This window comes from Choloepus didactylus, chromosome 12, assembly GCF_015220235.1.
Source record: "Choloepus didactylus isolate mChoDid1 chromosome 12, mChoDid1.pri, whole genome shotgun sequence".
Taxonomy (NCBI): Eukaryota; Metazoa; Chordata; class Mammalia; order Pilosa; family Megalonychidae; genus Choloepus; species Choloepus didactylus.
Window position 1 is genome coordinate 36,310,418 of NC_051318.1, and position 576,716 is coordinate 36,887,133.

Consider the following 576,716-nt stretch of genomic DNA (forward strand, 5'->3'; position numbering starts at 1 on the left):
TCAGACATCATCCTTTTTTTTTTCTTTTTTTTTTTTTGCCTGGAAGAGTTCAAAGCACACCAAAGAATTCTAATCCATTTTGGTGAAAGGTTGTCATTTATGATCCATGGTTTATTTAAAAAAAGAAAGAAAATGGGAAAAAAATATTTTTAAGCTTACTTGAATGAACAATGTAATGTGAAAACCAAGACTCTTCCTGCATGTCTTTTTTGCATTGTGTTGATGAGATTATATATAGTTTATAGATATATTATATTACTAGTACAGTGCATGGTGCTGTCACTTTGAACGCCTTTAAATGTTGTCTTCAGATTGTTATGGTGACTATGAAACATGCAGACCCTCCTTTATAAAGAAAAATACCATAAAACTTGAATATAAAATAATTTTACATTTTAAAAGTTTATTTGATTTTGCATATTATTCACTTTCAAAGCCCTTTCAAATAGACAAAATAAGGTATGAACTTTCGGGGCATAATTTATGTGTCATAAACTTATTAGAAGAAAATATTCCTGATTTATAATAAGTTGTTTTATTTATACAACTTTTTCAATGGTAGTTTGCACTATACTTTATTATGCTACAGGTTTATTTATTATGAAACAAAAGATATGTATTTTATGTATTTTGCCATGCATAGGTTGACTCTTTGCCACAGATTTATTGGTTTCTGATAAACCTAAAGTAAAATCTTAAAATGTGTACCTCCAATAGAAAGAAAACAAAAGTGATTATGAAGCAAAAATTTAATAAAGGTATTCTTCCTATGTATTGCTTATGTTTTACATAATGGCATATCCCTGCCATTTTCTTACAAACAGATTAAGTTACTGATGTAGTAAATATTTAGGGTTCTCTTTCTTTGATCTCTTGATTTCTTAGCCTCTCCCCAAGCAAGAGTGTATTTTTACAGCTTGGTTTAATTTACATTTTAATCTAGCAAATACAATAATATTCTATGAAGACTAATCTCTGCAGGTTACTTGTACACTGACATAAATCTTAGGGGTTACTACATTCATTTGTTTTGTTAAATAGCAAAGTTAAAATTAATATCTTAGTGATTCTAATCAGTGAAAAGCCTAAGTGAATTTTAGCTGGTTTTTTTTTTTTTTGTTACTTAGCCTCTAAGTAAAAGGAAAAAATAATGAGGAAGTGAGAGGGAGAAACAACAAAGAACATGACAGAAAAATTCAGGAGATTCACTCAGGAGCTTCCTGAGTGAAGCTGAGTAGTGGGCATCAAATTCCTCTTATATCAAGTAATGGATCAAAATATTTATTGTGGTTTATTTGGGGAGTTGAGTAGCCGTAAGTAACTTAGCATTTGTGGGCAGATATTAAGGAGAAATGAGATTCTTAAATAGCAACAGAATTTCAAATGGCTTTAAAGTATTTGACTATCCTCTTTAACAAGGCTGAACATTTGCTTGTTTTTATGACAGCAGATAAAAAACTGATAAAAGGCAAATAGTTAAAACAGTCAGTAGTAATGTCAATAAGAGCTTCTCCAAAAGGTTATAGTGGTTTTTAAAAGTCAGGTTTGTTAAATGCAGTAAAGGTGAAACAGGTTGCAAAGAGTTGTTTTAAGCAAGATGACAATAACCAGCACACGAAGTAGAAAAACACTCATAAATGAGGGCCCCAATCAATGGGAAAACTTATAGCTCTCTAATGAAGTTTCTTGTGAAAGGAAGGGTGACACAAAGCCACCAGGACATGAATCATTCATGGGAAATATAAAAGATAAAAGATAGCTGACAATGAGCAGAACCTTGTATAGAGTATAAAACAAGTTTCCCCTTCTTATTTTCTGCTTTAAAACGCACAATCTCCCACTCCCAGTGTTCTCTGTCCAGTCTATAGAGTTAAAATTGACCACTGCTCGTCCTGCGCCACTTCAAAGTAATTTAGTCCAGAACGGAAGGCTTGGCGCTTGGACAATCTTCATGGTGTGTTAAGATTTCTATGGCAATTGGCAAGCAAGACATTCCCATCTGAATATGTCTCAAAGAAAGCCACTTATTGACACTAAGTTGGCTATCATCAAAGACTTCATCCTTCCTAGGAAAAAATGTAGCCCTCATGAAACTTTAAATCATCTACCTTTGTTTCCAGGCTAGGAGGGTCTTCAAACACATGATCATTTGTAGTATATATACATATATATTTTCCCCCCCATTCAGGATGGTCTTTGGTACAGCTAATGCCCCTAAAATCGAAACAACTCAGAAAGAGCTTGAGGGTAGGAATTATATTCTCTTAAGGAGTTGGAGATGGCCACACAAGCACAATAGCATTGGGAACAGGAAAAGAGAGGAGCCCAACCCCCTCGAAAGCCAGGCCCAACTATCTGCAGATGTTCTATTTGTATCACAGTCTCATCATTTATATCTTTCATTTTGTGGAAGCCCTTGGAAACCATTATGGTTTTATCTATTCATGAAATGGGACAAGAGATGTTGGCCAGAAGTATTTTCTCTTCCATTTTGGTTAGGAAATACAACTTTTGGAGGGCATGAGGCATGATCTGGTTTCTCAAGTGATTACCCTATGTCAGAGGAAAGGAAGGCTGATCACAAGGGAAACAAAACAATCCAGACACTTAACGCTTATATCTTATCACATCATTACTTGCTTGCCCATCTGCCTGTAATCTACCCAAACAAGACATATGGGCAAGGAAACCCACCCATCTGGAGGATGGCGAAGGAGCCCCACAGTGACACCATCCTAGGGTTCCCAGAACACTTTCCTCTCTGTGAGCAAAACTCACATTAACTTGTATACACTTCCACACCTACCAACACTCCAGAGCACACACCCACACACAACAGCACAACGCATATGCCTAAGCAGGCAGGGAGAAGTTCAAAGGCATGTTCTTTGAAATTCAAACTACTGCTTTTACATACATCCACGCGGAGCATCAGTATTGCTATGGCAATGGGCAGGGCCAGGCGAGTCGGAAAAACGTCCACCGCGATTGGAGACAGTATATTAAGATACAGTTGCAGTGACCTTTACTTTCATGCCATGTTAGTTCAGTCAATTTTCAACTCATCAGAAATATATATATAGATTTCTGAAATATATCAGAAATCTCTCTCTATATATAATTTCCACCCACTTGTATATTAAGATTTCCCCATAGAACCTCTTAGCTTGAGAGAAAGGAGAGAGGAAGAAAGAAGAGAGAGGAGAGAAAGCCGAGTGGGGGGTGGGGGAAGATAGAAGGAGGGGAGAGGGGCAGCGGCGCCCGAGTCCCAGTTCCTCTTCCTTCTCTCCCCACCTAAGTACTTTTATTTGCAGAGCAATTGTTCTTTGTTTATTTAATACAAGTACTGTGTGAATGGTGAAAAATAAACACGATGAAAAATAACCAAACAGATGATTCCTCCGAGTGAAAAAGCCCGGACTTAATAAAAGTGCGAAGCACTCACTGCTGAATGAGAAACCCTTTGAAGTGGAACTTATTATACGAGGAATACTTTGGGGTTGCCTTAACGACGCCGCTGAATCGAAAGCGCTCGCCTTTGTCAGCGATTTGTTCTCCTTTGCTGGGGTGCCCGGAGAAATTACTTACATGGGCTGCCTTAACATGCAGCCTGCAAATCAGTAACTTTGCAGCTCAGACTTGCAGACGCCACTCTGCAACGGACAAAAAGAAGTCAGGGGGGAAACGTACCAACCTTTCACTCCGAGTCTCTGGGGAAGGGGGCGCACCGGCGTGTTGGGGGCAGCAGATAAGAGGTTGTGTTACAACTGGTCCCCCTCACCCGGCTTCCCCACTCCCGCCAAGCTCCGTCCACTCCCAAGCCGGGTCTGGGGCCTCCACCTCCCAGCAGTACGGACCATATTTAATAAGGGTCGTTTATCACCAAGGCGCTTTGAAGGGTCGCCTCCAGCCCTGTGCCCATTAGAAAGGCGGAGGTGACATTTAAACTCCGTTTTCAAGGATCGCGGGGGGATTTCAATGAAAAGGCAACTCGTTTGTCTTATGAGCCTGGAAACAACCCCCTTCTCCCTCCTTTTGACCACATGGCATAACTCAAAAACAATAGTTCAAAAGTGAAATGGCATCGTGGTGTTCACTCGGAGACAGGCCCCCATCTAGCACCAGAGAAAAGAGGTAGCCCGCAAGACAATGTGCTTTTTGTGTCCGACTCTGTCACAAGGATTGTGTTGTTTGCTTTGGAGGCTGCGCCTGTTATACTTTCCTGAAAGTGCTTGTGTTAAACAAGAGTTATAAGTCATCCAAAACAACAAACATTTTGATTTTCTTTGCCTAAAGGGCTTTCCCTGGCTATGGGCACCGTGAAAAAATAATGTCCTTGCTGAGAAAGGAACACCAGTAGTAGCATTACAAGCGGGCGCATTAAATATTGAATGACACGGGGGAAAAAGAGCTTGTCGAGGGGCACCCAGCCTTAAAGTCTTTCTTCAATTTTGTCTTCGGTGGCTGCAGGACTATTTAAGATGGTATTAATTAAGGCAGTTTCGGGTGCCGCCGAGCCGGCCCCTCGGCCGCGCTTGGTCAATGGGCCTATGTCCCCGTGCTCTGCTCACGCGTTGGCTGAGCTGAGTGCAAATGTCACTTCTCATTTAGAGGCTGAAGAGAAGTGCCCATCCTATACTAAGGACAGCAAGGACGCAGTCGGGGGCGGGCGTTAAAGGAATACGAGGGCTGAGCGTGAGGGTGAGGGGAGGGGAAAAGAAGGAAGAGAAGGGGAAGGGAAAGGAAAGCAGGGGGAGGGGAGGGGCGACGGGAACAAAATGGGAACAGCTGCTCCGGGGCCAGGGAGGAAAGCGCGCCGGCGTGCACCACTGTTGGCACTTTTTGGAGTGCGCGTTTAGCAAACAAGGGCCACGCGGGACTCGCTGGACTGGAACACTTTCTCTCTCCCGTCAGCTCCTACGTGGCGAAAATTAAAACCCCAGCCCTGCAAAAATCCATTAGGCAGTCTGGCTGGGCGTTATTTAACAAAAGGACTCGCTTCTACAAAGGAAGACAAAAGCTTGGTACAAACAGGCATCTTTACTGGGTTCCCCTCCCCCCCTTCCCAGATCACAGACAAAGCTCAAGGACCTCAGCCAAGGATCTCCTGCTTCAGTTTTACAGATTGTGAAACTGAGACCTCAAACAGGACTCAGGAAAGAGTTTTTGTCAGTTGTCCTCTAAGAAGTCAGAGGTTGAGCAGGAGTGGAGTTCTGTTTAAGGTCGCCAACAACCAAGCCCCACACACACCCTCCAAGGATTTGATTTAAAATCAAATGGAAATTGGTTTCAGGAGCTGGTAATTCCTAATATTAAGGAGGAAAAAAAGGCAGGAAGCTTACTGTCAACTAACTGTGGCATAAATGAAACGCATGCTTAAGAAACTCTCCATTAACTATCAATTCTTGATAAGGAAAAACAAGACCTGGCTGGGCAGGGAGGTGCAGAGCACTCTGGCAGCCAGAGGCCCCACTATCCTCGTGTTGAGTTCCAGCTGGACATGGGCTTTCTCATTTATCACAAGGCCGTTTGGAGGTGGGGGAAGAGGCAACCAAATGCTATTTTCTGGGGGTGCTGGGGCCTTCCTGGTCTTGGAGTGACCCTTGCCTAGTTGCTGCCAGGTATAGGGCTTTAGTACCTTTAACTCTAGATCCATTTGTAATGTCTGATTCTCCATCTTGGGATGTGACACCTCAGGGCTCCCTCGGGCTTCTTGGATATGGAGTGGCCACAGTTCCCATGGAGAGTAATGCTGCAGGAGAAGCAGTCCCTACCTTGCCTGCAGGAGCTGGGCTCTCCGCGCGAGGGCTCGTATCTGTCAGCCCTGAAATGCCGACTTGCAGCCGATACCCTCTGCACGTCCCTCAAGGGCCCGGGTCAGGTCGCGGACAGAGGTGGGCAGTGGGGAGGGCGAAAGAAGGCCGCGCCCAAATAACCCCACTTGGCTTTCTCCCCCAGCACGTCTCCCGCAAAACCATGGATATGGGGCTCGTTGGCCTAACCGCCGACCTGGGAGGTGGGGGAAGAGGCAACCAAATGCTCTTTTCTGCATCTTTTTCCTCATCCCTCCACCCCACCCCACCCCCGCCTACTCTGTTCTCCCTGCCCTTTCTTCCTCTACTTTTTGCACTAGCAGGGCCCAGGACACAGAAGGGCTGAAGAAAAGATGGCCTTTTGGCCAGGAACACGCGCGTGCACACACACACACACACACACACACACGCAAAACTCACCCCCCACCCCCCACACAAGCCAGTGCACTGGGCACACACTCGCTCGGGCACCAGGCACCTTGCCAAGAGCGCGCAAGCACCCTGCGTGGCACACTGGCTTAAGTTCGTGCACGAAATGGCGGGGGTGGGGTGAGGAGGGAGGGGTGGCGGCGGTGAAGCCGCCGACTGCTGGTGGTGCGCACAAGTTCAGTGCTCAACTTCCCGCGTTTAACGAGAACCGGGATCCCTTTGGAGAGGCCCTCGGGAGCTGGCGGCGGGGCTGGGAGTGGCGTGGGTAAGCTGGCCGGCGCGGGGCACGGGCGGTGGGGCGCGAGGGCGCGAGAAGGAGAAGGAGGGCTTGAGGGTGCCCGCGGCCGGCCGGGCGCTCTGAGAAGTCATCGCGAGCAGTTGCGACTTCACCTATTAGCCCCGAGTCTTTCCGAGGAGCCTGGGGGAGTTAAACAGCCCACAATGGGCGCTCTGGGGCGCCTCAGCCTGACCTCCATCGGGTTTAATAGTTTCATAGGAACTTCATTAAATCAATTACTTAGTGAGCACATCATCATTTATTTGTAATTAGCGGTGAGGAGCGCGTTCTCTCCCCAAGCCCGGGTCCCGGGTCCCAGCAGGGTTGGCGGAATTTTACAAGCACTTTTGTTTGCTCCAGTGTTGACTCCGGGCATTATTCGGCCGGCGTAATCTTTACGTCTTAATCTAGCATTCAGGGGGCGAAGGGAAAACACAGGGCGCAGGCCGGAGGCCAGCCCTGCGGCCCCAGCCTCCCCCAGAACTCGGCCCTCTGTTCTAGCGCGCAGGGCGCATCTCAGTGGCCCGCTCGCTTCCGGGACTCAGGAGGCCGAGGGGGCTCTCTGAAGGAAGAGAGGCCGGAAGCAAATGAAAAATGGGAAATGAAAAAGGCCAGGGGACCAGCAGGATAGGGGCGAAGGAAGGGTAGATAAAGGAACGAAAAGAGTAGGAAACAAGAAGGAAAAAGGAGTAGGAAAGCAAGTTCGGAAAAGTGAGCACAAAGCGAACACGTTCAGGACCTTGCGTGTGTACGGGCGGTGTTGGAGGGGGAATGCGTGTGTCCGTGTGTGTGTGCGCGCGCGCGTAAGATGTGCATGAAATAACATGTAGTTCAGCTGTCGAGCAGCTGGGCGGGGAGAGCGGAGCAGGAGGTGCCGGCTTGGCGGGCGCGGAGGTAGCTCGCTAGGTGTTTCGACTGCAGAAATGCTTTAATTTCGGGGCTGCAGTCCCGGGCGCAGCTACGCGGCGGCCCACAAATTGCAATCAAGTGGTTAGTGAGGAAGTGAGGGGAGTTGCTGAAAACTCGGCCAGAAGCTCCGCGTGTGGAACGACGCGAGTAAAAGCTCCGTGAGGAATCGTGATTCCTTTAGAGTGTAATGATCTTTCCACATACGCTACAGCGCCAGCCAAATACGGCGCGGATCCAGTGAGTCTCAGCTCGCGGTACGAAAAACGTGCTCGACGCGCCCCTGCGTCCTTCCCCCGCACCCGATTTCCGCTCCAAGCTGGAGAAATCTGTCCAGCACAGGAAACACTCTACTTTTAAGGGCGATCTAAGCTCAGGAAATGGAGGGGCTAAGGGGAGGGCCAGGGGGGAGTGTTCGGGGAGGTGAGGGGTCATCGATGATCTGGCTCAGGGCGGGCCTGTAAGGGCTGTGTGCGCAAGTGTGGACAAGTGTGAGGTTAGGAAAAGGCTGATGGGACATCCATCCCACAAATGGGCTTCCGGAAGAAAGAGTGTTCGCGGGGGATCCTTGAGGTCAGTCTATCAGATAGGCCCTGTGTATATGTGAGTTTTTGAGAATAGGGTCTTGAATTCCTCAACCGAGGCCAGGCATGGTTGATTTGGGGTAATATTTGGGGGAAGTGATTGCGTGAAGGTGGTTTTTGCCTTGGAGATTCTGTGACCTGCGGTTTTGATCAAGACTGAATCAGTGTAGAGTTTGTACTCAAATGGGTCAAAAGATGACTCCTGAGATCTTGGGACATCAGTGGTGAGTGCATGGAGAGTGTCTGTCCTGGGGTGGGAGTGGGGAGGGAAAGGGTTGAGGTGTGCTCCCAAGGCCTCCTGATTCTGTGGACTGGGGGTGCACACGTGGGTGAGGGTGGTTGTGCCCCTGGGAGTGGTAGCCTAGCAGGGCAGAGACCCTGCTGTGAGCTTTCTGAGGCTCCCGGCCAGTGAACCCCAGACCCACGACAGGGCTTTGGGCTCCCAGGAGGGTATGGTACACCTCCAGCTTCTTCAGTCCCCCATTTCTCTCCCAGTTTCTCCCTTTCCTCAGATCTCACCATCCTCCACTCATTTTGTACTTATTTCCATTCCCTTTTTCACAAAGTTGACACACAGGTCATTTGACCCTCTGCCCCAGGGTCTTTTGCATCCCTGTGCCGGTTGGATGCAAGGATGACAAAGTGGCAGGGGCAGCATGGATCCTGTTTCAATATAGGCCTTCCTCCAACACTGAATTGCAGAGATCTAACTGCTGCTGACCCAACCATCCTGGAAAGCAGGAAATGGAACCAGAAAGGACCACCAACCAGTCTGTCATCCTGGGAGAAGCACCTTTAAAATACAAAACCACTTTGCATGCATGGTTCTCCCCCTAACCCCAACTCCAGAACGAGACTGCACTGAACTAGTTAAAATGATCAGGTTTACACAGAAAAAGCATGTGTGTGCATAAAGCAAAACACTACTTTCTTGAAAATATCTGGGACCCAAACACCGTAAACAACAGATACTCTTTAGTCTGTTGTACATGTTTTTGCTCAGGTGTACGGGATACCAATGCATGTTAAATGTGTATTTGATCAGATAAGACTATATATATATATATATTCATACACACAATTTCTAGTACATCTAAATATAGCAAATTATATTTTCTGGGACCTACACATCCTGGACCTAAGCAAATTTAAGACAGCCTTGAAAGAAGCAAGACTAAAGAAAGACTTCATTTAAAATAAAATAAAAATGTAATCCACCCTAGACTTCTCTCTCCACTCCTCCTCCTCCCTCCCCCTCTCTTCATCGTTTAATAAAATAGCATCAATTCCAGAAAGGAGGGAAAGTCAGGAGAGCATTTTATGAGTTGGCATTTTATGAGGGATTTTGGTGAATTGGTTTATTTAGAAAATCTGGGTGCTGGATGCAAAGTTTTCTTATTGATAATTCGGATTGTACTTTTTTCTCCCTCCTCCAAACCCTAACTGCTGTAAACCCATTGACTGGTTCACAGCTCAGACTCGGTTCTGACTCGGCCTTTTCTCAGGCTGCATGTCCCTGGCATCCCCACCTAAGGCTTCCGCCATAGTGGTGCTTGCCTCTCTACCTCCTTCCAGCGAGATTCCCCTGGCAGTATGTGCTGGGCCCTTTTAGCTGTTCCCCATATTTGACTGGGGTCCCTGCCGTTAGGCCCCTCAGTTTGAACACTGATAGCCTCCAGGCTCACAGACCATCCTCATCTGTATGGGAAGGAAGGCTCTGGACAGACTTCTCTTGACACCCAGCTGCAGGGTCATCCTCTTGAGCTGGCAGGGAAAAGAAGAGGGTCTGGCACTGACATATTCTAGATTCGAAGCTGGGCAAAAGTCTGTGTGATGGGACCCAGGAGTTCTTGGCAGCCTGGTTTTGGGAAATGATGCCTAAGGGAAATTTAAGGGAGGGCCCTGGGAAACTTGGAATGGGTGAGGCTATGCCTGTGTTTATCTCCTCTTAGGGGAGAGGACAAAGGTTTGACTCCTCTGGCCATTTCTTTAAACTGACCCAAATAGAGCAAGCAATAGAAAAACCTATGGCCTAGGTCATAGGTGTTGTGTTACTGGGAGAAACTTCTGGGTGGGCACTAACTCCAGGCTGGGCCACCTTCCTTTGCCCTCAGACCTAGTCACACAGGGGGCTCATAGGAGGTCTGCTCATTCCTTTGAGGCGCAAAAACATGAGTGATTCTAGGCAAGTTCTCAGGGAGGAAGAAGACCCGAAGAAAGAGGCAAGTCCATGGAAAACCATGGCAGTCAAGCCAGTGACACCCCCTCTCTCCACCCTTTCTCCCCATGGCCACCCCATTATTTCTAGCCTTTGACCCTCTAGACCATATATCCACCTCATAAATCAAAGGGCTGGGGTGGTCCAGAGACAGAAATGTGCCTTGAAAGAACTTTAGTGCCTTTGGCCACTGGCAAGGAGATTGGACTGTTTATTTTCTGAGACCCCTCTAGTCTGAATGATGCCTGTTGGGAAGAAAGCAGGGAAATTATATCATGAAAAATGTCATTCTTAGTTCCTCAAATTCCTTTTTGAGATTGGAACTGGGTTTGAATGGGAAGGTTTCCCTGGCGTGTGGGTGTCTCAGAAATTGTACATATAAACTTCTCATTTCCTTAAGGGCAAAGGAAGCCCTGCTGGCTTGGAGCTGGGAGCTCTGAGACCCTCTGGGCAGAGCTGGGAGCAAGCGTTTTCCAGTACAGGTCCTGTGCAGAGAGAGCACAAGTAGAAGAGGGTATGGAAAGCTGCAGGGAAGCCCAAAATCCATTGCTTACATGCTTTAATGTGTCTGTATGTACCTATATAATATACTTTTTATGAACCAGTGTAAACCACTTTAAACTAAAGGGGAGGTCCAGCCAAGAATTTGGAATATCAGATTTCTTGCTTGGATCTGGCTTTTGGAGGTCAGCAAAGTGCAGTTGGAATTCAAAGGAGAGCCAAGACCATTGTCTTCCAGTTCCATTGCATTCCCATCTTTGTCTGTTCATCTGTGAATATTCATGTGTGTGCATGTGTGTGTGTGTGTGGGTGTATGTGTGTCCAGCCCTACCCGGTATTCCTGCTTCGGAGGAACTATTAACACACTAACATTATCAATAGCAGGCAGTGCCTGAGCCATTAGGGATTTATTAAAACATCTGAAGCAAGTCGTTTCAAAGCGCTGATTTGTTTTATAGTCAGTATTACATTTTATGACAGGCCCTTTTGCCAGCAAAATGAGTACATAAGCATCATATACAGCTCAGTGGACGGAAACTGGTGCCCTGGGCTGCCCTGCAAATTTGTGTTCCAGATCCCTTGGGAACCCTCTGTGATTTGCAGACAACTACTGACCCTTTGCTGACCAACCCCAAGTTAGACAGGTAGTGTGCCAACCCCCCCATCCCCCAATTTTATCAATAGAAGAATCATAGCCCCTTTCCCTTTTCTGTGATTTTCCCCAAACTTGGTACCCAATAAGAAAGCCAGTGTGCAGTAGACCAAGCCCAAACAAGTTCCTGGCTGCTTTGCTTTTTTGTTGCAATTTTCCTGATTTCCTGAGGCCTCTACAGGAACAAATTCTCTAGTTCTGGGTAAAGCGGTCTCAACCCTCCTGGGAACAGTTTCTCGGAGGAGGTGGATGCATGTTAGCTGGAACTCTCCCTCTCCAGTCCATCCTAACCTCCAGCTTCACCCTCACCCTTCTAGCCCCAACATCAGTTGAAAGAGGTGTGTAGGTTGATGGGTGGGAGTGGGAGGACAGTGCATGTCCGTACTCCCCCAAACCTTGGCTTGCTAAGAATGTGATATGTGGGCCCCCTCCCAGGCACTCTTCTCTGGGATGGGAGATAGCATTGGAAAGTTCCTTCTCAACATTCCCAGGGAGCAGGATTTGTAATATTTTACAGCAGCTGTTTAACATTTCCCTACCTAGTTATTAAACACGAAAGGGAGTAAATTAAAATGGCAAAGTAAAATGAAATAAAAGGCGTCTTTTCTTTCTGTAAAGAGACAACACCTAATTAAGGAATATTTGAATCCCACAAAAATGCAGACTCTCACGGGTGACATAAAACTTCTCCTTTTAAACTAGGAACAAAACCCAGAAAATTAGGGACAGGCCCAAGAGGTAGTTCTTTACAACAAAAAGCTCCTTCCTCTTGAGACTTTTGACTTTTTTCCCCTTCCTTTTTTCCTCTTCCACTGTCCTGGGGGAGTATTAAACTCAAACAACTCCTTTGAGTTAGTTTTTGGGCTGCAGCCAACCAAGCAGGCAGCCAGCCTTCTCCCCCTCCTGCCAACAGTGCCTCAGTGCTCCAGCCCCAGTGTTTGTTTTCTTCTCTTGCAACCTCTTCCCCTCCCCCCACCTTCCTTTCAGTCCTTCCTCACCAGTTCCATCCCAATTTCTCTCTTTTGTCCCTCCTGACTCTGTCATGGGGTTTTCTGTTTTGTTTTGTTTCGTTTTTTTTCCAGCTCAACACTTTCTCTACCTCCCCCATCTCTTCTGAGAGCTTTCTGAAACAAGGAGCCCCCCCCCCCATCCTCTTGATCTTCTGTTTTCCTTCACCCCACAGAGCTTGGAGAATGGGGACCTTCTCTCTTTTTCTCTTTGACTCTTATCTTGTTCAGGACTAGATATCAGAAGCTTTGGTCTCTTTCAGCTTGATTCCACCCTGGCTCCCCAAATCCAGTGTTTCCCAGCTGTAGCTTCCCCTTCCCCCGTAAGCTCCATAAGCGTGCATGGTGCTTACTGCACCCGGAACCTGGGTTTGGTCTTTGCTCTCAGCTATGCTGAGGCCGCCCCTGAGGGACTCTACTTGGGGCACCTGCCAGGCACAAATAAAGATAAAAATGTAAAGGGGGCTAAATCCCACAGAAGTGAGAGAAGCAGCCTTATCGCAGGCAGAAAACCTGCCCTTGCCTCAGTTCTGCTATGGCCCGGCAGGGAACACTGTATGCTTGGGATAGAGTTGCTCGACTACTTTGGAACCTCTTTAGTTATTCTTTCAGGTAACTGCCATTCTTGGCCAGGGAGAAAGAAAAGGCAGCAGTGAGGGTGAGGCTAGGAAAATAAGGCTGACCTATCTTTCAGTGTCCACAGGTTCAAGTAATTCTTAGTAATGCCTTTCCCCAAGCTTGCCTCTCTGCAATCATTTTAGGCCTTTGATGGCTTGAACATCCTGCAAAATTTTGCCCTACATCACAATGCATAGGATGGAGCCAGAGGTTAGACTAAACAGTAAAAGGAAATCATTTTTTCCCCCTCAGAAGTAAGCAGAGGTTATTTTGTTGGCATTTCCTTTTTGGGATGGATCCTGTGTCTGGCTCTGCCTTTTAAAAGGGTGGACCCAGATGCCACCAGTGTGGGGTATGACACAAACAAGTTCTACTGCTCCCTGATCTGCTGCGGGAACATTTGTGTGGCTGCCTCTGCCCAGGTCCTGGGAGCCCAGCCCTCTTAGCCTCAGTCCCACCTTCCCTTTTACTGAAACATCCAGGTAGATAAAAAGTTTCTAAAAGTTCTTTTCTCTCTTTCATTTACATTAAAATGCATGTAATATTTCTGAGTAAAACCTTGGCTGGGATTTTTAGAAATATGTCATAGTAATAAAAATATCATCATCCATCTATTTTATTTGTAACTCTATGCCTTTCACCTGTGTTATCTGATTGGCTTCACATAATATTCCTCTAAAGTAGAGGAGTTTGGCTTCCTTATCAGAGGGAACTGATACAGAATGCTGAAGGTAACACAGCAGTAAGTGTAGAAACAATTGAGTTCAAGTCCTGGTGTCTTTTTACCAAAGCATAAAACAGAGAGAAATAAAGAGATAGAAACAAAGAAAGTGAGGCTGTGATTTGGTGACCAGCTCTCTCGTGTTTTCAGTTACAATAGGATCAGCAGATGAACATGGTTCCATGAGTTGCTTTCCTTCAAAAGAGTGACCTCCTTTACACTGATGGGTGGACAGAAAAAAAATGTGTTTGCCCAATACTATTCCTAAGCAACACTACATACAGGTCGTGGTGCATCTTCTTTGATGAACAACATTGGGTTATCCTGTTCCACTGAGGAGGCCTCCATCATCATCTTTTCCAGTGAAATTTAACTTACCCCCAAAGTCATTACTCTGTCATTTCTGTCTCTGTCCTTCCCTTGAGTAATAGTGGTCAGCCTTGCCATGTTTTTCATAGCTCCGTGCTTTATAGACTATAACTTATGTAATCTCCACGACAAGCCTACCAAGATACTTTTATCATCTCATCATCTCCATGTAACAGATGAGGAAACCAAAGCACAGAGTGGTTGAGGTTAAGGGGCTTGCTCAAGGACACAGCTCCAAGTGGCTGAGCTGGGATTCAACGTATCTAGTCTGGACTCCAGAGTCCATGTTCCTGACCTCTATACTATGCTGCCTTTTGACCCTTATGACAGCCTTAAGACTGTAAGCACCTTGCCTGCATTCTCTCTCAGCTCAGTGAGCATCCTTAACTACACTATGCTATACTGTCTCCCTATGACATGTATCCTATTCTGCCTAAGGTGTTAATCCTTCTTATGACATCATAATCTGCTTGAGGGTGGGGACTGTCTTAATCAGTTTTAAATATCCTGTAGTACCTACTGTTTACATATTGTACATAACTGATACTCACATATCTCTGGAATCAAGCTAAATGAATTGGAATATTGTTCATTCATTCACCAAATATTTATTGAGCATCAACTATGCAGCAAGCACTATTGAGCCTTGGTGATCGAGTTAGGTAAGTTTCCTGTGATTATGAAACTTATATTGTAGTGCAGGAGAGAGATCATAAACCAACAAATTAAAAAAAAAATTAGGTAGTACATTTTGAACATTAAAATAGAATATAATAAGAGAGTGAGAGGGATGAGGATGCTACTTCAGAATGGGTGATCAGAGAGGGCTTTTCTGGGAAAATAAGATCTAAGGTGGGATGTGAATGACTAGGAGTGAGCCACGCAGAGAGCAGAGGAAAGAGCATTCCAAGCTCACGCAAAGGCCCTGAGGTGTGAAGGAGATTGGTGCCTGTTCTGGTTTGCCAAAGCTGCTGGAATGCAAAATACCAGAAATGGATTGGCTTTTACAATGGGGGTTTATTAGTTCACAAATTTATAGTTCTAAGGCATGAAAATGTCCCAATTAAGGCATCAGTAGGATGATTCCTTCTCTGAAGAAAGGTCGATGGCATCTGGGGTTCCTCTGTCACATGGCAAGGCACGTGGCCTTCCATGTGGGCCTTCCTGGGGTTGCTTCTGGTTTCTGTTGCTTTCTCCAAAATGTCTCTGGGTTTGTCTTAACTTCTCTCTCTCAGCTCCTGTGCATCCTTGCTTGTTTCTCCCAGGGCGTTTCTTTCTAAGCATCTTGGGGTCCTCTCTTAGTTTCTCTGGTACAAACTCTGGATTTCATCTCTTAGTGTCTCTCCTGGCTCTGGTTTCTACAGCTGTTTCTAAAATGTTTCTATGTGTTTTCTCTCTAATTGTCTCAGTCTGTATTGCCTCTGAGCTCTCCCTCCCTGAGCTCTCTTAAAGATTCCAGTAAACTAATTAAGACCGACCTTGAATGGGTAGGGTCACATCTCTATGGAAACAACCTAATCAAAAGATCCCACCCACAATATGTCTGTCCCCACAAGAGTGGAATAAAAGAATGTAGTCTTTTATGGGGCACATTAAAGACTCAAACCAGCACAGTGCCCCCATATCTTTAGCATTTTGCAGGTTTCTCAACCTCGGTACTGTTGACATTTTGGGCCAAATAATATTTTGTTCTGGGGGCTGTCCTATCCTTGTGGAATGTTTAGTAGTATCCCTGGCCTCTACCCACTAGATGCCAGTAATATTCCCCTTAGGTTGTGACAATCAAAATGTCTCCAGACATTGCTACATGTCCCGTGAGGGGTAAAATCACGGTTGAAAACCGTTGAATTAGAGGAAAAGAAGATAGCTAGGGTGGCTGGAGTACAGTGAGTGAGATGGAGTTTCAAGGTGAAATTGGAGAGATGTAGATGACTCAGATCAAGTAAGGAGTTTAGATTTTATTATGGGTGCAATGGAAAGCCACTGGAAGGATTTAAGGTAGGGTGTGGGGTGATGTAATTTACTTTTTTAAAAGCTCTGGCTTTTGTGGGGGTGTTAGTAGGCAAGAGTGGGAGCAGGAAGCCTTGACAGTAAGTGGTAGAGTCGAGGGTTGTGAGTTGAGTGGAGATGGAAAAAAATGCACAAATTTTGGGTGTGTTTTAGATGCATACTTGACATTACTTGCTGAATTAACAGGAAGAGGTCTTGGAAATGACTGCTTTGACTCAATTAACTGGGTGTGTAGTGACACCATTAGTAAGGGCAGTGGCAGGTTTGGGACAGAAAGGTATTTCTGTGGAAGTGCCAGGTAGACAGTAGTATATAAAATTCCAGAGACCCAGGGATAGGTGAGGCTTGAGGCAGACATTTGGAAATTTGTAGCATATTGGTATTTATTGGTATTTTACGCCACATGATTATATGATCCCACCTAGGGATATCGTGTGAATCAACAAGACAAAGGAGCCCAGAAGAAAGCACCAGAGACATTTTCACAGGTAGAGGAGAAACCAGAAAAAGACCAAGATGGAGTTCTCTGTGAGGTAAGAGGTAAACAAGGGAAAGATGGTGTCATGGAAGCCAAAAAGTAGCGTATCAAGAAGTCTGCAGTGTTCACTTGATTTGGTGACATAAAGGTCATTGATGACTTTTTAAAAAGTGTTTTTTGTTTGTTTTTTTTACTGAGGTGAAATTCACGTAATATAAAATCAATCACTGGTTAATTTTATGCAGTCTCAGTGGAGAGGTGAGGGGGAAAGCCTGATTGGGTGGGCTCTGGGGAGGAAGGAAAGAAAGTGACTAGACCCCTTTCAAGAGGATCAGCATGAAGGCAGCAGAGGAAAGGGGGCAGTAACAGGTAGGGGGTGCAGGTTCTTAGGAATATTTTCAGGATTGGAGGTGGTGGAGTACATTTGTGTGCTGGTAGGAGTTGTCTAGTGGGGGCAGAGGGGAGACAGAGAGATTGAGAGAAAGGTGTGGGCTGGTGATTTTGTGGTGGGAAGATAAAGGGACTTCTTTCTAATTGCTCATACTTTCTCACTGAAGCTTGAGGGTGAGAGAAGGGATAAGGGTATAGGAGGAGAGAGGAGAAAGTGAAATAACCATTTTGGAGAGTGGGAAAATGAAATATAAACTTGGGAAGTATATCAGTATTGACGGCCAATGTCAAATGTCCATTTGCTATTTGGGCACTTGAATTTAAAATGAGACCAGCCAACAAAGTTGAGTGCTTTCCCCCACTAATGTTCTGGTACAGACATGGAGTGGTGGACAGCTGAGCTACAGAGGAGTGGCGAGGGAGAATGGGGCGAGGGAGTTAAGGACACTTGCAAGGCAGTGATTACAATGGGAGACCATGCAACTACGGCTGGGTAAGCGGGTGGGTGGAGGCTCCAGGAGGTGCCCGATGGTGTCTTTGAAGTTCAAATGGTGACAACGTTCTTTCCTTTCCCTTCTCTTAATGCTATGGATGGCAGGAGTCAAACCTCATTTCAAATTTATTTACTAGTATTGTTCCCTATTGCTCCTGACATCCCTGAAGAATGCTCAACAGAAGGGCCAGGAATGTCCATTTGAGTCCCCCAGCATTACCTCCTTCCCCTTCATGCCACAGACCTTCTTCATGCCACAGAGAAAACGTTTTAGGTCCCAAGGATACACACATACCCTGCACCTAATTAGGTAAGAGAAGAGGCATATGGTGTTTTATATGGGGAAAGAGGTACATTTTCTATGAATAGCCTAGCTATGTGAACAGACAGGCTGACAGATGATTTCACTTTATCTGATCACACAATATGGGCATCCACACTGTGTGAAAACCCCCAAAGCTTCAGAAACTTGCAAACATCCTCCTTGTTTTTTGCATCTCAGCTCTTGCTTTTCCCTTCAAAACTGAAGTGGAGGTGGGAAGGCCCTTTCTCGAGTGCTGGGGGCTCTCCACCCTGAACTTCCCTCTGAGTCCACTTCTGTGGTTTCCACGTGGCTGGGCTGTCTTCTGCTATGTTGATGAATTCATCCTTTCTTCACAAATGCACTGCTTAGACTTTCTGGTGATTGTGTTTTCTGATTTTCTCTATAAATTCCTGCTCTTTTCCTAAAAGATGAACTTGTTCTGTGAGTAGGGTTACAGTTTTGAAGCCCCAAGGGTTGGGTTTTTCTGTGATGAAAGAAGCTGAGGCAGGTCACATTTTGTATAGTAGTGTTGGATTAACTGATTGATAGATAAGCCATCTCACACTGAGTTATATTTCCAATAATATTTTAGAAAACATGGGAGGTCATCAGAATGGCAGCTTCTTAACTAGTTACAGAGTGACTCCTCAGGGCTGCCTTAAATTATACATCAGCATTACAGAACTTTCTGGATGATGGGACTGTTCTATATCTGCATTGTCCAATAAGGAAACCACCAGAGTCAGCTGTTGAATACTTGAAATGAGGCTAGTGTCACGAGAAACTGAATATTTAATTTAATTTAAATTTAAATAGCCACATGTGGCTAGTGGCTACTGTATAGGACAGTGCAGCTTGCAGGAGGTGCCAATTCACTAATGAACCACAAGCTTTTCAATTACTTAACATAATTGCAATTAAATTTACTCAGTATCTAAATTATTATGCTTGACTTTGGTTATAAGTAACAGAAACCTGAATAACTAGGGCTTAAATAGGTAAGGGGTTTATATTTCTCCCATAATAAGAAGTCCAGCTCACTCTCTGCGGCTCTTTGCTTTAGAGAAGATGGCAGCCCAGCCGCCCAAGTCGGTGCTGTTTGTATGTTCGGGTAACATTTGTCGATCACCCATTGCAGAAGCAGTTTTCAGAAAACTTGTAACTGATCAAAATATTTCAGATAATTGGAGGATAGACAGTGCTGCAACATCCACTTATGAGATAGGAAACCCTCCTGATTATCGAGGGCAAAAATGCATGAAGAAGCATGATATTCCTATGAATCACGTGGCCCGGCAGGTTACCAAAGAAGACTTTGCCACATTTGATTATATACTGTGTATGGATGAAAGCAATCTGAGAGATCTGAATAGAAAAGGTAGTGCAGTTAAAAACCGCAAAGCGAAAATTGAACTACTTGGGAGCTATGATCCACAAAAACAACTTATTATTGAGGATCCCTATTATGGGAATGACTCCGACTTTGAGACTGTTTATCAGCAGTGTGTTAGGTGCTGCAAAGCATTTTTGGAGAAGTCACAGTAAAGCTGTATCCATTCATTGCTGAAGGCCAACAATGATTCACATCTTAAACAGTGATGTTCTAGGTTTTTCAGTCAATCAGTGTGTTAAAAGTGTAGTGCTTCATAGTTCATGGCCACAACTTTTTTTTTCAGTTGACTTACTGTTTTTTATCTTAAAAAATAATTGTAGATGGAAATCAATGTTGTGTTTGGCAGAAGAATTAATAAAAATCTTTGATTCAGACAGTTTATGGGGTACATTAGATGTTCTTAAACAAGTTGGACCACTTATCTTGCCCCAATTACAAAAACAGTGGAACAAGCAAAACAGTAGAACCACAAAATACTATGTTGTGTGTGTGTTTTATAACAATCATTTCTTTCCAGTGTTTAACCTTAAGGTACTAATCCAGTGATGGCTATCATTCTAATATGCTTAATAAGTAATCAAAACATCATTTTCAGGCCCAAGTCAATATCTGAGCCCTATGAGACTTTTAAATAATCTACCTCTTTATTAAGTAGATATGTATAACTTGATGGACAGATGTCCTCTATTCACCTATACTACCTCTCTTTTTTACCCCAGGGCGTCTTACTGAATTAGAAATCCCTAATCATAGGTCTTCATAATCTTGATTGGAAGTATTTTGACTCACACATGCCCAGAGTGCACACTTGAATGTTAGAAGGATAGGAAAGAAAAATGATTTATGGTATGGAATAAATCTTTAGCATTATTCTTAATTTTTGTTTATCTAGTTTATTTCATGAGGAAGTCTTTTTCACTCCCATTTGGGCCACCTTGCCTCTGAAAATTTATATCCAGAAAGGACACTGTATGCTGTTTCATCTTATGCTCACTTGACAAATGTGTCTGTTTTATATGCACATATAACCCAAATGTCAAATATTACATATTGGGTTAGATGGGAAAAATAGTTTAAAAAGCTGGAAAAAGGGATTTCTGTTATGTTGAAGCCCTTAAATAATGTGTTAAGTGTTCTTTTATCACTGTTTCATTTATAGGAGAATATAGGTAATTTCTATGTACTTTGAGATAACTGTAATTTCAAATTCATTTGGATATATATATCAGAAGGTAATTTTCAAAATAAACTGGGGAGTATAAAAATATAGTTATAAAAAAAAAAAAAAAAAAAAAAAAAAAAAAAAAGAAGTCCAGTGGTAGGTAGTGGAGGACCGGAATGGTGGTTGGAGAGGCTTTGGGGTGCCTGGGCTTTCTTGGCTGCCAGCTCTGCCATCCTGAGTATGGCTTTTGTCCTCATGGTTGTGAGACTACAGCTGTACTTTCTAGAATCAACCTCTGTGTCCTAGGCAGGAAGAAAGGAGACAGGAAAGGAGCAAAGGGCAAACAAAAAGCTTTCCAAAGGCAAAATGGTGCAGCTCCGATGGCAGAGAACTCATCAAGATACCACAAAAGTATTTGTATTATTTCCTTTCAACCCAACAATCCCACTTCTGGGGATCTAACCCAAATGGTATATGGCATAAATTCAAAATGACTCACGTACAAGTTTATTCATTATGGCATTTTTTATGATAAAAAGCTGGAAATAATTCAAATGTTCATCAGTGAAGGACTGTGTGTATAATCTATAATACAGCCACACAAATACTATGGAGTAAAAAAAGAATGAGGAGTGATCGCTAAGGTTCAACTATATAAAGTAAAAAAGAGCAAGGAGGAGAAATATATTTTATATATATCCTTTTCTGTAAGAAAGGAAGGAGGGAAACACACACACACATATGTATATACATACATTTGGATATATTTGGAAAGAAAGCCAAACCAAAAAAGCAGTTATCTCTAGGAGGAGGAGAGAACAAGGTGTAGGAAAAAAGGATGGAAGTGAGAAATCTGTGAATGTGCCTTACTTTATAGTTTTGACTTTGGAACCTTGTAAATGTTTTCATATCCAAATAAAATAAAAAGTTAAAAGTTAAAAAAAAAAGACATCATCTAGACATTTTTACTTTCAGTCCCTTGACCAGAATTGGGTGAAATGGCCTCACGTAGCTACAGCCTCCATGTGGAGAAGTGAGTATTTTAGCTGGGTATGTTACCACTCCAAACACAATCAGGGTTCTGTAAACAAGGAAGAGGGAAGGGGACTAGACATTAGGTGGATAACAAGCAGGGGCTGCCAAAGCTACTACATTACCTGTGCCAGGGAGAATGTTGCCTGGCCTGGGAATGTTTTATGACTACTTCAGGACTAATGAGAGCTCACAGATATTGAACAGTCACTCTGTGCAGAAGCTGTACTCGTAGCTCCACACGTACTACCTCATTTTACATGTATGACATGCCAGGTGGAGAGGTGCTATTTTCATCATCTTCTTTTTGCACAGTAGGAAACTAAATTGTAGGGAGATTAAGAAACTTGCCCAAGGCAGTGAGTGGCAGAGGCTGGATGTGAACCCTGGTATGTGCTGCACCCCAAAGTCGAACTACCACAGGCACTGCCTTCTGGCTACCACTAGCTGAATAATTCACTGGGATAGCAAACCCTCTCTTGTAAAAAGTGACCTGAAAATATTCACATTTAAAAGTATTATGAGCAGAATAATGTCTACAACAGGATAAAGAGTAATCTGCCCCCCACCCATGGACATTGGCAATGTCTGAAGATATTTTTGCTACTGGCATCTAGGGCTAGAGGCAGGGAAGCTGCTAAACATCCTACAATGCACAGGAGAGCCCCCCACAACAAAGAATTATCTGGGCCAAAATGTTAATAGGGCTCAACCTGATGCAGGAGCTAACAAGGAATTTCTTTAATTAATGACTCTGTAGGGCATACGTAGTAGATCCTCAATAAATATTAATTAAATAAATGAATGTTTACAAGAAAGCATTCAAATAACCCAGACAGAAGTATTTCTGAGTTGTATCTAACAGAACACAAAGAAGAGCAAAGGGAAACATTATCTATTAAATTCAGGTCCTGTAACTACCCAAATTGGTCTGGTGGGCAGGTAAGGAGAGAGCATTTTGACAAACAGAATGTTATTTTCTTTAATTACTGTGCATGAAAATTACATGTAGTGTATACGATGGAGTTTTTGCAAATATGTTCAGCAGTATACTCAGATTAGGTATGAATTATGCAACTACTGTGAGAAGTCTGGGTCTGTATTGTTTTCTCTGTAAGAGAAACCCTGTCTAATATTTAGCACAGAAGCCAACACTTTTTGAAACTTTTCTCCTTTGTTTTATGAAGCATCCAAGAGGTTCAGAAATGAAGAAGGGCAAAGGGGGGCAAGCTCCTAAACATCACTTGAAAGTGCATTCTTTGTCCTTGGGGAGTTTTTAATACAGCATATTGAAGAACTGTCAGGGAGATAATAGAGTGAGAGACTTTTGATAGTTTGAAACAAAGCATAGAGACATGAGATTCAAATATAATGATGGGAGGACTTTCAAAAGACAAAAACTGGGCCACATTTCCTGGTTTCTACTCTCACATATCAAACGAAGCCCAACTTAGATAATTGCTCACAGTCTGCTGCCTCATCTGTACTAGGGGACACACGTAAATGCCACGCATCCTTCAGAGGCCCTGCTATCCTGCCTGTTACCTTTTAGTGTGTTTAGCGCCATACTCGGGGAATTTAGCTGCACTCACATGTGGTCAAGGGCATTCTCTGAATCATGAGGTTGGTCTGGCTGCCTGGAATTCCAAACCTTCTTTGACCATACTGAGTACTCCTCAGACTTCCCTTCTACGCATGCGATTCTGACTGGCCGAAGAGCAGAGTGAACAGCTCAAGTTCATGGAAAGAGGAATGAGATTCCATCGATCACAAGGTACTTATAGCTCAGTGAAGGAGACCTGCACACAGATAAATTATGCTAACCACAGTAAAACATGATTTCATTCATAGCATGTTTACAAAGTGCTCTGGGAGCACTGAAGGGGGGACAGCTGCGTGGGACAGTCAGAGAAAGCTTCACATAGGAGGTGGCTTTTAGGCTGGGTCTTAATGGATGAATAAGCATAGAAACAAGCAAAAGTAGGGAAAACATTCCAGGCAGAAAGGAGCACGAAAGGGTGGTAAATGGGACTGTTGTGTTTGAGTGCAAGATAAATTCAGTTTGGCTAGAGAAGCAGAGATTGGGATTGAAGAGCTAGTGGCAGGTAATGAGACTGGAGAAATAAATTGGAGCTTAACCGTGAAAGATACTCATAGATTGAACAACAAACCTCAATTCCAGCTATGCGCAACTCCAGGAGGTGCTGTTTATGGCACAGTCTAAGTGAATGGTGCCTTGGAGTTGTGGCAGATGCAGCCTGTGTAGCTACAGTCATTGGCCCAACTAATGGTTGTTGAGTGATTACAACTAGAAGATATATTGAGAGCTCTGTGTATTTTATTTCCACAACTACCCCTTGAGATACGTTATATTTTCATTTCCATTTCACAGATGAGGAAACCCGAGGCACACAGAGGTAAGCTTGTACAGCCACTAAGTGGTAGAATTAGTATCTTAATCCAGGCAGTTTGCCTTTGGAGCCCAAGCTCCATAATGACTGCACAATTTTATCCTCCCAAAAAAGCACATGTAGAGGAGGGGCCTGGACTTGCTTCCCAACCTTTCTCATGTTATGGCATACACAGGAAGTGATGTTTTATGGCACAACAGTATAAATGACAAAGCTGCCACCATCTGAAGAGCCCTGGCCCAGGGGCTCCTGTGTGCCGCCCTGCACTGTGGCCACCCCCAAGGCTGAGGGGCTGCTCAGGGTCTTGGTACACCCGTGATCCATTTCTGCAGCAGGCAGAATGGTGGGTTGAAACAAACTTTGAGTTGCTTTTCCAACATTGTTTCCATTATGATAAAGTTCTAAAATGGGGTGTAGGAAAAAATCGCAGTTTTTTTTTAGGGGTCTGGGTAGGTGGCTTTTGGTTTTGTAGTTTTATAGGTCAAGGGACAAGAGGGGTTGTAGAAAAAGTGTGGCTCTCGAGACAGACAAATCAGGTCTTTGAGCCCAAACTCCATTTACTCACGGGATCTTGGATAAGGAATTTTCTCAGCTTCTTCATCGATAAAAAAAGGTATAACAAATTTCCACCTCATAGATTTGTTGGACTAAATGTGATAGCTTATATAAAGCAGCTGGCACTGCCCATAAGTCCTCATTAAATGCTAATCTTTCCCTTTTTCTTCTCTTCCCTCCAGCTCTGAATATTTCTGACCAGGTACCACAGCAATAGTGTGGTACTGGTTTCTGTGAGCCAGGTGACAGCCATTTGTCAGCACAACCACTTATCCTTATTGATAAGGACATTGCTGCTGACCATATCCTTTCTTTAGAACTCCCTTCTTATAAAATGATGCCTGAGTTTTTTTAAAATTCAGCTTTATTGAGATATTCACATACCATACAATCATCCGTGGTGTACATCAATTGCTCACAGTACCATCATATAGTTGTTCATTCATCACCCCAATCTATTTTTTGAACATTTTCCTTATACCAGAAAAAGTAAAAATAAGAATAGAAAATAAAAGTAAAAAAGAAAACCCAAACAATCCCCCCACCCTATTTTTCATTTAGTTTTTGTCTTCATTTTTCTACTTACCCATCCATACACTGGATAAAGGGAGTGTGATCCACAAGGTTTTCACAAACACACTGTCACCCCTTGTAAGCTGCATTGTTGTACAAACATCTTCAAGAGTCAAGGCTACTGGGTTGCAGTTTGATAGTTTCAGGTATTTACTTCTAGCTATTCCAATGCATTAAAACCTAAAAAGGGCTATCTATATAGCCCATCATTAAAATGTCCACCAGAGTGACTTCTCGACTCCATTTGGAATCTCTCAGCCAGTGAAACTTTATTTTCTTTCATTTTGCACCCCCTTTTGGTCAAGAAGACATTCTCAGTCCCATGATGTCTGGTCCAGGTTCATCCCCGGGAGTCATATCCTACGTTGCCAGGGAGATTTACAGCCCTGGGAATCAAGTCCCACGTAGAGGGGAGGGCAGTGAGTTCACCTGCCAAGTTGGTTTAGCTAGAGAGAGAGGGCCACATCTGAGCAAAGAGGTACTCAGGGGGAGACTCTTAATGCCTGAGTTTTGATGGCAAAAGTTTATATCTTTCCAAATTGTCCGTGAAAGCAAACAAGCAAAACTGTCCACCAACAGTTTCCACTTCTTTCCACATGTTTTCTCATAAGCTCACCTTCATCTTTAATTTTTCAGAAGACAATACAGTTTCCTAATAAGGTGAACATTCTGTACTGCTACTCCAGCAAGTGGCTTTGAAACTGTGACTAGGTTAAATACTTTCTGTGATAACGGCTAATCAAAAATGCTCTGTATGTATCTATTTATTTATTTCAATATTCAGATGAGATGACAATTAGTACTTGAGGACAATTACACCTCACATCAGACCCAAATCTTTTTTATTCCCTATTAATTGATTTATACCATCAGTAAATTCAAAGGTCTGAAATTACCCAAGGTTTTACAAGTTCCCTAAAACGTGTGTATATTAGTTAGGGTTCTCCAGAGAAACAGAACCAACAAGCATATATGTATATACAGGTAAGTAGGTGTGTGTATATATATGTAAATATTATGATATTTATTATCAGAATTGGCTCACTCAACCGTGGGGATTGGCAAGCCCAAATTCCGTAGGACAGGTGGCAAGCTGGGAATGCCAATGAGGTTTTGATGAATCCCCAGGAGAAGGTGGCTGCTGGAGTAGAGCTAGAAATTCTTTCTGACTGATGAAATCCTCAGTTCTCCATTTAAGGCTTCCAACTGACTGGATGAAACTTCTCTCACAGCTGAAGGCCATCTCCTTAGTTGACTGTAGATGTAATCAGCCATAGGCTCCATCAACTGACCTAAGATTTAAATCTGGGAAGTATCCTTACCATAACATTCAGGCCAGTGCTTGCTTGACCAAATAACGACACCATAACCTAGCCAAGATGACCCATGAAATTAACCACCCCAGTATTTTATTTACTTTGATGTATAGATCAGGCAAAGTATGTTTAAATGTCAACACAGGCATCTGGACTGTCTTCTGTCACTGAGAAATTCAGTAACTCCCCTCCTGCAAGCATACCATGGAGGGAACAACACCTCCCAAACATACCTGTGAAATCCTTGGGAAATGAAAACAACACAGTTTCTCTTATCAAATTTAATCCCTTGCCCTAAGAATGGACTAATACATGCTAGTCAATAAGAGATATAAGGACTCTGATATAGCAGAAAGGAAAAGACTAAAGAGTTATAGCACAGGGATATTTTTCATATTCTGCAAAATCAGGTTTGTATTGTTCATTATTATCCACATAGTTCCGGCCAATTCATAATATATCAACAACAAAAGGCTCCTTTCCCAAATAAGTTGCACCAGGAAGTGGGAATCAGTCTACAACAAAGGAACTGAAAGAAGCCTAGCATGCTTTGTAGCAGTGGGTGTTGTCTCTGCCTTACTTGGGGGTTGTCAGGCATCAAACTGTCATTTTTATTTTCTTCCATCAATCAGAACCCATCAGTGCCCCTTTCTCAAGTCAGTAGGACAGGGGGCATGGCTTGTTTACACCTGTTATCTAACACAGTGAGTCAACTATGGAGGTCACAGATGTGGCACCTTACAAACAACACTGGTCAAATGAAAACATGAATTTCCAATAACTAATAACCAATAAAAAAGCTAAAGAAAATAGGACAGGGACGGAAACATGAATCTAATTACGCACAGAGGTGAGAGGTGGAAGAGTTCGACTTGCTGCACAGATGACCATCTCCTCTGGCTTCCTCCTGCTGGCCAGATCAAGGCCAGCCTGTGCCCAGTGGTTAATTCCCCACCCCTACAGCTTAGCTGGCTCCTCATCCTTTCCTGGCCTTTGCCTTAGGCCTGTGGTCAGTGCCTAAGTGTTCCTTTTGTTCTGCCTATGAAGTTCACCACTGAATAGGTCTCTGCTTTCCTGTGCCATGTTTTAGTTGAAGCCCTTATTTTTTTCCCTTAATGACAAAAAAAAAAAAAAAGAAAGAAAGAAAGAAAGAAAGAAATACAGAAATCTGACTTCCTTTAAGATCCTCTCTACCCTTGAATTGTCCCAGCAAACATTCAATGTTTGCTTTCTTTACTAGGCCCCTTATTTCCACCTTCTCATTCTCTGTCACCACCAAGGATGGGGAACACTGAGATTCCTTACTAGCTCCAGCAGCTGTACAACCAGGGAGTATCTGAGTCCTGCCCTGACACTGGGTAACTAAGAATATATTGAATCTAGTCTCCAGATTTCCTTTAAGCTGTCCCCTTTCCATTATTTCTAATCTCACTGACCATTGATAGACACCAGTCAATGGCAAGCTGTTTGAAGAGGCAGGATAGAAGGAATTCTGAGGGCCACTTCTTCCTATGAGCTGCCTCTGAGAATTTAAAGCATGAGAATTATTGAAACACATTTCACTGATTTCTTACTGTCTTTTGCAAGGACACAGAAAGTACCAAGCAGAGGAATGGATAAATCACTGTGGTCACTGAAAAACTTTCAAGTGACTGCCCAGGTCCCAAATTTATGCCACAAACAATGTAAGCAAAATGAGGAAACAAAAATTAATACATTAAACATGTGGTGAAGACAAAAAATAGGGAAGGAAAGATATGGGGGATGAGAGATTGATGAAGAAATAGGAGCAGAAACTGAGAAGCTTGTTGGAGGAGGAGAGGGTGGAAGGAGCTGTCAGGGAAAGGAGGAGGAGGCTTTCTTGGGAAATAAGCCAAACTCTACTGTCAGGGCATGGGATCCAGAAAAATCTCATCAGTCAACATGGGTAAGAGCCCACTGGTGCCAAAAGAGAGGCATGGATGACCAAGGGAAGCAGATTCTTCTCTTTTGGATGGGACCATTGACACACCAGCACAAAGATGCGCTAGATATTTCTCTCATTCACCCTGTGGTAGAGGTGTCTCTGGCCTTGTGCAGGTGGAGTGGGAGGAAGGGAGGGTCTGGGTGAGAGGGTACATTTTGACGTAATAAGTGTCAAACTTTGTTTTGGTTCCATATTGTTTTAGGAGCTAGGTAAGTTAGTGCAATCTGAATTCTGGGTAACCTGTACGCACTTATGGACAAAGTTCATTTTCTTCTATTTAAAATGCATTATGATTAATACCTGTCATTAATTAGGTGCTTACTGTATGCCAGACTTTATACATATGCTAAATCCTTTACACAATAATTTTATTCATTCCTGAAACAGCCCCATTAAGTAGGAATCATATTATCTCCATTTTACAGGTGAGGACACAGAGGCCTAGAGGTTATGTAACATGGTCATAAGAATAAGTGGCAAAGCCAGAATTTGGACCCAGTCCTGTCTGATTCCAAAGCCCATGCTCTTAACTACAAACTAGGCTTCAAATCTTTGGGTTTGAATGATTTATTTTATTCCTGTCCAGTATGGTCTCAAAACACCATCTCTTTATACCTCTTACTCCTGCTCCCCAAACTCCTGCCTTGCTCCTCTTCTGTTCAGAATTAATGATGGTGGATGACAGGGATGACAGCTGGGTGACCTCCCATGGTGAGTTCCCCAGGGGTCCCCAGTCCAAACCAAATGGTGAGATCAAGCCCTTTGGGGGTGTCATTTCCTCACCCTTCCAAAAGTAATTCAGTTGTTTCTGTTTGTCAAATGCTTCTGGGTTTCCTTGCGAAGCCCGCATTGGTCACTGGGATATGTCAGTATGTGGACAGGTTTGCTGTGCTCCACCAGCTGCTCAGACTCCAAGCCCAGGCCCCACATGCGGCTGCAGCAGGAGCATGGCAGGAGGCCCAGCAGACAACCACAATCCCCCAAGTTATTTCCAGGCTACCAGGCTGGAGAGAGGATGCTGGGGAAGAAACTCTTTCTGATACTCGGAAAACGTGTGCCCCAATTCAACACCCACCCTCGCAGAGCTCTAGAGGACTTTTGTGTGTGGTGAGAAGCAGCCCTATAAAAAAACAAAACTGTCTCTCTGAGGTGTGGATCTTCTGTACTCGGAACAGAGCCCATATGTCCAGCAGTGTCTGAAATAACACCAGACAACCAGCAAAGGAGTGCCCATTGTCACATCCACATTTGTACCGCATGGAGTCCTCGTGTGCCCCTGTAATTCAAGTCACAACAGCCTCTTCTGTGACAGGGAGGCACGGAACGAAAGTAGTGGTTGTAATTCCAACAACCAGGAGGACTGTTTTTCTAAGAATTTCTGCCAGTGGCCATTGAGGACTCTTTGTGTGTGGCACCTGTGGGAGATCGTGAAATTTAGGCAGCTATCAAATTCTAAATTAAACACCTAGGTGCTGCCAGTGTGCTGGAAAGGCAGCTTGGTCATACTGATTTGTATACGGGAAAGCCCAGAATTTGATTGTACTCACTGCTTTCATATTGAAACCTTCCTAACAAGCTTTCCCAAGTTCACAAATTAGATGGTGGGGTTTAAAGCTAACAGGCCAACGGAGCTGTTGTTAAAAACTCAGAAATAATCTGCTTTGTACCTCTGGCCTCAGCATCTCCTAGAGTGGGCTATTATGATCTAGTCATGTGGGGACTTTCTTACTATTTTTACACACATTGGGACCTCTCGCTTAAATTTGGCCTTTTGTGACTGATTTTTCAGAGGTGAGCACCAGCTTGTAGAAAACATTTCTTCTTTCCCCTAAATATTAACTTAAGCATCAGTGGCAGAAAGAATCAAGATGGCTATGGTGGCCTGAAGCTACGTACTTCAGAGAAACATGTTCTTAAACTTATTCCATGGGTTCCTTCAGTTAAGGTGTGGCCCAGGTGAATCAGGATGGGTCTTAATCCTATTACTGGAGGTCGTATATGGAAAGTCACAGAGAGAGAAGCCAGGGGGAGTAGCAGAAGTTCGAGGTCAATGGAACCTGGAAGAGAAAGGAGAAGCCAGGAAAGGCTGCCATGTGCATTGCCATGTGACAGAGGAGCCCAGGACCAAGGATCAACAGCAGCCAGCCCTAGAATGCCGCCATCTTCTGGGAGAAAGCATCGCCTTGATTTTGGACTTCTTCTAGCTCTGTGGGATGCATGGATGGGCCAGTGTGGGTTTTCGGGGTTGAGGGAAGGGCCTTGTTGAAGAGTCAATCAGTACAATTGAGACTAAACAAAAAGCACCAGTACTGGTGGTCTGGTGCAAGCTGAATGTCTAATAAATGTCCCTCCTTTTAAAAAACTAGCAATTGAGTGGATAGCACAAAGTGGTTTCAGCTCACTAGATTCTTAGCCCTCTTTTAGGGTATAAGCCCTACAGGTGGCAACCTTGGCAATGAAATTTTATGGAAACCAAAATGTCCACCTGGCCCCAAAGGTGGTCTTTACCAGGTTGGCATGGTGCCTGACAGCCCCAGCATGAAGGTTACCTGTTAACATGGAAACAAGTTACCTGGGAGGAGTAACCCAGCACACTAGTGAGAGCAGTGGCTGGCTATGGCCTGGCACAGAGCCCTGGGAAGCTGGGAAAGGCAGAGAGAAGATATGAAGCTGGAGATCTTATTTAGGCAACATGGGCAAGGGAGCCTGGGGATAGAAGGAAGGCCTGGACAGCTCAGGGGTAGCAGACTGTTTAGGGTCAGCACTTCTGTTTCTGCACTGGTGGCTGCCACAGTGGGAAATGTCCTTATTCCCTGTCAGAATTCTTCTGGGGTCTCTTCATATCTTTGCAAGATTCCCATTCCTTCCGGCAACCTCTTCTGAGTCTTTCTCCCATGAGTCTGCCTTCCATCCTCTCCTGAATGCATCTCCATGCACTTATCTCTACTTCCCAATGTCCCCCCACTTCTTTGGGTATCGATGACTGCAATTCTTACCACCTAGGTCTTCATTAGAAAATCCAAAGTCTTGATTAATTCTTGCTCTTATTGGCAAGTAGCTTTGGGCTAAATGGAATTTAGAGAACAAAACAAGGGTTTTGGACAACCCATGCATTTGTTCATTCAATATTTACTAAGCACATACTCTGTAAGAGTGACTATGGCAGTTGTTGGGGATACACAGATGATTAAGATATTCACTCCGACTCTCGAGGAGTTTGTTGTTTGTTTAGGCAGGGAGGCAAATGCAGAAACCAGTAAATGTGGACAGTTTATGGAGGACAGTCGAAATGTGATTGGTGCTATAATGGAAACTTGCACAGGTTTTAATGGGGGCACAGAGGAATGGGGAGCTAGCTTCAAAGAGGAGGTGATACGCAACTCATGCAACTCAGGGAAAGCATGGCGTAATTGGGGTTTGGACCTTTCCAGAATCCAGGAACCCACCATGCTATTCTATACACTGAATTATTTCTCTACTTAATTTTCCTATTGTGGGTTTTAGTTTTAAGAGAGAAAATATATTAGAAAGCAAAAGGCCATCAGCAGGGGTTCCAGGCAGACTTTCATTCTGCTGAATCTCATGCTATAACAGTTGTATTACACGTTTTGCTATTGCTTCTTACTCGGGATTGTTGAGAGATTTGCCAATTGATGCTCATCAAGCTCTGAAACCCCCATGTCAAAAAATGTAGTAGGTTAGTATCAATTAGAAAGCACTTCTTATTTACTTAGAGATGGTCAAACAAAGGAAGTGTAACTGAAAGCAGCTTTAGCTATCAAATAGACCAAAAAGAAAATTAAAAGATGTTAAAACATTGTGCTTTTAAACTCATAAGTAAACAAAAAATACAAAAGAAGGAAACTTTCACTATATACAAACTTCAGCCATTAATATAAATAGTAAATGGAAACAAACGTCAGCATATGATCTAAATTCAAGGAGCTTTCTGACAAAATAAAGAATACTGTATTACACAATTTTTAGGCCCTTGAGAATTGGGACCTGGATATCCAAATCAAGTTAAAATAGCATGATCTATATTGCATACGATTTGAGTTAAAGACTGATTTGGGGGTATGCTTTTAAAATGTTTCATTTATTTATGGCCATCCTGCAAATCTCTACTGTATGTAGCTTTCTCTCTTTTTCCTATTGTATTCTTCTCTCCCTTTGACAGTGGGTACACACTCAAGGTTAGCAGATAATCTGCTGTTATCTTATAATGGCTGCAGGTGGGAGCTCTGCATTTCATTTTCTTTCAACTCTGCAAATATTTTTAAAACAAGATGTAAATTTTTTTGCAACATGTAATTCAACATATTAATTATTTTTCATTCTACAAAGAAAACAGTGTTTTTCTGTTAATTCCGATTCTTTCAAATTGAAATTTGAAATTCAGATATTGGCTAAAAAATAGATTTTCAAATGACTGTTGTGATTTTCAGGCAGTTTTTCAAACATTTCCTCCCTATTTCTCAAACTACATTTCAAAAATCAATATGACTGCTTTCTTAAAGGATTTACTGGGGATTATGTCCTTCAAGTAAAGTAATCCTCAATTCGGTCTGGTTGTCAGTTTCCTTAGGAAGGAAGTAGGGCGTCTTGGTGTCAGCGTTCTCCAACAATGGCCTGTAGTGCAGAAGGTAATACTTGTGAGGAGCACCTAGATGGAGACTTTTTCTACGTATAGTTGGAAATATTCTAAGAAAAATGAATTTGTTATTTTAGAAGGTTTTAAGACAAGGCTTCTTTATGTGGCTGTGATATTTTCATTGGTAGCAAGATGAAATCTGCAGTCCTGGAGGCTCAAAGACACTGACAGGTTTAATAAGACTCTTCCCTCACTCCCCCAAAAGGAGGGCCACCCATCCTCATGGCCTCACATTCCCTGTTTTACTTAACATAATCTCCTGATTACTAACACTGTACTTACATATTTAAGAAATGTGTATCTGTTTTGTAGTTATGGTCCTTTATGCTTCAGCAGTGATTTCTTTTTTCTCAGAAGTAAGATATTTTTGAAATGATGTATTGACTAAAGGTTGGGTATATGTCTAGGATCAGGTGGTTCCCATAAGAATAAAGGGAGAGACAGACAGGCAGACAGATAGATGGATAGATATAATGATATGGTAAATGTGGTAAAATGTTAAAATCGGTGACTCTGGATATCTGGGATGGGCAGTGGGCTATGTTGGAGTTCTCTGCATGGAGTCTGTATTGTTTTTGTAGCTGTCAGTTTGAAAGTATTTCAAAATAAAAAGTTAAAAAAAAGAATAAAGGAAGAAAGATTTGAAGATGTTAGAAACCATGTCTGATATTTTTGGGCTGTCATCTTGGCTAACTGGCAAAATGAAGAAAGATAGTTTCATTTTCCAGTAGAAACATGATGTGGGTTAGGAATATTTAAAAATTAAGTGTTTAAGCCTTTGAAATAGACAGTTGAAGTACAGTAGACAGTTGTGACCATTTTGTTGAAGTCATTTGTATAAAAATCTAAATCATGAATTAATTCTAAAAGAATGTCATGCTTCTTAATTTGCTAAAATTATGAAATTCTGAATAGTAAAAATGACATGACCTGAGCATGAAGTAATCAGACGAATATGGGATGGTTTGTCTGATCATGGAACTTGAAGACTTGTATGTGTTTGGATGTTGGGCAGGGGAGTTCTCGGATGTTAACACCATTTTTTGAGGGTACTCTCAATTAGCCAGTAGTCATGGGAATTTGCCTGCCCCTTATGTTATGTTGGTGTTTGAATTTGGCTCTACATGGATTCCGTATAAGATTTAAATGTCTTGGTTGGAAAGAATCTCTGCATGAAGGCACTTTAAAAAAAAAAAAAATTTAATTGTGAAATATAACATATGCAGAAAAGTGATAAATTTCAAAGTGCAGCTTAACAAGTAGTTATGGAGCAAATTTCAAAGTATATTATGGGTTACAGTTCTACAATTTCAGGTATTTCCTTCTGACTGTTCTAATACACTAGAAACTAAAAAAGAAATGTCTATATAATGATTCAGTAGTCATAATCATTTGTTGAATCCTATCTTCCCTATTACAATTTCTCCCTTTCATTTGATCCTTCTCTCAATCAATCTTCAGGGATATGTGGACAATGAGCATTCTAATGTCTTCATGTTGAAAAGGGCAATGACCATTCTAACTTCTTCATGTCGACATTATGGGGTAGGGGTTGATGTTCTGGGAGGGACTGGTACCTCTAAGTTTCAGGGCATATCTGGCATAGGGACAATCTGAAGGTTTTAAGTTTCTGAGAAATAAACTTGATCAGTAAAACTCTTATAAAGTCTTAGATAGAGCCCTGGGTTTTCAGGGATACTGTTGGTTGGGGCTTGGCATACCATGGCAATTTGCAATATCTGACTGAAGCTTGCATGAGAGTAAGCTCCAGTGTGACCTCTCGACTATTTGAAGTCTCTTAGCCATTGAAACCTTACTTTGTTACATTTTCCCCCTTTTGGTCAAAACTGCATTGTCAATCCCATGATGTCAGGGTCAGACTCATCCCTGGGAGTCATGTGTCACAATGCCAGGGCAACTTACATCCCTGAAAGTAATGTCCCACTTAGGGGGGAGGGTAATGAGTTTATTTGCAGAGTTTGGCTTAGAGAGAGGGGGGCCACATCTGAGCAACAAAAGAGGTTCTCTGGGGGTGACTCTGAGGTGTGTTTGTAAATAGACTTATCTTCACCCTTACAGAAATAAGTATGAAGGCATTTTTGAAGAATATTTTTAATGAAGTTGGCAGCTAGTTTAGGGAACTGGCATAGAGATTCTTCTAGGCACACGGACAAGGGATATCTGCTACAGGGAAGGGGCAAATGTGTAGGATTCGTGTGAAGGAATAGTCCAGGATATGGGGAAAGGAGCTGGTTTCACTTCCTACCATGAGGCAGACAAGGCAAATTCCCAAGATTGCGGTGTACCAGACAGCATTCTTAGATAAAGGAGACTAGCACACCACTGCTCTTTCTAGGCAAAGTTTACAAAGTGCCGATTATCTCATAGGGAGCCAGACCAATGTCAGACTTCCCTCTGGATTAACTAAAGCCATGGAGATGAGGGAAGAGATGCAGAGAGCAAAGATGGTAGATAGGATAAAAGTGAAGCATTTACTGCAGTGATTCCCAATCTTTTGCCCAGTGGCACACATAAAAAATAATATTTTTATGGCAACGAGGCAGTTTTGGGCAGCCATTTCTGGCCCTGCCAGCCACACACACAGGCTGAGAAAGTCAGAAACTTGGGCACACACGTGGAACCCATTCCTGTATACTGTCTGGGAAACTCTGGTCCAGTGAACATCATGAATGTACAGTGAAAAGATGGAGGTCATGGGGTTCCGTGAGAATCTGATGAAAGTTATGGGCCCTCTCTCCTGAAAAACCACAAATGTACACACACATAGAGTTTGGCCCACAATTTTAAGGGATTTATGGACATACTTAAGTCTACATTTATGGGCTTCAAGAGAAGAACCACTGTTTTAGACCATTAGTCAGAAAAAAGATGTTGAAGAAATGAAGGCAAAGTCATATGGTTAAATTTAACAATGAGGTTAAAAGAATTCAACCAAAGAAGGATAGAATCAGACTTCTAGGGTTTTCTAAGACTCTTTCTACACAGCTCTGGCTTTGGAAAGGGTTCAAATTCTGAGGATACCAAGTAGAAAATATCCAGGCCAGATAACTAGATCCAAACATTCAAACAAACTGCAAGGGCTGAGCAAATCGTCTGCCCCCATGGTGTCTACCTTTTTATGTATTAATGTTAACTTGGTCAGGATGGTTATTTGGTAAATAGGTAGTTGAGTGGCACAAGTTTAATTTCTGTACCTTCTTCCCCAAACATTTTTCAAAGAGAACCTTTTCTAATTTCCTCAACATTCATGGCATAATGGGGACAGGGTGGTAAAGTATGCTTTTTACGGGTCTTCCAAGTTTAACGGGGGTTGCTTGGGCACATACTGTTCCTAGAATTCCGCTGCTTAGCCCATACGCAGTAGTTCTGATTGACTTAATTTAACTTGCCCTAAAGAAGTCTATATGCATCCTCAAAGTACTTATATTGGTGAAGTGACATGAACAAAAAAGAAGACATTCAGGGCTAAAGTTAGCCTTACCAATTATTCTGAAACAAACCCAAAAAACCCCCACAAGATCTCAACAGACCTGAAATAATGAGTAAGGGATGGAGCATCAGTATTACCTTTAAAAAAATGTATGACTTCTGTTGGTTTAATCTCAGGTCTCACATTATGTGAAAGTTCTGCTCTGCAAAATACAGCCTGAAGGGAAATTTTGCCAGTGTCATGCTCTAGCGAGTTAATATGCATTTAAACAGTTTTATAACAGATTATTTACCAACTGGAACAGAATGCCTTGGCACGGGGATGCCTTTGAGAGAGCTGTTCTATTGCACTGGCTAATTCCATATTTCAAAATAATTTCCACATATCTCCCAGTTTATGTAGGTTCCCTCAAACTCTTCCCTCTACTGGGGAAATGGGAGAACAGACAAGTAGTTGAGACTATGTTGCCCTCTGGTGTCTGCCAACCCGAAAGAAAGAGCTAGAATTTAGGAAGGGGGGTGAGAAGTAAAATGAAGGTAGAAAGAAGACACCCCGTACTAAGAGAAAGACAGAGAAACAGAGTGGTAAGGGAAATGAGCATGGCACATTATCCCATTGGATTCTCTTCTTTTCTGTGGTGAATGACAGGACTCCAACTACCCCATCCTGGCTAAGGAGGAGAGGGATACTGCCAAGGTTATTTGCCAGAAAAATGAGGAGCATCAGTGATCTGTGATGGGGAGGAGTAGGTTCACGGAGGGATTGGACTTGGCCTTGCTTTTTAGGAAATCAAAGGGGAAAAGAGCTGAGCTATGGCCACCTGCATTCCCATCCTTCAGGAATTTCCATGGAGCTGGGGGTAGGGAGGAACTCCCTAATCCTTAGGAGAATCTCCTGGTAATTATTACAAGTTCAGGGATAACAAAGGGGAATTAACATGAATCTGGTTTGTAAGACACAGCTCACTCCTGTGGTTTGTTGTCTGCCACAGGAAGGTCTTCACATCCTGTTGCTAGAGGCCATTTTAAACTCAAGAAACTCCAGGCTACCAGAAGGGCAGACCCAGAAAAAGAAAGAGAGGGCCTCTTCAGCTCCAGCCAATTTAACCCATCCCTGCAGTCCTCAGACTTGTAGGAGCCACCTTTTCCTTGAGATGGATACTGGGATCTCCATCCCTATCACAGATAGGGGCAGGGCTTTGCTGCTGTCTAGCCCTACAGTATATACCTGGGGCATGAGATTCTTGATAGGATTTGGGGGAGGGTGACAATACCACTGGTCCCTGAACCTTCTCCTTACCCTAGCTCTTCTCCTCTTGTCCCATTACCAGGCTCTACACACTCTCAGGCTGAGCTTGCCTGGGCATTTGGAGCAGGGTGTGGTTGGCTCATCCAGCCAATTCAGTCATTTTTGGATGAGTTTATCCTTTCATTGACTTTTGGTGCCCTATATAGGAGCAGAAGTTATAAGAAGTTTCTTATAAAAACAAACAACTGATGACTAGTCAACAATTGATGACTATTCAAAGAAACCAGTGGCAGCCTGGAACAAAAATGTGGACAAAGGTTGGGCAGAGGCATGGGGAGGTAGAGCATTCCATCTTTGGTCAAGGCTAGAGCAGAAAAATAATGGAGCCATGAAAAGGAATCCTTTGGGCAGCAGAGCCCTGTGGGGAACAGGGAAAAGGCCAGGGATGCTTGGTTACCTGGAATGAGGCAGGAAGTGAGGCAGAAGAAGGAAGTGAAGTTGGGAGAAGGAGGCTTGATCAGGGGCAAGTTCCTTTTGTAGATTCTTCTGAGCTCCGCAAATCCTGATTCAAAAGCCAGTAAAGCTGGGACTTCTGATGTACTCCCAGGCTAGCAGCACTCTTGAGTGAAAGAGGGACAACAGTAGAGCTCTTAGAACCCAGTACATTCAAGAAATAGTTACTGAATGAATTAATTAAATATTTTATTGTTGGTTTTCAAAGGGAAGGCATGTACATGGATGGTAAGACAAAAATAAAGGGACAGATTTTCTTTTTTCCACTCTATAACCATGTGGGAAACACAGGTTAGGGTTAGAATTGAAAGGCTAGACTATTTAAGAGAATTTTAGAGGGAGAAAAGAATGCCAGTAGAATAATTTTCAAAGGTAGCCAAATTCATGGATTTGTAAATTATTTTAACTTAATCCCTGTGCAATTGAAACAGAAGTAGGCATGATAATGGTAGTTTTCCAAAACTCTATTCTTTAGGCAAGGCAATACGTAGGGGATTGGGTTGGGAACCCCACTGGGCACTTCCTGTTTCTACACCCAGATACCCAGCTTAGTATAATGAATATGAATACCTAGGGTTGGCTTTTAGGGAAAAGCACCTGCAAAAGGGTGCTTTCTGGGCTCTGTGTGGTGTGTGTGTGTGTGTGTGTGTGTGATCCCACCCATTTTGCCCAGGTGCCATCCAGGTGGTCTGTGCTTTTGAACTAATGGTCTTTGAGTTCCCATTAACCTTAACCTACTTCCCTGCGTTTGCTTCCCCAGAGCAAACAGCCTAGTTTGCTCTGCTGTACGAGCAGCTTTGCCTGTATGCTTAGTCCTTTATGCTAGAAAAAGACTTGGTGAGATTCGCTATATTCAGACTAGGTTATTCCTTAAGAAATCGGTTTGTTTTGACTTCATTTTAGTTGCCAAAATATGAGATAATACTGCTATGGATCAATCATTTTGCCAAACCCTTCCCCTTTATTTTCCCTTCTCTCTGTCCTTCTTTGTATGTCAAAGCTATTTTGTATTACCCAAGCAACAAAATGATTTATAAAGTGAAAAAGAGGGACAATCTATTCTAATGGGTAGAAAGCAATAAAAAATATTTATGTGCACCTGACTGATGGGGAATTTTGGAGAGAGCTCACTTGTAAACTGAAAGCTGGGGAAAATGAAAGATGAAAAGCCAGCTCTCTTTGGATTCTAATTCTGAGTGTATATGCTAGAGAAAAATAAATAAATAAATAAAAATTATATGTATGTGTGTGTGTGTGTATAATTTGTTTCAGTTCCTGCATTTGTAAAACGAAGTTATTAGCTTGGATCTCTCTGTCAACAATGTTGTGTGGACCTGTTAGTTGATTTTCATAAGCCTGATTCTCAGAACTGGTGCTGGGAGGTTGCAGATCAGTGGGAGAGGGGTTGGAGGTGGCAGGCAAATCCACATAAGGAAAGGCTAAAGGTTTCCTGAGGCAGAGGTGGAGTTAGGGGTGTGCTGTTAAATTTGGACTCCTCCTAGGCCTCATCTTTTCCTATATCTTCCTTCATCTCCCAAATAATAATGCTCTTGTGAAGAAAAATATTTTTTTAATTGAACAAACAGCAGACGATTCTACATTCTCGTCTCATTCTCCGGTTGGTATCTTCCACCTTGCAGACTCCTAACTGCAGCCCAGCACTAGATGTGTAGAAGATTTGAGGGCTGCTGGGTCAGATTGTAAACTTGCTTGCACCCTGGTTGATGAATCAGTAGTAGAGCTCTGCTCTGTAATATTTGTACGGAAAATGCAATGTTTGCACAATAAAGCTTTCCAGATTTTTAAGCAGTAGGAGTGAAGCCAGTTTACAATCAGTGATAACAGGTTTCCCTCGCTGCCATTACCACAAATAGTATCTTATTTCAGCAAAATGGTGGCAGCCAGCAGGAGGACCAGCAATGCAGATTTTAATCAGAAAATTTAATTTTATATACAATTCACAGTTTGTACACAGGGAGAAAAATGTTTCTCACTGCATGAACTTTTAGGACTCAGCTCTGAGCAAAAGGAGTTTCAATTTATCTAACGCCTTTCACAGCATCAATGCCCCAAAGCACTTCCTGATAATATATGGCTTGCGTTTCTCAGGAAGCTAAGGCAGAAATCTTTCTTAAAATTACCCAGGATATTTATTTGGAGCAGTTAAAAGAAGCGACTACATTTCACCCAAATCTGTTTTTAATGTAGACATTAAATCGGCCAAGATTTTAATGCAGAGTCTGTCTTTAAGAACACAGCTGCATGGTGCTCTCTTCGCTTGGATTTGCTCCATTGTAAGGCAACTTTCTGCCTGGACTGATTTTGTTTTCCCAGTTCATTTTTTTTTTTTAATTCATTTTATTGAGATATATTCACATACCACGCAGTCATCCAAAACAAATTGTACATTCGATTGTTCACAGCACCATTACATAGTTGTACATTCATCACCAAAATCAATCCCTGATACCTTCATTACCACACACACACGAATAACAAGAATAATAATTAAAGTGAAAAAGAGCAATTAAAGTAAAAAAGAACACTGGGTGCCTTTGTCTGTTTGTTTGTTTGTTTGCTTCCTTCCCCTATTTTTCTACTCATCCATCCATAAACTAGACAAAGGGGAGTGTGGTCCTTACGGCTTTCCCAATCCCATTGTCACTCCTCATAAGCTACATTTTTATACAATTGTCTTCAAGATTCATGGGTTTCCCAGTTGACTTTTAACCTCCGGAAGAGAAGCCTGTAATGGACATGTTGACATGGAGGGTCCTGGGTTTGGAGTTGTCACATCACAGGGCTGGCTCAGGAAGGGTGGCCTGGTGTGCTGTGTGTCTTGATGACTCTTGACCAGCTGATAAAGGTCAATAAGAGGAGGGTCCCAAGGCTGTCCCGTGGGTGACTGAGAAATAGCAGCCCTTGACTAACTTGCCTCTCCGAGCATTGGCTGGGTCTGAAGGGCACAGGGCCGCTTTCTCTGCAGGTGGTTGGGGTCCTCACACATATACCTGGTTGACTAGGCTGCGGTCCAGCCAGAGGGAGGAGGCCAAAGCTAAGGTTCTCAGGGAACAACCATCTTGGCTGAAAAGGTTGAATGAGTGGTTCATACCCTGAGGTCCAGTTGGGAGGAGGTAATGAGAGGGACTCCAGAGCTGAAGATGGCACATAGGAGAGACACTGTTCACTGGGTCTCAACCCTGGTCCATACCAGGAAAAGGCACCCTCTCCCCTTACTGGAGCAAAATGCTCCCTCCAATACCATCCTTCCCCACTCCCCTTGTTTCCTAATAGGGTCAGTGGTGGAGTCCCTGCATGCATGGCCTCCTGCCCCCACCCCACTCCAAGGGCCTTCACCCCTTTCCAGGAGTGGCTGAGCCCACCCGACATCATGCTTATCTGCAGTTACTGCTGTATGTTTGAGGAGCATCGTGGCCCCCTCAACCATGTTTTGTGTTATGTTGGGACTCTGGGGATGAAGTCATGAAGGCCCTGCTGTGCCTGCTGATGGGAAGATGGGCAGAGCCGCCGCCAGCAGTGATGGCATTGATCGTTTATTGGGTGCCTACATTACATACATGAATTCTCTCAACAGTCCTGAAAGGGGAATCCTATTTACCAGGGAGGAATCTGAGGTTCAGAGACGCTAAGTAACTTGTTTAACTTAGGTCAAAGTTTGCTAGTGGCTATGGACCGTCTCCAAAGCCTGTGCTATTTCTTCTGCACTCTGGGCTTCTACTTTGGAACTGAGGAACCCACGGGGCAGGGAGCAAAGTAGAACCCACTCTATAGGGATTCTCTCAGGAGTGGGGGCTGGGGGACATTTTGGGAGATGGGCATCAGTAATGGGAGAAGGTAGTTGCAAAGTGGCTCCTGGCAGCAGGGGATCAGAAAGCAGCCCCCTGTATCCAATGAGTACAACTTGAGACTAACCATAAAAGTAATGTTTAGGTTGGAAATGGCCGATATATTACCTCTGATCAATTTGTAGTCACTGCCTGGGAAAAGGATTCTGAGCCTGAATCTAGACTCAGTTGGAAAGGATACTGAGGTTGACTAGCACAGAAGCCCTAGGCTGGGGAAAAGGGAGTAGATTATATTTACAATCCTCTTTTAATTTTTCTCTACTTTGGGATTTTTTTCATTCTGTCAGTCTCATTCTTTTCTACAAACAGATAGTAATCTAATTGTCCCTTTCCTTATCAACCTGTCCACAGCTTGGAGCTGTATTTGATCATGAATCTTATGAGAGGAAAGTAATCTGGCATGTACCAAGGAGGACCAGAGTGATTGCCAAAGGGAAAGCCAAACAGAGGGATCTTAATGAGAGTTTAAAATTCAGAGAACACAGGATGATTTATTTCACATATGTTTAGATTTAGAATTTAGTATATTCTGAGCACTGTCTGGAGTGTTTTGCCAATATTAATTCATTTATTCCTAACTACCCATGAGGTAGGTACTAGTATTATCTCCATTTTATAAATGGAACTGAAGCCCAGAGAGTTTAAGTAACTTGCCCAAAGTCACACAGCTTTGTGATCTCAAGCAGTCTGACACGAGATTCTACATGCTTAAATTACACTGTGCTGCCTTTCAACTATTTCTATTTTGCTTTTCCATGTGGTATTGTACTTTCTTTGCTTTATGTTTGTTTTCCAGAGTAGACTGTAAGCTTTTGAAGGGAGGGTTAGTGTTTTACTATGTAAACATGCCTAGCATATAGGAATTCAAAGATGAATACTGACTATTAATGGTGCAATTTTAGAAATTAATCACCTTGTACTTGAGTCATATCCTATTTGGGTGTTTGGATCTGTCACTAGAGTGAGCTTCAAGGAATGGGACTCTGAGTTATATATTTCTACATCTCTAGCATCTAACACTCTATCCTGGAGAGAACACTGCTCATTCATTAATTCATTAACTCATTCATTCAGTAAGAAAAAATAAATAAAGGGCAGGCACCTTGCTAGATGCTAGGAATGAACAGGATAGATAAACTTTATGTCTCTGTGATTTAATGTCAACGTCACAAGAGTACGATATAGAAAAATGATGTTGATATTCTTTAAATTTGACACATTTATCTATTCTACCAAAATAATGCTGGATAACTTGTCATTACAACTTTTAAATTTCCACCCTAGCATAATGTGTGGTGAAATCAATTTGCCAATGGCTATTTTATTCTTATTTTACATTAGTTGCCCATGTTAGATCTAATATATAGAATTATGTGAAAGCCCTTTTGGGCTTAGGTGGAGCTGACGGAAGAATTATTGGGCTCCCACTATGTGAGGCAGGGCTTTTTCATTCCCTTTAGTTATTGAAAAGCATCAAGCATCATTAAATGATGACAGACACTACACTTGGTTTCTGGTACTTCTTTGAAGGCTTGCCTGTAGTGTGCTGCTTAGAAGCAGGAATGATTGATTCCAAAAATGGTCAGGGAACCACCCTCCTCAAAACCTCCCTTCACACTAGGTCCTGGTTTGTAATCAGAGTAGATGGGCCTTCCACTCTGGAAGAAAGAATTCCTAGAATGGAGAGCTGGAGCGGAGTATTAATTGTCCGGGGTTCTTTTCCTACCACCACCTCTTTTCTTTCACCAAGGCTGAGTCTCAAAAATTCCGTTGACCACTTTTCCAATTCCCTGTAACTAATGAAGATGCTAACTGCATGCTCTAGCTTTAAGGACTCTCAGAGATCCCCTCTTGGAGTGGGTGGCTGAGTAACTCTGGGTACTTTCCACCACCCAACACAGCTGAATCCATCCCTTCTTGTGATGAGGATGAGTCAGAATGAGCCCCTCGGAAGCCCGTGCCTAGAGTCCTCCGTTAATAGGATCTGCTGGAGCTCTCTATTCAGGGTCTTTTAGGCAGAGCCATACAGCGATCAAAAGCAGTGTTTCAATAGATTTTTTTAAATTAAACTTTTTATTTTGAAATAATTTCAAACATACATGACAGTTGCACAAATAATATAAAACCCACACAGAGAACTCTGACATACCCCCAACTCCAGTACCCAAATCCACCAATTTTTAACATTTTGCCACATTCACCACATCATTTTGTCTATCTAATCTATATCATCATCTATCTATATACCTGTATCTATCATCTTTATCTATTTTCTGAACATTTAAGAGTAGGTTATGTATATCACGCTCCTTGAACACTTAATACTTGCATGTACATTTCTGAAGAACAAGGATATTCACTTACGTAACCACCTTAAGTATGGTTATCAAGTTTAAGAAATTCAACATTGGTATAAAGCTTATAGTCTATATTCCAGTTTTTTTCAAATGTCCCAATAATGTCCTTTTGGGCATTTTCTCCTTTATTGTTAGGAAGTCCAAGATCACATATTGCATTAATTGTCATTGTCTTCTTAGTCTTTCTCTTTTTTAAATTGTGGGAACATATATACAATATAAACTTTCCCATCTCAGCCTCTTCTAGGCATACAGTTCAGTGAGATTAATCACAGTCACAATGTTGTGCTACCCTCAACCACATCCACTACCAGAACTCAATAGATTTTTATTTGTAATTAGCTCCAACTTAATTTTTGTAAAAATGATATATAATTTATCAAAAATGTTGGACATACAAACATGTAAAAAAGAAAAAAATCATCTATAGCCTCTTCATCCAAACACAGCAACTGCTAACATTTTAGTATATTTCCTTCCAATGTTGTGATTTTTTTTTAACCTGGTTGTAATCATATCATAATAATAACAGCAGCTAACATTTGTCAAGGGTCGGCTATGTGCCAGTCACTGTTCTTTAACAGGTATTAACTCATTTAAGTCTCATAACAGCCCTATGAGGTACCCTATTTCACAGATAATAAAACTGAGGCACAGGGAGGTTAATAACTTGGCCAAAGTTACTCGGCCAATAATCTGTAGAGCCAGGCAGTGCAGCTCTGGACTCTGCATATGCAGCTGGGTGTCTATGTCTTAAAATTTAACTTTATATTAAAAGCATTTTTTTATTTTCTTCAGAAACACTAGCTTTGGTGACTGCCTAATATCCCATCAAGTAGATTTCCCATCGTTTATTTAACCATACCCTATAATTTAAAGATACAACTGTGAATAAAGTAGTCTTTGTGAACGAAGGTTTTAATATATTTGTGATTACAATATTTCCTTAGGATAAATTGCCTGATATAGATTTAAAGGATTAAAGAACATGACAATAAGTCTGTTGATACATGTTGCCAAATATTTTCCAGGAGGATGGCACCCCATTACAACTGTCAGCACCTACATGAGCGCCCATCCTTGGAGGTTATCATGTTAAAAATGAGTAATTAATCTGATGAGCATAAATATATTATTGTTAAAACATTTTTTTCTAGTTCACCTTCTTACTACAATAATTATAATGTACTAAAACGCTCTGGAGGTCCTTTTGTTTTCATTCAAATTCTGATTTTTACCAAGGCTTATTTTCCTGACATCTAGTTCTATTCTTACTTAAAACAACAACAAAGTAAATGTTAATACACATTTTCTGATTATAAAAAAATTATAAATGCCCACTTTAGAAAATCCAAAATCCCATCTAGTAACATTTACTTCTTTTATTGTGTGTCTTATTTCTTGGTTATCACAATGATATGTGTTCATTGTGGTTAATTTGGAATGTACAGAAAAGCATAAAGAAATAGAAAGTGATATAACTGAATCCATGCCTCTGAAGCAAACTTTTTGGCATTTCCTCTTGCCATTAAAAATCTTTCCATAAACATTCTTTTTATGGCCACATGAAAATCTACCTCTAAGACACGTTTTTCTTCCTTTTCATTTCTTTTTGTCTCAGACTTGGCACTGGGTTATTGGCTAATTTGCATGTTTGTTTTAAAAAGTAATTAGAACAGGATGATGAGGATACAAAATGGAATAAAAGAGACCTCCACTAACCACCCTGCTTCTACTTTTGACAGAACCATCAGGCTTAGGGGGCTCCAGGATCACCCATCCCTGTCCAGACCTCTTCCCCAGCCACTAACACAGTGAGGTGACATCTCAGGCACATAATAGATGCTCAGTAAGGACCTGTTAAAGGAGTGAATCAATGGACATATTCTCTATAATTCTGACATATATTTATGTACCGTCTCTTAGTAACTCTATAGCTTTAATCATTGCATCTCAGGGTTTCTCCCCCTTTAAAAAGAAAAGAAAGCTCTCTTCTGTGATACTAGGTCCTGGCCTTATTAGGATCCTAGAGGAGTGGCAAACCAGAGGTCCTTTAGCCCAAGGCGAATAACTGAGATCAAAGCTTCAGCAAGCTCTCCGGGGAGGTCTCGGGCCTGGAGGGCAGGGACCAGATTTAAATGCTTGACAGAAGCGCCCCCTTTCCCACCGTGACCAAGCACCTCATCCCTGATGGAGAAAGTGGGGGATGGTGGGGATAAGTGAGGTGTGCTGACCTGTCCTCGGGAGGAGGCAGGATGAGGGCAAGCTGTATTTGCAAAGGTGGCTCAGTCCCTCTGAGCTCCCGCTGAGCTCCTGAGATGAGGAAGGAACGCTTGTTCTTACCATGGCCTCGCTTGATCCCTGGAGAACCCAGGGAAGCTAGCTGAGGTAGCGAAGGTCTCACCTGCCTTTGAGGGACCATGGGACTTGGATGAGTTGTTATTTGACCTTTCTTTGCCTCAGTTTTTATAAAAACTGTACAGTGTAAAGCTCTATGGTTGAAGTGGTTTGAGATCTTCAGATGACACTAGGACAACTACTGCCTTTATCCTTACATTTTAAGTGTATGTAAGAAAAATAAATTCACAGAATATTAGTTATGAAAAATGACATTGCTACATCAGAAGATGCCAAAAGTTTCTTTTAAGTGAAATTTACAGGTGGAAAACCATTCACACAAGTGTGCCTTATTTTAAAAATCAAACGAGTCATTTCAAGACTTTGACTGTTCCAACCTCATCTGTCACCAATCAGGGATGTGAATGTGTACAGATTAGAAATTATGTCACATGGGCGTAATCAGTCAACTGTTTTACTTGCAAAAATCAATTCATGTGACCCAAAACATAATTATGGGAACTTACTTACATTAAGCGTCTGCTTTTAAAAATTTAGCATGGTAAGGAGTTCTCTAATCATGTTATAATATTGCACCTAACACTTCTAATTTAAAAGCCACACTTAACCTTTCAAGGCCATGCAGTTTGTTTGTTTCTCTTTTTTAATCTGCAAAATGATGGGTTGGACTAGGGTCTGATTTAATGAATCTGGGGTAGGGCCCAGGCGTTGGTTTTCACGAAAAACACACCAGGTAATTCTAAGATGCAGCCAGGGACCACAACCACATGACCAAATGATCTCTAAATCCTTTTTTTGCCATCAAAATGAGATGATACCTATAATTCTAAATTTTAGATCAGAATAAGTGAGAAAATAAGATTCACTTCACAGATAATTTTGCTTAAAAACATCTTCTTCCTAAGGCCAGAGGTCACAGAATTGCTAAAATGGGAACTACTTTCTAAGTGATCCAACCCCCATGAAGTATTTTGGGCAGATCTTATGGATTTGGAAAAGCTATATTTGTTCCACATTTCAATATCCCTAAATAGGTTTTAAGTTGATTACCATATATATATATATTATTTTATTATTTTTTTTTCACCTTTGGGATTCAAGATGTAGTCAAAGCTTTTGATTTCTAGATATATATATATATATATATATATTTTAAATTCAGTTTTATTGAAATATATTCACAAACCATACAGTCATCCATGGTATACAATCAACTGTTCACGGTATGATCATATAGTCATGCATTCATCACCACAATCTATTTCTGAACATTTTCCTTACATCAGAAAGAATCAGAATAAGAATAAAAAATAAAAGTGAAAAGAGAATACCCAAACCATCCCCCCATCCCACCCTATTTGTCATTTAGTTTTTACTCCCATTTTTCTACTGATTTTTTTTCAATTTTTTAAGTTTGTTTATCATAAAATTAAAAACAAACAGGCAAACAACAACCAAAAAAACCCCACAACATTTCAAACAAAGCAATGGATTAAGGAAAACAAATAACCTAAAATAACTATTTTGCTTCCACTATGTTCCTACCATACCCCAAGAAAATTAATAAACCATGTCCAAACAGAGGAGTAAGAAAAACAAATAATCTAAAATAACTACATTGCTTCCAACATGTTCCTACCATACCCCAAGAAAATTAACAACCCCTAAGAAAACAAAGGAATAAGAGAAAAAAAAAAACCTAAAATAACTCTATTGCTTCCAACATGATCTTACTATATCCAAGAAAGTTTACAAACCATAATCATTCCTGAGCATTCCCATAACATTGAGATTACCCTCCATAGTTTATCTGTTCTTATTAGATTATCATTCCCCCTCCACTAATTGGTATCTCTAGGTCCCCTACATTCTACAGTATAAAACATTGTACATTTTTCACAGAATTCACATTAGTGGTAACATACAATATCTCTCTTTTTGTGCCTGGCTTATTTTGCTCAGCATTATGTCTTTTTTTTTTTTTTTTTTTTTAATCTTCATTTTATTGAGATATATTCATATACGACGCAGTCATACAAAACAAATCGTACTTTCGATTGTTCACAGTACCATTACATAGTTGTACATTCATCACCCAAATCAATCCCTGACACCTTCATTAGCACACACACAAGAATAACAAGAACAATAATTAGAGTGAAAAAGAGCAATTGAAGTAAAAAAGAACACTGGGTACCTTTGTCTGTTTGTTTCCTTCCCCTATTTTTCTACTCATCCATCCATAAACTAGACAAAGTGGAGTGTGGTCCTTATGGCTTTCCCAATCCCATTGTCACCCCTCATAAGCTACATTTTTATACAACTGTCTTCGAGATTCATGGGTTCTGGGTTGTAGTTTGATAGTTTCAGGTATCCACCACCAGCTACCCCAATTCTTTAGAACCTAAAAAGGGTGGTCTGAAGTGTGCGCAAGAGTGCCCATCAGAGTGACCTCTCGGCTCCTTTTGGATTCTCTCTGCCACTGAAGCTTATTTCATTTCCTTTCACATCCCCCTTTTGGTCAAGAAGATGTTCTCCGTCCCACGATGCCAGGTCTACATTCCTCCCCGGGAGTCATATTCCTCGTTGCCAGGGAGATTCACTCCCCTGGGTGTCTGATCCCACGTCGGGGGGAGGGCAGTGATTTCACCTTTCAAGTTGGCTTAGCTAGAGAGACAGGGCCACATCTGAGCAACAAAGAGGCATTCGGGAGGAGGCTCTTAGGCACAACCATAGGGAGGCCTAGCCTCTCCTTTGCAGCAACCGTCTTCCCAAGGGTAAAACCTGTGGTAGAGGGCTCAACCCATCAAACCACCAGTCCCCTATGTCTGTGGTCATGTTAGCAACCATGGAGGAGGGGTAGGCGAATACCCCTGCATTCTCCACAGGCTCTTCAAGGGGGCACTGCATCTTTTTTTTTTCCTTGTTTTTTTTTTGTTTGTTTGTTTGTTTTTTTTAACTTTCCCTTCTTTTTTAAATCAACTGTATGAAAAAAAAGTTAAAAAGAAAACAAACATACAATAAAAGAACATTTCAAAGAAACCATAACAAGGGAGTAAGAAAAAGACAACTAACCTAAGATAACTGCTTAACTTCCAACATGTTCCTACTTTACCCCAAGAAAGTTACCTAATATAGCAACATTTCTGTGTACTTGCTCCTACTATATCCATCAGAAATTAAAAGACCATAGTCATTCCTGGGCATCCCCAGAACGTTAAATAGCTTATCTGTTCTTCTTGGATTATTGTTCCCCCTTCCTTAATTGCTCTCTATTGCTAGTTCCCCTACATTCTACATTATAAGCCATTTGTTTTACATTTTTCAAAGTTCACATTAGTGGTAGCATATAATATTTCTCTTTTTGTGCCTGGCTTATTTCGCTTAGCATTATGTCCTCAAGGTTCATCCATGTTGTCATATGTTTCACGAGATCGTTCCTTCTTACTGCCGCGTAGTATTCCATCGTGTGTAGATACCACATTTTATTTATCCACTCATCTGTTGGAGGACATTTGGGTTGTTTCCATCTTTTGGCAATTGTGAATAATGCTGCTATGAACATTGGCGTACAGATATCTGTTCGTGTCACTGCTTTCCGATCTTCCGGGTATATACCGAGAAGTGCAATCGCTGGATCGTATGGTAACTCTATATCTAGTTTTCTAAGGAACTGCCAGACTGACTTCCAGAGTGGCTGAACCATTATACAGTCCCACCAACAGTGAATAAGAGTTCCAATTTCTCCACATCCCCTCCAGCATTTGTAGTTTCCTGTTTGTTTAATGGCAGCCATTCTAACCGGTGTTAGATGGTATCTCATTGTGGTCTTAATTTGCATCTCTCTAATAGCTAGTGAAGCTGAACATTTTTTCATGTGTTTCTTGGCCATTTGTATTTCCTCTTCAGAGAACTGTCTTTTCATATCTTTTGCCCATTTTATAATTGGGCCGACTGTACTATTGTCATTGAGTTGTAAGATTTCTTTATATATGCAAGATATCAGTCTTTTGTCAGATACATGGTTTCCAAAAATTTTTTCCCATTGAGTTGGCTGCCTCTTTACCTTTTTGAGAAATTCCTTTGAGGTGCAGAAACTTCTAAGCTTGAGGAGTTCCCATTTATCTATTTTCTCTTTTGTTGCTTGTGCTTTGGGTGTAAAGTCTAGGAAGTGGCCGCCTAATACAAGGTCTTGAAGATGTTTTCCTACATTATCTTCTAGGAGTTTTATGGTACTTTCTTTTATATTGAGATCTTTGGTCCATTTTGAGTTAATTTTTGTGTAGGGTGTGAGGTAGGGGTCCTCTTTCATTCTTTTGGATATGGATATCCAACTCTCCCAGCCCCATTTGTTGAAAAGACCATTATGACTCAGTTCAGTGACTTTGGGGGCCTTATCAAAGATCAGTCGGCCATAGATCTGAGGGTCTGTCTCCGAATTCTCAATTCGATTCCATTGATCTATATGTCTATCTTTGTGCCAGTACCATGCTGTTTTGGCAACTGTGGCTTTATAATAAGCTTCAAAGTCAGGGAGTGTAAGTCCTCCCACTTCGTTTTTCTTTTTTAGAGTGTCTTTAGCAATTCGAGGCATCTTCCCTTTCCAAATAAATTTGATAACTAGCTTTTCCAAGTCTGCAAAGTAGGTTGTTGGAATTTTGATTGGGATTGCATTGAATCTGTAGATGAGTTTGGGTAGAATGGACATCTTAATGACATTTAGCCTTCCTATCCATGAACATGGAATATTTTTCCATCTTTTAAGGTCCCCTTCTATTTCTTTTAGTAGAGTTATGTAGTTTTCTTTGTATAGGTCTTTTACATCTTTGGTTAAGTTTATTCCTAGGTACTTGATTTTTTTAGTTGCTATTGAAAATGGTATCTTTTTCTTGAGTGTCTCTTCAGTTTGTTCATTTCTAGCATATAGAAACATTACTGACTTATGTGCATTAACCTTGTATCCCGCTACTTTGCTAAATTTGTTTATTAGCTCTTGTAGCTGTATCGTCGATTCCTCAGGGTTTTCTAGATATAAGATCATATCATCTGCAAACAATGACAGTTTTACTTCTTCTTTTCCAATTTGGATGCCTTTTATTTCTTTGTCTTGCCGGATTGCCCTGGCTAGCACTTCCAGCACAATGTTGAATAACAGTGGTGACAGCGGGCATCCTTGTCTTGTTCCTGATCTTAGAGGGAAGGCTTTCAGTCTCTCACCATTGAGTACTATGCTGGCTGTGGGTTTTTCATATATGCTCTTTATCATGTTGAGGAAGTTTCCTTCAAGTCCTACCTTTTGAAGTGTTTTTATCAAAAAGGGATGTTGGATTTTGTCAAATGCTTTTTGAGCAGATTTCTAGATATATTTAATGATCAGATGAAAACTCTTCTGGATGAAGATAGATGAGAAATGAAAATATTGAATATTTGCTTGGGAGTTGGGAAGGCAGCTCCCTGAGGGGGTTGGGGGAGTGTGTGTGTGTGTGAGCGAGATGTTTGCACAGGAGCCTCCGCTGGGATAGGGGGGCACAGTCAACATTGTGGGGAGTCCCTTATGGAAACTATATGGACAGATGGTGGCAGCCTGCAGCATGTGACTAGCCTGCTACTGATTTCATGGCAGTGTCCACCAAGGAACCCTTCTTATTGAAGACTGTCCCCCAGAACCAACCCATTTTAAAATGTAGTACAACTTTGGAGATGGATTTAATTTTCTAGTTACAAGGCCTATGCACACACACTAAGAACTCAGATGACTACACATCCATGTATGTTCACCAAGAGTATCTGACAAAGCAGTGCTAAGTTGAAACCTATCCATGAATAAATCAGGAGGTTTGGTATTTGGATCAGAAAAACAAGGGAAAGAAGTGACATTACAATCAGAAACATGCATTTCTAAAGATATTTATTTAAAGTTTTGAAAAAAGTAAAGCTCATGCCCCAGGGCTTCTGGGAGTATGTACAAAATACAATAATTAAATTAAGTCCAGCAGTTAAAATTCCTCATAAAAAGAAAAGGCTGGAGTGCTTCCCAATGGGGAATGCTTGACTTAAAAGAGAGGTTTTACTCTGTGGCCTGAAGGTCAACAAACTGGGACATTGTGGGAATGTATAAAATTTCTTAAAGGAGTTCCTTGGTCTTTGTTTTGTTGAAAGAAAATAAGAGTAAAAAGGGACAAGTTTTAAAAATTCAAAAAATGAAGGTGCAGTCCTGAAATCATCACAAATTTTACAAATGCTGCTCCGGAGGCTATGGAAGCATGCTCTCTCTTTTCTGAGCACTAATCTAACACATATGCACTTTGAGAAGGAAGGGAAAAAGGCCAATGGTGGCGCCGTTTGAATAAACCATTTAAAATGTGCTCATTTTCAGAGGCAGTACCTGCAAATTTGTGGCCCATTCACTCCTACTTATTTTGGAAATATTTATCTTACATATTCTCAGAAATATATTTCACAATTTAAAATTCCTCAGCTGGTACAACGACTGATAGTCTTTTTTTAAAGGCTTTTTACAAGGCAAAGTTTTAAAAGTGATTTTTGGGGGGGCCATATTCTCAGTAATCTAAAATATCTGTTTTTATAATAATTATATATTGTGACCTTTCTGGTATGTCTCTTAAAAAGGAGTAGGGTAGGTTGAATTTAAATATGTGGAAATGGATAGAGGTGATGGTAGCACTTTACTGTGAGTATAATTAATTAACAGTGCTGAATTGTGTGTGAATGTGATTATGGGGGAGTATAGAGTCATATATGTCACCAAAAGGAAAGCCAGAGGTTAAATTAAAACATGGGACTGTGTAACACAGTAAATCTTGTGGTGGATGATGATGGTGATTAACAGTACAAATACAAAAAATTTCATCCAAGAACTAGAACAAATGTATGAAGCTATTACAAGGAGTTAATAATGGAGTGTGATATATGGGGAAAAATATACCTATTGCAAACTATGAACTATAGTTAACAGTAATATCTTAATAGTCTTTCATCACCAGTAACAAATGTACCACACCAATCCTAGGGGTCAACAAGAGGGGGGATAAGGAGCATGGAATGTTTTGAATTTCTTTCTTTTTTTTGGAGTAATGAAAATATTCTAAATTGATTGTGGTGATGAATTCACAACTATGTGATGATACTGTGAGCCACTACTTTGGATGGATTGTATGGTGTGTGAATATATCTCAATAAAATTGCATTTAAAAAAAAGGAGTATTATTAAGAGTAAGACAAATCAAATGTATATCCTTAAACTTTATTATTAACAAGCATAATTCCATGTGAGTTTAGGCTGTATACTCAAATAAGTTTTCCTAAAACACAAAGAACCAAAAAACAATTTGCCATATCTTTATCTTTTTTTTTTTTCACTTAAATGGAAGAATGCTGGCTTTATATTACGACAACATGATCAAATGTAAGGACATTAGGAAAAGCAGCTTTGGCAGTAATATTTAAATTACTGAATAATCACCAGCCTTGTTGACATTTCTACTTTGATCCCCAAAGTATGATCTTTGCTGTCTTATGCACTCAGGCTTTCTATAGTAAAACATGCATAATAAAATTCCTGTGCTGAGTCCACAGTAAATGAAATGACTGGCAAGTAGCTCACGACTTAAGACACTAAATCTAGCTCCAAAATATGGACACACAGAAAAGAAATTTTTTTTCCAATTTTGTTGTTTCCTTTCTTACATTTATTTTTGCTCTTGCAATTGTGAGAGGAGAATGGAAGAGAAAGTAAAATTATAAGGAAAAGGGAAGAGGAGGCATAGAGGGCCTAGATGGAATGAGCCATGTTGCAAAGAATGAGGAGGCAGTGGAGGAGGGGTGCAGAAACGAGCCACAGGGCAAGAGGAGACGTAGAGAGCCCATGTGGCTTAGTGAGCGCATCCTCCTGTCACTGATGACTGAGCTCTGTGCCTTCAGCCCTCCACTGGGACTTCTTTTCTTTGACAACCCAAGACATTCTCTAGACATTCCAACTAGTTTCCAAGGGACAGTACTGCAAAATGTATGGGTGACTGTTCAGTCTGAGAGGCGCTCAGGGGCCAAAGGGCCAGGTGGGGCGTGAGTGCCTACTGCTGGGGAGCATTTGCCTGGTGAAGGAGCTCCCTCACTGCATTTGAGGGCTCGCTGCTCTAATGAGTTCAACTGTCTTTGCCAGAGTCAGGCACCGTCTCTGAAGGAGGCAGTTGTTGGAAACGTAGACATCAGCGATTTTCTTCTTGTTCCAAGAGTCTCATTTGGAGCTTCCTTACTCTAAGAACTGATGAAGCAGAGAACGTAATGTGAAACCCTGAATCCTTGGAGCCATGTCGTGGCTTTGTGGAGGAACTACTATGCTGGAAATTTTGAGACTTTAGTTGTAGTCTTGGTTTTGCCAGTTGCGTTACCTTGACCAAGCCACCTAATGGTGCAGGGGGCACCATCCAGACTGTAATTTTTTTATGTTTTTTTCTTTTTTTTCTATGTGAATGGAGTTCTCTTCAATCAGAAATTGGTACTGCATAATCCTCTAGGGCCTCTGTCTTCATTTACAAAATGAGGGGGCATGGACAAAATGATAAGATATGAGTTTATAGTCAGAACAGCTCCAACACTAAGAGAAATTCCCATAGTCAAAGAATGGGGCTGGAAGATTCCTAACTCAACAACAACACAAGAGCAACAAAACTTTCCTGGAATGCATATGGCAGTCAGAGTGTGCACACCACACCCAGCATGTCCAAGGACTGGCCCCACCATTGGTTGGTTTTCCTGTGAGAACATACCCTTCATTTACCAGTGAGAAAATAGGATTCACTTAATAGAAGTTCACTTTACAACCACTTGCTACAACAGGATTTCCATCCTCTACTGCAGTACAGGTTTGGCCCCAAATGGGAATAATTTGGCTTTTACTGAATGCCAACTATTCACCAAGCACGAGGCTAGGTGCTTTTAAATACAATAGTAATTTAATCCCTTTGTTACAGGGTAGGTTCTCTGGAAGCAGATGCTGAGAAAGACATTAGGGCAAAAGACATTAGGGATCAATAGCCATTAAAGGAAAGAGAAGGAATCAGAATTGGGTACAAGGAGAAGTCAAACTGCCAAGCAGACTCAACAACATCTTGTCCAATCTCACTGGAGCACTGGAACGTATATGGCCTGTCACAGTGTCCCACATGGGGCCCAAATACCTGGGTCCTTAAATCACTGCCTCGCTCATTCACCGGATGCAGGCTGCCCTGGGAAGGGTGTGACCTTGGGCAAGGCAGCGGAGGCGACCCTGAAGGAACTGACAGGTGGAGGCTGTCCGCTGACTGCTCTCTCCCTAGCCGGGCAAGTGGGGACCCCCGAAAGGGATTTGGGTGGCATATCTCTGTGACTACCACATCCTCATAGCGACTTAAAAAAATTATTTTTATTAGAGAAGTTGTAGGGTTACAGGCCAATCACGCATAAACACAGGATTCCCATATACCATCCCACCACCACCTTGCACTGGTGTGGATCATTTGTTACAATGGATGATAGCACTGTTTGTAACTGTACTAATTTTTTTTTAACAGTAGTTACCTTTGTTAACAATTGAAAAATTATTAAAATAGTACTATTAACTATCATCCATAGTTTACATTAGGTGTATTTCCCCCCAAATACCACCCTATTATTAACACCCTCTATTAGTGTTGTACAATTGTTATAATTCATGCAAGAACATTCTTATACTTGTACTATAAGCTATAGTCCATCCTCTACAAATAGGGTTCACTGTGTTATACAGTCCTATGCTTTATCTTTTAATTTTTATGCTAGTAACATATATGGCCTAGAGTTTCCCCTTTTAACCACATTCACCTCTCATAAAAACTTTCTGAGTTAGGTATTATTATTCTTATAGTTGAAGAAACAGATGCTCAGAGAGAATAAATGACTTGTCTGAATGTAACATAATCCATTAATGGTAGAGCCAGAATCAGATTCTGTCTGATGGGGGAAAGACATGGTTACTAATTTTAATGAACACACTTTTAGTAAGCTCTTGTGGGCTGTGAGAGACGACAGCAGAGGTATCTGAAAATGTGTGGCAATGTCTGATACTCGGGGCATCCATGCTAATCTTGGGGACACACACCCATGAACAAGGACTACAAGAGAAATGCAATGGGAAGGCCTAAGGGAGGACCAGCAGGTTGTCTCTGGGAGAGGTGGGGAGACCTCACGGCAGTGGCCTTCTAGCTGTGACTTGAAGAATGATTAGGAGTTGGTATGGTCTGATAGAATAGGAAAGAGCATTCAAGCCAGGAGTTACAGCCTATGCAAAGGCTTTGTATGGTCGAGAATATGAAAAGATCAGTGCGGCTGGCACATGGGGCACTGCAGCCCCAGCACACTCCAGCTGCACGGTGCCCAGAGAACCTCTGGCAACCCCTCAAGAGAGGCGATGCTGTCACTGGCGTGGAGACTCTGGTGGCACTGCCGACTGGAGCTCTGTTACTGCAGCCTGGGAGAAGCATCACAGGGTTTCCCCCTGGAAACCCTGTGGGGGAAATGGATATGCTTCTCTCCCTCATTAGGGGAGTATGGGTTACCAGCACAGTTCTTCCAGAGAATCAAAGCCAGCAGTTCGTGTTGTTTTTTATATTCTTCCTTCCATGAAACTCAAAAAATCCCCCCCAATTTTTTTTTTACATTATGTCAGATGCCTCGAATATATATAGTCATCAGAAGAAACTCAACCAAAAAACTTTCTGAAATGGAATATTCATTTTTCTTTTGATTCTATTACCATGCCTGATTAACTATGAAAATTTGATTCAATGTTTAAAAACAAAACAAAACCCAGCCAAATTACTAAGTTATTTGCTATTCTGTAGCCACCCAAATCGTTTCTTTTCATCAAATTTCTCCCCTCTAACCAGATATTTTAACATCATGATGGTCAGTGTTCAGTCCTCCTTGTTTTTCTTAAGATGGATTTTCACTACATTGACTACTCTTATTTAAGTAAAGGAGAGAATCCATAAAGTTTTTTCCAGGGCTAAGACTCTAATTTCTGGGAAATGTGTCCAGTGTTACTATATGTACATATATTGCTCATAATAATGAGAGAGAGAGAAATCTATTTTGAGCAATGGAGAAGTCTAATACAGTTAGGGGATTTCTCTTCTGTCAGCACGTGTAGGCACAGATGATTTTCTACTCTTCTGATAACAGACAGCTTTATCTTTTGATTTAGGGTGCAGCAGTTATATTCTGGAAGTCTGGCTCCCCTCCTGCCCTTCCTGAATGCACTGGTTCTTGAACAAGAGGTCATATGGGAGAAGAGCACCTCGAGTTGGCCAAATTTTGCCCTCAGTCTGAGCACAGCTTTCCTTGTAAACAGCCAAGGAGAAAAACGGGTCCAGGACTGAGCGTCTTCCCTTAGCAAGTCTGAGAAGCTGTTTACAAACAAGCCTGCAGGGCTGACCTCACTCCTCAGACCTCAGGCAAGACTCTGACTGGCTTCAGAGGACCTTGGCCTGGCAGAGCTCCTAGACACCAAAAGAAGAGGGGAGAAGATGATATAGGTTGAAGAAAAGTGGCTGATTTTGATGACATGTGGTGTAAAATTTTCTGAAGGTTTTAAATTCTTAATTTGCACCTCTTTTAATTATTATCACAACTGTAGCCAATGACACTTCTTTTTATTTTAACATTTGTCATTATTTTACGCCTTTGCTCCTCTTTTGACCTCACACAAAGGCATTTTAATTGTGAAAGAAAAGTGCATCCGGAGCCGGTCCTCTGACTTTCAAACTAGTTGCCTGGCACCCAATCGGTCTCAGCTGATGTTTGTCGAATGAATAAACGAATGAATGAAGTGATACCCTCGAAAAATTCAGAGAAATCTTTACTTTCAACAGTTTTTCTTTCTTTCTTTCCTAAAGCTCAGGGTATCACAGTATCTCCTATGGATTTGGAAGGGAAATAGGCAAACTGGATTTTACAGTTTTTAGAAGAAACTCTCAACAAAAAGCTACCTGAAATGAAACGTTCGTTTTTCTCTTGATTCTAATAATGTGTTTGAATAGCACAGGCAATTCGATTCAGTGATTGAAAAGCAAGGCCGGAGGAAAACGGGTGGGGGTCCTCCCCACATCTATCGCGCCATGATGCCGAATCTAAGTACTCAGGGCGCCCGGCTGGGGCCAAAGAGACCAGGGCCCGGGAGCTGTGCTTGGCACCTATACGGTCCCTCCGGCTTCCGTAGTTCGTGTGGCCCAGGCACCGACTTCGGGGTTCGGGAGAAAGGGGCCCGACCAGTCTCCAGGCCGGGCGCGAGGGCCCCGCGCAGGTATCTTGCGTATGCGCGGGGTGCGCCGGCGGTGATCCGTGTCTGGGAGACCCGAGAGAGACGTTATTGTTACACTGTAACGAGTCTGATTAACATGCTCCTGACACTTTCTATTAGTTTCACGGGATCCTAGCAACAACGCACAAAGGCGCGGGATTGTCCCGGACTCCGCGGGGACACGGGGCAGCCTTTGATCTGCCACCATTACAGCCGGGCTGCGCGACAGGTTCGCAGGCTCTGGGCGGCCCGCGGCGGGCGGGCGGACGAGCGGGATCCGTGGTCCTGGTCCAGTGGGCCGCGTACGGCTTCCCCGGCCCCTTGCCCGCTCGCCTCGGACCGCAACCGCGGCCTCGACGGCTGCTGCGCCCCGAGCGCCGGCTGCGCGGGGTCCGGCTTTCACCGCCCGACTGAGGCCGCGCGGGCTCCACGCCCGCAAGTCGGGCCCAAAGGCCGCGACCCGCGTACTCTCGGGCCTGGACCTCAATCTGCCCCTCCGTGAAGTGGGTCTACAGGCTCCCGGAAGACCCGCGGGAGGCGCCTCTCGGGCCGGCTTGGCCACGCGTTCCCCGAGGTCCTGGCAGGCGGGTTTCCTCGGCCCCCCACGCTCGCGCGCTCGACACCTCCAGCGCGCGCGCCGCCCGACCCCGAGAGGCCGGCACTCTCCTCCCTAACCTGAAGCCTCCCGGAGGTGCGCGTCGACTCCAAGGCGCTGGCGCCGCGGGCGCGTAAGAAGCCGGCCGCCGGTGGCCCGTGGCCCGCGCAAGGCGCGCGCAGACTCGGCGTCTCGGGGCTGCGCGGCGAACGTTCACTCGAAGGGGTTTGCAGCCCCGAGGCTCGCCTGCCCTTCTGGTCGCAGAAAGCAAACGGTACAACCGAGTGGGTTATTTATAATTTTTTAAAAAGGAAAGGTGTGAGCGACAGAAAGATCCCAAAACATTGTGTAAAAAGTATGTACTGCAGACTTCAGGCCGCTTATCTGAAACTCGTTTCTACCAGCAGCAAACCACGGCCAAAAGGCGATGATTTCGGTTCCTCCCTATAGATCTCTTTCTTTAGGTCGTTGGCAATTTTTATTGATTTGGAAGGAAATATACTAACAAATAATTACTGGAATTTCAACAAAATACCAACAACAAAAAATCGCCCGTTACAGAACAGCACAAAGCAGCCGGGTCTTCCCGCGCAAGCTTTCAAGTGCTAACTTAGGTATTTGAAAGTAATTTTTATTTTGTTGGCTTTCTTGACCCGTCATGCCCCCCCACCCCCAATTTAACATAAAGCGCGGAAAGAAAGAATAAGAATAAGGTTTTAACATTTCAGTGTGGGGGGGTCTGATAATTACTTTCCCCTTTTCCTCTAAGTTCCAATGTGAAAACCTCACTGAGGTCTCTGCGGTGGAGGGACTGTCCTCCCGAACCCGGGGCACATGCTCTGCGGTTACAGATCCATTCAGTGACCCTCTCTGGCAATAATATGCACAAAATCTTATAAACTCGAAAACCAGTTGCTCTCCTAGTACTGGATGGGGGTTAACAACCACAACAAAACAAACAAAAACAAAAACAAAAACAAAAAAAGGAAGACATTTAGCTTCCCAAAGTAAAATGAAACCATAAAAGCAGACAGTTCTTCAATGAAAAGAGTGTATATTCCTTTTTCTCTTCCTATGGCATCGTTAGAAAATTCAACATCTCCAACAACAAAGGTCGGTTTCCTAAACTCTAGCAGGACTATTGGGTGTGAAGTGTTGATGATGATGACGATAATAATATGTATATTTTAGGGAGAGGGTAGGAACTACATGATCTGCTCTATTTGCCCGGCAAAATATGCCAGGCGATGGAGTTACTTTCAAATTCAAATCGGACGCGGTGAAGTCTTCATTCCAGAGGACACTATTTTCCCAGCCCAGGGTGGAGGAGAGACCATGAGAGCAGCCAGCGGTTTAACACTTGGAAATCTGAAGGGAATGCTCCCAGATGCCCAGGAATTTAGTAACTTGTGCTCACAGACAGTGCCTCACTTGTGCTGGAGTTCCCCACACCATTTCAATAAAACATGGTTGTATTGATATAATCTTCTATACATTAAAATGAGGTTGTCACAGATTGTCATTAAGACCTCAGTAAAACAATGAAGACATTATGGGGCACCCCCCTCAGGCAAGGTATTAGGGGAATAAAACAATCTGCACCACACGGGTCCTATTGAGATTAATGAAAAAATTATGCAAAAAAAATCTCAATTTCATTTTCCCGTGACAGGGCTTTGCATACATACAGTCAGCCTTGCCCTGCACCTGATGATTTATTAAACTAATCTACAATGATCACCACTGATGTTCTCAACTCAATCTTGTCCCAGCTCATTTTCTAAGTAATTGTTTCTCATTAGTTCTGATAATGTTTTAATAGTGTTACCCATAATTTAGCCCCCAAGAATTAATAACAGGGGGGTGATATGGGAGGGTGGCTTGTGATGAGCTACACAAAATATAAACAGGTATGGTTTTTAATTAAGCAGATTAGCTGCAAGGTCCTCTGCCTACAGTACATTACTAGCTCAGAGGAGTTGGGGGAGAACTCATTTCCTTATGTCAGGTATTTCCATCATGCCAAGCGGAGATTGAGCTTCACACCTTCCCACCTTCCTTCTGGTACCTTCGCCCACAAAGGGGACCAAATCATGGGAATATCTTTTGTTTCCCAGCATCTCTCTGCATCGGAGTTTTGTTCTTCAAGGAATGGGCAGAATGGGAGTCTCAGACACTGACAAAACTCTCTTATGGGGCCAACATGAGGGTCTCTGTTCAGAGTGGAAGCCTGGTCCAGATTTCTGACTCCGGGGTGTGTGTGTCCTAGTCTCATCATCCTACCCACATTGGGACCACTGGGTTATAAGATGATAAGTCTGACATTTGGAGAGATTTCAACAAGGTGGTTTTGTATGAACATAGTGCGATGTTCACAATAGGATGAAGGGTATGGTGACCATTCAACATGGTCAGAGATACAGGAACTCAGGGGCCTGTTGGTGATAGGAGATGGGAGACCTAGCCAGGTCCAAGCTCTTGGCACCACCCAGAGTACTTTCTTGGGGGTTGCTTTTCCCAAGGCTCCAGTGCCCTTAGCCCGGCATCTACGACTCTCTCAGTCAGAGGTCTTGGCTGTCAATGAGCCCCTGGCTTGAGGTGGTTCACCTGTGCTAGGTTTGGGGGTTAATTGTATAATGAGAATAGAGGTTAGAAAGTCTGTCTTTTCATTCTCTCAGTGCCTGGTGTGGGTGGCAGTATCTGGATCAACACACGAGGATGGGAAGGGTAGTTAGTTGAAATGGGGCTTGCCTGTAGGGAGGTGTGAAGAAGTTTTTCTTTTCTCCTTTTGCTTAGGACAGGACCTGCTTGAACTTCTGAACCATGAAGGGTGTGTGTGTGTGTGTGTGTGTATGCACACGCATGTGTATGACAGTGTCAAAACGAGGCGAGGTCCTTCCCTTTGCCTTCTGACTTCTGAGCAGCCTTACAAAGCAAAGACTTCTATCTCTGTGTTCTGAGCAGACAGGTCAGACTGTGCATGGATTACCCTTGTGTACACTTCACTGCACGATTTCCAGCTTAGCCTGGCACAGCGGAGACAATGGGGGTGGGAAGGGGAATAGGGGCTGCCTCTTCAGTCACTGCTGCCCACTGTCACTGTCCGCAGTCCTGAAGCCTGGTTTTGCTGGAGGCCAGCAGTCCCTGAAGTTGGCTGAGATATCCTCTTCCTGCTTAAGGCCACTCTGGGTGAGGACGGGGCTAGCTCCCACTTTCCTTTCCAGCTAGCTCTGGTGCAGCACAGGGCAACTAAGGAGACGGGTGACAGAGATCTAATGAGGGGTTGGAGGGGGTGAGTGAGGAGGAGAGAGGCAGGTCAGGACCCAGCCAAGCCCATCTTATCTCAGTTTAAAAGCGGTCTCCCTGGATCCCATACTTGGGAATATCAGTTGATGTGTCAGGAATGTGTTTCTACTTGGATCAGGTTCCTTCAGCATGCCTGTCACAATGGCATCTGCCCTGTTGGTGGATTAGGGTGGGTGGCTGTTGCATAATGGTGTGTGTGACTCTGATTTTGCTTTGGTTTGATGGTGCCTTTCATTCTGTGTAAACTTCAACTGTACTCACCTCTCAGGTTTCCTGTAGGAATTGGAGAGTGGGGAAAAGAAGACCACTGGTTGGGGCACATGGTAGAGGCCACATAGGAAATAAACAAAAAGGGCGTAGGAGGAGGTGAAAAATGAAAATAAAAAACAACTGTTTTCTATTTACAAATTTAAATAAACAGAACAGCCTTCCCCGCGGTGTTTGTCTAAGAGTAGCAGTGTTGCTGCTGTGTAGGTCATGAAAAGGTTGGTGCAGAGTTTAAAACTTCCTATTCTGTTAATTTCTTAAAGAACAGTCGTTCAGAGTCTCAACACAAAAGCTCATGATTTAATGAGGAACAGAAACAAAATCTCTGATTGTTGGTGTTTCAAACTTCATTGGCGTCCTCTGGCAAGCACAAGTTGATCCTCTGTGGCTTCAATACCCTTTAGCCTTCAATATAAGAGTACATGCTGAATAGGGAACAATGGCTGGTTGTTATATTTATTTACCCTTCCTACAAGCTGGGTTAACCTCTTCAAAACCGCTTTACTAAGCCCGTTAACCACACCACCCATATGACCTGTAGCAGCATCTCTAATGTCATGCAAATCTTGCAGGGGACCATATGCACCAGCTCTGCTGCATTGTCTCCTTAGACGCTACAAGTTTATTGCTGAGGGAGTCTTGTCCCGGCCATACATTTGCAGGGGGAAGTGGCCTCAAAGGCAAACAGTTAAACGGGGAAACAGAGGGGGAGAATGGAGGGTCTTGTGTTTCCGCACATTAATTTTTTAATTGCTGGTAATTGTTAACCCAAAGCATTCACCCAGGACGAGAGCTTTCGTATTCATCATTTAATACTTCAAGGATATGAATTTTTCATTTTGGGGGTGGGAGTTAATCAGTTTTGAACATTTTTTTTAGAAGAGATCTTTGTAAGCCAACATAATATGTAATCTACTTTTTCTGTGTCATCTCTGTTGTTTTATCAGATTACTGGTGAAAAAGACATGACCCCTTCATTATTTATTATTTTTAAAGGCCTGTCCTTTCTTAAAATTGTTTATGGTGTCATCTGAACAAATGACCAATGTGGGAAATATTTACTAACGAGAGAAGGGCAAAGGTAATATATGTATTGGGGAAAGACTTGTTTCGGTCAAGACCTAACTTCCCCTCACAGCCCATCTTTCCCCATTATTTTTTCTCCCTGTGAAATCATAAATCCATATTTGTAATACATTAATATACAAAAATAAAATTACATGTTTGGAGCAACAAGAAAGAAAGTTCATTCTTAAAGGAATAACTGGCCAGTAGAAGAAAAATTGTGATTAACATGAACTGTAAGGAGAATAAGATTCCAATCTGGCATACTAACAAGTTGCCTTGAGTCTTGTGGTTTGTCTTTAAGAAACCCACTGTATACGTTCAGCCCACCTGATGAGAGCTTCATTTAACAGATCATTTTTCCTTGATGGCTGTGGCAAGCGTAACAATGTTCTGGGCCTGCTTCAGTAATGGCATGTCGATCATACTCCCTTGGAAAGTAAAGGCTCCCTGGAAAACAGAGAATACAAACTTCCTGAAAGAATGCTCGGAAATTATAGGCTTCCTTTCTGCACACACTTGTACAACAAGAACATTTTAGATTCCACGTGAATTAGATTGACTTTCCTACCCAACTTTTGAGAAAGCCAAAGTAAATTGCAGAGGAAAGATTTCTTTTTTTCCTCCTCAAGAGGAAAAAACCTCCAGCATTTTAATTGAGCGGAAAAACACATCAGACACAAGATGTGGGAAACTGTTCATTTAACTCTTGAAATCAATCTGAAAACAACTGTAGAAGAAAAATGTAAATACTTACTTATATAGTTTTTGAAATATTGAATAGAATCTTTAAAAGCAGTAATATGCCCTGGCAACGGATTATTGTTAAATAATTGTATGATCAGGTTATGCTTCCTCTAGTTGTAACATAATAGAAGTGCAACACTATAAGGACATGAGATTGTGTAAGGGAGGATTGTACTGAATAAAAAGAGATTAATCTGGTGGTACATACTTGTAGAAGAGGATTAGAATGACAAGGGACATGAGTTTGTACTTAAGAAATCATAGGACTGTTTAATGTTGAGCCTAGAAGGAAAATCTGAGATCTTCTGGTTTCTCTTCTTTTTACAGATTCAGTTTTTCAACCTTCTACAGATACTTATTAAATGTGCATGTGATCTGGGCCCTGGTCTAGGTGAGGTTAAGTAATAATCCAAGGTCACATGACTAGGAAAAGTTGGAGCTGGGGCTCATACCTGGGTCTCAGAACTTCAAGCTTTCATCACAGATCCCACTTGAAGATAAGGTAGGTTTTTAGTACATCAGAAAAAAAAATGTAAATGGATAAGAGGCAGCATGCCCAGAACCTGCAGTAAATTCCTGTTTTTTTTTGTCTCCTTTTAATAGCTTCTTTTTGATGCTTATAGTCATAGCCCTTCATCTCAGTTTCTCCTTCCTTCTACCTGTTGGCAAGGATGCTGGTGCGAGTGGGGAACAGGTGGTCTTTTGAGACCTGGAGGTGGACTGGGACCATCAGGAACCTTGCTGATGGTCCATCTGCATATATCTCAGTCCACTTCTGGGTTTCATACATACTGTCTTCTCAACAGTCAATGCTCACATTACTCATGGGTTTTGGAATATATCTCTGAGTTCTCTGGAAACCCTTATCTCCTACAATGAGGGCTGAGAGATTACATATATATATAACTTAGGGTTATACGTAGGATGGAGGTAAAAGAAATCTTGGTGGGGAATCCTTAGCAATGTCTTTAGTATTTATGTTTTGGAATTTATCTTCAATCAAAAGAGATTTAAAAACCTATCAGGATTAGAATTTTCACCTAAACTTCTCAGCCTTTGATGATAAATCTGATTCACATGAACACCCAAGTAACCTAAAATCCTGTACTGTAAATCACTTTCCAACCCTCTTTTTACTGCTCATCCTCCCAGATTGGCCTTGGCTTAATTTCATTTAGTTTAGAGCTAATTTTATTATCTCTGTGACCATGATGAATTCTCACTGTTGATTTTAATTATGATTTAAATACTTGTTTTCTTCCCAGATGCATATGTGTTGCTTTTTATTTTATGAATTTGGCTAGAAGTTCAGAGGATGTTCTATAGGTAGGCATCCTATGTGAAATCAGGGCATGGGACACATGCTGTTTTACAAGGCCATAGCCTCGTTTTCTTATTGGAGTAAATGATGAAGACCAAAGGCCTCCTGGTTATCTGCCCACCAAGTAGATTATTGCCCTGTAAAACAGCACATCTGTCCCACTAAGGCTTAAATAATAGGCTGGAGAGATGAAATTAGCATAGATGAAATCAAAATGACGTACGGAGATGGCTTTGGATCTATGCCTATGTTCCCTGAATCTGAATTTTTGTTCTTTGTTTCCTTCACCTCTGCAAATTTATGATTTCATTTTTAAGAATTAGATTGTCTAATATGGATCTCCTCATGCTTTGACATATCAGCCTAGAATATGGTTGTTGTTTTTTTTAAACACAATTTTATTGAGATATATTCACACACCATATAATCCATCCAAAGTACACAATCAGTGGCTCACAGTATCATCATATAGTTGTGCATTAATCACCACAATAAATTTTAGAACATTTTCATTACTCCAAAAAAATAAAAAATAAAAAAATAAAAATAAAAAAGAACACCCAAAACATCCCATACCCCTTATTGGATTTTAATATATAGATCTACATGTGAAATGTAAACTGTCTGCTGGCTGGGATTTGGAATAATGCGATTTGTCAAAAAGCTTCTTGGATTAGTGGAGAGGGTTTCAAATATTCCTTAATGAATGATTATAGGAAGCTTACGTTTCACAGCCCAATGCTTTACTGAGAAATTGGCATACCATTAGAAACAGTTAATTTTAAAGTACACAGGGACTTCCATCAGCTTGAAGATTCAGACTGTAATTTTGTTTAGAATGCCTTTACTAAGTAGTAACTTATTCATGGTTAAGTACCTTAACAACCATGACTACTATAATAATAATAGCTATAAATTATTGAGTAGTTAGTAGTCCCAGGGACTGTGCTTGGCACTTTACCTGCTTTATTTTATGCAATCCTCATAACAACACTATGAAGTAGATATTATTATCCATCCTCATTTTATGACTGAAAGAACCAAGGCATATAGAGCTTAAGAAACTCGTCTGAGTCTGCCCTGGAGCTAGTAAGTACAGAGTTGGGATAATACTTGGCTCTATCTGATCCAAAGCCTGTGCCCTTAAACAATTATTGATTGAAAGTGTTCTCTAAGTGTGTTCCATGACCACCTGAATCAGAATCATTGGGGGGAGGTAGGAGGGCAGGAAGGCCTGGAGGTTGGGAATCCCCTGATGATTCTAATCTACATTCAAGTTTGAGAACTTCTGTATTTTAGCTCCCCTGGATAGAAATGATTAGGCTGCCTTTGATATGCAGGTATATAAAGGGAAGAGTCTTCCTCTAGTCTTTCATAAATGATAACCTTCTCTTATAAGGCATCCCAAGATGCTTAATGATCTAATTTTCTCAAGTTATTCGTCATTCATTCATTCATTCATGCATGCATGTATCCTCAAGTATTTCCTGAGTAGTTCATTTTGTCAGGCCCTGGGTAAGACAGTTGGGGTACTAAAATGGATAAGGCTTGAGCCCTGCCCTCAAGGAGGTTACAGTTTCTGGAGGAGAAGAAAAGCAGCAAGTGCCATGAAATGCAACAAGGGTTACAGAAAAAGCTAGTGTGATGAGCAGGGCACAGAAAATCTGAGGGTCTGAAATGACTGCCCCTCTCATCCAATCAGGATCATCTCTGCTAGTTTGCCTTGTTCACAAAGGTATATTCATGTCCACAAAGAAATACTGTATACCTCTAACAATGTCATGCATTTCCCCACTATAATTGCTTGGTACGCAGTATAAAATGGACTTCTATTTAACAAATACCTATTGAATTGTTATAATAAAGTACTGGTCAATCACTGTGGCACATCTTAGTGAACTGTGATTTCAGACTCCTGGAGAAGGGCAATTTCACTATAGTGTATTTATATTTATAGTATATTTATCTGCATAGGAAGGGAAGCAGTAACTATTGGGCTGTAGCTTTTCTATTTCCTTGGTCACTGCTGGGTGGTAAGATAGGCATTGAAATAACATTATCAGACCGTGAGTTCTTTATGGGGAGCATCTGACTTCCTATTTGATAGCAGAAGTGGTGATGATGATGATGATGGTAATGACGACAACAGTAATCACTTCTATGGGGAATATACATATTATGTTGCATGTTTGGCACTTGGTACTTGAGAATTTTTTTCCCAGAGTACTAAAAGAGTAATTTCCTGCAAACTCCAAATTGATCTAATTCCTTCCTCCCTCAGTTTTACTTTGAAATCACTTATTTGGGCATCCAGGGAGTTCTCTCTGGCATAATATGATGGTATTATCCCTAATGTAAGGAATTTCTCTTCCGGCATTAATGATAATATTTGTGTACACCTGTCATAGTCTTTCTTTTTCAGGGTGATACCCTTTTCCTAAAGTCTTGCCCAATAAATTAATTATTTACCTCACAAGAGTTCCCAGTGGATCCGTAAAACTTTTAGTTAGTGTTGGCCATTAGCCATAGAAATTTCTCTTCAAGATTGTAACATTATACCCTCTATTTGCTAAAAGCTCTCAGCGTCTAGCCTGTGACAATGTGGCTCTTCCTTACTAAGAAAATCAGTTGCTCCTTGATATCTCAAAAATAAAGGGGGTGGGGAGTGATGCTCACACAGAGACACTCTAACGGCATCATTTTATTCTTTCTTCCTGTTTTCAACCAATTGCACTTGGAGAATCCTTAGAGAGGCCCTCGTGTGGCTTTGGTTCCCTCAGAATTCGGTTATGACATTCCTTTTAAGGTTGTAAATTTGGTTCGCAGGTGCCAAAAGCTCAGTGGGGAGGCTGCCTGGCTGCCAGAGATCTCCTTGACAGAGTGCTCAGACATTTATTGGGGAGTTGCACCTTCCTAATTGGGATCATGCTGTTATCTTTCTGAAACAGATATGATCGTATCATTCATTGATCCGATGCTTTGGTTTGCGTTAGCTCCCTTTGGACCTAAAAATACAGTTCAATATCCTTAGCTGAGCCTTGAGGGTGTCGGAAATAAAGCGGTACCTGTAAGGGAATAAACGCTCTCTCGGTTCTGGAGGAGAAAAGAATTTATTTACGATCCTGCAAGATGGGGCGTCCAGCCAAACACGCGGAAGACTGGCGCCCCAGAGGAAGAGAATGGCGATGTTTAAATCTCCTACTCCTAATTCGCAAGTCCCTCCCCTGTTTCCCCATTGACTGGGTACTACAGAGGTTACAGCCTATCCGAGAACACTAACTAATTCATCTTTTGAGATTTTAATTTGTACAGCCAATCCCAGAGAGCCAACTAGCTCATTATTGAGATTTTGAACTGATTAGCCAATGCCCCCCCCCAACTTTTTATTTTTTTGCTGTGAGTTCCCGCCTCTGATACTACCTCATGTCTCTTTACATCAGGCAGATTCTCTCTTCTCTTTGTCTGGGGCTTGTTTAAACTGGTTTTGCCTCCATTTCCCTTATTCCATGCTGTCTCTATGTGAAAACGAAACTTATTCCTTTCTTACAAGGGTACCCATGATGAGGCCTGGCCCTGCCTCCTCTCTGCCTCATTCTCCTGCCAGTACCCGGAGCCTACTCGGCTCTCGCCCCACCATTACCAGGCTGCTTTTCACCTCTGCACCTCTAACACGTGCTCTGAATGCCCTTTTCCCTGTCTCTCTGGCAAACTCCTCCATATGCTTCAAGACATCAGAAGATGTGACCTCTGCAAAACATTTCTAGATATCCCCAGTGGAGCTAATGACTCCTTCCTTTCCTTATATAGCCTCTCATTATAGCACTTGTCACACTATTGTAATTGTTTGTTTACACTGCTGTCTTTCTCACTATGCTGCGAGGCCCTTGAGGGCAGGGGCCATGTCTCACGTATCTTTGAGTCCCCAGAACCCAGCACCCAGTACATGTCAGGTACATAGAAGATGCTCAGTGAATGCTGACCTGATGATGACAGAAAATAATTTGAAAAAAAAAAGGAAACAAAAGTAAAGCAGACAAAGAGGAGGGACACAGACTTGACTAAACAGGGAGGCACAGGTTCTTCGATAGTTTTCAAATTTAATTTTAGACATCAGGAAGGGACTGTGGTTATTTGGGCAAAGCTTTGTTATTGTACATGACTTGGACATGTGCAGTGAGGTTCTCAAAATGTTCAAGGGACTTGGGATCCTATCCCATCAGGTTGTGTAGGACCACCTGACTCACTGTGATCATCTGCTCACTCACCATCCAGCACATATTCAGCGCCCACTGCATGCCTGGCATATGTTAGCCACTGGGACTGGGAACAAGACAGACATGGTCTCTACCCTCATGGAGCTTTCAGTGTAGTAGGAGGAAAAGATATTAAACAAGCAAATATACAAATGATTAGTTACTTACAAGTGAGTACCTATGCTCAAAAAGCAAAGCACTTGGTAATGGAAGAACATTTAAGAGACCTAACCTGGGCAGAGCGCTAACTTCCATCTTTCCCGGCCCACCGCCACCATGGAACTATAACTTCTTAATGAGTATGTTCAAGTGTTGATTGTGGTGATGAATGCATAACTATATGATAATACTGTGAACAACTGATTGTACACCATGGATGATTGTATGGTATGTGAATATATATAAGAATTCAGGGGAAAAAAATAAACAGAGGGATACAAGTGCTGAAGAAAATGTGGAGAGAGGGATATACCTATTCACTGTTGGTGGGAAGTAGAATGATGCCGACTACATGAAGGACAGTGTGGTGGTTCCACAAGAAGCTACATATGTAGGTGCCATAAGGTCCTGCAACATCATTATTGGGTATATATTTGGAAGAACTAAGAGCAGGGACATGAAAGGACATTTGCACACTGGTGTTTATGGCAGCAGTATTCACAATTTGCAATGGATGGAGGTGGCCTAAGGGTACATGGACTGATGAAGAGAATAGTGAACTGTGGTGTATGCATACAATAGAATATTGAGTGGCTGCAAGAAGGAATGAAGTTGTAAAACATGCAACTAGGTGAATGGATCTTGAGGACTGCATTTTGAATGAAATATGCTGGAAATGAAAAGACAAACATTTTTGTAACACCTAATATGGACTAACTATAATGTGCACACTCTGAGAATTTAATCTTGGTGCACAGGTTGTCAGGGGAAGGCTTACTGTAAAGGTCCCTAGGTTGTAAGCTCTTAACAGTAGTCACATCTATTCCTGAGTTGTAATGGTTATCTCTAAATTCTGAGACGCTGAGCACTTTGTGTATAACCTGGTTGGTCTCTGGAACTTTGGGTATCTGTTTGACACCTGAGACTCAGAGCTAGAGTTCAGCAGCTATGAATGTCAATATTACTTCATACAGCTGAAAAAGAGTTTAGACTTCAATAAGAGCTACGAATGAAGCAGATCTTTAGGACTAAAGACAAATCAGGCCAAGGGGTAAAGGAAAAAATTGACTGTGTTTTAAAACTTCAACTTCTGTGTGAGACCAAGGGAAGAGATGTTTATTTGGTGCAGGATCTATATTTTTTTATAGCAAACTAAATAATTTAACTTTTACGGTCAGTTTATTCAAACACCATAATTACATGGAACATTGAACAGGCGGTGAGATGTGGTAGGTTTGTACAAGTTAGTGTGAAATCCCAATGCATTCCAAAGTAATTTGGGCAGAGAATAAAAATATATTTGCAGGGCCCTCCTGAGGAACTGGGGGAAAATGAGGAAATATTAAACTTCCCCACTTGGGGAATTACTGATATTCCTACAAGCACTGGGAACTACCAATTTAGTAGGTGAAGTCCTTGATCTTGGGGCTTGCCCTTATGCAGCTTGTTACTGCAAAGGAGAGGCTAAGCCTACTTATAATTGTGTCTAAGAGTCTCTCCCAGAGAACCTCTTTTGTTGCTCAGATGTGGCCTCTCTTTCTCTCTAAGCCCATGAGGCAGGTGAACTCATTGCCCTACCCCTATGTGGGACATGACTCCCAGGAGTGTAAATCTCCCTGGCAACATGGGACATGACTCCCGAGGATGAGCCTGGACCTGGTATCATGGGATTGAGAAAGCCTTCTTGACCAAAAGGGGAAAGAGAAATGAAACAAAAGTTTCAGTGGCTGAGAGATTTCATATGGAGTTAAAAGGGTATTCTTATGTGCTATATAGATATCCCTTTTTAGTTTTTAGTGTATTGGAATAGCTAGGAGGAAATACCTGAAACTGTTGAACTGCAATCCAGTAGCCTTGATTCTTGAAGACGATTGTATAACTATGTAGCTTACATGATGTGACTGTGTGATTGTGTAAACCAGTGTAGGGACAGATGAGTAGAAAAATGGGGACAAAAATTAAATGAAAAATAGGGTGGGATGGGGAATGGGATGTTTTAGGTGTCCTTTTTTACTTTTATTTTTATTCTTTTTTTTTGAGTAATGAAAATTCGAAAACTGTGGTGATGAATGCCCAAGTATATAATGGTACTATAAAAAAATGATTGTACACTGTGGCTGATTGTATGGTATGTGAATATATCTCAGTAAAACCAAATTTTAAAAAAAATTTCAAGCCAAAAAACAAAGAGAGAGCCCTAACGTGGTCAGCTGTGGCTTCCTTTGTGAAGTCATGTTCAAACTGAGATGTAAAGGGTGAGCAGCAGCTAACCAGGGGAAAGGGACAGGAGGAGGGAAGGAAAAGCATCCAGCATTTGGAGAGGGAGACCAGGGTATATGATGGTTCAGAGTGGAGCTTGGCTCTTTGATGGGGCTTGAGCTGGGTGAGTGGAGGAGAGTAATGTGAGAATATGGATTACCTCTGGTCCCACAACCCTTTCCAGCTTCTGTCTTACCTTTGTCCTCTCCTTTACCTGCAAGTGCCTTTCTGGGCCACCTGATCTTTCCATGTTCTGGTGATGGTCATTGGTCAACCTTGGTATATTCATTGCCAACAGCTGCTGAGCTTCCAGTTAGGACACAGTGTCTGACCTCCAAAAATTTAATGTAGGGTCGGGGTCAAGTTAACTCATACAAATGACTTAACAGTTAAAGTGCAAGTGAGTATGTCACATTCATGGTATTGAAGTAACCAAGATGTCTCTGGTCACCAGTGACTCAACATATAAGAAAAGAACGGCTAAAGTATGAGATACTGGATCTATCTATGAATCTATCTATGGAAGGGGTTTCTTCAGGGCCTGTGGAAAGGGAGCCTAATCTAGCCTAAATTAAAGCATTCTGGAAGAGAGACATTTTAAAATATTGGTTCTGCTACTCATTAGCTGTTTGACTTTCCTTATGACAAAGTATATAATGACTTAGTCTCTGCTTGAGTAGGTCAGATTGAAACCCAGTGGACATCTCTGTTCTCGCCACATGCACACACAGAGCCAAGACTTGCTCCCTCCTGTACCCTGAAGGGAGAAAGTTGAACCACCTGCTTCCTTTTCTTTTATTCCAGATATTTTCCCTCTGTCCAGGGTGGTCTGGGGTCCAGCCGTGGGAAAGCTAAGACCAGGCTCAGCCCAGCGCAGCCTTGCTTCTGAGTGGGACCATCACCGACAGGTCTACCCCGCCCCTCCTTTCCCAGCTCTTCTGCCCAGCAAGGCTCTCTGGGCAGCAGGGGCAGCGCGGTGGGGGTGGGGAGGATGTTCATTTTTTCCTGAAGAGGAAATATGAAGATTCCCCCAGCAACCATAGTCTATATTCTAGTTGACTGTAGTCCTCAGTAAGCCTTCGAATAATAGTTCCTAAACTTAAAATTGGAGGGTGCAATAGTACTTTATACTTTTACAAACTATTTTCAAAGGCATTTTCTCATTTGTAGTAGGGAAGACATTCTTATTTCTGTTTTACAGATGAAGAAACTGGCATGCAGCATTAGTTAGCGAACTGATGAGAAGAATAGGACCAGAATCTAAAGCTTTTCACCCTAACTTCAACTCTTTCCATTAATCAGTATATCCCAAAGTATGGCTGGCAATAGTGGTACATGAAATGATTACAGAAGAAATTTTAAATACTAATAAATTTAAATATATATTTATTTTGTAAATAATATGTTTAGAAAAATTTTTATTTTAATGTGATTTATATAATATATAAACTTATTTCAGGTATATTCTTAGCATGAGGCTGAAAAAATGAAAGTTGATATAAAGATATTAAATAATATACAGACTGTGCAGATAAGCAAAAATGTTTTAATAATTGGATTTGGAAAAAACTTAAATATGATATGCTGCCATTCTAACATTCTACTTGAAGGTCTTGTATCACAAATACCAGGGGATACTTTAAATGAGAAAAAATTCAATAATATAAAATATGAATGACATTTGTAAGCTCTAAAAAAATCTCAAAGCATTTGTTAGAAGGATTTAAGGTAATGACAGTTGTCCTCGTATATGCTTCTGAAAATCAGTAACCCTGTTTTATGGATAAACATCTTCAAAAATTATCAAGAAGATACTATAAGAATATTACTGAAAGCTTGGGAAACAGAGAAAATGTTTTTTAATGCTTTAAATCGTAGTGATAATTTGATAGGGATTTTAATGATTTTTAACATTAAAAGTCAGTAGCCATTTTTTCTTATTGCCAGATAATTTGCAAATGCTAATATAGCTCTATGAATTTTCTAAGTTCAACTTTTTTTCCATTCAACATGGAAAAACATTCACATTATGCTTGTCTTTACCAATAACTCTAAATTTAAAAAGATGACACCACACCCTTTGGGGAAGCCCTTTAAATGATCGATAGGGATTGTGTAACAGTTGGAATATTGGAAGGAAGTTAGTCTCAAACATGATTGGACAGCACAGTGACAATGCTGGCTCAGGAACAACATGTTGAACTGCTTGGCAAACCCTGCAGCTTTGACCCCAGAGCGTGAGCCTCAGCGTAGGTGTGGGCTTGGGGGATCCTGCACCTTGGGTAGCACTATTGGATTTATTTTCCAAGTTCTGAGAGGTGGAAAAGCCTTGGAGAAGCTCCTTCCTTATTCCTCCTCTCCTTTCCCCTGGAGCTGTTTTGGCTTTAAAAACTCAAGAGTCTGGAATGTCATTGGAGACTGGGAAGGGAGGGCACTCACCTGCTCCCTGGTGCAGCTCCTGCCTGTCATGCCAGTGCTGCCTGAGAGGACGCCAGGGGCCATCTGCTCCTAGCAGTTCCCCTGTGACTTTCCAACAAATGGGAGTAGGGAAATGTACAGGATGGGCACAAGATGAAGTGGCAATCAGTGGCTGGCGGCTAAAACCGTGAGGCAGCTTGCAGCCTAGGTTAGGAATGTGGGCTTTGGGGTTAATCAGTTACCCCCAAGTTTGAATCCAGGCGCTGCCTTTTCACAACTGTGACCCACAGAAAATAAATTTATCTTTCCGAACCTCAGTTTCTTTTTCTGTAAAATGGGGATAATCTTACCTCCCTTGTAGGACTGTTGTGGGATTAAGAAAATAATGTAAGCAATGGCTTGTCACATTAAATGGACGTAAATGGAAGCTGCAGCAGCTGCCATCACCATCACCATCACCATCAATACTGATACCTCAACGCGATTACTGCTGCCGCCATGATTGCTACTATTCTCGCTATTATTTTTAAAATTATTTCATTCCATTTTTCACAAAAAGGCCCAGCAAGAAGCAGAACATTTGAACTATAACAGGATTTTATGATTTCACAGTTGCTTGAAGGGTAGTGAGAGAGATTGTTCTTGAAGATGCAATGAGAGTACAGGCAGACTTGAAAGATCCCAGTCCCCTTGGAACGTTTATAAATCATAGATGAAACTGTCCCTTTAAGAAACTGAACTCTGGGGTGTTCTATATTTGGCACAGCATCAGTAGGAAAGCAAATCAATATGAAGAACTTAAAAACTTAAACTACCAGGTGGAGGAGATGCTAAGCAAATGGAAGTGATGTGAAATTGGGCACATGGCTTCCCCTGAAGGACGGTGCTGAAATGGAGGACAGACTCTCCTGCAGACGATGAATGCGGACAGGAAGGGATCTTCCAAAGACACGTGGCCACATGCATTTGTACAAAGGGGGAAGTTCCTTGGACTTTGGAAACTGAGTGGATATAAAATTCATAGACCACATTAACATTGTGCTTTTTGGAAAGGAAACATGAAATAACAGCTTTAGCCATACACAGAAAATAGAAGAATTAATGGTTTGTACATGAGTCACGTTCTAACTGCAAGGAGATTAATTTGGGACTTTTCCAACAGTTTTAGGAATTCAAAGGAGTGAAGCAGCAGCATTAGATGTTTTGGAAGATGTTTTTAGAAGAGGGAGGGCAGGGAAGGGCAAGTGGGCTGAACAGCAGGGAGGAAAGTTGAAGTGAATGTTGGAGTCAGTTATCTTAATATGTAGTGAATACCAAGCATCTTGATGGAAGGTTTCAGTGGGACTTCACACACCGACAGGGAGACCAAAGGTGCCTTCTGTTTTTAAGATTCTTTTTAGAGGCTGTGAAATTTGGGGAGCAAGATTTGTCTTTTGAAAAATTTCAAGCATAATGATCAGACAGGAATAGACAAATCTTTATTTCACATATCTTTTGATAAGAAAATCTGGAAAATCAAATCAAGTATGCTATGTGGAAAGCTATCTAGCAAGGTGAAAACAATTGGATTTCTAAGCATACCGAAAAGGAGTTTCCGCATTTGCTAGGAAATTAGATTTTGTGCTTCATTTTTCTTTCTTTTCTCTAGCTTTATTGAGGTATAATTTGCATACCATAAAATTAACCCATTGTAAGTGTACAATTCATTGTTTTTTTAGTGACTACATAGAATCCTGCAATATATCACCTCAATTTTGATTTAAGGTAGAAATCTTTCAAAATATTTTTATTTTTAAAGCTGATATAAATATGTAACAGGCCAAATGTTTAAATATTTTTATTTAAAATATTTTATGTTAAGTTTAAACTGGTATTGCTTATTTTGAAAAGCAGACAATGCCATTTTATAGCAGTTTGGTCTCTGCAGCTGAGACCAAACTTCCTCTACAGGAATAAACACAGTCGGTTTATGATTTCCTTGGAAAATATATCTTAATGAACTAACATTAACTAGAGGGTACTTTGAACTTGAAAAGATTTACTAAAATACCGATAGGTTTTTCTAAGTAAAACTGATGAACAGTAACTGATGAAAATTTTTTCTTTCAATTTTTCTAGAAGGGAGCTAAAGCTCAGTACCATATATACTATTAAAAGTACATTCAATAATTCTTTTTATTGCTGTCAGGAATTTGGAAATCAGTTAGCTAAACAGTATTTATTAATTGTCTGTTGTGTATCTATTTCTGTCCAAGATGCTGTAAAGAGGTATGTGATACTATAGAGATAACTCTTTCCTCTTTAGCGTAGTGGTGAGAAACTGCGCTTGTTTTTCCATTGAAGACCACTAACCCAAAGGGAGAAAAAATATTAAAAACTATAGAAATGCTTAATTTATATTCTTTTAAGTGAAGTAAAAATCCAATTTACCTGCTTTTAATATAAAAATTAATTATAAAACTCTAACAAATACAACAAAAAATTAAAGTATGCACTGAACTTGTATATTATAATCAGTTTAAGGATAAAGGACAGGATGGTAGTAGAGGGGGGATGATGTAGTGAGAAATAGAGAAAACGATATAAAGAAAAAGAGGAAACAAAAAAGAATTAATGGAAAGGAAAACAAAAGAGAAATAAGAAAGACACACATAGAAACATACCTACTGACCCAAACATATTAAAAGGGAGAAATACTGTAAGAGGGAGAGAGATTAAAAAAAGATGTCCCAGTAGTAAAATGATCATTCCATGGCCCTTATTTGGATATTGCTATTAAAGATATATTGCCAGCCATGGTGTGTTTATGCAAACATAGGCATAACTGAGAACATGACTTTGGGCATCTATCCTTTGAACAAGATGAAATCAAGCTCTGGGCTAGATAAGATCTCTTTGCCAAAGACTCCCCAGTCCTGCTCTGGGAGTTTCCAATTGACCTTGGTAGACTGAATGTATGATCACTAATTGCATGGTGATGCCATGATCAGCCAAGGAGTCTTTTGGGGGCAGAGAGGATGAACAAGAGCAGGACAGAATTGAGAAGGAGGGAGCAATATGGGGAGCGATAGCTGGGAAGGTTGGGAAGACGCAGGGACACTCAGTGTTCTTTCCTTCCTCATCAGCTTCTGTCCACGGGGAGAAAAAGTGTGTGCCTAAGAAAAAGATATTAATCCGAACTATCCAAATTCACATTTGGTTTGCCACTGAGTATTTTTAAGGTGTTCTCTAGTCTCTAGCCATTAACAAGGTATTCTTTGTGACCAAATTGAAACTACATTTATGCTACATATGATAACATCTTTTTCACAAACTGAGCCCTGAATTCTGATCTTGGCTCTACTAACATCTTGGCCATTAGAGACACTGGGTAACCCCTAAACCCTTGCAGGGTCTCAGTTTATTAAGTTGTAAACTGAACAGATTTGGCTAGCAGATTTCTGAGATTTAATTCAGCCAAAAGAATCATATTTTCTATTGAAGTTGGGAAAAAACTCTGAAAAATATAAACCAAAATTAAAAATATATTTTTGATTAAAATGTCTTTAAGACTGTGTATAAATTAAGGGCAAAGCAAACAATTTTGAAGGTTATGAGATTTAACCTATATACAAGATGTCTTATTATCCTCTGATACCGATCCAGACATTTGCCACCAAAATATATATAAAGTAGAATATGAACAGAATTAAAATGTTATTGCCTTCCTCCAAATATTTAAAAATTTGCTATTAAATCAGTCTTAAAGTCATCATCGGCAAACTTCCATCTTTGAAGTCAAAAGTAAAACATATAGTTCTGAAAATGTTGAATGAACAGGGAAATAAAGGGATAGATGCAATTATTAAAATTCGCTCAAATAGTTATCACTAGAAATCACTTGTTCTGATTTTAGTTTTCCTGCTCACAAATAAAGGGGGAAAGGCTGTGGGTGGTGGGAAGATAGTCATCTATAAGTGGAATCAACCCTTTTCAGCTGACAAAGACAACAACCAAATCTTTAGATGGTTTATTTGATCTGTGTGAAAGAGTGGCAGTGGGATTTCTGGCACTTGAACAAGCAGAAACAATATTTTTGGCTAGAGACTTCTCCTGAGTTCTCTCAGGGAGCCTTCTAGAAGGCCATCTGGACCAAACAGTATTTCTTTTTTAAAGCCCTGCATTTGGAAACACAAATGAAAGGTGTGTGAGCCACAATCAGAAACCTATGAAATCATCTGCTTTCAATATTGGGGTGATGTGGTGATATTTATTACTGTTTGTAGCTTTCTAGTCGAAAAGACTTACATGAGAAAAAAAAGCCATCTTACTTTCTTTGTTGTTTATTAGGATAGATGTTACTAATTTATATTTCAGTACAGGATTTACTTATTAAAATAAATTTATTAATTTGCATCATAGTACTCTCATGAGTCAAATTAGAATGTTGCAGTTTGTGTTATGTTTACGGTGTCATGTCAGGTAGTGATCTTATTTTTGACCTTTAAAATCGTCCAATGAACCTAGATTTTAAAGGTGAACACTTCCCTTTCCTGATTCTTAGCCAGCCTGCAAAGCTACAGAGAATGAAAAATATTGAAAAAGTTAAACAAAATCCCTCTAAAACCAAATAAAGCACTTATAGCAATGACATGAATAAAAAAGAGTGCTTGGGAAAATTAAAATGAAGCAACTGAAAATGTCTGTAGCCCGATCCTACAGAAATATGAATATTTAAACAAAGTACCTTAAAAAAATCTATCATATGTAATACATTTTTCTGTTCTTTCACATTTTTCTGTTAGAGTCTCCATTTGGAAAGAAATGGTAAATACCTATATGAAGATTTCCTATGATTAGTGATCATTTGACAAGCAACTGACTATTTCCTGTATCTGTCATATTTGCTTAAGAAGTGATGAATATGGAAAGAGAAAAAATTAGCACTAAGTTTATAATACACACATGAAAAATATGCAGTATCATGTATGTATGAATGAATGTATATATTGTATAAATATATATATTATATGCATTTATTTATATACAAATTATAGTTTCTGTGGATATAAATTAATATTAACTGTGTGAGATAGTTTCATTTCAGTTATCCAATTTTCATATGAAACAAAAAAATCTTAGTTGATAAAAAAGAACTGTTAAAGTCATATTTCTTTAATAAGCAATACTAAATTCAGTTCAGAATTCCAAATTTTCAGATATTTTTCAAATTACCATTATTATGAAAAATGGAGTAAAAATGGAATTAACTTTCAAGTCACTGCTTTATAAATTTAAAGAAATCACATGGAAGTGATTTATCCTGGCTAAAGTAGTTTTACCAAATAATTTGAAGTTAAAATAATAAATGACATGCAGGCTGTATCTACAACTACATTTTTTTTGAAGGATGGAAGAAAGAATCAAGTTGATTAATATTGTGGATAGATACTTCACAAATGATGTCAGCTAAATTAGAATTATTTTTTATGAGAATTAAAATAGGAGCAGAAATTATGTAGAATGTTTAAACATTTCCTGACAGATTTTAATGAAAGAAAATGACCCAGAGCTCCTAATGGCAGTATAGCTCTAATTCTTATTGGTGGGGCTGTTGTGCCAGGCAAAATTCTTTAGCCTGAAAATATCTTTCAGTTTCCTGAATCAAAGCAGCCACAAATATCACTATACTGCCAGTCAGTGATAGATTATATAAGCTGAATTTTTTAAATGTTAAGTGTGTTTCACCTGACATTAAACTAAGGTATCAAATTTTATTTCCTTGGAGTATCTAAATTGAAATAAACAAAAATCCTATGATATCACCACTGAGTACCTATAATTTATCTGCTCATAACCTAAGTATTCCCATGATTTTTGTTATTTGGAGGGGACAGGAAGAAAAGGTAGCACTACCACAGAAACCAAAAATGACCCGGCATCAATTGTGTGAGCTTCATTCGGCTATACTTTTGGTCTTCAGACAGAATACAATTTAAGATGGGAGCAGGAAAAAGTAGAGAAAAGCAGATACACAATTTTGCCTTCTTGGGTCATTTCTACATAAAAGCATTACCTGAAGGAAATTTTCATTGGAGGGGGGAAAGGTCTTTTAGAAATCTATGAGTGTCTCCCTAGGACACAAACCATCAGTTTCCCATCTTTAAGTGTCACCTGTGCTTGGACAAAGTATCAGAGTGTTCATGTTTTCATCAGTGATTCACATTTGAAATAAAACAGATTAGATGTTTGTTGGAAGCAATACATTATACAACTGAGCAAACTATTTGTGCTAAATCTTTACAAACAGAACCCACATTATTTAAACCCCAAGATTCCGTCAAGATCCAGAGTCACCTACCTGCAGACCCAATTTTTGTGACCAGCCAATTTATAGGCAAAGTGAAAGAAACATGCTAACTGGATAAAATAACCGTATGTCACCACTGGAAGCCCCATTACTTGGAATCATTTAAACCTTACTGGACAAAGCACCAAGAGAATTTGCTGTAGGAAACAAACCTACACTAATGGGGCAGGGAAGAAATGACCTAATAGTTAGTCTCCCCTTTGCTCTAATTTCTATGGTTCTGTGTTAAGAAAAGTTGTCCTGCCACATTGTTGTGAAAGCTTATGTGCCAACAAGAGGGCGTTTCTTATTTAAAAAAAAAAAACAACAGTCCATAATTTAACATTTAACTTGCCATCATCAAAAGGCATAGACACTTTGGGACAATTTTCCCAGGGAACAACACTTTCAAAATATAATGGAAAAGTGTTGTTTTCATCATTCAAGAACTTAAATGCCAGTAAAAATAGGGTGTTTCTAGTTTGAATTTTGTTTGTTGGTGACTGAAATTTAGAGTAACCTCTCCCACACCCTTAGCTGCTTCTAATGACAGGTGGCTTTTTGAAGTCGTCCAATGAGAAACCCATTTTAGATTACTAATGGAGGCAGTGCTGGCCTCGACTGGGCCTCTGCTAGGTCTATGGTTTCAGTGTTCTGTATCTTGCCTCAGTTTATGATGTCTGTAGGAAGTCTTTCTCATATGCCTATCCTCAGCTGGCTCGGGGACACCAGAGGTACAGAAGCATTTCGTGAGTGTGTGCATAGGCAAGCATGCAGGAGAGAGGGGAGCGGATGGAGTTATTTACATATACTCACGGAAGAGTACAGAATTCTACTCTTTAGGTAAACATCTGGTTTTATTCATGTGAGATCTGGATTTTGGGGTTAAGATATAAAAATGGGCATAAGACATAATGTCAACATAGAAAATATTTTTCTATGAAACCCAGTTTTCTGCTGGCCACTGTTGGTTTGAAATGAAGAGATGTTAAGTGTTATGAAATCAGTATAAGTCCAAATTGGATTTATTTAACGTATTTACATATGCTATCTTTTGATATTAGGGGTAAGTTTGTGCAAAGATGAGCGTGGGTGTACACGTGTGTGCAGGAGTGAGCATGTGTGCATGTTCCGAGTTGAAGGCAGGTATCCATAGGAAGAAGGAGGGAGTGACCTAATTAAAATTGTCACCCACTTTAGCAAGTCCCAGGATTTTCGGGTGTTTTTACAGCCAGTGAAAAGTGCAAGTGACATTTCTCACATTGATGTCACAAGTTCACTGCTGAAAAACAATTTTTTATTTTGTTTTGTTTTGTTTTTGCAGGGGTGGTGAACCTCAACAATTTTTCAATATTGAGAGCCTCAACTATTTTTCAATATTTTATCCCTCCTGAGTAATCCTGCATTGTAGATATCAAAACTTTAACCTTTATATAAGTAACAAAGATGAGTTTAGGTATTATCTCTGGGATAGATTTATAAACACAACTTTTCCCCCTTTCCTCTTAAAAAGAGGAAAACGGTGTTATTGCAAATAACCTTTAAGATAATTAACTGACAATGCTGCAACTAGCATAAAATCTTCCTTCAGGCGACACCTAATTTAAGTGTTACTGGCACAAAGTGGAGACAGATTGTGCATCACCACTGCAATATTTACATAGCAGAAACCCACAGAGCAGGAAACGCGAGACTCAATGATGCACTAAATTAGGAACAACCGTACTCCAGTGTTAATTTGCTTTCCATTCTATCCAAATCTCAGGTCCAGAAATTGGTACAAACACATATACAACCTCCCACTCTTAAATGACTAAACCTGAGGAGATTTTTGGACATTTTTCCCCCCAAATTAAAATAACTTGAAATTTATTTCTTCTCTCCACAAGAAACATTTGATCAAACTGTTTATTTCATCACAACTTGCTCTCACTTTGATCTAAAATTATTTTCCTGTGAATGCTGCATCGAAGTCTATAGAGCAAAATTAAATGGACTTTTTCTGTTTTCTCAAAGCCTGCCAATATGTTTTATGGAAAGAATAAAATGAAAGACTTGAGAGCCAGTTAGTGAAATATTTAGGAAAGTGAGAAAAACCAATCTACTTTAAACAATTTTTTCACTGATGAATGCTGTCTCTACCCCAACACATGCACGCACATGCACACACACACACACACACACACACACACGAGCTTTTTAAAACCAAACAGTATTTCTTTTTTCAGATTCTCCCCTACAGCTGAATAGTAGTTTACACACCAGTTACACCCAAGGCTTTAACAAAACATTTACCTTTCCTAATTGTTGATGTTCTTTAAAGGCAGCAATCAGTTCTTCGGCCCACTTAATTTTTTCAGGAGAAGGAGAAAACTGCTCCTGGACCACTGCAATTTGGTTAGGGTGGATCACCTGCTTACCTACAAGAAGATTAATAACACTGGAAACACGAAACAACAAACAGATGTTCAAACAAAATGTTTCAACCACGCAAGGCGCCTGAATGCCTCACAGACTGTATGTTAAATAAGTAATTATTTTAGAACTTTTTTTTTTTCCAAGAACCGCAATCAGGCTGGCTTTTCTAGAATACCACATAAGAACAAATACAACAATGGAAGTAATTGTGTTTCTGATCCCATAGAAATGCCACCTAAGTGTAGATAATCTCTCATTTTTACTTACAGGTGGATTGACTAGGCAGCTCTTTGAATAACTGCTTTGGCTAGAATTTTAAAGGATAATGTCTGCAAATTAGAGCAATTATTTTGAGTTAATGTAGAAAAAAATTAAATGATAATTTTCTCAAATTTTAGAAGATATTGTTTGCTTCTTTTGTTAGGATTATCCTACCTTCTGCGATTTCTTTTAGAAGTGGTCTGTTGTTTGTCATAAAGTTTACTGTAGTGACTTTTCAACTCCATTACTATCAAACAGTGTCTTTCAATAATGTATTTGTCTTTCTTTTAGATGAATATAGTATATCATTTCTAACCAATAATAGAAAATTGGACTCCTATGAAAATATTGTATTCAGTACAGTAAAATCGGAGGCAGATTTGAACACCATGGTCTCTAGGTTACACCATTTAAAAACTTTTAAATAAAAAATTACAGAAAGTTTCTCTATCCAAAAATGTATCCAGATTTTCCCTTTTTGCTTATTGAGTGAAGAGTACATATTTTCCTATTATATAGCTACTTACACACTACAGAAAAAATCTTAGCTCTGTAGCAATAGTTTCAAAGGAGCTTTATGATTCTTTTTGAAGCCTTACGGATTTAAATAAAAACATTATATAAAGATAAAGTCACAGGATTCTGTGAAATCATGTAGTCATTAAAAACACAATTTCACATTCAGAGAAATGTGGAATCTAATTAGGGCATTAAAAATGCAGCATAATTTAATGCTATACTAATTATGAGAGTATGTTTTATTACACAATAAAATTATGGACATATTTGGCCCTTTCAAAATGAATGGACACTTAATGATAATTTATCTGCTAAGTATATTTGTTGGTATATCAACTTGCTTGCTTTTGAGACAGTTAAACTGTTTTAATATTTAGTAAGCATAAATTATATCCTTGATGTTTTATGAAATGTCAAATCCAGTTACTGTCATTATTCTATCAAACAGAAAAAGGAACAATATTTTTGTAAAAATATTTTTTAGTATTTCATGAAAGAGAGTTTAAGTGGATAAATATAACAATATATTTTCCTTACAATGGCATAAAAAACATCCCTCACATTCTATTTCATTCTTATCTGTCAGCATACTAATAAACCGTAAAACCTAGATAATAAATAAATATGTTTAAATTATTCGACGAATAATTTCTGGGATCAAATAATATCAGCGATGATAAATGAGAGCCTTTTTCAACAGTAGGTATTGAGATCATTTCTAAATAATCAAACAGTTGTTACAATATTATTAATAAAGGATATCAGTTCTGGTGCTCATTTCCTACTAATTGTTAGTGCTGAATTTTATAATTTATGTACATAATTTACACTGATGTATAAAAAGCCAGATTTCATGGGAACTCTTTGGTATAGGTGCAATAATTTGAGGAGCAAACATAAACTACTTCAAATACTGTGAAACAACTGATGGATCTCAAGTACCTGCATTTTGCTTAATGAGGTTAATTTTAAGATATGTATTAGTCTTTAGAAATTGATGAATGTTTATGTGAAGTTCTCTTTTATTGCACCTTATCTGTTCCAACAACTGTATGGCATACTTTAAAGCCATGCAGGAATGAAGCAAATATTTTATACAGAAGAGTTGTATTGACAAGTTAGAGAGGGTGCAAAATTAGAAGACATTAAAATTTATGACCATGAAATCCTTTTTACAGTACCACTTGATATACCGTGCTTTAAATCAATACCTGTCAAGTCTTTTAGGTAACTATATGATGGTGTCATTTTTGTCTTCTACAAAAGACTGCAAAAAAAGAATAAAACCTATAGTGCTTCATATTTATAATCTTTCTTCTCAGCATGTAGTACCAGAGTAACTGTAATGACTAAGTCAGCTATTTAAGCTTTATTCCAAGATTTATTTTTGGTTTCTTTTTATTAAAAAATTCCTAAAGTTAATGGCCATTTATTCAGCCAATGCATTGATTTCAAATCAATCTTATGTGAATTGTTGCCCTGTGAAACAATGACTGCAGAAAAAACAAACTATAACACAGTTTGGTGCATGGCTAACTTTTAAGAATCTATAATACATGAAAAAATACAAACCTTTTAAAAGTAAAGAAAATCCTTACAGCACAGACTCAGTGTTCTTATAATAGTGTTAGGAATAACAGAACACTTTCACTGAATTTTAAAACTTTCAACCACCTGCTCAGATAGGGTGGGTATTTTCCCTCCTTTCATTCCTTCCTTCCTTCCTTTTTCCTTCTTCCCTTACTTCCTTCTCCTGCAAAGCCCAAGGTGTGGCAATTAAATGCTACTTAGGACAAACAGATCAGGAGCAGCCTAAAACACTCATTATAAAGCCTTTATTTTTTAAAAAACACTACAAATTAATAAGCCTTATAATCAGACTAATTATCTTTTATTGGTGTGTAGAAATATAATTGGCACAAAAGAATACCTTCTCTCTAAAAATTCAAAATGGTTATGAAGTGTAACTCCCTAGTTTATTGACTTGTTCACTTTAATATCTAATGGGCACTGTAACCTCTGTGCTTCCCCATTCTTCCTGCTTTCATTTTTTTGTGATTTAACACTCCCTGTTGTTGAGAAACAATTGTGCCAGGCCCATAAGCCCCTCGTGCTGAGTTGGGCGCAGTCTAGAAACTTAAACCTCATCTGAAATACCTTGTCTTCTGTGACTGAATTAAGGACAAATTTAATTCAGTCCTGTATCCTGGAGAATTCTCAAGCTCCCTTGTTAAGTTCTGGGCAAATACTTACCCCTGAGGAAGCCGAGAAAACCCAGGTCATACTGAGTGATGGTGGAAAAGGCCAGTATCAATTCAGTGTTTTTCTATTTTTTATGAATTAGTTTTCCATTCAGAACATCTGGCTGCTTGGCAGCCCGTGCTACAACTTCAGCTAACAACATCAGTGTCTATTCAATAGATTTCATGGAGTTTTCCTCCAAGTTTTCCATTTTGGCCAAATACCTAACAAGCTGTTGGAAAGAGTCGGTGTAAAAGGCGGCAGGGACAAACAACCCCGTGGAAGTAGTTAGGTGACTACTTTCTTTCTCCATCATTATGAAATGGAGGAGCACTCATTTATTAATAATTTGGATAACTGAAAAATATCACTCTATAAGGGATCACATTTATTTTAACTCTTTATGTTAACAACACAAAAACAAATGTCAGTGTTTCATTCAATTCTAATATAACACTAAGATTGCTCCTTAAGTCTTTCAATTTTATTTTGAGTTAAACCGTCATCCATTAAGTTATCTTTTAAATTTAAGGACACTTGATGAAATGTTTCTTTCAGTAACCCCTAACATGATAGATTAAAAAGATATATTTATAAAAGGAATATCATGGATGCATTTCTCTTTTCCTTCTCATTTGAGTACATTTCTGAAGTTGATATCCTTAGAACTTTAAGCACGAGTACAAGTAAGAATAAATGAGTCATGGTGTTTTTCCCCCATGATTGTGTGTATGGGTGTGTGTGTGTGTGTGTGTGTGTGTGTATGTATGTAGAATTCTATTGTGGTTTTGCAAAAAATAGATTTCTGTTGCAAAACCACAATCCTCAGTTGCTGCCTTGGCTCACGGGGGCCTGCTCTCCAGGGCAGGGCTGTGGCCACCCGCTGGTCTCAGTGCCAGCGAACCCAGTGCCTGTAGGTGTTGCCAGGTGCACAGACTCCTGGGAGACAGGTGGTGGGGATGAGAGGTGGGGCTTGAAGGGACAGAAGAATCACAAACTAGTTATGAGTAAAACACAAGATGAGGTCACCAAATTATTGTTTCAGAAATGAATTAATATTCTGCAGTCTTAAGCAAAATTTCCTTGCATCCCTCAACTTGCCCCTCACCCTACCCAAATCCTAATGACGAGTCACTCAAAAGCACTTTCGTCCCTGCCCCTCAGGTCACTGAAAACAACAGCAAAATACTGAAAAAGACAGAAAAAATTCTGTAAAGAGAAAAAAAACAAATGATTTGTTTTTTGACTTGCAGAGCCAAAGGAAAACATTATAATTTGTTTGCAGGTTCTTGCCCCGAGTGGCTTTTTCAAATGTTTTGAAGACTGGAATAAATATATACGATATCTGATTATATGAGAGACCCTAATTTCCATTTCTGTTTTTTTGGAAGTGCTTGCTAATCTAGACGTGGCTTTGTAAGTGATCAAGGAATCATACCCGTGAAGCCCATGGCAGCGCCTTCTCTTGACTGCCTGAGAAGCCCCTCTCCATCTCGGAAGTCAATGTACACGAGATCTATGGCTTGTAGACCAAAGGCCTTTGCTACGACAATAATCTTTTGTCGCGCATAGAGAATATCCTGGGTTTCTTTGCTACTTGTTGCACCTGAAAATGGGATGTTGACAGAAAAAGGAGAATTTAATTCTGGAAACTGAACCCTGACATTTATTATAAAACCCAGTTGTAAAGACATTTGTTTTCCTGGGAATTGCTCCCCAGCAAAATAATTATTCAAATATAAATGATGAGAGGGATAGGCGGAGGTGAAGTGAAATCTCATGTGTTTACTTATCTTGCAAGGCCTCTTTTAGTTTATACTTGTGCATGCATTAGGAAAGTCTCCCTCCCTCATTTCAGGAGATCGATTCGGGGTCACAAATGACTCTTGAGATATTTTTCTTGGAAAATGTCTGCCCAAAGACAGCACCCCAAAATGCAGCCCAGCAGCTGGGAAAGGAAATGGTTAACTGCTCTCCCTGAGCAGGGAGTTGCGAGTGCTGTGGCTGCCCTGTCATAACGGAGCTAGGTGCTCCAGCTTCAGGGTTTGGATGGAACGCTTGGGGAAACGGAAGGGCACCAATTTTGGGACAGGCAGAGTGTCACCATGCCTTCCGTAGTCCACTGAACTGTCGGATACAGAAAAGTCTTCTGGAGATCCTGGTATTAAAAAGTTTCTCTTTTCCACCCTTGGGTGTCACTGTTTATATGTGGACACAGAGACTGCTCAGAGACTGCTCAGGGAAATCTCGTGTCTTCAGGTCACCGGAACTGTGGTTCTGAAAATGCTTTCTGTGATCTTGGCCTCTTTCTAGACACACTCACACCCAGACTGGAAGCATAGTGTTCAAGGGATGGTAAAGATGAATGGAAACCATAGTGTCTTAGTAAATATTTAATAAAATCTGTTTTAAGAGTAATTTAAGATCTATTTAAAAAAAATTTATATTCTACATTTGATGTAGAAAACAATTAACTAAAGCAAATGTGAACTTGCCTTAAATTTGTGTTAGAAGCCTAAACAGCCCTCAGACTGAGGGGAAAACAAAATATTTAAGCAAAGGAGAGATTGTTCACATAATATATTTATTATGAGCAAAGAATATGCCATATATTCCTGAACCCATCTGAGGCTGCAACGGGCTTTTTATTAGTTATTTTAAAAACGAACAGAAGTGATAACACAGTGTTCTGGAAGCAGGAGAGTTATGAGGAGCCCTGAATTATAAGGAAATGTCCACCCAGCTTAAAACCCTGTCGTGGCTGGCATATATGTCATGCAAATGTCCCACTCATGAGGGGCAAAGAAAAAGATCTATACTCAGGAACAGAGAGAGAGAGAGAGGGAGGGGGACTAAATGTGTCTTTCACACCTATGCTGGCTCGAAAATCCTCTCCTCCAAAAACAACTGCATCTAGAGAAAGGCCCACTTGTGGCCCGATCTTCAGGGTTTCTTCACAGACTGCCTGTAAAAGAGCAGAGCAGAAGCAAGTCTCACAGAAACGCACATAGGAGAGAAAAGCATGAGTTTTTCAGGAACAAAATGATCCAACTCTTAATACAGTTTGGCTAAGCTTTCCTAAAAATGCAGCCCAAATTTACCCCTTTCAAATGGTATTTAATATTGTCCAAGATAAGTATGTGGTATGTATTTGCTTTGGTTGATGGATTATATTAATATAATTGTTAATATATATGAATATAGTTATAATGTTCAAATTATAGTTGATCCAATTCCTAGAGACACTTTGAGGTAGCTCATTTTATACCATAATTTCTATTTTTCCAAAATTCGTTTTTGATTTAAGAGTATCAGACTATAAACCTATGGTTTATAGGAGATAAGGAAGGAATTTTTAAATCAAATAAACTAATTGGCTTATTTGTATTACCATTAAGAATTCTTAGTAAATGTTCTCAGGATTGAAAACATACAATGTAAAAATCTACCACTCCAGAAGGGAAAATAAAAATGCAACAAGTCTCCCAAGATGTATTAAGAAGCACTTCAACTTTTATATACAAAGACGAAACAACATTCATCTTAATACATAACTGAATCTACAAAGATGGAGATACAGCATGCTAATGTATTTGGGGGATGGGGAAAAAATGAGAAACGTGCAGGCACTGTTGATTAATTTCAGGAGTTGCTGTAAATGCTTCTGAGTACATTATGGAATAAAATGGTGAAACAGTTCTTAAAATGAAATCCTTGTACGAATCTGTTTGCATCTGAGGGACGTGCTTTTGATTATATTCCGAGAATTCTAGGGCAGGCTGGAAGAATTTGTGGTTAGTTGTATAAACACGCTGACCACGAGGCTCACGGTAGCTCTCCAAACACTTGCCCCTCCTGCCTGTTCCAATAGGTCTCGAAGTTTCCTATTGTATCTTTTGCTCACAAATAATCTCTCTAGTACGGCTCAACTATATTTTTCCTTTGGTTTTAGTGACTTCTTTGTCCTGCATTCTGAAAAAAAAAAAAAGGTAGGCTAGAAACTCTGAGAAGGAGGTGCTCTATTAATAGTCACAGGTCAGGTGGGATGTGAGACATATTTTGGAAAAAATATGCATGACCACTTATAAGGGGGGGAAAAGGAATGAGCTGTGAATTTATTAAGGCAGGTAGTTTAATGCAACCATACAGAGGTTGAAAACACTTGGTTCAGCTAATCTTCCTGAATATATATTAGAAACTATTTTATGTTTCTAATATGGCAAACGGAAATAATGTACTACAAATTATGTGTGTATATTAACTTACAATTATTAAGCTAATCTACTCAATATTATGGATGACATTGCTACCAAAAGGCCGGGAAATTTCCCAATGAAAAGACAGTTGATACAAAAGAATAATTCAAAGTTAATTCATAAGGATGACAAAATGAATTTTCATGTACATTTAATCTGTAACTGTAATAATTCAAGGCATATATTTATAAAGTGATTATGTAATTAAAATTGTTACTAGAATATACAAATATTTCATTTAAATATTTAGGACTGTGAAGCTTTTCCTTTCTGTTTAACCAATTTCTTTGTTTTCTAAGATGCTCAGACCCTCGTTTTTGGACTATTACAGATAACAAATGCTGCTCAGAAGTACCTTGCTTTTAAATTTTTTCCAGAAAAATATTTTAAATAGGTGTTAAAATTGAAAATGGAGGCTCTCTTTAGGTGATAAATAAAATACTAATTTATTAACCACATTATGATTTTCTTACCTTAAAATTGAGCAAACCCATTGCAGATTCCACAAAAGGGATTAAATTCATTGGTTGGTCAAGTTTTCGGCCTTTTAAGTGGAATGAAAAATTTGTCTGAAAACTAAACCAAAAGTGTCATAGTTGATTCAGTGGGGAAAGACGTACAGTCACTGAAATGTAAACACAGAAGTACTATTTAAGTCTTTGACCTGAGGAAGTAATATCCCAGCCTCTTTCGTGTACACAAAAGAACTAAAAAAAAAGAAAGAAAAAAAAAAGAGGAAAGACCAAAGGAAAAGGTAACAAAGTTCCCACCAAACTAAAGAGTAAAACCCCAAGCATTATAATTTTTTTTTTCCAAGGAGCAATTTGTGGCCTAGGAGAACTGGAAGGAGAAATTCTCGAGTTTGAATGCTTTCCTTGAAAACATATTTACTTAAGACCTCTGGCCCTCACTTCGTTAAATGCAAATGTAGGCCCTTAAAACAATGACAGGGAGCTCTACCTGCCACTTCATTTTTGTTTTGGGCCCAGCGCTGACATCAGTCTAACTGTTCCGCAGCCTTCTACGCAGAATCTATATTATTCATTATAGCATAGAATAGTTCAGAAGGTTTTTCTTCATAATTTTTTAGCTTACCTACGAAGACCTTAAAAAGGAAGTTTAATTCTTTGAAGACCAAAGCTCTCCAATTTTTTCCATGAGACCAGTTCACAGCTAGCTCTGTGCTGCCAGTGGGGTAGCCCAAATTCCAAAAATCTATCATCTGGAAACATACAAAAGCTCTTGCATGGATCCCCCCCACCCCTTTCAAATGAAAAAAAAAAAAAAAGTACTCTAAATTGTAAATCTATTATGTCTATCTAGATCTAATAAGATGTGGGGAGATAAAAAAAAAAAAACACAGGTATGATAAAGACATTTTTGTAAATAAAGATGAAAACATATATATCCATTTTAAATTTAAGGAATATTCAGCCATTAATGGATATCAAAGGAAAAGGGAATTTTAATCATCTCTCCATTCAGTCTCAGTTGGGTAAATCATATCTAAGAGATTTGCATAAATATAAACCATCAAAGACTTTTCATCTTCAAAGGGGGTTTCAAGACCCTATAAGCTTTGTACTGTAATCATCACAGGTCACAACCCTGCAGGAATAAGGCTGCTATGGCAACATAAAAAAAACTAATGCTAAGGCTTAGCATAATATTCTGACTAATAGAAAGGAAACTCATTTTAAAAGCTGGCAGCCTATTTACCAGAAGCAGGATTAGAGGTGTTATTTCCCCTTTTAGCTGCCCCCTCCTTGCCTGTGCACCCCCCTCCCTAAAAAATCTAATCACTAGGATCTTTAAAAAGCTTTTGAGCAATTTGCAGTAACTTTACAATTAGGCTAAAATAAATCACAGCTTTCAGTAATGAAGAATTATTCCTGGTTGCTCCCACTACCCCCTCCCTTCTTCAGACATCATCACCTCCCTGGTAACTTTTTCAAGGGAAAGAATAACTCAACCAAAATAGCAAGAATGAAGAGAAGGCTACAATTTAAGGACGAAATGTATAGTATTTGATGTAAATGAAAATAAAACATAATTTATGTCACCTTGAAGCCAGAAAGTGGGTAGCAAAATATTAGTGGTTGTGGCATTAAATATACAGATTTTTTTTTCCTCATTTTAAAAAACTTGAAACATTACTTGCCCCATTCTTGGGATAACAGTTATAACTACAAAAATCATAAAGTTTAAATCCAGGCAAACACTTTATAATATAATCCCTGTTCTTAGGGAGAAACATCTCATGCCTTTTGTTTTTAAGCCAATAGTGGCAATTAAAAACTAAATATTCTAGCCCATCCTCTTTCTCCTCCTCCCCCTCGTTCTTAAAAAATTGCATTAAGTACTAACACAAAAGGTAACTAGTGGAGAAGTTTCATTAATTTTTTCAAAAGGAGACGATTAAATGTTTTCCGGCCTGGTAAAGTGTTTCATTTCAGCAAGGTGGAGGGACTGGAGGGGAGGAAACGAAGGGGGAAAAAAAAATCACAAAGAGACCAGGGAGGAGATGAAGTAGCAGGGCTCAGCAATTCTTTCAATTCCAGTGCACACCCAATAGTGTGTTGGAAGAATGCACACTGTTCGGGATTTTGTGGGGAGAATTGTCCCACGACAAAGGAGGCAGAGTTACGCTTGTTATAGTCCCAATAAGCTGTGGCCAGTCAAACAAGAACCCACACTAGCGACAAAAGGCGAGCAAGAGATTCTCACACAAAAGAAAACAAGTAAGCCCATCTTTCAGTTGTGCATCAGGCTCTGGGTTTTATGCTTCACATAAATACAAACGAAGAGGAAAAAATAAAACAGCTGAAAGACTTCTATTAACTATAAATCCTATTTAAATATTTAATCTTAGTTGTCTACATTTCAGTATGTTCCTCACAACCAGGATTTTAAAGCAGGGAACCGAAGCTGTAGCTAAAGGCTGGTGTGGGCCTCACCTCTCTACGCGTAATCATGGTGATAAACAGGCATTAACTATGAAACCAAAAGGGAACTAACGTACTATAACCAGTATCTCCAAGCTTCTGAGGAAAACCTTGGGGAGAGGAAAACCCCAGTTTAGCAAGTAAATGCTAGTCCTTGAATACAGATCTTCAAGAAGAATCCAACACAGAGCTGTCCAATAGAAATATAATGGCAGCTGAGTATACAACTTAAAAATTTTTAGTAGCTACATTGGAAAAGTAAAATGAAACAGGTAAACTTAATTTCAATAATCTTTATTTAACCCAAGACATCTCAAATATTGTAATTTCAACATGTGATCAATATAATAGTTACTGAGATATTTTACTTTTTTTTGGTATTAAGTCTTCAAAATCTGGTGTGTATTTTATACTTATAGCACATTTCAATTTGGACTCACTACATTTCAAGGGCTCAATACCCACATGTGGCTAGCGGCTACTACATTGGATAAAACAAATTCAACATATCCAGATGCATTAAAAAGGTGACCAGTTTCCTCGATGACTAAACATATTGTTCTAATTACATCAACACTCTTACAGCTAATACTAGATGTGCCATCAGAAAATGCCACTGCTCACACGCTTGATGACACTTCCAGCACCTATATTTCATAGGCACTCTACCCTGGAGTAGCACAATGAAATATTATTTTATTCAACAGAGATCGCAGAATAATAGTAACCCCTAAATAAAATCTAGCTTCCCCCTGCCCTTAGTAATTAAAACAATTATAGTATAATTAGGCCCATTTCAAAGTTTTCTTAAGTAATTTGACATGCCAACCACTTTACATTTCAAGTTTTTATTGGCTGAAAAGTCTGTCATGAAACACAAACACACCTGTCAGCAATTAAAAAGGGAAGCACTAGAGAACTGTTCAGGAAATAATATCTGTGCTAATTAAAACCACTAGTTAAAAGCTTCCTGTTTATTTCTCTCGTTGCCCTAAGGAGTGACCTTTTCCTCCCCTTCTTTATGTTCATTTTTTCATATGCAGGTAATGTGCTTTCTCCATCAACGAGTATTTAAAATGAATCTCAGTAAAAGCCGTTTACATCACCGCTGTTCCAGGTGGGAGACTTGGGTTAGGGTTTGGCCAGGTGTAAGAAAGGATCAGATTCTCTGGCAAGCCAGTTTCCAGGGATTGCTTAGTGAGGACTATGGAGGGGGCTGTTTTGTCTCCAACACATATCTGATGGGAAAGTAGACGCATCATTCAAAGAGTGGAGCTGCTCCATATAGCACTTTGGGAAAAGCCCACTTCTTATGTGAAAGGAAATGGGCTCTTGATCTCACTCCTTTTTCTTGACTCCCTTCCTCTCTGCTGTGTTTGCATTTTCAAAACCAGTGGCACCCAAATCCTTCCTTTCTAACTACTTCTTAACAGGTCTGAGTCTTTAATCAAAGCAAAGCATCAGCTACTCACCCACCGGATTTCTTCAGAACTTTCCACCTTTGGTAGCATCAGGCTGGAAGGAAGGACTGGGGATTGCAATAGTGTCTCCAGGTCTTCTTGGGCAAGACCACTTGACACCGAGTTGATTCTCACACACTTTTCAGTTGGGCCGAGATCAAAGTCTTCAAGAGTTTCTACTATTCTCAATCGAGCTTCAGTCTATAAAAGTGTTGATAAAATGTATCTAAGTTTATTTTATCATCGAAAGGGAACACATTCAAACAGTCTATGAAAGTGTTAGGTGGATTCATTGTCTACAAATTTCCTCCCCATCAAATAAATGATATTTGAAATGTTATCCAATCTCAGGGGCAAGTAAGAGATTTCCAGACATCACTCAAGATTAACACTGATAATGTTCACCATCACACATACTGGTGTACTTCTAAACAGTAGTGGCATCTTGCTCATTAGTATTACTTTCCAATTGGAGAGGCATAATAATTAATAAGTAACATTTATTGAGCATTTACTAAGTGCTAGGTATGATTCTAAGCCCTTTACATGCATTTTCTCATTTAACAAATATAAGAAACTAGATTAACACCTGGATAATGGTACTTTCATCTGTCAGCATATTCACCTTAGGGGGAAAATAAGGATTTGTTTTTCTTTTTTCCACATCCATCATGCTTTTTTACTCATTTTTTTTTTTTTTTTTTTTTTTTTTTGGCAACTGAGTTGAACCTTGATATTTAATTAAGAAGGGACTCTTAAGAAAATGACACATCATACACAAAAAAAGTTCCAACTTAATGCAACTGGAAGGCAATACTATCATCAAGAAATCCCAGGAAGTGAGAGACAAATACATTTTTTCTTTGATTTGACAATCTTTGCTCCACAGTTAAAAAAAAGTTGAAAGGTACAAAGTCTGCTTCAGTATTATAACTGTCCCCAGAAAAATTGTATGAAATCAAATGTTTTTGTTGGCTTTGGGCTGGGGGTGGTAGAGGTGGGGAAGGGGGTGGGGAAAGAGAAAGGAGTGCACTGAGGGGTGGGGCTGGAGTCAGGAGAAAGAAAACACTTGGGGTCATTACTTCCTGCCAATTTCAGTTTCAAAAACAAATTCCTCCAACTTGCCAACAGCCCTCAACAAATTCTTTGTCAGAATGAACACTTATCAAAAGCAGTTTCATTTGGGAAGGGTTTTTATGATACTAATAAAACTTTAAAGCTTCTCACTGCTGATGAATGTAGCTTAAAAAAAAGTCTTAACAATATATAGCCATTTGAACAGCAATACTTATCTAGGAAAACAGCAAACCAAAGCGGTGACAAAAAAGAATTATTTAAGCCAATATTGAATCTAATTTCAATCAACAAGACAACATGGGACAGTCGATTTAAACCAGACGGATGTAGGGTCTATGAGCAAGTTGAAGCAGAGAAGATTTCCAAATGTGGTCTGAGTTAAATAGTGTGAGGAAACAGTAGCTTAGCAGTTGTCAGGTCAGAAGGAAACAGAGTACCTAGGACCAGTTTAAGACAGCTCTGTGGAGTCCTGATTTGCAGAGCTTCAACTGCCAGTAATGAGGCTAAGCTTAGACAAAAGTGAGAAAGAGCTCATGCTAGCTAAAGTGAGGAACGATGTAGCCAAGAGCGGCTTTTGGGCCCCCAACATGTCTTTGGCCAATTCACAGTGTAGCACCCAACCAGGCACTCTGCCGTGCCTTCTTTCTTCATCCACAAAATACAATAATCCTGAAGGCGAAGAGCCAAAGTTAGCTCAGTCTCATGGTTCTGAAGCTGTCTAGAGCAGCTGAGAGAAATGTTTCCAGCCCTCTGGCAGGGTGTGTATTTAGATCCATGGCTTCACAGAAACTAAAACATGGTATGCTCAGCGTAGCTCGAACAGCTACAAACTCGGGACTGCTCCAGCTTGTAAACATTTCCACTGTGAGATTTTCTTTCAGTACTGCAAGTCAGGTTGGTAAAGGGTCTTTCGGGACAGAGTGAATGGAAAATTGAAGGGAACAAATTAGATTGTTTGGGCTAATATGCAGTTTTAAACTTGAATTATTTGAATAATCATCTGTGTTCACCACTTTAATCTGCGGTCTCTATTTAGGGACACGGGATCCCTGGCAACATCAACTTCCTAAATTGTTAATGTTGGTGTCAAACAAAAATCTGACCCCTAAAGCTGTTTTGTTGTTGCATTTGGATTTGAAGGGGACTGCTTATTCAAAGCCCATGTTCTAAACTTGTTTGTGATTTTATCTGAAGTCAGATTGCCATGGTTTCAGCACATTCTGGTTCACTTAGTAAAATTCAGACATTGTGAAATTGGCTGCAAATGAAGTACCGAATTCCAATTTTAGGCATAATCTGATTAGTACTTTTCATGTTATAATAATGAGCAGTGAATACTCAGCATTTTATTTGACTTTTTTTTTTTTTTTTTTTTAGTTTGGCTCAGAATTAAAACCAAGTTCTCTCTACTTCATCTTCATCATTCTATACCTTTCCAAAAAAAGATGATGGCTTTTGAGGTATATTTCCACACAACACCCTTAATAACAGGCTGTTGCTTGCTGCAATTTACATAAACTAAGTGTGCATCCCTCTGGTATGTATCCCAAAATATCCAACAACTTCACTGAATTTACACCAACCAATGAGCATGTTGATTTTTTTTTCCTTTTGGTATTTTAATGGTAAAATATGTTACTGTGCTAGCAAACACACCCATGCCATCTGTCGGGTTAAGAGGAAGGCAATTTCGAAGAACAATTAAGCTTAGTTCTGGGTGCTCAGTTAGAGAGAGTCACAATCTACCCAGTAGTGGAAAGAAAGAAATTCGGTTATCTCTTGCCTTCTCTCTTTCTCTCTCTCTTTCTAACACCTTACTTCTTCCTGCCATCTCCTTACATCTCTCTCATCTCTATCACTTCGCTCCCTTTCACACTTTCCTTCTTTTTTTCTTTAGCTCCTGTTTGGCTTTGGCCATCCTCTGATTTCTACCTTATTAGGTGGATTAGTAAGAAGCAGCCTGGCAGACACCATCTTCTCAGAATGGCTCTCTGGAGATCTGCTGAGATTATTGGGAGGTAAGTGCTTCCTGAGGAAAGAGGAAAAGGAAACTAAAGAAAAAAGAGGCTACTGAATAAAGAATTTTTGGAGGTCTTACATTCTGGCAGCAAAACAGGTTGTTCAAAATGAGGTTTAAAAGGAACTGCATACTAAATGCTTTAACATTACATGACAACCTTCGTAAACAGTTCTCAATGTGGAATGAACTTGTTCCCCTAAGATCTGACAAGCTGGGAAAGCCTGAATAATGGAATTAAAGCCTTTATCAACAGTTATATTAGATCTTGGAAGAGATGATTTACCATAGTGTGTTCTGCATCATGTTTGATTCCAGAGGTAAATTCTGCAGTGCACAGGTCACAAAGGAAGTTGGCATAGATTAAATTCTTCACTGGCCCTTGTTCTAAAAAGCAGTGTTACCAAAGTTCCTATTTTCAATCGATATTTTGTGCTATGGGCTGCTTGGTGCAGTGGACCAGTGGCTAATAAACTCGTCCTTATACATAAGCAACTGTATTATGTGGCTCTGTCTGGACCAGGAACCAAGGCGTGCTATGATTTCAGAGACTGGATTCTTATCACCTGGGTGAGAGACATGCTCAGGTGACGTAAGAAAGAGGATAAATCAACCGTCACCGAGACCCGCAGACTCTGAAATTAAAGAAGAAAATATGTGTGCAGTTGGTTCAATTGGCACCCATTAAAGCTAATAACTAATCATCCTTGCAAGTTTCTAGCTCAGAATTATCAAATCTGCAAAGAAAACAACATCCGTCCACTTTTACACTCCAGTGGAAGAGGTGGTCCCTCGCGGCAGGGCAGCACAGTCTCGCCATCTGGAGAATAAATCGAGTGTGAAGTACAGTATAGTTTGGGACCAAACTCCGTGGCGGCAGCTCAGCAGTCAGTTCATTAGTTCCAAACTTCCAGGGATTAGAGCGGCATCAATTCTACTGTCGAATAGGATGAGACAGACAGGATACGAGATTCAAGGAGGATCGTGACAACCAAGAGGAGCCCCTTGGGCTTATTTATAAAACTACAAAGTATAAACATACTCAAATAAGTGCCTTAAATAATAGCATTATCACAGTTTCATAACATCTGAATTAACACCTTTCCCTTCTCTCTCCACTCCCCACTCAGATGCTGGATGTTAATAACAGGTATAGTAGTTGTCAGGGGAAATCGCAAGGAGGTCTTGTGGTACACCCTAGATGCAACAGGAGCAAGAGAGGAATACAAAGGAACTTATACAGACTGAGTTTTTAATTAAGAAATGCAAAGAGACTTTTTAAACCCCAGGGAGGTGCATAACATTGGTGATTAAAAAAAAAAGAAAAAAAAAAAAAGAACAATTAGTACCTTCATCCTACAATAGGCAGATTGCCTTGCCACACATTAAAAAACACTTATAAATTTTGCCCTTTCTGAATTTGTCCATCTCATCTCGTTCCCACTTTATCTAATTCATAAGACAGCATTGAGTAGTCCAAAAATTTGAGAAGACCCCAATATCAGCAATTACATGAAAACCTTTCTGAAAAGTTTGAGATCAAGTTTGGTTTTAAAAAAAATCTCTGAATGAACTGTTCCATTTCAGGATCTCCTATTTCATATAACTTCTTTTTAAACATTTATATTAAAAACAGAAGTGCTTTTAACATAAAACAAGTCATCACTTGTAAAATATAGTATTGTATTTTTCTTAAAAAATGTATAAAATTTATTATAATTATTAGCATAGAGACTGTTTTAGTGACAGCACTGAAAAACTGGCAAATAAGAAATTCTAACCGATTATTACAATGTTTTTTTATGCAAGGTGACACTGTTGAGTTTTCTATCGTATTGTTTTTTCCACATGAAAAATAAATCTTAATTTATCTGTTTTTGAAAAAGAAGATCCACAACAACATTGAACGTACTGTGTTTACTGGTTTAAAAATTCAGTCATTGATTCATTCCACAAACTATTATGTGCCAGGCACTCTTCTCTTTATTCTGAAAACAGATTTTGGCAGAGCAAAGTTTTTGATGTGTTAATCATGAAAGACACATTAAAGCACAGATTTGTGGTAAAACTCTAAATCAGCTTTCTTTCAAAGGGCAAAGAAGGTTCAGGAGAAGGTTCAGGATGCATATGGATGGGTAGCTCATAATACGTAATTGGTTATTTCTGCCCTTCAGAGATTTAATTGAAAAAGAGAAAACTCCACAAAGACCAACATTAAAATACAATAAATCTGTGAAAAGTCTGTTTATATCTCCAAGCAATTAAAACTATTTTTTAAAAGACATTAAAACATAATAAAATTGGGGGGGGGATGCCTTTAAAATGTTGATAATTTTTGGAACTGACTGATGGGTACACACAGGCTCTCTCTACCTTTGTATATATCTGAATATTTCCAAACAAAAAGTTAAAAACTAATTAAGTTTTAAACATCATTTTATTTCTTATTAGTGGGAAATAAATTTTGAGAAAATGATTTTTAGGCTTGTGATTTTTTTTGGTAATGGCTTTATTGAAATATAATTTACATATCATACAATTCAACCATTTAAAGTATACAGTTCAATGGTTTTTAGTCTATTTAAAATCATTTATAGAACATTTTTCATCACCCAAGAAAGAAATTGGAACCAAGGGCCAGGGTGGGGGTAGGGAATGGGGAGTTAATTTTAATTGGTGCTGGGTTTCTGTTTGGGTTAAAAAAAAGTTTTGGTAATGGATGGTGGTGATAGTAATACAACATCATGAATGTAATTAACCACACTGAATTAAATATCTGAATGTGGTTAAAAGGGGAAATTTTAGGTGGTATATATGTTGCTAGAATAAAAAATTAAAAACCAACAGCCATGGGACTGTACAACACAGTAAACCCTAATGTAAATTATGGACTATGGTTAATAGTGCATTTATAATAATATTTTCTCATCAGTTGTAACAAAGGTACCACACTAATGAAAAATGTTAAAAATGGGAATGAGTATATGGGAATTCCATATTTTCTACATGATCTTTCTGTAAACCTACAACTTCTCTAACAAAAAAAATATAAAAAAAGAAAACAATTCAAGCAGATATGGCAAAAATACATAGAAAAGCAGGAAAATGATAAACACAAAATTCAGGATAATGATTTGTTCCAGGATGAGGGAGTAACTGTAAGAATTGGGGTGGGCACACAGGGGACTTTGAAAGTAAAGTTTATATTCTATTTCTTAACCTGGGTGGTGGGTATGTGGATGCTTATTGTATCATTATATTTCATACCTTTTGTATCTATTCAGCCTTAAATAAAGTCAATTTAAAAGTAATTATAATTTCACCACCTGGAAATATCTACTGCTACTTTGTCATGCAGAACCTTCTCTATTTTTGTGTGAGTTAAAAAAAAAATTTAACAATTCAGCAATACTATTTGGCAGCCTGTTTTTCTATAATACCTTGAACCTTTCCTTGTCAATAAACATTTTACTCCAGTAAAAAAGAAAGAAAAGAAAAGAAAGAACAAAAGAAAACTTGCATACCCTTTAGCATCACTCCCCATTTCCCTCAACCCCCCAAACCCTAGGGCAATTACTGATATACTTTCTGTTTCTATAGATTTCCCTATTCTGGACATTTCATATAAATGGAATCATACAATATGTGGCCCTTTGTAACTGGCTTCTTTCACTTAGCATAATGTTTTCAAGGTTCATCCATGTTATAGCATGTATCAGAACGTCATAACTTTTTATTACCAAATAATGTTCCACTATGTGGATATACCACATATTATTTATCCATTTGTCAGTTGATGGACATTGGTTTGTTTCCACTTTTGGGCTATTAAGAATAATGCTACTATGAACATTTGTGTACAAGTTTTTGTTTGAACACCCGTTTTCATATCTCATGAGTATATACCCAAGAGTGGAACTGTTGGTTATACTATATGTAACTTTTTGAAGAACCACCAAAGTTTTCCACAGCAGTTGCACCATTTTTAATTCCCACCAGCAATGTATGAGGGTTCCAATTTCTCCACATCCTCACCAGCACTTGTTATTATCTATCTTTTTTTATTACAGCTATCCTAGTGCCTGTGAAGTAATACTTACTATGGTTCTAATTTGCATTTCTTTAATAACTAATGATGTTGCACATCTATTCATGTGCTTATTCACCATTTGTGTATCTTCTTTAGAGAAATATCTATAACAGATCCTCAGCCCATTTTTTAATTGGGTTATTTGTCTTTTTATTATTGAGTCATAAGAGTTCTTTATTCTAGATACAAGACCCTTATCAGATAGATGAGTTACACATATTTCTCCATTCTGTGGGTTCTCTTTTTACTTTCTTGATATTATCCTTGGAAATACAAAAGTTTTTCATTATGATGAAATCCCATTCATTCTTTTGTTGCTTGTGCTTTTGGTGTTATATCTAAGCAACTTCTGCCTAATCCAAGGTCACAAAGATTTACCTATCTTCTGTGTTTTCTCCTAGAATTTTACGGTTTGACCTCTTTCATTTAGGTCTTTGCTCCATTTTGAGTTGCTTTGTTTGTGGTGTGAGGTAGGGGATTTCTGGTATTTTTATTGTGTGTTTTCAGTCTTTATTTTTCAACAGAACACAAAACCCCTGGGAAGAGAAAACTCAAGTGGAAAGGAGGGTCTTACTTTCATCAGCCTCTGCACTCAGCTGTGCCCCTGCAAGTGCACCTCTGCCTGGCCACTGGCTGGCATTTGGCTTTCCTGCTGCCACGGCCCAGTCACTCACCTTCCCCGACTCTCCTGTTTTACCTGCCCTTTCCCCACCTCCTTCTGATGGAGTTTCCTCAACTATATGTGCAGCCTTGCCTTTCTTTGAGGATCCTACCACCCATCCTCATGGGCCTCTGAGGAGAATGATACCCAAAACCAGAGAGAAATACAGAGGCAGCGCTCAGAAGATGCCCTCGTGGACTTCTAACAACTATGTTTCTTACATTTCTTGTTAACTTCATGATCTAGAAGTATGGCTTTGAGGTACACTTTGAACACAATTTTTCAAAAAGACAAAGTATTTACCTACTAGAAGCCTGCCTTGCCTTCCTCAATACCAGCAACCACCACCACATGGAGATTTGTCTGTAGAGCTCTGGAATCTGCAAGCTCATGGCTCTTCCCACTCTTATTATTTTATTTATTCTCACGTGTGGCTGTTCTCACAGCCTCAGTGGGCAAGCGTCATCATGTCTGTTTGTAGCAGGGTGGCAGAGGCATGGGGGTCAAGAGATTTGTTCCCAGCAGGGCACTAGGTGTGTGGAGGAATGAGGTGCTTCGACATGCTCTCTCCTGAGGGGCCACTAGCCTGGAGTAAATAACTGGAAGGATCCGGAGGAAAAAGTGAAAATGCAATCACTCATTTATATATTTCAGGCCAAACAAACTTGATAACACTCAGCTAAAGGATTTGTCCTTTCCTCTTAGCATGTCTGTGATTCTGAGGAGAAAATTTCCTGAGTACAGTACCCCCAATTTTGCCTGATATTACTGTTCTGGTTTATTGTAAACTTTAACCAATAGGAGAGGGATGAATCAAATGCCAGGAGCTGGGGACAGGAAAAATGTACAAATCCTATCCTGTTGACTCTAGGAATTTATAATCTAGTGTGGCTATGAAAGGCATAGAGAATGAGTAGTGAAATAATGTTCATATCAGCGAACCAGTGGTGACAGGGGCCATGCAGGTTAGAGATGGCACTTCAGGTGGAGAGGGGACTGGGCTGGCCTCTGAAGGTGGAGCTGGGTTTCAGTAGGTGGAGAGGAGGGCACTAGCACCCAGCAGAGAGCCAGGGCTGGACAAAGGATAGAGGCAGGAAGAGTGAGTAATAAAAAGGCGGATGGTAAGGAAGGTGCCTCAGCCAGGAGATGGACAGAAAGACAAAGAAGATTCCAAAATGGTGGGTGTGGGCCCATAAGGCCTGAGACTTCTTTTATATTGGAAAAGAAAAGGGGTGAAAGTGGTGGTGGGGCTCCAATCCCATTTCAGTTCAAAAAGTATCTCCAGAGAAGCTGTCCTGCGTTCCTCACTGTGGATCTGGGGACATCCTCAGTGCCTGGGGGAGAAGGCCTCAGCTGGATCCTGCCCTCTTCCTTTTCCATCCCTGGGGAGGTGAGGACACGCTTTTGTCTCGAGAGGGACTCTAGTCCAAAAATGATTCAACTGTGTCTTTGGGATGGGTGCTTGTGCATGGGTTTCAGATTTGGGGGATTCACAGTACACCACATGAAAAAAAACTGGAAACTACCCAGTGAAATGGAAATGCGGCCCCACTTCCCTTCCCAGCTCCTTCTAATTGGTCTCCCTCGCCCCTCCGCCTCTGCGGATGGAGAAGGCAGCTTGCTTCTCCTACCCACACAAAGTACAGCCTGAAGCAAAGCTGCTCTCTCTCCCTCTCAACTGGCTATATTTGTGCTTCATGACTTCTCTGGGTTAGAGGAGGAAATTAACTGTTTTGGTTTAAAAGCCCTCCTGCTGGGTTGCAGTCTGCGTGGGAGAATAAAAGTAAACAAGAGAAGGGGAACAGTGTCATCAAAGGACTTTGCATCTACCTTTCTTCACTATGAAGATGAAAATGCAGGGTTTGCCACAGGTGCCACCGACTTTCCGTGCAGGGCAGGCTACATGGCCCTTCATCCTTTTTAACAGTGAATCAAGGGTGATTGGTTCATAATTTAATGAGGCAGCCTTGCCACGGTTCCAGATACGCATCAGATAACAGACTTCTCAACCTGAGCAATTTTCCACGGTGAAGCTCACAAGGTTTGTCAGCAGGTGACTTCCTCAAGTACTCTCACTTGAGATACATTGATCAAAATTGATCCAAATTCTCCCCTTCATGTAAATGTCAAGAACCAACTAAAAAAACAAATGTATTTTCCTCCACTACCATGGAGGAAAACATTTGCTTCCCTACCCACCACCAAATGTGGGAGACAAGTGGACGCTGCTTCTCTCCAAGGCTGCACGGAAGTAGGTATACACAGGGAGGTAGGTATACACAGGGAGGCAGGTATACACAGGGAGGTAGGTATACACAGGGAGGTAGGTATACACGAACTCGCCTGTGCTGCTGCTGCTGCTGGGAGATGCCTGTCTGAATGCAAACTGCTTCAACAACACTTCTCTAAGGTGGTGACACAAAGAATCTTGTCTCCATAAGCATGAGGTTATAAAAGTTTACAGATAGAAGTATAAATGTCTAACGACGAGGCACAAACAGCCTTGCGATTAAAACTAACCAAACAAACGCTAATTTTGGCTAGCTGCATGATGAAGTCCTTGACTTCTTGTCTTCCCGAGGAAGCTTTGCCCTGCATGGCAGAGCAGCACCACACACAGGATTCTTTAGATTCGTTAGTGTTAATTAGTCTTCCTGGAAGCCATGAAAGAAGAAATCAGGTAACTACATAAGCAATGTGCTGGCATAAATAGAACACAAAGAAATATTTCTTGCAGGTGCATTAAACTGGATCAGTATTTTCACAAACTACTTGTAAAGTAGGTGAGATTTCAGAACTAAAAGGAATAAAAACTCCCCTATTATCAGTTGGTTCCCCCTTTGTATATTTTGATTCTAGCTGCTCAAATATACACTCCTTCCCTCATTTTACTGTAGCTAGTCTTTCATCTTCATGGTCATTTGCTTGGCTTCCTAATTATTTCACAAGAAAATCATAATCAGAAAAAAAAGGCTTTGTTTCTCTTAGGTGGCAAATTTATAGGTATTTTAAAGAGTAAAACTTTTCTGTCCTTGTCATCTATTTTTCTCCTAAAATCAACAAGGAAAAAGAAAAGAGAAATATTATGTGGACAAATGGAAGAATTGAGGTGAACGACGGCCATTAGCACATTTTATTTTTAAAAAATTGTAGATTGTGTCCTTTTAGAACTGTGGTTTGGTTATAACAAAGGGCCCTTCTCAAGAACCAAGCCACATAAAGGAAGGCTTCTCCTTGCAGTCCATTGCCACAATTCCTCGCAAAGTACATAACTTGGAGAAAATTGCAGAATCCAGTGTCATCTTCCCAGCTCACTAGCACGAGGAACGCCAGATCTTCTATAATTAAATGTTTTCCAGAGAAAATGCTACTAAAAACAATGCGATGGCTGGCACCGAGCTTGATTTTTCTTTGCATTTTACACCTTTTCCCATTTGCCAGCTCTTCACATTGACTTTTTCGGCAGCTTCATTCCTTCAGCGATGCCAGGCAGACTCACTGTGGAATGACTTGGGCTTTCTTCCCTATTTTTGCGCCCAGTAAATTTTCATAAAGCATTTAACGTGAGAACAAGCAGGTTAATTTACCGTGCCGGTGAGCCAGGCTCTCCGAAGGCTCCCTGCCACACTGCCATGTTCCGACTTTTGAGTCAGAGGCCTCAGTCCCAGTGGTGAGGATTCTTGCCAGAGCCTTCTTTACACAGACACCAGGTGTGATTTAGCATAACAGATTGTGTGGACATTCAACGGCTTCTATAAGCCGTGTGTCAAAACTAAATTGTAACCTTCATGCAAGATGAAGGTAAAAGTCTCATGGGCTACAAGTTCTGCCAGGAAAGACCTCTGGACAAATAGAAAATGGGAAAATCACCCCATCTTGCAACACAGTCCTGCCTTTATGAACATTTAAGTTCTTAATGGTATCAGGACCTTGTTAAAGTCCTCAGTCATATCACAGTCCAGTTTCCTCTAACTATAGGCAGGCAATGAAAACTAAGGGTTTTTTTCTTAATATATAAATATGTAAAAAATAGAATTTTAAGGAAACTTAAAAACCCATGGAATCAAGCCTTTGACATACATCTAGTCATTTACCTAAACTATGCGTGAAGCCTTGGCTGACAGTGACTTTCTCAGTCAACAATAGGTGAGGTACAGCTTTATATAGGGGATAATCTTCAAAATCATTTCAAATGATGACACAGTATTGTATTGCATGGGATTTACCATAATTTATTTAATTAATCCCCCAATTATTAAGAATTAAATTTTCTCCAATTTTTTGCTATTCATTCATTCATTTCATTCAACAGGTATTTACTGAATACTCCTTATGTGCCAGGTACTATTTTGGGTAATGGAGATGCCCAGGGTTCAGCTCTCATGGCAATGAGGATGCTGCTTGGGGAAGATTTTCAGGAAAGAAGCCAAGCTTTGTGGTCACCACAGAGAAGATACGAGAGATGAGAATGACATGTTCCCTGAAGATGGCAAGCTTAGTGGGCCTAGAGAAAGGGACAAGGCCCCAAACAGAGGCACAGGTCATCCCTCAGAGTGGCTGGCTTCAGTCACAGATGACATAGAAGATGACTTTAGGACAAGTTTAGCAGGTAATTCCAGGCTGCCTGGAATTACAAGACTTTTAACACTCATGGGGCAATTTCATGCTTAGTGATGCACAGTTGGAAAATGGGAAGGGCCAGTGGCATCCTGATGCCAAGGAATATGGCTTGGAGCTTTGGGATGAAGTTCTGTGTGCTCAGACATTCAAAATCATATGATGATAATGTAAATGTACATACAATTCTTTTTTTAACTTTTCAGAAGACTCTAATGCCTACAATCTCATTTGCCCTGCCGTATACACAGGACACACTTTATTATCCACATTTGCCTGAAAAACAGAGAAGTCAGGAGGCTTATCCAGATGTCACACAGCCAGATAGCAGCCGAGGTAAAACAGAACTCACCTGTTGGGCTCCCAATTTTCTGCTGTCTCTGGAATCCCTCCTTGCACCCAAGTGTCTGTGAGTCACCCAATAGCCTAAAATAAACTTTTTTTTCTGCTTAAAGTCAGCAGAGTAGATTCTGTGGTTTGCTATCAAGAACCCGACCAACACAGGGCTCATATTACATATGCATTCCCTCACCTGTCTTTCTCATTCAACAATAGGTGAGGTACATCTTTATATAGGGGATAATCTTCAAAATCATTTCAAATGATGACATAGTATTCTATTGCATGGATTTACCATAATTTATTTAATTAATCCCCTAATTGTTAAGAATTAAATTTTCTCCAATTTTTTGCTATTAATTCATTCATTTCATTCAAAAGATATTTACTGAATACTCCTTATGTGCCAGGTACTATTTTGGGTAATGGAGATAACAGCTCCCTGCCCACATGGAACTTACATTCCAGTCAGGAAACAGCTAATAAACAAGTAAACCAATAAACAATTGCAGGCTGTGAAAAGATCTATGAAGAAAATAGAACTAAGTAATGGGATAGTACAATAGATACTTATTAAACCAAAACATTTACTTATTCAGTTAAGTTCTCTAGTCTTAATTTCCCAATAAATCCTCCTTTAGTCTTTGGTTTCATAAAGACTTTTGTTAAAGCTATTCTTTAGTAGAAAATGTTGCCCATGTTGGGAGGTGCTGGTGCTGCTGCCTTAGGTAGGGCAGCAAAGTAGCCTCTTTGAGGAGGTGACATTTTCCCTGATACCTGCAAGAATATAAACAAAGCTGTAACAAATATCCTAGAATATTCATCTTACAATACTTGTCTGACTGCTCCTTCAGGATAAATTGCTAGAAGTGCAAATGCTAGTCAAAGTATATGCTTGCTTTGATGTATGTACTAAAATCGCTTTCTAAAAAGGGCTGTACAACTTTGAACTCCCATTTCCTTGTGCCCACCTACTTTTGGTTGGTTTTGAGCTCACAATAGCTTGGCCTGTTTGCAAACACCCAGGAATGCAGCCGCACTGAGGACGGAGAATATGTCTTGTGGCTCTGGGCTCCCCAGTGCCTGACTGAAAGGGAAACACCAGAAGCTGATTTTCCGGCACTGAGGAGAGTCCCTCTACTCACAGATAATGGGGAGCATGCCTGTCCATTTAATTTTAGACTTATTTTATATGAAATCAGATCTTATATTTCTCGAACATACCTTCCTATGAGCACCATGGCCTGCAGGTTGCTGGAATCTTCAGGAAGGTGGGTAGGCTTAATGTGCTCACCACCCTCCATAAAAACCACAAATAGCAACCTGATTCATATTTTTGTTCAAATTTAGAAAACTGAAATCCTGAATTTTGAATCAGTGCCTCAGCAGGAATGGAAGGCCACAGGTTGCAGATGGCAAATTACTTACTGCAATCTGAAAGGGCCTATACTATTGGTACAAAATGTGTCCATGTTCCATTTCTTCCTTTGTCCATCTGCTGCTGTTATGGTCTAGGAGTGGGGATGATTTTAAAATTTAAATTTGTACTGCATGTAAGCGGATTTCTCAAGTCATATTTAATATGTTTTGGCAACAAATACTATCTTAGTGCTGCTGAACTAAGAAGGCAGAAGGGAACAAGAGGTTTCCCTACTTTTTTTCAGGTTGTATGCACATGTAGCCTTTTTTATTGGGTGTGGCTGTGATTAAGTTGAGTGAATTATATATAATGAGTATATAAAAGACATGATTTATTTATTGATTTTGCAAAGGGACAGAGAGAGGAAAGAAGGAATGAGGACTGTATGGAAGACTAGTTTCATAATGTCTCCTTATCCTGGGTATGTTAGTCTTATCCCCCTAACTAAATAGACAAGAAAAACTCAGTGAGGTCAGGGACCATGATTTGAAGCCCTCAAGAGTTCCTAGCACAGTGTGGGGCATGGCATAGCTGCCCTACCTAGAGAATAAATACTCGTACTAGAGAGTGAGATGGGAACTGTCTTTCTCTCTTGCACACGCACACACACACAATGTGAAAATGTGGAGGAAGTATTGTTTTCTCCTTGTCAGGTTCTTGCAAGAAAGAAGTAGGTGCCCCATCCTTGGGTATGGTGAATTCTTTCTTATCTTTTGCCAACATGAACAGTAATCTAGGTCCTGGAGTAAGAAATACAGAGAATCAGAGTCTTCGAGTTGGGAGGGGTCTTCAAAGTTATTCACAAGAAGCTGCTGACCAGGGCAGGACTCCCTTCTATCTTTTTGGAAGATGATTTCTCCTGCTTCTGCATAAATATGGCCATTGGACAACCTTTCAAATATCTGAAGATGGTAATTATGTTTCCCTAAGGCTTTTTCTTAAACACTCCTAGTTCTAATAATTGTTTCTCTGAAACCCTGTGACATAGTTTCAGCATCCTCTCCCCTCTAGTTGCTCTCCTCTGGGCGTATCCAGGTTTGGTGATGTTCCTTTTAAACTATGGTCCCCAGAGAACAGAGGGGATCCCAACTGTTCTTTTTCTGGCTGTTACACCCATTCCATGAATGCATTACCTTCTGGCTGGTGATTACACAGCTGACTCATATGGATGTTGGTAAAAAGTTTTAGTTGATTACTATGTTGGACTAACCCTGCATATCCTCAATGTGCTTAACAACAGGGCTTTTATTGGAGTTTTTCAGCTTTTCAAAAACGTTTTTAGAATGTAAAATGTTTAATAATTTATAGTAATGTGGGAAGATTACCATATTTTCACAAAAGTCGGTCTTAACATTCTTCCAAAGCTAACCAACAATATATGTATTCATACTTAGGTAAATGAACAAATGAGTGGATGATGAATACATTCCTCCCCAGCAATCCAAACTCCAGACCCAGGCAACAATAAAAGAGAATTACAGGGGACCAAGAATTGAGGGTGATGGTGAGGGCATCAGTTGTTAGAGTTAACCACAAAGCCCAGGCTAGGTGGTAGTGTGGCAAGAAAACCCAAGAGTAAGCTGACCACTCCAGAGGCTGGGTATCAGAGTACATGGCAAAGGCAAATTGGACAATGGGGACAAAGGGCAGCAGAGGAGCTTTCATCAGAGAGGGCAATTTCAGGGTTTGAGAATTTGGGAATGCGGCAATTTTGATAAAAGTGAGACCAAAGTGTGACCAAGTCATCAAGGTAGGTGGTAGAGAACAGCAGCATTCAGTGTACTGTATGACATCCTGGGGACATAAAAATGCATCTTTCCTGCAAGGAAACAAACGGGAATGAATTGCAGTGCAGGATGATATATGTAATACTAGTACAGACATCACATGGAGGTTGCACAGGGGTGTGGCAGAGAATGCTGATGGCCCTCAGCCTCCATTCTCCCCTCCTTCTTTTGACTTTTAGCAGAGCACATAGTCTGTAACTTAAAGCCTGCCATTTCCCAGACCCATTTGTAGCTAGATTGCCAATGGAACAGAAGTGGTGTGTGCAACATTTAATTTCTTAGAAGAGGCCACTCGCCCTCTACTCTCTCTCCCATCTCTCAGGCTGGAACTCATCCATGGCATGGTGAGCCTGGTCCAGCCATGCAAACAGATGACATTATGACCAGGGGATGTCAGAGTCCCTGGATGACGTCAAGGAAGAGTGCTGCCTACCACCCCAGTCCACCTACTACCTCTGGGCTGTTAGGTGAGAGAGAAATAAACTTCATTCTGTTTGAGCCATTGTAGCTTTTGTGGTAGCAGCTTAGGAGGCACAAGAAAAAAGTCCAGGAAGATGTAACAATATAAAGATCGAATTCACTACAAAGTCCTGCTGTGAGTCCTAAGCATTGTCTGGTTAACTCTTTTTCTTGTTCCTCTGTGTGTGTGTTGGTAGGAGGGAGGTGGGTTCCAGCAATGGAAGGAGGAAATCCAGGAGGAACAAAGGGTGGAATTTTGGGGTGTGTGTGTGTGTGTGTGTGTGTGTGTGTGTGTGTGTTATTAGTTCAGTTTTACATGTATTTGCATACGGCCTCAGTAAACAACTCTAGAACATCAAAACTCTGAACCATTTACAAAATAAGACAAGAGTCATCAGGAGGAGAATCAAAATATCTCCTTTATTAAATACGTTAATCTGTTGAACGGTAATCCAGTAGACTTGATTCTTGATGGTAATTGTGTAACTATTTAGCTTTTATTGTGTGACTGTGTGATAGTGAAACCTGGTGACTGACACTCCCTTTACCTAGTGTATGGACAGATGAGTAATAAAATGACACAAAATATCTATAAATAATAGAGGGGGGAAAAGGGTATGGGATAATTTGGGTGTTCTTTTTATTTTTAGTTTTTCCTTTATTTTGGAATAATGAAAATGTTCTAAAATTGATTTTGGTGATGAATGCACAAATATATGATGATACTGTGAGCCATTGATTGTATACTTTTGATTGATTATATGGTGTGTGAGTATATCTCAATAAAATTGCATTTTAGAAAAAAATCTCCTTTGTTTCTGATAAAATGTGAGAACACCATTTAGTGGTAGAGCCGTACTGGCTTTCCAATATTGAACCCTAGAATTTGAGTGACTCACCCATCTGGCAGCACAGGATTGGGACCAGGAGAGCAGGGAAGAATGCATGCTCCCTGTGGCAGAGGAGATGGACTTTGGGGTTCCTACAGCCAATCTTGGAAGGCCTTAAGATTCTAACTCTCAGAAACCCCCCTCCTCCCGAATGTGCAGAATTGTGTTGTCTATTCTGGGACAGGACCTTCCCTTACACCCCTCCTAGGTTCTCTGGTCACCAGGAGTCCTCGCATAGCCTCACCTCCTGTGAGAGGGGGTTGCTTCCTGGGCTTTCCTGGTTTCTGCTGGGATGACAGCCTCAGAAGGGATGTAGCCTATTTTTTTCCCAAGGCTCTTACGGGACTGAAGAGTCTCCCATTCCTTTTAGAGGACCTGAAAGTACGTGAGCTAGACACCAGCCAGAAGGGTTCCCTGCTGGGGAACCCTGCTCCACACTGCACGTTAACCATGCCCAGGCTCTCTCCAGGAATCACCTTGCCCAGGAAGGCAGGGCTTGAAGAACCCAAGTGTCCTCATACTAAGTAACAGAGTGGCCTTTTGTTGTGACACACTTGATGCTCAGGGCTCTGGAAGTGCCAACTACATATGGGTTCAGGGACAGTTTTGTCTGTGTATGTGTTGGGGGAGTTGATTACATGATCTCTGCTGGTTATTTTAGTGACATGTATTCATTCATTCATCCATTCATTCATCTTTAGTTTATCCTTTCCCATAGATTGGGAAAAAAATGGCTTTCCTACTTTCTATACCATTATGTAGCTATGGCAGCAACTCAAAGAATCTAATATAATGTAAAATGTAGGGCTTAATCCTTTTTTCCCTTTAAACAATGAGAATTGGTAAATAAACAAATATAAACTATTTAATAAATTAATATATGACAATATTTTGAGATCTGTTCAACTTTTTCATGAGCATATAATAGCTATGTAACGGATTCTTTTTCTTTTTTCTTTCCTTCCTTCCCCCCCTTTCTCCTTTTTCCCTTCCTCCTTCCTTCTCCCCCCACATCCCTTTTTTTTTTCTGTCTTTAACAGATTTGATATGCTGCATCCCAAATTAGCTTCCACTGGTGGTCAAAAGGAGCTGTGCTTGAAGTTTTGCTCCTAGTCTATGACTACCAGAAACCAAAGGTTATTATGAAATCCACACTCCTAATTCTGGCTGTGACAAGTGGTAAATGGCCAGCTCGCCTGTCTACTTAATTGATAAGTTCTTAAGTACCCTTGGAAGAAAACTTCAGGACTACAGAAGTCTGTCTGGCAATAAAATTCCTTTTCAGGGTATTTCTCAGTTTTGATAGAAATCTGAACACACCAGCTCAACCCTCACACCCAATGTAAGTGTGTCTTCTCTATGCTCCTGACCTCCATCACAGCCCTTACCACCAGCTACTGAAATAACCCACTTATATACTAGTTTCTTCTACCTGGCTGCCATGGGTTGGTATTTAATAAATGTGTGTTGAAGACAGAGCAATATATGATGGATGATAGATAGGGAGAGAGGGAGGGAAGGAGGGAAAGAAAAAAAAATGTGTGTTGAACAGAATGAAATAATAAGAAAAAGAAGCAGAAGGTAAGGCAACAGTGGGGTCTAAAGTAGGTTATTTCAAAAGATCATCTTAAGATGTGGAAGGAGAAACAAGTGGTACAACCCAGTGGTCTGACACTAGGGAGATGAAAGAAGACTCGAGACCAATACAAGGTCATTGTTTTCATAGTTTTCGTGATGGGAGTCTACCATCAATGCAAAGTTACTCAGATACTGAAATTCGATTGTGAAAAACAGACACGAACACAATGTGCTGTTATTTAAAAATCACTCATTTGGAAATAAATAAATCCAATATTGTCATAAACATTGTAAGCTGTTCACCCTCAATTGTGAGCAAGTAAATTGATTAGCACCATACTCTAAATTTGAAATGAAGACTATGTTGGAAAACAGTTATTAAAAGACGTATTGCGACAGAGTTCTGAGAACTGGCCAATGAATTCTGGCCAAAAGACTAGACAGTCTACTGTTTGACGAATGTATAATACAGCATAATTTTATTTGTACAATTGTTTCATGAAACTAAAATACCCTAAATTAGAGAAGGTTAATTAAGAGTGTGGCTCTGGTACAGAAATGCAGCTACCAAAACAAAGCTGGGGATGGAGGAATATCAAAATGAAGCCCCTTTTTTCTCTGATAGTGGGGTGTTTTCATCTATAAAAAGATCTTAAGAAAATGGTGGTTCATTCAGAAGGTAGTGTTTATAGACAGCTATTATGTGAGCAAAAATTGCTTATTTCAAAGGAGATCTAATATCCCTATATATTAATATTAATATGCTTTAAATCAGCAGCCTTTTATTTTTATTATTAATAGACCAACTATGATGTTACTAGGAAAAAAGATATCCGAGTTCCCAATTAATGATATTCATCCTTGGAAATATACTTATCTGAGGTGTATTAGTTTCCTGACACTGCTATAACAAATTACCACAAACACGGTGCCTTAAAACAACAGTAAGTTATTCTCTCACAGTTCTGGAGTCTAAAAGTCCGAAATCTAGGTGCTGACAGGGCCACCTGTGCTTCTATCTGGAGGCTCGAGGAAGGATTCCTTCTAGGCCTCTTCTAGCATTTGGTAGCTATCAGCATTATTTGTGATTGCATCATTGTAATATTTGCCTCGGTCTTCACATGGCCATCTCTGTGTGTCTCTTATAAAGACACTTGTCATCAGATTTAGCGTCCACCTGGATAATCCAGAATGATCTCATCTCAAGGTCCTTAATTTAACAACATTCACAAAGACCCTTTTTCCAAACAAGTTTACATTCAGAGATTATGGACATGGACATATTTTGTGGGGGACCACTATAGAAGGTCTAGCCCAAGGACAATGGAATGAATGGTTCCCTAAAAGAGCTACTAGAACATAGCAGGTAATAAACGTCAGTTCTTCTTTTTCTGTCCTTCCCTCTCTTCACCTCTGTTTTGCAGAACAGTACCTGGACTCTGCTGTCTTTGGCAAGATCTCTAGGGGTGACACTGTGTCCCAAGAGACAGGGCTTGGGGCTGTCACAGAGCCAGGGGGTAGTTGAGTTGGACAGACTTTAGAGATGACTTGGACACCCTTCACCTGAGGCATGTTGCATCCCTCCCCTGAGGGTCACCCAGCAACTGCCTGAAAGCCTCCAAGCCCATCTTTTTGCTTTTGGTCAGCTCTAAATACTCCATATATATCAGTATTGTCAGGCCTAAAATTTCAAGTGCTGCTTTGACATCTTTGAGCCTCACAGGGCCCCAAAGACCTAACAGTGAGTTCCCCTATCCTTGCCAGATATGCCTGCCACCCAGTGGAAAAGGCTCCCTATCCAGCTAGTTCCCTATTCAGCTGGACCAGCTGCATTCCAGCTGGTCCTCAACCTAATGGGTTTTACTTCCCTGCCAGCCCATGAAATTATTCAACCAAGCCAATCACATCCTCCTGTGGGAACCAGGGGGCACCCTATCCTCTTCTCACTAAAAAGCCTGTCTTCATAGCCCATGCTGGTTCACTCTACTCCTGTGGTGTGAGTATAGGTGACTAATAAACCACTGCCAATCTCATCTGTCCAGTGTCCGGTATTGTGTGTTCAGCCATCTTATACTATTTAGGGTGGGGGTGAGGGGTGGGGGTGAGGGGTGGGTGTGGGTGGGTCTCTCCTTCACCAACAAGGTGAATAAGAGGTGGTCAAAATATTATCACAGTGCTGCCTGGAGCCACAGTCAGCGTCCCCATAATTTCAAAGCATCAGTGTCATTTTCCCTTTTGGCTACCCATCAACTGAAAGAGAAGGGAAAGAGAAGATAATACTTTTGAATCACTGTTTTTATAATGTGTGCTTGGAACTTACTCTTTCCACCAAAAAACTCTGGTTTTTCCATTTAGGCCTAGTATATATATCTTCCATCATTCAGAGAATGCATTTTAAAATATTTGGCTATGATTCAGAATCATAAAATCACACAATTTCAGAGCTGAAAGAAGCCCAACAATTATTTAGTGATTTTAGAAATGAGACAGAAGTCCCAAAGAGTTCAACACATTACTGAAGGTCATTCAAAGTGATGGGACAGAGCCAGGATTGGAACTCAAGTCTTCTAACGCCTATTCAAGCACTTTTTTTCACTCTGTCACAAATGATACAGAACGTGATACAAAACTTGCTCCTTTGTGAATATGTTAGACTCACTGACACCACCCAATGAGATGACCCAATGAATATATTCAACAGATTTTTTCTTGAGAGTGTGTTAGGTGCCAGGTCCTTTGGGCCAGACGAGGCAGACAAGGTCTCTGCTCTCATGGAGTGCACATCCTCAGGTGACTGATGACTGAACAGTACCCAAGGCCCTCATCCAGGTTTCACATTAGGGAGTCACCTAACTCAGCCCTTCATTCTTCACTGCACCCTTAGAGGAAACGTAAAGTAACCAAAGCTAATGCCCCCACTTTAAAGGCTTACAGAAGTGTTCCTTAATTGTCGGGTGTCATAATTTGAGGCCAAATCACCTCTTGATCTCTAAAATAAGTCTCCTTACTTCCTCTCTAGTTTTCTTCTCTAAGATTAGGATTCTAAGGTCAACAATAACAAAAAGTTGCTTTTATTAAAACACATTATTGTGCATTTTAAAAAGCAAAAAGTATATCTCCTAGGAACAGCAAAGCCATCAACTAGCTACTCATAAATGAGAGAGGCATTTTCTGGTTGACACAGTGAGAAAAAAGACCCAGATGGTGGATTCTTTTGGCATAGACATATCTGCTCCAGCTGTCTAATACGTTACTTCACTGTGTTAATTCTTCTTGCATCAGAACCATCACAGCAGTTTGCTTATTTCCAAGGAAGACAAAAAGAGAAAGGTTTTCCTCCACCAGAATCCTACCTTCCTCTTTCCAGGCCAAGAATGGCTTATTCACTGGAGGAGGGACTAAAATGCCCTGGATCCTTCGGTAAAAAATTCCAAGGCTCTGTCCCATGAAAGGTTCAACACAATTCCTTCCTCATTAAAAAGAAAAAGGAACTAGACTTTTGGGGGGTAGGTTACCTGGGCTAGACCTGATGCCTGATAAAGATTCAAAATTTATTTTAAAATGGGATTTGGCTTCCTGGATGGAGCATGTTGCATTACTGCTGGCTGCAGAGTGAGACCCATGGGCTTGCGGCCCTGTCTTCTTTCATGAGGAATCCCTGCCAATCCAAGATCTGTGAACTGCTTCTGCCAGCCAATCTCTAATTTAGCATATGTACAAAGCCAATTTTTGGACACCATGATGGAGCCTGGCACCTCTGTAGTCCTCCATGTTTACAGCGCTCACAGTGAAATAACAAGTAACTATTAAGATAGGAAAAAAAAAAATAAGACAGGAAAAGGCTTTCTAAATTCACAGATAAATTGTCTATGTATTTTATATGTGAATGTGTCTCCCTCCTGCTTTTCCAACATAAACTTCCCCCATGCCTTTCCTCGTAGTTATTTCATTTAGATTTTCAATCTGGAATGCAAAAGCCAATGCTGACAAAGATAAAACCCTGCTCCCCACTGAGAACATCTGATTTTTATAATGCAGAAATGCTGCTCTTTACGAAATAACACATTTCTCTTTCAATCAGCTTCAAAATACTACCAAATAATTTGCAACTAGGAAATGATACCATTTTAGAGTACTTAAAAATAATTCTCAGGCATGCAAAACCAATTTGATGAGAGGTCCAAGCCACTGAAACCTTTCGTTTTGAGACAGCTGCTTCTGTGGACACAGTTGTCACTATCATGGGAAAATTCACCTAAACCTCAGGCTTTTATCATTCTCTTTGCTCAGAAAACCTGTGCCTAGGATGTGTTTGTTGAAATGTTTGGGAACGACTGCTAGTTGAGGTTCCAGTATATCCATCCATCTTTGCTGAAAATCGTCTTGCCTCCCTCCCTTCTCTAGATTATTTTTTTGCCAATCATCTAGTTTTCTAACAGTTCTTGAATAAACAACTGGTAGCCACAATGCTCTGTGGGATCATTTCCCGCTATCTTTTTGAGTAAATATACATATTGTGTTCATTTAGTCCGCAATGCGCTGGCATGGAGACCTTAGAGGGGCATCCATAAGGAGGGGCATTTCCCTGTGCATGAATGAAATAAAATTTCTGAATAAAAGGGAATGGGAGACTACTCAATTCTTGCTGTAGATTTCTTTTTATGCCTTAATTGGTGACAATGGCCAGCTTTTTGTCTATTTTGGTGAGATCCCTGCTTCCCCAGCCCAGTGAGCCATAGCTGATAGGTTTGCTAGGATAGGATGAACGAATCCTCCCAAACTATACTCAATCTTTACACTCTATGCAGAAAGAGGGGAAGAGAATGAGGCCTAAACCCCAGTGAGGGTCAGAGCTTTGCATGGATGAATATAAATATTTCAGGGACCGGGCTGATGGTGAGCTTTGCACAGCCACGTGGCAGCCAAGCTTGATTGCCCTGCCCTGGTGTGGGCTCCCCAGGTGGCAGGGGCTGAGGGTAGGCGGGGCTGTTGGCGGGGATGGAAGTGAGTGCCTCTGGTCATTTTGAGAAGCCCCAAGCTGATTAACGACGAGGGCTGACCGGCTCCTAAGGGGAGGTCCTGTTCAGTTTATTTCTGCAGCAGGGATGATGGGCCATGCATGGGGTCCTGAGGCAGAGACTGGGAACTCTCCTGTGTGACTGTGACTATATTCCTCATCTAGAAGGCCATGGCACAGTCTCCTTGGAGGCCACTGATTGGCTGGAGGATTACCATTAAGGGATGGCTACCCAGTGGTGCCAGGCCCTTTCCCCATTCCTGAGGGGTCAGCATGGTGCCTCCATTCAGCTCTAACCAAGCCAGACAGACAGGCAGGGAACCAGGTCTGGGAATTAGAGAGTGGGGATCAATATGTGTATACGGAGCACAGTCACGGACAATTGAAAAGGCTTACACGTAACCCCACTGGGAACTGCATAACTGTAATGCATAAATCTCTAATGAATGACTCATGGACTCAGACCCCGACTACTCTGCCTGGGACTGACCAAGTTGAGATTTGTGATTCATGGAGGTAATGTGATTAGACTATATTTAAAGGATTCCAGAATGGGCCCTGAAAATAAAAATAACTAAACAGGGAAGAGTTTTTCACTCACGAGTGATCTTGAAACCTAGAATTATGAGATCACCTGCTTTTTCAAGTTTAGAGTGTCACAGGAAAGACCACTTCATTGAAACATAGTGCTTACAACGTAAGTTCCACTGCCACAGCACCCTGAGACAGCACCCTGAGACAACACCTACGCATCCTCACACTGAGCTTTCTTACTGATTGGGCATGTGTTCAAATCCTTCCCCATTAATTATATTCTAAAACATTCTTTCATAAATGTTTTAAACAACAAAACACCCCTCATATAAAAGAGGACAAAACCAAAGGGGGAAAATCTTGGAATAAGAATGTATCATTTTGATTCTTACCTGTAAGGTCAGATAACAACAGGTAATTATTTTTATGATAATTTATCATTTATAAAGTGTTTTCTCATACACTTATTTTATTTTTACCATTGCAATAAACTTGGGAGGTGGAGAGTATTATTCCGTTTGACAGATGATGACACTAAGGCTCTGAGAGGTTGACAGCTTTTTCTGATGTCACACAGCCACCAGACAGCGAAGCAGGGCTTGGAACTGCAGTCTTCTGGCCCCAGCTCCATCCTGGAGTGCCCAGACCACTTCAGGGCTTGCTGCTGGTGACCAGCTCGATCTGTCAAAGCTCAGTTTATGGAGTTACATAAACATGGCCAGAAACGGACTGTCCAATAAAATCATGAAGGGACAATCTGCTTATGTAAAATCTTTGATGAAGGCAGTGTTTCCACATGTGGTCAGGTACCTTTTCCCCTCCATGTGCCTTTCTTTGGTACAGAGAGCTCCACTGGAAATCAGTGGGGGGTCTCTGCACAGTAAAGAGGGGGCTGAGAAGCAGGATGTGAATCTAACCCATAGAGTGAAAACTTATGTCCTAACAAATAATTAGGAAAAAATTCAAGGTTGTTTCCTCAGCTGATCATCACTGGCAGAGCCGACTTTGGAATTTTGGATTAAACACTTCTGCTCAGTGGTTTTGACATTCTCAGTCAGGCATATCTTGATGAAATTAGAGATGCAGAAAATATTTTTTGATGGAGTGCAGGAAAAAAACAGCTAGAAGGGAAGCAATTCTGTGCTCAAACTTGTGCAGACTGAAATAAAGAGGATAAGAGAAAGCAAGAGAATGAGGGGCGTGTGCTCCAGTGAGAGTGTGTGTATAAATGGAAGAAGATGAAAGCAAATTATAGAAGAAGAAAGGGGGAGCTGGGGTGGTGCTAATTAATTAGACTTTAAGATCTTGGCAGCAAGAGGTGTGTTTATAAACAATCTTCACTAAAACATACCTTTCCAACTATTAACTGTTTTATTTGCCAGAAAGAGTCTCTGCTCTTATTATTCTGTACTTGTTTCATCCAGAAGTGGGGAGAGAAATATTAATAAGTGAACATAACCATTTTCATGCTCTGATGTATATACTTCTGCATGGAGGTTAACATTTCCGATGCTCAACTGATGAAGTGAAGCCAATTCAAATTATTTCAGAAAAGGATTAGGTGGGGGCTATTAGTCAAAAGGCTTTCAACCTAGTAGAAAAGAAAAACAGACCAAGGATATAAGACATAATGGAAGGTTAACATTCAGGAATGTCTTAGTGACTTGGTTATCATGAGTTGCAATCAATTCATTTTGGTATTTAAGTCTAGAAAACTCTGATCTGTGAGGATAGAATAAAGACTTCTGCAGACTTGCCAACTTTAAAAAAATTACCCCTTCTCTATCCTTTCTAAGGAAGGGGCTGGAGGTATGCCATTAAAATGAGAATAAATCAAGAAACAGGAAGGCATGAAATTCAATAAATAAAAGCTACAACTTAAAAATTAGGCTGAAGGACTTCACAGGATGACAGGAAGCTTCATCACACGGCTTCATCACATGGTTGTAGTGTTCCAAAATGACAATCCTCTTTTAAATGACCAGATAACAATGTAACAGGCAACTAGCTCAGATTGGAACATGTGGATGATAACTTCAGGAAAAAAGTAGAATTTATAGACCTGCATGGTTCTTCTGCTGGTCTCACTGTGGGTCACTTATATGGGCATGGTTATCTGGCGGCTTGCTGGGACGTGCCGATCTAAGATGGCCTCACTCACCTGCGTGACTCTTGGCGTGGACTGTCAGTTGGGTCATGTGTCTCCAGCAGTAGATCCTGGGATTCATCATAAAGTTGTAGTGTTCCAAAATGACAATCCCCAATGTGTAAGTGCTTTGCAAGCCTCTGCTTCTGTCACATTTGTGGATGTGTTCCATTGGCCGAGGCAAGTCATGTGGCCAAACCTGGAGTCAGTGTGGGAAGGGACCACACAAATGTGTGCATGTGGGAGGCATGTGGGGTCTACCACAGACACATCCCTTAGTCATGCTCTGGGTTCCTGCTTGATCTCAGGCCAGCAGCCCCCAAGGGCAACTAGACAGCTTGCCTGGAATGGATGTGCTACATTTGTATTATGTCTCTCCAAGTAGAATGTAAGCTCAGCAGAAATCTATTTTTCTCTTCTTTATTGTCCAATCACAGAAGAATGCAAAGGTGGCATGCTTTCTATGAAGGGACCTGGGTGCAGCCCCACATCCCCCGTCGGCACCCAACATCCCCTAGAGCCTTGAGGATGTTGGTTGGGGAAGAGGGAGCAGGACTTCTGACTAAATACATACAGTTCTTAAATGCTGCCTTGAAACACACACCCAAATTCTTAGCCTAAGCCCATCAGAGAGAACCAGAAGCCTGATATTCCAAAAAGAAAGAAAAGTAAAGCTCTGCTTATCCAATAACAGGACCAATTTTGAATAAATTATGATACATATTTTTGTTCATTGATTCACAGAATACCTACTGAGTGTTAGGGAATATGTTAAATGCTGGGCAAACCAAGATTACATTTATAGTGCCTGTCCTTAAGAACCTCATAGTCTAGCAAGGGATACAAATAAATATAGACATCCCTCAGTATCCAAAATCTAATCCATCCCTGAAAATGGCTGGCTATGAGATTTTGGATAGCAGGAGCCTATGTTCCATTATTATAAATGGAGCAAATAGTGTTGTATTTCCAGCCCACCCAAAAACTATAATCAATTCTCAAAAGTAACATTAAAACATGTATAATTGCCTAATAGCCCATCAAGTATTTTCCACATAATTTAAAGCATTTAAAACACTAATTATCAATCAGTTAACAATGATGAGCTTTTATGAGTATGTGTGTATAGTACATGATACTATACAGTAGTGGATACAACTTATGTTTCCCTTCTACGCCATATTAAACATGTATAGTGATGTATGTAAACAATGAAACAACATGCTAAGGAACCTTTCTTGGAAGACATCATCCCTTAATAATATGGATGGTCATTGGTGATAATGCATGAATGTAAACACTCCCAGCTCCTCTAATCTGAAGTCACTCGAAACCTGAATGTTTTTGCTGGCACTCACATGCAAACACATGTCAAAATTTTGATCCAGATGATGCATTTGGACTAAAAGTTTCTGCAAGTCGCTACAGTGACGACTCAAGTAGTGAGAGTTTATATAACATGGGAGTCTTGTACCAATATTGAGACCATGAGGCACTGTGACAGTGATTCCTGTAGAGGGTTAGACGACTGAATGAGAAAATAAAACTGTATTCTGGCAAATACAACAACAGTATACATTCTGTGTGCAAATGGACAAGGCTGGAAAGGGAACAAAGAATACTGAAGCAGTACATCTATTGTCATCTTTCCATTTCTATTATTCCTTATCATATTGTTGATTGTGAAGATTATGAAACTTTGAGCATGTGCAAAAATGCTAGTTGCAAATGAGAATGTGAGCATATGTGAATACCCTCGTCCCCACACCTGCCTGATCTTAAGTGTGCCTTGCCACATGACAAGGCAGACCTGCCCTTTGCCCTCCAAGCTCCTGCAGAAACATCAGCTCCCTCATTCTGGGCTAAGAAAGGCACAGCAGCCTGCGTGAGATATAGCATAGGTGGGGAAAGAAGTGGAGAGGGTTGAACTCTCAGGAAAGACTACATGGATCAGGTCTCCTTTATGGAAGCTGGAATTCTCTGTACCATTAGCCACTGAATGAGAGGGTCCAACTTTATAGGAATACATATATGTGTGCAAGTGTGCATGTATATGTGTGCACGCACACACACGTACATACATATAATTTTTTCCTGTTATAAAAAGTACCTTGCATTGTATAGTAGGTATTTAAATTATACCACACAAGATAAACTATACCATATACTACATACAAATTAAACCGTATTTCCCAAGTGGAGTCCAATTTTTAAAAGTGCCTGATGGAAAATTCTTTTGATGAGCAAAAATTCATTTACTGAGAGGCTAAGCCCACTAATAATTGTGCCTAAGGGTCACTCCCAGAGAACCTCTTTTGTTGCTCAGATGTGGCCTCTCTCTCTAAGCCAACTCTGCAAACTCCGTAAACTCAATGCTCTCCCCCGCTACATGGGACATGACTTCCAGGGGTGTAAATCTCCCTGGCAACATGGGCCATGACTCCTGGAGATGAGCCTGGACCCGGCACTGTGGGATTGAGAAAGCCTTCTTGACCATGAGGAGGAAGAGAAATGAAACAAAATAAGTTTCAGTGGCTGAGAGATTCCAACGGAGTCAAGAGGTCATTCTGGGGGTTATTCTTATGCATTATATAGAAATTCCTTTTTTGTTTTTAGTGTATTGGAATAGCTAGAAGGAAATACCTGAAATTGTTGAACTGCAACTCAGTAGCCTTGATTCTTGAAGATGATTGTATAACTATATAGCTTATATGGTGTAACCATGTGATTGCGAAAACCTTGTGGCTCACACTCCCTTTATCCAGTGCATGGACAGATGAGTGGAAAAATGGGGACAAAAATTAAATGAATAATGGAAGTGGATGGGTGGAGGGGATGGGGTGTTTCAGGTTTTCTTTTTTACTTTTATTTTTATTCTTAATTTTTTTGGAGTAATGAAAATGTTCAAAAATTGATTGTGGTGATGAATGCACAGCTATATGATGGTACTATGAACAACTGATTGTTGTACACTTTGGATGATTGTATGGTATGTGAATATATCTCAATAAAATTGAATAAAAAAATAATTGGGCATTTCAAAGAGGGACTGAAGCCAGGAGCTCTTAATGCTATGGCCAAAGACTGAAATTCCCCATAGGATGACATAGTCATTCTGTAGTATCCTGTTTTTCCCTGAGGAGATACAAGAGTATTAAAAAAAAAACAAAAACAAAAAAACAACAAAAACAAAACCTTTACCTTTAAGAGTAGCTACCCACCCCCTGGTTTAAATACTTAGATAAGCTGGATTTTCTCAAAGCAGGGTCTAACAGCAGTATCTCACACTTATTTTAGACAATCATGGTACGTCAACTTGATGGAATATTGAGCAGTCATTAACATTTATAATTATGAAGACTGTGGGGTTGTGGAAAAATGCTTGTGGTGTGTTATGTGAAAAAGAGCTAAATATAAAATTATATTTAAACTATTACTGCAACGAAGTAAAAATCCATGGGAAAGGGCTGGAAAAGAACACAGTATTGGAAGTATTTTTATATACATTACATTTCAATTTCAAGTGGATTAAGTGAAGCAATGCAAAAAGAGCAAATTCTACCTTACAGCTATAGAAAATGAAGAGGTCAAATGACTTCATATCATGTTAGCTCCATCAGTGAGAACTGCTACAACAGAAGCCCCACAATCACAGAAGCTGAGCGCAATAGTACTTATTTCCTAATCATGTCAAATTGAATCAGTGGCTGGGGTGGGTTGAGGAGGTGGCATGTCTGCTCCATGCAGACTTCAGGGACTCAGGCTGCCAGGGGCTCTAATATCTTTAACCCACAACTTTCAAGGTCTCTCTGGCCATCAACATCCAGCCTGTGGATGGTGAAGGTACATGAAAGAACATAGAGGATGGTGACAAGTTTTTATGGGCGAGGGCTGGAAGTATTATACATTACTTCTACCCATATTCTGTTGGTGAAAATTTAGTCACGTGGCTACATACATCTGCAAAGGAGGGTGGGAAAAATAATCTGTGTGCCAAAAAGAGGAAGAAGTGGATTTTGGTGAATAGCTGGCTGATGTCTGCCACACACGTTGTCACATCTAAACAGAGACAGGCCAAGAACTGGAATACAGGTCTTCTTTCAACAGTAGCTCAGTTGAGACATTTACATTTCTTCTCTGTCTCTCAATTTTCTAAACCTCTCTTCTCCACCCCTCCTTCTCTGTCTCTCTCTCACACACACCATTAAAGATAAAAACTTATGTGTTGAAATCTAAACAGAAAAGAGTTGTTCTACCTTTAAGGACTCCCAATATAAAATCTATGATTCTTTTGATAAAACATATTAGGATCTCAACGAAAATCATCCCTGGAAAGGAAATGGTTATCCGGGATAAATCCAGGTTCTGGAACAATAAAATTAGGCCAGACCTGACTTGGAGGAGAAAGAATGAGCAACTGCCTACATTATTACTTGAGCCTTATTCATATTTCCAGAGTCACTCACATCTTTGCTTAGGCATTATCGCATTACTGATGGGTAAGAAAGAAATGAAATCCTACCAGTAGGATTAAGAGCCCCTACCATTTCCCGTGAAATCTCAGAGGGAACTAGAAAACAGCTGATGTCTATCTTCTTTGGGGCCTGTTTTACTAGGCACCTGCACAACTTTTCAGGTCCTATGGCACTTGCCTATTTTCAGGGCAATTGTACTGGGTGGTCCTGACCAGCAAAAGTAAGGACACAGTCCTTTAGAGTCATTTTTCAAGGAAGAATATCCTAAACAGCACTTTTGGGGTAGGCTATGGCATCCAGGGAAACATATCTGTCCCAAGGTTAGCATTTTTTATGTCAAATTTTCCCAGGGCTTATGTTTTCAGTTAGGTATTATGGAATCCGCATTCACACCAGCCAAGACATCGTAAATCAGTTCACCAAAACTGTATATTATTGATTTGGGGGGGGGGGGGTGGATAGGTTTAGTGAGTATTGTTCATGCTGAACACCTAAGCTATAGCCAGAGCTTATATTAGGCAACGAAAAAAATAAAATCGCTATACTTCCTCTGTTCCCTGCTCTGCTGTTTTAGTTTCCTACGCTGCTCCAAGCAAATACCATGAAATGAGTTGGCTTAAACAATGGAAATTTATTAGCTTACAGTTCTGAGGCTGTGAAAGTATCCAAATCAAGGCATCATTAAGGAGATGCCTTCTTCCTGAAGACCAGCTGCCAGCAATCCTTGGCTCCTCTGCCACATGGCAAGGTACACGAAGGCATCCGCTGGTCTCCCTTCTCTTCCACATTTTGTTGCTTTCAGCTTCTTGCTTCTGTGGCTTTCTTTTTCTCTTTCTGTATTCATTCCATTTATAAAGGACTCCAGAAATAGGATCAACACCCATCATGAATGAGGTGGGTCACACCTTAACTGAAGTAGTCTCACCAAATGTCCTATTTACAGTGGGTTTACTTCCACAGGAATGGATTAGATTTAAGCATGTTTTTCTGGGGACACATACATCTTCAAACCACCACAGCTACCAAGATTAACCAGTGCAATGCTTTGAATATTTAGGTACTTCGCAAATTCTGAGTTATGTTTTGGACTATACTTCAGAGACTACTGGAATAAGCATGGATATTTGTACCTCTGCTAAATGCTGTGAGGTGGCTCTGCTCTCAGAGGTTTCCATTTGCTCATTGTCATACCATCCACTATGACTTCTTTCTGCTTCTCAGGGTTTCAGCTCCCTTCTGGAACTATGACTTCTAATCTGCTGTTCTTGGGAATGGAGATCCTCAGAAACACTCTGTGGTGAGCAAATAGGTCTGAAGTGGCTCCCCCAGGGGCAGAGTGCAGTGATCCACTGGGGTGTGTTATCCTTGTGCCCCCCTGGGGAAGTCTGTGATGTAGGAGAGTCACCCTGGCGCTCTCTCCCTACTTTTTAGTTTAATGTTCAAAAGTGGAAATCTAACCCTTGTGATAAAGAAAACTTTAGGAGGCATCATTGTTCTGCTCTGAGTCCAGTCTCTGGTTCCAACTATATGAGCTTGAGTAAGTTAATTACTTTTCCAATGGGTTTACTGGCCCTTGAACCAGGGCTTATAGTAAACCATAATTTTTCTATAATGAGGATTGAGGAAAGGGAGATTTAAATGTTGGTGTAAGAATTTTTAAGGGAGAGAACTGTGTTTTTTTTTTCAATGTTATTTTAACAATCACCTTAAATATAGCTAGTACAGAAAGGCCAAGCAAGGGGAGAGAAAAGTATCTTCTGTTTAGTTAAAAACAAAACAAAACAAAACAAAACAGGAAACTTAGTTGGGCCATTTGCCAGTGGAAAGATAGCCCTCAGGACAAGGCTGGGATGGGCTAGGAGTGAGACAAAGAAAACCATATTTCTCTACAAAATAAAGAAGAACAGAGAGGTTCTAGCAGTTTGAGAGGAAGAGGAAAGGGAACCAGAAAGGTGGTGGAACCTTAGGAAATGGTGATGGCCTATGAACTTTTCAATTTCAACAGTTTACTGTGCTATGATGTGATTCCAAATGGGGGACTTGGGGACAGCAAAGTGGCTGATGTCTAGTTACAGCTAAGATACACTGTGTACCAGGCACTATGTTAAGCATTCTACATGCACATTCTAATTTAATCCTCATACCCATTCTGTCTGATAAACCTCTAGCTGTCCCCATTTTATAGATGAGACTATGGAGGCGTGCCAGAGGGCAGACACTTCATAAATCAGCTGTAGAACCAGAGCCCAAATCTGAGTTTGTGTGATTCCAAAGACTACTAATTGCTAGAGTACACTGTCTCCATGAACACTGAAGATTGTAGTACCAACCTATTTAGTAGAAATTATTTGTGGTTTACTAATTAAGGGCGATAAAAGCTAAAATTCAAAGTACTAAATAAATATTAGTATTACTATTCTTGCACTTGACCACTGACATTTGAAAAAAGCACTGTCATCTAAAATGGAAACATGACAATCCAGCAAGGGGTTATTAAAGTCACATGAAAATGATATTGTTAAATATTCATGTTTACATTCCACTGGATATTTATATTCAGAGGCCCATGTTCTCAGGCACAGGACTTCCATTAAGGTCAGGACCATTTGCAAAGTGAGAAGAAAATACGGCCTTATCCCTTTATTTTTTTCTGAGACAATACGAAGAAAAGTGGTTCACCATTTTGGCGCAGAATTTTAAAGCAGAACTCATGGTGCCGCTACCACTCTTGATTCAAAAAGAAGAAATTATAGCCTTTCATTCTCCTAGCAGCATGTAACTAAGGTTTAGATGAGTGAACAGATGCATGCAAAAATCAGCCATGCGCATAGAAAACATTCATTTTCACAATCTGGTAAATCTGCTAGGTATGCATGAAACAGAGCCAAATCGATTTCCAGCAGAATGCAATGTCACTGCCTTGGCACAATAGGGACCCTCCTCGGCCACACTCATCACTAGGGCTGTCACCATACAGGGTATCGGGTTTATTGATCACCCAACCACCCGAGACTATGAGTAGTTCCCTAACTGGTGGGATGATTCTCTGAACCCCAACTGACTGGTTTGTGTTATTTCCATCCCTAATAAGAGGCCAAAACACGTAACTATGTTCTTGGTTTTACCACATCATGAGGACCAGAGGCCTTTTCTGAGCTTCTTGCTACCCTGTCCCCTATCTATCCTAAAGGTAGTTCACAGAATCATGGAATCTGAAAATAGGAATGGTCCTTAGAGATCACCTTGTCTAATTCTTTCATTTCATGGATGAGGTCCAGGAAGATGAAAAGTCCTGCCCAAAGCCACAAGGTCAATTAATAATGACTCAGGCACCTTCTGATTCCCAAACCTGCTCGATTCACCATACTGTCTCCATTGAAATCTGTACTCAGACTAAATAAGAAGGAATTTCTGAAATTGCATCAGCTCCAAATGTCTATGTTTATGAAATATTTATAGTGTAAAGGGCTCTATTCAGTCTGTTACTGTTTTTCTACTAGACTATAACCCCCCCAAACCCATAACGATACAAGTTTACAATCCCTTCCCTAGAAGACCTTCAAGCCAAATGTGCTTTAGAATTAAGCTTTTTGTTTTGTTTTGTTTTGTTTTTGTTTTTAGAAAGGTAATATGGTACATAGATGGTCTATTTTGCATCACCCATCCATGAAACCTGGAGCAACACCTCCAATTCAAACACATTAACATTTCCACAGCAAAATGTACAAATAGTCACACTAAGGGGATAAAGACTACAGATAATCTCATGTCAGATCAAGCCAGGTTTTGATGCCAAGTGAGTGCTGGAAACTTATGATAAAACTTCTGGTTTTCATAACTCTCTGGATTTTGCAATGGTGGATAAAGGATTGTGGGTTCATACTGTTGTCTTCACACAAGAGGTCTTAAATTAACATCATGGATCAGTTGATTATTATCACTTTGTCAATAAAAAGGATGGTTTTTCACTAGGATCTTCTTGCAAGGACTTTGGTTTCAGTGTAGATTTCAGTGTTCCTCTTGCCTTCAGTTATACTTCGGATAATAAAATGGAATGGCCCCAAACTGGACACACCTCAGGGAACTAGGGCTCAAAAGCTGACTGCCCTCTTTGTTTTTTGGAGTGTTTTATAAAACAGTTCCAGCTAGGATCACCGGAAGGCCAGGCTGCTTTCTAGGGCAGCGGGGAGGTCATGGTGGAGCCCGGCAGCAGCCCTCATGGGCAACAGTAAAAGCAGAGCAGAGAGGTCCTGCCACCAGGTCCCTGATGGGCAACTAATCTTGCCTGCACTGCTGGGCTCTCTTCGGCTCCAACTGCTTCTCAGCTTTCTCTTTCTCATCAGATGGGCAGGTTTCCAGAGCTGTCAGATTTTCTTCTGCCCAAGTTAACAGGGACATTGATTTTGGAGGAAAGGAGGCCCTTCCTCCCACCTGCCATCCTTCCCCTGCTCCTGGCTTAGCCACGCCAGCCCTGTGGCATTGTCCACTTTTATTAGTACTGCCTGGCTGAGGACTCCTTTCCCAGGTGGCCATTCTGATTTCCCAGCCTCTCTCCACTCGGCATGTTGACATGCATTTTTGGTCTCCCAGGGAGAGCCTGCTTACCTGGATAATTGGCATTTGACCCCCTGGTTTCCAAAGTGGGCTTCTGTACCACAGCAGGGATTGCATCTGTTTTTATTGTTTTCTGGACTGTCACAGGGAGGGAGTCCTACAAACATGACCTTGCTTGGCTGGCTTTGGCATTAATGGAAATCAGGTCACTTCAGGGGTTCTAATGGGCCTGGATGGAGAGGTTTGAGAATGGCAAACTGCATTTGTGAGGAGGCCTTTTGCTCCAGTTTCGGGACTAGAACATGGCTCTCCTAAAATTTTTCACCTGTGATAGAAATGTAGATACTTTTTCCTTTGAGGAATTTCCCCACTGAGACAGGAGGATGGACTTTTACTTAGACAAATGTAAAGGCCTCCTATGAAAAAGAACCCATCTCTGTCTTTTGGAGCAGTCAGGGTGGATACATTTGGAGGAGGAGGAAGAAAGGAAACAGAATTCTGTCTCCTTACGGCACCTGTACTCCTTGTCATCCTAACTCCCCCTCACTGGCCAGTAAGACGGCATGGGAGGGCCTCCCCCATCCACCCATGCCTGGTGCCAACCCATTCCACACTGCATCCAGAATTATATTTTGTAAACACACTCTCTTAGCACCCTGTACTTTGCATTCTTATCACCTATCACAATACACAACTGTGTGTTTATTTGACAACTGTTGTGTTGTCGTCTGTTTCTCATCAGATCATAAGCTCTTTGAGAAGAAGGCCTGCAGTTGCCACCTTTAGCACTAGCCTTGTGTAGTTAGATAGTGGTTCCTCAATAATGATTTGATTAATTATGGAGTAAAACATTTATCTACTTTGTATGACAACTTCACCAAAAATACTACTCCTAGAAAGGAAATTTCCACTTATCAGCAAAACCTGGGCATGGGTTGGTCTTAAGGGTTTTGAGCACCTCACTCTGGATGGGTGACCCAATGACCTTGCTCACTGGGGGCAAGTCTGCCTTGGTGGCTACGTGCAGCTTCAAGCCCTTTCTGATGGCAGACTGGCAAGTCTTCCCTGAGTTTTCGTGTTGGCCAAGAGGAACATGTCACATTGGTAATAATGTCAGTAAACTATGAAGCTGCCAAGGAGAGCAGCAAGCGAAGGCCAAAAGGAAGCCAACAGAACCTTAAACACATAAGCCCTGGAAATCATCTCATTACCAGAGGTGCCAGCCGTCACACCCTGGATGGAAGGGCATAATTGCTGAAAACAGCTAATCACTAACAGCATGACAGCCAAGGGCCTACAGCCGTGCCTTTCTTCACTTTGGGATCTGTCCCACCACTAGGGGAAAGATGCCAAAAGAGGAAGCTACGCATGAGGGCACAGCTCCTATATCACAGAAAGGGAATTTCTTCTCCCGACTTTCACAAAATGCTTTGGGAACCTTGTCTTTAATTGTTACCAAGATTAAAATCTTGGTGCTGTCATTCAAAAGAAGTGCCTTTGGGCTTAAAAGATCTGATCTTGAGTTCAGCTTGGCAGAGGATGTTCTTCGTCATGAAACTGGCCATTCATGGATGGGTGTCTCACAAAAGTAACATTTTGGTATCAAGAGAGTACACGGGAAAACACGGACTGAACAACCCTTGTGTAGAAATTACTGAATAAAGTTCCTATGGGAAATTATAAAATAAATAATGGTTCTCATAATTTTTTGTCAAATTATATATATTAGAAATGTATTTATGATAATGCATTAAAATAAGTAGCTGGCTTCATCAAGTGAATGCCGTAATGGATATCAAATGAGAAGCTGTCACAGGTATCTGGGAGGTATATGCAAAAAATTAACAACATAGCATCTGGATAAAATCAAGAATATCCTCTCCCCTTAACCCCACCTCTGTCAACCATCTGCAAGTGTCCCTTGTATGCCTGGCACTGTGCTAAGTGTTTAGGGAATGTGGTCTGTTGAACTGTTTAATCTTAATCCATTCCTGTGAGTGTGAGCACATTGTAAATAGGACCTTTTGACATTATTTTTAGTTACGGTGTGGCTAACTGAACCAGGATGGGTCTTAATCCTATCAATGGAGGCCTTACAGAAAGGGCCACAGGGAGAAAGTCACCAGGGAAAAGTAGAAACTAGAAGTGGATGGAACCCAGAAGAGAAAGGAGAAGACGTTGCCATGCACATTGCCATGTGATGGAAAAGCCAAGAACCCAAGGATCCCCAGCAGCCAGCCTCAGAACACCATAGTATTTACGGAGAAAGCACTGCCTTGTTGATGCCTCAATTTTGGACTTCTAGCCTCAAAACTGGGAGCCAATTAATTCCCATCGTTTAAACCAACCCATAGCACGGTATTTGTGATTGTAGCTGCGATCACATGGTATTTGGGATTGTAGCCAGGAAGCTAAGATGGGCACCAACAGGACCGTGGTCTCAGGAATTTACCCACTAGTGGAAGAAAGCCAGAAATAAATCAGCAACTCTGCTGCAGCACAGTAAGGACAAGGATTGGTCTGTCAATATGCATGTTTGGGTGTTTGTGGGAGCTACTGTGCATACTTAAGACCATGTAGGTTACTTTGGTTGTAAAATTAATATTCAATTCATTAAAATTACAAATTTAAAAACCTACTTTCCTTAGGCTTTTGTGTTCAGCTTACCATCTTCTTATTCTCTTTATAAAGAAAAGAGATTAATTCAAGTTGTATAGACTTAAACAAGTTGAAATTGCAGACAGTGCCATTTACAACTTAAATTCCCTTATACTTCTTATTTTAAAATTACTTTATCAAATAAAAGACCTTAAACTTTTAAAATTGTATTTATGAATTTAATACAAGCATTTTCTTTTTAAGTGCCTTAAATGCTTGATCTTATGAGCAAAATCCTTCCAAATACCTCAACATTGCTTATAAACCTATAGATTATTGATTTCATCTCTGGGGACGGAGGAGGAAATAACAAAGATAGGAACTGAATCCATCTCCGCTTCTAGTACCTAAGATCTAATTACAATGCAATACTGCTGAAGTCATCCAGTAGAATACTGGGCAAAGGATGTAAAGAGGCAAAACGCATGTGGAAACACAGTTACCAAACACATAAAAAATGTTCTCTCATGCAAGAAATTTTTCTAAAAAGCAAATTAAAGCAATAATGAAGTATAAATTAGCATATATGAAATGAAACAAAGTTAAAAGTAATGTGGAGACACTGGTATACTCCAGTATTGCTGCTGATAATGTACTAACAGTGTCTGAAAAACAATTTTTTACATATACCCTTTGTAAAACGTTTTGGCAATATATAACAAAGCCATAAAAGTATTCCTACCCATTGATCTGGCAATCCTAGTCCTAGAAATGTATTCTAATGTATTCTTAAGAAATAAGTCTAAAAAGGAAAAATTTATACACATGAAGCTCTTCATTGTCAAAATTATTATAGTTAAAAACTGGAAAAAATATAAATATTCAAGGAATTGGTTGACCAAATTAAAGCAAAACCACTTGATGCATATTAGACATCTATTAAAATAATAACTGCAAAGATTTTTGGCAATATAGCAGGTTAAAAAAGCAGGACACAAAATTATAACTAGCAACCATGGAAAAATTATGCCTGCAAAGTGACAAAGACTGAAAAAGAATAGAAAGGTAGTGAAGTGAATTTCATATTAGAATGAACTGACCGATTTCTTCCCTTTTAAAAATATTCTTTATGTTGTTAAAAGTGACAGAAAGTAAACATCTGAAGGTGTTGAAAAGACTTGTCCATAAAAATAAGGACACCTGCTGGGTTGTTCTAATGATTAAATAATTTAATGGATGCAAAAGCATCTAGAAATAGTAACTGCAGGCACTCAACAGTGTCTCTCTAGATGACCCTCTCCACCTCAGCCTTCCTGTCCTTAGCCTTAGTGTCCTGAGATTGCAGAATCAACCCCAGTCACATTTGTTTGGTAGGAAAAGCTTCTCACCTGTATCATCCTCTTTCTTGGGATGGGGGTGGGGGTGGGGGTGTTCACTTTTTACTCCAGAGCTCACTAGGATCTGGACACTTTCACCTTCTGACTTTCTCATCAAAATTAACTTGTTATGATCCTGGAATGGATCTAATAATGGATGAGACAATGCTCAAAAGGATGTTATTGGGACAACTGAAAAAATTAGAATATAGGCTATATGCTTTGTATCAATGTTAAATTTCTTGAGTTTGATAACTGTACTTAATGTGGTTATATAAGTGAATATTCTGGTTCTTAAATAGAAATATACATGAAAGTAGTAAATGTTAAACGAGCATGAAGTATGCAACCTACTCTCATATGTTTAGAAAGATAGAAAGAAAGAAAGAAAGAAAGAATGAATGAATGAATGAATGATGTTCTGGTTTGCTAATGCTGCTGTCATGCAAAATACCAGAAATGGATTGGTTTTTATAAAGGGGGTTTACTTGGTTACAAAGTTACAGTCTCAAGGCCATTAAGTGTCCAATGTAAGGCATCAACAATAAGGTACCTTCACTGGAGAAAGGTTGTTGGCATCTGGAAACCTCTGTTAGCTAGGAAGGCACATGGCTGGCATCTGCTTGCTCCAAGGTTGCATTTCAAAATGGCATTCTCCAAAATGTTGCTCTTGGGGCATTTTGTCCTCTCTTACTGAAGCTCCTCTTCAAAATAACACTCAGTTGCTCTCTAAAATGTCACTCTTAGCTGCTCTGAGTTCCTTCTGTCTATGAACTTCTTTATATGACTCCAGTGATCCAATTAACAACCACCCTGAATGGGCGGGGTAACACCTCCATGGAAATTATCCAATCAAATGTTTCACTCACAGTTGATTGAGTCACATCTCCATGGAAACAATCAAAGGATTCCAATCTAATCAACACTAATACATCTGCCCCCATGAGACTGCATCAAAGACTAGCACAACTGATATAAACGTGGAAAAACGTTAAGAGTTGGTAAATCTGAGTATCTGGGTAGGGTGCATATTGAAGTTCTCTGTATTGTTTTTATATTATTTCTGCAACTTTGCTGTCAGTTTGAAATTATTTCAAAATAAAGTTCAAAAAAATTAACTTGTTCTTTTCTTCTTGGTTAATACAGAGTTTAAAAAGCATATAGTGTTAGATAATGCATTAACATCTTATCAAGTACTTTCTGGAATGAGAACATTTCAGGTACCATGTAAGGCCAGACAGAAAAACAGTACAGCAAGTAGATCTTTTGTTCCCTAAAACCTGCACTGCAACTGCAAAAATTCCATCACTCTGCCTGCATGTATGCTCTGGGCATCAAGAGAGCATGGAAAAAAAAAAACATTTAGAAGTGAAAGGTCAGTCTGGAAGAGAGGGTAGAGGTTGTGGTCATGGAGGAAGTCAGAAAAAGCAAGGAGGGAGAAGAGAAAAACAATAGCAATAACAATAACATATCCAACAGAGAAGCTCTCTAAATCCACCTCCCAGAAGTCCAAACAACAGAGTCTAAATGACTAGTTCAAGGTCAAATCCAACTCTTTGCAAGAACTCTAAGGGGTCAGGTGGCCCAAGCTCCCTCCCAGCAAGGGTAGCTTCCTGCTGAGTAGGTGCATAGGAGGGCCTCTGCCTTGCTGATGGGGCACTCACTTTCTCCCACTTATGCACTGCTAATTCATAGACAGTTCTTGCTCCCCTTGAGTGAAAGTCTCTCTTTGAGTCATTCGCTTATGGGGTCTGTCTTCACTCCACCCTCAGGGGCAACATGGAACAATTCTGCTCCCTTTCTGCTCCCTCTTCTCTCGGAAGTCTTTTTTTGTCTTCAAGTCTTTTTCTTCAGAATTAACATCCTCAGCATCCCCAACTGTTCCTCAACCTTCATCTTTAGACTATGGCTTCAAGAGTTGACATCCAGCCTCCAGTCGAGATCTGACCAGCACTCTTCCCTTCCTTTAGCTGGACACTGTTCCACAATTAGGGTTGCTGTTGAACACCAATATAATTATGACTCTGAATGTCTAACTCCCATACTAAGCTGTAAACTACTTGACAGTTCATGTGCAAAAGACCTGGGGTATACTCATTTCACTGTTCATTAATTCAACCTATTGCACCCCAAGATTAACACAAGAAATAGCTCCTACATGGAAAAGGAAATGACATTTGTTGAGTACTTAATCTGTTTTAAGCACTCTGGTAGTTGTTTTACATACATAATTTCATTTGATCCACATATTGACCCCACCTGAGTTTCACCTTCTCCACTGCGCATATTAGAAAAGTCAGGCCTAAATTCATACTGCTAAGAAGCACAGTCAAATACAATGTATCCAACACACCCCCCATATGCTTTCCACAACAGTTCCATTTCTGTTAGGATACATGTGCTGGTCTGAAACTGTTATGGGCCCCAGAAGAGCCATGATCTTTTAACCCAATCTTGTTGGGTGGAACCTGTTGATTGAGTTTTTCCACGTAGATGAGTCACCCAACTGTGGGTGACACCTTTGATTATACTATTTCTATGGAGATGTGACCTCGCCCATTCCAAGTGGGTCTTGATTAGTTCACTGGAGTACTTAAGAGAGTTCAAGAGCTGTCACAGGCACTGACACTTGGAGATACTTGGAGATGCAGACAAAAGGATGTTTGGAGATGCTAAGCTAACAGGTAAAACCCAGAGTTTGCCCCACAGAAACTAAGAGAGGACCCACAGATGCTTAGAGAGAAATGTCCCAGGAGAACCAAACAGAAAGCTGAGAGAAGCTAAGAGAGACAGAAGGCCAGAGACATTTTGGAGAAAGCCATTTTGAAACCAGAATCTGGGAGCAAAGGACTAGCAGATGCCAGCCAGTGCCTTCCCAGCTGACAGAGGTGCTCTGGATGCCATTGGCTTCCCTTCAGTGATGGTATCCTCTTGTTGATACCTTAGTTTGGACACTTTTATGGCCTTAGAACTGTAAATTTGTAACTGAATAAATCCCCTTTATAAAAGCCAATCCATTTCTGGTATTTTGAATAACAGCAGCTTTAGCAAACCAGAAATACATTTGACTGTAAAGAATGGAAAACTCAATTCAGATTGGGTTAACACTAAAGACCTTTATGTGACAACATTCTGAGGTGAGGAGTGAGGGCTTCTGGGTCTGTACCAATGTCATCAAGGATGCCCATTTCTCCTTTATCCATTTTGCCATCCACAATGTTGTTTCATTCTAGGGCAGACTGTCACCAATAGAGGCTGGGAGACATGCCTCTTTGTCACTGTTAACAGGAAAGAAAGACTGATTTGCCATGATTCTCTTTTAAAAGGAAGAAAAATCTTTACAACAAACCTTCTGCAAACCCTTCTGCCTATTTAATTGGCTACAAAAAGTAACCATTGGCAAAGAAGACTGAATTACCCTTTCTTGGCCTTCTCAACTTAACCCTTGAGTTGGGATGAGTTCCCCAAACTACATTACCTTGATGCTTAGTGTCAGAGAAGTGGAATAGATCTTGAGAGTCTACCATAATCATGTTACTGCCACCTCCACATGGTTTTAAAACAATGACAATCTTTGGAAGCACCAAGGGCAGCACAGTGGCATACTGCCCTCATGGAGCTTCCAGGCTAGTGAGAAAGACAAATCTGGTATACGTATTACAGGTATGATGCTTGTTATAGAAGGGAAGTATATTCAGCACAGGTAGAACAGAGAACTGAGGAAAATAACTCAGTCTGAGTATCCTGGAAGGATGTTCCTGGAGAGACCTGAAGGATGCTGAGCAGAGGGGAAAGCACATGCAAAGACATGGAAAAAAGAATTAATTATACAATTCTTACCCTTTACTTTAAGTCCTTGGGACACCTCCCAGTCAGAGACTAATCCTTTCTGAAGGCAAACATTCATTTCACAAATGTCTGCAGTAGGTGAGAACATGTATGCATTATTGGTGAAAGAGACTTACTTAAGAGATGATGAGTCTATAAGTGAGCAAGACTTTACACTTCCCTCCATCCCCCTCTCTAGCCATCTTATTGTTTGTTTCAAGTTTCTCTAGAGTCTAGACAAAGAAAAAAAATAGGTGAGTTTAAAACCACAGGTACTGCAATTTGCTATCTCTAAAGTTTGAGCTAAGTTTCATTAAAAAAAAACAATTGGAATTATTAAGTTAAAATAAGGATTTAAGATTAAATGTGACTTTCAGTGATTTGTGTTCTCTTATTAGGTATTTCCATGGATAGTCACATTAGCTTTTGATTTCAAACCTCAGCATATACTGAAAGTGATGGTATCAATAAGAACACAGAGCGAGGGAGAAAAGAACAAGCTGCTCCCCACACTGAATTTGGTAAACAAAGAATATAAATTCCATTCAACTTTTCTAAGAAACAATCCATTCAGGAAAGCAGTAGGTTTTATGTCAAGGAGAATTATATTATTTCTATTATTTTCTTTTCTCAAACTTTTGGCTCTTTCCAAACCAATCAGTAATTATCAGATGCAGCATTCAGTCTGATAAAAAAAAAATCCAACTGTCTACTGAAATGACAATAAATAGTACCTTTCTACTCGTCCCTTAAAACAGTGTGGCTCTGGCCAGGAGGATATCTCTCTATATTTTTTTCATTTATTTTGGTGGTTGAAACTGCACTTAAACAATTATATGTAACTAGCACATTGTGAGTATTTGATAAATATCAAAGTACTAAGATTAGGCAGGGGAAAAAGGAAAAATATTCAGCTTGCATTTAAAGGTCTTTAATAAATGTTCCTCACAGCTGGAGATCAGCCGCTCAGAGGCCAGAGGGCCAGGGGACTGGGGCACTCCAACACGGCGGTGAACAGAGGCCTTGGTGACAGTCACTGTTTCGTGGCAAGTGCAGCCCCAAACCAAGACTGAGGGCGCTGGTGGTTATTCTTTAACTAAGCCCCTAACCTCCCTCTCTGTCCTCACCACTCCATCAGAGCTGCTCCTTTTCCTCCAGGGCTCTGAGCCTTCGTTCTCCCTGCTCCCAATTAAACCTTGTTTTCAGGAAAGGATCTGATCAAATTAACCTATCAGCTTTGACTCTTTCTGAAACAAGCAGCAGAAAACCCATTCTAACTGGCTTAAGCCAAAAGGGACTTTATTGGCTCACGTGAGTGTTTTCAGGCCAGGGATTTCGCATCAGGCAAGGCTATAATCAGAGCTCAAGCAACACCCTCAGCACTGGGTTTCTTGCCACCTCTCCATCTTGACTCCTCCCAGGGAGACTTCATTTTCGGGCTCCACGTGGTAGTCCCGCATACACCAAGTTCTCCCAGGTGAAAAGGCTGCAGCAGTGCCAGGTTCACAGCCTTTCAGGTGAAATCCAGAGCTGCTTTCCCCGTTGCTCCCGCGAAGCCCCGAGAGTGACTGATTGGGCTGGCTAATGTCGCACGTCCTGGCCTGAGCCAATCACTGTGGCCCGCGGATGCAACTCGCTGATCAGTGAGCCCTGGGCCGCACACTCCATCCCAGGAGGCAGGCAGGGCTGAAGCCACACCCAGAGCACCTGGGCGGAGAACGAAACTAAGGGGCCCACATCTGAAGCAGGTAAAACCAATGCTCAGGAGGCAAACCACAATGTCTTCTATGCTCATTCACTTTCTTCCCAGTAGTATTTCCATTTTAGCAGGAGACAAAACCTTAAAGCAAAAGAATGGATCTCTAATAATAGAGTTCCAAACACTCTGTCAAAGAAAGTGTTGCTACGGGCAGCACTGCTTCCTCCAGAGACTACTCATACAGCCAACCGGTGGCCAAAACTTGGTGTGTGCACACAGACACCCCAGCCTCTTCTCCAACATAAGCAAACACATCACATGATTACTTCACATGTAACCTTGCACCAGAAAGCCAGGGTGTTGATGTGATTGTTACCCATGTAATTATCCATGTCAGTACACGGGATGGATATGCAAAGGATTATCTACCTCGATACCTACATGATTGATACCCATGTGATTACCTGCCATGAAGATACACCCTTCCTGCTTCCAAAGCAGTTACCTTCCTCCCTATAGATGGAATGGATGCCCACATGATGAGTTGTCCCAGATACACACATGATTGATGCCCATGCAATTATCTAACACAATGATAGGCCAGTGATTGATATTCATGTGATTATCTGCTAAGATGATACCCGTGCAAATGAAAATTGGCAAGTCCTGCATAGCTCTAATAATAACCTTCACCAGCAAGCAATAACCAATTGCTAAGACTTAAGGAAGGTTCTTCTTTAAAAATAAAAAGGCCACCCACATACTATTAAGTGTATGTGCACATGCGCATGCAGGAAAAAGAGATCCATCTTCCTACAGTCTTCAAAGTAAAACTTGAAATAGGACTATAAAATGAAATACAATAATTTTCAAGGTCCTTTCCAACCCTAAAACTCTCAGATTCTAGGGTCTAATAACTGAGAAAGAATTACAGAGTTCACAGAAAACCGTAGCATTTTAGTTACCCTATCACTTTGTGTTTTAGTTGATGGACTTTGGTTCTTAGTGACTACTTTTGCCTTTGGGGACCAAAGACAGAAACCAGGAGTAGGGAATTACTGATGCAAATAACTGTACAACTGAAAGTGAGGAGCTGATGTGTAACTTAGCAAAGCCACAACGTTTCCAACACCAGAGAGTTTGCCGGTATTGTCCAGAAGACCACTCTCACTTTACTTTCCAAGTTCCACTGCTCTTCCCCTTAAAAAAAAAACAAAACAGTCTTTCTAAGCAATAACATTTTTGATCATTTATCTTGCTCCATTTTCCCAATTCACTGTTCTTACTTTTGAGAAATCTTGTGATACCCCTGTAGTATTTGATGGTTTTGTTTCTCATTGTGAAAAAAAAATGCTAATCCCTGAAGAGTCCTTTCCTGGGTAATGCTAACTCAGCTACCTGTTTTATAATAAGATGATGTTTTCCAGGATTTAAAAATCCCACTTGTTAGCTACCAAATAGATTCTACAACAGCTATAAAATCTAATTTAATCCCTACTGGCATTAACGAAATAGCTGAGGTACAATTTACGTCTAACTACACTTAACACCCTACAATGTCCAATAAATATATAACATTTCTTCTGAAGCTATAAAAGGAAACTGTTCAGTGGGATAACGGGAGTCTCGTGGGTCCAATCATGAAATATCTCCAAGGCAGAACAAATGTTATTTACATACGGTAAGGATTATGGGGAAAGTTTATTTAAACAGATTAATGCATGTTTACATGTATTACTGTTCCCTTTTACATCATACAAATTCAAGTTAAAATGATCTTCATTCCTTTCATTTGAAAATAATTATGGGGGAGTCGACTATTGGGTCTGTTACCATTTAGCTTAAAAACGTAATTAGGTTAGAATAAATTTCAGACTAGAACACTACTCCAACACTAGGTAGAAGGCTAATGCTGTATTTCATGTTACAGAAGGGGAAAGTACTTCTTGGTAGGAGTAGGGCAGGAGGTGAGTGAAGGTTAAGGGAGTGGGAAGGAGGGTAAAAATGATCCTGTGGGCAAGAGAAAGTGGAAGCAAATTCCCTTTTGTCTTGGGCTTTCCATTCCTGCACCTCTCCCTCTTCAAAAATGAAGTTTTTTGGCATTAAAGGGCCTTCTGGGAATGTAAAACTCAAGTGCAGTGCAACAGAGACATATTTTTTTCTCCAGCTCCTCTCCTCCCCTCCTCAAGACAGGTGACTATCAGGAAGATTGTGGTAGGCCAGATGGGAACGGAGATACTCTGGCCAAATATTGTTTCAAGATGAAGGAGAGGAAAACTAGGAGGCTGACAGGTACCATATCAAAGAAAATTCAGGCACTCGGAAGTTGAACATGAATCTCAGGGCAGTCAAACCTCCTTAAAGATGCAAATTGCACTCAAACACAGAAAACAGTAGGGTTGTTTATCCTTTCACAAAGGGTGCAAACTGCTAATCAGACTCCATTGCTGGGCTGGCCACTTTGTTTATCAATAAACAGGAAGACAGTTAGACTATAATTTTCCTGCCTAGTACTGGTAGCCAAAAGGAAATGCTGGCAGCTTGGTAGTACCGAGTTCCAGTTGCATCAAAACCCAATTATTATTGTAATAATGTATGGGTGTTTGCAAGTCACACAGGCACATTACACATGTCCACAAATCATGTGAAACACATTGGCAGAAAACAAGCTTAGTGATACACGGATGAAGGGGAGCTGTCAAAATAGGCCTTGTCCTCCAAGAGCTCAGCTGTGGAGTGTTGTTTAAAAAAAACACACACACACTGGAAAATAGTTAACATGGCAGATACAGGACCCTTACATGTTAATATACAGCAAAGCATGATTTTACTAAAATCAAAACACCAAATAGGCAATAATTTCAGTTCTGAAATGGGAAATTTGACTAAAATAAGCTATAATTGCCACTACGAACTCTTAAAACAGAACTCTTTATGGCCTCTAAAAGAAAGAGACAGTTCAGAGTTCTTTTCATGTCCATGGAGCTATCTTCCTGAGATATTATGAGATCCCGAATCTAAAATATTGTGCAAGATCCCAATCTAAGATATAACAAAAATTCAATAATACATCTGTTTAGGCATTCAAATTGTCCAAATCAAGACCTCAGTTCTTTGTTTCATTTTGTCTCTAAAGATGCTTCTATATGAGATTAATATTTACTGCAGACTTCAGCCTCTCAGGATGAGGCATGACAAATATAAAATACAAAGGGACAATAATTAATTTCCACGACACAGTGGTTCTGTTAACGTTGAAATAATATGTGAGTTAAAAACAGTTATCATATACTGATCACAGGTAACTCACTTACTCATCACGTATTTACTGAGCAGCTACTCTGTCCCAGGCACTACAGTACCCAGAGGGGATACAATGGCACCCTCTTCCTGAAGCCAAAAGCCTATCAGGCAAGCAGACATGGAACAAGTCATTACAATAAGGTGTGGTAGTCATTACAATAATGTGGAGAAGGTGGGTTCTCCACTTTAACATGTACCCAGCCAGTCTTTACTAAGTCGGCTCTCCAAGATGCCAATCTGCAGCAACCTGTCCTGGTAACTTGAGATAGGGAAACCTGGCTCAGCTGGAATAAGAGAGGAATCTGCTAGGATGATACTTGGACAAGTGACAATCTGACAGGTTCTGTCTGGCTCCAACAACTCTCACTAGCAAGTGCGGTGATCAAAAGTATAGCTCTAGGGTCTGGACTGTTTGGCTTCCCCACTTAATAGCTGTGTGACTTTGGGCAAATTTCTTAACCTATTTCACCTTTCTTATGTGTCAAGTGGGGATGATAATAGCACCTCTTTCATAGAATTGCTGTGAGCATTAAATGAGTCAATTCATGTAAAGCACTTAAAAATAGTGTTAGCACACAGTAAATGCTCAATAAATGACGTAGCATCATTAGTCTTAGACCACCTCTGGCACCAACATCAGTTCCAAGACCGGGCCCTCTCAGGAAGAGCAGAGGACAGAAAGAAAGACTGTGGAAAATTGCCTTTGGCTCAGGAATGTGTCCAAATTCAAGAGACCACCATATTCCAGCGGAACCCAGGAAGGAAATGTGATATGCCTGTCCCTCCTCTGGCCCTTGAGGGTTAGGGCCAATCTGTGCTGCGTGTCTGCAGGGAAATAAGTAAAAGCCCAGTCGTGGCTCCCAGCCCAGGGAGTTAGAACTGCTCTGATCAGCGAGTATTCCTCGATCTGGTTCTCCCTAAGCCTCTCATGTTTCTACTCCAAACTTGGGCTCCTCATACCCACTTTAGGCTGCCTTTGCTCTGGTGGCCTATTTGTATCAGTACATACATTTTCTGGCCCCAACTCTCTACTTCACCTTTTCCCATGAGTCTGTCTATCCACAGCTCCAGAAAACCACAGAAAATCCCAGCTCCAGACATTCCCCTGTGCCCTACAAACCTGTACCAGTTGGCCCAGACTTTCAGCCTTCCCCTGCTACCAGGGAAGGGGCATTAGATAATACAGGACAATCTCAGTGGAATACTTTTGTGTGCTCAACCCTAGTTTCTTTTCCCTACCCTGGGAGGCTCCAAGAATTCATTAGGGTTGTGAGCCTGCACTGAAAAAACTAGAGGATCCTTTGGGAAACCCTCTTTCACCACAGGCCAGCTCCCATGCTCATCTTTCCCTCTAAGCTTTTAAGCTCTTCTGACAGTTGTCTAGGGATGTTTTTTTGGTCTGGTTATCTGGAGCTAATCAATAACTTTCCCAAGAATACAGCTGGGACTAGACTAGGCTGGGAGTTCAGGGTCTAACTGTTGACTTTTGGAGGTCAATTTCTGACCAATGAATGGTGAGCACAAATGTATCAAATGGGAAAAACTACAAAAGCACATTTGAAACAGTGATAACTTTAATAGAAAAGTGTGAATTGGGTTAATTCTTAAATTGTGGTTTTCCCTGATAAACCACACTTTGTTTTTATTTTACCAAACAAAAAATCATCTTCCCCATCCCACACAGCAGGTATAGAATAAGAATTAAACCAACACCATCACCACTATAACCACTCTGAGAAGCTCTGATGTGATTAAAAACACATGACATATTGTAATGGTCCCTAGATTGTAAGCTCTTATAGCAGTCATCTATTCCTGAGTTGTAATGGTTATTTTTAAATCCTGAGATGCTTTAGCTCCTTGTGTATAACCTGGTCAGTCTCTGGAACTTTGGGTATCTGTGTGACACATGAGACTTGGAGCTAGAACTTGGCAGCTATGAATATCAGTATTACCCCATACAGCATCTGTTGAAAGAGCTGAAAAAGAATTCAGACTTTGATTAAAGATATGAATGAAGAGGATCTGGTTAGGACTACAGCAAATCAGGCCCAAGGGTAAAGGATGATACTAACTGGGTTTTAAAACTACAACTTATGTGTGAGACCAAGGGAGGAAATGTTTATCTGGTGCAGGATGTATAGTTTCTGCACAGTAGATAATTTAACTTGTATGATCAGTTTCTTTGAACACCATATGTTCAGGGAGCAGTGAATGGGAAGTGGGATTTGGTGAGTTTGTACAGGCTGGGGTGAAATCCTGACACATCCCAGAGTGATCTAAGCAGAGAGTGTAAGTGTATTTGTGGCACCCCCCGCCCCCCCAAGCGCTGGGGAGAAATGAGGAAGTGTTGGACTTCTCCACCTGGGCTATTGCTGATTTTCCCACAAACATTGAGGACTGTCAATTTGGTGGGCTGAGCCCTCGATCTGGGGACCTTCCCCTGTGATGCTAGTTGCTGCAAGGGAGAGGCTAAGCCCACTTATAATTGTGCCTAGGAGTCCCCCCAAGAGAGCCTCTTTGTTGCTCAGATGTGCCCCCCCCACCAAGCCCACTTGGCAGGTGCATTCACTGCCCTCCCCCCTACGTGGGACGTGACTCCCAGGGGTGTGAATCCCCCTGGCAATGCAGGAAATGACTCCTGAAGATGAGCCTGGACCCAGCACTGTGGGATTGAGAGGATCTTCTTGACCAAAAGGGGGAAGAGAGATGAAACAAAATAAGGTTCCGTTGGTTGAGAGATTTGAAATGGATTTGAGAGGTTACTCTTGAGGGTATTTTTATGCACTATATAGATATCACCTTTTAGTCTTTGGTGTGTTGGAATGGATAGAGGGAAATACCTGAAGCTGTCAAACTGCAATCCAGTGACCTTGATTCTTAAAGATGACTGTATAACTATGTAGATTGCATAGCGTGACTGTGAAAACCTTGTGGCTCACATTCCCTTTATCCAGTGTATGGACAGATAAGTGGAAAAATGGGGACAAAAATTAGATGAAGAATAGGGTGAGACAGAGAGGATGCAATGATTTAGGTGGTCTTTTTTGCTTTTATTTTTATTTTGGAGTAAGGAAAAGGTTCAAAAATCGACTCTGGTGATGAACACACAACTGTATGATGGTGCTGTGAATAACTGTACACGTGGATGACTGTAGGGTGTGTGAATATATGTTAATTAAACTGTATAAAAAAGTAAATGAACAATGGGGGAGGAGGGGAATGGGATGTTTTGGATGTTCTTTTTTATTTTAACTTTTACTTTATTTTTAAGAGTAACTAAAATGTTCAAAGTTTGTGGGGATGAAAGCACAACTATATAATGATACTATGAACAACTGATTGTACACTTTGAATGATTGTATGTTATATGATTGTATCTAAATAAAATTGCATAAAAAATACATGGCAAAAATACGTTATTTCTTAATGGTCCCTCTAAATCAGAATACTAAATCATGTCTTAAAATGTACCCACTAATTTATTATTGAAAACACAGTGGAATTTAATACTTTGCTATGAATTATAGTCACAAAGATAAGGAAACCTGAAAAAAAAAAAACTGTTCTTTGATATCAAGCACGTTGCTCTGCAAGATTTCATGCTCTTTCCGCTTTATTTTGGTGGTGGCCAAACATGTTTGGTTCGTTAGTCACAGAGATTCAGCAAACTGAAACCTCTTGGGTTTATTTGGTCCCATGATGCAAAGAAGGGATTTTAAGTGGTAACTAAATTTGGAATAAGTAAGTTTAATAATTTTCACTATAGTCTCCGGGCTGTCTTACTTCATTTCAGAGGAAATGGCTACAGTAACTTTTAGAAAGCAGTGGTTCATTTAAGCTGGGTTCTTTTCTTTCTTTCTTTTAAAATCTTAATTTTGAGCTGAAGCTCAAAGATCTATTTTATTGCCCAAGGCCTGGGCTTTCAATAGTCAGGTATATCATATCATAGATCATAATCAGTTTTACTTAATTGGATTCTAGGAATTGCAGGAAAAGAAATAACTAGCAATTTAAAGTCAGCATCTCTTTGTAAGGAGACTTTGCTGAGCTCATTATATGGAAATTGCTGACTATCATGACCCTAATAGAGATATTTGAATTCTTGCATTAAGAAGATACCTGGTTTGAAGAATAAAACAATGAGAATAAAATAACCTTTTTTTTTAAAACAATTACCTCTCAAAAGAAGAAAGGTTATTTGCACTTAAGGGATTAATAAAAGACTGAAAACACTTTACTACTTTTATAAAAACCTGGGTACGTTTTTATATCTGAACCTTTAAGGAAAGATCAAAAAGACCTTGCCGAGTTCCTAAGCACAGTTCAGCTTTTCCATACTGTTCCAAAAAGAGTCACAGACACACCAATTCCTATTGAAGAAATCTCCCAAGCTCTTAAGTCTTTTAATAAAGGCAAGGCACCTGGGAGAGGAGCCTTGCCATCCTAATGTCACAGCCCTATTGAAGAGGAGTTAGCTCCACACGCCCCTGTATACATTTAATCATTTACTGCACATCAGTTAGCTTTCTCCCTCTGGGGAGAACACACCTAGCTACTCCAATAATTTATTTCAACAGAAGTGGCTGCACGTTGGAATTTAAGTTTAGCCAAATGAACTTGGGTATGAATACAGTATATATATTAAATACAAATGGGGGTTTAGTCTGTGTACGGACCTGCGGGCACATGAGCCCAAGAGGGAGCACAAACGAGAGAGCACAAATTACAAAGAATACATATGTTCAGTGGAGGAAAGGATCTTCCATCTGTAGGCAATTAAAGGCATTACAGACTAACTCCAGACATAGCTGGTTTAAAAAGATGAGTGTCTGGAAATCATATTTTTATTAATATTGGGTGTTTCTTAATGAGCAAGTCATACTTGCAAATAAAATGGCTCCCTGGTCCTGCAGACTCTTACAGAGAACTAGAGGAGTCCTTACATGAATTACAGTTTGTTTAAGAGGCATTTAAGAAGTGGCTTACTGTGGGGGATGCAGTAACACTTCCTTGCCACCCAGCACTGCCTCCAGCTGTCCCCTCCTCCACCACTCCTGACCTCCTTTTGGGTCTCACCTGGGTCCTGAGAGCCAAGAAGGATTGAGGAAGCAGAAGCATTCAAAGACCATGGCCCAGTGTGGGTGGTCACACGGCAGTCATAGCTTCCTCTTCCTTTCATGGTCGGAGGGCAGCTGTGACAAGGCCACCTCCTGGCAGCCCTGGGTTCAGGGCCACACAGAGCTGGCAGCTGGGTAGAGAGCCGCCACTCTCATCCCCACTTGACCTGGTCCAGACACCCTCGTGGCTGCCCTCCTCCTTTGCTTCCCATAATGGAGAAGCACTTTAAACAGGTCTCTTTCAGGACCCAGATCCCAGCAAGCTCTCACTTGCTCTGAAATGTTCTCATGGGGCCCTAACCCTCAGGTAGATTTTGTGGCTTTTCTTTGCCCTTTTCTCACTCCCTTTCTGCCAAGTACCCTGCACAGAAATGCAAAATAAAAACCTATTACTCAGCAGCTTAAGAAAGATAATTTTCTCTTCGGTTTCCTGAGGAAAAAATAGGTGAGATCTTTCCAAGACAGCTGTTTCTAGCCCCCTAATGTTAAGAAATCTGTGAGGTGAGTTTGAGTGAAAAAGTGGTATTTTGCTGTCTACCGAGTCTTTCCCCTATTTTTCAACCATATTTGAGGGGAAGGTTTAAAAAAATAGCAAAATTTACAAACTCGAAGACAATTAGAGGAAAAACCCTCCTGCCCCGGTATATTATGCTATGAAATGCCAGGAATCGACAGTATTAATCAATGCCAGTAAACCTTTGTGTTTTAAGCACTCACCAGAGACTTGAATTGATGTTATCAGAACTTTAGCAAGGAGTTCAGTTAAAACAACTGCTATTTATGTATTTATCCAACACTCATACAACACTTATTATGGGCTAGACACTGTTCTACACACTTTACAAATATCAGCTCATCTCATGTAATTCTGTGAGGGTAGATACTATTATTACCATGATTACCCTTATTTTACAGAAGAGGAAACTGAGACACAGAGAGGTAGAGTAATTTGCTTAAGGTCATACTGTTAGGAGAAGATATCACAGAATCCAGACCCAGGAGGTTTGGCTCAGAAGCCTGTGTTCTTGACCATCAAATGTTCCTCTCTCTGTGAAAGAGACAGCTAAGGAACATGCATTACCCTAAAATTTCTAAGTTTTATCCCTTTAAAAATGACACCATTGGTTAAAGAAAAAACACAAAAAAAGCATATTTATATATGCTTGGTAAACTCTCAAGTGCTTTCCTGTTTGATCATCACAGCTGCCCTGAGGTGGGTGTGGTGGGCAGTGCATGTTTCATATCACTAACCTCCTGAAATAGGTAAGGAAGGTGGCTCCCAAGATCACTGGACCCCAGTTGCTTGGCTAGAGAGAGCTGAAATCGGGAATTTTACATGGGTCTTCTGTTGTCAAGCCCTCTACCCTTACCACTGAATAGGGTGTCAGATTAAGTCACCTATAAGTGACATCCCAGACTTTATAAGGATAGGTCCCCGAGGAGAGCTTTCCGTAAATAACAATTCAACATTACTCCTTTGGCTTCCTGAAGGGTCAGCGTAAAATCCCTCAAGACCATAAACTCCCAGCACATCCTGGCTCTTTACAAAGCAAATTAGAAAAACAAAAAACAAAAAACAAAACTGGAATTATGTTGACATAAGTTGCTTCTGTGGTTCAGAGGGGAACCTTCTCTCAGAAGCTGCCAAAGTGTGTGCCTCACTTAAAGAAGGACACATACCCAGAAATAAGTCACAGGATACAGAAAATAGGCTATCCAAGACAAGAGAAGAGAAGGGAATCCCCAGAATGGTGGGGAAAAGGGCAGAATTCAGTTGTGCTGCAACCTGTAGGGCATGCAGTCCAGACTACTGGGAATCAAAAGGCTCAAAGAGGGATTGCTCCAATAAGATGACAGTGGTAGAGTACTGTATGCTTCTAAACGTATAAAGAGAAGATTTATACAATTAGTGAAGAGGTGGATGTTGAATTAGTGTAAACCGAATAGAAAAATCAGCAAGAAAAAAAAAAGGACAATTGTCAACTACAGGGAAAATAGGTTGAACAGAAAAGCAAAGGTAATCAGTTTTTTATTACATTGTTCTTCTCTAAATAGTTTTTACACTGAAGAATAATCTAACCAAAATTCCAATAAAATTGTATTGGGACATCTGGGGAATGGAAAAGTTTCACCTATGTGGTGGGGATGGTAGAGGGGGAAGGAGAGATAAATCCTCATTTCCCATAGTGGGAAGCCGATATATCATTCCTGAAATTTAAAAAATAAAAAGAAGTATAATATTTAGAGATATGGAGATAAACGCCATAAAAATAAGCTAGGAGATTAAAAAGAAATTGTTGGTGGAGAAAGGGGGATGGAAGGGAATGAGAATACTGGTCAGGAGGTTGCTTTATTTCATAACTATTTGACTCTTTAAATTATACGTATAAATGACTTTTAGACCAATTATTTTTTGTTTTTTTACCCTAATAGCATCCTTTATTTTTTTTTTTAATCATCGTTTTATTGAGATATATTCACATACCATGCAGTCATACAAAACAAATTGTACTTTCGATTGTTTACAGTACCATTACATAGTTGTACATTCATCACCTAAATCAATCCCTGACACCTTCATTAGCACACACACAAAAATAACAAGAATAATAATTAGAGTGAAAAAGAGCAATTGAAGTAAAAAAGAACACTGGGTACCTTTGTCTGTTTGTTTGCTTCCCCTACTTTTCTACACATCCATCCATAAACTAGACAAAGTGGAGTTTGGTCCTTATGGCATTCCCAATCCCACTGTCACCCCTCATAAGCTACATTTTTATACAACTGTCTTCGAGATTCATGGGTTCTGGGTTGTAGTTTAATAGTTTCAGGTATCCACCACCAGCTACCCCAATTCTTTAGAACCTAAAAAAGGTTGTCTAAAGTGTGCGTAAGAGTGCCCACCAGAGTGATCTCTCGGCTCGTTTTGGAATCTCTCTGCCACTGAAGCTTATTTCATTTCCTTTCACATCCCCCTTTTGGTCAAGAAGATGTTCTCCATCCCACGATGCCGGGTCTACATTCCTCCCCGGGAGTCATATTCCATGCTGCCAGGGAGATTCACTTCCCTGGGTGTCTGATCCCACGTAGGGGGGAGGGCAGTGATTTCACCTTTCAAGTTGGCTTAGCCAGAGAGAGAGGGCCACATCTGAGCAACAAAGAGGCATTCAGGAGGAGACTCTTAGGCACAAATACAGGGAGGCCTAGCCTCTCCTTTGCAGCAACCGTCTTCCCAAGGGTAAAACTTATGGTAGAGGGCTCAACCCATCAAACCACCAGTCCCCTATGTCTGTGGTCATGTTAGCAACCATGGAGGTGGGGTAGGCGAATACCCCTGCATTCTCCACAGGCTCCTCAAGGGGGCACTACATCTTTTTTTTTTTTCCTTGTTTGTCTTTTTTCTTTTTTCTTTTTTTTTTAACTTTCCCTTCTTTTTTAAATCAACTGTATGAAAAAAAAAGTTAAAAAGAAAACAAACATACAATAAAAGAACATTTCAAAGAGACCATAACAAGGGAGTAAGAAAAAGACAACTAACCTAAGATAACTGCTTAACTTCCAACATGTTCCTACTTTACCCCAAGAAAGTTACCTAATATAGCAACATTTCAGTGAACTTGTTCCTACTACATCCATCAGAAATTAACAGACCATAGTCTTTTCTGGGCATCCCCAGAACGTTAAATACCTTATCTGTTCTTCTTGGATTATTGTTCCCCCTTCCTTAATTGCTCTCTACTGCTAGTTCCCCTACATTCTACATTATAAACCATTTGTTTTACATTTTTCAAAGTTCACATTAGTGGTAGCATATAATATTTCTCTTTTTGTGCCTGGCTTATTTTGCTCAGCATTATGTCTTCAAGGTTCATCCATGTTGTCATATGTTTCACCAGATCGTTCCTTCTTACTGCCGCGTAGTATTCCATCGTGTGTATATACCACATTTTATTTATCCACTCATCTGTTGAAGGACATTTGGGTTGTTTCCATCTCTTGGCAATTGTGAATAATGCTGCTATGAACATTGGCGTGCAGATATCTGTTCGTGTCACTGCTTTCCGATCTTCCGGGTATATACCGAGAAGTGCAATCGCTGGATCGAATGGTAGCTCTATATCTAGTTTTCTAAGGAACTGCCAGACTGACTTCCAGGGTGGCTGAACCATTATACAGTCCCACCAACAATGAATAAGAGTTCCAATTTCTCCACATCCCCTCCAGCATTTGTAGTTTCCTGTTTGTTTAATGGCAGCCATTCTAACCGGTGTTAGATGGTATCTCATTGTGGTCTTAATTTGCATCTCTCTAATAGCTAGTGAAGCTGAACATTTTTTCATGTGTTTCTTGGTCATTTGTATTTCCTCTTCAGAGAACTGTCTTTTCATATCTTTTGCCCATTTTATAATTGGGCTGTCTGTACTATTGTCATTGAGTTGTAGGATTTCTTTGTATATGCAAGATATCAGTCTTTTGTCAGATACATGGTTTCCAAAAATTTTTTTCCCATTGAGTTGGCTGCCTCTTTACCTTTTTGAGAAATTCCTTTGAGGTGCAGAAACTTCTAAGCTTGAGGAGTTCCCATTTATCTATTTTCTCTTTTGTTGCTTGTGCTTTGGGTGTAAAGTCTAGGAAGTGGCCTCCTAATACAAGGTCTTGAAGATGTTTTCCTACATTATCTTCTAGGAGTTTTATGGTACTTTCTTTTATATTGAGATCTTTGGTCCATTTTGAGTTAATTTTGTGTAGGGGGTGAGGTAGGGGTCCTCTTTCATTCTTTTGGATATGGATATCCAACTCTCCCAGCCCCATTTGTTGAAAAGACCATTATGGCTCAGTTCGGTGTCTTTGGGGGCCTTATCAAAGATCAGTCGGCCATAGATCTGAGGGTCTATCTCTGAATTCTCAATTCGATTCCATTGATCTATATGTCTATCTTTGTGCCAGTACCATGCTGTTTTGGCAACTGTGGCTTTATAATAAGCTTCAAAGTCAGGGAGTGTAAGTCCTCCCACTTCGTTTTTCTTTTTTAGAGTGTCTTTAGCAATTCGAGGCATCTTCCCTTTCCAAATAAATTTGATAACTAGCTTTTCCAAGTCTGCAAAGTAGGTTGTTGGAATTTTGATTGGGATTGCATTGAATCTGTAGATGAGTTTGGGTAGAATGGACATCTTAATGACATTTAGCCTTCCTATCCATGAACATGGAATATTTTTCCATCTTTTAAGGTCCCCTTCTATTTCTTTTAGTAGAGTTATGTAGTTTTCTTTGTATAGGTCTTTTACATCTTTGGTTAAGTTTATTCCTAGGTACTTGATTTTTTTAGTTGCTATTGAAAATGGTATCTTTTTCTTGAGTGTCTCTTCAGTTTGTTCATTTCTAGCATATAGAAACATTACTGACTTATGTGCATTAATCTTGTATCCCGCTACTTTGCTAAATTTGTTTATTAGCTCTAGTAGGAGTATCGTTGATTTCTCAGGGTTTTCTAGATATAAGATCATATCATCTGCAAACAATGACAGTTTTACTTCTTCTTTTCCAATTTGGATGCCTTTTATTTCTTTGTCTTGCCGGATTGCCCTGGCTAGCACTTCCAGCACAATGTTGAATAACAGTGGTGATAGCGGGCATCCTTGTCTTGTTCCTGATCTTAGAGGGAAGGCTTTCAGTCTCTCACCATTGAGTACTATGCTGGCTGTGGGTTTTTCATATATGCTCTTTATCATGTTGAGGAAGTTTCCTTCAATTCCTACCTTTTGAAGTGTTTTTATCAATAAGGGATGTTGGATTTTGTCAAATGCTTTTTCAGCATCTATTGAGATGATCAATTGATTTTTCCCTTTTGACTTGTTAATGTGTTGTAATACATTGATTGTTTTTCTTATGTTGAACCATCCTTGCATGCCTGGAATGAACCCCACTTGGTCATGGTGTATGATTTTTTTAATGTGTCTTTGGATTCGATTTGCAAGTATTTTGTTGAGGATTTTTGCATCTATATTCATTAGGGAGATTGGCCGGTAGTTTTCCTTTTTTGTAGCATCTTTGCCTGGTTTTGGTATTAGATTGATGTTAGCTTCATAAAATGAGTTAGGTAGTGTTTCATTTTTTTCAATGTTTTGAAAGAGTTTGAGTAAGATTGGTGACAGTTCTTTCTGGAAAGTTTGGTAGAATTCCCCTGTGAAGCCATCTGGCCCTGGGCATTTATTTGTGGGAAGATTTTTGATGACTGATTGGATCTCTTTGCTTGTGATGGGTTGGTTGAGGTCTTCTATTTCTTCTCTGGTCAGTCTAGGTTGTTCATATGTTTCCAGGAAATTGTCCATTTCTTCTACATTATCCAGTTTGTTGCCATACAGTTGTTCATAATATCCTCTTATAATTTTTTTAATTTCTTCAGGATCTGCAGTTATGTCACCTTTTTCATTCATTATTTTGTTTATATGGGTCTTCTCTCTTTTTGATTTTGTCAGTCTAGCTAGGGGCTTGTCAATCTTGTTGATCTTCTCGAAGAACCAACTTTTGGTGATATTTATCCTCTCTATTGTTTTTTTGTTCTCTATGTCATTTATTTCTGCTTTAATCTTTGTTATTTCTTTTCTTGTACTTGGTTTAGGATTGGTTTGCTGTTCATTTTCTAGCTTCTTCAGTTGATCCATTAGTTCTTTGATTTTGGCTCTTTCTTCCTTTTTAATATATGCGTTTAGTGCTATAAATTTCCCCCTTAGCACTGCTTTTGCTGCATCCCATAGGTTTTGGTATGTTGTGTTCTCATTTTCATTCGTCTCTATATATTTAGCAATTTCTCTTGCTATTTCTTCTTTAACCCACTGATTGTTTAGGAGTGTGTTGTTTAACCTCCAGGTATTTGTGAATTTTCTAAGTCTCTGATGGTTATTGACTTCTAATTGTATTCCATTGTGGTCAGAGAATGTGCTTTGAATAATTTCAATCTTTTTAAATTTATTGAGGCTTGTTTTATGTCCCAGCATATGATCTATTCTGGAGAAAGTTCCGTGAGCACTAGAAAAGTATGTGTATCCTGGTGATTTGGGATGTAATGTCCTGTAGATGTCTGTTAAATCTAATTCATTTATCAGATTGTTTAGGTTTTCAATTTCCTTATTGGTCTTCTGTCTGGTTGATCTATCTATAGGAGAGAGTGATGTGTTGAAGTCTCCCACAATTATTGTGGAAACATCAATTGCTTCCTTTAGTTTTGCCAATGTTTCTCTCATGTATTTTGTGGCACCTTGATTGGGTGCATAGACATTTACGATTGTTATTTCTTCTTGCTGAATTGCCCCTTTTATTAGTATGTAGTGGCCTTCTTTGTCTCTCAAAACATCCCTGCATTTGAAGTCTATTTTATCTGAGATTAATATTGCTACACCTGCTTTCTTTTGGCTGTAGCTTGCATGACATATTTTTTTCCATCCTTTCACTTTCAGTTTCTTTGTGTCCCTGTGTCTAAGATGAGTCTCTTGTATGCAACATATTGATGGTTCATTTTTTTTGATCCATTCTGCGAATCTATATCTTTTAATTGGGGAGTTTAATCCATTTACATTCAACGTTAAAACCGTGAAGGCATTTCTTGAATCGGCCATCTTATCCTTTGGATTATGTTTGCCATATTTTTCCCTCTCTCTATTAATATCCTTTATTGTACCCATACCGAATCTCTTTAGTACTGAACCTTTCTCCAGGTCTCTCTGTCCTGTCTTTGTTTCTCTGTCTGTAGGGCTCCCTTTAGTATCTCCAGTAGGGCAGGTCTCTTGTTAGCAAATTCTCTCAGCATTTCTTTGTCTGTGAAAAATTTAAGCTCTCCCTCAAATTTGAAGGAGAGCTTTGCTGGATAAAGTATTCTTGGCTGGAAATTCCTCTCACTCAGAATTTTAAATATATCGTGCCACTGCCTTCTTGCCTCCATGGTGGCTGCTGAGTAGTCACTACTTAGTCTTATGCTGTTTCCTTTGTATGTGGTGAATTGCTTTTCTCTTGCTGCTTTCAGAACTTGCTCCTTCTCTTCTATGTTTGACAGTGTGATCAGTATATGTCTCGGAGTGGGTTTTTTTGGATTTATTCTATTTGGAGTTCGCTGAGCATTTATGATTTGTGTATTTATGCTGTTTAGAAGATTTGGGAAGTTTTCCCCAACAATTTCTTTGAATACTCTTCCTAGACCTTTACCCTTTTCTTCCCCTTCTGGGACACCAATGAGTCTTATATTCGGACGTTTCATATTATCTATCATATCCCTGAGGTCCATTTCGAGTTTTTCAATTTTTTTCCCCATTCTTTCTTTTATGCTTTCATTTTCCATTCTGTCATCTTCCAGGTCACTGATTCGTTGTTCAACTTCCTCTAGTCTTGTACTATGAGTGTCCAGAATCTTTTTAATTTGGTCAACAGTTTCTTTAATTTCCATAAGATCATCCATTTTTTTATTTAGTCTTGCAATGTCTTCTTTATGCTCTTCTAGGGTCTTCTTGATTTCCTTCATATCCCGTACTATGGTCTCATTGTTCATCTTTAGTTCTTTGAGTAGCTGCTCTAGGTGTTGTGTCTCTTCTGGTCTTTTGATTTGGGTGCTTGGGCTTGGGTTATCCATATCGTCTGGTTTTTTCATATGCTTTATAATTTTCTGTTGTTTTTGGCCTCGTGGCATTTGCTGAACTTGATAGGGTTCTTTTAGGGTTTGTAGACCAGTTGAAGTCCTTATCTCTAATTTATCAGATCTACAGCTTCGTGGAGTACACTTTCTCTAACTAACCAGCAGGTGGCGTCCACGAGCCACCTGTTCTCCACAAGCCAGATCTCCCCTGCTTAGCCTTTTTGGTGAGTGGGGGAGTGAGTCTTGTGGGGCCCAATTGGTGTACCAAGCTTGCGTGTGTAGTTGGTGTTGCCTGCCCTGTATGTGGGGCGTGTTTCTGGGCAGTCGGGGAGGGTGGGTGGCCCTAACAATCAAATCTCCCTGATGATCCTAGAGTTTTTAAGCTGCTGCAATAGTCTAATCCTTCAGTTCAGTCCTGCCACAGTTTGTCTCTGCCACTGACCCACAAGTCTTTGGTATTGGCGTATGGCTCCTGAGACTTGCAAGTGGGCCCCTCTTCCAGGCTGTGCACCCCGGGTCCTCTGTTGAGGGATGACTGTGCTATGTCACAGGTGAGTGCCGTCCCCCCAGGGCAGTTCTGGGCTGCTGGGCTGTGTTGGGAGGCTCCCAGTCTGCTCAAATGATGGCTGAATGGGGCTCTGTTAATTCACACTGCTCCCCCTTCCCAGCTCTGGGACATTCAGCTGAGGTTGCAGGGAAGGCTAATGTCCACGCCCAGTTTTGTGGTGTGTGCCTGTTATTTGAAGCACTTCCGTCACACTGGGTTGTCTGGGGCAGCTCTGGGCTATGGGGCTGGCGATGGGCAGGAGTGTTTCCTGTCCACCAGGATGGTGGCTGTGAGCGGACACCCCCCTTTTCTTGGGAAGTTGTGTTGTTTAGTGAATTTTCTCAGCCACTGGATTATTGCCTTTTGTCTCAGAGCTCTCTTAGTTCTGCTCTTGACTTGACGTGCCCAAATTTCAATTCTTTGAAGCTTTCTGTATTGAGCTTCTTAGAGTAATTGTTTTAGAAAAAGCAAAAAGGATTTAAAAAAAAAAAAAAAAAAAAAAGGCCCTCCTCAGAAATCTAATGGGTTATTTAAATGCTAATAGACAAAGCAACCAGGGCCATTAAGGAAAGGTCCACAGGGCAGAGAGATCAGCTTTGCTTCGGGATTTGCATGTGCGCCTCAAGGCCTGATCTCCGCCCTTCCCCTTTCTGTGTTCACCAGAACTCCAAAAATCCTCTGCTTTTATTTTGGAGTTTTTCGTGTTGTTTTTTTTCTATGCCTGTCTCCTCTCTGCTGGGCTGGCTGCTCTCAGAGTCTCTGGTGTCTGGTCTCAGTCTATCTATGGTTGGAGTTTGAATCAGTAGAATGAGTTTCCGATAAGAGCAGCCACTGCAATTCTCCCTTCTCCTTCCCGGAGCTGACAGCCCCTCCTCCCCCGGGACTGAGCCTGGCAGGGAGGGGCGCGGGTCCCCTGGCCGCAAAAACTTACAGATTTCGCTGATCTCAGCAGTTCCACGTTTTCATGAGTGTTGTATGAAGTATGCCCAAAGACAGATTGCTCTGTGGTGTCCAGTCCACGCAGTTCCTGGCTTTTTACCTACTTTCCTGGAGGAGTAACTAAAACATACAGCTCACCAGTCTGCCATCTTGCCCCGCCTCCTAGACCAATTATTTTTAAAGTTTATAGTTAAAAAAAAATGTTTCAAGTTGGGTACTTTACTTTTGGCAATATGGTGAACCCCATTCTCTGAAGGGCCATCCCACTATGAAACAACTAGAACCTGGATAAATTTCAACAAAACCACTTTCTAATGCATTGCTTGGCTCATGGGAATGTAAAGGAGTTTTCCAGAGGCCAAAATAAATAAATAAAAACAGTCAATGGGTTGAATTCTGAGCTGCAAGGCATGAGCAAAAATAAGAAAGCTAGGAACCAAATGCCTATACCAGTCCTGATATCGGATACTACGCCTTGAGACCATTACAAGGTAGGGGAGAGTAAACTGAGACTCTCAGATTAGTAATATCCCTGATTCCCAGCAGAAGCAAACACAAATTATCTTTGGAAGAGAGCCCCCCCACTCTAAGCCCTTGGGATTCCCATGAGTTAATTCTAATCAATATGGGTTCATGCCATAAGTAAGAGCTGACAGAAATAATAGGAAAAAACTTTTAGACCCCCAAATATTGAAATGATCAGATTCAGAATATACTAAGCAGATATGAAAGAGAACCAAACAGAACTTCCAGATATGAAAACTGTAATTGTCAAAATTTAAAACTCAGAGGATGGGTTAAACAGATTTGACACTGCAGAAGATAGAATTAGAAAACTAGTAAATAGACATGAAGCAATAACCCAGAATATAACACAAAGAGACAAGGAGACAGAAAATTTGGAAGATATTAAAAGACAAGGAAGATAAAATGAAAATTTCATATATATGTCTATTTGGCATCTCTGAAGGAAAAAATAGGAAGGATGAAAGAGAGGCAATATTTGAAGAGCTAATAGAAATTTTTAGCTATTTTTTTTAAGAACTGATGAAACATTTTTTGTAGCTTCCTGGGCTGCTTAAAACAGACCATGAAATGTGTTGGCTTAAACAATGAATTTGTTAGCTTACAGACTGAGGGCAAGAAAATGTCCAAATCAAGGTATCATCAAGGCAATGATTTCTTCCCAAAGACCAGCTGCTGGCGATCCTTGGCTCCTCCGCCACATGGTGGCATTTGCCTTCTCCCTTCTCTTCCAGGTTTTGTTACTTTCAGCTTCTTGCTTCCATGACCTTCTCTCTCTTTCTTTCTCTCTGTAGTCATTCTATTTATAAAGGACTCCAAAAGTAGGATTAAGACCCATTCTGAACGAGGTGGGTCATACCTTAACTGAAGTAGCCTCATCAAAAGGGCCCTACTTACAATGGATTTATACCCACAGGAATGGAATAACTTTAAGAACATGTTTTTCTGGGGTACATTCAGCCTCAAACAACCACACTCCATCATCTGGGCCACCAAAAGACATGTTCTTTCTAAATGCAAAGTATATTCATTCCTTCACCATATCCCTAAAGCCTTATGTCATTTCAGTAACAATGCTTAGCACAAAGTCTCATCAAAATTGGTTATAGGTGTGCTCCGTCCTGGGGCACAATTCCCCTCCATCTCTGGATCTGTGAAACCTAGAGAACAAGTTATCTACTTCTAATATACAATGGAAAGACAGTCATGGGATAAAGAGTCCAATTTCCATAGGGAGAAATTGGAAGGAAAACAGGGGTCACAGACACCAAATAATTTCAAAACCCAGTAGGGCATACCCCATTAGATTTCAAGGTCCAAGAGTCATCTATGGAATGATTTTTGTCCTCCAGTACTGATGAAGCGGCAGCCCAAATCCTCCTAAACACATATGCAGCAGCCATGCTCTCTCCCAACACTGATGTGAAGGCTCTACTCTCTCCAAGCACTGGGGTAATAGCTGGACTCTCTGCAACCCCCAGGGCACAGCCTCCACCCTCTCAGAACACTGGGGTGGTGGCCAGATTCTCCACAATCCCCAGGTAATATGCTCCACGTTCTCAGGACATTGGGGTGGCAGCCAGACTCTCCAAAAACCCCAGGGAACAGTCTCCAGCCTCAGAGAACAGTGGGATGGCAGCACTCTTCCTTGAAAACGGTGTATAAGGCTCACACTCTCCAAGTGTCAGGGCAGACTCACCCTTTTCACATACATGGGTGGGCCTGCTCTCTTGGTCCAAGAAGATGTGTTTGATCCAGACCTCAGTTTCCATGAGTCTTCTCTTGAAGTCATTTTTCCTTCAATCTGTCCCTTTTCTGTCCCTTTTAGTCCAGGCTGCTAGTGGTTCTGTTCATACAGATTTTGCAAAAAACTTGTTGGTTTTTCACATAGTACATAGGGGTCCAAACCATCAGACAAAACAACTTTCCAAAAATCCTTCCTGGATAACTGCATCTCCAATCTTGACTTCCATAGAAATTACTAACTGGTTCCATGTTCAGGTAAACCCTCCCATGGAGCACTATTTTCTCGAGACTACTTTCCAGAATCTCAGAATTTTCCAAATCATCAATTACCTGTTTCTTTTTACCTGTGTGTTCAATTCTTGGCTTAGTCCTTTCCTCCCTCATTTCACTATAAGATGCAAAGAGAAACCAGGCAGCACTTTCCACAGTTAGCTTAGAAATCACCTCAGTTAAATATCCAAGTTCATCACTTTCGATTTCTACCTTCTATCCAACTTCAGAACTCAATTTTGCCAAGTTCTCTGCCACTTTAAAACAAGGATTGCCTTTCTTCCAGTTTTCAATAACACAATCATTATTTCCTTCTAAGGCCTCATCAGAAGTACCTTTAACGTCCATATTTCCACCAACGGTCTCTTCAAAGCAATGTAAGCCTTGTCTATCAAACAGCTCACAATTCTTCCAGCATCTACCCATTACCCAATTTCAAAGCCATTTCCACATTTCCGGTATTTGCAATAGCAGTATTCCACACTCTTCTGGTACCAAAATCTGTTTCAGTTTCCTAGGCTGCTTAAAGCAGACACTATGAAATGGGTTAGCTTAAACAATGGGAATTTATTAGCTTACAATTTGAAGCTGAGAAAAATGTCTAAATCCAGGCATGCTTGCTCCCCAAAGACTGGCTATTAGTGATCCTTGGCTCCTCAGCCAAGTGGCAAGGCACATGGCGGTGCTACTGGTCTTTCCCTTCTCTTCTGGGTTTCGTGGCTTTCAGCTTCTTGCCTCCTTGAATTTCTCTCTCTCTGTATGCATTCCATTTATAAATAACTCCAGCAATAGGATTAAGACCCATCCTGAATGAGGTGGGTCATACCTTAACTGAATAGCCTCATCAAAAGGTCCTACTTAAAATGGGTCCACACCCACAGGAAAGGAATAACTTTAAGAACATGCTTTTCTGGGGTACATTCAATGTCAAACCACCACAGGCATGAATCCCAAATATAGGAAGCACAACTTATACCAAGGAAAAAAGGAAGAAAAGTAATGGAAGGAGGGAAGGAGAGAGGAAGGAATAAATCCATACCTAGTCACACATTAGTAAAACTTTGGTACACCAAATATAAAAAGATCTTAAAAGCAGCCAAAGAAAATGGACACATAGTCTAAATTTTAGACTCACAATAGATTCTTCAATAGCAATAATAGTAAAAAGAAGGCAACGAAATAGTATCTTCAAAGTTCTGAAAGAAAATAACTGTCAACCTAGATTTGTGTACTGAGCCAAACAATGAAGACATTTTGAAATAAACAAAAACCGTGAGAGTTTACCATCAACAAACTTTCACTACAGGAAAATTCTGAACAATGTGCTTAAGGAGAGAGAAAGATGATCCTGGAAAGAAGGTCTGAGTTACAAGAAGGAATGAGTAAAGAAAGTGGTAAAATACATAAATTAATCAAATAAATAATGTATATATATTATATAATATGTGCGTGATTAAAAAGAGATAACTAAAATACTAAGCAAAAAGAGCACATAAATCACAAGGAAGATGACAGGATTTAAAGTTTTCAAAGATTCTCATGTTGTACAGGAAGAAATTAACATACAGATTAATTTTAGGCTTTGTTAAGTATGCTTGGTAACATTTCAAGAGTAATCAATAAAAACTATAAATAAAGTTATAACTTTTAAACCAGGAGAGAAAAAATGTATTAAGAAAACAAACAAATGAAAATGTCAAATAATTTTTTTTTTTCAGTGAACAGTCATCTCTTAATCAACATAAGCAGATTCACACTAGAAGTAAATCATATGAATGCCATTGAAGTGGCAAAGCCAATACAATGGAACTCAAAGTGGAGATAAACCATATAAAAGCCTTCTATGTGGGAAAACTTTCATTATTTTATTTTATTTTTTTTGAAATAAATTCAAATTTATAGGAACAGTTGCTAAAATAATACAAACCCCATACATAGAACCCCAGCATACCCCAACCCCTCTCTACCAATACCCTGATTGTATTAGGGTTCTCCTTGGAAACGGAATCAATGAGAGATGTCTCTTATTATCAAGTTGTAAAAGTGACTCACGCAACTGCGGGAGCGCACGAGTCCAAATTCTGCAGAGCCGTCAACAAGCTGTCAACTCCAAGGAAGACGTCTGACGAACTCCTCGGGAAACGAACCAACAACTTTGACGAACTCCTCAAGAAACGAACCGGCAACTTTGAAGAACTCCTCAGGAAATGAACCGGCAACTTCGACGAGCTCCCCAGGAAAAGCTTCACGGAGCAGCTGAAGAAGAAGTGCAGGTTCTCTAACCATCCGGCTTATAAGCCTCCAACTGATCACCCGGACCAAATCCAGCCAATTGCATTCTCTCACTGTGGAAGCACGCCCCTTGATGAGTCATCAGTCAGCTGCAGTCAATTGACTGATGATCCGACAAACCAACCAGCCTCAAATAGCCTCACAGCAATCGTCAGGCCAGTGCCCGCTTGACCAGACAGCCAGGCCACGTAGCCAAGTCGACACATGAACCCAACCATCACAGTCCACCCCTTGTCAACTTGGCAGTCGTACACATCACCTAAAACCATATCTTCAAAATGAACGTTACAGCTTATGCCATATGATAAGGGGATAAGACAGAGAAGAAAGCAAAAATATTTTCTTCACAGACAAATACAAACATAATCATCACAAAACGAGGAGGAAATATTCATATCATCATAGTCCTCGTTTCTGTAACTGGTCACGTGGCCATAGTTCATATTTATCACGACCTTCTTCCACTACCCATTCCATGTTCCCTTTACCCTCAGCAAGCACTTCAGCTGGCCATGGTTCTTTGCCTGGTGGGGTGACCCAAAGCTTCATTCCTGAAGTTTCTTGGCCATTGGTAGTCCTGCCTGGATTGGGTTGTTGCAGTTTTCCATTGACTTGAATCACGGGGCATGGTAGTACTAAGAGACGCCCCAGGGGATCTCCTGTATGCCAGGAAAACTCTTCTTTACTTCCATTGTGTAGTTATAGTGCTATTTCCCCTTGATAGTCAGGATCAATCACCCCAGCCAGTACAGTAATCCCCTTACTTGCCTGTTGATTCAGAGGCATAAGAAGCCCAAAGTGGCCAGGTGGCAGCCTTAACTTCCAGTTCAATGGGATTATTGTTGTGTTTCCTGGTGGAAGCACTCCTCCTTTTGGAACCAAGACTTGTAAACCAGCAGAGCTTAAACTTGCAGGGACAGGAAGCAAAAATTTCCCTAGTGGATCACTAGGAGTGATAGTGAGTGGTGCTACTCCTGTTTCCACCCCTTGATTCCTGGACCCATGAATCCTGGCTATGGGAGAAACAGCACCATAGAGTGGACGCTGATTCAGAGCATACACAGCCTCCTGGAGAACACTGCCCCAGCCCTGCAAGGTATTGCCACCTAGTTGGCGCCGTAATTGAGTCTTCAATAGGCCATTCCACCGTTCTATCAACCCAGCTGCTTCTGGATGATGGCGAACATGGTAAGACCACAGAATTCCATGAGCATGTGCCCATCCCCTCACTTCATTTGCTGTGAAGTGGGTTCCTTGGTCCGAAGCAATGCTGTGTGGAATACCATGACGGTGGATGAGGCATTCTGTAACTCCACGTATCGTAGTTTTGGCAGAAGCATGTTGTGCAGGGAAGGCAAACCCATATCCGGAGTATGTGTCTATTCCAGTAAGAACAAATCGCTGCCCTTTCCATGATGGAAGTGGTCCGATGTAATCAACCTGCCACCAGGTAGCAGGCTGATCACCCCGAGGAATGGTGCCATATCGGGGACTGAGTGTGGGTCTCTGCTGCTGGCAAATTGGACACTCAGCAGTGGCTGTGGCCAGGTCAGCCTTGGTGAGTGGAAGTCCATGTTGCTGAGCCCATGCATAACCTCCATCCCTACTACCATGGCCACTTTGTTCATGAGCCCATTAGGCAATGACAGGAGTTGCTGGGGAAAGAGGCTGATTGGTATCCACCAAACGGGTCTTTTATCCACTTGGTTATTAAAACCTTCTTCTGCTGAAGTCACCCTCTGGTGAGCATTCACATGGGACACAAATATCTTCATGTTGTTTGCCCACTCAGAAAGGTCTATCCACATACCCCTTCCCCAGACTTCTTTGTCACCAGTCTTCCAATCATGTTCCTTCCAAGTCCCTGACCATCCAGCCAAACCATTAGCAACAGCCCAGGAATCAGTATACAAACGCACCTCTGGCCAGTTCTCCTTCCAAGCAAAGTGAACAACCAGGTGCACTGCTCGAAGTTCCGCCCACTGGGAGGATTTCCCCTCACCACTGTCCTTCAGGGATATCCCAGAAAGGGGCTGCAGTGCTGCAGCTGTCCACTTTTGGGTGGTACCTGCATATCGTGCAGAACCATCTGTAAACCAGGCCCGAGTCTTCTCTTCCTCAGTCAACTGACTGTAAGGAACTCCCCAAGATGCCATAGCTGTGGGCTGGGAAAGAGAAGGTAAGGTGGAAGGAGTGGGGGCCATGGGCATTTGGGCCACTTCCTCATGTAACTTACTTGTACCTTCAGGACCTGCTTGAGCTCTATCTCGTATATACCATTTCCATTTTATGATGGAGTGCTGCTGTGCACGCCCAACTTTATGGCTTGGTGGGTCAGAGAATACCCAGCTCATGATAGGCAACTCAGGTCTCATGGTAACTTGGTGGCCCATGGTTAAGCGTTCTGTCTCTACTAAGGCCCAGTAGCAGGCCAACAGTTGTTTCTCAAATGGAGAGTAGTTATCTGCAGAAGATGGTAAAGCTTTACTCCAAAATCCTAAGTGCCTGCATTGTGATTCTCCTATAGGAGCCTGCCAAAGGCTCCAAACAGCATCTCTATTTGCCACTGACACTTCCAGCACCATTGGATCAGCTGGATCATATGGTCCAAGCGGCAGAGCAGCTTGCACAGCAGCCTGGACCTGCTGCAGAGCCTCATCTTGCTCCGGTCCCCACTCAAAACTAGAAGCTTTTCTAGTCACTCGGTAAATGGGCCGGAGTAGCACACCTAAATGAGGAATATGTTGTCTCCAAAACCCAAAGAGGCCAACTAAACGTTATGCCTCTTTTTTGGTTGTAGGAGGGGCCAGATGCAGCAGCTTATCCTTCACCTTAGAAGGAATATCTCGACAGGCCCCACACCACTGAACACCTAGAAATTTTACTGAGGTGGAAGGCCCCTGTATTTTTGTTGGATTTATCTCCCATCCTCTGCCACGCAAATACCTTACCAACAAATCTAGAGTAGTTGCTACTTCTTGCTCACTAGGTCCAATCAACATGATATCATCAATATAATGGACCAGTGTGATGTCTTGTGGGAGGGAGAAATGATCAAGATCCCTGCAGACAATATTATGACATAGGGCTGGAGAGTTGATATAACCCTGAGGTAGCACGGTGAATGTAAACTGCTGGCCTTGCCAGCTAAATGCAAACTGTTTCTGGTGGTCCTTGCTGACAGCAATTGAGAAAAAAGCATTTACCAGATAAATAGCTGCATACCAGGTACCAGGGGATGTGTTGATTTGCTCAAGCAATGATACCACATCTGGGACAGCAGCTGCAATTGGAGTCACCACCTGGTTAAGCTTACGATAATCCACAGTCATCCTCCAAGACCCATCTGTTTTCTGCACAGGCCAAATAGGAGAGTTGAATGGGGATGTGGGGGGAATCACCACCCCTGCATCATTCAAGTCCTTAAGAGTGGCATTAATCTCTGCAATCCCTCCAGGAATCCGGTATTGCTTCTGGTTCACTACTTTGCTAGGCAGAGGCAACTCTAGTGGCTTCCACTTGGCCTTTCCCACCATAATAGCCCTCACTCCAGGAGTCAGGGAACCAATGTGAGGATTCTGCCAGTTGCTGAGTATGTCTATTCCAATTATGCATTCCGGCACTGGGGAAATAACCACAGAATGGGTCCGGGGACCCACTGGACCCACTGTGAGATGGACCTGGGCTAAAACTCCATCAATCATCTGACCTCCATAAGCCCCAACTCTGACTGGTGGACCAGAGTGACGTTTTGGGTCTCCGGGAATTAATGTCACTTCTGACCCAGTGTCTAATAATCCATGAAATATCTGATCATTTCCTTTTCCCCAATGCACAGTCACCCTGTTAAAAGGCCGTAGGTCCCCCTGGGGAAGGCTGGAAGGAAGATTAACAGTGTAAATTTTTGGCAGTGTGACAGGGTCCTTCTCCAAGGGTACCCGGCCTTCCCTTCATTCAAGAGGCTCTGGATCTGTAAACTGTCTCAAGTCTGGGAATTGATTAAGGGGCCGTAACTCTCTGTTTTTGTAATTCAAGGGAGATTTTTGTTCACGTGGCCTAGAATTCTTCTGCTTATATAGTTCAAACAAGAATTTAGTCGACTGCCCATCTATTTTACTACTTGGTACTCCATGATCCACTAGCCAACGCCATTAAGTCTCTGCGAGTCATATTATTTTGATTGCTGCTTTGAGCCTGTTTTCCATTATGGTAGCCCTGTCCACCTTGTCTGTGGCGATTAACTGCAGCCACTTGGCTTCTGCTGACTCGGGACCCGATTATCTCCATTGTGTTTAAGGATTCCAGTTCAGTGGCAGCAGTTCCTACAGTAATATCTGACCTACAGAGAAGGGCGACTACAGAGCTCTTCAGGGATGATGGAGCTAGTTTCACAAATTTATTCCTTACAGTCCTGGTAAAACGTGTGTCCTCTGGACATTCCAGGGCTGTGTGAGCAAGTTTTCCATGATAAATCCACTCTAACATTCCAATCTCTCTAAGCCTTTGAATCCCCTCCTCCACATTATACCAGGGCAGTTCTGGCATTTCAACCTCTGGTAATGCCGGCCACCTTTTGATCCATGTTTCAGCCAGCCACCCAAACAAACTGTTAACACCCTTTCTAACCCCTCGAGCTACGACATTGAATGCAGAATCTCTGCTTAGTGGGCCCATATCAGTAAATTCAGCCTGATCCAACCTTATATTCCTTCCACCATTATCCCACACTCTCAATATCCATTCTCACACATATTCCCCTGGTTTCTGTCTGTATAAGTTGGAAAACTCATACAGTTCTTTTGGAGTATAGCGTACTTCCTCATGGGTCACACTTTGTACCTCACCCTTTGGGGCTTGTTGGGACTTGAGCCTAGTTATAGGTCTTGAAGCAAAAACTGGTGGTGGGAGTGGGTCATGAAGAGAGTTAGAATTATCTCTCAAGCCATTCACCTCAGGGCACTGTGTTGCATTTTCATCTCTTAAAACAGGATTAATCTCTCCAGACAAAAGAGTGAGGGCTGCTTCCTCAGGGGAGGTGATTACAAGATTAGCAGGCATTGAACGGTTAATCTCCTTAGGTGGGAGTTGTGTGGCAGGCTCCTTAGGGCAGACTGGAGGCAGAGAAGCTGTTTCCCCAGGACAGCCCTCTACAGGTAAATCTAACAATGACCCAGCAGAATCCAGGGTTCCAATGTCCTCACTGTCATTATTATCAATCCATATGTCCCCATTCCAAGTTTCCGGGTCCCATTCCTTTCCAATCAATGCCTTTACTTTAACAGCAGACACCCTGAGAGGTTGAGATTTTAGTTTACGCTGTAAATGTGCTACTCGCACAATAAGACACTGCGTCTGATTTTCAGAATCCTCCAGTCTGCGGGCACAGGAAATAAGATTTTCTTTCAGGGCACAGATGGAACCCTTTACATCTGTCATACGGCATTCAAGTTTTGAATTTGAAGCCTTTAGCTCATCCCTTTCTCTTACAACTGTATCCAAAGTATCTAAGAGCAGCCAGCCAACATCATTATACCTCTTAATACAGCAAAACTCCGTGAAAATGTCGAAAACGCTGTCACCCAGAGCCTCGCTTCGTACTAGACCACAATTAGGAGAACCAAATGGTGCTATTTTGCGTATTTCCTTTGCCAACTCCTGCCATGGACTATTAGTACCCTCTTCATTATTGGAAATAGAGTCATTAGTGCCTCTGAATCTAATCAGAGCAGAAAACAAGTTGTAAAAGCCCATTTTAAGATTCCGTTTCTCGGGGGAGGCGGGGCAAGATGGCAGACTGGTGAGCTGTATGTTTTAGTTACTCCTCCAGGAAAGTAGGTAGAAAGCCAGGAACTGCGTGGACTGGACACCACAGAGCAATCTGACTTTGGGCATACTTCATACAACACTCATGAAAACGTGGAACTGCTGAGATCAGCGAAATCTGTAAGATTTTGCGGCCAGGGGACCCGCGCCCTTCCCTGCCAGGCTCAGTCCCGGGGGAGGAGGGGCTGTCAGCTCCGGGAAGGAGAAGGGAGAACTGCAGTGGCAGCCCTTATCGGAAACTCATTCTACTGATTCAAACTCCAACCATAGATAGACTGAGACCAGACACCAGAGACTCTGAGAGCAGCCAGCCCAGCAGAGAGGAGACAGGCATAGAAAAAAAACAACACGAAAAACTCCAAAATAAAAGCAGAGGATTTTTGGAGTTCTGGTGAACATAGAAAGGGGAAGGGCCCTGAGGCGCATATGCAAATCCTGAAGAAAAGCTGATCTCTCTGCCCTGTGGACCTTTCCTTAATGGCCCTGGTTGCTTTGTCTCTTAGCATTTCAATAACCCATTAGATCTCTGAGGAGGGCCCGTTTTTTTTTGTTTTGTTTTGTTTTGTTTTTGTTTTTGTTTTTTTTTTAATCCTTTTTTCTTTTTCTAAAACAATTACTCTAAGAAGCCCAATACAGAAAGCTTCAAAGACTTGCTATTTGGGCAGGTCAAGTCAAGAGCAGAACTAGGAGAGCTCTGAGACAAAACGCAATAATCCAATGGCTGAGAAAACTCACTAAACACCACAACTTCCCAACAAAAGGGGGGTGTCCGCTCACAGCCATCATCCTTGTGGACAGGAAACACTCCTGCCCATCCCCAGCCCCATAGCCCAGAACTGCCCCAGACAACCCAGTGTGACGGAAGTGCTTCAAATAACAGGCACACACCACAAAACTGGGCATGGACATTAGCCTTCCCTGCAACCTCAGCTGATTGTCCCAGAGTTGGGAAGGTAGAGCAGTGTGAATTAACAAAGCCCCATTCAGCCATCATTTCAGCAGACTGGGAGTCTCCCTACACAGCCCAGCAGCCCAGAACTGCCCTGGGGGGACGGCACTCACCTGTGACATAGCACAGTCATCCCTCAACAGAGGACCCAGGGTGCAAGGCCTGGAAGAGGGGCCCACTTGCAAGTCTCAGGAGCTATAAGCCAATACCAAGGACTTGTGGGTCAGTGGCAGAGACAAACTGTGGCAGGACTGAACTGAAGGATTAGACTATTGCAGCAGCTTTAAAACTCTAGGATCACCAGGGAGATTTGATTGTTAGAGCCACCCCCCACTCCCTGACTGCCCAGAAACACGCCCCATATACAGGGCAGGCAACACCAAATACACACGCAAGCTTGGTACACCAATTGGACCCCACAAGACTCACTCTCCCACTCACCAAAAAGGCTAAGCAGGGGAGAACTGGCTTGTGGAGAACAGGTGGCTCGTGGACGCCACCTGCTGGTTAGTTAGAGAAAGTGTACTCCACGAAGCTGTAGATCTGATAAATTAGAGATAAGGACTTCAATTGGTCTACAAATCCTAAAAGAACCCTATCAAGTTCAGCAAATGCCACGAGGCCAAAAACAACAAAAAATTATAAAGCATATGAAAAAACCAGACGATATGGATAACCCAAGCCCAAGCACCCAAATCAAAAGACCAGAAGAGACACAACACCTAGAGCAGCTACTCAAAGAACTAAAGATGAACAATGAGACCATAGTACGGGATATGAAGGAAATCAAGAAGACCCTAGAAGAGCATAAAGAAGACATTGCAAGACTCAATAAAAAAATGGATGATCTTATGGAAATTAAAGAAACTGTTGACCATATTAAAAAGATTCTGGACACTCATAGTACAAGACTAGAGGAAGTTGAACAACGAATCAGTGACCTCGAAGATGACAGAATGGAAAATGAAAGCATAAAAGAAAGAATGGGGAAAAAAATTGAAAAAATCAAAATGGACCTCAGGGATATGATAGATAATATGAAACGTCCAAATATAAGACTCATTGGTGTCCCAGAAGGGGAAGAAAAGGGTAAAGGTCTAGGAAGAGTATTTAAAGAAATTGTTGGGGAAAACTTCCCAAATCTTCTAAACAACATAAATACACAAATCATAAATGCTCAGCGAACTCCAAATAGAATAAATCCAAATAAACCCACTCCGAGACATATACTGATCACACTATCAAACACAGAAGAGAAGGAGCAAGTTCTGAAAGCAGCAAGAGAAAAGCAATTCACCACATACAAAGGAAACAGCATAAGACTAAGTAGTGAGTACTCAGCAGCCACCATGGAGGCAAGAAGGCAGTGGCACGATACATTTAAAATTCTGAGTGAGAAAAATTTCCAGCCAAGAATACTTTATCCAGCAAAGCTCTCCTTCAAATTTGAGGGAGAGCTTAAATTTTTCACACACAAACAAATGCTGAGAGAATTTGCTAACAAGAGACCTGCCCTACTGGAGATACTAAAGGGAGCCCTACAGACAGAGAAACAAAGAAAGGACAGAGAGACTTGGAGAAAGGTTCAGTACTAAAGAGATTCGGTATGGGTACAATAAAGGATATTAATAGAGAGAGGGGAAAAATATGGCAAACATAAACCAAAGGATAAGATGGCTGACTCAAGAAATACCTTCACGGTTATAACGCTGAATGTAAATGGATTAAACTCCCCAATTAAAAGATATAGATTCGCAGAATGGATCAAAAAAAATGAACCATCAATATGTTGCATACAAGAGACTCATCTTAGACACAGGGACACAAAGAAACTGAAAGTGAAAGGATGGAAAAAATATTTCATGCAAGCTACAGCCAAAAGAAAGCACGTGTAGCAATATTAATCTCAGATAAAACAGACTTCAAATGCAGGGATGTTTTGAGAGACAAAGAAGGCCACTACGTACTAATAAAAGGGGCAATTCAGCAAGAAGAAATAACAATCGTAAATGTCTATGCACCCAATCAAGGTGCCACAAAATACATGAGAGAAACACTGGCAAAACTAAAGGAAGCAATTGATGTTTCCACAATAATTGTGGGAGACTTCAACACATCACTCTCTCCTATAGATAGATCAACCAGACAGAAGACCAAAAAGGAAATTGAAAACCTAAACAATCTGATAAATGAATTAGATTTAACATACATATACAGGACATTACATCCCAAATCACCAGGATACACATACTTTTCTAGTGCTCATGGAACTTTCTCCAGAATAGATCATATGCTGGGACATAAAACAAGCCTCAATAAATTTAAAAAGATTGAAATTATTCAAAGCACATACTCTGACCACAATGGAATACAATTAGAAGTCAATAACCATCAGAGACTTAGAAAATTCACAAATACCTGGAGGTTAAACAACACACTCCTAAACAATCAGTGGGTTAAAGAAGAAATAGCAAGAGAAATTGCTAAATATATAGAGACGAATGAAAATGAGAACACAACATACCAAAACCTATGGGATGCAGCAAAAGCAGTGCTAAGGGGGAAATTTATAGCACTAAACGCATATATTAAAAAGGAAGAAAGAGCCAAAATCAAAGAACTAATGGATCAACTGAAGAAGCTAGAAAATGAACAGCAAACCAATCCTAAACCAAGTACAAGAAAAGAAATAACAAGGATTAAAGCAGAAATAAATGACATAGAGAACAAAAAACAATAGAGAGGATAAATATCACCAAAAGTTGGTTCTTCGAGAAGATCAACAAGATTGACAAGCCCCTAGCTAGACTGACAAAATCAAAAAGAGAGAAGACCCATATAAACAAAATAATGAATGAAAAAGGTGACATAACTGCAGATCCTGAAGAAATTAAAAAAATTATAAGAGGATACTATGAACAACTGTATGGCAACAAACTGGATAATGTAGAGGAAATGGACAATTTCCTGGAAACATATGAACAACCTAGACTGACCAGAGAAGAAATAGAAGACCTCAACCAACCCATCACAAGCAAAGAGATCCAATCAGTCATCAAAAATCTTCCCACAAATAAATGCCCAGGGCCAGATGGCTTCACAGGGGAATTCTACCAAACTTTCCAGAAAGAACTGACACCAATCTTACTCAAACTCTTTCAAAACATTGAAGAAAATGGAACACTACCTAACTCATTTTATGAAGCTAACATCAATCTAATACCAAAACCAGGCAAAGATGTTACAAAAAAGGAAAACTACCGGCCAATCTCCCTAATGAATATAGATGCAAAAATCCTCAACAAAATACTTGCAAATCGAATCCAAACACACATTAAAAAAATCATACGCCATGACCAAGTAGGGTTTATTCCAGGCATGCAAGATGGTTCAACATAAGAAAATCAATCCATGTATTACAACACATTAACAAGTCAAAAGGGAAAAATCAATTGATCATCTCAATAGATGCTGAAAAAGCATTTGACAAAATCCAACATCCCTTTTTGATAAAAACACTTCAAAAGGTAGGAATTGAAGGAAACTTCCTCAACATGATAAAGAGCATATATGAAAAACCCACAGCCAGCATAGTACTCAATGGTGAGAGACTGAAAGCCTTCCCTCTAAGATCAGGAACAAGACAAGGATGCCCGCTATCACCACTGTTATTCAACATTGTGCTGGAAGTGCTAGCCAGGGCAATCCGGCAAGACAAAGAAATAAAAGGCATCCAAATTGGAAAAGAAGAAGTAAAACTGTCATTGTTTGCAGATGATATGATCTTATATCTAGAAAACCCTGAGAAATCGACGATACAGCTACTAGAGCTAATAAACAAATTTAGCAAAGTAGCAGGATACAAGATTAATGCACATAAGTCAGTAATGTTTCTGTATGCTAGAAATGAACAAACTGAAGAGACACTCAAGAAAAAGATACCATTTTCAATAGCAACTAAAAAAATCAAGTACCTAGGAATAAACTTAACCAAAGATGTAAAAGACCTATACAAAGAAAACTACATAACTCTACTAAAAGAAATAGAAGGGGACCTTAAAAGATGGAAAAATATTCCATGTTCATGGATAGGAAGACTAAATGTCATTAAGATGTCAATTCTACCCAAACTCATCTACAGATTCAATGCAATCCCAATCAAAATTCCAACAGCCTACTTTGCAGACTTGGAAAAGCTAGTTATCAAATTTATTTGGAAAGGGAAGATGCCTCGAATTGCTAAAGACACTCTAAAAAAGAAAAACGAAGTGGGAGGACTTACACTCCCTGACTTTGAAGCTTATTATAAAGCCACAGTTGCCAAAACAGCATGGTACTGGCACAAAGATAGACATATAGATCAATGGAATCGAATTGAGAATTCGGAGACAGACCCTCAGATCTATGGCCAACTGATCTTTGATAAGGCCCCAAAGTCACTGAACTGAGTCATAATGGTCTTTTCAACAAATGCGGCTGGGAGAGTTGGATATCCATATCCAAAAGAATGAAAGAGGACCCCTACCTCACCCCCTACACAAAAATTAACTCAAAATGGACCAAAGATCTCAATATAAAAGAAAGTACCATAAAACTCCTTGAAGATAATGTAGGAAAACATCTTCAAGACCTTGTATTAGGCGGACACTTCCTAGACTTTACACCCAAAGCACAAGCAACAAAAGAAAAAATAGATAAATGGGAACTCCTCAAGCTTAGAAGTTTCTGCACTTCAAAGGAATTTCTCAAAAAGGTAAAGAGGCAGCCAACTCAATGGGAAAAAAATTTTGGAAACCATGTATCTGACAAAAGACTGATATCTTGCATATATAAAGAAATCCTACAACTCAATGACAATAGTACAGTCGGCCCAATTATAAAATGGGCAAAAGATATGAAAAGACAGTTCTCTGAAGAGGAAATACAAATGGCCAAGAAACACATGAAAAAATGTTCAGCTTCACTAGCTATTAGAGAGATGCAAATTAAGACCACAATGAGATACCATCTAACACCGGTTAGAATGGCTGCCATTAAACAAACAGGAAACTACAAATGCTGGAGGGGATGTGGAGAAATTGGAACTCTTATTCACTGTTGGTGGGACTGTATAATGGTTCAGCCACTCTGGAAGTCAGTCTGGCAGTTCCTTAGAAAACTAGATATAGAGTTACCATTCGATCCAGCGATCGCACTTCTCGGTATATACCCGGAAGATCGGAAAGCAGTGACACGAACAGGTATCTGCACGCCAATGTTCATAGCAGCATTATTCACAATTGCCAAGAGATGGAAACAACCCAAATGTCCTTCAACAGATGAGTGGATAAATAAAATGTGGTATATACACACGATGGAATACTACGCGGCAGTAAGAAGGAACGATCTGGTGAAACATATGACAACATGGATGAACCTTGAAGACATAATGCTGAGCGAAATAAGCCAGGCACAAAAAGAGAAATATTATATGCTACCACTAATGTGAACTTTGAAAAATGTAAAACAAATGGTTTATAATGTAGAATGTAGGGGAACTAGCAGTAGAGAGCAATTAAGGAAGGGGGAACAATAATCCAAGAAGAACAGATAAGCTATTTAACATTCTGGGGATGCCCAGAAATGATTATGGTCTGTTAATTTCTGATGGATATAGTAGGAACAAGTTCACAGAAATGTTGCTATATTATGTAACTTTCTTGGGGTAAAGCAGGAACATGTTGGAAGTTAAGCAGTTATCTTAGGTTAGTTGTCTTTTTCTTACTCCCTTGTTATGGTCTCTTTGAAATGTTCTTTTATTGTATGTTTGTTTTCTTTTTAACTTTTTTTTTCATACAGTTGATTTAAAAAAGAAGGGAAAGTTAAAAAAAAAAAAAAAAAGAAAAACAAGGAAAAAAAAAAAAGATGTAGTGCCCCCTTGAGGAGCCTGTGGAGAAGGCAGGGGTATTCGCCTACCCCACCTCCATGGTTGCTAACATGACCACAGACATAGGGGACTGGTGGTTTGATGGGTTGAGCCCTCTACCACAGGTTTTACCCTTGGGAAGACGGTTGCTGCAAAGGAGAGGCTAGGCCTCCCTATGGTTGTGCCTAAGAGCCTCCTCCCGAATGCCTCTTTGTTGCTCAGATGTGGCCCAGTCTCTCTAGCTAAGCCAACTTGAAAGGTGAAATCACTGCCCTCCCCCCTATGTGGGATCAGACACCCAGGGGAGTGAATCTCCCTGGCAACGTGGAATATGACTCCCGGGGAGGAATGTAGACCTGGCATCGTGGGACGGAGAACATCTTCTTGACCAAAAGGGGGATGTGAAAGGAAATGAAATAAGCTTCAGTGGCAGAGAGAATGCAAAAGGAGCCGAGAGGTCACTCTGGTGGGCACTCTTACGCACACTTTATACAACCCTTTTTAGGTTCTAAAGAATTGGGGTAGCTGGTGGTGGATACCTGAAACTATCAAACTACAACCCAGAACCCATGAATCTCGAAGACAGTTGTATAAAAATGTAGCTTATGAGGGGTGACAAGGGGATTGGGAAAGCCATAAGGACCACACTCCACTTTGTCTAGTTTATGGATGGATGAGTAGAAAAATAGGGGAAGGAAACAAACGGACAAAGGTACCCAGTGTTCTTTTTTACTTCAATTGCTCTTTTTCACTCTAATTATTATTCTTGTTATTCTTGTGTGTGTGCTAATGAAGTGTCAGGGATTGATTTGGGTGATGAATGTACAACTATGTAATGGTACTGTGAACAATCGAAAGTACGATTTGTTTTGTATGACTGCGTGGTATATGAATATATCTCAATAAAATGAAGATTAAAAAAAAAAAAAAAAAAAAAAGACATAATGCTGAGCAAAATAAGCCAGGCACAAAAAGAGAGATATTGTATGTTACCACTAATGTGAATTCTGTGAAAAATGTACAATGTTTTATACTGTAGAATGTAGGGGACCTGGAGATACCAATTAGTGGAGGGGGAATGATAATCTAATAAGAACAGATAAACTATGGAGGGTAATCTCAATGTTATGGGAATGCTCAGGAATGATTATGGTTTGTAAACTTTCTTGGATATCGTAAGATCATATTGGAAGCAATAGAGTTATTTTAGGTTTTTTTTTTTCTCTTATTCCTTTGTTTGCTTAGGGGTTGTTAATTTTCTTGGGGTATGGTAGGAACATGTTGGAAGCAATGTAGTTATTTTAGATTATTTGTTTTTCTTACTCCCCTGTTTGGACATGGTTTATTAATTTTCTTGGGGTATGGTAGGAGCATATTGGAAGCAAAGTAGTTATTTTATGTTATTGTTTTCCTTAATCCATTGCTTTGTTTGAAATGTTGTGGGGTTTTTTTGGTTGTTGTTTGCCTGTTTGTTTTTAATTTTTTGATAAACAAAGTTAAAAAATTGAAAAAAAATCAGTAGAAAAATGGGAGTAAAAACTAAATGACAAATAGGGTGGGATGGGGGGATGGTTTGGGTATTCTCTTTTCACTTTTATTTTTTATTCTTATTCTGATTCTTTCTGATGTAAGGAAAATGTTCAGAAATAGATTGTGGTGATGAACGCATAACTATATGATCATACTGTGAACAGTTGATTGTATACCATGGATGACTTTATGGTTTATGAATATATTTCAATAAAACTGAATTAAAAAAAAAAAAAAAGATTCCGTTTCTCAAGAACCACTTTCGGTACCAAGTTGTATTAATTAGGGTTCTCCTTGGAAACGGAATCAATGAGAGATGTCTCTTATTATCAAGTTGTAAAAGTGACTCACGCAACTGCGGGAGCGCACAAGTCCAAATTCTGCAGAGCCGTCAACAAGCTGTCAACTCCAAGGAAGACGTCTGACGAACTCCTCGGGAAACGAACCAACAACTTTGACGAAATCCTCAGGAAATGAACCGGCAACTTTGAAGAACTCCTCAGGAAATGAACCGACAACTTTGACGAACTCCTCAGGAAACGAACTGGCAACTTCGACGAGCTCCCCAGGAAAAGCTTCACGGAGCAGCTGAAGAAGAAGTGCAGGTTCTCTAACCATCCGGCTTATAAGCCTCCAACTGATCACCCGGACCAAATCCAGCCAATTGCATTCTCTCACTGTGGAAGCACGCCCCTTGATGAGTCATCAGTCAGCTGCAGTCAATTGACTGATGATCCGACAAACCAACCAGCCTCAAATAGCCTCACAGCAATCGTCAGGCCAGTGCCCGCTTGACCAGACAGCCAGGCCACGTAGCCAAGTCGACACATGAACCCAACCATCACACTGATCTACCAACTTTAATATTTTGTCACTTTACTATTTCTTTCTTTCCCTCCCTCCCTCTCTCTCCCTATCATCCATCATTTATTGCTCTGTCTTCTGAACATATGAGAGCATGCTGCACACACCTTTGAACAAATAATATAATTCACATATACATTTCCTCTGAACAAGAATATTCATTTATGTAATCACATTAAGTGTAGTTAAGAAGTTCAAGAAATTTAACATAGACATAAAGCTTACATTCTATATTTCATTTTTTTCCTTATGTCCCCATTGTGTCCATTTGAGCCTTTTCTCCTCTATTCTTAGATCTCATCCAGGATCATCTATGGCATTTAATTGTCATTATCTACTTAGACTTTTTTTTCAATTGTGGAAACATATTTACAGCATAAATCTTCCCATTCCAACCCCTCCCAAACATTCCATTTAGTGGGATTAATCACATTCACAATGTTGCAATACCATCACCTTCCCACCATCCATTACTAGAAATTTCCCTTCACCCCGAACAGAAACCCTACACTGATTTCTTATTAACTCCCCATTGCCCCTTCCCCCACTTCTCGTAACCCATACTCTACTTTTCATCTCTATGATCATATTCTCTGATACTTTCTTTGTGTTTACCATGGGGCTTAAATTTAACATCTTAAGTCTATAACAATCTTGTTTTCTTTGATACCAACTTAACTTCAATAGGACACATAAACTATGTTCCTATACTCCTCCATTCCCCCACCTTTATGTAGTTCTTGTCAAAAATTACATATTTAACATTGGGTCCAAACCCAATGATTTATCATTACACTTTATGCATTTTAGATCCTATAGGAAGTAAATAGTGGAGTTACAAATCAAAAATACAGTAGTATTGGTATTGATATTTACCATGTGATCTTTACTGGAAATCTTTATTTCTTCATGTGGTTTCAGTCAATTGTTTAGTGTCCCTTCCTTTCAGCCTGCATAATTCCCTTTAGCATTTCTTATAGGACTGATCTACTGGTGATGAAGTCCCTCAGCTTTTGATTATCCAGGAATGTTTTCATCTCCCCCTCATTTTTAACCTCCAGTTGTTTGTGAATTTTCTAAGTCTCTTATGGTTACTGACTACTATTTGTATTCCATTGTGGTCGGAGAATGTGCTTTGAATAATTTCATTTTTTTTTAATTTATTGAGGCTTGTTGTATGTCCCAACCTATGGTCTATTCTGGAGAAAGTTCTGTGATCACTAGAGAAGAATGTGCATCCTGGTGATCTGAGATGTAATGTTCTATATATGTCTGTCAAATTTCTCTATATCTTTCTCTCCTTTTTTTGTTTCTCTGTCGGTAGGGGTTCCTTTAGTATCTGAAGTAGGGCAGGTCTTTTATTAGCAAAATCTCTCAGCATTTGTTTGTCTGTGAAAAATTTAAGCTCTCCCTCAAATTTGAAGGAGAGTTTCGCTGGATAAAGTATTCTTGGTTGGAAATTTTTCTCTCTCAGAATTTTAAATATGTCATGTCACTGCCTTCTTGCCTCCATGGTGGCCGCTGAGTAGTCACTACTTAGTCTTATGTTGTTTCCGTTGTATGTGGTGAATTGCTTTTCTCTTGCTGCTTTCAGAACTTGCTCCTTCTCTTCAGTATTTGAGAGTCTGATCAGAATATGTCTTGGAGTGGGTTTATTTGGATTTATTCTGTTTGGAGTTCGCTGGGCATTTATGCTTTGTGTATTTATATTGTGTAGAAGGTTTGGGAAGTTTTCCCCAATAATTTCTTTGAATACTCTTTCTAGACCTTTACCCTTCTCTTCCCCTTCTGGGACACCAATAAATCTTATACTTGGACGTTTTATTTTATCTATCATATCCCTGAGATCCATTTCGATTTTTTCGATTTTTTTCCCCATTCTTTCTTTTGTTCTTTCATTTTCCATTCTGTGGTTCTTGAGGTCGTTGAGTCATTGTTCAGCTTCCTCTAGTCTTGTATTATGAGTATTCAGAATCTTTTTAATTTGGTCAATAGTTCTCGTATTTCCATAAGGTCATCTATTTTTTTAATTTACTTTTGCAATTTCTTCTTTATGCTCTTCTAGGGTCTTCTTCATGCCCTTTATATCCTGTGCCATGCTCTTCTTCATGTCCTTTATATTCTGTGCCATGCTCTCATTGCTTGTCTTTAGTTCTTTGATTAATTGCTCCAAGTATTGTGTGTCCTTCGATCTTTTGATTTGGGTGTTTGGGTTTGGGTTATCCATATTGTGTGTTTTTTTCATATGCTTTAAAATTTTCTGTTGTTTTTGGGCTCTTGGCATTTGCTTCACTTGATAGTGTTCTTTTAGGATATGAAGGATTATTGAAACCCCAATCTCTAATTTGTCAGATCTATAGCTTGGTGGCGTACACTTTCTCTAACTAACCAGCAGATGGCACCTGCAAGTCACCTATTCCCCTCAAGTCAGTTCTCCCCAACTTTGTCTTTGTGGTGAGTGGGGGTCTGAATCTTGTGGGGGTCCAATTGGGGCACCAAGTTTGGGTGTGTTGTTGGTACTGTCCGCCCTGAATGTGGGGTGTGTGTCTGAGTGGTTAGGGAGGGAGGGCAGCTTTAATAATCAAACCTCCCAAGTGTTCCTGGAAATTTAAGGCTGTTTTAAGAGTTTAGACCTTCATTTCAGTCTTGCCACAGATTGTCTCTGCCGCTGACACACAAGTCCTTGGTATTGGCATAGGGTCCCTGGGATTTCTGAGTGGGTCTCTCTTCCTAGCCTTGCCCTTCCAGGGCCTCTGCTGAGGGAAGGCTGTGCTACGTCACAAGTGCGCACTGTCCCTCAAAGGAAGCTCTGGGCCGCCAGGCCGTGCAGGGACATTCTCAGCATGCTGTAAAGATGGCTGAATGAGGCGTGTTAACCTCCCCCTTTTTGCTCAGCTCTGCCTTCCCAGCTCCGGGACAACCAACTGTGGGCGCGCAAAAGGCCACTGTCCACACCTGATATTGTGGCGTGTGCATGGTGTTGCGCGAAACACTTCCCATCACACTGGGTCCCTTGTTGCGGCTCTGGTCTGGGGCTCCAGAGCTGGGCAGGAGTGTTCCCAGCCCGCCGAGAAGATGGCTGCAAGGCGTGTGTTTTTTTCTCCTTTTGGCTCACCTCTGCCCTCCCTGCTCCGAGACAATTAGGAGTGGGTCCATGAAAGGCTATCTTCCATGCCAGATAATGAGACGTTCACACAGGCCGTTCCCACCGCGCTTCACTGTGTGGTTCTCGCTGCCGTATCTGCAGCCGCTCCTGGGTTTTTTTTTTTAAAAGAACTAGTTAGCCTCCAAACGCCAACCCACAGTTTCCCCACACCGCGGCCTAGCTGCCGGACATTCAGCAGGTTCAGTCACTCATTTCAGAACGCAGACTCCCGGTTTTACCAAGTGCACGGTCCCTGTGGATTTAGCAGACCTTGTCCAGCTGGTGTATTGCTGGAACTGGTGTTCGGGGTGACTCTCTGGCTTTTATCTAGTATTTTTCACGGAGGTGTTTTTTTTGCCCTGTCTTTCCTAGCTGCCATCTTAGGTTCTCCCAAATATTTTTTTAAAAGCAGGAAAGATGAGAAAAAGAAACAGAACAGGAAAGGAAAATAGCCCAAAATATAATGGTGTGTTTAAAAAACAGTAATTTTATTAAAAATAAATGGATTGATGTTCCAGTTAGAAGAAAGATTGTCAAAGTGACAGTAAGAATTTTTAAAACAATAGGAGACATATTTAAAACATAAAGATATGGAAAAATTGAAAGGAAAAGGATGAAAATGATATACTGGACAAATCCTAACCTAAAGAAAGCTGACATAGCTATATTAATATTTAACTTTCTAATACATGGACTTTGAAGCAAAAAGCATTATAGGGGATGAAGAGGGTCAGTGCATAATAATAAATGATTCAATATACCAGGAATATATAATAATTTAAATTTATATATACCTAACAACACAGTCTCAAAATATCAGCAGCAAAAGTTGACAGAATTATAGGGAGAAATTAGCAACAATTCTTTGTCAATTATTGATACATCAATGCAGAAAAGAAAATCAGTACCGATTTGGACATCTGAACAACAGAATTAATAAACTTGATCTTATGAAAAATGTATAGAACTCTGCATCTAGTAAATAGAAAATATAGTTTCTTCTAAAGCACACGTGGAGATTTACACAAATGGCTCTTATAGAAAGCCATAAAGTATGACTCAACTAATATCAGAGAATAAGCAACATTCAGACTGAGCTACAGGTCAGTAACAAAAGGATAACTAAACTTCCACATACTTGGAAATTTAAAAGTTTTGAGTCAGTGCTACTCAAAGTGTAGTTCTGTGAACCACTCTGTCCACAAACTCTTACAATGCCACTATGAGGTAAGTACAGAATTGGGGAGGAAGAACTGGAAATAGCACTTGACATTGCTGTGACATCCAAGCAGCATTTAATTTTTTAGCAATTCATTTTTATTGCGTTTGACAAAAGTATTGGTCCATGATGCATTAGAAATGTAACAAAAGAAAAGAAAACAACAATGACAAATAAAGATAACCAAACTGGTTCTTCACTACAGAGAGTTTGGGATGTACTCTTATGTAACCCATAGATCAAACAAGAGCTCAAAATGGAAATTAAAAAATACTTAGAACCAACTGACAATAAAAATCGTATCCTGTTTTTTTATAGACCTATCTTGTTATAGTATAATTATTTACTCTTTCACCTGTCGCACCACCAGCTTGTGACTCCTCCAGGTTTGGGACCATTCAACCCTCTTTGTTGCCTCTCCTGCCTGCCATGATGCCTAGTTGAGAAGCCACTCAGCAAATATTTACTCAAGTAAACCAGCAGCCCTGGAATCCTGCCTGGACCTACTCCACTCCCACCTTCTTGGCCTCACCCAGTGTCATCCTGTTTCACCAGAAGTCTGTGTGTTACTTGACATTTTTTCACTCTGGCCCAGCAAGCAGTGGCTTAGACAGTACCCCTTCTCCTCATGCATTTAACAATGAAAAGGAGGAGATGAGAGGGGAGAGGAAGCAGTCTTTTCATCATCCATGCTTTGGAAGGTGAGCTGTAAGTGCCATCTTTGACATGAAGGAGCTACTTAAGCACAAATTGGATTAGCAAGACAGGATTAGAGCCTGCACGAAGGTATTATATACTTATAAACTGCTTTGTGGAAACTCTCATTGTTTTCATTGTACGCCCATACTCCATAGAGAGTCAACCAAACAAAATATGGAATTAGTCTATGAAAAAAAAGGAAATAACGTGAACTATAAAATGAAATGACTAAGTTTTAATAATTCCAAGAGAGCTGAATTAGGCAATAATATTTCAATCTAGCAGAACTATAAATAATCTGAAATGAGAGTTTTATTAGGGAGTTCTTGTTAGTAAGAAATAAACTCACTAAAAATGGTTTCTGCTCTATCTCCTCCATCAAGAAGAATACTACTCAAACAAAAAACATGATTAAGCAGTGAAGTCAAAGAAAAAAGAATATGAGATACATGAGAAGCTTCAGAATTAGCTTGATATTTCAAATGAAGCCTCTAGAGCTAAATGAATTAAAATTCTAGGACACTGAAACAGTGTGCAGATAGGAACACAGAGAATCTTTGAGAAATTACAAAAAAACACAAAAAGTGACAAAAGGTAGAGTAAAGCTGAGGGACTCATTTTCCAAGAAAGGGGAAAAGGTAGATTATAGCATATACTTATATTTCAACTGGAGGGTGATTCCTGGGAAAAATTCTTGGAGATTCAAATCTTGGTTCTGCCATTTAATGGCAATGTGGCTTCAAATGTATTTCAAAAATTTGCTGTAAAGATTAAATGAGATAATATATAGAAAGCACATCATACTTAATATAGGACCTGGTACATTGAAAACCCAATAAATGATAGTTGTTATCAATTTTGTATCTCCAGCACTTCAAAAGAAGATGGTAACAACCACGTACTAACAAGGGTTCATTAAGAAAGTCCCATTCACCGAATCTCATATCTTTGGCAAGGTGGAGGCAGAGGGAGGGAGAAAATATTTCTAGACAGGTTGATCAGGAATGTGTCTTCATTTTGAGAAGTATATGATAAAATTTCCTATCCTTGTGAAAATATTGGATTTTAGGAGAATTAGGTGATTGAATAACCATATTCAGGGTATTGATTCATGAATCTGACCTCTCTTTGCCTCAGTTTTCCTCTCTGTAAAATAAGTATAATGTTATTACCTCATAAGGTTGTTGTGCAAATTGAAGCCCTTAGAACAGTGACTGGCATTTAGTCAGAACCAAACAAATGTTTGTTAAACCTGAGCAGATGATTTTAGTGGCATGCTTGTTCAGCACTTGGCTCCAATGTCTTCCAATATTTCTATTAGAAACTTGTTAAATTTTCATATAGTTTGTGTGTCAAATTCTCAGATGAAATAAATGCTGGGTGATGAAATAAAAATTCAGGTCCCTAGTGGGATCCTGACAGGCTAGGGCTATGAGTTGAAATTAAGTCCTGGATAGAGATACTAAGAAAAAAGTTGTTTACAAATACTAGCCTGGTTTACCAGAACTCTGTAGACACGGAAGGGAATTTTAGTTGACTCAAATTCAGCATGCACGTAATAGTGTGTCTAGCAGCTAAAGCCAGTGTTCAGTGTCTTGATGACACTGTCTAGAAATATACTCCAAAACGGTGGGCACATCTTGTCTATCACTAAATTCTTCTCTTCCCTTCCCCTCCTTAAGTTTCCTTAAAGCAGTAGCTTAGCTGCTACTACTCAGGGGCCAGGACTGTTAGTAGCTAGGGAACAAAGATAAGCTTTGAAACACAGATGAACAGTAAGGAACTATGGGGCTGGAATGGGCCATATTTCCAACCTATTTGGGTGGTAGAAAACATCCTCAGGTGGTTATGGGAAAACAGACTCAAGATGTGTGAAGAAATATAATTAGAAGTTGATCAGGGCATTTAATGGCTCACTGTGCTATGTGCCAAAATGAACTCCCCTTTAATCATGATTACTACAGGATTTATCTAATTTCCTGTAGGAAATCAAGGTTCTCCCAGGCATTTTATCAACTTTTTCCTCAGAATAATCCCTGTCCCTGACAAAAGAAGATACTGTTGTCTTCACAGTATAGATAAGGAATTGAGGTAAAGAAGTAAAGTGAATTGCCCTGGGTCACAAAGAACTGGAATTACTATTTAGTATATAATCTTACAGTGCACTACATGAGTTTTGGGAGGGAGCATACTAGAATCACATTATATCTTTCAAGAGAAGTCCTGTTTATCTTAATCTCTGGAAGAAAGAAGATTAATTGTATTTTCCTTGGCACATGCCAAAGACGTTGAATAGACACTTTAGATTCCAAATGCTTATTCTAATCCTTTTCCAAATACTTGGAAAGCCTCGGTTTGACCATTGGGAAGGTGCTGGAAATTAATCTTTTTTTTTTTAAAGGTAAATATTTGTTTGTTAGAATCTCCAAGGAAAGCAATTAATCAAGAACATTATACAGTACAGCCATGCTCTTTCAGCTCACCTGGGACAAGAAACTAATAGAATAGGTAGAAATCCAGATGGTCAATTCCCTCTGCCCCCAGCCCCATAATCCATTCCCAGCCCAACCTCGCTGTCTAGCGACTGGATAAAGGTGGAGTGAAAGCATAGTGTTACCTAAAATAGTTCAATACAAACACAAATTGTTACTATAATATTTTACAAATTTCACTTAAATAATGAACAAATCCATGTTCATTACAAAACAAAATAGGTAATAGAAAATGAAGATAGGCAAAACAAAATGAAACCAAAAGCACCCATTATTCCAATACCCATTGAGAAACTTTTGTGCCTATTTACAAATTAGATATTTTCTAATGCTTGTTTCTCTGGTGAGGGAATCATCCAGACCTGCAACCCTAAGCTTCTGTGTGTAGTTTTCCTTTAATTATAAGGAAAATAGTGATTTATCCATAGAAGAGTATCTTATTTTCTTGGCACTTATCCCAGATGAGATAAGGCCACTATTTAATATATCTGGTGATAAAAATGAAGAAATGAATTCCTAATTGCATTATTATTGGTCTGAAAAATTTATACCATAATTCTAGGATTATTTAACTCATTTACCAAAAGTGGCAAGTATTATCAAAATTGATTGTGTGTCTATCTTTTTTTATCTATACACTCACAGGGTCACATAAAACGAAGGTCATGAGTTTAAAATATATTTTGGTTGTATTCTTCCTTTCTCTTGGAGAAAAGAGACACATTCAGAACTCATAGGAAAGCTGAGTCCAAAACATATTTATAATCAGCAAAAAATGAATATGGTGGAATCTTTTCAATAGTAAGAAATGCTAGTGAGAGAACACCAAATTTCAATGTCATTTCTTTTCCCGTCCTAAGGGAAAATGCCATTACCTTTTTGTTGACAGCCACACCATCCTCACAGTCGAGCACTGCACAATCTACATTCAGGGATGGAATCTTCTTTATTTTCTTTTCGTCATTTCCAGGTACATAGAGCACTGCCCTCCGGGGAATATACTTGTGATTGGATGAGGAACTATATCCAAGCCTGGAAACATCAGCTGCCAGAGACCCTTTCCTGCAGGAGACATAACTGGGGTTAGTGCAGAACAGAATTTATTTATTTACAAACTCTTGAAAATACTTATATTAAAGCAAAATTAAAATATAATTATGTTAAAGCAAAATTAAAATAGAAAATCTGGGTAAACTTTTTTAATTATGGCAGAACACAATCACATATAAAAACTAGGAAAACAATAACAAAAGAAAACAATAAACAAGAAGTCATTCTTGGCTAAGGTTTAAAATATATACGGTACTATTTATTAACACAATCTTCCAAGAGAAGGAGGAGGTACCTATTTCTTCCTGGAGAAACACTTCCAATATTAGTATACTGTCCAGAGAACATCCAAGGAGAAAAAGGAAAGAAATTTATATCCAAAAGATACTAAATAATGATACTATCTACAATTATATGAAAGTAAAATATAGAATATAAACCATCTAGGTGAGGATTAGTGCATGGCCTTTTCCCTGACAATGAGTCTTTTTAAGAGGTAAATCAGGGATTCAATTTCAATTTTAACAATGGACAAGGATGGGTTGGTCACCTCTTAAGCAAGTAGTAAAAGACAGAGAATGGGAAAAGATCATTGTTAGCTCTGTAATTGTGAGCAACTCAATTATTGGGAACTTTAGATTCCTCATCTATAAAAATAATACTGATTTTGAGGTTGTTGGGAAAATTAAAGGAAATAATGCATATAAAACACTTGGCCAGAGCTTGGCAAATATGAGCTTGATGTGGTGGTGGGCATAGCAGGAGTAGTAGCAGTTGCTGCTGTTATTAACGGAGAAACTCTAGTTGTCAATAGTCCCTGCCTGCTCTGAAGCTGTGCTTTTCTTTTTCCTAAGTTTAGCCTCCTGTGCAAATGGGAGGAGATGACTGGAAACTCCTCTTGCTAACCACTGCATTTGCTGGTAATCTGCTCTATAGTTTGGTCCTGTGAAAATGAAGTTTTGGGCCACAAGATATGATAAAAGAAGATAAAATCAGCCCCCATAATTAGGGCCAGCTACAGAATTTGCAGGGCTCAGTGCAAAATGAAAATGGGAGCCCTGTGTTCAAAAATTATTAGGAATTTCAAGACGCTGTTAGAAAACATTAACTCAAGTGTGGGACACTTCTTAGTGCAGGGTTGTGAGCGACTGCACAGGCTGCACACTCATGAAGCCAGCCTTCCAGTTAAAGCCTTAGCATACTGGTAACACCCCAATGTTCTACTTCTCCTAGATAAACAGCATCATCCTTTTCAAAAGCAAGCGAGCTGCACCCTTCACAAAAGGCCTTTCCTTCTTTTTATTTTTCTTTTTCTTTCTTTCTTTTATTCTTTCTAATGTTTTTATTGTAGTAACATATATACAACTCAAAATTTCCCATTTCAGCCACTTTCAAGTTTACAATTCAGTGGCATTAATTATATTCAAAATATTGTACTACCATCCCAACTTTTTCATCATCTCATTCACAACAGCTCTGGACACTTATTAGTTATCCTAAGTTAATGCCACCAAATATTTTATGGAGTCGTAATATTTTTCCATGATTGGCATTCCTTGTGACTTTATCTCAAGAAAAGCCACTGTCTCTTTTAGGGTCTAACAAGCTATCAAAGAGCTTCAGTTTTTGTAAACCTTTTCATTCCTTCCTGCAACAACAGCCTTAACAAACTCTAAAACTTGAGTTGTACTTTTCTACAACACAAGCATTGTGCTGTGCGAGGTATGACTTTGAAAAGCATACACGTTGAGTAACATCATCAACATGGCGATGTAAGACATCCCCTGGAAAAGTCTCCCCACTAGAATCAGCAAATAAAAGAACAAATCCCACTTGTTTAGAACTCTGGAGGGTTATAGAGACTGGAGAAGGATTCCACAAATGCTGAATCAAAGACAAAGAAAAATAGTCTCCAAGACCAGGTAGGAAATTTCTGTCCTAGATCCATCAGTCTGGATCTCTCCCCCTCACTCGGTCCTGTGCAGCTTGGGAGTCATGCCAAGGCAGGACGTCCCAAGTCCCTCCTACCGTGTATGCAAATATAGAGCCACTCACAGCAGCAAGTTAGAACCTCGTGCGTATCCAGGCACAGAGACCCAAGTCCACAGAGACCCTAGGCAGAACACAAGCCACTGAGTCCTGCTGCGTGCTGCATACAAATGGTCCTCAGGGGTAAAATAAGAGAGAGACCACAGCAGACTGTTGGCAAAAGGTATGCACATTCAATTCTGTTCTGTTGGCTGGACCACTTAAAATGCAAAATGGACTTTTCTGGATTGCCCACATTTCTGAACTGATCCCATCTGCCTCCCCAGGATGGGATACCCCAATGGATAAGAAACCAAAGGCATAAAAGCCTCACAGAAAAAAAGGGGGGTGGGGACTGAACTACTGCAAGATAGGACGAAAAGTGTAAGGAAAAGGGGTAACTGAGTGAAAGAGGGAATTTAAATATATCATAGGAGCCAGGGAAAATATTCTGCACAAAAACACAAAGAACAGATTAAGATCCCCGGAGAAGGAACAGAGGAAAGGAAGCTTTCTCCTGGAGGTGAAACAACTGCACAAAAAGTGCAATCCCAAAGGTGAAGTAATTAACATGGCAATGTAAGACATCCCCTGAGAAAACCTCCTCAGAAATTCAGCTAATAAAAGGACAAATCCCAGTTGCTTAGAACTCTGGAGGACAGTAGAATCTGGAGAAGGACTCCACAAATGCTGAATCAAAGAAAGAGAAAAATATCAGGGTAGGAAACTTTTATCCCAGACCCAGCAATCCGCTCCTGTTCCCCTCTCATCACTCAGTCACATGCAGCTTGGGAGTTGCTCAGAGGCATGACCCAATCCCTGCCACCTCCCACCAGGACTCAGAATATAAAGCCACTCGCAGCAGTGAGGTAGAACCCCACGCATACCCAGGCAAAAAGTCCACAGAGACCCAGGGTAGAACACAAGCTGCTGAGGAGTGCTATAAAAAAAAGGGCCCCAGGGCAGCAGGGAAAAGAGAGACCATGGTAGAATGGAGGCTGTCCAAGTGGTGCACTCACTCAATCCTGTACTCTTGACTGGATAACCTATATGCAGAATGCACATTTCATCAGGAGTGACCCACCTTTCTGGATTGACCCTGTCCTGGCTCCCCAGGTTGGGATACCCTAACAGGAAAGAAATATGAGACAGAAAAGCCTCATAAGACAAACAAACAAACAAACAAAAAGTGTGTGTGTGTTAAACTGAACTGCTGTAAGACAGGAGGGTCCCAGAACCAAAAAGTCTAAGGAAAATGGGGCACTGAGTGAAGGAGAGAATTTAAACAAGTGATAGGAGCTAGGAAGAAAATTCTGCACAAAAACAAACAGAACAGATCAAGATTCCCAGAGAAGGAGCAGAGGAAAGGAATTTTTCTCCTGTAGGTGAAAAAACTACCCAAAAAGGAAAATCTTAAAAAGTGTACTGCATATCCAGGGCAAGAATCAGATTAAGAAGAGATGAGAAAATCTGATCAGTTCAACTTGGGCTATTCTAGAGGTCTGGAATGAGGTTGAAACAAGCATCAAAGAAGAGCCTTAACCTCAAAGCCAAACAACAATAAAACCTTAGACAAGAGGGAGAAACTGACCTTCAGAGTTAACTGATCATGATAATCAGATGCTCAGAAATAAGCAAAAAATTACAAGTCATACTAAGAAACAAGGAATTATGCTCAGTCAAGGGAACAAATTAAAACTTCATAGGAGACACAAAATTTGGAACAATTAATCAAAGAAGCTCAAACAAATCTCCTAAATCAATTCAAGGAGATGGAAGGAAAATATGTATACATAGATAAAGGATATTACAAAGACAATGTGTGAGGCTAAAAAAGAATCTGAAATTATAAAAAGAAGCATAACAGAAATTATGGGGATGAAAGGCACAAGGGCAGAGATTAAAAATACACTAGAGGCATACAACAGCAGATTTGAACAGGCAGAAGAAAGAATCAGCAAACTAGAAGACAGGACAATCGAACTCTTAACAGTCAAAAGAATAGATAGAGAAAGGAATAGAAAAAACTGAGCAGTGTCTCAGGGAGTTGAGTAACAGCATGAAGTTGCACATACAAATGCGCCATGGGTGTCCCAGAAAGAGAAGAAAAGGGAAAAGGGGTAGAAAGAATATTTGAGGAAATAAAGGCTGAAACTTTCTCAACTTTTATGAAAGAAAAGAATATACATGTCTAAGAAGCACAACCTACTATAAACAGAATAAATTCTAATAGATGTACTCTAACACACATACTAATCAGAATGTCAAATGCCAAAGATAAAGAGAGAATTCTGAAAGCAGCAAGAGAAAAGCAATTTATCACATACAAGGTATCCTCAACAACAATAAGTGCCAAGTTCTCATCAGAAACTATGGAGGCAAGAAAGCAGTGGTATGATATATTTAAGGTACTGAAAGAGAAAAACTGCCAGCCCAAAATTCTTTATCTGGCAAAACTGCCCTTCAAAAATGAGATAGAGTTTAAAATATTAACAGATAAACAGAAACTGAGAAAGTTCATCAACAAAAGACCTTCCCTACAAGAAGTACTAAAGGGAATTCTGCAGGTTGAAAGGAAACGACAATGGAAAGTGGCTCAGAGAAGTGTGAACAAATGAAGATCATCAGTAATGGTAACTGTTTTAGTTTGCTAATGTTGCTGGAATGTAAAACACCAGAGATGGATTGACTTTTATAAAAGGGGGTTTATTTGGTTACAAAGTTACAGTCTTAAGGCCATAAAGTGTCCATCAACAAAGGGTACCTTCACTGGAGGATGGCCAATGGTGTTTGGAAAATCTCTGTTAGCTGGGAAGCCACATGGCTGGCGTCTGCTCCAAGGTTCTGGTTTCAAAATTGCTTTCTCCCAGGATGTTCCTCTCTAGGCTGCAGTTCCTCAAAAATGTCACTCTTAGTTGCTCTTGGGGTGTTTTGTCCTCTCTTAGCTTCTCTGGAGCAAGAGTCTGCTTTCAACAGCCATCTTCAAACTGTCTTCTCATCTCTGCAGCAACTCTCTCAGCTTCTGTGCATTCTTCAAAGTGTCCTCTTGGCTGTAGCTCCTCTTCAAAATGTCACTCACAGCTGCACTGAGTTCCCTTTGTAAGTCAGCTCATTTATATGGCTCCAGTGACTCAACTTAGACCCACCCTGAATGGGCGGAGAAACACCTCCATGGAAATTATCCAATCAGAGTCATCACCCACAGCTGGGTAGGGCGCATTCCAAAGAAAACACTCAAGAATTACAATCTAATCAACACCTGATAACATCTGCCCATACATCAAAGATAATGGCGTTTGGGGGGACACAATACATTCAAACTGGCACAATAACTAAAAGGGTAAGTGTAAAACCCAATAATACTGTATCCTCAATATACAACTCTACTCTAATTCCTATAAGAGTCAGAATACAATTGAACAAGAAAAATGTGTATTTCCTGACAATGGACATGCAAAATATAATGTGATAAAGTGGGACAAAATCAACATAAAGAGGGGAAACAGTGAGATATGGGAGTAGAGAATGTGTAAGCTACTGAAGGTAAGCTAGTGTGCCGGTTTGAATGTATTATGTCCCCCAGAAAAAGCCATATTCTTTGATGCAGTCTTCTGGGGCAGATGTTTTGGTGCTGATTAGATTTGCATGGAAATGCACCCCACCCAACTGTACGTGATAACTCTGATGAGATATTTCCATGGAGGCGTGGCCCCACCCATTCAGGGTGAGCCTTGATCAGTGGAGCCATATAAATGAGCTGACGGGCAGAGGAAACTCAGTGCAGCTGAGAGTGACATTTTGAAGAGGAGCTACAACCAAGAGGGACACTTTGAAGAAAGCACAGGAGCTGCAGATGAGAGACAGTTTGAAGACGGCCATTGAAAGCAGACTCTTGCTCCAGAGAAGCTAAGAGAAGACAAATACCCCAATTGCAACTAAGTGTGACATTTTTGAGGAACTGCAGCCTAGAGAGGAACATCCTGGGAGAAAGCCGTTTTGAAACCAGAACTTTGGAGCAGATGCCAGCCACGTGCCTTCAGCTAACAGAGGTTTTCTGGACACCATTGGCCATCCTCCAGTGAAGGTACCCGATTGCTGATGTGTTACCCTGGACACTTTATGGCCTTAAGACTGCAACTGTGTGACCAAATAAACCCCCTTTTATAAAAGCCAATCCATCTCTGGTGTTCTGCATTCTGATAGCATTAGCAAACTAGAACAGCTAGTAAGCTGTATCTTTTCAAATTAGTAGGTTATAAATGTAGCTTGTGTAATGCAAACCCCAACATAACCAAAAAGAATGTATGTTAAAAATATATAAAAACAGAATGAGGAAGGACCAGTCAGATACATCACAGAAGATCAACTAAACAGAAAAGGAGGTAGCATAAAGGAAAAGAGATACCAAAAAAACAGATATATTATATAAAAACTAAAGAACAAAGTGGTTGAAGTACTGCCTTTACAGCAATAGCACTAAATGTTAATGGATTAAATTCCCCAGTCAAAAGACAGATTGGCAGAATGTATAAAAAAGCATGATCCAGCTATATGTTGCTTACAAGAAACTCGCCTTAGACTCAAAGACACAAAAAGGCTGAAAGTGAAAGGTTGAAAAAAAATATTCCATGCAAACAGTAACTAAAGAACAGCTGGAGTACGTCAATTTTCTAAGACACGCTGTCAGGGAAACCGGATACTGATTATTTCTTCCTTCTGGGACTTGAGCCTGTTCTGGTCTGGGAAAACCTGATTGGGGTAACCAAGTGTTCTAGTTTGCTAATGCTGCCAGAATGCAAAACACCAGAGATGGATTTGGCTTTATAAAAGGGGATTTATTTGATTACACAGTTACAGTCTGAAGGCCATAAAGTGTCCAAGGTAACACATGAGCAATCAGGTACCTTCACTGGAGGATGACCAATGGTGTCCGGAGAACCTCTGTTAGCTAGGAAGACACGAGGCTGGCATCTGCTCCAAAGTTCCGGTTTCAAAATGGCTTTCTCCCAGGACATTCCTCTCTAGGCTGCAGTGCCTCAAAAATGTCACTCTTAGTTGCTCTTGGGGTGTTTGTCCTCTCTTAGCTTCTCCAGAGCAAGAGTCTGCTTTCAATGGCCATCTTCAAAATGTCAGCTTCTCTCTCAGCTTATGTGCATTCTTCAAAGTGTCCCTCTTGGCTGTAGCAAGCTCACTCCTTCTGAGTTTATAATGCTCCAGTAAACTAATCAAGGTCCATGCTGAATGGGTGGGGCCACACCTCCATGGAAATTATCCAATCAGAGTTATCACCCACAGTTGGGTGGGCTGCATTTCCATGGAAATTATCCAATCAGAGTTATCACCCACAGTTGGGTGGGCTGCATTTCCATGGAAACAACCTTATCCAAACATTCCAACTTAATCCCCACTAATATGTCTGCCCCACAAGATCACTTCAAAGAATCTGGCTTTTTCTGGGGGACATAATACATTCAAACTGGCACACCAAGGAAACCAGATGCCTAGACAACAGAAAACTACAACCTACACTAAGAAAAACGAAGTTATGGTCCAGTCAAAGGAACAAACTTACACTTCAACTGAGATACAGGAATTGAAACAACTAATGCTAAATCAATTCAAAAAGTTTAGAGAAGATATGGCAAAAGAGATAAAGGCTATGAAGAAAACACTGGGCATACATAAGGCAGAAATCGAAAGTTCAAAAAACCAACTGGCAGAATCTATGGTGACAAAAGACACAATGGAAACATACAACAGCAGATCTCAAGAGGCAGAAGAAAAACTCAGGAACTGGAGAACAGGACAACTGAAAGCCTACACACAAAATAACAGATAGAGAAAAGAATGGAAAAATATGAGCAACATCTCTGGAAATTGAATGACAAAACAAAATGCAGGAATGTACATGTCATGGGTGTCCCAGAAGAAGAAGAGAAGGGAAAAGGGGCAGAAACAATGGAGGAAATAATGAAAATTTCCCGTCTCTTATGAAAGACATAAAATTACAGATCCAAAAAGCACAGCATACCCCAAACAGAATACACCTGAATAGGCCTATGCCAAGACACTTAATAATCAGATTATCAAACATTAAAGACAAAGAGAATCCTGAAAGCAGCAAGAGAAAAGCGATCCATCACATACAAAGGAAGCTTAGTAAGACTATATGCAGACTTCTCAGCAGAAACCATGGAAGCAAGAAGGAAGTGGAGTGATATATTTAAGAAACTGAAAGAGAAAAACTGCCAACCAAGAACCCTACATCTGGGAAAACCGTCCTTCAAATATGAGGGAAAGTTCCGGGGAGGAATGTAGACCCGGCATCGTGGGATGGAGAACATCTTCTTGACCGAAAGGGGGAAGTGAAAGGAAATGAAATAAGCTTCGGTGGCAGAGAGATTCCAAAAGGAGCCGAGAGGTCACTCTGGTGGGCACTCTTATGCACAATATAGATAACCCTTTTTAGGTTCTAATGAATTGGGGTAGCTGGTGGTAGATACCTGAAACTATCAAACTACAACCCAGAACCCATGAATCTTGAACACGATTATATAAAAATGTAGCTTATGAGGGGTGACAATGTGATTGGGAAAGCCATATGGACCACACTCCCCTTTGTCTAGTTTATGGATGGATGAGTAGAAAAATGGGGAAAGGAAACAAACAAAGAAACAAACAAAGGCACCCAGTGTTCTTTTTTACTTTAATTGCTCTTTTTCACTTTAATTATTATTGTTATTTGTGTGTGTGTGGTAATGAAGGTGTCAGGGATTGATTTTGGTGATGAATGCACAACTATGTCATGGTGCTGTGAACAATCGAATGTATGATTTGTATGACTGCATGATATGTGAATATATCTCAATAAAATGAATTAAAAAATATGAGGGAGAGTTAGAAATATTCTCTGACAAACAGACAATGACAGAGTTTGTGAACAAGATACCTGCTGTACAGGAAATACTAAAAGGAGCACTACAGACAGATAGGAAAAGACAGGAGTGAGAAGTTTGGAACACAATTTTGGGTGATGGTAGCACAGCAATGTAAGTACACTGAACAAAGATGACTGTGAGTATGGCTGAAAGAGGAAGGTTAGGAGCATGTGGGACACCAGAAGAAAAGAGGAGAGATAAAGACTGGGACTGTATAACTCAGTGAAACCTAGAGTGCTCAACAATTGTGATAAAATGTACAAATAAGTTTTTTCATGAGGGAGAACAAATGAATGTCAACCTTTCAAGGTATTAAAAATAGGGAGGTACTGGGGGAAAATACAATCAATGTAAACTAGAGACTATAATTAACAGAAACATTGTATTGTGCTTCCTTTAATGTAACAAAGGCAATATATCAAGGCTAAATGCATATAAGAGGGGGGCATAAGGGAGGGGTATGGGACTGTTGGCATTGGTAATGTCTGACTCTTTATTCTGCTTTAGTCTAAGATTATCTTTCCTTTTGCTGCTTCCTAGTGTCATGTTTTTGTTTTATTTTTCTTTCTCTTTCTTTTTTCTTTTTCTTTTGCCTCTCTCCCTTCTTTGACTCTTCCTCCTGCTTTGTGGAAGAAATGGAGATGTCCTTATATAGATAGTGATGAGGGTGGTGAACACATAAAATGTGACTATACAGGGAAACATCGATTGTCTACTTAGGATGGAATGTATGGAGTGTGAACAAAACCATCTTAAAAAAAATGGGTTGATGAAGAAACCTTGAGGGCAATATACTGAGTGAAATAAGCTAGACACATAAGGACAAATATTGCAGGGTCTCACTGATAGGAACTAATTATAATTTGTAAACTCATAGACCTGAAATATAAGTTACCAGAATATAGAATGAAGCTAAAGAATGGGAGCAGTTGCCTATTATGAGCAGAATGTTCAACTAGGGTGAACTTAAATGTTTGGAAATGAACAGAGGTGATGGTAGCACGTTGTGAGAATAACTAACAGTGCTGAATGGTGTGTGAATGGGGTGGAAAGGGGAAGCTCAGAGTCATGTATGTCACCAGAAGGAAAATTGGAGATTAAAAGATGGCAATGTATAAAACAATGAACCTTGTAGTGGGCAATGTATGTGATTAACTGTACAACTATTAGAAATCTCTTTCAAGAACCAGAACAAATGCATGACACTACAACTAGAAGTTAATAATAGAGGGGCATATAGGAAAAAAACATATACCTATTGCAAACTATATACTACAGTTAGTAGTATTTCAATGTTCTCTCATAAACAGTAACAAATGTACTATACCAATACTATGAGTCAACAATGGAAGGCGGATGGTTAGGGGTATGGGAGGATTTGAGTTTCCTTTTTTTTGTCTTTATTTCTTTTCTGGAGTAATGAAAATGTTCTAAAAATTGAAAAAAATTAATTGTGGTGATGGATGCACAGCTGTATGATGGTACTGGGGGCAACTGACTGTAAACTTTGGATCTTTGGATAATTGTATAGTATGTGAACAATCACAATAAAAAAAGTGATAATAAAAAAAAGTTTAAAAAAAAAAAACAAAAACAGCTGGAGTAGCTATACTAATATCAGACACAATAGACATTAAGTCAAAAGTTGCTATAAGAGACAAAGAAGGACACTATATATTAATAAAAGGGGCACTTCACCAAAGCCACAACATAAGAATGTCAAGTGTTGAGTTTAGTTGGCCACTGAGTCCAATATTTTGGATCCTATGGCATTTTGAAAATGATATACCACTGACCTAAGTAATTAATGTTTTTCAGTTTTTTGATGTTTTATAAAACTACTGCCACATCCTTACACTTCATCTCTTCAACTTGGGAGAGACCTTGAATTTAAAAGTGTTCCCTATTCTAATCAATAGCAAATGTTCTAGCATTCTTAATATTTCTATTTAACTCTTGTTTTCTAGCATTTCATTTTTGCAATTTAGAATGTAAAGACTTTACTCTTTCTGCTTGATATGGTGTGGGTAAGACTACCAGCTGGTCTAGCACAGGTGAGAAGTGAAAAAGGTCATTGACCAAACATAATTATTAACCTGATAAAAGTTATATTTCAAAAGGAATATTATTTAAATAACCTCTCCTAGCCTGATCACATGAATTCTTTCAGACCAGTAAAATTAGAAAAAAGAGACTTAACAACTCTTAACGTGTAAATCTCAATAGTAGTCGAACATTAGAAGCAGCAGATTGTAATTTGATTTATTGGATATGATGCACACACTGTAAATAGAAACCTGAAATGATGGTTGACTGAATGGGATAAAGAAATTGCATAAATTTGCTGTAAGATATATAAACACTTATTTTCTTTATTAAATTATTCTTATAAGAAAACATGTATTTGTAAAAATGGTTTCCTGTGTCATGTATTTGTGCAATCAGAGCTGAATTGTAAGCTATTCTTGTAATATGTAGTTATTTTGAAAGATTTGTATAATGAATTCAGATATATGGACCAATAAAACTGACAAAAAAAAAAACTGAAGGGAGAAATAGATACCTCTACAATAATAGTTGGAGACTTCAATACACCACTTTCATCAATAGATAAAACATCTAGATGGAGGATCAGTAAAGAAACAAGAGAACTTGAATAATATGATAAATGAACTAGACCTAACAGAATGTACAGAACATTGTACCCCCAAAACATCAGGATATACATTTTTCTCAAGTGCACATGGATCATTCTTCAGGATAGACCATATGCTGGGTCATAAAACAAGGCTCAATAAAATTTAAAAGATTGGAATTATACAAAGCACCTTCTCTGATCATAATGGAATGAAATTAGAAATCATTTACAGGTGGAGAAATAGACAATTCACAAATAGATGGAGGTTGAATAACAAAAATACTCTTTTAAACAATCAGTGGGTCAAAGAAGAAATTTCAAGAGAAATCAGTAAATATCTTGAGATGAATGAAAATGAGAACACAACATATCAAAACTTATGGGATGCAGCACAGAGCTGAGAGGGAAATTTATAGCCCTAAATTCTTACATTAAAAAAGAAGAAAGAGCTAAAATCAAAGCCCTAACTTCACAACTGGTGGAACTAGAAAAAAGAACAGCAAACTAATCCCAGTGCAAGTACAAGGAAAGAAATAAAGATTAGAGCAGAAATACATGAAATTCAGAATAAAAAAAAATAGAAAGAACTAACAAAACCAAAAAACTGGTTCTTTGAAAAGATCAACAAAATTGACAAACCCTTAGCTAGACTAACAAAGAAAAAAACAGAGAAGACACAAATAAAATCAGAAATGAAAAGAGGATATCACCCCACAGAAATAAAAGGATCACAAGACGATACTATGAACAACTGTATGCCAAGAAATTAGACAACTTAGACGAAATAGACAAATTCCTAGAAATATGGGGACAACTAACACTGACTCTAGAAGAAAGAGAAGACCTCCACAGACCAATTACAAGTAAAGAGATTGAATCAGTCATCAAAAACTTCCCAACAAAGAAAGGCCTAGGTGAATGCTACCAATCATTCCAAGAAGAATTAATACCAATCCTGCTCAAACTCTTCCAAAAATTTGAACTGGAGTGAACACTCCCTAACTCATTCTATGAGACCAACATCACCCTAATACCAAAGCCACATAAAAATAATACAAGAAAAGAAAATTACAGACCAATTTCTCTTATGAATATAGATGCAAAAATTCTCAATAAAACACTTGCAAAGTGAATCCAACAGCACATTAAAACAATTATACACCATAATCAAGTGGGTTTTACACCAGGTGTGCCGGTTTCAATGTATTGTGTCCCCCAAATGCCATTATCTTTGTGGTCTTGTGTGGGGCAGACCCTTGGGTGCTGGTTGGATTTGCTTGGAGTATGCCCCACCCAGCTGTCGGTGATAATTTTGATGAGATGTTCCCATGGAGGCTTGGCCCCACCCATTCGGGGTGGTCCTTGATCGGTGGAGCTATATAAATGAGCTGACTCAAGAGATGAAAGAGAGTGCAGCTGGGAGTGATGTTTTGAAGAGAAGCAAGCTTGCTAGAAAGGAAAGTCCTGGGAGAAAGCCGTTTTGAGGCCGGAGCTTTGGAGCAGATGCCAGCTGCCTTCCTAGCTAGCAGAGGTTTTCCGGACGCCACTGGCCATCCTCCGGTGAAAGTACCCGATTGCTGAGGTGTTACCTTGGATGCTTTGTGGCCTTAAGACTGTAACTGTGTAGTGAAATAAACCCCCGTTTTATAAAAGCCTGTCCATCTCTGGTGTTTTGCATTCTGCAGCATTAGCAAACTAAGGCACCAGGTATGCAAGGGTGGCTCAATATAAGAAAACCAATTAATGTAATATACCAATACCACATTAACTAAATGAAGGGAAAAACATATGACCATTTAGATTGACTCAGAAAAGGCATTTTACAAAATCCAGCTTCCTTTCTTGATAAAAACACTTAGTAAATTAGGCATAGAAAGAAACTTACTCAACATGATAAAGGGCATATATGAATAACCCACAGCTAACACTGTACTCAATGATGAAAGACTTAAAATTTTCTCTCTAAGATCTGGAACAAGACAGGGATGCCCACTGTCACCACTGTTATTTAACACTGTGCTAGAAGTTCTAGCCACAGCAATTAGGCAAGAAAAAGAAATAAAAGCCATCCAAATAGGAAAGGAAGAAGTAAAACTTCCACTATTTGCAGATGCATGATCCTATATAGAGAAAGTCCTGAAAAATCTACAACAAAGCTACTACAGCTAATAAATGGCTATTTTAAAAACAAAACAAAACAAAAAACCAGAAAATTAGCTGAGTGAAATAAGCCAGACACGAAAGGACAAATATTGTTATGATCTCACTGATATGAAATAATCAGAATAAGCAAACTCATAGAGTTACAATCTAGACTATAGGTGACCAGAGGCTGGAGAAATTTCAGAGGAAGAAGGAAGGCTTATTGAAGCATCCCTCCTCCCTTTACTACTGGTATGCCCTCTCCTTCCCGATTTCCGGCTGTTTTAAAATCTGTCGTGTATAGAATGGGGAGTTAATGCTTAAATTGTATGAATTTCTATTTAGGTTGATTGTAAAGTTTTGCAAATGGATAGTGGTGATAATAGGACAATATTGTGTGTATAATTAACAGCACTGAATTATATATGTGAATGTGGTTAAAAGGGGAAATTTTAGGTTGTATAATGTTAGCAGAATAAAAATTAAAAGATAAAACATAGGACTGTATAATCCAGTTAATCCTGTTGTAAACAACGGACTAAACTTAAAAGTATAAGGATAAAAATGTTCTTTCATGAATTATAACAAATGTACCATATTAATGCAAGGTGTTAATAATAGAGTGGTATATGGGGGGGAAATGCAGCTAAACTGTGAAAAAAAGTATATATCTCTTACAAACATTTTATTTAATATAAATATTATGGCCAGCTAATTGAAGAATGCCTGAAATACCTGTCATTGTTTTGCATTGATTGAAATATCTAGTTTGATTTTAAAAGGGGGGGAACATAATAACAATGACAGTATTTTATTTATCATTCACACGAGAAACCAGAATTTGCAGCATATACATTTCCCTAAAAATGGCAAAAAACACAATTAAAATAGATGAAATTTTTATTTACCAGGAAATGCTTGGGACAAAACCACTTCTCACTGAGGTTTGCTATAACCTAACATATAGAAACCAAAAGAGAGAATGGGGACAGCTCTGGTGAAAAGGTTCTTCAGTGGCCCCTTCCTATACCTCTTTGCCTCACCTTTCCTGTTCACATTTCTCTGACAGTTTGAAAATATGGAACATCTCCGTCCAAGTGGTAATTGACCTTCGTTTCATTAAATCAGAGATTTTTCTCAATGTGAATTAGCCTCTGACCATCATTTTGGATCCAGCCATTGTCATCTGAGCCATCCAACCTGAATCTCAAAGAGTGGGCCATCCAGACATTAAATGACAGGTCATATGTGGCAAGTCATACATCTTCATATGCTGAGCACTATAGAGCACATCCTTTCTTGTTTACATGATGCAGTAATTTTTAAAACACAAGATTATTTAAAAAATCTTCTACCATTGTTAAAGACCTTTGTGGTTTCCCAGATAAAGTTTTTTACAGTCATTAAAACATTGTTTTGCTCTTATCTTTCCCTGTTCAAAAATTGTCAACAGTCCCCATTAACTACAGGATTAACTTCAGTCTTAGCTGATATTCAAGGTCATATCCTCTTTTCTTGATTTATATTCCGCTATTCCAACACAGGAACCATTTACCCTCGGAAGATTAGATTATTACTTTCTCCACAACATGCCGTATTCATTGCTTCCACTGTACCTTTGCTTTTGCTGTGCTCTCTAATGGAAAAGCCTTTCCTCTCCACTTTCTTGAACACTACGGATTTTTGAAGCTTAGGTCAACGTTCAACTGCCTCCTGAGCCTGCCTTGACCATTCAGTTTTAAACTCACTCATCTATAAACTCTTACAGCATTTATCACTCAACCAAACCACACTAGCAACGGGTTCTTCCACCATGGCTCAAGTTAAAACAGCGTGGAAATGTAGTTGGCACAGCTTTCTGAAAAGCCAATTGATGATATGAATCAGGAGACTTAAAAAGGTTCCTACCCTTTGACTTCAGTAATTTCACTTTAATTATATGAGAAAACAACCAAAAACATGACCATATATATAATATTAAGAAATATATAGGGTGGGGCAAGATGGCGGAGTGGTGAGGAGCAGAATTTCGTCTCTCCCGTAGAGCAGCTGGCAGTTACCCAAGAACTATATGAAACAGTGTTTTCGGGATCTCCAGTAACCAGTCACACATTGGACACAAGTTTGGAATTGGAGGAAAAGCAGAGATCGCAGCGAACACTGCTGACCAAGGAATCTACCTGGAGAGGCCCCAAAGAGGAGAGAGGAGAAGGGAATAGTGCCCTTGAGAGACAACTGGAATTCTGAGGATTGGGAGAGTGGAGGGAGGCCCAGCTCAACTGGCAGTCCTCCTTCTGGGAATTCAGACCCCAGGGGCTGGAATTCAGATTCCAGCTTCAGTCAGCCACGCCCCTGACAGGATCAGAGTCACCAGGAGAACTAAAGGCTCCATACCTCCTTACACTGGTGGGGGAGCTGCGGGCTGGCCAGCGCCACCTGCTGGACAGGAGAGGAAAAGCACCAATTCTAAAGGCCTCATAGGAGGGTCTCATTCTCAGGAAAACTCCATACCCTCCCAATGGGACCTGGGCCTCACTAGACTGGGAAAATCTGACTAGGGTCAACCACATCTGAGGAGACCCACTCACAAAAAGGTTACATAGAGGCAGAGCAAGAAACAGAAAAAACAAGAGGGGAAAAATTCCGATCAACTAAATAGAACCTAAGTTAGAGGTCTAGAATAAGTTGAACTGAATAACAGAGGCCAGAAAACAAAGCCAACCAACAAGAAAACCACTAAGTAAAAGACAGAAAACAAGCTCCAAAATAAACTAATCAAGAGAATCAGATGCCTAGACAACTTAAGATAACAAGCCATACCAGGAAACACGAAAACATGGACCAGCCAAAGGAACAAACTAATAGCTCAGCTGAGACACAGGAGTGGAGGCAACTAATGCTAAATAAATTTGATGAAATGAAGGAAGATATAGCAAAAGAGCTGAAGGATATAAAGAAGACACTGGCTGACCATAAAGAAGAATTCATAAACTTAAAAAAACAAATGGCAGAACTCATGGGAATGAAGGCCACAATGGAGGAGATGAAAAACACAATGGAGGGACACAACAGTAGATTTGAACAGGCAGAAGAAAGGATCAGTGAACTGGAAGACAGGTCATTCGAATTCATACACACAGAAGAACAGATGGTGAAAAAAATGGAAAAATATGAGCAGGGTCTTAGGGAGCTGAGTGACAACATGAAACACAAATATACGTGTTATGGGTATCCCAGAAGGAGAAGAGAGGGGAAAAGGGGCAGAAAGAGTAATAGAAGACATATTCACTGAAAATTTCCCAACTCTTATAAAAGACAGAAAATTAGAGATTCAAGAAGTACAACTTACCCCAAATAGAATAGATCCCAATAGACCTACTCCAAGAAGCTTACTGGTCAGATTGTCCAATGTCAAAGACAAAGAGAGGATTCTGAAAGCAGCAAGAGAAAAGCAATCCATCACGTACAAGGGAAAGTCAATAAGACTATGTACAGATTTCTCTGCAGAAACCATGGAGGCAAGAAGACAGTGGCATGATATATTTAAGATACTGAAAGAGAAAAACTGCCAACCAAGAATTCTATATCCAGCAAAACTTTCCTTCAAAAATGAGGGAGAGATTAAAACATTTTCAGACAAACAGACACTGAGAGAGTTTGTGAATAAGAGACCGGAACTACAAGAAATACTAAAGGGAGTGCTACAGGCTGATAGGAAAAGACAGGAGAGAGAGAGCTGGAGAAGAGTGCAGAAATGAAGATTATCAGGAAAGGTAAAAGGAGAGGAAAAAATAAGATATGACATATAAATTCCAAAAAACAAAATGGTAGTAGAAAGTACTGCCCTTACAGTAATAACACTAAATGTAAATGAATTAAACTCCCCAATAAAAAGACACAGACTGGCAGAATGGATTAAAAAACAGGACCCATCTATATGCTGTCTACAAGAAACTCACTTTAGACACAAGGACAAACATAGACTGAAAGTGAAAGGTTGGAAAAAGATATTTCATGCAAACAACAACCAGAAAAAAGCGGGAGTAGCTATATTAATATCAGACCAGTTAGACTTCAAAAGCGAAACAATTAAAAGAGACAAAGAAGGACACTATATATTAATAAAAAGGGTCAATTCATCAAGAAAACATAACAGTCATAAATATTTATGCACCAAACCAGAATGCCCCAAAATTCATGAGGCAAACACTGCAATCACTGAAAGGAGAAATAGATACCTCTACAATAATAGTTGGAGACTTCAATACACCACTCTCATCAATGGATAGAACATCTAGACAGAGGATCACTAAACAAACAGAGATGTTGAATTGTATGATAAATGAACTAGACTTGACAGACATTTATAGAACACTACATCCAACAACAGCAGGATACACTTTTTTCTCAAGTGCTCATGGAACATTCTCTAGGATAGACCACATGTTGGGTCACAAAGCAAGTCTCAACAAATTTAAAAATATTGATATTATACAAAACACCTTCTCAGACCACAATGGAATGAAGCTGGAAATAAATAAAAGGCAGAAGGTCAGAAAATTCACAAACATATGGAGGCTAAACAACACCCTCTTAGAAAACCAGTGGGTAAAGGAAGAAATTACAAGAGAAATTAGTAAATACCTCGAGGCAAATGACAATGAAAACACAACTTATCAAAACTTATGGGATGCAGCAAAGGCGGTGCTGAGAGGGAAATTTATTGCCCTAAATGCCTATATTAAAAGAGAAGAGAGAGCAAAAATTGAAGAGTTAACTGCTCACCTGGAGGAATTAGAGAAAGAACAGCAAACTAACCCCAAAGCAAGCAGAAGGGAAGAAATAACAAAGATTAGAGCAGAAATAAATGCAATTGAGAACAGGAAAACAATAGAGAGAATCAACAAAACCAGAAGTTGGTTCTTTGAGAAAATCAATAAAATCGATGGACCACTGGCTAGGCTAACAAAAAAAAAGAGAGAGCAGATGCAAATAAATGCAATCAGAAATGGGAAAGGAAATATAACTACCGACCCTGCAGAAATTAAGGAGATAATGAGAAGATACTATGAGCAACTATATGCTAATAAACTAGACAACTTAAATGAAATGGACAACTTCCTAGAAAAGCATAAACAACCAACATTAACTCAAGAAGAAATAGATGACCTCAACAAACCAATCACAAGTAAAGAGATTGAGTCAGTCATCAAAAAGCTCCCAAAAAGGAAAAGCCCAGGACTAGATGGTTTCACATGTGAATTCTACCAAGCATTCAAGAACGAATTAGTACCAATCCTGCTCAATCTCTTCAAAAAAATTGAACAAGAGGGAAAGCTACCTAACTCTTTCTATGAAGCCATCATCACCCTAATACCAAAACCAGGCAAAGATACTACAAAAAAAGAAAATTATAGACCAATTTCTTTAATGAATATAGATGCAAAAATCCTCAACAAAATACTTGCAAATTGAATCCAGCAGCACATTAAAAGAATTATACACCACGACCAGGTGGGATTTATTCCAGGTATGCAAGGCTGGTTCAACACAAGAAAATCAATTAATGTAATACACCACATCAATAAATCAAAGCAGAAGAACCACATGATCATCTCGATTGATGCAGAAAAGGCATTTGACAAAATTCAACATCCTTTCCTGATGAAAACACTTCAAAGGATAGGAATAGAAGGGAACTTTTTCAATATGATAAAGGCAATATAAGAAAAACCCACAGCTAACATCACACTCAATGGGGAGAGACTGAAAGCTTTTCCTCTAAGATCAGGAACAAGACAGGGATGCCCACTATCACCATTGCTATTCAACATTGTGCTGGAAGTTCTAGCTAGAGCAATTAGGCAAGAAAAAGAAATAAAAGGCATCCAAATTGGAGAGGAAGAAGTAAAACTTTCACTATTTGCAGATGACGTGATTCTATATGTAGGAAATCCAGAAAAATCTACAGCAAAGCTACTAGAACTAGTCAATGAATACAGCAAAGTAGCAGGCTACAAGATCAACACGCAAAAATCTGTAGTGTTCCTATACACAAGTAATGGGCAACAAGAGGAGGAAATCAAGAAAAAAATCCCATTTACAATAGCAACCAAAAGAATCAAGTATTTAGGAATAAACTTAACCAAGGACACAAAAGACCTTTACATAGAAAACTATAAGAAACTGCTAAAAGAAATTGAACAAGACCTGAATAAATGGAAGAACGTACCATGTTCATGGATTGGAAGACTAAATATAGTTAAGATGGCAATTTTACCTAAACTGATTTACAGATTCAACGCAATACCAATTCAAATTCCAACAACTTACTTTACAGAAATAGAAAAACCAATAACTAAATTTATTTGGAAGGGTAAGATGCCCCGAATAGCCAAAAATGTCTTGAGAAAGAGGAGCGAAGTGGGAGGTCTCACACTACCTGACTTTGAAGTATATTACAAAGCTACAGTGCTCAAAACAGCATGGTACTGGCATAAGGACAGATATACTGATCAATGGAATCGAATTGAGTGTTCAGAAGTAGACCCTCACATCTATGGACAACTGATCTTTGATAAGGCAGTGAAGCCGAAGCAACTGGGAAAGAGCGTCTGTTCAATAAATGGTGTTTGGAGAACTGGATATCCATTTCCAAAAGAATGAAAGAGGATGTCCATCTCACACCTTATACCAAAATTAACTCAAAGTGGATCAAAGACCTAAACATTAGCACCAAGACCATAAAACTCTTAGAAGAAAATGTAGGGCAATATCTTAAAGATCTTGTGAAAGGAGGTGGTTTCTTAGACCTCACACCCAAGGCACGAGCAACCAAAGAACAAATAGACAAATGGGATCTCCTCAAAATTAAACACTTTTGTACATCAAAGGACTTTGTCAGAAAAGTCAAAAGGCAACCTACACAATGGGAGATGATATTTGGAAACCACATATCAGATAAGGGTTTAATATCCCGAATATATAAAGGAATCCTGCATCTCAATAACAGAAAGACAAACAATCCAATTAAAAAATGGGCAAAAGACATGAACAGACATTTTTCTGAAGAGGAAATACAAATGGCTCAAAAGCATATGAAAAAATGCTCAACTTCACTGGCTATTAAGGAAATGCAAATCAAAACCACAATGAGATATCATCTCACACCTACCAGAATGGCCATTATCCAAAAAACAGAAAATGACAAGTGCTGGAGAGGATGTGGAGAAAGAGGCACACTTATTCATTGTTGGTGGGAATGTAGAATGGTGCAACCACTCTGGAAGACAGTATGGAGGTTCCTCAGTAAGCTAAATAGAGATTTGCCATATGACCCAGCTATTCCATTGCTGGGTATATACTCAGAGGAACTGAAACTTAAGACACAAACAGACATTTGTAAACCAATGTTTATTGCAGCATTATTCACAATTGCCAAGAGATGGAAACAGCCCAAATGTCCATCAAAGGACGAGTGGATAAACAAACTGTGGTATATACACATGATGGAATATTATGCAGCTGTAAGACAGAACAAAGACATGGATCATGTAATAATGTGGATGAACCTTGAGGACATTATGTTGAGTGAAGTTAGCCAGAAACAAAAGGACAGATTCTGTATGGTCTCACTAATATGAACAGACATTAATGAACAAACTTTGGGAGTTAAAAGCTGACAACACAGGCGACCAGGAGATAGAAAGAGGGCAGAGATCAGCCATTTGATGCTGAAGGACTACAGAATGTTTAGGATTCATTGCATAGATCCAGAAATAGATAGCATAATACTGTGTGATGGTAGCACGGTATTGTAAGTACACTGAACAAAGATGTCTGTGAGTAAAGCTGAAAGAGGTGGGATAGGAGAATGTATGACACCAGAGGTAATGATAGATGATAAAGACTGGGACTGTATAACGTGGCAAAAACTGGAGTGGCCAATGACTGTTACTAAATATACAAATATAAAAATGTTTTTGCATGTGGGAAAGCAAATGAATGTCAACCATGTAGAAATTTGAAAAAGGGATGGTATTCAGGAAAAAACATAATCAAAGCAAACTGGAGTCTATGGTCAACAGTAACATTGTAATATACCTCCATTAAATGTAACAAAGGCAATACGCCAATGCTAAATGTATATGAGAAGGGGATATAGGGTTCTTGGTAGTGGTGTTATTTGCTGTCCTTAGTAGTATATTGTATTGTATGACATGTTATTTTTCTTTTTATCATTTTTTCTTATTGCTAAAAAAAAAAAAAAAAAAAATTTCTTGTAGTAATCAGTATGTTCAAATGCTGATTGTGGTGATAAATGTACAACTTTATGATGATACCATGAACAACTGATTGTACACTGTGGATAAATGTATGGTATGTGAATATAACTCTATAAAATTGTAGGAAAATATATATATAGGAGTAAAAGTGTTGGAGAAAACATGGTGAGAGGGATGATGCCTCACTAATATGGACTAACTACAATGTGTAAACTCAGAATTGAATCTTAGAACATAGCCTAACGTGGACACAATAATTGTAATAGTCCCTAGATTGTAAGCTCTTACAGCAGTTAACTCTATCCCTGAATTGTAAGGCCTATCTCTAAACTTTAAGATGCTGATCCCCTAGCGTATGTTGTCACAGACATCGGGACTGGCGGTTTGATGTGCTGAGCCCTCGAGCATGGGACTTGCCCTTATGAAGCTCATTACCACAAAGGAAAGTCTAAAGTTGTATGTAATGGTGCCTGAGAGTCTCCCCCTGAGTGCCTCTTTGTTGCTCAGATGTGGCCCTCTCTCTCTCTAACTGAGCCATCTTGACAGGTGGACTCGCTGCCCTCCCCCCTACGTGGGACCCGACTCCCAGGGTTGTGGATCTCCCTGGCAACGCGGAGTATGACTCCCGGGGATGAGTGTGGACCCGGCATCATGGGACTGAGAGTATCTTCTTGACCAAAAGGGAGATGCAGGATGAGACGAGATAGTTTCAGTGGCTGAGAGATTCCGAGTGGAGTCGAGAGGTCACTCTGGTGGACATTCTTATGCACTGTATGGATAACACCTCTTAGGCTTTGGTGTATTGGAATAGCTAGAAGTAAATACCTGAAACTGCCAAGCTCTAACCCAGCAGTCTGGACTCCTGAAGACAATTGTATAATAATGTAGATTACAAGGGGTGACAGTGTGATTGTGAAGACCTTGTGGATCACACCCCCTTTATCTAGTGTATGGATGAGTGGAGGAATGGGGATAAAAACTAAAGGACAAATGGGGTGGGATGGGGGGATGATTTGAGTGTTTTTTTTTCACTTTTATTTTTTATTCTTGTTCTGGTTCTTTCTGATGTAAGGAAAATGTTCAGAGATAGACTGTGGTGATGAACGCATAACTATGTTATCATGCTGTGGACAGTGGATTGTGTATCATGGATGATCGTATGGTGTGTGAATGTATTTCAATTAAACTGAATTTAATTAAAAAAAAAAGAAATATATAATATTAAGAAAACAACCTTTAGGTCCAAAAGTAGGATGAATTATGGTACCTCTCCTTTCCATAAACAGAGGGCCTCATTAAACTTTATCTAAATGACCATGAAAGCCTCATATGTGTTCTCATTCATTCATTCAGAGAGCAATTAATAAGCACTCCATGGGTGACCTGCACCTCAGCTCCCACATGGTAGGCACCTCTTTACAAATTAGAAAAATGTGCCCCTTCGCCTGTTCCAGCTGGTGGGAGTTCAAAAAGGCACCCCATGCTTCTGATGAAGCATGGTTTGGGGTGAGGGGAGACTGCTGAAGCACAGCCCTACTCGCACCCCTAGCTCACGCCCGTGCCAGCCCACCCTGCCCAATGTGTACGGAAGCCTGACCTGGACTGTGCCCAGCACCGTAGGAGGCAGCATCAAAGAAACAGGCTATGCCCAGAAGGTCCAGGGAGGCACACCCAGAAGAATGGCCTATAAAATGGGTCAAGAAGGCTAACAGCCAAACATAATGGAGACTGAGGGAAAAAGATCAAAGGCAACAAAAATGCTTGGAATAATAAAAACTGACAAAGATGTAGGGAGGTTCCAGGCTTCAAGTACTGTTTTAGACCCTAGGATCTGGAAGGGGGCTGTCACTGGGCAGGGTGGCCACGTTTCAGAGGAAGAAGGCAGGCTTACCCAAGCATTCCCCCTCCCCTTAACTGCTGGTGTGCCCTCTCCTTCCCCATCTCCTGCTGTTCTAAAATCTGTTATGTACTTGAGTCGTGTTAAGCACTGACTACTGGTTATGAATACAATTGCAGTAGGTGACAAGATCTAACATTTTATTTTATCTTACATATTTGGAGTTAGGGCCTCTTGATAGTCAACATGTAAATGTATTCAAACAATATGCAAAACAGGGGTTTAAGATTAGTTGAAAAAAATCTGGTAGCCTTATGGTGGGTTCTCTCTAAAGAGAGACCTTTCTCTAGATACGTACGACATCCCTTGGCAGGTTCAGGGGTTCTGCTGGCTGGAGACAGCTCCACTCTCGGCCTTGTTTTTGTCTTCTCCCTTTCCTCCCCAACCTGATGCCATTTATTAACCATTTATATACCCAGAGTCATAGCTATTCCCTAATGCTTTAGGGGTTCTCAACCTGGGGATTCAGGATAACAATCACCTGGGGAGTTTTAAAACATTGCCCATTTCTGAATCCACCCAGTCCAATGTAGTTAAATTCACTGGTAGGAGGGCCCAGGCTTCAGTATTTTTTAAGCAACCTAGGTTTTTGCTAGTGAGGCAAAGTGTTGCTGCAGAACAGCACCATGAGCATCAGGTGGGGAGCTTGTTAGAAATGCAGAATCTGGGGCCTTGTCTCAGGCCTACTGAATTAGAATCTGCATTTTAACAAGATCCCCAGATGACATGTTACCATATGCAAATTTGAGAAGCACTAGCTAATTTAGGTTACTGATTCTCAAACTTTGCAGCACATTGTAATTGCCTGAGGAGTTTTAAAATATGCTGATGCCAAGGCCCCACTCCCACAAAGTTTGATTTAATTGGTCTGGGGTAAAACCTAGGCTATGGGACTTTTGAAAGCTCCCTAGGAGATTCTAATGTTTAGCTAAGGTGGAGATCTACTGCCCCAGATGAGTCCAATGTGCAGTCAGGGTCAAGAACCACTGCCCTCATGCAAGACATTTTGCTCTAACAAAAATTCCTCTTAAGTGAATTATATTTTCCCATATGCTACCATTAAATACAAGTAGATGCTGTGAAAGTAATCGGACCATAATTGTCTTAGTTTTCCAGGGCTGCTATGATAACTGCCACACAATGTGCTTAAACAACAGGAATTTATTTTCCCTCGGGATGAAGGCCAGAAGTTGGAAATCAAGATGTCGGCAAGGCCATGTTTTCTCCTGGGGTTGGCAGCATTCTGGCGATGGTAGTCCTCCACCACGTAGCCATCTCTCTCTCCTACATGACTTCTTCTGACTCTCAGCTCCTACTGGCTGACTGTGTCTGAATTACCTCTCTTTATAAGGCCTCCAATCATTCAGATTAAGGCCCACCTGGCTCAATTTGGTATCATCTAAAAAGGATCTTCGAAGATCCTATTGCTAAATGAGTCCACACCTTAACAAACAACATCCTCAAAGGTCCTGTTAACAAATGGGTTCACACCCACAGGAATGCAGCTTAAGACCTGAACATATCTTTTCTGGGGTGCACGATTCAATCCCCAACAATAACTGAAAATGTAGCAAACTTGAAAATTCATGTTTAAATCTTTTTGGTAAAAAAGTTAACACAGACTGCTAACAACATTTGAAATAGTAGTAATAATCAAATAAGCCACTGTCTACTTGAGGAGCTGTGATTTAGTATATGCTTTCTAAACCCAAGTTAACAGTTTCTTTATTTGGCAGAGAGCTAGCACAGACGTCTCGACTTTGGCTGCACATTACTATCAGTGGGGGAATGAAAAAAAAAAAACAAAAAACAACTCAGGCCACACCCCAAACAAATTAAATCAGAGAGTCTGCAGTGGGTCCCAGGCATCAGTATATTTCTAAAGCTTCCTGGAAGATTTGAAGTAAAAGAATTCTACCACCAGGAGGGCCAAAGCCCTTCAAGACACTGAGAGAAATTCTGATGGAGAGAGTTCAAGGGATGAGAGAAGGGTGATAATGCTGCCTGGTTACTCCCCCATCCTGGGAACCTGCAGGCTGGTGAAGGTGGTTAGAGGGGGTACTGAAACATCCAAGATAAGCCGAGGATGGACTCTGAAAGCATAAAAGGATTGGCCCAATTCCACATTTCAATCTCTGGAAGAATACCTCACAGGAGCTCTGGACCAACATGGGCCAGTGGAGGAGAGTAGACAGGGCAATGTGAATTGTTCAGGCAGAGAAGGGCTTAGTGCAGTGTGCTCCTACTTCTCCAAAGTGTAGAAGAAATCCAGAAGTTTCTGAATGACCCTTTTGATGGGGCATGTGGAAACTATTTTAGAATTAAGAGTCAGTGTGGAACTATATAGGTGAAGGCAGTTAAAAGAAGAAACTTTAGGATGAATATATTACTAAACTAAAAACAATTAAAAATTAAAGGATAAAACATGGGACTGTACAACACAGTGGACCCTATTGTAGATGATGGACTATAGTTAAATAACACATGTATAAGAATGTTCTTTCATAAATTATAACAAATACATAATACTGCAGCAAGGTGGTAATAATAGGGTGGTATATGGGGGAAATTATACTTAATGTAAAAAATGGATAACTAAAACTATTTTAATAATCTTTTATCAATTGTAACAAAGGTAACTGCTGTTAAAAAAAAGTACTATTTTTTTAAAAAGTGCTATCATTCTTTGAATTCTGCTCTCTAACTACTTGTTAAATCATACTTTGAAAGTTATCACTGTTATGTATACGTTAAAGTTCACAATAAAAAATGCATTAAAAATGAAAAAAAAAGTGCTATCATCAATTGTAATTGCAAGGTGTTGGGAGTAGGGTGGCGTATGGGAATCCTGTATTTTATGCATGATTGTTCCATAAACTCATAACTTTTCTAATTGAAAAAAAAAAGAGTCAGTGTGCCTGCAAAGGAGTCATCATAGTGCAGGAGTGAAGACACTCATTTCAAGGTGGCAGTGGGGACACCCCAGGGCCAGGGCTAGATACAGATACCACTGAGTCTAGACCTAAGCAGCCCCAGTGAGAGCAAGGCAATGACCAAGCTTCCTGTGGGCAAATCCCATATACTGCCTGGACCCACAGAGTCCACCAACCATTGATGCTACAGCAGAGACCAGTGGCCAGGAGCCAAGAAAGATAAGCTACACTTCACCAGAGGTAACATGGAGCCAGCAGAGAAGGATGCATACAGGCCAGACATATAATAATAATATTAATAATAATATCTGCTGCCAGGATGTTATTATATAAGCTAACTCCTGCAACCCCCACCATGAAGAAAGAAGAGGGAAGGGAAGAAGTCCTGATAGACTAAGTATTTACTTAAAAGCAATTATTTCTGGAAAGGAAACTTTCAAACCAGAAGAAATAGAGTCACCTTAAATAGCCAAGTTTGTGGGCATTTTTTTGGTTACCAATGAGTAGGAATGAAAAGTTCCAGGTCAAGATGAAATTAATTATAGAAAATGAAGTTATTTTTTGGCACATCTGAATTATACATTTTCAACCCAGAATAATACAAAATATCCACATAGACCCCAATGTTTAAGTCTTAAAATTTAGCCTTGGAGTGGTCTAATGCAAGCTCCCTGTCCACAAATGCTCCTGCCCTTTCTCCCTCACAGAGTCCACATCTACCATTACTGCCTTTGCTTCTACCTGCTCTTTCCTCTTTTCTCTTCCCCAACTCTTCATTCCAGGAAATTTCTATTTGTCTTCAGTGCAATGCACAGAGGGATACTGCTCCAAGAGGAGAAAACTTCTACCCTTACAAAACAGTTGCATCTGTTCAGTTTTGCTGCTATCAAGATTAGTCCCTTCAACTTAGATACACTGCTGAATCTTATTGACTATGTAGTTTCCAAACAGTCACATTTCCCCTTATATGAAGCCAATTAAACTCAAATTTATAGTTTTTACAAAAACCACATGATAATCTCAATAGACACAGAAAAGCATTTTACACAATCCAACACCTGTTCATGATAAAAACACTCAACAAATTAAAAACAGAAGGGAATTTCTTCAAGCTGATAAAGGGCATCTGTGAAAAACCCACAGCTAACATCATACTTAATGGTGAAAGACTGAATGTCTTCCTCCTAAAAGCAGGAACAAGACGAGGGTGTCCACTCTTGCCACTTTTATCCAACATTGTATTGGAGGTTCTACTAGGGAAATTAAGCAAGAAAAATAAATACAAGGCATTCAGATAGGAAAGGAAGAAATAAAACTGTCTATATTTGCAGTTGACATGATCTTGTATATAGAAAATCCTAAGGAATCCACCAAATAACTTATTAGAACTAATAAACAAGTTCAGCAAGGTTGTAGGGTAGATCAATATGTAAAAAATCAATTATATTTCTATACAATAGCAGTGAACAATATAAAAATGAAATTAATAAAACAAATCCACTTACAATAGCATCAAAAAGAATAAAATATGTAGGAATAAATTTAACAAAAGAAATGAAAGACTTATCCTTTGAAAACTACAAAACATTGATGAAAGAAGTAAAGAAGACCTAAATAAATGGAAAGACATCCCATAATCATGGACCAAAGACTTAATATTCTAAAGGTGGCAATACACCCCAAATCAATATACTGATTCAACATAATCTCTATCAAAATCCCAGGTAGGTTTTTTTTTTTTTTTCCCTTCAGAAATTGACAGGCTAATCCTAAAATTCATATGGAAATTCAAGTGACCCACAATAGCCAAAACAACCTTGAAAAAGAATAAAGTTAGAGGAGGCACACTTTCTGATTTCAAAGCTTAACTACAGATATAGTAATCAAGATAGTGTGGTACTGGCATAAGAATAGATACATAGATCGATGGAAATCAACAGGAAACCCCCACGTTTATGGTCTATTAATTTTTGACAAAGGTGCCAAGACAATTCAGTGAGAAAACAGTTTTTTTCAACAAATGGAAACTGGATATCCACATATAAAAGAATGAAGTTCCTCATACCATACACAAAAATTAACTCAAAGTGGTTCATAGACCTAAATGTAAGAGCTAAAAAAATTAAAATTCTATAATGATAAATCTTCACAGCCTTGAATTACACAATGGTTTCTTAGTCATGACACCAACAGCACAAGTAACAAAAGAAAAAACAGATAAACTGAACATCATCAAAAAAATATTTTGTACTCCAAAGGACGTTATCAAGAAAGTGAAAAGACAACCCACTGAGTGGGAAAAAGTATTTGCAAATCATCAATCTGATAAGGATTTTAGATTTAGGATCTAAGTGTCTTAGATCTAGAATATATAAAGAACTCAAACAACTCAACAACTAAGAGACAAATAACCCAAATTAAAAACGGGTGAAAGATCTGCAAAGATATACAAATGGACAATAAGTACATAAAAATACACTTAATATCCTTAGTCATCAGGGAAAAGCAAATCAACCATAATGAAATCCCACTTCATATCCATTAGGATGGCTATAATAAAAAAACACAGATAACAACAAGTGTTGGTGAGGATCTGAAGAAACTGAAACCCTCAAACACTGTTAGTGGGAATATTAAATGGAGTAGCCACTTTGGAAAACAGTCTGGCAGTTCCTCAAATGGTTAAACATAAAGTTATTATATGATCCAACAATTCTACTCCTAGGTATATACCCAAGAGAAATTAAAACATATGTCCCCACAAAAACGTGTACACAAATGGTCATTACAACATTATTCCTAAAAGCCAACAAAGGAAACAACCAAATTGTCTATCAACTGAAGGATCTGGATAAACAACATGTGATTTATTTATACAATGGAATATACATATATTTGGAGTCCTTGCGTATCTCTCATATCAACACATGAAGAGGATATACTTCCAAGTTGGGAAAAGATGGACCCTTACTTCTGCTTAGTAAGATTTCATTGGGGACCAACAGAAAAAGGATTCAGTTTCTTGGAAATGTAGGAAAACCAATGGTATAAAGGATAACTATTTATATTCAAGTAATAAGATCACCTCCATAACCTGATCATGTTACATGACAAAAAAGTTTTACAACAAAAAAAAAAGATGCTTGAAAATAGAAGGAAAATTAGTTTTAATTTTCAAAAATATCTTAATACTTCTGTGGACTTGTCCCACAGTTAGAGAAATTTCCAAAACACTCTATTACTTAAATTATTATAGGAGTCGGAAAATAGGGAATGAATTTTTAAATTCTGGTTTCTTCTCATCCCTCCTCAGCAGGGTTTCCCCAGCCCCTCTATCTGAATAGCCCTCACCTTGTTATTCCCTACCCCAGAATCCTATCTGCTCCCTTCAGACTTTCCCCTTTTGAAATGAATTATTTATGGGTTTATTTATTTAATTATTGTCTATCTTCCATTGGACTGAGAATTTTCCAATTTTCAGCTATCCCATGCAAGAATACCCTTCCTATTTGGGTATGGGTGTGTGTGTATATTGGTAGGGGGCAGAGATTCAAGAGTTTTTCTGCACATTCTTTAAAAGCTAGGGTAAGGGCACATGGCAAAAGGTTGGTCAATGAGATGCTATAGATGGGGACACTGAGTCTTAAGGGAGTGACGCAAAAATGGAGGGGCCTTGGAGATTTTTCACAGTGCTGGTAGTGGCAAAGCCCACAGGTGGCCACAGTAAGTGCCCAGTGATGGTGGTGCCAAGGCAGTTGTATCTGGGGCAGTGGCAAGAGGACACCCCATTCAGACTATCTCTTGGCCTGATCTTGGCAGTCCTCTCAGCGTCTGGTTTGGTCACTGCCCATTTTCTAAACCTGGTTCTCCAGCCTGCCCATATTCCTCCCAGGAATTCCTTTTCTGTAGAAGTTAGCCAGAGCCAGGGAGCAGGTCTACTCTGCAGTACACCCAGCACTCAGCACTGTGCCTGGCACAGAGCAAGGCCTCAAAAAGGAAGTTGAATGAATGAAAGACTAGACTCTGAGCTAGACTGCTGGCGGTCTGGGGAGGGTTCATGGAGAAAGGGTTTCCTCAGGGGGCTAAGAAGGATAGTGGTGTGATCACTTTTTTCCCAAGGGAGAATTTTTTTTTTTTAATTTTAAATTTATTTTGAAATACTTTCAAACTTACAGGACAGTTACATAAATAATACAAATCCCACATAGAGAACTCCAACAAACCCCTATCCCCTGCCCTAGATACCCAGATACATCAATTTTAACATTTTATCACACTTGCCCTATCATTTTATCTAACCATCCGTCTATTAATCAATCCATTTTCTGAACACTTGAGTGTAGGTTATATTCATAGGCTTCTTGAAAACTTAACACTGCTATGTATGTTTCCTAATAACAAGGATATTCACCTATGTATCCATGTAAAGTGCAGTTATTGAGAGCTCAAGAAACTTGACATTGGTATAAAGCTTTCAGTCAATATTCCAATTTTTTCACATGTCCCAATAATGTCCTTTTGTACTTTCTTTCCTCCCTTGTTAGGTCCTGTCCAGGATCACATATTGCTTTTAATTGTCATTGTCTCTTTAGTTACTTTTTTTTTTTTAATTGTGGAAACATATATACAACATAAATTTTCCCATCTCAACCACTCCCAAACATACCATTCAATGGGATTAATCACACTCATTATGTGATTGTTTACCACCTTCCATTACTAATCTTTCCCATCTCCCCAAATAGAAGCCCTGCACCCATTTCACATCAACTCCCCATTCCCTTTACCTACCCACCCCCACCCTCCAACCTGTACTCTAATTTCTGTCCCAATGAGCTTGCATATTCTTCTATATTTTCTTAAATATATGGCGCTTAAATTTAACATACTAAATCTGTAAGAATCTCATTTGCTTTTGATTCCAACTTAACTTCAACAATATACACAAACTATGTTCCTATACCCAGCCCGTGAGGGGTGGGGAGGGGACAGCCAGAATGCCATGAGATCCTACTGCTTTTAAGTAGCCTTTTTCTTTTTCTTGATTCTGTGCTCGCCCTGTTACTACAGCCCTTGTAATATTTTCTGGAGTTTTGAGAAAGATGTTTCTGCCTGTTCTTGATGGGTATTCAAAGCTTGGGTAGTGGGTGGGGGTGAGCTGGAGCCCTGGAGCACCTTAGTGCTCCATCCAGATCAGGGCAGGAGGCCCAAGGCGGGCAACCATTCGAACGCTCATCAGAGACTTCACCAAATTGTCTTCCCAAGGGGTTGTACTATTTTATCCTCCCACCAGCAGTGTATGACAGCGCTTAGCCTGCCACTCTCTCACCCACAGTTCTTGACATTTAATATGCCCAGGACTTGGTACATTCAAGGAAAAGAGGTGGGATGTGGTGAGCAAGGAAAGCCATTTAAAGGGATTGGAGATCTGAAGCACTGGGGAAAGTTTTGTCAACTGCCTTATCTAAGCAACAATGAAACAATAATCTATGGATCTTTTTAACCCTGCAAGATCAGCATTCCCACCTTGAGCTGATCTGTAGTCTATCATTTTATACCTCTGCCATGTCAAATATTATTTTTAAATATTTTATGCTGTATTCAAGTCCAGTTACCACCGAAGGGGTGTTGTTATAAGCAACTGTTTTGGAGCCAGAAACAATCATCTTTTATGTTCCCTTGCCCTTTATGAACACTTGTTATCCACATTGTCTAGTAAATTCTGGTAAATTCTCATTTGTTTATAAATGTAAGAAATAAGAAGGAAAAGCAAATTATGTAAAGCATCATTTTTGAAAAATCCATCAACAAATTTCCATTTGGGATGCCACTCAGAAAATGCCGTGGCCATTTAAGCTCAGCAAAATAAATTTTGACTCTAAGAGCAAAACAGATTTTTGAGTCTAAGAGCTCTAGAGTCAAAGTAGATTTTGACTCTAAAGGCTGGAAATAAAAATTGCTTACAGACATGCTTGTGCAAAGCTGTATGACAGATTCATAACAGATTATTCTATTAGAGGCTGTATCTTCAACCCTTTAAGGGTGGTTGGAGCAGCAAAATTGAACCGTCAACAACTCTTCTTTCATTATACTGTGAAAAACTGAGTTCTGTGGTACAGGCCCACAGGTCTGACTTATTATGACAATTCCGAAGCTTCTGTGTGCAACTGGAGTGAGGGTAAGTGCCCATTCACCAATCTTTTCCTACCCGCTAAGTGACAGGAAAAGTCACCTACAAATTTCAACCACACTTATAACTATTAATAACTAGGTATTTATACCAGCATCTGTTATAATTGAGTCCTACTTATGTTCTCAATTTGCTAAGTTCCCATGTGCCCTGAGAGATTCCTTCCTTACTTCCATTTGAAGAACTCTGTTTTGGTTACTATGGCAACAGTGCATGGAGAGGGGGGAGCGTTCCTTGGACACTGGAGCAAAGGAACAGCCATTTGTCTTCTTATCAGCAGAACAGGGCCATTCGTGAGATTAGCATGTGGTGCAAATACAAGTAAGTGTGCAGCCCATTTCAGAAAAGCCAAGAAGACGTTTTCAGGGCAAATTCTCTCATGAAGCAATTATATCACACTTCAATCAAGTGCTCCATTTTATGTTGAAATGAGGAAATCATCTTTTGTGTCCAAAGCAGATACACACAGCATAGCAGTTTGTGGGCCACTGTGGGTTTGCTTCTAAGGAAGGATGCAAGACATAAGAGGGGGGCAATCCATGGCCATGGCCATTGAGAGGCACCATGCAGAAAAGAGGCATGTTGGGGAGGGGATCCCTCCAAGCCTATCCTTGCCACAGAAACACTAGGAAAAGGGATGGGCATTGAAAAAGGGACAGACTTAGAGGAGATAGAGAAAAAAGCAGAATCTTTATTTTTGTCCAGTTTGGTAATGTTTTAGTCATGCTGTTGCATTGCAGATCTCTACCTCCTCAGACCATCAAGATACAAAGAGGAAAAAGCAAGTTACTACAAATGACCCAAATGATGGAGATCTTTTTTTTTAAATACACACAGAATGAGAAAGCAAACATATATCCACCTCAAAAAATTAAAGTTACCAAATCTGTTTCCTCTTGTCACATTCATGCTATCATTTCATAAACAAAAAATGCATTGATTGAATTCAGTATCAATCATGCAGTTAATAAATAGTGAATCCACTGTGAGCTGGCACTTTGCTAAGCAGGTGTACAAACATGGACAAGAAGCTAACAGTGCAGTCATTTCGCAGTCGCTCAACGAATTTGCTGGAATGGCAACAGAACACCAGCTCTCAAGGTAGGGACGTGGCTTGTGTGGGGGTATGTCCCGTGAATAGGGAAAACCCATACAACTGTGGGGACCAAAAAAGAGGGCAAGTTTTCCAAGAAAACAGAGACCCATGTTTATATCCCATGCAGGTTCATCTTTATTAATAAATGTGCTTCAACCAGGGCAACGGCAATTTTTAGAGTTCCCCTTACCCCATGGCACTTTGGCCCCTGGTACTATCTCTGAGAGCAATCATTGAAAATTCTCCACAAGGAAAATGAAGGTAAGGAAAGTGTTCTATACAAACTAAGCCTAAATCAGACAAACAGAGAGAAGAAAGAGGAAGGCAAGGGGAGAACAGGCGAGGGAGGGGAACAGAAGAAAGGAATGGACATTGGAGGAAAAAGTTGAACTGAATAAGAAAGTGTGAGGATAGAATGGAAGGCGGAGATGCCTGGAAGGGACGGAGAATGGGGGAGGGGAAAGAAGAACGAAGGAGAAGAAAGGAGCTTTGTTTCTCTGCAAAGCTCCCGGTTTTGTATTGAAGAGGGGATGATAATAGAGCATGTGCCTGTTGATGGGTATTTGCCTTAATCCCACTTTCCTGCTCTACATTTGGTTAGAGAAGGAGGAGCAGAGGTTTAATCTGAACGGAAAACTGGAGGGATTTTTTTTTTTCTGGAGTGACACTGAGGTCAAGAGGGAAACCTGCACTCCTTCACTGAACACGTTTAACACAATGCGATTAGCATCTCTTCTGTTTCTGGGCTGCTTCTACTCCTGGCTCCTAGAAACACAAGGGAGTCAAAGGATGTTGTTCATTAATAGTTAACTTTTAATGTTGCTGAGAACTTGGTCCAGAAATAACTGCTTAGTACTCTCTACCTATGAGATTGGATAGATGGATTTTTCATGTGTACTCCCAGAGTAGGCAACTATGAGATATATCACCTGTCAAGGACATTATATAGGAGCTTTTGGTAAATTGTGATTAAAACGAAAGGACATGCCAGTCTGACTTCTCTTTGCTTCTAGAGAGACTTTTAAATTTCAGATCCTGAAACTCTGCTTATAAGGAATACAGAGGACAGTTCCAATACTGGTCAACTCTCAGAGAATGAAGTTCTGTTTAGATGCTTGTAGGCATTTCTACCTAAAAATATCTGATTCTAAAACCTGTCGCAGAAACAGTATTTAGTAGTTAAGTTATTAGAACACCCAGTGGAAAGTATAGGAAATAATATTACCATAGCACCACTAAAAATATTCATTCAACCTTTTCATTTAGAGATTACATAATACTGGGTTATTCTACATCAAAAATAATACATTTAAAGCTGAGATTTAAATTTCAGCTTTTTTTATTTTTTATATTTTTTCAGATTTCCTGGCTTGTTCAGAGCTTTAAAGGGAACTGAGCAAATGTAGACTAGAAAGATCAATTTCTCCTTAACTTTCTTTTTACAGGTCACGAAAGAAGACTGTCAACTTGACAGATGCAACCATGGATTCTTTCACAGAGTTCTTCAAAAGCTCAGAGACCGCTAAATGTGTCAAATTAATGCATCTCCCTCGTGACTAAGTTCTTTGATATGAAAGTAATCAAGGAAGGATTTTTTTCCCTCCGAAAAATGGCTCTACAATGTTGAGAGGAGAGTTCTTCCCACACCTTATTTATTTATTTATTTTGGTAACTGTCCTGAGAATGATCTGGGTTAATGGAATCTCTGTTTTCTTCCCAGATTCTCTCAAAAATTCCTTTCAAGTGTCAATCTCAATCAAATGAGGCCAAAATGTTACATAGCTTAGGATTTTGATATTTTGTTAGCCACAGTCCCTTCATTATTCTGATTTGTAGATTTTGGGACAGTTTAACATTGATCTCTCTCTAGCACTGAATAATTTTTAGAAAAAACACAGTCTAAGTCTAATTGCCAGACCCACACCACACACACGAAAGCTGTGAATACAAGCTGTGATCACGAATCAATCACGTGTATGTGGCTTTGATTGTGTGGGACCCACAATAAGATTAAGATTGTTTTTTCCCTTCTTAATTATTCAGAGCTAAGTGTGATGAAAATTAAAACGAAACATATGGATATGATCATGAAGTCTTTTTCTTAAAGTACTTTTAAAAAAAATATGTTTAATATGCCACAAGCATTAATTCCCTTAAATATCTATTTAAGGCAAGACATCCTAGAACTTGCTCTAATTTTAGGGGAACTTAATTTTTTTTGTCTTAATTTAGTGCCACACTTAGCAATGCACCAGCTCAAAGTGCAAAATGGCTTCTTTTCTCTTTACCTTTAGTGTAAAAAAATCCCACTTTGATTGAATATATATTGTTCTTTAAGCTTTCAATGCAGTTAACTGTTACACTTCAGAAAGTAACACTGATTATTGCAAATACAAAGGAAATACAATAAAAAAATTAAGAGGCAAATCCTTTCCACAAGAATATGCCCATAATGATTCTCTGTTGTGGTTTATTTGTGACTTGATTCTCAGTTTTCTGTGGTAAAGGCAAGAAAGATGGAATCCAGAGCCCTGCATAACCCGAAAATCATTTACATTTGTCTTTGGAGAGTGTTAACTAATTTAAAAAGCTAATTTAATCTTACATTCTATCTAGATGGACACTGGAGTGTACTTGTCTAATTTTGGAATTTACTAACGATACTATAAGAGTTCAGGGGCTCAGAAGCATGTAGGGTGACAGGACTTGAGATTGAAAAATTGTCACAGGTTTTCATGGCACCAAACGGACAATCTCCAAATGGTCCCTCCTCTGACCTGGATTGCAGAAACGTCAGCAGAAGATGGAGGAACACTGAGCTACAATTTAGGAGACCTGAAACATCCATTATTAGAAAAACTTACCTTGAATTTCAGCTTCTGCCTGCCTGACAGATTTCCCAATGAGTCTTATTTGGTACTACCGTTCCATTCGTCCATCTACTATCTTCTTTATTTCCCTTTCCATTTGCATTTCTCATAACTCTCCTTGACTCCACATTTAACCAAGCCCACATTTCTTGGCTATCCCAAAACCCTTAAATATATTTATTTATTTATTTAATTTATTATTTTACTTAATTATCTAATTGCTGGCAATCTCTCTGAATTGGTCCTTATTCCCCTGGCCACTTCTGCCTTCCTTCTTTTTATTTTTTTTATTTTTTTTTAAATTCAGTTTTATTGAAATATATTCACATACCATATAGTCATCCATGGCATACAGTCAACTGTTCACAGTATGATCACATAGTTATGCATTCATCACCACAATCTATTTCTGAACATTTTCCTTACATCAGTAAGAATCAGAATAAGAATAAAAAATAAAAGTGAAAAAAGAACACCCAGCCCATCCTATTTGTCATTTAGTTTTTATCCCCATTTTTCTACTCATCCATCCATACACTAGATAAAGGCAGTGTGATCCACAAGGTTTTCACAATCACACTGTCACCCCTTGTAATCTACATTATTATATAATCGTCTTCAGGAGTCCAGACTGCTGGGTTGGAGTTTTCTGCCTTCCTTCTTGATCCACTAATTTCACTAACACTCTCGACTCCTGAAGGTCCCCAATTTGGATCCTTTATGTCTGGCATGACAGATCCCAAACCTGGTCCCCTTAGCCATTAGAACCTTGCAGAATTTTGACTCTCCTTGTGGGCCAACCAGCTCCATGAGTTCTTGTCTGACAGGTTACCCTGGCCAGATCTCTGTGACTATAACACAAGTTTCTAATACCAAGGAGTCTACCAGAGCCTTCCTCTCTGAACTCTGGTGTAGATGTGATGAGTGACGATTCAAAATCCAAATAAGTGAGCAAACTTTCAAGTAGTTCTCCACGACATCCAACGTTTTAAGGAAAGCAGTGCAAAGAAACAAAACTGCAGAACTCAGTTTTTCCTGATTCCCAGCAGGAGCAGTAGACAGCAATAACAACCCAAAGGCAGGGGAAAACGATAAGGATATTAAATTACAAAATACCAACATTTGCATAGTAATTCCCACTAATTAAGAAAGAAAGATATAAGTTGTTTGTTATAAACACCACCAGGTCTTAAGCAAACACCAAGAGCTCACCACAGAGGCAAACTAAGTAAGCATTTGTCTAATCAGAGCTACTTTCTAAAGCGTTTTATTGGTACAGCTGCAGAGCGTGCATTTTATCACACATGCTAATAATCCCAGTTATGGCGCCTACATTTTAATCATTTGTTCTGGGCTTGTTTCTCAAACAATTAGCACTAATGAATGGCCAGGATACCTCGGTTCATATATGTCTAATTGCAGTCAAGAGCAGTTCTTGTCTGCATGTACATTTCAATTTACCTCTGGGGATAATGTTTGTTAATTGTATTTCTTTATACGCAAGTGAAGGAAAAAGCAGCTCTGGCAAAAAGGGACTAAGTGTTCTCCTCTTTCCCTTTGTTCCCACAAGAAGCTAAAGTCACTTCAAGAGGCACTTAATCCCATCATCCGTGGTTACAATTGCCTTGCAGCATCAATCAAAAAGAATCTGAAGTAAAATGATGCAGCTATATTGTGTAATTAAAAGCAATTCAGGTATTATTGCTTGGGGCCCTTTACAGGTCCAAATACTTAAAATGGCCCTGCAGGGATCCTAAACACTGTAGTGTTTTAAATTCGGTCAGCAACAATATCTTAGAAGAAGGAGAAGAATATGAAGAAGAAAAAAAACAAAAACAAAAAACACACCAAACAAAAAAGCCCACCACCCGCTTCTAGAGCGAATTATAAAGCAAAAGAAAAGAAAAGGGAGAACAAAAATCTGAAGAGAAACAAACCCACACTCCAGCTACAAAATGAAATAAACAGAAGGAAAGAAAGGAGCAGAGAGAAAACAACTAAAGTTTTCCAAATGAAAAAGTCCCTGACCCAATCCAACTCTCGCACTTAAGAAAAAACTGTGAAATATTGGTGGGGTCTCTTCAACAGTAAAAGAAATTGCCTTATAGGATCTATAACATAAAAATAGAGGCTACCTGAAAAGTCCCACTTACAAAGAAAATGTAAATTTATGGTATGTCTGATTCCACAGTTACTTATAAAGGCAAGATGTGCAAAATACTTTTAAGTTTAGCAGAGATCTCTAAAGTGATTTACATAATTTAGTCATTAAAAAAAAAAGAAAAAATGAAGTGCTCAAGGTTTTTCGGTTTCTTCTTTGGCTTTTAAAGCCAAGAATAGTTTAATACAGGGCTTTCTGTTGTGTGCTTTTCAAAGAATGCAGAGCCGGCACTGACAGAAGGTTGGGAACAGGCACAATCTCTGGTTTTGATTCTTGGCTAAAATATTTCTAAGCAAAAACACAACTACTTGACAGATGTTAAGACTAGACGTAAAAACAATAAGTATGTTTTATCATCATTTCCCCCTTTATAACAAAAATGGGAAAGAAGGCTTCCTGTTGATTTACGAAAGAATTTCAGGAAAAAAAGCTAAGTTTTTGCCTGAACGGGCTGTCTGGATAGTAAGAAACTTTTCAGGAAAGACACTAATTTACAACTAACATAAGGTGCATTCTGGTGAGCAGATGACCAGTGGAATGCTGTGCTCTACAACCCTAGAACAGAATACTTGCGAGCGGCATATATAAATACTTTCAAAGGTACAAATTAGTGGTAAATGTAACGGTGGCCTGAGAACTACTCTGTGAAAATGCGAGAGTCATATTTCAAGTGGATGTTCAAATCATAAAATGATTGTCAAGTAAATCATCCAACAGTTTATTTAAACAAAGAATTGCACTTATTTTCCACACAAATATGCTAGCAACTTAAGTCAGTGCAAATGCCTAAAACTGAAAAACGTAAAAGTACTCCGGCAAAAGTTTAACCTTAAATGAACCAAATATTTTTGCCATCTCTAGGAGAACTGAACTTTAAAAAAAAAAAAAAAAATCCTTTTTTTTTTAATCTGCCTACTAGGCTTTTTAACTATATACTCAAGTGGATACTTGAGTGCAAGTATCCGCTCAAAAAATACTAGCCCACAGACGGGTGGAGGACAAGGGCCTGACATTACCCCACATATCACCCTAGTCTCCCAACCATCCTGGGACTGAGAAGAGAAAGTGGCTGCCAGAGGGCCCTGCTGCTTATCTGAGCCCGATTCAATACCACCACCAAACTTTCCAGATAATTTATTTCACAAACAGGCATCCGTGCTTCTTTGCCAAAATGCTGCTGAAATTAAGCTACCTTTAAGTATAAAAATATATATATATATTTTTTTACCCAAAGTATCTGTTTCATGTCCTACAGTTTTTCTCCTTAGCTTTTGGATTAAGATATGCAGGCATTTTCTCTTAGGGAAAGGAAGTGTAAATTCATATTTCTTTCCTCCCACCCCCCAGGGCTCAGCATCACCCCTTGTCCCTGATGCTCCCCTGGGATGGGGCCCACCACAGGTTGCCAGGAGCAGCCCCATGACGGGGCCCTTCAATTCCTGCCATTGATCCAGCTGTGTGCACACTGGCTAAATGCTGCCAGGTCAAACTGGAGAGCAGGACTTGAAAATTCACTGCTAATTACTGTGATTACAATCTGTGCCCCAAGCAGCCAAAGCCTCTGGGAAGAGCCTACAGGTGACCTGTCTATGAATCAAAAATCTCAGTTTGAAAGATGCAGAATCCATACACTCTGACTTTCCAGCTCGTTAAGTCATAATATGGGCGTCAAATCACTAATGATATCTTCTCCCAAATGCGTATGAACCAAGGCAAGACCAGCACACAGAGTGCACAAACAAGACAGATGGAAAGAGGAAAGTAGCGGCAAAAAACTAACACCAGAGCCCTACAACATGATGCTCACGTGGAGATTTTCTTGGGATGACATGAGAACCTCTGAATCCAAACCGTGAGTGAGTGGCCACTAAAGGAGAGATGTTCGTAGGCATCACTGCTCAGCAAAGTCCAGGGAAGAACTTTCCAGAAACCTTGAACCTTTTATTAGACATGCTATTTGCATATTTACCATTTACCTCTCAGTGGGAAAATTTTACTAGAGTCAGGGGAAATGATTTCATAAATACATCTTATGACATTAAAAAATCATAAAAAAAAACAACTGCATACTAGAGAATGCTAAAAGAGAATTGTGTTTTCCTGGGCTCATAAACATTTATTTAAATAAGTTTGAATGATTTGGAAATAAGTTAAGGAGCAAGATTTATTTATTGCTATTGGGGAAGTAGCTAGTTTTTGCTTTGGAGTACATGTATGTAGAGACTTTCTTCAAAGGTTCCTTTCTTCAAAGCTATGTAGATACACTTGTCCTTGTCCAGGTTTACAAATATAGCTTACAAGCCCAGGTGCACAAATGTAGTTCTTCCAGGACATGAAAATTAGAACACAATTAATTGGTCTGAATCATCATGTAGAATTCTAAAGGGATTTCTACACTCACAGCGACATAACAATACAAGACTTCCAGGACATGTGATTTCACATCTAAACCAGCATGGGACTTAGAGCAGTTGGTGGATATCACACAGGCTTTTATGTGCCCAGACAGGGATTTTTGAGGAATCTTAAGACTTTTTGGGGGAACACATAGGCCAGTGCGGTCTTAAGACCGGCAAAATCTGACTTGTCAATTTAAGCCTGACCTAAATCTGCCAACACGTGTGGAACAGCACCAAGTCGTACATGAAAATATGACTTCAAATATTTTTCTTTCCTCCCCTCATTTCCTTTCTTCAAGTACTCAGTTCACAAGCTATGTCTCTAAAAGTGTTTATTTGAAAATGAAACCACTTTTAAAGGGCTTGGCTGTTTTACATCATGAAAATAAAACAGAAGGTAAAAATTTCAGTTACAAACCCATTTTATAAAAACACTATTATCTGACGACCATTTCAGTTAGTTATGTGCTGATTTTTTGACCTAAGTTAATTTTTTTAAAAAACAGAAGTAACCCTGTATTTTAAGAGTTTGTTAACTTCAGATAGTAATTTTTCTCTTTTTAAAGAATTAAATGAAAGCACAGTATTAGCTTGGCAAAACAAACCATTCCTACATTTCAGAACATTGATATACATTTCTCTGTACTTTCTGAATTCTCATAACTTCTGTTGATGGCACAATAAGAATTAAAATTAAGTGCCCAACTACAAGTATGCATACGGTGTAATGACAGATGTATGTATGGCAGCTTGCATCCCTCCCTTCTCACAGGGCCAACCCCTGACCTCTCTTTTCCTTCCTTCTTTTCTCGAGAATTTACTGAGCTCTATGCCAGGCACTTCTGCCACTCATTAACTGAGCAATCTAGGTAGTCAAAATTTTTGAATTCCTAAGTTTGTGGTTTTGTTTTTTCCCATGTGAAGTGAGGCCGGCAGGTCTCCTTGACTCTGAGTTTGTTTAGTTGTTGGCTGGCAACAAGAACTTGGACCTTAAACTTGTTGACACTGATATATATTTATCAGCATCTAGCATGAATGCTTTGCATGTGGCCTATGCTCAGGTTTGTTGACTGGCTAAACTGTTCAGCAGTTGCAACTTCCTAACTGGTTAACTGAAGTGAAAATCCAAGTCACAATCCGAAGAAACATCTCCATCTCAATGGTCAAGAAATTCTTATGTTTGTTCCATGTCTCAGACAAATTCTTCTAATGACACTTTGACTCAATAACCACAACCTGTCTCCTGAAGGCTGAAAAATAGCTTATTTTACAGGATAGTTAAATATAAATGTACAAAAACATTCACTGATCAATAAAAATAATTACAATGAAAACCATCCAGAAATAATTTCAATCAATTTTATACAATTGATTTGTTCTCTTAAGGAGCTGTTAATTTACTCAATCCCTGATTGAGTTGTTACATGAATCGTGAAGGTTTAACTATTAAGATATTTCAATCAGGGAATACCCATAATGGTTTAATTAAAGAACTTTTGCCATCTCACTTACAGAACATTGCTCCTTAAGTATGTCATGGAATTTATTTAAAATGTCCCAGAGGCAATTAAGCCCTTGATTAACAATAAAATCTTCTTCCCTAACTTCATTCGCAATTACCATGAAGCTCATTTTCATTGCCTGGAACTTCTAGCACTTGGTACTCAATGGATTTAACAGGCATGTAATTCCATATAAGCCAAAAAAAAAAAAAGGGTTAGAAAGAATTTATATACACAGTAGCACTTTCTAGAAGGTGGATTTAACTGTGTTGCAGTAGGCCTCACTTGTCACCTTCAGCTTACAGCCCTACGTCCTTATGCACGGGATGACTCTTCCCTGAGTTGGAGAGGAACAAGGGGGCTTGGTGGTCTGGACACACTTCTTAACTCCAAATGTTCAGGGTTTGTTTTTTTTTTAAATTCAGTTTTATTGAGATATATTCACATACCATACAATCATCCATGGTGTACAATCAACTGTTCACAGTACCATCTTATAGCTGTACAATCATCACCCGAATCTATTTTTGAACATTTTCCTTACACCAGAAAGAATCAGAATAAGAATAAAAAATACAAATAAAAAAAGAACACCCAAATCACCACCCCCACCCCCATCCCACCCTATTTTTCATTTACATTTTGTCCCCATTTTTCTACTCATTCATCCATACACTGGATAAAGGGAGTGTGATCCACAAGGTTTTCAGTCACACTGTCACCCCTTGTAAGCTACATTGTTATACAATCGTCTACAAGAGTCAAGGCTACTGGATTGGAGTTTGGTAGTTTCAGGTATTTACTTCTAGTTATTCCAACACATTAAAACCTAAAAAGTATTATCTATATAGTGGTAAGCATGTCCACTAGAGTGATCTCTCGACTCCATTTGAAATCTCTTAGCCACTGAAGCTTTATTTGCATCCTCCTTTTGGTCAAGATGTTCTCAATCCCACAATGCTGGGTCCAGATTCATCCCAGGGAGTCATATCCTGTGTTGCCAGGGAGATTTACACCCCTGGGAGTCAGGTCCCACGTAGTGGGGAGGGCAGGGCAGCGAGATCACCCACAAAGGTGGCTTAGTTAGAGAGGGAGAGAGGGCCACATCTGAGCAACAAAGAGGCACTCAAGGGGAGACTCTTAGGCACAATTATAAGCAGGTTTAGCTTCTCCTTGCAGCAACAAACTTCATAGGGGCCAGCCCCAAGACAGAGGGCTTTACACATCAAGCCGTCAGTCCTGTTTAGGGGGTTTTTTGAGCCCAGAGAAGGGGAAAGAACAGAGATTAAAAATGTACTTGCCCACATGACTACTCTATTTTGTGCTTTGAAAAGAAACATAGGGTCATGAGTCCCAAAACTTGCCAGTCCCTAAAATTATTTCCACTTCCCTGGAAAGGAGAGGAGGGGTAAGAAAAGCATGGTGGTTAAAAGCATGGTCTCTAGAATCTGACAGACCTGGGTTTGGTGACACCTTAAGCATGTTACTTAACCTCTCTAAATCTCAGATTCCTATTATTAGTTGAATATAATAATAGGATTGTAGTGAGGAGTTAATGAAATGATGCATGTAAAACACTAAATAGAGCGCCTTGCACATAGGAAGGCCAATCGATCACAGCTACTGTTATTAAGGAAAAGGCATTCTCCAGGTGGGTCTAGAATAATGTCACTCAGACTCTAAACAGACATGCCATTTACACGCACAGATACAGATGGTGACAGGCACCTTGCCACATCTGGGGAACATGCCCACCAAGGGGATAAATAAAATAAAATAGATGTACTTACATCTAATCTCCCATGTCCGCCCTAAAGTCTTCAGAACAGAACAGTTATACAAGCTCTATACAAATTTGGCTTATCTGGGACTTTTTAATCAGTTTTTAACAATGTTTCATGCTTATCTATGCAATTAATCTACATCTAAAAAGAGGGGAAAAAAGATTTTGCCTTTCATTTTATTTTATTTTATTTTTTAATCTTCATTTTATTGAGATATATTCACATACCACGCAGTCATACAAAACAAATCATACTTTGATTGTTTACAGTACCATTACATAGTGGTACATTCATCACCCAAATCAATCCCTGACACCTTCATTAGCACACACACAAAAATAACAAGAATAATAATTAGAGTGAAAAAGAGCAATTGAAGTAAAAAAGAACCCTGGGTACCTTTGTCTGTTTGTTTCCTTCCCCTATTTTTCTACTCATCCATCCCTAAACTAGACAAAGTGGAGTGTGGTCCTTATGGCTTTCCCAATCCCATTGTCACCCCTCATAAGCTACATTTTTATACAACTGTCTTCGAGATTCATGGGTTCTGGGTTGTAGTTTGATAGTTTCAGGTTCATTTTATTTTAATGTCAGACAAATTTTCATTCAGTATTTCAAGTATATATAGGGCACCTAAGCTCCACCCTGAGGATATTAAAATGAATAAGAGAATTCAGCCTTCAGGGAAGTGGAGAGTCTCCAGCTGGGGAGACTTCCTCTAAGGCAAGAGAACAAATGCCAACACTAGTGTGAAAAAGGTAGCCTGAAACCCAGTAGAGGGAGGAGCTTATCCAACCCCAGGGTCACACAGAGAAGGCTTTTCAGAGGAGGTGGCAATGACCTTGATGGGAGGACAACTCCAGAGGCAACAAGTACAATGTGGCACAACACAACGAAGAGGAGCACAGATGGGCCTACACATTTCATCTCAATTTTCATTATAGATATATATATTTTTTGCAAATGGCATGTACAACTTGAACTTATCTGTTGATTTCATGCAAGTGGAAGATTTCCAGGTATAAAAAGCAGCTATCTGAAAGATCAAGACCAGTATCCTTTTTCTGATCTTGTGGTCTTGTCACAGATAGTTAGCAAGAGTGACACCCAACATTCTGAAATTTTCTATCGAAAAAGGCTTCTTTGCATTGCTCTCCTGTGAGATTTATTTATGCTTTAAAAATTATCCTAGAAATGTACAGTGTTTAAGTAGTAAGTCTATTTCAAGCAGACAGGGTCTTCCTTTAAAATCAGAATTGTGTTGAAAAGAGATACAACCAGATTATGTTTTGTATTAACCGAAGTTTATGAGAAGCATTATTTAGGCACCTACAGTGTACTAGGGACTACACAGACAATATGATAAAATAAAGGGTGCCAGAACTCATGCTAAGACAAACAAACGAATTCTCAATTGTAGATTTGTTCTGGTGGATTGTGCTTGCATTAATCAGAGTTGTCTAGGGAAACAGAACTGACAGGAGATACATAAAATATAAATATTATGAAATTTTTATAACAATTGCCCCATGTGACTGTGGGGATGGGCAAATTCAAATTCTGTAAGGCGGGCCACAAGTTGGGAACTTCTATGAAGGTCTTCTATGAATTCTGCATAAACTGACTGGCTGAAGAAGAGAAAAATTTCCTCTTCCGACTGCTGAAATCATCATTTCTCCTTTTAAAGCCTTCAACTGATTGGATGAGACTTCTCTCATTGCTGAAGGTAATCTCCTCCGTTGACTGTGGATATAATTGGCCACAGATACAACCAAGTTACGAAGATTTAAGTCCAGGAAACAATCTCACAGTAACAATCAGGCCAGTGTTTGCTTGACCGTAATAATGACACCATACCCTGCCAAGCTGACACATGAACTTAACCATCACAATGTTCTTTTTCTTTCTTTTTTTTTTAATTAAACATTTATTGAGCCCTTTATACACATTACTTCACTTAATCCTATGAGATAGATACTATCTTTGCTCCTCTTTTATATATGGAAACACTGAGGTTTATTTTATTCTGTAACTTTAAATTTTCAAAACAGGCAACTGCTGACAATATTATGCCATATTTCATAATTGACATCAGTTTTCTCAGGATACTGAACAGACCCAAAGAATATTAAATTACCTACACTGACTAAAAAAAGCTTCACTTCAAAAAAAAAAAAAAAAAAAGGACATTCAGGCAAAAAATGATAGTGAGAATAACTTTTTTTTGCTCCAAAACTGTTTCTATTTCTGACAGTTTAGAACAGGGCCAGCAAACTGTCAATAAAGGACCAGCTAATATTTTAGGCTCTGTGGGACAAGAGGCAAACTCAAGGAAATTATATAGGTACTTAAATGAAAAGAAAGTACACAACTTTCCACAAAATTTTTATTGATAAAATTCAAAATTAAATTGAGTACACTTTTTTGTAACACAGTTCTACTAATGAAAAGAATGACATTCTTTTTTTGGGGGGGTAACATTTTGCTTAATTGGTGTTCAAAGCTAATGTGCCCTATCTTCAAATCAATTGCAAATTTTCATCTGTAAAAACCATTCTCAATTTGAAGGCTGTGCAAAAATAGATGGCGGGCAGGATTTGGTCTGTGGATTCTGGTTTAGAATATTTCACTGGGGGCTTAGCCGTAGATAAACGCGTACCCCTAGGAAACCCAGCATTTCACGGAGAGGTGACCTGACCACAATCATGGCGAAAGGGCAGCACGGTGAGGACTTCTAGGCCTCTGCTTCCAAATCACACCAGGGCGTCAGCCAGGTTATTATTCAGAGATATCAACAAGTAGAAGCTTTCATGGTTCCCCCATAGGACTCTAGTTTTGATCAGTTGTTAATTTGGGAGGTTTGAAGTTGCTGCCACACCTACTAGTTTGTACTGCACTAAAGGTAAGTCAGTTTGGTGTGAATCACAAAAGGCAACTTTATATTCTTCTCTATTTGTTGCATTAAAGAGAAAACAAGAAAACCCCAGTTTCTCTCCTTTTCCTTCTTTCCCCTATTCTGATAACAATACATTTCTTTTTTTGATAAAGCTTTAACAGATTATTTTTGTATTTCTAAGTATATTAAGCAGTTTATCCTCCTTTAAAAATATAAAACCCAGAAACTCAGCCTTTTGTGGGCTCCTTGCTCTTTGTGTGGTCACAGGGTAGGGGTAGGGGAAGAGAGGGAAAAGAGATGAGGAGGGAGGTTACAGGTTCACAAAAGTCCAGACAGTATTTGACTAAAAAAATGCAGAGCAGGGAAGCAGAGTGGAAGAAATGAATCAGAAATCCCACAAACAGAGGAAGGTTATTTTTCTTTTAAAAGATTAAGGGTTGTAGGTTTTCATGCTTACTCAGATGGAACAAGAGAAGATTTTAACCTCTTTGCCTCATTCAGTTTGGGTCTGAACAAAATAAAAGTCCAGCACATTCAAAACATCCATTATAATCTTCTTCTTTCCTTTAAGATGGCAATACAACATCTGTTGAAAGATCTGGGGTTGCATTCCAATTAATAATAATCATAGGGAAGAAAAGTCGAAAGACCACCAAAAATGGAAAAGGGAGACTGCATTTGTACAGTGTTCACCCGCCTTTTATGTCTAGGTAAGGCTTCCTTGCACTGTGAAATAATCTCTAGTTCTCACATCAAGCAGGACACATTAATTCAAATTGTTTAAACTGAACTTTGGAGAAAAATGCACACAGTATTTTATAAAAGTGGCCCAAGGAGCATAAGCTGTTTCTTTTGAGGGAAAGAACCATATTTTCCAAATTAGTCCAACTTGGATTTGATGAGCTGAATACCCATTTATCTAAATCTATAATGAAGGCGTGCTCCTGGATGACTAATAAGGCCTTCAGGAAGTAGTTAAACACCACTATGTTGTACACTGGTAGTACACAGGATAAAAAGCAAGGGAAATAGCAAATGAGGAGAAAGAGGAAGTTAAGGCAGTAACTTTGACAATAAAGTAGAAAGAGTTTTAAATGTTCAAATTACGACGGGTTCGTTTCAGTCTCGGCAGCCCTTCTTTTGGACACGTTTGTTAATTTCCCTGGTAGAGCTGATTCCTTAGTAATTAAAATTTCTTAAAGGTTTTCTCTTTTCTCTGCATATTACATCATTGGGATTACAAAATCTTAAAAATTTATAAAAATCTCTGATCACAGTGACAAGAAGAACAGAGAGTATCTAACGGGGGAAAAACAGAGGTGAATAACTGATTTTAAGAGCCATGATTTTAGGAAGCATTCTCTTTGCTGACCCTCATAAATACTCAGCATATAATAGGTGCTAATTAAATATTTAGTTGACTGAATAATGAATGAAAAAGCCAAATATCTTAAATTAGCTTTATATAATTTCCCTTCCTTAATAGTATGATATTAGTAATAATTATTTGTAAAGAACTTTAAAAATTAGGAGAGCATAAGGTATTAAATTACCTACTGACCACATGTGCTTCTTCTGTTAATCATTCAAATGAAAAACAGTGATACAGTCAGGTTCTAAGGAGGCTGATATATTTTTAAATATTTTTAGGTGAAGTATAAAGTTGTCCAGTTAAGACTGAGGAGTAGGAAAAAGGTTATGAATGCCTCTTTATATTACAGCACACTGTATTTTCATATTAGCTATATTTTTAAGCTTTCAATATATTTACAACACCTTAATTTATGGATATGTTCCCTGAGATCAGGATCTGGCTACAGGCATAAAACATTTAAAATGAACAAAATTACAAAACAGTAAACTCATTATCATAATCCTCCTCTTGACACAGTTTAAGATACATAGGAAACCTCTCTCTGAAAAGCAAAGAAAGAAAAAACACCTCTAAAAGTTTGTCACATAATGCTTAATTCCTTAAAATAATTTGGTCTAGAAGATACAGGAGTCTTCACATAATATGTAGCTTCCAGAAAAAAAGGAAAAGGGAAAAGAAAGAAAAGAAAAAGAAAAACAAACATATTTCCACACCCTCCCAAAACAAAGCCCCAGCAGAATATACTGCAATCCAAAACCCCAGCATAATAAACCGCAATCCAAAGCCTGGTAGTATTTATTCACAGAAGCGTACCTACACTGCCCATGTTTCACAAAATATGTCATCATATTAGACTCCAATGGAGAAGCAATTAAATGACAGTTCTCACTAAAGAATTGAAATACCAGTTCCTGAGATGCTAAAGCCATGTAAAACCATTTTGGTGCAGAATTTGTTATTTAGTTTATTAAGCTGGAACACAACGGAGTCAGAAGTAACACACAGGCTTTCTTTATATCGGATGTCTTGAGTGTTCACTCCCTCCTCACCCTCCCTCTCTGATCATCCAGTAGTGCTACAGCCCATGTCTCCCCCTGCTCCATACATTCAACATGCCCACAGGAACTATCCAGCTCATATTTTCCTGCTCTGGAACCTCTCTGCTTCTCACACTTTTGAAATGAGTCTATTGCCTTCCCCATCATTTATCACAACTAAGCCAATTGCAAATGTTTCTGCCCTTCAGGTGAAATCATCAGTAAGTTTTATTTCCATGCTTTGAGGCACTGTTCTTTTCTGTTTCTAAAAGCAATCTAGAGAGTAATTTCTTCTGTTGATAGATTTTTTATTTAAGTAGAGAAATTAAAGTCGTCTTCAACTTCTTAACAAGGCTTTGTTAGCTCTGTAACTGTACCAATCCATATTATTTTTCTATCCACATTTATTTTTCTTTCTGTAGTGTATCCTGCCAATATCTGGTCTATATTAACAAAGTACAACAAAACCACGACCCTCTCTAGTGGAGGAAACAGTGGGAAAGCTTTTAGCCCTGGAGACGCGGCCTGAGTGTTGGCTGCTGCGCTGCCCCCCTCCCCAGCCACAGTTTCAATGCACCTCCCGACTGAGACTCAAAACTGTGGCTGCCTGTTCCTTCCATTTACTGCAGAGCAGTCTTGGGGTGCGTTGCTGTTTCCTGGGCCTCTGGGGCCCTGTGTGCGGCCAGCCCCCATGCAGGCTGCAGTCCAGGCTCCCCTCTCCCCTGGTATCACGCCATCTCCGCACCAGGAGGGAGACACCGTGCCCTTTCCTCTTTGGCCTAGCATGGACTGTACTGAGGCAAAGATGGAATCGAAAGTGCTTCAAGGCGCAGTCCTGGGTTTCTCACTAACAAAGAGGGCAGCAAAGCGGCAAAATGCGTTCTGCACTGCCCCCAGCCCAGTCATTCCTGCCACAGCTATCCTGCCCGGTGCTAGGTCTGCCCCCCGTTAAGGCCTATTTAATGCGCCTCTCTGCTTCACACTGTGTCTGCCAGATTGTTGGTGCACTTGCAGACAGTTGGGATGATCGGTTTTACCACAATTGCTAGTCAAATTTTAAAAGGTGAACCTAGATATCTAATGGAGTATGTGGAATACATTAACTCAGTAAAGCAAGAGCGTGGCTGCAGAAGCAAGTGGCTGGTTTCCTTAGCCCCTGCAGGTTCACCTTGAAATCCATGGTTTGTGTTGACGTGTTGGCTTTAGACAGCCCTTTGGAAAGATGTGGCTCAATAGCCCTCCTGCCCCTGCTGTCCCAGAGCGGCTTGTCTGCAACAGCTCCTCACAAAGCTTGAACTAACAACACAGGGCTGAACTGACACTCAGGACACCGGGACAATGATACATGCAAAATACTCGAGGTGCCAGGTTGAAAATGTTCCAGGATTTGGAGCTCGTCTTTTTCCCTTTTTCCTAAAATGTATCAATCCAAGAAAATCAAGCTGCTAATTGATAGACAAAGAAAAAGAATCTTCTCAGTACCAGGCCAGGGAGATTTGCTGGCTTAGCCCATGGTCACTGGCACTTTCTCTGGGCAGGCCTGGAAGGTAGGGAGGAAGGAGGATGCATCTTCCCGCCTAGCTCTGCTCTCCCCTCCTCCCGTTTATCTCCCACTTACGTACATTCTAAAGCCCTAGGACAACATGGCCCATCAAATTCTAAGGATATTTAGCCCCAAACCGACCCATGTGCCCAAAGGCACACATCTTACTGATCTTATGAAAACAAAAATATGCGTGAGAGAGCAGCTTTCGGCAACCACCACCATGACCTGCGTCTTTTCCTTGAGCATAGTTAATACTCAAGCAGATGGTTGACAAAGGCGTCTAATCTAAAAGGCTGCTGAAGAAAGGTTTAGTAATTGACCTATAAGTGGAAGGCCTTTTGGCTAAGATCACATATACATTATCTCCATATAAATGGTTGAGTACTTTGTTGGTCACCAACAATGTGCAAGGCACACCACAGCACACAAAGGCACCCACTCCCCCCTTTAGGGTTCATGTTTTTAAAAGACAAGAGAAAACAGTCAGGATCATTCTTTTTGGTTCTGTTTGTTTTCAGCTTAAGAGGAGAGAGACCTTTTAATGCAGCCCTTCATCCTGATCTACAGGAAGAGGACAATTTGATGGTCCTTACCATTATGCTTTCTCTGGCTCTAATCGCAAGGCCCTATAGAACTTCCGGAACACGATTATGCAGAAAGAAGTTTTCAGCATTCCAAAGAAGAAAGAACAACTGCTTGGAAAATTAAAAAACCTGCTGTGTTTAAACTAAGTACTGAGAAGGACCCAACTTATACTGAATGGGCTTTGGGGAACACCCATCATAAAACACATTTAAAACAGTTTAATTTGATCTATAATATTAATGCTAATTAAAACTAATATCCTCTTTAATAGGGAAGACCAAAAGGTCTCTGTGAGACCTATTCTAAGACAAAAAGATCATTTTTTTCAGCTACTATTATACGTTGGCTGTGGAAAGAGAAAACCATGTATGTGTACCTATAAGCCTAGATCTCTTACTTGTCTATCTTCCAAAGGAAACAGCTTCTTTGCAAGTTACTGACTCTTTTGTTTGACCTGAAGGACGTCTGGGGGAGGGGAAATGTGTTTGTGTTTGCACTTTTTTACACTTGAATTCAGAAGACGAGGTACCCAGAGGACCACGATCCTCTTTTTTAGAGAAGAACTTCCACTCTGCCTGCACTCTGAAAAAGAACCCATGGCTTTAGAAGAAATGGGGTAGCAGGCTCTATTTTAAGGAAGTTAACACTGTGCCCTCTTTCTTCTCAGCCACTACTAGGCTGATTTTGTGAAAAGGCAACATTTGGAAGAGAGGGAAATCCACTGTATGAAATATTAAAAATATCTACACCTATGCTTCAGACAGGCAAATAAGGTAGGTATTCCCTGGACCCAAAAAGTCTTCGAAGTGTTTTCTCACAGGAATGAGGTTCTGAATATACATCCTCTCACCCCCTTTTTTGGTGTGTGTGAGACCAAAAAAGTAATGACCAGGTAACTTCCCCACCCCTCAGCATTCAGGGTAAGAATCAGAATGCAAACGCTGGATGCCCTGTAAATAAATACCAATGTCTTAGAAATGAGGGGACTGGTGGGGGAGGGGCATTCCAGGAGGATCCACCGTGGGCTAACCCCAAATACGAAATTTAATTCTCACACTAAGCCCTGAGTTGGCTGCTGTTCCCCTTTCAGGTGAGGAAGAGTAAGCAACACCCTGTGTTCTTTCCACATACCACCACACTGCCTCCGTGGATCTCTCCACTTTCAAAGGTAAAAAAATCTATAAATCACACAACTTTGGTTAGCATTCCAAGAACCATGATAAGGTCCAAGCAATCTATGCACAGATATTCTTAAGAAAGAACACATTCACACCCACAGAGAAGTTACAGCTGATTATCAAAACCAGAGTGAGGTATACAGGATTTACTTAGAGGTTTCCACTGCTTACATTAAACATTGGAAACACAAATTACAAGCCAATTACATTATTGGTAAATACCTGGAACTGTGGAACTGCAACCCAGTAGCCTTGACTCTTGAAGATGACTGTATAGCAATGTAGCTTACAAGGGGTGACAGTGTGACTGTGAAAGCCTTATGGATCACACTCCCTTTATCCAGTGTATGGATGGATGAGTAGAAAAATGGGGACAAAAACTAAATGAAAAATAGGGTGAGTGGGGATGGTTTGGGTGTTCTATTTTACTTTTATTTTTTATTCTTATTTTTACTTTTTCTGGTATAAGGAAAATGTTCAAAAAATAGATTGGGGTGATGAATGCACAACTGTATGATGGTACTGTGAACAGTTGATTGCACACCATGGATGATTGTATGATATGTGAATATATCTCAATAAAACTGAATTTTTGAAAAAAGCCAATTACATTGACAATTATAGCAACCATGTTTTAATATTGTCAGTCTGGCATAAAGGAGGTGCTTATAAATAATATTTGGATGAAGTTCACTTTCAGGTTCTTAATCTGGAACACTACCAAAAAAAGAATCAACATGACGTCAAAGATTTATCCTACTAATTTAAAAATAATCATTTAAAAGCCTCTTATGATTGGCTATGAGGACCTTAGCAGGACAGGAGAAACTACCCTGAGACCTACTCTAAAATTAATTTTGAAATTTTGCCTTAACTTGTTTACATAGACTTATTTGTTGCATAAATTCGTTAAATTAAACCCAACTACACTGCTTTCAACTGAAAAACAAATGCTTCTATTGGAAAAGAAGAGATTCTATCTATCCACACTGTAAAAAACCTCCTTAAATCAGGACTATTAACCTGTTGACTTCCTGCGCATGTGCAATGCCTGGATTAAAGGACAAAAAGCAACAGCCCTAAGAACCGTTCCAGTGAATCAAGTGAGTAAACCAAAAACGAAGGGGATTTACCCTGACACCATAAAGCCTCCCTGGGCACCGTTCCGGTCTATCAGAACCCCAATCCAACTTTTCAGTGGCACCTAAATATATGGATACCTAATAGACCTTGCATTTGCAATAAAGTAAACATTATATATGTTTCTAAAATCAGCTTGTAAAACAGAATAGGTATGTGATTGGGTTTTCTAACTAAGTGCTTTAAATATATCCTAATCTGCTTCTAGATAAAAACCACTGGGTTTCTACAGGATAGTACTAAAATGTTCCTTCATTTCTCTGATGGCCACTTGACAAACAAGTAAGTTGGCAAATAAAAGAAAACAAATAATAACAGGATACGGTTTCCTAACTGATCCTGACCATCCAGGGCTAATCTTCGCCTCCCCCACAGCGGCCCCAGTGAACTCACCCCTCCTTAGCCCTTACTTCTCCCTTTCTCGCTTTTGTTCCACTTAACAGCCGTCCCTAAAACCTACCCGGCTGTGAGTTTCTGAGCATCAGGCAGGTCCCGTACCTTTAGAAAAGTTAACCACGGAAAATCAGCATCTTACTTACTGTTGGGTCTTTCCTTCTTTTACATCAAGATTTGTTTCTGCCACAAACCTGAAAGCAGGCTCTTTCCTAAGCCAAGACCTCATATAACTGTCATGTTTAGAGTGGCCTTACTTGTCAAAGATGAGAGAGCTGTCTGCAGCATACGCTCCTCTTCACCATAGCCAAGTAGGCCAGATAAATGCTAAGACTCAGCATGACGCATCAAGAACTTTTAAGCCCCAGCAATGGCTACGAAGAAAGTATCAAAAATTACTGAAATTATCTGTAACACAAAAGAAAGGAGAAGGAATTAATCAGTCACTCTCTTAATGCAATGCTTGATTACACTACCCCAATCCCTTTTTAAATAGGATAACCTGATGGCAAGTGACCCTGGCAACACGCCCTAGTGAGGTACACAAGGAACACTTGTTCGATTTTTTTTTTCTTTTATGACCTCATTAAGGAGGATTTTGAAGATTGTTCCTGAATATGAGAACAACGTGTCTTAAGACATCTCTAGCTTTTCATGTCTTTAGCCTTTTACTGCTGTGATGGCCTTTGAATCTGTGTTATAACTAGGTACACTCATGTTCACGCTCACCTCCCCCTCAAAAAACAAGAATCAAGCAAGATGATCTGATGAAAACAAGCAGAGCTGCACACTTCTAAATGCAGAGATGTGCTACTCCTACACAGGAAAGTCCTGCCAATACCAACTTGGGATCCATTCTTTTTTTCATCCTCTCCGAGTTATAGCTGCCATTAATTAGCTCTGGCGGCTGTTTCCAGGCTCTTATCAAGGGAGGGTGAAGGCTGCCAAATCTGTTAGTGTGAAAATACTCCATCACCAGTAACATTTTTCTCTGAGTGTTTGTTGATTCCACGCTCAGATTTAATATGGAAGATTATATTTTACAATCAGAAACAAACAGATTTATAACCAAAAACTTGAAAGGCAAACAGGGAAAAAGCAAGCCAAGTACTGAGCTTAAATGTAGTATTTTTATTGACTTCTTAGAAACCAAATAACCTGGCATATTAGTGTGTGCATTCTGCAACAGACATTCAGCCCTATTGTACTACTTAGAAGAGAATAAAAAGAAACCCTACTGTTTGAAACCCAGCGGAACATCCCCACAACAGGGCACAACTGTTCCCTCATGCATGAATGGGAAGGAGATGAAAGAAAGGATGGACTTCTGAGGTACAGCAAAAAACAAAGACAACAAAAGTGCTGATCATGAGGGAATGACACAACTCATTGCAGCAAAAAGGATGAGAGAAAGGAGCTCAGACAATGGTAAGGACAGCTAAGTGACACGTAGGAGAATTGACAAATCTACAGAAGTGTCTTTTCTCTCCACACTGGATAAAAAACAAATGTTGGTACATCTGTCATAAAAAAAGATCACCGAAACTTGTTGTATTTGGTTATTACCAAAACTGTAACTGACCAATTTGCTGTTGCTGCTCCTTTTTTTAACCTTGCTAAAATGAAAACTTTTAATTTCTATGACAATTTACAACATCTATATATGTTGTCATGAATTATAAAGGTTAGAGTGCTGAAAATGTGTGTGTACACACATATGGGAATATGGACACAAAGATTTAAAACACTAGGTAAAAGATGGGCTTAAGAAAATTTTATACAAACTCAGCCTTTATTTATAAAACATTCTCCTCTTGACTCACATTACAATTATCAAGATAGTTGATCTAAATTTCTGATTGACCTTCATCTGGTAGCAAACATCTTGGCTTTACATCTCTTTGCTCTCAAACCCCACTGCCAAGAAGATATTGTTTGTAAACAATTAATATGATTGAGGGAAGCTCATGATTTGATGCTACTTTTAGGTAAATTCAGTCATTTTTTGTGATGGTAATAACTACCTTTTGATGTTTCTGTTTTTCTTAAACAGAGGCACACCTGTCCACACTTTACTAACTTTGAGCCCTGCTAATGAAGTGTTCAGTGAGAAAATCCCATCAACCAAATATAGTTTTAAAAAAAACAACCATTTGAAATCCCCACTAGATGTTTATTGCTCCGGAAGTCCACCAGCCTGGGAAAGTAATACTGTGTTTGAAAGTAAGCTATTCAGAGTTATTCCTTGCTTGATAACATGCAGCCCCTCACAAAACCCAAAAAGCAGTTATTGACCCTGTCAGAATGCTTGATTAATGGATAAACGCTGTAATTGATTAGCAGAGAAGTGTGAATTAAAACACAGCAAAGCATCAATAACCAGCCTCTGACAAAGGTAGCTGAAGTAAAATGTAAAACAAGAGCCTGCGGCTATATCTCATCAAAGGCACACTTTTCTTAAAACGGGAGAAAAGGGCAACAAACAGGCCTAATGTCCTGTTTTCTGTGATTCTTTAATCTTTCCTCCTGGTAATGATGCTGTGTCAAACCACCAGCAAACAGTATGGGAACCCACTAATCAGTCCACCCACCTTCACATATCGAGCAGTGTGAGGCAGTTAAATGTTTCCATTGTTCCTCTGCTTAAACACAAATCACTTAAGAAGTCCCATTCTCTCTTCAGTTTTTCATTAGGAACTATCCACTGAGGTCCTCAAAGAAAAGTAAATTCTGCTTCCCTCAGTGCCCCTTGAGATGTAGGAAGCATCACTTACTGGAACATTGTTTCTATCTACTTCTGGGGAAGAAAAACTTTCGTCCTTTCTCCCTCCCTCCCATCCATCCATCCGTCAGTCCGTCCGTCCGTCCGTCCATCATCCAGCAGCTGGTATGGGCCAGTTACTGTTGCTGGGTAGGGGAGAAGAAAGACGAATAAAGCAAGTTATGGTTTATGGCAGGTTGAGATGATGCAGATCCCACCCCTGCTTAAAACATACAGAAATATTGGATAATCTAAAGCAAAAAATTTTTAAAAAGATTTAATGCATAATTGAGCTTGAAGGACAGAGGGAAGGGAAGTCCTCAAGTGCCAGAAACAAAGCAGAAACTCCAGGATGGGAAGAATGCTCAAGCTGTGGCCACCGAGGGGTGTATCAGGCCTAGAAACAAACACTAGGGTCTGGAGTGTCAGTACTCACTTGGGAGAGAAGACATGAAGCCAGACCTGTGCAAGGTAGGGGAACTGGATAAAACTGGACCCCTTAGAAAGCTGTCCAGCCCATGAAAAGGGAACTAGAAGAATCATGCCCACCAGAGAAACTGTAAGACAGCCTGAGGTCTGACGTGGGCTCTGTGAAAACGAAATAAAATCTCTAATGTGAGTAATCAACGAGCCTGTGCTAAGAACAAGTAGGGGGATTAAATTCATACCACCTGCATGGTTTGGAAATCACAAATAGATAAATTAAAATTAAAAAGCCGGTTCAACTTGGACCTGGCATCAAGGAATTGAGAAAGTCCTCTTGACCAAAAGAGGGAAGAGAAATGAAACAAAATAAAGTTTCAGAGGCTGAGAGATTTCAAATAGAGTCAAGAGGTCACTCTGGAGGTTATTCTTATGCTTTATACAGATATTCCTTTTTAGTTTCTAGTGTACTGGAATAGCTAGAAGGAAATACCTGAAACTGTTGAACTGCAACCCAGAAGCCTTGATTCTTGAAGATGAATGTATAACTATATAGCTTACATGGTGTGACTGTGTGACTGTGAAAATCTTGTGGCTCACACTCCCTGTATCCAGTATATGGACCAATTAGTAGAAAAATGGGGACAAAAAGTAAATGAATAATAGGGAGGGATTGGGGGATTGCTGTTTTGGGTGTTCTTTTTCACTTTAATTTTTATCCCTTTTTTTTTTTTTTGAGGTAATAAAAATGTTCAAAAATTGACAGTGGTGATGAATGCACAAGTATATGATGGTACTGTGAACAATTTATTATACACTTTGGATGACTGTATGGTATGTGAATGTATCTCAATATAATGGAACTGAAAAAAAAAAAAAAAGCCAGTTAAAGACTCTGAAACACCTAAGTCTTGGTTTGCAGAAGAACGAAGCAAAACAGTACCAAAAGAGTGCATTCACAATCCAGGGCACATAAACTCCCAGAGTGGAAAACAACCCCTGCTGAAGATGAGCTCACAGGAAAGAATTCCAACCCAGTAAGGAAAGAAACCACCATGAGCAGGGGCAGGAAGGTTGGAAATGAAAAGAGAAGGGTGAATTATAATTCCAGGAACTAGGAATTACTGAAAAATGTAAGAAAGAATCTGAAGTATATATGTTTAAAGTTATTAAAGAGATACAAGAGGGAACAGTAACCAAAGACCAGAACACTATTAAAAATGAAAATTAATTTGAAAGAAAACAAAATGGCCTTTTTAGAACAAAAAATACAGTCACTGAAATTAATAAGTAAAAGAGTAGATTAGACATGCCTGAGAATAATAATTAGTGACCCATAGGATGGGTCAAAGAAAAGCATACAAAACATGGCTCAGATGGAAGTCAAGAAGTGAAGAAGGGCAGAATGAGAAGTTATAGTAAATGTGTAAGAGAGAATAGAAAGAATGTGGATTAATGATTGAGACTCTCAGAACTGAAAAAAATATTTAAGTTCTCAGATCAATAATCACAAATCAACACTTAAACATATAGTGAACCTCCAGAACACCTAAATTAAAAACAAAAACAAAAACAAAAACCAGAGAAAAAATTCCGATTACCTGAGAGAAAGGAACAATTTTGGTGCGTAGTATAATATTCTTCAGCTGGAAAACAGACCAAAACAAAACGGAATTATATTTTCAACGTACTGAGTGAAAATAACCTTTAAACTTGAATTTCAAATTCAACTAAGTTCTCATTCAAGAGCGGGATAAAATAAAAACGTCTTCCAGACAAACAAAGGCTGAAGTAGTTCATTACTCTGAGATTTTTGCTGAGAAGTGATCAAGAACATATTTCAGGATAAAAGAGACCGAATCCAGAAGAAAGAAATGGGATCCAAGAAAAACTGATGAGCAAAGAGATTTGTAATCATGTGAGTAAATCTAAACAAGCTCCTAAATAAAGTACTAACAAACACCCCAACAAAACAAATAATGTCCTAGACTCTGATAACATACTAGCCTGATAACATGAGAGACTAGGGGTGGGTATCAGAGTTAAAATATTCTAAGACGTTTTGTTTAGAAGGAGAATAGAGATATGTTAGTTAACATTAGACCTTGTTAAATCAAATATGCCTATTAAAATTATACAAGTAATCACCAAAAGAAAAAGAATGTATAACTTCCAGATCAATAAAGGAAATAAATGAAATAGAGTAAGTAAAACTAAATTAAATGAAAACCACAAAAAGAGGAAAAAACATAGCAAACAAACAGCATGGTACATAAACATGGTGTACTATGTGGTAAACATAAATTTAATTGTATCATTATTCAGAGCAAATGTAAATAGATTAAATATTCCTGTTAACAGGTTAAATTAAAAAATTAAAAGACTTCAATTAAATACTGTTTAATATGAGATACACCTGCAGAAAAGTTGAAAGTAAAAAAACTAAAATAGTGATAAAAAAACAAAAAAGATACTCTAGTTGATGCTGCTTTGTTCACTGATACACAAGACACAGAACAAATTCTCAACAGCTGTTGCAGAATGACTGACTGAATTAATGAATTACTACTCATATAATTGAGAGATAAATCAAGGCAAAACATTCTTAGGATAAAGAGGATCATTATTTAATGATAAAAAAACTTTATCAGAAAGAAATCATATTCTTCAACTTGTGGGACATCTTATATAAACACAAAAGTGAACAGAATTACAGAAGTAATTGACAAACTCACAATCAGATGTAGGAACTGACAGGTATAACAGACAAAAAAAGTGAGAATACATGAAGATTTAAACACATATTAATAAGCACTATCTAATGGACATACGTGGAACTCTTCACTCAACAACTAGAGAACATACAATTTTTTCAAGTAAATGTGGAACATTTACAAAACATGACCACATACAAGGCCAGAAACGAAGTCTCAGGAAATAGTCAATGCTGTACAAACCACATTCTATAGCCATAGTGCTGTGAAGTCAGAGGTCAGTAATTCCTAAAACTTAAACACACTTTAAAATAATTCATGAACCAAAAAGATTATAATGAAAATGAAATACATAAAATAGAATGAAAAGGAAACATTGTATATTTAAATCTATGAGACAGAACTAGGGTAGTTCTTGGAGGAAATTTCTTAGTTTAAAGGTACATATTAGAAAAGAAAGATTAAAAAGTCATTGAACTAAGTTTTCTACTCAAGAAATTAGAGAAACAAAAAAAAAGCAAAATATTTAATTCAAAGTAGAAAGAAGGAATAATAAAAATAAGAGTGGAAATCAATGAAATTTAGTTAAGAAAGGATAAAGATCATCAAAATCTAAAGCTAATACTTTGAAAAAAACAAAGTAGACAAACTGTTGCCAAAATCGAGAAAAAAAATAGGCCACAAATAAACATTAGGAATGAAAAAGAAACTAAAGCTATAGATGTGGAAGAGATTAAAAACAATAAGAGAATATGATGAACAATTTTCTAGATAAACAGAACTAAACAAAAGAGATTTAATAAGACCTAGGACACTTGAAGAGATCATACGCTATTAAATATGTTGGTTTAGTAGTCAAGATATACACATCTACACACATACAGACACACACCAACTTATATAGATAATTTCTAACAAGTTTTAACAATTAGCTATCTTATATGAACTGTTAAATATAGTGCATATCTTATACAACTGCTCTGGAGAATAGAGTAAAGAAGAGGGAATATTCACCAAATCATTTTTTCCCAACTGATTTTTGAAAAGAGTACAAAAACCAAAGACCAATACAAAAAAGAAAATTATATGCCTGTCTCACTTAGAAGCATAAATGCAAAATTTCTGAGTACAGCAAGCCAAATCTCAGAAAAGGAAAAAAATATATATATTCTTATACAGTAATGCAAGGATGATTTAACAGAGTATATTACTATTGTTCACTTCATTAACAGATTAAAGAAGAAAAACCTTCTGAACATTTCAAAAGATGTAGGGAAAGCATTTGATAAAATTCAACAATCATTTACAATTTAAAAAACAAGAGAGTTCATCTAGATTGCTGGGCACAACATAAAAATACTAAAATGAAAAGCAGAAACATGGCAAGTCAATATGTATTTATCTCTACCTTCTTTCAAAAACCCATATTAAATGGGTGAGGGAGGGAGTGTAAATCCCCAACAAACATCTCTTAGAAGTATATAATGGAAGAAGCAGCAATACCTTCTAAGAGATGTCAACAAACTATTTGGAAAATGGTAGATAAGTGGATCAACAAATGAAAAAATGAAATACTAACTGCCTGTCATGAAGCGGGGGAAGGGTGGAAACTGAAAAGAATAAAGCTTATTTCTACAGCAGAACTCAGGAAAAGCTTAGGAATTGGAGATTCCTGGTACTTCTGTGGTTTGAAAATCTGTATGAAAGGGCCCGTCTCCCCACCCCTCCCCCATTCCAATAAGGCAAAGGAAGTTGTTCTCTGGAGAAACTAAACTAGAAAGGCTTCCAACTTGTAGATGCAAAACACACAATGGGGAGGAATTAATCAAGAAACTGAAAACAGGGACTAAGTAAAAGTCAGCATATGGGATGGTGAGAATTCCCTAGTCCCCTTCCCCCACTGGGCTCCCAGAAGTTTTCCTTTCCTGAAGCAGGAGATTGGAGGACTCCTCCATTAGAAGAAACAGTATGGCCCAAAAGAACTGCCCTAAAGACACTGGCATTTGGGGATTCCCTGGTGAAGCTGGCAGGTCACCATCTGATAACCTTAGAGTCAAGCCCATAGTTAAATATGCATAGAGCACTTTCAATTTTTAAGCGCCTCATTCTTAATAGCCAAAGATCACCAAACAGTTGAGGAAAGCCACTGAATGAAAGCTAAAGACCAACACAACACAAACAACAGAGAAAGAAGACTCAAGAGAAACAGAGGGAGTTCAGGGAGAAAAAAACTCCAAAGATCTACTATTTAATTCTAAGAGGAGTAAGAGAAGATAGTACATTTAAAAACCAAGAATAGGATAATAGGATGTCATCTATAAAAAGAAACATTCCAAGAATAAGGTTAAGCTATCAGAAATAAAAAGTATGAAAGCAAAATGAATTTTTTAAGTGGTGGAAGAAAAAGTTGAGGAAATCTTCCAGCAAGTTGAATAAAAAGACAGAAAATTAGAGAATAAAACACGTTATTCCAACATTCAAGCCTTGAGAGTCCCAGAAAGAGAAACTAGGAAAAAAAAAAAAAGAGAAAAGGAATTTATCAGAGAAATATAAGGAAAGCTCCCAGAACTGAACTGAAAGGCCTCCTAAGCACTTAATATTAACAAAAAATGGTCCCCAACAAAGTACTTCATTGCAAAGTTTGAGAAGGGACTAAGTAAAAGAGACCCCAGAATTTTAAAGGGGGAAAACAGTCACATACAAAGGATTAATAGTCAAAATGGCATCATTTTGAACAACTGCATCATTAGAAGCAAGATGATAGGTGATACCTTTAACATTCTAAGGGAATTTTTTAGAATTTAGACATTAAGTCTGAAGATCTCTAAAGACATTTTCAGACTTAAAAGTTTCAAAAATATTTACCATTCATGCACCCTTTTCATAACTACTAGAGGATATACAACCCCAAATGAGGAAATAAGCTGAAAAAGAAAAGAAAAGGAAAAGAAAAAAAAAGATTCCCTAATATTGATGACTTTGTCAGAGTTTGGAGAAAAAATTAGTTTTATCTTGACAGAAAGTTAAGTCACTACAAATGGGGTCAATTACTCCATTTATATAATAAAAGATTATATAAGAATGGGACATGCTGTGCAAGAAAGGAAATAATTATAGTGTACTACATGGCTCAATTGTGAACAATATTTTCATTGGCATAGTATAAACACTAAAGTGTATATCAAGGGAACAATATGACAGAATAAAACTCTGCCTTCATTTTCCATAGTAGGAAGTCAAAAGATAATGTCTTTATGGTGGTAGTTTTCACGATTTGCAATGGATGGAGGTGGTTTAAGGGTACATCGTCTGACGAACAGAAAAGTGAACATTGTTGTATACATCAAATGGACTATTGAGCAGCTGCAAGAAGGAATGAAGTAGTGAGACATGCAACTAAGTGAACGGATCTTGAGGACAGCATTTTGAGTGAAGAATGCCAGAAACAAAAAGACAAACAAAAATGCCTCACTAACATGAACTAACTTTGATGTGTAAACACTGAGAATTAAACCTTAGAGCACAGGTTACCAGGGGAATGCTTATTGTAATGGTCCCTAGATTGTAAGATCTTATAGAAATCACATCTATTTCCGAGTTGTAATCATTATCTCCAAATTCTGAGATTCTGAGCTCTTTGTGTATAATCTGGTTAGTCTCTGGAACTTTGGGTATCTGTGTGACGCCTGAAACTCGAAGCTAGAGCTCGGCAGATAAGATATCAGTATTACCTCATACAGCAACCATTCAAAAAGCTGAAAAAGTGTAGAGGGCGATTAAGGTAGCATGCATGAAGTCCACCTTCAGCTATGCCGGAGATGTGCAACATGGCCGCCAAGGCTGATACAACAATAGCTTAAGTTACCCTCAGCCTTCTTTACGGAAGTAGTTCGCGCCAAAAGTGCTAGTTCGCACCAAAAATGCTAACCCTACATCTGCCATCCGCCCTAGCAACAGCAGCCACAAATCCTAGACCGCCACGAGCCCTTGCTAGCCACTTCCCCTTCTCCTAGAGTATATATGCTCTGCCTCTTCAATAAAGTTTTGCAGCTTGATCAGAAACCAGTCTTGCTGTCATTCCTCGTGTCTCTTGTCCCATACCATTCCTCCCTCACAGGACTGGGAGCCTCGGTTGAACGTCCCGCGGGCCGGGACAAAAAAGAGTTCAGACTTCAATTAGAGATACGAATGAAGCAGATCTGGTTAGGACTAAGGCAAAGTCGGCCAAAGGGTAAAGGACGATACTGACTGTGTTTTAGAACTTCTACTTCTGTGTGAGACCAAGGGAAGAGATGTTTATTTGGTGCAGGATATATATTTTCTGTACCACACTAAATAATTTAACTTTTTCAGTCAGTTTATTCAAACACCATAATTACATGGGATTTTGAGTAGGAAATGAGATCTGGTAGGTTAGTGTACACATACAGGTTAGTGTGATAGCTCGATACATCCCAGAGTAATTTGGGCAGAGAATAAAGATATATTTGCAGGGCCCCCCTGAGGAACTGGGGGAAAATGCGTAAATGTTGGACTTCCCCACCTGGGTTATTACTGATATTCTCACAAACACTGAGGACTACCAATTTAGTAGTCAGAGCCCTCAATCTTGGGACTTGCCCTTACAAAGCTTGTTACTGAGAAGGAGAGGCTACGCCTACCTTTAATTGTGCCTATCCCTCAGAGAACCTCTTTGTTGCTCAGATGTGGCCTTTCTCTCTAAGCCCACTTGGCAGGTGAACTCACGGCCGTCCCCCCTACATGGGACATTGACTCCCAGGGGTGTAAATCTGCCTGGCAATGTGGGACATAATTCCTAAGGATGAGCATGGACCCAGTATTGTGGGACTGAGAAAATCTTTTTGTCCAAAAAAGGGAAGCGAAATGAACAAAATAGTTTCAGTGACTGAGAGATTTCAAATGGAGTTGAGAGGTCACTGTGGAGGGTATTCTTATGCACTACATAGATGTCCCTTTTTTAGTTTTTAGTGTATTGGAATAGCTAGAAGAAAATACCTAAAACTGTCAAACTGCAGCTCGTAGCCCTGATTCTTGAAGACGACTGTATAACTATGTAGCCTACATGGTGTGACTGTGTGATTGTGAAAATCTTATGGCTCACACTCCCTTTATCCAGTGTATGGACAGATGAGCAGAAAAAGGGGGACAAAAATTAAATGAAAAATAGGGTGGGATGGGGGTTTGGAATGCTTTGGGTATTCTTTTTTACTTTTTTTTTTTCTTACTTTTATTATTTTTTTTGGAGCAAGGAAAATGTTCAAAACTTGACTGTGATGATGAATGCACAACTATATAACTATATGATGGTACTGTGAACAGCTGATTGTACATTGTGGTTGACTGTATGGTATGTGAATATACCTCAATAAAACTGAAAAAAAGATAATGTCTAAAATTTAAATAAAAATCAAGAATAACAGTATATTATTAAGAAATATGGAAGTACATGCAGATGAAACAGCTTAAAGAGTTCAAAGTGGTTGCTTTGGGAAGCCAGAGTTAGGGTTTGGAAGGCTTTATAGAATTATTTGACTTTTAAAATTCTATACATGTATTTCATAAAAATTAAAATTTACATTTTAAAAAAATCCAGCAGCATCCCCATATATCAGCAACAATCAAGCACAGACTGTGTAAAAAAGAAACAATTTCTGCCTTTTTGTCACTCAAATTTTAGTCAAATGATAGCTATATAAAGAGATAAATTGTAATACAACATGTTAAATGCTAAAATGAGCCGTTATTTAGAATCAAAGTCAGGAAGAACATGTTTTTGGAGAAAGCTAATAAAGTCTGTTAGATATATACAAAATTTGAGCAGCCATCCAATCAAAGAAAGAAATAAGACTTTGAAATCATCATAAATGACTGGATGTAATCACCAAGTGAAATAATATGGAAAGAGAAAAAAGATACCCTGTACAATATCAGATTTCAGGGTCCCAAGAAGGATCAAAAAACATTTTAGGAAACCAAGAAGAAACATTCAGACAGGTTGAAAATGCAGGAATCTCAAGGTCAAGGAGAGAGTGACAGCAAATTATAAAAAATATTCTACAGCAGCAAGAGCTAGAGGTAGGTCAACTCATATGATTACAATGGATCTTGGATTTGGCAATTATGAAGGCATTTGGGATTTTGGGGAACAATTTCAGGTGAGAAGAGGGGAATACATTTCTAATAGACTGAAAATTAAAAGAGATTTAGTGGGAAATAAGGAGGGTGGATATAGACTGCTTTTCAAGAATTGAGGGATAGAGAGATGATAGGAGACATGTCAATAGCTTGGGAAGGAAAACTGGCAAAGGAAAGTTTATATTTTATTTCACTTTTTTTTTTATTTCACAGAGCTAAGTGTAGTTTATCTTTATAGGCTCCAGGGAAGAACTGGAGAGAGAGGGGCTAAATAGTGTAGCAAGATTCCCAGAGGACAGAGAAGAAATGCAGTGGGGCTAACAATGGAGAGGAAGAGTGGCAAGAAAGTTATTCTAACTTTCTAGTAAGAAGTTTCCTTTAAAAGTGAGGGGTAGGAGATTGAGGCAGGTCCTGAATTTTTCTGTGATGTTGGGGTTAATGCCCAAGCATTTTTAGAGACCAAATAATTATTCTTTTTGCCTTAGAGAACAGGATATTTAAATGAGAGGGAAATTAGAGAGACTATAGAACACATGATTATGAAGACTATGGATTTTATGTATTCCCTGGTGGCAGGGAAACTGGTTGGGAGCTGTGGTTGAGATGAGAAGGGGCAGACTGGAAGGGTGGCAGCAGTGGGTGAGAGACAGAGTATGGGGAGTTGAGAGGCTTCCTGTAAAGCAGGAAGGGCAGTGTAGGAACAGGGCAAAGAAAGGGACTGGGGAAACTGAAGGGGTTCAGGAAAGGAACATCCCTGGAAAAATGCCCTCCTCGTTTACCTCTCTACTGCTTGCACAAGTTTCCTCATGTCCTATATTCAAAAGTCTCAATGACAAAGACAACTGACAAAAATACTGCTCCGTATAAAGAATAACAGCTTTATTATTCCTCCAGTTCCACTGGGGCAGGAAAACCTAACAGACGGTCCCTGGGAAGAACAAATGTTACGTGCTGCCCTGTGACTGCACAGTCCAGAATGCGAGAGCTACATTGCTCTGGGCCTCTGGAGAGGAAGTAGAAAAGCTGTCCAATCCCAAGTTAAAAACAAACAAACAAACAAAAACCCAAGCCACAAATCTGAAAATAGCTAAGAGTGGAGTCAGCTACTACTAAAATGCAGTAACAAGGCTCTCTTCTTCACAGATTTTCATATTGCTTCATTTCATAAAGCTGCTTATCTGATTTTCCTTTTTATTGAAACAATTCACATATAAAACCCTACAAAATAAACTCTCACCTCTCCTCAAGAGTTTGGAAGAGGGGAGAGCAATTTCTAGGAGTCAACAATTTATAAGGGGTTACAATCTCTCAAGGAAAGAACTGAGAAAGTGAGAAGCTTTTTAAAAAGAGACACTGGAATGAAAGGTGAAGGAAATTTTCTTGAGCACCTATTCTTGCTAGGCACTTTTCTGGTATGCTACCTCCTGCAAAAGAAAGAAAGGACAGGAATACAAACAGAAAAGGAGCAAATACATTTCCCATTGGCCGAAAATGGGCAAAGGCAGGCTCTCAAGTCAATGAGAAACAAAGTAAGCTGATGATGATATTGACCACTAATATTTATTGGGCTCTTACTTTGTGCAAGGCCCCATGCAAGTTTCATGTATTCCTCTTATCTCCATTTTATAAACAAAGAAAATGAGGCACAGAGCAGTTAAGTAATTTGCACAGGGTCAAACAGAGCTAGGATCTCAGAATCTGGTCCATTATGGAAGCAAGGAGATAACCACTATACTTTTCTCTGAATTTAAAAAGACAATGTAAAAATCCCAGCGTTCCACCAATTTAGATATGTTTGTAATGAAATCAATCAACAAATGCCCCAGTGAATGCATGAATACATGAAGAATGAACAAACTCGGTGGATGATTGAGAACTTCTACACAAGGGAAGTAGTGTCATGGGGCAAAACACCCAGCAAGTTTCTTATGGCATCCTGGAGTCCAAGGCGAAAGCCAAGTGGCATCTAGCTGAAAGCAGATAGGCTTTGGAGTTAGACAGAAAGTGTATTTGGTGGTAGGAGACGTGCATTAATGATTTGTTTTTGCCCAACTCTAACGAAACAATTCTGAAATGACTTTCAAATATAAATGAGAAGATGTGAGTAGTTAGCTTAGGAAAAAATAGTTTGGGCAATTATACAAATCATCAGGCTTCCTAAACTCCCTTATGGCACACTACAAGGTCGAAACTCATAGCAGCAGCAGCAACACTATTAACTGCCATTAAGGAGAGAACTTGCTAACTAGTGTTACAAGCTTTTAAATATATTTAACCATAAAACATATTGTAAATGAGAATTCAAAATCATTAATCCCAAAAATGAAGGCCAAACCTCTCTCTAGAAAAAAATCACAACACATTTGCACTTAAAGTATTCAAATTCAACTACACCCACTGGGGGAAAAAGTCTCAAGAGAAAAAGAAATAATATTAACAATTGACTGGCTTGGCCCACCATCCTCACTAAGGTAAGAAGAAAACCATGAAAACACTATGATTCCTCCCTGCTCTCTCAGGCCCTGAGTGCCTCTCATCCTGAGTCTTGGGGCCAAGTGTGATTCTTGTGTTTGAGGATCAAATTTCAAAATATGCATTTTTCACATAGTATACTGGCTCCTAAATGGATCCACCTTCTGCATCTGGCACTCAGCTGAAAAAAAACAAAGATCTGCTCCAATGCTGATCAACTTATGTTGGTCTAATATAACATCATGAGAGATTTGAATTTGACTCCCTTCATCAACTGACTTTAAGCCAAATGCCCAAGTAAAATGAATTTCTCCATAACCCATTCCATAGACTAAATACCTTCTATAAAATAAATACCCTATTAATAAGTTTTTGTCTCAGAAACTTAGTCGGCCACAAGCCTGGCTGACTCAATACTCTTATAATAACTGAAGTCCCATCAAAGAGGAGACTCTGGATGCAAACTGGGCAAGAGTATTCTGGAAGGTAGTAGACTGAATGTATAAAAATTTTTGACACTTTTTATATTTTTGTTCTTCTGGGTATATCTGACTTAGGGTACATTTTATCTTTTCAGAGGCTTTGCCTTCATTACGTTTTGCTTACATGAATGTTCTGTAAACAAATGCATTTTTACAGTGTGTTGAATGTAGGAAAGGCAGCTGAGGTCTCAATATGCCTTAAATAATGGCAAGTCACCTTAGTTTTTCTGAGTTTGGCTGTGTTGGTGCAGTGTTAAGGACGATAAAAGTCTGTGCTTAGGTTCCCTGCACACGGTAACCTGTGCACATAGAAAAGTCTGTGTGTTGACAACAAAGCGCTTAATGTTCTAGGACAATGCAATGTTCTACCATAGTGTGCTACTCTGTTTTAAATTAATTTCATTCATTTAAACAACAGAAATTTGTTGAGTGCTGACTATGTCAAATAGCTCCCAATCCTGAAGTGTGGATCTGTACAAAGCTGACTTCCTGGTGCACAGAAAGTACTGGACACATTTGTCGATTTCCCTGGTCATAATTCGATTACATAACATATAAAAGAAATGCATTGCTGACTAACAAACAAGTTAATAAATGGATATGATGCTTATTTATTGAGACCTAATTAACGTCCACATTAGTTTTCAAATCATAATTTAAGTTTATAGGAAATCAACTAATGCCAATTGAGTTATTTTTTAATTCAGAACCAGATTTTAAATGTGCAGAGAAGACTCTTATAAGTGGGTCACTGAACTTACAAAAAGAGAATGAAATCACCTAAGTAATATAAATAAATCTTTCCTTTATTCTTCCCTGATATGTGTCAGATAAAGGAAAGAGACACCTGAAAGCTTAGAGGAAATGAATGACAAGGCTCATAGAGAAGGAGAGGAAACCTGAAAATCTGAATGTCATTAACAATATAAAGAACTTATTCTCTTACTGATGGCGTATATACATAAATGACTTCCACTGGTGCTCTTGTCTCTACAGCAACCACTTTCTCTAGACGTCACTGACAGCTGCAAACACAGGAATAAGCTTAGATTTTGGTTCATAAATATAAATTTTATGAAACATAGGATTTCTATGTATCTTTATACAGTATATACTACACATTGTCATATGTATACAGGTATTTAAGCTTATTGGCATAAAAGTTGGAAAGTTCCCACCCAAAGGATGGGAGAAGATTAAGGCCCAATTTTCCATTCAACTTTAAACCCAGAAGATGAGCTTTGGAGCAAGATACAAGATACAAGAGAAAAAATACAGATACTGTAGATATCTTTTTTGGGTGTATCTCCTACGTGGAGAAGAGAACATATATAAGAAACAAATGCCTTCCAAAGAGATCCACATGCATTAGAAAACAAGAGTAGGATGTGGGAAGAAAAAAAAAAAAATAGCTGGCATCATGCTAAGAGGTTATGGTCAATTAAAAAGAGAAGACACTATGGAGATGGTGGCCAAGGAAGTAAAGGACAAAGATACAAGTGGAAAAAACAAACTGGTGACATGGCAACCCACAAAATAAAATAATAAAGGACTATTGATGTTTAGTGAAAGTGTGGGTCCCGCTGAAATTTTCATTTCAATTAGAGTATCTGAAGTGGCTTTTTTTTTTTTTCTTTAAGTCTTCTTTTCTTTTGAAAAGATACTAAATTTACATGGCTCCAGAAAGGTACCAAAGAGTTCATAGTGAAAAGTATTCCTCTCATCTAGCAGGTGCCCTAGTCCTCAGTGCACCTCTGGAAGGCAACCAATGTTATCAGCTACTTGTTTTAACAGAGTGCTAACATATCAATCCACAAGGACCGGAGTCATCTGCAGTTGACCACAGTAAACTAGATGAAGCCAATACGGGGCATTTCCCAGGAAGGATCTTAATTTTTCCTCTTTCATCCCTTCTTTAAAGCAGGAAGCCCCAAGGCTTTCTGTACACTGTTGACTCCTAAACTTGCATAGAATTCTGCATAAGGCTTTTTTAACAGTGAGTCTATTTTTTAAAAGCCCAAAATAAGTAAATTAAGTTAAAAAGCAGATTAAAAGATCTATGTGACAAAAATAGTGAAAACACAGCCTCATTTTGTTGCTGTTATGTTGTTGGAATTAATTTAGATAATATATGTAAAGTGGTCCGAGTTCCTGATAAACATTAAAGTGCTCCCTCCATGGCAGCTATCACTATTTTTGCCATGAGCTATTTTTAACATCCCACATACACTTTAGTCAGACAGATCAGTTGGATGTTTGCTCCCCCTGAAGACCCCCAAGACTGTTACTGAAACATATCTGACCCTGCACCATTCTGGGGTGAAGTAGTGACGATCGACATGGATCTATGACTGTTGGTGAACACTTACATCATCTTCTGCAACATCAATGAACCACTGTCAACTCCCTCTGAACTAAGGGAAAAATTCACACTCAGAAACTGACATCAACAAAGGAAGCTTGACAATCAGAAAGAGAAAAAATATCCAACTTTTCCATAATGAATAATAAATCATTTGTTTTGAAGATCTTTCCCACTGTGTTCAGAGAGACAGAGTGTCTTGACAGGTGTCCCACAGATACCATAACAGCAAACAGAAAAGCACTAAAATTTTGATTCTTGAGGCATTACATTTGCTTATCACTGTAGCAAATACACATTTGGATTCAGTGAAGACTTTGGGCTGAAAGTTGCCAATTCCACCCACAAAATGTAAAAATCTACGCATGGCAAATTCTTTAAGCATTACATTATGAAAGGGAATACAGAAGCTTCTGAACCAAGCAGCTGCTGTAGAAGTTGTATGTTGTTCTACTTTGTATCACAAGGGTTGTCACAGCCATTGAAACCGAAGGAGTCAAACGCCAGGGCCAGGCTTTACAACACAAACGCAACCTCAGGACAGTCCTCCGTTTCCTACATCACAGGTCCAGTGCCTAACAACGGGTGTTTACAAGTAGCCATTTAGCACCTCCCTCCTGGTATTTTTACACCGTGTTGCTGCCTTTCCTCTGAAGGAGAAGAGAAGAAATGAGAATGCCGAAAATCATTTTCTTTTGTGTGCTGCAATTTAAAATAGGAAAATGTAATAACGTTTTCTTTAATGGCAATGTTTAAAATCCATGTCAGTGATGAAAAAAAAAAATTCCTTACTCCTAAAAATGTCTCTTTCATAGAACATCAGGGTTAGTTTCTGAGTGGCACGTTTTTAAAACATTTAATCAGTGATCTGAATATATGTCAACACCTTCTGGTGGTGTGCTATAAAATGTGAACCTTGTCAACAACAACATAAAAAGGTGACACACTTGGGACACGGAGCTTTTATGCTGACACACAGTAATAATATAATTTTAAAATTTATCATCTGTTTAGCTGCAAGCAACAATTAATCTTTCTGACAATTCATATAATGCTTTAAATAACACCTGGGAAGAAAAACAAAGCATTCTAATTTTTACTTTCATCGTCTTCCAGGGTTTTATCGCTACAAATGTGTATAAAGCCACACACAATAAATCTGTGATTAGGATTAAAATGTTAGCAAAAAATATTTCCCTTGTCACTGCATGCCCCTCCTCGCCTCAGTTAATAAAATTACTTAACACAAGAACTGTAAGCGAAAGCAAATCCCAGAGGAAGCATGGGCCTCGGAGGGTTCATTTCTGTCACGTCAAATGACATTTTATTCCCAAATCATTTAACCTATGACTTTGCATAACTACTTATAGCTTGCACAGAATTCTTGTGGGGGCCCATAAATGACACTAATCCTTGAACCAGAAATACTATCAAGGCATGGCAAAACCTACCCATCGGATCCAACAATTAAAAAATACATCAAGGCAAAATTTTCTACAAAATATTCACCAGCATGTGAATATATATGTGTTGTATGCCTTTGTGTTTCATATGTCCTGTGAGACTTCATAAGATTTAGTGTTAGCCTACATTCACATCTTTAATTAATTAATCTCTTTCATATTACACATTCAACCCAATGCATGCTGCCAAATATACCTGCTGAACTGGTGCCCTGCTGACCCAGTACTTTAAAATCTGGTTTCCAACATAAAGCCTATGGGGTAAAGCAGAAGCCAGTATCAGCACAAAAGAGGATACAAGTTCAAGTAAATCAAAAGCTAATGAAATCTGTAGACAAAACTAAATCTGAGGGTTGTTGCAAACTGTCTGCACACCTCTTTACAACCATCCAATGAAGATTTTGACTATCCCCATTTTACAGATAGAGAAACCAAGTACTGCAATTTAGACTCAGGTGTTCTCCAAATCCAATTCCAAATCCTAAGTGTTTTCTATTGTTCCACACCCTAAACATCAACTAAGACCCAAAAATTATAGCTGAGAGGGCTTAGCCAAATAGGTGAATACATTGGAGTACACTGGTCCATGGTTTGGAAAAACACCATCAGGAGAAATATGTAGAAAAAAATGAGCTCTGCTATAAAATGCAGGGAAGAATGGATCAAAAGAGGAAGTAATGAAATATAGGTTTGTACATATGTGGGAAAAAATAGAGGTTTAAATATGTGTCTCTCTGTCTACAAATATTTCCCCATTTCTTGTCATTCTTTTTATCCTTTTCTTTTTCTTTCCCAAGTCTAGGCCCCTTAGGATGTGATCAAATTGACAGATTTTTTTAAACATGTATCCTATGTCTTATGTATTAGGACCAGAATAGTAGATTTTAATTCCAGTAAATTCTGTTACATAGTTTTGGTGTTAGACTTCCATATACCCTATAACTTTGTTCACATATCTATCATAAAAAACTTTTTCAGAAAATATCTGCTATATTTGCCAGAGGAGAGTTTGCCACTCTACACAGAATGGCAAACTTTCTCTAGTGGCCTGCTGACTGAGGCATAATTACTCTAAATTTAAATTTTGAGCCTCTGAACAAAAACTTCACAAAGGCTCCCTTCCTTCTTTAATTATAATATGAACAGATTTCCCATAAGAAAGGGATCCTAAAGACATGTGTCCCTCAAGAAGCCTTGAAGAGCAGTATTTGAAACTTTAACAGGAACTTTTAAGTACAAATACCTTCTTTTTAAAGTTATAATTCCAAAATTAATTTTAGAGCTGTGAAGGGACTTCCTGTCTATCCAAGGCAGATCCCTCTCATCATTGTTCAGGTGAGGAAATGAGACTGAGGACTTCACAAATTTGCTGAAATCTGTGGTTCCTGACCTCCTAACTTTTGTCAAGTGGTCTTTTTCCTCAGTGCCTCTAGTGCTTAATCATTTTCCAATCCCTAAAAGGCATAAAAATTACTTTCCCAATGATGAGTTCCCACCCCCCAACTTCCAAAGGAGGAAAAATCCCTGATACTTAATACATTGACATAAATAGTTTACTTTTAATTATACCTAATATTCATATTTAAGTCTAAAGCCTAAAACAGAAATCCCCAGCGAGTGGTACTGATTATTGGAAAACGCGGTGATGTCCACTGCATGCATGCAAGAGAACCACTCTTAAAACGTATTTAATTACAGGGAGCTCCTCACAGCATGGAACTGGGGCACAGAGATCTCAGAAAGCAATTTTCAATTTAGACTGTGCTCCTAAACTAATTAAAAAACCAAACTGGACAGTGACAACAAACACCCCACACATTACAACACAGGTAAAGGTATGTGTGAGCCTTAATGGAAATAAAGCCTGCAGGAGCCCAGATGTGAAAAGCAGCCATTTATAGCAGTAGTCCTGACAGATGGGTAACGCCTGGCTGGTGAATGACATACGCCTCACTGGTGAATGACATACTGCCCTCTCACTTCAGGGCTGAAACTCGGAAACTATAGCCATCTGCTGTCTCTGCAGAGATCCCCAACATGTACTAGTGGGAGAGAAACAAATGGTTTGGTTGCAGCTGTAACGCACTCATGCTTACATCTGAAGTGTGCTCTCCGCACTGCCAGTTTAGGTTCAAGCCCTCCATGACTGATAATTTTCCCAAACTGTCCTATCAGATTTCCCAGATTTTTAAAGGAATTGGTGTGTTTATGGGCTGGAGGATAGCAGAAGACACAAGAGTGATCACTGACTTTCAAAAGAGCTGAATTCTACTGTGACCATTGAAATGCCTCATAGATGAAGAAAGGCTGGAGATTTGCTGCTCCAGCCATAAATCCTGCTTAGCTTCCTTCCATTTACAGTTTATTGCATTAACATTTCTTTTGTGCCAGCTGCTGCTGGGAACCTATTGTAAATCTGGGCAATTACGACTTTTGTTCCATCTGTCCCTCCCCTCCTCAGTACTGTAACATCAAAGGTGGCCAATTCAGAAGAGGCAGACTCTGTCTCTTAAATCCAACCTGAAATACATGTTAGAATTCATAAGGTTCTGAATGAAAAGGTAGCAGAATAAATCATAACGAAGCTGAGAATGTCTTAAAACAATCTTTCTTAAACCTTCTGTGCAATGTTCACAAGTCAAAACATGGATAGGTATTTTACTGCCTCCCAGTCCAAATCTATCCTAAAGTAGATGGGTGAATCATTACTGAACCATGTCAAACAGAAAGCGTCTGCAAAAAAGCATGTATTTCCATTAGTGCTGATTCTTCTTAGGCTTCTGTGGCACTTAAAATAATCTCTCTTAAAGTATCTGCATAAGCCAGAGTGGGTCATGTAACTGCTGCTGTGAGAATGAGGCAGCTTGAAGAAATCCCAAGATCCTGGTGAACTCTAGGTAGCAGATAAGGAGGGCCTGCCCCCAGCTGGATGGCTTGATGGACAATAACAAGCTGCTTCTATTCCTGATAAGCTGTCACTTGTTACAGGGAAGAGGGAAATGTGTGTGCGTGTGTTTCTAAGATATGTTGGTGATTTTGAAGGCAGAAGGACATTACATTGGTCAGTTCCATTCTTAACCATTTTCTGAGAACCTACTATGTCCCAGGATAGGGAGAGTTCAGCACCTGTGTGGGATGCAAAGAAAAACAAAGACGATCCCTGCCTCAAGAAACTTAAAACCTAGTAGAAAAGGCTGGCCTAAACATAATTAACTACAAGTTGTCCATAATTAGCTTCATAGTAAAGATACAAAGTGCTATACATCCCTGCTCCTTAAAATATTAAAACATAGTTACCTTATGCCCCAACAATTCCACTCCTAGGTATATACCAAGAGAAATGAAAATATATGTCTATGTAAAAACTTGTACATGAATGTTCAGAGCAGCATTATTCATAATAGCCCCAAAGTAGAAACAACCCAGATATCCATCAACTGATGAATGGATAAACAAAATGTGGTATATCCAGGCAATGGAATTTTATTCAGTCATAAACAAGGAATGAAGTTCTGATACATACTACAACATGGATGGACATTGAACACGTGCTAAGTGAAAGAGGCCAGGCACAAAAGGACACATATTATATGATTCCGTTTATATAAAATGTCCAGGAACAGGCAAATCTATAGACATGGAAAGATTACTGGTTGTCTAAGGGCTATGGGGAGGGGAGAGGGACTGCATCTTAAATGTATGGGGTTTCCTTTGGGGTAAGGAAAATGTTCTGGAATTAGATAATGGTGATGTTGTACAACTTTTTGAATAGACCAAATACCAATGAATTATACACATTAAAGGGTGAATTGTATGGTACTTGAATACAATACAATAAAGCTGTTATTTAAAAATGTTATGGGTGGTTAGGATTGGGATGAAATGTGAGTAAGGGAATAGTGGTGTCATATTAGGCACCCCTTTTGTATTAAGATCAAAGTAAGGACTATAAGCACTTTCTTAAAATGAAGGAATGAATGAACAAACAAAGCAATTAAGTCACTGGATTCACTGCTAACTGTGAGACCTCCTGGAGATGAGGACTAGACATTGACTTTCCACTTTCTGAAATTATTATGACTTGGATACAGCCTTCCACAGAAACCACTTTCTAAAACTCCAGGGACTGAGTTCCATGCAGTGCGATTTTCAGGGTTCTAGGCATGGAACCTGTGTCCCTCTGTAACTTGGTTTCATCATCACATGGCACACACTGTATTTATTTATTTGTCCTTTACACTGTGGGTGATTGGGGGCAGTAACTATGATTTTTATCTCTATATTCCCAGTCACCAGCACATGGAAGACACTCAATAGGGGATTTGGAAAGGAGAGAGGGAGAGAGGGAAGGAAGGAGGGTGGGGAGATAGAAGGGAGGGATCACTATTTGCTTATAATGAGTTTATAGTCTAATTAAGTCATCAAGCTTTCTCATTTCTCCATTTTCTTATCGGGAAATAGGATTACACTAAAAGAATTTGACACTCTGGCGTCATTTTTAGCCACAATTGGCCAAATAGCAAAAATTTCATATGGTTTAATTTAATATATAGTTACAGAAAGCTCTTTTTGACCCTTTTGCATTATGTAAAGTGATTTTTAATGTTGGGACTCAAAGCTCCTTTAGGGAACACCAACAGAGGGCCAGGAAGAAGGACTCTGATCTCTGAAAACCTCTTTCAAAAAAAAAAAAATAATAATAAATCAGAGTTTCTATATAAAAGTTGGTTTGAACTAAAAACTATGTATCTAAAAATAAGTTGATAAAGCTTATTTACAATTCTAGAATTAGATTTTCGTTAAGAAAATGTTCCTTAGGTCAAGGGAACAAGAAGTACTGCTTAAGGTACTTTGCTTTCAGTTCATACGAAAACCATAGTGCCTACAACTTTTCATGCTGTTCACTGCCAGCACATCTAGGAGGGGCATCCACAGAAAAGGCTGCCATACTAAAAATTCCGGATGGGGCTAAGTGATAAAGCGAACTGGGTTGAAACTCAAAGCACTAATTCAAGAGTTAATCAGAAAAGACACTAAAACCAAAAAATGCTTATTAACCCAAGTCTTTCTGCATAGTGTCTATACCGCCCTGCTGCCTCTAACCAAACAAAGCACTGTAAGTCTCTGTATGAGAGAAAGCTTTTGTTGAAGTAGGAGATTGACAGGTATTTGTGATGAGGGGGTTTTGTTTGTTTGTTTGTTATTCAAATAACTTTTTCCCCCTGCGGAAATTCAAAGGGAAAATGTCAGAAGTAAGTGATTAATGATTTTTAAAAATAGACAGGATCCCTCCTGTTGAACTGAAAAGTACATATTGAAGAGGAATCCATCCCATTAAATGGTAGATTTTCATATGTAAGTTTAATATTAATTCTTTCAAAAGAGTTGTGCTTGGGAGTCAGATTAATGACAGGAAACACCATACAAAATACCAACATCCTCTGAAGGATAGCTGTTAGGGAACATTCTCGTCTTAATGATAAATAGAACTGGCATACTAATGATTCGATCAAGTCGTGATGGGGGACTCATCCAATTCTGTCTTGTCCTCCAAGCTGTGCAGTATTAATGTGCTTCCTAAATTACGTATAAAGTTAAAAAAAAAAAAAAAGAGCACGTGCTCTTGAGAACAGGGAGAAGGGAGGGGAGAAATAAGAGAAGATTCAAGAGAGGAAATACCTACCCTCAAAATTCCTTTTTTTTTTTAAGATTCCTTTTAATCAGCTCTTAAAGCAAAGACAGAAGCTGAAAATATTCTGTGAAAATATACAGCAAGGAACTCCAAATGCTTGGCGAACCAGAACACCGGAAGGCGCTCACTTGGTATCACCAGGCATGACCGACCAGCTTTAGTAGATGTGACAATAAAAAAGAAGATGGTGCCAAATGACCAAACTACAAGAGATCTTCCCTTCCAGCAAGAAAAGTGAATAAAACTTTCTACTGGGGGTAGGGGTTGGGGGTGGGAGAGAAGTCCAAAGAGATAAAATGCTACTTAACACAACAATGTGGATAGCATTTAAGCCACATGCAAATTTCATTCACAGGGCTTGCAAATAGAATGCAATTTACTGCTCAGAGGATGTAACCTATTTGAGAATAGAGAGCTAATTAATAAAACAGTCTAAAGAGAATGCAGAGTTAATTGCCATCCATCTTCTGGACTGTTTTAACTTGCTTCTTTACATTTGCTGTTAAACAAAATTCTAAATATTGTGTTAAGGATCATGTTCTAGTTACCTTAAGAAAAGGAAAGTTAGGTTTTGGTCAAAGTTAGGTTCCTTAAAAAGATACTTGGAAAAAGTTGAAGCTGTTATTCTCCTCACAGTTTGTTCTGTGATGGATAAAAATTTGAACAACTCTAAAGGTTTCAAGCTAGGTCACATCTAGAAAGTAATAGTAAGTAAACATAACTGTTCATTAAGTATAGTGCTAGATCTTATTTGCAATTACAAAAGTAGAAATAATAGAATATACTCTTCAAAAAGCATACTCTCATTTACAGATATGGTTGTGGCACATGTGCTTTAAACCATGCTCCTGCCTTGGTGGGAATCATGAAATTAAAGATAGCAATGATTTTTATCTCCACTTTTCCTTTTGACTTTTCTTCCCTTGAGCATATCTGCACTAAATAATTTTTGCTTTGTACTGAGAACAAGAGAAGCTCGAACCAGATTATTTTCTTTGGGACAACCTGTCAATGATTGCAAAGATACAATTCAAAACATCGTGGAAATAGTGTGCCTATGGCTCATCCTTGATCCTATTTTCTTTTCCCTTGCAGCTTGCTGAAGGACAGCGTGATGACGCTCCATTCTTAGTACATGTGCCTCTGGAATCCTGAAATTGTGAAGGAACTATATCTGTTTTTCAATTAACAGGCTCAAAATGTCAAAGACTCTATGAGAGATATTTGAATAAAAGAAGATACTTCGTGAATTTTTATTAAGTCCCTGAGGACTAGATACTTTTCAGGCAGAATGCACTTTCTAAGAATGGGAGAGATGGTGCTTGAGGGTATGAGGCTCATCTTATGGAGGGGCTCTGGACACCTGGAGTGGGCAGACCTGGAAATTGCAGGTCTTACCTTGGCCTCAGTCCCAAAGGTGCATCTGTATAACTGGTTTTTGTCAGGCTGAATGATGGTACTGAGTAGTCTCAGAAAAGCAACTCATCTGCCAAAATATTACTGCCAAAATATTTGGAAAATATAATTTACCATGTCAATGTAATTTTACTTTTTGATATTATGGATATGGAGAAAGTTGCCTTCTGGCTGCTATTGCTTTTGCACTGTGCTTTAATTCCCAGAACAGCCAAGCTCACCATCCTCCAGTCCTCCTAGAAACTGGAAGAGATACGATGAGGGATTTCTTCTCTCTTCATGTCACCACTTTCTCATTCTCAGTTTAGTTGGTATTCTTATAGTAATGCCAAGTTTGTACATGAAAACATTATGACTAAATGAAAGCCAAATAAATGATATCATTAGCAAATGCAAATATGCTAATTCAGATTAAAATATAATTCTTTAAAAGTCCAACTTTTCATATTTAAATTATTTTAATGACATATTCAAGAAGAATCTGAATGTTATGCTGCCAAAAAGGCAATACATTTAAGGCAATCTTATAAAATACATGAAATCACAGATTGCAATATCCTGCAAACTATTTTAATTTTAAAAGCTCAGTTTACAAATACATACCAATATTTTTCTCACTTTTAATCACTCCCCCACTGTTTTAGCATAAGAACTAAAATAACTTAAAACAGCCCCCTAAAACATACACAGCAAGTCTGTCACACAGATCTGGGAAAAAAATATATACATATCTGAAGGAAAAAATTTCAAAATAATCCGAAACAGGGTACCAAAATATGTGTGTGTGTGTGTGTGTGTGTGTGTGCGCGCGTGTGTGGTTTTTAGGTTTTAGCTACTAGCAAAAATTTTTCCTGGGAAATTTTTACTTTAAAGCAACTCTAAATGAAAATGCATATAATTAAGGGAAAGACCATTGCTTCAAACAGATTGACTGTCTTTAACAAGTTTCTCTCTTCCTAGCTACTCAGATATGCTATATTTCCTAATTATCACCTTTTAAGGGCCATCTGGGCCCATTCCTCACCATCAGGGGGCAATTCCATTTGCATTGTTCATGGGCTTAGTCATGATCAAGTAGTCTGGTGGTAAAGTTCATTAGAAATTAGAACAGAAGCATTCAACCCAACACAGTAAACCAAGTATCTGATACTCAGGCACCCACAGGAGAGATGATAAGCACTTTGTACATATTCTCACATAACTAGCAAGTCTTTAATGTGCATTTTATCAAATTGCTTAAAGAAACATTCAGCCTGGTCCCTGACCAGGTATGTAATGAAAATTTGATTAAGTCTCCTCACACTGCAAAATATTTCTCAATTAAGGAAACATAACTATAGTCACTTATGTCTTTTGGTTCAAAAGTCTATTAAAAACCCTTTAATGGTTCCCTCATTTAGTCTACCATTCACAAGCGATATACTACTTCCTTCCTGTAGAGAACACACAAGAATTACCCTAATTGTATTTTCTGAAGTAAATGCACATTACAGGGGAAGCACGTCCAACCCACAGACCCGATGCTAACTAGCTATAGGTTCCAAGGAGCATTTTTCCTTTTGTCCTATCCACAGAACATCCTATACATTTGCAGGCTCTTTACAAACACATTTGTGTGCCAAAGATAAGCTTGACCCATGGATATGCCAGCTAGGCAGCTGCTCTTCAATAGGGCTGTTTTTAAAAGGTAACGCTAATTCAAGTTAGGTTTCTCCAAGGGTTCATGCTTCGTATCTTGTAAGGTCTGATACATAAAACTCAGGAAATGGTCACCTGCCTCATCTTGCAATTTCTGAGCCTGGCTTGCAATGGCCATCTTTGTTGGGGACAATTAAGGTAGCATATATAATATTCACCTTCAGCGATACCGGTAACATGCAACATGGCCACCAGGGCTGATGCAAGAACAGCTTAAGCTATAATTAGCCTTCTTCAAGGAAGTAACAGTAGTTCCCGCCTAAGCAGTAGCTAGTTCGTGCTTAAACAGTGGCTACCCATTGGCCATCCACCCTAGCAACAGCAATCACCAATCCCAGACCGCTACCTGTCCTTATTAGCCACCCCCTCTCCCTCCAGGGCATATATACCCTGCCTCTTCAATAAAGTTTTGCAGCTTGATCAGGATACTTGTCTTGCTGTCATTCTTCGTGTCTCTTGTCCCATACCATTCCTCCCTTACAGGTATCAGAGCCTCCGTTGATCGTCCTGCGGGCCGGGACACATCTTAACCTGAAACACCAGCCCATAGAAACCCAAAAGGAGTGCTCCACACTGAGACCCTTGGCCGGTCTGGGCTATACCTTAGTTTTGCAAATGAAGACAGCTACTGCGGGCCCTAATCGGTGTAAGGCAGGTGTAACCCTCAGGCTCTCAGCAAAATCTGGGAGCTCTTAGGGCAGTGAAGTTAAGTTACTGTTATAAAAAGAACTATTTTCATAGCCTCTCATTATAGAGGTTACTATGCTTTTTAAGGGAACAATAGCTTATTTCCTCCCATTTGTACCTTGATATTCTGTCCTGCCCTTCTGAAATACCTTTATTTAGACAGTTCCTAATTCTGTCCCCAGTTGAGACACTTTTTAAAAGTGTCAGAGCTCATTCCCAACTGATGCTATTTGTTCAATGCTAAGTGGAAAAATGAATTCTACCTCAAGTTCTCCATTTTTAAAACCTATCCTAAAACCTACTATCCAGACATTAATAGAGACTTCAGGAGAAAATAATGCCTGTAGAATCTCACAGAGATTCAATAAGGAATAAAAATATTTCAATACTGCTCAGTAAAAGAATTTACAGTAGTACTTAGCGACACTGAAACTGAAATAATTAACTCAAGAAGTACTCAGTCTCTCTCTGTCTCCTCCCCCCTCCTTCCCTCTCTTCCCTCCTTCTCTCTCTCTCTGCAGGATGACGAATGTGTTCAAATAAATGTCTCTATGTCTAAGCCCAATTCAGTTTCTGACCTGCAGTGTCCCCTCAAGGACCCTGGGTACTGAACTCCAAATGTTTCTGCCCCAAGGCGGCTAGCTACATCGCGAAAGTCCTTAGGTCTGTGGCCGGGAAGGCTACCTTGTAAACTGAGGAAGGTGGTACTCAAGCTTTGCCCTGGCCCCAGAGGTCTAGGACCTGTCTGCTTCTGCAAGTCAAGCCCTTGTCAATTCGAAAGCACTCTGAAGTAGGCACATGTATTCTAGAAGAATTCAGAGATCTGTATGGTTTGGGTAAGGAGAAGGTCTACTCCCAGGCCCACCACTCTCTTGGCCCAGAGTGTGTCTGCAACAACAGAGGTATCCAGAAGCCGCCATATTGTCTACTCACTGTGTAGCACAGAGAATAATGGGTGTGGGGGGTGGGATGGGGGTACCTGGGCTCTGGACACAGACAGATTTGGGTTCGAGCAAGTCACAACCTCTTTGTGTTTTAGTTTCCTCAGGTGTATAATAGGAATGACAGCACCTATATCACAGGGCAGACAGATGGACGCAGGAGAGTAATGTAAGATTCCTGGCAGAGAGGAGACTCAGTAAACTTTAAGTCCGTAATCTTATCTCCTGAGAAGACTCCCTCGCCTATAGAAAGCAGTGAAGGTTTGCTCATATGATACTCAAGTTATGTAGGTTTGAACAGAGGAGGCCTTTAAAAAAACCAAGCAAGTTGTATGTGGTTACATAGTTTGCTGCATAGTCAAGTTGATAGATTCCGAAGAAATACATTAATTATTTTAGAACCTATTTTTTTCCAGATATTTATCTGGAAAATTTGGACTGTCCTGAAGAATTTAGAACGTATTTTTTAAGCAATTCAACTATATTTTTCCACCTTCACTTTTGGAATACACATAATAGTTATAAAACTATTCCTATAGAACTGTTGAGTTTTTACATAAGTATAAAATTTGAAACAAGTTCAGAAAGGCTGTAAATGTACCAGAAATGCCAGATTATACATCCATACCCATTACTTCTAACAATTTCACAAGAAGGAGCAAATTTTCATGAGTTGTGTGATATTTCAGCAACAAGACTCCTATGGGCTCTAATGGAAGTCACACAGCTAAAACTCCATGTACGATTTTGAAAATTTAAGAGTAATTGCTAAGTCCCCCTTAAAGGGTCATAGAAATATTTAAAAAAAACCAAAGCATTTTGCTAAGAACTCCAATTATGCCTAAAGCTTACATCAGATTTTATAAAATGATTGGTCACATATATAATGTACTCTAATACTGTTTTATTGGTTGGTTGTTTTCTTTATAAAAGAGGGTCTTTGTGAAGTCCTGTCTGAAAGGGAACATACAATACAGTGAAATTCACTTCTAGTGTTCACTTAAACCTACGGCTCAATCTTACAGGGGTGGTATGCATGAGAAATAAGTGGACTTGGGATCGTTTTATCTTGTTATTTGTAGTCTCTGAGGGGATAATTGAGTTTGCTGCATAGTCAAGTTGGTAGATTCTGAAGAAATACATTAAACCGTTGAACATAATCAATCTGCTCTGGTAAACAGCCATCCTAAGACTCCACTTCGACAGACTGAGTTAATGAGTGATCCCTCTACACGTGAAGCAGTGGCAGTGTTTGCGTGAGAATCTCTGGCATGGCAAAACCTCTGTTTTCTCTCCGGAATCATGTGCAAAAAGGTTTACTCCTTTTTGGGGATTCCAGCATTTCTATTTTTAAAATTTTTAATTTTTAAATAATTTCAGACCAACAGAAAAGTTTGAAGAATACCACAAAAAACTCCTAATGTCCTTTATCCAGATTCACCGTCGACATGTTGCCACATTTGCTTTATCATTAGCTCCTCTTCTATCTCTATATATAAACACACAGCTATACACATATACAAATAATGCATACACACATATATATATATTGTTTTTTTCCTGAACCATTTGTAAATTGTATTCATCTTGCCCCTTTACCCTAAATACTTCCCCAAACCAAGGATGCTCTCCTACACAATTACACTACAATTACTAAGACCAGGACATGTAATACTGACACAATACCATTATGTATTCTATAGACCTTATTTAAATTTCACCAAGTGCTCCAATGATGTCCTTTATGGTATTTTTTTTTTTTTTCTGGTCTAAGAGCCAATCCAGGATCACTCACTGCATTTAGTTTTCATGCCTCTTTATTCTCAGTAAATTATAATCCTACATCCTTCTTAAAGACTTTGTTCATAGACAACTGATTCCTTTCATAATCTGATGGAGCTACTATGGCTGTGGGCCAAAATAGTTACAAAAGGATTATTCAAGTTTACAGAACAAATCTAATTATTTTTTTCTTCCTTTAATGGGATGGGAAAGAGCATGCAGGATAGGCTGCCACAGTAAAACATCATGAAAGATGTGATGCATATGAACTAGGCTATTTGCTTATTTGGTTGGAGTCTGAAGCTAATGGGACTAAGGTTTAAGCCCAGTGAGAGAAAGACAAGCAGTCTGTCTGTCCTAAAGCCACAGACTGGACCCTTAATTTCAGCAGCCATCACATGTCTGTGCTACTAGTTGGAGGCAGGGCTAGAAATGGTGTACACATATTCTGTGAGCAAAATTCCTACTGCATTCTGGCGAGTCATTCAATGATGGAAGCACACTAGAAAACTCAAGTTTACTTAGGTATAAAACAAATAGGCTTTTCTACTAATGGAGACAAACTGTAGGTTTTAGATTGGGGATGGGTTGGCTAACCAGCCCCTGTCAACTATTTTTGGAGACCTTTTGTAAAATTACCCATTATAAGGCTTGGTCAATTTAGCTATCATTATTTTATTTCAAAGCATCAGGAACATCAGCCAGGCAACTCTGCTATCCTAACCCTACCAATGTCATTTTGTCAGGCTAAGTTAATTTCCCTTCTAACATGATTCACTAAAAGTTTAGATTAGACACTATGAAGTGGGAGTATCCTTTTATGGAAGGGTACTCTACATCCCCAAAGTCCTGTAGACCTGAGCACAGAGAAGTACAAAGGGTACTCTAGAAGTCAGAGATGGGTATCAGATAAAATTCGGGTAAGGAGTAAAGGGAGAGGATTGAAAGAACGCCTTTGTCATTTCTTGCCTTTATTGTGGAGACACTACCATATTGAGATTCTCCTGTTAGCAAGTCAAGTCCAAACTGGCATTGCCCATGAAAACACCAGCCAGTAAAACCTGGTTTACAGCAATTTGTTTTCAGCCAAAGTTATGAATGCAAAAGTTTCAGGCACAAATGCAAATTGAGCATCCTAAATTTTTATATTAACTATTGTTCCAAGAATAAAACATGTTCATTTAAATATTGTTATTTAAATCCTAAGCATACACATTAGACGGTATAGACATTGATTTTCAGAATGTTGCTTCTCACACCAGGAACTGGTTGGCCAACATTTTCTTTGAATGAAATTTAAAAGTGTGTATCTGGAAATGTGAAGGCAGTTGAGCTCTGTGTAAAATTCATGGCTATAGGTATCCACAGACAGGGTTTTCTTTCCGTTTCCAACGCACATTCTGCCAGCACACATCCCACCAAGCCACCCCCGCCACCCAAACCCCTCCCACCCTGGCTGTGCACACAGAAGAAATATGGTTTCTACAAGGTGGATTGTGGTCACTTATCACATGACACGTGGATGAATGTGTCATTTGCAAATATAACAGGTCTGTGCTTCACCACCCCCTATACAATTACTCAGATCACCATCTGAGGAGCTATAAGAGTGATTCAAAAGGAAAAAGAAAGTCCCAGCACAGTGGACATCTGAGTAACGCTCTGGTAAACACAAACACAGATCCCTAGTTGAGGAAGACCTAAACTGAATACCCTAAAGGGAAACATCACTGAAGAGGTGCTCTGGGCTTTAATGAGCATTTCTTGAAGCCTAAAGGTTCAATTCCCTTTTTATAACATGTATCCAGTCCGAGTTTAATTAGCTATTCCATTTAGATAAAAAGAAAAAGGAGAAGTACATCAGAAACACAAACAGTTAATACATTTTAATTGCTGCATATGTTCTTGAGTGCACTTAGTAGGCATTCAATAAATGTTTGGTAAGTAAATTGAATGCTAAGAGAAATATCCTGCACTTCTGAATTTTAAAAAGTTAACCTGAATTAAAATATCAGGAGAGTGAAATATCTCACACTAACTCTTACCTCTTACCTTTACATTAATTATACAAAAGATGATTGTAACAAACCCTTTATGTAAGTTTCCTAAAACAAAAAAGATAATAATACATTCCTAATTTTAGTTTGGTCACAGGAAAGGCAACTGGTGCATAATTAACAATTTGTTGGTGCAAATTCATCTGCATCTTTTAATTGGTGTTAATTAGATTAGGACTAAGATTTCTTTAATCCTTTCTATCTTGCCTTTTTTGATGCAAACTAATTTTCTCAGCTGGATGTCAAAGTTTCCCATTAATTACACTTTTCTAACAGGAGCTTCTTCAACAATGTAGACTCAAATGGATAGACCAAGAGCAGTTTTCAGAAGGGCTCTGGACCAACCTTTAGGGAAAAATAACGAGTGGTGAGAATTGACACTTAGGAGATAACTAGTGAATTCACCCAAATTCACTGGTGAATCAAGGCTGCCACAATTAGCAAATCATGGAAAGTCTGATGCATAAGAGCCTACAGCATTTGGTAGCTGTAAATACCATCCTGTAATGTAACTTTGCCACACAGTGTAGATGTTAGAGAGGACTTTCTGAAACAACAACAATAAAATGTTCAGCTGAACAGTTAAGAAGATCACCTACTTTCAAATCCCAAGAATATCAATATGCTGCCTTGTACTCTGGATCATCCAGGAGTCATTAAAAATTTTGGTATACTCATTTCCACTGGAAATTTAATGCAAATGCAAACCATCTTAGGTGAATTAATTCCACATTTCATATGGTTTCCTGCAAATATTGCAACCCTTCTACAATGGTTAACATGTCAAGAGAAAAAGCCACAAAATACATTCAATATCTTTTATGGAAAGGTGACCTGAAATAAAATTTTATGTAGTTAAGGATTTTTGATGGTTCTTTATCCATCGTTTTCCTCTTGCTATGGAGCAGTGATGATTGAAACCTGATGTGTATTGCAGAAAAAAAAAAAAGGCTATAAAACATTTTATGTACAAATAAAACAGTAGCCATTAAGTTCTGCTATGATGTCTGAGTAGATATTCAGCATGAAAACATGATAAAACAATTGTAAACTGATTGTGATCAAATATAATTGCAATGACTTGTCTCCAATGAATGACTAAATACAGTCGCAGACTTCTCCAAAATTACTTTGGGCAACGAACCAAAAGAACACTATATCCTTTCTTCACCAAGGGCATTATGCCAAATAAATTACAAACACGCAAGCTTTAATAACCATGGCCAAAAAAGCACTTGGGAACTCATTATGGAAACATTTAATACACACACATGCACACACAGACACACACAGAGTCATATTTGATAAAACTACTCTCCTATTAATGTAATTCCACTGAAAAAGTCACATGTTTGAGGTTTTTAATTGGTGTTCCCCAGAAGTAGATCCAAAGAGTGACAGGCAATTATGAGTCTTTTTTTTTTTTTTTTTTTTTTTCTTTCTCTAAGTCAATGTATTTGGCTGCCTTTCCTGGCAACTTTATTTCGAAGAAGCTTGCAAGAAAATCTACTGGAAGATTTCTATGTAGCTAAAAGTGAACAATGACCTGGATTCTGAAATAAACTTAATTTTCAATAAGCCAATGTAGGTGGATTTTCTCCCTCATTCTCTGCCCCTTTTGATGTGGCTTACTATTTACTGCATTATTTCCAGAAACAGAAAAATGATAAACAGCCACTCATTTAGCCCTAGAGTCAACACTCACCAGTAACTACGGCTGAAATAGCTCAAGGAACTTGGGGACCTGCAAAAGAAAAGGGGACAACTTGTGTTTTGGGTTCTACTTTTCAACTTTGCCTCATTTTTCGACCTTTAGCCCTGAAATTGTGGCAAAATTGATATAGGCCATTTGAAAGTATTATTAAGAAAGTATAAATCCAATTTCATTCCTAGAGATAAACCCCAGAGAAATGAAAACATATGTCTACATAAGAACCTGTAAATGAATGTTCAAAGCAGCATTATTCACAACAGTGAAAAAGTGGAAACAACCTAAATGTCCATCAACTGATAAATGGATAAACAAAATGTGGACTAGGCATACAATGGAACCTTATTCTGCAATAAAAAGGAATGAAGTTCTGATTCATGGGACAACATAGATGGATCTTTAAAACATTGTGCTAAGTGAAAGAAGCCAGACATAACACACCATGTATTATATGATTCCATTTATATGAAATGTCTAGAATCAGCAGGTTCATAGAGATAGAAGTAGACTGATGATTGCCTAGGGCTGGAGGGATTGGGGGAAATAGGGAGTGACTGCTAATGGGTACAGGGTTTCTTTTTAGAGTGATGAAAATGTTCTAAAATTGATAGTGGTGATGATTACACAACTCTGTGAACAGACTAAAAATCAATAAATTGTACACTTTGAACAGGTGCATTTTACGGTATGTAAATTATATCTCAATAAAGCTGTTCACACACGTCCACATAGAAAGTAGAAATCATTTACATCTTGTAATGCAGGGGTTCTGCTTCCCTTAATGTGTAAAAGATGCAGGAATAACCATAAAGATTGATGAGTCCTCCTGATTTGGTTTTCTTTAAACTTAATCCTTCCCTGAAGAGCAAGGAAATTAGGAAAAATCCATACCTCTACCAAATCTATTCTTATCAAGGTCACCAATTATATCTATGGTTAAATCTAGTAGCCATCTTGTTTCCCACATTTCTTGACCCATCAGCAGCATCTGGCACAATTAAATAGTCCCCATCTTGATATATTGTTTTCATTTGGCTTCCAGAACACATACCTCTTGGTTACTACAGGAGGTTGAATTACATACTCAACAAACACATTGTTCTTAATCTTAATCCATGTCCCTGTGGGTATGAACCCACTGTAAACAGTCCCTTTTGAAGATGCTATTTTTAGTTAAGGTGTGGCCAACTGAAGCAGGGTGGGCCTTAATCTGGATTACTGGAGGCCTTATAAAGAGAAAGCACTGGAAGGAGCCAGTAGCTGGAAGTCAGCTGAAACCAAGAAGAGAAATCAGAGGACATCACCATGTGATGTGAGGCAGAGATGCAAGCCAAGGAACCGTAAGGATTGCGGCAAGCCAGCACTAGAATGCTACCAACCCTGGGAAGAAGCACACTTTCTAGTGTCTAAAACCATGGGACAACAAATTTCCATTGTTTAAGCCAACCCATTATGTGATATTTGTCATAGCAGCCTGGCAAACTTAGTTATTATCCTACCTCACTGCTCACTCTTTCTCAGTTTCCTTTACCGGTTCTAACCCCACTATCTCCCCACCATTCCTTAATGTTAGAATGACCCACAGTCAGCCCTTGATCCACACCCCTACACTTACTCCCTAAGTGACCTCACCCAGTCTCATTGCTTTAAATACCATCTCTCTGCCAACAGCTTCCAAATGAAGATCTACAGTCCAGACTTCTCTCCCACATGCCAGACTGCCGAGGGCCAGCCTCAGCAATGGTCAGGGTCCTGATAGGGGGGCTGGAGTCGGCGAAAGAAGGAGACAGACACCTTGTTGTGTCCGGGTACGAAGATGGAATCTCCGACCAAGCAGAGCATCAGAGCTTTATTTTTATAATTCTCTGTAACATACGCACTAGCATTCAGGCATACAATACTAGAATATTTTGGCTAAATCTCAAACATTATTTATTCTTACACAATGATCAATGGGCTAGCAGGGACAGACTCCCTGGAGCGTAGCAAGACACAGTGTTTCGGCACAGCCATAACAGTTCCTGTTATTTAGTATCAAGCAATCTATAACTATTTTTTGTGTTCATGTTTTTGAATTTGTTAATCATTACCTTTTTGTTTCTTCTAGCTAACTCTTTCAAAGCTTGGGAAGGGGGATTACCGCCTAGTTGACAGGTGGCCAGTGGGAGTGAGCAGAAAGGGTGACCTATTGTCTTCTAAGAAAGGAGCAGGCATTGTCACTTACACTGAAGCAGGGTAAGCTGTTGGCTCATTAACGTAGCTAGGTGTGGGAGCATTCCACCACCACAGAGCCCAAAAGACGTCAAATGAGAAAAAGAGGCAGTATGAATATAAGAAACAGCAGCAAGAAACAAATTCCTTTTAGGCAGGAGTCGTAGGCGCCACTCGATGCTCTGCCTTGCGGAACAGTCACCACAACATGTACTGAAGGCCCAGGGACCGTGCCACTAGGCCGACTGCCGGGTGCTGAATTGGCTGCCCACACCAGACTCCTATATCCAACTGCCTACTTGACATATCTACTCAAACTTCTAATAGATATCGCAAATTCAACATATCCAATGCTGAACCCTTGATCTTTCCTCCCTCAAAATCCTGTTCCATCCATAACCTCCCTATCTCAGTTGAGGTCAACTCTTTCCCTCAGGTTACTCAACCCATAAACTTAACAGTCATCTTTGACTCCTCTTTTTCTTTCAACTGAGAAACATTCAATCCACCAGTAAGTTCCATTTGTTCTGCTTCAAATACACCCAAAATACATCTAACTACTTTCCACCCTGGTTTGAGCCACCATCATTACTTACCTGGATCACCGTAACTCCCTCCTGACTGGTATCCCTTGACCCAGTCTATTCTCGACACAGAATCCAAAGGGAGCCATTCAAAATACAAGTCAGCTGTCTAGTATTTGCAAAGTCCCTTGAGGGACTAAAGAAAAACACAGAACTATTAAACTTCCCCACCTGGGGAATTCCTGCTATTCTCTTAAGCAATAGGGCTCCCAATTTAATAAATCAAGACTTGATCTTAAAGCTTGCCATTATGAAACATATTTTTATAATAGTAAAGCTAAGCCTACTTATAATTAATGCCTAAGAGTCACCCCCAGAGAACCTCTTCTGTTGCTCAGATGTGTTTTCTCTCTAAGCCAAACTCTGAAAATAAACTCACTACCTCCCCACAATGTTGGACAAGACTTGCAGGGGTATGTCTCCCTAGCAATGTGAAACATGACTCCCAAGAATGAGCCTGGCCCTTGCAACATGAAATTAACCTAAAAAGGTAAATAAAGTTTCAGTAGCTAGGAAATTTCAAATAAAGTCAAGAAGTCATTCTAGAAGTTATTCTTATGCAAATTTCAGCCAGATACTGCAAACTGCCATGATATATGCCAAGCCCCAACCAACAGTGTTCCCAAAAACTCTAAAGAATACCCTAAGCTCCATCTTGCTTCTGCTTCTGCTCAGACCATGTATACTAAAATTTGTCACCCAGTTTGTTTATCCAGATCAGAAGCCTTTCACAGCAAACTCCTCCTTGCCAGAGGCTGAGCTCTCACTCCCATTCCCCAAGCTCAACCTGCCACCCTCATTCGCATAGCCACAGACTTCTATGCTCCCACAAATAGGGCCTGCAACCCACTGACAGCCTGAAGCAGCTACAGAAGATGGACCATTGGCCCAAATTCCCTTAAGATTAATGGGAGCCAGAACTCTTTGAGGGGGGAAATTGAGGCAGGGTTAGATTTAGGTCGGTGGCTGGCTGATAAGCAAAAGGCAAACTCCAAGAAGCAGTCAGGTCACAAGGAGAAAGATATCTTTGAGAAGAACAGCAAGTAAACAGCACTTGGGGACAACTGAGCCTGCCTGAGTTGTCATCTATGATCAAGCAAAAACAAAGGAGGAAGAAGGGGAGGGTAGTAAAATAGTTAATAAAAATTACAAAAGGAACAAAAATCTATAAAAGCAAACCCTTCCCATAGTGTTGTGAGCCTCTTGCCTCTTTCCTCTTGCGAGAGTGCCCACAAGCTCTTCTCGTGTGTGTACTCAATAAACTTTCAACTTTCTACCTGCTTACTCAAAACAACAACAAAAAAAAGTCAGGTCATGTTTCTCCTTTGCTCAAAACTTTGCAATGGCTCGCCATTTCACTCAGAATAAAAGCCAACATTCTTACAGTGATTTGGCCCCTGTCACCTCTCTAATCTCACTTCCTATTCCTTTGGAGCCATCTTTCACTACACAATGGACACACTGGCTTCCTTGATATTCTTGGACCCGAGGCTGTTCCCTCTGCCTAGAGCAACCCTTCCCCCAAAATCATGTAAACTCCCTCCCTTTCTTCAAGACTTCGCTCAAATTTCACCTTCGCAAAGAGGTTTAGCTTTACCATTCTATTTAAAATTGCAACCTGCAGTTGCTCCCCCACTTCTTTTGCCCTATTCTATCTGTTCTTTCACCATCACATTTACCAATTTCTAAAATTCTACATGATTTACTTATTTATTATCTCTGTTGCTAACTGGCAGGCTCTCCCTGCTAACAGGCAAGCTCTAGGAGGGCAGACAACTTTGTTCTGTTCCCTGATGTATCTGAAGTGCCCAGAACATAGTAATGCTCAATACATGTTTGGTGGATGAATGAATGGCCTCTGAATATCCCCCTGGATCCACCAATTGCCAACTTTTGTGTAATGGTGACTTTATGGGTTAAAGGCATAAAATTATGCCACACAGATTTTTAAACAAAATGAACAAGTGGAGAAAATTGCAACAAAGAGTTATTGCTGCTATTTAATATTTATTAAGCCCTGGATATGCTAGGTGACACAGAGTAGATTCTTCCAACTTTGTTCTTACCATGAAACTGCAGATGTTCAAAGACTTATCCTTGAAAATTCTCAAGTAAAGGAGGAGAATGTGCTCTAGATTTCCCAATAGCTTAAGTAACAATAGTTTAAGTAACAATATTTTAGGGAAGAAAGAACAGATTTTAGGAGATTTCCATTAGACTCAAGTCATCTTCAAGATATTCAGAGTTCCACAGTGGTACTCTACCCTGCAATGACTTAAGGAGATGGGCTTTAAACAGGGAGGAGGTTCTGAAAATAGCCCATGCTACAAAGGAGGAACGTTAACGTGGCCTAAGTGACCCACCCACCTTAAATATAACACTTGGGTCTTCTTGAAAGCGAAATGTCTTGCATTGCTGAGTTTGGAAACAATAAGAAAAAATTCATCTCATTCACAATTTGCAGTTTTAGAAATGTTATATGAAAATTTCCCATGAGATTATAGAAGCGCTACCATATTCTAAATAAAAATTATATATATTTAAAAGCTTATTGTTATGGAGTTTTCTAATTAAGACTAGCGCATTTCTCAAAGAAAAAGATCTAAAGTAGTCAACTACAGTGTATTTGGTTTTCCTTGAAAAAGACTTTAATATGGGAAGACTAACAGCAACAATAACATAAATCTGTATTAAAGAGCTGTATTGTCTCTAAAAGACCTGAGACAGATCTGTCACGCAAGAATCACCTGGTAGGACTCTAGTGCATGCCTGAGAGGAGACAATGCCAAACAGAATGATCTCACCATCTCTGAGTTCTCAACTGTAGCTAGCACCAGTGGTGCTTGGAGGTAAAATTAAAAATGCAAGCATTAGTGATCGAGATCATTTATACCTCACCAGGGCTTGCACTTCAGCACCTTTTGGGTTTTTTTTTATTATGAAAAGTCCATGTTGTGTGTCAGTACTAAGTAAAGAGGAGAGTTGGAATTCACCCAGGCTACTCAGAGAATTACTATAATTTGTGCTGGGTAAACTAGCCTACACATGAACATATTTGAGTTTTGCATAAGCTTAGTAAAAGGCTCTTAAAATATTCAATATGATTCTTTATAATAATACACTTTTCAGAAAAATTTGTGCAGAACATTCATCAATCATTAATGGTTGTACAGAAGTTTTGCTTAGACACAAATATTTTAAAAGATGAGTAATCCTATAGAATGTGAAGAATTGAATAGAACAATATTGCTTATTATCTCAAGCCCAAATGTGTCTCTTGTTATCAGTAAACTTTATATCTAAAATCTAAATTTATTAATTTCCATTATTGCTATAAATACTAATGATAATTATAATAAATTATAATTAATAGCTGTATGAGTTCTAATTATCTAAACAGTTAGGTAGGCAATGATCAATTTAGATACATGGTCTCTTTTCATCATTATAATAGTATTCTCATTTTTCAAATGAAAGAACTGAGACTCGAAAAAATCAAATAACTTGCTTGGTGCCACACAACAATAAATACAGTGACAGGATTCTCACCCAGATCTGCATGACTTCAAGGCCTCTACTTTTAACCATTACAATACCCTGACACCAAATTAAAACCAGGAGGCTAAGGAATGTGCATTTACAGGTCTAGGGTCATAATATAAATCACTTTAAGTTGAATAATAAATTTGCTTTCATGTTTGATTCATTTATTCAGAAATGTTCACTGAGCACCAGCTATGTGCTTTGGCTTCAGGTAGGAGCCACCTGAGAGCAGAGCCTTGCAAAGGAGAGTCGGTGCCTGAGAGGTGGTGCCTGAACTACATGCTGAAGGTGAGATCAGGGGACTGTGTTCTCTGGGTGAGGAGTTCAAGTGGGGGCAATGAGTCCAGGCAGAAGCAGGGGGTGGGGGGAAGGGGTGTTCTGTCACACATCCCTCCCCCATTATAGGTTTGGGTCCCTTTCTCCTCCCAACAGGATTTTTGCAATAATTTCCCAACTTTAGCTTTTCTGCTTCCAGTCTTTCCCTTGCCTCCACCAAGCCCTTAAATCCATCCTGCCCACTGCTATGCATTAATCTTAAAATGTGATCATGTTCGACCGAGGCAGAGACTGAAGCCCAAGGACTGCTGGCCACCATCAGAAGCCAGGAGAGAGGAATGTGACAGATTTTTCTTTATAGACTTCAGAAGGAGCATGTCCATTTGAACACCTTAATTTCCTACTTCTAGCCTCCAGAACTGAGACAATAAATTTGTTGTTTTAAACAACAACAACAACAGTAACAAAATCGTGATCATGTTACTTTCTTGATTTAAAATTTACAATTATTCTTCTCTGTTTTAACTCCTTGGCCTGGTATTTCAAAGCCTTCATAATCTGGCTCCTACCTATGCTTCCAACCACATCTATTATTCCAGAGTTTCTATACTTCAGTTACTTGCCACACTTCACAATATCTGCCATATCCACATACCACCTGTGCTGTTATTTACTTTTGTTTCTTTAAATCAACTCACCTTTAACATTGACATATATTCTTTAGCCTTATCTTAGCAATATTTCCCATGAAATCCTGGATTTGCAGTGCTAATTTCATTTCCCCCTAATACACATTAAAGTAATAATAAATACTTCAAAAGAAAATAATCTTTTTTCTTGGATGACCTAGTGTCATCTTGAGTTACACCAACGTGGCACACTTTGGGAATCTTTGCTCCTACAGCTCCCAGTGCTAGCTCTATGAGGTGATGCAGCACAGGGACTCCAACCTGAGGTAGCATGGAGCATTGTGACCCATTTTATTTATTCAGTCACTTGATAAATATTTATTGAGCACCTACTATGTGCTGGGTACTTTGCTAACTCTAGGTACTCTGGTAGAGCAAGACAGATGTGGTCCCTGGCCTCAGGGAGTTTACATTGCACTGGGAGACAAACATGAGAAAGCAAACAGATAAACAAGAAAATATACAGATTGTGATACATGCCATGAAGGAAAAAAATGGGATGCTTTGATACAGAATGGGGGGAAGGGGGACTAATAAAACAGGATGGTGGGAAGGCGTTTGGCCTCAGAGTTGAAAAGGAGCCTTGTCTTAGCAAAGGGGAAGACAGATCATCAAGTGAAAGATCCTGAAGAGGTAGGAACTAGCTTGTTGCATATTAGGGAAGCAAATAGTAGGAGGCCTGTGTGACTTAAGGGAAGTGAGCAAGGGGTAGTGTGGTATAAAGTGAAGTTGGAGCGGTCGGCAGGATCCACAACTGCAGTGCCTTGCCAACCACAGTTAAAGAGTGTGAACTTCATTCTAAGTTCAATGGGAAGTTTTCCATAGCTTATAAGCAGTGTAGTGACATGATTTGATTCTCTGGCTTGCTGTTTGAAGAATGGATTTAGGCAACAAGAACAAGGTGAAGAGCATTGAAAATATTGAGATTTTAATGGCTCGGTATTCCCAGGCAGCAGAGACATACTATGCTCCCACAGGTGGTATAAGGTTGAATGTTAAAAAGTGACCCCCGGTAAGCCTCCCTGGCAACACAGGACATGACTCCCGGGGATGTACCTCGACCCGGCATCATGGGATTGAGAACATCTTCTCCACCAAAAGGTGGAAGCAAAATAAAACAAAATAAAGTTTCAGTGGCTGAGAGACTTCAAATGGAGTTGAGAGGTCACTCTGGAGGGTATTCTTATGCACTATACAGATATCCCTTTTTAATCTTTAGTGTATTGGAATAGCTAGAAGGAAATACCCGAAATTGTCGAACCCAGTAACCTTTATTCTTGACGAATGCACAATTATGTAGCTTACACTGTGACTTCATGATTGTGAAAACCTTGTGGCTCATGCTCCCTTTATCCAGTGTACGGACAGATGCATAGAAAAATGGGGACAAAAATTAAATGAAAAATAGGATGGGATGGGGGATGGAATGTTTTGGGTGTCCTTTTATATACTTGCATTTTTATTCTTATTTTTATCTTTTTTTTGGAGCAATAAAAATATTTAGAAATTGATTTTGGTGATGAATGCACAGCTATGATGATACTGTGAACAACTGTACACTGTGGATGACTGAATGCTACGTGAACATATCTCAATAAAACTGAGATCTGTGGGTTTAATTTTGTAATTAAGCAGTGTTAAATTGATTCTGTTGTTGCTGTTGTTTTCACCCCTCCAAAATACAGACAATCCTAAAAAGTCAGTAATACAGAAATTTTCACAAATGTGCAATGTCCAAACTTCCTTATTTTTTATATGAACAGTAGAAATAAGGTGCAGACAGGACACAGATTCCTAAATCCCATTAAGAGTGGGGCTGATGGATGCCTGTTTTTAGACCATGTGTCTAGAAGTTGCAAACAATTTATGCTTCAGGAAATGATAATCTACCATGGGAAATTCCACATGAGATAATTTGGATAAGGAGAACTTTTCAAGAATCATTCATACTCATGAACATTTCTAACAGGACTTCCACTAAAATTAAATAACAGAATTAGAAAATATGCCTGTAACGAAATATAACAGATTGACTAAGTCACAACTTGCTTGATTTCCAGGAACTCGCCTCTAATCAAGAGATGTGTACTGTGTGGGGTGCGGAATACTGTTTATATTTTAGCTTGTGAGTAACAGCTCTTAAAAGCTAAAAAGAGATCTTTATGGGGCATGGAAAAGAAACTTTACAATATCCATGTAATTGAAGGTAAGCTTTCAGTGAATTAGGAAATTATTCAGAGGTGAAGAAACAATGACTTGAAAAGCCACCACCCAACTTTACATATCCTATTTAGAAAACTGGGGTTCCTGGGGATACCCAACTATTTTCAGTGCTTATGACTTTTTTTGCTGATTCTTAAAGGATACTGTAAAAAGAGCCTCGTGAATTTTTGGCAAATGGCTAGAGAGGACTCTAAAAGGAAAGGACAATCCATGTGTTCCTCACAGTATCTTGACACTCTTAATGCCTCTCTCCCCATTCAAAGCCGAGGCCCTCCTGAAGAAAGAGCAGGTGGTTCTGTCTGCCCACTGGCACCACCTCTCTGGACCACGCCTCCCGCCTCCTGTCCTGAACCATCTTGCCCTGCCCTGGATGTTTCCAAGCTGGCTGCCGCCCCTCCAACTCATCATCCAGATGAATACCTTGATTTGACTGACCATGGCCTCTGATTTGGGCTTTATTCCTTAATCCTTTTTCCTGGATGGGCTCCAGCATGCTAGCCAGAGCCAGGCGGACCCCAGGGTGCAGTGCACCTCTGGAAGCCCAGCAGGGGTTGCTGTGCCAGCCTCTGTGCTCAAAGAGGGGGTCCAGACATGGTCAGAGGAGAGGGTCAGCTCTCCCTCAACTGTCTCCCACTTACCAAAACACATTTGTCTTGTCCAAAGGGCCAGACTTTTATTAAAGGTGAAGTTTTATTCTTGCTTCTCATCTTTTCATACTTAATTATTTGCAAGCATTAATGAAAAATGATGGGCAAAAGCTTTGTTTCCCAGATGACCACAGGAAACTTCAAATATGTTTACTCTTTTGTTCCAAAATAGACTGTTAGCCAGTTCAATATTAGGAAGATTTTAGTCTTCAAAGGAAATCAGGTAAGTGTGGAAGCAGCTGAACAGTAAAATTTAAAAGTGAATGTTTATTTTGACTATTAGTAATTATCTAATCGGGTAAAAAAGATAAATTAGTTTTTTAGATAATATCAACTATATTATATGGCTTCATCAAAATTGAATATAAGCTCCACTAACTGCTTCCCTTACAGTGTTCAATTTTACTCTAAACACCCAAAGACTACCTAGGAAATTGAGGTCAACACACACACACACACAGATTACTACTGAATCCTGAAGCTTTTACAGAACTGGATGAAGAACAGTCTCTCCACTCTTCCAGCAACAGTTTACTGTCTACAAAAAGCAGTATCCTTTAATCAGGACTCTATACAATCCTTTCCATAATCCATGTGTGTGTGAAAGAGGGAATGAGGGGAGAGTGTGGAGAGGGAGGGAGAGATGGGAAACCTGAACTGTCGGGCATTTACCGTAGATGTAAGATGACCATAATTCATTAAGTGCTAGATGTTCTTCCACTCTGTTCAGAATGTACAGATCCTCATCCCCATGGATGTGGGGTTCTGTGGCGTCCAACATGGTGCCGCTTATGAGGAAGGGGAGTTAGTTATGAGAGTCAGCACCCACCATGTTCTAGCACACAGTGATTTCTGACAGACCGTAAGTCTCTGAGTCTCCCATAGCTCTACAGCTTCAAAAACAACCTCCTGACACACCATCTCTACTCCCTTTTGTGAAACTCATTTAATTTAGGGGGAAAACTCTCTAAAGCAGGATTCTAAAATGTCTTCAGTGTACAGACACTTGATGGACACAGGGCATGTCGGTCCTCCATGCCCCTGTGCTCTGCCACACACAAGGGGACACTCATCAGCTTATTTTCCACAAAGATACTCAGGAGAGCAGTGTCACATGACAAACAGGAAAACTATTACCACAGAGCAGCCCAAACACCACCAAGAACACCCTTAAAGACAGGTGGGGCATTTTACATTTTGTTAATGTCAGTGGTTTTGCCCATCTCGGGTGACTTTCGGGGACAGTGAAAAATTTCCCATTAATGGTGTAAATTCTGCAACATATTTTGTCACCTGCCACATCTGATTCAAATGCAGAAAAACTGAGTCTGCATAATGAGAAACCATTCATTTTTCCCTTTCCTGTCCCAGCAGGAATAGAAAGCAATTCCAAGCAACTGTGGAAATGCATCCAAGGTTAGAGATTTTGGAGGGAGGAGCTGGCCAGCATCTCTTGCCCCAAATCACTGAAGCACTGCCATATACTGAGTCAACATAATAACTGAATAAAGAAGATGAAGCAAATCTTCAAGGAAAATCCCTATGAGATTTATGAAAGTTCTGGCACAGAAGAGGTTTCCAAAACCATTTCAGAGAGGTTTTATCATGTTGGACAGGATCTCGCCGGTCTGCTCCAGGAGGCCGCCCACCAGAGTCACCCCAATGCAGGGAGGGTAAGAATGCTGAAAGCCACCCTGATCTGGCTCATAGTCACCCTCTGTCCCTTGCTGGGCCTAACCTTGGCAAAGGCAAAAGCTTCTCTAGGAGACATCAGTATTTATCTTCACCCCTCCTACCCTGACCTTTCCCTAATATTCAATCCCTCTTTCCTTAACCCCCAACCCCACTCCTCTCTTTGTGAGCTTCTGGGCCTTGCCACCCTATAAAATATTCCAGAGTCCAAGGTCCTCTGGGTCCTTCCTGCCCATATTCCTTCTATTGGCAAACCTGTGTTTGGGAGACCTTTTCATTCCTCTGAAATGAAATCCTCTTTTACTACACCTCAGTAAATCCCTCCCCAGACATATTTTGGAAATGATTAATCTCTCAGATTAACTGAATGTACTCAAATATAAAAATATTTTTTAAAAACAGTACGGTCGTTAAAGAGTGACAGATTTAAGCGCCATCTGGGCTCACTGGTCAGGGTGGCGCGAATTCCATCAAACGGCTGAACGGTGCATGATCTGAGAATCCCATCTGTTTTATCTAACATGAATCAGTCCAACAGTTTGACCATTTGGATGTTAGAGTTGTTTAAAGAAAACCACAGACATACAATACCCATAGTTTTTTCTCCTCCAAACTTCTTGAATGCAAAATGTATACCTGATTGTAACAATTTCAGAAACTAAGCTTGATTTGATTCTACGAGTGTCCCTAGTAAAATCCTAAACAGACTTCTTTTCATAAAATGATTATTTCCCCACAGTCTTATTTTTTTAACTTGGGAACCATATGTGGAAACTTTTCTTAGGATTATTATGTGAAGGTTTATTTTAAATTTTTTTAACTGAAAAATGTATTGATAAGAGTTTGGATGTAGTAAAATAGGAAATTATTTATATAGGCCTTCTTTTATTTTAATTTTTCTTCCTCTGCCAAAGTATTTTCATGAAAATTATAGTTAAGATTATTACCTAGACAATTTTAATTATTTTTAAAAACATGTATTTCGTTCATTCGTTCATTTGTTCGTTCCTTCCTTTCTTTTTTAACAAGTAAGGTCTTTTCCTAGCTTTTATACATTGCTTTCAACCTTTAGCCCTTTGGACTGCTTCCCTGTCTTGCTGAGCTATAATAATTCTTAGAAACACTAATCAGATTTTTCTGTGCCCAATAACATAGTTCTGTTTCTGAACAGTAGCAGAAAAGTGCCGCCAAACAAATATCCTGGCTACCTAATCTTTAACAAGCAGCAGAAAATGTCTTATTTTTAAGAGTAAACATATTTTGGCTATTTTGAGTTTTTATAAGAAAAATATCATATTTTAAACTACAAATCAGACTTCCTTTTAATTGGAAAACACTGTTCTGCTATGATATTGCCAATTATAATTCCTGCCTTTAAAAATATGGGGGTATAATTTTCCTCTTTTATTATTATGCTATAATTATTGTGTTATAATTATGTAACATATAGCATACATATTACAAGCACACAAAAACTAAACAATTGTAAAACCAAGATTCATGTAATTCTGCATTAAAAGGGGGACTGTACATTATCATATGATTTCATTCCTGGTTTCTGTTATCCTTTAGAGTATTTGTGGAACTAAAATGTCCTCTTTGGCACTAGATTGTATTTTCTAGCCATTTGCATACCAAACATACTCCCTAAAACAGAAATATCTGGTAAAACAAAGCTGGCACTATGTGGCACGTTACAAATTTATTTAAGAACATTTATTATTTTCCCATCTATAAAACCTAGATATCTTCCTTATAGGACTCTTTCAAAGATTATATGTAATAAAGTTTGTGAAAGCATATTAAAAATTATAAAGTGCATGTAAATCTAAGGTATCATTAGTTATCAAAATAATAATAATTTCATGTTCTTATGGAACAAAAATGACTGAGAAATAAAACATCTTTTCTCCAAATTTCCCTTACGATGAAATAAAGAAGCATGTTTACATGTATTCTTTCTAAAGCGGCATTTTACAATTGGCTTTAAATACCCACTTCAGGGAATTACAAAGATTCAAAGAAAAATTATTTTTACATTTGACAAACTTCAAAATGCAATTATCAGAAACTTTATTTACATCTTCTACTTTCCCAGGTGTTGATGTAGCCAATCCAGAACCCTAAGAGCAACATGAAAACATGTCAGAGGGGACTGACCCAAGAGCCAAATCAGCATTAAGCTCTATGTGTATGACACTGATTTATCTTGGTAAAATGTCAGTGGTCATGACTTAAAATCTATTTAGATCACTGACTAAAGGAAATGTTGGGACTACTTCTTTCTCTTTTTCCTTCAACTTTATAAAATAAATCATTAGAAACAGAATTTTGGAGAATAAATGTTATTTGCAGAGCCCTTAAGGAGAAAAAAATTAGACTTAGTATTAAAATTTCATTAAATTTGCAGTTTTATCCCTCTCTGTGTCACCTGAACAAAATAAATGGGATCCACCATTGGACTCCTGTTTATTCCTGCCCCTTTCCCTTTGGTAACCGAGCCTGCAATATGTTTCTGGAAGAGGATTAGTAAAACTGGGATCCATCTGAGCCCAGCTCCACGGAAAGAGAGAAGCCTAGGCTGTCCCTGTGAGAGTCAGCTGGCTTCTGCCCACAGGTGACACATTCTTTGTGTTTTTTTTTTTTTTTTTAACTTTTTTGGCTTTTTTAGTGTCCCCCAGTCACACAGATATGTACTGGACACTTACGTCAAGTAGACATACCACTTGTGTTTGGTTTTTCTTAATCTTTTTGGTTTTCCTGATGATAACATGATGTCTACATCCTTAGGCATGTCTCTAACAGCAGGGCTGAGAGCATTCACTCAGAGGACACTCCAAAAAAGAGGTCAGATACACTTAGGTATGAGATGGTTCTGCTGTCTAGCAGTGGAATGTGAGGACACACTAGTCATCTGTGTGGGCTCTGTGTGGAGGTGGGCAGCAAGAAATATTGCAGGTAAAAATGACAAGCAGTTACTGTTGTAAGGGAACTACCACAGAGACATTCTTTCTTGGCCAGGCAAAATAACCCCAATCAAGAAGCAAGAAGCATACATTCAAAGATGCCAATTGGAAAGCGTTATTATTTATACCCATGCATGTGGCTAGTATCAAATGAAGCCTTGTCTGCTCCAGTTTCAAACATCATTCAATCAATGGATGCATATCTCTAGGGTTTCTAAAGTATAAGAAAATGTTCTCCTTAGGGTTCACCTAAGTAGCATAACACAACATGAGCCCAGAAAAGTGATAAATTTGCACTGCCCATTTTTATTGTAGTGTATTTCTTGACAAATAATCATATTTTGAAACCACAGTTCATTTAACTGTATCCCATCCCCCATATATGGATGAATTTGGGTACTTTTATTTAATCTTAGGTTATAGAAAACATTCATACCCCTGCATTCAGTCCAAGAGGCTTTTTTCTTTGTGCCAGCAGTTACGATCTCAGATCGCAGCATTCTATTTCAAGTCCCTCAAGAGTGGCCCGTTAAAAGTAAATATAAACAAGAAACCACATAAGAGAGAATGATGCCAATAAATGAACAAGGAAAGTTCTTACGCAATCAAAAAATGCTTAATTCTCAGCAATGTCTTATTATCCCTTACCAAAATTATTCTAATGCTCAGTGAGAATTGGGAAATACTTGATAAATGTGCCGTACTTTAAAAATTATTAAATAGGACAGTGGCAATAGATAGAGTGGTATCACCCATTTGTCAGCCAAGTTATCCCCTACATTTACACTTTTAAATGTGACAATTTGTCAAATTGTTATATCAGCAATATTAATACAAGTGTAAGCCTTCTCCAAAAAAATCTTTATTTTTGACCTACTATGACTGACTATTGCCTGACAAAGACAATGTCTTCACGTCTTAGAAGACATACATCTTTTTCTTTTAAAGATTAAATTCAACAAAATAGAACCGATGGCCTAATATCAGTAGCTAATCTGATTCCTTCTATATGCAAGTAGCTACGGGGAAGAGACACTAGATGAGATTTAGAATCTATTTTGGCTCAAAAGAATTGGGGAAAGTCTACACTATTTTTTTCTTTTTAATCTATTAGCTTGAGTCAGTTAAGATGATTTTGAGTGCTAGCATCTAGTCAAATTACTAAAAATCATACAGTACAATTAAATCTGTGCTAAGATGTATCTTAAATAATCTAAAACTTCTAAAACTTTTGTGGCTTTTAGTAAAAGCATCATAAAATAAACTACAACCAGAGAAAACGTCTTTAAAGTGACAAAATAGCAAGGCAAAGGTCAGGGAGCCAAGTAGGTCAAGAAAGTCTGTCTTCCCAATTTGGAGTCATTCTTCCCCCTACCACTGATTGGTCTCCCAATAAATTCCACATTAGCTCCTCCCTTCAGCTGTGGCAGAAACACTTGAACTGCCTTCTCTCTCCACAAAAGTTTAGTTTGCTGATTGGGCATGAAACAAAGGGAAGACAGCAGGGGCACAATTTCTACAGGGGCAGGGGAGGCTGACAGGCTATTGTGCTCCGGAGGCATCCACAAGCTGTTAATTCTATTTTAACATCGTTAATAAGACTGTTAACACATCAGACTTTGTTTAGAGACCTTGAAAACATCAACAAACTATTAAAAGACCCACCTAAAATAAAATAGTATTCACTCTGGTAGCATCAGAAGGTTCAAGTGAATCATACATATATTTTTTAATCTTAACTGAAAAACTAAAGAAAGGAAAAACGGAATCTAATACTGTAAAATGTGTGCAAGGACCCCAAATTCTTATGTTTAATATACCTGAAATATTCCTTTTATTATTTTGATTATATCATCTTAGATCTACGGATTTTCAAAATAAAGAAGTTATGTCACGATGCAGTCACTTCCATGTGTCTATGCAAAAAGGGATTAAAAAACGCAACAATAAGCAGGTTTAATCAAATTGAAATGTTTAAAATGAATAATTAGTCTGATGTTAATGGTAGTTAATTTTGCAATAGAATAGAAGTATTTTGATCTAAGTCTTTAAAAAGTAGGAAAACAATCCACTACATAAGAGGAGTTTCTGTATTTTACCTTTATATCTAACTAAAATATTGTTGAGGAATTTCAGTAATTGAAAAAAGTTCCAATTCACGGCTTAAGGAAAATACAATCTTCTGAAAATTATTTTACTTTTTTTTTTCTCTTTTGCTTTGCCTAACGTTAGGAATTAAGATTATTAAAGGTAAAAGGAATTATGTCTAAAATTAAGGAGAACAAATAACTTGGTAATCAACATTGTTAAGGAAGAAATTATTTCATTTTAATTTTTCAGTGTAAATGTATGTTTTGTCAAACTTTTTTTTTCAATTAAAATAGCATATTTCATATGGGATTGCCTGCTAAAATTATTATAATATAAGCTTAACTGCCTTTTCATTTAAAGCAAAAAACAAAACATATTCCAAACATTTTTAAAAACAATGTTTTGGATGCTGTATACATCCAAAATCTAATGACTGAAAAAATCTGAAGCACTTTAGCTACGGCTTTAAGCACTAATTTTCTCATACATTGTAATACAAATTTGTATGTGTTAATTTAAAATAGGCATGCCTTTTTTTTTTTAAAGAATAATTACTGAATAGTTTTGCCAGCACTGGCGAGGAAAATAGAAAACCACAAGAAATTCAAATATAATCAAATTTTGTAGAAGGGATAAACAGCTTTCAAAAGAGCCAAGAATTCTAGGGAATATTTAAATATTTTGACTCCATTGAATGTGGCTGATGGTGAGTTAGGATTGGGGAGGACAGCAATAAAGAGAATATAGAGACAAATCACAGACAAGGACATTGATATGAGAACACAGAAGCATAAACTTATGAGTAAATGCTAAGGCAAATCTAAATGCAATGTCTGCAGTGAACACAATACTGAGATTGTGTTCTCAACAGGGCAAATGACCAATGAGCGACTTGGGGCAACCCAGTCCGTGAAAGCATCAATCACCACACGTTTCTAAAAATGGAAATCGAGGCAGTAACCCTGTATGATGACTGACTGAGGAATAATATTTGGCTACCACTGTTCAATTCACTTTCCCAAATACAATGCCCGGCTTGTTTCTCTGGTTCCTACAATCTTTCATGTTTTAGATATACACATTTCAATCCCAGTATTTCAGTTGCCATAACAACTTCATAAATTTGTTCTCAGATGTCCTTTTTAATCATATCATTTAAAAAGCTGGATGAATCGGTACAGTGCCTCAATTTATTCCGTCTACACCTAGCTCATCAGGAGTCTGGTTTTTGTTTCTTTTTCTCTAAGAAGCTCAAACACCTGAAAATAATGTAACTATTTCCTGTCTCTCTCTAGGAGCAAAGGAGATGCTTTTTTAAAAAAAATTTTTGTGTGTGGCCTTACTATCAAGTTTAAAAAACCCAGGTGACCTGCAATGCCCAGAAATCACTCCATGGCTCATAAAAGTACAAACCACCACTAACGTTACCCAGCCATGTACAGTAAAGCCTGTGCAGAGTGGTTCGTTTTATTTCTAGATATCAATTATTTATGCCAACAAACAGGTTTTTGATAGCATCCTAGAGGCTTTAATTGGCTTCTGGTGATTATTACCACATAGTACCTTTAAAATATTATCTGCCTTATGATATGAAAATAAAACTATGCTAATGGGTAACAGTTTCGACGGCATACATTAATTTTTTAAATACTCCGGGATGTTTTAGGATTTCATTCCAATAAAGAATAAGGCCTAAATATCACTGGAATCCATCAAACAAATGACTTTTGCCAACAACAACAATCAAACAATAGAAAACAGGACTGGACCAAGGAACAGAGAGGGGGTGTTAAAAAATTCCAGCCATGTTTTTTGCATATGTAGTGAAACAGAAGACACTTCCCCAGAAGGTATTGAAATGCACAGATAAGAACACAAAAGGCCCTGAAGTGGTTTGGAGGGTCACAATTTGCTACTAAACACAGCAGATGGAAATGTGAAAGTCCACTTTACTGAACTCTAGAATGCTCCAGCGCAAAATAAAATGGAGAGTAATGGACAAGTTAGGGCAATTGACTACTTTCAACAGTTTTATTCTTAATTGTACTATCGGTTTTTAGAGCAGAAATAGATATATATTATATATATATAAATATATATATATAATATATATATATATATATTTCTTAAGTTTAGGAGAATGACCTAGCAGAGGAAAATACTGTTTATAACCTCATAGTCAAAAATTAAAATGCTGGGTGAATGGTATTCAACTAAGTAACAGCAAAAAGTAAATACTGGTTATATTTAGTAAAGATCATAGGAACAGATGTTTTATAAAAAGTTAGTTAGACGTTTTACTTCAAAAAATACTACACATGACTAGCTCTTTGCCACAGTCAAAAAAAAAATCTCTTTTAATTAGGTAAAAAGTGAAGAGAAGGTAAGATGCATTACCTTTGAATCCTAAATTAGGAAACAGCAGCATCAAAGGCAGGCTTGATCTGCTTTGCCTGAAAAATTAATAGGTTTTACAAGTCGTTTACCATATACACTAGAATTATAAAACAGAGGCTTTGGTGACACCAACAGTCCCAGGGACAAAATGCAGCTGTGAATGAGCGTTTGGGGTTGGGGAAGTTTTTGTTGTTGTTTTTTAATCAAAATGGATAAAACCTTCAGTCATAACTCGTGGGAGGACTTGCAGGATCCTTTCTTATCACCTACTCCTGCTTCTCTCCCCTTGCTTATCTACGCCGCCACCCCACTGCCGGTTGGGAGAGAAAGCCTGCTGCAGAGAGGGCCTGGCTGCAAGGTCTGGCTGCCTCAACTCCACAGTTTCAAAGAGCAGGGAGTTGAAAGGAGGGGGAGGACAGTGCAAAAGGGAAGGGATGCTGAGGAAAGACATCAACTCGGCATTCCTCAGTGGCTTCAGATCTTCACCCTTGTTTTCTTTCCCCCTTCTTCCCTCCTGGAAGGGCGAGGCGGGAACTAGCACTTCAAAGGGGAAACTTTCTTAGTGAGTGGAAGGACTTGTTGTCCACCTCATACTCTCCATCAGAGTGATTAACACTAATGGTTGTTATTATTATCGATAAATATAAAATTATCTCCCTTAGAAAAAACTTTTCATGTCCTTGGTCGGCTTGCTGATGAAGTTGTTGGTATTACAGAGAGAGGGTGGAGGGAGTGACAGCACAAATGACTTCCCCTCATGTCAGCTCCCTTCAGAAAAACGTGAGGGTACTTCTGCTGAGAGAAGGCAGGCAGGCAGCCTTCTGCTTCGCACATCAAACCCTCATCCTCATCATTTCCCCGCAACAGCCCTACACCCCACTCCTGGAATGGGTGGTGGGGAGGGCCGAGAGGGCCCAACTGTCAACGGGAAGGGAAGGGACAGAAAAATGTCGCCAATTCAATAGTAGGAAACCGCACAGGGCAGGATAAGGCAGGCGCACGTACTTTGGTTCTGTGTCTGAGATCGAGAGAGGAAATATGGAGAATCAAGGCAAATACCTCCTAATGAAATAAACTTGGCTTATGTTCCCGTTCCCAGGAAACGCTGAAAAAGAACCTTGCCAAGCCAGGCTGAAGACTACTATTTAAAGATGAATAAAGCAGACATGCTTAATTCATTCACTATCAAATCTTAATTACTCAAAACAAAGCAGCTCAGTTTAGAAGAAGCCTAGAGGTTCTTCAAAATGTAACTTGTAGTACAAAGCACACGTAATATTACCTTAAAAAGAGGAAAAGTTTTCAAGATCAAGGATCAAGTTAGACCTTTACCTTAAACTTTTTTTAAGGGTTAAATTTTGTTCCACATTCCCACTTTTCAGTCAGAATTCAGATAATGTTATTAGGATCTAACTACAAGCCATTTAATTCACTGCATTTTTAAAGAAAAGTTGTGAGAAAGAGACCATGTGCCTTAATCCTAATAAGCTCAAAATCTAAATTTAAAAGAATAACATTACTAAATAATTATATAGAAAGTCAAGAAGGATTTTTGAAAGACCCATCAAAAGACAATATTTGTATAGCATTTAGGCATTAGCAGCTAGTCTGACACAGCAAAACCATTGTATTTTCCACGAGTTTTGTTTTGCTATATACAGCTGTGTTTTCACAGATGTGAAGCCATGTGTCTCCACCAAAAGGTCTAGCCTTCCCTTCAGATGTGAATGCAGATCAAAGGTTCAAACGCAGAAATACAAGATCCTTTTCCCTCTGGAACATGTTTTTATTTTTCTGCAGTGGCTGCAAACCAGAATTTCCATCTGTTGTCCTTATGCAGTGTACAGGTTAACCTTAACAGTGGGGCCTGAAGCACTGTTATCTTAGCTAAGAAGTGCACAGATGAGGCACGTCCGCATGTATGCTCCGAACATCTCCCCAAGATGTCCAAGCAGCTAAGAGAGAATTGGATCAGGCAGTCACAGAATCAATGCTGGTGGATATCTAGAAATTAATTTTTTATTTCTTTGAAACACTGGAACACTTTATAAATTTAAGATGGGGTTTTACTCTTATACAACATACACCTAGATATAGATAGTATCAACTGTGATTTCCTTTCTAGCCCTTCTCCCCTCATCCCCAGCAACAAGACATTCACTTTCCATTTGAATGTCAGCTTGGCTTACTGAAATTTCCCTAAAAACAGAAAATGATTCAATAAATAACTCATTAATTTTAAATGATTTTACTTCATTACAATTTGCTAATCCATAATTTTTAATGAAAATATTTTTAAACATGTCAGTGACCTCATCCTTTTTAATAATGCCCTTCCCTAAATTTCCATTGCCTTTATTGAACTACCCTCAGAATGACTGCAGAGAGAAACGTTTCCTCTCTTATGTACTGTAACTGCCACGTAAACATTTGCTTAGCAGAACAATAAAAATACAGCACTGTAGCAAATAAGATGGGAGCTTTGAAGGTATTTGTTAGATTTTTAAGGTCCCTAAATATTTAGAGAGAAATCACCTAGAGAAAGACTTATACATGCCCATCTACCTATCTGTACAAGATGAGCGATGGTGAGATACAAAGCTTTGGTTAGTCCCTTGTGAAATTTTTCTAAAAGCCAAAAATATGCAGTCTTGGACCCATCTTAATGCTGATGTGTGAGTGCCATCTTGTGGTCTAGCTGGAACTGCACCCTGGTCTACTACACACAGAAACACCTGGTCCTGTGGTCTGCGGCTCCCTACGCCATTTCCCCATCCCATTCTGGTTCACTCAAGCACGCTCCAAATGCTCTTGTCCAATAATTGTAGCTTTCATGCCATAATTGCAAAGTAAACTGGAAAAAAAAAACCCTCATAAAACAAGACCATAAGCAAGAAGATCCCAAAGGTTGTGGTGGGTTTGGCAGAAGCCAGAGTGGTGGTATCACAGGTCTCCCCTCAGAGCTATGTGGGGAAGCTTAGATGGGCTGTTTCTACATACAGAAGTGCTTCGACCACACAGGAAGGACCAGATCAAAAGAACAGGGAGCTCTGTTATTCACACGTGCCCACTCTCTGGTGTTGGTATATTAATCTTTTGAGGGAAAAATAATTATATCTATGACTAAGCATTTGTTTGATCATAAATACACATCCTTAAGTACAGAGAGGTAAAGAGGGATAATAGACAAGAGCTGAAAAGTACCTGGTCCAACTCTCACTTTACAGCTCAAGAAGCTGGGACTCAGAGGGGTGAAGGCCCCTCCCCAGGAGATCCAGCTACACAGAGGCCTCACTGAGACCAGAACCCACGTGTCCACATCCTGACCCAGCCTCACTGAGCTCTTCCTTCCCTCTCCGAGGAGTAATCAGAGAGGCGTGTGGACAGCTCACGTAAGAATGCACGAGGGCACCTTTGTGCTTTCCAGAGTGCTGGAAATGAGTAGCATAACAAAAGTACCTGTGGGGTCACAGCATTAGCGAAGGCAGCTCCTGCACACCAGCGTCTCAAGCGGGAGGTAAACTGAAAGAGACGGATTCCCCTTAGGCAAGAGTCCCTGCCTCATAGCATCTCCCGTTCTCTTGTACTTTGACAATCACAGCAAACAGTGACATTGTACTCACTGTCCACACATGTTCTAAGGTCTTTAAATATCCTGTCTCGCTGACTCTTCACAGAAGCTCAATGAGGCAGGTGCTACTATTATCCCCATTTCACAGAGGAGGAAATGAGACCAGAGAGATGCAGTCCTCTGCCAAGGTCACTAACTAACATGTAGCAGTGCTGGAATTTAAAAGCAGCCCATCTACCTCCAGATTGTCCTGCCTCCAGGGAAGCGTGTTTCCTTCTGTATTAAAACGTGAACATTTAAAGCATTTAAACAGATAGAGAATGGATTTAGGCACCAATGGGGTCAGCCCTCAGATATGCAGGGGGAGGGAACCTTGGCGTTAGTCCACCCCAGGGATGTGACCTTGGCCAAGCCATGTAATGTCAAGAGAATAGAATTGTCCATCTACAAAATGGAGATACAAAGTCTATCTTGTGTATCTCAGAGGGAGCTGATGAAAATTAAATGAGATCATCTGTGTAGCCGTGATCCAGAAAGAGTAATGTTTGCCATAACTCAAGTGGTGTTCATTTTTATCATCTGATGCCATTCCCTCTGTCTGACTCATGGGCATCTGGGGAGGGCTGTGCCATGAACTGAAAATAGGCACTAGAAGCAAGGCAGACACAATTTCCCATACTTCAAATACCCACTTTGGCTATAAATTCCATGGCCAACCAACCCTGGTGCATGCCATCTACTGAAGAGAGTACGCTCCCTCCAGGCTCTGCCCAGCCCACCTCCTCATAGTTGCCCCTCCAGTCATTCCGGTAGTACCTATGCATGTGTACTCTGTCCTGGGAGGGAGGGAAGAGGCCAGGCCACTGTCCTATCTTCCTTATGGAGTCACACACTTGGTGTGTAAACACCTGAAAAAGCACAGATTATCCTGACAGTCACAAAAAATGCAAAACTGCAGCACTCTGTAGTAACTCCCATGGTTCTTAGACATGATACGGAGGGAGGTTCCCATGGGAGACTGGCCACCACACAGAAAGAATGAGCTTTGGAGCAGGTCTGGGCCAGAATCCTGGTCTGTCGTTCATCAGTGTGGTTGTTGTAGTCCCAGGAAGGTCTTTAACTGGCTGGGTCTCATGCTCATCAACCCTAACACCTCTCTCACAGGGCTGGCATCAGAGTACAGGAGATGGTGTACACGTGAAGTGACTGGCATTAAGGTGGAGACAAGAGAAGGCGGGGGTGAGGGGGGTGGAGGGGTGGCACCACGTGCATCATCATGGGAACTGCACAGCACTAACTCGATAGCACAGTTTGCATCCCTCTACCCACACCAATTGGGGCATGTGTGGATGGCTGAAAGCTTAAGAACACGATGGGAAGGCAGGTGAACCTAAGTCCACAGTCCTAGGTTCTCACTAATTAGTAGAGTGACCTTGGATAAGTTTCTCAAACTTCAGTTAACATGTTTCCTTAACTGGAGGAAAATTTGCCTGATATCAGCCCTGAGTTTACAAGACTGTTCTGAGGCATAAACGTGGGGAAAGCCCCGCGTACAGAGTCTGGGATGCACATGGCAGCATGTTGCTTGAGATGTTAACCACAGCGTCCATCCCCATAGGATTAACATCAGTACTGTTATTTGTCATTATTATTAAGACAGGCTTCCTATATTATGGTTTTACTTTGGGATCTGGCAATGAGGATCCTTGGACATTTTAATTTTGTATTTTAAAATACTATTTAATTTAAAATTATGACTCGTCTCTTCATCTGGCTCATTACTGGCTTTGAGGTTGGAGGCTGTGTGCTCTGCTGACTTTAATCTTCACCCACTGCTCTGCACACAACAATCAAGTGATAAATATTTGATGTGATTGCTTTGGTGACATTAAGAATGAACAGGAATACAGCAACATGGAAGCAGAATACTACAGAGGGAAAGATAAGACCTGGAACCAAAAGACTGGGGTTGGACAGGCCCACCCCTCCATTGTGTAGGTCCAGTGGAGGCCCTAAGCCCCAGGCAGCTCCTCCTTTTCACACCACAGCTCAGTCCCATGTGTGTGTGGGCCTCCAGTTCCATGCCTCACATCCCATCCCCATCCTGCCCCTCAGCTACCCTTGGACTTTAGATGCAAACGCTGCCATAGGCACTGTCTACCCTCTAGGAGGGACCTGGGAAAGGCTTGTGGATACCCAGTTAGAGAACATTTCCCAGCCTCTCTTGTGTCTGGGCGTGTTCATGGGACAGAGTTCTAGTCAATGGGATGTGAGCTGAATGATGTGAGCAGAAGTACTGCATATCCATAAAAGGAAGGCATGTGTCCTCACATTCCCGTGTGACAGTGGAGGCGTGCAGCAGCAGCGTCTTGGATGATGCGAGGGGTGCCATGTGCTAAGGATGACAGGGCAACAAGATCAGAGGAGCCTGGATCCTCACAGAGCATTAATATCAGCTCTGCACCCCTACCCAGCTCCGATGTGAGAGAGAGAAATTATCTTGAGTAAGCCACTGTACTTGGGGGTCTTTTTGATCACAATGCCCAAACCTGTATCCTAACTTAACTACTAGTTATTGGGAGAGTTGGGATGAAATGGGTACCTACCCCATTGTCCCTAGCACATACTGAACACCCATTGTTATCATCAGAATCAATCAAAATTTGAGCAAGTAGAAGGAACAAGTAAACCCAAAGTATACAATTGGCTGGCTGGTTGGACCCTGTGGAATTCCAAAATATGAGAAGGTTAATAAAAACCAGCCAGGAGATAAAGAGGTGGTGAATAAATGTGAATCCAGAACCCAAGCCTCCCAGGCACTCCCTCCTAAATGCTGTATTTTTTCAGACAGCCAAATATGTCACCAAGTTATCTGCCTCAGGACAGAGATTCTTCAACGATGGCCTGTTATACAATCCTGCTCTTTTAAAAGGACCATCATTAAAAAATACCATCATGATTCTCACATTCTGAAACACCTACAGGCACTCCTGGCTGTAGTATCCTTAGGCTAGAAGTCAAGGCTCTCCACAATATGGCCAAATGCAATTTTCCAATATTACTGCCTGCCATTCCCCCATACAAACCTTTGCCCTTCAAACTGGCTTATTTGCCTTTTCCCAACACACTGCGCACTTCTTGTCTCCTGTGATTTTGCTCAGATAATTCCTTCTCCCCCAATGCCATCCCTCCTCTACCATACCTGTTTAAATCCTACTCATTACTGAAATAATATTGTATGGCCACCTGCTTGTCATCCTTCAGGTAGTGTCTCCCCTCACTCGTGACTGCAACTCCTTCCACCTATACATCACTCACTCAATGTGGCCAGCACGGCCCTTTCCATATAGTAAAGGACTATCCATTGTTTCAGTTGCTTTTTCTTGTGGGAAATAAGCTTCAGGATTATCCTCACCTCCAGGACCCAGGCAAGAACCTAACTATTCTTCTTGCATGGAGGTCTCTGAGGGGCTTCCTCCACAAATGTTGAGGTGAAAGAGGACATGGCACCACTTAATGATGTAAGTGGCATCACTGTAACACTCCCTACCCCATCTCACCTCAACCACACATATCTGCTCAGCACTTGCGTCCACAGGCTTTACTTTAGGCAAACTATCAAGAAATGATGCTGACTAGCAGGGGCTTATGTTATCATCCCTTCCCAGGGATATCTGCATTTTATGAGAAGACTCAGTTCCCTTTTGAGTAGAAATCCGTGCTCAGAACCCTTAGCAAGTCACCAGAGGGGTCAGTCAGGTCATGTGAGTACCAGAAACTAAAGACTCTGTCACGCAGTGAACATTTATCAGTTATTGGCTACTGCAAGGTCCGTGCCACCTTGAGGAATTGCCTCATCCTGCCCATCCCATCTGCTGGAATTATCACCAAGTTGCTCAGTTCTCCCACAGGAAAAGGGTGGACTCAAGCAAGCCAATCAGAAGCTCCTTCCCTGGAGTTTACATCTTTAGCAGAATTAAAGACTGACTGTGCATGCAGCATATTCATTCTGGTGGCTGAAACAAGATCAAGGAGTGGTGCTGATATCAAGATGCCTAAAGCTGCCTTCACTGATTCTGTGAGTGTGCCGATCACCTTCCAATAATCCCCCCTTTTGCCGTGAGCCAGACTTGATATCTCTTGCTTACAACCAAGAATCTTAACTGATACCAAGCCCTACCCCAGAATTCCATTCCGTAAAAAAATATTTATTCAATTCCTGCCATGTGCTAGGCACCAAGGCAGGCACTGGGCTTTGAAACAGGTTCAAGAAATAGGCCTACCCTCCAGAAGATGTCGTCTAATATGAGAGACAGAATGGGGTGTAAAGAGCACTAATCACACATGCACAAAGCTATAGGAATGCAGAGAAAGGATCTCTGTTAGCCAGGGTGTGTGGGGGGGGGGCGGGGGGAGGATTGGTAAAATCTCACTATAGGCAGTGAAGTTTGCTTAGAGGATTTCACCAGGTGGAAAATGGGGAGTGGAGCACCACAGGCAGACGGAGCAGGCTGAGCAGGCAAGAAAACAGGAAAGTGCATGGAGTGTCTCATCACAATAAGAATTTTAATCTGACTGGGGAGTTGGGTACATGGGGTGGGGGTGTAGATGATTCTGGAAATATAATTTTGAGTCAGGGTATTCAGGACATTGTATGGCCATGTAAGGTCTTCGTCCTTTAGCGTTGGAAGCTATTGAAGCTTTTAGGGGGTAGAGCAAAAAGATGAGATGTGTGGTCAGAAAACTCCTTCTGGAAGACAGAAGAAGGGAGGAGGGACCAGGAATGAGGAGACCAGTGTGAGGGGCCAGGACAGCAGGCCAGATGAGGCGAGGAGGGGACGGCCAGGAGATGGGTTGGAGGCATGCAGAATCAAAGGGGTCTGTCCCCCATACGTGGGATCAGACACCCAGGGGAGTGAATCTCCCTGGCAATGTGGAATATGACTCCTGGGGAGGAATCTAGACCCGGCACCATGGTATGGAGAACATCTTCTTGACCGAAAGGGGGATGTGAAAGGAAACGAAATAAGTTTCAGTGGCAGAGAGATTCCAAAAGGAGCCGAGAGGTCATTCTGGTGGGCACTGTTATGCACAATATAGACAACCCTTTTTAGGTTCTAATGAATTGAGGTAGCTGGCAGTAAATACCTGAGACTATCAAACTACAACCGAGAACCCATGAATCTTGAAGATGATTGTACAAAAATGTAGCTTATGAGGGGTGACAATGTGATTGGGAAAGCCATATGGACCACACTCCCCTTTGTCTAGTTTATGGATGGATGAGTAAAAAAATGGGGGAAGGAAAAAAACAAACAAACAAAGGCACTCTGTGTTCTTTTTTACTTTAATTGCCCTTTTTCACTTTAATTATTATTCTTGTTATTTTTGTGTGTGTAGTAATGAAGGTGTCAGGGATTGATTTCGGGGATAAATGCACAACTATGTAATGGTACTGTGAACCATCGAATGTACGATTTGTTTTGTATGACTGCATGGTATGTGAATATATAGCAATAAAATGAATTAAAAAAAAAAAAAGAATCAAACAGCTCTGATGGGATCAACAAAAACTCCAAGGATTTCAGCAGAGAGGAGCCACAAAATGTGGAGATGTGGCCTCAGAGTCAGCAGTCTTGAGTAGTTCAAGGACCAGGGCTGCACCCCTAACACAGAGGCCCCCCACCCTATTCCTTGGAAGAGCACATTTTTCTTTGACAGAATCAAGATTCAACCTAATCCCCAAATGAGATGGTAGCAATATGGTTTCTGTTTCCTTGGCTAGTTAGCATAAAAGGTTTCTAACCTTTCTAACCCAAGATTTCTAACACTGTCCTTTATTACCCAACTCCCTCCCCTTGAAAACATTTTTTCAGGAAGAATCAAAGAACATTTAACAACTAAGTCCTCATCCCTGTTTCAAAATTTCCCTGCCCTTTATTCCCTTTTAGCAGCAAATAAGTAAGATTTGTCAAAGAAACAGTGACATTGTGCAGATACATTTAATGCATCTCATTTAAGTCTACATAACTGTTGGAATTATTTAGCTTTTTTACCTTCATGATGTAATATTTAAGGGTACTTATGTTCCTCATAAAACTGCACCTGGACTATCATTGGAAAATTAGATACCAATTAGTATTTTAGTTAAAACTGGTCCCCACGCATCATTGTCTTATGCTAGAAGTGAGCTGGCATGAACAAAGGGTTGCTATTAATAGTACAACACAGAACACAAGCGGAAAACTTGAGCAAAATTATGTTTTTAAAACCCACTGTTTAGTGCCCAGAAAAGGGACAGACTGTGCAGCATCTGTGCTGGGGGAATATGGAACTAATAAATCATTGCCATTTTTACTATGTACAGGCAGAATATCACAGTATATCCAAAACCAAACACATTTGCTGTCTGAGAAAAATTATTTACATTCCTGGTCTTTTTTCAATCAATTTGAAAGTTTACGCATTTAGACAACCTAGATGACTTTATTAATTTAACGCTCCTGTAATCATTCACTTTTTTTTAGGGGGGGGGGAGGTGAGGGCTAAATTTATTAATGAAATAATATAAACACATATACATTTTTAAAGTTCAAACAAAAACATATTGATTAGAAAGACTAATTTTTGGATGTAAAGTCCTTTAACACATAAGATTGAGCTGAAAAAATGACACTTTGATGCATGTAAAAAACATATCTGACTGCTAGTGAAGCTAAATGGCTAACTCTCTATTATCAATCCAAGAAAGCAGTAAGAATAGCATATTAATTGTATGAGAATATCAAAGCAAGCCTATAAAAGACCCTAAGCATAGATGACAGGGCAATATCCTGCTTCAATAAATAAAAGTTATGAAGATTTCTTAAGCTTTAGGCACATTTGGCCTTCCTATCTGCTTTTGAATACATTAATGTAATGAAAAGGGGCTTCTAAATAATCACACAGGCAGTTCCACTAATCAGATTATCACCATAATGTATTGACAGCAAGAGAAGTCACAGAAAACAAGGACTGACAGGCATATTGTTTCAGAATTCAAAGAAACAATGAACTATCTATTTTGGCATTCCATAATTATTTCACCTATACACTATTTTACAAAATTGGTAAAATTCAGGAAAGCAGGGTCTAGAAGGGCTGACATATATTCGGAGCCTCCTGAATAGTCGGTGGTGTTCAGATTTTTGTCCTAGGACTTGAAAAGTTAAAGGCATAGTCCTGCCAATTGTGAGATGCCCTCTCCAACACAGACCACCCACAACTACGGATTTTCCATCTGGTGAACAAAACAGACAGCTCCCTAATTATTTTTAAAAAGGATTTTTTCCCCCTAACATACTTTCTTTATTTGTCTGTGACCTGGAACTTAATGGAAAACCTGGTGCATGCCAACTTCATTTCTTGTAATGAAACATCCTATTTTATTGTTTTAACTGGGTTTTTAAAAGACTTTAAGATAGAAATTATTACCTCCAGAGCTAATAAAAACCCACCAAGACAATTCCAATGAACAACTGTTTCCTCTGAACATAGAATATCTCGTTTAAATATTAACCACTTAAGTTTTCTCTTATAATCAACATGATGAAAATAGGAGGGAAATTATTTTCAATCGTTTTCAACTGGGCACCCATACTGCTAGTGTCAAAATCTATGGCTTTTCCAACAAGATGGCCACCACTGCCAAAAGCATGCTCAGAAATGCCAACTGTAATTAAAATCTGGCACCTGTCTTGGGCACCAAATTTGCTTCTAATATCTCTATGTTGAAATGTGTCTCAGCTTTGAGGGGACGTACGATGCTTCTTGCCCTCTGCCCTTCGGAAAAACACTCAAGTAGAAAAATTGATGGCTGCTATCCCGAAAATTACATTTTTACATCTTAACTATCCTAAATCTTCTCTGCTTTCTTTCCTTGAATCTGTTTAATTAGTCCCAAGAGAATCAGCATATACTCCTTTCACACATTCTGTTTTTATAAATCCAGGAAAATAGACTGAAATACGTTCTTTGTAGTATGGAAGTGTGTGTCAGGGGTGGTTAGTATGGCATGGCTAGATTTCACAAGAATTGATACTATGGAATTAGGAAGCCATAGGTGGTGGTGGGGTGCTTCCTTAAGGTTTTTCAGGGACTGAAGCAATAAATCTGATGTGATGCACACTGTCATGGTCCTCTTTGCTAATGTCTACAAACAACTGGTGTCCAAACTATTGTTTTGTTCATATGAGGCTCTCTCAAAATCTTACTAAGGCTTAAAAAACAAAAAAACAAAAAAACTATAGCATTACTCAAGAAGGAACTCTCAATCTGTGTTTCAAGTCTTTCAAACACTTGAGGCCTAGATCTATTTTCTTGAAGGCAGAGTGGTCCCCAGGCCCAGTTTTTACTTTGGAGGGTCGGACATATTACACGCCAAACAAACAGTACCCTCACTAGAACATAAGTTCACAGGCAGGGACTCTGCCTGCCTTGCTCACCGCTGTCTCCCGGGGCCTCCAAGAGAGTCTGGCACAAAAGAGAAGCTCAGTAAATGTCTATTGCAAGAATGACAGGCAGATCTCATGTGAGCTCACCTTTGTGAAGAGCTCCTTATATCAGGACCGACATAACTACATTATTTCAATGGAAAGGAACCTGATAGGTGAATTATAAATTACTGTAAATGCAGGCAAGATGCTATTCTCCCCAAGCCTCTTTTAGGGGCCCAGCACTTGGTTGAATCTACAAACATTCTGACATTCGGACTTGCCCAAGGCTTCCCCCTCAGAAGCACTGTCTTTCAGCAACTCTACTTACCACAGGCCACTTTGAGCTCTTACAATATATCACTCTTCATCAGAAATTAAAGCAGGAAAGGAACATGGCAAACCATTTAAGGTAAAAATTGATTTTATTATTAAGTAATGTGGAAAACGAATAAATGCAGGGCCTAATTTATGACATGTTACTGTTCAAAACCAATTCTCCAATAAATTGCTTCTTTGGAACTAAAAATGAATTTTTTTCCCAATGGAAAAATGTTACAAATGATGGTTAGGCATGCAAGATATAGCTTTCAAGAGCCATTTAACCCATACAATGTACCAGAGTGCTAGCGTAACTATACCCAATCACTATTTGTAACAATTTTCTTGGGAAAGTGAATTCTAAGTTTTAACTAGGAAATCCCTCGAGAGGAGGAAGAAGAGATACCGTGGACATGGTTGGATTCCCTTAAACAAAGCCATTTTCCTGGGTCAGAAATCCCCTAAGGCAGCATTTTTCAAAACTTTTTACTGTGACCCACAGCAAGAAATACATTTTATATCGAGAGCCCCTAAACAACACACACACACACACACACACAAAAGAAACAAAACTTTCACAAGACAAAACATGCACTCTGAACAGAATAGTTTCTATTCTCTTATAGAATAGAATATCTTCTGTTCTATTTTAGGTCATTTTTTAAAAATGCTTGTCATGACACAATCAATTAATTTCACACCTACAAATGGGACCCACAGTGTAAAAACACCATTGTCCCGAATAATCCAAATTCAGGAGCAAAGGGCAGTGAGTGGTGGCTGCTGATATGGGTTCCCCTGGCTTCTGATACTGCATGCCTAAATCTTAATATAATTATGAATAAAAATATTATATTGAGACAATTTCCTGCGAATATCTTAGAAATGTCTGCACCCCCTGTTCCCACAGTTCCTTTCTCCTCCTTTTCTACCTTGTGCTGAAGGTGTTGGCAGAAAGCCTGAGGATACAGACAATTATAGATAACAGATAACAAAGACAAAGACTGCAAATCATGATGATGAAAAGTCTGAAGATATGTATAATTAAGAAAATATTTCTGGTTATTCAGAATACATGGGTATCATTTTAATCAAAACTTGGGCTTTTATTGCCAGAGCCATGATGCAAACTATGGCTGGTATTGAAAACCAGCCATTGCTATCCACTAGAATTTGCCTCTGGCAGCAGGATGGAATCAGAGTATCCAAAGTCTTCCAGCCTCCTGATACAGACCTACTGCATTTTCTCTTTAGAAAAGTCAAAAGATTCTGGGTGAAGGGACAAATAAATGCCAAAGGAACTCCCATGTAGAAACAGGAACACTTGTACATTGTGGGAATGTAAAATGGTGCAGCTGCTTGGAAGACAGTTTTGAGATCCTTAGTAAGTTAAGTATAAAATTACCATATGACCCAGCAATCCCACTACTAAGTATATACCCAAAAGAACTGAAAGCAGGGCTGCAAACAGATATTTGCACACGAATGTTCATAGCAGCATTATTCACAATTGCCAAAAGGTGGAAGCAACCCAAGTGTCTACCAACAGGTGAAAGGATAAACAAAACGTGGTATATACATACAGTGGAATGTATGTATATCAGCTGTAAATGGAAAGAAGTTATGATGCATGCTACAACATGGAAGAACCTTGAAGGCATCATATTGAGTGAAATGACACAAAAGGTCAATTACTGTATGATCTCACTTACATGAAATAAATAGAACATGCAAATTCATAAAGTCAGAAACTAGAATACAGGTTACCAGGAACCAGGTGGGAGAGGGGAATGGAGAGTTAACGTTTAATTAGTAGGGAGCTTCTGTTTAGGGTGATGGAAAAGTTCTAGCAATGGATAATGGTGATGGAGGCAAAACTTTGTGAATGTAATTAACACCACTGAATTGTATATTTGAAAAAGGATAAAAAGGAAAATTTTAGTTGTATGTAAGTTATCATATACACACAAAAACAAAAAAGCATAAACTGTACAAAGCAAAGAGTAAACCCTAATGTAAACAGTGGGCTAAAGTTAGTAGCTAATTATAATAATATTGCTTTATCAGTAGTAAAATACCACACTAATACAAAATGTTCACAATAGAGAAAACTGTGTGTGTGTGAGGTGGGGTACATGAGAACTCCGTACTTTCTGCAGGATTTTCTGTAAACCTACATTGGATCTAATAAAAACAATAATTTTAAAAAGGGGGTTGAGGAGCATCATTTTCAAATTTAATTTAAAAAGAATTTGACTTGCTATTTTGGTTCTTTCTTCAAAAAGGAAAATGCACAAATCTCAGAAACATCTTATTCCATTGAGTTATCTTTGTCTTCTTATTTCCGTTCTTTCTTTCCTTCCTGTCTTGTAAGATTCTCTTCAAGAAATAACTTTATTTTTTGTAGTATAATAGATAATGGGAAGATGTGTACGGAGTCAATACCAAAATGTAATTTGAGTTCCCACCTGTATCCATTTACCATTCAGTTTAACCTATAGGTTATAAATGATTGATAACTCATTTTAAATTCAGCAAAAGACATACTATGTCAATTGGGGTTGTACCAACCACAAACAATGTATGACTAAAGGCTTGAATTGGTGATTGGAGAAAATACTCAAAGCAAGATTGAATGCAAGAATTTTTAGAGAAAACTCAACAGAAAAAATTACATGTTTTCACATTAGACATTTGTTGTTATGGTTCCTAAAACCAACCATAACGAAAATTCTATGTTAGAAAAAAATAATAAGTGTAAAACTAGCCATGGCCTTTTTTAAGTCCTTCCATAGAGGGAATTATTTAGGAAATATTATCAGCATAAGTTGTTTAGATTTTTACCTCTGACCATATATTTATATACATATGCATGTCTATTTATGTACATATGTCTATATCTGGGTATGTGCATACATATTTCCAGAGCATGAAAAATCCTACAGGCATTAAGAAAAATAGCAGGGAGTGCTGCCCATTAAGTTATCGGTTCCAGGCCTTCACTTTCTAATTGACAACTTCAGGGCTACTTTCATCACTTGTCAACTTCAAACCCACACTCAATTTTTCCTTTTAGGTTATGTTGCGTCTGTAATTTAGCTGTGTTTCTGACATACTGCAGCATGTTCTGGTGGGAATATTTCTTCGGAAGCACAGTTAATAGAGGATGGAAAAGGGGGACACCTGCTAACTGTTTTTTCACATCTATCAAGGACTCGAAAGAACTTTGTGAGAAAAACATATTTTTGTACTTACAATATTTTCCACATGTTTGCAATAATTCAAACCTTTTAAAGCAAGTAAATATGGATTTAAATAAAGCACAAAAGGGTACCTGATACAACAAAAAATGTCTTCAGTCTTACATAGTGAAGCTAGTGAAATCTTAGATCATGTTTCAAGTCTAGTAACATGCAAAAACCATAGTGAAATATATTAGGCTGCAAGCTAAATGATTTTTAAAACCCATAATGAGATAAGCAAATATATTAAAAAGTTAAATATGCAATTTTCTATTAAATTGCCTTTGTATGAAAAAATAAATAAAGTAATTGTTTTAGGTTGATCAGTTGTTCTAAGCATTGTTTTAAGCATAAGCTTTCATGATTAAAAAAAAATACCCAAAATAAATTAACAAATGGATCAATGATGCAAATATAAGGGTTAAAACTATAAAACTCTTAGAAGAAAACATAGGGAAATTTCTTCAGGACCTTTGGATTCTCTCTTCAGTACCTAAGGCAATGGACTCTTAGATTTTACACCAAAAGCATGAGCAACAAAAGAAGAATAGATAAATTGGACTTCATCAAAATTAACAACTTTTGTGCATTCCTAGATAATGTCTAAGACATTATCAAGGTGAAAAAGTAACCTGGTGAATAGGAGAAAATATTGGGAAACCATATATCTGATAAGAATTTACTATCCAGAATATATAAAGAACTCCTACAAATCAACAACAAAAAGACAAACCAATTTAACAAATGGGCAAAGGACTTGAATAGATATTTCCCCAAAGAAGGTATACAAATGACTAAAAAGCACAAGAAAAAATGCTTATCATTAGCCATCAAAGAAATGCAAATCACAACCACAATGAAATACCACCTCACACCCACTAGAATGCCTATATTAAATTCATTTTTATTGAGATATATTCACATACCATACAATCATCCAAAGTGTACAGTTGTTCACAATACCATCATATAGTTGTACATTCATCACCCCAATCTATTTTTTGAACATTTTCCTTGTACCAGAAAAATTGAAAAAAAAAAATTAAAAATAAAGAACACCCAAATCATCCCCCCCACCCTATTTTTCATTTAGTTCTTTGTTGCCATTTTTCTACTCATCTATCCATACACTGGATAAAAGGACTGCAATCCATAAGAACTTTCACAACCACACAGTCACCCCTTGTAAGCTGCATTGCTATACAGTTATCTCCAAGAGTCAAGGCTACTGGGTTGTAGTTTGATAGTTATTTCTAGCTATTTCACTGCACTAAAACCTAAAAAGGGTTATCTATATAGTGCATAAGAGTGCCCACCAGAGTGACCTCTCGACTCCATTTGGAATCTCTCAGCTATTTAAACTTTATTTCATTTCATGTTGCATCCCCCTTTTGGTCAAGATGTTCTCAATCCCACGGTATCGGGTCCAGATTCATCCCCAGGAGTCATATCCCACGTTGCCAGGGAGATTTACACCCCTGGGAGTCAGATCCCACGTAGTGGGGAGGGCACTTAGTTCACCCGCCGAGTCGGCTTAGCTAGAGAGAGAAGGCTAGCTAGAGAAAGAAGGCCACATCTGAGCAACAAAGAGGTACTCAGGGGGAGATTCTTAGGCACAACCTATTAGTTAAAAAAAAAAAAAAAAAACTGAAAATAACAAGTACTGACAAGGATGCAGAGAAATAGGAACCTTAGTACATTGCTGGTAGGAATGTAAAATGGTATATCCACTGTGGAAAACTGTTTGGCAGTTAACTCAGAAAGTTAAGCACAGAATTACCGTATGACCTGGCAATCCCACTTCCAGGTATACACCCAAAAGAACTGAAAGCAGGAACTTTGATAGATAGTTATACATCAGTGTTCATCACAGCATTATTCACAACAACTAAAAGGCAGAAACAGCCAAATTATCCACCAGCAGATGAATGGATAAACAAAAATGTTGTATAGACATGCAATGGAATATTTTTCAGCCATAAAATGAAATGAAGTACTGATACATGGATGAGCCTTGAAGACCTCATGTTGAGTGAAATAAGTCAGACATGAAATGACAGATATTGTATGATTCCATTTATATAATACAGCTAAAATATGTAAACTCACAGGGGCGGGGGAGGGGGAAGTCTGGGGAGTTAATGCATAAAGGGTGCAGGATTTATGTTTGGGGTAATGGGAAAGTTCTGGTAAGAGATGGTGGTAAGAGTATCACAACATTCTGAATGTGATCAATCCCACTGAATGGTATGCTTGGGAGTAGATGGATGGGAAAGTTTATTTTGTATATATGTTTCCACAATTAAAAGAAAAAGAGTAACTAAACATACAATGATAATTACATGCCGCGCATGATCCTGAACTGGCTCTAACAATGGAGGAGAGAAAGCCCAAAAGGACATCATTAGGCTGTATTTAAAATTCAAATATATACTGTAAACTCTGTATCAATGTTAAATTTCTTGAACTTGATAACTGTGCATACAGTGGCTACAAAAATGAATATCCTTGTTCTTAGGAAATGTACATGAAAGTACTAAGTATTCAAGGAGTATGATATATACAACCTACTCCCAAACGTTTGGAAAATAGACAGAAAGATAAACGGATAGAGATGGACAGATAGAATGATATGGCAAATGTGGCAAAATATTAAAAGTTGGTGGATCAGTGTTGGAGTTCTCTGTGTGGGTTTTGCATTATTTTTGCCACTGTCCTTAAGTTTGAAATGATTTCAAAACAAAAGTTTAAAAATCAATTAAATTTCAAAGCTTACTTCTATAGTATCAATATAGATTAAAATCAGATCATTCTATTTAATTAAAGTCTGCCCAACATAGAGAATATAAATTTTTCAACTATGTATTCAGCAATCACATGCCTGGAATTTTCCCATATATTTCCATTGTCAAATATTCTGTCTCATTATCCACTTCCATAAATGTAACTAAAATCATGTGCTCAGACTATGGACAACAATTTGCAGTTCTAAAAATACATTCACCTTGAGTAGACAAAAAGGATGAGGTTTTTGTTTTGTTTTGATTTTTATTTTTCGGCTTTGTTTTGTTACATATAAATGCACTTAAATGACTGCTAAACCATTGGAGCACTCCTTAAAGAATGACTAAATGCTTATGTTCTAGGACTGGATTTGGCCAAGTATCTATTGCTATGGTCACCGACATTTATGAAACAAAGTATGATTAACATATAGTAATTTCCGCTTGTTTAGAGGTTTATAGTCCAAAGGGTAACGGGACTTTAAACTCCCAACATTGTGTGGCACTAGCTAGCATGATGCATGTATACAGAGTGACCACAGGCTGTGGCTCAGTTGGACAGTCCTGATTGACCTTGATGTCCCCATGCCAATGGCAACAGCACCCCTCTCATTGTCAAAATTGTCCAGATTTGATGACAAATTATAAGATTACCCTGTTCATCAATGTGAAGATCTGTAGATTGCTGGTTTTCTAAACGGCTTTTACCACTATCCTCATCATGGTCTTAAGGTGGATGGCTTTTCAAAATCCAATTGTTTATTACCTAAAATTTAGCCCAAGGTGAAAAAGTAAACACAAGAGACTTGGCCAGCATAGTTTGTTGAAAGACCCAGCTTTGGAGTGGGACCTGTGGCTGAAGTCCCAGTTCTGCTTCTTAGATTGATACTGGGGAAGTTACTTCCCAAGCTGCTCTTTGGTTCCCTGACCTAGCAAATGGGGGAGAGTTAACTGATACAATGTCACTGAGGGAAGCTATGGAGTCATACTACCTGGTTTGTTCAAATCCTGGCTCCACCACTTGCTAACTAAGTAACCTTGGACAGGTAACTTAATTTCTTTGTGCTTTATTTTCTGCATTGGTAAAATGGTGAAAATAAATAAAATTTATCTCATATGGTTGTTGTGAGTAATAAGTGAAATAATGTTGAAAGTGTTAGCACAGTGCCCGGGACATAGCAAGCTCTCAATAAATGTACATACGTTTCTGGCTATAGAGACTTCCTTCTTTCTTAATATTCCTTTGTTAGACCGTTGGCTCCATGAGGGCAGGTATTCTGTCTTGATCACTGCAAAATCTCATTACTAGCACAAAGTCTGAATATTGTAGATGATTAATAAATATTTCTTCAAACGATTTTGTGAACTGAATATGGCACACATAAATTATGTGGGTGTGTATACATGTGTGTAATTATGTATTAAAAATTTCTCAATAACTGGAGTAAGAAAAGAAAGGCTCCACTGAGTCAGTAAAAGCCTTAATGAAATGCAATGTCAATTACTTTCAACCAGATAGGGCAAGTGGAAGGAGGTTACAGGTGCAATTTAATAGCACTGTTGAGCTAACTAACGACTAGGTAAGAATGATCTGTAATTAGCTTCTTTGTATGCAAGTTAATGTATCTGATATGCTTGAAAATTGTTCTCCAAAGTTTTTCAGAAATATGAATGTATCAAATGAATGTATATGGACATGGACACACTGTGTAAGAATGTAATGGTATTTATATATTACATTCTGTAGCTACTTTATTTTTTCTTTACCATATTTCACGGCCAAGATAGGAAGTGCACAACATGTGGAGAGACCAGGTTTGGCAGAGATGGCTTAGGGCAGTGAAAACACTGCTTAATCCACCCCCAAAGATGGCGTATCATGATTCCGAATGTAGAGAGAAGAGTAGCTTAATAATTGGAAATTATTCCATTCAGTCTTTGTACTTCATGTTTCGGTGAACACTGCTAACTTTGGCAGTCTCTACCACCCTGGCACTTGCAAAGATAAAAGGTTTACATTAGACTGCACCCAGGTCTCAGTATTTGTCTTGCTAGTGCTCCATATTGCCACTGTGACTATTACAGAGTGGGTTAGGGCATGGAAAGAGCCCAGAACCATTTGTTTTTTCCTATTCTTCATGGGACCCCCCAATAGAAGCATCATTTTATCTGTGCAGTAGCCAAGATCCAATACCCACTGTGCACAACAAAGTCAATCATACCTGCTACTACACATAAAAACTCTTCTTTTAAACTTTGCCCCTTAAAGCCAGACATCTTTCTCCATAAGTAGGGAGAGAAGCAGTGATGTTCAAATAACCCTCGTGGGAGAGATGGGCTCAGAGGTGGGGCGCAGGCAGCAAGGCTCCAAGGCCCAAGGGAGCAGCTCACTCCATCCAGGCAGAGTCTGCTGACTCCTTGCCCAGAACAGGTTTGAGGCCCCACCCAGTCCAGACTTTTGCTGCCACTGCGTCAGCTGAGGCTCAGTCACACCCACCAGGTCTTGCCTCTGTTCTCAAGCATAATGAGCTAACAGGTGATCTTTTCTGTAGATCACTCAATCAATATTTTCTTAGGGGGACTTTAAGTCCTTGATATAAATTAATAATCCTTATTTATCTATACATTTAATGATCTGCAGCCAGGGTGAGCAATGAAGAGATTAAGGTATCTAAAGTAAATTGTTTGGCAAAGGTAGAGCTCGTGTTTGGTGGGGAGATTAAACTGTTCCTTAGAAGATATAATTTGAGGAGTCTCTGCTGAAAATAGGCATAAATCTCTGAATTTTACATCATGGAAAATCTCACAGAGTTAATGATAATGGCTCCTTTAAGTTAGCAAGCCTACTCTCTTAAAATTCAAACCTATCTTCAAGAGGTCATTTCAACAAACACTTATTAAGCACTGCTGGCCTCAAAGAATGTATAGTCTAGAGGAAGACTAGACATTTAATCAGGTAATCTCAATACAAAGTCAAAAGTGTTATAAGAATAGGAGCTATAATAAACATATGCTAATAAACACTTTACATATATTATTTTTAATCCTTCTGTAAAACAAGTAATAGTATTTCCACTGTATACAGATGAGGAAACTGAGGCTAGGGGAGAGTAAATAACTTGTCTGAGCTCATACAATCAGTAAATTAAAGAACTAGAATTGAAACCAAACTACCCAACTCCAGACCCTGACCTCTTCCACCAGTCCACATGGTGTCCCCAAGGCAGGAAAGAAGCATTCCTCTCTGTTATGGGATAACAGAGGAGGACCACTTGGTCCAGACAGGTAGGGAATGGATAAGGCTTCTAAGGACAAGGTATTTCTGGAAGTGAGAATAATTTGCTGTGTGAAGGAGACAAGGAGGGAACATAGGAAGAAGGAATGATACATGCAAAACCAGGAGGAATGAAAACATGGTAAGGGGCTCCTGTAACGGTATGACTGTAACCTAAAGTGTGGGAGATAAGGCTGGACACGGGATAGAGGCTGGGCTTAAAAGGCCTTGTGCTAAAGAATGTGGCCCTCATCCTGTGAACAACAGGAAGTGTCAATTCCACCCTGGGAGATGAGGGGTGTTGAGGAGATAATTTGAGAGCAGCAGGTGCTTCCCTAGAGTTGTCCAAGGGCAACACAAGATCTTGGGCCCTTGAACCAGAGGGAAGTGCGGGGAATGGAGTAGAAGGAGGAGGAAAGAGAGAAAAATGTCACAGGCCAGGGAACACTTGATCTGTGGTATTACTTCCTTCACAATCTGTCAAAGGGCACAGTGTCTTACTGACAGAGTTGGGAAGAAAACTAGAATCCTGGAAGAAACCTAGAATCCTGAGTCCCACTCTGCATTTCTGTCATTTTTGTCATATTTCTTATAAAATGGACACAATATTATTTTCTCATCTCACACCAAATAACTCTATTTTTCCCATATATTACACAACACTGCAATTCAGTTTTAAAAAAAAAGTGATACATGCACATTAAAAAGCACTCAAATGATCCAGAAAAGCACAAAACAAAAATTGTCTCCCCTTCCATACTTCAAGCTCCCAACCTCTTTCCCCAAAGATAACCAGTGTGAAAGGTTTCTCTGCATATCTTCCCTGAAAAAAAATTTATTACTTCTAAAAGTATTTTTATTTACATAAATAGGATCATCTAAAGTACATGCTGTTTTGTTCTTGAAATAATGTATCTTAAGAGGCAGTATGGCACAGTGGTTGACAGAAAGTCTCTGAGTAAGAATGCTGGGTTTCAATCCTATCTCTGCTATCTACTAGTGTGTAACATTGAACAAGTTACTCTGTGCCTCAGTTTCCATATTTGTAAAATAAGGTCAATAATAGCACCCATTCCATTCAATTGTTATGAGGATTAAATATTAACTAAGAAAAATAATTTCTATACACATATTACTACTAGTACATGCTCATACCAACACACATAGATCTACCTCATCCTTTTCTTTATCATTTCTGGTGATCTTCATTTCTTCTAGTGGAACCAAGCTATCATCTGATGCTATTTCCCTTCAGCCTAAAGAATTTCCTTTAGCACTTCTTGTACTGCAGAGTTCCTTGCAACAAATTCAGTTTTTGTTTATCTCAAAAGATCTTTATTTTGGCTTTGCTTTCAAAGGATAGTTTGCCAGACATAGAATTCCGGGTTGATGGTTTTTTTTTCTTCCATCACTTTAAAGAAGTCAATCTATTTATCTTTTACTCTCCTGTTTCTCAAAAGGTGACTGTCATTCATATCACTGTCCTCTTGTATGTAATGTATCATTTTTCACTGACTGCTTTCAAGGCTTTATTTTTCCATTTCAGCAATGTGGCTCTCATGTGCCTAGGTGTGTGTGTGTGTGTGTGTGTCTGTGTTTTATTTCTCTTGCTTAGTGTTTGCTGAGTGATCTATAAATTAGTGTATTTCATCAAATTTGGGAAGCTTCTGGACAATCTTCAAATTTTTTTTCTGCCCCATTCTCTCTATTCTTTCTGTGAAGTTATTTGTGTAACTTCAACTACACAAATGTTAGATTGCTTGATGTTCTCCAACAGGTTTCTGAGGCTCTATTCATGTATCTTCAATCATTTTTCTCTCTGTACTTCAAACTGAATAATTACTATTATTCTGTCTCTGAGTTCAATGACTCTTCTGATGCCTCCAATCTGCTATTAAATGCATCCTCTAAAATTTTCAATTTGGTGAATGTACTTTTCAGCTCTTTTCTCATACCTTCCACTTCTATGCTGAGATTCCCTATTTGTTTATTCATTGTGCATACATTTGCCACTAAGTTCCTGAATATATTTATAATAGATGCTTTAAAATCTTGTCAGTTGGCTTGATGTGCTGAGCCCTCTGTCTTAGGGTTGGCCCCTATGAAGTTTGTTGCTGCAAGGAGAGGCTAAACTTGCTTATAATTGTGCCTAAGAGTCTTCCCCTGAGAGCCTCTTTGTTGCTCAGATGTGGCCCTCTCTCTCTAACTAAGTCACCTTTGTGGGTGATCTCGCTGCCCTCCCCCCTACATGGGACCTGAATCCCAGGGGTGTAAATCTCCCTGGCAACGCAGGATATGACTCCCAGGGATGAATCTGGACCCAGCAACATGGGATTGAGAACATCTTGACTAAAAGGGGGATGCAGAATGAAACGAAATAAAGCTTCAGTGGCTGAGAAGTTTCAAATGGAGTCGAAGAGGTCACTCTGGTGGACATTCTTATGCACTATCTAGACAACACTTTTTAGGTTTTAATATATTGGAATAGTTAGAAGTAAATACCTGAAACTACCAAACTCCAATCCAGTAGCCTTGACTCTTGAAGATGATTGTATACAATGTAGCTTACAAGGGGTGACAGTGTGATTGTGAAAACCCTGTGGATCGCACGCCCTTTATCCAGTATATGGATGAATGAGTAGAAAAATGGGGACAAAACCTAAACGAAAAATAGGGTGGGATGGGGTGGTGATCTGGGTGTTCTTTTTTTATTTTTATTTTTTATTCTGATTCTGATTTTTTCTGATGTAAGGAAAAAGTTCAAAAATAGATTGGGGTGATGAATGCACAACTCTAAGGTGGTACTGTGAACAGATGATTGTACACCATGGATGACTGTATGGTATGTATTTCTCAATAAAACTGAATTTAAAAAAAAAATCTTGTCAGTTAATTGCAACATCTGGATCACCTCATTTGGCTTCTGTTAACTGATTTTTTCCCTTTAGAATAGGTCACATTTTCCTGTTTGTTTTTTTCATATGTCTAGTGCTTTTTTAAAATTGTCTCCCCTGTAATAGGCAGATCTTTGCTCAGTACTTTTAGCTTCCAGCTGCTGTTTTTTTACCAGGGGAGATCCCTTGGCATGGAGAAGACTCTGTATCTCATGATTTTGAACAGAAGCATTACCAGAGCCTGTCTTCAAACAAATAAGCACCATCTCTAAGCAAAAAGGCATGTACTGGAACATTCTGAGATCCTCAAGAGAAGATGAACATAAAATCTCCTGGGTAAAGGAAGAAGTCTTTAAAAGGCACCAGGCTTAAAACAGGAACCCTGAGCAGTGGGACCCAGAGGGAGCAGTGGTTTCTCCCAGATAATGCTTATCTCTTGGCATGGGGCTACCTCTCTGTAGCCCAATCTCAACAGTGTCCTATGGAAAAACTGGACCTTGACATGAAGGAAAGAAATATTAATCAAGGCCTATGGTTTCCTCCATGGGAATCCCTCTGAGTCACCCATGAGATGTTTTCATACTGGCCAGAGAAAGAGAGAAGAACTAAGCACTGGAAGTCCACAGTGCAGAGAAGGGCTGCAGACAGAATCAGTGACTCTGACTGCAGGACCCAGAAGCAGGAGCACCACTCACCAAGGCAGGGGACAGCTCTGATGCAAATGAGGGGACAACTAGAGGCATCTCAGGGTACACATCTAACACCATGAAAGGCCTCAGAGTAGTTGGGAAGGACAAGCAGGTGGGGACTTGGGGCACTGAGATTTAAACAGACATTTGTACTTGTCAGTAGGTAAAGCAAAGATCATGTTGGTTACAACTATCATTATGCCCAAGTAGACGCATTCATGAATTCTCATCTAATCTTTTGTTTTTCTCCATGGTTTCAGTTAAAGAACCCATCCAAGGATCACCTATAGAAAAACTGAAGTTGGGCTGGCAGGCAGCCAAATACCAATCCTGTTTCTGTGTCAGAGAACCCTCCACCTAATGAGCCCACTACCCAACACTGAAGCTAAAAATGCTCATCTACTCCCCCTTAACCTAAGGGCCTTGCCCAACACACACCTGCCGAGTCTTGGAATTCATAGTCTATGACACAAAGAAGCAGGAACTGTGCAACAGCAGCTCTTTCAAAGTAAAACCTCCAAATTAGCAGGCCACAACTGTCATCATGGTAAGCTGGTATTTGTTTTAGGTAACAAAAATATTTACAGTTCTACTTATTTGTAGACTTACAACGTTGTCCTCTCTCCTTCTACACCATCCATGAAGACCCAAACAGAAAATAATATCACCATTACAAGTAGGAAATAACAGGCAATTATATCAGCCTTTTACAGACAGATGTTTCATGGGATTTTCCCTTGACACTTAATGGCACATTTGTGATTCTGATAACCTAAGACTTTATATTAAAAACTGATTACTGTCTAGGGCCTAAAGTTAAAGTTTACAAGCCTGTTCTGCCTTCCTGCTGGCTTATAAATGACACTTTTCAGTGTCTTAAAGTATGAGAGGCAGCTAGTCCCAAATTCTCATGCCGCTAATGGTTTCACATAAAATGAGCCCCTACAATTTTATTACCACCCTGGTGTGAATTCACAGGTGAGGAGCCACCGGGGGAAAGGATGAGAACATGTCTCCCACTCCTGGCCTTCTGAATTTTCCAAGTGCAAGGAACTTTTCCACTCAATATTTTAAATGATTGCTTTAACTCCCAAGGCTGTTGATTAGCCCAAATAGGCTCCACTACGTTACTTAGAAAAACCAAGAGTAAGTCCTCAAGTTGTCTCTCTGGAGAGAGAGCTGATGTGAAATCGCATCCTAAATTAATAGCTGTAAAGCTGATTAAGCAACTGATGCTTTATATTTTTACTTAAACACACATTTAACTGAGATCAGTCAGAGAAATAACTACTGGAGAATATATTGAGAAATAACTACTGGAGAATAAATGTTAAATTTCACATTCAAATCAGATAAGCCATATATCATTTTTGTATATATGCTCATAATACAATGATTATTGTCCTTGGAAAAGTGATCACGTTAGCAATACAAGTAAAAATGTCCCAACGGGTTCTGTAAACTGCACATTTTAGTACCTCTGCCTTTATATGAAGTTTTAACGACTTACAGCATGCTAAATACAGTACCAATGAGCTGCTTTTGAAAGAAAACAAATCCTAGAAGCCTTTAAAATGGAGTTGATAAACACCAGAAAATATATAAAATTTACATGTTCAGGTATATTTAACTTTGTATGACTATCAGTTTTGAAAGTGAATTATGGGAGGCTAAGTTGACAAATGGTAGGTTTAAAATATTCAGCAACATCATTTCTTCTGAAAGAAGAAAACAAAAACCTAAAACCATGAAAACTAAAGATAAATTCTCAATTTTCAAAAGCAGTTGACTAATATATAATAACCATTTAGTGGGGGGAACCTTATTTTCTTAGTATCTTTTAAAACATAAAAGGCAAATTAACTTTTAAATGCCAAAAATGTGAAAAACATTTCAATATGACAGATCCTAAGTGGTTTAAAAACTTTTTTAAAATTTCAAATTCAAATAAAACAAAACTCCACATAAATGGCTTACATAAAAGAGCCTTCAAGAAACAACAAAACTGAACTTAAAACTCACGCAAAAAAAGTTTTGCTTTTTAAGACCAAAGATCTTTCAAGATCATTTGTCATAGGCTTAGAAGTGGTGAAAACTAAACCAGCTGCCAGAAATTATTTACTTTGTAGCACAAACGACTAAGGATGTAGCACCTACTAACTAACCTGCAGAGAAAACACGAAGTTAATTTATTCTGCATGCAGTTGGCTATACTTGCTGTAAAAATAATACTCAACACCATATTCAATGCTTTCTTCATGCATTTTATCTTAATTAAAAATAGAGGCAAAGGAAAAAACACAGACAGGAAAAAAAAAGTGGGAGTGGCAAGAAACAAGAAACAAAGACACCAGGATTTCTATTTAAGAAATTTAAGATCATCCCATTAATTAAGACTACATCTCTGATAAAGTATATCATGAATACATTTTTCCTCTGCAAACTGGAATTATTATAACATTTACTATATTCTCAACATATTTTTCTGTACATCTTAACTTTTGGATCTTTCCGGATTTCAAAGCACCAGCCCAAGCAAAGGAACCTGTGTGAAGGCAGCAAACTGAAAGCTTTGAGCATGAGTCCACAGATAAGCTGAAACTATGGACAGCCTTGTAAGCGTAGAGACAACAGGGCAAGAGCTTGTTAGTCTTGAAAATATATAAGTTCTTTGTAATTGAAGCTCTGGAATGTCATCTGTCTTAAATTACATCCACCTGGGATCACATTTCGATGCCCAATATGGGCAGATTACTAGAACTTGAAAACCTCACTTTTTTGGTAATTGACATTTAAACTGTTTGAAGTTTCTCATTAGGGTCTCTTAACAAATTAACTGCAGATGTATGAAGCTAAGTGAATAGTACTCAGAGAAATGAAGTCACCTGAAAGCTCCAGCTAAAGGGCTATTTACATGTAGTAAATATATTATAAGGAAAGGAGGGACTGGCCTGCCCTACCGCTGCTGAGTTCCACCACTCTTTCTCTATTCCATTTAGGTTTCCCAGTGCATTTTGAATGTAATTAAAATTAAAAAGTAAGGCAAGAGGTTGGAAACGCATGGATTACCACCCAGAGCAAGTTACAGAGTGCATGGCTAATGTGACGGAGGTTGAGAGAGATTAAACATCTCTGCCAGCTTCCTGTTGCCAACAGGATATAAATCTGAAATCCTGGCCTGGGCTCCCAACCTACTCAGCTTCACACCCAGCCCCTCTCCCACCAGGCACCCGTACTCCACAATGACGGGCTCACAACTCTCCTGCCATGTCTCTGCACATGCAGTTCCCTCTGCCAAGAAGGCCTTTCCACTCTTCTCATCCTTTAAAATCCACTCAAAGGTCAATTTCCATGTGACCTGTTACTAGTTCCCTCTGAAAGTCACTTCTTCCTCTGTGTTTCCATGGCATTGTGTACTTATACCTGCTTTAGCACTTTCCATGACACATTTGGTTCAGTCAACAGGTATTGAGAATCTCCCACGTGGTAAGGTACTATGCCCACTGCTAGAATAGCTGCAATGGGGGCAGAACTGCTCTTTTAAGCGTCTCCCCACCCACTCACCCACCTGAGACTGTGTACGCCTTGAAAAGAAAGACCATGTGCCAAATGAAGCCCCTCACAGGTGCCTAGCATGTTGTAGATACTCAGCACATTGTCTTCACTCCCCCATTCTTTGGAACAGCCTCAATAATTATTACAGAGCCTGGGATTTAGTAGGGGACATAATTCTCATTCTTTTCAGAAGAATGTATAAATGAATGACTGGAATGTGTTATGTGTACCTCTTACTTTAAAATAATATCATTTATATATTCTAGAATTTTCTGTTGTAATAATTGGTCCTATGAAGTAATTTCCCCATTTACCTGCATAATAAAATCAATAACGAGCTCTGCAATAAAAGTTTTGTCCTTACTAAAATAGAAACCAAACTTAAGAACACATCAAAAAACAAAACAAAATACCACACACATTAAGCAGTAAACCATATGGTTGGGAAGATAAAAAAGATAAGTTTCTTATCCCTCATTAATAATCCTGGAAATACTAACATTTTTACTAATTCCCCAAACAGTATGCTAATTAGTAAAGTGCACCTGTGCCAACAGTGCTGTTACCATCTTTATAATTTGTTTCTTTAACTGATGCCTGGGATCCTCATTTAGCACATTAAATGTTTGTGGAGCCTAAAAACTGCTAATCACTGTTGGTCACTGGCTAGTTGCTAATGTTTAGCGGTTCCCACACAAAATTCAATGTGTAAAACCATCCAGCTGCTTTTAAAAACACGGCAGTTAGCAGTTCCACTCTGCGAAGAGACAGAAATGAGTAAAAATGGTGACTCGCCTCAAGGAGCTTGCAGTCCACATGGTATCAAAGCAACAACAGAACTCAAATGGTGGGAGTTTGGGGAGGACTCTGCTCAATAGAAAGCTGTAGGTTTATTAATTAACTCCAGAATGGAGAAAACATGAGCAGCTCAGTCATTCAACAGAGCCAAAGTGGTAAGTCCCTGACATTCTAGTAATCTCAGGGGGTGTTTGGGGCTGGGGTTGGGGAATGATGAAGGTTGAGAAAGAAAAAAGGAAAAAAAAAAAGACAAAAATGAAAATTTCATAATGAAGGAGAATATTGCTTTGGATCCTGCTAAGAGTCATTGTTCTGAAAGACCATAACTTCTTTTCCTACACATTCTGGGGACTGAGTTGGTCCTGAGTTGAAGCAAAGAGGTGTGTTCAACAAGTGAGGAAATCTGAAATAAAGAGAATGAGCCAGGCAGCTTCCGAGCACACCGCCTGAGACCGGCCGGGTTGTCCCTGGCGGATACCTCGGTGCTGGGGTAAAGTCACGTTCAGACATGAAGATATCGCTTCCCCACACAACTCATCACACAGGAGTTCTGAAAACAAACACCATAAACAAGTTTGTACAGAAGATGCCCCATTTATCCTTTTGAAAATTAAACTTTCACAAAAAGGAAGAGATTGGGGAATCTGAAAACAGCCCTGGCCTGTGTTCAAAAATTCAAGCCAAGAAAGAACCTTCAGATTTGATGTCTTAAATTAGCAGGAATGTTTAGACAAATCTCTAATCTAGGAAAACATACACACACCCACACTCACATATCAAAAGTTTGCCTTTCCTCCCTCTCATATCAAATGGATAATTAGTAATGCATTGTTTATGGTGGCCATATAATGAATGAATGTATTCAATAAGCGCCTACTATGAATGCATTCAATAAGAGCCTACTATGGGGCAGGCAATGTGCTGGGCTGCAACACATAAGAGTGGAGACCAAACATTAACAGGGAAATGCGCACAGGCAGAGGGAGAAAGGTGCGACTGGGAGGGAGGGCAAACTTCTGCTCACCCCGCCTCTCTGAGGAGATGGCTTTCATGTATCTTATTTTCTTGCTTCCGCTGTTTATTGGATGTTCTCATGATCCAGGCATCAGGCCAAGCACTCAATACATCATCTCACTGAATTCTAACCACCGTCTGTAGTAGGTGCCACACATTCCTTTTTACAGATTAGGAAACAGGAGTGACAGAGTTGGTGAGTGGAAGGGCAGGACTCTAGCTCAGATCTGTGTGACCTGGGGGAAGTCTCTGAGCCTCTCTGAGCTTCAAAGCCCATGGTCTTTGCCTTCCTTATCTGAGGAAATGGGAGAAGGCCACTGAGGCTGGAGTGAGCAGAAAGTGAGGAGAATGGAAGGAGATGAGAAGCAAGAGGTGGTACAGGCAAGATCTCACACGTTCCAGAAGGTCAAGGGAAGGAGCTGGGTTTTCTGTTAAAATATAAAGAGAAGGATGTTAAGCAGAGAAGTGAAATGAACTAATCTGTATATTAAAAAATGGCTTGGAGGGAGATGAATGGATATGAAAGACTCCTTTTCACAGTTGTTCAAGTGAGAGACAACAGTGGCTGGACTGTAGTACTGGCAGTAGAGATGAAAAGAAACGGACAGATGCAAGAGATAATTCTGCAGGCAAACACTATGTTTCTTGATGATAGAATATACACCTTAGTATCTATGCAGACGGCAGGTAACATGGGAGGTGATGAGGTAGGGGAGGTGGGCAGCCAGTTAGATAGATGGCTACTCCAAGAGCTCAATCCTGAACCTAGGGCAATGGGTGTGGAAGGCAGAGTAATGACCTCCAAAGATGTCCCTGTCCTAATCCCCAGTGATCATACTAGGTACATGGCAAAGGGGAGTTAAGCTTGAAAATGGAATTAAGATTACTAATGAACTGACCTTAAGACGGGGAGATTATCCTGGATTTGGGGGGTAAGCCTAATGTAATTACAAGGGTTTTTATAAATAGAAGAGGGAGGCAGGAGAGAGAGAACAGAGAGATGGCAGCATGATAAGAACTCAAGCCACTGCTGCTGGCGTTGAAGATGAAGGGGACCATGAGCCAAGGAATATGGGCAGCTTCTAGGAACTGGGAAGGACAAGGAAACCAATACTCCCCTAGGGCCTTCAGAAAGGAATGCATCCCTGCCAACACCTTGATTTTAGCCCGCTGAGACCCATTTTGGACTTCTCACCTCCAGAACTATAAAATAATAAATTTGTGTTGTTTTAACTGCCCAACTTGTGAAAATTTGTTATGGCAACAACAGAAAACTAACACAGTGGGAAAAAGAGTTGGTAAATGAAGGGAAAAATCAACAGACCTGGCAACAGATGGGATGTGGGTGGGAAAGGAAGATTAAGGCAGCAGAAATGCCTCCAAGGTTTGAACCTAGATTAATTTAATGGAGGGAAAAGGCGTCAAGAGCCATTGGAAGATGACTGCAGCTGCGCGGTCCAGGGAAGGGAGGCTTCTGGAAGGCCTCCAGGAGGATGTGGCATTTGCAACGGGCCCTGAGGAGGGGTAGAATTTGAAGAATGAGGGGTTGGAGGAAGGGAATGAAAGGTAGAAGGAAGGGCATGAGCAAAGAGGGAGGGAAAGGTGTTGAGGGGCGGTGGGGGGGCCCCTCACGGCAAGTGCTCTGGTTTGATGTGCAAGGTCAACAACGCTGGTTCTTTTAGGTTCCCTACTCCCAGTATGCCTGAATTATTTTAAAATCATAGCCCCTCCACACTTTCCCGTGTCAGTCATCAGCCATTTGAACTGAAAGCTGAGCACCTGAATTATTTGCTGCTGCAGAGAGAGAGGACAAAACAATAAAGACATCTCCCTCCCTTGAGGGTCCAGGAGAAACAATGCCAGAACAAAAACATCTACCAACATGGTGGGAGAAGGAGTTAAAATCAATTTGGAGCAGAGGGTACCCATACGTTCGGGGGAAGCAGAGCTTTTATTATCGTCAACCTTTGATCAAATTGAGCTGAAATGGACCAAAATAACTCAAAGCTCAAGAAGCCATGCATTTTATATTTCTGAATTCTCCAAGGTCCTCTTACTTTAAGGAGGATAATCCCTTTCTAGATTTTGGAGTGTCAACTGGCAGGAGCCATTTTCTCCATCCCTCTTGTTTTAATGGTGAGAAAAATAAGGCCCAATTTAGGCAACGATCTTGAAGATGGTCAAAGGTTAACTGCAGAATCAATACTGAACTAGAACTGCAGAGTATTTACCCAGGCTCTTCCTGCTTATAGCAGAGAATTATTAATTTTATGTTGTGAACTTTTATTTTTTTTTAATATTTGTAAGAAAAACCTGAATGTCACTAATCCGGGATGTTAAAACCATTTCCTATTTTCAGGCGTTAGAATAGGTTTCTACTTTAATGTGAACTAAAAGTATTTTCCTGAAGGTAGAAACCACCTAGGGGTGATTTATGACTCCTTGGTGTAATTCAAAAATGTTTTCAAAGAAATTCACTTTAAACTCAAACCTTAACATCATGTTTCTGTACTCTCTATAAAAAGGTACTAATCTCTAGAAACAGAATCTTACATTTATTTCCGAAATCTGTTCTTTTTACATTCAGCAAATTTATATCAGGCACTTACTTTTGCCAGGCACTGTTTCAGGTTCTGTGTATATAAACACAAAAGTACAAAAGTCTCTACTCTCATGGAGCCTATATTTGAAGGAGAGGGGGAGGACAGGGTGCAGACAGACAACCAAATAACGTATGTCAAGTGGAAATGGGTGTAATGAAAAAAAAAACCATTAGGCAGAGTGCGGAGGCTGGTGGTTGGCAGGGGGGAGGGTTTGCCACCTTGTACAGGGTGGTCAGGAAAGACCTCTTGCTAAGGTGACAGCTGCACCGACTGGACGGGAGGGAGCGGCACAAGCCAGGAGGGGGAAGCGCGCCCGGGAGGGCCGGGTCTGCCGAGGTGCCCGAGGCCCGCGGCGGGAGCAGAGGTGGCAGCGCGGCGGTTAACAAGCCCGGCGGTAGCGGAGAGCTACTTTTTGAGTTCCTTAGGAACCTTATAAACTTTTAAAGGGAACGTTTATAAGTAAGTGTAAGAATTTTTCTCAATCATTCATGTGTCTTTCATTTGACTTAAAAATTAACAGGAAAAACAAAAAGCCAAATTCGTAAGGAGCAGCCCCGCCAGACTTCAGAGACTATTTACATCTCCCGTGGCTAGAGCGCCCTCCAGTGCCCCAGCACGAAACTGTTTGTTACGGACTCTTTTTTTTTTTTTTTTTTCCCCAAGACTTTGTTTTCGGTCAAAATTTAAAGTAGGCATATCTTCCTTCTCACAAAGAATACCGTATGGTTAAAAATTAAGAAGTCAAGTTAAGTGTAAGTATTTTAAAACAAACCTGCACTATTTCCAAGGCAAAGTAGTACAATGTATATACATGCAATGATGTTTTAAAATGACTGTATAAAGTTATATAAAAGGTCCTTATTTTTTTTTTAATAAAAAATTTTAACACTGTAGAACTGTCAGTTAAACAATGAACACGAGTCTACCACTAAATTATGACCCTTATTTTACTGGGAATGGTAAGCAGGACAATAATACAGAAACTTTTTTTCCCCAATATTTGGGGTTTCTGAATATTAATATATATATATTCTGAATATTAATTCTGAATATTAATATATATATCAGAATAATATAAGAAAAGTGCCCTGAAAATACATACAGAGCACTATAGAATAACTCTGCCTTCTCAGTCAGAATTTAGCAGGGGGAACCAGTTAAGACAGGCTTCTATTAAATTGGGATCCTTACTTTCTCTAGTCGATTTACTTTCATTCCTTTATTAGATCTAGTGCCACTGTCAATCTCAAAATCCTAACTAAGAGAAAGAATGTTACACGTGGTGTAGTTCACAAGAGAGCTGGCAGAAGAGGTCACATTTCAGGCCATTTACAGACACACCTGTAGGCTGGTCACTGTGACAGCCCAAGCTGCTGAGGGAAAAGCCAGTTGGGCTGACAGCTGGGATGGGCTCTGTCTAGGGCTGGTTCTGCCAGTCATGGGACCAGCAAGATACTCTGTGCTTACTTTTCTTTATCCATGAATGAACTTGATAAGGCCAAGGAAAACAGGTGGATAAGCCTCCAAAAGGAAAAATGAAAAGCAATCCAGGTGTATATCAACACATTTCTGGAGGGCAATCTGACAACAAGCATCAAGAGCCATAAAATGTGCATACTCTTTGACCCAGCTAGTTCATATACAGAACTTTAATTTCTGTGTAAGGGAATCCACAAAGATTTATGTAGAGGGACATTTATCTCCACATTGTTTAAAAGAAAGAAAACTTGAAAGTAGACTCAGTGAACAAAACTGTGGTTATACACATACAATCTACGTATGCTTCTCGGAACTAGAATTCAGGAGTGAGAGCTGTGAAGCAATAGTGAGCATCCAGACTCCTAGATTAAATTAACATCTAAAAATTAAACAAAACATAAAATCAAAGCAACTAAAGTAAAAGGCATCCTAAATCTGGTTTTATAATGGGCAAAAAACAAAAACAAAAAAACCCACACACCTCAGTGCTGGGGGCCCTTTTATTGTCTATATCATTCAAGTAAGATATTTAATTGATGAGCTATAAAACATTCAAGTAAAAACATAAAATAAATTAAACCTGTTTGAATTACAAGCGATTTAAATTCATATCCAAGTGTCCTACATGAAAACACAAATACTATTTCCTTGACATTTTCTTTATTACCTAATAAAATTCTAAACTTAACCTGTTGAGATCATGAGCAATGTGTAGAGAAATAAATGAGCCATGTGTAACAACAGAACACAGCTCCAACTGTATTCGGGGTCAGAAAAGCAAATTGTTTTTATAATTAACAACTCTTCAAATCTTAAAAGAAAATTAACCAAACCTACCAATGCCCCCTCCCAAAGGAATCCAGCTTTCTTTCCCCTGCGTTCTTAGAGGCCTGCATTCCTAAACTTCGGCCACCTGCACCTGTAGACTGCCCCACAGGGAGTCACACATAAAATGGCAGCTCCTACAGAGCGGCCACCGCAATATTTAGTTAAGGAAACTGTGTGACCGAAGGCTGTTTTCAGAAATTACATCAATCAGATCTAGGCTGTTCCAAAGCTCTCACTGGAGAAAATAACGGTTTCCAAAGACTGCAGTTGCTGAATGGCATCAGCTTCTCTCTGGACACTGCCCCACTGACCATTTATCATGTCTTCATCCATACACAACCACTTTTAAGCATCAAATGTAACTTTTGAGACTATTCTACCCTCAGATATCCTGTTGTTAACAACTCACCACCATGTAGTATTTCTAGATGAAGTGATTATGCCATTTGCAAACATTCTGCAAAGTAGTGGCACTCAGGAGAGTTCCTTGTGAGGACAGTCTTTGATGGCCACAGTTATTCACTGGGCAGAAGGCAGTGGGAAAGAGGGGGTAGAATGGGACTGTGCTTCAGTGGCGAGTTCATCTTCAGGTGCCAGCCTCTCCCCCTTATTCATTGCCCTCTCCCACAGAAATCAGCTACCTGATGTCCTCTAGGCCTGTGCACACAGATGGTTCCAGTTCACGGAAAAACTCTACAACAGAGTAATGGCACACTGGCAGTGTAAGCCCTACACAGCTGGAATATATTCACAAGTTAAGGTTATGCTGTTCAGTAAGCTTGGCACAGCCATGCATTACCAAACAGCCCCTTCAAGGTAATTTCCCTTTGTGGTTTTACACCTTTTCCAGGAGGTACCCCCACACCCACCCCCAACCCAACCCCAACCCCAACCCCAACCCCAACCCCACCCCAATCCAATGCATGTTTGCATTTCCAATTCACATCCATCTACCAAATTTAGTTCCTGTTCACCAGCTTGGCTGGGAAAACTCATTTCCTAACAAATCCTCTTTCAGTCATGCCTCCTGCCCCAGGCTACTCCTAGTCTATGTAGCTACACTTCAGGTGCTTCCTGATCCCTGTCTCCTTCTTTTTCTTCTCTCTAGCCTACTCTCAGCAAAGCTTTCCTTCAAATTTGAGGGAGAGCTTAAATTTTTCACAAACAAATGCTGAGACAATTTGCTAACAAGAGACCTGCCCTACTTGAGATACAAAAGGGAGCCCTACCAACAGGAAAACAAAGAAAGGAGAGAAAGATATGGAGAAAGGTTCAGTACTAAAGAGATTCAGTATGGGTACATTAAAGGACATTGAGAGAGAGGGAAAAAATATATCTGGCAAACATAAGCCAAAGGATAAGATGGCTGATTCAAGAAATGCCTTCACAGTAATAACATTGAATGTAAATGGATTAAACTCCCCAATTAAAAGATACAGATTGGCAGAATGGATTTAAAAAATGAACCATCAATATGTTGCATACAAGAGATTCATCTTAGACACAGGGACACAAAGAAATTGAAAGTGAAAGGATGGAAAAAATTATTTCATCCAAGCTACAGCCAAAAGAAAGCAGGAGTAGCAATATTAACCTCAGAAAAAATAGACTTTAAATGCAAGGATGTTATGAGAGACAAAGAAGGCCACTACATACTAATAAAAGGGGCAATTCAACAAGAAGAAATAACAATCATAAATGTTTATGCACCCAATCAAGGTGCCACAAAACACATGAGACAAACACTGGCAAAACTAAAGGAAGCAATGGATGGTTCCACAATAATTGTGGGAGACTTCAACACATCACTCTCTCCTATAGACAGATCAACCAGACAGGAGACCAATCAGGAAACTGAAAACCTAAACAGTCTGATAAATGAATTGGATTTAACAGACATATATAGAACATTACATCCCAAATAACCAGGATACACATTCCTCTCTACTGCTCACAGAACTTTCTCCAGAATAGATCATATGCTGGGACATAAAACAAGCCTCAATAAATATAAAAAGATTGAAATCATTCAAAGCACATTCTCTGATCATAATGGAATACAATTAGAAGTCAATAACCATCAGAGACTTAGAAAATTCACAAATACCTGGAAGTTAAACAACACACTCCTAAACAATCAGTGGGTTAAGGAAGAAATAGCAAGAGAAAGTGCTAAATATATAGAGACGAATGAAAATGAGAACACAACATACCAAAACCTAAGGGATGAAGCAAAAGCAGTACTGAGGGGGGAATTTATAGCACTAAATGCATACATTAAAAAGGAAGAAAGAGGTAAAATCAAAGAAATAATGAAGCAACTGAAGAAGCTAGAAAATGAACAGCAAACCAACCCTAAACCAAGTAGAAAAAAAGAAATAACAAGTATTAAAGCAGAAATAAATGACATAGAGAACAAAAAAACAAGAGAGAGAATAAGTAACACCAAAAGTTGGTTCTTTGAGAAGATCAACAAGATTGTCAAGGCCCTAACTAGACTGACAAAATCAAAAAGAGAGAAGACCCATATAAACAAAATAATGAATGAGAAAGTTGACATTATTGCGGATCCCGAAGAAATTAAAAAAATTATAAGAGGATACTATGAACAACTGTATGCCAACAAACTGGATAATGTAGAGGAAATGGACAATTTCCTGGAAACATATAAACAACTTAGACTGACCCAAGAAGAAATAGAAGACCTCAACCAACCAATCACAAGCAAAGAGATCCAATCAGTCATCAAAAAGCTTCCCACAAATAAATGCCCAGGGACAGATGGCTTCACAGGGGAATTCTATCAAACTTTCCAAAAAGAACTGACACCAATCTTACTTAAACTCTTTCAAAACACTGAAGAAAATGGAACACCACCTGACTCATTTTATGAAGCTAACATCAATCTAATACCAAAACCAGGCAAAGATGCTACAAAAAAGGAAAACTACAGGCCAATCTTCCTAATGAATATAGATGCAAGAATTCTCAATAAAATATTTGCAAATTGAATCCAAAGACACATTAAAAAAATCATACACCATGACCAAGTGGGGTTCATTCCAGGCATGCAAGGATGGTTCAACACAAGAAAATCAATCAATGTATTACAACACATTAACAAATCAAAAAGGAAAAATCAAATGATCATCTCAATAGATGCTGAAAAAGCATTTGACAAAATCCAACATCCCTTTTTGATAAAAACACTTCAAAAGGTAGGAATTGAAGGAAACTTCCTCAATATGATAAAAGCATATATGAAAACCCATAGCCAGCACAGTACTCAATGGTGAGAGACTGAAAACCTTCCCTGTAAGATCAGGAACAAGGCAAGGATGCCTGCTGTCACCACTGTTATTCAACATTGTGCGGGAAGTGCTAGCCAGGGCAATCCGGCAAGACAAAGAAATAAAAGGCATCCAAATTGGAAAGGAAGAGTAAAACTGTCATTGTTTGCAGATGATATGATCTTATATCTGGAAAACCCTGAGAAATCCACGATACAGCTACTAGAGCTAATAAACAAATATAGCAAAGTAGCGGGATACAAAATTAATGCACATTAGTCTAATGTTTCCATATGCTAGAAATGAACAAATTGAAGAGATGCTCAAGAAAAAGATACCATTTTCAATAGCAACTAAAAAAACCAAGTACCTAGGAATAAACTTAACCAAAGATGTAAAAGACCTATACAAAGAAAACTATATAACTCTATTAAAAGAAATAGAAGGGGACCTTAAAAGATGGAAAAATATTCCATGTTCATGGATAGGAAGGCTAAATGACATTAAGATGTCAATTCTTCCCAAACTCATCTACAGATTCAATGTAATCTCAACTAAAACTCCAACAACTTACTTTGCAGACTTGGAAAAGCTAGTTATCAAATTTATTCGGAAAGGGAAGATGCCTCAAATTGCTAAAAACACTCTAAAAAAGAAAAATGAAGTGGGAGGACTTATACTCCCTGACTTGGAAGCTTATTATAAAGCCACAGTAGTCAAAACAGCATGGTACTGGCACAAAGACAGAAAAATCGATCAATGGAATCGAATTGAGAATTTGGAGATAGACCCCCAGATCTATGGTCAACTGATCTTTGATAAGGCCCCCAAAACCAGTGAACTGGAACATAACAGTCTTTTCAACAAATGGGGCTGGGAGAGTTGGATATCCACATCCAAAAGAATGAAAGAGGACCCCTACCTCACACCCTACACAAAAATTAACTCAAAGTGGATCAAAGATCTCAATATAGAAGACAGTATTACAAAACTCCTAGAAGATAATGTAGGGAGACATCTTCAAGACCTTGTATTAGGCGGCCACTTCCTAGACTTTACACCCAAAGCACAAGCAACAAAAGAAAAAATAGATAAACGGGAACTCCTCAAGCTTAGAAGTTTCTGTACCTCAAAGGAATTTCTCAAAAAGGTGAAGAGGCAGCCACCTCAAAAAAATTTTTGGAAACCATTTATCTGACAAAAGACTGACATCTTGCATATATAAAGAAATCCTACAACTCAATGACAATAGTACAGACAGCCCAATTATAAAATGGGCAAAAGATATGAAAAGACAGTTCTCTGAAGAGGAAATACAAATGGCCAAGAAACACATGAAAAAATGTTCAGCTTCACTAGCTATTAGAGAGATGCAAATTAAGACCACAATGAGATACCGTCTCACACCAATTAGAATGGCTGCCATTAAACAAACAGGAAACTACAAATGCTGGAGAGGATGTGGAGAAATTGGGATTCTTATTCATTGTTGGTGGGACTATATAATGGTTCAGCCACTCCGGAAGTCAGTCTGGCACTTCCTTAGAAAACTAGATATAGAGTTACCCTTCGATCCAGAGATTGCACTTCTCGGTATATACCTGGAAGACCTGAAAGCACTGACATGAACAGGTATCTGCACGCCAATGTTCATAGCAGCATTATTCACAATTGCCAAGAGATGGAAACAACCTAAATGTCCTTCAACAGATGAGTGGATCAATATAATGTGGTATATACACATGAAGGAATACTACGCGGCTGTTAAGAAGGAATGATGTCGTGAAACATATGACAACATGGATGAACCTTGAAGACATAATGCTGAGCAAAATAAGCCAGGCACAAAAAGAGAAATATTATATGCTACCACTAATGTGAACATTGAAAAATGTAAAACAAATGGTTTATAATGTAAGGGAACTAGCGATACAGAGCAATTAAGGAAGGGGGAATGATAACCCAGTAAGAACAGATAAGCTATCATGGGTAAATTTAATTTTCTGGGAATGCCCAGGAATGACTATGGTCTGTTAATTTCTGATGGGTATGGTAGGAACAAGTTCACAGAAATGTTGCTATATTAGGTTATTTTCTTGGAGTAGAGTAGGAACATGTTGGAAGTAAAGTAGTTATCTTAGGTTAGTTGTCTTTTTCTTACTCCCTTATTATGGTTTGTTTGAAATGTTTTTTTTATTGTATTTTTTTTTAATTTTTTTTTTATAGAGTTGATTTTTAAAGAAAGAGTTAATTAAAAAAAAAAAAAAAAACAATGAAAAAAATATGCAGACCCCCCCTGAGGAGCTGGTGGAGAATGCAGGGGTGTTGAGCTTCCCCACCTCAATGGTTGCTGATGTGCTCACAGAAATAGGGGACTGGTGGTTTGATGGGCTGAGCCCTCTACAACAGGACTTGCCCTTGGGAAGACTGTTGCTGCAAAGAAGAGGCTAGGCCTGCCTGTAATTGTGCCTAAAAGCCTCCTCCCGAATGCCTCTTTGATGCTCAGATGTGGCCCTCTCTCTCTAGCTAAGTCATCTTGGCAGGTGAAAGCACTGGTCTGCCCCCTTCTTGGGATCTGACACCCAGGGGAGTAAATCTCCCTGGAAACGTGGAATATGACTCCCGGGGAGGAATCTAGACCTGGCACCGTGGGATGGAGAACATCTTCCTGACCAAAAGGGAGATGTGAAAGGAAATGAAATAAGCTTCAGTGGCAGAGACATTCCAAAAGGAGCCGAGAGGTCGCTCTGGTGGGCACTCTAACGCACAATATAGACAACCCTTTTTAGGTTCTAATGAATTAGAATACCTAGCAGTAAGTACCTGAAACTATCAAACTACAACCCAGAACCCATGAATCTTGAAGATGATTGTATAAAAATATAGCTTATGAGGGGTGACAATGTGATTGGGAAAGCCACATGGAGCACACTCCTCTTTGTCCAGTTGATGGATGGATGAGTAGAAAAATGAGAGAAGGAAAAAAAAAAAAAAGGCACCCAGTGTTCTTTTTTACTTTAATTGTTCTTTTTCACTTAAATTTTTATTCTTATTATTTTGGTATGTGTGGTAATGAAAATGTTGAAAAATTAATTTTGGTGATGAATGCACAACTACATAATGGTACTGCAAACAACTGAATGTACGCTTTGGTTTGTATGACTGCATGGTATGTGAATATATCTCAATAAAAATGAATTAAAAAACAAAAACAAAAACAAAAAACCTCCCAAGAAAGAAAAGCCCAGTACAAGGTGGCTTCATGGGGAAATTTTACCAAACATTCCAGGCAGAAGCAACACCAATCTTGCTCAATCTCTTCCAAAAAATTGAAGAGGAGGGAACACTCTCTACCTCATTCTCATACCAAAGCCAGATAAAAGCACCAAAAGAAAAGAAAATTATAGCCCAATATCCCAAAAGAATATAAATACAAATACAATATCCCATAAGAATATAAATACAAAAATCCTCAACAAAATATTAGCAGACTGAATCCAATAGCACATTAAAATTTTACACCATGGGATTTATCCTAGGTATGCAAGTGTTCAACTTAAGAAAATCAATAATGTAATATACCACATTAGCAGAATGAAGGAAAAAAGCCACATGATCATCTCGATTGATAGAGTGGAGGCATTTGACAAAATCCAGCACCCCTTCTTGATAAAAGCACTTGGAACACTAGGAATAGAAAGACACTTCCTCAACATGATAAAGGGAATTTATGAAAAACTCACAGCAAACGTCCTACTTAATGGTAAAAGACTGAAAGCATTCCCTCTAAGATCAGGAACAAGATATGGATGCCCACTGTCACCACTGTTATTCAATATTGTACTTGGAGTTCTAGCTAGAGAATTAGGGAAGAAAAAGAACTAAAAGGCATCTACATTGGAAAGAGAGAACAAAACTTTCCCTATTTACAGATGACACAATCTGAAGATTAGAAAACCCTAAAAAATCCACAACAAAGCTCCAAGAGCTAATAAATCAATTCAGCTAAGTGGTGGTGTACAAGATCAACACCCAAAAATCAGTAGTGTTTCTATGCATTAGTAATGAAAAACTAGAAGAAGAAATCAAGAAAAAAATTGCACTCACAAAAGCCATTAAAAGAATTAAATATCTAGAAGTAAATCTCACCAAGGATGTAAATGACTTCTATAATACATTGCTAAAAGAAATCAAAGAAAACCTAAATAAATGGAATGACATTCCATGTTCATGGATTTGAAGACTAAATATTGTTAAAGTGTCGATTCTATCCAAAGTGATTGACAGATACAATGCAATTCTGATCAAAACTTCAACAACCTTCTTTGCATAAATGGAAAAGTCAATCATCAAATTTATACAGAAGGGTAAGGGCCCCAGAATAGCCAAAGCCATCTTGAAAAAGAACAATCAAGTGGGAGGACTCTATGATCTTAAAACTTATTACAAAGCCACAGTAATCAAAACAGCATGGTACTAGCACATGGACAGATGCATAGACCAATGGAATACAATTAACAGTTCAGAAATCAACCCTCACAGTTATGGCCAATGAATTTTTGACAAGGGTGCAAAGGCTACTCAGTTGGGAAAGAGGTCTCTTCAACAAATGGTAATGGGAAAACTGGATCTCTCTATGTAAAAGAATGAAGGTGGACACCTACAACTCACACCATATACAAAAATCAACTCAAAATGGATGAAAGAGCTAAATATAAAAACCAGAACTATAAAACTCCTAGAAGAAAATGTAGGGAAGCATCTTTGAAACCTCATGTTAGGCAACGGTTTCTTGGACTTCACACCCAAAGCACAAGCAACAAAAGAAAAAAAATAGATAAATGAGATTTTATCGAAATTAAAAACTTTTGCACATTCAAGGACTTTATCATGAAAGTGAAAAGACAACCTACTCAATGGGAGAAAATATTTCGAAACCACATATCCAATAAGTGTTTAATATCCAGAATATATAAAGAAATCCTACAATGCAACAACAAAAAGACAAACAACTCCTCAAAATTGAACACTTCTGTCAAAAAGGTGAAAAGGCAGCCTACTCAATGGGAGAGAATATTTGGTAACTATATGGTGGATAAGGGTATGATATCCAGTATATATAAAGAAACTCTACAACTCAACAACAAAAGGACAAACAACCCAATTATAAAATGGGCAAAAGATATGAACAGACATTTTTCCAAAGAGGAAATACAAATGGCTAAAAAGCACATGAAAAGATGTTCCTCTTCATTAGCTATTAGGGAGATGCAAATCAAAACCACAATGAGATAACATCTCATTCCTATAAGGATGGCTGTTATTAAACAAACAGGAAACTATAAATTTTGGAGAGATGTGGAGAAATAGGAACACTAACTCCCACTGCTGTGGGAATGTAAATGATACAGCCACTGTGGAAGACAGTTTGGCATTGTTCTGGTTTGCTAACGGTGCCTTTGCAAAATACCAGAAATGGATTGGCTTTATTTATAAAAGCCAATTTTATTTGGTTACACAGTTACAGTCTTAAGGCCATAAAGTGTCCAAGGTAACAAATCAACAATTGGGTACCTTCACTGCAGGATGGCCAATGGGGTCCATAAAACCTCTGTTACCTGGGAAGGTAAGTAGCTAGTGTCTGCTCTGGAGTTCTGGTTTCAAAATGGCTTTCTCCCAGGATGTTCCTCTCTAGGATTCAGCTTCTCTCCAAAATGTCACTCTCAGTTGCTCTTGGGGCGTTTGCCCTCTCTTAGCTTCTCTAGAGCAAAAGTTTGCTTTCAAAGGCCATCTCCAAAATGTCTCTGCAGCTCCTCTCTCAGCTCCTGTGCCTTCTTCAAAGGGTCCCTCTTGGCTGTATTTCTATAGAGGCTTTTTTGGTAGAAATAAATAAGCTGATTCTAAACTTTACATGGAAATGCAAACAATCTTCTTCGAAAAAGAACAAAAAATATATCTTATTCTAAGCCTTATTATAAAGCTACAGTAATCAAGTCTTTGTGATAACTATCATAAATATACACATATATTTCAATGGAACAAACAGAATTCAAAAAGAGATCCACACATACAAAGGCAATTCATTATCACAAAAGTGAAGAAAGGATAGTCTTTTCAACAAAGAGTTCTGGAACAATGGGATAGCCATGTGCAAAAAAAAAAGGAACCTTGACTCAATTCATACCATATACAAAAATGATATCTATCATATGTATCACAGACCTAAATCACTCATATAAATCATAGTCCTAAATGTAACAGCCTAAAATATAGAATAAAACACAAAATAAAATTTTAGTGACCTTGGGTTAGGCAAAGATTTCTGAAATAGGACCCAAAAGTATGAATTATAAAAGAAAAAAAAAAACAATTTGGACTTCATAAAAATTAAAATTTTGCCCTTCAAAAGACATGTTAACTACCATATGACCCAGAAGTCCCACTCCTAAGGTATCTACCAAAGAGGAATTAAAACATTCACACAAATAACTTCCTGTGAAACTTTATGGAAACTTTATTCATAATTGCCAAAAACTGGAAATCAGTGGATAAATAAACCATAGTAAATATATACTCTGGACTATTACTCAGTAATTTAAAAAACATCCATGCTGTCAGGGATTGATTTTGTTGATGAATGTACAACAATGTAATGGTACTGTGAACAATCTAATGTATGATTTGTTTTGTATGACTGAATGGTATGTGAATATATCTCAATAAAATGAATATTAAAAAAAAATCCATGCAACAATATGGATGAATCTTATATACATTTTGCTAGTGAAAGAAGTCAGATACAAAAGGCTACAAATTGTATGATTCCATTTATATGACAATCTGGAAAAGGCAAAACTATAGTGAAGAAAACACTTCAGTGATTGCCAGCATTTGGGGGAGAGGGAGGGGCTGTCTATTAAGGAGAAGCATGGGAGAACTTCTGGGGTGATGAAATTGCTGTGTATGAAACTCTGGTGGTAACGCACAATTCCATGCACTTGTTAAAACCCAGAGAACTGTACACTGCAGAAAATTATATTTTACTGTTTGTAAATTTTTTAAAAATCAACCACAATGTGTATGCATGTGAGAAAGACATACTGAAGACTGAAAATGAATCTAAGTCCATTACAAATAAATCATATACCCACACTGAAAGGGATGCAGAAGAAAGGAACTGAACAAAGTGTGGCAACCCGTGGCCTGAGCAAAAGAGGCCTACAGATCTTTGGTGCACAGCAGTCTGCATGACCTAGGCAGCTAAATGTTTAACCTCTTGTCTTTCTAAGCCAGTAATGAGAAAAAGGGTAAATTGACCTTAAAATGTAACTTTATGCAAGCAGGCAGAAAGTGAGGGGCTCTTAGTCTCAACAAACGAGCAAAATGTAATTGCTCAAGTGTTATTCTAGTCCTTCCTGCAGCACCCTCCAGGTCAGAGTAACCTGTTCCTGCATCTATGTTCCCCCCACCCTTAGGAGGGCCTTTGTCTTAAACCCTTATAAAAGGCTTTCTGCCCTTTTTGCATTGCTCAATTGTCTTCCCTGAGAACGCGATGGCTGCCGGGCCTGAGAGAGCTGTCATGATCTCTCCACGACTTCTCACCCTGTAAGCAAGCCCTGAATAAAAGTACATGTATCAGAAAATGCTCATTGTCTTCTTTGGCCTCTGGACTGGCATGGCCCTCTTGGGCTGCGACAATTGGCGAGCCAGCCTGGAGAATTAAATAGCCACCAGCCAGAGACTAAGGAGATCCCGGGCACTGATGACAGGAACTTGGGGAGGGGAAAGGAGAAGGCCCTGGGCGGGATACCGGGGAGGCCTGTGATGTCTATGTGGGAAGGGCTGCCCACCCTCCCAGTGGAATGGATGACTATGTGGGGAGGGGTGGCTACCCTCCTAGATGAGTGGAATCTGCCGAGGGAGTATGGAAATGTTTATAACTCTCTGGCTGGACAAATAGCCATCCTATATCAGGCCACAGGACCACTGGGGATTCAGAAAGAAAAAAAAGGGCCACCAGATTGTGGCTGCGGTGGGCTGGCCATTGTTAGAGGCTGTATGCGCCGCTACTGAGGAAGCTTTAGCAGCAAAGGTGGCCGTAAGCCACCTGGGAGGTAAATTAAAGCTAGAAAAAGATACCAGGCTAGCACAAGCGGAATTGAAAGATGCTCTGGATAAATGTTTAGAAATACTGGCATACCAGCACACTAGAGCAAGAGGGCATAAGCTGCCCAAAGGGCAAGTTAGGCATATCCTGGCTTCCCCTGACTGGGACCGTAAAGTGTGGGACCCTGTTGATTCCTCATCAAAAGATGATGAGCCCGTCTGACTGGGAAATTGATACTAGGAAAGTAAGCATGCTCAGCCTCTGTTCCAACAAAGGGTTAAGGCAGAGAAAGTTCGGCACCCTGATCCCCCATGGAGGGAGGAAGGTGGGGCAATGGCAGCAGCTTCTAATCAGAAGGTGCTCATTTCATCCTGGGAGTTTTTCCCCCCAGCCGAATTAAGAGAGATTATTAACCAATATTGACAAAAGCCTAGGAAGCCATTAGCAAACTGGTTGCTTCTGTTTCATTTTGTGTTAAACCTTGTTAATATGTTATTTAGAATATTTTTAGATTTTTTCCAACCAACCTGTGTTAGGCTTCACATGGGGAAAACAACAATGGAGATTTGCTGTGCTTCCACAAGGATACCTTTAAATGTGGAAACCTCCAGAAGAGCCTGACTACTCTGTCGAATTCTTGGGTTTTGTCTGGTTGGGTAAAACTGAGGCTATTCCTTCAGCTGTTGTTAAAATGCAAAGTTATCCCACACTGCTTACTTCTGAACAGTTGATGGCTTTTCTTGTGTTGTTAAGTTATTGGAAAGTGTTTATACTCTATTTAGTATGAACTTTAAAACCTCTGTATACCCTAATTAGAAAAGGAAAAGTGTGGGAATGGGATTTTCCACAGCGGGCTGTGTGTAAAAAAACAAAGTGAACTATTTTGCAAGCACAGACTTTAAGGGGGGTGGACCCCAATATACCCTGTGATTTGGATGTAGCCAGTGCCAATATTAGCTTTGGGTGGGGTTTGTGGCAAAGGCAACAAGCTAAATGTGTATCTGTTAGATTCCGGTCCCAACTATGGAAGGACACAGAATGCAGATATAGCTCTTTAAAAGAGCAATTGTGCACAGTTTGTAATCCTCTGTTGCAAGTGTTGAAGGTCTAACTCAGGTGTCCAGTAACCTTACAGAAGATCATACCCATACAGGTATGCAGATACGGGACACTATAAATGAGCCCCATTTGGGGAGTGCTCAGGTGAGCACACTGACAAAATGGAAAGTCTACCTTCTATGACGTGGCATCTTTGACAACGGCTCTTTAAAAACAGAGATGCACGAAATTTTAGGACCGGCCTCCTACATGAAAGAGCAGCATGCCCTGTTTCCTGTTGATCCTCCCAAGGTGGCTCCTCCCACGCCCACCATTGACAGACAAGGAAATACACCTTACTCTGCATGGATTGGCACATGGGCAATCTGCTACCTGGACAGCCGTGACTGTCCAGCCCAGTACTAACACCATCTGGTAAGAATACATCTGGACTGCCTGCCACAAATGCAAGGTAACTGTTTTTCATGTCTCTGCCCATAACACCAATTCATTACCAGGTAACATAGAAGCGGATGCCCTAGCGAAAATCCACAGCCTAACGCCAATGACACACGAAGTGGATGAATGGCTGTGCCAAGGACACTAGATTCCTGTCACCTGGTGGCAAGTAAACTATATTGGCCCATTTCTTCTGTCCAAAGGGACAAAATATGCCTTCACCACCGTGGATACAACTAAACACTTAAAGGATGATAGAAACAATGGACTCAAGGATCATATCAGCATTAACTCCAGATAAAGGGTCTGGCTGCCTTCAAGCCACAATGGGGCAATGACAATAACTCTCTCTTGCCTGTGCCACAAACACTAGAAATTGGGGAAAATAAGGTCAATTGGCTCTGGTTCTGGCCCATGTAGCCATGCTGGTTAAGAATCCTAAGCCCATGGGTATTAGAATTACATAGGAAAATAACTGTAGATCTGACACTGAAGGGCTCCCTGCTAGGGGAGAAAGCATGGTATTTAAAACCTCCTCACCTGGAACCCTTCTATCTACTATGAAGACTCAGTTTATATATATATATATATATATATATATATATATATATATATATATATAGTTAAACCACTCAACTGTCCAATTTAATGCTTACATGTGTTGTTAATTCTTGTTAAAAAAGGTTACTATTTCAATAATGAATTGACTAAAATGTTTTCAGTATTTAGCCTTTTAACAAGTGTAATGTTATTCATAATAATATGTTGTGAAATGCTTAAGAACAATTTCCAGAATTATTTTGATGACTTGAATGTACAGGGTATAAGGGATGTCTTTTTCTTTTTATTACTGAAGGAGAAGTCATTTTTTCCTAAATGACTGGTTGTATCAGAATAAAAAAAAATAAGGGATATGGAACAAAACCTAAATAGGTGTGACAAGTTGCAGAAAGTTGGTTTGCTTCTATGTTCAAGGTTGAGAAAATAGTAAAAAACTAGATATAGAATAAAGCAGAATGCCTGGTAGTGTTATCTTTTAGCTATTTTAGCCCAGGCAGTACCTGTGCTAAATGGTAAAACTCATTAACCTGGCCATAGCACCACTTGTTAATAGGTTTATTATCTCTCTGTACCAATGTATTATTACTATGTTGTTTATTGTATTGTTGTTGTGAATTATAGATGTAAAGTCTGTCCTATGGTCAATGCAAACTGTTGTGCAGGGGTGGATTGTGGCAACCCATGTCCTGAGCAAAACAGGCCTACAGATCTTTGGTGCACAGCAGTCTGCATGACCTAGGCAGCTAAATGTTTAGCCTATTGTCCTTCTAAGCCAGTAAAGAGAAAAAGGGTAAATTGACCTTAAAATGTAACTTCATGCAAGCAGGCAGAAAGTGAGGGGCTCTTAGTCTCACAAAAAGAGCAAAATGTAATTGTTCAAGTGTTATTCTAGTCTTTCCAGCACCCCTCCCCCCAGGTGAGAGTAACCTGTTCCTGCATCTATGCTCCCCCCACCCTTAGGAGGGCCTTTGTCTTAAACCCTTATAAAAGGCTTTCTACCCTTTTTGCATCACTCGATTGTCTTCCCTGCGAACGCGATGCCTGCCCGGCCTGAGAGAGCCGTCATGATCTCTCCACGACTTCTCACCCTGTAAGTAAGCCCTGAATAAAAGTTCATGTATCGGAAAATGCTCATTGTCTTCTTTGGCCTCTGGACTGGCATGGCCCTCTTGGGCTGCAACACAAAGTAACTTTATACAACAAGAGTTTTGACTGGATACTGTTAGACTAAAGATAAAAAGAACTGTGAACACTGTAAATTTTTAGGTAAATTTGTTTCTCTTAGGGGTATGGGTCAAGAATTCTGAAACTACTTTGTATACTAGGGATCAATAAAAAAGTAAATATATTATGGATAAAGAGAGCTAGGTTTCTGTCTGAGAAAGAAGTTACAAATGCTAGAATGAAACCTGGCATGCTGGATTATAGTCAGAGGCATCAATATGGGCTCAAGTTTTTGTTTATGTGAGATAGATGATAGATCAGTAGATATGTATGTATATGCTTGGGCTGCACACACACACATATTTCCTAGCTCTATCCACAGAGAGGAGCTAGAAGCACCAACACCCCAGTAGCAATAAGCACAGCTAGAGCCCTGATCTTGACTTCTAGGTACAATTTTCCACTAAAAGGAACCAGGATTCCTTGGAAAACTGGTTGATTCCAAGCTAAGGCAGGGAAAATAAAAGATGAACCTGAAGCTGTGCTGCCAGAAAGTAAGGAAGTGGTCAAAAAAGTGTGGGAATTGGGGTGGGGACCTATTGAAAGGGCCCAGAAGCTAATCTGAAAGAACTACCAATGGCCAAAGCTGGAAAACTTGGAACAACCAAAGAAATAATGTGCAAATCCATAAAAACAGAAAGTTCTCAGGGGCTGAGGGGAAAGGAGCATGGGGAATGACTACAAAAGGGTTTCTTTTTGGGGTGATGAAAATGTTCCAGAATTAAGATAGTGGTAATGATTGCACAACATACTGAATATACTAAAAACTATTGAACTGTACATTTTTTTTCAATTCGGTTTTATTGAGATATATTCACATACCCTACAATCATCCACAGTGTACAATCAGTTGTTCACAGTACCATCATATAGTTGTGCATTCATCACCAAAATCAATTTTTGAACATTTCCATTACTCCAAAAAATAAATAAGCAAAAATAAGAAGAAAAGTACAAGTAAAAAAGAACATCCAAAATATCCCACCCCCCATCACCCCTATTATTCATTTAATTTTTGTTCCCATCTTTCTATTCATCTGTCCATACACTGGATAGAGGGAGCGTGAGCCACAATTTTCACAATCACACAGTCACACCATGTAAGCCACATAGTCATCCAATCATCTTCAAGAATCAAGGCTACTGGGTTGCAGTTCAACAGTTTCAGATATTTCCTTCTAGCTATTCCAGTACACTAAAAACTAAAAAGGGATATCTATATAATGCGTAAGAATAACATCCAGAATGACATCTTGACTCCATTTGAAATATATCAGCCACTGAAACTTTATTTTGTTTCATTTCTTTTCCCCTTTTAGTCAAAAGGGCTTTTTCAATCCCATGATACCAGGTCCAGGCTCATCCCTGAGAGTCACGTCCCACGTTGCCAAGAAAATTTATACCCCTGGGAGTCATGTCCCACCATAGGGGGCAGGGCAGTGAATTTACCTGTTGAGTTGGCTTAAAGAGAGAGAGAGAGGCCACATCTGAGCAACAAAAGAGGTTCTTTGGCGGAAACTCGAGGCACGATTATAAGTAGGCTTAGCTTCTCCTCTGTAGTAACAAGCTTCATAAGGGCAAGCCCCAAGATCAAGTGTTCAGCCTTCTAAATTGGTAGTACCCAATGGTTGTGAGAATATCAGTAATTCCCCAGGTGGGGAAGTTTAATATTCTCTGCCCAAATTACTTTGGGACGTATCAGGGTTTCACACTTACCTGTAGAAAACAACCAGCTCTCACTCCCTTTTCAAAGTTCCATGTAATTATGGTATTTGTGTAAACTGACCATACTACAAGTTAAATTACTTAATGTGCTACAGAAAATATAGATTTTGCACCAAAGAAACATCTCTTCCTTTGGTCTCACACAGAAGGTGAAGTTTTAAAACACCCATCAATATCATCCTTTACCGTTTAGCCTGATTTGCCTTCGTCCTAACCAGATCTGCTTTATTCATATCTCTAACTGAAGTCTGAACTCTTTTTCAGCTTTCTTAACAGCTGCTGTATGGGGTAATACTGACATTCATAGCTGCCAAATGCTAGCTCTGAGTCTGAGGTGTGACACAGATAACCAAAGTTCTAGAGACCAACCAGTTTATACACAAAGAGCTCAGCATCTCAAAATTCACAGATAATCATTACAACTCAGGAACAGATGTGACTGCTGTAAGAGCTTACCATCTAGGGACCTTTACCATAAGCCTTTCCCTGATAACCTATGCTCTAAGAGTCAATTCTCAGAGTCTGCACATTATAGTTAGCATGCATTATGAGACATTATAATGTTTGTCTTTTCATTTCTGGCTTATTTCACTCCAATTGCTGTCCTCAAGATCCAAGCACTTAGTTGCATGCTTCACATCATTCCATCTTGCAGCTGCTCAATATTCTATTGTATGCATATACCCCATGAACTGTACATTTTTAAAGAGTAAATTTTATGATTTTGAATTATATAGCAATTTCAAAAGAAAAAAAATGATAAAAATTGAATTGTAACCCAAATAATAAAACAAATATCCATAAGTCCATTCATATTGATATAAATAACTGAATAAATAAATAAGTAGAGGAGGTTCAACAACTCTTTAGAATAATTCCAATCAATTAAAAGAAATGAGGGAATTATAAAGTCACTATTACATCACAACAGTAGTAATTGCTGCAGGCAATATCCACAGATGAATGATAAAATTAGTGGGTGAAAAAGCAGAAACAGGATACTTGTATAGTCTCAAAGCATCTCTCCCAACTATTTGGTAATTACAAAGGGAAAAACATTACGTCTGCAGTGAAGAATACTGGCAGACATTACCATAGCCAAGTGATCAAGTTTAACATCACCAGTAATGCATACCAACATCATGAATCCCCTGCCATGAAGCACTGAGGGCATACCATCGTGTGGGCTCCTTCCCAGTCTAATACACAATCTCAACCTAATCATGAAGAAACATCTGCAAACCCAATTTAAAGGACATTCTACAAAGTAACTGACCAATATTCTTCAAAAGTGTTAAAGTCATGAAAGAGAAGGAAACAGTGAGGAGTGCACAAATTGGAGGAGACTAAGGAAATGTAACAATTGAATGCAATCTGAGATCCTGGACTGGATCTTGGAACAGAAAAAAAGGACACTGGTAGAGAAATGGTGAAATCTGAATAAGTTTGATACTTTAGTTAACAGTATTGTATCAAGGTTAATTTCTTAGTTTTGATAAATGTTCCATGGTTATGTAAGAGACTAACATAAAGGGAAGCTGTCTAAAGGGCAAATGAGTAGGAATTCTCTGTACTACCTTTGAAACTTGTCTATAAGTCTCAAATTATCTCAAAAACTTTTTCTTAAAGGACACTGCTTAGATAATAGAAAGGCAATCCAGACACTTTGAGGAAATTTTTGTAAAATATATATGTGACAAAGGACTTATATCTAGAATATATGAATAACTCTTAGAAGGCAACAATAAAAAGAAAAACAACCTGATTTTTTTAAAAGGGAGGGAGGACAAAATATTTGCAAAGACACTTTACCAAAGAAAATATACAAATGGCAAATAAGTACAAGAAAAGATGCTCAATATCATTAGGCTTAAGGAAATGCAAATTAAAACATCAATAAGATACCACTAGACACCTATTAAAATAGCTCAAATTAAAGACAGACCATACCAAGTGCTGTCAAGGATGAAGAGGAAAAGGAACTCTGATACACTGCTGGTGGGAATTCAAAATGGTATATGTGCCAGTTTGAATGTATTATGTCCCCCAAACGCCATTATCTTTGATGTAATCTTGTGTGGGCAGACATTATCAGTTTTGATTAGATTTCCTTGAGTGTTTCTTTGGAGATGCACCCCACCCAGCTGTGGGTGATGACTCTGATTGGATATTTCCATGGAGGTGTGGCCCCACCCATTTGGGGTGGGGCTTGATCAGTGGAGTCATATAAATGAGCTTATGGGCAGAGGGAACTCAGTGCAGCTGAGTGATGTTTTGAAGAGGAGCTACAGACAAGAGGGACATTTTGAAGAAAGCACAGGAGCTGCAGATGAGAGACAGTTTGAAGATGGCCGTTGAAAGCAGACTCTTGCTCTGGAGAAGCTAAGAGAGGACAAATACCCCAAGTGCAACTAAGAGTGACATTTTTGAGGAACTGCAGCCTAGAGAGGAACGTCCTGGGAGAAAGCCATTTTGAAACCAGAACTTTGGAGCAGACGCCAGCCACGTGCCTTCCCAGCTAACAGAGCTTTTCCGGATGCCATTGGCCATCCTCCAGTAAAGGTACCCGATTGCTGATGTGTTACCTTGGACACTTAATGGCCTTAAGACTGTAACTGTGTAACCAAATAAACCCCCTTTTATAAAAGCCAATCCATCTCTGGTGTTTTGCATTCCGGCAGCACTAGCAAACTTGAACAGTATAGCCACTTTGGAAAATAGTTTGACAGTTTCTTATAAAGTTAAATATATACTTATAATGTGACACAGCAATTCCACTCCTAGGTATTTTCCCAATAAAAAAGAAATTGTGTGGCGAAACATGTATCTCTATGTTCACAGCTTTATTCATAATAGCTAAAACTGAAACAACTTAAACATCTATCAACATCCATATTGAATGGATAAACAAACTGTGTTATGCCCATATAAGGAATACTACTCAGCAATAAAAAAGGAATAAACTACCAATCCAGGCAATATGGATGAGTTTCAAAATCATTATGCTAATTGAAAGAAACAAGACATACAAAAAACTACACACTGTATCATCCCCTTTATAAGAAATCTTAGAAAAGGCAAATCTCTAGTGATCATCAGGGTCCGGGGCAGCAATGGTGTGCTGGCCCCAGCACATACTGTTCATTGCATGATTCACAACAGTCAATTGATCATGATGGGAGTATTTACACCACTCAGCAAATGCTACAAATAAGGTCTACCCCCGACCCCAGCCCCAAGAGAGCCAGCTGTTGAACATCAGAACACTGCTGAGGAGGGGAGGAAAAGACTGACTGCAAAATTACTCATATGAGGGAAATTTTGGGGGTGAGGGAAATGTTCTATAGCATGACTGTAATGGTCATTACATGACTATGCATTTGTCAAAACTCACTGCATTGTACTCTGAAAAAGGATGAGTGTGATTGTACTTAAATTATACCTCAAAGCCAACCAAAAAAAGTATCATCTTGTCATGAAGGTCAAGACTACTGAATATAAGCACTTATTAAAATTCAAAGAACTGGTTATCTCTCCACTGTTCAGAGCAGCATACAATAACTGAGAAATATACAATGTGGTAAGTTTATCTGTGTCTTTAAGTGACTGCATCTCAAAACTCAACTTTATACTTTTACTTCTTGCTTTGAATGTTTTAATATGCCAACATTCTCAGTTTCTCCCAGTTACCTTAGGAAACAATCAGGAGAATCTAAATAGAAATTAATCTGCTCCATACATCAAAAGTTATACAGACCCACTCTCTAATATAGCTACCAAATGGAGATTTTTGATCATTGCAGTATTTGTCAAACAGTCGTTTAAAACAATACAGCTGCCACAAACTGGATATCACACACCACTGGTTGAGATTCACACCGCTTGGCCAAAAGAATCAAGCTGATTAGAGAAATGACAAATTCAATTGTAAATCAGCAAAAAACCAATGCTTGCTTGCTCAATTTCCAAGGCCATGCGGGCATAATACCCTTATTTTAAAAAGCCCAACCACATAGATGTGATGTTATCTGTAGGACTTGCCTCTAATGAATACAGTTATTAGAGGGTTATTGGGTTAAAAGGAGATTGGTTAGAGGAAAAAGTGTACAGCATGTAAGTGTATCAGGTAAATGGGAGGGTTTGGAAAATAGTTCTGGAATTTCATTCATTTGACAATTATTTATTGAGTGCTTACTCTGTGCCAGGCACTTTTTAGGTACTGGGAATCCAGCACTGAACAAAATAGACAAAAATTCCGGCCTGGTGATGCTTGCATTCTGGTAGTGGGAGACAGACAATAAATAAGATAAACAAGTAAAATATATTAGTCAGTAGTAAGTGCTAAGGAGAAAAATAAAACAAAGGAGAATAAGGAATGCTGGTGACATAGGTGGGGGTGGGGGGATTGCAATTTTACATAGGGAGTCAGGGACACTTGAACAAAGATTCAAAAGATCCCTAAGGATATCTGGGAAGAGCATACAAGGCACGGGGAACAGTCATGCAAACAACCCCAGGTGGGACTGACTTTGGATGGGTCTGAGAAACAGCAAGGAGGCCAGGTAAGTTGTCTGGGAATTGTCTGGACAGTTCCAAATCAATTTCTCCACCAAAGAGTGAGCATGGTACCAAAGGACCTAACTGTATCTGGGCGTCTGTTGGGTGACAGCAGTGGCTGCAGCGGGAGGGAAAAGTTCTGGCTCCAGGGACCCACAGTCTGATGCACTGCCCCACCCGACAGAGGCCACAGAGCAAGAGGGACTCAAGAAGGACACAGAGAGCAACATGGCTGGAGACAAGACAGTCAGGGAAGCAGTAGGGAGCACTGCAACAGGAGCAAATGTTAGAGGGTTGGCAAGAGGGGTCAGGAATGGTTCCTGCCTATCAGCAGTGGTGACCGTATTCTACAAACAAGGGAAAAGCCACCCACTGGCCTGAAGCTGGGGAAGCATAAACCAACTGGGGTAGAAATTAAAACTTTTCAAAGTTTACATTTGGCTCCTTCACTTCTCCCATCCCGGTGTGTTTTGAAAGCATTGTTACCCTTGCTGATTCAAACCCAGGTGTAAGCTTCATGTGGCCCAGGAGATGAAAGTGCAATGCCCATATTCTTGGTGGACTGTGCAGATATGCTGAGAATGAACTAGTGCGCTAAGGTAGATGAAGGGCATTGTGAGCTGAGCCCCAAGTGCATTAGAAGTGGGTGACTGCATGTGGTCATGGGACTCCTTATTGAACAAGCCACAGAAGCTGGACCTTTCACAGGCCAGAAAAGGAACCCTCTGGAAGGATCTGAGTACACCACCAGGCTGCTCCTCTGGCTACAGGGGTGATCTCGTTTGCCTGCCCTGGTCTAGGAAATGGACTGCATAAGACCAGGTGGGTCCTGGCATAGGGCAAAGGTGAGTCAGAAGACACAGAGCAGGAGTTCCAGACCAGGAGTCACAGACTTGGTTTCTAAACCCAACTCTGCCACTACTTATCACAGGGCTTCCAGAGAGTCACTTAACCTTTCTAAACCTCAGGTTCCTCATATTTACAAACAAGCCACACAATTTTTTCACAGGTGGTAGGAATATCAAATGAGTTTATATAAGTGAATGTAGCTGGTGAAAGGGCAAGTGGTAGACGAGCAGTTCTCCAAGTGTGGTCTGAGGGCACCTGAGGATCCCCAAGAACCTTTAAGAGGGCGTGCGAGGTCCTCCTTTTTCCTGCTACATAACTGCATCTGCGTGCGTTCGGATTTCCTTGTATACTTCCACCAAACTGCTGATATGAGAATTCAGCTGTACTCTATTAAGCCAAAAAGATTTTGAAAAATGTAAGAGGATGCTACTCTTCTCACTAATGGTATTTTTTGATTTGGAAAATAGTTATTTTCCATTTAAAATGTCATGTATGTCAAAATTCAATGGGTTTGTTATTTTTAAATGAATACATATTTTTAAAATTTCTCTTTTAACTTCTAATACCATAGATATAGATATATAGATAGAGACAGAGATAGAGATATGGATAGAGATATAAACGAATCCCTTTTTGGGGGGGGGTCCTCAGATTTTTAGGTGTGTAAAGGGATCCTGAGACCAAAAAGTCTGGGAGCCGCTGAGCTAAACAAATGGAACTTATTCTAATTAATCACGCGAGTTTCTCCAGCTGAGGCCGCCTCTTAGCGTCTGTATTCCAGGACACATTTTATAAAATCTTTTCCGTATGTTAATGTTTTACGTTTGTAGGCGGAGGGTAGTTTTGGCTGATAGAATCCGAATAACTCAATCTGATGTTGTGTACCCGTTTTCCGGGTCCACGCAAGGGCTCCCGCAAACGGAGAGGAGAGGGCAGTACCAGCGACCCTCACTGGCCGTCGGTGACACCGCAAAGAGCCGGACCGGGCCACGCGGTTCGCAGGACGCGCACAGTGCTCCCGGCTGGCCGGGGAGTCCCGTGAGGGGTCGGGGAAGGCGCGCCCGTCCCGCGGGGCTGAGGACGAGTACGGACACTCGGCAAGCCAGAGTCCGGGCGCGGGGTACTGGGGACCTGCACTCACAGCCTCAGCAGCGCCGCCGCCGCTCCGCGGGCCGCCCTCCTCAGTAGACATAGCGCCATCTTCCCAGCGTGCGCTCCGCCCCAGCTCCCAGTTCGCCCCGCCCCCGCCCCGTCTCTTCTCCACTTCGCCCCGCCCCTACCCGCCCCCACCTCATCCCATCCCTCCCCCACCCGCCCTCACTTCTCCCCACAGCAGCGCACGTTCAGCCCCGGCCACGCCACGCCCTTCTGGTCACGCCCCCGCACCGCCACGCCCAATCTCAATACGCCCCGCCCTCACTTCTTCCAGCCTGCAGTGTGTCAGGACCCGCCCGGGCGGATAGGCCCAAGGTCACCGTGTACACTCGGTCCCCCGAATATTCTTCTCTGCTGTTGCGGGGACGATCCGAATGGATGGTGCCTTGGGCGTTTTTTCTGCTGATGAATCCAACTCTCCCTGTGCTTCTGGATTTTTTGAGGCCTCTATTGAGAGATCCTGGCGTTTTTTCCGGTCAGAACAGGCCAAATGTTCTAGAGATTTTGTTGTTTTGTTGTTTTTGTTGTTAAAATGCAGCCTAACACAGCTTGTGAGTCTCATAATGTGCATGCCGTGGTTAACAATTAGTGTAGGGGGAGTCAAAGAAAATGCAGGAAGTCCTCCCTTATGGAACGTGCACCTCTACTGGATGTAGAGCAGCTCTCACAGTCCTGGGCATGCTAAGATATTAAAACCCGGCCCTGTGCCCTGCCCCACGGAACCTCACCTGCCCTCTGCCTTCTCCTAGTTACCTGATCCACTGAGGGCCTCTCCCCGTTCCCCATTAATGTCACCCAGGCCATTTCTTTTCGTTCCTGCTCTTCATTTTTCTTTTTCAATTGTGACTAAGTTCCAGTCCCTCTCTCTGAATTTACACCTGAAAACATTTCCCAGAACCCTCCAGTGGAAGCCGAATTGTGCTGTTGGAATCAAGAAATGACAATTTAAACAAACAATAAGCTGTTCAGCCAGAGTGAACTGAAACTCTTCAGTGAGTTTTTTGAAAAGTCCAGATGACAGGAAACATGGATGTTGAACTCTGGACGGGAGAGTGTTGTTACAACCAATACTAACAGGAGGGGCACGCTCAACCTCTCCACGTCCCCCGGTCCACCTCCCACAGCTAGGGCACAGGGCACAGTCCGTCTACCTCCGATATGTCAGCAGTCTACTTCTCTTGTCTCTGCCCTGGTCCCAGCCTGCGCATAGCGGAGCTATATTGGAGCTATATTGGAGTCTGAGGCAAAAGGAAAATCAGTAATACTGATCCTGTCTTTAGTTAAAATTTTGACCTTTTGTTTATAAGGGACTTTTTACAATAATTTTGATTTTTAAAATATATCAAAATGTTATTTATCTTATTTACTTGTTTTTTTTGGCACCCACTCCTTTAAGTTTTGCATGGAAGGTTGGAGCTTCACTCACCTCACTCTACCTGGCTCTGGTCTGAGCTGCCATCATCTTTTACCTGGATTATTGCAAAGCCTTTCTACTTTCATTCTTACCCCCTGCAATCAACCCTTTCACCATACAGCCAAGCTGATCTCTTAAAAGCATGACTCAGATCCTAGTTCCACAGTTTACCAGCTATGTGGCTTTGAGTAAGCTCTCTGTGCTTTAGTTGCCACATCTATAAAATGGGTATATGAATAATACTCACCTCATAGCATTGTAATAAGGCTATATTAAGTTAATATATATAAAGAGCTTAAAACCTTGCCAGGTCTGTAGTAAGTACTCAAAAGCGTTAACTACTCATTGTCATCATCACCTGAGTTCTCTTCTTAAACCTTTTGGTGGCTTCCAATGGGAAGCATTTAGAATAAAATCCATATACTTTACCACGGCCCTCAAGGCCTTATGTGATCTGGCTCCTGCCTGTCCCTCCACCCTTGTCCTCTTTCCTTGTTCTTTGTAAATTCACTAAGCCCTTTCCTGCTTCAGGGCCTTCTCACGTGCTGTTCCTTCTCTCCAGAACGGTCACAGCTCCACCTTCTCATCCTCCAAGACTTTCAGCCTACATGCCACAGGCTCAAAGGAACCCACACTGACAACTCAACTGAAGTTTCCCCCCCTGATTTATTTCACTGCTTCAGCCACCTGCTATTTCCAGCACAGCTCTCATCACAATATCTATTTGTGTATTTGCTTATTCAGTATTGCCTTTCCCTCAGTGGTTCTGGACAGGGGCATCTATCAGGTAGCTTGGGGCAGGGGCAGGGGGTTATCACAATGAATGGTGGCATCATTATTATTTGGTGGGCAGGGCTAGTGCCCAGGACCGCTAGTGCCCAGGTTTTGAAACACCATCCACAGAACCAGACTATGAGCTCCCTGAGAACAGGGACCTTCTATGTCTTGCTCACTGCTGTGCCCCCAGCACCTGGCTTAGTGAATAAATGATGACAGTGTCCCAGCAGCCTCATTGTATTTCTGAGGACTGTCATATGATAGTTATCCTTATTTAAAATGTCCTGGATCCTATGTCTTTTTAGGTAAACAGGTCCTCTAATGGTTTGTTTGCCAAATTAGGAAATTTCCTTCAGATTCTGGTTGAATACGTTTTAGCTGTGCCCATCCTCACCAGGAATATTGTGGTTTTGTTGAGCTTCTTGGTGAGATTACTAACCCATAGGTTTTAAGAGCTTCTCCAGCTCCTGCCAGTGACCCTCCTTCAGCTTTTCTGGGTCCTGGGCTCAGTGTGTGTATAGCTGTATGGCAGAGGCATAGCTTCTCCTGCAGTTCACCCATGTCACTGAACTGAGGTGGTGAGGACAGACGGATTCCTGTTTGTCCTTGCTCTCTCCCACTTCACGTCCAGGTTTGCTTCCTGCCTTCCAGCCCAGATGACCTGTAGCATTTCAGGCCCAACACCAGACGCAGTGGCCTGGCCTAGCCTTCTCCCTCAGATCCCACAAGGGCCTAAGGTCTATTCCCTCTAACCATCGATAACAGCCCTTATTCTGTATCAATCATAGTGGTTCTACTTCTTCTCGGATGGAACCCTGATAGGTATGAAAAGCTTGAGAGCACAATGCCTTTGGGAGAGCAGAGATTGGGAAATCTTTCCTGGAAGAGATAAGCTTTAGTTGTCAGAAAAAGTGGCAGGAGCCAGGGTTTCTGGGGCTGGAGCCAGGATTCAATGTTTCCCTTGTCTCTCCTTCCTTTCTTCCTGTTGACAAGCTCTCTCCATAAGAGAAAGGAGCCCAGGATCCAGCTTCCCAATTACCAACTGCAGTGAAGTGAGAAATTTTTGTTCCTAATGTCTATGTATCAGCCCAGGGAAGGGCTCTCGTTGGCCTGCTTGGGACAAGTGTCCATTCCTGACCCAGTCAGTATATTCAGGGGAGTGGGATGTGATTGGCAGGTTTAGATCACATGCCCCTTCTGGAGTCAGGACCTGAACCCTGTTACCAGAAGAGGGGCAGAGGCAAAAATGAGCTAGACAGCCCAAAGCAACAGCATTCCCTTCTACCAGGTAAGGCAAATCGTGATTATTCTGTATTCCCTAAAAATCTGTAGTCCTGAGGTCCCCCAAAGGGACCTTGGTTTTCTACACATGAAGAAAAAGAATATGGAACTGAATTTCCACGTTCTGTTCTTTAAAGTTTTTCTCAAACTCTTTTGTGTGACTTTCAATGTCCCCCTCATTAGGCAGCACCCAAACTCACTATTTCTATTCCCATTTCTGAGACTCTTTCTTTCTTTTTTTTTTCCCCTTCCACCTGGAATTAAAGTTCTGCCTTCGACTCTTGCCCCACTTGTTTTGAAGCGTCTACCACAGCCCTCTCCCTCCTTCTCACCCCAATGTCTCCCTTATCCAAACTGCAGTTGTCCTCATAACCAATTTCCCAGTTTAGCACTTACTTGCTTTCTAATTTTTTCAAGACTGTTTATTTTGGGTCTCTAACCAGCAGGAAGAAACCATGCCTTGTGCATTTGAAGTCCACATAACTTCGGGTACACAGTGACTGGTGCAGGGAGATGAGAACACAGGGCAAATCCATGGGGTAAGCACTCCATGGCACCAGTAGGCGTGATCTCTTAAACCAGTAAGCAGACTCCAGTGAACAAAACTGTTAGTTTCACATGACAACCCATTTTCAGAAAAACGGATGGGTGTTATGTGGTAGGTCTTATATTTAAAATACAAGTCATGCAAATTGTAAGGGTTACTGACCTGGAAGAGATAACCAGTATTTAACCTATGGCAAGTATGCAGTCATTAACTTGCTCTCTTTTAAGATTGTTTAAAAATCTCATTACATTCACATCTTAAACAAACTTTAACAAACATTTATCCACGTGGTTCCTGACTTGAAGAAGCTATCTATCTAGGGGAGAGGCAGACAGGTCCATGTAAAATCTCGGATTAAATGAGCTGCTGGTGGTATTGGGAAAGGAGGTGTGGAAGCATAAGGATGCTGCAATTAATTATTAACTCTGCAGGAGAGTGGCAGGGCGACCAGAAGTCTTTGCAGAGAAGGGGCTAGAGAACTGGAAGTTGGAGAATGAGCAGGTGAAAGCGGTTAGGGAAAGAGCTGAGCAGGCAGAGAACCCCACGGCAGAGGCACGAGGGGATTGCCCAGGGCCAGTCTGTAATGACCCAAATGCTGAGGTCTCAACTAATACCCTAAAAAAATACAGACTTCTTAAGTGGAAATGAATTAAACTTTTACCCCTTGGTCTTTTGATTGTAATGAAACTCAAATAACTCTCACGGTTAGTCTTAGTAATATTCATCTTTTTTTAGTGGCTCAGCTACACTTTTGGCAAATAGGCACACCTAAGGAGTTATTGTATAAAAATATCTATTCAGCCCGTAGTTTACTGAAACCGTTTAAAGCTTAAATCACTCAAGTCTTAAAGAGCAGTAATGGTTAAGAAAATTAAACTGTATTATTCTTTCATTATAAACACCAAAGGCTCTTTGTCATAATCCATTTTTTCCTTCCTTTTGGTGTCTGGCTGATATCGGTTATTTTCACCCAAGTTGAGTCTCAAAGACTGAGCAGGGCCAGTGTCACTGATTTAAGACTTCAGAATATTGTACTTGGAAAGAGGCACATTAGAAGTTCTGTGGAATGATTTTTAAACAGTGGAATAGATAGAACTCCATTCTAAGCTCATCCATCCCTCCTGCTGCTATGATACAAAACCTTTCCATCCTGGTCTCCCGGCAGAAACTGCCTTTGATAACGGCTACTACTGTGTCTGACCTTCTTAGGAAGAGAGTTGGAGACTGTCTGTCAAATTCAGGTCAAATGTGGAATAACTAATGACCACAATATGGACCTTTTGGGTCCTGGCTTCCTGTCTGTAAACTGAGGACATTAGACCAGATGACCTCTAAAATTCCTTCTGGCTCTCAAATACTGAGTCTGATTTTATAACTAAGATCATTTGCTAATCTCAATAGCCAAAAATATGCTGCCACTCCCCCTAGCGTCAGCAGGCAGATTCCTCTTTTCCGGCTCCTCCCACATCCCTCGCTGCTCTCCTGATCCCTTCCCCGGATCCACACTTCCTTTTTCTCCATAGCACTTACCCACTTCTGAGTGCTAAATAATGTACTTATTTATTATGTTTTTGTTGAATGGAAGCTCTGTGAGGGGAGGGTGCCTGGCACACAGTCAACGCTTGCAACGGATTTGCTAAATTTAAAGTGGAAATCTTGTGGTATCCTTTGCCAAAATAATTCTTTACATAATTTCCCCTATTATTTTAACTTACTTTGTCTGTTGATAATTATCTTGTTTCCCAATCGCTGTTTTTTAATTGTCGAGTGAGGTGGGCTGAATAATAGTCCCCCTAAGATTTCCATGGATTTCCCTGGACCCTATAACAGGTAAGAGAGTCTTTGCAGATGTGATCAAGTTAAGGATCATGAGATGGGGGGATTATCCTGGATTATCCATGTGGGCTCGATGTTATTACAAGGGTCTTATAAAAGGAGGCAGGAGGGTCAGAGTCAGAGAAGATGTGAGAGAGGAAACAGAGATTGGAGTGATGTGGGGCCACCAGCCAAGGCCAGCAGGCAGCCTCAAGAAGCTGAGAAAGGCCAGGAAACACATTCTCCCCGCTGGAGCCTCCAGAAGGAACGCAGCCCTGCTGACACCCCGATATAAGCTCAGGGAGACCTGTTTCAGACTTCTGACCTCTAGGACTGGAGAATAATAAATTTGTATTATTTTATGTTTCTACACTTGTGGCTTTAATTTGTTACAGCAGTAATAGGAAACTAGTAAAAGAACCTAGTAAACCTAGTAAAGGACCCTATTAAAAGAAAACCTTCCCCAAAGCTTGTCTACTTACAAACTGATTCTTAAAGACTTGTTAAGGCCAAAGTGACACTACATGTTTCAAATGACCAAAATGCCTTTCTCAGTGTCAGGCAGAACTGACAAATTTACTTTCGCCAGAGCTTCATAGAGGATGAAAGTTTCTAAAGAGAGCAGCTGCAGGGATTTTTCAATATAGAATTGGAACTCCTTTTCTGTATGCTGCTTTTAAAAGGATTCTCCATCCATAATGGATTAAACAAAGGCACAGAGTACTCATCACTACCTGAAATTAAATTATGCATCTATTATATTGTCTACCACTACTGTCATTTTTTGTTGTGTATGATCTATTGTTTTCCATTAGAATGTAAGCTCCATGAGAGTGGGAACTGAGTCTATTTTGTTTGCTACTCTATTTTCTATGCCTAAAAAATGATCCCTGAGACACCATAGATGCTAAATCATTCATTTGTTGAGTGAATGATTGAGAAATGACTTGTAAAGAAAATGCAAGAAATCATTCAGTAACACTTTGACCTACCTCTCAGAAGTAACAAATGGTTGTGATCTAATGAGATCCACCCCCCCCCCCCAAAAAGCAAGTAGTCACATTGTTAGTCATAAGTGAAAGGATGTGGGGGTGTGCACAGGAGTTATTTCCAGGATTCAGAATCGATCCCTTGGCTGTCTCTTTGAAATTCAAGAATTAGGGAAATAAAAGAGAATGTTAGCCTGTTATAAGACTCTATTAAGAATTTTGGTTTTTAACTTAAGAGTCAGGGGAGTGGCCCCTGTCTTGGCTGCTAACAGGCAGCTCTCTAAAGAGTAAATAATCATAACATGGGAAAGAACATATGTACAAGGTTATTCATTGCATCTTTGTTATAGCAAAATATTGGGAAAAAATCTAAAAGTATGGTGCATGCAACAAGAGAAAACTATAAACCATAAAAAGAAACAGTACTATTTCTATGTGTTTATAAACAAAGATCTCCAAGATAGAGTGTTAGCTAAAACAGACAGGCACAGATCAAGTGTATTATGTTCTATCATTTGTGTAAAAAAAGGCACGTAAAATAAAATACATGTTTCATATATTCCTATATATTAAGAGGTAGTGTGCTGGTTTGAATCTATTATGTCCCCCCACAAAAGCCATGTTCTTGTATGCAATCTTGTGGGGGCAGACTTATTAGTCTTTTGATTGGGGTGGAACTTTTTTGATTAGGTTGTTTCTGTGGAAATGTGACTCACCCAACTATAGGTGAGATCTTTTGATTATATCATTTCCATGGAGATGTGACCCCGCCAATTCTGGGTACATCTTAATTGGATCACTGGAGTCCTTTAAGAGAGCTCATAAAAACAAGGAGCTCAGATAAACTAAGAGAGACATTTTGGAGAGAAGCTAAGATATGTAATCCAGAGTTTGCCCCCGGGAGAAGCTAAGAGCTGACATAGACCCAGGCAGTTGGAGATGCAGACAAAAAGACATTTGGTCCCAGTTGGTCCCTGGAACTAAATCAGAAGGGGTGAAGGATGATATTGACTGTGTTTTTTTTTTGTTTTTTTTTTTTAATCTTCATTTTATTGAGATATATTCACATACCACGCAGTCATACAAAACAAATCGTACTTTCCATTGTTTACAGTACCATTACATAGTGGTACATTCATCACCAAAATCAATCCCTGACACCTTCATTAGCACACACACAAAAATAACAAGAATAATAATTAGAGTGAAAAAGAGCAATTGAAGTAAAAAAGAACACTGGGTACCTTTGTCTGTTTGTTTCCTTCCCCTATTTTTCTACTCATCCATCCATAAACTAGACAAAGTGGAGTGTGGTCCTTATGGCTTTCCCAATCCCATTGTCACCCCTCATAAGCTACATTTTAATACAACTGTCTTCGAGATTCATGGGTTCTGGGTTGTAGTTTGATAGTTTCAGGTATCCACCACCAGCTACCCCAATTCTTTAGAACCTAAAAAGGGTTGTCTAAAGTGTGCATACGAGTGCCCACCAGAGTGACCTCTTGGCTCCTTTTGGATTCTCTCTGCCACTGAGGCTTATTTCATTTCCTTTCACATCCTCCTTTTGGTCAAGAAGATGTTCTCCGTCCCACGATGCCAGGTCTACATTCCTCCCCGGGAGTCATATTCCACATTGCCAGGGAGATTCACTCCCCTGGGTGTCTGATCCCACGTAGGGGGGAGGGCAGTGAGTTCACCTTTCAAGTTGGCTTAGATAGAGAGACAGGGCCACATCTGAGCAACAAAGAGGCATTCGGGAGGAGGCTCTTAGGCACAACCATAGGGAGGCCTAGCCTCTCCTTTGCAGCAACCGTCTTCCCAAGGGTAAAACCTGTGGTAGAGGGCTCAACCCATCAAACCACCAGTCCCCTATGACTGTGGTCATGTTAGCAACCATGGAGGTGGGGTAGGCGAATACCCCTGCATTCTCCACAGGCTCCTCAAGGGGGCACTACATCTTTTTTTTTTCCTTGTTTTTCTTTTCTTTTTTTTTTTTTTAACTTTCCCTTCTTTTTTAAATCAACTGTATAAAAAAAAGTTAAAAAGAAAACAAACATACAATAAAAGAACATTTCAAAGAGACCATAACAAGGGACTAAGAAAAAGACAACTAACCTAAGATAACTGCTTAACTTCCAACATGTTCCTACTTTACCCCAAGAAAGTTACCTAATATAGCAACATTTCTGTGAACTTGCTCCTACTATATCCATCAGAAATTCACAGACCATAGTCATTCCTGGGCATCCCCAGAAAGTTAAATAGCTTATCTGTTCTTCTTGGATTATTGTTCCCCCTTCCTTAATTGCTCTCCATTGCTAGTTCCCCTACATTCTACATTATAAGCCATTTGTTTTACATTTTTCAAAGTTCACATTAGTGGTATCATATAATATTTCTCTTTTTGTGCCTGGCTTATTTCGCTTAGCATTATGTCTTCAAGGTTCATCCAAGTTGTCATATGTTTCACGAGATCGTTCCTTTTTACTGCTGCGTAGTATTCCATCATGTGTATATACCACATTTTATTTATCCACTCATCTGTTGAAGGACATTTGGGTTGTTTCCATCTTTTGGCAATTGTGAATAATGCTGCTATGAACATTGGCGTGCAGATATCTGTTCGTGTCACTGCTTTCCGATCTTCCGGGTATATACCGAGAAGTGCAATCGCTGGATCGAATGGTAACTCTATATCTAGTTTTCTAAGGAACTCCCAGACTGACTTCCAGAGTGGCTGAACCATTATACAGTCCCACCAACAGTGAATAAGAGTCCCAATTTCTCCACATCCCCTCCAGCATTTGTAGTTTCCTGTTTGTTTAATGGCAGCCATTCTAACCGGTGTTAGATGGTATCTCATTGTGGTCTTAATTTGCATCTCTCTAATAGCTAGTGAAGCTGAACATTTTTTCATGTGTTTCTTGGCCATTTGTATTTCCTCTTCAGAGAACTGTCTTTTCATATCTTTTGCCCATTTTATAATTGGGCCGACTGTACTATTGTCATTGAGTTGTAGGATTTCTTTATATGTGCAAGATATCAGTCTTTTGTCAGATACATGGTTTCCAAAAATTTTTTCCCATTGAGTTGGCTGCCTCTTTACCTTTTTGAGAAATTCCTTTGAGGTGCAGAAACTTCTAAGCTTGAGGAGTTCCCATTTATCTATTTTCTCTTTTGTTGCTTGTGCTTTGGGTGTAAAGTCTAGGAAGTGGCCGCCTAATACAAGGTCTTGAAGATGTTTTCCTACATTATCTTCTAGGAGTTTTATGGTACTTTCTTTTTTTTTTTTAATCATCATTTTATTGAGATATATTCACATACCACGCAGTCATACAAAACAAATTGTACTTTCGATTGTTTACAGTACCATTACATAGTTGTACATTCATCACCTAAATCAATCCCTGACACCTTCATTAGCACACACACAAAAATAACAAGAATAACAATTAGAGTGAAAAAGAGCAATTGAAGTAAAAAAGAACACTGGGTACCTTTGTCTGTTTGTTTCCTTCCCCTACTTTTCTACACATCCATCCATAAACTAGACAAAGTGGAGTTTGGTCCTTATGGCATTCCCAATCCCACTGTCACCCCTCATAAGCTACATTTTTATACAACTGTCTTCGAGATTCATGGGTTCTGGGTTGTAGTTTAATAGTTTCAGGTATCCACCACCAGCTACCCCAATTCTTTAGAACCTAAAAAAGGTTGTCTAAAGTGTGCGTAAGAGTGCCCACCAGAGTGGTCTCTCGGCTCGTTTTGGAATCTCTCTGCCACTGAAGCTTATTTCATTTCCTTTCAGATCCCCCTTTTGGTCAAGAAGATGTTCTCCATCCCACGATGCCGGGTCTACATTCCTCCCCGGGAGTCATATTCCACGTTGCCAGGGAGATTCACTTCCCTGGGTGTCTGATCCCACGTAGGGGGGAGGGCAGTGATTTCACCTTTCAAGTTGGCTTAGCCAGAGAGAGAGGGCCACATCTGAGCAACAAAGAGGCATTCAGGAGGAGACTCTTAGGCACAAATACAGGGAGGCCTAGCCTCTCCTTTGCAGCAACCGTCTTCCCAAGGGTAAAACTTATGGTAGAGGGCTCAACCCATCAAACCACCAGTCCCCTATGTCTGTGGTCATGTTAGCAACCATGGAGGTGGGGTAGGCGAATACCCCTGCATTCTCCACAGGCTCCTCAAGGGGGCACTACATCTTTTTTTTTTTTTTCTTCCTTGTTTGTCTTTTTTCTTTTTTTTTTTTTTAACTTTCCCTTCTTTTTTAAATCAACTGTATGAAAAAAAAAGTTAAAAAGAAAACAAACATACAATAAAAGAACATTTCAAAGAGACCATAACAAGGGAGTAAGAAAAAGACAACTAACCTAAGATAACCGCTTAACTTCCAACATGTTCCTACTTTACCCCAAGAAAGTTACATAATATAGCAATATTTCAGTGAACTTGTTCCTACTACATCCATCAGAAATTAACAGACCATAGTCATTTCTGGGCATCCCCAGAACGTTAAATAGCTTATCTGTTCTTCTTGGATTATTGTTCCCCCTTCCTTAATTGCTCTCTATTGTTAGTTCCCCTACATTCTACATTATAAACCATTTGTTTTACATTTTTCAAAGTTCACATTAGTGGTAGCATATAATATTTCTCTTTTTGTGCCTGGCTTATTTCGCTCAGCATTATGTCTTCAAGGTTCATCCATGTTGTCATATGTTTCACGAGATCGTTCCTTCTTACTGCCGCGTAGTATTCCATCGTGTGTATATACCACATTTTATTTATCCACTCATCTGTTGAAGGACATTTGGGTTGTTTCCATCTCTTGGCAATTGTGAATAATGCTGCTATGAACATTGGCGTGCAGATATCTGTTCGTGTCACTGCTTTCCGATCTTCCGGGTATATACCGAGAAGTGCAATCGCTGGATCGAATGGTAGCTCTATATCTAGTTTTCTAAGGAACTGCCAGACTGACTTCCAGAGTGGCTGAACCATTATACAGTCCCACCAACAATGAATAAGAGTTCCAATTTCTCCACATCCCCTCCAGCATTTGTAGTTTCCTGTTTGTTTAATGGCAGCCATTCTAACCGGTGTTAGATGGTATCTCATTGTGGTCTTAATTTGCATCTCTCTAATAGCTAGTGAAGCTGAACATTTTTTCATGTGTTTCTTGGCCATTTGTATTTCCTCTTCAGAGAACTGTCTTTTCATATCTTTTGCCCATTTTATAATTGGGCTGTCTGTACTATTGTCATTGAGTTGTAGGATTTCTTTGTATATGCAAGATATCAGTCTTTTGTCAGATACATGGTTTCCAAAAATTTTTTCCCATTGAGTTGGCTGCCTCTTTACCTTTTTGAGAAATTCCTTTGAGGTGCAGAAACTTCTAAGCTTGAGGAGTTCCCATTTATCTATTTTCTCTTTTGTTGCTTGTGCTTTGGGTGTAAAGTCTAGGAAGTGGCCTCCTAATACAAGGTCTTGAAGATGTTTTCCTACATTATCTTCTAGGAGTTTAATGGTACTTTCTTTTATATTGAGATCTTTGGTCCATTTTGAGTTAATTTTTGTGTAGGGGGTGAGGTAGGGGTCCTCTTTCATTCTTTTGGATATGGATATCCAACTCTCCCAGCCACATTTGTTGAAAAGACCATTATGACTCAGTTCAGTGGCTTTGGGGGCCTTATTAAAGATCAGTCGGCCATAGATCTGAGGGTCTATCTCCGATTTCTCAATTCGATTCCATTGATCTATATGTCTATCTTTGTGCCAGTACCATGCTGTTTTGGCAACTGTGGCTTTATAATAAGCTTCAAAGTCAGGGAGTGTAAGCCCTCCCACTTCGTTTTTCTTTTTTAGAGTGTCTTTAGCAATTCGAGGCATCTTCCCTTTCCAAATAAATTTAATAACTAGCTTTTCCAAGTCTGCAAAGTAGGCTGTTGGAATTTTGATTGGGATTGCATTGAATCTCTAGATGAGTTTGGGTAGAATTGACATCTAAATGACATTTAGTCTTCCTATCCATGAACATGGAATATTTTTCCATCTTTTAAGGTCCCCTTCTATTTCTTTTAGTAGAGTTATGTAGTTTTCTTTGTATAGGTCTTTTACATGTTTCGTTAAGTTTATGCCTAGGTACTTGATTTTTTTAGTTGCTATTGAAAATGGTATCTTTTTCTTGAGTGTCTTTTCAGTTTGTTCATTTCTAGCATATAGAAACATTACTGACTTATGTGCATTAACCTTGTAACCCGCTACTTTGCTAAATTTGTTTATTAGCTCTAGTAGCTGTATCGTCGATTTCTCAGGGTTTTCTAGATATAAGATCATATCATCTGCAAACAATGACAGTTTTACTTCTTCTTTTCCAATTTGGATGCCTTTTATTTCTTTATCTTGCTGGATTGCCCTGGCTAGCACTTCCAGCACAATGTTGAATAACAGTGGTGACAGCGGGCATCCTTGTCTTGTTCCTGATCTTAGAGGGAAGGCTTTCAGTCTCTCACCATTGAGTACTATGCTGGCTGTGGGTTTTTCATATATGCTCTTTATCATGTTGAGGAAGTTTCCTTCAATTACTACCTTTTGAAGTGTTTTTATCAAAAAGGGATGTTGGATTTTGTCAAATGCTTTTTCAGCATCTATTGGGATGATCAATTGATTTTTCCCTTTTGACTTGTTAATGTGTTGTAATACATTCATTGATTTTCTTATGTTGAACCATCCTTGCATGCCTGGAATAAACCCCACTTGGTCATGGTGTATGATTTTTTTAATGTGTCTTTGGATTCGATTTGCAAGTATTTTGTTGAGGATTTTTGCATCTATATTCATTAGGGAAATTGGCCGGTAGTTTTCCTTTTTTGTACCATCTTTGCCTGGTTTTGGTATTAGATTGATGTTAGCTTCATAAAATGAGTTAGGTAGTGTTCCATTTTCTTCAATGTTTTGAAAGAGTTTGAGTAAGATTGGTGTCAGTTCTTTCTGGAAGGTTTGGTAGAATTCCCCTGTGAAGACATCTGGCCCTGGGCATTTATTTGTGGGAAGATTTTTGATGACTGATTGGATCTCTTTGCTTGTGATGGGTTGGTTGAGGTCTTCTATTTCTTCTCTGGTCAGCCTAGGTTGTTCATATGTTTCCAGGAAATTGTCCATTTCCTCTACATTATCCAGTTTGTTGCCATACAGTTGTTCATAATATCCTCTTATAATTTTTTTAATTTCTTCAGGATCTGCAGTTATGTCTCCTTTTTCATTCATTATTTTGTTTGTATGGGTCTTCTCTCTTTTTGATTTTGTCAGTCTAGCTAGGGGCTTGTCAATCTTGTTGATCTTCTCAAAGAACCAACTTTTGGTGATATTTATCCTCTTTATTGTTTTTTTGTTCTCTATGTCATTTATTTCTGCTTTAATCCTTGTTATTTCTTTTCTTGTACTTGGTTTAGGATTGGTTTGCTGTTCATTTTCTAGCTTCTTCAGTTGATCCATTAGTTCTTTGATTTTGGCTCTTTCTTCCTTTTTAATATATGCGTTTAGTGCTATAAATTTCCCCCTTAACACTGCTTTTGCTGCATCCCATAGGTTTTGGTATGTTGTGTTCTCATTTTCATTCATCTCTATATATTTAGCAATTTCTCTTGCTATTTCTTCTTTAACCCACTGATTGTTTAGGAGTGTGTTGTTTAACCTCCAGGTATTTGTGAATTTTCTAAGTCTCTGATGGTTATTGACTTCTAATTGTATTCCATTGTGGTCAGAGAATGTGCTTTGAATAATTTCAATCTTTTTAAATTTATTGAGGCTTGTTTTATGTCCCAGCATATGATCTATTCTGGAGAAAGTTCCATGAGCACTAGAAAAGTATGTGTATCCTGGTGATTTGGGATGTAATGTCCTGTATATGTCTGTTAAATCTAATTCATTTATCAGATTGTTTAGGTTTTCAATTTCCTTATTGGTCTTCTGTCTGGTTGATCTATCTATAGGAGAGAGTGATGTGTTGAAGTCTCCCACAATTATTGTGGAAACATCAATTGCTTCCTTTAGTTTTGCCAGTGTTTCTCTCATGTATTTTGTGGCACCTTGATTGGGTGCATAGACATTTACGATTGTTATTTCTTCTTGCTGAATTGCCCCTTTTATTAGTATGTAGTGGCCTTATTTGTCTCTCAAAACATCCCTGCATTTGAAGTCTATTTTATCTGAGATTAATATTGCTACACCTGCTTTCTTTTGGCTGTAGCTTGCATGAAATATTTTTTTCCATCCTTTCACTTTCAGTTTCTTTGTGTCCCTGTGTCTAAGATGAGTCTCTTGTATGCAACATATTGATGGTTCATTTTTTTTGATCCATTCTGCGAATCTATATCTTTTAATTGGGGAGTTTAATCCATTTACATTCAACGTTATAACCGTGAAGGCATTTCTTGAATCAGCCATCTTATCCTTTGGTTTATGTTTGTCATATTTTTCCCCTCTGTCTATTAATATCCTTTATTGTACCCATACCGAATCTCTTTAGTACTGAACCTTTCTCCAAGTCTCTCTGTCCTTTCTTTGTTTCTCTGTCTGTAGGGCTCCCTTGAGTATCTCCAGTAGGGCAGGTCTCTTGTTAGCAAATTCTCTCAGCATTTGTTTGTGTGTGAAAAATTTAAGCTCTCCCTCAAATTTGAAGGAGAGCTTTGCTGGATAAAGTATTCTTGGCTGGAAATTTTTCTCACTCAGAATTTTAAATATATCGTGCCACTGCCTTCTTGCCTCCATGGTGGCTGCTGAGTAGTCACTACTTAGTCTTATGCTGTTTCCTTTGTATGTGGTGTATTGCTTTTCTCTTGCTGCTTTCAGAACTTGCTCCTACTCTTCTGTGTTTGACAGTGTGATCAGTATATGTCTCGGAGTGGGTTTATTTGGATTTATTCTATTTGAGGTTCGCTGAGCATTTATGATTTGTGTATTTATGTTGTTTAGAAGATTTGGGAAGTTTTCCCCAACAATTTCTTTGAATACTCTTCCTAGACCTTTACCCTTTTCTTCCCCTTCTGGGACACCAATGAGTCTTATATTTGGACGTTTCATATTATCTATCATATCCCTGAGGTCCATTTTGATTTTTTCAATTTTTTTCCCCATTCTTTCTTTTATGCTTTCATTTTCTATTCTGTCATCTTCCAGGTCACTGATTCGTTGTTCAACTTCCTCTAGTCTTGTACTATGAGTGTCCAGAATCTTTTTAATTTGGTCAACAGTTTCTTTAATTTCCATAAGATCATCCATTTTTTTATTTAGTTTTGCAATGTCTTCTTTATGCTCTTCTAGGGTCTTCTTGATTTCCTTTGTCTCCCGTACTATGGTCTCATTGTTCATCTTTAGTTCTTTGAGTAGCTGCTCTAGGTGCTGTGTCTCTTCTGGTCTTTTGATTTGGGTGCTTGGGCTTGGGTTATCCATATCGTCTGGTTTTTTCATATGCTTTATAATTTTCTGTTGTTTTTGGCCTCGTGGCATTTGCTGAACTTGATAGGGTTCTTTTAGGATTTGTAGACCAATTGAAGTCCTTATCTCTAATTTCTCAGATCTACAGCTTCGTGGAGTACACTTTCTCTAACTAACCAGCAGGTGGCGTCCACGAGCCACCTGTTCTCCACAAGCCAGATCTCCCCTGCTTAGCCTTTTTGGTGAGTGGGGGAGTGAGTCTTGTGGGGTCCAATTGGTGTACCAAGCTTGCGTGTGTACTTGGTGTTGCCTGCCCTGTATATGGGGCGTGTTTCTGGGCAGTCAGGGAGGGGGGGGTGGCTCTAACAATCAAATCTCCCTGGTGATCCTAGAGTTTTAAAGCTGCTGCAATAGTCTAATCCTTCAGTTCAGTCCTGCCACAGTTTGTCTCTGCCACTGACCCACAAATCCTTGGTATTGGCGTATGGCTCCTGAGACTTGCAAGTGGGCCCCTCTTCCAGGCCGTGCACCCCGGGTCCTCTGTTGAGGGATGACTGTGCTATGTCACAGGTGAGTGCCGTCCCCCCAGGGCAGTTCTGGGCTGCTGGGCTGTGTAGGGAGGCTCCCAGTCTGCTGAAATGATGGCTGAATGGGGCTTTGTTAATTCACACTGCTTTACCTTCCCAACTCTGGGACAATCAGCTGTCCTGCCACAGTTTGTCTCTGCAACTGACCCACAAGTCCTTGGTATTGGCGTATGGCTCCTGAGACTTGCAAGTGGGCCCCTCTTCCAGGCCGTGCACCCCGGGTCCTCTGTTGAGGGATGACTGTGCTATGTCACAGGTGAGTGCCGTCCCCCCAGGGCAGTTCTGGGCTGCTGGGCTGTGTAGGGAGGCTCCCAGTCTGCTGAAATGATGGCTGAATGGGGCTTTGTTAATTCACACTGCTTTACCTTCCCAACTCTGGGACAATCAGCTGAGGTTGCAGGGAAGGCTAATGTCCACGCCCAGTTTTGTGGTGTGTGCCTGTTATTTGAAGCACTTCCATCACACTGGGTTGTCTGGGGTAGTTCTGGGCTATGGGGCTGGCGATGGGCAGGAGTGTTTCCTGTCCACCAGGATGATGGCTGTGAGCGGACACCCCCCTTTTCTTGGGAAGTTGTGGTGTTTAGTGAATTTTCTCAGCCACTGGATTATTGCGTTTTGTCTCAGAGCTCTCCTAGTTCTGCTCTTGACTTGACCTGCCCAAATTGCAAGTCTTTGAAGCTTTCTGTATTGGGCTTCTTAGAGTAATTGTTTTAGAAAAAGAAAAAAGGATTAAAAAAAAAAAAAAAAAAAAGGGCCCTCCTCAGAGATCTAATGGGTTACTGAAATGCTAAGAGACAAAGCAACCAGGGCCATTAAGGAAAGGTCCACAGGGCAGAGAGATCAGCTTTTCTTCGGGATTTGCATATGCGCCTCAGGGCCCTTCCCCTTTCTATGTTCACCAGAACTCCAAAAATCCTCCGCTTTTATTTTGGAGTTTCTCGTGTTGTTTTTTCTCTGTGCCTGTCTCCTCTCTGCTGGGCTGGCTGCTCTCAAATTCTCTGGTGTCTGGTCTCAGTCTATCTATGGTTGGAGTTTGAATCAGTAGAATGAGTTTCCGATAAGGGCAGCCACTGCAGTTCTCCCTTCTCCTTCCCGGAGCTGACAGCCCCTCCTCCCCCGGGACTGAGCCTGGCAGGGAGGGGCGCGGGTCCCCTGGCCGCAAAAACTTACAGATTTCGCTGATCTCAGCAGTTCCACGTTTTCATGGGTGTTGTATGAAGTATGCCCAAAGTCAGATTGCTCTGTGGTGTCCAGTCCACGCAGTTCCTGGCTTTCTACCTACTTTCCTGGAGGAGTAACTAAAACATACAGCTCACCAGTCTGCCATCTTGCCCCGCCTCTATCCATCTAAATTTATAAGGGACACCCCTTTTAGGAATCTACCCCACGGACACCACCGTACGTGGAAAATGACCCATGCAGCCTGTTTGTTCTGCCATGCGGGTGTGCAGGACGCGCGGCGCTTGAAGTACGCTGGGTCCGAGTCCGGCTCTAGATGCAGGGACTAAAGCAGCGGCGGCAGCAGGCCTCGTGCGCTCGCATCCCAGTGCGGAAACAAACACGCGAACAAGCGCCGTGCGCGGATGGGAAGGCAGAGCACGGGCGCCGAGGGGCGCGCGACTCCGAACACCGCGAGGCCGCCGGCCACGCCACCCCCCATTAATTTAAATTAGATCTATAATTCCTTTTGATTTAAAAGAAATAAAATGCTATATGCAAACTCTAAATCAATGCACAGTTATTTAATCTTATTCACACTATTGCAGTAAAAGTGATTATCTTTAATGTATGTCTGCACAAGACAACATTTCTAAGCATAAAGTACTATCTCAGTGTGCAGGATCTGCCTGACCCCCAGTCTTGTCTGCTTCCTAAGTATGAAATTGTGATATGTAAGACGTGGGCTGGGAGGTAGGTCTGGGCACTTCTTCTGGCCCCTGCCTGACACTCTTGAGCACCTGTTAGTTCCAAATTGATGAAGACAATCATTAAGATCCAATCTCATCCTTTCCCATCTCTACCTTCTTCATTCTAATTTTCTGCTTAATGAAACAATACAATCAGCCTTATGATTTCCATCCTCCAACAAATCCCAACTGATGGTTTCGTTATTAGTTTCCTTTGAATCGGAGGAGTTTTAGAATTCCTCAGACAAAAAGGCCCAAACTGTTACATATCTATTTCCTTTTTTTAAAAATCCCATTTATTATAATATAGGTAACAATATATGTTCATTATAGACAAGTTACATGTAAAAATAATAGATCGATGGGAGAAAGTTAATATTGTTAATATTCTGTTTTCCTTATAGATATTTTCTGATGCATTTTTCCATGTCTGTATGTATGTGGAAGCCACGTAAAGCCTGCCATCCTTCCCTGGAACCTGCAAATAAACCCTGTGCTCAGGATCAGATGTGTCAGCCTGGTTTCTAGGATGGGATGATAAAGGTGGGCTGACTCCCTTTTTGGGGCATCAGATAGTCGTATGCTTGTGTCATCCTTCCCTTTTTGCCCTGAGCACACATACACATTCCCAGACTAAGTATGTAAGTTTTATGGCCCCTGACCCACCCCACAGCTACATCTGTTCCTGGCTGAGCAGGAGTGCCTGCTTCTACCATGGCACAAGAAGGGTGCACAGAGACCATCTGAAGGCATTGGCCACAGATTGAGACCCTCTTGCCATGGGGTCCCACGGCCACTAGTGAAGCTGACCTTGCTCTGTCTCTTCTCTGTTCAAGTAAACACTGTTCCATCAGTGCCTGTGTGAGCCATGCTTTGCTGGTGACCCTGACACCTGCAAACCATGGAGTGGGCTGGGACCCTAAGGCTACTGTTCCTGGAGGGAGGCCTCGGTATGCTCTTGCTACCCTCCATGCAGCAAGATCTCTCCCCAGGAGGTGGTACCAGGTGTCTCTCTTTCAGACCAGCAGTTTGGCACAGTGAGCAGGGTGCCAACAGTTCAACAGTGTGTGTCTCTTCTCATTCTCTCTCTCCAGCTAGATGATAGATAGATAGGTGATGACAGACAGACAGCGATAGATAGATACACACACACAGAGTTCTTTACAAAAATAACACCACATAGACATACCGCTTTTGTTTGTCTCTTCTTAATTTTATTCTGGCTCGTTTATTTTCCACCAAAACTCTCCATTTTACAATGAAGGGCATTAAGGTTTGAAAGATTAAATTATTTTGAAAAATCATACAGCCAATCAGTTACAGAGCTGAGACCCCAACAAAAGTCTACACACTCCATCTGCAAATCACACACTTTTCCCATTATATCATGCTGCCCAGGTCAGGCAAGTCAGGATGTGCTGCTGTAATGCCAAAGTCACTCTGTATCACCTTCCCAAAGAGCCCCTGCTCCATTCCATTTGTTCTACCGTAATCAATCCAAAGTTAAATACATATAGGACAGCCCCCCACGGAGCCTACAGCAGCTCCCTTCATTCGTGATACTCCAGACAATGCCCTATCGCCTTCTCTCTCTCTAATCGATCATCTATCCCTACCTACCTACCTAGCCATACACACACACACATATATAAGCATATGTATATTGTGTGTATGTGTATTCGAGTGTATTTATACATGCATGCATATATGCACATACATACATGTGCACATACACATATGTACACATGTACACATGCATACAGACACACCTATTTCTGAAAGTAGAAAGCAAACTCTTGGAGAGGAAAACTCAAATCTTACTGTCTTTCAGAGAATATAGCAATATACTTTGTACCAGAGGGTTTTAAATAAATCACTGATGAATGAATGAATGACTTTGTATATTTAGAATGAAAGAATCATGAGAGTTTAAAAGAATAACTGATTATAAGTATAAGCTCATAATTAATAAGGAATGAGAATCATTTTTAAAATACCATGATCTATCAGTATAATTACAAAATAATTGGAAATATTCTAAAACCATATAACGTGTATTAGTTAGGGTTCTCTAGGGAAACAGAATCAATGAGAGATATCTATAAATATAATATTTATAAAAGTGTCTCACACAACTGTGGGTATGCACAAGTCCAAATTCTGTAGGGCAGGCAGCAAACTAGTAACTCCAATGAAGATATTCGATGAACTCCTCAGGAAACAAAGTGGCAACTTTGATGAACTCCTCAGGAAACGCTTCGCTGGTCAGCTGAAGAAGAAGTGAAGGTCCTCTATCTGTCTCGCTTAAAAGTCTTCAACTGATTGGATTAAATCCAGCTGACTGCATTCTCTCATTGTGGAAGACATGCCTTTCATTGATGTCATCAGTCACAGCTGCAGCCAATTGACTGATGATTTAATAAACCAGCCTGTTGGTTTATTAACCCAGCCACAAACATCCTTGCAGCAACAGTTAGGCCAGTGCTTGCTTGACCAGACAGCTGGGTACCATCACCTGGCCAGGGTGACACATGAACCTAACCATCACAACATGGTTTTAGCAGTTGTCCAAATCACTCAGCCTCTGCTTCAGTGTTTAGAATGTTTGAATTTTTGTTCAAGTATCTCCAGACTCATAACTCTTCCTCATTTAAGCCAAACCCAGTTGCATGTAAAACTTCACTGTCAAAAAATTGCTAAAACCCCCATATATATATTAAATACAGCATTACCAGTTTGGACTGCCCAGCTATTTGCCAGATGCACAGAAATTGCTTGTAGTCTGGATTTACTTAAGCACAACCTAGTAAGCCCTGTTGATTTTTAAAATATATTTTTTAAATGTATTAATAATTTTTTTGTTAGAGAAGTTGTAGGTTTACAAAAATATCATGCATAAAATACAGAATTCCCATATACCACCCTATTATTAACACCTTGCATCGGGGGGTGCATGAAAGAACATTTTAATAATTATACTATTAACTATATTCCATCATTAACAATAGGGTTTCTTGGGTTGTACAGTCCTATGTTTTTTCCTTTTATTTTTATTCTAGTAACATATATAGCCTAAAATTTCCCCTTTTAACCACATTTACCATATATAATTCAGTGCTGTTAATTACACTCACAATGTCGTGCTACCATCCCCACCATCCCTTACCAAAACTTTATAATCAATCCCAGTAGAAATTCTGTACAATTTAAGCATTAACTCCCCATTTCCTAACCCCCACTCATCCTCTGGTAACCTATATTTAGATACTGACTCTATAAGTTTGCTTATTCTAATTATTTCATACCAGTGAGATCCCACAGTATTTGTCCCTTTGTGTCTGGCTTACTTCACTCAACATTATGTCTTCATGTTTCATCCATGCTGTTGCATGTATCAGGCATGTATTATTTTTACAGCTGAATATTCCATCATATGTATATACCACATTTTGTTTATCCATTCATCAGTTGGCGGACACTTGGGTTGCTTCCAGTTTGACAATTATGAATAATACCGCAATGAACATCGGTGTGCCAATATCTTTTTGAGTCCCTGCTTTCAATTCTTTTGCATATATACCTAGTAGAGGGATTTCTGTGTCATATGGTAGTTCTATACTTAGGTTTCTAAGGAACTGCCAGACTGTCTTCTACAGTAGCTGCGCCATTTTACATTCCCACCAGCAGTGAAGGAGTGTTCCTATTTCTCCACATCCTCTCCAAACTGGTAATTTTCTCTTTTTAAAACAGTGACCATTCTAGTAGGTGTGAAATTATATCTCAGTGTGGTTTTGATTTCCATTTCCTTAATAGCCAATGATGTTGAGCATCTTTTCACGTTCTTTTTGGCCATTTGTATATCTATCTTCTTTGGGGAGATATCTGTTCAAGTCTTTTGCCCATTTTTTAATTGGGTGATTTGTCTTTTAATTGTTGTGTTGTATAGACATACTATCTTGAAACTTGCCTTTCTCCCTTCAGTAAATCACTGAAACAGGAATTTTAGGTAATACTGTAAAACCCCAACACATATCAGGGATATTCAGGCTTTTGGGGAAAGAAAAGAGACAAAAACATGTGAAAATACTAAAGACAAAGCCAGAGAAAGTGCCTAGGCAAGCTGTAAAAATAAGTTCAGAATATTAGAAAATTAATTTCCTCTAATTCAAAATTTTTAATCTTGTAAACTCTGAAAAGTATTTTTATACCAAAAAATTTTTTTATAGAATATAACTGGGGAGTGAAAAAGCCCCGGAGAAGCTGAGAGAAGCCACTGAAGCCAGAAGCTGGAAGCAACAGAACCCAGGAGAGAAGGACCAGCAGACGCCGGCCATGCGCCTTCCCATGCGACAGAGGCGCCCCGGACGCCAGCGGCCTGTCCTCGGAGTCCAGATTGAATTAGTATTTCAAAATCTTCCCACAAAGAAAATACCAAAGCCAGATGGCTTCACAGCCCAGCTCCACCGAACCGTCAAGGAACAGATCATTCCAAGCAGAAAAGAACGAACTCTCCCAGAGAACAGAAAAGGAGAGAGCATTCCTGAACTCATGGCTAGTCTGACCTTGACAGCAAAGCCAGGAAAGGATGATCTGAAAGAGAAAACCACAGGCCAATCTTACCGGAAAGATAGACGCGATTAAATTAGAAGTAGCAAAAAGGTAAATACAAAAAGCCTTACAAATTATTAGCAAACCAAATTCAACAGTGTATTAAAATGACAATTTGCCATGGACCAAGCAAGTTGAGATTATCCCAGGAATATAAAGGCAAATTAATGTTAGAAAATCTATAAATATAATACCTAAAGAGATTAAAGGACAAAAACCATATGATAGTCTCAATAGACACAGGAAAAAACCTTGGATAAAATTCAACATCCACCCAAGAGAAAAACTCTCAGTAAAACAAATATAGAAAGGAATATCCAACTCGATAGATGATATACTCCAAGAACTTCTGGTATTATCTCACCCTTTTTTGTGGAATATTAACTGCAAACATTTAAAGCATACAAGCTGATGAGTTTTGACTTCTTATCTACCCATGAAAACACCACCATGATCAAGATAATGGGCAAATTCATCACCTACAAAATTTTCTTTGTGCCCCTTCATAATCCTTTCCTTCCATCCCTTGAGTTTTACATAAATGGGATAAAACAGTATGTATTTGTTTTTTTGCATGTGTGTTGTTTTTCAAAACCTAGTTTGTTTTACTCTGCATAATTATTTCAAGATTCATTCTGTTTTATTGCTGAGTAGTAGACTGTTGTGTGGAAATGCCACAGTTTGTTTTCCCTTTCACCTACTGATGGAAATTTGGGTTGTCTTCCCCATTTTAGGCTACTATGGACTCTCACCTTCAAGTCTTTGTGTGAGCATAGGTTTTCGTTTCTCTTGGGGGTGGTAACTCTATGTTTAATCTTCTGAGGCACTGAGACACTATTTTGCAATGTAGCTGCCCCCATTTTACATTCCCAACAGCAACGCACGAGGGTTCCAATTTCTCCACGTCCTCGTCAACACTTGCCATTTTCCTGTTTTTGATGTAACCATAGTGGGAAGGACCTTAAAAATCATCCGTGCCCCTTCAGGCTCTGCTTATCGAGATGGCAGAGAAATCAATCCAACGTCTGTATTGATTAAACTTTAAAAAATGTGTGCATGTTTATATATTTCCAAGGACAAGAGTATAAAGCATGGGACATTCGGGTGTAGCTCCTCCTGCACCTTCCTCCCCCTCTAAATAAATGTGTATATTAATTAAAAAAAAAAAAAAAGAATATAACTGGGAAATTCTATTTTCATGTACTCCTAAGCTTAAAGTTTACAAAATCTAATTTTTGCTTCTTTTCCTTTTTCTTTCTTTTTCTTCTTAAGCTTTTTAATTTAACTTATTGACCTCAGTATTTTAGCTACATTCATTGCTAGGATCAAATCATTATACTTTTCAAAAGTGTCCCTTTAACTTAAGGTCAAACAAATGTGAAATATGAGGAAGTTATATAAAGACTGAAATCTAGAACAAGCATAACCCTGATGTACTTTATCCAAATTTTTATTACTTTGAAGTGTGCTGGATTCAGAAAGAATGTAGTGCTTCTATTTTCCAGCCAGAGAAACCACACAAAAGAAGAATAAAAAACCATCTCTGCCTTATTTCTTTAGTCAGTCTCTCAATCCAAGAAGAGGAAGTGGGGGATGATACAAGCCAATTCAATAAAAATAAAATGTTGTTGTTATTTATTGAGAAAATAAATGCTTGAGATTTTTTTCCCCAAAGAGCTAAAAAAATAATAATAATAAAATCACAAAGAAGATCCCCAGCTCAGTTGATTTCCTAGAGGAGAAATTGCTTAACATTTGTTTATTTTGTAAAAACTACCAATAACAAGTGGTTATAGAAAATTCCTCCCTCTTGTTGTTTGTGTACTGGGGAAGCAGGGGGGAAGGCTAAGCTTGGCAGGCAGTTGGAAAATACTTTACTGTCTGGAATTGCCTGATCTTGTCTGACTTCTGAAAGATTCTCAAGGGCCACAAACTGTGTCCACAAAAATAGTGCAAAATGAAGGTTGGCTAGATAAGGGGTGTGACCTGACAGTGGAGGGTTTTAAAATGCCAGCAGTGGAATTTAGGCTTTCCCTTCTGAGTGGCTTCAATTCTTTCCCCCTCCCTGCAACCACACCCTCGCCATGCTTCCTTTTCCCTTGACTTTGAACTTGGCAAATGAGTGTGTGTCAGTTTGGACTCTAGGCCTTTGGAGGTCTCACGTGTGTCTGCAGCCCTCTTGCACGGCTGCCATCGCCATGAGAAGAGAATGTGCTGGCCAGACCCACTGTGCCAGGGATGAGTGGCCACAGCACAGAGCTCCCCCAAGGACAGGAGGTGAGGGACGATGCAGCCCCAGCCGCCACAGCCTGGAGCAGAGCCTCCAGCCCAGCCCAGCCCAGATTACCCCAGCTTCAGCAGCCACACAAACCTCACGAGCAATAATAAATCAACCCTGAGTTTTCAAGTGCTCTGTTATGTGGCATTTATTGTAATATAAATTGATACACATGTTTAAGTAAAAGAATCACGATGTAAGAAAGCAAACTGCATTTCAGGGAGTTTAACGTGTAGCATGTACAGGAGGGACTGAACCAGGGAACACACAGGATAATGGTCCTGGAGTTAAGTAATTAGTCCAGGATCAAGTGTGAGGACAGAGGGCCTGAGAAGGAAGACGGGAAGAGGGAAGAGGGAAGAGGTCTACGAAGCACTGGCTGTGAGGAGGAAAGAAAAGGTTGAACCAATGGAAGACGACACCAAATTTTCACACCTGGAGACTGAAGAAATGGTGAATATCTTTCAGAGACTTTGAACTTTGAACAGGATTTTAGGGAAAATGATGAGCTTAGTTTGTGCCATGGTGAGTTTGAAGTGACAGAAGTATAACCAAGAGGCGGTGTGGCAGGGCAGCAAAGAGCACTAGCTTTAAAATAGACACAGCTGGTTGCTAATGCTGACTGGATCTCTTACTAGTTTCCAAGTAACTTAAACTCCCTCAGCCTCAGAGTCTTCCCCTGTAACCTTCCTCAGAGGGTTGTGAGGACTTTGGTAATGAATGGCAGGCAGGGGTGAGGTAGCCCTCTGAGGAGTTTGGTCTGCCTGGTATCTTTCCTTTTGGGAATGCCCCTCCCTTAATTGGTTTTCCTTCTGAAAACATTCTTCTCTCTGATTTTCCCACCCTTTTCCAGACCTTTCCTTTTGAAAGCAACATGGCTCATATAGAGTAGCAAGAGCAAGAATGTTGGAGCTGGACAAAACTGCACTGAAATCCCAGCTCTGCCTTTGACAAGCTGTGTGACCTTGATCTTTGTGAGCTTTGGCCTTTCCTCTGCAAGTTTGGGATAATAATGATTATGCTGTGGGGTGGTGGGGAGATGGTGGATTAGGAGAGTCAGGGCAAAAAACATCTCCATAGAAAACACTAGATAAAAGACAGAAAGTGTTCCAGAATACCAGTTCCAGTGCTGCACCAACTGGACAGGGTCTGCTAAATCCACAGGGACTGTGCACTTGGTGAATCTGAGAGTCTGTGTTCAGAAACAAGTGAGTGAGGCTACTAGGGAACCAGCAGCCATGCCGCGGTTGGGAGAAACCAGGGGTTGGCATTTGGAGAGGGATTATTTTAAAAATCCCAAAAGTGATGGTGGATCTGGCAGCGAGAGACATGCAGTCGAGCATGGGGGGACTGCCTTCCCCACCCGGGGCAGCCCCCTCAGTATCTGGAGTGGATGATAGCCTTTCACACACCCACAGCTAATTGTCCTGGAGCTAGGAAGGAGGAGGTCTGCTAAAGGGAGAATTCACCATGCACCTTACAACCAATCTCTCAGCAGGCTGGGAATGCCCCTGCAAGGTGCAGTGGCCCAGAGCTACCCTTAGGGACTGCGCTCACCTGTGATGTTGCACAGTCTTCCCTCAGTGGAGGCCCTAGGAGGGCACAGCTTGGAAGAGGGACCCACACGGAAGTCCCAGAGGCCATACACCAATACCAGGGACTTGTGGGTCCATGGCAGAGACAGTCTGTGGGGAGACTGAACCAAGGGTTTGAACTCCTGTGGCAGTTTTAAGTCTCCAGGAACACCGGGGAGATTTGATTCTTAAAGCCGCCCCCCCTCCCTAACCGCTACACACAGCCCACATTCAGGGCTGGCAGCACCAACTACACACAGAAATTTGATGCACCTATTGGACCCCCACAGATTCGGAATCCCATTCACCATAAAGACAAAGTTGGGGAGAACTGGCTTGAGGGGAATAGGTAGGTAACCAGCACCATCTGCTGGTAACTCAGAAAGTGCACACCAACAAGCTGTTTCTCTGACAAATTAAAGATAATTGTTTAAATAAACCTGCATATCCTAAAAGAACCCTTTCAAGATAAGCAAATCTCAAGGGACCAAAAACAACAGAAAAATTTAAAGCACATCAAGAAACCAGAGGATATGGGTAACACAAACACAAACACCCAAATCAAAAGATCAGAGGAGACACAGTATTTGGAGCAATTAATCAAAGAGCTAATGAAAAACATTGAGATCATGGCACAGGATATAAAGGACATGAAGAAGACCCTAGAAGAGCATAAAGAAGAAATTGCAAGAGTAAATAAAAAAATAGATGATCTTACGGAAATAAAAGAAACTGTTGATCAAATTAAAAAGATTCTGGACACACAGTACTACTTTAAAGGAAGCTGAGGAGAGAATTAGTGAGCTGGAAGAGGTCAGAATGGACAGTGAAAGTACAAAAGAAAGAAAGGGGAAAAAATAGAAAAAATCAAAACGGACCTCAGGGATATGATGGACAACACAAAGCGAACAAATATAAGAATCATTGGTGTTCCCGAAGGGGAAGAGAAGGGTAAGGGTCTAGGAAGACTATTCAAAGAAACTATTGGGGAAAACTTCCCAAACCTTCTAAAAACATAAATACACGAATCATAGATGCCCAATGAACTTCAAACAGAATAAATCCAAGTAAACACACTCCAAGACATATTCTGATCAGACTGTCAAATACTGAAGAGAAGGAGCAAGTTCTGAAAGCAGCAAGAGAAAAGCAATTCACCACACACGAAGGAAACAACATAAGACTAAGTAGTGACTACTCAGCGGCCACCATGGAGGCAAGAAGGCAGTGACATGACATATTTAAAATTCTGAAAGAGAAAAATTGCCAACCAAGAATTCTTTATCCAGCAAAGCTCTCCTTCAAATTTGAGGGAGAATTTAAATTCTTCACAGACAAACAAATGCTGAGAGAATTTGCTAACAAGAGACCTGCCCTACTTGAGATACTAAAGAGAGCCCTACAGACAGAGAAACAAAGAAAGGAGAGAGAGGGATGGAGAAAGGTTCAGAACTAAAGAGATTTAGTAAGGGTACCTTAAAGGAAATTAAGAAAGAGAGGGAAATATATATCTGACAAACATAAACCAAAGGATAGGATGGCTGATTCAAGAAATGCCTTCACAGTAATAACATTGAATGTGAATGGATTAAACTCCCCAATTAAAAGATATAGATTGGCAGAATGGATTTAAAAAATATGAACCATCAATATGTTCCTTACAAGAGACTCATCTTTGACCTAGAGACAAAAGAAATTGAAAGGGAAAGGATGGAAAAAATATTTCATGCAAGCTACAGCCAGAAGAAAGCAGGAGTAGCAATATTAATCTCAGATAAAATAGACTTTAAATGCCAGGATGTTAAGAGAGACAAAGAAGGCCACTACATACTAATAAAAGGGAAAATTCAACAAGAAGAAATAACAATCATAAATATTTATGCATCCAATCAAGGTGCCCCAAAGTACATGAGACAAACACTGGAAAAACTAAAGGAAGCAATAGATGTTTGCACAATAATTGTGGGAGACTTCAATACATCACTCACTCTTATTGATAGATCAACCAGACAGAGGACCAATAAGGAAACTGAAAACCTAAACTATCTGATAAATGAATTTGAATTAACAGACATATATAGAACATTATATCCCAAATCATCAGGATGCACATTCTTCTCTAGTGCTCATGGAACTTTCTCCAGAATAGATCATATACAGGGACATAAAATAAGCCTCAATAAACATTAACAAATTGAAAATATTCAAAGCACATTCTCTGATCACAATGGAATACAATTAAAAGTCAATAACCATCAGAGACTTAGAAAATTCACAAATATCTGGAGGTTAAACAACACACTCCTAAACAATCAGTGGGTTCAAGAAGAAATAGCAGGAGAAATTGGTAAATATATAGAAATGAATGAGAGGGCGGGTGATATAAGAAGACCCGCGTCGCGACGGGCCGGCGAGCTCTACTTCCGAAAGAGATGGGCCTGGTTTCTCCGTCCACAGTGGGGAAGGGCCCCCGCGTGGGTAGACAGATGCTGACGACAGCGCGGAGCCCCGACGCCCGGCACCGGCTGAGGACGGTGGGCTGGGGGTCCACGAACGGCAGTGGCGCCTCAGAAAATAGGGTTCCCCAACACTGATCCAGAGCTTGAGGACATTTTCATTGGTGGAAGTGAAATGAAGCTAAATTAATTCTGAGATTATGTATTTTCTGCTTTTATGGTGTTAAAATGTCCTTTATTTATGAACAACCTAGACTGACCAGAGAAGAAACAGAAGACCTCAACCAACCAATCACAATCAAAGAAATCCAATCAGTCATCAAAAAGCTTCCCACAAATAAATGCCCAGGGCCAGATGGCTTCACAGGAGAATTCTACCAAACTTTCCAGAAAGATCTGACACCAATCTTACTTAAACTCTTTCAAAACATCAAAGAAAATGGAACACCACCTAATTCATTTTATGAAGCTAACATCAGTCTAATACCAAAACCAGGCAAAGATGCTACAAAAAAGGAAAACTACCGGCCAATCTCCCTAATGAATATAGATGCAAAAATCCTCAACAAAATACTTGCAAATCGAATCCAAAGACACATTAAAATAAACATACACCATGACCAAGTGGGGTTCATTCCAGGCATGCAAGGATGGTTCAACATAAGAAAATCAATCAATGTATTACAACACATTAACAAATCAAAAGGGAAAAATCAAATGGTCATCTCAATAGATGCTGAAAAAGCATTTGACAAAATCCAACATCCCTTTTTGATAAAAACACTTCAAAAGGTAGGAACTGAAGGAAACTTCCTCAATATGATAAAGAGCATATATGAAAAACCCACAGCCAGCATAGTACTCAATGGTGAGAGACTGAAAGCCTTCCCCCTAAGATCAGGAACAAGACACGGATGCCTGCTATCACCACTGTTATTCAACATTGTGCTAGAAGTGCTAGCCAGGGCAGTCCGGCAAGACAAAGAAATAAAAGGCATCCAAATTGGAAAGGAAGAAGTAAAACTGTCATTGTTTGCAGATGATATGATCTTGTATCTGGAAAACCCTGAGAAATCGACTATACAGCTACTAGAGCTAATAAACAAATTTAGCAAAGTAGCAGGATACAAGATTAATGCGCACAAGTCAGTAATGTTTCTATATGCTAGGAATGAACAAACTGAAGAGACACTCAAGAAAAAGATACCATTTTCAATAGCAACTAAAAAAATCAAGTACCTAGGAATAAACTTAACCAAAGATGTAAAAGACCTATACAAAGAAACTACATAACTCTACTAAAAGAAATAGAAGGGGACCTTAAAAGATGGAAAAATATTCCATGTTCATGGATAGGAAGGCTAAATGTCATTAAGATGTCAATTCTACCCATACTCATCTACAGATTCAATGCAATCCCAACCAAAATTCTAACTACCTACTTTGCAGACTTGGAAAAGCTAGTTATCAAATTTATTTGGAAAGGGAAGATGCCTCGAATTGCTAAAGACACTCTAAAAAAGAAAAACGAAGTGGGAGGACTTACACTCCCTGACTTTGAAGCTTATTATAAAGCCACAGTTCTCAAAACAGCATGGTACTGGCACAAAGATAGACATATAGATCAATGGAATCGAATTGAGAATTCGAAGATAGACCCCCAGATCTATGGCCGACTGATCTTTGATAAGGCCCCCAAAGTCACTGAACTGGGTCATAAAGGTCTTTTCAACAAATGGGGCTGGGAGAGTTGGATATCCATATCCAAAAGAATGAAAGAGGACCCCTACCTCACACCCTACACAAAAATTAACTCAAAATGGACCAAAGATCTCAATATAAAAGAAAGTACCATAAAACTCCTAGAAGATAATGTAGGAAAACATCTTCAAGACCTCGTATTAGGTGGCCACTTCCTAGACTTTACACCCAAAGCACAAGCAACAAAAGAGAAAATAGATAAATGGGAACTCCTCAAGCTTAGAAGTTTCTGTACCTCAAAGGAATTTCTCAAAAAGGTAAAGAGGCAGCCGACTCAATGGGGAAAAATTTTTGGAAACCATGTATCTTACAAAAGACTGATATCTTGCATATATAAAGAAATCCTACAACTCAATGACAATAGTCCAGACAGGCCAATTATAAAATGGGTAATAGATATGAAAAGACAGTTCTCTGAAGAGGAAATACAAATGGCCAAGAAACACATGAAAAAATGTTCAGCTTCACTAGGTATTAGAGAGATGCAAATTAAGACCACAATGAGATACCATCTCACACAAATTAGAATGGCTGCCATTAAACAAACAGGAAACTACAAATGCTGGAGGGGATGTGGAGAAATTGGAACTCTTATTCATTGTTGGTGGGACTGTATAATGGTTCAGCCACTCTGGAAGTCAGTCTGGCAGTTCCTTAGAAAACTAGATATAGAGCTACCCTTTGATCCAGCGATTGCAATTCTCGGTATATACCCAGAAGATCGGAGAGCAGTGACACGAACAGATATCTGCATGCCAATGTTCATAGGAGCATTATTCACAATTGCCAAGATGTGGAAACAACCCAAATGTCCTTCAACAGATGAGTGGATAAATAAAATGTGGTATATACACATGATGGAATACTACACGGCAGTAAGAAGGAACGATGTGGTGAAACATATGGCAACGTGGATGAACCTTGAAGACATAATGCTGAGCGAAATAAGGCAGGCACAAAAAGACAAATATTATATGCTACCACTAATGTGAACTTTGAAAAATGTAAAATGAATGGTTTATAATGTAGAATGTAGGGGAACTAGTGATAGAGAGCAATTGAGGAAGGGGGAACAATAATCCAAGAAGAACAGATAAGCTATCATGGGTAAATTTAATGTTCTGGGAATGCCCAGGAATGACTATGGTCTGTTAATTTCTGATGGGTATAGTAGGACCAAGTTCACAGAAATGTTGCTATATTAGGTTACTTTCTTGGGGTAGAGTAAGAAAACGTTGGAAGTAAAGTAGTTATCTTAGGTTAGTTGCCTTTTTCTTACTCCCTTGTTATGGTCTCTTTGAAATGTTCTTTTATTGTATGTTTTTTTTTTAATTTTTTTAATTTTTCATACAGTTGATTTAGAAAAAAAAAAGTTTAAAAAAAAAAAAAACAAGACAAGGAAAAAAAATATGCAGAGCCCCCTTGAGGAGCTGGTGGAGAATGCAGGGGTATTGCCCTGCCCTACCTCGATGGTTGCTAACATGCCCACAGACAAAGGGGATTGGTGGTTTGATGGATTGAGCCCTCTACCACGGAATTTGCCCTTGGGAAGACTGTTGCTGCAAAGGAGAGGCTAGGCCTCCCTATAATTGTGCTTAAGAGCCTCCTCCCGAATGCCTCTTTGTTGCTCAGATGTGGCCCTCTCTCTAGCTAAGCCAGCTTGAAAGGTGAAATCATTGCCCTCCCCCCTACGTGGGATCAGACACCCAGGGGAGTGAATCTCCCTGGCAATGTGGAATATGACTCCCGGGGAGGAATGTAGACCTGGCATCGTGGGACGGAGAACATCTTCTTGACCAAAAGGGGGATGTGAAAGGAAATGAAGTAAGCTTCAGTGGTAGAGAGATTCCAAAAGGAGCTGAGAGGTCACTCTGGTGGGCACTCTTACGCACAATATAGACAACCCTTTTAGGTTCTGATGAACTGGGGTAGCTGGTGGTGGATACCTGAAACTATCAAACTACAACCCAGAACCCATGAATCTTGAAGACAATTGTGAAAAAATGTGGCTTATGAGGGGGGACAGTGGGATTGGGGGGCACCATAGGGATCACACTCCCGTTTGTCTAGTTTGTGGATGGATGAGTGGAAAGGTGGGGGAAGGAAACAAACAAACAAACAAACAGACAAGGGCGCCCAGTGTTCTTTTTTACTTTAGTTGCTCCTTTTCACTTTAATTATTATTCTGGTTATTTTTGTGTGTGTGGTAATGAGGGTGTCGGGGATTGATTTTGGTAATAAATGTACAACTACGTAATGGTACCGTGAACAATCAAATGTATGATTTGTTTTGTATGACTGCGTGGTATGTGAATATATCTCAATAAAATGAATAATAAAAAAAAAAAAAAGAAATGAATGAAAATGAGAACACAATATATCAAAACTTATGCGATGCCATAAAGGTGGTATTGAAGGGGAAATTTATAGCTCTAAATGCATACATTAAAAAGGAAGAAAGAGCTAAAATCAAAGAACTAATTCAACTGAAGGAGCTAGAAATTGAACAGCAAACTAATCCTAAACCAAATAGAAGAAAAGAAATAACAAAGATTAAAGCAGAAATAAATGACACAGAGAACAAAAAAAACAACAGAAAGAATAAATAACACCAAAAGTTGGTTCTTTGAGAAGATCAACAAGATTGACAAGCCCCTAGCTAGACTGACAAAATCAAAAAAAGAGAAGACCCAAATAAACAAAATAATGAATGAGAGAGGTGACATTACTGTGGATCCCAAAGAAATTTAAAAAATTATAAGAGGTTACTATGAACAACTGTATGCCAACAAACTCGATAATTTAGAGGAAATGGACAATTTCCTGGAAACACATGAACAACCTAGACTTACCAGAGAAGAAACAGAAGACCTCAATCAACCAATCACAATCAAAGAGGTCCAATCAGTCATCAAAAAGCTGCCCACAAATAAATGCCCAGGACAGATGGCTTCACAGGGGAATTCTATCAAACTTTACAAAAAGAACTGACACCAATCTTGCTTAAACTCTTTCAAAATATTGAAGAAAATGGACCACTACCTAACACATTTTATGAAGCTAACATCACTCTATCCCAAAACCAGGTAAAAATGCTACAAAAAAGGAAAACTACAGGCCAATCTCCCTAATGAATATAGATGCAAAAATTCTCAACAAAATACTTGCAAACTGAATCCAAAGACACAATTAAAAACTCATACACCATGACAAAGTGGGGTTCATTCCAGGCTGCAAGGATGGTTCAACATAAGAAAATCAATCAATGTATTACAACACGTTAACAAATCAAAAGGAAAAATCAAATGATCATCTCAATAGATGCTGAAAAAGCATTTGACAAAATCCAGCACATTTTTTTTATAAAAACACTTCAAAAGATAGGAATTAAAGGAAACCTCCTCAATATGATAAAGGGTATATATGAAAAACCCACAGCCAGCATAGTACTCAATGGCGAGAGACTGAAAGCCTTCCCTCTAAGATCAGGAATGAGACAAGGATGCCCGCTGTCAACACTGTTATTCAACATTGTGCTAGAAGTGCTAGCCAGAGCAATCCGGCAAAACAAAGAAATAAAAGGCATCCAAATTGGAAAGGAGGAAGTAAAACTGTCACTATTTGCAGTTGATATGATCTTATATCTGGAAAACCCTGAGAAATTGTTGACACAGCTACTTGAACTAATAAACAAATTCAGTAAAGAAGCAGGATACAAGATTAATGCACATAAGTCAGTAATGTTCCTATACACTAGAAATGACTGAACTGAAGAGACACTCAGGAAAAAGATACCATTTTCAATAGCAACTAAAAAAATCAAGTATCTAGGAATGAATTTAATCAAAGATGTAAAAGACCTATACATAGAAAACTACAAAACTTTACTAAAAGAAATAGAAAGGGACCTAAAAAGATGGAAAAATATTCCTTTTTCATGGATAGGAAGGCTAAAAATGTCATTAAGATGTCAATTCTTCCCAAACTCATCTACAGATTCAATGCAATCCCTATCAAAATTCCAACAACCTACTCTGTAGACCTGGAAAAGCTAGTTATCAAATTTATCTGGAAGAGGAAGATGCCTCAAATTGCTAAAAACATTCTAAAAAAGAAAAATGAAGTAGTAGGACTTACACTCCCTGACTTTGAAACTTATTATAAAGCCACAGTAGTCAAAACAGCATGGGTACTGCCACAAAGATAGATATAATGATCAATGGAACCAAATTGAGAATTCAGAGATAAACCCCCAGATCTACAGTCGATTGATCTTTGATAAGGCCCCCCAAACCACTGAACTGGGACCTAACAGTCTTTTCAACAAATGGGGCTGTGAGAACTGGATATCATATCCAAAAGAATGAAAGAGGACCCCTACCTCACCCCCTACACAAAAATTAACTCAAAATGGATTAAAGACCTCAACATAAGAGTCAGTACCATAAAACTAGAAGATAATGTAGGGAAACATCTTCAGGACCTTGTATTAGGAGGTCATGTCCTAGACCTTACACCCAATGCACAAGAAACAAAATAAAAAAATAAAAAAATAGATAAATGGGAACTCCTCAAACTTAAAAGCTTCTATACCTCAAAGGAATTTGTCAAAAAGGTGAAGAGGCAGCCAACTCAATGGGAAAAAATTTTTGGAAACCATGTATCTGTCAAAAGACTGATATCTTGCATATATAAAGAAATCCTACAACTCTATAACAATAGTTCAGACAGCCCAATTATAAAATGGGCAAAAGATATGAAAAGACAGTTTTCTGAAGTGGAAATACAAATGGCCAAAAAACACATGAAAAAATGTTCAGCTTCACTAGCTATTAGGGAGACGCAAATTAAGACCACAATGAGATATCATCTCACACCAATTAGATTGGCTGCCATTAAACAAACAGAAAACTACAAATGCTGGAGAGGATGTGGAGAAATTGGAACACTTAGTCATTGTTTGTGGGTCTGTATGATGGTACAGCCACTCTGGAAAACAGTCTGGCAGTGCCTTAGAAAACTAGATATAGAGTTACCCTTTGATCCAGCAGTCTCACTTCTCAATATATACCCGGAAGATCTGAAAGCAGTGACACGAACAGATAGCTGCATTCCAATGTTCGTAGCAGCAATATTCACAATTGCCAAGAGATGGAAACCACCCAAATATCCTTCATCAGATGAGTGGATAAACAAAATGTGGTATATACACACAATGGAATACTACGTGGCAGTGAGAAGGAATGAGGTCGTGAAACATACGACAACATGGATGAACCTTGAAGACATAATGCTGAGCGAAATAAGCCAGGCACAAAAAGAGAACTATTGTATGTTACCATTAATGTGAATACTGAAAAATGTAAAATAAATGGTTTATAACGTAGAATGTAGGGGATCTGGCGATAGACAGCAAACAGTGAAGGGGGAACGATAATCTAATAAGAACAAATAAGTTATCATGGGTAAACTTAATGTTCTGGGAATGCTCAGGAATGACTACGGTTTGTTTATTTCTGGGAGAAATGGTAGGAACAAGTTCACAGAAATGTAGTTATTTTAGGTTACTTATTTTTCTTATTCCTTTGCTGGTTTATAGTCTAAATATTCTCTTGGGGTAGAGTAGGAACATGTTGGAAGTAATGTAGTTATTATAGGTTATTAATTTTTTCTTATTTCTTTATTTTGCTTTTGTTTGAAATTTTTATTGCCTGTTCTTTTAAATTTTTTTTTAAATTTTCTGATAAAATTAATTGAAAAAAGAATACAATGAAAAAAAAAATGCAGAGCCCCCCTGAGGAGCTGGGGGAAAATGCGGAGGTGTTGGTCTTCCTCACCTGGACTGACGCTGATGTTCTCACAAACATTGAGGACTGGCGGGATGATGGGCCGAGCCCTCTATCACAGGACTTGCCCTTATGAAGCTTGTTACTGCAAAGGAGAGGCTAAAACTGCCTATACTTGTGCCTAAGAGTCTCCCCCAGAGTACCTCTTTGTTGCTCAGATGTGGCCTTCTCTCTCTAGCTAAGCCAACTCGGCAGGTGAACTCACTGCCCTCCCCTCTAAGTGGGATCTGATACCCAGGGGTGTAAATCTCCCTGGCAACGCAGGATATGACTCCAGGGGATGAATCTGGACCTAACATCGTGGGATTGAGAACATCTTGACCAAAAGGGGGATGTGAAATGAAATGAAATAAAGTTTCAGTGGCTGAGAGATTCCAAATGGAGTTGAGAGGTCACTCTGGTGGGCACTCTTGTGCACTAATAGGTAACCCTTTTTAGGATTTAATTTGTTGGAATAACTAGAAGTGAATACCTGAAACTAACAAACTGCAACCCAGTAGCCTTGACTCTTGAAGATGTATGTGTAACAACGTAGCTCACAAGAGGTGACAATGTGATTGGGAAAGCCTGTGGATCACACTCCCCTTTATCCAGTGTATGGATGGATGAGTAGAAAAATGGCTACAAAAGACTAAAAGAAAAATAGGGCAGGGGGGTGGTGGATGATGTGGGTGTTCTTTTTTTACTCTTATTATTTCCTATTCTTATCTTCACTTTTGCAGGTACAAGGAGAATGTTCAAATAAATAGATGGGGGTGATGAATGAACAACTTTATGATGGTAATGTGAACAATTGATTGTACACTTTGGATGATTGTATGTTATGTGAATATATCTCAATAAAATTGAATAAAAAAAAATAATGATCATGCCTAGCACACAGGGTTGTTTTAAGGAATAAATAAGGTAATTTAGGTAGAGCATGAAAAGCGTGGACCCTGTTATCTAGTAGGTGCTCAGTAAATGTTAGTTCCTTTATTCACCTAATGATTGTCCACCTACCCCTTAGTAGATACCAGTGATCTTCGGCTCCGTTTTCTTTCACTCTACTCACTTTTCCTGGGCAATGTTACTACACATGGGGCATTCACTATCACCTACTTACACAGTCAGGACTTCCATATCTATCTATTCCTCCTAGACCTCTCTTCTAACCTGGAGAGGGTCTGACATTGTCTGAGTGCCTGTCACACTCAAAACCCCCTTTCTGGACCACAAAGCCCTAAGCAGTCTCTTACCTATATATCCATGTTTCTTGCCTGTATCTCCATGTGTCCTGGCTACAGCTGATTGGACAAGGGGTTGGTTCTCAATCAAGAGCTGCCATCTCTAGACTGGCCATGGAGCAAAATTCCACCCAAACGGGGGGCTCTATAATGAGAAGTGATACTGAAGACTCAGTCATATCTTTTCTATGGGTTCTTTGAATTGAAATGAAGAGGAACTAGATAATGGCAGCCAGAACCTAATGAAAAGCCAGTATGCAGATAATGCAAGGCAATTAATACTAGGGGTAAACAGAGTTTCAGACCCATCTAGGTCTATCCACCAGACTGACTATAAGATATCGTCTCCTGGATGTCTGCTGAATGAATAAATGCATGTATGCACACACACAGATGCACACTCACACACACACAAGTAGGGGGATAGGAGGAATGAGCCCAGATGGGACACAGTAAAGAAGTAGCTGGAAAGGCAGGAGGAGAATTAAGACAGTGCCTTGCCACAGATGACAATGGACTCAGGTTTGGTTCTCAGTGGCTGTGCAGTAAAGTATTAACCTTGTCCAAAGAAAGGTTTGGACTTTGCCCAGCTCTGAGGAGGTAAACTCTAAGCCCTTGGAATGCCCCTTGTGATAAGAGCATCTTTGTGTACCTGCGAGCCTTGGGCTAAGCCATATAGCCTATGCTAACAATGTGATTTATGGTGGGGGACTTGGGCCATGCTACCAAATCAACTTGACCTTTGGAGGGGCTGGAGACAAAGATCAGTCATGTAGGCAGTCAACCATGCCTACATGACCAACCCCCAATACAAACCCTGGATACCAAGGCTTAGGGAGCTTCCTGGTTGGCCATGCTCCATGCATATTTTCACATAACGGTTGCTGGAGATATGAGCACTGTCTGTATGACTCCATTGGGAGAGGATACTGGAAGCTTGTGCTCGGTCTCTCCTGAACTCTTCCCTTTGTTGATTTTCCTCTGAATCCGTCTGCTGTGATAAAGTGTAACCATGAGTATTATGGCTATTCTGAGTTCCATGAATCCTTCCAGTGAATTATCAAAACTGAGGGTGGTCTTGGGGACCTCCAAATTGCAGTGAGCATCAGATCTCCTCAATGGCTTGTTAAAACCAAGTAGGTCTGGGGAGGGCCTGAGAATTTGCATTTCTAACAAGTTCCCAGGCAATGCTGAGGCTGCTGTTCTGGGGATCATACTTTGAGAACCACCAGAGTTTCAAGAAGTGAGTGGCTAAGAAAATCAAATACTTCAGAGGCTTGGCATGAAACAATGGACAGATAAAGAAAATTTCTGTGTTGGAGGTCAGATAGCAATTTCCAGATTTTGCTGCTTCCTGACCCCTGAAAAAATACAAAAAATATTTTTCTGTCCCCTGGGAAAAAAAAAACAACCATTGTCAAACACTGCAGGTAAGATGGGTGGGTCTTCTTTATAAACTCTATTGTGACATTGCCCTAGCACCCAGCTCTGACAAGGAGAATGGTCTAAATTGGTTAATGGTCACTGAGCATCTGTCTCCCTCAGAATCCTGCACTTTCAGGTAAACCTCATCTCAGGTGAAAGGCATTCAGAGGTCTGAATACAAATTTCAAAAGAACAGAAACTAAAAATAATCAAAATCACTTTGAAAGGAGGTTAAAAGAGTCATCTCCTAAAAACAGCTATTACTTGTCCATCATGTAGGTTAGAGTCAAATCAGGCCCTGGGAAGTGAAAGGCTTTGAGCTCCCTCAGATGGATATTTTTATTTCAATTCTTTCCCCATACATTTCATTACCCACTGGATACGGGACTTTATTGGTGGCCTACCCAGGACTTTACCCCTCCTTCCTTCTTATTCAAACCTAGATCTTTCCAAAAGCATCTTAATGATACACTAATGAATAAAAATATTAGAGTGGAGAGTGGGAAGACCCTGCCTATGTGGTAATGGATTGTTCTAACATTATTCCTTATGCACAACAATTGGTGCTTGGGTAACTCACAGAATATGCTCTTAAGAAGCTTACAACAATGGAAAATCCAGGCAAAGCAACACGACTTTAAAATATGGGGACTTCAGAAGACTGTACAGTCTTGGCAGGTCTCAGATAATTAGAATCTGCTAATTATCTGCTTTCCTGGCTGTTATCCATTACATTGTGAAGGCTAGTTTTGTTTTGTTTTGTTTTAAATCTATGTAACCATCATAGCTCTTAACAAAACCCTAACACATAATAGGAACTCAAATTGAATAAATGTTTCAAATATTTAAAAAATGTTTATTTTGCTAAATCCTTTTTCTGACCCATTGTGAGCTGTTTTATGCCTATGCAACAGAAGGAGCACTAAAACAATGAGGGGTGTGGTAGTTTGAAGCTGTTATGTATCCCTAGAAAAGGCCACGTTCTTTTTTTTTTTTTTTGAAATAAATTCAAACTTACAGAAACAGTTGCAAAAACAATACAAATCCCATACACAGAACTCCAGCATACCCCAACCCCCCTCCCCCGATACCCCATCCATCAACTTTAACATACTGTCACATCTCCATTTCTTTCCTTCCCTCCCTCTCTCCCTCCCTCCCTCCCTATCTATCATTCATCATTTACTGCTCTGTCCTCTGAACATATGAGAGCAAGCTGTACACATTTTTGAACAAACAATATAATTCACATATACATTTCCCATGAACAAGAACATTCTTTTATGCAATCCCATTAAGCGCAGCTAAGAAGTTCAAGAAATTCAACATTGATACAAAGCTTACATTCTATATTTCCTTTTTTTTTTCCCTTATGTCCCATCTGTGTTCCTTTGAGCCTCCTCTCCTCCATCCTCAGTTCCCATCCAGGATCATCCTTGGCATTTAATTGTCATCTATTTAGACTGTCTTTTTTTTTTTCCAACTGTGGAAACATACATACAGCCTAAATCTTCCCATTCCACCCCCTCCCTAGCATTCCATTTTAGTGGGATTAATCACATTTAGAATGTTGCAATGCTATCACCTTCCCACCATCCATTACTAGAAATTTCCCTTCACCCCAAACAGAAACCCTACACTCATTTCTTAACTCCCCATTGCCCCTTCCCCCACTTCTCATAACCCACACTCTACTTTTCATCTCTGTGGTCATATTCTCTGATACTTTCTTTGTGTTTACCGTGGGGCTTAAATTTAACCTCTTAAATCTATAACAATCTTGTTTTCCTTTGATACCAACTTAACTTCAATAGGACACATAAACTATGTTCCTATGCTCCACCATTCCCCCACCTTTATGTATTTCTTGTCAAAAATTACATATTTTACATTGAGTCCAAAACCACGGATTTATCATTACAGTTTATGTATTTTAGATCCTGTAGGAAGTAAATAGTGGAGTTACAAATAAAAAATACGGTAGTATTGGTATTTATGTTTACCATGTGATCTTTACTGGAAATCTTTATTTCTTCATGTAGTTTCAGTCAATTGTTTAGTGTCCCTTCCTTTCAGCCTGCTCAACTCCCTTAAGCATTTCTTATAGGACTGATCTACTGGTGGTGAAGTCCCTCAGCTTTTGATTATACGGGAATGTTTTCATCTCCCCCTCATTTTTATCCTCCAGGTATTTGTGAATTCTCCGTCTCTGATGGTTATTGACTTCTATTTGTATTCCATTGTGGTCAGAGAATGTGCTTTGAATATATTCAAAAATTTTTTTTTTTTTTAAATTTATTGAGGCTTGTTTTATGTCCCAGCATACAGTCCATTCTGGAGAAAGATCCTTGATCACTAGAGAAGAATATGTGGCCTGGTGACCTGGGATATAATGTTCTATATATGTCTGTTAAATTTCTCTATATCTCTCTCTCCTTTCTTTGTTTCTCTGTTGGTAGGGCTCCCTTTAGTATCTGAAGTAGGGCAGGTCTTTTATCAGCAAAATCTCTCAGCATTTGTTTGTCTGTGAAAAATTTAAGCTCTCCCTCAAATTTGAAGGAGAGTTTTGCTGGATAAAGTATTCTTGGTTGGAAATTTTTCTCTCTCAGAATTTTAAATATGTCATGCCACTGCCTTCTCACCTCCATGGTGGTCGCTGAGTAGTCACTACTTAGTCTTATGTTGTTTCCTTTGTATGTGGTGAATTACTTTTCTCTTGCTGCTTTCAGAACTTGCTCCTTCTCTTCAGTATTTGACAGTCTGATCAGAATATGTCTTGGAGTGGGTTTATTTGGATTTATTCTATTTGGAGTTCGCTGGGCACTTATGCTTTGTGTATTTATATTGTGTACAAGGTTTGGGAGGTTTTCCCCAACAATTTCTTTGAATACTCTTTCTAGACCTTTACCCTTCTCTTCCCCTCTGGGACACCAATGATTCTTAAATTTGGATGTTTTATTTTATCTATCATATCCCTGAGATCTGTTTCGATTTTTTCGATTTTTTCCCCCATTCTTTCTTTTGTTCTTTCATTTTCTTTTCTGTAGTCCTCGAGGAGGCTGATCAACTTCCTCTGATCTTATTTTATGAGTATCCAGTTGGCCAACAGTTTCTTTTATTTCCATAAGATCTTCTATTTTTTTTATTTACTCTTGCAATTTCTTCTTTATGCTCTTCTAGGGTCTTCTTTATGTCCTTTATATCCTGTGCCATGCTCTTGTTGTCTGTCTTTAGTTCCTTGATTAATTGCACCAAGTACTGTGTGTCTTCTGATCTTTTGATTTGGGTGTTTGGGTTTGGGTTCTCCATATCGTCTGGTTTTATCATATGCTTTAAGATTTTCTGTTGTTTTGGGGCTCTTGGCATTTGCTTTACTTGATCTCTAATTTGTCAGAACTACGGCTTGGTGGCGTACACTTTCTCTAACTAACCAGCAGATGGCATCTGTGAGTCACTTATTCCCCTCAAGTCAGTTCTCCCCAACTTTGTCTTTGCGGTGTGTGGGGATCTGATTCTTGTGGGGTTCAATTAAAGCACTAAATTTGAGTGTGTTGTTGGTGCTGTCCGCCCTGAATGTGGGGCATGTGTCTGAGCAGTTAGGGAGACAGGGCAGCTTTAATAATCACACCTCCCAGGTATTCCTGGAGATTTAAGGCTGTTGCAAGAGTCTAAACCTTCATTTTGGTCTTGCCACAGATTGTCTCTGCCGCTGACCCACAAGTCCTTGGTATTGGTGTAGGGTCCCTGGGATTTCTGAGTGGGTCCCTCTTCCCAGCCATGCCCTTCTAGGGCCTCTGCTGAGGGAAGGTTGTACTATGTCACAAGTGTGCACCATCCCTCAAGGGAAGCCCTGGGTCACAGGGCCATGCAGTGGCATTCCCAGCCTGCTATAAAGATGGCTGAATTGGACGTGTTAATTTCTCCCTTTTTGTGCAGCTCATCTATCCAGCTCCGGGACAATTAGCTGTGGGTGCACTAAAGGTCACTGTCCATGGCCGATATTGTGGTGTGTGTGCAGTGCTGTGGGAAAGACTCCCCATCACACCGGGTTTCTTGGTGCGGCTCTGGGCTGTGGGTCCAGCCCCGGGCAGGGGTGTCCCCAACCTTCTGGGGAGATGGCTGCAAGGGGCATGGTTTCTTTCTCCTTTTGGCTCTCCTCTGCTTCCTGGCCCTGAGACAATCAGCAGCGGGTGTGGGAATGGCTGTCCTCCACGGCAGACACTGAACCGTTGGTCCAACCCACTCCTGCTGTGCTTCACTGCGCAGTTCTCTCCGTTGTATCCGCAGCTGCTCCCGGGTTGTTTTTTTTTTTTTTTCAAAAGAACTAGTCTGTCTCCAAACACCAACCCACTGTTTCCCCACACAGCAGCGCAGCCACCAGACTTTCAGCCGGCTCACTCACTCGTTTCAGAAAGCAGACTCCCGGTTTCACCTGTGGATTTAGCAGACCTTGCCTGGCTGGTGCATCACTGGAACTTGTGTTTTGGGTCACTTTCTGGTTTTTATCTAGTATTTTTCACAGAGGTGTTTTTTTGACCTGTCTCACCTAGCCGCCATCTTAGGTTCTCCTTTCGCCATGTTCTTTTAATCCATTCCTGTGGTTGCAGACCTATTGTAGGTGGGACCTTTCAATTAGGTTATTTCAGTTGAGATGTGACCCACCTCATTCAGGGTGGGTCTTGATCCTCTTGCTGGAGTCTTTTATAAGAGTATAAAACACACAAAGACTTTGAAACTTATCACTTTTCTGTATATATGTCATATTTCACAATAAAAAAATGCAAACACACACACACACACACACACACACACACACACACACACACACACACAGAAGAGATGAATTAAGAGAAACTACAGAAAAAGCCCCAGAGATGTTTAGAGAAAAAGCCACAGACTGAGAAGCCAGAAGCTGAAGGAATGAAACCCAGGAGAGAAGGACCAGCAGACACCGACCATGTGCCTTCCCATGTGACAGAGGAATCCCAGATGCCGGCAGCCTGTCTTCAGAGAAGATATCGTCCTGTTGATGCCTTAATTGGGACATTTTCACAGCCTTAGAACTGTAAATTTGTAAGCTAATAAATCCCCATTGTAAAAGCCAAACCATGACACTAGTACAAAGAGTTAACAACAGAGTGGTATATGGAAAAACTACCCATTCACCTGATAGACCATACTTAATAGGGATACCCTACCAGTACTACAATAATACTAGGGAGGAATAATTGGAGGCTGATAAAGAAAAAAAAAAGCCAACCCATTTCTGATATATTGCATTCTGGCAGCTTTAGCAAACCGAATCAAGGGGCAAGGAAGGAACAAATATTAGTTTCTCCAACTTGGAACTGAGGAAGTGGACGCAGAGCTTGAGGGGCTTGGCCACAGGATTTTGGTTACAGGCAGGTTAAATGAGGCAACATGGTAAATGGCGAAGCAAAAAACCCTGGAAGCTTGCAGAGGGTCTGTGTTCCCCTCAGGGCACCAAATATCAGTGGGTCCCTTGGGATGCAGATATGGATCAAGTTGGGATCAAGTGGTCTTGGAAGCAAGGCAGCTGATGGGATGACTCCAGCTCAGCCCAGGAAAGACAGGTTTAACCATCTCCACAGTGATTTTGAGTCCAGGTTGCAGCCAGACATTTAGTGACAGATTTCTTCCCATCCTTCCCTGCCCCACAAAGTTGGATGGGAACTTAAGGAGAGGTCCGTGGATCCATTTACATAATTGCAAAATAGCTTTGCCAGGAAAAATTGTCAAAGATTCAGAAACAGGCAAAAAGATGGTTAGTGTCCTTTCAGTGGAAACCTGGATGTTATCTAGCAGACAATTTTGAGGTTGCCAGATCCTATGGGGGTGCATGTGCACCTTTGACTGTCTTTGACTGGGCTATTCCACAACTCTGTAGAGATAGAAATAACCTTGTAAAAAATTGATATGCAAATGTTTCCTGTCACTAGCAATGTAGATGATTTCTGCTCATGGTAATGCAAAAGAATTGTGTTCAGTAGAGAATATAAATCTCTGTAGGTCATCATCTCATTTGATTTGGTTTTAACATCTCACTGGTTCTCTCAATGAATTATAAAATCTTTTATATGCAAGACTTTTATTTTTTGTGTCATAATTTTACATTTTGGAAGATTATACTTTGGTAGAAAGGTGTGCCAGTTTGAGTGTATTGTGTCCCCCAAATGCCATTATCTTTATAGTCTTGTGTGGGGCAGAAGTTTTGGTGTTGGTTAGATTTGCTTGGAGTGTGCCCCACCCAGCTGTGGGAGATAATTCTGATGAGATGTTCCCATGGAGGCGTGGCCCCGCCCATTTGGGGTGGGCCTTGATCAGTGGAGCTATATAAATGAGCTGACTTGGGGGGAAGAAAGGGAGTGCAGCTGGGAGTGATGTTTTGAAGAGAAGCAAGCTTGCTAGAGAGGAACGTCCTGGGAGAAAGCCGTTTTGAGGCCGGAGCTTTGGAGCAGATGCCAGCTGCCTTCATAGCTAACAGAGGTTTTCCGGAGGCCATTGGCCATCCTCCGGTGAGGGTACACGATTGCTGATGTGTTGCCTTGGACGCTTTGTGGCCTTAAGACTGTAACTGTGTAGCGAAATAAATCCCCGTTTTATAAAAGCCAATCCATCTCTGGTGTTTTGCATTCTCCAGCATTAGCAAACTAAGACAAAAGGTAAAGAGGAGTACAATGGGAGAAGAATGGGTGCCTCAAGATTTGTTGGTTCAACATAGACATAGGTAATCACAGGGAAAATGCAAGAGTGTTGGGATGTGTCCTAGAAAAAAAAATTCTAAAGAGACAAAGTGTATCATTGGGCCTTTCCAATTCTCTTTTCTCTGACCTCCTAAAACTCTACGTTTCTTCTCCCTGTTGACCCACGGCCCTGTGAATCTCCTCTCTCGGGATCTGAACTTTCTCTGGGAAGTTACCTCTTCCTTCCCCAATAAAAACCTCAGCCTAACCAAGAGGCTGTAACAGTGCTGTTTTTAGTCATAGATTTGAGCACAGCTCTTTGAGGCTGTTTTCCCTCTTCTTTTTGAAGGAGCTTGTTTAGAAGCACCTTGAAATGATCCCCCGTTGGTGCATGTGTGCCATTTGGAGAAGAGGAGTTCTGACTTGTCCTGCTCAGGTCTTCACAGAGACCAGGGTCTGCAACCTGGCACCCTACCACTGGGAGATGCCCCCCTCCGGTGCTCCTGACTGTAGAATACACCAAGGAATTTTTGGCATCTCCTCTCCATCCCCTCTCCATCCTCATCTTAATAGCTGGTAACTAGATTGATAGCATATCACTTTGTACACCTGAAAGTTTTTTAATCTGCTGGCTTGATGTAATTGGGTTTATGGAATAGGTTGCTCACCTACATCAATATAACCTGGAATTTGCTTTCTGGACCAAAAAAATGATTGACAACAAGATAAAAAATGCAGAAATCCCTGGGAGGAAAACTGCATTAACTCAATGACTTAAATTCATCCTAGAGCAGGATTTTTTGGCTTCTTCCTGAGTAGAATTTTAATTTTCCTTAAGCAGGTGTGTGTGTGTGTGTGTAATGCTGCCAGGGAATGGTGTAATGGGGGTGGGAGAGGAGCTGCTGGTGGGCATTGTGGGGGACTTTGGCTACATGGCCTAACTTATCTTGACTCTGGTTTCCTTCTCTGTGAGAGGGAGGAGCTCAGTGATCCCAGTGTCCTGGGCCTGGAACCAGGAGCATCAGCATCAACTAGGAGCTTGTTAGAAGTGCAGAATCTCTGGGCACATCCCAAACCCACCAGATCAGACTCTGCCTCCTAAGATCTCTAGGTGACCCCCATGCACATGAAAGCTTGAGAAACACTGATTAAGACCCATTAGTTCTGGTGGTCACAGAGCGAGGTCAAATAGGCAGTCATTATAAATTTAATTCCTCCCTTTCCTTGTACTCCCCCTTGGATAGTAGGTTGGAAGAAAGATGTTGTCCCTACTTCTTAGCCACTGTAAATCCACATGAAAGGCTGCTTTCTCATAGGCACCCCAATGACTCAGAACAGAAAATAAGGATTCAAATGAACATGGGACTCCCTTTCCCAACTCCATTACTCAGTAATCCTTGGCTAAGAGATCTATTGAACAAGCAAAACTCTCAGGGTTAAAGGTTTAAACAGCCTCCAAACTATAATCTGCCATAGCTCTGTGACTTAAAAATGGAAAGCTGAATTCCACAATAAAAAACAAACCATCCAATTAAAAAATGGGCAAAAGACACGAACAGACATTTCACTGAAGAGGATATACAGATGGCAAATAAGCACATATAAAGATATTCAACATCATTAGCCATTAGGGAAATGCCAATTAAAGCCACAATATGATGCCACTATCAAATGGCTAAAAATAAAAAAATAGTGAAAACACCAAATGATGGTGAGGATGCGAAGAAACTGAATCACTCATACATAGCTAGTAGGAAAGTAAAATGATACAGTTACTCTGGAAAGCAATTTGGCAATTTCTTATAAAACTAAACATGAAACTACCATATGACACTTCAGTTGCACTCTTGGGCATTTATCCCAGAGAAACAAGGACTTACATTCATATAAAAACCTCCACAAGAATGTTCACAGAGGCTTTATTCATAACAGCCCCAAACTGGAAACAACCCAGATACCCCTCAGTGGGTAAACAAATTCTGGTACATTGTATCATGTACTACTCAGCAACAAAGAGGAAAAAACTATGGATGCGCACAACCACCCAGTTGACTCGCCAGAGATTCATGCTGTGTGAAAAAGCCAGTCCCGGAGGTTACATACTGCTTGACCCATTTATGTAACATTCGTGAAATGATGAAATTATTGAAACAGAGAACAGAGGAGCAGTTGCAGGGGTGGGGACGGTGGGAGGTAGAGTTGCTATCAAAGGGCCACATGAGGGATCCTTGTGGTAACAGAAATGTCCTGTATCTTGGCTCTATCAGTGCCAATATCCTGATTTTGATATTGGGCGAAACGGGTAAAAGGCACACAGGACCTCTCTGTATTATTTCTTACAACTGAATATGAATCTATTATTATCTCAGAAAATCTTAAAAGAGAGAGAGAAAGAAAGAAAGAAAGAAAGAAAGAAAGAAAGAAAGAAAGAAAAAGATTCTTGCAAGGAAAAAAAAAGAGAGCTGTGCCCTGGTCCCCTTTGCGCTTTGATTATTCAACAGTTTAGGAGTTCCTGATGCTTCTGCTGTGTGTAGAGGAGGTGGTGGAGATGAATTAGACACTTCATCGCAGAGGCTGTTCTTCCTCAGAAAAATAACTGGTCACCAACAGCATGCCCTTCAGAACCTGCCAGAAACCCTAATAAACTATAGAGTAAAACTCCTGCCACCTGTTGGGCACCACAGATCAGAAGTTCTCCTTTCCTACGGGTCCCGTGAGACGCTCTGGCCAGTGGTTTCCAGATGTGGGCACCCACACCCTGGGGAGATGTCTGCCGGGGTGGGGTGGGGAGCGTTTCAGCCACATTCCACCAGGATCCTCCGCTGGGTTCCGGTCACCCAGGCCCAGAGCAGCTTCTAGAAACTGCCTTGGCTGAGGAGGTCATCAAATTTCATTGAGGGAGTTTGTGCAGCAGCTCGTCTGCCCGAGGTCAGGTGTTGCTTGCTGACAGGAGAGTTCTGGAACTTCTCTTCCCACAACATGCCTCACCATCACACTACTTGGATCTTTCCCCTTCAGCACTTAAGGTGTGTTCACAGAAGAGTGTCGTCTTTGGCTTCCTGCTCTGCACAGTGTAGACATGGAAATGGTGCAAACTGAGGGCTATGCCTTGAGCCCCATTTCACTCAAGAGGTTACTTGTCTTTTTTAGAAGACCAAGTGTCATAGAGGCAGGGAGTCAGGCAAATGGCTCCATAAACTGACAGAGACCATTTCAGTTTCCTCACTTTTTCTCCCCACATTCTCTCAACACCAGATAGCATTTGTCCACCAAGAATCATCAACAAACTAAGCTGCAAGGCAACAAAGGCATGCATTTGGGGTCTTAGAATTGCAATTCAGGGAGCACAGATTCAGGTTGAGCAGCCCAAATGGTGTCGCATCTTGGCACTTCTGGACAAGAGTTTTTAAAGAGAAAGAAAAAGAGTTATGTGTTTGTGATTGGTGGATACTGGGATGCTCCAAATGTCCTTCAGTTTCGTTTATTGAGTTCTGTCTCTTGTGGTCTTTGTGTCTGGTGTCTGGATGTCCTTAGGGTTTTGAGAAACACTATTGCTTGAGGCTTTGCATACTTTAGCACTTTGAGTTATCTGGCTGAGATTTGCGTAAAAGTAACCTCCAGAATGACCTCCTGACTCCATTTTAAATCTCTTCACCTTAGTAACTCCATTTTGTTTTATTTCTTTCTACACATTCAACTGCCACATCCTCAACTATATTTGCTTGTTTCTTTCCATTCACCAGAAAAACAGTAGGTAGGTCTGGTATCTTCAGACAGGAGATCCCAATTATGGGCATTGCTTAGTTGACTTCCAAACCCGTTTCCACCACTGACCCTCAAAGGGAATCAGGTTTGCCTCCCACTGCCCAGCCAGCAGCTCCCACCCTCAAGGTGAACCACAGGTCGGTTCTTTCTGAGGTGCCTGGGAGCAAGATTAGGGCTCTGGCACGCCTCTCACTCCCAAGAACTCTCCATCTCTAGCGCTAAGTCATATCCTTTAACAATTTCTCTTCTTCCCATAATGGTCACATTATGATTTTGAGGGAAATTAAAAGTAACAACTTACTCTTTATAATGTATATAGTGTATAGAAAATCTGATAAAATTAGGATAAATATTGCAAATGCCAAACTGAAGTAAGGTTAGAATTAGGGCAGTGGCTGGCTAGGCAAAGGGCAAACATCTAAAAGTGGGCAGACATCAAGGAGAAAGATATCTCTGAGAAGAACAGCAGTAAACAGTGTTTGGGAGCCAAAAAACCCCCACCTGGGTGAGTCATCTATGCTCAAGCATCAACAGAAGAAAGGAAAAGGGGAGGGTAGTAGTTACTAAAAATTACAAAAGGAACAAAAATCTATAAAAGCAGATGGCCCCACAGTGTCGGGCCTCTCACCTCTCACCTCTGCTCTTGGAAGAGTGACCCATGTCCTCTCACATGCATTCTTAATAAAACGTCCTGCCTCCTCACTCAAACGGTGCTGTGCCCTCGAAGTCTTTCTTGCTGCATGGCCAAGAACCTGGAAAGCCGAATCTGGCAACAAAACCACTGTGTATGCGTCTAGAGCACTACTGTGTGGGCCAGAGGTAATTGTGACAATATAAGGTGGCATCTTTATCCAATTCCCTTTTAGTCTTGTCACTTAGTAAAAAAAATTCACATATATTTACTAACACATAACCATAGCAACCTAAAGATTAAATATTTGAATGTGACTGTAAGTCAAGGTAGGTAGGTTTTGCAGATTTTTTTTTCACGGCTTTGCAGATAGGCTACATCTTCCAGGGTAAAGGGCACCTCCCATGCGCGGCAGCTCTGTCCTTCCTCATCCTCAGCAGGGGCTTTAATGGGGTTGGGTTGCTGGGAGGCACCCAGGCCTGTGGGGACCCCCCTGGGATGCATGAGTAGGGTCTGCTCTTCTTGGGGAATTGCTGGAAGCCTGGAGCCTGGGATGGGAGCATCCCTCGGGGCACCGAGGCACCTGACAGGCCCCATGAGCTGTGTTTCCCACCTCCTAGCCCTGAGCACAGGTGAGGGAGTTAAAGGGGGCAGAACTGCCATACCTGCCCAGGTGAGGTTACTCTAGAGGCATAAAATTAGCCCCAACCGACCTCCTAGGTGAGTTGAGGAGGAAGTCACCTCAGTGGAGCAATCTATAGGGTGCTGAGAAAGAACTGTGCCTCTACCTGTTCACTCTGATCCTTGAAAAACTTTTTTTTTTTTCCAAGAAACAGACTTCTGTTCTAGTTTGCTAATGCTGCAGAATGCAAAACACCAGAGATGGACTGGCTTTTATAAAAAGGGGGTTTATTTGGCTATACAGTTACAGTCTTAAGGCCATAAAGTGTCCAAGGTAACACATCAGTAATCAGGTACCTTCACTGGAGGATGGCCAATGGAGGAAAACCTCTGTTAGCTGGGAAGGCACGTGGCTGGCGTCTGCTCCAAAGTTCTGGTTTCAAAATGGCTTTCTCCCAGGACATTCCTCTCTAGCAAGCTTGCTCTTCTTCAAAACGTCACTCACAGCTGCACTGAGTTCCATCTCTTTGAGTCAGCACATTTATATGGCTCCACTGATCAAGGCCCACCCTGAATGGGTGGGGCCATGCCTCAATGGAAATATCCTATCATCTACAGTTGGGTGGGGCGCATCTCCATGCAAACAACCTAATTCAAACATTCCAACTTAATCCCCACTATTCTGTCTGCCCCACAAGATTGCATCAAAGAATATGGCTTTTTCTGGGGGACATAATACATTCAAACCAGCACAGACTTCTCACTCCACTGTTACTCATATAGTTAAAAAATGAAACTATTCTGACAGAGATTTTAAAAATAAAACAAAATTACACCTAAGGTGGAAATAAACAGCATTGTGTCTTTTCATGAAATTAAATTGATAAGATGGGGTGCGGGGTACAGAGGGGTGGAGAAAAGAACACATGGGGCACTGGGATCCTTGGGCTGGGAGAGGAGATAAATTGGGAGATGGAAGGTGCATCAAGACAAATTGTCAACTACACATTAGCCAGGGTTCAGGGTTTTTGTTGATGTGTTTGTTTCCCTTTATTTCTCAATGATCTTTTTATAAGGGGCCATATTTCTGGGTAGCAATACTTGGAATTAGATGATACACCTGTTAGCTAGCACTTGGCAGAGCTTCTATTAGTCTTTTTTCTCTCCCCAAGCAGGTACTAAGAGGTGGTTTATGGCACTTTCCATATTTACTAAATATCACAGAGGGGGTCATTTAATAACACTGCCAACTATGCTTTGAATGAAAATACAATCTCCACTGTTGCTTTTTAAAAACACTCACACCAAATTTTGAAACCAAATATTATTAATATTGTTAGTTAAGTAGGTAACCAAATAAAGGGTTTCAAGTACATAATTGAAAAATGAAGACTCATCTGGAAAGATATCATAGGAAACTTTCGTTAACAGTGGCTGTCTTCAAGGAAGAGAACTCGTGATTGGGGATGAAAGGAGACTTACTTTTCTCTATTTCTTTAGAACATTTTGAATTTTGTACCATGCTCATGATTGACCTACTCCAAAAAATATAATTAGATGAAAATTAAAATAAATATTCAGGAGTCTAAGTTAAAACTCTGTGACTATTGAATATTCCTGTTAAGGTATTTTTTCTCAAACCTTCAAAATAAAGAAACAAGCTCTGCTGTTTAAAATAGCCCTCCCTCCCCCACCCCTACGTTTCAATTGCCACGTATAATTCTTTGAAGGAGCGGAGTAAGCATGTGTGGGAGTTAAAAATGCATTTAATCATTCCTCCCCACCCCCAGGTTTGACAGAAGTATGGCAAGGAGGGCCATCTGTTTTGTTTGAATGAGAAATGACCCATCATTCTGATTTCAATCAGCCGCTTTGTAGCTTTATGTTTGGGCTGGTTCCATGGGCAACAGCTCAAACCAAGTGTAGAGAAGAGCTGGCCAAGTTCTGCCAGTGCTGATTTGTTTTAACAACTGTCAATGAACATAGAACAAGTGTACAAGACAATGTTGCTGGATACACATTAAAATGCATAATTTTATGGAATCAAAATAGCATGTTCTGGAATCTTAGAACTAAACAAAATATTGAAATGATGTCTTTAAGTCATGATACTAAACAATTTAAACATTTAAAAGCAATATAACATTATCATCTAAATTCCTAAATTTTTATGGAACACCTACAAACATACAAAGTATTGTTATGCCCTCCTAGGTGCAATTCAAAGATGAATATAAACAGTAGGTCCTGCCCTTGATCTATTTGGGAGAATAAGCCTGCAAAGTTAAATAACAATTTGAGTTAATATTTAAGACAACAATAAGAAAGCTATTAAACACTCACATTTAATGGATTATTATGAGTTCAGAGGATGGGAAAGAATTACTTTGGTTTAAAGGTTTACATTAGGAGGGATTTGCCGATTAATGGTAGAGCAAGACCGGCACATACCCTGCCTCTAAAGCTTTTGTCCCTTCCTCTGCTAGCCATACATAAGCACACACACACACAAATACAAAAGTGGGTATATAGCATCTACACTGGTTAAAGGTAACCCAAAGATAGTAACACTACATTGGTGAAGATCCAAAGTTCACATGACTCTGGGGAAACCAGTGCAGGGCTTGGCTCTAGTTGCCACTGTCTCCTAGGGTGTTTGTCAAAAACATGCTCCTCCATGACAGATTCCTGGGTCCCCATCTCTTACACCAGTTGATTGCCCAATTGTTTGATGGATTCATGTAATTGGTCTTAAGGAAGTCATATGAGTAGGGGATCATTTTTAATGGAGGCTACTTTGTCCAATTCTGGTAATGACTGATTCACATTTTCCTTGCATGTAAAATAAACTCCATTGCACTCAGGTGGAAGTTCCAGTCCTTACCATCTGGTTTCTTGGTATCCCAAAAGAAGATTCTACTCCCTAAATTCCATAGTTTCATCGGTTTCTCATCATGTTCCCTTGCCTCGAGTGCTTGGCAAACTTACTCAAACTCACATCATCCACAGCAGAGTAGTAGTAAGTCTAGAAAATGTCCTCTGAGTGCTGGTGGTGGTGGCCACCTATAAGGGGACCCGTGGTATGGGGGCTCAACAGCAGTGTTATGGAATGGGTTTTGAGAGGCTCAGGGTGGGTGGCGGGTGGTGAGTCCCCAGCTCTTTCCATCCTAGCACTGGTAAAGAAGAAAATCTTGCAGCAACTCTTCACAGGGTGGCCAGCCCTAAACATTTAATATCTTAGTTTACTGCTATGAGAAAGCAACAGTTAAAATGCTGCAGCACAACTCACTTGGCTTTAGTATTAGCCAAAAAACCCTGTTCATTCTGACCTGGACTGCCTAAGATTTTCTTGATAATGCTAACCAAAAAACATTTAGCTAGTATGTAGGTAGAAAAGACTTGAATTTGTGTATATATGTCATTCATTATAAGGTATCAGTAAAAACTAGCTTTTAACCAGTGTTTATTGTTATCATTGTCCTAAGTGTTAATATTAGTGCCGTTTCTATTTATATACAGTGGTATAACTGTAAATTCTTGTTTCATCCCATAATCAGGCTACACAATTAACATTAGAATTTAAAGAACTGAATTGTAAGTGGGACTTTTTGCCTTTTTAGCAAACTTTTTCTATTCTTTATGGGCATTTCTGGGATTAGACAATTCAAAGTCATTCAACTTTTGGAAAGTTTACTGACTAAATAATTTTTTTCTTAAAATAAAAAACAAAACACCTAGCTCTTTAAAAGTCAACATCTATCCTTGCATCTATCATTATAGATTTTTATCTATCATATTCTTAGCTATTTTCAAATAAATTAATCTCATGAGCTATTATAGTGTTACTTATTTATCATGGCCAAGACCATTTATGTGGCCTAGACAGCTTTTTGTTAAAAATATCCAAAGGAAATAATAGGATGTTTTAGAGCCATGTTCTACTTGACAAAATAAAAGAATTCATTAATAATGAGGCCAACTATGTCAGTGGGTCACAGAATGAAAACGAAAAAAAGGAAATCAAATGTGAGAAAGTGGATATGAAGTTCAAATGAGCAGGATTAAGAAATCTAGTAGAATTTAGAAAGAGAGGAATGTGCAGAAACAATAATTTTAAGTGTTTCAAATTAGTTAAGGAGAGAACAAACCAGTAGAAGGGAAGAGGCTTTGGTTCCACTAAAGTAAAAATATCTGAGAAAAGCATTGTTTTTAATATATAGATCCCACTGTAGGCAGAGATGTTATGGCTGTTGTTTATTTGGGCTACAAGAAGAAAAATATACAGAAAAAGATTTTAATGACATACATTTTACATATTAATGAAACACCAGAATGTCCTGTTATCCATAGGCAGGTGGTCAGGAATACTTTCTGTTAACAAAGGTTATTCTGCTCATTAAAAACCAAAATCAGCCTTTATAAAGCCTTCTAAAGTTGATCATTACAAAAAAAAAGAAAAAAAAAGAATCATTATAACCTGCAATGTTTTATAATTTAAGTATTTTGGGCTTTGTAATGATACATAATTTTTAATAGTAAATGTAAAGGTCTTTGAAAGGTATAAAGAACTACACAAATGGAAAGTTTAGTAATTTTCAAGTCAAACATGGAATAGAGCAAAGTAACCAGATATCCATTTATGACCATGCAGAAACATCTGAGCTGCATCTGTACATAAGTCTTCTACCTTATTTGAGGGTAGACACAGAAAGATCTGTTTGCCTACTGACCGCAAACCATCCCTTTGCCTAAATGGCACAAATTATAGTCACACCTTTCAAGTAAAGCACTGATTATATAATACAAAACTTAAAATGCAAATACCAAATAACATTATTAAGACTACTTTATATGTTGGCATAGCTTAGATTATCAAATTAGCCAACAAGGTGACAGGACATTGAGAAAATTAAATATAACTAGGTAAACTCTGAAGTGACAGGAAAAGGAAAGATTCTGAAGCAGTCATTTATTAATTCAAAAAACACGTGGTTCCCTCCTGTGTTCACACCACCATGGCAACCGAGATGAGTAAGATAGGGCCTCAGTCCCCAAAGAGCCCACTTGTAATTTTAGTGGGGAGAAACAGACACCTAATAATACACTTACATTGTAAAGCATGAAGTAAGAGATTGTTCATTAACAAGGGTTAAAAATTTTTTTTCTAAACAAACAGCCGAGGTTCACTGGTTTGCTGAGCAATTTTGGTTATATCAGAAATAGCACTTCTCAAGCAAAGTAATTACCTTGCTAAGGAATACAAACCTAGTCCAGAAAATCTCTGTGGGGTGTGATTCTCCACAATTGCTCTTGGAGAAACTCAGTCGTGGTGCTGATACTCTGTTGCCTTGTTAACTGAGAGGCTGTCTTGTCAGAGCCGGGTAGGGGTGGGGGGCTGGCAGAGGAGTGCACCCACCCCCCACTCCTGCTCTGAGACACCAAGCACTGAGTTTCTTTCAACAGGGGTCACTGACTTACAGAACCGGGAAATGAATTCCTGTGACATTCGGTTCAATGGATGGTTCTGACTTTAGTGCTTTAGGATTCTGGTGAGGAAAGAGAACCCTTACTAGTCTTGGTTTTTCACTAGATCTAGCATCATTAGAAGGAGTCATGTTAAAACTAAACAAGAGAGACCTATATTAAGATAAAGTGTAACTTTTTGTTTTGGTATTTTTATCAGGTTTAAAACAAGGCTTATGGAAACATGAGATTAGTATGTCATACAGAACTTTGAAGCAATTATATTTGAAACACTTTCAGATTTTTTCCTCTTACGATCAATTTTTTTTTCTTCAAATTCTGACATTACAGACTTTGTATAGTAAGACAAATTTATATGACCAATGCCTGAAAGTTAGCCCTCATTACTTCTAGATTAAAATCTGTTTCATTAAGCCTTTGCAGGTGTGTGTGTGTGTGTGTGTGTTTTTCCTAATTTCTTAAGTTAGAGAGAGATAGTTGGTGTTGATGGAACATATTATGGAGGAAAAATAGTCGTGCAGTTTTGTCTGCTTCAGAATCATCACTCGGCAGGTTTTACTGCACAGCATATTCTAGAACAGGGAGACCAGCCAGAAGCCTGCTGCAGTTGTCCAGAGGAGACACAAGGCAGTCCCCGGTGGTGGAGGGGGCAGGGAGGAAGCAATGGATTTAAGGATTTCGGAAGTCAAATGCACAAAAGTTGACTAGCTAGCTGAAGAGAGGCACAAAGGATGAGTTTCCAGCTCAGGTGATTCAGTGGCTGATTGAGCCCCTAATGAGATGGAGAATCCAGATGAGGAGCAGGTTTGCCAGATGGAGAGAAGGTAAATTTGCTTTTGTACATGAGTTTGAGGTTCCTGAAGAACACATAGGTGGTATTCAATAAGTAGTTAGCTATAGCTGGAGATATAGGTAAAGTTATAAAAATAAGAGCATGAAATTGGATAGAGAACATCAAGTGTCAAGTAGGCAAAAGATGGAATAGGGTGGAAAACCAACTCTTAGTGGCTGGGCAGAAGAGGGAAACTGCAAAGAGGAGACTGTGACTGAAGTCACTGAATTAGGACAAACAGAACTGGAATAGTACAGTGCTTTCTATTTTAATGCACTTAACAATACATGTCTAGAGCCAGGGCATGTTCCTAACAATCTCCTTGGGATTCTATGTAGGGGGTTCACATCCCAAACTTTGAGAGACGTGCTTTAAGGACAAGGTTTCAAGGAGAAAATGAGTATCATGTGCAACAAAGACCTAGTAAATTAAGGGGTGAAAAGCACCCACTGTATAAGGTGATTAGTCACTGCAGAACTTAGCAACATCACTTTCAGTAGAATCCTGAGAAGCCAGGATGGCAAGGACAGATGGGACAAGGTATGGAGAAGGGGGAGAAATAGCTCGAGAGAGTCTATATGTGTATATTTTAACATGGAAGAAAGTTCAGCATACTTAGGAGAGAACAAGCAGAGGATTTGAAAATACAGAAGTTAGGTAGTGTCCAGTTTCTCAACATTATAAATAATGCTATAGTTAACACCTTTATGCCCATTATTTTGAATTACTTCTTAGGACTACAGACCTTAAGTTTGAATACCAGGTCAAAAAATAAGAGCATTTTTTTATGACTCGATACACGAGACCAAATTGCTTCCAAAGGGTATGACTATCCAATGTATAAGACGCCAATTGCACTTCACTTTACCAGCAAGGGATATTTTTTTTTTTAGAATGCTTGTTAACTTTCTGTAGTTTCCCTTTCTTTTAGTACAAACAAGACTGAGTGATTCTTTTGCATGTGATTTGTTTGAAAAACATCTGTATTGCCCTTTCCCCATTTATCTTATGAAGCTCAATGCTTTTCCTAATTGATTAATTTGTGTGAAATGTTAATTGATTTTTCTAAATAAAATAAATGTTAGCTTTTTTTTTTAACTGAAAAAAATATATATAAAAGAAAGAAAATGCAGAGAAGGGAAAACTGAAGAAGAAGGGGATTTGGAACATGCAGGAGGAATCACTGAAGAACGCTGAAGTTATAACTAAGTTTCGGTGAAGAGACAGTTGGAACAAGAAGCATGAAAGCCTGGGTTACCTTCTTGATGTTTTGGCCAAGGACAACAGATTGAAAACGAAATGCCATTTTCTTTAAAATAGTGCTCAGGACCAGTCCTGTAAAATGGACAGATTTTTAGAAAAGCCCCAGGTCAACAATGGATTATCAAAGAATGAATCTCATTAACATTTCTTAAGCAGGAAAAAACCTGTTTTCTTGTTTCTAGTCTTCACTTACATGCTCTTCTCCTTCACCATTTTCAGTTAACTGGCTCATAGAAAAAACTTCTCCCTGGGGTTCTTGGACTTCTATGTTTCACACTGCAACACAACGTTTTTTTTTTTTTTTTTTATTTCTTAGGGGCTATACTCAAACTGTGGAAAACTACAAGTTCTAGCCAACAACCTGAATATGACTTAGCCAGGGTGCTTTTTTTACTGGAGAACACCCTAAACACATTATGGCAGCTTACTCCTCAAGACACTTATGATCAAAGTCTCAGGAAAGGCTGATTTTTTTCACTTCCCTTCCCACCACCTGTCTTGCCTTTCTTTTCACTATTCCCTTTCTCATCTTTACTCCTTTCTAAGTCATTTCCTTTAATACTTTTCCTTTATTTTCCCAATTGCTCTATTGTTTAAATGTCAAATAACGGTTATTTCAAAGTATAAAGACAAAAATATATAAAAGTTATATCAAAAGATTGGTCTCTGGAACAATGCGTATCTCTGAGACACCTGAAACAAAGAGCTAGAGCTTGGCAGATATGAATGTCAGTATTAGTGCTTACAGCCACTGTCAAAAAAAAAAAAAAAGCTGAAAAAGAGCCTAGACTTCAATTAGTGATATGAATGAAGCAGGTCTGGTTAAGACCAGGGCAAGCCAGGCCAAAGGGTAAAGGTTAAAACTGATTGTGTTTTAAAACTTCAACTTTCATATGAGACTAAGGGAATAGATATCTATTTGGTACAGGATCTAAATTTTCTAAACGGTACAACTCTACAGTCGATTTGTTCAAACACAATTGCATGGAACTTTGAATAGGAAGTGAGATATGGTAGGTTAGTATAGGCTGGAGTGAAATAGTGACACATCCTAGAGTAATTTGGGCAGATAATAAAAAATATATTTACAGCCTCCCCCTCCCCAGCCCCGAGGATCTGGGGGATGGTGTGGATGTGTTGGACATACTCACCTGGACTGGTGTTGATGTTGTCACAAACCTTGGGACTGGTGGTTTGATGTGCTGAGCCCTCGAGCATGGGACTTGCCCTTATGAAGCTCATTACCACAAAGGAGAGTCTAAAGTTGTATGTAATGGTGCCTAAGAGTCTCCCCCTGAGTGCCTCTTTGTTGCTCAGATGTGGCCCTCTCTCTCTCTAACTGAGCCATCTCGACAGGTGAACCCGCTGCCCTCCCCCCTACGTGGGACCCGACTCCCAGGGGTGTAAATCTCCCTGGCAACGCAGAATATGACTCCCGGGGATGAATGTGGACCCGGCATCATGGGACTGAGAGTATCTTCTTGACCAAAAGGGGGATGCAAAATGAGACAAAATAGTTTCAGTGGCTGAGAGATTCCAAATGGAGTCGAGAGGTCACTCTGGTGGACATTCTTATGCACTATATAGATAACACCTCTTAGGCTTTAATGTATTGGAATAGCTAGAAGTAAATACCTGAAACTACCAAACTCCAACCCAGCAGTCTGGACTCCTGAAGACAATTATATAATAATGTAGATTACAAGGAGTGACAGAATGATTGTGAAGACCTTGTGGATCACACCCCCTTTATCTAGTGTATGGATGAGTGGAGGAATGGGGATAAAAACTAAAGGACAAATGGGTTGGGATAGGGGGATGATTTGGGTGTTCTTTTTTCACTTTTATTTTTTATTCTTGTTCTGGTTCTTTCTGATGTAAGGAAAATGTTCAGAGATAGATTGTGGTGATGAACGCATAACTATGTTATCATACTGTGGACAGTGGATTGTATATCATGGATGATTGTATGGTGTGTGAATGTATTTCAATAAAACTGAATTTAATAAAAAAAGTTATATCAAAAGAATAAGCTGATTGTTTTAATCACTATGTTTGTTAATTGTTCACTGAAGGAAAAATAAATTTGAAGAACCTTAACGATGACTAACAAAACTAGCATGGTATCAGAATCAGGCATTTTCACAAATCCTTTCTTTGTCAGCTGGCCTATCTCAGTGGCACCGTAACAGAATTACATATAAAAACTAAATGCACTGCAAGAGATATATGAAATAAATTTGAAAGTAGTTTTTCTATTTCAAATCCTCTGAGAGGTTAAAAATAACTAGGCTTCTTACACAATGATATTTCTAGCGGTTTCACTATGCAATTTACATTGGTCAGTTAAAAAAAAAAAGTCTATCAACATAAAATTATTCAATAAGAACCCAGCAACATTACACATGAGAGCTAGTAGTTTCAATTGTAAGTTTAATGACAGCATCTGATTTGCTCTCATAAGCAGCAAGCTTTTGGCCCCTAAACTACAAATGGATATTATCATAGATATAAGCACACTAATTTCTCTGAAATCATCCCAATTTCTATATTCCACATAAATGAATTTCTATTAGTCAGATGAATATAAAACAGAAATACTTATTTCTTAACTCTCAGATATAAAATTATTTTTGAAATCCAATTTAAGACAGTGTAATCATAAAAGACAGACGAAGGCTTGCTAGTCACTGCTAATGTACAGATCATAAAAAAGAGACTCAAAAAATTAAAAGTGCTGGGTTTTGAAAAGCAAATAAAAAATATAAAATCCTTAACAATGTAGTAAGAAGGCCCACATTAAGTACTGGATTTACCTCATCATCTGGCTAGATATGCATGAGTATAACTTGTTACTGCCTAGCAGTAATAATTTTAGATTTGTCACAAAGCCCAGAAGACTGGAATTTCATTTAGAGCAAAACTCAAAGTGTTACATTAACAAAATTCAGTAAAATCTGATAAAATAGTATAAATCATTTTAAAACAACCTTGGAAAAGACATTTGTATTTACAGAATCCCCTTCAACATATAACAGGTAATGATGCAATGAAGATATTTTTACAATATTTATTAAGATAAATTTATAAATTGAAAGACTCAGAGGCACATAGTTTAAAAGGCCAATATCATGGGAATAATGAAGTCAACACAAGAAAGTAAGACGACATGAACAGTTACAACCAATACAAGATTTTTTTTAAAGCCACATACCCCCAATGAACACATCATAGGAATCATCCTTCAAAATTACCATGATAAAAAGTTATTTCCTTCAAGAAAAAAAATAATTCTTTTCACCTACCGAGCCTAGAAAATCCTATTTACAATTGACTGTCCTGCATTTCATTGTTTAATATGGCCTTCTCTATCATGATATTAGAAGTATTGAAAATTTTATAGCTATTGTATTTACAAATGCACATAATATTTAAATTTGCTCTTTTTTGAGAACAACTGAAAATATACTTAATCAAATCACAATACAAATATTTTAATGTTGAAACACACTTTGTGGAGACACGTGTATGCGAAGAGGTGTATTTAGCATTGTGTTGTTTCTGAAGGAATACTAGGCCAATAAGTCTGATAAAACTCAAGGCAGTCACAAAAACAGGTCTTTGTTGATGAAGAATTTAATTTATTTCTGTTTTAACTGGACACACTGGGCTTTCTTCAATCAACTTTCACCACACTGTATATTTTGGTAACAAACCAAAAGCATGCAAAGAAGCCAATTGTTCCTATAAAAGAAAAAAAAATTTTTTTTTTCAAAGAATGTTTCATAATTTACACAAAAAACAGATTCCAAAGGATTGGTTCCCTAAAAACAGACTATAAACTATTATCCACTAGGAATATATCATAGGTCCATGATCTTCTGGTGAAAAATACACAACTACCTCAAATTAAAATTTCCTTCAGAAATTGATAGAACTTTTTGTGCTATAAAATTACCCAAGTTTTCTATAAAACACATAGCATTTTTCCTTATTACATGCAAAATACTGAAATGAAAAAATGAAAACACCAATTTTCCTTTCATACTTCAGAATATTTTCTTACCATAAAATGGAAAATTGCTATTAAACATTTTTCAAGGTATGATATGAAAACTCTAAATAGAATTATCAGATTCACAGAAAATTAGATGGAATATTTTCTAAGAATAGTTATTGGAAGTTAACAGTTTTTAAAGAATTAAAATGGTATCAAATAACAACTTTTTTTAAATGTTAAAAGTTACATAATTAGGATAATAACAAAAATGCCTCAAGAAAAATGAGTGACTTCTTGTTACCAGGGAAATGAGCACCACCAGCTCTACTGCAGCCCCAGTTCTGTCGTTAACTGAGTCTACCATCCTTGTATAAGTCAACTGACATCTTCAAGTCCATCTCTTTACCTTGTTAAATAGAGATAAATTTTTCTGACCTAGCTGCCTCCATGGGCTGTTAAGGTAAAGTAAACGAGATAATTCATGAAAAATATTTGCCTTGATTTTCAGGTATTTTCACCACTCTAAATGCCACACTTTGTGACAAAAATGAGACACAAAGAGGTTAAGTGGCTGTCTCATGGTCATGTAGACTGATAGAACTCAAATTCATTTTTTCTGACTTCAAGTGAGCTTCTTTTTTATACTACACTGTGCTTAGATTTAATAAATATAAATTCAGAGACTGTTTTCCAACAAGATACATACTAAATTGTGAAATCGCCTAGCATATCTAAAATGAAACTGAGGTATACCATTTTTTTTCAAGTTTATCTTTTCAGAAATATTCGGTAGGTAGGGGTACAGAATACATAAGGTAATATTCATATATTCTGTGTAATTTTTATAGTTAAAGCCCCATTTTTTCAATTGTTGTAAATATAATATACAGAGAAAGTATTAAAGGAGATTTATCTAAGTCAAGAGACTGTTAATATACTCCCTTCACACACTGAACACATACTGAATACCTACTATGTGCAAAGGTCTGTACATATTTTAGAGGAAGAGACAAATATACCTTTTGGAAATTGAAAAGGGTTTATCAAAGGTCTAGGAACAGTCTACGGTTAATTTCAGAAAAACTAAAGGTGAGAACATAAATTTATTTAAATAAGCTTATGCTTAGCACGAATTTCAAGATGACAGAAGATGTTTTAAGATGAGAAAAACATTTTATTGACATCCTGCAACCCTAAGAAAGATAAGTTGCTTAATTCTGTTTCAATATGGGATAGACAGTGTATATACTAAAAGTGGCATCTTTCCTTATGTGATAGAATAATTACTTTTGTTTTGAAAATGGTTTGACTTGAAATAAAATGGTGTCAGTTTGGAGTTCTGAAGCAAATAGAGACATACTCCACTCCAGAAAAATGCAATACAGTTAAAGGCTCAACATTCCCTTATAGAGAACTTTTCTGACAAAGTGAAATATACTAAAATTTATTAGCTGAACTGGATGATTCAATCTGATATGGCTCTGGAAGTTAGATTACAAAATTTGTTTTACTCTGAATGAAAATATGACATCTTAAAAATCAAGAATAATAAAGTTGAACTATCATTTTCTTTACCACATATACCTAGAAAAACAATAGATATTCACTAAGATCATTATGTTTTTGTGTGTAGGCAAGGAATAAAATATTCTATATATGCATTTATGGAAACACAGATACAGATGCACAAAGGCAGTATTCCTAGTTTCATAGGCCATTGCTGTTATACAGACCATTTATTAAGATTTATGGCTGAGGACTCAAATAATTCTATTATATAGCACCAAGGTAAGCTGTAGCCCCTCTCTCCCCATACCCCATATGTGTGATCAATGACCTGGAATACAGAATAGATAGGTGCCTGAGCCTGTTAGACACTGATATAGCAGCAGGGGCATATCAAGACCCCACCTTATGCTCTTAAATGTAACCAGATGAATAAAAATTAGAACAGTTTTAATTTAAAAAGGAGAATTGGTCTTTTCTTTTTGGCACCTATATTTCCTCATATAGCATGCAACATTATCTTAGATAAATTGTAGATATAAAGTCTAATATTTTTTTGTGACCAAAAAGTTCCACAATTTTCTTTTTTTAGTTCAGTCACTCACTTCCATACATGTTTACCAAGCACCCACAGGGCTCTGAGATAGAGACAGCTTTTATCCAGTTGGACAGAGAAGTTATACATATATAAATACCAATACAATATATACTATATCCCATTTGGTACTGGAATTTTAAAGTGGAGATAAAAACTTCTAGAATAAGGAGTGCCCTGTTCTTACCTTTCTTTTTTTTTTTAAATTATCTTTTCTTTGATGTCACCTTATTCTCAACCTTATCTTGGCTTTACCTCCACATTCTCTACTTACTTCTAAACTGAGGTGGCTATAGCTTTTAACCCTATTTCTGAAAAGGGCAAAAGAAAGACCACGTGTACCATTAAGAGGTTAACAGAGGAAAATCTTGAGATTTACTGTCCCAGATCCCCTAGATTTTCAGCCAAAAATGAACCCTGGTTAGCCTTCCTTTAGATTCTGTTTCATCACCTGCAGATTATTGATATTCAGTTCACAGGGTGGGTAGATCAACTATCTTAGCTGTGTTGAGGACTAAATAAAGGAACACTGAGTAGTAGAAGCTTTCATAGGTTTCATAAAAGGAAAATATAAATTATCTGTCTACAAAGTTAGCTAAGAATAATCATTTCAATTCTTACCTGTAAAAAGAAAAAAGATCAAAACCATTATCATAGTGTAACCAAAGTACAAAATAGTACTCGCTGTTCCTGTGATTTGCAGTTTTGAAAAGAAGTAGTGTATTGCATATATTAAGAAATAAACTGCGGTAAAGCCACTGGTAAGGAATGAACGCCATTGCCAATGATAATCCTAGGTAGAAAAGAAAATGTTAAAGAACAAGAATTACCTTCCAATTAAGAGATAACCGGTAGCAGAATAAAGTTACAAAGCAAACATAGCTAAATAATATAGCCCCCAAATCCTAATTTTTGCTTTCAATTCCAGTCTCTTTCTCCTATTGAACTTTGCATATTTCCCTCCTCACTAAAGGGGCTAAGAAGCACTCTCTATCTTTAGTGGAGATACTTAAAGACTGGCTAAAAAAGTATGGGAAGGTCTAATGCATTTATGAATAATGAAGCAGGCTAAATTTCAAAATCTACTTTCTTTGGGAAGCATATGGAAATAGATTACTTACATGGTTCAAAATCAGTATTACTTCTTTAAAGTGCAGTCAACTCTATTTTAGGAAGATTATTCTATTAAGATCTGGTTGAAATCTATTCTCAGTTATTACTAATATAATTTAAACAAGGTAGGTTATTAAAACAGCTCTCCTTGGTTTTATGTAAAATGGTTTACAGCTTAGCAGGAAATTTTCTAAAAGAAAATACATGACTATCTCTTAGACTTTTTGAAATATGTGAAAAAGCATGCCAATTTTAAAAAAGTCCCAAAGAGCCCACAAAAAAGCTATTAGACCTAAAAAATGAATTCGGCAAAATTGTAGTATATAAGATCTACACACAAAAATCAGCTGTGTTTCTTTACATCAGCAAAGATTCAAAAAGGAAATTAAGAAAACAATTGTGCTTATAATAGCATTCAAAAGGAAAAAGTTCACCAAGGAGGTGAAAGACCTGTACATTAAAAACTATAAAATATTGCTGAAAGAAATTTAAGAAGATCTAAATAAATGTTAAGATATCCTGGTTTACGGCTTGGAAGACTCTTAAGATGGCAATACTCTCCAAAATAACTTATGGATTCAATGCAATCCCTATTAAAATTCCATTTTTTGCAGAAATGGAAAATTTATATGGGATGGTGAGTGGCCACAAATACCAAAAACCTTCTTGGAAAAAGAAGAAGAAAACAGGAGGATTCTCATTTCTTGATTTTTTGAAATGATCCTCATTTCAAAACTTACTACAAAAGCTATGGTAATCAAAATACTGTGGTACTGGCATAAGGATAGAAATATAGACCAATGGAATAGAATTAAGAATCTAAAATAAACCCATACATCCATGGCCAATTGATATTTGGCAACGGTGCCAAGTATATAAAATGGGTTAAGAATAGAGTTGTCAACAGTGTTGGAGAAACTGGAAATTCACATGGCAAAAGAATGAAATTCTTTTCACACCATATATAAAAATTCTATACAAAAAGAATGAAATTCTTACAGTTGATTTAAAAAGGAAAAAAGGGTAAAAAAAAAAAAAGGAAAAAAATATGTAGTGCCCCCTTGAGGAGCCTGTGGAGAATGCAGGGGTATTGGCCTACCCCACCTCAATGGTTGCTAACATGACCACAGACATAGGGAACTGGTGGTTTGATGGGTTGAGCCCTCTACCGTAGGTTTTACCCTTGGGAAGACGGTTGCTGCAAAGGAGAGGCTAGGCCTCCCTATAATTGAGCCTAAGAGCCTCCTCCCGAATGCCTCTTTGTTGCTCAGATGTGGCCCTCTCTCTCTAGCTAAGCCAACTTGAAAGGTGAAATCACTGCCCTCCCCACTACGTGGGATCAGACACCCAGGAGAGTGAATCTCCCTGGCAACGTGGAATATGACTCCCGGGGAGGAATGTAGACCTGGCATCGTGGGATGGAGAACATCTTCTTGACCAAAAGGGGGATGTGAAAGGAAATGAAATAAGTTTCAGTAGCAGAGAGATTCCAAAAGGAGCCGAGAGGTCACTCTGGTGGGCACTCTTACGCACACTTTAGACAACCCTTTTTAGGTTCTAAAGAATTGGGGTAGCTGGTGGTGGATACCTGAAACTATCAAACTACAACCCAGAACCCATGAATCTCGAAGACAATTGTAAAAAAATGTAGCTTATGAGGGGTGACAATGGGATTGGGAAAGCCATAAGGACCACACTCCACTTTGTCTAGTTTATGGATGGATGAGTAGAAAAATAGGGGAAGGAAACAAACAAACAAACAGACAAAAGTACCCAGTTTTCTTTACTTCAATTGCTCTTTTTCACTTTAATTATTATTCTTATTATTTTTGTGTGTGTGCTAATGAAGGTGTCAGGGATTGATTTAGGTGATGAATGTACAACTATGTAATGGTACTGTGAACAATCGAATGTACAATTTGTTTTGTATGACTGCATGGTATGTGAATATATCTCAATAAAATGAAGATTAAAAAAAAAAGAATGAAATTCTACCTCACACCATATATAAAAATTAACTTAAAATGGATTAACATCTAAATACAAGTGCTAAAACCATAAAACTCTTAGAATATAGGGGCACAAACTTCATGACCTTGGATTTGTGATTTCTTAGATATGCCACCCAAAGAATGAGCAATAAAAGGAAAAACAGATGAACTGTACTTTGTCAAAATTAAAAACTTTTGTTCCTCAAAGGACATTATCAAGAAACTAAAAAGACAACCTATCGAATGGGAGAAAGTAACTGCTAACTGTATATCAGATCAGGGTTTAATATCCACAATATATAAAGAACTCTTACAATTCAACAACAAGAAGACAAACAACCAAATTAAAAAATGGGCAAAAGGCTTGAACAGATATTTCTCCAAAGAAGATACATTAAATGGCCAAGAAGCATATACGATGCTTGTTACTTGCCGTTAGGGAAAGGCAAATCAAACCACGAGACACCACCTCACCCACTAGGATGGCTATAATCAACAAAACAGACAAGGGTGTGTTGGCAAGGATGTGGGGAAATTGGGACCTACACTACTGGTGGGAATGTAAAATGGTTCAGTCACTGTGGAAAAGATTTTGGTAGTTCCTCAATAAGTAAATTATACAATTATCATAGGATCCAGTAATTCTACTCCTTGGGATATACCCAAAGGAAATGAAAACAGGTACTCAAACAAATATCTTTACATTGATATTCATAACAGCACTATTCATAATAGCCAAAAAGTGGAAAAAAGCCCAAATATCCATCAACTGATGAATGGATAAACAAATGTGGCATATACATACAATGGACTATTATTCAGCCACAAAAAGGAATGAAGTACTGACACATGTTACAATGTGGATGAACCTCAAAAATACTACACTAAATGAAAGAAGCCAGACAGAAAAGGTCACATATTGCATGATTCCATTTATATGAACTATCCAGACTAGGTAAATCCATTGAGACAGAAAGCAGACTGGTGATTGCCAAGGACTGAGGAGGAGAGGGAATTGGGGAGTAACTTCTTGATGGGTATATGGTTTTCTTTAGAAGTGATAAAAATATTTTAATACTTTTTGGAAGTAGACAGAGAGGGTTATCCAAAGTTGTGAATGTAGTAAATGCCACTGAATTGTTCACTTTAAAATGATTAATTTTGTTATGTGAATTTCACCTCAAGAAAAAAAATAAGGCATAACAAGTTTAACAAACTTATATTTCATCTGCTGTATAGGAAAAACAAAGCAAAACAAAAAAAGCCAAACAACTATAAAAGAATGGATTTAATACAACCTAAATCTTTAAAAATCAATACTATCTATTCCATAGGGATGGTGGCATTTCACCATGTTGCTATGAATATAATCTGTTGCAATGTAATCAACAAAAGTTTAAATGAATTTTCCCACTTAAAACATTTATTTTTACTAAATTTTTAGTCAGAAATACCTAAAGAACGTTAATTTTTAAGTTAAACATTTAAAAAACTCAACAATGAAAATTCTGCACAACTCCATTTATAATGTGCTATTTTTGGGAAATTAACATTTTAAAGTCCCTAACAGTAAGCTCTAAACAAATATATTGAACTGCAGTACTATCTTAATTCAATTTTACAAAGGTCTAAATTTGATTTAGGAATACAGGTAAATTCTATCTTAATAAATATCTCAAGAAAATATTTCAACTAATAGTGCTTAAATTTACTCTTACCCTATGCCAAAATTTTAAATACTGTCTATAAATTAATATAACTGCAGATCCTGAAGAAATTAAAAAAATTATAAGAGGATATTATGAACAACTGTATGGCAACAAACTGGATAATGTAGAAGAAATGGACAATTTCCTGGAAACATATGAACAACCTAGACTGACCAGAGAAGAAATAGAAGACCTCAGCCAACCCATCACAAGCAAAGAGATCCAATCAGTCATCAAAAATCTTCCCACAAATAAATGCCCAGGGCCAGATGGCTTCACAGGGGAATTCTACCAAACTTTCCAGAAAGAACTGACACCAATCTTACTCAAACTCTTTCAAAACATTGAAAAAAATGGAACACTACCTAACTCATTTTATGAAGCTAACATCAATCTAATACCAAAACCAGGCAAAGATGCTACAAAAAAGGAAAACTACCGGCCAATCTCCCTAATGAATATAGATGCAAAAATCCTCAACAAAATACTTGCAAATCGAATCCAAAGACACATTAAAAAAATCATACACCATGACCAAGTGGGGTTCATTCCGGGCATGCAAGGATGGTTCAACATAAGAAAAACAATCAATGTATTACAACACATTAAAAACTCGAAAGGGAAAAATCAATTGATCATCTCAATAGATGCTGAAAAAGCATTTGACAAAATCCAACATCCCTTTTTGATAAAAACACTTCAAAAGGTAGGAATTGAAGGAAACTTCCTCAACATGATAAAGAGCATATATGAAAAACCCACAGCCAGCATAGTACTCAATGGTGAGAGACTGAAAGCCTTCCCTCTAAGATCAGGAACAAGACAAGGATGCCCGCTGTCACCACTGTTATTCAACATTGTGCTGGAAGTGCTAGCCAGGGCAATCCGGCAAGACAAAGAAATAAAAGGCATCCAAATTGGAAAAGAAGAAGTAAAACTGTCATTGTTTGCAGATGATATGATCTTATATCTAGAAAACCCTGAGAAATCAACGATACACCTACTAGAGCTAATAAACAAATTTAGCAAAGTAGCGGGATACAAGGTTAATGCACATAAGTCAGTAATGTTTCTATATGCTAGAAATGAACAAACTGAAGAGACACTCAAGAAAAAGATACCATTTTCAATGGCAACTAAAAAAATCAAGTACCTAGGAATAAACTTAACCAAAGATGTAAAAGACCTATACAAAGAAAACTACATAACTCTACTAAAAGAAATAGAAGGGGACCTTAAAAGATGGAAAAATATTCCATGTTCATGGATAGGAAGGCTAAATGTCATTAAGATGTCAATTCTACCCAAACTCATCTACAGATTCAATGCAATCCCAATCAAAATTCCAACAACCTACTTTGCAGACTTGGAAAAGCTAGTTATCAAATTTATTTGGAAAGGGAAGATGCCTCGAATTGCTAAAGACACTCTAAAAAAGAAAAACGAAGTGGGAGGACTTACACTCCCTGACTTTGAAGCTTATTATAAAGCCACAGTTGCCAAAACAGCATGGTACTGGCACAAAGATAGACATATAGATCAATGGAATCGAATTGAGAATTCAGAGACAGACCCTCAGATCTATGGCCGACTGATCTTTGATAAGGCCCCCAAAGTCACTGAACTGAGTCATAATGGTCTTTTCAACAAATGCGGCTGGGAGAGTTGGATATCCATATCCAAAAGAATGAAAGAGGACCCCTACCTCACCCCCTACACAAAAATTAACTCAAAATGGACCAAAAATCTCAATATAAAAGAAAGTACCATAAAACTCCTAGAAGATAATGTAGGAAAACATCTTCAAGACCTTGTATTAGGCGGCCACTTCCTAGACTTTACACCCAAAGCACAAGCAACAAAAGAGAAAATAGATAAATGGGAACTCCTCAAGCTTAGAAGTTTCTGCACCTCAAAGGAATTTCTCAAAAAGGTAAAGAGGCAGCCAACTCAATGGGAAAAAATTTTTGGAAACCATGTATCTGACAAAAGACTGATATCTTGCATATACAAAGAAATCCTACAACTCAATGACAATAGTACAGACAGCCCAATTATAAAATGGGCAAAAGATATGAAAAGACAGTTCTCTGAAGAGGAAATACAAATGGCCAAGAAACACATGAAAAAATGTTCAGCTTCACTACCTATTAGAGAGATGCAAATTAAGACCACAATGAGATACCATCTAACACCGGTTAGAATGGCTGCCATTAAACAAACAGGAAACTACAAATGCTGGAGGGGTTGTGGAGAAACTGGAACTCTTATTCATTGTTGGTGGGACTGTATAATGGTTCAGCCACTCTGGAAGTCAGTCTGGCAGTTCCTTAGAAAACTAGATATAGAGCTACCATTCGATCCAGCGATTGCACTTCTCGGTATATACCCAGAAGATCGGAAAGCAGTGACACGAACAGATATCTGCACGCCAATGTTCATAGCAGCATTATTCACAATTGCCAAGAGATGGAAACAACCCAAATGTCCTTCAACAGATGAGTGGATAAATAAAATGTGGTATATACACACGATGGAATACTACACGGCAGTAAGAAGGAACGATCTCGTGAAACATATGACAACATGGATGAACCTTGAAGACATAATGCTGAGCGAAATAAGCCAGGCACAAAAAGAGAAATATTATATGCTACCACTAATGTGAACTTTGAAAAATGTAAAACAAATGGTTGATAATGTAGAATGTAGGGGAACTAGCAGTAGAGAGCAATTAAGGAAGGGGGAACAATAATCCAAGAAGAACAGATAAGCTATTTAACGTTCTGGGGATGCCCAGAAATGACTATGGTCTGTTAATTTCTGATGGATGTAGTAGGAACAAGTTCACTGAAATGTTGCTATATTATGTAACTTTCTTGGGGTAAAGTAGGAACATGTTGGAAGTTAAGCAGTTATCTTAGGTTAGCTGTCTTTTTCTTACTCCCTTGTTATGGTCTCTTTGAAATGTTCTTTTATTGTATGTTTGTTTTCTTTTTAACTTTTTTTTTCATACAGTTGATTTAAAAAAGAAGGGAAAGTTAAAAAAAAAAAAAAAAGAAAAACAAGGAAAAAAAAAAAAGATATAGTGCCCCCTTGAGGAGCCTGTGGAGAATGCAGGGGTATTCGCCTACCCCACCTCGATGGTTGCTAACATGACCACAGATATAGGGGACTGGTGGTTGGATGGGTTGAGCCCTCTACCATAAGTTTTACCCTTGGGAAGACGGTTGCTGCAAAGGAGAGGCTAGGCCTCCCTATATTTGTGCCTAAGAGTCTCCTCCTGAATGCCTCTTTTTTGCTCAGATGTGGCCCTCTCTCTCTGGCTAAGCCAACTTGAAAGGTGAAATCACTGCCCTCCCCCCTACGTGGGATCAGACACCCAGGGGAGTGAATCTCCCTGGCAACGTGGAATATGACTCCCGGGGAGGAATGTAGACCTGGCATCGTGGGACGGAGAACATCTTCTTGACCAAAAGGGGGATGTGAAAGGAAATGAAATAAGCTTCAGTGGCAGAGAGATTCCAAAACAAGCCGAGAGATCACTCTGGTGGGCACTCTTACGCACACTTTAGACAGCCCTTTTTAGGTTCTAAAGAATTGGGGTAGCTGATGGTGGATACCTGAAACTATCAAACTACAACCCAGAACCCATGAATCTCGAAGACAGTTGTATAAAAATGTAGCTTATGAGGGGTGACAATGGGATTGGGAAAGTCATAAGGACCAAACTCCACTTTGTCTAGTTTATGGATGGATGTGTAGAAAAGTAGGGGAAGGAAACAAACAGACAAAGGTACCCAGTGTTCTTTTTTACTTCAATTGCTCTTTTTCACTCTAATTATTATTCTTGTTATTTTTGTGTGTGTGCTAATGAAGGTGTCAGGGATTGATTTAGGTGATGAATGTACAACTATGTAATGGTACTGTAAACAATCGAAAGTACAATTTGTTTTGTATGACTGCGTGGTATGTGAATATATCTCAATAAAATGATGATAAAAAAATTAATATAACTAAATACTGCTAATACATACCTCTGCACATAGGTGGAAATAGCAAAGCAGTATAGTGGCTTCAGAACATGTAATAACCAAAATGATAAACACCAGAAAAAGGAAGCCAAACATGTAATACATCTGATGAGACCTATAATCAAACATATCAAGATGAAATTATAAATATTTTCTCTTTGACACAGTAAATGACACAATATTTTCATTTTTCCTGAACTGAAAATGTTTGCTTTTTCTCCCAACTAATCAAGCAAGATACATTCTAATAAGTTTAGCTGGTGCTACAGAGGCTGGGAATATGGCAGGGGAAGTAAGGATTTGGCAATGTCCTTGGACCTTACCTTCCCACTCAGTTAGAACCTGAAACTCCTGTTTACTCAAATATGCTTAGTCTACTTGTCTACTGGTGACTTAGACAAATTTGATAAAAAAATTAATGGAAAGGCAGAGCCAACCTAAAAAAAGGCTACATTCGATGCATATGGTTTCTTTCATATATGATAACAGACTGGCTCAAAATCACTCTATGAAGAAATCTTGAGATTGGAAAGTACTATGAAGGTCACCTAGCTCAACCCTTCTTTCAATGCTTGCTTGAATCCCTTCTATCAAGAGCTCAGAGTATCTTCTCTCTGCTGCAATACAGACCAGTTCTCTGAGAATATGGGTTTGGATAACCTTAGGTTAATTTTATATCAAAAGGCAGCTGTGTGAAACAGGCAAACAACTTAACCTCTAAAGCCTCATCTTCATCTCTGTAAAATGGGGATAATAACCATGTCATAGAGATCTGAGAATTAAGTAAAAAGAAGTAAAAGTAAGAATCAATAAGCCCTCAATTAATAATTGCTGTCATTAATATTATTTTTTTTCCCACATGAAAAAGATAAAATAAACAGCATTTTGTCTGTTAAGATTTCTGGTGACCGGAGAACTGCTTACACATGTAAGATGCAAACAGTAATCCATATAAATAAAAAGAGAAAGCTAATATTACGTGTCATGGCAATAGAAGTAAGAGAGGACTTTGTTCTTGACTTACCAAATACTATTCAGAATGAAGAAAAGCTGTATAAAGATGCACCCAAAAGGCAAAATTCCTCCCATGATAATACCAGGCAATGGCTTTGTGTAGAAGGACTGTTCAGGAATCTGACGTGGAATCTGATTGGTTCTAACGGGGTGTTCAATGGCCTTCAATAAAGAAAGAAAGAAAAAGATTCATAACTATGTATCTATTTTTTAAGTTCTTCTTTGTACTTGACCATTTGTTTGCTTTTTTTTCAGCTTCCATGCTGACACTAATGGCAGTAACAGTCTACTTAAGTCATCAAACTGAAATTTCTATTTAGAAGCAATGAACCAGATACCATCAAATACAATTTTCAGTCTGTCTACTGGAACAAGTCACCACTGTTTCCAGCAGTTACCCACCGACTAAAGGCTTTAGACAGAGTAAGAAACACACAGGAGATAATAAGGTATTTGGAAAATAACAGCTAATAAACAGGTAGGGTTAAGATTTTCTTTTTAATAATAAGCTTACTGTACAAAACAGATGGTTCTGAAAACTGTCAATGTATTTTTTTGTTTTTTTTTAACTTTATAAAAAAATTAAAACACAAAAAACATAATGTATTTTTATTTGAAGGTGGGTGACATCATCATCAGCTTTATTAACATTGCTCAACTTTACTAAGACTTGAGACATGAAGAAGATAATGAATGCCTAAATGAAGCGTTATGGCCATAAGGTATTGGTGATGTTCCCAATATGCTCTCTTTTATAACATACTACACGGTGCTATAAAAACAACTGGAATCTAAAGTACCTAAACATAGCTACATAGCAAGAAAAGTACAGATATAGAAATTCATTTTCCTTCAAGGAGCTTCAAAAAGCTCTATATAGTTTGTGATTATAAACCAAAGCTTAAAACTTGTCCCTTTCTACAGAGGGGATTATTTTTTGTGTAGCTACATATGTATATACGCAGAAAATCATTATATTATTCTTGAATTTTTGTATTTTTGATTTTTAACAAGATAATTTTGGAATTTTACATAGTATTTAAACTACTTAAAACTATTTAAAATTAAAAAAAATTTCAAACTCTGTCAGTTTACTATTTATGATACATAGATTTAAAATCATAAACAGAATACCAGGGAATTGTAAATCTCTTAGTAGCCTGGTACGGCAGGTGCAGTAGAGACTATGAAGTAAGGATCGTTTCTGACAGGACATCATGCCCCCCTCACAAGATATACTAAAATATGTTATTTCTTCTAATCTTTTGGGCTTGATATTTTCAGAGAAGAATAAGGGACAGTGAAGTGAACATAGAAGAGGATACTGAGGAGGGAGAAGGATAAGTTCTCATTTTCCTCTTACCCTAAGGGTGGAAAGGGTCTGTGAAGGTAGAGAAAGACAGAGAGAAGGAAGGGAAAAGAGGGAGAGAAGAAAGGAGGAAGGACTGAGCCTTGATTATAATCCTCCTTAAAATCAAGTATTAACAGGTAAGGATATAAAATTTATTTCAAAGTTATACACACACACACACACACAAACCACTCTTCCTACTTTGCAGTCACTTTCCTTGCAGCTTCCCTTCCCAATTCATTATACTGGCTTACTTAGTTAAGTAATGTAGACTAGAAACACTTACTGCTAAAGGAAAAAATGCACAATTTAGTTTTTATTTTTTAAATAATAAAATAATTTATATTTTTTCTACCCATGCCTCAATAATTTATCTTTAATGTCAAAAATTCAGTTTTCATTCATTTACATCTACATTTCTTTCCCTATTAATATGTATCATATTACAAAACTTTGAAATCTAGGCTTATATCTGTAACCTCTCCACCACATTCTCAAATAATACTATTTTAAGAATGACTACAATCAAACTAAGAATCTATCCAATTTTTATGAAATCCACATCCTACAGGATATGTTTATGTCTTTTAGACTCTTTGATGTTATCTTTTAAGGTGGCATATGCTAATTTCCACAGCTGAAATTCATTTGAATAAGTTAACACCCATAAACTTACATTCTTCTTAAAACCAAAGTATGCACCAATAAATGTTAGAGGCACAGATATGCAGAACCAAAGGGCCAATATGGCAACCAACGTTCCAAAAGGAATAGCTGCTGAAGATCCTTCTCCCCAGAGAATCAGATTCATTATAAAGAAGTCAGCAAATACAATCCTGAAAGACACAATAGACTTTTGGGTAAATTCAGAGTTAGAAGCAAAATGATACAGTAACAATAATATGCAATTAATATTACTATTTAAAATAAAATACCAAATAAAGAAGAAGAGGAAAACTTGTTTTCTGGGAAAACCCTTTCAGTTCCTGCCTTTCTATTTTCCCTCTTCCTCTGGCATTAGATCAGAGGTTCTCACCTCTCACCTTCAGCAACAAGTGATAGTGTAGCGGGTCTTCTATTACTCTTTCCCACCACCAAACCAGCCTCCATGCTGCATCCAAAATGATATTGTTTCACATACTGAATAATACTCTGCTCTATAAGATAAGCCATTTTATATAGGAAGGAGGGAAAGGAGACTGAAAGATGAAAGACAGGAAGAAGGTCACAAAGTACACTTTCCTCAAGGTGACCTCTACAACGGCCTAGTGAAAGAATAGATAAATTACATTTTCAAAATGCTTCTTCAGTGCAGATAATTAAGCTATTAATTTAAGCTAAAAATGATTCAGTAACCAGAGAAAAAATAAACACCACAGTTAACTGGTTCTCTGTAAGCCAGAGGTAAGTAAATGACATCTCTGAAAACTCAAGGATAATTCTTTTCAATCATCAAAGCCTTTTCTTTTATAGACCTATAGAAGAACCACCTACTTCTTCCTGTTGTAGTTAAACTCAAAGTCACTTAACGGAAGTTGCAAAGCACCCATAAAAGAACCTAAATTTGAGGGGTAAATGATTCAAAAATTAGCTATTTTTACCAGCATTGAGGCTAGGCTTCTACCACTATGACATCTGCTAAATGGTTTATAAATATCATCTCGTAAACCTATGAGAGAAGAACTATTTTTGCTCCCATTTAGAAGATGAAGCAACAGGTTAATATAAGGTTAAGTAATTTGCCTAAAATGCAGAAATTTACACATGGCAGAGCTGGGATTCAAACACAAGTTTTTAATCACCACCATACTCTAATATCTCTGGAAACCACCCTGCAGAAAAGTATTCTTTCAATACATATTTACTGAATGCCTACTATGTGCAAGGCACTGTGCAAAGAGCTATAGTAACAGATATGGTTTCTGTGCTCCAAGAGCTTTTAGAGAATTACAGATCAGTTACTTGCAACACATGAAAATTTACTGCGTTAAAAAATGTTAACATTATCAACTGACTAGAAATCAAGGCATTCTTTAATTTTATATAAAATATGTTCCAGGGCTGCACTATCTAATATGGTAGCCATCAGTCACATGTGGCTATTGAGCACTTGAATTATGGCTGGTCTGAACTGAGATGTGCCAAAGGTATAAAATACATGCCAGATTTCAAAGACTTAGCACTTACAGGGTTGAAATGATATTTTGGATATATTGATTAAATAAAATATAGTACTAAAATTAATTTCACCTTTTAAAAAAAAACTTTTAAAATGTGGCTACCAGAAAATTTAAAAGCACATATGTGGTTTGCATTATATTGCTATGAAGGAGCCCCTAGGGCTCTCATGTAAGCACATTTACAGCATGGCCCTTTTTAACACCCTTAGGTAACTCCTGTACTTAAATGGCTTAGTATTATCACCATTCCCCTCAGCTCCTGGAATACTGGGGGGTCTTGGTTTTCTCTCCCTCTTTCTACTTACCTTACCTTCCGGCTGGTGAACATCTACTTTTAAGGGTGGGATGAAGAACACAAAAATCAGAGAAGAATTGACCTGAGAGTTAAAAGAAGACCCAGAATAGGATAACTCTTATGAAGTCAAAAGAGGAAGAGGTTTCAAGGGGAAAGTATTCCAAGTTTAGACAATGCAAAGAGGTAAAGAAAAAAGATTTAAAAAAAAAATTGTTTCTATATTTAAAAATGGGAACATCATTTAAAGAGATGTTGAAGTAAAATGACACGGGATATTTCAGTAAAGTGATAGGGGAAAAGATTACAAAGGTTTATGCTATAAATGTATGCTGAGAAAATGAGAACAAGGGACTACAGACTTTCTTCTTTTCCAAGGAATTTTTGGGGGCTGGAAAAGAAATATAGTAGAGAGGAAGATGTTTATGGAAATTTCTTTTTAGGATTTGGGAGACCTAAGCATATTTATAGGAATAAGAGATGAAACACAGGAACAGAACATACAGAAAGGGAGAAATGGAAGATGTCAGAGATTAGGGGGAATATTTGAAAGACAAGGTTCTGAAGGAAATCACAAGTGACAGTCTTGGTAAGGATGGGCACTTTTTTAGTCTGTAGCAGAGAGAAAGAAGACAAAGGGCATGTTTTGAGAAAATTATAACAATTTGAATAGAATGTGACATGGCTGAGACCATGTGAATCTTCAATGGAGATGATAATCTGAGAGAATATTCACCCCAAACATGTTGGAATAAACTGGCTGTTGCCAGTCACTGATGGCGAAAAAGCTCTTTCAATTCTGGGCTGCAGTGAACAGTCCTGGGGTTCTAGATTTAACCTTTGACTTTCTTTATCATTGCTGATAGGGGATAGTTCCTGCCTACCAGAAATTTGGGTCTTGGGGAAAAAAGTTTCTACTTTTAGGACCAGAAACACATCAGATACTTGATATGTATCTCCAGAGAGTCATGGTGTCAACCCCCACCCCAGAATATGGTCCTCTATAAGTGGTGATACTTTTGATTTAAAAAAAATAGGAAAATGCATGCTTGCCTGAACCATCTTTATGTGGACACCTTTCTATGATTAGATCAAAGCTTTAAATGCAGTCTTAGAAGACAACACATAAGAATGACCACTGTAGACTATGAAATAGACTTTAAAGAAAAGGAATAAAAAAAATTCTCATATCTAGGGTACATTTCCAAGATAAGGTATGCAGAAGTCATCTGGCAAATGATTATTAAATACCCACTTAAAAAAAAATCTCTTTTTAAAATCTCTTTTGAAAAAGGTAAATTCATTTTCTTAGTTACATGATTTAGAGACAGAGAGAATTAAAGATGTAAGGGATGGAAAATTTGGGGGCTAAAATATGACTATATTAAGAAAGTAATAACCGAAAAAACTCACTTACCCAGGACAAAGAAATGATGTTAATAAAACATTTGTTTTCCACTTCTCACCTCCAAAGGCTATAGAAAAAAACAAAAGTGGTATAATATACAAACTCTTCTTTCAAGCAAACCAAATATCCATACTCCAAGATTGGTATTCAACAAATTGTCAGAAAGCACAGGGTGCCCATTCCTAGAAAATTATACCAGCCCTTACTGAATGATCCAAATCAGGGATGCACATCAAGGATCTACGCTGGATAATTCCTGCTTTAGAGATATTTGCTTCAGCATAAAATAAGTTTAATATCAATGGAAAGTTATCCAGACTATTCTCTTTTCCTAATTTTTTTTTACCTCAAAACAAAGCAAACTCCCTAAATTCTAAGCCACTATCAATAAATGGGTCTGTGTACAGGAAAAACACACTAGGGACTCTTTTTTTCTACGGTCAGTTTCAGAATTTACTATAGAACTAGACACCCCCAAGCCTGACATGCAATGCATTCCCCCCTTTCCCCCAAACAAAAACATGTAACACATTTAAATTTTCACAGCAGCTCTGCATCTTTAGGACTCCTCTAGCACTCAGTATAGTTTCTGGTGAGTGTGTTAGATAAGGTGACTAAGAAGAGTAGAAGGGTTAAGGTCACTGGACAACAAATTTGCTTATGAACTTTTTACTCTTCTTTACCCCTCCCTAATTTATATATTTTTTTACTTTAAAAATCATTTAAAATTTAAATAATGCAGTATATAGGGTAAAAGAATGAAGGTATTCCTCTGTTCTTCCAGTCTAAAAGTTGGAGATGAAAGTGGCTGAAATCAGAGAATAGCTGGAATTTAAAAAAAAGTTTTAACACAGTTTATAAGCAAGTTCAAGAACCAATTGTCATAAAAGAAAATGACAAAATTTTATCTATCTGTCTATAAACATACACACATATACATCCATATACACACACATACATACACGATTTGATTCACAGAATTACTGATAAGAGACTTTTGAAATTATTAATTTTGGATTGAATATATTCCAATCAAAATTTAAATAACACATTTTGAAACATTTGAAATGATTCTATAAAATAAAATATTTTTGTGACTGAATGTAGCAAATTTAAGTTGTTCAGCCAAACCTGGTAAGTCAAAACGTAAAAGTAAAAGAAGGGTAGGGGTGGTAGATAAACAGTATCTAAATTTGCTTACTTCACTGAATAAGCATTTTTGAACAAATAAATCTAGGGATAGTATTCACTTTACAAAAGATATCACCAGCCAAACTTCTTTTAAACAGTTATAGACATTTATAATACATATTGTTTAAAGAACATTAACTATCTGACACAAAGCTCAGACCCACTGATAACTGATGTAGCAAATCAAATTACTAATTTGATACTCAATCAGGGTGGTTTTTACTTACACTTATAGAATCTGGCAGCAACATAACCTGCAGGCGTTCCCAGCAGCACCCATAAGACCACAGCACAAGTCATCAGTGCTCCTCTATTGGCAGGTGACAAAAATCCCAGGCAAGCAAAAACTAAAAAACAAGTAATTTCAAGTTCTTGTAAATTTTATTACTGTTTCCTGTGTTGTAAAATGGTAGAAGAACTCTCATTTTTCAAACAAGAAATACAACTTCATGAGAAATCATACACTGTACTACCAAGCAGCTATACAGAAATCTTAGTAATATTTAATGCACTGCATTAATATGATCACTTATAAGGCAAAGTCCACTTTGGAAGTTTCTTATCAGGGCCCATAAGATCCCATATTTCTCTTTAACAGGGGAGGCCAACTGACTGTGAGTGCTTTCAGCTCTTCTGAGATTCAAGTACAGCTTTTAAAATGAACATGAATAAAAAATATTCCACTAAAAATTATATTTTTGTTCTGTTTTAGATAATACTAGATCCTTTGGGGTAAAAAACACACAAAAAACAACCCCATAACATGCAAACATAGGAGATAAGACAGAATCTAATCAAAGAATAAAATAGGGGAAAAAAGATTTCAGAGTACCATTAAGTTTTTTTTTTTTTTTTTATCTTTTTTTTTTTCCCCTTGTTTGTCTTTTTTCTTTTTCTTTTCTTTTTTTTTTTTTTTTAACTTTCCCTTCTTTTTTCAAATCACCTCTATGAAAAAAAAAGTTAAAAAGAAAACAAACATACAATAAAAGAGCATTTCAAAGAGACCATAGCAAGGGAGTAAGAAAAAGACAACTAACCTAAGATAACTGCTTAACTTCCAACATGTTCCTACTTTACCCCAAGAAAGTTACATAATATAGCAACATTTCAGTGAACTTGTTCCTACTACAACCATCAGAAATTAACAGACCATAGTCATTTCTGGGCATCCCCAGAACGTTAAATAGCTTATCTGTTCTTCCTGGATTATTGTTCCCCCTTCCTTAATTGCTCTCTACTGCTAGTTCCCCTACATTCTACATTATAAACCATTTGTTTTACATTTTTCAAAGTTCACATTAGTGGTAGCATATAATATTTCTCTTTTTGTGCCTGGCTTATTTCGCTCAGCATTATGTCTTCAAGGTTCATCCATGTTGTCATATGTTTCACCAGATCGTTCCTTCTTACTGCCGCGTAGTATTCCATCGTGTGTATATACCACATTTTATTTATCCACTCATCTGTTGAAGGACATTTGGGTTGTTTCCATCTCTTGGCAATTGTGAATAATGCTGCTATGAACATTGGCGTGCAGATATCTGTTCGTGTCACTGCTTTCCGATCTTCCGGGTATATACCGAGGAGTGCAATCGCTGGATCGAATGGTAGCTCTATATCTAGTTTTCTAAGGAACTGCCAGACTGACTTCCAGAGTGGCTGAACCATTATACAGTCCCACCAACAATGAATAAGAGTTCCAATTTCTCCACATCCCCTCCAGCATTTGTAGTTTCCTGTTTGTTTAATGGCAGCCATTCTAACCGGTGTTAGATGGTATCTCATTGTGGTCTTAATTTGCATCTCTCTAATAGCTAGTGAAGCTGAACATTTTTTCATGTGTTTCTTGGTCATTTGTATTTCCTCTTCAGAGAACTGTCTTTTCATATCTTTTGCCCATTTTATAATTGGGCTGTCTGTACTATTGTCATTGAGTTGTAGGATTTCTTTGTATATGCAAGATATCAGTCTTTTGTCAGATACATGGTTTCCAAAAATTTTTTCCCATTGAGTTGGCTGCCTCTTTACCTTTTTGAGAAATTCCTTTGAGGTGCAGAAACTTCTAAGCTTGAGGAGTTCCCATTTATCTATTTTCTCTTTTGTTGCTTGTGCTTTGGGTGTAAAGTCTAGGAAGTGGCCTCCTAATACAAGGTCTTGAAGATGTTTTCCTACATTATCTTCTAGGAGTTTTATGGTACTTTCTTTTATATTGAGATCTTTGGTCCATTTTGAGTTAATTTTTGTGTAGGGGGTGAGGTAGGGGTCCTCTTTCATTCTTTTGGATATGGATATCCAACTCTCCCAGCCCCATTTGTTGAAAAGACCATTATGGCTCAGTTCGGTGACTTTGGGGGCCTTATCAAAGATCAGTCGGCCATAGATCTGAGGGTCTATCTCTGAATTCTCAATTCGATTCCATTGATCTATATGTCTATCTTTGTGCCAGTACCATGCTGTCTTGGCAACTGTGGCTTTATAATAAGCTTCAAAGTCAGGGAGTGTAAGTCCTCCCACTTCGTTTTTCTTTTTTAGAGTGTCTTTAGCAATTCGAGGCATCTTCCCTTTCCAAATAAATTTGATAACTAGCTTTTCCAAGTCTGCAAAGTAGGTTGTTGGAATTTTGATTGGGATTGCATTGAATCTGTAGATGAGTTTGGGTAGAATTGACATCTTAATGACATTTAGCCTTCCTATCCATGAACATGGAATATTTTTCCATCTTTTAAGGTCCCCTTCTATTTCTTTTAGTAGAGTTATGTAGTTTTCTTTGTATAGGTCTTTTACATCTTTGGTTAAGTTGATTCCCAGGTACTTGATTTTTTTAGTTGCTATTGAAAATGGTATCTTTTTCTTGAGTGTCTCTTCAGTTTGTTCATTTCTAGCATATAGAAACATTACTGACTTATGTGCATTAATCTTGTATCCCGCTACTTTGCTAAATTTGTTTATTAGCTCTAGTAGGTGTATCGTTGATTTCTCAGGGTTTTCTAGATATAAGATCATATCATCTGCAAACAATGACACTTTTACTTCTTCTTTTCCAATTTGGATGCCTTTTATTTCTTTGTCTTGCCGGATTGCCCTGGCTAGCACTTCCAGCACAATGTTGAATAACAGTGGTGACAGCGGGCATCCTTGTCTTGTTCCTGATCTTAGAGGGAAGGCTTTCAGTCTCTCACCATTGAGTACTATGCTGGCTGTGGGTTTTTCATATATGCTCTTTATCATGTTGAGGAAGTTTCCTTCAATTCCTACCTTTTGAAGTGTTTTTATCAAAAAGGGATGTTGGATTTTGTCAAATGCTTTTTCAGCATCTATTGAGATGATCAATTGATTTTTCCCTTTCGAGTTTTTAATGTGTTGTAATACATTGATTGTTTTTCTGATGTTGAACCATCCTTGCATGCCTGGAATGAACCCCACTTGGTCATGGTGTATGATTTTTTTAATGTGTCTTTGGATTCGATTTGCAAGTATTTTGTTGAGGATTTTTGCATCTATATTCATTAGGGAGATTGGCCGGTAGTTTTCCTTTTTTGTAGCATCTTTGCCTGGTTTTGGTATTAGATTGATGTTAGCTTCATAAAATGAGTTAGGTAGTGTTCCATTTTTTTCAATGTTTTGAAAGAGTTTGAGTAAGATTGGTGTCAGTTCTTTCTGGAAAGTTTGGTAGAATTCCCCTGTGAAGCCATCTGGCCCTGGGCATTTATTTGTGGGAAGATTTTTGATGACTGATTGGATCTCTTTGCTTGTGATGGGTTGGTTGAGGTCTTCTATTTCTTCTCTGGTCAGTCTAGGTTGTTCATATGTTTCCAGGAAATTGTCCATTTCTTCTACATTATCCAGTTTGTTGCCATACAGTTGTTCATAATATCCTCTTATAATTTTTTTAATTTCTTCAGGATCTGCAGTTATGTCACCTTTTTCATTCATTATTTTGTTTATATGGGTCTTCTCTCTTTTTGATTTTGTCAGTCTAGCTAGGGGCTTGTCAATCTTGTTGATCTTCTCAAAGAACCAACTTTTGGTGATATTTATCCTTTCTATTGTTTTTTTGTTCTCTATGTCATTTATTTCTGCTTTAATCCTTGTTATTTCTTTTCTTCTACTTGGTTTAGGATTGGTTTGCTGTTCATTTTCTAGCTTCTTCAGTTGATCCATTAGTTCTTTGATTTTGGCTCTTTCTTCCTTTTTAATATATGCGTTTAGTGCTATAAATTTCCCCCTTAGCACTGCTTTTGCTGCATCCCATAGGTTTTGGTATGTTGTGTTCTCATTTTCATTCGTCTCTATATATTTAGCAATTTCTCTTGCTATTTCTTCTTTAACCCACTGATTGTTTAGGAGTGTGTTGTTTAACCTCCAGGTATTTGTGAATTTTCTAAGTCTCTGATGGTTATTGACTTCTAATTGTATTCCATTGTGGTCAGAGAATGTGCTTTGAATGATTTCAATCTTTTTAAATTTATTGAGGCTTGTTTTATGTCCCAGCATATGATCTATTCTGGAGAAAGTTCCGTGAGCACTAGAAAAGTATGTGTATCCTGGTGATTTGGGATGTAATGTCCTGTAGATGTCTGTTAAATCTAATTCATTTATCAGATTGTTTAGGTTTTCAATTTCCTTATTGGTCTTCTGTCTGGTTGATCTATCTATAGGAGAGAGTGATGTGTTGAAGTCTCCCACAATTATTGTGGAAACATCAATTGCTTCCTTTAGTTTTGCCAATGTTTCTCTCATGTATTTTGTGGCACCTTGATTGGGTGCATAGACATTTACGATTGTTATTTCTTCTTGCTGAATTGCCCCTTTTATTAGTATGTAGTGGCCTTCTTTGTCTCTCAAAACATCCCTGCATTTGAAGTCTATTTTATCTGAGATTAATATTGCTACACCTGCTTTCTTTTGGCTGTAGCTTGCATGAAATATTTTTTTCCATCCTTTCACTTTCAATTTCTTTGTGTCCCTGTGTCTAAGATGAGTCTCTTGTATGCAACATATTGATGGTTCATTTTTTTTGATCCATTCTGCGAATCTATATCTTTTAATTGGGGAGTTTAATCCATTTACATTCAACGTTAAAACCGTGAAGGCATTTCTTGAATCGGCCATCTTATCCTTTGGATTATGTTTGCCATATTTTTCCCTCTCTCTATTAATATCCTTTATTGTACCCATACCGAATCTCTTTAGTACTGAACCTTTCTCCAAGTCTCTCTGTCCTGTCTTTGTTTCTCTGTCTGTAGGGCTCCCTTTAGTATCTCCAGTAGGGCAGGTCTCTTGTTAGCAAATTCTCTCAGCATTTCTTTGTCTGTGAAAAATTTAAGCTCTCCCTCAAATTTGAAGGAGAGCTTTGCTGGATAAAGTATTCTTGGCTGGAAATTCCTCTCTCTCAGAATTTTAAATATATCGTGCCATTGCCTTCTCGCCTCCATGGTGGCTGCTGAGTAGTCACTACTTAGTCTTATGCTGTTTCCTTTGTATGTGGTGAATTGCTTTTCTCTTGCTGCTTTCAGAACTTGCTCCTTCTCTTCTATGTTTGACAGTGTGATCAGTATATGTCTCGGAGTGGGTTTTTTTGGATTTATTCTATTTGGAGTTCGCTGAGCATTTATGATTTGTGTATTTATGTTGTTTAGAAGATTTGGGAAGTTTTCCCCAACAATTTCTTTGAATACTCTTCCTAGACCTTTACCCTTTTCTTCCCCTTCTGGGACACCAATGAGTCTTATATTCGGACGCTTCATATTATCTATCATATCCCTGAGGTCCATTTCGAGTTTTTCAATTTTTTTCCCCATTCTTTCTTTTATGCTTTCATTTTCCATTCTGTCATCTTCCAGGTCACTGATTCGTTGTTCAACTTCCTCTAGTCTTGTACTATGAGTGTCCAGAATCTTTTTAATTTGGTCAACAGTTTCTTTAATTTCCATAAGATCATCCATTTTTTTATTTAGTCTTGCAATGTCTTCTTTATGCTCTTCTAGGGTCTTCTTGATTTCCTTCATATCCCGTACTAGGGTCTCATTGTTCATCTTTAGTTCTTTGAGTAGCTGCTCTAGGTGTGTCTCTTCTGGTCTTTTGATTTGGGTGCTTGGGCTTGGGTTATCCATATCGTCTGGTTTTTTCATATGCTTTATAATTTTCTGTTGTTTTTGGCCTCGTGGCATTTGCTGTCCTTGATAGGGTTCTTTTAGGGTTTGTAGACCAGTTGAAGTCCTTATCTCTAATTTATCAGATCTACAGCTTCGTGGAGTACACTTTCTCTAACTAACCAGCAGGTGGCGTCCACGAGCCACCTGTTCTCCACAAGCCAGATCTCCCCTGCTTAGCCTTTTTGGTGAGTGGGGGAGTGAGTCTTGTGGGGCCCAATTGGTGTCCCAAGCTTGCGTGTGTAGTTGGTGTTGCCTGCCCTGTATGTGGGGCGTGTTTCTGGGCAGTCGGGGAGGGGGGGTGGCCCTAACAATCAAATCTCCCTGATGATCCTAGAGTTTTAAAGCTACTGCAATAGTCTAATCCTTCAGTTCAGTCCTGCCACAGTTTGTCTCTGCCACTGACCCACAAGTGTTTGGTATTGGCGTATGGCTCCTGAGACTTGCAAGTGGGCCCCTCTTCCAGGCTGTGCACCCCGGGTCCTCTGTTGAGGGATGACTGTGCTATGTCACAGGTGAGTGCCGTCCCCCCAGGGCAGTTCTGGGCTGCTGGGCTGTGTTGGGAGGCTCCCAGTCTGCTCAAATGATGGCTGAATGGGGCTCTGTTAATTCACACTGCTCCCCCTTCCCAGCTCTGGGACATTCAGCTGAGGTTGCAGGGAAGGCTAATGTCCACGCCCAGTTTTGTGGTGTGTGCCTGTTATTTGAAGCACTTCCGTCACACTGGGTTGTCTGGGGCAGCTCTGGGCTATGGGGCTGGCGATGGGCAGGAGTGTTTCCTGTCCACCAGGATGGTGGCTGTGAGCGGACACCCCCCTTTTCTTGGGAAGTTGTGTTGTTTAGTGAATTTTCTCAGCCACTGGATTATTGCCTTTTGTCTCAGAGCTCTCTTATTTCTGCTCTTGACTTGACGTGCCCAAATTTCAATTCTTTGAAGCTTTCTGTATTGAGCTTCTTAGAGTAATTGTTTTAGAAAAAGCAAAAAGGATTTAAAAAAAAAAACAAAAAAAAAAAACGGCCCTCCTCAGAGATCTAATGGGTTATTGAAATGCTAATAGACAAAGCAACCAGGGCCATTAAGGAAAGGTGCCCTGGGCGGAGAGATCAGCCTTGCTTCGGGATTTGCATATGCGCCTCAAGGCCTGATCTCCGCCCTTCCCCTTTCTGTGTTCACCAGAACTCCAAAAATCCTCTGCTTTTACTTTGGAGCTTCTCGTGTTGTTTTCCTTCTATGCCCGTCTCCTCTCTGCTGGGCTGGCTGCTCTCAGAGTCTCTGGTGTCTGGCCTCAGTCTATCTATGGTTGGAGTTTGAATCAGTAGAATGAGTTTCCGATGAGAGCAGCCACTGCAATTCTCCCTTCTCCTTCCTGGAGCTGACAGCCCCTCCTCCCACGGGACTGAGCCTGGCAGGGAGGGGCGCGGGTCCCCTGGCCGCAAAAACTTACAGATTTCGGTGATCTCAGCAGTTCCACGTTTTCATGAGTGTTGTATGAAGTATGCCCAAAGACAGATTGCTCTGTGGTGTCCAGTCCACGCAGTTCCTGGCTTTTTACCTACTTTCCTGGAGGAGTAACTAAAACATACAGCTCACCAGTCTGCCATCTTGCCCCGCCTCTCACCATTAAGTTTTTGAAAACAAATTACTGAACCTATCTGGCTCCTACTCTTATTCAGTTTGTTAGCTTTGTTTTCCCTACATAACCTTTCCTAATAGTAAGAATAAAAGTACTATCTTATTTTTATAGAGATTCCCAGCTTTAAACTGGAGCTCAGAAGTTGACTTGCTACAATCACACGGCTATTAAGATATTCTCAATAACAGTTTCAAGTCACTTTCTAATCCCAACAGCAAGAAAATCTCCATTGTTTCCCTGGAATTGCACATACCCAAGCACATACCCAAGCATACCTTTTGATTAGCATCAACTTAGGAACAAGAGGAGAAACTCAAAATCAGCTGAAAACAGATCAGGGTAGCTTTAGAAGACCTTTCAAAATTTCAGCTGAGATGCATATCCATCTTCCTTCTTTATCCCTGCTACTTGCCCCCAGGCCTGAGAAATAGACTGTTCTTAAGCAGAAAGCTCAGACTCTAGGATTTAAAGAAAATGATTCCTACCATGTCCTGTCTCAGGCTCTCTGAAACTTGCCTTCCTTACAAGTCGATTTTCTAGTTGGCCCTCAACAAAGACCAGAAGGTGGCAGAAGTAGCTTCCGATAAAATTTTATAGTAGAAATTTATCTTCAAGCATTCATTCTGCTCTAACTCCACCTCGGTTTGGTTCTCTGGCTATCTAGTGTCTTGACGTTCTCCTCCTGCTATGTCAAAACCTCTTTTATGACACTATCTCCTAGTGTACCTTTTTCAATTTAACATACCCATAAATTTAGCCCTACCCACCAAAGCTGTACCTCCTCATTTAGGTTGATCTGCATTAAGTTGTTAGAAAAAGAAACATGACCTAGCCTTCAAATTGAGCGCTAAGGTGTGAATCACTGGTTCACAAACATATTCAAGCTGTCAGACATATAGAAGTGATAATCCTCTTTCCAAAGCATTTATGTAGTTAATTCCATCATAAAAAGTGGGAACAATTTTACTAACAGAAAAAAACGACTAGAGTACTATTTAATATGCAATCAAACATAAGAACAAATATTCTTAAATGTTCATTTAAAAAGTATTAAAAAGTTAGCTGTTTCTAAATTCTTCCAGTAATATTTGTTTGCTACCATGCACATGCAAGCAGGCATAAATAAAGGAAACAATTGGGAAATAAATGTAGAGTAAGAAAATTCTATTAATAAACATTTTTTTCTCCTATAATTAGGAAAACTGAAAGATAGGGGAATTCATGTATTCCCAGAAGGTAGTCTCAAAACCACCATTAACCTCTAAGGGAGGTTATTAAAAAAAACAAAAAACTGTCCTAATAGATAAATTAAGTAATAAAATTTCTGAAGAATTTCAGGTGGCATGAGGAAGAGACATTTTTTTGTGTAGGAAGGTCTTTTTAGAACACTGCTAGAGAAAGAAATGGACTTGATTCCTAAATCCTTCCAAGATGAGAAATGTGTACAACTGGTTTCTTGCCCCACTCCCTTTTCTCCTTTTCCCTCCCCTACAGTGGAAGCCAAGAATGTCTTAGAATCCTAATCATACTGCTCCTTCCCCTGAAAGTTGGGAGAAAGTCAACCTGAGTGACCCTGGATCCAGGTTGCCTTGTCTTAGACACAGATGGTCTTTAAGAATGTAATTATCTCCGGTTTTAGTGCTACTATGACAAAGGCTTGGTTGGTCTCTTTGGAGCTAAAGGGAGATATGACGAGTCAGTCTTTGGGCAAAGCTAACCCTTCCTTCAAGTCACCTATAGTCAAAGCACACAGATTTTGAAAGCTGAGAGGACTCAGGAACCATCTAGCCTATTACCTTACTTTGGAAAACTGGTTTTCAAATAATTATTTAGAAAAAGGATTTTCTATATTTAAATTTTCCACTTAACACTTACATAGAGTCACAAAAGTCATAATTAAAATCTGTGTCCCTGATCCTAGAAAGACAGACAGCAGCATCCCTTTCCTTGGAGGACGGAATATATCACCATGAACTAGTTTCCAGCCAAATTCTTCCTGGGCATCCTCCTAAAAAGGGAATGAAATCAGTTTAACTTTCATGTTGTATCACCAGAAATATTAGACAGTTTGTTCACTGTTGAATATGCTGTTAACAGAAAATTAAGAACAAAACTCATACTTATTAATATTTATTTCAAATTTGAAGTAATAAAGCTTGATTCATGGAACTTTATATGGCTTTCTTGAGTTGTCTTTAAAGAAATGTTGCCTATAAACAGTTATTGAGAAACTTTAAAAAGAAATACAATGTGATAAGTACCTGCTTCTACTCTAAGTCAAGCTTTATGATCCAACTTGATGATTTACTTTTTAATAACACTCTATTTCAATCTACATTAACCTCCCAAATAAGCAAATGGTATTAGCTCTCATAGGTACTTCACAGATAAAATAAACTTTGTTGTAAAAATAATAAATTTGTGCCACCAGCCCAAACTGGTCCCCTAATCTCCAGACACACACATATATATATATATGACTACCTAATCAATAGCTCCACTTGGCTGTTTAATAGACAACTTGAAACAGAATCATCCATAACTGAGCCAATTTTCTTTCCCTACCTAAACCTGCTCTTCCTACAGTTTCCCCAAGTAGATAAAAACTCCATTCTTCCCAGTCCTTCAGGCCCTAAAACACTGGAATCATCCTGATTCCTCCCTTTTTCTCCACACCTTGTATATAACCTTTTTTTTTTAAATCTTATTTTGAAATAAATTCAAAGTTACAGGAACAGTTGCAAAAACAATACAAACCCCATACACATCATACCCCGACACCCCGCCGATACCCCGATCCATCAACTTTAACATGCTGTCACACCGCCATTTCTTTCTTTCCCTCTCTCTCTTCCTCCCTCCCTCCATCTCTCCCTATCTATCACCCATCATCTATTGCTCTGTCTTCTGAACACATGAGAGCAAGCTGCACACATCCTTGAACAAACACTATAATTAACATATACAATTCCCATGAACAAGAACCTTCTTTTACACAATCCTGTTAAGCGCAGCTAAGAAGTTCAAGAAATTCAACATTGATACAAAAGTTTACATTCTATATTTCTTTTTTTTCCTTATGTCCCAACGTGCCCCTTTGAGCCTCCTGTCCTCCATCCTCAGATCCCATCCAGGGTCATCCTTGGCATTCAATTGTCATCTATTTAGATTGTCTTTTTTTTTTTTTTTTCCCAACTGTGGAAACATATATACAGCCTAAATCTTCCCATTCCACCCCCTTCCTAGCATTCCATTAGTGGGATTAATCACATTTAGAATGCTGTAATGCTATCACCTTCCCACCATCCATTACTAGAAATTCCCCTTCACCTCAAACAGCAACCCTACACTCATTTCTGAACTCCCCATTGCCCCTTCCCCCACTTCTCATTACTCATACTCTACTTTTCATCTCTATGGTCATATTCTCTGATAATTTCCTTGTGTTTACTATGGGACTTAAATTTAACCTCTTAAATCCATAACAATGTTGGTTTTCTTTGATACCAACTTAACTTCAGTAGGACCTGTAAAATATGTTCCTACACTCCTCCATTCCACTGCCTTTATATAGTTCTTGTCAAATATTACATATTTTACACTGAGTTCAAAACCACTGATTTGTCATTAGAGTTTATGTATTTTATATCCTGCAGGAAGTAAATAGTGGAGTTACAAATCAAAAATTATTGACTTCTATTTGTATTCCATTGCGGTCAGAGAATGTGCTTTGAATATATTCAAAAAAAATTTTTTTTTTAAATTTATTGAGGCTTGTTTTATGTCCCAGCTTATGGTCTATTCTGGAGAAAGATCTGTGATCACTAGAGAAAAATGTAGTGCCCTGGTGATTTGGGATGTAAGGTTCTATATATGTCTGTTAAAATTCTCTATATCTCTCTCTCCTTTCTTTGTTTCTCTGTCGGTAGGGCTCTCTTTAGTATCTGAGGTAGGGCACGTCTTTTATTAGCAAAATCTCTCAGCATTCATTTGTCTGTGAAGAATTTAAGCTCTCTCTCAATTCTGAAGGAGAGTTTAGCTGGATAAAGTATTCCTGGTTGGAAATTTTTCTCTTTCAGAATTTTAAATATGTCATGCCACTGCCTTCTTGCCTCCATAGTGGCCGCTGAGTAGTCACTACTTAGTCTTATGTTGTTTCCTTTGTATGTGGTGAATTGCTTTTCTCTTGCTGCTTTCAGAACTTGCTCCTTCTCTTCAGTATTTGACAGTCTGATCAGAATATGTCTTGGAGTGGGTTTATTTGGATTTATTCTATTTGGAGTCCGCTGGGCATCAATGCTTTGTGTATTTATATTGTGTAGAAGGTTTGGGAAGTTTTCCCCAACAATTTCATTGAATACTCTTTCTAGACCTTTACCCTTCTCTTCCCCTTCTGGGACACCAATGATTCTTAAATTTGGACGTTTTATTTTATCTATCATATCCCTGAGACCAATTTTGATTTTTTTGATTTTTTTCTCTATTCTTTCTTTTGTTCTTTCATTTTCTGTTCTGTGGACTTCTAGAACGATGAGTCACTGTTCAATTTCCTCTAATCTTGTATTATGAGTATCCAGAGTCTTTTTAATTTGGCCAACAGTTTCCTTTATTTCCATAAGATCTTCTATTTTTTTATTTACTCTTGCAATTTCTTCTTTATGCTCTTCTAGGGTCTTCTTTATGTCCTTTATATCCTGTGCCATGCTCTCATTCTTTGACTGTAGTACTATAACAGCACCAAGTACTGTGTCTCCTCCGACTGTTTGATTTGGGTGTTGGGATAGGGTTCTCCATATCGTCTGGTTTTAGCAAATGCTTTATGATTTTCTGTTGTTTTTGGCCTCTTGGCATTTGCTTTCCTTGATAGCTGTGATCTTCCAGGACCTCTGCTGAGGGAAGGCTGTGCTACGTCACAAGTGCGCGCCTTCCCTCAAAGGAAGCCCCGGGCCACCAGGCCATGCAGGGGCGTTCCCAGCCTGATGCAAAAATGGCTGAATGAGGCGTCTTAACCTCCCCCCGCCTTTCGCACAGCTCCTTCCCAGCTCCAGGACAACTAGCTGTGGTTGCACCCAAGGCCACTGCCCACGGCTGATATTGTGGTGTGCGTAGGGTGCTGTGGGATACACTCCCCATCAGACTGGGTTTCCTGGTGCGGCTCTGGGCTGTGGGTACAGCCCCAGGCAGGAGTGTCACCAGCACACCGGGAAGCCGGCTGCAAGGGGTGCAGTTTCTTTCTCCTTTTGGCTCTTCCCTCTGTCCCCGGGAAAATCAGCAGCAGGTGTGGGGAGGGCTATCCTCCATGCCAGACACCGAGGCGTTGGCTACAGCCCACTCCTGCAGTGCTTCACTGCATGGTTATCACTGCCGTATCCGCAGCTGCTCCCAGGTTTTTTTTTTTGTTTTTTTTTTAAAAGAACTAGTCCATCTTCAAACGCCAACCTGCAGTTTCCCCACACCACAGTGTGGCCGCGGGACTTTCAGCCGGTTTACTTGCTCGTTTCAGAATGCAGACTCCCGGATTCACCAAGTACATGGCCTCTGCGGATTTAGCAGACCTTGTCCAGCTGGTGTATCGCTGGAAGTGGTATTCTGGGTCACTTTCTGGTTTTTATCTAGTATTTTTCACAGAGGTGTTTTTTGCCTTGTCTCACCTAGCCGCCATCTTAGGTTCTCTGTATATAACCTTTTAACAAATTGTACAGCTCTCTTCAAAATATATCCAGGACCCAGCAATGGCTTCCTGGTTCAAGCTATCACCTCTCACTTTGCTACTGCAGTATATACTAAACTGATCTCCCTGTTTCTCCCTTTGTACCCACATTCAGTTGACTCTCATTTAGCAGAGAAAGGAATGCTTTTAATATGTAAGTCAGATTATGTCACTCCTCCTTATCCAGACCAATGGCTTCCCTTCTTTCTTCAGCAAAAGCAAAAATCATTCTGGTGGCTTGCACAGTCCTACATGATTTGGCACCTCCCTACCTCTCTGACTTCATCTCCTACTCATGCTCCCTTCATTTCCTCTGCTCTAGCTACGCTGTTTCTTGAATGCTCCAGGTATGGCCTTGTCTTGGGATCTTTGTAGTTGCTGCTGCCTGCCCTGGAATGCTCTCCCCTTTTCCTCCTAATGTGTGCATGGTTCACTCCTTCATAACCAGCAAGTCTCTGCTCAAATGTCACTTTATCATTGAGGCCTTTCCTGAGGAATGAATATACATGGCACACTGTCTTTCTTACATTACTTGATTAATTTTTTAAAACTTTTTTGAAACACAGTTGCAAAAACAATACAAAAACCAAACAGTGAACTCCAACCTATATGCCCTACCCCAGATATCCAGATCCACCAACTTTTAACATTCTGCCATACTTGCTGTATCATTCCATCCATCCATCCATCCATCCATCCATCCATCCATCCATCCATTTATCCGACCCAAAATTTTAGTGTTCTCAATAGGTTAAAGACTGGTTATACAGATACTCACTGTATTAGTTAGGGTTCTCCAGGGAAACACAACCAACAAGAGATATCTGTAAATATAAAATTTTATAAAAGTGTCTCATGCAACTGTGGGGATGCACGAGTCCAGATTATGTAAAGGCAGGATGCAAGAGTCTAAATTCCATAGGGCAGGCAGCGAACTAGCAACTCCAATGAAGCTGTTTGATGAACTCCTCAGGAGATGCTGGCTAGCTGAAGAAGAAGTGAAGATTCTCTTTCTCCCTTAAAAGTCTTCAAATGATTGGATTAAATCCAGCTGATTGAATCCTCTCATTGCAGAAGAAACACCCTTCATTGACGTAATCAGTCACAAAAGCAGTCAATGGACTGATGATTTAATAAACCAGCCTTCTGGTTTATTAACCAGCCACAAATGTCCTTGCAGTAAAGGTTAGGCCACTGCTTGCTTGATCAGACACCTGGGCACCATCACCTGGCCAAGCTGACACATGAATCTAACCATCACAGTCCACCCCTTATCAACTTGGCAGTTATACACGTCACCTTAAACCATACTTAATCTCTAAATAGAGCACAATAACAGACATATATTTCACTTAACAATACAAAGCTGTCCTGCGTACAATCGAAAACATGCTAAATCTCTCCAGAACAGGGTGCAAGTCCTTGGATAACACCGACTCTTAAACTTGATTTCCTATAACTTAAATACTATAAAATGAACAATACAGCTTATGTCATATGATAAGGGGAAAAGACAGAGAAGGAAACAAAGGTATTTGCCTTATGGACAAACATACTCATAACAAAACATTAAGAAATATTCATGCCATCATAGTCCTCATTTCTGTAACTGGTCATGTGGTCATAGTTCATATTTATCAATACCTTCTTCCACTACCTATTCCATGTTCCCTTTACTCTCAACAAGCACTTCAGCTGGCAATGGTTCTTTGTCTGGTGGAGTGACCCAAACCTTCATTACTGAAGTTTCTTGTACATTGGTAGTCCTGCCTGGATTTGGTGGTTGAAGTTTTCCATTGACTTTTATCACAGGGCATGGTAGTACTAAGAGACACCCTAGGGGATCTCCTATATTCCAGGAAAACTCTTCTTTACCTCCATTGAATATGTGCTCTGCTATTTCCCCTCGATAGTCAGGATCAATCACCCCAGCCATACAGTAATCCCCTTCCTTGCCTGTTGATTCAGAGGCATGAGAAGCCCAAAGTGGCCAGGCAGCAGTCTTAACTTCCAGTTCAATGGAATTATTGTTGTGTCTCCTGGTGGAAGCACTCCTCCTTTTGGAACTAAGACTTGTAGACCAGCAGAGCTTAAAGTTGCAGGGACAGGAAATAAAAATTTTCTTAGCGGATCACTAGGAGTGATACTGAGTGGCACCAATCCTGTTTCCACCCCTTGATTCCTGGGCCCGTGAATCCTGGCTATGGGAGAAACAGCACCGAGTGGATGCTAATTTGGAGCATACGCAGCCTCTTGGAGAACACTGCCCCAGCCCTGCAAGGTATTGCCACTAGTTGGTGCCGTAATTGAGTCTTCAACAGGCCATTCTACCGTTCTATCAACTCAGCTGCCTCTGGATGATGGGGTACATGGTAAGACCAGAGAATTCCATGAGCATGTGCCCATTCCCTCACTTCATTTGCTGTGAAGTGGGTTCCTTGGTCAGAAGCAATGCTGTGTGGGATACCATGATGGCAGATAAGGCATTCTGGCTGGGGAAAGAGGCTAACTGGTATCTACCAAACCCATCATCTTATCCACTTGATTATTAAAATCTTCCTCTGCTGAAGTCACCCTCTGGTGAGCATGTCCCACAGGGGACACAAATATCTTCATGTTTTTTGCCCACTCAGAAAGGTCTATCCACATACCTCTTCCCTAGACTTCTTTGTCACCAACTTTCTGATCGTGTTCCTTCTAAGTCCCTGACCATCCAGTCAAACCATTAGAAACAGCCCATGGTTAAGCATTCTGTCTCTAATGCCAAACAGCAGTCCAAAAGCTGTTTCTCAAAAAGAGAGTAATTATCTGCAGATGGTAAAGCTTTATACTCCAAAATCCTAAGGGCCTGCATTGTGCTTCTCCTACAGAAGCCTGCCAAAGGCTCCAAACAGCATCTCTATTTGCCACTGACACTTCCAGCACCATTGGATCAGCTGGATCATATGGTTCAAGTGGCAGAGCAGCTTGCAAGCAGCCTGGACTTGTTGCAGAGCCTCACCTTGTTCCAGTCCCCACTCATAACTAGAAGCTTTTCTGGTAACTCAGTAAATGGGTTGGAGTAGCACACCCAAGTGAGGAATACGTTGTCTCCAAAGTCCAAAGAGGCCAACCAGGTGTTGTGCCTCTTTTTTGGATGTAGGAGAGGCCAGATGCAATAGCTTATCCTTCACTTTAGAAGGGCTATTTCGACATGCCCCACCCACTAGACACCTAGAAATTTTACTGAGGTGGAAGGACCCTGAATTTTTGCTGGATTTGTCTCCCATCCTGACATGCAAATGCCTTACCAACATATCTAGAGTAGTTGCTATTTCTTGCTCACTAGGTCCAATCAACATGGTATCATCAATATAATGGACCAGTGTGATGTCTCATGGGAAGGAGAAATGATCAAGATCCCTGAGGACAATGTTATGACATAGGGCTGAAGAGTTGATATACCCTTGAGGTAGGATAGTGAAAGTATACTGCTGGCCTTGCCACCTGAATGCAAACTATTTTTCATGGTCCTTACTAACAGCTATTGAGAAAAAAGCATTTGCCAGATCAATAGGTGCACACCAGGTACCAGGGGATGTGTTGATTTGCTCAAGCAATGATACCACATCTGGAACAGGAGCTGCAATTGGAGTCACCACCTGGTTAAGCTTCTGATAATCCACTGTTATCCTCCATCTGTTTTCTGCACAGGCCATATAGGAGAGTTGAATGGGGATGTAGTGGGAATCACTACCTCTGCATCCTTCAAGTCCTTAAGAGTGGCATTAATCTCTGCAATCTCTCCAGGAATCTGGTATTGCTTCTGGTTTACTATTTTGCTAGGCAGAGGCAGTTAGTTCTAGTGGATTCCACTTGGCTTTTCCTACCATAATAGCCCTTGCTCCATGAGTCAGGGAACCAATTTGTGGATTCTGCCAGTTGCTGAGTATGTCTAAGCCAATTATGCATTCTTGAAGTGGGGAAATAACCACAGAGTGGGTTCACAGACCAATTGGACCCACTGTGAAACAGACCTGAGCTAAAACTCCATCCATCACCTGACCTCCGTAAGTCCCTACTCTGACTGGTGAACTACAGTGATTTTGGGTCTCTTGGAATTAATGTCACTTCTGAGCCAGTGTTTAATAATCCCTGAAATATCTGATCATTTCCTTTTCCCCAAAGCATAGTCACCCTGGTAAAAGACTGTAGGTCCCCTTGGGGAAGGCTGGGAAGAAGATTAACAGTATAAATTTTGGGCAGTATAACAGTGTCCTTCCCCAAGGGTATCTGGCCTTCCTCTCATTCAGGGGGCTCTGGGTCTGTAAACTGTCTCAAGTCTGGGAATTAAGGGGTGGTGACTCTCTGTTTTTATAATTCAAGTTAGACTTTTGTTCACTTGACCTAGAATTCTTCTGCTTATACAGCTCAAACACGAATTTAGTAGACTGCCCATCTATTTTATGTCTAGGTACTCCATGATCTACTAGCCAACACCGTAAGTCTCTGCGAGTCAGATTAATTCAACTGCTGCTTTGAGCCTGTTTTCCTTTATGGTAGCCACGCCCACCTTGTCTCTGGCAATTAACTGCTGTCACGTGGCTTCTGCCAACTCGGGATCTGATTATCCCCAACGATTCCAGCTCACTGACAGCAGTTCCCACAGTAATATCTGACCTACAGAAATGGGTGAATACAGAGCTCTTCAAGAATGACAGAGCTAGTCTCACAAATTTATTCATCACAGTCGTATAAAATGTGTGTTCTCTGGACATTCCAGAGGTGTGTTAGCAGGTCTTCCATGAATAATCCATAGTAACACTCCAATCACTCTAAGCTGTTGAATCCCCTCCTCTACATTATACCAGGGCAGTTCTGGCATTTCAACCTCAGGTAATGTTGGCCACATTTTGATCCATGTTTCAGCCAACCACCCAAACAAGCTGTTAATGCCCTTTCTAACCCCTTGAGCTACAATACTGAATGAGAATCTCTGCTTAGTGGGCCTATATCAACAAATTCAGCCTGATTCATCCTTATATTCCTTCCACCATTATCCCATACCCTTAATATCCATTCCCACACATATTCCCCTAATCTATCTATATAAATTGGAAAACTCATGCAGTTCTTTTGGAATACAGCATAATTCCTAATGGGTCACACTTTGTACCCCACTCTTTGGGACCTGTTGGGTCTTTAGTCTAGTTATAGGTCTTGAAGAAAAGAGTGGTGGTGGGGGTGGGTCATGAAAAGAATTAAAAGTATCCTTCAAGCCAATTACCTCAGGATATTCCGTTGTAGTTTTATCTAGCGAAACAGGATTAATCTCTCCAGAGGAGTGAGGGCTGCTTCCTCAGGGGAGGCGATTACAGGGTTAGCAGGCACTGAAGGGTTAATCTCTTTAGGTGGAGGCTGGATGGCAGGCTCACCAGGGCAGACTGGAGGTTAGGAAGCTCTTTCCTCAAGGCAGGCTGGAGGTTGGGCAGCTGTCTCCTCAGAGCAGACTGGAAGTGAGGGGGCTGTTTCTTTAGGGCTGACCACCACAGGTACATCTAGCAAAGACTCAGCAGAATCCAGTGTTCCAATGTCCCCACTGCCATTATCATCAACCCAAATGTCTCCATCCCAATTTTCAGGATCCCATTCTTTTCTAATTAATGCCCTTACTTTAACAGCAGACGCTGCAAGGTTAAGATTTCAGTTTACATTGTAAATCTGCTACTCACAGAATGAGACTCTTGAGTCTGGTTTTCAGAGATCTCAAGTCTGTGGCCACAGGAAATAAGGTTTTCTTTCAGGGCACACATAGAAACCTTTACATCTATCATAGGGCATTTAAGTTTCAAATTTGAAGCCTTCAGCTTGTATCTTTCTCTTATAACTTGATCCAGAGTATCTAAGAACAACCAACCAACATCATTATACCTCAATTCCACAAAACTGTTAAGGTGTCAAAAACACTGTCACCCACATCCTTGCCTCACACGAGTATGATTAGGAGAATCAAAAGGTAATATTTTGCATATCTCCATTGCCAACTTATGCCATGGACTGTCAGTGCCATCTTGATTGTTGGAAATGGAGTCATTAGTGCCTTTGAATCTAATCAGGGTAGAAAACCAATTGTAAAAGCCCATTTTAAGATTCTGTTTCTGAAGAACCACTCCTGGTACCAATCTGTATTAGTCAGGGGTCTCCAGGGAAACAGAACCAACAAGAGATATCTGTAAATATAAGATTTTATAAAAGTGTCTTATGCAACTGTGGGATTGCACGAGTCCAAATTCCATTAGGGCAGGCAGCAAACTGGCAACTCTGATGAAGGTGTTCGATGAACTCCTCAGGAGATGCTGGCTAGCTGAAGAAGTAGTCAAGGTTCTCTTTCTCCCTTAAAAGTCTTCAACTGATTGGATTAAATCCAGTTGATTGAATCCTCTCGTTGCAGAAGACACACTTTGTTGATATAATCACTCACAGGTGGAGTCAATGGACAGATGATTTAATAAACCAGCCTCTGGTTTATTAACCAGCCACAAATGTCTTTGCAGTAAAGGTTAGGCTAGTGCTTGTTTGACCAGACAGCTGGGCACATCACCTGGCCAAACTGACACATGAACCTAACCATCACACTGACCCATAGGGCAATCCCATCTCTTATGTTGGCACTGTTTCCCTGCCCTGGCCTCGGCTCAGTTTTTTGGGTGGTGGGATGGAGTCAAGGGAGTCCTTGATGATCTCTTTTACCTATCATGAGCCCAGCAATGCATCAACAAGTCTGATATGTCAAGGACTGGCTGATTATTTGTTTATTCATTCAACAAATATTTACTAAGCACCAACTATGCTAGGCACTGTTTAAAACACCAAAGATATTACTGTGAGTAAAACAGAAAAATCCCTGTTCTCATAATGAAAGCAGATAAATAAACAAAATAAGTAAAATACATACAGTGGATTCTCATTATTCATCGTAGTTACGTTCTATAAAGTTGCTGCAAACACTCAATTAGTGAATACTGAACTATCAGTCCTATGGGAAATACAGGTTTAGGTTTCTGTGAGCCTTTTGGTCATAAGCTCATCAACCAACCAATACATAACCTTGTTTTACGTGTTTCTGTCTAAAGACACCGTATCCAATATATACTGTGGATTAACATTGAATTCAGGGCCAGAAGACTATAACTCATGCCTGAACAAAGATCATAATGTACGTATTTTCTCTGTAAGGCGCATCAAAGCCTTCTTGCGCTTAGGAATACTAGACAGTACTTCAGTACCACACTTGGGAGCCATTGTAAATAGCAAAAACACCAACAAAAAGTGCAAAAAAACAAAAAACATAGCACTAAATATACTACAAAAAGGATACCTGTTTACAGTACGAGAGCTAAAACAAGGCAGGAGAGTACTGCTTTGTTCAACCTTGGTTTGGCAACTCAAATTTTTCACTACTTTGTCTAGTTCATGAATAGCAACAGAAGCACCATGAGTATTGATTTTAGGATTCTAAATAAATTTTAGTGTGCAGGTAAATGCACAAACACAGAACCCATAAATAATGAGGATCCACCGTAGTATGTTAGATGGATATAAGTTCTATAAAGATAAATTAGGAAGAATGAGCGTGTGTGCGTAGGAGAGAATGTATTTCAAATGGGATGGTCAAGGTCTCATTGAAAAGATCATATTTAAGTAAAGACCTGAGGGAGAGAGAGGAACTAGTCATGTAAATATCTGAGGAAAGCACATCCTCAGTAGAAGGAACAGCAAGGGTAAATGTCTAGAGGGGGAAACATGCTTGATGTGTCTGAGGAACAGGAAGATGGTTGGTATGGTTAGAACAGAGATCTTAGAGTAATGGAGGATTACATCATGTAGGCCACCATAAAGACTCTGATTTACTTTGAATGAAATGAGAAGTCATTGGAGGGTTGAGGTCAGGAGTGAAGTAATCTGACTTATGTTTTAGTAGATTCACACTGACTACTAGCTATACTGAGAAGAGACTGGAGGCAGAAAAAGATTGGGAGCAAGAGTGGAATCAGGGCTGCCACTGACCCATATCCCATAATGTGCTCTGTACAAATTAAGAAGAAAATTCCATTTACTCTGCAATTATTTGGAATAACCAATTATGAACAGAGTATTTTGAAATTTTAGTAAAATACTTAATAAAATTAATAAAAATCATGGGAAAAAGTCTTTTAGAATAGGAATTCTTAAAGCTTATAAATGTTAATATGTTCCTTTTCTAAGAACAGGAAAGAAAGACTAGAGAAAGAGGCTGAAGAAACTAGGGAAGAGAAAAGGATGAAAAGTCTGAGCTTTTTTATGTTCACTACAAATTAATGATTCTTGTTGACATTTTATTAGTTTGCTGCTATGAAACGAAAATGCATAAAATGTCTAACATACAACTTAAAATGTGTGAGAATAAACAAGGCTGCAACATTAATTTACTTTGAATATATCAAAAGGTTGAAATGATAAAAATTCAGTTAAATTTAATTTTTAAAAATTATAGAGACATAAAATAAAAATCGACTGGGAGTTACTCCACTCAACTCTGCCATTTCATAAATTGGGCATATGGTGGAAAGAGAATCTGACAGAGTTAATGTCACCAAAATGAGAAAAGATAGCTGTAGCTGTACATCTTTACCCATTCTGCACTAAGCTATCAATACAGATGAGGTTATGAACAGTTCAGCTCTGAGAATTTGCTTCCTTCTCTAGGATGCTGTGGTGACTAAATTTTAAGAGAATACCAAGGTTTATGTATCATTTTCTTATTTAAAAATGTGAATTCCAGATAACTTTATCAGCACAGAAATTTATTTGAATTAAAAATGTGGTTTTATTTAGAATAATATAATAATCACCTAACGTAAATATCATTGTTGGCTCTAGAACAGGTCTAAAGATATCATTACTTTGAAGTCCGTTCTCGTTTGCTAATGCTGCCGGAATGCAAAAACATGAGAGATGGACTGGCTTTTATAAAGGGGGTTTACTTGGTTACACAGTTACAGTCTTAAGGCCATAAAGTGTCCAAGGTAACACATCAACAATCAGGGAACCTTCACTGGAGGATGGCCAATGGCATCCGGAAAACCTCTGTTATCTGGGAAGGCACGTGGCTGGTGTCTGCTCCAAGTTCTGGTTTCAAAATGGCATTCTCCCGGGATGTTCTTCTCTAGTTCACAGCTCCTCTTTAAAATGTCACTCTCAGTTGCTCTTGGGGCGTTTGTCCTCTCTTAGCTTCTCTGGAGCAAGACTCTGCTTTCAACGGCCATCTTCAAATTGTCTCCCATCTGCAGCTACTCTGTCAGCTTCTGTGCATTCTTCAAAGTGTCCCTCTTGGCTGTAGTAAGCTCACTCCTTCCATCCGGGCTTATATAGTGCTCTAGTAAACTAATCAAGGCCCATGCCGAATGGGCAGGGCCACACCTCCATGGAAACCACCCAATCAGAGTCATCATCCACAGTTGGGTGGGTCACATCTCCATGGAAACACTCAAATTTCAATCTAATCAACACTAATAGGTCTGCCCACACACGATTACATCAAAGATAATGTCATTTTGGGGGACATAATACATTCAAACCGCCACAAAGTCCAAAAATATGTACAAAGAATGTACAAGGAAGCAAAAATATAACAAAGAAATTTGCTGGCTATTGGGAGTTATAATAAGAGGGCCACACTCCAAGATACTGCAACTGAGTCCAAATTACAAAGCATGAGGCAACAAATTTCTTTGCTTTATCAACTCTCTGGAAAATAAGTTGGCAACCTCAGTAATGCAAGACTATCACATGATTACAGGACAAACTTAGAGCAGGATGTGGGTAGTAATTCACTATAGTTCCTTACTCTAATTCCTCTCCTCACACTAGTTTTTTGTCTTTCATTTAAGATGGGTTTCATCTTGTTGAAAAAACAATTGGTTTTATTTTTAAAGTGGAATAAATAATATCCTGTTTGAAATATTAGTCAATGATTTTGTTGAACATGCTTTTAAAAGGTCAATTAGCTAATTAGTGGCTTGCAGAAAAAAAATTTCAGGTAACATGTTTGCCAAATATACTAAAAGAACAAGCAGTTAAAAATGGGTGAAAAACCGTAGGGTTTATGTGACCCAGACTATCAAAAGCAGACTGGTGACCTTAGATTAAAACCATTTCATTGTGGAGTGAACTATCAGGAGGCTCCAGGATACGAGTTTGTTTCCAGCAGTGTCCACAGTCAAACGATAACTCAGACCTCTCATAGAAACTGGAATACAGGCAAGAAGTCCTTCTTTGAGTAGCCCTCTGCACACACTATCCTGTAGATCTGATGGGCCAGAATGCCCAGAAGAATTGGGCTATTTGTATTGGTAACAGAGTCTTGTGCTAATCCCAGATCTTTGGCAATGAGTGTTGTTCCAAACCTACTCTGGCAGTTATTAGCCAAGGGAACTCCATCCATCACCCCAGGGTACAAGACTGTAAGAGTCCCTTGACCATCACTGTTCTGAGCCCATATTTAGCTTGGGTTCAAGTCCTAGCCTGATTCCAAAATTCATAACTTCAGCAGTTCCAATAGTACTAATAGTTAACAGCATGTTGTTGCAGATATTTGCAGAAAATCCATAATACACCACATTGGAGCCTATAGATACCATCAACTGCTGGGCAGTGGCAAATTCTTCAACACTCCCTGACCCCCTTGCATTAAACGTGAGGTTCCCAGACTGAGCAGCTCCCACATCTCCAATAACAGGGGTATCCACAAAAACTGCTCTCATTTTCTCAACTTCTTTGGCTAATTCTTTTGAAACTGTAGGATCGATAGTACTACAATCTATTAATAATGAGCCTTTCTTCACTTTCTTTAGAATTCCATTTGCTCTAGAATAAACTTCAATTGCATTGATAGTTGTGGGCAGCAATGTAATAATCGTCAGTTTTTTTGGCTGTATCTGCTGGGGAAGACATCACCTGTTCCACCTCATTCTTGAAACTCTGCATGCATCAGGGAGCAAATTTTTAAAAAATGAGCAGATGAGATTTTTTGCCATTAGATTTCTCACGTTGCCCAGTCCAGTGGATCCAACTGTAATCTTAAAAGCCACTGACCCACAACATATCACCACTAGGCCACCCGCTACAGGCGGCTGCTCTGAGCTGCAAAGAAGCTGCCTTGCTGCTCCACCAGGCCTCCACGCAATGACCTCTGCCACCTCCTGGCTCGCCCACTGAGTGTGAGCAGTAGGGTACTTGTGCTAGGCTGCAACCTAGGGCCATGCTCTTGCCATCAGGTGGGCAGTCATCCACACAGGAGAAGCATGGCTCAAGATAACGTTTGAGAAGGCTATTTTAAAAGAATATTCTTTCTAAACCTAATGTTTAAACTTATTTGAAAGTAAAATTAAAGACTGGTTGGCAGACCAAAGGGTGGTTAAAATGTTTCCACTCACCGTAGAATCCATCTGATTATATCTGGCAATATCTTTATGAAGTGTCCGTAGCATAATCATAGCTACCATTCCAGATAAGAAGAGGACAATTACCAGGGAATTCATTATGCTGTAGAAATAAGTAAGTCATGATTAATTTCTAACTTTATCTTTGGCACAGTGAAACCTTCATTAAAACACCGTTTAATCAAAATTAAAATTAAATCAATATTAATTTTGTTATTACTATTTTAATAATTTTAGGTAAAATTAAAATTTTACTTAAAACCCAACAAATTCAAATGAACTGTGTTCTTCCATGTTTCCTCTAGTAGATACTTAACACAATGTAAGTAAAATTTTACAGTCTATTTAGAACTAGAATTTTTTTTTGTCAATGGTCAATATCATTAAATTACTGTGCCCCAAACTGCAAGGAATCAACAAAGAATTGGTCCCGAAACTCAAGAAATTTAATGACGACCAAATTTGTTTGACAAAGTAGTCAGTGTTAAAAAGATTAGCCAGCATAGTAGGAAAAGGAGAATAGTGGCACTATGAACAGCTTTCTGGATAAGTTTTGAGTCATGCTTTGAAGAGAACAATAATAATTTAAAAATTAGTAATAACAACAACAGCAACTTCTGTTGACTGAGCACTTTTACATTCCAGGGAATGTGCTTAAATGCTCAGTTTAGTTGTCTCATTTAATCCTTATAAGAATGCCCTGAGGTAGGTATTTCTCAATAAAGAAACAGATGTGAGAAAATGGGTGACCTGCTCTGACTCACAACTAGTGAGCTAAAGCCAGGATTTGAACTCAGGTCTCTCTGATTCAAAAGCCCAGACTTTTGAATACCTGGAGAGGATTAGAGAGCAAATGAGATGTTCAAAGGGACAAAAGAATAGAACAAATACAAACCGAAAAGGAGATTAACTCCATACTCTTACCTAAACCACTGAATATGGGTATGAGGCATAGATTCCAAAATATAGTCCCATCTAGATGCCCATCTGATAGTTTTATCTTCCTAAAGGGAGGAAAAAACTCTTTAAGTATTTGCAGATAAAGCACATTAAGAATTCAAAATTTTCCATTCACAGCTTGTCCTTCCATTCAGTCAATAAGTACAATTTCTAACTACCATAACTTGAGTTAGTCGTGAGTTTCAGATGGACTCAAATACGGGGATAATCAGGATGAGATTAAGTAGTAGATGAAAAAATACAAGAGTTCCTAATAGTACCTAGATACATGTGTTTTTTAAATTATAACTAGTAAAAGCTTGTTTTAGATGTTAAAGCTTCAGTGGCTGAAAGGTTTCAAATGCAGTCGAGAGGTCACTCTGGTGGACATTCTTATGCACTATATAGATAACACTTTTTAGGTTTTAATGTATTGGAATAGCTAGAAGTAAATGCCTGAAACTACCACACTCCAACCCAGTAGCCTTGACTCTTGAAGACAATTGTATAACAATGTAGATTACAAGGGGTGACAGTGTGATTGTGAAAACCTTGTGGATCGCACTCCCTTCTCCCTTTATCCAATGTATGGATGGATGAGTAGGTAAATGGGGACAAAAACTAAATGAAAAATAGGGTGAGATGGGGGGGTGATTTGGCTGTTCTTTTTTATTCTTATTATGATTCTTTCTGGCATAAGGAAAATGTTCAGAAATAGATTGGGGTGATGAATGCACAACTATATCCTGGTACTGTGAACAGCTGATTGTACACCACAGATGACTGTATGGTATGTGAATATGTCTCAATAAAACTGAATTTTTAAAAAAAGTTTGTTTTAGATGTTAAAATTTAGAGCTAGATTTAAATTTTTCAGAAAATAATTGCTGGAATAACTTTACTGTTTATTCTCTTTAATACCATCTATCTATCTGGTATCGTATGATACCATCTATCTGTGCCTATGGGACCTAATCAGACCACAGAGTTATAACCCAGGCACACTGGCAGTTGTCACCCACACTGAGCTCTGAATACCTAGGAAGAAATACAGACTGTCTACTGTGCTAGGTTTGCAAAATCCAACAGCATATAATACGGATAGTAAATGTTACAACTATAATGGATTGCCTATATATATGTATGTGCGCGCTGTGTGTGTGTATATGCAGAGAGGTGGAATATTGCCAAAGAGTCTCACAAAAATATTTTATTCCTAAGAAACTTTTCTATTAATCAAATCACTCTCTTCTATTTCCTGAGAATTATATAAATAATTTGCCAACAGGAAACTCTACGTTTAAATTCATACTCAAATCCTAATTGAAAAAAGTGCTGTTGTTTTCCCAGATGCTTTTTGCATATATGTTTCACATAGTCATACCACCCTCTGTGTCTATTTTAGAACTTTTGACTTATTTGTATCTCTTATGCTTAACAATCTGGTTCAGTTTTTCAATTTCCTGTACCTACTCATTTAAACTACGACTTAGAGTGTGGTTATCATGCCTGGTGCATTGACAAAATTTTCCAAATATCAATTTACTAAAAGTTTATCTATTTGACAAGCATATTCACTAATATCTTTAATTAGTTTAAGTAGTATGAATTTAAAATCAATTTCTGAGTTATACTAAAGATAAAGACAAACTCACCAGAAAACTAACAGAATAAGTATAGGCAATTTTGATCTCCCCAGAAGCCTTGTTACTTATGTCCATGGGGGGTCCAGAGCAGTCTGGTTTATCTATATGGGTATGTTTGAAGCTGTGGGAAGAAAAATTTTGGCAAGACGCTGATAAAAGTACAGTTAAAAAAATGTGGAAAAGTAAAGGTTAGAGATTTTGTACGTTTCATAACATGAATGACAGTCAAAGGTTAAATAATTCTTGTTACATTTAATAGTATAAATATTTACTTCATTCATATAAATATGCTTAGTTAAAAGTATGTGTAGAGAATGTTTTCTCAAAATTAAAAACAAACTTTAAAAATGTTATACTTTAACAGCATTAAACAATCTAAAAAAACAAAACCTAACCAGGGGGTTTAAATTAACTGCCATCTCATTATGACATGCATTTATTTACCGCCAGTGGAATGAGAAAATGGCTAATTCAATGGATGGAAAAGTCACGGAAAAATGGAATACTCAGAAAGTTCTCACAAGTAACTGATACATACTTTCATGCCACAAAATCAACAACTTAAAGAGATACTTTGTCAGTAGCCTATCACATACTGGCATCTAGCACTATGTGGAGGCTTTAGAAAACTACAGCACTAGATGGACTTTGACAAGGGGCGAAGTTGCAAATAAATAAGGCAAAACTCTTTGCATTATAAAAGGGAACACTATCTCAACTATTTCATGTTCTCCATTGCAAGCTGACAACTGCAAAAGCTGTCAAAATTTCCAGACCGAAAAACAAAACAAAAAGGTGACTTGGCTTGACCACTGAAAATGAAAGAAAAACATTTGTGTGGTTTCTTGGACAGCCCACAACTCAATAACAAAACATGCAATAGGGCTCCCCCCACCCCGGATATTTAAAAGCATGTTTATGCAACTGCACATAAAAGTTTATATAAAAAGGGCATTACGGCAGTTGATACCACAAAGATTACAGTTAAAAAAAGCACTTTAAGACAATATTTCACAAATTACAAGGATCACTTTAATAAACAAAGCAATTGCTATCATTTTGAACACAAAGCAGCTAATATGTACATAGTGTTAATAAAACGCATTAAAACTCAGTATATTTATTTTTTCTTTACAGATAAAGTACAAAAATATTTAGGTAAAAAAACTAAAACAGGAATATTTCTAGAATGTACGAAATTTTATTAGAAACGTATTTCCCTCATTATAGTTATTTATTTAGTATTCAACTCTAATAGAAACATCAGAGTTAAATTAAAAGCAATATTCTGTTTTGTACTGATAGTTTTTGGGAGGAGATATTCATAACCCCAATCCTCCAGAAAAAAAACCCCAAACCAAAACACCTTTCCCTCTAGAAACTTCTCTGTCAATTTTGTTTCTAAAAAGTTTCAAGTGATACATCTAGGTTAAAAATAGTTCTTTTTGGGGGGAATGATAACATGTGGATAAATCAGTCAGGGACAAATTTACACGGAAAACTGCTAACTAGCACTCTGCTTTTGCCACACCTAATAAATCTCACTGAAAAATGTTGACAAGTTACTTCCCATTTTTAATATAAATAGCTTTATTACACACACAAATCAGAGTGGCACCTGGATAAAAATATGTCTATGAAACATTTACCAATTCAAAGTTTAAAACATTAAGAAAATAAAATCCCCAAACACAAAGATAGATCATTCCTCTTGGCCAACTAACGTAAGATCATTATCTGAAGGGATTTTCCTTCTTCCCTATCATTTTTTAAATAAAGAGAGTTTAAATAAAATCAATTCCGAAATTCCAGATTATATGACCAATGCTGATTAAGGAATAAGTTAACTGAGCCCAAAGTACTTATTCTTTGGGCTTAACTTTCACCTTTATTTATTTACCTTCTATCTGTTTGTATAGTTACCTTTTTGGTTCAAGTTTAGCAGCCACTAATCTTGCGCCCATGGACCCAGTTTCAACAACATGATAATATATTTTGATGTCAACATGGTTGAAGATGTAAAATGTATCTCTTTCATGGAATTCTGACTGTGGAAGAGAAAAAGTTAAAGGTAGAAAACTGGTATAAAGAGCCAAAACATAAAACTTTAAAATGGGCCACAACAAGTACGAAAATTTAAGAATTTCCCCCCTTTCACAATGTGTTCATTTGACTTTAATTATCACTACCAGTGCACAATGTTGGTTTAAGATTCAGGCTCTATGAAGATAAATCTCTGGAAACTCAGTACACAGTTTTAAGGTCTTTGGCCTCCCTCTGAAGTTGCTGGCTGCTTAAGTTGTTACTGGAAGTGGTGGAGGTCTCCAGGGTCTCTTGAGCCTCTTTGTGCTCATTTTCTTTCAGTTTCTCATTCAGCCTGTAATTACGGCCAAGTAAGTGTTGGCCCTTAAGTTTTTTAGGCATTCTTGAAGGGTTGATCATTTTCAGAGAGGCTTTTTTCATCTAGCTCCATTGAAGAGGTCTTTTAACCCCCATGGTTTCTTCAGCACCTTGATGCCATCTCTGGGACTGGGTTGACAGGGGGTCTCCTCTTTCTTCCCTTTGGTGCTTGACTTTGGAAATGCTTGTGGTTTCCTGGTCATCTTCGCCATATCAAAGCCTCATAGCAGTCTTGGAAACAATTGTAATCCATCCCCATAAAAATGTTTACATTTCAAACTTAAAATATTTATAAGCCAAAAGTTAATTGGCAGAGGTTCAAACTATGCTTCTTTAATGTTTTAATTTTTACATAAAATTTAATAAAAACCCGCTAAAAGGAACACATATCTAATATTTTCTAGATATTCACTTACGATAAAAGAAAATAAATTTTAAAATATTGCATGTTATAAGCATGCTAAATTTTATACATTTAAACACTTATCCTCTATGGAAGTTTATAACCTTAGACTAAATCAATAAGTAATCTATTTAAAAGTCTCTAATCAACTTTCACAAAAGCATTAACTGATATAACCAGTTTCATGACCAAGCTCATGCTAATTCTACTACTATATCATATCCATTAAGAGATTAAATTAAGTTGGCCTGATTATACAAAATTTATTTCAATATATCTCCTTAAATAACTTTTCTTTACCTTCTATATTGATGACTTCATTTTATTAATTTAAAATGAAAATTTAAAAGAATGGCCTCAATGACAGATAGGACTTAAAAGTACAATACCAAACTCCTACAGTACAGATTTCATGGACTTAAATTTGCAATACAAATTTCATGGACTTAAAATCATTATAATGACGTCTTTTTGATACTCCACTTTCTACATTTTTTAATATAAGAATCTAACTTTTAATAGAGCCAGAACAAAGTCCTAGACTTTAGCATAGCACTTAGTATACAACACTCTCAGTAAACGCTGAACTGAAACTGAATTATTTTAATTCTAGAATAAAATTATACATTATTAATCTGGTTTAAGCTTACAGTTTTCTAAATAATTGTACTTCATAACATCTGAATTGTACTCATTCATTAAATTAAGAATTTTTGTGCAGGTGAAGTGTGAATCCCTCTACCGAAAAGCCATTATTTTAAAAAGCGGCATAGTTTATCCTGAACTTACACTAATAACACAGGCATCTTTTGCATGGCCTTTATCTGTAATGTAACAACCAATAGGAAATCCAGGATTACAGAACCTCTGACCATCTTCAACATCATAACACCAAGTTACAGGCATGTTATCCACGATCCTATGTACAGAAACAAAAGTCAAGTTAAAAAAGAAATTACCAAACCCGACTAAGAATTACTGCCCAAATTACTGTCATCACTTCATAAAATTTAAATGTCTCTAAATCCTTTAAGTCTCCAAAACCCCAAATCATGTATTACATGTTCAAGGAACATGATGTATACAACCTTCTCTCAAACATTCAGAAACTAGATCAACAGATTAATGGATATAAATAGATGGATGGATAGATAGAATGATACGGCAAATATGGCAAAATGATAAAAATGGTGGAGTTGGGTAACTGAGGGAAGGGATAGCTGGAGTTCTCTGTATGGGTTTTATATTATTTTTGCAACATTTGAAATCATTTCAAAATTTTAAAAAGCACCATAAAAAAAAAAAAAAGACCACCAGAAAACCCACAAACCAAAAAAATTAGATGCGATATTTCAAAACAAAGTAACGACATTATGTCAATACCTCATAGAGGAAAAATCTTCATGGCTTCCTTGAAACTATAAATTTAAGTAGGAAAGGAAAGTTTCATAAATTAATTTATTGTAATTCCTAATTTAACAATATTATTATTTAGATACCTAAATATATTTACCTTTAGTAGAATGCTCATTGCTCTAAACAGCTGCAAAGTCATATATCTAATGCCTAGGGACAATTCTTGGAACAGAACAGAAGTAAATGTCTTTTATTACCCAGGTAATTCAATAAAAAGAAGAATAAACTTGCAAGATATGGGAAAATATTCAACTTAAGGTGAAAAAGTGAAAATTATACTATCTATTAAAAATGTGTTAACCCAAGTTATTTCTAAAAGAAATGCTACCATAAAGCTAAGGATCCAAATCTTTCTTTCAAGTTCTATATAGTGAGATAGATTTTTTTTTTTAAAGGATAAAAGTAAAGAATAAAATTTTGTAGCACTGTGAAACAACATTAAAATCCAAGCATGTTGTCCCCTACGCCCAGAGAACATGGCAGGATACCAACAACAACAAAAAAATCACTACAAATACACTAGCTATTACAGTCAAAAGATGACACTCTCAGGGCATGTTTTATTTGTTAATGAATGTATGCCTTAGGAAGCAAAATTATGATTCTGTATTCATGCAAAGTGTACGTTAATGACCTAATAAAACATGTCTTGTCACATTTAAATGCTATTCAATAGAACCCAAAGTACCATATTTTAGAATCACCTATACTATTAAGTTATTTATTATTATACCCAGCAGGTTGGTAGTTCCAATGAAAAGACTATAAAATCTGAAGAGCGTAAAAGCAATGCCATATAAAATAAATAATTCAGATTTTCTGGTGGCCCAAAGAATCAGTTACTAGCTTTAATTTTAAATTTTAATTTAATAGAAAATGACATTCAATTGAAAAATATTTTCAAACAATATATTAATTATAATAGCTTTATGCTATCATATCAGAGAAAGTGCTACATAAAAATCATAGTGATAGTTACAAAATGAGGAATTAAGGGGAATTTTAAACTTTTTAAAAGCAAACATGCTAAATTTATCATTTATATAACCCCTTGGCACAATAGCTGAAGTATTAAAAAAACAAGAACAAAAAAACCCTTGGAAATAAATGTAAGAAAATTTAAATTTAAAGAATTTAATTTTAAATTACTGACTTCCTAAGTTAGGAAGCAGTATTTATTTGAATTTCTAACATCAAAAACTGAAACTCCTATTCCCAATTTGATATAGTGAAAAGGGTATGAGAGGACTCAAAAGATAAAGGTTGAATGATTGGTTCCAACTTTTTACCATTAAGGAGCCCTTTCTATTACTTCCCTCCACCCTCCACAGACTGCATTTGAAAACACTTCTACCAAACAAGCTTCACTTATCAATAATTCATTTTCTCAATAAACTAATCAAATATCCAGAGTTTCTGACCAGAACAGGAAAACCCATATTGCCACAATATACTCAGAAAATTGAAGCCAAAAGCAAAGAAACTTGGAATTCAAGCTATACTATATAGTTTTAATATGAGTAAATTTACACTATTAGGATGTTGAATTTTTGAAAATAACTCATCTTTATCCTTTGCTAACTTGTTGCGATCCCAGACTGCAAGACCGCCTTTTGTCCAGTAAGCTACAGCCCAGTGATTCTATGATCTTAAAAAATTGTAAGTGCTTTGATAACTAGTTAAATAAGTATTCTTTTATAAATAAAATGTCACAAAGATTTGGAAACTTAGGCAAAAAAGTATAATCACAAACCATGTATGGCATAGATGAAGGAAATTCAGGTGTCCGGAGCTGGTATCAAAACACTAGCCAGTCTCAAGAATCAAGAAGCAGCTTACGCTACTGACAAGAGTAGCCAATAAGATCCTCAAATTATTTTCTAACACCCCAAATGAGAATGAAAAGTATTCATTAATTCAGATAACAGAATTAACTATTGTTAATTTTAACTGACTCTTCCCTACAACAAGAATAATGAGTTGGTCTATTAACTATAAATAACTTGTGGGGAAAAATTCTGGTCATTCAAGCTATGGAATGCCACACACCTATGTAAAAGAATGAGGTAGGTATAGATCTGAGGATGAACTTTACATGGAAAAATGCCCACAATATTTTGTTAGATGAAACAAGCAAGTCATATAATAAAATGCGCAATAATATTTCAGTTGTATTATGTAAAAATACACCTGCACTTGCACAGAAAATCTGAAAAGATACATATTAAATAACAGGGCTACCTCTGGGAAATATGCTTAAAGAAGCTAGAGTGGTAGAAGACTATTACTTCTTATTTAATATTTTCCACTACTATTTATGTTTTTATACAGGCATGTATTATTGCTTTATACTTTAGAAAAAGATTATGCTCTCCCCTAAATGTCTTACCTGCAAAGGATAAAATAAAACATGCTATATTTACAACAAAATTCTCTAATAGAACACTATTCTTTTATAGGTCTTTCACATTTCCAAGGGTACCAGCTCTTTTACCTGACAACTCTGCTACCTATATTTAAAATCAAGTTACATAGTTAAAATCTCTCTGAAATTAAGGACAGAAATATGCTCAACTCACAGTTTGAATAAATTCATCAACGTGAATAACGTTTTCCAAATGTGTAATTAACTGATTTAAGGATTGAAGCCCATCATCTAGATTTACTAGACTGTATGGCTCTGATATGACTCAGATTTTTTGTTAATGGATTCAGACTCGAAATTATAAATTTTTATGATTCATTTGAAAAAAAAATCATTTATTAGCACTGTTCCCATTTGTTTTTTTAAACAGAAGAGTTTAAATTTGTGATTGATATATGTACTACAAACTGCTATTTTACCATTAAATGCTTTCTACCTTTGCAAATTTTTTAACTATTTATTCTTCTCTTCTTGTTAGTAAGCATCGTGATATTAAAATAGGATCTATATTAACTGTACCATAAATTAGTTAAAAATATTCCAAAGTACTTTCTTGTGAGGAAGTTACTGAAGAAGAGCTACTTCTATTATCTTTAGCAGCAAGTCCAAACAGTAGCCTAAGAACAAAAGGATAGAAGAGATAGCTAACATCACCAGCAGACTTTAAGAATCATTCTTTCATTCAGTCAACAAACAAGCAGGTGGCATACAACAAGATAATTATAAGAACTGAGCTTAAATGTCATTCTGAAGGTTGTAAAGAACAATTGGAAGTTAAGAAAAACACCAAGGGAAACTGAAATTACTTATGAAAAAGCAAATACGTTCCAGGCTACAATGATTGAGCAGTTAGTAGTAGTATTGTAGTAGCTTAGGGAAAAAAAAACTTGGTCTACCAGAAACCAAAGAAATGATGAGACTAAGGAGACTTCAAGTTCCTGAGTGCACTGAAGATCAGATGAGAAGGAAAGCTGACAAAAGTTTAATGGGCAAGTAAATGACAGCACCCTTTTCCATCCTTGTCTCCAACAAAGCCTCTCTTGCCTATGGGGAGCTGATTTCCATGTGGTTCAAAGTGTTCGCTATCCAGGTACAGAGAATCAGAATGAATCCCCTAATCACAGATGAGTTCATGAGTGGGCACATGATCAAGACAGCCCCTCCCCAGGGCTTTTTTGTTATCTGTATATGGAAGGCAGGGTAGGGAGAGGAACTGGGGATGCAAGAGGGAGTAAGAGGCTCCAGCCACTGGATTTGGGCCACAGAACTGGTTATGTCTGAATAAGGATCCATGGTTTCTAATCTCACTAGGAGTGGACAAATTTTCTGAAAGATACTTATAGGACAAATATTCAAGAGGAAATATATGACTCTAGTCTTCCTCTGCACCATATCCAGCATCTTGAGCCTAAACATATATAAGAAACGACCCAACATAGAATATGGGCATTTGTAAGTAAAATTATCTGGAAGAGTAACAGTGGTTACACTTGAAAGATGGGATTTTGAGATTTTTAAAATGTTCTATGTTTGAATATAGGTGTTATAAAGAAAAATAAAATCATCTTAAATGCTTCTTGATTTTGACACAAACTGGTGAAAACTTTCTTAATGTTATATCATGCTTACAATATAACAGACACGTTAAGCAAAATGTTTTATTTGAAGTAGATGCTCTTTACTAAACTTCATACAAAAGTTAACTTTTGTTTTCCCATGGTATTCTTCATTGACTAAATGTAGAAAATAACTATTTCTGATCCTAGTTCCTTCCTCAAAGCCTATAAATGTTCCTCTTAACTATATATGAATAAAAGAAATACCAGATATTACAGTAATATAAACACATTTAAAAGATTATACTTTAAATAATACTACATTTTATGTAGTCAATTAAATAATTCATATATTCAATGAAAAAGAGGTTTCATCTTTTTGGTAAAAGCCCAAAATTCAATATCTTCATATCTTACCAGTGATGCTGATAATTCAGTAACATGCTTTTTTTCAAGAATTCTAACTTTTGTTTGTCTTCAGCTTTCTCTGTATGGTATGTTTTTGTACAAACAAGCTTACAGGTCTCCTCCTTATTAAATAGGAACTGTATAAAAATAAAGTAGAAAGTAAATTAAGAAAAAACATTCAAAGCCCTCATAGCTTTACCACAAGTAAGAGTAAAATTATTGACCTCATTAAATTACTTATGGGGATTAATACTGGTAATAAACATTTCTAAATTCTTCACAGCTCAATCAGATTTAAATTTCAATCTTACTCTATTTCTCTAAAAACCAAGTCATCTATTTTTCTTTTGATAGGTAACATATACCCTTTTTGATAATTTTAATCTACCCACTTTCAAAATGTAAATAACTCCTATAAGGGAAATATAACACAGGTAGAACAAAATGGAACACCAGCCTCTCCATAGTAATTGTCCATGATCATGTTTCAGAAAGTTAATTGAAGTTAAAAAACCTAAAGATTCCTTCAACATGCCTTAAATTTTGGAGTCCAGGACTCACTTTATGTGCATAAAAATAATGACATTCACAGCATTAATGTAGGTTTACTTGGAATTATCAGGACTCATACATGTTTTAATTTTAAAAATATATTTCCTAATTTTCAAAAGGCTATAATTTATTAAAGTAATTATATAGTGCATAATTATACTACTCTATAACTCAACCTTTATTAAAGGTGGTAAAAAAAAATTGTACATGTTTCACTTCTAACCAGTCCATTCTTTTGTACATCATACACTAACATCCTAAGCCAGTGTTCCGTGCATCAGCTGACAAATCAATGCTTCAAGTACAGCCCACTGCTGCCATCAGTCAGCCCACAGTTTAGTTTTGGCCACATTGCTTCCTGTCAATACAACAATATTTCTGCAATTGTTTGCCATTTTGAACCTTATATGACCCTTACAGATTTATTTTTAAAAAGTGGAGAATGGAAAACCAAAGATATACACACTAAGGAATCCAGAGGCACTGGTGTCAAACTTAAAAAAAATTAAGCAAAGACAGACATTATTGGTTACAGCAAAAGCAGCAAGTCTTAAAACTAAATCAAATGCTTAATGGGTTTAGGTTAACTGTGTGTTCAATTGTTTTTAAATTCAATTTTATTGAGATATATTCACATACCATTGAATCACCAAAAGTGTACAATCAATTGTTCATAATGACATCATATAACTGTGCATTCATCACCACAATCAATTTTCATTATTCTCCCCAAAATAAAAATAAGAATAAAAATAAAAGTAAAAAAGATGTGTGTTCAATTATGAAGGAAAACAGCAAAACTAAAAGTGACATTTAGTAATGACGAGTTAATGCTTATTCAGCCCTTTCTATATTTTATGCATTGTACATATATATAAAGCCTCATTTACTCCTCCCAACAACCATATAGGTAAGTCCTCTTATCTGTCTTTTACACATTAGAGAACTGGAGCACAAAAAATTAAGTCACTGGAATAGACATTTTTCCAAAGTAGATAAACAAATGGCCAAAAAGCACAAGAAAAGATGCTCAACATCATTAGCCATCAGGGAAATACAAATCAAAACCACAAGATACCATTTCATACCCACTAGAATGGCTACTATAAAACAAAAACAAAAACAAAAACAAAAAAATACAAGTGTTGGAGAGGATACAGAGAAACAAACACTTGTTCATTGTATGGTGGGAATGTAAAATGGTGTAGCCTATTCCTCAGAAAGTTGAGCACAGAATTACCATATGACCTGTCAATCCCACTTCTAGAACTGAAAACAGGGACTTGAAGAGATATTTACACACCAATGTTCATAGTGGTATTATTCACAATTGCCAAAAGATGGAAGGAACCCAAGTGTCCATCAACTGATAAATGGATAAACAAAATGTTTTATGCATTTACAATGGAATATTATTCAGCCATGAAAAGCAATGAAGTTCTGATATATATGACAACATGGGTGATTCATAAAGACAGCCTGTTGAGTGAAATAATTCAGACACAAAAGGACAAATACTGTATGATGTCACAAATATGAAATAATTAGAATAAGCAAATTCATAGAGTCAAAAACTAGAATACAGGTTACTAGGAGCCAGGGTAAGGGTAGGGATGAGGAATTATTGCTTATTTGGTACAAAATTTCTGGAGTTATGAAAAATTTTGGTAACAGGTGGTGGTGTGGACAGCACAACATTTGGTAATGGATGGTGGTGATGGTAGTACAACATTATGAATGTAATTAACACCCAATGAATTATATATTTGAATGTGGATACAAGGGGAAAGTTTAGGTTGTATATAAGTTACCAGAATAAAAAATGAAACAATATAGGACTGTACTATACAAACAGTGAACCCTAATGTAAATTATGGATTATAGTTATAGTACAATTACAATAACAGTTTTATCAATTGTAACAAAGGTACCACACTAATACAAAGTGTTAATAATAGGGAAAGGGATATATGGGAATTCTATATTTTCTGCATGATTTTTATGTAAACCTATAATTTCTCTAATAAAAAATTATATATATATATAAAATGAAGTACACAACTCATAAATGGCAGAACCTGGATTTAACCCAAATAAGATGAGCTCTAGAAAAAGTGCTACTAATCACTACACTCTGCTGCCTCTCCCTATAAACTGTTTAGTTGGGAATTTTATATTTCAAATAGTGGTTAGTTATAGATTTAACAGTATTTTATATTAAGTTTGGTTACAGACTTACCAATACTTTATAGCTCCCAGGAGAACAAAATTCTCCTTATAACATGAAAGTCTCTTATTGTTGCATTTTTATATTTTCATTAAAATACAAAAACACAGAACTTATTTTATATAGAAAAATGTTTTGCTATAATTTTTCCTGAGTTATTTCAGTGAGGGTTTAAAATTCTTTAAGAAATAATTTTCCGTAAGTCATTAATTTAAATACTTTATCAATCTGAAGTCAAACCTGGGTTCAAATCCATCACCATTTTGTTACGAGACCGTGGCAAGTGGCTTAATCCATCTCAGCTTCAATAACCTTATCTGTAAAATGGTTTTAACTATCTGCCTTGCAGAATTATTGAAGTAATATGTGCAAAAACACCTAACAGGTTGACTAAAAAAAAAAAAATAGACATTTACTAAATGACAGTATTGTTATATAATCCACCACTACCTTTTAGCAAATGAAAAATTATATCAAAGTTCCATTCTGAGGGAGACCCAGAACTCCCGGCAAATGTGCCTTACAAGACCTCTCACCTATGTAGCCTCTTCTGTCATGAGCAATCACCACATTTACCTCCTAGCATCATGTCAAAATTCTGTCTTTCCTCCAGTTGCTATAGATGAACTAGGTTACTAAGGCCAACTCTCCACATGTACTCGAGATCCCATTTCCTCTCATCTATGGAAGAACATACTTAGCAATCCTTCCCTCTCTCCTGAACCATCACTTTTCCCGTCTGGATTTCCATAAGATTCATCAGTATATAAATATTTGTTAAAGATATATAACGAGTCCCCTTTGACATCATGCCACTTTCCAGCTACCATTCTTTTTATCTCATTACCTTTACAATAAAAATCCTCAAAAGAGTTGTATATACGCCCAACTGCGATTGGTCTTTCCATCTTCTCTTCACCCGGTTATTCCACTCCAGTTGCTTGCTCTCAATGACATCACTAAACCCAATGGTCAATTCTGCATCTTCATCTCAGCTGATCAGGAACAGAATCAATGAATCCCTCCTTTCAGAAATACTTTTTTGTCTTGGCTTCCAGAGGACCCAACTCTCCTGGTTTTCTTCCTTTCTCACTAGTGGCTCCTCAGTATCCTTTGCTGGATCCTCCTTACATCTTCCTGACCAATTAACACTGAGTGCTCAGTCCTAGGAATTCTTCTCTTCTTTATCTATATCCACTCCCTTGGAGATCTCATAAGTTCCATGGCTTTAAATAACAACTACACACTGATGGTTCTCTAATAAACATATACTGAGCCTTAACGTCTCCTTCAAACTCCAGATACATTTATCCAACTGTCTACTCAACATCTCTATTTGGATGTACAATAAGTAGCTCAAACTTCACAGGTCCAAAACTAACTCTTCCCCATACCCCCAAACCTGCTCTTCCCACAAGGCTTTACCATTTCAGAAAAGAAATTCCACATTCCACATCCCATACCTCAGCAAATTCTGTTTGCTTCATCTTCAAAATATAGCTAGATTCTGACTACTTCACACTCCACTACCATCATGGTCTGAGCTACCATCAAATCACATGTCGATAACTGTGAAAGCCTCCTAACTGGTTTCTCAGCTTCTTTCCTTGCCCTCCCATTGTCTATTCTCAACAGAGCAGACATGGTCATCTGTTCCGGTTTGCTAAAGCTGTCACTATGCAAAATACCAGAAATGAATCGGCTTTTATAAAGGGGATTTATTAAGTTACAATTTTACAGTTCTAAGGCCATAAAAGTGTCCAAACTAAGGCATCAACAAGAGGATACCTTCACTGAAGAAGAGCCGATAGCGTCTGGAACACCTCTGTCAGCTGTGAAGGCATGTGGCTGGCATCTGCTGGTCCTTTGCTCCCAGGCTGTGTTTTAAAATGGCTTTCTCCAAAATGTCTCTGGGCTCCTCTCTTTCAGTTCCTGTGTGTCTTTGCTTCTTTCTCCCAGGGTGTTTCTCTTTAAGTGTCTGAAGGTCCTCTCATAGCTTCCCTGGGGCAAACTCTGGGCTTCATCTCTAAGCTTAGCATCTCCAAACGTCCTTCTGTCTTTATCTCCAAAAATATCCAAGCATCTCCAAGCGTCTGTGTTGGCTCTTGAGTTCTCTTAAGTAATCCAGTGAACCAATCAAGACCCACCCTGAGTGGGCAGGGTCCACACCTCCATGGAAATAATTTAATCAAAGGTATCACCTACAGTTGGGTGAGTCACATCTCCATGGAAACACTCAATCAAGAGGTTCCACTCAACCAGATCGGGTTAAAAGATCATGACTTTTATGAGGGCCATAATATATCCAAACCGGCACAGTCATTCATTAAAATCTACTCAAAATCCCCCAATGCTAACCATCTTGTTCAGACATAAAGGCCAAAGTCTTTACAACGGCCTATGAGCCACCATATGATGTGGTGCCATTACTTTTTCTTTTTCTTTTTCTTATTCTTCTCCTTCACCCATTACTTCTTTGACCTAATTTCCAACTATTCTCCAGCTTGCTCACCTGCTTGAGTTGCACCAACTTTTTTTTTCTGTATCCTGAACACACTAGAAAAACTCACACCTACACCTCAGGACCTTTGTAGTTGCTGCTCTCTTCATCTAGCACATCTTCTCCCCAGATATTCACATGGCTCACTCCCTTTCTTGCTTCAGGTCTTTTACTCAAATGTCACCTTCTCAGTGAAACTCTCCTGGGTCTATTTAAAACTGCAATTTCCCCATCCACCTACTCTAGTTTATTTTCATTAATAGTTCTTTTATCAGCAACTGATTACACTATGTACTTTACTATTTTATAAAAATAAATCTCCTTCCCACCAAAATATAGGGGCCAAAACAGTGGAGATATTATCTTGTTCGCTGCTGTATCCCACACCCACCATAGTGCCTGGCATGTGAAAGAAGTTCAATAAATGTGTTAACTGAGTGAATGAATGAATGAATATGAATGGTTAGATCTGAGATGAGAGTTTATGATCCTATGAAATGTGGCTCCAGCTTCACATAATACACACATCTTGCACTATCGTTTTCCTGACCTAAACAGAAGTCATAGATAAAAGATGGCAAAACAGATTTGAGATTTCTTTTGTTGCTGTTTGTTACCATTGTTTTTAGTGTGGATCTAAAATAAGATAAAAATCAATGAAAATAAAGAACACAAGAATCAATACTGAATTGAAAATTATTGGTAAAAATGTTTATGGCCAACCTGGAAAAAAATCTGGTCTCAACTCCATCTTTCTGCTTACTTACGCCTTGGTCTTAAGAAATGTCTGCTCCATTCCTTTAAGCTTGGGGTTTAAGAGTTTGTTTTAGCCCAAATCTTGAGCCAAAAAAATTCTAGAAAATTCAGAGAAAATGTTATATGCATAGTTTTCTCCATCTTAAAGAACTGCTTCTATTCTGTTTTACCTCAATTCCTTGGACTAAGGATTACATCTGAAAAGCACTGGGCCTAAAAGAAGATCCTTTGCATAAGCAAAGCATATTTTTTACACATAAATAGAAATGTACCCCTAATGGCATCTTACTAAGGGAAGTAATTTGCCTTCTAAGTCTGCCCCAAGGAAACAAAACTTCTCCATGAGTGTGAATACTTTACTGGCTGTCCCTTTGTAATTTTAGGTATGGATTCTGTTTACTTTAGAGACTACTGCTGTCCTTCGCATTCACTGACAGGTTTTACTGATGCTGTTCTTGCCTATAATTTCTCAAGGCTGAGACATAAGGCATAGGTAAACAGAAAGATGGAGCTAAGAGACCAGGAGTATTTACGTTTATTGAAAATTTAATCATCCTCTGCTATAAAAATACAGTAACTTTCAAAGTAAGAATTCTCAAAATTTCACATCAGGGAGATGATACAAAATTAATATGTTTGCCCTGCACAATGCTACTCATGTCCACATACTTTGATATCTCTGTCCCCCAAATGAGATCATGTCATTAGGCCTTTGAATCTACTGTTTTTGGAAAAAAAAAAGAATAGCATTAGGTATAAAGTTTCAGACTAGAATATCCAAAGAGGATATAATCATCGTTATGGAGATTTGCATAATTATGTGTCTTTTCTCACCAGTGCTTCACAGTGTAGGTAGATATAGATAGTGAAGGAACTATGGGTTAGTGGAACTCATCTAGGCCTAGTAGGTGCTCAATATAATAATAAAGGGGGCCACCCCTCTCAACTTAAATGAGATAGCCAGAAAGTTCTACATCCTATCAGATAGGGCCTTCACCCCGACAAACAAGAAGCAGCTAGAGAAGAAGACCTTCATCCCTCAGCAACCTTTAAGAGTAAGGGGCTAGAACTTTCTGAGGGGGAAGCTGAGGAGGCTAGAATATGGGGAGAAGGGAGAGAAGAGATCATGAAGAAGCCCTCGAACAAGCATGGTTCGAGGTTGGGACAGCCTGTCTGGCACAAACAACCTGCATGGGGGCTACCCACTTACGGGAAACACCCAGTGCCAGCCGACCCACCTAAATGCACAATCACCACAAGGCACCATCCTAAAGAGAACAGAGGGAAGGGGGAAAGCTCCGAGTAAGGAAAGAGGAGGCAGAGTAAGTAAAGCTAATCTATAAAAGCAAATGGCCCCACATTGCAGGGGCCTCTTGCCTCTGACCTTCCTTTTCTTTGCAAGAGTGCCCACATGTTCCTCTCATGCACCCTCAAAAAATTTTCTATCTGCTTACTCTTAAAAAAATAAAATAAAAATAAAAATAAAATTATAAAGGGGGATAGGGTTCTCAGTGACAAAGCAGGAAAAATGGCTAACCATGGGATCTAACCCATAAAAGAGAAGGATGTGAAGTCAAGAGAGGGAATTGTTAGGATGGGGAATAAAACAAGTCAAGCTACAGCCATTAAAATGAATGTGCTCAATGTGGAAAGATGCCCAAGGCAGACAGTTAAAAGAAAAATGCAAAGTAAAGACAATATGTTAAAACATAAAAATGTGTATCTAATTTTACTTATATATGCTTGTAAATACACATAAAATTTCAGGAAAGATTAATAAGAAACTGTGAAGTGGAACTGGAAGAGAGACCTATTGGAAGAGGGACTTGTTATTTTGTATTCTTCTGGACTATTTAATTTTTTACTTGGTGATGTTATTGTAAATTAGTTTAATTTTTCTAAAAGAGAGAGTGACCAATGTTCTTTGTGCAGCAGAGGAGGAGATATAAAACGAATAGGGGACTGTGTGTTGCAGAAGGATAACAGGTTTAAAACATAATAGACTTAAAAGGTAGAATAATGTTCTAGTTTGCTAATGCTGCAGAATGCAAAACACCAGAAACGGACTGGCTTTTATAAAAAGGGGGTTTATTTGGCTACACAGTTACAGTCTTAAGGCCATAAAGTGTCCAAGGTAACACATCAGTAACCGGGTACCTTCACTGGAGAATGGCCAATGGTGTCCGGAAAACCTCTGTTAGCTGGGAAGGCACGTGGCTGGCGTCTGCTCCAAAGTTCTGGTTTCAAAATGGCTTTCTCCCAGGACGTTCCTCTCTAGCAAGCTTGCTCCTTTTCCAAAACGTAACTCACAGCTGCACCGAGTTCCATCTCTGAGTCAGCACATTTATATGGCTCCACTGATCAAGGCCCACCCTCAATGGGTGGGGCCACGCCTCCATGGAAATATCCCATCAGTTATCATCTACAGTTGGGTGGGGCGCATCTCCATGCAAACAACCTAATCCAAACGTTCCAACTAAATCCCCACTATTATGTCTGCCCCACAAGACTGCATCAAAGAATATGGCTTTTTCTGGGGGACATAATACATTCAAACCGGCACAAATAATTATGGGTGATGACCAAATGCATATATTGGAGGTAACACATAGATTGTGCTTAGCTTGTTTGGTTTAACTGATGTCCTAAATATGTATGAAAGTTGTTCCAAATATATTTTCAATGATCAAAACAGAAAGGTTAGCTCCCAATGTGGGAGCCCAAGGCCTAGTGTTACATTTGCTAATATAGAAAGTCTACAGAATCTGCTTGCAAAGAGGGGTAATGACTTGGGAGCAGCTTGGGCAACTTTTCATGACTGAAAGATGGGTTCCAGGTCCCTCTGTAAGGTTAGCAAAGAATCTGAGTGCCATCCTTTAGGAATCTGACATATTATATATAATATTGGTTGTACGAATGTTCACTAAGACAGACTTACCCATGACATATCATGAGAAAGTGAAGGAGCCTCCTAAACTGTGATTCTAAGAAATTATTCCTTGATGCAAAAGGGAAATGAATTCTTCCTTAGCTATGAGAGCTACATCAGGCATTTCTCTTTAAAAAAGAAAAAAAAGCTTTAAGAAAATAATTTTTATATAAATCTAAATACAAACCTTATACGGCGAGGGTTCAATTCTTTCCCCGAATAATACCTGACCAAGATTTTCAGATGGGCGTTTTCCTTCTGATGCCTGGCAAAAATCAAACCTGGGGGAAAAGAGTATTTAAGTTTTTAAACATAAAAGGAAACAATGAAATATCAAACATCTAGTCAATCTTCAGTGCATATATATTGATCATTCCAGCAGCAATAATAAGAAATATACTCCAAGTTTCATGTAACGTATCTATCCAAAACAAAACAACACAACTGAAAATAATGCCTTAGAACAGTCTGATTTCTAAATAATTCACTTTATTAAAATGTAAATTATAGGGAGGCGGGGCAAGATGGCAGACTGGTGAGCTGTATGTTTTAGTTACTCCTCCAGGAAAGTAGGTAAAAAGCCAGGAACTGCGTGGACTGGACACCACAGAGCAATCTGTCTTTGGGCATACTTCATACAACACTCATGAAAACGTGGAACTGCTGAGATCAGCGAAATCTGTAAGTTTTTGCGGCCAGGGGACCCGCGCCCCTCCCTGCCAGGCTCAGTCCCGGGGGAGGAGGGGCTGTCAGCTCCAGGAAGGAGAAGGGAGAATTGCAGTGGCTGCTCTTATCGGAAACTCATTCTACTGATTCAAACTCCAACCATAGATAGACTGAGACCAGACCAGAGACTCTGAGAGCAGCCAGCCCAGCAGAGAGGAGACAGGCATAGAAAAAAAACAACACGAAAAACTCCAAAATAAAAGCAGAGGATTTTTGGAGTTCTGGTGAACACAGAAAGGGGAAGGGCGGAGATCAGGCCTTGAGGCGCATATGCAAATCCCGAAGCAAGGCTGATCTCTCTGCCCTGTGCACCTTTCCTTAATGGCCCTGGTTGCTTTGTCTATTAGCATTTCAATAACCCATTAGATCTCTGAGGAGGGCCGTTTCTTTTTTTTTTTTTTTTTTTTTTTTTTTAAATCCTTTTTGCTTTTTCTAAAACAATTACTCTAAGAAGCTCAATACAGAAAGCTTCAAAGAATTGAAATTTGGGCACGTCAAGTCAAGAGCAGAACTAAGAGAGCTCTGAGACAAAAGGCAATAATCCAGTGGCTGAGAAAATTCACTAAACAACACAACTTCCCAAGAAAAGGGGGGTGTCCGCTCACAGCCACCATCCTGGTGGACAGGAAACACTCCTGCCCATCGCCAGCCCCATAGCCCAGAGCTGCCCCAGACAACCCAGTGTGACGGAAGTGCTTCAAATAACAGGCACACACCACAAAACTGGGCGTGGACATTAGCCTTCCCTGCAACCTCAGCTGAATGTCCCAGAGCTGGGAAGGGGGGAGCAGTGTGAATTAACAGAGCCCCATTCAGCCATCATTTCAGCAGACTGGGAGCCTCCCTACACAGCCCAGCAGCCCAGAACTGCCCTGGGGGGACGGCACTCACCTGTGACATAGCACAGTCATCCCTCAACAGAGGACCCGGGGTGCACAGCCTGGAAGAGGGGCCCACTTGCAAGTCTCAGGAGCCATACGCCAATACCAAACACTTGTGGGTCAGTGGCAGAGACAAACTGTGGCAGGACTGAACTGAAGGATTAGACTATTGCAGTAGCTTTAAAACTCTAGGATCATCAGGGAGATTTGATTGTTAGGGCCACCCCCCCTCCCCGACTGCCCAGAAACACGCCCCACATACAGGGCAGGCAACACCAACTACACACGCAAGCTTGGTACACCAATTGGGCCCCACAAGACTCACTCCCCCACTCACTAAAAAGGCTAAGCAGGGGAGATCTGGCTTGTGGAGAACAGGTGGCTCGTGGACACCACCTGCTGGTTAGTTAGAGAAAGTGTACTCCACGAAGCTGTAGATCTGATAAATTAGAGATAAGGACTTCAACTGGTCTACAAACCCTAAAAGAACCCTATCAAGTTCAGCAAATGCCACGAGGCCAAAAACAACAGAAAATTATAAAGCATATGAAAAAACCAGACGATATGGATAACCCAAGCCCAAGCACCCAAATCAGAAGACCAGAAGAGACACACCTAGAGCAGCTACTCAAAGAACTAAAGATGAACAATGAGACCATAGTACGGGATATGAAGGAAATCAAGAAGACCCTAGAAGAGCATAAAGAAGACATTGCAAGACTAAATAAAAAAATGGATGATCTTATGGAAATTAAAGAAACTGTTGACCAAATTAAAAAGATTCTGGACACTCATAGTACAAGACTAGAGGAAGTTGAACAACGAATCAGTGACCTGGAAGATGACAGAATGGAAAATGAAAGCATAAAAGAAAGAATGGGGAAAAAAATTGAAAAACTCGAAATGGACCTCAGGGATATGATAGATAATATGAAACGTCCGAATATAAGACTCATTGGTGTCCCAGAAGGGGAAGAAAAGGGTAAAGGTCTAGGAAGAGTATTCAAAGAAATTGTTGGGGAAAACTTCCCAAATCTTCTAAACAACATAAATACACAAATCATAAATGCTCAGCGAACTCCAAATAGAATAAATCCAAAAAAACCCACTCCGAGACATATACTGATCACACTGTCAAACATAGAAGAGAAGGAGCAAGTTCTGAAAGCAGCAAGAGAAAAGCAATTCACCACATACAAAGGAAACAGCATAAGACTAAGTAGTGACTACTCAGCAGCCACCATGGAGGCGAGAAGGCAGTGGCACGATATATTTAAAATTCTGAGTGAGAGGAATTTCCAGCCAAGAATACTTTATCCAGCAAAGCTCTCCTTCAAATTTGAGGGAGAGCTTAAATTTTTCACAGACAAAGAAATGCTGAGAGAATTTGCTAACAAGAGACCTGCCCTACTGGAGATACTAAAGGGAGCCCTACAGACAGAGAAACAAAGACAGGACAGAGAGACTTGGAGAAAGGTTCAGTACTAAAGAGATTCGGTATGGGTACAATAAAGGATATTAATAGAGAGAGGGAAAAATATGGCAAACATAATCCAAAGGATAAGATGGCCGATTCAAGAAATGCCTTCACGGTTTTAACGTTGAATGTAAATGGATTAAACTCCCCAATTAAAAGATATAGATTCGCAGAATGGATCAAAAAAATGAACCATCAATATGTTGCATACAAGAGACTCATCTTAGACACAGGGACACAAAGAAACTGAAAGTGAAAGGATGGAAAAAAATATTTCATGCAAGCTACAGCCAAAGAAAGCGGGTGTAGCAATATTAATCTCAGATAAAATAGACTTCAAATGCAGGGATGTTTTGAGAGACAAAGAAGGCCACTACATACTAATAAAAGGGGCAATTCAGCAAGAAGAAATAACAATCGTAAATGTCTATGCACCCAACCAAGGTGCCACAAAATACATGAGAGAAACACTGGCAAAACTAAAGGAAGCAATTGATGTTTCCACAATAATTGTGGGAGACTTCAACACATCACTCTCTCCTATAGATAGATCAACCAGACAGAAGACCAATAAGGAAATTGAAAACCTAAACAATCTGATAAATGAATTAGATTTAACAGACATCTACAGGACATTACATCCCAAATCACCAGGATACACATACTTTTCTAGTGCTCACGGAACTTTCTCCAGAATAGATCATATGCTGGGACATAAAACAAGCCTCAATAAATTTAAAAAGATTGAAATCATTCAAAGCACATTCTCTGACCACAATGGAATACAATTAGAAGTCAATAACCATCAGAGACTTAGAAAATTCACAAATACCTGGAGGTTAAACAACACACTCCTAAACAATCAGTGGGTTAAAGAAGAAATAGCAAGAGAAATTGCTAAATATATACAGACGAATGAAAATGAGAACACAACATACCAAAACCTATGGGATGCAGCAAAAGCAGTGCTAAGGGGGAAATTTATAGCACTAAACGCATATATTAAAAAGGAAGAAAGAGCCAAAATCAAAGAACTAATGGATCAACTGAAGAAGCTAGAAAATGAACAGCAAACCAATCCTAAACCAAGTACAAGAAAAGAAATAACAAGGATTAAAGCAGAAATAAATGACATAGAGAACAAAAAAACAATAGAAAGGATAAATATCACCAAAAGTTGGTTCTTTGAGAAGATCAACAAGATTGACAAGCCCCTAGCTAGACTGACAAAATCAAAAAGAGAGAAGACCCATATAAACAAAATAATGAATGAAAAAGGTGACATAACTGCAGATCCTGAAGAAATTAAAAAAATTATAAGAGGATATTATGAACAACTGTATGGCAACAAACTGGATAATGTAGAAGAAATGGACAATTTCCTGGAAACATATGAACAACCTAGACTGACCAGAGAAGAAATAGAAGACCTCAACCAACCCATCACAAGCAAAGAGATCCAATCAGTCATCAAAATCTTCCCACAAATAAATGCCCAGGGCCAGATGGCTTCACAGGGGAATTCTACCAAACTTTCCAGAAAGAACTAACACCAATCTTACTCAAACTCTTTCAAAACATTGAAAAAAATGGAACACTACCTAACTCATTTTATGATGCTAACATCAATCTAATACCAAAACCAGGCAAAGATGCTACAAAAAGGAAAACTACCGGCCAATCTCCCTAATGAATATAGATGCAAAAATCCTCAACAAAATACTTGCAAATCGAATCCAAAGACACATTAAAAAAATCATACACCATGACCAAGTGGGGTTCATTCCAGGCATGCAAGGATGGTTCAACATCAGAAAAACAATCAATGTATTACAACACATTAAAAACTCGAAAGGGAAAAATCAATTGATCATCTCAATAGATGCTGAAAAAGCATTTGACAAAATCCAACATCCCTTTTTGATAAAAACACTTCAAAAGGTAGGAATTGAAGGAAACTTCCTCAACATGATAAAGAGCATATATGAAAAACCCACAGCCAGCATAGTACTCAATGGTGAGAGACTGAAAGCCTTCCCTCTAAGATCAGGAACAAGACAAGGATGCCCGCTGTCACCACTGTTATTCAACATTGTGCTGGAAGTGCTAGCCAGGGCAATCCGGCAAGACAAAGAAATAAAAGGCATCCAAATTGGAAAAGAAGAAGTAAAAGTGTCATTGTTTGCAGATGATATGATCTTATATCTAGAAAACCCTGAGAAATCAACGATACACCTACTAGAGCTAATAAACAAATTTAGGAAAGTAGCGGGATACAAGATTAATGCACATAAGTCAGTAATGTTTCTATATGCTAGAAATGAACAAACTGAAGAGACACTCAAGAAAAGATACCATTTTCAATAGCAACTAAAAAAATCAAGTACCTAGGAATCAACTTAACCAAAGATGTAAAAGACCTATACAAAGAAAACTACATAACTCTACTAAAAGAAATAGAAGGGGACCTTAAAAGATGGAAAAATATTCCATGTTCATGGATAGGAAGGCTAAATGTCATTAAGATGTCAATTCTACCCAAACTCATCTACAGATTCAATGCAATCCCAATCAAAATTCCAACAACCTACTTTGCAGACTTGGAAAAGCTAGTTATCAAATTTATTTGGAAAGGGAAGATGCCTCGAATTGCTAAAGACACTCTAAAAAAGAAAAACGAAGTGGGAGGACTTACACTCCCTGACTTTGAAGCTTATTATAAAGCCACAGTTGCCAAGACAGCATGGTACTGGCACAAAGATAGACATATAGATCAATGGAATCGAATTGAGAATTCAGAGATAGACCCTCAGATCTATGGCCGACTGATCTTTGATAAGGCCCCCAAAGTCACCGAACTGAGCCATAATGGTCTTTTCAACAAATGGGGCTGGGAGAGTTGGATATCCATATCCAAAAGAATGAAAGAGGACCCCTACCTCACCCCCTACACAAAAATTAACTCAAAATGGACCAAAGATCTCAATATAAAAGAAAGTACCATAAAACTCCTAGAAGATAATGTAGGAAAACATCTTCAAGACCTTGTATTAGGAGGCCACTTCCTAGACTTTACACCCAAAGCACAAGCAACAAAAGAGAAAATAGATAAATGGGAACTCCTCAAGCTTAGAAGTTTCTGCACCTCAAAGGAATTTCTCAAAAAGGTAAAGAGGCAGCCAACTCAATGGGAAAAAATTTTTGGAAACCATGTATCTGACAAAAGACTGATATCTTGCATATACAAAGAAATCCTACAACTCAATGACAATAGTACAGACAGCCCAATTATAAAATGGGCAAAAGATATGAAAAGACAGTTCTCTGAAGAGGAAATACAAATGGCCAAGAAACACATGAAAAAATGTTCAGCTTCACTAGCTATTAGAGAGATGCAAATTAAGACCACAATGAGATACCATCTAACACCGGTTAGAATGGCTGCCATTAAACAAACAGGAAACTACAAATGCTGGAGGGGATGTGGAGAAATTGGAACTCTTATTCATTGTTGGTGGGACTGTATAATGGTTCAGCCACTCTGGAAGTCAGTCTGGCAGTTCCTTAGAAAACTAGATATAGAGCTACCATTCGATCCAGCGATTGCACTTCTCGGTATATACCCGGAAGATCGGAAAGCAGTGACACGAACAGATATCTGCACGCCAATGTTCATAGCAGCATTATTCACAATTGCCAAGAGATGGAAACAACCCAAATGTCCTTCAACAGATGAGTGGATAAATAAAATGTGGTATATACACACGATGGAATACTACGCGGCAGTAAGAAGGAACGATCTGGTGAAACATATGACAACATGGATGAACCTTGAAGACATAATGCTGAGCGAAATAAGCCAGGCACAAAAGAGAAATATTATATGCTACCACTAATGTGAACTTTGAAAAATGTAAAACAAATGGTTTATAATGTAGAATGTAGGGGAACTAGCAGTAGAGAGCAATTAAGGAAGGGGGAACAATAATCCAAGAAGAACAGATAAGCTATTTAACGTTCTGGGGATGCCCAGAAATGACTATGGTCTGTTAATTTCTGATGGATGTAGTAGGAACAAGTTCACTGAAATGTTGCTATATTATGTAACTTTCTTGGGGTAAAGTAGGAACATGTTGGAAGTTAAGCAGTTATCTTAGGTTAGTTGTCTTTTTCTTACTCCCTTGCTATGGTCTCTTTGAAATGTTCTTTTATTGTATGTTTGTTTTCTTTTTAACTTTTTTTTTCATACAGTTGATTTGAAAAAAGAAGGGAAAGTTAAAAAAAAAAAAAAAAGAAAAAAGAAAAAAGACAAACAAGGGAAAAAAAAAAAAAAAAAGATGTAGTGACCCCTTGAGGAGCCTGTGGAGAATGCAGGGGTATTCGCCTACCCCACCTCCATGGTTGCTAACATGACCACAGACATAGGGGACTGGTGGTTTGATGGGTTGAGCCCTCTACCATAAGTTTTACCCTTGGGAAGACGGTTGCTGCAAAGGAGAGGCTAGGCCTCCCTGTATTTGTGCCTAAGAGTCTCCTCCTGAATGCCTCTTTGTTGCTCAGATGTGGCGCTCTCTCTCTGGCTAAGCCAACTTGAAAGGTGAAATCACTGCCCTCCCCCCTACGTGGGATCAGACACCCAGGGAAGTGAATCTCCCTGGCAACGTGGAATATGACTCCCGGGGAGGAATGTAGACCCGGCATCGTGGGATGGAGAACATCTTCTTGACCAAAAGGGGGATGTGAAAGGAAATGAAATAAGCTTCAGTGGCAGAGAGATTCCAAAACGAGCCGAGAGATCACTCTGGTGGGCACTGTTACGCACACTTTAGACAACCTTTTTTAGGTTCTAAAGAATTGGGGTAGCTGGTGGTGGATACCTGAAACTATTAAACTATAACCCAGAACCCATGAATCTCGAAGACAGTTGTGTAAAAATGTAGCTTATGAGGGGTGACAGTGGGATTGGGAATGCCATAAGGACCAAAGTCCACTTTGTCTAGTTTATGGATGGATTTGTAGAAAAGTAGGGGAAGCAAACAAACAGACAAAGGTACCTAGTGTTCTTTTTTACTTCAATTGCTCTTTTTCACTGTAATTATTATTCTTGTTATTTTTGTGTGTGTGCTAATGAAGGTGTCAGGGATTGATTTAGGTGATGAATGTACAACTATGTAATGGTACTGTAAACAATCGAAAGTACAATTTGTTTTGTATGACTGCATGGTATGTGAATATATCTCAATAAAATGATGATTAAAAAAAATGTAAATTATAGGAATTTAAAAACTGACATATCATAATTTATTTTTGTTCATGCGAATAATAAAATTGCATCTTTGCTCTTCAAGCAAATTTTAACCTCTTTTTGTTATAACTTTAGTTATTACCAAATCCTTACTTTAAAATGACATTTCAGGAAGATGTGTCAAGTTTACCTGGCATTCTACATCATCCTCATACACTGAGTAATATATCCCAATAGGAAAATCATGGCTAGAGAGTCCCCATGAGAATAAAACCTATGAGGAAATTGTAGAGAAGTCATTTTCCCATTAGTTGTAAGTTTCTCTCTGTGCTGTAATTCCCTTGTATTATTAACCAGATTGTAATAAGACTTTGATCAAACATTACAGCCTAAATTCAGCTTTGCTATAGAAAATTAAAAGATACTTCTTGTGCTCACCCTGTAATAATACATGGGTATTTGAGGCCTGTACAGTGATGGCAACAATTAGTGGAATTCCAAGAGGAAATGAATCTCAAGTGACAAAAACTGTGACTGAGAAGTTCCTAAATGAAAATTCTCCATCTGCTGGATGTAAGAGATCCACAGTTTTCCTAAGAATATCCCCAAAGATTTCTGTACAAAGATGTTTATTTAACAACAACAACAAAACAAAACTAAAAAAGCATTTAGGATCAAAATGGATTAATGAGATGCTTCAGGGCTCCATCCCCATGCAAAATTTTTGAATAACCAGCAAGTACTGACAGAAACGTCTTTCTAAAATCTCCAGGAAAACATTTAAAGGACTGCAGTAACAGGCAAGTACTGAATCAAGGAAAAAAAACACTTAAAAGCTGTAGGATTTTGCGGCACCTAGCTGGCCCCTCTCCCATCCCCTCACCAGCTTGACAAGGAGCGTGTGCTCCCAGTGCAGATCCCTGATCCCAGTTCTGGAGGGAGACGAGTAACATTTGTGCACATACTGGGAGTATGTATGTTCAGCTCAATCTCTCTGGTGATGGCCTGAGGGACTTGTTGCAGAATTTGCCCTGTGTATAGAAGCAGCTTACTGAACACTCCTATAAAATGCGGGGAGGGGAGAGAAGTCAAGTGGCTGCCTGTATCAAGGGATTGCTGGCTGTAGAACAAACAATGCAGTAGACAGGACCTTGATGAAACTGTTTCCTAGGGAGGAAAGAACATTCATATCTGTGTAAACAGGGGTATTCCTATGGCCATTTGCATATGCCTAATAGAGGCATGAACAGAAAGGGGCCAGGAAGGCCCCTATGCTTTGGTCTGGAGCTATTCTCCAAAATCACTGTATGGATATGCCCTGAAGGAGAGCACTTGCACAGGCCAATTGGCAAAGACTGGGAAAGGCGTTCTCTTTTTTTGCTGCTGCTTTTTTTTTTTAACTCGTGGTACTCCAGGAAAGCTCTATCTTAATACTAGCTGGATACAAGCCTAAGGAACAGATGCCTGGGAGTTTAAATTCCACACACTAAAATATCAAAACATCCATATTTCAACAAAAGTTTACAAAACATGTAAAGAAATGGGAAGTGATGGCCCAGGCAAAGGAGATTAAACCATTAGAAATCATCCACAAGGAGGACAAGACCTGGGACATTACAGACATTACAGACAAAGACTCAAAAAAATGGTTGTAAATATGTTCAAAGAGCTAAAGGAAAGCATGGACAAAGAACTAAAGGAAAACAGGAAAACAATAGATGAACACAAAGTATCAATATAGAGATGGAGATTTTGAAAAGGAACCAAACAGAGCCAATTTTTCTCTGAAATGAAAAATTCCCTAGAGGAGTTCAACAGCAGATAGGAGCTAGCAGAAAAAGGAATCTGAACTTGAAGATCAGACAACTGAAATCATGTGAGGAGCAGAAATAGGAAAGAATGAAGAAAAGTCAGCAGAGCCTGAGGAACCAGTGGGACCTCATCAAGCATGCCAATATATGCAATGTGGGAATCCCAGGAGAAGAGAGAAAGGAGCAGAAAAAATTATCATGGAAATAACAGCTTAAACTTCTCAAAGTTAATGAAACACATGAATATTCATATCTAAGATGCTCCGACAAACTCCAATCCAAATAGACCCATAATACACAATGTTATAGTCAAACTCTCAAAATGCCAAAGAGAAAGAATTCTGAGAGTGACAAGAGAGAAGCAACGTGCCACGAACAAGGGAGCCTCAATAAGTTTAAGTGCTGATTTCTCATTAGAAATCATGGAAACAAGAAAGCAGTGGGAAGGGATATTTAAAGTATTGAAAGCAAAATTTTCCACCCAAGAATTCTGTATCTGGCAAAGCTGACTTGCAAAAATGAGGGAGGATTAAGACAGTCTCAGATAAATAAAAGCTGAGGGACTTCATCACCATTAGACCTGCCCTACAAAAAATGGTAAAGAGGGTTCTGCAGGTTGAAAGGCGGTAAAAAGTATCCCCTTAAGAAATGTTTTCGGTTTCTGTACATTTTAAAAATGCATATGAATTTATCAGTAACTGTGGAGAAAAAATTCTAAATGTACCAAGTTCTCTGATGAGCTACATAAAATTTCATATAAAAACCAAGATGAAAAACTTACGCTGTATATTCATAAGGAAGAACAGATTCCACTGAATCAAGCCTGTTCACAAACAGTTCTATTTCAGCCTGAAAATGAGAAAACACAAAATCAGAATATAAACAATGTAATTAAAGATTTAAGACATATTTGAATTGAAAAAGAATTTGACATGCTTGAAATGTGAAATTTCAAAACATCCAACCCAGTTTTAACAATTCCCTTCCTGGGTTAAAACCCAGTTTTAATGATTCAAATCACACCAAAATAACTTTCAACTGCAAATGTCTCCAATATTTGTGAACGCTTTTTTAAATTCTAAAATTTCTAAAAAATTAAATAAGCTATCATAACTAAAGCATTCATCATATCAACACAGATGTTTTTAAAAATCTAGTTTCCAAATGCAATGTTTCATTCTGAGGTAGAAAAATATTTTTTATTTTTAAACAATTTTTAAATGTTCTCACAGCACCCAAAAAATGCTGTCAGTTGGTAAGAAATTTCTACATCTACTACACCAAAAATACAATCTCATACCCATGTTCACTCTCAAGCAGATGGATAATAGACAATGACAACGTGGTCTAACTTTGGAGAACTGCTTTGATTAATTTGATCAATTTGAGAATGTTGAAATAAGATATTAATAGTGAAGTTCATAATGATCAGATCAAGTTCAACAATGGAGGAAAGGGAGAAAAGCTATTTCAACTTCTCAGTAAACAGTGACTAATTTAAAGCTACCTTTTCCTATTGAAGCCCCAAAATTTCTCCCAGATGTAGCTGAAGTTTCATGGGACCCACAATACTTGCCACCCAAGCATTTATTCACCCTCTCAAAAGGAGCTTATGTCTTGTCTTGGTCATGTACATGTGGCCCCATTTACAAGGTTACAAATGTCCCCTCTTCCCTAGGAAACAGTTATGTCACAGTCCCGGGCAGTGCACTGTATATCCTATAGCCAGCAATCCCTTGCTCTAAGCAGCACAACTTGACTGCTCTCTGACAACATTCTGTACGACAGCTCTCTGAAGTTCCTTCTACACACAGGGCAAGTTCTGAGATGCGAGTCCCTTGGCCATCATCAGACAGATTGGACCAGGGCCACTCGGCTCTCTCTGGAACCAGGACCAGAGATCCATTCAGTGCTCGCCCTTTTAATGCAGCCCTTTGATTGTTTTCTAGAGCTCTGAGAAAGATGTTTCCGCCAGTTCTTACTGGTTGTTTGAAGCTTCTGTGGGGGGAAGAAGCCCTGAAGCGTCTCAGTCTGCCTTCTTGATTCTCTTGCTATTCTCCCATTACAGGCAGAATTCAAGGTTTCGACACCAAAAGCTTATACGACTATAGAATAACACTCTTATTTTTCATTAGCATTTTTGGTCATAAACATAAATCCTTCAATGACACCTGATCTCTTTCCTAAGGTCTATAACTAGTGGCTTACAGGGCCTCATCTCAAAATAAGGTATTGACTAATTTTCTTTAAGTATACTTTTTTGACAATTCCCTTCCTGGGTTAAAACCCAGTTTTAATAATTCGAATCACACCAAAATAACTTTCAACTGCAAATGTCTCCAATATTTGTGAACGCTTTTTTAAATTCTACTTTTGCTCTCACACGTAATTTTAAGAGAACTTTTGGAAATACATTCCCATTAGCTTTGCACAATATTACAAACAGGAGTTTAATATTACTAGCAAACTAAATCATTCCATGTGCATTCTCTTTGCTAAATTTAAAAGCCAATTTAACAATAGCCAAAGGTGGAAACCGCCCAAGTGGCTATCAACAGATGAAGGGATAAAATAAATGGGGTTTGTACATACAATGGAATATTATTCAGCCATGAAAAGGAATGGAGGTCTGATACATTCCACAACATGTATGAAACTTGAAAACATTATGCTAAGTGAAATAAGCCAGACATGAAAGGAGAAATATTGGACGAATCCACTTATATTAAGTACGTAGACTAGGCAAATTCATAAAGACAGAAAGTAAATTAGAAGTTACCAGGGGCTGGGGAATAGGGAATGGGGCGTTAATGCTCAATGTACAGTTTTTGTTTGGGGTGATGAAAAACTTTGATAATAGTGGTGATAGTTCCACAACACTGTGAATGTAATTAATGCCACTGAAGTGTCCACTTAAAATACTTAAAATGGCAAATTTTATGTTATATATATCTTACCACAATAAAATTAAAAAAACAAAAACAAAAACAAATTAGCCTCAGGCCTGCCTATAACTATGCCTAAGAGTCTCCTCCTGAATGCCTCCTTGTTGCTCAGATGTGGCCCTCTCTCTCTAGCCAAGCCAACTTGGCAGGTGAAATCACTGCCCTCCCCCATGTGGGATATGACACCCAGGGGAGTAAATCTCCCCGGCAACGTGGAAGATGACTCCCGGGGAGGAATCTAGACCCAGCATCATGGGATGGAGAACATCTTCTTGACCAAAAAAGGGACGTAAAAGGAAATGAAATAAGCTTCAGTGGCAGAGAGATTCCAAAAGGAGCCGAGAGGTCACTCTGGTGGGCACTCTTACGCACAATATAGACAACCCTTTTTAAGTTCTAATGAATTGGAATAGCTAGCAGTAAATACCCGAAACTATCAAACTACAACCCAGAACCCCTGAATCTTGAAGACGATTGTATAAAAATGTAGCTTATGAGGGGTGACAGTGTGATTGGGAAAGCCATATGGACCATACTCTCCTTTGTCCAGTGTATCAATGGATGACTAGAAAAATGGGGGCAAAAAAAAAAAAAAGGCACCCAGTGTTCTTTTTTACTTTAATTGTTCTTTTTCACTTTAATTTTTATTCTTATTATTTTTGTGTGTGTGGAAATGAAAATGCTCAAAACTTAATTTTGGCGATGTACACACAACTATATAATGGTACTGTGAACAACTGAATGTACGCTTTGTATGACTGCATGGTAAGTGAATATATCAACAAAATTGAATATAAAAAAAACAAAAGAAAACAAAAAAAACAAATTAGCCTCAAGCACTGGCCCTAGAAGTTTCCACTTTTACTATTGTCCATAATTTAATCTTTCCCTTTCCCACAGTGCCCTTAAGCTAGCTCACATCATTTCCTTTAAACTCAAATTTAAATTTAAAAAAAAAAAAAAAAGTTATTGTCAAAACTTTGACGTCAAATTCATTGGCTTCCTCTAAGTCTACCACAAGTGTTTGAATACAAACTTTAGAAGCCAGGAAATCTTCTCTTACAATAATTATGTTACCTCACTGTTTATAAAGCTTATCATCTTATTAACTTATTATTACTCATTTACTCTATTTTAGTATATAGCCCAAATTTCCACACTCTGTCCCTGCCCATTTTTTCATTTGTACATTATGCTTTTACCCATCTTGCACTTAGCATTTTATATCAAATCTCCATTAAATTTACCTTATCTCTCCACTTTTCCTGTTCTGAAGTAGCATCAAATTCTATTCCCATTAACAAACATGTTAATGCCACCTAACAGGCTTATGTTCTAGCTTTTCTTTGTAATGTATAAGAAAGTCTACAATTATCTCAAGGGCTGTCCACAAAAGTTGCCAAAATAACAAAACTCAAAAAACAATACTACTCACAAATCTTTCACCTAAAAACAAAATTAATTTTAACTTTAAGCAAGTAATAGGAACACAATTTCATTTGGAGGCAACATGGCATCAGACTGCTGGGTTCATTTCCAATTCCAGGTCTACTCTTAATAAGTATGTGCTCTTGGGCAAGTAGTAATCCTGTCAGGATTAAGAAAAGTAGCAAGAGAAAACACCTGGTGCAGAAGCTGGTCCATTATTGGCATGCAAAAACTATACGTTAAACGAAAAATAGGTGTAGCTATTATCAATTCTCTTCAGGAAACTGGAAATTTCTGAATCTGAATAAAGATTTACTAGGATAAGGAAAACCCTGAAGGTTTCTGTGGGAAATAGGCAGGCCCTCTCCCATAAAAGCAGTTGAAGTATACTATACCAGTCTTTTAGAACATTAAGACAGTAAGCCTGCCAATTTCCTGTTTATGCCTACTTGTTACTTTTTTTTTGGCTATTAGTCTAGGGAGGGGAAAATAATAATTTATCAAGCACAATTCACATAATAACCTTATGAGCTAAGGATTACTTGCTTCATTTTAAGACAAGGAAAAAAGTTCAAAAACTGACCTGCTGAAACAAGATCAGCGATTAAACAACTATCGACATCATCACTTTTAATTTCTGCTGCTCTCATTCCTTTGCTTTACTTTTCTTATCTGACACTTCTTACACTTTTCAGGAAGGTTATTCTATCATAGATATCACACCACTAAATTATAGACCTTTCCTGTTGTTCAGTAAACAAACATACTATGTGTATTTAGTTCACTTTGGATATTTTTGTAGCACTTTCATTAATTCTTTCTTTTTAAAATTATAACAATCTGAAAATTTAAGAATTAGTGTCTCACTTAAAACATGCGAAGGAATGTGAGGTAAATTAAAATTAAAGTCACCTTTAACATGGAAAGGAACCATTTACAGTATATTTGTAAATGTGCTATATTTACAACACTCAATTTTAAATATGTACCCTTACAATGACACAAGGGAAATTTCAAAAGTGCTATAAGAGAATCAGATTCTTGCAATATAGAAGAAGAACAAATACTAAAAACTGGAAGAATGGAGAAAGAAAATGAGATTGCTAGAGAGTTTATGTGGTTTAATAAAGGGTTTCAAAGCCGAACCATTTAAAAATATGCTAAAGATGTCATGACATTCATCCCTAAAAATAAATACATAGACACACAGATAAAACAAATATGGGTAAAATATAAACAACTGTTGAGTCCAGATGGTCTAGTTTGGTATAGAGGCAATCATTATACCATTCTTTCAACTTTTTTGAATTTTGAAAATTGTCATGAATAAAAGTTGAAAAAAGAAAAGGCTTTAAGGTTGAGTACAGGCCTTAGTCTTAATAGGAACTGGTGGAAGCCAAATCAAAGCAGAAGGAAATGAAGATAAAATAGCAAAATTTGGGGTGGAAAGATGTTCTAGAAGCAGAAAAGATGACCTCAAAAGAAGTTGATTTCTTAAATAGGGGAAAACAGATTCTGTAATTTATGTAAAAACCAAAGAACATTCACAACAAAAATTCCTGAAGAACCTTGAGAAATTCATTCAATCAACATATTCACTTAAAGTTTACAAATGTCTTATACTAGACATTGTGAGTGGTATATTACAAAATATACAAACACTTATTTTCAAAGAATTTATAATCCAAATGGAGAGATGAAGCATATATTCAAGAAAGGTAAAAGAATAAAGTGACAGAGCTATTTAAATATTCTTGGGGTAGTTACTGAATCTCTGTGGGATTTTACTTTATCATTAAAAAGCATGTGCTACATCCCAAAATAATTTGGGCAGAGAATAAAAATATGTATGCGGGGCCCCCCTGAGGAGCTGGTGGAGAATGCAGGGGTATTGGGCTTCCCCACCTCGATGGTTGCTGATGTGCTCACAGACATTGGGGACTGGCGGTTTGATGGGCTGAGACCTCTATCACAGGACTTGCCCTTGGAAAGACTGTTACCGCAAAGGAGAGGCTAGGCCACCCCATAATTGTGCCTAAGAGCCTCCTCCTGAATGCCTCTTTGTTGCTCAGATATGGCTCTCTCTCTCTAACTAAGCCACCTTGGCTGGTGATCTCACTGCCCTCCCCCCATGTGGGACCCGACTCCCAGGGGTGGAAATCTCCCTGGCAACACAGGATATGACTCCCGGGGATGAATCTGGACTCAGCAGTGTGGGATTGAGAACATCTTCTTGATCAAAAGAGGGATGCGAAATGAAACGAAATAAAGCTTCAGTGGCTGAGAGATTTCAAATGGAGTCTCCTTTCTAAATCCTTTTCCTCTGTTTTGTTTGGAGTCCTACTCTGCCCATTCTACATCTGAAACTTTGGTCACAACTATTTTAATTGCTTATGCACATGGTCCACGCCACAAGACTTTTTTTTCTATTTCCTTGTTCCTTTGTTTCTGCTTTTACTCCATCACAACTGCTGCACCCTATACCTTCAGTTGGTCTTAAGATAAAAAGAAACTTCAGTGAAGAAATACGACTTTGTACAAGAACCAAGGCAAGTGATGAGTCACAGAAAGGTTTGAGATACTGGGGTATAGGTCGTAGAGAAGTCCACACTGGGAAAAATTCTGAAAAGGCAAGTCTTAATTCAAAATAAAAAATCCCAATAGGAATGCTGGAATTCACAAATGGATTTTTATGAGCTTTGAGTTATCTGGCCAACAATACCCAGAAGTTGGCTTCCTATATACCTAGGGTTTTTCACCCCCCACTGAAAATTAAAGTCTCAATTTTAGACTGCATAAGAGAAATAAATATGAAATCAGACTTTTTAAAAATTAGTTACATTTGGGCAGAGAATAAAACTGTATTTGCAGGGACCCCCTGAGTAACTGGGAAAAATGCGGAAATGCTGGGCTTTCCCACCTGGGTTATTACTTATATTCTCACAAGCATTGAGGATTAACAATTTACTAGGCCAAACCCTCAATCTTGGGGCTTACCCTTACGAAACTTGTTACTGCAAAGGAGAGGCTACTTAATAGTTGTGCCCGAGCATTCCCCAGAGAACCTCATTATTGCTCAGATGTGGCCTCTCTCTCTCTCTCTAAGCCCACTTGGCAGGTGAACTCACTGCCTACCCCTACATGGGACATGACTCCCAGGGGTGTAAATCTCCCTGGCAACATGGGGCATGACTCCCAGGGATGAGCCTGGATGCAGCATCATGGGACTGAGAAAATCTTCTAGACCAGAAGGGGAAGGCAAAATGAAACAAAGTTTTGGCGGCTGAGAAATTTCAAATGGAGTTAAGAGGTCACTCCAGAGGGCATTCTTATGCACTACATAGATATCCCTCTTTAGTTTTTAGTGTATTGAAATAGCTAGAAGGAAATACCTGAAACTGTGGAAATATAACCCAGTAGCCTTGATTCTTAAAGACAAATGACTGCACAGCTATGTGGCTTACATGGTGTGACTTCATGACTGTGAAAACCCTGTGGCTCACTCCCTTTATCCAGTGTATGAACAGATGAGTAGAAAAATGGAGACAAAAACTAAATGAAAAATAGGATGGAATGGGGGAATGGAATGCTTTGGGTGTTCTTTTTTACTTTTATTTTTATTCTTTTTGCAGTAAGGAAAATGTTCAAAAATTGACTGTGGTGTGCGGATCTAAGATGGCGGCATAGAGAGGAGTAGAAGCTAAGTAGTTCCCCTGGAACAACTAAAAAAAACCCAGAAACAACTAGTAAATAATCTGGAAGAACTGCAGGGGGACAAACGTGACCGTCCACTCATCATACACTAATCTGAATTGGGAGGAATGCCCGAGATCACAGCATAAAATCTGTAAGTAAGAACTGCGGATCCAAATCGGGAGACCCCTCCCCCACAGCCCAAGCTACAAAGCCTCCTGGTGCCAGACAGTACCTTTCTCCCAGCAAGGGAATATAGCTCAGCTAAGCTCCAAATGGGGGTTTTAATTAGCAAGTGTGAGCTGCTCACTATAAGGTACGAATCCCCAAGAAGCAGACAGAGGCTTTGGGTGACAACTGACCTTGGAGAGCCGGAGGGTCGCCTCGGACTAGCTCTGTTCCTTTTTCGACTCAGTGGAGAAAGCCTTGGCCATTGTCAGTTCCCAGTTCTGTGACCCCGACAGGTATGTGGCACAGGCAGAGAGAGACCACTGAAATGCTAATGACCTCCCCCTAAGGCGTCTATCTTGTCTAAGAGGAAAGGGGTGGGGCCAAGCTCTACTACCTGCCTTTCATTCAGAACTTACACCAGTCAAGAATTAAAGGCTAATCTTTGCGTCAGGCAGACAGCGCCCCTGCACAGCCTGGCAGCCCGGGGCTTCCCCTGAGGGATGACACGCACTAGTGACTTAGCACAGCCTTCCCTCAGCAGAGGTCCTGGAAGATCACCGCTGAGGAGGGGGGCCCACTCGGAAAACCCAGGGACGCTACGTCAATGCCAGTGGTTTCTGGGTCAGCGACAGAGAGGGTCTAGGGCAGAACTGAAATGAAGGCTTAGACTCTTGCAGCGGCCTTGAATCTCCGGGAACACCTGGGAGGTTTCAATATTAAAGCTGCCCTGCCTCCCTGACCACCCAGACACATGCACCACGTTCAGGGCAGACAGCTCTAACAACAAACCCAAACTGAGTTCACCAACTGAACCCCACCAAAATCATTTCCCCACACACCACAGAGACAGAGTTGGGGACAAATGACTTGAGGGGTATAGGTGACTTGCAGATGCCATCTGCTGGTTAGTTGGAGAAAGTATACGCCACCAACTTGTATTTCTGAAAAATTAGATTGGTATTTTTTTTTTTTTTCACAACTTGAAAGAACCCTATCAAGCAAAGCAAATGCCAAGAGGCCAAAAACAACAGAAAATCTTAATGCATATGATAAAACCAGACGATATGGAGAACCCAAACCCAAATACCCAAATCAAAATATCAGAAGAGAGACAGTACTTGGCACAATCAAACAATCACAATCGAGGAACGAAAACATGGCACAGGATATAAAAGACATGAAGAAGACCATGGAACAGGATAAAAGGGACATAAAGAAGACCCTAGAAGAGAATAAAGAAGAAATTGCAAGATTAAATAAAAAAATAGAAGAACTTATGAAAATAAAAGAAATTGTTGGCCAAATTAAAAAGACTCTGGATACTCATAATACAAGATTAGAGGAAGCTGAATAACGACTCAGTGTCCTAGAGGTCCACAGAACAGAAAATGAAAGAACAAAAGAAAGAATGGAGAAAAAAATTGAAAAGGATCTCAGTGATACGATAGATAAAATAAAACATTCAAATTTAAGACTCACTGGTGTCCCAGAAGGGGAAGAGAAGGGTAAAGATCTAGAAAGAGTATTCAAAGAAATTGTTGGGGAAAACTTCCCAAACCTTCTACACAATATAAATACACAAAGCATAAATACCCAGCCAACTCCAAATAAAATAAATCCAAATAAACCCACTCCAAGACATATTCTGATCAGACTGTCAAATACTGAAGAGAAGGAGCAAGTTCTGAAAGCAGCAAGAGAAAAGCAATTCACCACATACAAAGGAAACAAAATAAGACTAAGTTGTGACTACTCAGCGGCCACCATGGAGGCAAAAAGGCAGTGGCACGACATATTTAAAATTCTGAGAGAGAAAAATTTCCAACCAAGAATACTTTATCCAGCAAACTCTCCTTCAAATTTGAGGAAGAGCTTAAATTTTTCACAGACAAACAAATGCTGAGAGAGTTTGCCAATAAAAGACCTGCCCTACTTCAGATACTAAAGGGACCCCTACCGACAGAGAAACAAAGAAAGGAGAGAGATACAGAGAATTTTAACAGACATATATAGAACCTTACATCCCAAATCACCAGGACACTCATTTTTCTCTAGTGATCACGGATTTTTCTCCAGAATGGACCATATGCTGGGACATAAAACAAGCCTCAATTAAAAAAAACAAAAAAATTGAACATATTCAAAGCACAATCTCTGACCACAATGGAATACAAATAGAAGTCAATAGTTTTTGAATTGTAACTCCACTATTTACTTCCTACATGATATAAAATACACAAACTCTAATGACAAATCAGTGGTTTTGAACTCAATGTAAAATATGTAATTTTTGACAAGAACTATATAAAGGTGGGGGAATGGAGGAGTATAGGTACATAGTTTATGTGTCCTATTGAAATTAAGTTGGTATCAAAGAAAAACAAGATTGTTATGGATTTAAGAGTTTAATTTTAAGCCCCACTGTAAACACAAAGAAATTATCAGAGAATATGACCATAGAAATGAAAAGTAGAGTATGGGTTACGAGAAGTGGGGGAAGGGGCAATGGGGAGTTCAGAAATGAGTGTAGGGTTGGTGTCTGAGGTGAAGGGAAATTTCTAGTAATGGATGGTGGGAAGGTGATAGCATTACAACATTCTAAGTGTGATTAATCCCACTAATGGAATGCTAGGGAGGGAGTGGAATGGGAAGATTTAGGCTGTATATATGTTTTCACAATTGAAAAAAAAAAAAAAAAAAAAGACAGTCTAAATAGATGACAACTGAATGCCAAGGATAACCCTGGATGGGATCTGAGGATGGAGGACAGGAGGCTCAAAGGGACACAGTTGGGATATAAGGAAAAAAAAAAAAAAAAAAAAAAAAAAAAAAAAAATATATATATATATATATATATATATATATATATAGAATGTAAGCTTTATATCAATGTTGAATTTCTTGAACTTCTTAGCTGCGCTCAATGGGATTGCATAAAAGAATGTTCTTGTTCATGGGAATTGTATACGTGAATTATAGTGTTTGTTCAAGGATGTGTACAGCTAGCTCTCATATGTTCAGAAGACAGAGCAATAGATGATGGATGATAGACAGGGAGAGAGGGAGGGAGGGAGGGAAGGAAAGAAATAGCGGTCTGACAACATGTTAAAGTTAGTGGATCGGGGTATCGGGGGGGTGTCAGGGAATGCTGGAGTTCTGTGTATGGGGTTTGTACTGTTTTTGCAAACTGCTCCTATAATTTTGAATTTATTTAAAAATAAAATGTAAAACAAAATTGTGGTGATGAATGCACAACTATATGATGGTACTGTGACAAGCTGATTGTACACTGTGGATGACTGTATGGTATGTGAATATATCTCAATAAAACTGAATTTAAAATAAAAAAAAATTAGTCACAAGCTTTTTCTTGATTACTGCATTAACTGGGGAAGTCCAGGATTACAAGCAGTTGAAGACCTTAAGGGGGAAGGCAGGAGAAGAGATGGAAGAGTGCTCAGAGTGGAAGATACAGCAGGATAAAAATGTGGTTAAGAGCCTCGACTTTGGAATATTGGGTTTGCATCCTGCCTTTACTACACCAGCTATGTAGGCTTGAGAGGGTTACTGAATCTTACTGGCCCGTCAGCTTCCCCATCTTAAAAGCATGTGTTGATTAAAAGGATTAACTAAAATAATACATACCTGGCACACACAGGCACACAAGTTGTAATTATTATTTTTAATAGCAAAGGGCAATAAATAAATTTGAAAGGTGAGAATAGGAGCAAAGAAAAAATACCTCACAAATTTCTTCTGAGTCTTTCATCACTTAATTTTAAGACAATAAAGACCTTGTTGAGGACATTCAAGTAGCTACAATTAACTACAAAACTGAGAGAAAATCAGTGACAGGAAACTGCAAGGAGGGATAGGAATGTAGAAGTTTGGGGAAACAGGCTAAGGATGACAGAGCACAGACCAGCCTCTGCAGAACTTATATGTGTCTATCGACTTCCTTGTTTCTCAACCTTACTTCTCAGATCCATTATAATAAATGATCATTCAGTTTTAAAATAATTTTATTAAAAGATTTAATTTCCTAAACACAACTTTCTATCTCAATTTCATGTACTTTTTTTCATAGGAAGGAAGAACAATTTGTTGAAATGTGAATTTATCATAATCAGAGTGATTTTTTCCAATGCTAGATTTCAGATTTGAAACAATATCAGTAAGACCACACATTCATTAGTTCTCAGAAACTAAGAATCAATACTCTTTTCTCAAGAGAAAAGTAGAGAATGCAACGCTAAATATAAATAAACAAATATATACATATCAATTGTTTCAATAAGTACACATATACATAATTTTTTCTTTAGTTCAAAATCTTCAAAGTACTTTATGGTCAAATTAAAACAGGTAGATATACATTCATTCTTGTGTCTGTTCAGAGCAACATCACTACTGTTTTCTTAAATTTAACTCATCCCATATTTAGAGGCAACTGCTCTCAAAATAACAGAGGCACAATTTATAAAAAGCTTCTAAAAATAACTACCAAGAAAGGAATGTTAAAAGTATGATTTGAGTACCTTCCCTTTTTTTTTTTCAAAAAGTTGTTACTAATCCATTTAAACATTTTTTTATAACCACCGGGGTATTTTTATTTACTACACAGAAGGACATTCTTAATCTTTCATCTAAGAACCTGATCTGCACATCACAAAGTTAGTAAGTGGCAGATGTATGCAAGAGTTATATTACTTTTAGTTCTTAGGTCTGAATTCATATTGACAAGCCAATAAATAATTAATTACCTGTGTAAGTCAAAAGCTGCAAAGGTAAACTGTTTACTAATCTTCAGCTATTAGCCAACAGAATGCCACTCTACATTTAAGGTAATCTAAAGATAAACTAAAGTTGCCAAAATTTTTACAGAGCAGATCAGAAGTTCACATTTTACCCTGTGAAAATCTATTCATTTCTGATTAGGGCTTCATTCTACTTACTGCAGTCAACATACTGTCCCTTGATTGTAAGACTGTTAAATGGATTTTGTGGGAAAGGATTAACATGGCTCAATCCTTTATCACTATGGTTACAAAAACTAACAAAATAAGGCAAATAAAAGAAAAAAATAAAAAGACACAGCATCCTCAGTAGCAAACAAATTAATGCATAAAAAAGTGTTTTAAGTACAATCAAATAGCTATTAAACTGATAAAAATTTAAATACTGTGAAGATATGGGGAATAATTCAGCTAGTAGCACTGTAAATAAAGCTTATCTTTCTTGATAGAAGCCCAGCTATATTAAATAGAAGTATAAAATTGCTTCTTCTTTGACCTAGCAATTTTATATTTGGTAATATGCAAGTAATTCCTGCTAAATACATTCTAACATAGCTATGTAAAACAGAGAAAAAATGGGATCAATTTAAATACCTTACAAGCAAGAAATGGTTAAGGAAACCATAGTACAGTAATAGGATGAAATATCACAGTCAAGAAAAAACAGTAGAGTGTGTACTATGTTGATACTCAAATTTATGTACATGCAATGACAGTTTTAAGTTAAAAAAAAAAAAAAAAAAAAAAAAGGAAGCCACAGAACACAGTACACTTTATTTAGGAAGGCTAAAAAAGAATTTAAGTGATGTAATTAGAATTTTATATTCATTGGAGTCCTGTATCCCTGCCAGTAAATGGAACATAAAGTAATTTTAAGGGAGAAAATGATCAAATCTTCAGGGTTCTTTTGAATATACATATCAATATACACAGTGAGCTAAACACAGAACATGATACTTTATACAGTACATGCAAAGACTATTACTACATAACTTATGCTTATGCTAAAGACACACTTGTTTCATCTCTATATTAATATTTTATAATTTTACAATAATGATAAAATTTACATTTCCTCTAAGAAATGTAAAATACCTTAAGGGGAATATAGAATAGCCAAATATGATTATTCTTATTTTACAGATGGAAAGATAGATGGAAACAGTATCAGAGACTGTCCACTGAGATAGAATCCAATTCATCCAGCTCAATTCCCTACCCTAACAGCATCTTCTGGAATAATTCTAGATTATTTGGATAATAATTCCTATTTCACATCTCCCATTTCTAATTTTTAAAATAAGTTCCTCTCTTATTCATTGTTGGTGGAACTGTATAATGGTTCAGCCACTCTGGAAGACAGCCTGGCAGTTCCTTAGAAAACTAGATATAGAGTTACCCTTCGATCCAGTAATCGCACTTCTCAGTACATACCCAGAAGATCTGAAAGTAATTACACTAACAGACTTCTGCAAGCCAATGTTCAAAGCAGCAATATTCACAATTGCCAAGAGATGGAAACAACCCAAATGTCCTTCAACAGATGGGTGGACAAATAAAATGTGGTATACATACATGATGGAATACTATGTGGCAGTAAGAAGGAACGATGTCATGAAACATATGACAATATGGATGAACCTCAAAGACATAATGCTGAACAAAATAAGTCAGACACAAAAAGAGAAACATTACATGCTACCACTAATGTGAACATTGAAAAAGTAAAATAAATGGTTTATAATGTAGAATGTAGGAGACCTAGAGATAGATAGCAATTAATGAAGGGGGAATGATAATCTAATAAGAACAGATAAGTTATCGTGGGTAAATTTAATGTTCTGGGAATGTCCAGGAATGACTATGGCTTGTTAATTTCTGGTGGGTATGGGAGGAACAAGTTCACAGAAATGTTGTTATCTTAGGTTATCTGTCTTTCTTATTCCTTTACTGGGTTACAGTCTATATATTTTCTTGGGGTAAGAGTAGGAACATGTTGGAAGCAATGTAGTTATTTTAGGTTAGGTGTCTTTTTCTCATTCCCTTGTTTTGATTTGTTTGAAATGTTTTTTATCCTTTTTTTTTTTTTTTGATATAGGTAATAGCTAATTAAAAAAAAAAAAATGGAAAAAATATGCAGAGCCCCCCTGAGGAGCTGGGGGAAAATGCAGAGGTGCTGGGCTTCCCCACCTGGATGGCTGCTGATGTTCTCACAAACATTGAGGACTGGCGGTTTGATGTGCTGAACCCTCTATCATGGGACTTGCCCTTCAGAAGCCTGTTCACTGTGAAGGAGAGGCTAGGCCTGTTTATAATTGTGCCTAAGAGTCTCCCCCAAATGCCTCTTTGTTGCTCAGATATGGCCCTCTCTCTCTAGCTAAGACAACTTGGCAGGTAAAATCACTGCCCTCCCCCCTACGTGGGATCTGACATTAGGGGTATAAATCTCCCTGGCAACAAGGAATATGATTCCTGGGGAGGAATCTAGACCCGGGGTCATGGGATGGAGAACGTCTTCTTGACCAAAAGGGGGATGTGAAATGAAATGAAATCAAGTTTCAGTGGCTGAGAGATTCCAAATGCAGCCGAGAGGTCACTCTGGTGGTCACTCTTACGCACAATATAGATAACCCTTTTTAGGTTTTAATGAATTGGAATAGCTAGTAGTAAATACGTGAAACTATCAAACTACAACCCAGTAGCCCTAAATCTTGAAGACGATTGTATAATAATGGAGCTTACAAGGGGTGACAACGTGATTGTGAAAGCCATGTGGATCACACTCCCCTTTATCCAGTGTATGGATGGATGAGTAGAAAAACAGGGACAAAAGAACTAAAAGAAAAATAGGGCACGGTGGGGGGACAATTTGGGTGTTCTGTTTTTACTCCTAACTTTTTATTCTTACTTTCACTTTTTCTGGTACAAGGAAAATGATAAAAAAAAAAAAAAAAAACAGATCGGGGTGACAAATGAACAGATATATGATGGTAATGTGATCAACAGATTATATACTTTGGATGATTGTATGGTATGTAAATAAATCTTAATAAAAAAATAAAAATAAGTTCCTTCAGTTTTTCTGAATAGTGTGTACAAGCCTGTCCTTAACAAATGTGGAATGGATGCGAATAAATTAATACACAGATTGAAGTAATAAAATTTTAGACTGTTTACTGTTATTTACAGCTTATTCTTTAAAAGGCAAATAATAGATATATTAAAATTAACTTTAAATTCCTTATACCAATTAGACAAACTGGGGGAAAAAAGGGCTAAAAGTACATCCTTCTGTCCTTCTAAGACTGTTTCTTCTGACCCAGATAAGAGAGCTGCTGGCAACAAAGATGAAAATCCAAACATTTCAGAAAAATGATCTACCTTGCCTGTTGTATACCTATATATATAAAAATTAAGAATCCAGAAGAACTCCCTGAAATTAACTAAAATTTAACAGACAAGTAGCCACTTAAAGACTTGTTTCAAAAGCAAAAAGCATCCAATACGGCAGACCACTTGTAGATTTCACTCATACTCATTTTCTGAAGTCCATCTCAAATGTCACTTCCTTTGCAGCTTTCCCTGAAGACTCCAATCCACAGATGTTTCCTAATTTTTTGTTTTAGAGTACTCTGGACATGTATCTTTTATAACATTATCAGGTATCAATAATCTGCTCATAAGCTCATGTCTCTTACTTTGAGGTTCCTAGAAAACAGGAAATATATTCTTCATCTTTGAGGCAATACAATACCCAATTGCTGTTACAATTAAATTTAAAGGCCAAACACTAGATTTTAAAAGGTGATTACTACAATATGTAATGGAAAAACCACTGTGCTTGCAAGACTAGCTCTCCCACTTGAAAGCAATATATTCTTTCTGTCAGAACTCTCAAAAAGGGGTGAAAGTTTCCAGCACTGCTGGGTCTGAGTATTACAGTACTGAAGTGCTAAATGTTGATTTAATAAACTTTGAAGATCCTTAGACATTTTAAAAGATACAAGTCTTTGAACAGCTCTATCATCATGTCATTTAGGACAGCTGACAAATCTCAGCAGACTACAAACTGCTATGAAAAATGTAATAGCTTCTTTAACGCCCTAAAATATGCTCAAAATTACAGCTACAATAAAACTAGCAGTAATAAAATAAACACCAGCTTAAAAAATAATCAAACAGTAAATAAACCTATTTATAGATGGTGAAAGTTCCCTGAAGGATTACTTAAATCGTTAAATTATTAATGGTTTAAAGAAATCCTCATCCTCCAAATGTAAAGTTTTAACAACTTCACAAAATAATTGTGCAGGTATGTTGTCATGCCTTACACGGAATAACCTAAAAGAAGGTTACTTTACTTCTGCCTCTTTTACTAGCAACTGAAAACATGAAATGTTAATGTCATAAGAGATCAAAGTTTTCAAGACTTGCCCTAAAAGAAACCACCAGTTTCTCCCATCATTGGGTCCTTTTAAGTACTTAAAACAATCTCAGGGAAACTAAATAGTGGGGTCTTACACACTTTTTGTATATTTACCTTTTTTCCCCACTTAAAAGGCAGGAATTAAATGTCATTACAACTTTATTAACGCAGTTTATGCAATTCTGAATGTTGTATTTCACAAATAAGGAACCAACTGCTAATCGTGATGTTACAAGTCAAAGTCCTAAAAGAACAAGCTCATATAACCAACCTGCAGTTCCAGGAAAGTACAATAAAACAGTAGAAATGAAGCTAAGTTACTGTAAGTTGTATCTAAGCTGGGGAGTTCCTCACATGCACGGACGTGGTCGTCCACATCTTTAGGGTGCGTGACACATACGGCTGTGAGAGAACACGCAACTCATGGAATGCTTGCTAACCTGCAAAAATCTAACTCAAAGGCTCCGAGTCGTGAAGCCCAACTCCAAAAAAGCTCGACACATAGCCCCTATTCGGGAAAAAATGAATACAGTTCCTCATATTATTTGGCCGGCAAAACTGGAGGTAAGACTGAGGCCTGCTGAGTCCTCCCGAATCTACCCTACTAAAAGCCGTTCCAGGAGCCTCCAACCAAAGCCGCACCGGGTCCGGACGCTTCGGGGGAAACTCGACCCAACCCACTGCTACGCCCCCTTCCCTTCGCTCCGACCCAGGGACCCCAGCTTCCCTGACAAGGTGAGACTTTCCCTCCCGAAAGTGCAGCTGGGGGTCCGCCAGGCCTCACTAACCTTGCACTCGTCGTTCTTTTTCTCTACCTCACAAAAGTTGACGGGCGCCAGGCCAGGCAGGTAGAAAGCGTCGCCCCAGCGCGGGCCCGGGGTCGCCAGCAGGAGCAGCGACAGCAGCCACAACCGCGGCCACCGAGATGACGACGCCGGCAGCCTCGCGCTCATGACGGCTGTTTCAGGAAAGGCGCAGCCAAGCCTAGGGAATGATGAGGGAAGGAGGGACAGGGAGGCTCGGAGACGACGAAAGGCGGCCTGAAAGGAGGGAAACCGGGCCCGCGAAGGCTAGTTCCGGTTGCGCTAAGAGACACCGCGGATCCCGCAACAGAAACCGAGCCGGACCTCGACAGAGCATGCGCAATACTGTCCGCACATGCTCAGTGAGAGTGGCCGTAAGCGCCCTAAGGAGTTTCCGGGAACGAGAGTGCAGAAAATCCACTGTCCAGGTTTTCGGCGGGCCGAGTGGAGTGGTGGCTGGGAGGGTTGTTCCGGCATTCACGTTCTGGTTCCAAATACCAACCTAAAACGCCAGTGCCTCTTGTCGGGCGCTTACTGTTTGCTGCTTTTTGTTAATTTTCTGTAAACAGTATAGGGTTTCCTCGCTACACTGCCCGCTGCACTGCAACGCCAATTACATAGTACTCCAGAAAGTACCTTTTGATGGATGTGGAGTTGGTGGCGGAGCAGGAAGGAAAATTGCGGGATATAGGTGGTTGGGAGCAGGATAAGGAAACATGGGAAGAAACTAGCTGTAAACCCTCAAATGGACAGCGTATGCGCGGACATTTTCCAAGCGTTGGATGTGATGGCGCATTTTTGGGTGGGGGCAGTTGATTACACAGAATAAACAGACTTTAAGGGTGAGTGGAAATGAAGTGGGGAGAAAAATGGGAAAAGGCGAATAGAAGGTAGTATTGACGTTTCTTTGCAAAGAAAAACATGGACGCACCGTAGAGTTCAGTGAGGAAAATAGTGCTGGCAAAATGCAAACATGGTATGATTAGCTTTGAGCATATTCTGTCACTCTCCGCATTCGTGATGTGACAAGATGTGTGTCTGGTGTATTTTCTGATTCTGCAAAGAGTAGTTTGCTTTTGGGTGACAAAGGCAACTCAATTGAGCTTTAGAATTCGATCACATAATTAGGAAGAATGCCCCATCTGAGACTGGCAAGGAATCATAACCTCGGGGGGTGGGGTGGAGGGGACATCCAGCCCAGAATGCAAGAATGGGCAAGGATGGGTTTCAGGAAAGTTTCCAACCTCACGAAATTGTATCTAAATTCTTGTGGGTGTTTATAGTTTTCACAAGGGAAGGTTCATAACTTTCATTTAATTTTCAAAGAGATCTGACTCTCCAAAAAAGTTTAAGAACCATTGATCTATACTGTTGGGTAAACAGCAAACTGAAAGATAAAATTCCTGCTTGCAAAGGAAGTTTGTACTGATTAAGAGCTACATCTTTGGAACACCACTTTCTAGTTAATGACTTTAGCAAGGTTAATTAACTGGGAAGTAGAGAGAAAAGATTATAGGCAAAATGTATGTGTTTAGCACATTCTTGGCACAGAGGAATGGCAGCCATATTTTATAACAAGTCTATCTAGCAGGGGTCTGGGCAGTGGAACAGTATAAGTGGTTTCCCCTTCTCACACCTTCTCCCTCAAGTCAATCAATCAACGCATTTATTGAACACCTACTTTGGGATAGGGAAAGAATTTACAATCTGTTCTTGAATTCATGAAGATTTCCAATATAACAATAGAATGTTCATATAGAAAGGAAAGGAGAAAAAAAGAAAAAGGAAAGGAGAATTAACATTTTTGTCCACTATCTTCTAATTATCTGGCATGCTAAATACTTGTCCTTCACAATTTCACTGCCCCCATCCAACTTTTTCCTCCCCCAGTTTTCCCCATCTCAAGAAATGGCACCACTGTCCACGTGCTTCTCAGGATCGAAACCTAGAAGATAGCCTTAATTTTTCATTCTCTCACTTCCACATCCAGTCTGCCAGTAAGTCCTGTTCACTGGGCTGCCAAGCCTTAGACTCAAGCCTTTCACTACTATCCATATCCACAGCTATCATCCTACTCTGAGGCGAAATATTAGGTCCCTGGAGTACTGCAATACCTCCCAGCTTCCATTCTTGCCAGGAGTGTCCTATACAATCTTAAAATCTCTTAATATTCACTATGTTTTGAAATCCTGGCATCCCATAGAACTTAATATCTGGAACTATCATGTTTATTTGTTTACTGTCTTGACTCCCTGTGGTGGCTTGGAGCTAAGTACACCATTCCTGTGGGTATGACCCCATTGTACAAAGGACCTTTTGAAGTTACTTCAGTTAGGGTGTAGCCCAACTGAATCAGGATGGATCTTAATTCTATTACTGAGGGCCTTATAGGGAGGACCACAGAGAGAGAAGCCAAGGGAGCAGCCAGAAGCTAGAAGCCAAGGGAACCTAGGAGAGAGGCCAGGAAAGGCTGCCATGTGCATTGCCATGAGACAAAAAAAGCCCAAGTCCAAGGACTGCCAGCAGCCAGCTCCAGAACTTAACAATCTTCCCAGAGAAAGCATCACCTTGATGATGCCTTCATTTTGGACTTCTGGCCTCAAAACTGTGAGCTAATAAGTTCCCTTTGTTTAAGCCAACCTATTGCATAGTTGTTTTAGCAGTCAGGAAATGGAAGGGAAGGAGGGAGGAAGGAAGGAACAAGTATCCAGAAAGAACTACGTGAGTGGTACTGACAAGGCAATAGGTAACATGGAAGTCTAAATCTGAATTTAGACTCGCAGACTTTTAGTGCTGAAATAAAATTAATAAGTTTTCTAGACAGTTTAACCTTCTTTTACAAACGAAGGTGAAGGTAAGAGAGGAAACGACTTCCTGGTTACTCTGCTATTCATTGTGGCTATTTGGGGAGGTCCAGCCCTTTGGGCCGCAAATATTCCCTAAGCCTTTTTCCATCCAAACGCTGCCCCTCCCTCAATTCCCAGAGCAGAACATTAGCAAAAACCTGGAGAAATTGAGTTTTTCTCAACAAAATTGGTGCTGGCACTCCAGACCCCAGCTCACTCAGAGCGCAGACTGCGCATGCGCAGAGCCTCCCAGTTGCACCTGCCAACTCCCACTCGGGTGACCTTTCCCAGACTTCCGCCTCAAGAGTCCAGACACGTCGTCCTGCGCCGCCAGGGCCCGGTGGGAGGAGTCACGAGCGGGGCTCGGTCTCTGGGAGGACCGGACGCCTTACTTCCGGATCCGGCCTTTTCTTGGTAGGAAACGCCTCCCCCGGAGTTCTCTTGGTTGCCTGCGGTCGTGTCTGCGCGATTACTGGGGCGTGGTAGAGAGAGCTCGCTCCTCCCCTTAGCCAGGTCACAAATTGAAGTCCCTGCCGTAGGGACACCTTTGCCCTGGGGACAGTTCTGCCCTGGGCGCTGTCATGTAAAAAGGCCCGAGGAAGTGGTGGTTCCAATTACAAACTAGTAAGAAACGAAGTTTTCCATCCATTCCCCCCTTGACTGTGATGCGCCCTTTCTAGAAATACTTCGGACTCGGCTGTAAAACTTAAGAAATATGATTTTCTTCTTTCCTCTGTTACAGATAGAATTTGCCAGCTCCAATTTAAGACGCAGATTTAACTTACCAGCTCAGAATTAATAATCTGGCTTTTTGTCTCTTACTCTCCACTCCAAAGTAATTTGGACAGCCTATTTTTCTGCATTTCCCATGATTTCTCTGTAGGGTGCCAGATTTAGTAAATAAAAACACAGGACGTCTGTTAAATTTTAATTTTAGATAAACAATGACTAAGTTTTTTTGTCTTTTTTTTTTTAGTATAAATACGTTCCAAATATCGTATTATATGTGCATGTATTTTATCTTGCAACCCTACTTCTGTGACAAATAGAAATTATTAGTCTCTGCTAGCTGTATGTCTGTAAGTGAATGGACTTTTAAAGATTTCCTAAAAGAAAAAAATATTACCTCAATGTCCATTTTCTGATATAAAAATGTGATAGCCCAAGGGAGAAAAAGTAAGTCATAGCTGACCCCCTTCCTTCTCAATCTGCATTCCCCAACTTGGAAATAAAACTTCAACCACAGGGTAAGAGGTTATCTTAAGTTTTAAGGTTGAGAATGGTTCCCAGGACAACATGACTGACCGGTCAGATAAAGTAGGCATGCCAACCAGAAGAGGGCTTTTTTACCCAGCAGGACCTGGAAAAATGAAAGCCACAGAGGTAAGCACCAAAGTACCCCTCAGGGAAGAAAATGACCTGATTCAGAGTCTACCTCTGTAGTGTTGGTAGCTGTATATCTCATATGAAGCAGATGGGTAAGTTCGAATTGTATAACTAATTCTACCTGCTCTGATTTTTTTCTGATTACAATTTGCCTTGCCACATAATTTGCTTACAGAGGGAGAGTGGCTGCTGAATTCAACTATCTGATCTCTGGGATTTGTTTCCTTTTAACAACTTTATTGAGGTATAATTTGCATACCGTGCAATTCAACCATTTTAAATGTACAATTCAATGAATTTTAGTAAATTTACTGAGTTCTGCAGCCATCACCACAACACAGTTTTAGAACATTTCTATCATCTTAATAAGATACCTCAGGATCTTTGACATTTAATGCCCCCTTTCTACCTCTGACAACCACTAAAGCTACTTTCTGTCTCTAGAGATTTGCCTTTTCTGACTCCTCTGAGATTTTTTCTTTTCATAAATTCATAAAGTAATAATGTTATTTATATGTCAGGTTCTGTGTCTATGGTTCATATAAACACACAAATGAGAGAGGGGTCTATTTTTAGTGTCCTAACAAGTAAATTGCCTCAGGCTGTTGGATTGTCCTGGATTCTCCATTGTTAGCACTTTCCAGCCAAAGACCACCAGGAACACACCTGTGACTGAACAAGTTAGATTTATTACTTGTTACAGCAAGAGAAAATGTACACAATGGGATACTGTGGGGTGTCTCAGTAAGAAGGGTTAGAAAGGAAGTTATAGGATTTGAGCTCCTGTTAGGTGATTTCGGGGGAGGATTTAAAGAAGTGGGGCTTTCCTCTGAATTGGATGTTGTATGGAAGCAGGACTAATTCTTAAGATTGGGTATCTTAATACATCTTACCTAGAAGGGAGGGTAGACTAGAGTGAGGCGAAAGCTGAAATTGATCAAGAAGCAGCAGTCACTCATGTTAGCCAGGATAGGGGAATGTTTGGTCCTTTTTTGTGGTTTGCACAATGTTTAGGTTTTTGTCTGTGTTTCGGCATGATTACAGACAAGCATGCTTGCATTTTTGTCTTGATCTGTCACGGTCAGAGTGACCTTGCCTGATGTGGATTATCTGTGAAATTGTTTATATTAAGCAGGAGCATGCTAAGTCCTAGCTGTGAGTGCCAGGCCAGCCCCTGAATGTTAGGGGCTTCTTTTCTTTTTCACCAAGTTAATGAATCCGGTGGGTACCTTTTCTGGGTAGCCAGCCAGCCATTCACCCCTCTGTATCACACTAAATATTTTTGCCTTTTTTCCTCAAAACTTCTACACATCATCAGGCCACTGGATAAACCCTAACACTCAAACTCAGATTGTGATAGTTTTTATAGACTTTTTAAATGGTGTAGCCCTCTTCTTTTAAGTGAGGCAGTGAATGACGATGTTGGTACTTTACACTATTTTTTTTTTTGCCTTCTGACCCTAGGAATCTTTTAATTGCATTTTAGCAATAACTCCATTGCACATAACTAACAAAGAGTCCTATCCAGAATACAGAACTCGTATATCTATTTTTTTAAAGGCAACTGAATAGAAAAATGGGCAAGAGCCTAGAACAGGCACATAAGAGTAGATATCCAATGGTCAAAAAACCCCAAAAAGATGTTCAACTTCATTAATCATCAGGAAATTGCAAATTAAAACATCAATGAAATACTGTTACGCAGAGCAGAATAGCTAAAATTTAAAAGACTGAGAATATCAGTGTTGATAGGGATGTGGACCAAATGGTATTCTCATACACTGCTAGTACGAGTGTAAATTGCTGCAATCACAGTAACAAATGTTTGGTACACATATCCTAACACCCAGAAATTCTACTCCTCAATCAAAATACATATTTATATTCAGCAAAAGATGCATTCACCAAAACAGAACTCAAATGTCCAACTATAGAAGACTGGATAAGTAGATTGTAGTATAGTTCCATGATAGAATAGTAAGTCGAAAAATCAGCAAAATACTATTATACACAGCAACATATATAAATCTCACAAACATCATATTGAGTAAAAGAAGTCAGACAACAAGGACAGTTATTGTATGATTTCATTTATATAAAGTTTAAAATCAGGCAAAATTAATTTCTGATGTTAGAAGACAAGATAATGGTTTTCTCTGGGGAACTCTGAGTTGGTAGTGATTAGGAGGGCATGTGCTTGTAATATTCTATATGTTGTTGGGTGTATATCTGGATGTAGTCACTTGGTAATAATTCAAAGAGCTGTACACTTATGATTTGCATACTTTTTGATGTGTAGGTTATACTTAAATAAAAAGTTTGTAAACGTGTCATCATTGTCAAAATGTTGATAACCATTGAAATTGGGTACATGGATGTTCATTATATTCTCTCTACTTTTATGCATTTGAAATTTTCCATTATAAAAAATTTATATATAATTTATGTTTCTGTGTATATGTTTCTTTATGTGTACATGCATGTATATATATTTACATGTGTATGTATATTTATTTGTAAATGTTTGAGTTTCCCATGACCAGCCAATATATTAAAAAGTGAACAAGATTTTACAGAGACCGTAGCAATATGACTGAACTACATGATTGCTTTATAACCATGTCAGGATTTGGAATGTAATATATAAGGGGAAGGTTGTTGTGCTTAGATATTATTAACCAACAACAGCACAAGTATATCTAATATATAAAATGGCAATCTGAGTGAACATCTTTATATATATATATATATATGGACAGTGCAGACCATTTAACAGTATATTTTACCACAGACCAAATCTTATTAAAATGAATGTTGGTTTATTTCACTAAAATAAAATACTAGGCAAAGTTTTTAGAAAAACATCCATAAAAGGAATCAGAAAGGCAAAGGAAACATAAAACAGGATGCTATTGCACAACAAGAGATATGAGGCCATTTACCATGATTACTCTTAAGTAGCTGCTGAATGATCCAAAATATACAAGTTCTTCCAGAACATAAATATTTATAAGTAATTTAGGGGTGGAATGTTTTTTGAATATAAAAATTTGGGGGCATGGATTGAAGGGTAACTGTGTAAAAATAATTTACTGGAGTCACAATCTGGTCATATTTTTCTTGAGAGCTATCTTTAGAATATAATACCCATATGAGAACTTCACTACTGTATCTTGTTTAACCACCACAATTACCAATAAATATACTGACAGGTTTAATCATTTTAGAAACCCCATATTAAAACAGACTAATGCCTGCAGACAAACAGGAACATTTTAAACTTCTGCATCCTTTCCCTTGCCCATATCTATTTTTTTGTTTTTTTTTTAATTCAGTTTTATTGAGATATACCAACACACCCTACAATCATCCACAGTGCACAATCAGCTGTCCACAACACCATCATATAGTTGTGCATTCATCACACACAATCAGTTCCCAAACATTTTCATTACTACAAAACAAAACAAGAACAAAAATACAAGCAAAGAAAGAACACCCAAAACAACCCATCCCCCCCATCCCCCACTCATTCAACCCTTGTTCCCATTTTTTCACTCATCTGTCCATACACTGGACAACGGGAGCGCAAGCCACAAGGTCCCCACAATCACACAGTCATACCGTACAAGCTACACAGCTATACAATCATCCTTAAGAACCAAGGCCATTGGGCTGCAGTTCAACATACTCAGGTACCTCCTTGCAGCTGTTTCAATACAACAAAAACTAAAAAGGAATATCTATATGATGCAAAAGAATAACCTCTAGAGTGACCTCTCAACTCCACCTGAAATCTCCCAGCCACTGAAACTCTATTCCCTCCCATCTTTCCTCCTCCTCCTGGCCAAGAAATCCCTCTCAATCCCACAATTCTGGGTCCAGGCTCATCCCTTGGGAGTCATGTCCCATGCAGATGGGAGGGCAGCGAGCCCACTTGCCTAGTGGGCCCAGAGAGAGAATGGCAACATCTGAGCAACAAAAAAGGCTCTCTAGGGGTGACTCCCAGTCACAACCACAAGCAGGCCTAGCATCTCCCCTGCAGCAACAAGCCCCATAAAGGCAAGCCCCAAGATTGAGGGTCCAACCCTCCAAATTTGCAGTTCCCAATGCTTGCTAGAATACCACCAATTCCCCAGGTGGGGAAGTTCAACACTTCTGCATTTCTCCTCAGTCCCCCAGAAGGTCCTGCAAATACATTTTCATTCTCTACCCAAACCACCTTGGGATGCATCATGGCCCCACATCAACCTGCACAAACCAAACAGACCCCACTCCCTGTTCAAAGCTCCATGCAATCATGGTGCCTGAACAAACCAACCACACAAGTTAAACTATCTAGAGTGCTACAGAAAAAAAATGGATTTCGTACCAAACAAACATCTCCCCTCCCTGGTCCCACACAGATGTTGACGCTCCAAAACATGGTCAACATCATCCTTTACCCTTCAATTCGATCTGCCCCAGTCCCAACCAGATCTGTTTCATTCATATCTCCAATTGAAGTCTGAACTCTTTTTCAGCTTTTTCAACAATTGCTGAATGGTGCAATACTGACACAGCTGCCAAACTCCAGCCCTCAGTCTCAGGTGTCACACAGATACCCAAAGTTCCAAAGACTGACCAGGTTATACACAAAGAACTCAGCATCCCCGAATCTAGAGACAACCACAACTCAGGAACAGATGTGACCACTGCAAGAGCCCACAATCTAGGGACCTTTACAACAAGCCTTCTCCTGAGAACCTGTGCTCCAAGATTCAATTCACAGAGTTTGCACATTATAGTTAGTCCATATTAGTGAGGAATTACACTGCTTATCCCCTTGTTTCTGCCTTATTTCACTCAAAATGCTGTCCTCAAGATCCATTCACCCAGCTGCATGCCTCAAAACTTCACTCCTTACAGCCGCTCGTAATGGGAAAACCTGATCTCTATTTGCAAAGGAATGAAAGCGAACCCCTCCCTCACACCATGTACAAAAATCAGCTCAGAATGGACCAAAGACCCAAATTTAAGAGGCAGAACTATAAAACTACTTGAAGAAAATGTAGGGAAGCTTCAGGACCTTGTGTTAGGCAATGGTTTCTTAGACCCAAAGCAAAAGCAAAGAAAGGAAAAATAGATAAATAGGACCTCATCAAAATTAAAATCTATTGTGCATCAAAGGACTTTATCATGAAAGTAAAATGACAACCTACACAATGGTAGAAAGTATTTAGAAACCACATATCTGAAAATCATTTACTATCTAGAATATATAAAGAAATCCTTCAACTCAATAACAAAAAGATAAACAACCCAATTAAAAAGTGGGTAAAAGACACGAACAGACATTTCTCCAAAAAGGAAATGCAAATGGCTAAAAAGCACATGAAAAGATGCTCATCTTCACTAGCTTTTAGGGAAATGCAAATCAAAACCACAATAAGATATCATCTCACACCCACTAGAATGTCCGCTGTTAAACAAATAGGAAACTAAAAATGTTGGAAAGGATGTGGAGAAACAGGAACACTTACTCACTGCTGGTGGGAATGTAAAATGGTACAGCCACTGTGGAAGACTGTTCGGTGTTTCCTCAGAAAAAACATAAAGTTGCTTTACAACCTAGCAATCCTGCTACTTGGTATATGCCCAGAAGATCTGAAAGCAGGGATGCAAACAGATATTTGCACACTGATGTTCACAGCAGCATTATTCACGATTGCCAAAAGATGGAAACAACCCAAGTGTCCATCAACCGATGAATGGATAAACAAAATGTGGTATACATATATGATGGAATATTACACAGCAGTAAGAAGGAATGAAGCCCTGAAGCATGGGACAACATGAATGAATCTTGAGGACATTATGCTGAGTGAAATGTCAGACACAAAAGGAGAAATATTGTATGATTTCACTAATATGAACTAATTGTAATACGTAAACTCATAGTCATGAAATCTAGAATATAGGCTACTAGGAGATAAAATGAGGCTAGAGAATGGGGAGCAGTTGCTTAATATGTACAGAATTTTTAACTAGGTTATACTTAAATGTTTGGAAATGGATAGAGGTGACAATAGCTCATTATTGTGAGTATAAACAATAGTGCTGAATTGTATGTAAATGTGGTTGAAAGGGATATTTAGACTCATGTATGTCACCAGAAGGAAAGCTAGAGGTTAAAATATGGGATTGTATAACACAGTGAACCTTTTGGTGGATGACGTCTGTGATTAACACTGCAAATATAAATAAGTTCTTTCATGAACTAGAATAAATTTATAACACTTTTACAATAATAATAGAGTAGTATATGGGAGCAAATATACCTATTGCAAATTACAGACTATAGTTAACAGTGATATCTTAATATTCTTTCATGAACAGTTACAAATGTACCAATGCCAGGGGTCAATAAAAGGGGGGTGGGGGGGATAAGGGGTATGGGATGTTTAGGGTTTTCTTTTTTCTTTTTATTTCTTTTTATGGAGTAACGAAAATGTTCTAAAATAGATTGTGGTGATGGCTGCACAACTATGTGATGATACTGTGAGCCATTGATTGTATACTTTGGATGGATTATGTGGTATGTGAACATATCTTAATAAAATTCCATTAAAAAAAAGTGAGCAAGAGATTTGAATAGATATTTCTCCAAAGAAGATATACAAAAAGCACATGAAAAGATGCTCAACATCATTAGCCATTAGGGAAATGCAAATCAAAACCACAAGGAGATATCATTTCATATCCACTAGAATGGCTATTATTTAAAAAACTCAGAAAATTACAAGTGTTGGAGAGGATGTGGAGAAACAGGAACACTCATTTATTGTTGGTGGGAATGTAAAATGGTACAACTGCTATGGAAGACAATTTGGCAGTGTTCTAGTTTGCTAATGCTGCCAGAATGCAAAACACCAGAGATGGATTGGCTTTTATAAAAGGGGGTTTATTTGGTTACACAGTTACAGTCTTAAGGCCATAAAGTGTCCAAGGTAACACATCAGCAATCAGGTACCTTCACTGGAGGATGGCCAATGGTGTCTGGAAAACCTCTGTTAGCTGGAAAGGCGCATGGCTGACGTCTGTTCCAAAGTTCTGGTTTCAAAATGGCTTTCTCCTAGGGCATTCCTCTCTAGGCTGCAGTTCCTCAAGAATGTTACTCTTAGTTGTGCTTGGGGTATTTGTCCTCTCTCAGCTTCTCCGGAGCAAGAGTCTGCTTTCTATGGCCATCTTCAAACATCTTTCACCTGCAGCTCCTGTGCTTTCTTCAAAGTGTCCCTTTTGGCTGTTGCTCCTCTTCAAAACATCACTCATAGCTGCACTGAGTTCTTTCTGCTTATGTCAGCTCATTTATATGGCTCCACTGATCAACTTAGACCCACCCCAAATGGGTGGAGCAACATCTCCATGGAAATTATCTAATCAGAGTCATCACCCACAGCTGGGTGGGGTGCATTCCAAAGAAGCACTCAAAGAAATCTAATCAAAACTGATAACATCTGCCCACACAAGATTACATCAAAGACAATGGCATTTGGGGGACACAATATATATTCAAACTGGCACACCTGGGAATCATGTCCCTCATGGGGGGAGGGGTTGCTAATGAATTTATTTGTCAAATTGGGCTCAGAGAGAGAAAGGCCACATCTGAGCAACAAAAGAGATTCCCTGAAGGTGCCTCTTAGGCATAATTATAGGAGGACTTAGCCTCCCATTTACAATGTTAGGTCTCACTAGAGCAAGCCTCAAGTCGAGGGCTTGATTTATTAAGTCAGTTCCTAATTTCACTTAATATATATTCTATCCCAAGCTAAATGGTCAGTTTCTTATATTATCTTCACTTAGTTGTACAATCCTCATCACTCTTAACTTTAAACAATTATCGTAACATAATACATCACAGAGCTCTTATCACCTGCTAATTATTCATCCCTAGTATTAGTGTAGTGTTTCTAAGATATTTCTATTAAACATAGCCTTTAATATGTAATGGGTAGTTTTTCCATATACCACTCTGTTGTTAACCCTCTGCACCAGTGTCATACCTTATAAGTATATCATGCTAACACTTATTCAGGTTTGTGGTGCTACTCTGTGGGTTACATTCCTTTAAACAACATTTACCAACATGTTCATCTTTAATGCATCACTGATACTTATAATCCCATTAATGAACCATAGTCTCACCTGACCATTCCCATAACATTAAGTTCACCCTCATTATCATATCTGTACATATTAGATTATCATTCCCCCTTCACTAGCTTCTGTCTTTCTCTAGGTCCCCTATATTCTATATTATGAGACACTTATTTTACATTTTTCAAGAGTTCACATTATTGATAACATATGATATCTCTCCTTTTGTATCTGGCTTATTTCACTCAGCATTATGTCTTCAAGATTCATCTATGTTGTCATATGTTTCACAACCTCGTTCCTTCTTACTGCTGCATAGTATTCCATAGTATGTTCATACCACATTTTGTTAATCCACTCATCTATTTAAGGACATTTGGATTGTTTCCATCTCTTGGCAATTGTGAACAATGCTGCTATGAACATCAGTGTGCAAATATCTGTTCATGTCACTGCTTTCAGATCTTCCAGGTATATATCAAGAAGTGAAATTGCTGGATTGTAGGGTAACTCAATATCTAATTTTCTGAAGAACTGCCAAACCGTCTTCCAGAGTGGCTGAACCATTATACAGTCCCACCAGCAATGAATAAGAGTTCCAATTTCTCCTCATCCTCTCTAGCATTTTGCTTGTTTTGTTTGTTTAATGGCAGCCATTCTTATTGGTGTGAGATGATATCTCATTGTGGTCTTGATTTGTATCTTCCTAATAGCTAGTAAAGATGAACATTTTTTCATGTGTTTTTTAGCCATTCTTATTTCTTCTTTGGAGAAATGTTTTTCATATCTTTTGCCCATTTTATAATTGGGCTGTTTGTACTACTGTCATTGAGTTGTAGGATTTCTTTATATATGCAAGATATCAATCTTTTATCAGATACATGGTTTTCAAATATTTTCTCCCATTGCATTAGCAGACTCTTCACCTTTTTGACAAATTCCTTTGAGGTACAGAAGGTTTTGATTTTGAGGAGCTCCCATTTATCTATTTTTTCTTTCATTGCTTGTGTTTTGGGGGTAAGGTCTAAGAAGTAACCTCCTAATACTAGGTCTTGGAGATGTTTTCCTACAGTGTCTTCTAGGAGTTTTAAGGTACTGTCCTTATATTGAGGTCTTTGATTCACTTTGAGTTAATTTTTGTATAGGGTGTGAGGTAGGGTTCCTCTTGCATTCTTTTCCATATGGATATCCAGTTCTCACAGCCCCATTTGTTGAAAAGACTGTTTTGTCCCAGTTCAGTGGATTTGGGGGCCTTATAAAAAATCAGTTGACTCTAGATCTGGAGGTCTATTTCTAAATTCTCAATTTGACTCCATTGATTAATATGTCTATCTTTGTGCCAATACCATGCTGTTTTGACTACTGTGGCTTTACAGTAAGCTTCAAAGTCAGGAAGTGTAATTCCTCCCACTTTGTTTTACTTAATAATGTTTTTAGCAATTCTAGACCCCTTTCCCTTCCAAATAAATTTGATAGCTAGCTTTTCCAAGTCTGCAAAATAGGTTGTTGGAATTTTGATTGGAATTGCATTGAATCTGTAGATTAGTTTGGGTAGGATTGACATATTAATGACATTTAGCCTTCCTATCCATGAACACAGACTATCTTTCCACCTCTTTAGGTCCCCTTTTATTTCTTTTAGTAAAGTTATGTAATGTTATGTGTAGAGGTCTTTACATCCTTGGTTAAGTTTATTCCTAGGTATTGATTTTTTTAGTTGCTATTATGAATGGAATCTTTGTCTTGAGTGTCTTTTCAGTTAGGTCATTTCTATTGTATAGAAACATTACTGACTTATGTGCATTCATTTTGTATCCTGCTACTTTGCTAAATTTATTAGCTCAAGTAGCTATGTCATTGATTTCTCAGGGTTTTCCAAATATAAGATCATATCATCTGCAAATAATGACAGCTTTACTTCTTCCTTTCCAATTTGGATGCCTTTTATTTCTTTGTTTTGTCAGACTGCTCTGGCTAGCACTTCTAGCACAATGTTGAATAATAGTGGTGACAGTGGGCATCCTTGTCTCATTCCTGATCTTAAAGGGAAGGTTTTCAGTCTCTTGCCATTGAGTATTATGCTGGCTGTGGGTGTTTCATATATACCCTTTATCATATTGAGGAAATTTCCTTCAATTCCTACCTTTTGACATGGTTTTATCAAAAAAGGATGCTGATTTCAGTGGCTGAGAGATTTCAAATGGAGTTGAGAGGTTACTCTGGTGGAAATTCTTATGCACTATATAGATAACACTTCTTAGGTTTTAATGCATTGGAATGGCTAGAAGTAAATACCTGAAACTATTAAACCCCAACCTAGTAGTCTGGACTCCTGAAGATGATTGTATAGCAATGTAGATTACAACGGGTGAGTGTGTGATTGTGAAAACCTTGTGGATCATACTCCCTTTATCTAGTGTATGGATGGATGAGTAGAAAAATGGGGACAAAAACTAAATGAAAAATAAGGTGGGATGGGGGGATGATTTGGGTGTTCTTTTTTTTACTTTTATTTTTTATTCTTATTCTGATTCTTTCTGGTGTAAGGAAAATATTCAAAAATAGATTGGGGTGATGAATGCATAACTATATGATGGTACTGTGAACAGCTGATTGTACACCATGGATGACTGTATGGTATGTGAATATATTTCAACAAAACTGAATTTAATTTAAAAAATATTTTTTAAAAAAGCATGCTGAATTTTCTCAAACACTTTTTTCACATCTATTGAGATGATCATTTGATTTTCCCTTTTGATTTGTTAATGTGTTGTATTACACTGATTGATTTTCTTATGTTGAACCACCCTTGCATGCCTGGGATGAATCCCACTTGGTCATGGTGTATGATTTTTTAAATGTGTCTTTGGATTTGATTTGCAAGTATTTTGTTGAGAATTTTTGCATCTATATTCATTAGGCCTGTAGTTTTCCTTTCTTGTAGCATCTTTATCTGGTTTTGGCATTAGAGTGATGCTGGCTTCATAAAATGAGTTAGGTAGTGTTCCATTTTCTTCAATTTTTTGAAAGAGTTTGAGTAGGAATGGTATCAGTTCTTTTTGGAAAGCTTGATTGAGTTCCCGTATGAAGCCATCTGGCCTTGGACTTTTGTTGACTGATTGGATCTCTTTACTTGTGATTGGGTTGTTGAGGTCTTCTATTTCTTCTCGGGTCAGTCTAGGTTGTTCATGTGTTTCCAGGAAATTATCCATTTCCTTTAAATTGTCTAGTTTGTTGGCATACAGTTGTTCATAGTATCCACTTATGATTTTTTAAATTTCTTCAGGATCTGCAGTCATGTCCCCCCTCTCATTTATTATTTTGTTTATTTGGGTCTTCTCTCTTTTTGACTTTGTGAGTCTAGTTAAGGGTTTGTCAATCTTGTTGATCTCCTCAAAGAACCAACTTTTGGTTTTATTTATTCTCTCTCTATATATATTTTTTGTTCTCCATATCATTTATTTCTGCTTTAATCCTTGTTATTTCTTTTCTTCTACTTGCCTTAGGATTAGTTTGCTGTTGATCTTCTAGCTTCTTCAGTTGTTCCATTAGTTCTTTGATTTAGGTCTTTCTTCCTTTTTAATGTATGCATTTAGAGTTATAAATTTTCCTCCAACACTGCCTTTGCTGTATCCCATAAGCTTTGATACGTTGTATTTTCATTTTCATATGTCTCTAGATATTTAGCAATTTCCCTTGCACTTTCTTCTTTGACCCACTGATTGTTTAGGACAGTGTTGTTTAACCTCCAGATATTTGTGAATGTTCTAGATCTTTGATGGTTATTGACTTCTAGTTGCATTCCATTGTGGTCAGAGAATGTGCTTTGAATAATTTCAGTCTTTTGAAATTTATTGAGTCTTGTTTTATGCCCCAGCATATGGTCTATCCTGGAGAAAGTCCCATGAGCATTAGAGAAGAATGTTTATCTTGGTAATGTGGGATGTAATGCTGTATATATGTCTGTTAAGTCATTTATTATATTGTTTAGGTTCTCAATTTCCTTATTGGTCCTCTGATTGATCTATCTATAGGAGACAGTGGTGCATTGAAGTCCCCCCTAATTATTGTGGAAACATCCATTGCTTCCTTCAGTTTTGCCAATGTTTGTCTCATGTACTTTGGAGCACCTTGAATGTGTGCATAAACATTTATGATTGTTATTTCATGGTGAATTGTCCCTTCTATTAGTATATATTGTCCTTCTTTGTCTCTTATGACATCCTTGCATTTAAACTCTATGTTACCTATTAGTATTGCTCCCCCTGCTTTCTTTTGGCTGTAGCTTGCATGGAATATTTTTTTCCACCCTTTCATTTTCAATCTGTTTGTGTCACTGGGTCTAAGATGAGTCTCTTGTAAACAGCATATTGATGTTTCATATTTTTTAATATATTCTGTCAATTTATATCTTTTAATTGGGGAGTTTAATCCATTCACATTCAATGTTATTACTGTGAAGGCAGTTCTTGAAACAGCCATCTTATCCTTTGGTTTTTATTTGTCAGATCTATTTTTTCCCCTCTCTCTCTTTATTTCTTTTAAGTTACCCTTACTAATACTCTTCAGTTCTGTGCTCTTCTCCAGGCCTCGCTCTCCTGTCTTTTTTTCTCAGCCAGTAGAACTCCCTTTAGTATTTCTTGCAGGGCAGATTTCTTGTTAACAAATTCTCTCAGCATTTGTTTGTCTGTGAAAATTTTAAGCTCTCTCTCAATTTTGAAGGAGAGCTTTGCTGGATAAACAGTTCTTGGCTGGCAATTTTTCTCTTTCAGAATTTTAAATATGTCATAACCCTGCCTTCTCACCTCCATGGTGCCCACTGAGTACTCAGTACTTAGTCTTACGTTGTTTCCCTCGTATGTGGTGAATTGCTTCTCCCTTGCTCCTTTCAGAACTTTCTCCTCTTCAGCATTTGACAATCTGATTGGAATACATCTTGGAGTGTGTTTATTTGGGTTTATTCTGTTTCGAGTTCATTGGGCATCTATGATTTGCATATTTATGTCATTTAGAAGGATTGGGAAGTTATCCCCAACAATATCTTTGAATACTCTTCCCAACCCTTTACTCATCACCTTCTGGAACATCAATGATTCTTATATTTGTGTACTTCATACTGTCCATCATTTCCCTGAGATCCATTTGAAATTTTTTTATTTTTTCACCATTTGTTCTTTTGTGCGTTCACATTCCATCATCCTGTATTCAAGTTTGTGAATTCATTCCTCGATCACTTCAAATCTGCTATTATGTGTCTCAAGAATATTTTTAATCTGATCAATAGTATCTTTTATTTCTGTAAGATCCACTATTTTTTAATTTACTCTTGCAAATTCCTTATGCAATTCTAGGACCTTCTTCATGTCCTTTATATCCCGAGCCATGTCATTGATGTTTGTGCGTACTTCAATGATTAATTGCTCCAAGTTCTGTGTCTCTTCTGGCTTTTTAATTTGGACATTTGGGTTATCTCTATCTTCTTGTTTCTTCATATGCTTTATAATTTTATATTGTGTTTGGCCTCTTGGCATTTGCTTACCTTGATAGGGTTCTTTTAGGATATGCAGGATTATTTGAATATTTATCTATAATTTAGCAGAGCTACAGCTTGGTGGGGCGTACTTTTCGTGACCTACCACCAGATGACACTTTTGAACCACCTCTTTCCCTCAAGCCAGTTCTCCCGCAGCTTCATCCATGCACTGAGTGGGGGTTCAAACCATGTGGAAGTCCAATCAATGCACCAATTTCTGGTGTGCACTGGGGAATGCCAACCTTGTGTGTGGGTGGGGTGCCCTGTGCAATTTGGCAAGGAGTCCACTCCAGGACACAGTGGTCCCGGCCACTCCTGGGGCTGTGGATGAATTACTCTTGGGCTGCAGAGCTGCACATCTCACCTTCCAGCTCAAATGCCCCACAGTCTCTATCTGTCATGCATCCATGAGTCCCTGAGATTGGGGGAGGCCTCCTGGCACTTCTGTGCGGTGCTCCTGCCTCTAGGCTGTGCACACTGTAGGCTTCAGTGGAAGAAGAGTGGATGCCTTCACATGCCCGCCGAATCCTGAATTCCCTCAAGGAAACTCTTGGCTGCAGGGCTGTGAAGGGTCATCTCCCCAGCTGTCCGGCGCTGCCCCGCTCGGTCCCCGGTTCCCGGCCGGCGAGGGGAAACAGGGAAGGAGAGAGAGAGATGCAGACTGCGCGAACTAACCTGGTCATGAATCACGACTCGAACCACACGGCAGTTGTGAAAGCAAGCCCTTTACTACAGCTAGATGAACATTCTGTGTTACTGGTTCCCACACGGGGCACGGCGCCTCGTGGGAGAGCAGCCTCGATGTGGCCGTCAGGCACGGCTCCTTGTGGGCTGTCTCACCCTACCCCGTCCGGGTAAGACCTTTTATACACAATTAACAACCAATAAGCTTCTAGGCTAGTATCGCGTATACAGGATTTCGATTGGTAGGAGCGGGTGGCGGATACATGCGTCACTATGCGGAAACAGGATGCAGGCGCCATCTTGGCTCACTCGATGGGCGGGGGTAACTCTAGAGCAGGCTGCAGCGCATACGCTAGGCCCGATTCGGGAGGCGGCTTTCCACATCTCCCCCTTTCTTATTTATTTTTGACCCAGTGTCTCCAGTGATGAGCGTGCTCCCGTGAACCCAAATGGTTCACAACCTCTTTGGTGCTTTGGGGAGTCTGGACTAGGCCTCAGCCATCCAGCGGCGGAGCCTCTAGCACCAACCAGAATGCTCACGTCATATGGAGACCGGAGAGTCCGTAAGCTGGAAGCAACGTGACTCTCCCTGCAGTGCTTTGCCTGGCAACTGGGGAACAACGACGGGGGCAGGAACAGCAGTAACCAGAGTCGGGGGTGTCACTAGGTGTCTCTGTGCAATGGCTAGGGTCCAGTCTGGCCACAACTAGGACTCTGCCCTAGAGACCCACCTGAGACAAAATTATGACTACTGGTGTCGCCTTTTACACCCGAGAAACAGCCATGCGATTCGCTACAAATTTTGCTCCAAAGCGCCCCACCTGAGGCGACCAGGAAGGGGTATGGTTAATAAATCGGTCACTATCGGGGGTAACAGAGGTGGGAGTCATAGCCATCATAGTGGTAACACGCAATTGCTGCTGCGCTTGAAACAGGCGTTCTAGCAAACATTTAACAACGACTAATCCCACCAATAATCCCACTGCAATGAGGATCCAATTAGTTAAATTGGGCCAAGAGAACCAGGAAGAAAACACTGTGCAATAGTTTCTGTAGAACCTCGCCTAACCCGGAGAGATCGACTTTAACGGGTTTTAACTTGATCCCCCCAATTGTGTCTAAACTAGATTCCACCTGTTGGGAGAGATTAACAAATTCAGGAAAATATGACCTTTTCAGCCAATCAGAGACTCTGGAAATGCTTCCGGTCACGTTGGCCCTGACAGGAGTGACACAGAGTTTAACCGTAAGCCACCGGGTGTCACATGTTTGCTGAAGCACTCTCCAGAGTCCATCTGTTTCCAGTCCAAGTTCATCTATCTCCGCTTGGAGTTTCTGAATGGCCTGGAAATTTAAGTTCAGCATCTGATTGTGGCGGCGTAGCACGTCTCGGGTAAGGTTGACCAAGCCATTTACCGTTTCCATCGTTATGGCGAGCTGCCGATCTGTCCATGCTTGTAGCACAGCCTGCCCGATCGTTGGGATAAACAAAGAGGAAGCTACACTGGCAGCATTCGATAGCCATTCTTTTATGCCTCTTGGACGCCTAGACTTAGAGAAGGGGATATTGTTAAGTGAAACAACTTGAGAAACAGGGCCAACCCAGTCGGTTGCCTTGACGGGGAGCCAGACATAACTTGGGCGATACACTAGGATAGCGGGGCGGCGAGGCATCCGGGTCTTTGGAACGGTTGCAGACTGTAGGAGCAAGCCCTGGAAGGAAAAGGCACCTTTGAGTCTCCTTTTTACTCAAGATCCCTTCACAAGACTGGCGGCTCTTCCCTGTAACGTTAAGAAATTCAAGCAAGACTCCCTTACTTAACTCGCCATTACCAGTTTCACAAGTAGCATTCGCCGCAACTGTGGTGTTGACAACCTTGACAGAGAGGTTAGCAAAAGAGAGGATCAGTGTGTCATTGGTGAGGGGGAAGGACTCGTTGAAGCTTGTGGAGGAAATATAGTTCCACTAAAAAGAAAAAGGCAGATTAGAAGGATTGCTATAGGAGAGCAAAGAACAGAGTTACCGATCCTCTTTTTGGGCAACCGCGGGGGTGGTCAGTCCTACTATTATCGTCTTGTCGGTCGTCGCCATCATCAGCAGGGTCGGAGGCTTGGTCTAATGGTTCAGGTTGTATATTCGTTGGCGTTTCTGACAGCTGTTCCTTGGCTTCTTCAGGTGATGTCACGGTTCTCACCAGTCTTTCCGGAACCCACACTGGTTGACGTCCTGGTTCCTGGGGAAAAACACAAACAGAGCCTCTGGCCCAGCTGAGCACCGGGTCAGGGCCTTTCCACTGCCCCGACAGGACATCCTTCCAACGGACTAGACCTCTATGCGGAGGACTCGGGGTGGTGTGTTGCAGGGCAGGTGTCATTCCTTGTGAATTTTCGTTTTAAAAAATTATATGTGAGCAAGGCTACAGACAGTCGAGCTTTTGGGGACAGGCCGTGGCCTATACCCTCTTTCTGTTTTTTAAGCAAGTCTTTGAGAGATCTGTGCGCTCTTTCAATGATTCCTTGCCCCTGAGGGTTATAGGGGATGCCATGTTTTAATTGGACATCCATGTTGTCACAAAATTTTTGGAAGGATTTACTAGTGTAGGCAGGCCCGTTATCCGTCTTTAACGTCTTTGGCTTACCCCAAGCTGCCCATGCAGCAAGGCAGTGTGCAATGACGTGGGAGACTCTTTCTCCTGGTTCAGCAGAGGCAAATAAAACTTGGGAGCATGTGTCCACCGACACATGTAAGTACTTGATCTTACCATACTCTGAATGATGAGTGACATCCATCTGCCAAGTATCCCCTGGGGTGAGACCCCTAGGGTTGACCCCAACCGAGGGGACTGCTCTCTGCTCTGCACAATTGTTGCAGGCTCGGACAATATCTCGAGCAGCTGCACGTGGTATGCTGAACCGCTTAGCTAGGGTACCTGCATTGATGTGAAACTTGGCATGGAATTCTCGGGCTTGTTGATACGGTACCAGCGTCGGAAAGATGTGCAGCTGTCGAGTGGCTACATCTGCGCTATGGTTCCCCTGGGCCATAGGGCCAGGCAAACCTGTGTGGGCTCTAATATGGGTTATGTAAAAAGGGTGTTGCCTGGTCCATATAACCTCCTGTAGTTTGGCAAAGAACGTCCTTACTGTAGAGGAATGTTTAACAATGCCCACCGTTTCTAAAATTTGTACAGAGTTCACAACATAAGCAGAATCCGAGACGACATTTAAGGGCTCGGAAAGGCTTTCCAGGACTGCAATGATAACCTGCAGTTCTACCCATTGAGGCTTTTGTGGTTGGAAGAGCACTGTTTTAGGAGTGTCCCCCTCCACACAATACGCCCCTGTTCCAGAGCTGGAGCCGTCCGTGTATACGGTGGGGGCGCCTGCTAGTGGCCTAGGAGAGGTTACTTTGGGAAAAATCACTGGGTGCCGGGTGACAAACTGCAAGAGAGGAGCCTTAGGGAACTGATTGTTAATGGGACCAAGAAATGTACACCGGAGAATGGCCCATTGATCTATGCATCCGGTGAGTATCTCAAGCTGCTGGGAAGAATAAGGCACCCTGAGATTTTTGGGCTGCTGACCGAAATGCTGCACAGCCCTTTTAATGCATTCTAGGGCCAAGTCTGCAACCGCTGTAGGATAGTGCTCTAGGACTTTTTTGGGGGAAACTCCAGGGTGGACCCAGAGCAGCGGCCCCCGCTGCCACAGTACCGCAGTGGGCTGTAATTCTGTCGGCAGCACGCAGGCTTCAAAAGGCTCATCAGGGTCTATTCTCTTCAATGCAGCGCCACTGAGCGCCTGTTCCACCTGGCATAGTGCTCGCCTTGCCTCTGGAGTGAAGCTTCGAGGTGAGTTTATATTAGAATCCCCCTTCAACAGGTCGAACAAAGGTGTTAGTTTGACATTGGGTATTTTTAGGTATGGACGGATCCAATTGATATCCCCCATGAGTTTTTGTAGATCATTGAGAGTGTGTATATTGTCTAGCCTGAGAGACACCTTTTGGGGGGAAACATGAGTGGATGCGACTTTCGCCCCCAGGAAAGTGGTAATGTCAGTCATTTGGATTTTTTCAGGGGCAATCTCTAGGTTAGCTTCTCTAAGACTAAGGACTAAATGTGACAAAACTGTTTTAAGAAGATCTGTGTCTCTATGGGCTAAGAGAATGTCATCCATATAATGGATGATTTTCACTTGAGGGAACTGCTGCCGAGTGCTAGCTAGCTTCGCAGCGACATACAGCTGGCACATGGTAGGACTATTAGCCATGCCTTGGGGCAGGACTGTCCATTCAAAGCGTTGACAGGGCTCCTCTTGATTACTAGAGGGCACAGTAAAGGCAAACTTAGGGGTGTCTTCAGGGTGGAGCGGAATAGAAAAGAAGCAATCTTTCAGATCTATGATGAAAATCGACCAGTGCTCCGGTAATGCCGAGAGGAGGGGCAGTCCCATCTGAACGGGCCCTAAAGGCTCCATGCAATCGTTAATAGCTCTTAGATCATGTAGCAGTCTCCATTTACCAGATTTCTTTTTTATTACGAATATAGGGGTGTTCCACGGTGACGTGGAAGGGGCGATATGGCCCTTTTCTAGTTGTTCTGATACTAGGGCGTGCAACGCTGCAAGTTTTTCCTGTGGCAAGGGCCACTGAGGCACCCACACCGGAGCCTCGGTTTTCCATTTTAGTTTTATAGGTGTGGGTGGGAATCTCTCCTCAGTGGCCCCTATGAAAAACCCAAGCCTCGTCTGTCAGACTTGGGGGCAGCTTGTATAGGCTCCGCACGTCCGTGCAGTGAAGCTCCTAAACCCTTGCCGGGGGTATACCCCATTTCTTTTAGCAGTCGCTTAGAGGTTGGGGAGTAGCCGCTAATTAAAGTAACGTCCATTTGGGTCAGAATGTCTCTTCCCCACAAAGACACAGGCAGGGCTAATACATAAGGCTGGAAACTGCCTTGGTGTCCTTCTTCATCGGCCCAATGAAGGGCAGCTGCACTGAGCATGGGCGCTGAAATTTGGCCTATTCCTCTAATGGGCTCTTCCGCCCTGCTCGTTGGCCAGGTGGGGGGCCATTCTTGTTGTCTTATGATAGACCGATCGGCCCCTGTATCGAGCAGGCCCAAGAAAGATCTGCCTTGCACCTTAATGGTTAGCATAGGTCGAGACTCCAGGGACATATGGAGTCCCTCAAAAATCGCTCCACTGGATCCGAACCCTTTTTCCCCTCTCTGTCTGATTCTGCTTGGAAAGACTGCATGTAAGCTGGGTAAGAGCAGGAGCTGCACCAGCTTATCACCTTCTGCAATGACTAAGGTGCCCCGCTGAGATTGAACCATAACTTGGGCACGGCCTGTGAAATCTGAATCTACAAGTCCTGGTATAACTGTTAATCCTTTCAGGGCCGTGGATGCTCTTCCCAATATGAGCCCTACAGTACCAGCCGGTAAGGGCCCCTTGAAGGAGGTCCCTACTAACTGGACACCCATGGAGGGGGTTAGTACGAGTCTGGAGGTGGCACAGAGGTCCAGTCCTGCTGAGCCGGGGGACGCACGAATTTGATCGGATCCTGTGTTGTCGAATGGCATGCAAGGGGGTCCGTCGAAAGGGCGGACCCCCTCTTCCCGTTTTTTGGAATCTGCTCGGGGCGGCCAGAGAGGCGTCTACCCTGCGCATCGAAAACCGATTTACAGTCTTCTGCGCGGTGGGGGGCCTTTGTGGCAACGGCCACACGGCCTGGTTGCTGCACCTGGTTCGCCAAACCGTTGAGTGGCAGGGGGTTGACGTCTATTGGGACAATCTCTCTTAAAGTGCCCTGATTGGCCACAGCCATAGCACCCGTTAGACTTTGCCCCTAAGGTTCTCGGGCTTTTTGTAGCCACCTGTAGGGAGCTGGCTAGCATGGCAGCTAGACCTGCATTAGTTAAAGGGCTGCCAGCATCTCTACAGAGCCTGACCCACTCTGTCAAATTTTTTGCTCTGTTTTGTGCCAGGATAACTTTGCACTCCTTGTTGCACTGCTCAAAAATCATTTGCTTAACCACAGTCTCTGCTACTCCTGGATCTGAGAAGATTCTCTCAGCTGCGGTTTGCATCCTGGCTACAAAATCCGCAAATGGTTCTGTGGGGCCTTGGTGTATATTGCTGAGTGAGGCCTGAGCCTCTCCCTCACCTGTTAGCTTTTTCCAGGCACCCACAAAACAGCGGAAGATCTGGGCATAGACCTCTTGTGGGAAACCCGTTTGGTTCTGGGCATGGGCGCCTCTCCCCAACAGCATGTCAGCATTCCACCCGCCACGTCTCCCCGCCGCATTCCTTGCGGCCTGCTCTTCAGCTAACTCCTCAAACCATGCTTTCCAATCTATGAATCGGCCTGACGGCAAGCAAGCACGGGCTAGCTGAAAAATATCTGCGGGTGTATGATTTAGAGCAGAGAGGTTCTCGATCATGTTCAAGGTATAAGGGGCATTGGGGCCATACTGATGGACGGCCTGCCTCAATTCCCTCAATAGTTTGTAATCATATGATTCGTGCCGATTGCCACCTTGGGGATTGATAATAACCGGGTACATTTCTGAGACTGGCTGCGGCTCAAGTGGCTGGTAGCCACCCAGCATGCCAAAAGGTCTAAATGTTGTGAAAGGGTTCCATCTCCAGAAATGTCTCCCACCACTACCTAATGGCAAAGGGTCCTGAGGGCCTGTATACTCGGGCGGGGGGTACGGCAAAGGTTGCCCCTCCCCTGACCGACCCATCGGGGTTTCCGGGTCTGGCAGCAAAGGATAATTACATTTACTGGGCATGGCCACTAGAGGGAGCTCTCGGCAAGGTCCTTTGGTGGGACCGCCCAAGGCGTCAGTTGGGAGCTGGGGTGTCCCTGGGGGTGCAGCGGTAGACATTGGCGGGGCGGAAGGCCGCACGGGTGTGGCGGGAGGCTCCTCCCACTCAATTAGCGGGGATGCTTCCGCCTTCTCGTCAGTATCGCTATCTGACTCTGAGTCAGAGTCACTGGACTCCGGCGGTTTGCCCTTACAGGAGCCGTCCGCTGACGAAACTGACTGGGTTTCTTGGAGCGCGCACCGTGCTTCTTGCAAGACAGAGGACGGGCTTAGGCCGGTAGCCGATTCTAGTTCAAGGACCGCACGGACGGTCTCCCATATGGGTACTAGAATCGGGTCCATACACACGCCCGTCTGGCGCGCTCGGTCTATGTCGCGACCGAGCTTCATCCAAGAGGGTAGGCTAAGGCTGCCGGTGCAGGCAAACCAAGGGGCAAAAGTATCAACATCATCAAGAAAACGCTGAAGGGAGCTTTTCCTGACCGAGATACCCCGTTGTTTCAAAAGGTTCTTTAAGGGAGCTAAGAGAGGTGAACTTCCGGACTGCCCCATGATTGCAGTCGGCACTATACTTCAGTCACTCGGAGAGCTCTTCCGAGTCCCCCGGGGTCACCTGAAAACCCACGGGCCCTAACTATCATGTAATAAGACGCACTCACCTTCTCGCGTTGATCAGGCGCGGGAAGTCCGCCGTAAGCTCGACGCGCAGCGCTGCTCTCCTCACAGAGGGACCGTCGAGAGCGAGGCAGGAGGAGGAGCGTCCCCGTACGGGCCACCACTTGTCCGGCGCTGCCCCGCTCGGTCCCCGGTTCCCGGCCGGCGAGGGGAAACAGGGAAGGAGAGAGAGAGATGCAGACTGCGCGAACTAACCTGGTCATGAATCACGACTCGAACCACACGGCAGTTGTGAAAGCAAGCCCTTTACTACAGCTAGATGAACATTCTGTGTTACTGGTTCCCACACGGGGCACGGCGCCTCGTGGGAGAGCAGCCTCGATGTGGCCGTCAGGCACGGCTCCTTGTGGGCTGTCTCACCCTACCCCGTCCGGGTAAGACCTTTTATACACAATTAACAACCAATAAGCTTCTAGGCTAGTATCGCGTATACAGGATTTCGATTGGTAGGAGCGGGTGGCGGATACATGCGTCACTATGCGGAAACAGGATGCAGGCGCCATCTTGGCTCACTCGATGGGCGGGGGTAACTCTAGAGCAGGCTGCAGCGCATACGCTAGGCCCGATTCGGGAGGCGGCTTTCCACACCCAGCCAACTGCAAAGATGTCTGCACAGGGCATGGAAAGCTGCCCTCTTCTGCACTCATCTGCCTGCTCCAACCGCCTGTCCTTGGCCTGGGGGCTCTTGGCCACGGGTTTGTGAAAGGTTATCACCTGAGCCAAGTGCCGAAGAGGGTGGTTGGGGCATGGAAGGCTGTTCCCTTCTGGTTGCTGCCCTCCATGCTTGCCAGCTGGCTCCAACTGCCTATTCCCTGGTGGTGTTCTGGGCTGAAAACTCATTGATTTTAAATGCTGTCTCTTGGCTTCTCCATGTATACACTCACTATGGGTATAGAAGTCCCTGCCCAGCTGGTGGAACCCTGGAACTGCTGTTCTGGAGTGCATTCTGTCCTTTATCTAGAGTTTTTCAAGGAGGAGAATTTTGCTCTGTCTCTCCTAATCTGCCATTTTCCTGGAAGCAAAATTAAAAAAGAAGATGGTGCCTAACGTTATTTTCATACCCGGATGATCAAAGTTAAACAGCCAAAAATTTCTGGAGAACAATTTGGCATTACATATTTTTAAAAAACCTTAATGTACATAATCTGAAAGAGCAATTTCTCTTCTCAGACTCTATCCTAGGAAATATTTAGAATGTGGGAAAAGATTTAGCTCCAAGTATGTTCACCAGTGTAATGCTTTTAACAGTGAAAAATGGAAAACAACCTAAATGCCCAACAGAAGAGTTTGGTTTAATAAATTATGGTACATATATGCAATGGAATACTATGCAGCCATTAAAATTATGTTGAGGAGAACTAATGATATGAAAATGACATGAACTGTTTAGATATGTTGCTAAATTTTAAAAAGTAAGTTATAGAATAGCATTTTGATTCCATATTTTTATGTTTGTTCATTTGTTTTTTTTGTGTATACACTCAGTTAAGAGAATGAAAAGATTGGCTACAGACTGGGAGAAAAAGTTATAAATCATAAAGCCAACAAAGAACTTGATTTCGGAAAACATAGAGAACTCTCAAAACTCAATAGTAAGAAAATAAACAACCCAATTGAAAAAATGGCAGAAGACTTGAACAGACACTTTAAGAAAGAGGATATATGGATGGCAAATAAGTACATGAAAAGATGTTCAATATTATTAGCCATTAGAGAAATGCAAATTAAATCCACAATGAGATACCACTGCACACCTATTAGAATGGCTAAAATAAAAAATACTGACAATACCAAACGCTGATGAGGATGTGAAGCAACTAGAACTCACACTTACTGCTGTTGTGAATGCAAAATGATAAAGCCACTCTGGATAACAGGTTAGTAGGTTTTTATAAAGTTAAGGTTACACTTAACTGTATGACCCAGCAATCTGACATCTAAATATTATACTGTAAAGAACTGAAAACTGAGGTTCATGTAAAAATTTGTACATAAATATTTACATCAGCTCTATTCATAATTGCCAAAAGTGGAAACAACCCAAATGTCTCCCAATGTGTAAATGGATAAACAAAGGGTGGTGTCTTCATACAATCAAATACTCACACACAAAAAAAATGATTTATACACACAATATCTGGGATGAATCTTAAGCACACAACGCTGAGCAAAAGAAGCCAATCTCAAAAGGTAAATGATTCCATGTTTGCAGCATTCTCAAAAACCCCAAATTATAGTGATGGAAAATAGATTGGTTGCCAGAGATTAGGAGTGAGGGGAAGGTCCAAGTACAAAGGAATAACAAGGGGGAATTTTAGAAGTGATAGTATTGTTGTGGGTCCCAATTGTGGTGGAGGTTACACAAATCTATACACGTGTTAAAATAGAACTCTACACCAAAAAAGTTTTAAAAATTGAAAAATACATATACACGTAGAAAAAAGAGTGGAAGAACACCCATGAAAATATTAACAGTGGATTATATTGATGCAGTAGAATAAAGGTGATTTCCTCCTTGATTATGTAATATTTCCATTTAAAAAATAATGAACACGTGTTTCACTTGTAAAGAGATTTCAGGTAGATAGGCAGATATTTAATTATATATGTATACATTTATTTATAAATGTATATATAGGTATACAGGTAGATAGGCAGATATCTTTTATATAGATAGATAGGTATATATTTATTTATAAATGCAAATATATCTTGTTATAGGAAAACTTGAATGATGCCTGCTATTATTTCACAGTGGTCAGCCTTTTGGGGAAGGGAGCTTCACTGCATTCTTGTAAAAATATCTGTTTGTATTGGATATTTATTTTACTTATAAAAGAACTGGCAGTGCTATCATCTCTTGATAAATCCTGGTGTGTGCTTTGCCATGTGCCACAGTGCTTAGTGTGCTGTCCCTCTGCTGCACCATTACATTTCCCATTAGCATCCATTAACCAACAACTTTCACTTCTTGATATGCAGCCAGAATTTCTTATGAAATGAAAAAAACAATTAGGAGTGATGATGCAACCATAGATTAAATGTTTGCTTCTCTTTCTCATCAATTCTAGCTGGTCTTACAAATGAATCAGAATTCACATCAAGTATTATGTGTTAAGAAGCTGCCCGGAATTCCAATAGCACTTGGCTTATTGGAGTTTGCTTTATGACAATAACCAAAGTTATGCTAGGTGAAAATTTTTAATTGTTTTATCCAAAGAGCTGGAGAGACAAACTAAACCAACAGTATTTTGCTCTCTTAGTCTTTATTTGCAGCATCCGTGACAGAAGGCTGAGATTCTCAAGGCAGAATGGACAGTGAGAAACACAGCTCAAATGGAACATGGAAATCAATACTTTTAACAATTCTTATCAGGATCCTAGCCTTCCTTTATCTGTTTCTGCCATGGCTACCATCACGAAGCAAGGCTGCAGGTTCTATAGGCCGATGTGGTTTCTCAAAAGTGCACAGCTATCATCAGACCTTATGCTTCAGTTTGGCAGTTTGGCAGTTTGGTAGTGCGCCATTGTCTGCCTTTGGGAACTATACCACAAAGGACTTGGATTTTATGGAAAGCTGTGACAGGCATGTTATAATTTCTTAAGGGTTGGACAATGACTCCCAGTAATATTTCTCGAGCTCATAGCAAAACAGAACAGTACTATATATTTCCACAGCTACCCAGATATATTTGTAAATGTATAGAAAATGATCTGGAAGGATATACACAAGCTTCAATTTGCCTGTTAACTATTGAAGTTTTTACAACTTATATTATCTGTGTAATTTAAAATTAATTTGAAAACATTTAAGTCTTAGGATACTTTTCTTCTGGAAGAGAGATGTAAAAATTCATCATTTTGTCATTTTAGAAGAGTTAAGGACAAATAAATTTGAGAGGGGTGAGTGTGATGGTTAGGTTCATGTGTCAACTTGGCCAGGTGATAGTAACCAGCTGTCTGGTCAAGCAAACACTGGCCTAACAATTGCTACAAGGATGTTTGTGGCTGGTTAATAAACCAACAGGCTGGTTTATTAAATCATCAGTCAATTGCAGCTGTGACTGATGACTCACCAAAGGGTGTGTCTTCCACAATGAGAGAATGCAATTGGATGGATTTAATCCAGTTAATCAGTTGAAGACTTATAAGCGAGACAGATAGAGGACCTTCACTTCTTCTTCCGCTGCCCACAAAGCATTTCCTGAGGAGCTTGTCGAAGCTGGTTCATTTCCTGAGGAGTTCATCGGACATCTTCCTTGGAGTTGACAGTTTGCTGACTGCTCTAAAGAATTTGGATTCGTGCATACCCACAGTTGCGTGAGTCACTTTTATAAATTTTATAGTCACAGACACCTCTCATTGATTCTGTTTCCCTAGGGAACCCTAACTAATACAGTGAGGGTCTCCCATTCTTTCCTTAATTATGGAAGTCTTGAGGGGCAGACAGCACCAAAAGGAGGAGTTGGAGGAATTGGGATTTTAATAGCACTGAATAAGAAAGATAGTTTGATAGTTGGGAAAGAACCTTGGAGAAATGATACAATAGGATTTAATGGTCTTGTGATACTCAAATAGTTCTCAGGTTGGATTATTTCTGTTCTTATTGCTGAATGGATGCAAAGTAGGAAGGATATCCAGAAACAAAAGGTGACCACATGAGAGAAGAGATGAGATTGGAAAGGGAGCATATGGTGGACAGTTTATGGAGGCAGGAAAGCAAGCTAGTGATTGGAGGGGGTATGGTTTAGGTCCAGAACAATCTGCCTCCATATGAGAGTGCTTAGATTTCATGCAAAAGAGCAAGAGAGGCCATGTGTGAGGCATTTTGAGAAAGAACCTGACTAAATCTGTATGCCTGCTTTAAAGGATGGTGGCAGCATTTTACATTGCATGGAAAGTAGAGACAAAGGACATCATCAGGTTTTCATGGAGTCCACACTGAGGAAGGAATTACAAAGGTGAAAAATGTTTCCTGTTCTTGAGGAGCTCAGTTTAATAAGGAAGCCAGGCAATAGAATGATGATAATTCAATCTGACAGATTACACAGAGGAGAAGTGCAAAGGGAAAAAGGAACAGAGAGCAGTTGTGACAAAATTATCTGAGTGCGTTTGGGAAGTTCATCAGAGGACGTGATAACTGGGCTACTACTTCAACGACGAGTATGACTGTGGAGCACAGAGGATACAGTTTCAGTATGATGAGAATCAGGACTACTAGGACCAGAAATTTAGTTAGGGGAGCAGAGATTTTAGAGATTCAGCATAATGAAAGCAATCACAATTGGCAGAGAACTTTGAGGGAAAGAATAGCCTGAGATATGCTCTAGAGGAATATTGTAAAAAGTACTGTATATGATGTTAATAGTTCCTACACTAAAGCGGAGAATGAATTAAAGGGTCAAACTTAAGAAAAGGCTGAAGGGTTGAGTCACTGCTTGGTTGTTTTTTTTTTTTTTTTTTTAAGAAGCATGCTTCTGAACGTGGTTCAGTAAAAGTTAATAGTAGATAGGAAGTAGGAGGCTTCTTCATTCTTCCCTCCCTTCCTTCCTCCCTCCCTTCTTCCCTTCTTTCCTTTCCTTCTTTTTTTCATCATCATTAAGAAATTCTTTTTTCCAGAGAACCAAGAATGAGATTGTTTCAAAGAGGCTGTATCGTAGTGACTCAGTATAGAAAAGTGAGTCACCATGTTAGGCTAAAAGCAATAGAAGTTCAACAGAAGTAGCACTGATTAATGTTCTACCAGGGAGGGGATGAATCACTTACATAAGACAACATAGTTCTTAAATATAGCCCACTTTTAAATTTTTAGAATTTCCAAGTGAGAAAATGAGACCCCTTAATGATTCTCTTACATTCCATTATTTTTATTCTGGGTACAATCTAACATGTTTGAATAAGAAAAAAAAAGTAATATAATAATCAAGATGACCTTCTATTTGTATATAAAATTGTATTTTTCCCTTTATCAAATTTAAGGTAATTATTGTCAAGGACATTACTAAAATTACATATACACTCAGTGTCCCCAAGAAAATAGGGTTCCAAGAAATTTGAAGTAAAACAACTCCTCATAGAGAAAAATTTTTCTTCCCTTAATGCATTTATTCCCTTAACTAGTTAATTCTTTCAGGTTCTTTGCATGATACTCTCCTCTAGTAATAAAGTGAAAGAAGTGTAACAGCTGGTTAAGGATGATTCCTGTTAGACGCATTGGCACAATAAAAATGAACAAGGACCCAAAGCCTCCAGTGGAGCTGTGGGCACAAAGCTTGAGAGAGAGAGACTTGTATGGTGGCCAACATTAGAGGGCAAGACCAGTTCAAAAAACTGCTTCCCCAGAATCCCCATATTGATTCTCTCTAGCTCCTTGAACTGCCCTTCTGTCTTCTGTCCAATTTTAAAGGTTTCCATTCTGAGGAATGGAAAACATTAATTGAGTACTGACTATTATGAGGTGTTCTACTCAGAAGCTACGAGGGGACACCAAGGAGATAGGCATAGTCACTGCCCTCTGGAGACACACAATACAATTGAGGAAAAACACATTTGATAAAAACTATCAAAGACCAGTAGTGGGAAGTGTGATCATCATGGGTACAAACAAAGTACAACTGGTCAATAGTAAATGAAGTAATACATTCTGACTGAGAAGATCTAGAAAGTGAAGGACAGTAGACATGAGCTGAACCTTCAAAGATGGCTAGAACACTGGCTGGTGAGGCATTGGGAGAAATAGAGGAAGAGATTCCCACAGTGGAGTAGGTCTGAATGCTGAAGAATGCAGGATGGTTTGGCCCTGAGTGCAAGATGGTGTGAAAGGATGGAGCAAATAGTGGATGATAAAGCTGAGAAAATTAGCTGAAGTAACTTAACAAAAGCCAGACTGTGAAGCATTTTGAAGCCAGTTTGGATTTTACTATTTATGTAATGGATAGCCATTGAAGGCTTCTAAGGACAGAGCTGACACATTCATACACACTTTAGAAAAAGAGTTCTAGAGGTAGTATATAGAACAGATCAGTGTGATAGAGTCATGCATTGCACAATGCCAAAAGGCACCATTTGACACTCCATAAAATGCCACAAGAATAGCGCCTCCTGGAGTTGTGCTGTGTGGCGGCCTTAAGAGGAGAGAAAATGTGAGAGGCAGAGTAGTAGATTGGTAGCAAGTAGGGTTCTTTTATTGCAACAACAGAAACTGACTCTGACTAATTTAAGGGGAAAAAGGGACTTTATTAGAAGGATGAGGGATGCTGAGAATTAAAAGAAAGAGAATGCTTATAGTAGTCAGGGTCATTCCCTGAATCTAATGGAGTACTCCTTTAGGACATGGTTACAGGGTGGTGGCAGGGGGTGTGAATTACTTCCCATCATTTCCAGTCTTTTTGCCACTCCACTCAAGAGTCAAATTCTGAGGAAAGAGAATGTGATTCACCTATCTTAGGTCATGTGCTCACTCCTCAACCAAGGGAATATAGGAACATCTTGACTGAAAGTCCCACTAAGGCTTTCAGCAATGGGAGTGGGGAAAACTATGATGCTGCTATCAAAAGAAGGGGCACAATGCTGGACAGGCAGTCAAAAGCCAAAGGTGTGGTCTATAGTAGTCATGGCAGAGACTGCTACTTACCCAGCAAAGAGCCAATTTACTTCTTTTCCTTAGTAGAAGGCCTCTAATTGTATATAAGGTGGCACTATGCCTGCTAAAAGAATACATTTACTAGCTTCATTCACAACTAAATATGGTCATGTGACTCAATCTGTTGTGATAACCAATACTGGATAGGACTTCTTTCCAAGATCTTTAAGAAAGGGGGAAGACAGCTGGCAGTCAACTGATTTTATTTTTCCCCCTTTACTCCTTCCTCTTGTCTTCTTTCAGACCTGATGACTAGAGGTACAATAGCCATTCTGTGACTGCAGATCAAAAATACAAAAGCTTGGAACCCTGATAATACTGTGGAGCTGCCAAATCAGCACTGGACCTCCTACCACTGGACTTTATTTGTAATAGAGAGAAATAACCTTCTATTTTAAAAGCCTCTCTTAAATACAACTTTTGTTACTAGAAGCTTTTATCTCAGAGTGGCTCAGTGTAATGATAAAGAAGCCTGTGACTTTGAGAAAAGCTGAAATTGAAGGGGTGCATAGATAAAGGGTGAAGGAGACTGAACAGGAGAGCTAGAGCAAGAGCAAACCAGGAAAGAGCAGGGTGTAGGGAAGTCAGGGGTAATGAGAATGTCAAGAGGTTGAGAGGAATGAGAACCAGGAACAAATCATTGGTTTGGATGATTTATACTTTCTGAAAAAGTAAATATTGTACCTCTTGAGATTGTTGATTGTTTGGGAAACAGAGGTGATATGTGTACCACTTTAGAATTCTATTCCCAGCTAAACTATCATGAGTGTGAAACTAAAGACATGCAAGGTCTCAAAAATTTTACCTCTCATGCACCTTTTCTTAGGAAGCTCCTGGAGCATGTTCTCTACTAAAATGATGGAGTAAGCCAAGAAATAGAAAAATATGGAAATAGGGTTATGTGACAAAGAAAAGAGGGAAAAGAATTCTCAGGACAATTGACATTGCAGTAAGCATAAAGAGGAATCAGTCCAGACTGGAGCAATTTGAAAAGAAGAAAATAAGCTGATTTCTATGTGTATGACCAATAGAACTTGGAAGAAGAATTAATAGTAGTAAGTACAAAGAAAACTACAGAAATGACAAAACAAATTGATTATTAACTCTTAAGACAGTCAATAGTTGTGCAGGAAAGAAATAAAGTGCACTATGTGGTGCAACAGGGAAGAATACTTACATAGTCATAATAAAGTAACTCTAAACATTAATTTAAACAACATGAAACTTATTTTAGGAGGACTGTGAAGTCTGTATACATGTGGTGATATAAGAAAGACAAATACTTGTTGATCATAATAGGAGTCAACTGATATCACCTCAATAGAAAAAAATTATTGCATTATAAATGTAATGTTTAGAAATGTGGATATAAATATGCAAAGAACATCTAGAAAAGTTGAAAGTGGTTGCCTCTGGGAAACTGGAATACAGTTATAACCAATTCTGAGTTCTTTAGGGGATATTACACATTATTAAATGAGCAATTATAAGATAGTGTGGTAAGTGTTATGAGAGAAGTAGAGATGCAAAATGGGCCACTTGGGAAATGGCTCCTCTGTTTTATTTAGTCCTATTGTGTGATGGTTACTTTCATGTGTCATCTTGGCCAGCTTATGGTGTTCAGTTGTTTGGTCAAGCAAGCATTAGCATGATTGTTGCTGTGAGGATATTTTGTGGACTTATACCATCGGTAACTTGATTGCATCTATGGCTCATTACTTACAAACAGCTGAGGAGGCTGCCTTCAACAAGGAGATAAGTCTCATCCAATCAGTTGAAGGCATTAAAAGGAGTGGTGATGATTTCAGCAGTCAGAAGAGAGAATTTCCATCTCTACTTCAGCCAGCCAGCTTCTCCTGAGGAATTTATTGAAAACCTTCATCAAAATTCCCAGTTTGTGGCCTGACCTATGGAATTTGGACTTGTGCATCCCCACAGTTGTGTGAGACAATTTTTATAAAAATCTAATAATATTTACATCTATCTCCTGTTGATTCTGTTTTCCTAGAGTACCATAACTAATACATATGGAAAACTAGTCTTTGCCAGGGAATTATATTTATGCATATATTTATTGTTGAAAAACTTCATTAAAAATATTTTTCTGCTCAATATCTTGACTGTGGTGGTAGATACACAAACTCACACATGTTAAAGTTGTATAGAACTAAATACACACAGGAGTACAAGTAAAACTGGGGAAATCTGAATAAGATTGGTGGATTGTATCAAATCAATAACCTGGTTGTGTTATCATACCTACAGTTTTGCAAAATGATACCATTGGGGAACCTAGATAAAGTGTACATGGGATTGTTCTCTATTATTTTTTACAACTTCATTTGAATATACAATCATCTCAATAAAAATTTCAATTAAAAAAATATCTGTTCCATTCTGCTGACTTAAGATCTTCCAGGTTGCAATCAGCAGGGAACATTTGAAGTATCTCAGGTTATGGGGACTTACTGTGAAGAATACACAGTAAGAGGGAGGGGAAAACTCTCAGTGTCAGGTAAGGCAGTCTTCCACAGGAAACCAAAACAGTACTCGAATCATCTGATAGCAACTAAAACCAAAGTTAAGTTTGTTGTCTCCTAGGTTAGGACTCTGTCCCCTGTGGATACTCAATCATCAGCATCTTCACATCTACTGCTCCTGCTGCTATTGATCAACCAGTTCATTATGTCCTGGCATTCAAAGTCCCAGAGGGAAGAATGAATGGATTTGGCCATCACCATGCAGCAGCGGGTGCTTGTGGCAGTCAGAATTCTTGGCTGCCTGTAACAAACCCAACTCCGAACAGTTTAAGTCTGCAGGGGACAGAGGTCTCAGGAACGATGGGGAGCTTGACTCTTGCCTTTCCTTCTATTCAACAGTTTCATTTACTTTTCTTCCAGACCTCCTCCTTCCAGGGGACATGATGCCTGACAGCTCCCGAGTTCCACATTTCCATGGCCAGAAAGGAAGCGAACATAGGCTCTCTGGCCTCGAGTTAAAAATAGTTCTGGAGAAGGGCTGGGATTGGCCCCACATGGTTTCAGAGCCCACCCCTAGACTAATTGCTGTGGTTGTGATTCTTTCCAAACACATACCACATGGTTAGAAGGACGATTTCTCAGAAGAAGGGAGTAATTTTTCTTGGTAAACTAAAGATACCCATTACATTGTCTCTGGTGGGCAGAGTTCTCACAGGCACCCCCCTCCAAAGTTGCTTCCTGCTGTTGGGCCAGGCCCGTGTTAGTGGTCGGATGAGCTGTGGCCAGGATTGTGCCGTCTTGTGAAATCACCTGGCACCCAGCACGGTATCCTACATAGAAGGAGATCTTCAATAGGGGGCTGTGGACACAGTAGGCACTCAAAGATTCTCAAAACTGCACAAGGGGGCTAGAAGGCCCATCATTAGGTAGAAACATTGATATAGACATAATTGCAAATATGAACTACAAAAATCCCCAGGACTCAGACTATAAGCTGTGGAGCCTTTATAAACTAAGTTTCTAATAGCTTGTTTCCTTAAAGTCGTATGTGGAGGAAAAATCCTGGTTAACTGAGCATGGCACATATTAATTTCCCTGGTTCATTAAGGTTTTACAAGTTTTATCTTAATTATTCTGGTATTCTTCAGGTGACTTAAGCTCACATATCAAGGGGAAAAGCAAACTGAACACTATATTTTCAGAAAACTTAAAATGAATCTTCAGATGGCACAGTTTCTTCAGTTTTCACATGGGGTTGAGTGGAATCATTAAATGTGAAGGGAATAACAATAATCGCCCTACTTAATAGTAATTTACAGACTTTAAGACCCCTTTAGCAAACTCTGTTTAAAGGATACTTTAAAATAAACTTTAATTTAAAAGTTTATTGCTTCAAATGTAATGCATACCATTAAAAATATCTAAAATAAAAGTAGCCCCCTACCCCAGAGAGGTAACTACTATTGGGAGTTTGCAATTCCTCCCCACTGCAATACCCCCAGCTCCCCATCTACACACACCCACACACACATTTAGTTCTCATAAAAACTTGGGGATCTAGCTAGGTAGGCTTTTCTGTGCTTGCTCACAGTGCAGAGTGGGGCCTCTGGAGGCAGCTCTCAGTGTGTGGTTTGGCTGAGTTTCCCGGACACACCACCCAAATGGCACCATCTCAGCACCTGGCACAGAGGAGGAAATGAAGAAGTGATATTTTCCCTTCTCCCCTGTAATGACTACATTTGAAAATGTATACGTTATTTGAAGTAAAGCCTTTTAAAATGTGCTCAAACAAAAAAGACTGAAGACTGTAAGAAAAAAGTGTTTTGTCAGAAAAATGAAATGGGTGGCCGAGGGGTTGTAGACTTCCCCCTTTACTTCCAGGGACTGACGCGGTTAAGGCATTTGCAAACCCCGTTCCAGGAAAGCAGAGCCCTTTTAATGAAAATATCCTGTATTCGGTGAACATGGAATAGGTCGTCCTATTTGGGTAACGACTCGGGTTAGATATCCGGCTGTCAGCAATGCTAGTGTTTGCTCGATTTTATGAAATCTTTCATTGACTTAGGCATTCTCCTCAGTTTTTTTCATTCTCCACCTGTTTGTGGGTAGTTTTTTATGACTGATACCAAATTCTTTATTTTACACATTTATTTATCTTTCCTTATTTCCTGCTTGATATTTGTTGAAGGAAATTGAGCTGCTCTTTCTATCACCTTACAAGCAGTGGAGCCTACGGGTAAATGTTGCTGTGACAAACCAGGAACAGTAGAGGAATTAGAGAAACAAGCTTTGAAAAGAGAGCGCTAACTACCTAAAATTAGATCAAGCAGAAACTGCTCTGTTAGGTAAATCCTGTTGCTAAATTGTCCACAGCAAACTAAGCATAGGATAATACTGTGATCTAAGAACAAAGACAAAAAAAAAAGGCCTTGGCAACAGGAAAGTGTGATGAATACCTAGAGTTATGAAGTCCTCTCTTATTTATTTATTTTTTTTTTGATTATTTTTCCAACTCCATAGAAGACATGAGGAAGTATAGAGACAATTGACTTAGGGAATAGAAAAGGTGATTCAATTAAAAAATTTTTTTTCTCATAAATAAACAAATTAGTTGCATTGCAATCATTAACTGAGGCTTCTGAGAAATTAGTGATCTTATTCTGGAACTTAATGGACAGGCTATGTTTTTGAAACTAACAACTTGTCCTATTTTAATTATAATCTTAGTGCCTCAGCAAAAAGCTTTGAAGTGTCATGGGGATTGGGCTTCCCTGAGAAAAGGACCATAAAACGAGTAATGCAGAACCAATGGCATCTCGGTGAAGTTGTAATTACAGCTGTTGGTGAAGTTCCACAGGAATTTCTTCCCCAGGACTGTCCACCAGGAGAACTTTGAACTGTATTTTCTCTTACCATCTGCCACCTGCTGGGGGAATCCATGGGCTGTGAAGAGGTCCCAGCGAATGGGGAGAGAGATCACATCATATAATCTTCTTTTTCTCTCTCTTACCCATGCACACCACATACCACTTAATTTTTATAGCACAGATATCAGACTTAAATCAAAATGGAATCTGATAAATCATTACAACAATAATTTTGAGAACTATGCAATAATTGGGGAAAATGCTCATGACATAGTGTTATGCAAAAGAAGCAAGATACAAAAATGGACTTTGATATGATTACACCTGTTTAACAATTATGAAGCATGCAAAAAAGAATTCCAAGACAGCATGTAAAAATGAAGAGCATTTGATTCTGGGGTGGGATTTAAAAAAAAACAAAAACAAAACTGTTACTTACTCGGTTTTGCCTTAATCTTTCTGTAGTTGGTGAAAAAAGAAGAAAGTAAAAAAGAAAAGAAAGGTAAAATACAATAAAGGCAGGGGTGATATGCAAAACATTTAATAACCTGTATTATACACTGGGGAGGTTGCAGTTCTGACAAGCAGCTGTGATAATTACGGAGGGTGCCAGACAATGGCACGTAAAGGCAGCTTTGGAAACCCAGGTGGGCATTGGGTGTTTTCCCAATGTCTCCAGAGAGACACTTCCCTTCCAAGGTCTGGGACCAGTCTGTCTGGGGGTTATGAATGGGGATGCGAGCTGTTGGAGCCCCAACAGGTAGGTGCCAGGGCAGCCCCTCAGGATGTCCTACCTGGGGCCAGAGCAATGGGTGGTCGGGAGGCACCGTGGACTCAGACATCAACCACTTAGCAACCAGCACTGTACTAGTTCAAGATCTTAACAACTGGTACAGCCATACAGTGCCCATCAGCTGATAGGAACCCTGAATAGGAACAATCTTGAAAGAGAGGGAAAGAGATAATGCTTGTGAAGGCCTTATTTATTATAATGCCCAGCACATGGTAAATACTCCATACACGTCAGCTGTTATAAATAGTGTTGCATTCCTGCTTAGACTTTTATTTAAAAAAAAAAAGTCAGAAAAGCATGCAGGCAAGTGGTATCTTCAGGTGAGAATGGAAGGAAGGTGTGGGCATCAGTCCCAGTGGTGGAAGAAGTTTGTGCACACAGAGGCTTCTGGACCTTCATTCTGACCTAGCTGGTGTTATCACTCAGTTTCCCTATCCCTTCCCCCTACATCTGCCTGTAAGTTATTGCCTAGCTCAGGAGCCTTCGGAATGGAGTTGGATAGAGAAGAGGGAATATCGAGTACCTGAGCCTGGGAGATGGTCCCCACTTGCGTTTTAACATCAGTATTTTCCTTCCTAACAATGCTCACAGAAATACACATCCATACATAACAGGGGCAGGATCCAGGATAAGGAAATGCCAATGAGCGGGTCAGGTATGCTTCAGAAAACCAAACACAACGCTGCAGCTACTTTTCTAATCTTATTTTATAAATGAGAAAACTCAGGCTCCAAGTGAATAAGCACCTTCCTCAACTTGGTAAGTTACTTTTTTGGGGGGGTGAGTACATTTTTGTGTCTATTTCATCCTACTTTATAAACTCAAATGCCTGCTTCTGGATCTGTTAAGAATGTGTTAAGAATCTCAATCGAAAAGCACAAGAAAGGATTAACAAAGTTCTGTCAGCACACACACATGCACACAAAGTGACTGTGTTCAAATCAGTTCTGGAGGGAACAGCTAGAACAAGCCAGCATTCCTCCTCTATGAAGGAAGCCAACTCTTGTCATCCATGACAATTCCGACATCTCATTCATGGGGGATGGGGAGGTGAGAGGTACCTTCTCTTACAGACACAGCGTGACGGTCTTCCCCTTCTCCCCAGGAAAAGGAGTTGGAGCCTTCTGAAGATTTCTGCAGCGCCATCAGCACTAGCTTCACCATCACCTGTGTATGTGGATTTTCTCCCTACAAGTATTACCCTTTGCAACAGAAAACTCTGCTCTATTATCTGACATTCATTAAGTGTTTATACTAAGTGCTGGCATTGTACTAAGCTGTTTACATGGATTGTTTCATCCTCTCTTGTTAGGAAGATTCTCTTATTATAACATTTTACAGATAGGGAAACTGAGGCTATAGATGGATGTATAGATGCTGAGTAAATGTGAGATCCAAATCTAGTCTGAACCATTAAAACTGCCTTTTTGAATGATAATGTATAATAAAATAAATTCAAACTTTAATTCAAACCTAGGGATCATGTAAAATAGTAATAATAATGGTACCTAAAATTTATAACATTCCTATGATATAGGTGCTATATTATTATCTCCATTTCACAGAAATGTTTAATGTAGTACTGGCTTTTACAGTTAAACCACATCTAGAAGAAGGAGAAACACACATACATACAAATACAAAGAACATAAGCAAACATACGTGCATGTAGAGCTGGATGCAGAAATATATTCATAACTAAAAGCAGACCTAACATAGAAATCATAGTGATAGCTACAGAGAAAGTGGATTCCTAACCACCAATCCATCCACCCATCTGCTCATCCATTCATCCATTGATGCATCCTCCCATCCATTGACCTATACAGTCATCTACTCGCCAACACATTCATCCATCCATCCATCCATCCATCCATCCATTCACCATTCATCCAACCCTTTATTTAACAAACATTTAGTGAGCATCTATTAAAGGTCAGAGGAACTCATTGTCTAATGAGGAAAAGAAATGATACACTACATATTCTAAATGTTAAAACAACTGTTTAAACAAAGACCAGTGGGAGTCCAGAGAGAAAGAAAACTAATGTTTATTGAGAACAGCATCAGATTCTTTACCCATTTATCTGCATTAGTCTGAGTTAAGGAATAATTTTCTAGCAAAGTGAAATGAGAAGCAGGTTCTTTTCCCTCTAAATGGGAAGGAACTTACCCAGAGTCATGGACTCACAGAATCTAGTTAAAGCACAAACACATTTTATTTATGCCTTTCATCCTTCCAAGACTCAGTGGGGAAGAACGGGGAAAATTTGTCCCTAGGCAAAGAAGGCGATTAAAGGTTACAGTTTCTAACCATCACAAGCAAAACTTGGTTAGTGTATCTGACGGTGGAGAGGGATGAAGTGGTGCTGTAGCCCATGGGTCCTCAGGAACCCAAGTCTGCCTTCTGATTGTTGGAGGAGCAAACAGTAGATCTCAGCAGGTCAACAGCAGCCACACCAATGTCCCTGGGCTGTCCTGCAGAGATGGCTTTTGGGCCTTCCCTCCCATGAGGTCAGCTGGGTGTAGTCCTGACTTCTCAAGAGTGGTCCACAAGGCTGCCAGGCTCGGGTGACGAATCCGTAGAGAGTGGGCATGCAACTACTGCTGGGGATGCCCAGGCAAAAATGTCCATCCAGTCCTTTACAATATTTAGCTAGAAGCCAAGCACATATTTATATTTAAAACAGTTTTGCTCCCCAAATCCAAATGCCTTATTGTCATGAAGTTGTAAGAGCAGAGAAGACATACTCTTTGAGAGTTACTTTAGTAACCAAAGGAAAACATCTCATTATGTAACAGGTATTTGTTTTGTGGGCAAAAGGGTATTGTCCTTGGAACCCCTTACTAAGACACTATTCTACAGAGAGGTGCTATTAACCCCATATCATAGATGAAGAAACTGGGGCTCAGAAAGTTAAGTAATTTACCCATTTTTCTCCTTCCTTCCTCCTGTACTTCTTCCCACCCATTCATTTGATTGTTTGTATGTTCTTTCTTTTTGTGAAACAGATACATTTCTTGCTGGTGACACTAAATGGATCCAATCTTTTGGAGAAACAATGGAGCAAACTGGGTACCCACTTGTTTTAAACACTTGCAAAGATCAGGTGACTTGTTTCTCTGGCATAAGCCTACTTTTATTCTCTCTTTATTTCTTCTAAACATTTTATTATGGGAAAATTCAAATTGCACATAAGTTGGAGGAAAGTACAAGGAACCTTCATGCTCCCATCCCCTACTCTCTTTGTTTGCCAGGGCTGCTATGACAAATACCACACAATGGGTTGGTTTAAACAATATGAATCTATCGCTTCATGGTTTTGGAGGCTAGAAGTCCAACATCAAGGTATTGGAAGAGCTTGCTTTCTCTTTGAAGTGTTCTGGTAATCTCCAGCATGTGGCCATCTCTCTCTCCTTGTGTCTAATCCTCTGGTTTCCTCTGGCTTCTACTTCCATAATTTCTTTTGCTCATAAGGACTCCGGCCATATTGGATTAAAGCCGGCCCTCATTCAATTTGGCCACACCTTAACTAATAACATCATCGGGGTCTTATTTGCAAATGGATTTACACCCACAGGAACACAGATAAAGCTTATGCCCGCCATTTGTGGCATATATGATTCAATCCCCAATACAGCTACAACAGTCTTCAATTCATGGTATCTCTTCTTTCAACTCTGATTCCTTTTAATACTCAACGAGATGGCAATCTCTGCACAGCAATAGGGACAGACCAGTCAAATGGGTGTTGTATTGTGCCTTTTATTCTTTATCTAAAGCAATTTGCCAAACAAAATGTAGGAGACCTTCTCTGAGATGAATCTTTCAAGTGTCTGATCATTCCCAGATTCCTGCTTACTTGCTCTTGGGGGCAGATATAGTAGTGCTGCCTGGGACCCACAGCCAAGTTCTGTGGGCAAGGCAAAAAGGGAAGGGGTTCATACTCCTTTGATTAACTCTCCTGGGCAAATAATATCAGGCCATGTGACATCCAGCCATAATTCCAAATGAGAATTTCAAGCACGTTTAGTGGGGATTTCTTATTTATTCTTTAATAGAGACATTAAAACAATAGGCAAGAATAATTTTTAGACAGAGAGGTTTCTCACAGAAATTTGGCAAATATTATCCAATCTCTTTTCTTATGCAATATGTATGATTTAGCTTATGAAAAAGATGATGTATTGCTGTAACCCAGAACAGATATACAGCATTCACAATTTGTTGATCCTCTTTGCTCTTCACAAGAGAGGAAAAATCATTAACTATATTTAATTTATAAGCCTGTGATGAAGCATTTGATCAAGGGCCTTCCAGAACAGAAGCTACACCCAGCAAGTAAATGGCACTGACAGAATTGGGAACTTAGGTCTACCCCATCCCTGCACCAACCAGCTTTGCTGTCATAACAAATGGCCCCCCAACATCAGTGGTTTACAACAGCAAAGATTACACGTCAGTTGCACATTGGTGAAAGCTCTGCTCAACATGTCTTCTCCACTTCAGGATCCAGTCCAAAAGAGCAGCCCTTATTTGACATATGCTTTTTTTTTTGTGGCAGAAGGAAAAGAGAAATGGCTGAGCCATTCATTGTCTCTGAGAGCTTCTATTTAGACATGATGTGTGTCACTTCTGCTCATAACCAGTTGGTCAAAGCAAGTCAAATGGACAAGCCTGATACCAATAGGGCAAGGAAATAGACTTCTCTTCCAGGGAAGTCACTGCCAGTCACAGCGCAACATCTAGTGAGGAACTCTCACGGGTACTGGGAGTGAATAATTGGGAACAATATTATTAACACAGTTTATCAGTCTCCAAAGATTTATTCTTTCCACTCCATTCTGCTTAGAAAAGTTTGAAGAGGAAGGAGGACTTGAGTTGGATTTTTAAAGATGATTCTAAGCAGGGGTGAAGCAGATGCAAGGTCAGGAATATTTGGGAAATGATGAGAAATCCTAACAGGCTGGAGCCCAGGTCACATGGAGTGAAGAGAAGTGCATGAGGAAGCTGGAGAGGTATAAAGTTGAGGTACATTAGAAGTTTTGACCTTAGTGATTTCAAACAATCTCACCAGTCTTCCTAATGGCCAAGGAGAATTAATACATTTCTTTAAGATTCTGAAAATCGTCTTTGAAGGCTTGAGAGTCATCTTAAAAAATGTTTGCATTCTGCTTCATAAATATTCAAGTCAGTTTTATTATAAAAATAATGTTTTACTCCCCTGAAAATCTTCAAAAGAAATTGGCACTCCAGAAAGGAGCACCATATCCAGTCTTGTTTATCCTCTGGTTTTTATGTTCCCTGGCACCAGGCTAAGCATCCCAGTGGAGAAGCACTACTTTCCACTTTTCTCTAAGTTTGAGAATTTTCCAAATAAATATTTGGGATAAGAAAAAGATACAGCCTCTCTCCGTGACTGACAGCCTGGTATAGATTGATTAGCTTATGTTATTAACAATGTTGTTTAGATTCTTTGTTTTTTTCAGTTATTTATTTTTACTTGACCTGTTGCACATTGATAATGGGGAATTAAACATTACTATTACAATTACATTTCTGCATATATGTTTCTCCTTACATTATAAAATTGCAAATGTGTTACTTCTGTCTGGAATGTGTTTCCATGGCGACCCTCCTCCCTCATCTGTTAAACTCATCCCTACCCATCTTTTACAGCACATGTTACACCTCTACAAAGGCTTCCCTGACTCCAGTGAGTCCTCTCATCCTGTGGAACTAGCACAGTACTGTGCATATACCTTTCTTTGGAGAAAAGACAATTCAGTGCTACAGAAATAGGAGTATCATCCACATGAACATAACAGATGGATAAGAGAGAGATAAGATGGGATAAGAGAGAGAGAGCATGGAAATGAGCTAAGGTTATGGATAGAACCTTGGGGAAATTCTCCAGCAAAGGAGACAAAGAAGAGTTTTGGAGTTCACGAGAGCAGGAGCCTGCCAGGCCACGGAGACATTCACTTCCCGTTTACACAAACAGTTTGACAGTTCATTTCTCAACAAATTTCCTGAGCACTGTCAGCACTGTAACTGAGTCTCACTGCAGCTCAACCAAGTTCGGAGAATATAAAATAGAAGTTAAGAAGTGACAGAGCACACAGAAATCACTGAAAGCTGCTATATTTACAGTTAGGGTTTATTACCAGGAATGGATGCTGATAAAAATCAGTCAGTGAAAGGAGCACAGAGTGCAAGAAAATACCAAACATGAGCTTCCATGTTCTCTCCCTGTGGCGTCATGGACAGTGTTAGTTTCTTTGCTTTCAACACACATGGCATTGCCAACCAGAGAAGGTCACCTAAACCCTGGCGTCCAGAGTTGTTTGATTGGGGCCCATCACGTAAGCATGGCTGACTATGTACGTGGCTGATTGCATGCTCCAGCCCATTAGGAGGTGGTGTTGAATACACCTGATCCAAATTCTCACACCCTAAATCACAACGTTGGTGTGGAACAAGGTCCCCTGCTTTAAATCATACCCTTACTACAAGGCTTGGTCCAAGGCCTTGAGGCAAAAACTCTCCTATAAGGCAGGACATTCCAAGAGCTTAGAAATTACTTCCCAGAGGCTGAGGGCAAAGGTCAGACCTCTCTTTGAGCAAGGTTAAATTCTTTAGGAAGCATTAGTAAACTAAAAACAGAGCAATGAGCATCCTTGCCTCTAATTTTATTACCACAGACCAAACTAATAAGTAAAATTTTGAAAAGGTTGTATCCTGATTTTGCATCCTGATTTGAATTCCTGGTTAAACAAACCTGAAGACTAAGTGTATGAATCAATCCCCTTTTAGGGTTGTAAGTGACAGAAATCAAATCAAAGCTGTTTCAATTTTTTAAAAAAGGGGTGGTGGTAGAATTTCTCATCTCAAGTATCTGAAAAAGTTCAAGGGCAGTGACAACTAGAGCCACAGATAAAATGGACTTGTCTTGGATCATGTCTCCATCTCTATCAATCACTGTGTCCGGAGATCCAATGCTTTGATTGGCCGTAACTGGGTTCTGTGCTTGCTCTTGGAGTTGAGGAGGGGTCAGCTCTTCCATACTGCACTGTTTGTAAGGCTTGGGGTTTTCCTGGCAATAAAACTCCCATAAAACAGGTGTTCTTTCATCCAATTTGCATTTCATCAACTGCCTGGACTAGCAACCAAATCCAGAGATCTTGCTGAGTCATTTATTCAGCAAATACTAAGCACGAACCCAGTGCCTACCCCTGTTCTAAGGGTTGGGATGCAGCAATGGAAAACACAGAGTCCTTGCCCTTAGGAGCTCATGTTCTAGAACTTCTTGGGTCCTTACATTCTCTAGGGGTCATAAGTTGTTAAATTTTTTTTTTTAACTTAAATCTTGAATTTATTTATCCTTAGTAAATAATATTTACGTTTCTTCCTTTGCCTTCCCAAAACACTAGTCATCTTTTATTTCTTTCTCTTTTCATTTTTTTTTTAATTAAAGAAGTTGTAGGTTTACAGACAAATCATGCAGAAAGTACCGAGTTCCCATATATGCCCTCTCACACACAGTTTTCCCTATTAGCACTTTCCATTAGTGAGGTACCTCTGTTATAACTGATGAAACAGTATTATTACAATTATACTATTAACTGTAGCCCATAGTATACATTAGGGATCACTCTGTTGTATAGCTCAATTTTAATGTTTTTTTAAATTTTTATTCTGGTAACGTATATGCAACCTATTTCCCATTTTAACCACTTTCAAATATACAATTCAGTGTTGTTAATTATTTTCACAGTGTTGTGTTATCATCACCAACGTCTGTCACCCCCAACAGAAACTCTGCACCAATTAAGCATTAACTCCCCATTCCCTACCCCTACCCTGGCCCCCGGTAACCTGTATTCTAGTTTCTGACTCTATGAATTTGCATATTCTAATTATTTCATATAAGTGAGATCATACAATACTTGTCCATAGATCCTTAAACTTTTATATAGACCTGATGGTTTTTGTCTTTTGGAAGCAGGCCTTTGTGCCCTCATTTTCCTAGCCCTCAGCTTAATATCTGCAATTCTGGCCTCTTGCACAATGACAGTAATTTTCCCATGACCAAGGTATCCTAGTGGATTGTGGTTTGTGGAGGATAGGGGATGGTGTTTCCTTAGACTGGCTGGAAGCCCACCACAGGGGATGAGGGGTCCTTGGAAGTTCAGGATCCAGCTACAATTTGGTTTGAAGTTAATTTCCTGCTCTACCTCCAGGTTTACTCCCTTTGTTTGAATTTATATCAGTTTTAGCTTGAAGTACAAAATCCAGTTTCTTCCAAGTCCAAAATGCACATGATCATCTGATCTTCAGGCATCTTGGCTTGCTGGTCCCTGGCAGAAATGTCTTCTGTTGAAAAGCACTATTTTCTTTGCTCCCTTTTATTTCAAAGCTTGTCTCCTTCTTGTAGCAGTCTACTAAAGGCCACAAGGAGTAACCAAGCCTCCTTCCTTCAAATCCCCTAAAGCTCTAGCCTTAGCAGCACATGGGCAGAATTCCAGGATACAATAGCATCTATTTAGCCAGATGCTTTCTCACTACATTGCAGGAACTTCTAACTTCCCAGCTAAGAATGGGGGACTTCCTTTGCCTCATCTTGACTCAGCCAGTTCTGCATATTGGAGCCTGTCACTTGCACATCCCACTCCGAAGTATTTGTCTGGGTTCGCTGATTATAAGCTGTAGAACTCAGTCCTGGTTAACTTAAGCAAAAACGGTATTCAGAGGATATGGTATAGTTTGCAGAGTCAAAGGAGAAACCAGAGGGAGGAAACCAAGGCAGCTCTTCAGAACAAGATCTAATGGGTAGGGTTTTCATTTTGTTTTTGCACAGGTTTTGGAATAAATAACTTTAATCACTTTGGTGCTTATGTCCAGAGATCCAAGGGAGCAGATTTTTGTTTGCTCAGTTCATTCATTCCGTTAGCAAGGGCAGGACAAGACACTTCAATCGACAGTCCTGCAAAAACCAAATGAAGTGGGGGAGGTGTATTTCAGCAAAGCAAAATTAAGGTGCACCTAACAAAGGACGAGGCCATGGTTGCCAGGCAAACAAAAACAGTGACAGCACATCAACCCTCATGAACTTGAATATGCACACAAATCACCTGAGAATCTTGTTAAAATGCAGCTTCTGATTCGGTAGGTCTGGAAGTGAGATCTGAGATCTTGCAATTCTAATAACCTCCCTCATTGCGCCAGTGCTGCTAGTCTGAGAACAACATGCAGAGTACAAGGCATCACCTCATTTTCTTTTAAGAAAAATGCTTTTCAGTCATCTCATACACAATTTTTTTTCTTGGTACCTTCAGATGCTATGAATTTTCCTGAAAACAATTTCTATCATTTGAAAACAACACAATAAAGACCGTTTTCTTTTTTTTCATGGAAAAAAAATTAGTTTTTTTCTTAAATGGTGTTTAATTATGAATTAAATATTATATTTCCTATACATCAACAATAGCCAATTAGGAAATGCAAAGGAAAAGAATCCTGATTTGATAAAAAGTGGTATTTCAAATCAGTGGAGGAAGGATTTACAGTTCCATTATGTGTCGGGGCAGTTAGCTATCTATTTGGAAAAAAATAAAATTAAAGCCCTACCTCACACTGGACACAAAACAAAACAAAAAACACCGAATGAAAGGACGACTATTATTAAAAAAAACCAAACAAACAGAAAATAATAAGCATTGGAAAGGATGCAGAGAAATTGGAAACCTTATACATTATTGGTGGGAATGTAAAATAGTGTAGCCACTGTGGAAATCAATTAGGTGACTCCTCACAAAGTTGAACTTAGAATTACCGTATAACTTGACAATCTTACTTCTTGGTATATACACCAAAGAACTGGATGCTGGAATGCAAACAGATATTTGTGCACCAATGTTCATAGCAGCATTATTCACAAGAGCCCAAAGGTGGAAGCAACCCAAGTGTCCATCAGCAGATGAGTGGATAAATAAAATATGGCACATATACTGGAATATTATTCAGCCATAAAAAGGAATGAAGTTCTGATGCATGAGGATGAAGCTTGAAGACATAATATGGAGTGAAATAATCCAGACACGAAGGACAAATATTGTATCTCACTTATATAAAATACCTAGAATAAGCAAACTCATCAAGAGAGATAGTAGATTACAGGTTACCAGGAGCTGGGGGGTGAGAGGAAGGGGGAGATATTGCTTATTGGGTGCCGAGTTTCTGTTTGGGGTGATGAATGTTGATGAAGTAATGGAAGTTGATGATAGTAGCACAATATTGTGAATATAATTAATACCACTAAATTGTACACATGGAAGTGGTTAAAATGGGAAACGTTGAGTTGTACATACATTACTACAATAAAAAGTTAAAAAGTAAATGTAAGAAAATAGTGTTATAATCTTGTTGTGGGAAAGGCCTTTGTATACATGAATCAAAACCAAAAGGACATAAAGAAAGAGTCTGAAACATTTTACTTCTTAAAATGAAAAAATGAAAATGAATGTTCATCATAACTAAAAAAAAAGGTGATTAGAATATATTTGCAACATGATAAATGGACAAAAGACATGTATTCACAATGTACAAAGAGCTCCTACAAATCAGGAAGACAACTTAATAGCAATATAGTTAGAGAAATACTAATAATCAATAAATACATGAAAATATGCCTAACCTCAACCTCATTACCAATCAGGAAATGGAATATATTTTGCATATCAGTCTGGAAAAAACTTAAAAGGTGGTAATATTCAGGATTTGTGAAGGAATTAATCACTCATAAACTGTTGGTGGGAATGTATGTGGTTCAGCAACATGTGAACAACCATATGATAGTATTTACAGAAACTAAAAATGCAAATACTCTTTGATCCACCAACTCCAATTCTAGGAATCTCTCCTACAAAATATTTGCTCATGTGCCCAAAGGTCTATGTACAAAGGATTCCCAATGAATTGGAAAACTAAGTGAATGTGCATCAATATGAGATTTGTAAAATAAGCTACAGTTCTGGAGTACTATGCAGCCAACAAAAAGAATGAAGTAGATATATATGTATTGATATTTAAAGATCATCCAGAATTTAGTAAGCACAAAAGGGAAGTCATAACATAAAATTTAATTGAGATATATAATGTATTAATATGAAAATGACGTATGAATGTAAATAAATAAAGTATTGGCAGCTTGGACATTAAACTGTTACCGTGGTTATAGCTGTGGCAAAAAAAGAGATGGTTTGGTGGTGACAGTACAGGTGGAGGACCTCAGTTTTTACTTTAGATACTTCTGGCTTGTTTAATCTTTTAGAAATATAATATATTCAAGTATTATTTGGTATAATTAAATTAAAGTGAGTGGTAGATTGAATTCTGTATTCCACCAAACTCTTAATCCATACCCCTGGGGGTATGAATTTATTTGTGAATAGGACCTTTTTAAATTCATAATTTATAAGGCCTCTCTCATTTTTTTTTTAAATTAGAGAAGTTGTAGCTTTACAGAAAAATCATGCAGAAAATACAGAGTTCCTATATACCAAACCCCTCACCTCCACATATTGTTTTCTCTATTATTAACACTTTGCGTTAGTGTGGTACCTTCGTTTCAACTGATGAAAGAATATTATTATAATTATACTATTAACTATAGTCTATAGTTTACATTAGGGCTCACTCTTTGTATTGTATAGTTCTATGTTGTTGTTTTTAAACTTTTATTCTAGTAACATGTATACAACATAAAATTTCCCATTTTATCCACTTTGAAATATACAATTTAGTGGGGTTACATTCACAAAGTTGTGCCTCCATCTCCAGCATCCATTACTAAAACTTTTCCATCACCCCAAACAGAAACTCTATACCAATTAGGCATTAACTCCCCATTCCCTACCCCACCCAGCCTCTGGTAATCTGTATTCTATTTCTGACTTCAAGAATTTGTTTATTTTACTTATTTTGTATCAGTGAGGTCATACAATTTTTTTTTATGTATAGCTTATGTCACTCAACATGATGCCTTTGAAGTTCATTCATGTTGTAGCATACACAGAATTTCATTCCTTTTTACAGCTCAATAATATTCCATTATGTATATATGCCACATTTGTCTGTCCATGTGGATAGGACCTTTTGAAGATGTCATTTTTGGTTAAGGTGGGCCAACTGAACTAGGGCAGGTCTTAATCTGTATTATTGGAGGTGATATAAAGAGAAGAAATCGGAAGCCAGAACTCAGAGAAGGCCACACAGGAACAGGCTGGGAGTCAGTGGAAACACAAGGAGAGAGGTATTGCCATGTGATGGGAAGCAGAGATGCAAATGAAGGAACCCCAAGGATTGCTGGCAGCCAGCACCAGAACTTGTGGATATCTTGATTTTGGACTTCTGGCCTCAAAACTGGAAGCCAATAAACTCCTGTTGCTAAGCCAAAATTACTTTGTGGTATTTTGATAGCAGCTCTGGAAAAACTAAGACAAATTACCCTGAAAGTAAAGTAAAATAATACCAATTTATTTTAGAATATTTGTGAAACTCAGAAAAAATAAAGAAGAAAATAAAAATCACCGAGAGTCATTACTTTGCATGAGCAAAATCTTTTGAAAGATCAGTCATAAGCATCATTCTGAAAGTCAGACACCCAAAGGATAGTATTTCATGAAACCCACCTCAGACAACTTTAATCAGTTGACTTAATTTTGTTAGCAGCTAATAAAGTTCGATTTCAAAACCCTTATAGTAACCACAAATGATTGCAAAAGTATTAAGGGAAAATTGTGATGGAAAACTGAGCTATTAAGAAGTGTCTAATGCAGGAGAAATTTCTAGACTGGTGTTTAAAAGAGTTTGACTAAAACTATGACTTTGTATGGCCTAATTCAACCAATCACATGTGGCCTGCCAGCTAAGTTTATTACCTGCTCAAATCAAATCGATAATGTTGGTTATATAAAGCATGCTTCAGTGGTTTCAATTTTCTTTTACCATCAGAAGGACTGAATAAGGGCTGGAGTAACTAATGGAAATTCCTTTCATTCTTCATCAAGCTGAGTTAGAGGTTTCCTGAAGCCAGAGTTTCCACCAAATGTATAAATAGTTAAAAGCCTCACATCAAAAAGCTGCTCACTGCCATTTTTTTACTTGCTGCATTTTTCCTTGTGGTCTATGCTGTAGTCTTCTTTATCAGCGCTTTGTATTATTCATTTTAAGAGTCACATTCATTTTATAAAGTGTCCTGGGGCTAAGATGCTTTTCCAAGCCACTTTTGTTTGGATGACTATCCCATTACTTTATTTACGCCTCATAATGCAAAGAAGTCATCCTTAATAGCACCATGTAGCAAATAGAATATTAGCAGATTTAGAGATGCTCGATTCTCCTGTGATCTTTAAAAAAAACACCCATGGCTGTACATATGAAGGTGAAGCCCGAGGAGGTTAGGTAACCTGTCCAGTGCCCAGCTGTCAATGTCTGATGGATTTCCATCAATAAATAAAGGTTATTTCCCTCCAGCATCCCTGAGAAATGATTCTGATTTAGGTTTAGCAAAATGTATATTAGGCACATATAAAAAGCATGAAGGCTGGCCCTGAATTTCTGTCTTCACAGGCAGTTTTAAGTCTCTCCTCACTATTTTTTTTTAAAGTTTTATTAAGGTATAACTGACATACCATAAAATTCATATTTTATTTTAAGTGTAAAATTCAATGATTTTACTATGCTTGCAGAGTTGTGCAATCATCACCACAATCCGATTTTAGAACATTTCCATCATCCCAAAAAGATCCCTTGTGCCCATCTGCAGTCATTTACCATTCCCACCCCCAGCCCCAGGCACCCACACATCCGCTCTCTGTCTCCAAGGATTTGCCTTTCTGGACATCTCATATAAATGGACTCACACAGTATGTGGTCATTTCTCTGCACTATTCTTACCTTTCTGACCATACGCTTCTTAGATCATCATTTTGATACGGGAGGGTATTCTGTGGGTTACTCACTCCATTTCTATCAAGTGTGCATGCTTTGCCTTGAAGAGACTTTAGGCCCCTTGGGGTAGGGAGGCACCATTTTAGACACCCTCTAGCACACTCTGTTGATGCCATGTCTGTACCCTCTTGTTCACACCAGCCCAACTTCAAACTACCAGAATCTGCATTTTTTTCTGGAGGGGATTCTCTGACCATCTTCCTGGCAGGGGCAGGGAATTAACACCCCCTGGGAGCCTCAGTCAAGGAAAGGAGATGGTATATAAATAGCCCAGCTCCAGTACAGCTCCCAAGGGGAACTTTGAAAGCAGGTGTTCTAAATGCTTCCTTGGAGGCAAACAGTGGCTCTGATTGTCTACAGCAACACCTAGCATGATTACTGACCCTACACTGACCATCTTGCCTCCCCCGTCTCACTTCCCCACTCCCCTATAGTGTTTTCCTTTCCTCCAAAATAAACCACTTGTACTAGATTTCTTGTCTCAGGGTCTGAATCTGAGGGAACGCAAATTAAGACACTCCCCACCATGATGTTCAATACATACTGAACCTAATGTAGATGTCCATTCCATTCCTGACATATTTACTTTGGCATTTTCATCAATTCATTCATGACACATAAAAACCAACTGCTTGCTGCAGAATGGCTGTAATAAAAAAGAGAAATAATAACAACTGTTGGCAAAGATATAGAGAAATTGGAACCCTCACACACGGCTGGTGAGAATATAAAATGGCACTGCCACTTTGGAAAACAGTCTAACAGTTCCTGAAAAGGTTAAGCTTAGAGTTCCTACATGACATAGCAATCCCACTCCTAGGAATATACCAAGAGAATGAAAACACATGTTCACACAAAAACTTATATATGAATGCTTATAGCAGCATTACTCATAGAAGGCAAAAAGTGGAGATAACCCAAATGTCCCTCAATTGATGAATGGATTAAAAAAAACTGGTATATCATGCAAAGAAATATTATTCATCAATAAGAAGGGATAGAATTTTGATACATGCTATAATATAGATGAACTTTGAAAACATTATGCTAAATGAAATCAGCCAGTCCCCAAAAACATATACATATGATTCCATTTATGTGAAATATCCACGATAGGCAAATCTACAGAGACAGAAGTGGATTAGTAGTTGACTAGGGCTGTGTGTGTGTGTGTGTGTGTGTGTGTAAGGAATGGGGGGATATTAGCTAAATAAAGAGTATGGGGTTTCTTTATGGGGTTATGAAATTTTTCTAAAATTGCACAACTCTGGATATACTAAAAATCATTGAACTGAACACTTCAAATGGGTGAATTTCATAGCATGTGAATTATATCTCAATGAAGCTGTTATTTTTAAAAAGCCAGCTGCTACCAAGTGTGCTTATTCTGGGAAATTGCCGAAACCACACTCCACTTATACTCACAACAATGCCTTTGTATACTGGCTCTCAAATTTCTGGCTTCAAACCACAAACTTTAAGATATATGGATGCAAATAAGTACATGGAAAGATGTTCAACATCACTAGTCATTATGGAAATGCAAATTAAAACAATAAAATACTATCAAACGCCTATTAAAATGGCTAAAATTAAAAGACTGACCTTATCAAGTGTCGGTGAGGATGTGGAGAAACTAGAACTCTCCTACCTGTAGGTGGGAATGTAAATTGGTACAAACACTCTGGAAAACATTTTGGAAATTTCTTAAAAAGATAAACAAATACTAGCCATAGGATCTGGTCATTCCATTCCCAGGTATTTACCCAAAAGAAAAGGAAATATATGTCTTGTTGCAGCCCATGAGGGCCATGCCAGTCCAGAGGCCAAAGAAGACAATGAGCATTTTTTGATACATGAACTTTTATTCAGGGCTTACTTACATGAAGTTGTGGAGAGATCATGATGGCTCTCTCAGGCTGGGCAGGCATCGCATTCGCAGGGAAGTCAACCGTGTGATGCAAAGAGGACAGAAAGCCTTTTATAAGAGTTTAAGACAAAGGCCTTCCTAAGGGTGGGGGAGAGCAGGTCACTGTGATTTGAGAGGTGGTGCAGGAAGGACAAGAATAACACTTGAACAATTAAATTTTGCTCTTTTTGTGAGACTAAGAGCCTCTCACCTCCTACCTGCTTCCCATAAAGTTACATTTTAAGGTCAATTTACCCTTTTTCTCTTTACTGGCTTAAAAAGACAATAGGTTAAACATTTAGTTGCCTAGGTCACATAGACTGCTGTGCACCAAAGATCTGCAGGCCTGTTTTGCTCAGGCCAAGGGTTGCCACATGTCTATACAAAGATTTCACCTGAATGTTCATAGCTTTGTTTCCAAGAGCCAAAAACTGGAAACAGCCTAAATTTCATCAATATGTAAATGTATTAACACATTGTGGTATATCCATACAATCAAATACTACTTGGCAATAAAAAGGAGTGAACTATTGATACACACAACAAGATGAATCTCAAAATAAATATGCTGACTGAAAAGAAGCCAAACAAAAAAAAGTATACCTTGAATTCATTTCTATAAAACTCCAGAAAATGCAAACTAATCGATAGTGACAGAAAGGAGGTTAGTGGTTGCTCGGGAAAGGGGAGGTGGGCTAGGAGGGAGGGATTCCAAAGACACACATGAGATGATTTTGAGGGTGATGGATATGTTCACTATGTTCACCGTGGTGATGGTTTTATAGGAATATGCATATGTCAAAACTTATCAAACTGTATACTTTAAATATGGACAGTTTATTATATGTCAATTATCCCTCAATTAGAAAAAAAAAAAAAAGATGTGATCTCCAAGCTCTGGGTAGAGTTTACTACAACCCCAGATTCCCGTATTTCTTTTTTCAGGATAAACTTAACTATCCTGTTAAATGACATAATAAAAATATTGCTCAAGTTTCTTAAAAGCAGAAAAACAAAATCAACCTTCAATACCTGCACTTTTTTCACTTGTCTGTCTTCAACTTCCTGCCTGGCTCTTGGTTCTGCCAGTTCCTTCGATTTTGGAATTTGTTGCAGCCCCAGTAAAAGACTCCCTTCTCCAATCTGAGCCCTGGAGAGCCCTACCAGCTCCCTTTATCAAGCCAGCCAGAAGAATCTCTCTAGTGCATGCTAGCAAGACAGAGCCCCATATATATATATACAACATAATCATAGGAGTGACATTCTTTCACCCTTGCCATATAATGTAACCTAATGACCCTGGCCTTATGCTATGGGCCACAAGCAAGTCAGAGGTCATGCCCACACTCAAGGGGAAGGTATTACACAGAGATGAACTTGGGGGCTGCTCTACAGCCTATCTGCCACACTGCTGGTGATGGAAGAACTTTCAGCCCTCACTCTCCTTGTACCCCCCAAACCCCAGTCAGGGGAAACGAGGTCCATATCTGCATAGTTCTTTGTTGCCATTTTCAGACCTTTGTTTCCCCACCCTCCAGCAAGAACCCTGCTCCTTTAAATCTCCACCATTTGTCTTTCCCTGTCCTTATTCTTGCTGTGATTATAGACCTCCAGCTCCAACCCCAGGAGAGAGCTCCCTGCCAATTGGCCAAGTGTGGGTCCCATGCCCTCTCGTGGCAGTACTGGGCTGCAAGAGGGAAGCTCTGAGCCCTTAGGCTTCCACAAGACACACATAACGTAGGAGAAGCAATTCTCCAAATGAGATTTGGGAACCGTAGGCAGACAGAAAGGAAACTAACAGCCAAAAGAAAAAAAAAAAAAAGGGCATGGGGCTGGGGAGACAGAAATTTCCATTTGCATAACCTGGCAGGCTTCTTATTTACTTTTTGGACTCAGCTTCCCATTTGGATCTTGTAGCTGCTTATTCTACTATTTCAGTTTCTTTTTTCTGCTTCCCATATTTCAAATAATGTTTATTGCTTTTCCTTGATTTTTTTTTTAAGAATGAAAATTTGTAATATAGAAAAATGCTGGTTCTTTACAATTTTTAAGATTTTTTCCATGTGAGCCACCGGAAACTTTATGTGGAATACAATAAAGTCAGTGTTGATCTTTGCCAGTTTTGTAAACTGAAATATAAAACATTTACATTTCACTTAACTCTTAATATCAATGTCTGGATGGAAATAATTTAATTTCTCAACAATTTAAGTAAGCTTCCTCCTAATATTTCTTTCCGCTCCTCAGGAATAGTTTCTGAAGTATTTCTAACACCTCTTTAAAAATTAAATCAACATTTTTTAATCTTCAATTTTTAATGCAGTTTTATTGAGACATATCCACACACCATACAATCCATCCAAAGTATACAATCAAAGGTGCACAGTATCATCACATAGCTGTGCATTCATCACTGCAATCTTTTTCTGGATTTTTCCATTTTAAATATTATTTCCTAGAACAACAGATGAGGGTTTAGTGTTTTCAATAACTCCCACTCTTCCTTACCTAATCCTCCCCAAATTGTTACATCATGGTTTTCATCTAGATTGTTAGAATTCACAAAACTCCATTGAAAGACATTTATTAAATGGAAAGACACCCCTGTTCAATCTAAAAATGAGTCACAGCCTAAGCATAATGCACTAGGATTATATTTTCTTCTTGTATAAATTTTAGTTTTCCTGGAATTTAATAATAATAGTCTTGTTTTTATATTTTCACATTTGCCTATTGTAAGTTCCTCTCAATACTTTGCATCAGAAAGGTAATTCTTCTGTTAACTATTCAAACACTTTAGATCTTACTGGAGATGTCCCTCCTGGAGCCTCTGCCCTCCTGCTCTTATCTGGGCTATTTACTGCACAGAAGGAGTTTTTGTCATTATTTTCTAGCTCCCAGGGTTGCTACTGAGAAGCCCAATGTCATTCTGATCCTTGAGCCTCTGTACATGGCCTGTTCTTGCTTGGTAAGTGTGATGTCTTCTCTTAAACTTCCAAGAAAATATAAGGCCATATATATATGGCTTTCTTCTTCAACATTATTTTTTTTTCCTAAGCTCATACTTTTTTTCCCCCTCATTTACTTGCACTGGTATCTTTCTTTTCCACTGGAAGACTTCCTCAATTGTCTGATGATCCTTGACAGTACTATGATATTTACGAGTGGGGCACTTATTGGGTGGATGGGAGCTCTGTGGTGTGAGTGGCACTTATTGACTGACAGGCTTCATTCTAGGGTTACCTGACTAGCCTGATTCATTGAGGATCCCCTGACAGGCTCAGAGAAGGTACTTGGCTTTTCCAGAGTCACACAGCCAGGAAGTGTTAGAGCTACCAGTAAAACCTGGGGCTTCTGATGTCAAGGTCTGAGCTCTTTTCATCACATCACCCCATCTCCCTACCTCTCTCCTTTCCTTCCTTCCTTCTTTCCTCCTAATGAGTGAGATAGTAACTATAATAAAAATATTAATAGTTCACACTCATTAAATTTTGAGGAAGTGCCAGGCACTGTGCTGGGGCATGGCATGCATTAGATGCCCTTGATGGCAGGGACTCAGCCGCTGCCTGTTTGTTGAATTATCACACACTAGGTGAGGTCAGGGTTTCAGAAAACTAAAAGTACATAGTTTCTCCTTACATAAGCATGGAAACTTGTTCCTGACAGCAATTGAGCATGATCTACACGTCATGGAGGACAGTAAACTTGGTTAAATTCACTCAGAGTCAAACTATTAACACTTCCTACTCTTTGAAGAACAAGGGAAAGTGAGAAGTTCGAGATCTTTAACTTGGGAGCTGGTGCTTCTTCATTTATTGTGGGAGACTGTGTGTGTGTCTGTTGTATGTTGCATTTCTAAAACTATTTTGGAAATTTTCAACCATAGAACAAAATCGCAAGAATTTTACCATGAGCATTTATATACTCACTCCCTAGATTCCACCATTAACATTTTATATTATTTATCAACACCTACCCATCCACCCCATTCTATTTTTTTGGCAAAGTAAATCGCAGGCCCTGGTACACTTCTCCTTAAATATTTCATTAACTAGAGTTCAATATCCATTAGGTTTTTTTCTTTTGATGTAAAATTTACATTTCAATGAAACACAAATCTTAAGTGTCCATTTGCTATTTTGAAAAGGCACATATACCCTTAGAAACTGAATGTATAAGCTCAGCTGGGCCAAAGTTTTAAGGCACGAAGCTTACCAGGGCTGGCGGCAGGGCCAGGACTAGGGTGGGATATATGAGGCACACACTTTGGGGTCCTGAATACACAGAGCTGGATCCCCTTGTTGTATAAAAATTTTATATATTGTTCATCATGAATTTTCTGTGTTTATTTAGATTTTTTAAAATATTATATTAAAATATTACTTATCTTAATTACTGAGTTTTTTGGCCCCGGGGCCCTTTAAATCTTGCAGCGGGGCCGCTTGTCGCCCCTCAGTCCGGGCCAAGTTACCTGGAAGTCCAAGGGGTGGGGGGGTAGGGGTGCTCATCTGGAGCAGATAAAGGCTGGCAGGAAGCAGCAAATGTTGCTGAATCCATTTGCTAAATTCAACACAGGAGCCAGGTAGTTCAACCAATAAAAATCAGTGTTCTGGATTGCTTCCCTTGTGTACTTAATCACTAACCTAGAACCAAGAAGGCACAGCCCGGCAGTGACAGTCGAGGAGTAGATGACCATCCCCAGGCAATACGAGGAGCGACACCAGGATTAGCATTTTCCTGAGCTCAGGAATGATGGGGGGATGCCCCAAATTAGGGTACGAGGCCTCCTGGTGAGTCTCAAGAATCAGCGATGTTGGAGAAGGAATTTCTGGGGCTAGAAACCGGAAGCTGGGGCGGAGGCTCCGCTGGGTGGCGCGCTTTCCCCGAGGGGCCTGCTGGGAGCGAAATTGGGTAGGATCCCGCCACCACGGCGGAGACTTCCTGTGGGGCGCAGTCCCGGGGGCAGCCCGCCTGTGCTGGGCTGCAAACCTCAAGCCGGCTGAGGGAAGGAGACTGCAAGGGTGGGAAAAGGAGCCAGAGGCAGGAGGAGGAGGTAGCCTGGGTGCTGCACTGCTGGGGCTTTGTTTGGTGCAATTCTTTGATTTTTAGCAAACAGCTTTGTCTCTGGAGCCAGAAGATTTTTTCCAGTACGTGGGGCCCTGATTTTTAGTGATTTCACAACAGAGTTTGGCCACAGCAGAGTAACTTCTCTATGATCTAACACCTCTAGGGTGTAGGATGCACGCACCATCACCAGTAGGAAAAAAAACTGTGTACTTCATTGGAAAACATTATCTGTAGCACACCTGTTATGGATTGAACTGTGTCTTCCAAAAAGACATGTTTAAGTTCTACCTCTGAGTCTTGTAAATGTGACCTTATTTATAAATTGGATCTTGGAAGATGTTATTAGTTAAAATGAGGCCATACTGGATTAGGGTGGGCCTAATTAAGGACAGGAAATCTGGACAGAGATGAAGAGGGAGAGAGATGCCATATGATGGAGGCAGAAATTAAGTTGTGCCACCCAAAGCCAAGGAACATCTTGGATTTGCCAGCCACCCCGAGAGGCCAGGGGAGAGGCGTGGAATGGAGTCTCCCCTTTAAGGGGAAGCCTGGCCCTGCCAACACCCCAACTTCAGACCTGTAGCCTCCAAAACTCTTGAGACAATAAATCTCTGTGGTTTAAGTTAATTTGTCTGTGGGACTTTGTTATAGCAGCCCTGGCAAACTAAGACCACACTCCTCTCCTCATCAGAGTCTGAATCTATGGTAGCTATTTTCCAATTCTGTAATTGTAGGCAACTGGTAGACATATACATTCTGTGCCATCTGGTAGAAGTTCAATTGTCTTCCGTCCCACCTGGCGGAAAAACATTTTGCCTCCATTTGCAATTCATTTCACTAGTCTGTTACTCCTTATTTTTTGAACCAGTTTACCTGTAACATCTGTCTTATTCCCTTATTGAATGAGCTAAATAATTTAATACATGTTCATTTTTATAGTTGTATGAGAATCACAATTTTAGCTTTTTCTGAATATTACCTTTTAACACCCACCCCGCCTCTTTCTAAGTTAATTAAAATCATTCATCTAGGATGGTGAAGCAGGACTCAGACACAAACTGTGCAGCTCGGAAAGCATGTCTTTTGGGGTGAGCAGGAAGGGATGGGGGCTTACATTGACTAAATACCTACTGGGTGCTCACTACTTTATATACCCAGCTGAATTTAATACAACAACCCTGTGAAACAGTCATTGCCGCCCCATTTTATGGCGGAGGAAATTGATATTCAGATCTTAAGTTATTTGTTCAATGTCACTTAGGATTTGATGTCATACCCTTCTAAACCCAAAATTATGCCATGCTGTAGCCATACACTGGGGGAGAGGACCCTGCTCTATGCAGAGTTTTTAGGTTTGGGGATATTTTCCCTTATGTCCTGGACCACAGGGATACACAGAAACTGAGTGGGGGGTGGGGGTGGGGGTGAGGTGGTGGGGGTGGTGGGTGGTGGGTGGTGGGTGGTGGTGGGGATATATCCTTGGGAAACCTTTGTTAAGGTGTTACTCAGAGGTCTCGCCCAGCAAGATAAACATAGTTCCCAGTCTCACAGGAGGAGTTAGGTGGGGCTCACCTTTTCCTTCTCTTTCCTCATTCCCAGATCCTGTTCCACCATCTGTTTGCTGTCTGTGGAGGGCAGTGGCTTGGGTGCAGGTGCGGTTGAGGGTGGGTGATTAGGGAAAGAGGACAAAGGAATGTTCTCCTGCTTTCAAACTGGCTCCCAGATCAGAATTGTTGTGTAAAACAAGTGGTTGGCTGCTCCAGCAGCCAGTTTATTTTGATAATTTCCCAAACAGCAAAGTGATCAGATGCAAAGAAAGGTTTTCTTTTGCCAAGGGGAGAAAAAAAAGGACCACATAATATATACTAAGGGAATCTTTGGGCAATGTTCTAATTGGGCAAAGACCTCTAGGAGGCCTTTCTCTGTTGCAGACACCCAAACTATTGTTATCGGTATGAATTTATATTTGGTATTTGGGACATATATCCAAAGTGGTCAGGCTATTCTTTACATTAATTTCCATTTTATGTTCATTTCATAGTTTCACATAGGACATAGAAATTACAGAGTAGTTCCAGCTATAGGATACAGTTTAAAAATAACTTCAGAACCAACTGTTCATGTAAGCATGAAAAAAAATGGTATGGAAATTTTGAGTTAACAAATAATAGGATAGCAGGCCTGCAGTATTTCCATATTCTGATCACAGTGCATACATTATTAATATTCTAAAAATAATATGAATTTAAAGGACATTTCTCTATTTGAAATGGGGGAAATACAGTAAACTGCACAGTATTAATTTAGACGAAGCTTTGCATAGGTACTCTAGTACCCTCTTCTGGATATATCATAGTACTGCAGCTCAGGCAGAACCTTGATGGGGCCCGGTTTCCTTCAGCATTCTGGAAAAACTTATGGACACCAACTCAGAATAATATTTTAAAATTCATCAAATAAAGAGAATAAGAAAGGAAACTGTTATATTGAAATAAACTCATGAGAACATAAAAAGATTGAAAAATGTATGTATAATACCTTTTTCTTTATTGCCTCATTAAATCAAATCTGCTAGAGGTAAGTGAAAATGAAGATGTAATGTATTTCTCATCCAAGTTATTGGACACTTTGAGTTTTATCCATGGAATGTAGGTTAAGACCCTCTGAATTTTATTTTAAATTGATAAGTATTTATTATGTTCATGTTTTGTTTCCAATGGAGTCTAAAGTAGTAAGAAGAATATGAAAGATGTCTTTGCTTTTTATAGGTATTCTCTCTTACAGGGATAAGACTTACATATGTTAAAAAAAAAAAAAAAGGCAGGAAAACATACGCAGGCAGTGTGAAACCTTGTGTTATAGACACTGAGGGAAGGGAGAGGCCCTAGGGATGGGAGCAGCTGGACAGCTTTTATTGAGGAAGTGGGACTTGATATATTTGCACACGTAGAAATTACTTTTGTGAAAGGTAATGAACTGCTCCACTGTTTGCAAAAGATCAGAAACAATCTAAATGTCTAGTAATTTAGGTTAAATAAACTATGCCACAGCTATATAATGAAACACTAGGCAACTGTTAAAAAAAAAAAAGAATGACTATGGAATGATTTCTAAGATACATTGTGAAGTGAAAAAGCAATTACACATGCATCCGTTTGCTCACATCTGCATAAAATACTCTGCAAGTGTACACAGAATACTGACTGCACCGGTTGTCTCTACAGAGAATTGGGAGGAGGGAGGTACACCTGTCTGCACCTTCTGAATTTTAAATGGCATGAATGCATAACCTGTTCGATAAGCAGACAGCATTTTAGTAATATTTTCAACTTATAAATATTGTTATTAAATTATTTTTGATTCATTCATTCATGTGACTCATGGTTATTTCCTTCAGATACCTCACAATGAAACATCTCCCACTAATAAACCCTTCTCTGGCTGATATTGACAAACTCTCAATAGCACAATTTCAGTGACTTACTGTGCTACCAAAGTCTGTCTGTCTCTCATCTTCTAATATCCCCTCCCCACAAGCAAGGGACTAAAAAAAGGAGTTGAGAGTTCAAGGAAATCCTGTCCTGCAGCACTGGATAAGGGATTTGGGGCAATGGGAGCCACTGCAGGGCTTGACACAGGAATGTAGCATGGGCAGATTTGCCTTTTTGGAGGTGTCTTTCCCTAGGGTGGGAAAGTGAAGGCAGAGCGGCCAGGTAGGCACGTTCCAGGGAGTGAAAAATGGGTGCAGGTGGAAAAACATATCACAGGCACTGTTCCCAGAGTTCTCTTAATTATGCATCCCTGATAAGAGACTGAATATACAATCAGACAATGGCCAGACTGTATATTAAAATAGCGCTCTGACCCACAACCTGCAGCAACCATTCCAGGAAGCCAACCACAGTCCCAATAATCAACCCAAAGTGGCCAGGACTTGATCTATAACTGACAGCTTCTGTAATTTTTGACCCTGCCTCCATTTTAGGACCAACCGAAGGAAGCCAAATATGCTTTCCTAACCAACCACATAGGATGCCCTGCTTCTAGGTGACTCACCTCCAGCTTCCCCATGGCAGCAGCCCCCAATCAGGACACCTCTGAAGTCTTCCCTTTCTTCCACCATAAAACTTTCCCACTCCTTTGCCTGCCTTTGAATCTCTGCCAAAAGCACATGACAGTGTTGTGGCTCAAAAGTGACTCTCGCCCGATGTGCACAGAGTCAATCAGTAGACACAAGGATTTTGAGAAGAGAAAAAGTTTATTTAGCAAAAGCTAGCCTCATGAAGACTGGAGGGCAGTCCTCAAATGCCTCTCCAAACCGGAGAAACTTCCAGTGTTTTAAAGCATTCAAACAAAGGCAGGCAGGCTTAGGATAATAAGCAAAGCGGTTTGAGATGATGATGCCAGAGGCAGTCTAATTACTGAGTATGCATAGAGTGATTATATACTTACCTTACTGCACATGTCAGGTGTGCCAACCTTGATTAGAACTGGCTTGGAATTTGGGGTGTCTGGTTCTGGGCTGACTCATATTAATCAGTAAGGGGCTACGTGAAAGGGCACCCAACCTTAGGGGGCTGCATGCAAGGGCACCTGACTTCAGGGTTGCAGAACAAGATATGGGGATACAGCTGGGTCCAGTCACGAGTTATCCTGTTATTGTCCAGTTACAGGGACAACACAGTTTCAAAACATAAAACTGCAAAACAAGGCATCTGGGTTATGGTTCAGTGAGTGTGATTTTTGCCATTGTAATTAGGCAAAGTTTTCTCCAAGGTTAACCTTCTTTTTAATTGTGCATTTCTTGGCGGTTAAATAAGCTATTAAAACAAGAACTTATCTACAAGGTTTGTTGGTGGGGATTTCAGAGATCAGAGAAAAGAGAAATGGAAACTTTTGCATCCTAGTCAGGGGGGGAGCTGCTTTGGAAAGTGGTCAGCAGGTGGTTGTGGTGGTGGCGGTGGATATGAAAAATGGATCAGGGTCCACTATAGTGTGGCTGACTTCCATGCTATATTATCTCTGAATAACTAGTCTTTGTTCTCATTTGGGTGGTCTTTGCTTACTTCTACTCTGGACAGGACTGATACGTGATA

At 39.4% G+C, this 576,716-nt stretch overlaps 3 protein-coding genes, 1 long non-coding RNA gene and 1 pseudogene across 5 annotated transcripts; 2 read left to right on the top strand and 3 right to left on the bottom strand.

Annotated features, from left to right (window-relative positions):
- Window positions 1–6,376: 6,376 nt before the first annotated feature.
- LOC119507022 lies at window positions 6,377–116,732 on the top strand. 2 transcript variants are annotated; one of them, XR_005211105.1, is made up of 4 exons: window positions 6,377–6,507; window positions 98,752–98,872; window positions 112,108–112,252; window positions 114,175–116,732. It is a non-coding gene; the product is annotated as an uncharacterized LOC119507022 (long non-coding RNA). The 2 variants fall into 2 exon arrangements; XR_005211106.1 differs by lacking the exon at window positions 6,377–6,507 and adding an exon at window positions 16,537–16,638.
- LOC119507021 (low molecular weight phosphotyrosine protein phosphatase-like) lies at window positions 18,816–19,542 on the top strand. Its single transcript, XM_037800077.1, has one exon. The coding sequence runs from the start codon at window positions 18,839–18,841 to the stop codon at window positions 19,313–19,315; it is 477 nt and encodes a 158-aa protein (XP_037656005.1). The 5' UTR covers window positions 18,816–18,838; the 3' UTR covers window positions 19,316–19,542.
- CLYBL (citramalyl-CoA lyase) lies at window positions 63,412–355,676 on the bottom strand. The gene is given in 9 exon segments (XM_037800076.1): window positions 63,412–64,642; window positions 83,973–84,097; window positions 88,555–88,722; window positions 89,988–90,081; window positions 91,846–91,935; window positions 91,937–91,948; window positions 95,790–95,978; window positions 187,803–187,989; window positions 355,600–355,676. Coding segments are annotated over 9 exon segments (1,020 nt in total). The 5' UTR covers window positions 355,659–355,676; the 3' UTR covers window positions 63,412–64,546.
- Window positions 355,677–417,264: 61,588 nt separating this feature from the next.
- On the bottom strand, window positions 417,265–511,075 carry TM9SF2 (transmembrane 9 superfamily member 2). The gene is made up of 17 exons (XM_037799839.1): window positions 510,732–511,075; window positions 493,266–493,333; window positions 482,532–482,625; window positions 473,390–473,517; window positions 468,365–468,494; window positions 466,696–466,820; window positions 464,782–464,893; window positions 463,112–463,191; window positions 462,182–462,290; window positions 446,894–447,026; window positions 437,460–437,579; window positions 436,051–436,108; window positions 432,838–432,997; window positions 430,821–430,972; window positions 429,800–429,911; window positions 421,571–421,742; window positions 417,265–418,592 (listed from the first exon to the last, which is right to left on the bottom strand). Exons 1-17 carry the CDS (start codon window positions 510,894–510,896, stop codon window positions 418,525–418,527), a joined length of 1,986 nt encoding a protein of 661 aa, XP_037655767.1. The 5' UTR covers window positions 510,897–511,075; the 3' UTR covers window positions 417,265–418,524.
- LOC119507425 lies at window positions 460,212–462,034 on the bottom strand (annotated as a pseudogene).
- Window positions 511,076–576,716: the final 65,641 nt, after the last annotated feature.

Excerpts from the sequence above, each read along its gene's own strand:
- LOC119507021 (XM_037800077.1), top strand. The coding sequence starts at position 18,839 with ATGGCAGCCCAGCCGCCCAAGTCGGTGCTGTTTGTATGTTCGGGTAAC.
- TM9SF2 (XM_037799839.1), bottom strand. The coding sequence starts at position 510,896 with ATGAGCGCGAGGCTGCCGGCGTCGTCATCTCGGTGGCCGCGGTTGTGG. Across the intron at positions 463,192-464,781 it reads CTTATTCTGTTAGTTTTCTG|GAAGATAAAACTATCAGATG; the intron begins GTGAGTTTGTCT and ends TCCTCCCTTTAG. Across the intron at positions 430,973-432,837 it reads ACTTTGGTTTTAAGAAGAAT|GCCATTGAACACCCCGTTAG; the intron begins GTAAGTTTATGG and ends TCTTTATTGAAG.